Consider the following 553,634-nt stretch of genomic DNA (forward strand, 5'->3'; position numbering starts at 1 on the left):
AAACCAATCCAGCCCTGGCACTTGTGACATCCATCCATGGATGTCTTTGTCCGCTCGGATGCAGCCCCAGCAGGATCCTTCCAGCTTGGAAAAACCACTTTTAGCATTCAGCTGGGTCAACAGGAGTGGCAAGAAAGGAGGTAAAAGGCTCGGGATGAAAACCTGATCGCATTGAAAGGCACTTCCAGGCTGCAGCACGGGGTCGGATTTCAGCCTCTGTCCCAGTTTTGGAGCTTTTGTAGGATCACAGGGATACACAGGGAATATTTGGCACAATTGCACTGAGGCCACACATGGAAATTTCTCTCATCTGAGTGCAGATTTTCTGCTCCTCAGGATTTGTCAGCCCTATAGTTTTATACTGATGAGCACCACTACTGTATCCATGCAGTTTTCAGTAAAATTAAGGATTTCAAGGATTTTTCCAGAGGAATTGAGGGCAGCTTTGTTCTTTCTTCCCCAGTGGAAGGTTATTTTCTCCTGCCAGGGTTTGTGTTTGATGGAGAGCTTGAAGATGGAATTAAGAATATTCTAAAAATACAGGAAAATCTCTGGAATGGGGATTTAATACGCATGAAATAAATAGATAAAGAGCAATTCCTCAAATTTAGGCAACCTGTGGGAATCCCTTGATTTCCTGGGGTTTCTCATCCCTAAATCCTGTCCCCAGGGGCCACATCCAGACTCCTCTGGGACACTTCCAGAGACAGTGACTCCACCACCTCCCCAACTACTCTGGCAGGGAAAAAAATTTTCTAAAATCCAAAATGAACCTCCCCAGGAAGTTCCTGTTCTACATCACCTGATAAAATTGTTGTCACTTTTCCCTGTCGGCGGAAAATGTTTGGATCGCTGTGGTTAGAGAGGATCAAGGGACTTCTCCTGTCAAGTTCAGGAGACCTAAAAAATTCAGAATTCCCTGTCTGGTTTTCATCCAAGCTTGTGCTCCTCACCCCTTTGCCTTTGCCAAGTTCCCAAATTTTAAGAAAATCTCAGTCTTTGGGAAAAACTGAGGTTGTGTCTTACCCTGGACAGGGACTGGGGTTAAATTCCCACTTCCTTGGGGCTGGACTTTTGGGGAATAATTAAGTGGTTAATGAGTGACAGCTACAGAGCCCACAAATGTGATATCACTCTCACAATTCCTCATATCTCCAAGACAGATGGAATTTCAATGAATTTTCTCTTTTTTTAATATAATGAATTCCCTCTTTGGCCCCTGCTCTGTTCCTTTTTCCCCCTTTTTGCAAGGAGAGATGGAGCAAACCCATCCAAATATCCCAAAACCATCAAGGCTGGAAGAGACCTTCAGGATCATCCAATCCCAAGATCACCACCCCTAAATCATGTCCTTATCATGTTGATAGTGATCCCCAGAGCATTCACCAGTTATTGATAAAAAATAACTGGAATCATTTTTTTATAATTAAAAATTCCATTTTTTATAATTAATTTACGTTAAAGTTTCTTTTTGGTCTCTGCCAACCAGGGCCTGTTTTGTTGTTTAGAATAATTTAGGAATATTCAGCTTTATTGGATTTTTGTATTTTCCAGCCTCTCACTGGAGTTGTTTTGCTTTAGTACCACATAAAAATGTCTAAAAAAAAGTAAGTGCAACTTAAAGAAATGAGAAATATGAACAGCAGGAACCAAACTTTCACACAAACACTGGATTGAGTGGATAGAATTTTCAATTCAATATTTTGCAGAATCCCAAATCCCTGGGGCTGGAAAAGCCCTCACAGCCCATGCAGTCCCAGCTGTGCCCCATGCCCACCTTGTCCCCAGCCCAGAGCTCTGAGTGCCACCTCCAGGGGACACCTGCAGGGATGGGCACTCCAAACCTCCCCGGGAATCTCCTTCCAAGGCCTGAGCACCTTTTCCATGGAAAAATTCCTGCTGCTGTCCAAGCTGAGCCTGCCCTGGCAGCACAATTAAGCTGGCACCCACAGGATTGATTTGGATCTGCACCTGACCCTCCACCCCAAACCAAAATCCCGATTTACAGCACTCCCAACAGGAATCCTGGTGATTCATTCCATGTGGCAAGAAGCTGGAAGAGAGTGGGAAAACATGGGAATTGTTTTTGTTGTCCTGCTTACTCTCTGAGCCCTTTTATGTGTGAGTTATCGATGAGCTGCATCTTTGAAACCTTGATTTTCTCTGCACACAAATTCTTTGGACACCCACGGTTCACATTTATCCTGGAGTGGTGCAACTGCTCTGGGAGAATTTGTGGCTTCAGGAAGCCACTCCAGACTATAAACAGAGTGGGAATTTTACTCTCTGTTGAGGGAAACTCATCTCTTCCAGCTTTTCCCACAGAAATTCAGCTGCTGCTCCAAGTGTGAGGCCACCTGAGCCAACGGACACAGCCATGAAGTCACAGATTCGGAGTGAGTGGGACCCTAAACCAACCCAAATCCCAAAAGTCCTTAGGCACAGGTGTCACCACAAGGCACAGAGCCAAAACTCAGCTCCTGTTGATTGTGGGCCACCCCCAGAGCCCTGGCTCAGGCCCAGGAGCAGTCGTTGCTTTTTCTTCTTCAGCTCAGCCCTTTGAAGGGCTCAGACACCCGGCCTGGGGTTGTTTGGGAGGCTCTACTCTAGGGCAGGATTAAATTACTCACAGATAAAGTGGGAGCCACCCCAGGGGGGAGGTTTGGTGCTGGTGAAAGGCTGACCAGTAAGAGCAGCACTGGTTTTCATGGGTGCGAGCTCAGGCCTGGGCCTGTCTTGAAACAGCGCTGTTAATTTAGGTTTTCCATAAACAGGGAAATCATGGAGTGGTTTGGGTTGGAAGGGACCTCAAAGCCCATCCAGTGCCACCCCTGCCATGACAGGGACACATCCCACTGTCCCAGGCTGCTCCTTAGCCCCAGTGTCCAACCTGGCCTTGGGCACTGCCAGGGATCCAGGGGCAGCCACAGCTGCTCTGGGAATTCCATCCCAGCCCCTGCCCACCCTGCCAGGGAACAATTCCCAATTCCCAATCTCCCATCCAGCCCTGCCCTCTGGCAGGGGGAGCCCTTCCCTGGGTCCTGTCCCTCCATGACCTGGAAATTGTCTCTCTCCAGGTTTCCTGGGGCTCCTCCAGGCCCTGCAAGGCCACACTGAGCTCAGCCCAAAGCTTCTCCTGTGCAGGTGAACAATGCCAGCTGTGCCAGCCTTTCCTGCCAGCAGAGCTGCTCCATCCCTCTGCTCATCCTGGAGTTTCTTCCACAAGTCTCCCATGCAAAACAAGTGCTGTGAACTGGGGTCAGACACAGAGGTTTGTGTTGGTCTGAGGCTAGAAATGGAAAAAGCTGCTCCTAATGAAGGATAAAAGAACAAGACTAAACAAAAAGTATCACTGTTTTGCTTGGAAATGTTTTTTGTCTCTCACTTTTGATCCTAAATAATTCGGCACTTTCATAAACTTTATCCTGTTATTTCCCTGAAATCCAATTAAGTTCAACAATAGCCCTGGGCTGTGGTTTCCAGAAGCACCTGGGTCACAGGGCTGCTGAAATCCCACTTTTAAAGAGCTTGGGGGGTTCCATTTGAAATTTGGGATGTTTCAGGGCATCCCTGTGGAAAGGACAAGGAGTTTTTAGAGGGACCTGGAGGGACATGGAATGGCTTTAAACAAAAAGAGGGCAGGGCTGGATGGGATTTTGATAATTAGGAATTGCTCCCTGGCAGGGTGGGCAGGGGCTGGGATGGAATTCCCAGAGCAGCTGGGGCTGCCCCTGGATCCCTGGCAGTGCCCAAGGCCAGGCTGGACACTGGGGCTGGAGCAGCCTGGGACAGTGGAAGGTGTCCCTGCCATGGCAGGGGTGGCACTGGGTGGGCTTTGAGGTCCCTTCCAACCCAAACCATTCCATGATTCTATGAAATTAAGTAAACAAGATCCAGGCTCTTTCCCCTTGCTTGCAGGATCACCACAAAAATGGCTTCGCTGGGATGATGCAAAGATAATTCAAACTGCAGCCAGACCCAAAAACCCCTGACTTTGGGACCCTCTCTTATTCTCAGGCTCCATGGCCACTTTATCAGCAGCACCTTCATGCTTTAAACCAAGCCTAACCAAAGAACAGAAAAAAAAGTAATCCTGGGAAAAAGGTACTTGACAACTTGGGGAAGGAGGGAGGGATTTGTTGCCTTTTTGTTTGCCAGGAGTGTGGCTTTGTGTTGCTTTTACCTCTGAAGTGCAGGGCATTTCCCAGGTTTTTCAGGCACCTCTGCTGTTTGCTGATAGACACCACCAGGGATTAGCAGGGCGGGTCACAATTCCAGGGATCCAGGGGCAGCCACAGCTTCTCTGGGCAACTTGTTCTGATGCCTTGTAAAGGCTGGCCTAGAGCAGAGGGTGGACAGAGCTAAAGAACAAAGCAAGGATTTATTCAAAGGATCTCCTCCATGGATCCACCAGAGCCCAGCCAGGGCTGCACCCAAGATGAACCCAAATGGTCCCAAAATGCACGAGCGCTCCCGGGGGCTCTCACTGGGATCAGCTCTGCTCCATTGGCACATTGGAGTTCATTGTCCCATTCCAGCTTTAGCCCATGCAGTCCCATCCTGCTTGTTTTCCTCTCTCCAGCCCACGTTGTTTGTGTTCTTGGGCCTGAGATTTGGATCATTTGTCCTTGGTGCCCAGCTGGAGAAGGAATTGTTTTGTCTCCCTGCTCTCTGAAGAGAGCTCACCATCCCATAATATAAAGTGCCACAAATCCAGGTTGCTGTGCTGCCTGTGGCAGCTTTCCCCAGCCAAGGATCTACTCCAGGAGCACCTTCACAAGGACGGTTTAATTATTTAGAAGAGATGAAATGCTCTTCACAATAAAAAAAAAAAAAAAGATAAAAAGAAAAAAAAACCCAAGAATGGAGAGTGGAACAAAGAGCAGCAATACCTTGCAGGTTTGTTGGGAAATCCTCCAGCCTCTTTTGTCCCTGCAGAGGGAAGCAAATGAAGTTTTTAACAGAGGGATCCCATTTCCGGGTGTGACAGGAGGAGACAGATTAGGAGCAGAGAGAAATGAAAAGCCTCGTGCCACAACTGGAATGCTCTTAAGGAAGACGAAGTGTCCTGGGCAGCTCCCGGGATTGCCAAAGGAAATGAGGGAAGAAATGAGCACGGCCTGAAGGGATTTGTTCCAATTGCCCCCGTGACAGGTTGGGAGCACAAGGAAGGAGCAACGCAATGGCCAGAATGATTTCATCCCTGGCTTTTTTATTATCCAGGGGTCATGGGATGCAGCAGGTAGCCAGAATCCACTTGGCTCCAAGTGATTTCCTGGGGAAAGAGTTTTGTGGGATTTAATGAAATCATGAGCTCATATTTGCAAGGACTCATTTCACTGGAGATGGCCCAGATGGATTGGGATGAGGGGCACAGTTGCTTCCCAGCACTTTGGAAATCCTGGAAGATGTTGCTAAAGCTGTCTGGGAAACACTTTTCCCATCTTGCAAAACTTCTTGGGATTTTTATCTCTTTTCCCACCCTGATTCAAAATGTTAAACAAAGCTTTGCAATATTTTGTTCTGATTAAAGACAAAAAAAATTTAAAAAAAATTAAAGAGGGGAATAAAAATGGAGAAAAATTGACCCACTTGGATTTGCTCAGGTCAGGGAAACTCAATTTTTGGGCAGAATTTGGCTGCAGGTGAAGGTCTCACCCTGCCCTTCAGTTTTCTCTGCTTTCCCAGGGCTTTCCAAGAAATTCTGCTGCTGCTCTCCTTTGCCTCAAGTTTCATTTTTCTCTTCCAAATGAATAATCTTTGAAGAAAAGTCATACTAATAAATTATCAGGGCTGTTATAAATGAGAATTTTACTGAACAGCTGAAGCCCTACAACAGACGGAGCTCACAGAGGAGCTGTAGAGAAGGATTAGCCAGTGTTTATGAAGTATTTTGAAAATAACACTTAATATTTCATAATCCATAACCTGTGTCTTCAAAAAATGAGGATTTCATGACCCTTAGGAATTGTTCTGCAGCCTTGTAAATCACATTTTCCACCTGGTGTTAAGTCAGTGATTTCAACGCTGTTCCATCAGGCAGGAACTTTTTTCCTGGTGGCTTCCAGCTCTTCATTTCCCCCTCTCTGCCTGATAAAATCATTAAGTTGAGGAGGATTGGGTGTGAAATAAAATAGGAAATTATAAAATGACATTCTGCAGGGAGGCAAGGGGACAGGCTGACTCCAAGCCAAACATTCTTAATGATTCCTCAAGAACTTGATGTCGGAATTGTTTTTTTAAATTGTATTTTAAGCCTGGTGCTTTGGTATTATCAGCCGGTGACGTTAATTATGAGATTAAGTCTCTTGTAAGAATTTCAGGGACTAACCCAGCCACACTCCCTGGCATCTTTCACATTTATTTAGACTTAAAACAGCTTTACACCTGATTTCCCCAGCTCCTGGAGCCTGTGCTTGCTTCCCCTTGCTGGCATGGCAAAGAGCAGCCACGGAAAACCGGGAATGAAATCTGAATTTTCAGTCAGACCTTTCAAAGAAAACTCAGAAGGGGAGCACAGAGAGCTCACATTATCCCTGTGTTTTCTTGGCAGAGCAATCTGATTTGAGAGGGAACTTTATTAATGCAGAACAATTAACAAAACCTGATTTTCAAAGAACTCCTGACAATCTGGGCTCGATGAGCAAGCTCAGCAAAGCTGGGCTTGGGCTGCAGCTGGACAACACAAACAGCAGAAATTCAGGGCATCTTTCAGCTGAGGTGCAGCTGAGAATGAGGACTGCAAGGAGGAAAAGCCAAGGATCACACCTTGATCAGCCTGGTCTGGTGGAAGGTCTGTGTTTAATGACATGGCAAGAGTCCTGCAAGTGTGACAAATGGGAATCTTGTCATGGAGTCATGGAAGGGTTTGGGTTGGAAGGGACCAGAGAGGTCATTTTGTTCCAGACAGGGGCACCTTCCACTGTCCCAGGCTGCTCCCAGCCCCAGTGTCCAACCTGGCCTTGGGCACTGCCAGGGATCCAGGGGCAGCCCCAGCTGCTCTGGGAACTGCATCCCAGCCCCTGCCCACCCTGCCAGGGAACAATTCCTAATTCCCAAAATCCCATCTAACCCTTCAGATTAAGGCCATTCCCCCTTTTCCTGTCACTCCTTACCCTGATGAAAAGTCCTCCTGCAGCCTTTTTGGAATTCCCTTTTGTTTACTTTTCCTTTGCTATTTCTTTCCTGTCATTTTTTCCTAAACTTTGTGGTGGCAAAGGCAAACTTGCCTTTTGTTCCCAGCAAAAAGATCCCAAAATCCCCGGGGCTGGAAAAGCCCTCACAGCCCATGCAGTCCCAGCTGTGCCCATGCCCACCTTGTCCCCAGCCCAGAGCTCTGAGTGCCACCTCCAGGGGACACCTGCAGGGATGGGCACTCCAAACCTCCCTGGGCAGCCCCTGCCAAGTCCTGAGCAGCCTCTCCATGCAGAAATTCCATCTCATTCTGGAATTCTGTGTGTTTTTCCTTGGCAGAAAAGACTCCAAACACCATCACTGCAGCACCTGCAAATCCTCCTTTGATGATGAGAACACGAGATGAAGAGAGAGAGGAGGGGACAGGAGGTGTCTAATGAACACTAAAACACCTTTAATTTATGGGAAGCCCCCTCAGGTCCCCTTTAGCATCCTGGAGAATTTAGAGGGAAATTAAAGGGATGGAAACCCAGCCCCAAAAGAGACCCGTAAGTGCTTTCCTCCCCCATGAGATTAGGAGAGAGGAAAAGAAGGGGAGAGCAGCAGCAGCAGCCTCAGAGAAACAAAGGATAAAGTGCTGCTTTCCCTGGAGCTCACGAGCTGCAAGGAGGGAAGGAGAGAGAAGAAGAAACATCTGGAAGCAAGGAAAAGCCCCACATTCCCAGTTTTCTTGTACAACACAAGCAAGGGAATTATTTCTGTGAACTGAATCTCTCTGCTGTGATTGTGAATGTTTATCAGTGTGTTTAAGCTCAAAATCAAGGGGAAAACTTCAGTTGAAAAGACACAACTTATAGGAATAGGTGGAGAAAAACTGGGATGTGGCATTGGAATGCTGGGAATTCCTTTTAATGTCAGTTATGACCAAAACAACCACAAAAATTAAGAAGTAACTTAAACAGGAATAGAGCAACACAGCAGATGGGGTTCACCCTCTCAACAGTTCCAGCTCCTGACAATATTCCATAAAAAGAGTGGAGAAAAAAGAGACTTTTCCACAGGCCAAAATGAAGATTTTAAGCCTGAAAACATGGATTTATTGATCAGCTTCACCTCATGAGTGCAGCCAGGTTAGCCCAGGTTTCTGCCATGTCCCAAGGGAAAGGAGCAGAGGAAATGGCCTCAGATTGCACCAGGGGAGGCTGAGGTTGGAGACTGGGAAAGAAAATTTCCCTGGCAGAGTGGCCAGGCCTTGGGATGAGCTGCCCAGGGAGGTTTGGAGTCACCGTCTGTGGGAGTGCTCAGGAGGAGCCTGGATGTAGCCCTTGGGGACAGGGTTTGGGGTGATGGCCCTGGATGATCCTGAAGATCCCTTCCCACCTCGATGATCCTGGGATTTCACATGAAATACTCCCAATTACAGCAGCTTTCCTTGCAGAGTGTGTGAAAAAGGAAGAGCAGCCCCAGAGTCACAAACCAAATTCCCATTATTTGTTCCATTCCTCTTCTCCCACCAAAGTAAAGAAGGAAAACAGAATAGCACAGTAAAAGTGGCATCAAGAAAACAAAAAGTCCTCAAAATGTAAAAACATTATTTGATAACAAATAATCAAATTTTACACAATTCCAGTTGTATTTAATCACTCCTGAATAGGTTGCCCAGAGCAGCTGTGCTCCCTCTGGATCCCTGGAAATGTCCAAGGCCAGGCTGGACTGGGCTTGGAGCCTCCTGGGATAGGGAAAGGTGTCCCTGCCTTAAAGAAGGACCTTAAAAATCATCTTGTTGTGGGCAGGGACACCTCAAACATTAAAAAATCTGAAGGTGTTTTTGGTGTGACTGCCAAGGGATAAAACTGACATTTTCCCAAGGATGTTCCAGCTCCTTGGGATCTTGGGATTGTGTGGAAGCGCTGGAAGAAAAGGAAAAGGAATTTCTTCCGTGCAGTTCTGATCCTGGAAGGAGAGCAGGCAAACTGCCTCCATTTCTGAGCACCAAATGGATCAACCACCACCATGAATTCCCTAAATCCCTGCTCCAGGTCCCTCCCAGCCAGGAGCTCTGCTCCCAAACCTCTCCTCACTTCTCCCTGGGCACTTCTCTGTTTCTGGGATGGTTTTGGGGGGTGTTTCTCTTACTTGCAGTGAAAACCTCTCCCTCTTCTCCTTCAAGCCCTGTGCCCTCCTGGACCTTCCAAGACCAGGAGAGAGGATTTCCCCTCTCAGATTCCCTCTTGGGCACCCATCAATTCCCGGCACAGGAATGCCAGGGCTCAGTGCCAGCCCCATGCCAGGGGGAGCAGGATTTGTGCCCTCCAGGGCCCACCCTCATCAGACACTCCAAGCCCTGGAAATGGCTGCAGTGCTCTTTAATTGGCATCATTACCTCAGATAATGTTTTCTAATTAGACTATTGATTTTTTTTCCCCCTCCTTGTTCTTTTTAATGGATTCCCCTTCCAGTTGTCCACGAGGAGTGAGGATGGATCTCCAGGGAAACTCTTCCAGCACACAGGTGTTTCACTCCGTGTTGGCTTCCTAATTAGCCAGGAGAAAAATTGTTTGTGGGATGGCAGAGAGAACAAGAGCTGTCGTGTTCCACTAAAGTGGAACATTAATTCCTGCTCTGGAATAACAGGGAGAATAATTCCCAGAGGGTTTTTTTTTTTTTTTTGTCCTGCTTCACAAATCAGGGGAGCTGCCTACAGAGATAAGAAAGAGATTTCATATCCTGCCAAAATTTTGGTAATTTAAAATATTTCTTGATTCTTTGAAACCCAAGAGCCTTCAAACCACTCAGGGTGAGTGTCCCACACCCAGGGCAGAGTCATGGATCAGGAAGATTTGCTGGAAGGCAAATCCAAGCTGATCCTCCCTCACCTCCAAACCAGGCACAGGTTGTGGCTGCCCCATCCCTGGAAGAGTCCAAGGCCAGGTTGGAGCAACCTGGGACAGTGGAAGGTGTCCCAGGGTTTGGAACACGATCATCTTTAAGATCCATTCCAATCCAAGCCATTCCATGATTCCATGAAGATTCTGCAATTCCCACAAACTCCATTTCTCCACAAGTAATTCCCTGTCCACGTGTGAGGATCGAGTGTTCAAATGGTCAAAGTTAGGGGCTGTGCAGCTCTTGTGGGAACACCTTTGGATAACCAGGATGAGCAACAGCTTTTCCAAGTGGGGTAGGAAAACCCACAGCCCTCTGGAGCTGGGAAATGCTGTATCCATGTCCTAAATCCTCATGGTTTTTGGGAGAAAAATGATCCATTGGATGGTTTTAAAGTGCATTTACAACTGGTGACAGAGGCACCCTGCCCTGTCCTTCTGCCCTTTCTCTCACCTTATCCCAGAATTATCAAGGGTGGAAAAGATCTCCAAGCTCTTGCAGTGCCATCTTCATCACCCCAAATCACATCCCCAAATTAGACATCCCGAATATCTACTGTTACTTTTCTCCCAGTTAAAGACAGACAGAAAATACTTGGCTTTGGTGGGGATTTATAAACAAATCTTGTGGCTTCCCGAGTCAGCTAGAGAGAAAACTTGATTATCATTTTACTAATCCTCATTAAAGAGCTTTTCATGGATAGTAAGGCAAATTCCTCTCTCCTAAATGGGTGAGGTGTTACTAATCTGTCTTGCCAACATGGAATTCCAGCAGCTTCATCCCTGGAGTTATTGGGAATCCCATCAGCACCTCATGAGTCTCTGTCTGGAATAAACACTGAGTGGGAAAAGGTTCCTGCCCCAAGGGATTTACAGCCAGACACTCATGGAGCAGGGAATGCCAACATGGAATTAGGGACAAAGTAACCGAGGATATGGGAAATTAAATGGTTTCTACTGAGCTGAGCTACATTTCAAACCAACTCGTGTTTTTAAGCTTTATATTGTATTTTGCAACATGTTTTTGTAGGGGTTGGATACCCCAAAGCCCTTTCCAAATGGTAAATCGTGCCTATAATTCCATCCAGATATTTTTGCATCTTTAAATCCCAGTTGTGATGCAGTGACAGGACAAGAAGTGCCCCATCAGCCCCAGATCCTGTGCAGATCATGTACCTGAGGATGTGGCAGCAGGGATTCCCAGTGGTTCCGGTGTCTGTGGAACCACCTCATTCAATTTAGCACAAATAAGCTGCAGGTTTTAGACATTTTCTGAGTTTCAGGAGCTTTGGCACCCCTGAGAAACCAAACTTCCACCTGCCTTGGTGCTCTGGCAAGAGGATTTCCAGAAGGCCAGGGGATCTGCCTCAGGAGCTGAACCCTTGCTCTACCATCCCAGGAACTGAGGGCTCTGCGAGAGCCTAACCAGGCTTCAGGTCAGATCACAGAATCCCAGAAGCATCAAGACTAGAAGAGACCTTCAGGATCATCCAGCCCCACCAGCATCACCCCAAACCCTGTCCCCAAGGCCACATCCAGACTCCTTTGGGACAATTCCAGTGACTCCAAACCTCCCTGGGCAGCTCAGCCCAAGGCCTGACCACTCTGCCAGGGAAATTTTCTTTCCCAATCTCCAACCTGAGCCCCCCCACCCCCGGTGCCATTTGAGGCCATTTCCTCTCCTCCTTTCCCTTGGGACATGGCAGCAGAGTCCAACCCCCCCCTCACTGCCTCTCCTGCCAGGAGTTGTAGAGAGAAGTTGGAGGAACAGCTCAGATCCAGAAAAATCCAGGAAAGGCCCCATGGGCACCTGAAACAGCCCCAGATGTGTAGGCAAAGCATCGCTCCCTCCATCCTTACACACCTGGGATGGAGCTCCTGGGCAAAGAGTTGGCTCCCTGTGGAAATAATTCCAGATCCAAATACTCCCTGAGCAACCTGGGATAATGGAAGACGTCCCTGCCCATGGCAGGGGGTAGGAACGAGATGGACTTTAAGGTCCCTTCCCATCCAAACCATTCTGCATTCCATAAATGTTCATGAAACTCCAAAAACAATCTTAGAAGGAAACCCTTAAAAATATTTTTAAATTAGAAATATTTATTAATTATTCAAAATTATTTTCCAGGTGTTTGACCCATGCAAGGAGCAGGTAGAAAACAATTTGTATCTGGTAACGAAATGCTCCCTACTGCAAAGAGGTGAAGCCCAGCTCTGTTTTCTTTTTTCTTGTGGCCTGAGCGAAGATGGAAGCACTGAAACCACCAGGAATGTTGTGGGCTCTGTAGCACAGAATGAAACGAGAAATTTCCACAGAAGTTCCCATGAAATGAGAAAATTCCACAGAAGTGAGGAATTTCCATGAGGAAAAATCAAATGCCTCAAGCAATTTTGGCCCCAGCTGCAAGGAAAACAGGATCTGGGAAGTTTGAGGAACATCCTGGTGGGTTTGGTAATGTACAAACTCTGTCTCTGATAGTCATGTAAAATTTGGGATATTTTGGAGAAGTAAATCGACTTCTTCTTTATGAGACTGGGTTGCTGAGGAAGTTGTCATCTTCTGGTGAAAAATAACAACTTATGAGTGGATTTTAAGCCATTATTCAATAAAATTCAGGCTTATCACCACAATTCCTCATGGATACATGGAATTAACTCCAATGAACACCTCTGATTATACCGTGGCAATAGAGAAACTGAGAATTTGGGTGATAAATCTACAGGCAAAGCACATAAGGATAAAAATCAAAATAAATCATTGCTTTATTCCATGTTTATGCAGCCCGGCCTTGAAGGGCTCCACAGTCCTGACATTCCAAGTTTCCTGAGGTGTCACTGAGGGGGCTCAGTCTGAAGAGGAGGCTCAGGGGGGACTTCACTGCTCTCCACAAATCCTTGACATGGAAACAGCCTGAAAACATCATCTTTGGGACTGACCATGCTTGGTTTGGTGTAAGTGGCGTTTCTTTTAGTTATTTTTACCACAAAAATTGAATACCACAATAATTGATGACACAGGCAGAATGGCAACTTCAGACAAAGTTTGTTAGAATTATGAGGTGCAGAAAGCAGCCCCTGGCTTTCTAAACTCCTTCTCAGAGAGGAATTTGGGTGCACCTGGACCCAATCTTAGCCCCAGAATAATAAACAGTTTATATCTAAATGATTATATAGATGTAATTGAACTTTTATACAACTTTGTCTCTCCAGATTAAGAATGGCAATCCAAAAATATTCATATAAAAATAGTGTATTATGACAATGATTAGACTAAAAAACTTAATCAAAATTATTTATTACAGAGTAGTAGCTATGACTACTGACAGAATGCACTATATTGAAGCGATTAAATTAATATAACGATTAATTAAACTAATATACCAATTATTGTGTAGAGACTGATGTCACTCACCGAGACCAAGGAAAGGGGGCTAAATTTGTGTTCATTCTTAAGGGAATTCCCCGCTCCCGGGAGGAATCTCTATGAAAGGAAATGTCCAAAGACTCTCCCGTTAAAAAGTGGGACTGTGTTTTTATGGGATAAAGTGTCAGTTTTCCCAGGCAGCCGTGGCAGCTCAGCAGCTTTAGATAAGCTATCGGTACTTTCCTTTGTTAGTTCCTTTATCAGGGCCGTTATCAGCAGTGCCACATCTTCACCTCATTAGCAGGCTGATTAACTCCGGGATTGATGAGCCAGGCTGCTTTCAGGGTTATTCAGCACCAAAACGATGCCCCCTCCTCATTCACCACTGACAGCTTTGCTTTCAGGTGTTGTTTGAGTCGGTTTTTCCCTCTCCGGGCACAGCATCCCTATCCCATCCTGGTTTTAGGGAGGCAGGATAGGCATGGAAGGGAACAGCTCTTTTCCCTACAATTGTAAGGGATTACATGCCTGAACTCCGAACCGACGGAGCCTTGGCTCCCTCCTCAGGATGATGGATTCACCCCAACTTTGAAGGAAGAAGGAACATTCCTTGATTTCAGAGGGTGCTGGGGAGGAATCTGGGCTTTGCCAACAATTCTCTGTCTCCCACTTTTCCTTCTCCCTTTTTCCAAACGATGTCTGGAGGTGTTTGACGGGGCTTGGAGCAACTTGGGACCGTGGAAGGTGGAACTGGATGGACTTCAAGGTTCCTCTAGCCCAAACCATTCCATGATTCCCGGATTTGATGATTCACAACATCCCTTGCGGAGCTGCACACGAGCTCAGGTCCTTGCTCCCTGTCATGCCTGAAATCCCGCTGGCATCCCCACACATTCCCTTTGCTCTTTCCTGATAAAACACTTGATTTATTCTTTACGGAGGCGACATTTCCCTTTTCCTTTTCCAAGGGTTTGCCGTCTGCATGTTTATTGTTTTCCTCAGTGATCTGGGAGACTCTACAACCTGACCTAATCGTAACCTGGTTTCCTGTTGCAGATAAAATACTGTTAAATGCCTGACAAAGACAGAAACCCACAACACCCCCCCAAAAAAAAAAAAAAAGAAAACCCCATCAAACCAACCAGCTGCTGTTTTTCACTGCGGTAAAGAGAGTAAACAGCTCGTGCTGGAACTCTGAGAGGGTTTTGAAGACAAATGTTCTGTCACACGTTTTGTGCGCAGTCAATTTTTTATTAGGGAAAAACAGAGGATGTTTCTGAGCCACCCAGGCCAAGATAAACACAGGGAGAGGAGTTGTTTTAAGGGGGTAGGACTGGAAATCTTTGTGCTGAAGAGTGGGGACAGGTTCAGGATGCTGCAGGAGGGGCATCCATAGAGTCCCAGAAAGGTTTGGATTGGAAGAGACCTTAAAGCCCATCCCATTCCATCTGCCTCTATCCCAGGTGGCTCCAAGCCCTGTCCACGCTGGCCTTGGACACTTCCAGGGATGGGAAATCCACAACCTCTCTGGGCAACGTTGCAGATTTTCCTTGATTTTTCCTGGTTTAAGATCATATTTTCCACTTCTTACTTATCCGACGAGGTCCCTTCTAAATAGTGACAAGCACATTCAGATATAACTGTACACACACAACATCATTCAAGCCTATCCAAGGAGGGTGTCAGGGAAAACTTTTCTCTCCTTCCATGATAAAAAAGAAAATCAGTTGGGTTTTTTTTTTTTTTTTTTTCCTTTAAAAACTCCATTTATTTTAAGACAGCCACAGCAGCACAGCTCTGGGGGAAATAGAGTGACCACAAGGTTTGGACTTAAAGCCAAACTTCTCCCAAGGGGAAGCACGAAAAAGCCAAACTTCCATGTTGGCTAATTAGGCAGACAAACCTCAGGCATGAAACTGGAGGTGGAGTTCATGGCCAGTGTTTTGGTGCAGGATTCCATGTTTATTTAATTGCTGTTGATGTGAGTTTTCCTCCTTTTCCCCCCTGCTTTTGGGTGCTGGTGGGGATGCAGAGCTGTCACAGGTGCAGAGAATTGTTGCTATTCCTCATCCAAAACATTCAAAGCCAGGTTGGATGGGGCTTGGAGCAACCTGGGATAATAGAAAGTGTCCAGGTGGAACTGGATGATTTTTAAGGTCCCTTCCAACCTAAAACTTCTGTGATTCCATGGAAAATCTAACAGAAGACATCATCATAAAATGTATGCCAGACTACTTTCTTTCTGAAGTGCTGCTCCAGAGCCAACTGAGAGTTCAATAATTTCCAAGAGAGTGTTAAGAAGCAGCAGCAGGATGGGGATGAGAGAAGAAAACTGAAGGCAAGATAACAGCTAAATGTGTGGTTTGAGTGAGTTCAGTGTTAATTTAGGATATTGTGGTCATTTCAGACAGAGAGTGGGAAAGAAAAGGGTGGGGAGTGCTGCAGATATGATTCTACTAAAAGCTAATTTCTATATTAGCACTGGAGAATGGATTTGATTCAGCCACACCTCTCCCATTTGGAAAGGAAAAGTGCATTTTCCATTTTGAAATGAGCGCTGATTTCTTGAAGTCTCAAATGTCAGTGGCAAAAGCATCTTCCATTTCCAAATAAATGTGTCTGAATTGATTATTTCATCCACTCTCCTCAATCCGTGGAGGACCAGGTACAAAATGAAGCAGTTCCTGACCAAATCTAAAAGTTTTACTACAGCTCTTCCCGAAGTGCTCCATCAGGGTGAGTTTATGGTGGAGTTCGTGTCTCATTTTTCATGAAACACACGTTGAGAACTCCAAGTCAGTTCTTCCCAAGTTACAGAGAAACAAAAGGGAAAACTCTCTGATTTTGAACTGCCACCATAAAATCTTCGGAGGCTGACACATGGAAAGACACTTCAGGTCACCAGAGAAAACAGGGATCTTTCTGATTCAGATTTGGCTGCAAACATAGAGGTGCTGCTCCAATTATTAAAAAAAAGTTCTGTTTTCAATTAAAGGAGAGACTTTTTAAAAGCTTGGCATTCTGCAAAACAGCCTGTATGGATAAAAATCATGCTTTTTAAGTTAAGGACTCAAAAATCATGGGCAGTAACCGTATGTTTTAACAGGATAGTTTGTGGAAGGAGCATTACCCAGAGCAGAAATCCCTCTTAAATCTTCAGAGGTGCTTTTCCCCTGGACAAAGAGATAAATGGAACCCACTGGACCTGCAAATCAATTTTTGTATTGTTAGACACAAGTGCAAATGAGTCTTTTGCACTCTTGACCCCAGACAGGCTGACTTTGGTAAAGGCAGGTCAGTCCCTGCTTCCTTTATTGCTGAGCACTGATAACCCCTCCGAATTATCTCTGCCTGAAACCTGGAGGTTGTGGCGGGGAAGAGGATGAGAAACACGAGTCCTTCCCGTGCTCTCCTAATTCCGCAGCTGGGACAAAGCCGGGGGCAGCCGAGTTCACCGGGGCGGCAGCGATGGCGGCGCCGCTCCCTCAGCGCCCGGCCCCGGCCCCGGCGGGCGGGGAGCCCTCGGCAGCGCCCTGCTGGCAGCAGGGAGCGAGCCCCGGCCCGGCCTCGGTGCCCGTGGCGCCGCAGAGGCGAGCGGAGCCCCGCAGGAGCGGCTGCCTCGGGCACTGCCCCGGGCCGGGGGCAGCGGCCGGGCCCTGGCCCTGCGGCAGCGCATGGGGCTCTGGCGGTGCCGCTCCTCCAGCTCGGCCCGGTGCCCGCGCATGGCCCCGGCCTTGCGTGCCGCCCCTGCCCCGCTCGGCTTCCCGTGCCCTGCGAAGGCGCCCAGGCCGCGCTCGGTGCCCCTGGCTGTCGCTGCCACCGGCAGGGACGAGCCCCGGTGCCCAGGCAGAGCCCTGAGGGACAGCCCTGCTCCCCGGGCTCCCACGGCTCCTGGAGCCGCTGCCCGCAGGTCCCGGCACGTCCGTGCGGCCAATTCCTCGTGCCCTGGGCAGCGCAGCCGGCAAAGCCAGGGCTCTGCAGCGCGGGGCTGGGGCTGTCGTGGGCAGCGGGGCCAAAGCCTCTCAGGGCTCGGGGCACAGCAGGGCCACAAGGCCACCAGGCCGGGGGCTGCTCCGAGCCAGTTCCTGCCTGCCCCACTGCTGTTGGGGTGCCGGGGGTGGCCCTTTGTGACACAAAGGGCACATGGTGTCACAGCCCTTTGTGATGTGGGACGTGCTGGTGGCCAGAGAGCCTTGTGACATCAGGGAGCCTCGCCCTGGCTGAGGGTGTCCAAGGGGCGCAGAGCCCTGGGGTGCCCAGTCCCAGGAGAGCCGCTCTCTGAGGAAGAAGCAGCTCCCTGGCTCTGTTTGCCCCAGACGCCCATAGCGATAGCGGCCGTCAGCGGCAGACAACAACTGCGACGAGGGCAAAGCCAACTCCAACTCCTGGTCCCACAGCCCCTTGCCCAGCTGGCTGGAAGCCCCCAGCGGGCAGTGGTCAGGGGCGGTGGGCAGCTCAGTCCTGCCACTGTCACAGGCTGAGGAGGAGGAGAGGCCCTTCACTGGCATGGACCGTGAGCTTTCCCGGTGGGACGATACGCAAGAGACATCCCAGAGGGAAGTGCCAGGGGCCCCAGAAATGTCCCAGTGGACACCCAGGAGCAGCCAAGAGCTGTACCAAGGCCAGGTACGTGTGAGAGTTTGGGAAGTTTCCCTGTACAGAGGTGGGGCACACCAAGGGCTCTATGAACGGGAACAAACCGTCATAGCTCAGGAGCTGTCCCAGTGGGAAGAGGACAGTGAGAAGTACCAAGAGGTGTGCGAGTGGGAAGAACGTGTGACAGCCCAAGAGATTTCCCAATGGGAAATAGAGGGGAGTGGGCAGCAGGGGATGGGATGGGGAGAAGACGAGAGATGCCACGAGCTGTCCCTGCAGAGAGATGTGAGTGTCCCAGAGGATTCCCAATGGGGCGATGCCCAAGAGCATTCCCAGAGGGAAGGTGAGAGGTACCAAGACCTCTCAGCATGGGGACAAGATGTGCACTCCCACATGTCCCAGTGGGAAGACAGGAGAGAAGCAGGATTGTCCCAAGAGCGAGACAGCAGCGGCAAGGAGCTGTCCCAAGGACCAGACGCTGCAGCCCAAGAGCTGCCCTGGTGGGACGATGTGGGGGAGCGAAAGCTGTCCCAAGGGAGGAACATGTGAGCAGGCAGGATCTGTCCCAATGGGGACATCACATCAGCTCTGGGATCTGGGACAGACCCTTGAGCCCAGTGAGGGACGAGGAGCCTCAGCCTTGTCCCCCAGAGGGGCCCAGCTCGGCCAGCCCCGTGGGCTCAGAGGTGGCAGCAGAGGCCGTGCCTGCCCTAACCAGCGCCCCTCCTTCCCTGCAGAGTCCCACGGAGGCCGAGCCGGCAGCTGCTGCCCCGGCTGGAGCTGCTGAGGAGGAGGAGCCCCCCGAGACTCTCCTGTCCCAAGGGGAAGATTTGGGAGACCAAGAGCTGTTCCCGGGGCAGGATGATGTGAGCTCCAGTTCTGAGGAGAAGCCTCTGGCCTCAGTGAACGAGGATGAGCACACCCAAACTTGTCCCTCATCCAGTGACGAGGAGCTGACCCAGGTTGAAGAGGCCATTGAGCTCTCTCCAGCGGACAGCAACACTGAGGCAGAGCTGTCCGAAGGGGAAGAGGCAATCGAGGACATTCCATGGGATAGCACAAGTGACCAGGAGCTGTCTCCAGTGGAAGATGACCAGGAGCTGTCTCCAGTGGAAGATGACATTGAGGTCACTTCAGGAGACAACACAAGTGAGCTGGAGCTGTCCTCAGTGGAAGATGACATTGAGGTCACTTCAGGAGACAACGCAAGTGAGCTGGAGCTGTCCTCAGTGGAAGAGGACATTGAGGGCATTCCAGAGGATGGCACAAGGGACCAGGAGCTGTCCTCAGTGGAAGAGGACATCGAGGTAGATCCAGAGGATGGCACGAGTGACAAGGAGCTGTCCTCAGTGGAACAGGACATTGAGGGCATTCCAGAGGATGGCACAAGTGACCAGGAGCTGTCCTCAGTGGAACAGGACATTGAGGGCATTCCAGAGGATGGCACAAGTGACCAGGAGCTGTCCTCAGTGGAAGAGAATATTGAGGACATTCCAGAGGATGGCACAAGGGACCAGGAGCTATCCTCAGTGGAAGAGGACATTGAGGACATTCCAGAGGATGGCACAAGGGACCAGGAGCTGTCCTCAGTGGAAGAGACCATCAAGGGCATTCCAGAGGACAGCACGGGTGACAAGGAGCTGTTCTCAGTGGAACAGGACATTGAGGGCATTCCAGAGGATGGCACGAGTGACAAGGAGCTGTCCTCAGTGGAACAGGACATTGAGGACATTCCAGAGGACATCACGGGTGACAAGGAGCTGTTCTCAGTGGATCAGGGCATCGAGGTAGATCCAGAGGATGGCACAAATGACAAGGAGCTGTCCTCAGTGGAACACGACATTGAGGCTGCTTCATGGGACAGCACAAGTGACCAGGAGCTGTCCTCAGTGGAAGAGGCCATGGAGGGCATTCCAGAGGACAGGACGTGTTTCCTGAAGCTGTCCCCAGAGGAAGAGGACTCTCCATGGGACAGCACAAGTGACCAGGAGCTGTCCTCAGGGGAAGAGGACATTGAAGGCATTCCAGAGGACGGCACAAGTGACCAGGAGCTGGCTTTAGTGGAAGAGGCCATGGAGGGCATTCCAGAGGACAGCACGAGTGTCCTGGAGCTGTCCCCAAAGGAAAAGGACTCTCCATGGGACAGCACAAGGGATCAGGAGCTGTTCCCTGTGGAAGAGAACATCATGGTGGTTGCAGGGGACAGCCCGACCGAGGAGGAGCTGTCCAAAGTGGACGTGGCCATTGAGCTTCGTCCAGAGGACAGCATGGCTCTTCCCCCAGAGGGGCCCAGCTCTGCCAGCCCCGTGGGCTCAGAGGTGGCAGCAGAGGCAGCCCCTGCCCTGCCCAGCGCCTCTCCTGCCCCAGGCAGTCCCACGGAGGCCAAGCCGGCAGCTGCTGCCCCATCCGGAGCTGCTGAGGAGGCAGCAGCGGGGTCAGTGCTGGCACTGCAGGAGAGGATGGATGACTCCAATGCGGAAAGGAAATTTTGTCAGTTCCAGGATGACATGGAGCCTTTCCTGGTCGGAGACCCAGAGCTGTCCCAGGAAGCGGCTGACTGTGAAGACTGCACAGAGGAAGATCTGTCCCACAGGGAAGTCAGGAGTGACCACCAACTCTTTGACTGGGGAAAGTGTTTGGAGCAAGACCTGTCGCAGGGAGAAGTCAGCAGCTCCCAAGACGCCTCGGACTGGGAAGAATGCATCGAGGGAGTCCTGTATGGAGAAGATGTCATCAGAAGTGCAGAACTTCCATACAGGGAAGAACGCTGTGGCCAAGATCTTTCCCAAGGAGAAGTCTGCATTGGCCAAGACATGTCCAGAGGGAATGGCAGCAGATCCTCAGGACACTCCAATTGGGAAAACGACAGTGACACAGGGCTCGTGCAGGAGTACTGGGAAAACAAGACCGAGCACGGCATCAGGACCAAGCCCTTGTGCCGGGAGGACGATGAGTGGGACGATGATGTGAGCCTCCTGGAGCTGCCCCCAGAACTGAACAAAGACCCGAAATGGGAAGTTTTTGCGGCAGACGGGCTCCCAGTGGCCGTCCCTCGGAAGGCCTGGGTGGAGTGCCCGGCACAGGAGCCGTGCAGCCAAGGGCCGGCGCCTGCCCCACACCGACCCCCCAGCCCCTGGCCTGCCCGGCTGGGAGCCCAGGCCCTCCGCGGGCAGCCGGCTGCCCCCAGGAAACGTCCCTCCCGCTTCAGGCGGGCGCTGCGGGCGCTGCGGGGGCTGTTCCGCTGTCCCTGCCTCAGGCCACGGACTGAGGAGTAAAAGAGACGAGGAAGAAGATGAAGGCAAAGAAGGTGAAGAAGAGGAAGAAGAGGAAGAAGATGAAGACGACCGCTCCTGCCGGTGCCGCCCCTCTGGTGTCGGAGCAGCAGCTGTTCGGTTCAGCTCGAGGGGCTGAAGGATTGCTGCTGCAGCTCCTCCAAGCCAGGGAAGGGAAAAGCTTTTGGTTGGGTCAGCAAAGCCAAGCAAGCCAAGCAAAACCAAACCAGGCAGAGCCACAAACACCTGGGCAGTGAGGCTTGGAAAAAGGGAGGCTTTGGCCCTTCCAACGAACCCAAAGCTCCTCCCTTCCCTGCCCCGCACACACCCGGCCCCGGGCCCTGAAGGTGCAGCGACCATTTCTTGGGCACAAAGCAGAGGCTCCTGGAACAGACTCTCAGCACAAACCACTCCGAGACAACGGCAAAGAAGACAAAGACAAAGAAGATGAAGACAAAGACACAGAAGAAAATGAAGAAGACGAAGACAACATAGCAGATGAAGAAGAGAGACAGTGAAGAAAATGAAAACAAGTAAGACAAAGAAGATAAAGCAGAAGATGACAAAAAAGAAGAAGGCAAAGATGACGACTAAGAAGACAAGACGGAGAAGGCTTATTTAAGAATAGATAGAAAAAGAATAGTAATAAGAATTCAGAAATACTTAGAAGAAGAAAAGTTCTAGGAATAGGAGTAAGAATTTAAAAATATGTAGAAGAAGAAGAAAAAGAAGAATAGGAATAGGAGTAGGAATAGGAATAGGAATAAGAATATAAAAAGTACATAGAAGTAGCAAAGAAAAAGAGTAGTAATAATAATAAGAAGAAGAACCATAAGAAGAATAAGAATCACAAAATGAAGAGAAAATTGAAGGAATAAATAAAACTAGTAAATAATTTCATTTTATTACATATTGTTTATTTCTATTACAGTCTATGATATAGAAACATTGCTATACCATAGGTTGTGATTACAATACATTTTAATGTCCCCACACTGTTCCCGTTATTGAAGAATCTGTGTGTTTTCTAATAAAGTTTGTAAGGCACAAGAGCAGAGTGCCCAGATTCCATGTGCTATCTCTCAGAGGTGCCGGGGTATTTTCTCAGCCCGTGCCACAGAGTGCCCTGTGAGCAGTGAGTGCTCAGCCCCAGCGGCAGCGGGAGAGTTCCCGGCCGGGCCGGCAGGGCAGGGCTGTCGCTGCTCTCTGCAGGCAAACTGAAGGCGCAGGTTGAGCCCGGCCGGGAGAGAGCTGTGCTGGGAAGCCCTTTGCAGCAGGGCTGCGCAGCCGCCGCAGCGAAGCCACCAGAGCCCCGCTCTGACGCTGCCCGTGGCCCGGGAGCCAGGCTGGCTCAGAAAGGCAGCGCCAGTTTGGTGTGGGCGCGGGACAAGGGCTGCTCTTTCCCAGGCTTGCTGTGGATGTAAAGGTGCTGCAAAGGCCCTTCTCCCCATTTGCACTTCTAGTTTGCATACAAGCCATCCACCGGAAGGAACTTGCAGCTGACCCTGTGGCTCAAGCCTTGCCCCTCTGCTCCCCTGTCCTGCCCAGGACCTGCTCCGCAGAAAGCAGCTGTGGAGTCACCTCTGGAGTCCGTGCAACTTCTACATGCCACAGTGGTTGGGGCTGGTTAGAGCTCATGTAGTTCCAGTTGATTATCTGCTGCTCTGTGTCTCCTCTCTCTGACAGGGGTTTCCTCTTCCTTTCCCTCACCCTACCTCACACTTCTTGTGCAGTCAATTCCATGGTGTTGAATAAAATCCGTCTGTTGCCATCCCATGGTCTCATTTGCCCCTTAATTTGGGCAGAGGCCTCTGTCCCTCATCGCATCGTGACACGTGGGCAGGGACACCTTCCACTATCCCAGGTGGCCCCAAGCCCCATCCCCATTTTTCACTGTTTGAGGATAACTTTCAGAGAACCCCAGGATCGCAGCTGCAGGGACAGGAGCTCCTGCTCAGCCCCTGCGGCAGCTCCTGTGTGACAGCAGGGCCGGGCCCTCCCCGGCCCCGTCAGGTGCTGTAGATCCATCCCTGGGAAGAGAGCCTGTCTTGGAAAGAAAGGCCACGTGTTGGCGTAAGATGTTTGTTGGGTTTTCGTTACTTTTAGTTACTTGTGGTGATTTTTGTTGTTCAGGGCCTGATAATCTGCTCTTCATTTAGGAATGCTCCTCAGGAATAAATACCACTATCTCTCTCCCTTTTCTCTTAACAGCCTCTGTGCTTGAGCTTGTAGAATGGCATATGGGATGTGTTCTAGGCCAAAGTTTAATTTTAGCATTCTTGTGATAACTATTTCTACTTAATACCAGTTTATTTAGGTTGTTATTTAAGAATAAATAAGTAAACCAGTTCCTATTTAAGAATAGATAGTAGAAGAATAGTAATAAGAAGTTAGAAATACTTAGAAGAAGAAGAGTACTAGGAATAGGAGTAAGAATTTAAAAATAGGTAGAAGAAGAAGAAAAAGAAGAATAGGAATAGGAATAAGAATATAAAAATACATAGAAGTAGCAAAGAAGAAGAGTAGTAAGAAAGAGTAGGAAGAAGAAGAAGAACCATAAGAAGAATAAGAAGAGAAAAAAGAAGAGAAAATTGTAGGAATAAATAGAACTAGCAAATACTTTCTTTTAATTACATATTGTATATTTATATTACAGTCTATGATATAGAAACAATCCTATACCATATTTTGTAATTACAATACATTTTAATGTCCCCACACTGTTCCCGTTATTGAAGAATCTGTGTGTTTTCTAATAAAGTTTGTAAGGCACAAGAGCAGAGTGCCCAGATTCCATGCGCTGTCTCTCAGAGGTGCCGGGGTATTTTCACAGCCCGTGCCACGGAGTGCCCTGTGAGCAGTGAGTGCTCAGCCCCAGCGGCAGCGGGAGAGTTCCCGGCCGGGCCGGCAGGGCAGGGCTGTCGCTGCTCTCTGCAGGCAAACTGAAGGCGCAGGTTGAGCCCGGCCGGGAGAGAGCTGTGCTGGGAAGCCCTTTGCAGCAGGGCTGCGCAGCCGCCGCAGCGAAGCCACCAGAGCCCCGCTCTGTTTGGGCATCACATCAGCTCTGGGATCTGGGACAGACCCTTGAGCCCAGTGAGGGACGAGGAGCCTCAGCCTTGTCCCCCAGAGGGGCCCAGCTCTGCCGGCCCCGTGGGCACAGAGGTGGCAGCAGAGGCACTGCCTGCCCTGACCAGCTGTAAGAGGCCATCTGATGCCCCCGCATTTGCCTACCGATTGGCACAAGGAGAAACTCCATCCCCCACTACAGTTCCAGCTTGGAGAGAGCAACAGTGCAGGTGCAGTTGCTGTACTGTCACGTTAGCTGTTCCGAACAAGGCCTGGCAAGAACTTGGCAAGGAGTTGGCAAGGACCTGGCATGGCCCCAGCACAGGACAGCCTGATGCGCGGCCTGCTCCAAATCTCTGTTCTTAAGCCGAATGAACTCTTGGGGTGACTCCTGTGGTCCTTCACTGAAGACCCCTCATCTGCCTCGTTAGCACCGTGACAGACAAAGATTGAGAACCCTCCTCCCAAGGACTGGGACTGAGACCCCTACTACAGGGAGGGGGGAAAATGGTGGTCCGACCAGGAATGACATGACCTGTTTCCCTTCCGTAATTCCAATGGACTTATTCTTCACTGTGTTCGTCCTGCCTTGGTGGTTTTGGTGGACTCACCTGTTCCCCCGCAGCAATCACAGGAGACTCTCATTGTCCTGCATGTTCCCCCCTCTTTCCTCTGTGCACTATAACTGGACCCCTGAGTTGACCAGAACTTCGAAGACTTCCCCGACACGACAAGACGGATCCCCATCGTCCGGACCACTGAGGATCTCGCCTGTGTTGGTAGCTATTCCCATCCCCCTCTTCTCTCTCTCTCTCTCTCTCCTTTTATCTCCTTTCTGACCCCCACTATGGCATTTACCGTTTTGGCCCCTAATAAAGGTGCATTTGTTGTGATTAACTGATAGTCCCTTGTTGTTTGCCTTTTCGCACGTTTGGGATCGGTGAAAAGAACCATCACGACACCCCGCAGCAAGCGGATCGTGACACCAGCGCCTCTCCTTCCCTGCAGAGTCCCAGGGAGGCCGAGCCACGGAGGCTGAGGAGGAGGAGCCCCGCGAGCCTTTGGCTCCTGAGGCAGAAAAGGCAGCAGAGCCTCCTGCTCCCAGGGGAGAGCTGCCATCAGCAGGGACACAGAGCCCAGCCAGTGTCACCCTCAACACCCTGGCCAGCAGCCAGCCTTCACCGGACTGGGACCACAACATCTCCAGGGTGATCAGGAGCCAGGCACTGCTGGAGAGCCAGGACCTGAGGCAGCAGCTGGAAGAAGCAAATTCCCTCCAGCAGTGGGTGGCTGTAGAAGTAGAAGCAGTTCCAGGTAAAAAGGGAAGGGAGCTCCGTGCCTGCCCTGCACAGCCCCGCCAGCCCCGGGACTGCCTGGCTGGGAGCCCAGACCCCCAGGGAGGAGCAGCAGGAGGAAAGAGCAGCAGCATCAGTGCGAGCAGGGCAAGAGAGCAAGGAGGGGACCTTGGCTGGAGATGACAATGAGGGGCAAGGCAACATGGAGCCAGAGCTTTCCCAGTGGGAGGGTGAGGAAGTCACAAGTTACCACCAGCTCTCCAAATGGGAAGAATACTTGGGGCAAGACCTGTGCCAGGGAGAAGTCAGCAGCTCCCAAGACCCCTCCGACTGGGAAGAATGCATCGAGCAAGTGCTGTCTGGGGGAAATGTCAGCAGATGTGCAGAACTTCCAGACAGAGAAGAATGCATTGGCCAAGACCAATTGGACAGATTTAAGCAGGGCACGACTTAGGGACAAACCAACTTGGGGAAAAGGTGGGGTGATAACAGCATGAACCATTTACCAATAATTTAATGAAATAAACACAAACTGCAACAGGTTTTGCCTGCTCCACTGCTGTTGGGGTGCCGGGGATGGCCCTTTGTGACACAAAAGGCACATGGTGTCACAGCCCTTTGTGATGTGGGACGTGCTGGTGGCCAGAGAGCCTTGTGACATCAGGGAGCCTCGCCCTGGCTGAGGGTGTCCAAGGGGCGCAGAGCCCTGGGGTGCCCAGTCCCAGGAGAGCCGCTCTCTGAGAAGGAAGCAGCTCCCTGGCTCTGTCTGCGCCAGACGCCAATAGCGGCCGACAGTGACAGACAACGTCAGCGACAAGGACAAAGCCGACTCCAGCTCCCGGTCCCACAGCCCCCTGCCCAGCTGGCTGGAAGCCCCCAGCGGGCAGTGGTCAGGGGCGGTGGGCAGCTCAGTCCTGCCACTGTCACAGGCTGAGGAGGAGAGGCCCTTCAGTGACATGGACCGCGAGCTTTCCCGGTGGGACGATACGCAAGAGACATCCCAGAGCGAAGTACCAGGAGTCCCAGAAATGTCCCAGTGGACACCCAGGAGCAGCCAAGAGCTGTACCAAGGCCAGGTACGTGTGAGAGTTTGGGAAGTTTCCCAGTACAGAGGTGGGGCACACCAAGAGCTCTATGAACGGGAACAAACCGTCAGAGCCCAGGAGCTGTCCCAGTGGGAAGAGGACAGTGAGATGTACCAAGAGGTGTGCGAGTGGGAAGAACGTGTGACAGCCCAAGAGATTTCCCAATGGGAAATAGATGGGAGTGGGCAGCAGGAGATGGGATGGGGAGAAGACGAGAGATGCCAGGAGCTTTCCCTGCAGAGAGATGTGAGTGTCCCAGAGGATTCCCAATGGGACGATGCCCAAGAGCATTCCCAGAGGGAAGGCGAGAGGTACCAAGACCTCTCAGCATGGGGACAAGATGTGCACTCCCACATGTCCCAGTGGGAAGACAGGAGAGAAGCAGGATTGTCCCAAGAGCGAGACAGCAGCGGCAAGGAGCTGTCCCAAGGACCAGACGCTGCAGCCCAAGAGCTGCCCTGGTGGGACGATGTGGGTGAGCGAAAGCTGTCCCCAGGGAGGAACATGTGAGCAGGCAGGATCTGTCCCAATGGGGACATCACATCAGCTCTGGGATCTGGGACAGACCCTTGAGCCCAGTGAGGGACGAGGAGCCTCAGCCTTGTCCCCCAGAGGGGCCCAGCTCGGCCAGCCCCGTGGGCACAGAGGTGGCAGCAGAGGCCGTGCCTGCCCTAACCAGCGCCCCTCCTTCCCTGCAGAGTCCCACGGAGGCCGAGCCGGCAGCTGCTGCCCCGTCCGGAGCTGCTGAGGAGGCAGCAGCGGGGTCAGTGCTGGGAGTGCAGGAGAAGACGGATGACTCCGACGAGGAAATGAAATCTTGGCAATTCTTGGATGACCTGGAGCCTTTCCTGGTTGGAGACCCAGAGCTGTCCCCGGATTCGTGTCACTGTGAACATTGCATGGGGGAAGATCTGCCCCATGGGGAAGGTGAGGAAGGAATGAGCTACCAGCAACTCTCTGACCCGGAAGAATATTCAGAGCAAGACCTGTCCCAGGGAGAAGACAGCAGCTCCCAAGATCCCTCGGACTGGGACGAATGCAATGAGCAAATGCTGTGTGGAGGAGATGTTTTCAGCTGTGCAGAACATTCTGACTGGGAAGAATCTGATGGCCAAAACGTGTCCGGAGAGAATGGCCGCACACCCTCAGGACACTCCAACTGGGAAAATGATAGTGACCCGGGCCTCCTGCAGGAGAACTGGCCGGAGCAGGGCATCTCGACCAAACCCTTGTGCCCAGAGGACGATGAGTGGGATGATGATGTGAGCCTCCTGGAGCTGCCCCCAGAACTGGACAAAGACCCGAAACGGGAAGTTTCACGGGGAGCAGACGGGCTCCCAGTGCCCGTCCCTCGGGAGGCCTGGGTGGAGTGTCCGGCACAGGAGCCGTGCAGCCAAGGGCCGGCGCCTGCCCCGCACAGCCCCCCCAGCCCCTGGCCTGCCCGGCTGGGAGCCCAGGCCCTCCACGGGCAGCCGGCTGCCCCCAGGAAACGTCCCTCCCGCTTCAGGCGGGCGCTGCGGGCGCTGCGGGGGCTGTTCCGCTGTCCCTGCCTCAGGCCACAGCCGGAAGAGTAAAAGAGACGAGGAAGCAGATGAGGAAGATGAAGACAATGAAGAAGAAGACGAAAACAGTGAAGACAGAGAAGAGGAAGACAGCAAAGAAGGCAAAGACTAAGTAGAAAAGAAAATTGAGAAGACTTATTTAAGAATAGATAGAAGAAGAATAGTAATAAGAATTTAGAAATACTTAGAAGAAGAAGACTACTAGGAATAGGAGTAAGAATTTTAAAATATGTAGAAGAAGAAGAAAAAGAAGAATAGGAATAGGAATAGGAATAGGAATAGGAATAGGAATAGGAATAAGAATATAAAAATACATAGAAGTAGCAAAGAAGAAGAAGAGTAGTAAGAAAGAGTAGGAAGAAGAAGAAGAACCATAAGAAGACTAAGAATAGGAAAATGATGAGAAAATTGTAGGAGTAAATAAAACTAGCAAACAATTTCTTTTTATTACATATTGTTTATTTCTATTACAGTCTATGATATAGAAACATTGCTATACCATATGTTGTAATTACAATACATTTTAATGTCCCCACACTGTTCCCGTTATTGAGGAATCTGTGCCTTTTCTAATAAAGTTTGTAAGGGACAAGAGCAGAGTGCCCAGATTCCATGTGCTGTCTCTCAGAGGTGCCGGGGTATTTTCTCAGCCCGTGCCACGGAGTGCCCTGTGAGCAGTGAGTGCTCAGCCCCAGCGGCAGCGGGAGAGTTCCCGGCCGGGCCGGCAGGGCAGGGCTGTCGCTGCTCTCTGCAGGCAAACTGAAGGCGCAGGTTGAGCCCGGCCGGGAGAGAGCTGTGCTGGGAAGCCCTTTGCAGCAGGGCTGCGCAGCCGCCGCAGCGAAGCCACCAGAGCCCCGCTCTGTTTGGGCATCACATCAGCTCTGGGATCTGGGACAGACCCTTGAGCCCAGTGAGGGACGAGGAGCCTCAGCCTTGTCCCCCAGAGGGGCCCAGCTCTGCCAGCCCCGTGGGCACAGAGGTGGCAGCAGAGGCCGTGCCTGCCCTGACCAGCGCCTCTCCTTCCCTGCAGAGTCCCACGGAGGCCGAGCCGGCAGCTGCTGGTCCGGCAGGAGCTGCTGAGGGGCAGGAGTCCCCCGAGCCTTTGGCTTCTGAGGCAGAACAGGCAGCAGAGCCTCCTGCCCCTGTCGGGCCGCCCCAGGATCCGGTCCAGCAGGGTAGCCCCACAACTGGGTAATCCACAGGTGCCCAGATAGATATAGATAGCTCCACCAAAAAGACGAGAGGACGCTCTGGCTGCTGTAATCCAGGAGGGTCTATTGAAGGAAAGGCAGTTGGTGAGGGCAGGAGAGAGGGTGCAGGGAGACAACCACCCTGGAGGGAAGCAAGCTCTGAGAGCGCCGCCCCAGAGGAGGGGTCGGGATTATAACCAAGGGAGGAAAGGTGGGGTCAGGGTCCAAAGAACCAGTAGGATAAGATGGGGTGATCGGGGGAAAACCAATGGGAGAGAGAGAGAGAGCTGTGGCTTCAGCCAGAGAACCAGTACCAACACAGAGAACAGAGAACTCTCCGGAACTGGGGATGGTACAACGGGGTGGTGGACATTAACAGGGGAGGATACAACCAATGATAGACATGAGGAAAGGCAGGAACCCTAAGGCAATTAACACTACTGCAGTATCCCAGGGCACCCCTGTCGGATCTTTCCCTGGGCCACCTCCCACCTCTCCCCCTTCTTTGCAATTAAATAAACATTCCCTAAAGTTTTAACTGAAGTTTTCTTAAAGATGGTTAAAGCAAAAGAGATCATAAAGATAATAACTAAAATCCACAGGAGTCCTTTTAAAATTGGAATTACCCACCCAGGGATACCCCATTGTGTGAGCAGCCTGTGTACCGCGTTCACAGCCTGTCTTTCAGTCTTTAGGTCTTTGGCTTGTGCTTGGATCCGCTGGATATTCGTCTGGATTGATGCACTTGTTGATGACGAGTTGAAGCAGCACATTCCAGTGAAGTCCTCACAGCCATGGCCTTGGGCAAGCAGTAAAAAGTCAATGGCTTCCCGATTTTGAAGTGTCGCATGCCTGGTGGTTTCTTCGACCTGCCAGCAGGTCGGAAAGTGCGGCGGACGTAGCATTGGCCTGCTTACTCAGCCAACACCCCAGGTGAGAAAGCTCACCGAGGACCTTTGCTGCTGCATACCAGGGCAAAAAGATAGATGCAGCGACCCTCTTAGTTTTGTTCCAATTGTAGATTTTAGAATTGCAATTTGGGTCAAATTCAGTATAGGATCTCTTTTGAGGAGCCAATCTATTCTCTTTCTCCCAATCCATAATTTGGGTTTTGTTGGGGGTCAGTGTAGTAAGCTGGCCAAGGCTGCAGGGACCCCCTTTGATCTTGGATGGGATCCCTGCCCACACCCTGTCACCGCAGATAAGAAAGACCCCCCTAGGGAGGACCTTGGGAAACGAGGAGGACTTAGATACAGTATTGCTGGAATAATTACACCAATTTGCTGCGATGTATCTCTTGTCATAAGGAGATACATCCTTTCCAATAATCTCATGAGAGCCAACTGGGTGGAATTTAGTTATTTCTGCCCAATCTTGCTGTGTGGGTTGGTCTAGGAACCTCCCACAGAACTCAGCTTGCGAGGAGCCCAGTAGGTCCAATTGTTGAGGCTCCTGTGGTGCATGCGGTAAGATCCATGTCCACTCGTCCCAGGTGTCGACAGGGTTGGGCTTCTTACCTGCGTAAGGCTAGTCTTTGGGTGACAGGGGTACCCCCACCAGGCAAGTGGACAGCGGATCATCGACACTTCCCATGGCTAAGCAAAAGTTATCTTGTTCAAGGACTTCGCCAGCGTGACCCAAACGTTTTCTTTGGGCTGTGGGACGATCCAGCTTTCTGCTGCTTGGTAGCATAAGAGGATGACGACAGTGGCTGCAGCAGTCTGGTGACTGTGGGGTGTCTTGAGTGTTGTCACCTGGGCAGGTATAGCTTGGGTATCTCTGGCAGAGCAGTAAAGAAAATAAGCATTAATAAAATTCTCATTATAACCATCCTTTCTCTATTCCCCTTTGTTATGTATTATTAAATAAAACAAACTTAAAGGGAATGGGTTAAGGGTCAAGGGAAATGTTAAGAGGGAAAGGGTGGAAAGGTGGGAGGGAAAGGGGTAACCGGAACTGTATCATCAGGCATGGGTAGGTATCGCCGGGTAATCGGTAGGTGTGAGACGAGATTGGGTGGTATAGCGTTCTTTCTCTTGCGGCGTCTCCAGGCGACAGACGTGTCCTGTATAGTTGTGTGGGGTATCTCAGGAGCATGATCAGATGGTGCGGCTTCTTTGGGATCGGAGTCCAGGTATGGCTTGATGTATTTTCCGAGGATCCACCTTGGACCCTGTTCGGTGGAAACACACCCGTACCCTCTTCCCCAGGTAATTAATGGATATGGACCCTGAGTGTCGGGCCGCCCCGGGATCCGGTCCAGCGGGGTAGCCCCACAACTGGGTAATCCACAGGTGCCCAGATAGATATAGATAGCTCCACCAAAAAGACGAGAGGACGCTCTGGCTGCTGTAATCCAGGAGGGTCTATTGAAGGAAAGGCAGTCGGTGAGGGCAGGAGAGAGGGTGCAGGGAGACAACCACCCTGGAGGGAAGCAAGCTCTGAGAGCGCTGCCCCAGAGGAGGGGTCGGGATTATAACCAAGGGAGGAAAGGTGGGGTCAGGGTCCAAAGAACCAGTAGGATAAGATGGGGTGATCGGGGAAAACCAATGGGAGAGAGAGAGAGCTGTGGCTTCAGCCAGAGAACCAGTACCAACACAGAGAACAGAGAACTCTCCAGAACTGGGGATGGTACAACGGGGTGGTGGACATTAACAGGGGAGGATACAACCAATGATAGACATGAGGAAAGGCAGGAACCCTAAGGCAATTAACACTACTGCAGTATCCCAGGGCACCCCTGTCGGATCTTTCCCTGGGCCGCCTCCCACATGCACCCAGGGGGGAGCTGCCATCAGCAGGGACACAGAGCCCAGCCAGTGTCACCCTCAACACCCTGGCCAGCAGCCAGCCTTCACCGGACTGGGACCACAACATCTCCAGGGTGATCAGGAGCCAGGCACTGCTGGAGAGCCAGGAGCTGAGGCAGCAGCTGGAAGAAGCAAATTCCCTCCAGCAGTGGGTGGCTGTAGAAGTAGAAGCAGTTCCAGCTGAAAGGGAAGGGAGCTCCGTGCCTGCCCTGCACAGCCCCGCCAGCCCCGGGACAGCCCGGCTGGGAGCCCAGAGCCCCAGGGAGGAGCAGCAGGAGGAAAGAGCAGCAGCATCAGTGCGAGCAGGGCAAGAGAGCAAGGAGGGGACCTTGGCTGGAGATGACAATGAGGGGCAAGGCAACATGGAGCCAGAGCTTTCCCAGTGGGAGGGTGAGGAAGTCACAAGTTACCACCAGCTCTCCAAAAGGGAAGAATACTTGGGGCAAGACCTGTGCCAGGGAGAAGTCAGCAGCTCCCAAGACCCCTCCGACTGGGAAGAATGCATCGAGCAAGTGCTGTCCGGAGGAAATGTCAGCAGATGTGCAGAACTTCCAGACAGAGAAGAATGCATTGGCCAAGACCAATTGGACAGCTTTAAGCAGGGCACGACTTAGGGACAAACCAACTTGGGGAAAAGGTGGGGCGATAACAGCATGAACCATTTACCAATATTTTAATGAAATAAACACAAACTGCAACAGGTCCGTGCCTGCCCCACTGCTGTTGGGGTGCCGGGGGTGGCCCTTTGTGACACAAAAGGCACATGGTGTCACAGCCCTTTGTGATGTGGGACGTGCTGGTGGCCAGAGAGCCTTGTGACATCAGGGAGCCCCGCCCTGGCTGAGGGTGTCCAAGGGGCGCAGAGCCCTGGGGTGCCCAGTCCCAGAAGAGCCGCTCTCTGAGAAGGAAGCAGCTCCCTGGCTCTGTCTGCGCCAGACGCCAATAGCGGCCGACAGCGACAGACAACGTCAGCAACAAGGACAAAGCCAACTCCAACTCCCGGTCCCACAGCCCCTTGCCCAGCTGGCTGGAAGCCCCCAGCGGGCAGTGGTCAGGGGCGGTGGGCAGCTCAGTCCTGCCACTGTCACAGGCTGAGGAGGAGGAGAGGCCCTTCACTGGCATGGACCGCGAGCTTTCCCGGTGGGACGATACGCAAGAGACATCCCAGAGCGAAGTACCAGGAGTCCCAGAAATGTCCCAGTGGACACCCAGGAGCAGCCAAGAGCTGTACCAAGGCCAGGTACGTGTGAGAGTTTGGGAAGTTTCCCTGTAAGGAGGTGGGGCACACCAAGAGCTCTATGAACGGGAACAAACCGTCAAAGCTCAGGAGCTGTCCCAGTGGGAAGAGGACAGTGAGAAGTACCAAGAGGTGTGCGAGTGGGAAGAACGTGTGACAGCCCAAGAGATTTCCCAATAGGAAATAGATGGGAGTGGGCAGCAGGAGATGGGATGGGGAGAAGACGAGAGATGCCACGAGCTGTCCCTGCAGAGAGATGTGAGTGTCCCAAAGGATTCCCAATGGGACGATGCCCAAGAGCATTCCCAGAGGGAAGGCGAGAGGTACCAAGACCTCTCAGCATGGGGACAAGATGTGCACTCCCACATGTCCCAGTGGGAAGACAGGAGACAAGCAGGATTGTCCCAAGTGTGAGACAGCAGCGGCAAGGAGCTGTCCCAAGGACCAGACGCTGCAGCCCAAGAGCTGCCCTGGTGGGACGATGTGGGTGAGCGAAAGCTGTCCCCAGGGAGGAACATGTGAGCAGGCAGGATCTGTCCCAATGGGGACATCACATCAGCTCTGGGATCTGGGACAGACCCTTGAGCCCAGTGAGGGACGAGGAGCCTCAGCCTTGTCCCCCAGAGGGGCCCAGCTCTGCCAGCCCCGTGGGCACAGAGGTGGCAGCAGAGGCCGTGCCTGCCCTAACCAGTGCCCATCCTTCCCTGCAGAGTCCCACGGAGGCCGAGCCAGCAGCTGCTGCCCCGTCCGGAGCTGCTGAGGAGGCAGCAGCGGGGTCAGTGCTGGGAGTGCAGGAGAAGACGGATGACTCCGACGAGGAAATGAAATCTTGGCAATTCTTGGATGACCTGGAGCCTTTCCTGGTTGGAGACCCAGAGCTGTCCCCGGATTCGTGTCACTGTGAACATTGCATGGGAGAAGATCTGCCCCATGGGGAAGGTGAGGAAGGAATGAGCTACCAGCAACTCTCTGACCCGGAAGAATATTCAGAGCAAGACCTGTCCCAGGGAGAAGACAGCAGCTCCCAAGATCCCTCGGACTGGGACGAATGCAATGAGCAAATGCTGTGTGGAGGAGATGTTTTCAGCTGTGCAGAACATTCTGACTGGGAAGAATCTGATGGCCAAAACGTGTCCGGAGAGAATGGCCGCACACCCTCAGGACACTCCAACTGGGAAAATGATAGTGACCCGGGCCTCCTGCAGGAGAACTGGCCGGAGCAGGGCATCTCGACCAAACCCTTGTGCCCAGAGGACGATGAGTGGGACGATGATGTGAGCCTCCTGGAGCTGCCCCCAGAACTGGACAAAGACCCGAAACGGGAAGTTTCACGGGGAGCAGACGGGCTCCCAGTGCCCGTCCCTCGGGAGGCCTGGGTGGAGTGCCCGGCACAGGAGCCGTGCAGCCAAGGGCCGGCGCCTGCCCCGCACAGCCCCCCCAGCCCCTGGCCTGCCCGGCTGGGAGCCCAGGCCCTCCACGGGCAGCCGGCTGCCCCCAGGAAACATCCCTCCCGCTTCAGGCGGGCGCTGCGGGCACTGCGGGGGCTGTTCCGCTGTCCCTGCCTCAGGCCACAGCCGGAAGAGTAAAAGAGACGAGGAAGCAGATGAGGAAGATGAAGACAATGAAGAAGAAGACGAAAACAGCGAAGACAAAGAAGAGGAAGACAGCAAAGAAGGCAAAGACTAAGTAGAAAAGAAAATTGAGAAGACTTATTTAAGAATAGATAGAAGAAGAATAGTAATAAGAATTTAGAAATACTTAGAAGAAGAAGACTACTAGGAATAGGAGTAAGAATTTTAAAATATGTAGAAGAAGAAGAAAAAGAAGAATAGGAATAGGAATAGGAATAGGAATAGGAATAGGAATAAGAATATAAAAATACATAGAAGTAGCAAAGAAGAAGAAGAGTAGTAAGAAAGAGTAGGAAGAAGAAGAAGAACCATAAGAAGACTAAGAATAGAAAAATGATGAGAAAATTGTAGGAGTAAATAAAACTAGCAAACAATTTCTTTTTATTACATATTGTTTATTTCTATTACAGTCTATGATATAGAAACATTGCTATACCATATGTTGTAATTACAATACATTTTAATGTCCCCACACTGTTCCCGTTATTGAGGAATCTGTGCCTTTTCTAATAAAGTTTGTAAGGGACAAGAGCAGAGTGCCCAGATTCCATGTGCTGTCTCTCAGAGGTGCCGGGGTATTTTCTCAGCCCGTGCCACGGAGTGCCCTGTGAGCAGTGAGTGCTCAGCCCCAGCGGCAGCGGGAGAGTTCCCGGCCGGGCCGGCAGGGCAGGGCTGTCGCTGCTCTCTGCAGGCAAACTGAAGGCGCAGGTTGAGCCCGGCCGGGAGAGAGCTGTGCTGGGAAGCCCTTTGCAGCAGGGCTGCACAGCCGCCGCAGCGAAGCCACCAGAGCCCCGCTCTGTTTGGGCATCACATCAGCTCTGGGATCTGGGACAGACCCTTGAGCCCAGTGAGGGACGAGGAGCCTCAGCCTTCTTCCCCAGAGGGGCCCAGCTCTGCCAGCCCCGTGGGCACAGAGGTGGCAGCAGAGGCAGTGCCTGCCCTGACCAGCACCTCTCCTTCCCTGCAGAGTCCCACGGAGGCCGAGCCGGCAGCTGCTGCCCCGGCAGGAGCTGCTGAGGGGCAGGAGTCCCCCGAGCCTTTGGCTCCTGAGGCAGAACAGGCAGCAGAGCCTCCTGCCCCTGTCGGGCCGCCCCAGGATCCGGTCCAGCGGGGTAGCCCCACAACTGGGTAATCCACAGGTGCCCAGATAGATATAGATAGCTCCACCAAAAAGACGAGAGGACACTCTGGCTGCTGTAATCCAGGAGGGTCTATTGAAGGAAAGGCAGTCGGTGAGGGCAGGAGAGAGGGTGCAGGGAGACAACCACCCTGGAGGGAAGCAAGCTCTGAGAGTGCTGCCCCAGAGGAGGGGTCGGGATTATAACCAAGGGAGGAAAGGTGGGATCAGGGTCCAAAGAACCAGTAGGATAAGATGGGGTGATCGGGGGAAAACCAATGGGAGAGAGAGAGAGCTGTGGCTTCAGCCAGAGAACCAGTACCAACACAGAGAACAGAGAACTCTCCAGAACTGGGGATGGTACAACGGGGTGGTGGACATTAACAGGGGAGGATACAACCAATGATAGACATGAGGAAAGGCAGGAACCCTAAGGCAATTAACACTACTGCAGTATCCCAGGGCACCCCTGTCGGATCTTTCCCTGGGCCACCTCCCACCTCTCCCCCTTCTTTGCAATTAAATAAACATTCCCTAAAGTTTTAACGGAAGTTTCCTTAAAGATGGTTAAAGCAAAAGAGATCATAAAGATAATAACTAAAATCCACAGGAGTCCTTTTAAAATTGGAATTACCCACCCAGGGATACCCCATTGTGTGAGCAGCCTGTGTACCGCGTTCACAGCCTGTCTTTCAGTCTTTAGGTCTTTGACTTGTGCTTGGATCCGCTGGATATTCGTCTGGATTGATGCACTTGTTGATGACGAGTTGAAGCAGCACATTCCAGTGAAGTCCTCACAGCCATGGCCTTGGGCAAGCAGTAAAAAGTCAATGGCTGCCCGATTTTGAAGTGTCGCATGCCTGGTGGTTTCTTCGTCTGCCAGCAGGTCGGAAAGTGCGGCGGACGTAGCATTGGCCTGCTTACTCAGCCAACACCCCAGGTGAGGAAGCTCACCGAGGACCTTTGCTGCTGCATACCAGGGCAAAAAGATAGATGCAGCGACCCTCTTAGTTTTGTTCCAATTGTAGATTTTAGAATTGCAATTTGGGTCGAATTCAGTATAGGATCTCTTTTGAGGAGCCAATCTATTCTCTTTCTCCCAATCCATAATTTGGGTTTTGTTGGGGGTCAGTGTAGTAAGCTGGCCAAGGCTGCAGGGACCCCCTTTGATCTTGGATGGGATCCCTGCCCACACCCTGTCACCGCAGATAAGAAAGACCCCCCTAGGGAGGACCTTGGGAAACGAGGAGGACTTAGATACAGTATTGCTGGAATAATTACACCAATTTGCTGCGATGTATCTCTTGTCATAAGGAGATACATCCTTTCCAATAATCTCATGAGAGCCAACCGGGTGGAATTTAGTTATTTCTGCCCAATCTTGCTGTGTGGGTTGGTCTAGGAACCTCCCACAGAACTCAGCTTGCGAGGAGCCCAGTAGGTCCAATTGTTGAGGCTCCTGTGGTGCATGCGGTAAGATCCATGTCCACTCGTCCCAGGTGTCGACAGGGTTGGGCTTCTTACCTGCGTAAGGCTAGTCTTTGGGTGACAGGGGTACCCCCACCAGGCAAGTGGACAGCGGATCATCGACACTTCCCATGGCTAGGCAAAAGTTATCTTGTTCAAGGACTTCGCCAGCGTGACCCAAACGTTTTCTTTGGGCTGTGGGACGATCCAGCTTTCTGCTGCTTGGTAGCATAAGAGGATGACGACAGTGGCTGCAGCAGTCTGGTGACTGTGGGGTGTCTTGAGTGTTGTCACCTGGGCAGGTATAGCTTGGGTGTCTCTGGCAGAGCAGTAAAGAAAATAAGCATTAATAAAATTCTCATTATAACCATCCTTTCTCTCTTCCCCTTTGTTATGTATTATTAAATAAAACAAACTTAAAGGGAATGGGTTAAGGGTCAAGGGAAATGTTAAGAGGGAAAGGGTGGAAAGGTAGGAGGGAAAGGGGTAACCGGAACTGTATCATCAGGCATGGGTAGGTATCGCCGGGTAATCGGTACGTGTGAGACGAGATTGGGTGGTATAGCGTTCTTTCTCTTGCGGCGTCTCCAGGCGACAGACGTGTCCTGTATAGTTGTGTGGGGTATCTCAGGAGCATGATCAGATGGTGCGGCTTCTTTGGGATCGGAGTCCAGGTATGGCTTGATGTATTTTCCGAGGATCCACCTTGGACCCTGTTCGGTGGAAACACACCCGTACCCTCTTCCCCAGGTAATTAATGGATATGGACCCTGAGTGTCGGGCCGCCCCGGGATCCGGTCCAGCGGGGTAGCCCCACAACTGGGTAATCCACAGGTGCCCAGATAGATATAGATAGCTCCACCAAAAAGACGAGTGGACGCTCTGGCTGCTGTAATCCAGGAGGGTCTATTGAAGGAAAGGCAGTCGGTGAGGGCAGGAGAGAGGGTGCAGGGAGACAACCACCCTGGAGGGAAGCAAGCTCTGAGAGTGCTGCCCCAGAGGAGGGGTCGGGATTATAACCAAGGGAGGAAAGGTGGGGTCAGGGTCCAAAGAACCAGTAGGATAAGATGGGGTGATCGGGGGAAAACCAATGGGAGAGAGAGAGAGCTGTGGCTTCAGCCAGAGAACCAGTACCAACACAGAGAACAGAGAACTCTCCAGAACTGGGGATGGTACAACGGGGTGGTGGACATTAACAGGGGAGGATACAACCAATGATAGACATGAGGAAAGGCAGGAACCCTAAGGCAATTAACACTACTGCAGTATCCCAGGGCACCCCTGTCGGATCTTTCCCTGGGCCGCCTCCCACATGCACCCAGGGAGGAGCTGCCATCCGCAGGGACACAGAGCCCAGCCAGTGTCACCCTCAACACCCTGGCCAGCAGCCAGCCTTCACCGGACTGGGACCACAACATCTCCAGGGTGATCAGGAGCCAGGCACTGCTGGAGAGCCAGGACCTGAGGCAGCAGCTGGAAGAAGCAAATTCCCTCCAACAGGGGGTGGCTGTAGAAGTAGAAGCAGTTCCAGCTGAAAGGGAAGGGAGCTCCGTGCCTGCTCTGCACAGCCCCGCCAGCCCCGGGACTGCCCGGCTGGGAGCCCAGAGCCCCAGGGAGGAGCAGCAGGAGGAAAGAGCAGCAGCATCAGTGCGAGCAGGGCAAGAGAGCAAGGAGGGGACCTTGGCTGGAGATGACAATGAGGGGCAAGGCAACATGGAGCCAGAGCTTTCCCAGTGGGAGGGTGAGGAAGTCACAAGTTACCACCAGCTCTCCAAAAGGGAAGAATACTTGGGGCAAGAGCTGTCCCAGGGAGAAGTCAGCAGCTCCCAAGACCCCTCCGACTGGGAAGAATGCATCGAGCAAGTGCTGTCCGGAGGAAATGTCAGCAGATGTGCAGAACTTCCAGACAGAGAAGAATGCATTGGCCAAGACCAATTGGACAGCTTTAAGCAGGCTACGACTTAGGGACGAACCAACTTGGGGAAAACGTGGGGCGATAACATCATGAACCATTTACCAATAATTTAATGAAATAAACACAAACTGCAACAGGTCCGTGCCTGCCCCACTGCTGTTGGGGTGCTGAGGGTGGCCCTTTGTGACACAAAAGGCACATGGTGTCACAGCCCTTTGTGATGTGGGACGTGCTGGTGGCCAGAGAGCCTTGTGACATCAGGGAGCCCCGCCCTGGCTGAGGGTGTCCAAGGGGCGCAGAGCCCTGGGGTGCCCAGTCCCAGGAGAGCCGCTCTCTGAGAAGGAAGCAGCTCCCTGGCTCTGTCTGCGCCAGACGCCCATAGCAGCCGACAGCGACAGACAACGTCAGCAACAAGGACAAAGCCGACTCCAGCTCCCGGTCCCACAGCCCCTTGCCCAGCTGGCTGGAAGCCCCCAGCGGGCAGTGGTCAGGGGCGGTGGGCAGCTCAGTCCTGCCACTGTCACAGGCTGAGGAGGAGGAGAGGCCCTTCACTGGCATGGACCGCGAGCTTTCCCGGTGGGACGATACGCAAGAGACATCCCAGAGCGAAGTACCAGGAGTCCCAGAAATGTCCCAGTGGACACCCAGGAGCAGCCAAGAGCTGTACCAAGGCCAGGTACGTGTGAGAGTTTGGGAAGTTTCCCTGTAAGGAGGTGGGGCACACCAAGAGCTCTATGAACGGGAACAAACCGTCATAGCTCAGGAGCTGTCCCAGTGGGAAGAGGACAGTGAGATGTACCAAGAGGTGTGCGAGTGGGAAGAACGTGTGACAGCCCAAGAGATATGTACCAAGAGGTGTGCGAGTGGGAAGAACGTGTGACAGCCCAAGAGATTTCCCAGTGGGAAATAGATGGGAGTGGGCAGCAGGAGATGGGATGGGGAGAAGACGAGAGATGCCAGGAGCTGTCCCTGCAGAGAGATGTGAGTGTCCCAGAGGATTCCCAATGGGACGATGCCCAAGAGCATTCCCAGAGGGAAGGTGAGAGGTCCCAAGACCTCTCAGCATGGGGACAAGATGTGCACTCCCACATGTCCCAGTGGGAAGACAGGAGAGAAGCAGGATTGTCCCAAGTGTGAGACAGCAGCGGCAAGGAGCTGTCCCAAGGACCAGACGCTGCAGCCCAAGAGCTGCCCTGGTGGGACGATGTGGGTGAGCGAAAGCTGTCCCCAGGGAGGAACATGTGAGCAGGCAGGATCTGTCCCAATGGGGACATCACATCAGCTCTGGGATCTGGGACAGACCCTTGAGCCCAGTGAGGGACGAGGAGCCTCAGCCTTGTCCCCCAGAGGGGCCCAGCTCTGCCAGCCCCGTGGGCACAGAGGTGGCAGCAGAGGCCGGGCCTGCCCTAACCAGTGCCTCTCCTTCCCTGCAGAGTCCCACGGAGGCCGAGCCGGCAGCTGCTGCCCCATCCGGAGCTGCTGAGGAGGCAGCAGCGGGGTCAGTGCTGGGAGTGCAGGAGAAGACGGATGACTCCGACGAGGAAATGAAATCTTGGCAATTCTTGGATGACCTGGAGCCTTTCCTGGTTGGAGACCCAGAGCTGTCCCCGGATTCGTGTCACTGTGAACATTGCATGGGAGAAGATCTGCCCCATGGGGAAGGTGAGGAAGGAATGAGCTACCAGCAACTCTCTGACCCGGAAGAATATTCAGAGCAAGACCTGTCCCAGGGAGAAGACAGCAGCTCCCAAGATCCCTCGGACTGGGACGAATGCAATGAGCAAATGCTGTGTGGAGGAGATGTTTTCAGCTGTGCAGAACATTCTGACTGGGAAGAATCTGATGGCCAAAACGTGTCCGGAGAGAATGGCCGCACACCCTCAGGACACTCCAACTGGGAAAATGATAGTGACCCGGGCCTCCTGCAGGAGAACTGGCCGGAGCAGGGCATCTCGACCAAACCCTTGTGCCCAGAGGACGATGAGTGGGATGATGATGTGAGCCTCCTGGAGCTGCCCCCAGAACTGGACAAAGACCCGAAACGGGAAGTTTCACGGGGAGCAGACGGGCTCCCAGTGCCCGTCCCTCGGGAGGCCTGGGTGGAGTGTCCGGCACAGGAGCCGTGCAGCCAAGGGCCGGCGCCTGCCCCGCACAGCCCCCCCAGCCCCTGGCCTGCCCGGCTGGGTGCCCAGGCCCTCCACGGGCAGCCGGCTGCCCCCAGGAAACGTCCGTCCCGCTTCAGGCGGGCACTGCGGGCGCTGCGGGGGCTGTTCCGCTGTCCCTGCCTCAGGCCACAGCCGGAAGAGTAAAAGAGACGAGGAAGCAGATGAGGAAGATGAAGACAATGAAGAAGAAGACGAAAACAGTGAAGACAGAGAAGAGGAAGACAGCAAAGAAGGCAAAGACTAAGTAGAAAAGAAAATTGAGAAGACTTATTTAAGAATAGATAGAAGAAGAATAGTAATAAGAATTTAGAAATACTTAGAAGAAGAAGACTACTAGGAATAGGAGTAAGAATTTTAAAATATGTAGAAGAAGAAGAAAAAGAAGAATAGGAATAGGAATAGGAATAGGAATAGGAATAGGAATAAGAATATAAAAATACATAGAAGTAGCAAAGAAGAAGAAGAGTAGTAAGAAAGAGTAGGAAGAAGAAGAAGAACCATAAGAAGACTAAGAATAGGAAAATGATGAGAAAATTGTAGGAGTAAATAAAACTAGCAAACAATTTCTTTTTATTACATATTGTTTATTTCTATTACAGTCTATGATATAGAAACATTGCTATACCATATGTTGTAATTACAATACATTTTAATGTCCCCACACTGTTCCCGTTATTGAGGAATCTGTGCCTTTTCTAATAAAGTTTGTAAGGGACAAGAGCAGAGTGCCCAGATTCCATGTGCTGTCTCTCAGAGGTGCCGGGGTATTTTCTCAGCCCGTGCCACGGAGTGCCCTGTGAGCAGTGAGTGCTCAGCCCCAGCGGCAGCGGGAGAGTTCCCGGCCGGGCCGGCAGGGCAGGGCTGTCGCTGCTCTCTGCAGGCAAACTGAAGGTGCAGGTTGAGCCCGGCCGGGAGAGAGCTGTGCTGGGAAGCCCTTTGCAGCAGGGCTGCGCAGCCGCCGCAGCGAAGCCACCAGAGCCCTGCTCTGTTTGGGCATCACATCAGCTCTGGGATCTGGGACAGACCCTTGAGCCCAGTGAGGGACGAGGAGCCTCAGCCTTGTCCCCCAGAGGGGCCCAGCTCTGCCAGCCCCGTGGGCACAGAGGTGGCAGCAGAGGCCGGGCCTGCCCTGACCAGCGCCTCTCCTTCCCTGCAGAGTCCCACGGAGGCCGAGCCGGCAGCTGCTGCCCCGGCAGGAGCTGCTGAGGGGCAGGAGTCCCCCGAGCCTTTGGCTTCTGAGGCAGAACAGGCAGCAGAGCCTCCTGCCCCTGTCGGGCCGCCCCAGGATCCGGTCCAGCGGGGTAGCCCCACAACTGGGTAATCCACAGGTGCCCAGATAGATATAGATAGCTCCACCAAAAAGACGAGTGGACGCTCTGGCTGCTGTAATCCAGGAGGGTCTATTGAAGGAAAGGCAGTTGGTGAGGGCAGGAGAGAGGGTGCAGGGAGACAACCACCCTGGAGGGAAGCAAGCTCTGAGAGCGCCGCCCCAGAGGAGGGGTCGGGATTATAAACAAGGGAGGAAAGGTGGGGTCAGGGTCCAAAGAACCAGTAGGATAAGATGGGGTGATCGGGGGAAAACCAATGGGAGAGAGAGAGAGAGCTGTGGCTTCAGCCAGAGAACCAGTACCAACACAGAGAACAGAGAACTCTCCGGAACTGGGGATGGTACAACGGGGTGGTGGACATTAACAGGGGAGGATACAACCAATGATAGACATGAGGAAAGGCAGGAACCCTAAGGCAATTAACACTACTGCAGTATCCCAGGGCACCCCTGTCGGATCTTTCCCTGGGCCACCTCCCACCTCTCCCCCTTCTTTGCAATTAAATAAACATTCCCTAAAGTTTTAACGGAAGTTTTCTTAAAGATGGTTAAAGCAAAAGAGATCATAAAGATAATAACTAAAATCCACAGGAGTCCTTTTAAAATTGGAATTACCCACCCAGGGATACCCCATTGTGTGAGCAGCCTGTGTACCGCGTTCACAGCCTGTCTTTCAGTCTTTAGGTCTTTGACTTGTGCTTGGATCCGCTGGATATTCGTCTGGATTGATGCACTTGTTGATGACGAGTTGAAGCAGCACATTCCAGTGAAGTCCTCACAGCCATGGCCTTGGGCAAGCAGTAAAAAGTCAATGGCTGCCCGATTTTGAAGTGTCGCATGCCTGGTGGTTTCTTCGTCTGCCAGCAGGTCGGAAAGTGCGGCGGACGTAGCATTGGCCTGCTTACTCAGCCAACACCCCAGGTGAGGAAGCTCACCGAGGACCTTTGCTGCTGCATACCAGGGCAAAAAGATAGATGCAGCGACCCTCTTAGTTTTGTTCCAATTGTAGATTTTAGAATTGCAATTTGGGTCGAATTCAGGATAGGATCTCTTTTGAGGAGCCAATCTATTCTCTTTCTCCCAATCCATAATTTGGGTTTTGTTGGGGGTCAGTGTAGTAAGCTGGCCAAGGCTGCAGGGACCCCCTTTGATCTTGGATGGGATCCCTGCCCACACCCTGTCACCGCAGATAAGAAAGACCCCCCTAGGGAGGACCTTGGGAAACGAGGAGGACTTAGATACAGTATTGCTGGAATAATTACACCAATTTGCTGCGATGTATCTCTTGTCGTAAGGAGATACATCCTTTCCAATAATCTCATGAGAGCCAGCCGGGTGGAATTTAGTTATTTCTGCCCAATCTTGCTGTGTGGGTTGGTCTAGGAACCTCCCACAGAACTCAGCTTGCGAGGAGCCCAGTAGGTCCAATTCTTGAGGCTCCTGTGGTGCATGCGGTAAGATCCATGTCCACTCGTCCCAGGTGTCGACAGGGTTGGGCTTCTTACCTGCGTAAGGCTAGTCTTTGGGTGACAGGGGTACCCCCACCAGGCAAGTGGACAGCGGATCATCGACACTTCCCATGGCTAAGCAAAAGTTATCTTGTTCAAGGACTTCGCCAGCGTGACCCAAACGTTTTCTTTGGGCTGTGGGACGATCCAGCTTTCTGCTGCTTGGTAGCATAAGAGGATGACGACAGTGGCTGCAGCAGTCTGGTGACTGTGGGGTGTCGTGAGTGTTGTCACCTGGGCAGGTATAGCTTGGGTGTCTCTGGCAGAGCAGTAAAAGAAAATAAGCATTAATAAAATTCTCATTATAACCATCCTTTCTCTCTTCCCCTTTGTTATGTATTATTAAATAAAACAAACTTAAAGGGAATGGGTTAAGGGTCAAGGGAAATGTTAAGAGGGAAAGGGTGGAAAGGTAGGAGGGAAAGGGGTAACCGGAACTGTATCATCAGGCATGGGTAGGTATCGCCGGGTAATCGGTACGTGTGAGACGAGATTGGGTGGTATAGCGTTCTTTCTCTTGCGGCGTCTCCAGGCGACAGACGTGTCCTGTATAGTTGTGTGGGGTATCTCAGGAGCATGATCAGATGGTGCGGCTTCTTTGGGATCGGAGTCCAGGTATGGCTTGATGTATTTTCCGAGGATCCACCTTGGACCCTGTTTGGTGGAAACACACCCGTACCCTCTTCCCCAGGTAATTAATGGATATGGACCCTGAGTGTCGGGCCGCCCCGGGATCCGGTCCAGCGGGGTAGCCCCACAACTGGGTAATCCACAGGTGCCCAGATAGATATAGATAGCTCCACCAAAAAGACGAGTGGACGCTCTGGCTGCTGTAATCCAGGAGGGTCTATTGAAGGAAAGGCAGTCGGTGAGGGCAGGAGAGAGGGTGCAGGGAGACAACCACCCTGGAGGGAAGCAAGCTCTGAGAGCGCCGCCCCAGAGGAGGGGTCGGGATTATAACCAAGGGAGGAAAGGTGGGGTCAGGGTCCAAAGAACCAGTAGGATAAGATGGGGTGATCGGGGGAAAACCAATGGGAGAGAGAGAGAGAGCTGTGGCTTCAGCCAGAGAACCAGTACCAACACAGAGAACAGAGAACTCTCCGGAACTGGGGATGGTACAACGGGGTGGTGGACATTAACAGGGGAGGATACAACCAATGATAGACATGAGGAAAGGCAGGAACCCTAAGGCAATTAACACTACTGCAGTATCCCAGGGCACCCCTGTCGGATCTTTCCCTGGGCCGCCTCCCACATGCACCCAGGGAGGAGCTGCCATCAGCAGGGACACAGAGCCCAGCCAGTGTCACCCTCAACACCCTGGCCAGCAGCCAGCCTTCACCGGACTGGGACCACAACATCTCCAGGGTGATCAGGAGCCAGGCACTGCTGGAGAGCCAGGACCTGAGGCAGCAGCTGGAAGAAGCAAATTCCCTCCAGCAGTGGGTGGCTGTAGAAGTAGAAGCAGTTCCAGCTGAAAGGGAAGGGAGCTCCGTGCCTGCTCTGCACAGCCCCGCCAGCCCCGGGACTGCCCGGCTGGGAGCCCAGAGCCCCAGGGAGGAGCAGCAGGAGGAAAGAGCAGCAGCATCAGTGCGAGCAGGGCAAGAGAGCAAGGAGGGGACCTTGGCTGGAGATGACAATGAGGGGCAAGGCAACATGGAGCCAGAGCTTTCCCAGTGGGAGGGTGAGGAAGTCACAAGTTACCACCAGCTCTCCAAAAGGGAAGAATACTTGGGGCAAGACCTGTGCCAGGGAGAAGTCAGCAGCTCCCAAGACCCCTCCGACTGGGAAGAATGCATCGAGCAAGTGCTGTCCGGAGGAAATGTCAGCAGATGTGCAGAACTTCCAGACAGAGAAGAATGCATTGGCCAAGACCAATTGGACAGCTTTAAGCAGGCTACGACTTAGGGACGAACCAACTTGGGGAAAACGTGGGGCGATAACATCATGAACCATTTACCAATAATTTAATGAAATAAACACAAACTGCAACAGGTCCGTGCCTGCCCCACTGCTGTTGGGGTGCTGAGGGTGGCCCTTTGTGACACAAAAGGCACATGGTGTCACAGCCCTTTGTGATGTGGGACGTGCTGGTGGCCAGAGAGCCTTGTGACATCAGGGAGCCCCGCCCTGGCTGAGGGTGTCCAAGGGGCGCAGAGCCCTGGGGTGCCCAGTCCCAGGAGAGCCGCTCTCTGAGAAGGAAGCAGCTCCCTGGCTCTGTCTGCGCCAGACGCCCATAGCAGCCGACAGCGACAGACAACGTCAGCAACAAGGACAAAGCCGACTCCAGCTCCCGGTCCCACAGCCCCTTGCCCAGCTGGCTGGAAGCCCCCAGCGGGCAGTGGTCAGGGGCGGTGGGCAGCTCAGTCCTGCCACTGTCACAGGCTGAGGAGGAGGAGAGGCCCTTCACTGGCATGGACCGCGAGCTTTCCCGGTGGGACGATACGCAAGAGATATCCCAGAGCGAAGTACCAGGAGTCCCAGAAATGTCCCAGTGGACACCCAGGAGCAGCCAAGAGCTGTACCAAGGCCAGGTACGTGTGAGAGTTTGGGAAGTTTCCCTGTAAGGAGGTGGGGCACACCAAGAGCTCTATGAACGGGAACAAACCGTCAGAGCTCAGGAGCTGTCCCAGTGGGAAGAGGACAGTGAGATGTACCAAGAGGTGTGCGAGTGGGAAGAACGTGTGACAGCCCAAGAGATTTCCCAATAGGAAATAGATGGGAGTGGGCAGCAGGAGATGGGATGGGGAGAAGACGAGAGATGCCAGGAGCTTTCCCTGCAGAGAGATGTGAGTGTCCCAGAGGATTCCCAATGGGACGATGCCCAAGAGCATTCCCAGAGGGAAGGCGAGAGGTACCAAGACCTCTCAGCATGGGGACAAGATGTGCACTCCCACATGTCCCAGTGGGAAGACAGGAGAGAAGCAGGATTGTCCCAAGTGCGAGACAGCAGCGGCAAGGAGCTGTCCCAAGGACCAGACGCTGCAGCCCAAGAGCTGCCCTGGTGGGGCGATGTGGGTGAGCGAAAGCTGTCCCCAGGGAGGAACATGTGAGCAGGCAGGATCTGTCCCAATGGGGACATCACATCAGCTCTGGGATCTGGGACAGACCCTTGAGCCCAGTGAGGGACGAGGAGCCTCAGCCTTGTCCCCCAGAGGGGCCCAGCTCTGCCAGCCCCGTGGGCACAGAGGTGGCAGCAGAGGCCGTGCCTGCCCTAACCAGTGCCCATCCTTCCCTGCAGAGTCCCACGGAGGCCGAGCCGGCAGCTGCTGCCCCGTCCGGAGCTGCTGAGGAGGCAGCAGCGGGGTCAGTGCTGGGAGTGCAGGAGAAGACGGATGACTCCGACGAGGAAATGAAATCTTGGCAATTCTTGGATGACCTGGAGCCTTTCCTGGTTGGAGACCCAGAGCTGTCCCCGGATTCGTGTCACTGTGAACATTGCATGGGAGAAGATCTGCCCCATGGGGAAGGTGAGGAAGGAATGAGCTACCAGCAACTCTCTGACCCGGAAGAATATTCAGAGCAAGACCTGTCCCAGGGAGAAGACAGCAGCTCCCAAGATCCCTCGGACTGGGACGAATGCAATGAGCAAATGCTGTGTGGAGGAGATGTTTTCAGCTGTGCAGAACATTCTGACTGGGAAGAATCTGATGGCCAAAACGTGTCCGGAGAGAATGGCCGCACACCCTCAGGACACTCCAACTGGGAAAATGATAGTGACCCGGGCCTCCTGCAGGAGAACTGGCCGGAGCAGGGCATCTCGACCAAACCCTTGTGCCCAGAGGACGATGAGTGGGATGATGATGTGAGCCTCCTGGAGCTGCCCCCAGAACTGGACAAAGACCCGAAACGGGAAGTTTCACTGGGAGCAGACGGGCTCCCAGTGCCCGTCCCTCGGGAGGCCTGGGTGGAGTGTCCGGCACAGGAGCCGTGCAGCCAAGGGCCGGCGCCTGCCCCGCACAGCCCCCCCAGCCCCTGGCCTGCCCGGCTGGGTGCCCAGGCCCTCCACGGGCAGCCGGCTGCCCCCAGGAAACGTCCGTCCCGCTTCAGGCGGGCACTGCGGGCGCTGCGGGGGCTGTTCCGCTGTCCCTGCCTCAGGCCACAGCCGGAAGAGTAAAAGAGACGAGGAAGCAGATGAGGAAGATGAAGACAATGAAGAAGAAGACGAAAACAGTGAAGACAGAGAAGAGGAAGACAGCAAAGAAGGCAAAGACTAAGTAGAAAAGAAAATTGAGAAGACTTATTTAAGAATAGATAGAAGAAGAATAGTAATAAGAATTTAGAAATACTTAGAAGAAGAAGACTACTAGGAATAGGAGTAAGAATTTTAAAATATGTAGAAGAAGAAGAAAAAGAAGAATAGGAATAGGAATAGGAATAGGAATAGGAATAGGAATAAGAATATAAAAATACATAGAAGTAGCAAAGAAGAAGAAGAGTAGTAAGAAAGAGTAGGAAGAAGAAGAAGAACCATAAGAAGACTAAGAATAGGAAAATGATGAGAAAATTGTAGGAGTAAATAAAACTAGCAAACAATTTCTTTTTATTACATATTGTTTATTTCTATTACAGTCTATGATATAGAAACATTGCTATACCATATGTTGTGATTACAATACATTTTAATGTCCCCACACTGTTCCCGTTATTGAGGAATCTGTGCCTTTTCTAATAAAGTTTGTAAGGGACAAGAGCAGAGTGCCCAGATTCCATGTGCTGTCTCTCAGAGGTGCCGGGGTATTTTCTCAGCCCGTGCCACGGAGTGCCCTGTGAGCAGTGAGTGCTCAGCCCCAGCGGCAGCGGGAGAGTTCCCGGCCGGGCCGGCAGGGCAGGGCTGTCGCTGCTCTCTGCAGGCAAACTGAAGGCGCAGGTTGAGCCCAGCCGGGAGAGAGCTGTGCTGGGAAGCCCTTTGCAGCAGGGCTGCGCAGCCGCCGCAGCGAAGCCACCAGAGCCCCGCTCTGTTTGGGCATCACATCAGCTCTGGGATCTGGGACAGACCCTTGAGCCCAGTGAGGGACGAGGAGCCTCAGCCTTGTCCCCCAGAGGGGCCCAGCTCTGCCAGCCCCGTGGGCACAGAGGTGGCAGCAGAGGCCGTGCCTGCCCTGACCAGCGCCTCTCCTTCCCTGCAGAGTCCCACGGAGGCCGAGCCGGCAGCTGCTGCCCCGGCAGGAGCTGCTGAGGGGCAGGAGTCCCCCGAGCCTTTGGCTTCTGAGGCAGAACAGGCAGCAGAGCCTCCTGCCCCTGTCGGGCCGCCCCAGGATCCGGTCCAGCGGGGTAGCCCCACAACTGGGTAATCCACAGGTGCCCAGATAGATATAGATAGCTCCACCAAAAAGACGAGAGGACGCTCTGGCTGCTGTAATCCAGGAGGGTCTATTGAAGGAAAGGCAGTTGGTGAGGGCAGGAGAGAGGGTGCAGGGAGACAACCACCCTGGAGGGAAGCAAGCTCTGAGAGCGCCGCCCCAGAGGAGGGGTCGGGATTATAAACAAGGGAGGAAAGGTGGGGTCAGGGTCCAAAGAACCAGTAGGATAAGATGGGGTGATCGGGGGAAAACCAATGGGAGAGAGAGAGAGAGCTGTGGCTTCAGCCAGAGAACCAGTACCAACACAGAGAACAGAGAACTCTCCGGAACTGGGGATGGTACAACGGGGTGGTGGACATTAACAGGGGAGGATACAACCAATGATAGACATGAGGAAAGGCAGGAACCCTAAGGCAATTAACACTACTGCATTATCCCAGGGCACCCCTGTCGGATCTTTCCCTGGGCCACCTCCCACCTCTCCCCCTTCTTTGCAATTAAATAAACATTCCCTAAAGTTTTAACTGAAGTTTTCTTAAAGATGGTTAAAGCAAAAGAGATCATAAAGATAATAACTAAAATCCACAGGAGTCCTTTTAAAATTGGAATTACCCACCCAGGGATACCCCATTGTGTGAGCAGCCTGTGTACCGCGTTCACAGCTTGTCTTTCAGTCTTTAGGTCTTTGGCTTGTGCTTGGATCCGCTGGATATTCGTCTGGATTGATGCACTTGTTGATGACGAGTTGAAGCAGCACATTCCAGTGAAGTCCTCACAGCCATGGCCTTGGGCAAGCAGTAAAAAGTCAATGGCTGCCCGATTTTGAAGTGTCGCATGCCTGGTGGTTTCTTCGTCTGCCAGCAGGTCGGAAAGTGCGGCGGACGTAGCATTGGCCTGCTTACTCAGCCAACACCCCAGGTGAGAAAGCTCACCGAGGACCTTTGCTGCTGCATACCAGGGCAAAAAGATAGATGCAGCGACCCTCTTAGTTTTGTTCCAATTGTAGATTTTAGAATTGCAATTTGGGTCGAATTCAGTATAGGATCTCTTTTGAGGAGCCAATCTATTCTCTTTCTCCCAATCCATAATTTGGGTTTTGTTGGGGGTCAGTGTAGTAAGCTGGCCAAGGCTGCAGGGACCCCCTTTGATCTTGGATGGGATCCCTGCCCACACCCTGTCACCGCAGATAAGAAAGACCCCCCTAGGGAGGACCTTGGGAAACGAGAAGGACTTAGATACAGTATTGCTGGAATAATTACACCAATTTGCTGCGATGTATCTCTTGTCATAAGGAGATACATCCTTTCCAATAATCTCATGAGAGCCAGCCGGGTGGAATTTAGTTATTTCTGCCCAATCTTGCTGTGTGGGTTGGTCTAGGAACCTCCCACAGAACTCAGCTTGCGAGGAGCCCAGTAGGTCCAATTGTTGAGGCTCCTGTGGTGCATGCGGTAAGATCCATGTCCACTCGTCCCAGGTGTCGACAGGGTTGGGCTTCTTACCTGCGTAAGGCTAGTCTTTGGGTGACAGGGGTACCCCCACCAGGCAAGTGGACAGCGGATCATCGACACTTCCCATGGCTAAGCAAAAGTTATCTTGTTCAAGGACTTCGCCAGCGTGACCCAAACGTTTTCTTTGGGCTGTGGGACGATCCAGCTTTCTGCTGCTTGGTAGCATAAGAGGATGACGACAGTGGCTGCAGCAGTCTGGTGACTGTGGGGTGTCTTGAGTGTTGTCACCTGGGCAGGTATAGCTTGGGTATCTCTGGCAGAGCAGTAAAGAAAATAAGCATTAATAAAATTCTCATTATAACCATCCTTTCTCTATTCCCCTTTGTTATGTATTATTAAATAAAACAAACTTAAAGGGAATGGGTTAAGGGTCAAGGGAAATGTTAAGAGGGAAAGGGTGGAAAGGTAGGAGGGAAAGGGGTAACCGGAACTGTATCATCAGGCATGGGTAGGTATCGCCGGGTAATCGGTAGGTGTGAGACGAGATTGGGTGGTATAGCGTTCTTTCTCTTGCGGCGTCTCCAGGCGACAGACGTGTCCTGTATAGTTGTGTGGGGTATCTCAGGAGCATGATCAGATGGTGCGGCTTCTTTGGGATCGGAGTCCAGGTATGGCTTGATGTATTTTCCGAGGATCCACCTTGGACCCTGTTCGGTGGAAACACACCCGTACCCTCTTCCCCAGGTAATTAATGGATATGGACCCTGAGTGTCGGGCCGCCCCGGGATCCGGTCCAGCGGGGTAGCCCCACAACTGGGTAATCCACAGGTGCCCAGATAGATATAGATAGCTCCACCAAAAAGACGAGAGGACGCTCTGGCTGCTGTAATCCAGGAGGGTCTATTGAAGGAAAGGCAGTCGGTGAGGGCAGGAGAGAGGGTGCAGGGAGACAACCACCCTGGAGGGAAGCAAGCTCTGAGAGTGCTGCCCCAGAGGAGGGGTCGGGATTATAACCAAGGGAGGAAAGGTGGGGTCAGGGTCCAAAGAACCAGTAGGATAAGATGGGGTGATCGGGGGAAAACCAATGGGAGAGAGAGAGAGCTGTGGCTTCAGCCAGAGAACCGGTACCAACACAGAGAACAGAGAACTCTCCGGAACTGGGGATGGTACAACGGGGTGGTGGACATTAACAGGGGAGGATACAACCAATGATAGACATGAGGAAAGGCAGGAACCCTAAGGCAATTAACACTACTGCAGTATCCCAGGGCACCCCTGTCGGATCTTTCCCTGGGCCGCCTCCCACATGCACCCAGGGGGGAGCTGCCATCAGCAGGGACACAGAGCCCAGCCAGTGTCACCCTCAACACCCTGGCCAGCAGCCAGCCTTCACCGGACTGGGACCACAACATCTCCAGGGTGATCAGGAGCCAGGCACTGCTGGAGAGCCAGGACCTGAGGCAGCAGCTGGAAGAAGCAAATTCCCTCCAGCAGTGGGTGGCTGTAGAAGTAGAAGCAGTTCCAGCTGAAAAGGAAGGGAGCTCCGTGCCTGCTCTGCACAGCCCCGCCAGCCCCGGGACTGCCCGGCTGGGAGCCCAGAGCCCCAGGGAGGAGCAGCAGGAGGAAAGAGCAGCAGCATCAGTGCGAGCAGGGCAAGAGAGCAAGGAGGGGACCTTGGCTGGAGATGACAATGAGGGGCAAGGCAACATGGAGCCAGAGCTTTCCCAGTGGGAGGGTGAGGAAGTCACAAGTTACCACCAGCTCTCCAAAAGGGAAGAATACTTGGGGCAAGACCTGTGCCAGGGTGAAGTCAGCAGCTCCCAAGACCCCTCCGACTGGGAAGAATGCATCGAGCAAGTGCTGTCCAGAGGAAATGTCAGCAGATGTGCAGAACTTCCAGACAGAGAAGAATGCATTGGCCAAGACCAATTGGACAGCTTTAAGCAGGCTACGACTTAAGGACGAACCAACTTGGGGAAAACGTGGGGCGATAACATCATGAACCATTTACCAATAATTTAATGAAATAAACACAAACTGCAACAGGTCCGTGCCTGCCCCACTGCTGTTGGGGTGCTGAGGGTGGCCCTTTGTGACACAAAAGGCACATGGTGTCACAGCCCTTTGTGATGTGGGACGTGCTGGTGGCCAGAGAGCCTTGTGACATCAGGGAGCCCCGCCCTGGCTGAGGGTGTCCAAGGGGCGCAGAGCCCTGGGGTGCCCAGTCCCAGGAGAGCCGCTCTCTGAGAAGGAAGCAGCTCCCTGGCTCTGTCTGCGCCAGACGCCCATAGCAGCCGACAGCGACAGACAACGTCAGCAACAAGGACAAAGCCGACTCCAGCTCCTGGTCCCACAGCCCCTTGCCCAGCTGGCTGGAAGCCCCCAGCGGGCAGTGGTCAGGGGCGGTGGGCAGCTCAGTCCTGCCACTGTCACAGGCTGAGGAGGAGGAGAGGCCCTTCACTGGCATGGACCGCGAGCTTTCCCGGTGGGACGATACGCAAGAGACATCCCAGAGCGAAGTACCAGGAGTCCCAGAAATGTCCCAGTGGACACCCAGGAGCAGCCAAGAGCTGTACCAAGGCCAGGTACGTGTGAGAGTTTGGGAAGTTTCCCTGTAAGGAGGTGGGGCACACCAAGAGCTCTATGAACGGGAACAAACCGTCAGAGCTCAGGAGCTGTCCCAGTGGGAAGAGGACAGTGAGATGTACCAAGAGGTGTGCGAGTGGGAAGAACGTGTGACAGCCCAAGAGATATGTACCAAGAGGTGTGCGAGTGGGAAGAACGTGTGACAGCCCAAGAGATATCCCAATAGGAAATAGATGGGAGTGGGCAGCAGGAGATGGGATGGGGAGAAGACGAGAGATGCCAGGAGCTGTCCCTGCAGAGAGATGTGAGTGTCCCAGAGGATTCCCAATGGGACGATGCCCAAGAGCATTCCCAGAGGGAAGGTGAGTGGTCCCAAGACCTCTCAGCATGGGGACAAGATGTGCACTCCCACATGTCCCAGTGGGAAGACAGGAGAGAAGCAGGATTGTCCCAAGTGTGAGACAGCAGCGGCAAGGAGCTGTCCCAAGGACCAGACGCTGCAGCCCAAGAGCTGCCCTGGTGGGGCGATGTGGGTGAGCGAAAGCTGTCCCCAGGGAGGAACATGTGAGCAGGCAGGAGCCCTCCCAATGGGGACATCACATCAGCTCTGGGATCTGGGACAGACCCTTGAGCCCAGTGAGGGACGAGGAGCCTCAGCCTTGTCCCCCAGAGGGGCCCAGCTCTGCCAGCCCCGTGGGCACAGAGGTGGCAGCAGAGGCCGTGCCTGCCCTAACCAGTGCCCATCCTTCCCTGCAGAGTCCCACGGAGGCCGAGCCAGCAGCTGCTGCCCCATCCGGAGCTGCTGAGGAGGCAGCAGCGGGGTCAGTGCTGGGAGTGCAGGAGAAGACGGATGACTCCGACGAGGAAATGAAATCTTGGCAATTCTTGGATGACCTGGAGCCTTTCCTGGTTGGAGACCCAGAGCTGTCCCCGGATTCGTGTCACTGTGAACATTGCATGGGAGAAGATCTGCCCCATGGGGAAGGTGAGGAAGGAATGAGCTACCAGCAACTCTCTGACCCGGAAGAATATTCAGAGCAAGACCTGTCCCAGGGAGAAGACAGCAGCTCCCAAGATCCCTCGGACTGGGACGAATGCAATGAGCAAATGCTGTGTGGAGGAGATGTTTTCAGCTGTGCAGAACATTCTGACTGGGAAGAATCTGATGGCCAAAACGTGTCCGGAGAGAATGGCCGCACACCCTCAGGACACTCCAACTGGGAAAATGATAGTGACCCGGGCCTCCTGCAGGAGAACTGGCCGGAGCAGGGCATCTCGACCAAACCCTTGTGCCCAGAGGACGATGAGTGGGACGATGATGTGAGCCTCCTGGAGCTGCCCCCAGAACTGGACAAAGACCCGAAACGGGAAGTTTCACGGGGAGCAGACGGGCTCCCAGTGCCCGTCCCTCGGGAGGCCTGGGTGGAGTGCCCGGCACAGGAGCCGTGCAGCCAAGGGCCGGCGCCTGCCCCGCACAGCCCCCCCAGCCCCTGGCCTGCCCGGCTGGGAGCCCAGGCCCTCCACGGGCAGCCGGCTGCCCCCAGGAAACATCCCTCCCGCTTCAGGCGGGCACTGCGGGCGCTGCGGGGGCTGTTCCGCTGTCCCTGCCTCAGGCCACAGCCGGAAGAGTAAAACAGACGAGGAAGCAGATGAGGAAGATGAAGACAATGAAGAAGAAGACGAAAACAGCGAAGACAAAGAAGAGGAAGACAGCAAAGAAGGCAAAGACTAAGTAGAAAAGAAAATTGAGAAGACTTATTTAAGAATAGATAGAAGAAGAATAGTAATAAGAATTTAGAAATACTTAGAAGAAGAAGACTACTAGGAATAGGAGTAAGAATTTTAAAATATGTAGAAGAAGAAGAAAAAGAAGAATAGGAATAGGAATAGGAATAGGAATAGGAATAGGAATAAGAATATAAAAATACATAGAAGTAGCAAAGAAGAAGAAGAGTAGTAAGAAAGAGTAGGAAGAAGAAGAAGAACCATAAGAAGACTAAGAATAGAAAAATGATGAGAAAATTGTAGGAGTAAATAAAACTAGCAAACAATTTCTTTTTATTACATATTGTTTATTTCTATTACAGTCTATGATATAGAAACATTGCTATACCATATGTTGTAATTACAATACATTTTAATGTCCCCACACTGTTCCCGTTATTGAGGAATCTGTGCCTTTTCTAATAAAGTTTGTAAGGGACAAGAGCAGAGTGCCCAGATTCCATGTGCTGTCTCTCAGAGGTGCCGGGGTATTTTCTCAGCCCGTGCCACGGAGTGCCCTGTGAGCAGTGAGTGCTCAGCCCCAGCGGCAGCGGGAGAGTTCCCGGCCGGGCCGGCAGGGCAGGGCTGTCGCTGCTCTCTGCAGGCAAACTGAAGGCGCAGGTTGAGCCCGGCCGGGAGAGAGCTGTGCTGGGAAGCCCTTTGCAGCAGGGCTGCACAGCCGCCGCAGCGAAGCCACCAGAGCCCCGCTCTGTTTGGGCATCACATCAGCTCTGGGATCTGGGACAGACCCTTGAGCCCAGTGAGGGACGAGGAGCCTCAGCCTTCTTCCCCAGAGGGGCCCAGCTCTGCCAGCCCCGTGGGCACAGAGGTGGCAGCAGAGGCAGTGCCTGCCCTGACCAGCACCTCTCCTTCCCTGCAGAGTCCCACGGAGGCCGAGCCGGCAGCTGCTGCCCCGGCAGGAGCTGCTGAGGGGCAGGAGTCCCCCGAGCCTTTGGCTCCTGAGGCAGAACAGGCAGCAGAGCCTCCTGCCCCTGTCGGGCCGCCCCAGGATCCGGTCCAGCGGGGTAGCCCCACAACTGGGTAATCCACAGGTGCCCAGATAGATATAGATAGCTCCACCAAAAAGACGAGAGGACACTCTGGCTGCTGTAATCCAGGAGGGTCTATTGAAGGAAAGGCAGTCGGTGAGGGCAGGAGAGAGGGTGCAGGGAGACAACCACCCTGGAGGGAAGCAAGCTCTGAGAGTGCTGCCCCAGAGGAGGGGTCGGGATTATAACCAAGGGAGGAAAGGTGGGATCAGGGTCCAAAGAACCAGTAGGATAAGATGGGGTGATCGGGGGAAAACCAATGGGAGAGAGAGAGAGCTGTGGCTTCAGCCAGAGAACCAGTACCAACACAGAGAACAGAGAACTCTCCAGAACTGGGGATGGTACAACGGGGTGGTGGACATTAACAGGGGAGGATACAACCAATGATAGACATGAGGAAAGGCAGGAACCCTAAGGCAATTAACACTACTGCAGTATCCCAGGGCACCCCTGTCGGATCTTTCCCTGGGCCACCTCCCACCTCTCCCCCTTCTTTGCAATTAAATAAACATTCCCTAAAGTTTTAACGGAAGTTTCCTTAAAGATGGTTAAAGCAAAAGAGATCATAAAGATAATAACTAAAATCCACAGGAGTCCTTTTAAAATTGGAATTACCCACCCAGGGATACCCCATTGTGTGAGCAGACTGTGTACCGCGTTCACAGCCCGTCTTTCAGTCTTTAGGTCTTTGACTTGTGCTTGGATCCGCTGGATATTCGTCTGGATTGATGCACTTGTTGATGACGAGTTGAAGCAGCACATTCCAGTGAAGTCCTCACAGCCATGGCCTTGGGCAAGCAGTAAAAAGTCAATGGCTGCCCGATTTTGAAGTGTCGCATGCCTGGTGGTTTCTTCGTCTGCCAGCAGGTCGGAAAGTGCGGCGGACGTAGCATTGGCCTGCTTACTCAGCCAACACCCCAGGTGAGGAAGCTCACCGAGGACCTTTGCTGCTGCATACCAGGGCAAAAAGATAGATGCAGCGACCCTCTTAGTTTTGTTCCAATTGTAGATTTTAGAATTGCAATTTGGGTCGAATTCAGTATAGGATCTCTTTTGAGGAGCCAATCTATTCTCTTTCTCCCAATCCATAATTTGGGTTTTGTTGGGGGTCAGTGTAGTAAGCTGGCCAAGGCTGCAGGGACCCCCTTTGATCTTGGATGGGATCCCTGCCCACACCCTGTCACCGCAGATAAGAAAGACCCCCCTAGGGAGGACCTTGGGAAACGAGGAGGACTTAGATACAGTATTGCTGGAATAATTACACCAATTTGCTGCGATGTATCTCTTGTCGTAAGGAGATACATCCTTTCCAATAATCTCATGAGAGCCAGCCGGGTGGAATTTAGTTATTTCTGCCCAATCTTGCTGTGTGGGTTGGTCTAGGAACCTCCCACAGAACTCAGCTTGCGAGGAGCCCAGTAGGTCCAATTGTTGAGGCTCCTGTGGTGCATGCGGTAAGATCCATGTCCACTCGTCCCAGGTGTCGACAGGGTTGGGCTTCTTACCTGCGTAAGGCTAGTCTTTGGGTGACAGGGGTACCCCCACCAGGCAAGTGGACAGCGGATCATCGACACTTCCCATGGCTAGGCAAAAGTTATCTTGTTCAAGGACTTCGCCAGCGTGACCCAAACGTTTTCTTTGGGCTGTGGGACGATCCAGCTTTCTGCTGCTTGGTAGCATAAGAGGATGACGACAGTGGCTGCAGCAGTCTGGTGACTGTGGGGTGTCTTGAGTGTTGTCACCTGGGCAGGTATAGCTTGGGTGTCTCTGGCAGAGCAGTAAAGAAAATAAGCATTAATAAAATTCTCATTATAACCATCCTTTCTCTCTTCCCCTTTGTTATGTATTATTAAATAAAACAAACTTAAAGGGAATGGGTTAAGGGTCAAGGGAAATGTTAAGAGGGAAAGGGTGGAAAGGTAGGAGGGAAAGGGGTAACCGGAACTGTATCATCAGGCATGGGTAGGTATCGCCGGGTAATCGGTACGTGTGAGACGAGATTGGGTGGTATAGCGTTCTTTCTCTTGCGGCGTCTCCAGGCGACAGACGTGTCCTGTATAGTTGTGTGGGGTATCTCAGGAGCATGATCAGATGGTGCGGCTTCTTTGGGATCGGAGTCCAGGTATGGCTTGATGTATTTTCCGAGGATCCACCTTGGACCCTGTTCGGTGGAAACACACCCGTACCCTCTTCCCCAGGTAATTAATGGATATGGACCCTGAGTGTCGGGCCGCCCCGGGATCCGGTCCAGCGGGGTAGCCCCACAACTGGGTAATCCACAGGTGCCCAGATAGATATAGATAGCTCCACCAAAAAGACGAGTGGACGCTCTGGCTGCTGTAATCCAGGAGGGTCTATTGAAGGAAAGGCAGTCGGTGAGGGCAGGAGAGAGGGTGCAGGGAGACAACCACCCTGGAGGGAAGCAAGCTCTGAGAGTGCTGCCCCAGAGGAGGGGTCGGGATTATAACCAAGGGAGGAAAGGTGGGGTCAGGGTCCAAAGAACCAGTAGGATAAGATGGGGTGATCGGGGGAAAACCAATGGGAGAGAGAGAGAGCTGTGGCTTCAGCCAGAGAACCAGTACCAACACAGAGAACAGAGAACTCTCCAGAACTGGGGATGGTACAACGGGGTGGTGGACATTAACAGGGGAGGATACAACCAATGATAGACATGAGGAAAGGCAGGAACCCGAAGGCAATTAACACTACTGCAGTATCCCAGGGCACCCCTGTCGGATCTTTCCCTGGGCCGCCTCCCACATGCACCCAGGGAGGAGCTGCCATCCGCAGGGACACAGAGCCCAGCCAGTGTCACCCTCAACACCCTGGCCAGCAGCCAGCCTTCACCGGACTGGGACCACAACATCTCCAGGGTGATCAGGAGCCAGGCACTGCTGGAGAGCCAGGACCTGAGGCAGCAGCTGGAAGAAGCAAATTCCCTCCAACAGGGGGTGGCTGTAGAAGTAGAAGCAGTTCCAGCTGAAAGGGAAGGGAGCTCCGTGCCTGCTCTGCACAGCCCCGCCAGCCCCGGGACTGCCCGGCTGGGAGCCCAGAGCCCCAGGGAGGAGCAGCAGGAGGAAAGAGCAGCAGCATCAGTGCGAGCAGGGCAAGAGAGCAAGGAGGGGACCTTGGCTGGAGATGACAATGAGGGGCAAGGCAACATGGAGCCAGAGCTTTCCCAGTGGGAGGGTGAGGAAGTCACAAGTTACCACCAGCTCTCCAAAAGGGAAGAATACTTGGGGCAAGAGCTGTCCCAGGGAGAAGTCAGCAGCTCCCAAGACCCCTCCGACTGGGAAGAATGCATCGAGCAAGTGCTGTCCGGAGGAAATGTCAGCAGATGTGCAGAACTTCCAGACAGAGAAGAATGCATTGGCCAAGACCAATTGGACAGCTTTAAGCAGGCTACGACTTAGGGACGAACCAACTTGGGGAAAACGTGGGGCGATAACATCATGAACCATTTACCAATAATTTAATGAAATAAACACAAACTGCAACAGGTCCGTGCCTGCCCCACTGCTGTTGGGGTGCTGAGGGTGGCCCTTTGTGACACAAAAGGCACATGGTGTCACAGCCCTTTGTGATGTGGGACGTGCTGGTGGCCAGAGAGCCTTGTGACATCAGGGAGCCCCGCCCTGGCTGAGGGTGTCCAAGGGGCGCAGAGCCCTGGGGTGCCCAGTCCCAGGAGAGCCGCTCTCTGAGAAGGAAGCAGCTCCCTGGCTCTGTCTGCGCCAGACGCCCATAGCGATAGCGGCCGTCAGCGGCAGACAACAACTGCGACGAGGACAAAGCCGACTCCAGCTCCCGGTCCCACAGCCCCTTGCCCAGCTGGCTGGAAGCCCCCAGCGGGCAGTGGTCAGGGGCGGTGGGCAGCTCAGTCCTGCCACTGTCACAGGCTGAGGAGGAGGAGAGGCCCTTCACTGGCATGGACCGCGAGCTTTCCCGGTGGGACGATACGCAAGAGACATCCCAGAGCGAAGTACCAGGAGTCCCAGAAATGTCCCAGTGGACACCCAGGAGCAGCCAAGAGCTGTACCAAGGCCAGGTACGTGTGAGAGTTTGGGAAGTTTCCCTGTAAGGAGGTGGGGCACACCAAGAGCTCTATGAACGGGAACAAACCGTCATAGCTCAGGAGCTGTCCCAGTGGGAAGAGGACAGTGAGATGTACCAAGAGGTGTGCGAGTGGGAAGAACGTGTGACAGCCCAAGAGATATGTACCAAGAGGTGTGCGAGTGGGAAGAACGTGTGACAGCCCAAGAGATTTCCCAGTGGGAAATAGATGGGAGTGGGCAGCAGGAGATGGGATGGGGAGAAGACGAGAGATGCCAGGAGCTGTCCCTGCAGAGAGATGTGAGTGTCCCAGAGGATTCCCAATGGGACGATGCCCAAGAGCATTCCCAGAGGGAAGGTGAGAGGTCCCAAGACCTCTCAGCATGGGGACAAGATGTGCACTCCCACATGTCCCAGTGGGAAGACAGGAGAGAAGCAGGATTGTCCCAAGTGTGAGACAGCAGCGGCAAGGAGCTGTCCCAAGGACCAGACGCTGCAGCCCAAGAGCTGCCCTGGTGGGACGATGTGGGTGAGCGAAAGCTGTCCCCAGGGAGGAACATGTGAGCAGGCAGGATCTGTCCCAATGGGGACATCACATCAGCTCTGGGATCTGGGACAGACCCTTGAGCCCAGTGAGGGACGAGGAGCCTCAGCCTTGTCCCCCAGAGGGGCCCAGCTCTGCCAGCCCCGTGGGCACAGAGGTGGCAGCAGAGGCCGGGCCTGCCCTAACCAGTGCCTCTCCTTCCCTGCAGAGTCCCACGGAGGCCGAGCCGGCAGCTGCTGCCCCATCCGGAGCTGCTGAGGAGGCAGCAGCGGGGTCAGTGCTGGGAGTGCAGGAGAAGACGGATGACTCCGACGAGGAAATGAAATCTTGGCAATTCTTGGATGACCTGGAGCCTTTCCTGGTTGGAGACCCAGAGCTGTCCCCGGATTCGTGTCACTGTGAACATTGCATGGGAGAAGATCTGCCCCATGGGGAAGGTGAGGAAGGAATGAGCTACCAGCAACTCTCTGACCCGGAAGAATATTCAGAGCAAGACCTGTCCCAGGGAGAAGACAGCAGCTCCCAAGATCCCTCGGACTGGGACGAATGCAATGAGCAAATGCTGTGTGGAGGAGATGTTTTCAGCTGTGCAGAACATTCTGACTGGGAAGAATCTGATGGCCAAAACGTGTCCGGAGAGAATGGCCGCACACCCTCAGGACACTCCAACTGGGAAAATGATAGTGACCCGGGCCTCCTGCAGGAGAACTGGCCGGAGCAGGGCATCTCGACCAAACCCTTGTGCCCAGAGGACGATGAGTGGGATGATGATGTGAGCCTCCTGGAGCTGCCCCCAGAACTGGACAAAGACCCGAAACGGGAAGTTTCACGGGGAGCAGACGGGCTCCCAGTGCCCGTCCCTCGGGAGGCCTGGGTGGAGTGTCCGGCACAGGAGCCGTGCAGCCAAGGGCCGGCGCCTGCCCCGCACAGCCCCCCCAGCCCCTGGCCTGCCCGGCTGGGTGCCCAGGCCCTCCACGGGCAGCCGGCTGCCCCCAGGAAACGTCCGTCCCGCTTCAGGCGGGCACTGCGGGCGCTGCGGGGGCTGTTCCGCTGTCCCTGCCTCAGGCCACAGCCGGAAGAGTAAAAGAGACGAGGAAGCAGATGAGGAAGATGAAGACAATGAAGAAGAAGACGAAAACAGTGAAGACAGAGAAGAGGAAGACAGCAAAGAAGGCAAAGACTAAGTAGAAAAGAAAATTGAGAAGACTTATTTAAGAATAGATAGAAGAAGAATAGTAATAAGAATTTAGAAATACTTAGAAGAAGAAGACTACTAGGAATAGGAGTAAGAATTTTAAAATATGTAGAAGAAGAAGAAAAAGAAGAATAGGAATAGGAATAGGAATAGGAATAGGAATAGGAATAAGAATATAAAAATACATAGAAGTAGCAAAGAAGAAGAAGAGTAGTAAGAAAGAGTAGGAAGAAGAAGAAGAACCATAAGAAGACTAAGAATAGGAAAATGATGAGAAAATTGTAGGAGTAAATAAAACTAGCAAACAATTTCTTTTTATTACATATTGTTTATTTCTATTACAGTCTATGATATAGAAACATTGCTATACCATATGTTGTGATTACAATACATTTTAATGTCCCCACACTGTTCCCGTTATTGAGGAATCTGTGCCTTTTCTAATAAAGTTTGTAAGGGACAAGAGCAGAGTGCCCAGATTCCATGTGCTGTCTCTCAGAGGTGCCGGGGTATTTTCTCAGCCCATGCCACGGAGTGCCCTGTGAGCAGTGAGTGCTCAGCCCCAGCGGCAGCGGGAGAGTTCCCGGCCGGGCCGGCAGGGCAGGGCTGTCGCTGCTCTCTGCAGGCAAACTGAAGGTGCAGGTTGAGCCCGGCCGGGAGAGAGCTGTGCTGGGAAGCCCTTTGCAGCAGGGCTGCGCAGCCGCCGCAGCGAAGCCACCAGAGCCCTGCTCTGTTTGGGCATCACATCAGCTCTGGGATCTGGGACAGACCCTTGAGCCCAGTGAGGGACGAGGAGCCTCAGCCTTGTCCCCCAGAGGGGCCCAGCTCTGCCAGCCCCGTGGGCACAGAGGTGGCAGCAGAGGCCGTGCCTGCCCTGACCAGCGCCTCTCCTTCCCTGCAGAGTCCCACGGAGGCCGAGCCGGCAGCTGCTGCCCCGGCTGGAGCTGCTGAGGGGCAGGAGTCCCCCGAGCCTTTGGCTTCTGAGGCAGAACAGGCAGCAGAGCCTCCTGCCCCTGTCGGGCCGCCCCAGGATCCGGTCCAGCGGGGTAGCCCCACAACTGGGTAATCCACAGGTGCCCAGATAGATATAGATAGCTCCACCAAAAAGACGAGTGGACGCTCTGGCTGCTGTAATCCAGGAGGGTCTATTGAAGGAAAGGCAGTTGGTGAGGGCAGGAGAGAGGGTGCAGGGAGACAACCACCCTGGAGGGAAGCAAGCTCTGAGAGCGCCGCCCCAGAGGAGGGGTCGGGATTATAAACAAGGGAGGAAAGGTGGGGTCAGGGTCCAAAGAACCAGTAGGATAAGATGGGGTGATCGGGGGAAAACCAATGGGAGAGAGAGAGAGAGCTGTGGCTTCAGCCAGAGAACCAGTACCAACACAGAGAACAGAGAACTCTCCGGAACTGGGGATGGTACAACGGGGTGGTGGACATTAACAGGGGAGGATACAACCAATGATAGACATGAGGAAAGGCAGGAACCCTAAGGCAATTAACACTACTGCAGTATCCCAGGGCACCCCTGTCGGATCTTTCCCTGGGCCACCTCCCACCTCTCCCCCTTCTTTGCAATTAAATAAACATTCCCTAAAGTTTTAACGGAAGTTTTCTTAAAGATGGTTAAAGCAAAAGAGATCATAAAGATAATAACTAAAATCCACAGGAGTCCTTTTAAAATTGGAATTACCCACCCAGGGATACCCCATTGTGTGAGCAGCCTGTGTACCGCGTTCACAGCCTGTCTTTCAGTCTTTAGGTCTTTGACTTGTGCTTGGATCCGCTGGATATTCGTCTGGATTGATGCACTTGTTGATGACGAGTTGAAGCAGCACATTCCAGTGAAGTCCTCACAGCCATGGCCTTGGGCAAGCAGTAAAAAGTCAATGGCTGCCCGATTTTGAAGTGTCGCATGCCTGGTGGTTTCTTCGTCTGCCAGCAGGTCGGAAAGTGCGGCGGACGTAGCATTGGCCTGCTTACTCAGCCAACACCCCAGGTGAGAAAGCTCACCGAGGACCTTTGCTGCTGCATACCAGGGCAAAAAGATAGATGCAGCGACCCTCTTAGTTTTGTTCCAATTGTAGATTTTAGAATTGCAATTTGGGTCAAATTCAGGATAGGATCTCTTTTGAGGAGCCAATCTATTCTCTTTCTCCCAATCCATAATTTGGGTTTTGTTGGGGGTCAGTGTAGTAAGCTGGCCAAGGCTGCAGGGACCCCCTTTGATCTTGGATGGGATCCCTGCCCACACCCTGTCACCGCAGATAAGAAAGACCCCCCTAGGGAGGACCTTGGGAAACGAGGAGGACTTAGATACAGTATTGCTGGAATAATTACACCAATTTGCTGCGATGTATCTCTTGTCGTAAGGAGATACATCCTTTCCAATAATCTCATGAGAGCCAACCGGGTGGAATTTAGTTATTTCTGCCCAATCTTGCTGTGTGGGTTGGTCTAGGAACCTCCCACAGAACTCAGCTTGCGAGGAGCCCAGTAGGTCCAATTGTTGAGGCTCCTGTGGTGCATGCGGTAAGATCCATGTCCACTCGTCCCAGGTGTCGACAGGGTTGGGCTTCTTACCTGCGTAAGGCTAGTCTTTGGGTGACAGGGGTACCCCCACCAGGCAAGTGGACAGCGGATCATCGACACTTCCCATGGCTAGGCAAAAGTTATCTTGTTCAAGGACTTCGCCAGCGTGACCCAAACGTTTTCTTTGGGCTGTGGGACGATCCAGCTTTCTGCTGCTTGGTAGCATAAGAGGATGACGACAGTGGCTGCAGCAGTCTGGTGACTGTGGGGTGTCTTGAGTGTTGTCACCTGGGCAGGTATAGCTTGGGTGTCTCTGGCAGAGCAGTAAAGAAAATAAGCATTAATAAAATTCTCATTATAACCATCCTTTCTCTCTTCCCCTTTGTTATGTATTATTAAATAAAACAAACTTAAAGGGAATGGGTTAAGGGTCAAGGGAAATGTTAAGAGGGAAAGGGTGGAAAGGTAGGAGGGAAAGGGGTAACCGGAACTGTATCATCAGGCATGGGTAGGTATCGCCGGGTAATCGGTACGTGTGAGACGAGATTGGGTGGTATAGCGTTCTTTCTCTTGCGGCGTCTCCAGGCGACAGACGTGTCCTGTATAGTTGTGTGGGGTATCTCAGGAGCATGATCAGATGGTGCGGCTTCTTTGGGATCGGAGTCCAGGTATGGCTTGATGTATTTTCCGAGGATCCACCTTGGACCCTGTTCGGTGGAAACACACCCGTACCCTCTTCCCCAGGTAATTAATGGATATGGACCCTGAGTGTCGGGCCGCCCCGGGATCCGGTCCAGCGGGGTAGCCCCACAACTGGGTAATCCACAGGTGCCCAGATAGATATAGATAGCTCCACCAAAAAGACGAGTGGACGCTCTGGCTGCTGTAATCCAGGAGGGTCTATTGAAGGAAAGGCAGTCGGTGAGGGCAGGAGAGAGGGTGCAGGGAGACAACCACCCTGGAGGGAAGCAAGCTCTGAGAGTGCTGCCCCAGAGGAGGGGTCGGGATTATAACCAAGGGAGGAAAGGTGGGGTCAGGGTCCAAAGAACCAGTAGGATAAGATGGGGTGATCGGGGGAAAACCAATGGGAGAGAGAGAGAGCTGTGGCTTCAGCCAGAGAACCAGTACCAACACAGAGAACAGAGAACTCTCCAGAACTGGGGATGGTACAACGGGGTGGTGGACATTAACAGGGGAGGATACAACCAATGATAGACATGAGGAAAGGCAGGAACCCTAAGGCAATTAACACTACTGCAGTATCCCAGGGCACCCCTGTCGGATCTTTCCCTGGGCCGCCTCCCACATGCACCCAGGGAGGAGCTGCCATCCGCAGGGACACAGAGCCCAGCCAGTGTCACCCTCAACACCCTGGCCAGCAGCCAGCCTTCACCGGACTGGGACCACAACATCTCCAGGGTGATCAGGAGCCAGGCACTGCTGGAGAGCCAGGACCTGAGGCAGCAGCTGGAAGAAGCAAATTCCCTCCAACAGGGGGTGGCTGTAGAAGTAGAAGCAGTTCCAGCTGAAAGGGAAGGGAGCTCCGTGCCTGCTCTGCACAGCCCCGCCAGCCCCGGGACTGCCCGGCTGGGAGCCCAGAGCCCCAGGGAGGAGCAGCAGGAGGAAAGAGCAGCAGCATCAGTGCGAGCAGGGCAAGAGAGCAAGGAGGGGACCTTGGCTGGAGATGACAATGAGGGGCAAGGCAACATGGAGCCAGAGCTTTCCCAGTGGGAGGGTGAGGAAGTCACAAGTTACCACCAGCTCTCCAAAAGGGAAGAATACTTGGGGCAAGAGCTGTCCCAGGGAGAAGTCAGCAGCTCCCAAGACCCCTCCGACTGGGAAGAATGCATCGAGCAAGTGCTGTCCGGAGGAAATGTCAGCAGATGTGCAGAACTTCCAGACAGAGAAGAATGCATTGGCCAAGACCAATTGGACAGCTTTAAGCAGGCTACGACTTAGGGACGAACCAACTTGGGGAAAAGGTGGGGCGATAACAGCATGAACCATTTACCAATATTTTAATGAAATAAACACAAACTGCAACAGGTCCGTGCCTGCCCCACTGCTGTTGGGGTGCTGAGGGTGGCCCTTTGTGACACAAAAGGCACATGGTGTCACAGCCCTTTGTGATGTGGGACGTGCTGGTGGCCAGAGAGCCTTGTGACATCAGGGAGCCCCGCCCTGGCTGAGGGTGTCCAAGGGGCGCAGAGCCCTGGGGTGCCCAGTCCCAGGAGAGCCGCTCTCTGAGAAGGAAGCAGCTCCCTGGCTCTGTCTGCGCCAGACGCCCATAGCAGCCGACAGCGACAGACAACGTCAGCAACAAGGACAAAGCCGACTCCAGCTCCCGGTCCCACAGCCCCTTGCCCAGCTGGCTGGAAGCCCCCAGCGGGCAGTGGTCAGGGGCGGTGGGCAGCTCAGTCCTGCCACTGTCACAGGCTGAGGAGGAGGAGAGGCCCTTCACTGGCATGGACCGCGAGCTTTCCCGGTGGGACGATACGCAAGAGACATCCCAGAGCGAAGTACCAGGAGTCCCAGAAATGTCCCAGTGGACACCCAGGAGCAGCCAAGAGCTGTACCAAGGCCAGGTACGTGTGAGAGTTTGGGAAGTTTCCCTGTAAGGAGGTGGGGCACACCAAGAGCTCTATGAACGGGAACAAACCGTCATAGCTCAGGAGCTGTCCCAGTGGGAAGAGGACAGTGAGATGTACCAAGAGGTGTGCGAGTGGGAAGAACGTGTGACAGCCCAAGAGATATGTACCAAGAGGTGTGCGAGTGGGAAGAACGTGTGACAGCCCAAGAGATTTCCCAGTGGGAAATAGATGGGAGTGGGCAGCAGGAGATGGGATGGGGAGAAGACGAGAGATGCCAGGAGCTGTCCCTGCAGAGAGATGTGAGTGTCCCAGAGGATTCCCAATGGGACGATGCCCAAGAGCATTCCCAGAGGGAAGGTGAGAGGTCCCAAGACCTCTCAGCATGGGGACAAGATGTGCACTCCCACATGTCCCAGTGGGAAGACAGGAGAGAAGCAGGATTGTCCCAAGTGTGAGACAGCAGCGGCAAGGAGCTGTCCCAAGGACCAGACGCTGCAGCCCAAGAGCTGCCCTGGTGGGACGATGTGGGTGAGCGAAAGCTGTCCCCAGGGAGGAACATGTGAGCAGGCAGGATCTGTCCCAATGGGGACATCACATCAGCTCTGGGATCTGGGACAGACCCTTGAGCCCAGTGAGGGACGAGGAGCCTCAGCCTTGTCCCCCAGAGGGGCCCAGCTCTGCCAGCCCCGTGGGCACAGAGGTGGCAGCAGAGGCCGGGCCTGCCCTAACCAGTGCCTCTCCTTCCCTGCAGAGTCCCACGGAGGCCGAGCCGGCAGCTGCTGCCCCATCCGGAGCTGCTGAGGAGGCAGCAGCGGGGTCAGTGCTGGGAGTGCAGGAGAAGACGGATGACTCCGACGAGGAAATGAAATCTTGGCAATTCTTGGATGACCTGGAGCCTTTCCTGGTTGGAGACCCAGAGCTGTCCCCGGATTCGTGTCACTGTGAACATTGCATGGGAGAAGATCTGCCCCATGGGGAAGGTGAGGAAGGAATGAGCTACCAGCAACTCTCTGACCCGGAAGAATATTCAGAGCAAGACCTGTCCCAGGGAGAAGACAGCAGCTCCCAAGATCCCTCGGACTGGGACGAATGCAATGAGCAAATGCTGTGTGGAGGAGATGTTTTCAGCTGTGCAGAACATTCTGACTGGGAAGAATCTGATGGCCAAAACGTGTCCGGAGAGAATGGCCGCACACCCTCAGGACACTCCAACTGGGAAAATGATAGTGACCCGGGCCTCCTGCAGGAGAACTGGCCGGAGCAGGGCATCTCGACCAAACCCTTGTGCCCAGAGGACGATGAGTGGGATGATGATGTGAGCCTCCTGGAGCTGCCCCCAGAACTGGACAAAGACCCGAAACGGGAAGTTTCACGGGGAGCAGACGGGCTCCCAGTGCCCGTCCCTCGGGAGGCCTGGGTGGAGTGTCCGGCACAGGAGCCGTGCAGCCAAGGGCCGGCGCCTGCCCCGCACAGCCCCCCCAGCCCCTGGCCTGCCCGGCTGGGTGCCCAGGCCCTCCACGGGCAGCCGGCTGCCCCCAGGAAACGTCCGTCCCGCTTCAGGCGGGCACTGCGGGCGCTGCGGGGGCTGTTCCGCTGTCCCTGCCTCAGGCCACAGCCGGAAGAGTAAAAGAGACGAGGAAGCAGATGAGGAAGATGAAGACAATGAAGAAGAAGACGAAAACAGTGAAGACAGAGAAGAGGAAGACAGCAAAGAAGGCAAAGACTAAGTAGAAAAGAAAATTGAGAAGACTTATTTAAGAATAGATAGAAGAAGAATAGTAATAAGAATTTAGAAATACTTAGAAGAAGAAGACTACTAGGAATAGGAGTAAGAATTTTAAAATATGTAGAAGAAGAAGAAAAAGAAGAATAGGAATAGGAATAGGAATAGGAATAGGAATAGGAATAAGAATATAAAAATACATAGAAGTAGCAAAGAAGAAGAAGAGTAGTAAGAAAGAGTAGGAAGAAGAAGAAGAACCATAAGAAGACTAAGAATAGGAAAATTATGAGAAAATTGTAGGAGTAAATAAAACTAGCAAACAATTTCTTTTTATTACATATTGTTTATTTCTATTACAGTCTATGATATAGAAACATTGCTATACCATATGTTGTGATTACAATACATTTTAATGTCCCCACACTGTTCCCGTTATTGAGGAATCTGTGCCTTTTCTAATAAAGTTTGTAAGGGACAAGAGCAGAGTGCCCAGATTCCATGTGCTGTCTCTCAGAGGTGCCGGGGTATTTTCTCAGCCCGTGCCACGGAGTGCCCTGTGAGCAGTGAGTGCTCAGCCCCAGCGGCAGCGGGAGAGTTCCCGGCCGGGCCGGCAGGGCAGGGCTGTCGCTGCTCTCTGCAGGCAAACTGAAGGTGCAGGTTGAGCCCGGCCGGGAGAGAGCTGTGCTGGGAAGCCCTTTGCAGCAGGGCTGCGCAGCCGCCGCAGCGAAGCCACCAGAGCCCTGCTCTGTTTGGGCATCACATCAGCTCTGGGATCTGGGACAGACCCTTGAGCCCAGTGAGGGACGAGGAGCCTCAGCCTTGTCCCCCAGAGGGGCCCAGCTCTGCCAGCCCCGTGGGCACAGAGGTGGCAGCAGAGGCCGTGCCTGCCCTGACCAGCGCCTCTCCTTCCCTGCAGAGTCCCACGGAGGCCGAGCCGGCAGCTGCTGCCCCGGCAGGAGCTGCTGAGGGGCAGGAGTCCCCCGAGCCTTTGGCTTCTGAGGCAGAACAGGCAGCAGAGCCTCCTGCCCCTGTCGGGCCGCCCCAGGATCCGGTCCAGCGGGGTAGCCCCACAACTGGGTAATCCACAGGTGCCCAGATAGATATAGATAGCTCCACCAAAAAGACGAGTGGACGCTCTGGCTGCTGTAATCCAGGAGGGTCTATTGAAGGAAAGGCAGTTGGTGAGGGCAGGAGAGAGGGTGCAGGGAGACAACCACCCTGGAGGGAAGCAAGCTCTGAGAGCGCCGCCCCAGAGGAGGGGTCGGGATTATAAACAAGGGAGGAAAGGTGGGGTCAGGGTCCAAAGAACCAGTAGGATAAGATGGGGTGATCGGGGGAAAACCAATGGGAGAGAGAGAGAGAGCTGTGGCTTCAGCCAGAGAACCAGTACCAACACAGAGAACAGAGAACTCTCCGGAACTGGGGATGGTACAACGGGGTGGTGGACATTAACAGGGGAGGATACAACCAATGATAGACATGAGGAAAGGCAGGAACCCTAAGGCAATTAACACTACTGCAGTATCCCAGGGCACCCCTGTCGGATCTTTCCCTGGGCCACCTCCCACCTCTCCCCCTTCTTTGCAATTAAATAAACATTCCCTAAAGTTTTAACGGAAGTTTTCTTAAAGATGGTTAAAGCAAAAGAGATCATAAAGATAATAACTAAAATCCACAGGAGTCCTTTTAAAATTGGAATTACCCACCCAGGGATACCCCATTGTGTGAGCAGCCTGTGTACCGCGTTCACAGCCTGTCTTTCAGTCTTTAGGTCTTTGACTTGTGCTTGGATCCGCTGGATATTCGTCTGGATTGATGCACTTGTTGATGACGAGCTGAAGCAGCACATTCCAGTGAAGTCCTCACAGCCATGGCCTTGGGCAAGCAGTAAAAAGTCAATGGCTGCCCGATTTTGAAGTGTCGCATGCCTGGTGGTTTCTTCGTCTGCCAGCAGGTCGGAAAGTGCGGCGGACGTAGCATTGGCCTGCTTACTCAGCCAACACCCCAGGTGAGGAAGCTCACCGAGGACCTTTGCTGCTGCATACCAGGGCAAAAAGATAGATGCAGCGACCCTCTTAGTTTTGTTCCAATTGTAGATTTTAGAATTGCAATTTGGGTCGAATTCAGGATAGGATCTCTTTTGAGGAGCCAATCTATTCTCTTTCTCCCAATCCATAATTTGGGTTTTGTTGGGGGTCAGTGTAGTAAGCTGGCCAAGGCTGCAGGGACCCCCTTTGATCTTGGATGGGATCCCTGCCCACACCCTGTCACCGCAGATAAGAAAGACCCCCCTAGGGAGGACCTTGGGAAACGAGGAGGACTTAGATACAGTATTGCTGGAATAATTACACCAATTTGCTGCGATGTATCTCTTGTCGTAAGGAGATACATCCTTTCCAATAATCTCATGAGAGCCAGCCGGGTGGAATTTAGTTATTTCTGCCCAATCTTGCTGTGTGGGTTGGTCTAGGAACCTCCCACAGAACTCAGCTTGCGAGGAGCCCAGTAGGTCCAATTCTTGAGGCTCCTGTGGTGCATGCGGTAAGATCCATGTCCACTCGTCCCAGGTGTCGACAGGGTTGGGCTTCTTACCTGCGTAAGGCTAGTCTTTGGGTGACAGGGGTACCCCCACCAGGCAAGTGGACAGCGGATCATCGACACTTCCCATGGCTAAGCAAAAGTTATCTTGTTCAAGGACTTCGCCAGCGTGACCCAAACGTTTTCTTTGGGCTGTGGGACGATCCAGCTTTCTGCTGCTTGGTAGCATAAGAGGATGACGACAGTGGCTGCAGCAGTCTGGTGACTGTGGGGTGTCTTGAGTGTTGTCACCTGGGCAGGTATAGCTTGGGTGTCTCTGGCAGAGCAGTAAAAGAAAATAAGCATTAATAAAATTCTCATTATAACCATCCTTTCTCTATTCCCCTTTGTTATGTATTATTAAATAAAACAAACTTAAAGGGAATGGGTTAAGGGTCAAGGGAAATGTTAAGAGGGAAAGGGTGGAAAGGTAGGAGGGAAAGGGGTAACCGGAACTGTATCATCAGGCATGGGTAGGTATCGCCGGGTAATCGGTACGTGTGAGACGAGATTGGGTGGTATAGCGTTCTTTCTCTTGCGGCGTCTCCAGGCGACAGACGTGTCCTGTATAGTTGTGTGGGGTATCTCAGGAGCATGATCAGATGGTGCGGCTTCTTTGGGATCGGAGTCCAGGTATGGCTTGATGTATTTTCCGAGGATCCACCTTGGACCCTGTTCGGTGGAAACACACCCGTACCCTCTTCCCCAGGTAATTAATGGATATGGACCCTGAGTGTCGGGCCGCCCCGGGATCCGGTCCAGCGGGGTAGCCCCACAACTGGGTAATCCACAGGTGCCCAGATAGATATAGATAGCTCCACCAAAAAGACGAGTGGACGCTCTGGCTGCTGTAATCCAGGAGGGTCTATTGAAGGAAAGGCAGTCGGTGAGGGCAGGAGAGAGGGTGCAGGGAGACAACCACCCTGGAGGGAAGCAAGCTCTGAGAGTGCTGCCCCAGAGGAGGGGTCGGGATTATAACCAAGGGAGGAAAGGTGGGGTCAGGGTCCAAAGAACCAGTAGGATAAGATGGGGTGATCGGGGGAAAACCAATGGGAGAGAGAGAGAGCTGTGGCTTCAGCCAGAGAACCAGTACCAACACAGAGAACAGAGAACTCTCCAGAACTGGGGATGGTACAACGGGGTGGTGGACATTAACAGGGGAGGATACAACCAATGATAGACATGAGGAAAGGCAGGAACCCTAAGGCAATTAACACTACTGCAGTATCCCAGGGCACCCCTGTCGGATCTTTCCCTGGGCCGCCTCCCACATGCACCCAGGGAGGAGCTGCCATCCGCAGGGACACAGAGCCCAGCCAGTGTCACCCTCAACACCCTGGCCAGCAGCCAGCCTTCACCGGACTGGGACCACAACATCTCCAGGGTGATCAGGAGCCAGGCACTGCTGGAGAGCCAGGACCTGAGGCAGCAGCTGGAAGAAGCAAATTCCCTCCAACAGGGGGTGGCTGTAGAAGTAGAAGCAGTTCCAGCTGAAAGGGAAGGGAGCTCCGTGCCTGCTCTGCACAGCCCCGCCAGCCCCGGGACTGCCCGGCTGGGAGCCCAGAGCCCCAGGGAGGAGCAGCAGGAGGAAAGAGCAGCAGCATCAGTGCGAGCAGGGCAAGAGAGCAAGGAGGGGACCTTGGCTGGAGATGACAATGAGGGGCAAGGCAACATGGAGCCAGAGCTTTCCCAGTGGGAGGGTGAGGAAGTCACAAGTTACCACCAGCTCTCCAAAAGGGAAGAATACTTGGGGCAAGAGCTGTCCCAGGGAGAAGTCAGCAGCTCCCAAGACCCCTCCGACTGGGAAGAATGCATCAAGCAAGTGCTGTCCGGAGGAAATGTCAGCAGATGTGCAGAACTTCCAGACAGAGAAGAATGCATTGGCCAAGACCAATTGGACAGCTTTAAGCAGGCTACGACTTAGGGACGAACCAACTTGGGGAAAACGTGGGGCGATAACATCATGAACCATTTACCAATAATTTAATGAAATAAACACAAACTGCAACAGGTCCGTGCCTGCCCCACTGCTGTTGGGGTGCTGAGGGTGGCCCTTTGTGACACAAAAGGCACATGGTGTCACAGCCCTTTGTGATGTGGGACGTGCTGGTGGCCAGAGAGCCTTGTGACATCAGGGAGCCCCGCCCTGGCTGAGGGTGTCCAAGGGGCGCAGAGCCCTGGGGTGCCCAGTCCCAGGAGAGCCGCTCTCTGAGAAGGAAGCAGCTCCCTGGCTCTGTCTGCGCCAGACGCCCATAGCAGCCGACAGCGACAGACAACGTCAGCAACAAGGACAAAGCCGACTCCAGCTCCCGGTCCCACAGCCCCTTGCCCAGCTGGCTGGAAGCCCCCAGCGGGCAGTGGTCAGGGGCGGTGGGCAGCTCAGTCCTGCCACTGTCACAGGCTGAGGAGGAGGAGAGGCCCTTCACTGGCATGGACCGCGAGCTTTCCCGGTGGGACGATACGCAAGAGACATCCCAGAGCGAAGTACCAGGAGTCCCAGAAATGTCCCAGTGGACACCCAGGAGCAGCCAAGAGCTGTACCAAGGCCAGGTACGTGTGAGAGTTTGGGAAGTTTCCCTGTAAGGAGGTGGGGCACACCAAGAGCTCTATGAACGGGAACAAACCGTCATAGCTCAGGAGCTGTCCCAGTGGGAAGAGGACAGTGAGATGTACCAAGAGGTGTGCGAGTGGGAAGAACGTGTGACAGCCCAAGAGATATGTACCAAGAGGTGTGCGAGTGGGAAGAACGTGTGACAGCCCAAGAGATTTCCCAGTGGGAAATAGATGGGAGTGGGCAGCAGGAGATGGGATGGGGAGAAGACGAGAGATGCCAGGAGCTGTCCCTGCAGAGAGATGTGAGTGTCCCAGAGGATTCCCAATGGGACGATGCCCAAGAGCATTCCCAGAGGGAAGGTGAGAGGTCCCAAGACCTCTCAGCATGGGGACAAGATGTGCACTCCCACATGTCCCAGTGGGAAGACAGGAGAGAAGCAGGATTGTCCCAAGTGTGAGACAGCAGCGGCAAGGAGCTGTCCCAAGGACCAGACGCTGCAGCCCAAGAGCTGCCCTGGTGGGACGATGTGGGTGAGCGAAAGCTGTCCCCAGGGAGGAACATGTGAGCAGGCAGGATCTGTCCCAATGGGGACATCACATCAGCTCTGGGATCTGGGACAGACCCTTGAGCCCAGTGAGGGACGAGGAGCCTCAGCCTTGTCCCCCAGAGGGGCCCAGCTCTGCCAGCCCCGTGGGCACAGAGGTGGCAGCAGAGGCCGGGCCTGCCCTAACCAGTGCCTCTCCTTCCCTGCAGAGTCCCACGGAGGCCGAGCCGGCAGCTGCTGCCCCATCCGGAGCTGCTGAGGAGGCAGCAGCGGGGTCAGTGCTGGGAGTGCAGGAGAAGACGGATGACTCCGACGAGGAAATGAAATCTTGGCAATTCTTGGATGACCTGGAGCCTTTCCTGGTTGGAGACCCAGAGCTGTCCCCGGATTCGTGTCACTGTGAACATTGCATGGGAGAAGATCTGCCCCATGGGGAAGGTGAGGAAGGAATGAGCTACCAGCAACTCTCTGACCCGGAAGAATATTCAGAGCAAGACCTGTCCCAGGGAGAAGACAGCAGCTCCCAAGATCCCTCGGACTGGGACGAATGCAATGAGCAAATGCTGTGTGGAGGAGATGTTTTCAGCTGTGCAGAACATTCTGACTGGGAAGAATCTGATGGCCAAAACGTGTCCGGAGAGAATGGCCGCACACCCTCAGGACACTCCAACTGGGAAAATGATAGTGACCCGGGCCTCCTGCAGGAGAACTGGCCGGAGCAGGGCATCTCGACCAAACCCTTGTGCCCAGAGGACGATGAGTGGGATGATGATGTGAGCCTCCTGGAGCTGCCCCCAGAACTGGACAAAGACCCGAAACGGGAAGTTTCACGGGGAGCAGACGGGCTCCCAGTGCCCGTCCCTCGGGAGGCCTGGGTGGAGTGTCCGGCACAGGAGCCGTGCAGCCAAGGGCCGGCGCCTGCCCCGCACAGCCCCCCCAGCCCCTGGCCTGCCCGGCTGGGTGCCCAGGCCCTCCACGGGCAGCCGGCTGCCCCCAGGAAACGTCCGTCCCGCTTCAGGCGGGCACTGCGGGCGCTGCGGGGGCTGTTCCGCTGTCCCTGCCTCAGGCCACAGCCGGAAGAGTAAAAGAGACGAGGAAGCAGATGAGGAAGATGAAGACAATGAAGAAGAAGACGAAAACAGTGAAGACAGAGAAGAGAAAGACAGCAAAGAAGGCAAAGACTAAGTAGAAAAGAAAATTGAGAAGACTTATTTAAGAATAGATAGAAGAAGAATAGTAATAAGAATTTAGAAATACTTAGAAGAAGAAGACTACTAGGAATAGGAGTAAGAATTTTAAAATATGTAGAAGAAGAAGAAAAAGAAGAATAGGAATAGGAATAGGAATAGGAATAGGAATAGGAATAAGAATATAAAAATACATAGAAGTAGCAAAGAAGAAGAAGAGTAGTAAGAAAGAGTAGGAAGAAGAAGAAGAACCATAAGAAGACTAAGAATAGGAAAATGATGAGAAAATTGTAGGAGTAAATAAAACTAGCAAACAATTTCTTTTTATTACATATTGTTTATTTCTATTACAGTCTATGATATAGAAACATTGCTATACCATATGTTGTGATTACAATACATTTTAATGTCCCCACACTGTTCCCGTTATTGAGGAATCTGTGCCTTTTCTAATAAAGTTTGTAAGGGACAAGAGCAGAGTGCCCAGATTCCATGTGCTGTCTCTCAGAGGTGCCGGGGTATTTTCTCAGCCCGTGCCACGGAGTGCCCTGTGAGCAGTGAGTGCTCAGCCCCAGCGGCAGCGGGAGAGTTCCCGGCCGGGCCGGCAGGGCAGGGCTGTCGCTGCTCTCTGCAGGCAAACTGAAGGTGCAGGTTGAGCCCGGCCGGGAGAGAGCTGTGCTGGGAAGCCCTTTGCAGCAGGGCTGCGCAGCCGCCGCAGCGAAGCCACCAGAGCCCTGCTCTGTTTGGGCATCACATCAGCTCTGGGATCTGGGACAGACCCTTGAGCCCAGTGAGGGACGAGGAGCCTCAGCCTTGTCCCCCAGAGGGGCCCAGCTCTGCCAGCCCCGTGGGCACAGAGGTGGCAGCAGAGGCCGTGCCTGCCCTGACCAGCGCCTCTCCTTCCCTGCAGAGTCCCACGGAGGCCGAGCCGGCAGCTGCTGCCCCGGCAGGAGCTGCTGAGGGGCAGGAGTCCCCCGAGCCTTTGGCTTCTGAGGCAGAACAGGCAGCAGAGCCTCCTGCCCCTGTCGGGCCGCCCCAGGATCCGGTCCAGCGGGGTAGCCCCACAACTGGGTAATCCACAGGTGCCCAGATAGATATAGATAGCTCCACCAAAAAGACGAGTGGACGCTCTGGCTGCTGTAATCCAGGAGGGTCTATTGAAGGAAAGGCAGTTGGTGAGGGCAGGAGAGAGGGTGCAGGGAGACAACCACCCTGGAGGGAAGCAAGCTCTGAGAGCGCCGCCCCAGAGGAGGGGTCGGGATTATAAACAAGGGAGGAAAGGTGGGGTCAGGGTCCAAAGAACCAGTAGGATAAGATGGGGTGATCGGGGGAAAACCAATGGGAGAGAGAGAGAGAGCTGTGGCTTCAGCCAGAGAACCAGTACCAACACAGAGAACAGAGAACTCTCCGGAACTGGGGATGGTACAACGGGGTGGTGGACATTAACAGGGGAGGATACAACCAATGATAGACATGAGGAAAGGCAGGAACCCTAAGGCAATTAACACTACTGCAGTATCCCAGGGCACCCCTGTCGGATCTTTCCCTGGGCCACCTCCCACCTCTCCCCCTTCTTTGCAATTAAATAAACATTCCCTAAAGTTTTAACGGAAGTTTTCTTAAAGATGGTTAAAGCAAAAGAGATCATAAAGATAATAACTAAAATCCACAGGAGTCCTTTTAAAATTGGAATTACCCACCCAGGGATACCCCATTGTGTGAGCAGCCTGTGTACCGCGTTCACAGCCTGTCTTTCAGTCTTTAGGTCTTTGACTTGTGCTTGGATCCGCTGGATATTCGTCTGGATTGATGCACTTGTTGATGACGAGTTGAAGCAGCACATTCCAGTGAAGTCCTCACAGCCATGGCCTTGGGCAAGCAGTAAAAAGTCAATGGCTGCCCGATTTTGAAGTGTCGCATGCCTGGTGGTTTCTTCGTCTGCCAGCAGGTCGGAAAGTGCGGCGGACGTAGCATTGGCCTGCTTACTCAGCCAACACCCCAGGTGAGGAAGCTCACCGAGGACCTTTGCTGCTGCATACCAGGGCAAAAAGATAGATGCAGCGACCCTCTTAGTTTTGTTCCAATTGTAGATTTTAGAATTGCAATTTGGGTCAAATTCAGGATAGGATCTCTTTTGAGGAGCCAATCTATTCTCTTTCTCCCAATCCATAATTTGGGTTTTGTTGGGGGTCAGTGTAGTAAGCTGGCCAAGGCTGCAGGGACCCCCTTTGATCTTGGATGGGATCCCTGCCCACACCCTGTCACCGCAGATAAGAAAGACCCCCCTAGGGAGGACCTTGGGAAACGAGGAGGACTTAGATACAGTATTGCTGGAATAATTACACCAATTTGCTGCGATGTATCTCTTGTCGTAAGGAGATACATCCTTTCCAATAATCTCATGAGAGCCAGCCGGGTGGAATTTAGTTATTTCTGCCCAATCTTGCTGTGTGGGTTGGTCTAGGAACCTCCCACAGAACTCAGCTTGCGAGGAGCCCAGTAGGTCCAATTCTTGAGGCTCCTGTGGTGCATGCGGTAAGATCCATGTCCACTCGTCCCAGGTGTCGACAGGGTTGGGCTTCTTACCTGCGTAAGGCTAGTCTTTGGGTGACAGGGGTACCCCCACCAGGCAAGTGGACAGCGGATCATCGACACTTCCCATGGCTAAGCAAAAGTTATCTTGTTCAAGGACTTCGCCAGCGTGACCCAAACGTTTTCTTTGGGCTGTGGGACGATCCAGCTTTCTGCTGCTTGGTAGCATAAGAGGATGACGACAGTGGCTGCAGCAGTCTGGTGACTGTGGGGTGTCTTGAGTGTTGTCACCTGGGCAGGTATAGCTTGGGTGTCTCTGGCAGAGCAGTAAAAGAAAATAAGCATTAATAAAATTCTCATTATAACCATCCTTTCTCTATTCCCCTTTGTTATGTATTATTAAATAAAACAAACTTAAAGGGAATGGGTTAAGGGTCAAGGGAAATGTTAAGAGGGAAAGGGTGGAAAGGTAGGAGGGAAAGGGGTAACCGGAACTGTATCATCAGGCATGGGTAGGTATCGCCGGGTAATCAGTAGGTGTGAGACGAGATTGGGTGGTATAGCGTTCTTTCTCTTGCGGCGTCTCCAGGCGACAGACGTGTCCTGTATAGTTGTGTGGGGTATCTCAGGAGCATGATCAGATGGTGCGGCTTCTTTGGGATCGGAGTCCAGGTATGGCTTGATGTATTTTCCGAGGATCCACCTTGGACCCTGTTCGGTGGAAACACACCCGTACCCTCTTCCCCAGGTAATTAATGGATATGGACCCTGAGTGTCGGGCCGCCCCGGGATCCGGTCCAGCGGGGTAGCCCCACAACTGGGTAATCCACAGGTGCCCAGATAGATATAGATAGCTCCACCAAAAAGACGAGAGGACGCTCTGGCTGCTGTAATCCAGGAGGGTCTATTGAAGGAAAGGCAGTCGGTGAGGGCAGGAGAGAGGGTGCAGGGAGACAACCACCCTGGAGGGAAGCAAGCTCTGAGAGCGCCGCCCCAGAGGAGGGGTCGGGATTATAAACAAGGGAGGAAAGGTGGGGTCAGGGTCCAAAGAACCAGTAGGATAAGATGGAGTGATCGGGGGAAAACCAATGGGAGAGAGAGAGAGCTGTGGCTTCAGCCAGAGAACCAGTACCAACACAGAGAACAGAGAACTCTCCGGAACTGGGGATGGTACAACGGGGTGGTGGACATTAACAGGGGAGGATACAACCAATGATAGACATGAGGAAAGGCAGGAACCCTAAGGCAATTAACACTACTGCAGTATCCCAGGGCACCCCTGTCGGATCTTTCCCTGGGCCGCCTCCCACATGCACCCAGGGAGGAGCTGCCATCCGCAGGGACACAGAGCCCAGCCAGTGTCACCCTCAACACCCTGGCCAGCAGCCAGCCTTCACTGGACTGGGACCACAACATCTCCAGGGTGATCAGGAGCCAGGCACTGCTGGAGAGCCAGGACCTGAGGCAGCAGCTGGAAGAAGCAAATTCCCTCCAGCAGTGGGTGGCTGTAGAAGTAGAAGCAGTTCCAGCTGAAAGGGAAGGGAGCTCCGTGCCTGCTCTGCACAGCCCCGCCAGCCCCGGGACTGCCCGGCTGGGAGCCCAGAGCCCCAGGGAGGAGCAGCAGGAGGAAAGAGCAGCAGCATCAGTGCGAGCAGGGCAAGAGAGCAAGGAGGGGACCTTGGCTGGAGATGACAATGAGGGGCAAGGCAACATGGAGCCAGAGCTTTCCCAGTGGGAGGGTGAGGAAGTCACAAGTTACCACCAGCTCTCCAAAAGGGAAGAATACTTGGGGCAAGAGCTGTCCCAGGGAGAAGTCAGCAGCTCCCAAGACCCCTCCGACTGGGAAGAATGCATCGAGCAAGTGCTGTCCGGAGGAAATGTCAGCAGATGTGCAGAACTTCCAGACAGAGAAGAATGCATTGGCCAAGACCAATTGGACAGCTTTAAGCAGGCTACGACTTAGGGACGAACCAACTTGGGGAAAACGTGGGGCGATAACATCATGAACCATTTACCAATAATTTAATGAAATAAACACAAACTGCAACAGGTCCGTGCCTGCCCCACTGCTGTTGGGGTGCTGAGGGTGGCCCTTTGTGACACAAAAGGCACATGGTGTCACAGCCCTTTGTGATGTGGGACGTGCTGGTGGCCAGAGAGCCTTGTGACATCAGGGAGCCCCGCCCTGGCTGAGGGTGTCCAAGGGGCGCAGAGCCCTGGGGTGGCCAGTCCCAGGAGAGCCGCTCTCTGAGAAGGAAGCAGCTCCCTGGCTCTGTCTGCGCCAGACGCCCATAGCAGCCGACAGCGACAGACAACGTCAGCAACAAGGACAAAGCCGACTCCAGCTCCCGGTCCCACAGCCCCTTGCCCAGCTGGCTGGAAGCCCCCAGCGGGCAGTGGTCAGGGGCGGTGGGCAGCTCAGTCCTGCCACTGTCACAGGCTGAGGAGGAGGAGAGGCCCTTCACTGGCATGGACCGCGAGCTTTCCCGGTGGGACGATACGCAAGAGACATCCCAGAGCGAAGTACCAGGAGTCCCAGAAATGTCCCAGTGGACACCCAGGAGCAGCCAAGAGCTGTACCAAGGCCAGGTACGTGTGAGAGTTTGGGAAGTTTCCCTGTAAGGAGGTGGGGCACACCAAGAGCTCTATGAACGGGAACAAACCGTCAGAGCTCAGGAGCTGTCCCAGTGGGAAGAGGACAGTGAGATGTACCAAGAGGTGTGCGAGTGGGAAGAACGTGTGACAGCCCAAGAGATATGTACCAAGAGGTGTGCGAGTGGGAAGAACGTGTGACAGCCCAAGAGATATCCCAATAGGAAATAGATGGGAGTGGGCAGCAGGAGATGGGATGGGGAGAAGACGAGAGATGCCAGGAGCTGTCCCTGCAGAGAGATGTGAGTGTCCCAGAGGATTCCCAATGGGACGATGCCCAAGAGCATTCCCAGAGGGAAGGTGAGAGGTCCCAAGACCTCTCAGCATGGGGACAAGATGTGCACTCCCACATGTCCCAGTGGGAAGACAGGAGAGAAGCAGGATTGTCCCAAGTGTGAGACAGCAGCGGCAAGGAGCTGTCCCAAGGACCAGACGCTGCAGCCCAAGAGCTGCCCTGGTGGAACGATGTGGGTGAGCGAAAGCTGTCCCCAGGGAGGAACATGTGAGCAGGCAGGATCTGTCCCAATGGGGACATCACATCAGCTCTGGGATCTGGGACAGACCCTTGAGCCCAGTGAGGGACGAGGAGCCTCAGCCTTGTCCCCCAGAGGGGCCCAGCTCTGCCAGCCCCGTGGGCACAGAGGTGGCAGCAGAGGCCGGGCCTGCCCTAACCAGTGCCTCTCCTTCCCTGCAGAGTCCCACGGAGGCCGAGCCGGCAGCTGCTGCCCCATCCAGAGCTGCTGAGGAGGCAGCAGCGGGGTCAGTGCTGGGAGTGCAGGCGAAGACGGATGACTCCGACGAGGAAATGAAATCTTGGCAATTCTTGGATGACCTGGAGCCTTTCCTGGTTGGAGACCCAGAGCTGTCCCCGGATTCGTGTCACTGTGAACATTGCATGGGAGAAGATCTGCCCCATGGGGAAGGTGAGGAAGGAATGAGCTACCAGCAACTCTCTGACCCGGAAGAATATTCAGAGCAAGACCTGTCCCAGGGAGAAGACAGCAGCTCCCAAGATCCCTCGGACTGGGACGAATGCAATGAGCAAATGCTGTGTGGAGGAGATGTTTTCAGCTGTGCAGAACATTCTGACTGGGAAGAATCTGATGGCCAAAACGTGTCCGGAGAGAATGGCCGCACACCCTCAGGACACTCCAACTGGGAAAATGATAGTGACCCGGGCCTCCTGCAGGAGAACTGGCCGGAGCAGGGCATCTCGACCAAACCCTTGTGCCCAGAGGACGATGAGTGGGATGATGATGTGAGCCTCCTGGAGCTGCCCCCAGAACTGGACAAAGACCCGAAACGGGAAGTTTCACGGGGAGCAGACGGGCTCCCAGTGCCCGTCCCTCGGGAGGCCTGGGTGGAGTGTCCGGCACAGGAGCCGTGCAGCCAAGGGCCGGCGCCTGCCCCGCACAGCCCCCCCAGCCCCTGGCCTGCCCGGCTGGGTGCCCAGGCCCTCCACGGGCAGCCGGCTGCCCCCAGGAAACGTCCGTCCCGCTTCAGGCGGGCACTGCGGGCGCTGCGGGGGCTGTTCCGCTGTCCCTGCCTCAGGCCACAGCCGGAAGAGTAAAAGAGACGAGGAAGCAGATGAGGAAGATGAAGACAATGAAGAAGAAGACGAAAACAGTGAAGACAGAGAAGAGGAAGACAGCAAAGAAGGCAAAGACTAAGTAGAAAAGAAAATTGAGAAGACTTATTTAAGAATAGATAGAAGAAGAATAGTAATAAGAATTTAGAAATACTTAGAAGAAGAAGACTACTAGGAATAGGAGTAAGAATTTTAAAATATGTAGAAGAAGAAGAAAAAGAAGAATAGGAATAGGAATAGGAATAGGAATAGGAATAAGAATATAAAAATACATAGAAGTAGCAAAGAAGAAGAAGAGTAGTAAGAAAGAGTAGGAAGAAGAAGAAGAACCATAAGAAGACTAAGAATAGGAAAATGATGAGAAAATTGTAGGAGTAAATAAAACTAGCAAACAATTTCTTTTTATTACATATTGTTTATTTCTATTACAGTCTATGATATAGAAACATTGCTATACCATATGTTGTGATTACAATACATTTTAATGTCCCCACACTGTTCCCGTTATTGAGGAATCTGTGCCTTTTCTAATAAAGTTTGTAAGGGACAAGAGCAGAGTGCCCAGATTCCATGTGCTGTCTCTCAGAGGTGCCGGGGTATTTTCTCAGCCCGTGCCACGGAGTGCCCTGTGAGCAGTGAGTGCTCAGCCCCAGCGGCAGCGGGAGAGTTCCCGGCCGGGCCGGCAGGGCAGGGCTGTCGCTGCTCTCTGCAGGCAAACTGAAGGCGCAGGTTGAGCCCGGCCGGGAGAGAGCTGTGCTGGGAAGCCCTTTGCAGCAGGGCTGCGCAGCCGCCGCAGCGAAGCCACCAGAGCCCTGCTCTGTTTGGGCATCACATCAGCTCTGGGATCTGGGACAGACCCTTGAGCCCAGTGAGGGACGAGGAGCCTCAGCCTTGTCCCCCAGAGGGGCCCAGCTCTGCCAGCCCCGTGGGCACAGAGGTGGCAGCAGAGGCCGTGCCTGCCCTGACCAGCGCCTCTCCTTCCCTGCAGAGTCCCACGGAGGCCGAGCCGGCAGCTGCTGCCCCGGCAGGAGCTGCTGAGGGGCAGGAGTCCCCCGAGCCTTTGGCTTCTGAGGCAGAACAGGCAGCAGAGCCTCCTGCCCCTGTCGGGCCGCCCCAGGATCCAGTCCAGCGGGGTAGCCCCACAACTGGGTAATCCACAGGTGCCCAGATAGATATAGATAGCTCCACCAAAAAGACGAGTGGACGCTCTGGCTGCTGTAATCCAGGAGGGTCTATTGAAGGAAAGGCAGTTGGTGAGGGCAGGAGAGAGGGTGCAGGGAGACAACCACCCTGGAGGGAAGCAAGCTCTGAGAGCGCCGCCCCAGAGGAGGGGTCGGGATTATAAACAAGGGAGGAAAGGTGGGGTCAGGGTCCAAAGAACCAGTAGGATAAGATGGGGTGATCGGGGGAAAACCAATGGGAGAGAGAGAGAGAGCTGTGGCTTCAGCCAGAGAACCAGTACCAACACAGAGAACAGAGAACTCTCCGGAACTGGGGATGGTACAACGGGGTGGTGGACATTAACAGGGGAGGATACAACCAATGATAGACATGAGGAAAGGCAGGAACCCTAAGGCAATTAACACTACTGCAGTATCCCAGGGCACCCCTGTCGGATCTTTCCCTGGGCCACCTCCCACCTCTCCCCCTTCTTTGCAATTAAATAAACATTCCCTAAAGTTTTAACGGAAGTTTTCTTAAAGATGGTTAAAGCAAAAGAGATCATAAAGATAATAACTAAAATCCACAGGAGTCCTTTTAAAATTGGAATTACCCACCCAGGGATACCCCATTGTGTGAGCAGCCTGTGTACCGCGTTCACAGCCTGTCTTTCAGTCTTTAGGTCTTTGACTTGTGCTTGGATCCGCTGGATATTCGTCTGGATTGATGCACTTGTTGATGACGAGTTGAAGCAGCACATTCCAGTGAAGTCCTCACAGCCATGGCCTTGGGCAAGCAGTAAAAAGTCAATGGCTGCCCGATTTTGAAGTGTCGCATGCCTGGTGGTTTCTTCGTCTGCCAGCAGGTCGGAAAGTGCGGCGGACGTAGCATTGGCCTGCTTACTCAGCCAACACCCCAGGTGAGAAAGCTCACCGAGGACCTTTGCTGCTGCATACCAGGGCAAAAAGATAGATGCAGCGACCCTCTTAGTTTTGTTCCAATTGTAGATTTTAGAATTGCAATTTGGGTCAAATTCAGGATAGGATCTCTTTTGAGGAGCCAATCTATTCTCTTTCTCCCAATCCATAATTTGGGTTTTGTTGGGGGTCAGTGTAGTAAGCTGGCCAAGGCTGCAGGGACCCCCTTTGATCTTGGATGGGATCCCTGCCCACACCCTGTCACCGCAGATAAGAAAGACCCCCCTAGGGAGGACCTTGGGAAACGAGGAGGACTTAGATACAGTATTGCTGGAATAATTACACCAATTTGCTGCGATGTATCTCTTGTCGTAAGGAGATACATCCTTTCCAATAATCTCATGAGAGCCAGCCGGGTGGAATTTAGTTATTTCTGCCCAATCTTGCTGTGTGGGTTGGTCTAGGAACCTCCCACAGAACTCAGCTTGCGAGGAGCCCAGTAGGTCCAATTCTTGAGGCTCCTGTGGTGCATGCGGTAAGATCCATGTCCACTCGTCCCAGGTGTCGACAGGGTTGGGCTTCTTACCTGCGTAAGGCTAGTCTTTGGGTGACAGGGGTACCCCCACCAGGCAAGTGGACAGCGGATCATCGACACTTCCCATGGCTAAGCAAAAGTTATCTTGTTCAAGGACTTCGCCAGCGTGACCCAAACGTTTTCTTTGGGCTGTGGGACGATCCAGCTTTCTGCTGCTTGGTAGCATAAGAGGATGACGACAGTGGCTGCAGCAGTCTGGTGACTGTGGGGTGTCGTGAGTGTTGTCACCTGGGCAGGTATAGCTTGGGTGTCTCTGGCAGAGCAGTAAAGAAAATAAGCATTAATAAAATTCTCATTATAACCATCCTTTCTCTATTCCCCTTTGTTATGTATTATTAAATAAAACAAACTTAAAGGGAATGGGTTAAGGGTCAAGGGAAATGTTAAGAGGGAAAGGGTGGAAAGGTAGGAGGGAAAGGGGTAACCGGAACTGTATCATCAGGCATGGGTAGGTATCGCCGGGTAATCAGTAGGTGTGAGACGAGATTGGGTGGTATAGCGTTCTTTCTCTTGCGGCGTCTCCAGGCGACAGACGTGTCCTGTATAGTTGTGTGGGGTATCTCAGGAGCATGATCAGATGGTGCAGCTTCTTTGGGATCGGAGTCCAGGTATGGCTTGATGTATTTTCCGAGGATCCACCTTGGACCCTGTTCGGTGGAAACACACCCGTACCCTCTTCCCCAGATAATTAATGGATATGGACCCTGAGTGTCGGGCCGCCCCGGGATCCGGTCCAGCGGGGTAGCCCCACAACTGGGTAATCCACAGGTGCCCAGATAGATATAGATAGCTCCACCAAAAAGACGAGAGGACGCTCTGGCTGCCGTAATCCAGGAGGGTCTATTGAAGGAAAGGCAGTCGGTGAGGGCAGGAGAGAGGGTGCAGGGTGACAACCACCCTGGAGGGAAGCAAGCTCTGAGAGTGCTGCCCCAGAGGAGGGGTTGGGATTATAACCAAGGGAGGAAAGGTGGGGTCAGGGTCCAAAGAACCAGTAGGATAAGATGGAGTGATCGGGGGAAAACCAATGGGAGAGAGAGAGAGCTGTGGCTTCAGCCAGAGAACCAGTACCAACACAGAGAACAGAGAACTCTCCGGAACTGGGGATGGTACAACGGGGTGGTGGACATTAACAGGGGAGGATACAACCAATGATAGACATGAGGAAAGGCAGGAACCCTAAGGCAATTAACACTACTGCAGTATCCCAGGGCACCCCTGTCGGATCTTTCCCTGGGCCGCCTCCCACATGCACCCAGGGAGGAGCTGCCATCCGCAGGGACACAGAGCCCAGCCAGTGTCACCCTCAACACCCTGGCCAGCAGCCAGCCTTCACCGGACTGGGACCACAACATCTCCAGGGTGATCAGGAGCCAGGCACTGCTGGAGAGCCAGGACCTGAGGCAGCAGCTGGAAGAAGCAAATTCCCTCCAACAGGGGGTGGCTGTAGAAGTAGAAGCAGTTCCAGCTGAAAGGGAAGGGAGCTCCGTGCCTGCTCTGCACAGCCCCGCCAGCCCCGGGACTGCCCGGCTGGGAGCCCAGAGCCCCAGGGAGGAGCAGCAGGAGGAAAGAGCAGCAGCATCAGTGCGAGCAGGGCAAGAGAGCAAGGAGGGGACCTTGGCTGGAGATGACAATGAGGGGCAAGGCAACATGGAGCCAGAGCTTTCCCAGTGGGAGGGTGAGGAAGTCACAAGTTACCACCAGCTCTCCAAAAGGGAAGAATACTTGGGGCAAGAGCTGTCCCAGGGAGAAGTCAGCAGCTCCCAAGACCCCTCCGACTGGGAAGAATGCATCGAGCAAGTGCTGTCCGGAGGAAATGTCAGCAGATGTGCAGAACTTCCAGACAGAGAAGAATGCATTGGCCAAGACCAATTGGACAGCTTTAAGCAGGCTACGACTTAGGGACGAACCAACTTGGGGAAAACGTGGGGCGATAACATCATGAACCATTTACCAATAATTTAATGAAATAAACACAAACTGCAACAGGTCCGTGCCTGCCCCACTGCTGTTGGGGTGCTGAGGGTGGCCCTTTGTGACACAAAAGGCACATGGTGTCACAGCCCTTTGTGATGTGGGACGTGCTGGTGGCCAGAGAGCCTTGTGACATCAGGGAGCCCCGCCCTGGCTGAGGGTGTCCAAGGGGCGCAGAGCCCTGGGGTGGCCAGTCCCAGGAGAGCCGCTCTCTGAGAAGGAAGCAGCTCCCTGGCTCTGTCTGCGCCAGACGCCAATAGCGATAGCGGCCGACAGCGACAGACAACGTCAGCAACAAGGACAAAGCCGACTCCAGCTCCCGGTCCCACAGCCCCTTGCCCAGCTGGCTGGAAGCCCCCAGCGGGCAGTGGTCAGGGGCGGTGGGCAGCTCAGTCCTGCCACTGTCACAGGCTGAGGAGGAGGAGAGGCCCTTCACTGGCATGGACCGCGAGCTTTCCCGGTGGGACGATACGCAAGAGACATCCCAGAGCGAAGTACCAGGAGTCCCAGAAATGTCCCAGTGGACACCCAGGAGCAGCCAAGAGCTGTACCAAGGCCAGGTACGTGTGAGAGTTTGGGAAGTTTCCCTGTAAGGAGGTGGGGCACACCAAGAGCTCTATGAACGGGAACAAACCGTCATAGCTCAGGAGCTGTCCCAGTGGGAAGAGGACAGTGAGATGTACCAAGAGGTGTGCGAGTGGGAAGAACGTGTGACAGCCCAAGAGATATGTACCAAGAGGTGTGCGAGTGGGAAGAACGTGTGACAGCCCAAGAGATATCCCAATAGGAAATAGATGGGAGTGGGCAGCAGGAGATGGGATGGGGAGAAGACGAGAGATGCCAGGAGCTGTCCCTGCAGAGAGATGTGAGTGTCCCAGAGGATTCCCAATGGGACGATGCCCAAGAGCATTCCCAGAGGGAAGGTGAGAGGTCCCAAGACCTCTCAGCATGGGGACAAGATGTGCACTCCCACATGTCCCAGTGGGAAGACAGGAGACAAGCAGGATTGTCCCAAGTGTGAGACAGCAGCGGCAAGGAGCTGTCCCAAGGACCAGACGCTGCAGCCCAAGAGCTGCCCTGGTGGGACGATGTGGGTGAGCGAAAGCTGTCCCCAGGGAGGAACATGTGAGCAGGCAGGATCTGTCCCAATGGGGACATCACATCAGCTCTGGGATCTGGGACAGACCCTTGAGCCCAGTGAGGGACGAGGAGCCTCAGCCTTGTCCCCCAGAGGGGCCCAGCTCTGCCAGCCCCGTGGGCACAGAGGTGGCAGCAGAGGCCGTGCCTGCCCTGACCAGCGCCTCTCCTTCCCTGCAGAGTCCCACGGAGGCCGAGCCGGCAGCTGCTGCCCCATCCGGAGCTGCTGAGGAGGCGGCAGCGGGGTCAGTGCTGGGAGTGCAGGAGAAGACGGATGACTCCGACGAGGAAATGAAATCTTGGCAATTCTTGGATGACCTGGAGCCTTTCCTGGTTGGAGACCCAGAGCTGTCCCCGGATTCGTGTCACTGTGAACATTGCATGGGAGAAGATCTGCCCCATGGGGAAGGTGAGGAAGGAATGAGCTACCAGCAACTCTCTGACCCGGAAGAATATTCAGAGCAAGACCTGTCCCAGGGAGAAGACAGCAGCTCCCAAGATCCCTCGGACTGGGACGAATGCAATGAGCAAATGCTGTGTGGAGGAGATGTTTTCAGCTGTGCAGAACATTCTGACTGGGAAGAATCTGATGGCCAAAACGTGTCCGGAGAGAATGGCCGCACACCCTCAGGACACTCCAACTGGGAAAATGATAGTGACCCGGGCCTCCTGCAGGAGAACTGGCCGGAGCAGGGCATCTCGACCAAACCCTTGTGCCCAGAGGACGATGAGTGGGATGATGATGTGAGCCTCCTGGAGCTGCCCCCAGAACTGGACAAAGACCCGAAACGGGAAGTTTCACGGGGAGCAGACGGGCTCCCAGTGCCCGTCCCTCGGGAGGCCTGGGTGGAGTGCCCGGCACAGGAGCCGTGCAGCCAAGGGCCGGCGCCTGCCCCGCACAGCCCCCCCAGCCCCTGGCCTGCCCGGCTGGGAGCCCAGGCCCTCCACGGGCAGCCGGCTGCCCCCAGGAAACGTCCCTCCCGCTTCAGGCGGGCGCTGCGGGCACTGCGGGGGCTGTTCCGCTGTCCCTGCCTCAGGCCACAGCCGGAAGAGTAAAAGAGACGAAGAAGCAGATGAGGAAGATGAAGACAATGAAGAAGAAGACGAAAACAGTGAAGACAGAGAAGAGGAAGACAGCAAAGAAGGCAAAGACTAAGTAGAAAAGAAAATTGAGAAGACTTATTTAAGAATAGATAGAAGAAGAATAGTAATAAGAATTTAGAAATACTTAGAAGAAGAAGACTACTAGGAATAGGAGTAAGAATTTTAAAATATGTAGAAGAAGAAGAAAAAGAAGAATAGGAATAGGAATAGGAATAGGAATAGGAATAAGAATATAAAAATACATAGAAGTAGCAAAGAAGAAGAAGAGTAGTAAGAAAGAGTAGGAAGAAGAAGAAGAACCATAAGAAGACTAAGAATAGGAAAATGATGAGAAAATTGTAGGAGTAAATAAAACTAGCAAACAATTTCTTTTTATTACATATTGTTTATTTCTATTACAGTCTATGATATAGAAACATTGCTATACCATAGGTTGTGATTACAATACATTTTAATGTCCCCACACTGTTCCCGTTATTGAGGAATCTGTGCCTTTTCTAATAAAGTTTGTAAGGGACAAGAGCAGAGTGCCCAGATTCCATGTGCTGTCTCTCAGAGGTGCCGGGGTATTTTCTCAGCCCGTGCCACGGAGTGCCCTGTGAGCAGTGAGTGCTCAGCCCCAGCGGCAGCGGGAGAGTTCCCGGCCGGGCCGGCAGGGCAGGGCTGTCGCTGCTCTCTGCAGGCAAACTGAAGGCGCAGGTTGAGCCCGGCCGGGAGAGAGCTGTGCTGGGAAGCCCTTTGCAGCAGGGCTGCGCAGCCGCCGCAGCGAAGCCACCAGAGCCCCGCTCTGTTTGGGCATCACATCAGCTCTGGGATCTGGGACAGACCCTTGAGCCCAGTGAGGGACGAGGAGCCTCAGCCTTGTCCCCCAGAGGGGCCCAGCTCTGCCAGCCCCGTGGGCACAGAGGTGGCAGCAGAGGCCGTGCCTGCCCTGACCAGCGCCTCTCCTTCCCTGCAGAGTCCCACGGAGGCCGAGCCGGCAGCTGCTGCCCCGGCAGGAGCTGCTGAGGGGCAGGAGTCCCCCGAGCCTTTGGCTTCTGAGGCAGAACAGGCAGCAGAGCCTCCTGCCCCTGTCGGGCCGCCCCAGGATCCGGTCCAGCGGGGTAGCCCCACAACTGGGTAATCCACAGGTGCCCAGATAGATATAGATAGCTCCACCAAAAAGACGAGTGGACGCTCTGGCTGCTGTAATCCAGGAGGGTCTATTGAAGGAAAGGCAGTCGGTGAGGGCAGGAGAGAGGGTGCAGGGAGACAACCACCCTGGAGGGAAGCAAGCTCTGAGAGCGCCGCCCCAGAGGAGGGGTCGGGATTATAACCAAGGGAGGAAAGGTGGGGTCAGGGTCCAAAGAACCAGTAGGATAAGATGGGGTGATCGGGGGAAAACCAATGGGAGAGAGAGAGAGAGCTGTGGCTTCAGCCAGAGAACCAGTACCAACACAGAGAACAGAGAACTCTCCGGAACTGGGGATGGTACAACGGGGTGGTGGACATTAACAGGGGAGGATACAACCAATGATAGACATGAGGAAAGGCAGGAACCCTAAGGCAATTAACACTACTGCAGTATCCCAGGGCACCCCTGTCGGATCTTTCCCTGGGCCACCTCCCACCTCTCCCCCTTCTTTGCAATTAAATAAACATTCCCTAAAGTTTTAACTGAAGTTTTCTTAAAGATGGTTAAAGCAAAAGAGATCATAAAGATAATAACTAAAATCCACAGGAGTCCTTTTAAAATTGGAATTACCCACCCAGGGATACCCCATTGTGTGAGCAGCCTGTGTACCGCGTTCACAGCCTGTCTTTCAGTCTTTAGGTCTTTGACTTGTGCTTGGATCCGCTGGATATTTGTCTGGATTGATGCACTTGTTGATGACGAGTTGAAGCAGCACATTCCAGTGAAGTCCTCACAGCCATGGCCTTGGGCAAGCAGTAAAAAGTCAATGGCTTCCCGATTTTGAAGTGTCGCATGCCTGGTGGTTTCTTCGTCTGCCAGCAGGTCGGAAAGTGCGGCGGACGTAGCATTGGCCTGCTTACTCAGCCAACACCCCAGGTGAGGAAGCTCACCGAGGACCTTTGCTGCTGCATACCAGGGCAAAAAGATAGATGCAGCGACCCTCTTAGTTTTGTTCCAATTGTAGATTTTAGAATTGCAATTTGGGTCGAATTCAGTATAGGATCTCTTTTGAGGAGCCAATCTATTCTCTTTCTCCCAATCCATAATTTGGGTTTTGTTGGGGGTCAGTGTAGTAAGCTGGCCAAGGCTGCAGGGACCCCCTTTGATCTTGGATGGGATCCCTGCCCACACCCTGTCACCGCAGACAAGAAAGATCCCCCCTAGGGAGGACCTTGGGAAACGAGGAGGACTTAGATACAGTATTGCTGGAATAATTACACCAATTTGCTGCGATGTATCTCTTGTCATAAGGAGATACATCCTTTCCAATAATCTCATGAGAGCCAACCGGGTGGAATTTAGTTATTTCTGCCCAATCTTGCTGTGTGGGTTGGTCTAGGAACCTCCCACAGAACTCAGCTTGCGAGGAGCCCAGTAGGTCCAATTGTTGAGGCTCCTGTGGTGCATGCGGTAAGATCCATGTCCACTCGTCCCAGGTGTCGACAGGGTTGGGCTTCTTACCTGCGTAAGGCTAGTCTTTGGGTGACAGGGGTACCCCCACCAGGCAAGTGGACAGCGGATCATCGACACTTCCCATGGCTAAGCAAAAGTTATCTTGTTCAAGGACTTCGCCAGCGTGACCCAAACGTTTTCTTTGGGCTGTGGGACGATCCAGCTTTCTGCTGCTTGGTAGCATAAGAGGATGACGACAGTGGCTGCAGCAGTCTGGTGACTGTGGGGTGTCGTGAGTGTTGTCACCTGGGCAGGTATAGCTTGGGTGTCTCTGGCAGAGCAGTAAAGAAAATAAGCATTAATAAAATTCTCATTATAACCATCCTTTCTCTCTTCCCCTTTGTTATGTATTATTAAATAAAACAAACTTAAAGGGAATGGGTTAAGGGTCAAGGGAAATGTTAAGAGGGAAAGGGTGGAAAGGTGGGAGGGAAAGGGGTAACCGGAACTGTATCATCAGGCATGGGTAGGTATCGCCGGGTAATCGGTACGTGTGAGACGAGATTGGGTGGTATAGCGTTCTTTCTCTTGCGGCGTCTCCAGGCGACAGACGTGTCCTGTATAGTTGTGTGGGGTATCTCAGGAGCATGATCAGATGGTGCGGCTTCTTTGGGATCGGAGTCCAGGTATGGCTTGATGTATTTTCCAAGGATCCACCTTGGACCCTGTTCGGTGGAAACACACCCGTACCCTCTTCCCCAGGTAATTAATGGATATGGACCCTGAGTGTCGGGCTGCCCCGGGATCTGGTCGACCGGGGTAGCCCCACAACTGGGTAATCCACAGGTGCCCAGATAGATATAGATAGCTCCACCAAAAAGACGAGTGGACACTCTGGCTGCTGTAATCCAGGAGGGTCTATTGAAGGAAAGGCAGTCGGTGAGGGCAGGAGAGAGGGTGCAGGGAGACAACCACCCTGGAGGGAAGCAAGCTCTGAGAGCGCCGCCCCAGAGGAGGGGTCGGGATTATAACCAAGGGAGGAAAGGTGGGATCAGGGTCCAAAGAACCAGTAGGATAAGATGGGGTGATCGGGGGAAAACCAATGGGAGAGAGAGAGAGCTGTGGCTTCAGCCATAGAACCAGTACCAACACAGAGAACAGAGAACTCTCCAGAACTGGGGATGGTACAACGGGGTGGTGGACATTAACAGGGGAGGATACAACCAATGATAGACATGAGGAAAGGCAGGAACCCTAAGGCAATTAACACTACTGCAGTATCCCAGGGCACCCCTGTCGGATCTTTCCCTGGGCCGCCTCCCACATGCACCCAGGGAGGAGCTGCCATCCGCAGGGACACAGAGCCCAGCCAGTGTCACCCTCAACACCCTGGCCAGCAGCCAGCCTTCACCGGACTGGGACCACAACATCTCCAGGGTGATCAGGAGCCAGGCACTGCTGGAGAGCCAGGAGCTGAGGCAGCAGCTGGAAGAAGCAAATTCCCTCCAGCAGTGGGTGGCTGTAGAAGTAGAAGCAGTTCCAGGTAAAAGGGAAGGGAGCTCCGTGCCTGCCCTGCACAGCCCCGCCAGCCCCGGGACTGCCCGGCTGGGAGCCCAGAGCCCCAGGGAGGAGCCGCAGGAGGAAAGAGCAGCAGCATCAGTGCGAGCAGGGCAAGAGAGCAAGGAGGGGACCTTGGCTGGAGATGACAATGAGGGGCAAGGCAACATGGAGCCAGAGCTTTCCCAGTGGGAGGGTGAGGAAGTCACAAGTTACCACCAGCTCTCCAAATGGGAAGAATACTTGGGGCAAGACCTGTGCCAGGGAGAAGTCAGCAGCTCCCAAGACCCCTCCGACTGGGAAGAATGCATCGAGCAAGTGCTGTCCGGAGGAAATGTCAGCAGATGTGCAGAACTTCCAGACAGAGAAGAATGCATTGGCCAAGACCAATTGGACAGCTTTAAGCAGGGCACGACTTAGGGACAAACCAACTTGGGGAAAAGGTGGGGCGATAACAGCATGGACCATTTACCAATAATTTAATGAAATAAACACAAACTGCAACAGGTCCGTGCCTGCCCCACTGCTGTTGGGGTGCCGGGGGTGGCCCTTTGTGACACAAAAGGCACATGGTGTCACGGCCCTTTGTGATGTGGGACGTGCTGGTGGCCAGAGAGCCTTGTGACATCAGGGAGCCCCGCCCTGGCTGAGGGTGTCCAAGGGGCGCAGAGCCCTGGGGTGGCCAGTCCCAGGAGAGCCGCTCTCTGAGAAGGAAGCAGCTCCCTGGCTCTGTCTGCGCCAGACGCCCATAGCGGCCGACAGCGACAGACAACGTCAGCAACAAGGACAAAGCCAACTCCAACTCCCGGTCCCACAGCCCCTTGCCCAGCTGGCTGGAAGCCCCCAGCGGGCAGTGGTCAGGGGCGGTGGGCAGCTCAGTCCTGCCACTGTCACAGGCTGAGGAGGAGGAGAGGCCCTTCACTGGCATGGACCGCGAGCTTTCCCGGTGGGACAATACGCAAGAGACATCCCAGAGCGAAGTACCAGGAGTCCCAGAAATGTCCCAGTGGACACCCAGGAGCAGCCAAGAGCTGTACCAAGGCCAGGTACGTGTGAGAGTTTGGGAAGTTTCCCTGTAAGGAGGTGGGGCACACCAAGAGCTCTATGAACGGGAACAAACCGTCAGAGCCCAGGAGCTGTCCCAGTGGGAAGAGGACAGTGAGATGTACCAAGAGGTGTGCGAGTGGGAAGAACGTGTGACAGCCCAAGAGATTTCCCAATAGGAAATAGATGGGAGTGGGCAGCAGGAGATGGGATGGGGAGAAGACGAGAGATGCCAGGAGCTGTCCCTGCAGAGAGATGGCAGTGTCCCAAAGGATTCCCAATGGGACGATGCCCAAGAGCATTCCCAGAGGGAAGGCGAGAGGTACCAAGACCTCTCAGCATGGGGACAAGATGTGCACTCCCACATGTCCCAGTGGGAAGACAGGAGACAAGCAGGATTGTCCCAAGTGCGAGACAGCAGCGGCAAGGAGCTGTCCCAAGGACCAGACGCTGCAGCCCAAGAGCTGCCCTGGTGGGGCGATGTGGGTGAGCGAAAGCTGTCCCCAGGGAGGAACATGTGAGCAGGCAGGAGCCCTCCCAATGGGGACATCACATCAGCTCTGGGATCTGGGACAGACCCTTGAGCCCAGTGAGGGACGAGGAGCCTCAGCCTTGTCCCCCAGAGGGGCCCAGCTCTGCCAGCCCCGTGGGCACAGAGGTGGCAGCAGAGGCCGGGCCTGCCCTAACCAGTGCCCATCCTTCCCTGCAGAGTCCCACGGAGGCCGAGCCAGCAGCTGCTGCCCCGTCCGGAGCTGCTGAGGAGGCAGCAGCGGGGTCAGTGCTGGGAGTGCAGGAGAAGACGGATGACTCCGACGAGGAAATGAAATCTTGGCAATTCTTGGATGACCTGGAGCCTTTCCTGGTTGGAGACCCAGAGCTGTCCCCGGATTCGTGTCACTGTGAACATTGCATGGGAGAAGATCTGCCCCATGGGGAAGGTGAGGAAGGAATGAGCTACCAGCAACTCTCTGACCCGGAAGAATATTCAGAGCAAGACCTGTCCCAGGGAGAAGACAGCAGCTCCCAAGATCCCTCGGACTGGGACGAATGCAATGAGCAAATGCTGTGTGGAGGAGATGTTTTCAGCTGTGCAGAACATTCTGACTGGGAAGAATCTGATGGCCAAAACGTGTCCGGAGAGAATGGCCGCACACCCTCAGGACACTCCAACTGGGAAAATGATAGTGACCCGGGCCTCCTGCAGGAGAACTGGCCGGAGCAGGGCATCTCGACCAAACCCTTGTGCCCAGAGGACGATGAGTGGGATGATGATGTGAGCCTCCTGGAGCTGCCCCCAGAACTGGACAAAGACCCGAAACGGGAAGTTTCACGGGGAGCAGACGGGCTCCCAGTGCCCGTCCCTCGGGAGGCCTGGGTGGAGTGTCCGGCACAGGAGCCGTGCAGCCAAGGGCCGGCGCCTGCCCCGCACAGCCCCCCCAGCCCCTGGCCTGCCCGGCTGGGAGCCCAGGCCCTCCACGGGCAGCCGGCTGCCCCCAGGAAACGTCCGTCCCGCTTCAGGCGGGCGCTGCGGGCGCTGCGGGGGCTGTTCCGCTGTCCCTGCCTCAGGCCACAGCCGGAAGAGTAAAAGAGACGAGGAAGCAGATGAGGAAGATGAAGACAATGAAGAAGAAGACGAAAACAGTGAAGACAGAGAAGAGGAAGACAGCAAAGAAGGCAAAGACTAAGAAGAAAAGAAAATTGAGAAGACTTATTTAAGAATAGATAGAAGAAGAATAGTAATAAGAATTTAGAAATACTTAGAAGAAGAAGACTACTAGGAATAGGAGTAGGAATTTTAAAATATGTAGAAGAAGAAGAAAAAGAAGAATAGGAATAGGAATAGGAATAGGAATAGGAATAGGAATAAGAATATAAAAATACATAGAAGTAGCAAAGAAGAAGAAGAGTAGTAAGAAAGAGTAGGAAGAAGAAGAAGAACCATAAGAAGACTAAGAATAGGAAAATGATGAGAAAATTGTAGGAGTAAATAAAACTAGCAAACAATTTCTTTTTATTACATATTGTTTATTTCTATTACAGTCTATGATATAGAAACATTGCTATACCATATGTTGTAATTACAATACATTTTAATGTCCCCACACTGTTCCCGTTATTGAGGAATCTGTGCCTTTTCTAATAAAGTTTGTAAGGGACAAGAGCAGAGTGCCCAGATTCCATGTGCTGTCTCTCAGAGGTGCCGGGGTATTTTCTCAGCCCGTGCCACGGAGTGCCCTGTGAGCAGTGAGTGCTCAGCCCCAGCGGCAGCGGGAGAGTTCCCGGCCGGGCCGGCAGGGCAGGGCTGTCGCTGCTCTCTGCAGGCAAACTGAAGGCGCAGGTTGAGCCCGGCCGGGAGAGAGCTGTGCTGGGAAGCCCTTTGCAGCAGGGCTGCGCAGCCGCCGCAGCGAAGCCACCAGAGCCCCGCTCTGTTTGGGCATCACATCAGCTCTGGGATCTGGGACAGACCCTTGAGCCCAGTGAGGGACGAGGAGCCTCAGCCTTGTCCCCCAGAGGGGCCCAGCTCTGCCAGCCCCGTGGGCACAGAGGTGGCAGCAGAGGCCGTGCCTGCCCTGACCAGCGCCTCTCCTTCCCTGCAGAGTCCCACGGAGGCCGAGCCGGCAGCTGCTGCCCCGGCAGGAGCTGCTGAGGGGCAGGAGTCCCCCGAGCCTTTGGCTTCTGAGGCAGAACAGGCAGCAGAGCCTCCTGCCCCTGTCGGGCCGCCCCAGGATCCGGTCCAGCGGGGTAGCCCCACAACTGGGTAATCCACAGGTGCCCAGATAGATATAGATAGCTCCACCAAAAAGACGAGTGGACGCTCTGGCTGCTGTAATCCAGGAGGGTCTATTGAAGGAAAGGCAGTTGGTGAGGGCAGGAGAGAGGGTGCAGGGAGACAACCACCCTGGAGGGAAGCAAGCTCTGAGAGCGCCGCCCCAGAGGAGGGGTCGGGATTATAACCAAGGGAGGAAAGGTGGGGTCAGGGTCCAAAGAACCAGTAGGATAAGATGGGGTGATCGGGGGAAAACCAATGGGAGAGAGAGAGAGAGCTGTGGCTTCAGCCAGAGAACCAGTACCAACACAGAGAACAGAGAACTCTCCAGAACTGGGGATGGTACAACGGGGTGGTGGACATTAACAGGGGAGGATACAACCAATGATAGACATGAGGAAAGGCAGGAACCCTAAGGCAATTAACACTACTGCAGTATCCCAGGGCACCCCTGTCGGATCTTTCCCTGGGCCACCTCCCACCTCTCCCCCTTCTTTGCAATTAAATAAACATTCCCTAAAGTTTTAACTGAAGTTTTCTTAAAGATGGTTAAAGCAAAAGAGATCATAAAGATAATAACTAAAATCCACAGGAGTCCTTTTAAAATTGGAATTACCCACCCAGGGATACCCCATTGTGTGAGCAGCCTGTGTACCGCGTTCACAGCCCGTCTTTCAGTCTTTAGGTCTTTGACTTGTGCTTGGATCCGCTGGATATTCGTCTGGATTGATGCACTTGTTGATGACGAGCTGAAGCAGCACATTACAGTGAAGTCCTCACAGCCATGGCCTTGGGCAAGCAGTAAAAAGTCAATGGCTGCCCGGTTTTGAAGTGTCGCATGCCTGGTGGTTTCTTCGTCTGCCAGCAGGTCGGAAAGTGCGGCGGACGTAGCATTGGCCTGCTTACTCAGCCAACACCCCAGGTGAGAAAGCTCACCGAGGACCTTTGCTGCTGCATACCAGGGCAAAAAGATAGATGCAGCGACCCTCTTAGTTTTGTTCCAATTGTAGATTTTAGAATTGCAATTTGGGTCGAATTCAGTATAGGATCTCTTTTGAGGAGCCAATCTATTCTCTTTCTCCCAATCCATAATTTGGGTTTTGTTGGGGGTCAGTGTAGTAAGCTGGCCAAGGCTGCAGGGACCCCCTTTGATCTTGGATGGGATCCCTGCCCACACCCTGTCACCGCAGATAAGAAAGACCCCCCTAGGGAGGGCCTTGGGAAACGAGGAGGACTTAGATACAGTATTGCTGGAATAATTACACCAATTTGCTGCGATGTATCTCTTGTCATAAGGAGATACATCCTTTCCAATAATCTCATGAGAGCCAACCGGGTGGAATTTAGTTATTTCTGCCCAATCTTGCTGTGTGGGTTGGTCTAGGAACCTCCCACAGAACTCAGCTTGCGAGGAGCCCAGTAGGTCCAATTGTTGAGGCTCCTGTGGTGCATGCGGTAAGATCCATGTCCACTCGTCCCAGGTGTCGACAGGGTTGGGCTTCTTACCTGCGTAAGGCTAGTCTTTGGGTGACAGGGGTACCCCCACCAGGCAAGTGGACAGCGGATCATCGACACTTCCCATGGCTAAGCAAAAGTTATCTTGTTCAAGGACTTTGCCAGCGTGACCCAAACGTTTTCTTTGGGCTGTGGGACGATCCAGCTTTCTGCTGCTTGGTAGCATAAGAGGATGACGACAGTGGCTGCAGCAGTCTGGTGACTGTGGGGTGTCTTGAGTGTTGTCACCTGGGCAGGTATAGCTTGGGTATCTCTGGCAGAGCAGTAAAGAAAATAAGCATTAATAAAATTCTCATTATAACCATCCTTTCTCTATTCCCCTTTGTTATGTATTATTAAATAAAACAAACTTAAAGGGAATGGGTTAAGGGTCAAGGGAAATGTTAAGAGGGAAAGGGTGGAAAGGTGGGAGGGAAAGGGGTAACCGGAACTGTATCATCAGGCATGGGTAGGTATCGCCGGGTAATCGGTAGGTGTGAGACGAGATTGGGTGGTATAGCGTTCTTTCTCTTGCGGCGTCTCCAGGCGACAGACGTGTCCTGTATAGTTGTGTGGGGTATCTCAGGAGCATGATCAGATGGTGCGGCTTCTTTGGGATCGGAGTCCAGGTATGGCTTGATGTATTTTCCGAGGATCCACCTTGGACCCTGTTCGGTGGAAACACACCCGTACCCTCTTCCCCAGGTAATTAATGGATATGGACCCTGAGTGTCGGGCCGCCCCGGGATCCGGTCCAGCGGGGTAGCCCCACAACTGGGTAATCCACAGGTGCCCAGATAGATATAGATAGCTCCACCAAAAAGACGAGAGGACGCTCTGGCTGCTGTAATCCAGGAGGGTCTATTGAAGGAAAGGCAGTCGGTGAGGGCAGGAGAGAGGGTGCAGGGAGACAACCACCCTGGAGGGAAGCAAGCTCTGAGAGTGCTGCCCCAGAGGAGGGGTCGGGATTATAACCAAGGGAGGAAAGGTGGGGTCAGGGTCCAAAGAACCAGTAGGATAAGATGGGGTGATCGGGGGAAAACCAATGGGAGAGAGAGAGAGCTGTGGCTTCAGCCAGAGAACCAGTACCAACACAGAGAACAGAGAACTCTCCAGAACTGGGGATGGTACAACGGGGTGGTGGACATTAACAGGGGAGGATACAACCAATGATAGACATGAGGAAAGGCAGGAACCCTAAGGCAATTAACACTACTGCAGTATCTCAGGGCACCCCTGTCGGATCTTTCCCTGGGCCGCCTCCCACATGCACCCAGGGAGGAGCTGCCATCAGCAGGGACACAGAGCCCAGCCAGTGTCACCCTCAACACCCTGGCCAGCAGCCAGCCTTCACCGGACTGGGACCACAACATCTCCAGGGTGATCAGGAGCCAGGCACTGCTGGAGAGCCAGGACCTGAGGCAGCAGCTGGAAGAAGCAAATTCCCTCCAGCAGTGGGTGGCTGTAGAAGTAGAAGCAGTTCCAGGTAAAAGGGAAGGGAGCTCCGTGCCTGCCCTGCACAGCCCCGCCAGCCCCGGGACTGCCCGGCTGGGAGCCCAGAGCCCCAGGGAGGAGCAGCAGGAGGAAAGAGCAGCAGCATCAGTGCGAGCAGGGCAAGAGAGCAAGGAGGGGACCTTGGCTGGAGATGACAATGAGGGGCAAGGCAACATGGAGCCAGAGCTTTCCCAGTGGGAGGGTGAGGAAGTCACAAGTTACCACCAGCTCTCCAAAAGGGAAGAATACTTGGGGCAAGACCTGTCCCAGGGAGAAGTCAGCAGCTCCCAAGACCCCTCCGACTGGGAAGAATGCATCGAGCAAGTGCTGTCCGGAGGAAATGTCAGCAGATGTGCAGAACTTCCAGACAGAGAAGAATGCATTGGCCAAGACCAATTGGACAGCTTTAAGCAGGGCACGACTTAGGGACAAACCAACTTGGGGAAAACGTGGGGTGATAACACCATGAACCATTTACCAATAATTTAATGAAATAAACACAAACTGCAACAGGTCCGTGCCTGCCCCACTGCTGTTGGGGTGCTGAGGGTGGCCCTTTGTGACACAAAAGGCACATGGTGTCACAGCCCTTTGTGATGTGGGACGTGCTGGTGGCCAGAGAGCCTTGTGACATCAGGGAGCCCCGCCCTGGCTGAGGGTGTCCAAGGGGCGCAGAGCCCTGGGGTGGCCAGTCCCAGGAGAGCCGCTCTCTGAGAAGGAAGCAGCTCCCTGGCTCTGTCTGCACCAGACGCCCATAGCGATAGCGGCCGACAGCGACAGACAACGTCAGCAACAAGGACAAAGCCAACTCCAACTCCCGGTCCCACAGCCCCTTGCCCAGCTGGCTGGAAGCCCCCAGCGGGCAGTGGTCAGGGGCGGTGGGCAGCTCAGTCCTGCCACTGTCACAGGCTGAGGAGGAGGAGAGGCCCTTCACTGGCATGGACCGCGAGCTTTCCCGGTGGGACGATACGCAAGAGACATCCCAGAGCGAAGTACCAGGAGTCCCAGAAATGTCCCAGTGGACACCCAGGAGCAGCCAAGAGCTGTACCAAGGCCAGGTACGTGTGAGAGTTTGGGAAGTTTCCCTGTAAGGAGGTGGGGCACACCAAGAGCTCTATGAACGGGAACAAACCGTCAGAGCTCAGGAGCTGTCCCAGTGGGAAGAGGACAGTGAGATGTACCAAGAGGTGTGCGAGTGGGAAGAACGTGTGACAGCCCAAGAGATATGTACCAAGAGGTGTGCGAGTGGGAAGAACGTGTGACAGCCCAAGAGATTTCCCAATAGGAAATAGATGGGAGTGGGCAGCAGGAGATGGGATGGGGAGAAGACGAGAGATGCCAGGAGCTGTCCCTGCAGAGAGATGTGAGTGTCCCAGAGGATTCCCAATAGGACGATGCCCAAGAGCATTCCCAGAGGGAAGGTGAGTGGTCCCAAGACCTCTCAGCATGGGGACAAGATGTGCACTCCCACATGTCCCAGTGGGAAGACAGGAGAGAAGCAGGATTGTCCCAAGTGTGAGACAGCAGCGGCAAGGAGCTGTCCCAAGGACCAGACGCTGCAGCCCAAGAGCTGCCCTGGTGGGGCGATGTGGGTGAGCGAAAGCTGTCCCCAGGGAGGAACATGTGAGCAGGCAGGATCTGTCCCAATGGGGACATCACATCAGCTCTGGGATCTGGGACAGACCCTTGAGCCCAGTGAGGGACGAGGAGCCTCAGCCTTGTCCCCCAGAGGGGCCCAGCTCTGCCAGCCCCGTGGGCACAGAGGTGGCAGCAGAGGCCGGGCCTGCCCTAACCAGTGCCTCTCCTTCCCTACAGAGTCCCACGGAGGCCGAGCCGGCAGCTGCTGCCCCGGCTGGAGCTGCTGAGGAGGCAGCAGCGGGGTCAGTGCTGGGAGTGCAGGAGAAGACGGATGACTCCGACGAGGAAATGAAATCTTGGCAATTCTTGGATGACCTGGAGCCTTTCCTGGTTGGAGACCCAGAGCTGTCCCCGGATTCGTGTCACTGTGAACATTGCATGGGAGAAGATCTGCCCCATGGGGAAGGTGAGGAAGGAATGAGCTACCAGCAACTCTCTGACCCGGAAGAATATTCAGAGCAAGACCTGTCCCAGGGAGAAGACAGCAGCTCCCAAGATCCCTCGGACTGGGACGAATGCAATGAGCAAATGCTGTGTGGAGGAGATGTTTTCAGCTGTGCAGAACATTCTGACTGGGAAGAATCTGATGGCCAAAACGTGTCCGGAGAGAATGGCCGCACACCCTCAGGACACTCCAACTGGGAAAATGATAGTGACCCGGGCCTCCTGCAGGAGAACTGGCCGGAGCAGGGCATCTCGACCAAACCCTTGTGCCCAGAGGACGATGAGTGGGATGATGATGTGAGCCTCCTGGAGCTGCCCCCAGAACTGGACAAAGACCCGAAACGGGAAGTTTCACTGGGAGCAGACGGGCTCCCAGTGCCCGTCCCTCGGGAGGCCTGGGTGGAGTGTCCGGCACAGGAGCCGTGCAGCCAAGGGCCGGCGCCTGCCCCGCACAGCCCCCCCAGCCCCTGGCCTGCCCGGCTGGGAGCCCAGGCCCTCCACGGGCAGCCGGCTGCCCCCAGGAAACGTCCGTCCCGCTTCAGGCGGGCGCTGCGGGCACTGCGGGGGCTGTTCCACTGTCCCTGCCTCAGGCCACAGCCGGAAGAGTAAAAGAGACGAAGAAGCAGATGAGGAAGATGAAGACAATGAAGAAGAAGACGAAAACAGTGAAGACAGAGAAGAGGAAGACAGCAAAGAAGGCAAAGACTAAGTAGAAAAGAAAATTGAGAAGACTTATTTAAGAATAGATAGAAGAAGAATAGTAATAAGAATTTAGAAATACTTAGAAGAAGAAGACTACTAGGAATAGGAGTAAGAATTTTAAAATATGTAGAAGAAGAAGAAAAAGAAGAATAGGAATAGGAATAGGAATAGGAATAGGAATAGGAATAAGAATATAAAAATACATAGAAGTAGCAAAGAAGAAGAAGAGTAGTAAGAAAGAGTAGGAAGAAGAAGAAGAACCATAAGAAGACTAAGAATAGGAAAATGATGAGAAAATTGTAGGAGTAAATAAAACTAGCAAACAATTTCTTTTTATTACATATTGTTTATTTCTATTACAGTCTATGATATAGAAACATTGCTATACCATATGTTGTAATTACAATACATTTTAATGTCCCCACACTGTTCCCGTTATTGAGGAATCTGTGCCTTTTCTAATAAAGTTTGTAAGGCACAAGAGCAGAGTGCCCAGATTCCATGTGCTGTCTCTCAGAGGTGCCGGGGTATTTTCTCAGCCCGTGCCACGGAGTGCCCTGTGAGCAGTGAGTGCTCAGCCCCAGCGGCAGCGGGAGAGTTCCCGGCCGGGCCGGCAGGGCAGGGCTGTCGCTGCTCTCTGCAGGCAAACTGAAGGCGCAGGTTGAGCCCGGCCGGGAGAGAGCTGTGCTGGGAAGCCCTTTGCAGCAGGGCTGCGCAGCCGCCGCAGCGAAGCCACCAGAGCCCCGCTCTGTTTGGGCATCACATCAGCTCTGGGATCTGGGACAGACCCTTGAGCCCAGTGAGGGACGAGGAGCCTCAGCCTTGTCCCCCAGAGGGGCCCAGCTCTGCCAGCCCCGTGGGCACAGAGGTGGCAGCAGAGGCCGTGCCTGCCCTGACCAGCGCCTCTCCTTCCCTGCAGAGTCCCACGGAGGCCGAGCTGGCAGCTGCTGCCCCGGCAGGAGCTGCTGAGGGGCAGGAGTCCCCCGAGCCTTTGGCTTCTGAGGCAGAACAGGCAGCAGAGCCTCCTGCCCCTGTCGGGCCGCCCCAGGATCCGGTCCAGCGGGGTAGCCCCACAACTGGGTAATCCACAGGTGCCCAGATAGATATAGATAGCTCCACCAAAAAGACGAGAGGACGCTCTGGCTGCCGTAATCCAGGAGGGTCTATTGAAGGAAAGGCAGTCGGTGAGGGCAGGAGAGAGGGTGCAGGGAGACAACCACCCTGGAGGGAAGCAAGCTCTGAGAGCGCTGCCCCAGAGGAGGGGTCGGGATTATAACCAAGGGAGGAAAGGTGGGATCAGGGTCCAAAGAACCAGTAGGATAAGATGGGGTGATCGGGGGAAAACCAATGGGAGAGAGAGAGAGCTGTGGCTTCAACCAGAGAACCAGTACCAACACAGAGAACAGAGAACTCTCCAGAACTGGGGATGGTACAACGGGGTGGTGGACATTAACAGGGGAGGATACAACCAATGATAGACATGAGGAAAGGCAGGAACCCTAAGGCAATTAACACTACTGCAGTATCCCAGGGCACCCCTGTCGGATCTTTCCCTGGGCCACCTCCCACCTCTCCCCCTTCTTTGCAATTAAATAAACATTCCCTAAAGTTTTAACTGAAGTTTTCTTAAAGATGGTTAAAGCAAAAGAGATCATAAAGATAATAACTAAAATCCACAGGAGTCCTTTTAAAATTGGAATTACCCACCCAGGGATACCCCATTGTGTGAGCAGCCTGTGTACCACGTTCACAGCCCGTCTTTCAGTCTTTAGGTCTTTGACTTGTGCTTGGATCCGCTGGATATTCGTCTGGATTGATGCACTTGTTGATGACGAGCTGAAGCAGCACATTACAGTGAAGTCCTCACAGCCATGGCCTTGGGCAAGCAGTAAAAAGTCAATGGCTGCCCGGTTTTGAAGTGTCGCATGCCTGGTGGTTTCTTCGTCTGCCAGCAGGTCGGAAAGTGCGGCGGACGTAGCATTGGCCTGCTTACTCAGCCAACACCCCAGGTGAGAAAGCTCACCGAGGACCTTTGCTGCTGCATACCAGGGCAAAAAGATAGATGCAGCGACCCTCTTAGTTTTGTTCCAATTGTAGATTTTAGAATTGCAATTTGGGTCAAATTCAGGATAGGATCTCTTTTGAGGAGCCAATCTATTCTCTTTCTCCCAATCCATAATTTGGGTTTTGTTGGGGGTCAGTGTAGTAAGCTGGCCAAGGCTGCAGGGACCCCCTTTGATCTTGGATGGGATCCCTGCCCACACCCTGTCACCGCAGACAAGAAAGATCCCCCCTAGGGAGGACCTTGGGAAAGGAGGAGGACTTAGATACAGTATTGCTGGTATAATTACACCAATTTGCTGCGTTGTATCTCTTGTCATAAGGAGATACATCCTTTCCAATAATCTCATGAGAGCCAGCCGGGTGGAATTTAGTTATTTCTGCCCAATCTTGCTGTGTGGGTTGGTCTAGGAACCTCCCACAGAACTCAGCTTGCGAGGAGCCCAGTAGGTCCAATTGTTGAGGCTCCTGTGGTGCATGCGGTAAGATCCATGTCCACTCGTCCCAGGTGTCGACAGGGTTGGGCTTCTTACCTGCGTAAGGCTAGTCTTTGGGTGACAGGGGTACCCCCACCAGGCAAGTGGACAGCGGATCATCGACACTTCCCATGGCTAGGCAAAAGTTATCTTGTTCAAGGACTTCGCCAGCGTGACCCAAACGTTTTCTTTGGGCTGTGGGACGATCCAGCTTTCTGCTGCTTGGTAGCATAAGAGGATGACGACAGTGGCTGCAGCAGTCTGGTGACTGTGGGGTGTCTTGAGTGTTGTCACCTGGGCAGGTATAGCTTGGGTATCTCTGGCAGAGCAGTAAAGAAAATAAGCATTAATAAAATTCTCATTATAACCATCCTTTCTCTATTCCCCTTTGTTATGTATTATTAAATAAAACAAACTTAAAGGGAATGGGTTAAGGGTCAAGGGAAATGTTAAGAGGGAAAGGGTGGAAAGGTAGGAGGGAAAGGGGTAACCGGAACTGTATCATCAGGCATGGGTAGGTATCGCCGGGTAATCGGTAGGTGTGAGACGAGATTGGGTGGTATAGCGTTCTTTCTCTTGCGGCGTCTCCAGGCGACAGACGTGTCCTGTATAGTTGTGTGGGGTATCTCAGGAGCATGATCAGATGGTGCGGCTTCTTTGGGATCGGAGTCCAGGTATGGCTTGATGTATTTTCCGAGGATCCACCTTGGACCCTGTTCGGTGGAAACACACCCGTACCCTCTTCCCCAGGTAATTAATGGATATGGACCCTGAGTGTCGGGCCGCCCCGGGATCCGGTCCAGCGGGGTAGCCCCACAACTGGGTAATCCACAGGTGCCCAGATAGATATAGATAGCTCCACCAAAAAGACGAGAGGACGCTCTGGCTGCTGTAATCCAGGAGGGTCTATTGAAGGAAAGGCAGTCGGTGAGGGCAGGAGAGAGGGTGCAGGGAGACAACCACCCTGGAGGGAAGCAAGCTCTGAGAGTGCTGCCCCAGAGGAGGGGTCGGGATTATAACCAAGGGAGGAAAGGTGGGGTCAGGGTCCAAAGAACCAGTAGGATAAGATGGGGTGATCGGGGGAAAACCAATGGGAGAGAGAGAGAGCTGTGGCTTCAGCCAGAGAACCAGTACCAACACAGAGAACAGAGAACTCTCCGGAACTGGGGATGGTACAACGGGGTGGTGGACATTAACAGGGGAGGATACAACCAATGATAGACATGAGGAAAGGCAGGAACCCTAAGGCAATTAACACTACTGCAGTATCCCAGGGCACCCCTGTCGGATCTTTCCCTGGGCCGCCTCCCACATGCACCCAGGGAGGAGCTGCCATCCGCAGGGACACAGAGCCCAGCCAGTGTCACCCTCAACACCCTGGCCAGCAGCCAGCCTTCACCGGACTGGGACCACAACATCTCCAGGGTGATCAGGAGCCAGGCACTGCTGGAGAGCCAGGAGCTGAGGCAGCAGCTGGAAGAAGCAAATTCCCTCCAACAGGGGGTGGCTGTAGAAGTAGAAGCAGTTCCAGCTGAAAGGGAAGGGAGCTCCGTGCCTGCTCTGCACAGCCCCGCCAGCCCCGGGACTGCCCGGCTGGGAGCCCAGAGCCCCAGGGAGGAGCAGCAGGAGGAAAGAGCAGCAGCATCAGTGCGAGCAGGGCAAGAGAGCAAGGAGGGGACCTTGGCTGGAGATGACAATGAGGGGCAAGGCAACATGGAGCCAGAGCTTTCCCAGTGGGAGGGTGAGGAAGTCACAAGTTACCACCAGCTCTCCAAAAGGGAAGAATACTTGGGGCAAGAGCTGTCCCAGGGAGAAGTCAGCAGCTCCCAAGACCCCTCCGACTGGGAAGAATGCATCGAGCAAGTGCTGTCCGGAGGAAATGTCAGCAGATGTGCAGAACTTCCAGACAGAGAAGAATGCATTGGCCAAGACCAATTGGACAGCTTTAAGCAGGCTACGACTTAGGGACGAACCAACTTGGGGAAAACGTGGGGCGATAACATCATGAACCATTTACCAATAATTTAATGAAATAAACACAAACTGCAACAGGTCCGTGCCTGCCCCACTGCTGTTGGGGTGCTGAGGGTGGCCCTTTGTGACACAAAAGGCACATGGTGTCACAGCCCTTTGTGATGTGGGACGTGGTGGTGGCCAGAGAGCCTTGTGACATCAGGGAGCCCCGCCCTGGCTGAGGGTGTCCAAGGGGCGCAGAGCCCTGGGGTGCCCAGTCCCAGGAGAGCCGCTCTCTGAGAAGGAAGCAGCTCCCTGGCTCTGTCTGCGCCAGACGCCCATAGCGGCCGACAGCGACAGACAACGTCAGCAACAAGGACAAAGCCGACTCCAGCTCCCGGTCCCACAGCCCCTTGCCCAGCTGGCTGGAAGCCCCCAGCGGGCAGTGGTCAGGGGCGGTGGGCAGCTCAGTCCTGCCACTGTCACAGGCTGAGGAGGAGGAAAGGCCCTTCACTGGCATGGACCGCGAGCTTTCCCGGTGGGACGATACGCAAGAGACATCCCAGAGCGAAGTACCAGGAGTCCCAGAAATGTCCCAGTGGACACCCAGGAGCAGCCAAGAGCTGTACCAAGGCCAGGTACGTGTGAGAGTTTGGGAAGTTTCCCTGTAAGGAGGTGGGGCACACCAAGAGCTCTATGAACGGGAACAAACCGTCAGAGCTCAGGAGCTGTCCCAGTGGGAAGAGGACAGTGAGATGTACCAAGAGGTGTGCGAGTGGGAAGAACGTGTGACAGCCCAAGAGATATGTACCAAGAGGTGTGCGAGTGGGAAGAACGTGTGACAGCCCAAGAGATATCCCAATAGGAAATAGATGGGAGTGGGCAGCAGGAGATGGGATGGGGAGAAGACGAGAGATGCCAGGAGCTGTCCCTGCAGAGAGATGTGAGTGTCCCAGAGGATTCCCAATGGGACGATGCCCAAGAGCATTCCCAGAGGGAAGGTGAGTGGTCCCAAGACCTCTCAGCATGGGGACAAGATGTGCACTCCCACATGTCCCAGTGGGAAGACAGGAGAGAAGCAGGATTGTCCCAAGAGCGAGACAGCAGCGGCAAGGAGCTGTCCCAAGGACCAGACGCTGCAGCCCAAGAGCTGCCCTGGTGGGACGATGTGGGTGAGCGAAAGCTGTCCCCAGGGAGGAACATGTGAGCAGGCAGGATCTGTCCCAATGGGGACATCACATCAGCTCTGGGATCTGGGACAGACCCTTGAGCCCAGTGAGGGACGAGGAGCCTCAGCCTTGTCCCCCAGAGGGGCCCAGCTCTGCCAGCCCCGTGGGCACAGAGGTGGCAGCAGAGGCCGTGCCTGCCCTAACCAGTGCCCATCCTTCCCTGCAGAGTCCCACGGAGGCCGAGCCGGCAGCTGCTGCCCCGTCCGGAGCTGCTGAGGAGGCAGCAGCGGGGTCAGTGCTGGGAGTGCAGGAGAAGACGGATGACTCCGACGAGGAAATGAAATCTTGGCAATTCTTGGATGACCTGGAGCCTTTCCTGGTTGGAGACCCAGAGCTGTCCCCGGATTCGTGTCACTGTGAACATTGCATGGGAGAAGATCTGCCCCATGGGGAAGGTGAGGAAGGAATGAGCTACCAGCAACTCTCTGACCCGGAAGAATATTCAGAGCAAGACCTGTCCCAGGGAGAAGACAGCAGCTCCCAAGATCCCTCGGACTGGGACGAATGCAATGAGCAAATGCTGTGTGGAGGAGATGTTTTCAGCTGTGCAGAACATTCTGACTGGGAAGAATCTGATGGCCAAAACGTGTCCAGAGAGAATGGCCGCACACCCTCAGGACACTCCAACTGGGAAAATGATAGTGACCCGGGCCTCCTGCAGGAGAACTGGCCGGAGCAGGGCATCTCGACCAAGCCCTTGTGCCCAGAGGACGATGAGTGGGATGATGATGTGAGCCTCCTGGAGCTGCCCCCAGAACTGGACAAAGACCCGAAACGGGAAGTTTCACTGGGAGCAGACGGGCTCCCAGTGCCCGTCCCTCGGGAGGCCTGGGTGGAGTGTCCGGCACAGGAGCCGTGCAGCCAAGGGCCGGCGCCTGCCCCGCACAGCCCCCCCAGCCCCTGGCCTGCCCAGCTGGGAGCCCAGGCCCTCCACGGGCAGCCGGCTGCCCCCAGGAAACGTCCCTCCCGCTTCAGGCGGGCGCTGCGGGCGCTGCGGGGGCTGTTCCGCTGTCCCTGCCTCAGGCCACAGCCGGAAGAGTAAAAGAGACGAAGAAGCAGATGAGGAAGATGAAGACAATGAAGAAGAAGACGAAAACAGTGAAGACAGAGAAGAGGAAGACAGCAAAGAAGGCAAAGACTAAGTAGAAAAGAAAATTGAGAAGACTTATTTAAGAATAGATAGAAGAAGAATAGTAATAAGAATTTAGAAATACTTAGAAGAAGAAGACTACTAGGAATAGGAGTAAGAATTTTAAAATATGTAGAAGAAGAAGAAAAAGAAGAATAGGAATAGGAATAGGAATAGGAATAGGAATAGGAATAAGAATATAAAAATACATAGAAGTAGCAAAGAAGAAGAAGAGTAGTAAGAAAGAGTAGGAAGAAGAAGAAGAACCATAAGAAGACTAAGAATAGGAAAATGATGAGAAAATTGTAGGAGTAAATAAAACTAGCAAACAATTTCTTTTTATTACATATTGTTTATTTCTATTACAGTCTATGATATAGAAACATTGCTATACCATATGTTGTAATTACAATACATTTTAATGTCCCCACACTGTTCCCGTTATTGAGGAATCTGTGCCTTTTCTAATAAAGTTTGTAAGGGACAAGAGCAGAGTGCCCAGATTCCATGTGCTGTCTCTCAGAGGTGCCGGGGTATTTTCTCAGCCCGTGCCACGGAGTGCCCTGTGAGCAGTGAGTGCTCAGCCCCAGCGGCAGCGGGAGAGTTCCCGGCCGGGCCGGCAGGGCAGGGCTGTCGCTGCTCTCTGCAGGCAAACTGAAGGCGCAGGTTGAGCCCGGCCGGGAGAGAGCTGTGCTGGGAAGCCCTTTGCAGCAGGGCTGCGCAGCCGCCGCAGCGAAGCCACCAGAGCCCCGCTCTGTTTGGGCATCACATCAGCTCTGGGATCTGGGACAGACCCTTGAGCCCAGTGAGGGACGAGGAGCCTCAGCCTTGTCCCCCAGAGGGGCCCAGCTCTGCCAGCCCCGTGGGCACAGAGGTGGCAGCAGAGGCCGTGCCTGCCCTGACCAGCGCCTCTCCTTCCCTGCAGAGTCCCACGGAGGCCGAGCCGGCAGCTGCTGCCCCGGCAGGAGCTGCTGAGGGGCAGGAGTCCCCCAAGCCTTTGGCTTCTGAGGCAGAACAGGCAGCAGAGCCTCCTGCCCCTGTCGGGCCGCCCCAGGATCCGGTCCAGCGGGGTAGCCCCACAACTGGGTAATCCACAGGTGCCCAGATAGATATAGATAGCTCCACCAAAAAGACGAGTGGACGCTCTGGCTGCTGTAATCCAGGAGGGTCTATTGAAGGAAAGGCAGTTGGTGAGGGCAGGAGAGAGGGTGCAGGGAGACAACCACCCTGGAGGGAAGCAAGCTCTGAGAGCGCTGCCCCAGAGGAGGGGTCGGGATTATAACCAAGGGAGGAAAGGTGGGGTCAGGGTCCAAAGAACCAGTAGGATAAGATGGGGTGATCGGGGGAAAACCAATGGGAGAGAGAGAGAGAGCTGTGGCTTCAGCCAGAGAACCAGTACCAACACAGAGATCAGAGAACTCTCCGGAACTGGGGATGGTACAACGGGGTGGTGGACATTAACAGGGGAGGATACAACCAATGATAGACATGAGGAAAGGCAGGAACCCTAAGGCAATTAACACTACTGCAGTATCCCAGGGCACCCCTGTCGGATCTTTCCCTGGGCCACCTCCCACCTCTCCCCCTTCTTTGCAATTAAATAAACATTCCCTAAAGTTTTAACGGAAGTTTTCTTAAAGATGGTTAAAGCAAAAGAGATCATAAAGATAATAACTAAAATCCACAGGAGTCCTTTTAAAATTGGAATTACCCACCCAGGGATACCCCATTGTGTGAGCAGCCTGTGTACCGCGTTCACAGCCCATCTTTCAGTCTTTAGGTCTTTGACTTGTGCTTGGATCCGCTGGATATTCGTCTGGATTGATGCACTTGTTGATGACGAGTTGAAGCAGCACATTCCAGTGAAGTCCTCACAGCCATGGCCTTGGGCAAGCAGTAAAAAGTCAATGGCTGCCCGGTTTTGAAGTGTCGCATGCCTGGTGGTTTCTTCGTCTGCCAGCAGGTCGGAAAGTGCGGCGGACGTAGCATTGGCCTGCTTACTCAGCCAACACCCCAGGTGAGAAAGCTCACCGAGGACCTTTGCTGCTGCATACCAGGGCAAAAAGATAGATGCAGCGACCCTCTTAGTTTTGTTCCAATTGTAGATTTTAGAATTGCAATTTGGGTCGAATTCAGGATAGGATCTCTTTTGAGGAGCCAATCTATTCTCTTTCTCCCAATCCATAATTTGGGTTTTGTTGGGGGTCAGTGTAGTAAGCTGGCCAAGGCTGCAGGGACCCCCTTTGATCTTGGATGGGATCCCTGCCCACACCCTGTCACCGCAGATAAGAAAGACCCCCCTAGGGAGGACCTTGGGAAACGAGGAGGACTTAGATACAGTATTGCTGGTATAATTACACCAATTTGCTGCATTGTATCTCTTGTCGTAAGGAGATACATCCTTTCCAATAATCTCATGAGAGCCAGCCGGGTGGAATTTAGTTATTTCTGCCCAATCTTGCTGTGTGGGTTGGTCTAGGAACCTCCCACAGAACTCAGCTTGCGAGGAGCCCAGTAGGTCCAATTGTTGAGGCTCCTGTGGTGCATGCGGTAAGATCCATGTCCACTCGTCCCAGGTGTCGACAGGGTTGGGCTTCTTACCTGCGTAAGGCTAGTCTTTGGGTGACAGGGGTACCCCCACCAGGCAAGTGGACAGCGGATCATCGACACTTCCCATGGCTAGGCAAAAGTTATCTTGTTCAAGGACTTCGCCAGCGTGACCCAAACGTTTTCTTTGGGCTGTGGGACGATCCAGCTTTCTGCTGCTTGGTAGCATAAGAGGATGACGACAGTGGCTGCAGCAGTCTGGTGACTGTGGGGTGTCTTGAGTGTTGTCACCTGGGCAGGTATAGCTTGGGTGTCTCTGGCAGAGCAGTAAAGAAAATAAGCATTAATAAAATTCTCATTATAACCATCCTTTCTCTATTCCCCTTTGTTATGTATTATTAAATAAAACAAACTTAAAGGGAATGGGTTAAGGGTCAAGGGAAATGTTAAGAGGGAAAGGGTGGAAAAGTAGGAGGGAAAGGGGTAACCGGAACTGTATCATCAGGCATGGGTAGGTATCGCCGGGTAATCGGTAGGTGTGAGACGAGATTGGGTGGTATAGCGTTCTTTCTCTTGCGGCGTCTCCAGGCGACAGACGTGTCCTGTATAGTTGTGTGGGGTATCTCAGGAGCATGATCAGATGGTGCGGCTTCTTTGGGATCGGAGTCCAGGTATGGCTTGATGTATTTTCCGAGGATCCACCTTGGACCCTGTTCGGTGGAAACACACCCATACCCTCTTCCCCAGGTAATTAATGGATATGGACCCTGAGTGTCGGGCCGCCCCGGGATCCGGTCCAGCGGGGTAGCCCCACAACTGGGTAATCCACAGGTGCCCAGATAGATATAGATAGCTCCACCAAAAAGACGAGAGGACGCTCTGGCTGCTGTAATCCAGGAGGGTCTATTGAAGGAAAGGCAGTCGGTGAGGGCAGGAGAGAGGGTGCAGGGAGACAACCACCCTGGAGGGAAGCAAGCTCTGAGAGCGCCGCCCCAGAGGAGGGGTCGGGATTATAACCAAGGGAGGAAAGGTGGGGTCAGGGTCCAAAGAACCAGTAGGATAAGATGGGGTGATCGGGGGAAAACCAATGGGAGAGAGAGAGAGCTGTGGCTTCAGCCAGAGAACCAGTACCAACACAGAGAACAGAGAACTCTCCGGAGCTGGGGATGGTACAACAGGGTGGTGGACATTAACAGGGGAGGATACAACCAATGATAGACATGAGGAAAGGCAGGAACCCTAAGGCAATTAACACTACTGCAGTATCCCAGGGCACCCCTGTCGGATCTTTCCCTGGGCCGCCTCCCACATGCACCCAGGGGGGAGCTGCCATCCGCAGGGACACAGAGCCCAGCCAGTGTCACCCTCAACACCCTGGCCAGCAGCCAGCCTTCACCGGACTGGGACCACAACATCTCCAGGGTGATCAGGAGCCAGGCACTGCTGGAGAGCCAGGAGCTGAGGCAGCAGCTGGAAGAAGCAAATTCCCTCCAGCAGTGGGTGGCTGTAGAAGTAGAAGCAGTTCCAGGTAAAAGGGAAGGGAGCTCCGTGCCTGCCCTGCACAGCCCCGCCAGCCCCGGGACTGCCCGGCTGGGAGCCCAGACCCCCAGGGAGGAGCAGCAGGAGGAAAGAGCAGCAGCATCAGTGCGAGCAGGGCAAGAGAGCAAGGAGGGGACCTTGGCTGGAGATGACAATGAGGGGCAAGGCAACATGGAGCCAGAGCTTTCCCAGTGGGAGGGTGAGGAAGTCACAAGTTACCACCAGCTCTCCAAAAGGGAAGAATACTTGGGGCAAGAGCTGTCCCAGGGAGAAGTCAGCAGCTCCCAAGACCCCTCCGACTGGGAAGAATGCATCGAGCAAGTGCTGTCCGGAGGAAATGTCAGCAGATGTGCAGAACTTCCAGACAGAGAAGAATGCATTGGCCAAGACCAATTGGACAGCTTTAAGCAGGGCACGACTTAGGGACAAACCAACTTGGGAAAAACGTGGGGCGATAACAGCATGGACCATTTAACAAAAATTTAATGAAATAAACACAAACTGCAACAGGTCCGTGCCTGCCCCACTGCTGTTGGGGTGCCGGGGGTGGCCCTTTGTGACACAAAAGGCACATGGTGTCACAGCCCTTTGTGATGTGGGATGTGGTGGTGGCCAGAGAGCCTTGTGACATCAGGGAGCCTCGCCCTGGCTGAGGGTGTCCAAGGGGCGCAGAGCCCTGGGGTGGCCAGTCCCAGGAGAGCCGCTCTCTGAGAAGGAAGCAGCTCCCTGGCTCTGTCTGCGCCAGACACCCATAGCGGCCGACAGCGACAGACAACGTCAGCAACAAGGACAAAGCTGACTCCAGCTCCCGGTCCCACAGCCCCTTGCCCAGCTGGCTGGAAGCCCCCAGCGGGCAGTGGTCAGGGGCGGTGGGCAGCTCAGTCCTGCCACTGTCACAGGCTGAGGAGGAGGAGAGGCCCTTCACTGGCATGGACCGCGAGCTTTCCCGGTGGGACGATACGCAAGAGACATCCCAGAGCGAAGTACCAGGAGTCCCAGAAATGTCCCAGTGGACACCCAGGAGCAGCCAAGAGCTGTACCAAGGCCAGGTACGTGTGAGAGTTTGGGAAGTTTCCCTGTACAGAGGTGGGGCACACCAAGAGCTCTATGAACGGGAACAAACCGTCAGAGCTCAGGAGCTGTCCCAGTGGGAAGAGGACAGTGAGATGTACCAAGAGGTGTGCGAGTGGGAAGAACGTGTGACAGCCCAAGAGATTTCCCAATAGGAAATAGATGGGAGTGGGCAGCAGGAGATGGGATGGGGAGAAGACGAGAGATGCCAGGAGCTGTCCCTGCAGAGAGATGGCAGTGTCCCAGAGGATTCCCAATGGGACGATGCCCAAGAGCATTCCCAGAGGGAAGGCGAGAGGTACCAAGACCTCTCAGCATGGGGACAAGATGTGCACTCCCACATGTCCCAGTGGGAAGACAGGAGAGAAGCAGGATTGTCCCAAGTGCAAGACAGCAGCGGCAAGGAGCTGTCCCAGGGACCAGACGCTGCAGCCCAAGAGCTGCCCTGGTGGGACGATGTGGGTGAGCGAAAGCTGTCCCAAGGGAGGAACATGTGAGCAGGCAGGAGCCCTCCCAATGGGGACATCAGATCAGCTCTGGGATCTGGGACAGACCCTTGAGCCCAGTGAGGGACGAGGAGCCTCAGCCTTGTCCCCCAGAGGGGCCCAGCTCTGCCAGCCCCGTGGGCACAGAGGTGGCAGCAGAGGCCGGGCCTGCCCTAACCAGTGCCCATCCTTCCCTGCAGAGTCCCACGGAGGCCGAGCCGGCAGCTGCTGCCCCGTCCGGAGCTGCTGAGGAGGCAGCAGCGGGGTCAGTGCTGGGAGTGCAGGAGAAGACAGATGACTCCGACGAGGAAATGAAATCTTGGCAATTCTTGGATGACCTGGAGCCTTTCCTGGTTGGAGACCCAGAGCTGTCCCCGGATTCGTGTCACTGTGAACATTGCATGGGAGAAGATCTGCCCCATGGGGAAGGTGAGGAAGGAATGAGCTACCAGCAACTCTCTGACCCGGAAGAATATTCAGAGCAAGACCTGTCCCAGGGAGAAGACAGCAGCTCCCAAGATCCCTCGGACTGGGACGAATGCAATGAGCAAATGCTGTGTGGAGGAGATGTTTTCAGCTGTGCAGAACATTCTGACTGGGAAGAATCTGATGGCCAAAACGTGTCCAGAGAGAATGGCCGCACACCCTCAGGACACTCCAACTGGGAAAATGATAGTGACCCGGGCCTCCTGCAGGAGAACTGGCCGGAGCAGGGCATCTCGACCAAACCCTTGTGCCCAGAGGACGATGAGTGGGATGATGATGTGAGCCTCCTGGAGCTGCCCCCAGAACTGGACAAAGACCCGAAACGGGAAGTTTCACGGGGAGCAGACGGGCTCCCAGTGCCCGTCCCTCGGGAGGCCTGGGTGGAGTGTCCGGCACAGGAGCCGTGCAGCCAAGGGCCGGCGCCTGCCCCTCACAGCCCCCCCAGCCCCTGGCCTGCCCGGCTGGGAGCCCAGGCCCTCCGCGGGCAGCCGGCTGCCCCCAGGAAACATCCCTCCCGCTTCAGGCGGGCACTGCGGGCGCTGCGGGGGCTGTTCCGCTGTCCCTGCCTCAGGCCACAGCCGGAAGAGTAAAACAGATGAGGAAGCAGATGAGGAAGATGAAGACAATGAAGAAGAAGACGAAAACAGCGAAGACAAAGAAGAGGAAGACAGCAAAGAAGGCAAAGACTAAGTAGAAAAGAAAATTGAGAAGACTTATTTAAGAATAGATAGAAGAAGAATAGTAATAAGAATTTAGAAATACTTAGAAGAAGAAGACTACTAGGAATAGGAGTAAGAATTTTAAAATATGTAGAAGAAGAAGAAAAAGAAGAATAGGAATAGGAATAGGAATAGGAATAGGAATAGGAATAGGAATAAGAATATAAAAATACATAGAAGTAGCAAAGAAGAAGAAGAGTAGTAAGAAAGAGTAGGAAGAAGAAGAAGAACCATAAGAAGACTAAGAATAGAAAAATGATGAGAAAATTGTAGGAGTAAATAAAACTAGCAAACAATTTCTTTTTATTACATATTGTTTATTTCTATTACAGTCTATGACATAGAAACATTGCTATACCATATGTTGTAATTACAATACATTTTAATGTCCCCACACTGTTCCCGTTATTGAAGAATCTGTGCGTTTTCCAATAAAGTTTGTAAGGCACAAGAGCAGAGTGCCCAGATTCCATGTGCTGTCTCTCAGAGGTGCCGGGGTATTTTCTCAGCCCGTGCCACGGAGTGCCCTGTGAGCAGTGAGTGCTCAGCCCCAGCGGCAGCGGGAGAGTTCCCGGCCGGGCCGGCAGGGCAGGGCTGTCGCTGCTCTCTGCAGGCAAACTGAAGGCGCAGGTTGAGCCCGGCCGGGAGAGAGCTGTGCTGGGAAGCCCTTTGCAGCAGGGCTGCGCAGCCGCCGCAGCGAAGCCACCAGAGCCCCGCTCTGTTTGGGCATCACATCAGCTCTGGGATCTGGGACAGACCCTTGAGCCCAGTGAGGGACGAGGAGCCTCAGCCTTGTCCCCCAGAGGGGCCCAGCTCTGCCAGCCCCGTGGGCACAGAGGTGGCAGCAGAGGCCGTGCCTGCCCTGACCAGCGCCTCTCCTTCCCTGCAGAGTCCCACGGAGGCCGAGCCAGCAGCTGCTGCCCCGGCAGGAGCTGCTGAGGGGCAGGAGTCCCCCGAGCCTTTGGCTTCTGAGGCAGAACAGGCAGCAGAGCCTCCTGCCCCTGTCGGGCCGCCCCAGGATCCGGTCCAGCGGGGTAGCCCCACAACTGGGTAATCCACAGGTGCCCAGATAGATATAGATAGCTCCACCAAAAAGACGAGTGGACGCTCTGGCTGCCGTAATCCAGGAGGGTCTATTGAAGGAAAGGCAGTTGGTGAGGGCAGGAGAGAGGGTGCAGGGAGACAACCACCCTGGAGGGAAGCAAGCTCTGAGAGCGCCGCCCCAGAGGAGGGGTCGGGATTATAACCAAGGGAGGAAAGGTGGGATCAGGGTCCAAAGAACCAGTAGGATAAGATGGGGTGATCGGGGGAAAACCAATGGGAGAGAGAGAGAGAGCTGTGGCTTCAGCCAGAGAACCAGTACCAACACAGAGAACAGAGAACTCTCCAGAACTGGGGATGGTACAACGGGGTGGTGGACATTAACAGGGGAGGATACAACCAATGATAGACATGAGGAAAGGCAGGAACCCTAAGGCAATTAACACTACTGCAGTATCCCAGGGCACCCCTGTCGGATCTTTCCCTGGGCCGCCTCCCACATGCACCCAGGGGGGAGCTGCCATCCGCAGGGACACAGAGCCCAGCCAGTGTCACCCTCAACACCCTGGCCAGCAGCCAACCTTCACCGGACTGGGACCACAACATCTCCAGGGTGATCAGGAGCCAGGCACTGCTGGAGAGCCAGGAGCTGAGGCAGCAGCTGGAAGAAGCAAATTCCCTCCAGCAGTGGGTGGCTGTAGAAGTAGAAGCAGTTCCAGGTAAAAGGGAAGGGAGCTCCGTGCCTGCCCTGCACAGCCCCGCCAGCCCCGGGACTGCCCGGCTGGGAGCCCAGAGCCCCAGGGAGGAGCAGCAGGAGGAAAGAGCAGCAGCATCAGTGCGAGCAGGGCAAGAGAGCAAGGAGGGGACCTTGGCTGGAGATGACAATGAGGGGCAAGGCAACATGGAGCCAGAGCTTTCCCAGTGGGAGGGTGAGGAAGTCACAAGTTACCACCAGCTCTCCAAAAGGGAAGAATACTTGGGGCAAGAGCTGTCCCAGGGAGAAGTCAGCAGCTCCCAAGACCCCTCCGACTGGGAAGAATGCATCGAGCAAGTGCTGTCCGGAGGAAATGTCAGCAGATGTGCAGAACTTCCAGACAGAGAAGAATGCATTGGCCAAGACCAATTGGACAGCTTTAAGCAGGGCACGACTTAGGGACAAACCAACTTGGGAAAAACGTGGGGCGATAACAGCATGGACCATTTAACAAAAATTTAATGAAATAAACACAAACTGCAACAGGTCCGTGCCTGCCCCACTGCTGTTGGGGTGCCGGGGGTGGCCCTTTGTGACACAAAAGGCACATGGTGTCACAGCCCTTTGTGATGTGGGATGTGGTGGTGGCCAGAGAGCCTTGTGACATCAGGGAGCCTCGCCCTGGCTGAGGGTGTCCAAGGGGCGCAGAGCCCTGGGGTGGCCAGTCCCAGGAGAGCCGCTCTCTGAGAAGGAAGCAGCTCCCTGGCTCTGTCTGCGCCAGACACCCATAGCGGCCGACAGCGACAGACAACGTCAGCAACAAGGACAAAGCTGACTCCAGCTCCCGGTCCCACAGCCCCTTGCCCAGCTGGCTGGAAGCCCCCAGCGGGCAGTGGTCAGGGGCGGTGGGCAGCTCAGTCCTGCCACTGTCACAGGCTGAGGAGGAGGAGAGGCCCTTCACTGGCATGGACCGCGAGCTTTCCCGGTGGGACGATACGCAAGAGACATCCCAGAGCGAAGTACCAGGAGTCCCAGAAATGTCCCAGTGGACACCCAGGAGCAGCCAAGAGCTGTACCAAGGCCAGGTACGTGTGAGAGTTTGGGAAGTTTCCCTGTACAGAGGTGGGGCACACCAAGAGCTCTATGAACGGGAACAAACCGTCAGAGCTCAGGAGCTGTCCCAGTGGGAAGAGGACAGTGAGATGTACCAAGAGGTGTGCGAGTGGGAAGAACGTGTGACAGCCCAAGAGATTTCCCAATAGGAAATAGATGGGAGTGGGCAGCAGGAGATGGGATGGGGAGAAGACGAGAGATGCCAGGAGCTGTCCCTGCAGAGAGATGGCAGTGTCCCAGAGGATTCCCAATGGGACGATGCCCAAGAGCATTCCCAGAGGGAAGGCGAGAGGTACCAAGACCTCTCAGCATGGGGACAAGATGTGCACTCCCACATGTCCCAGTGGGAAGACAGGAGAGAAGCAGGATTGTCCCAAGTGCAAGACAGCAGCGGCAAGGAGCTGTCCCAGGGACCAGACGCTGCAGCCCAAGAGCTGCCCTGGTGGGACGATGTGGGTGAGCGAAAGCTGTCCCAAGGGAGGAACATGTGAGCAGGCAGGAGCCCTCCCAATGGGGACATCAGATCAGCTCTGGGATCTGGGACAGACCCTTGAGCCCAGTGAGGGACGAGGAGCCTCAGCCTTGTCCCCCAGAGGGGCCCAGCTCTGCCAGCCCCGTGGGCACAGAGGTGGCAGCAGAGGCCGGGCCTGCCCTAACCAGTGCCCATCCTTCCCTGCAGAGTCCCACGGAGGCCGAGCCGGCAGCTGCTGCCCCGTCCGGAGCTGCTGAGGAGGCAGCAGCGGGGTCAGTGCTGGGAGTGCAGGAGAAGACAGATGACTCCGACGAGGAAATGAAATCTTGGCAATTCTTGGATGACCTGGAGCCTTTCCTGGTTGGAGACCCAGAGCTGTCCCCGGATTCGTGTCACTGTGAACATTGCATGGGAGAAGATCTGCCCCATGGGGAAGGTGAGGAAGGAATGAGCTACCAGCAACTCTCTGACCCGGAAGAATATTCAGAGCAAGACCTGTCCCAGGGAGAAGACAGCAGCTCCCAAGATCCCTCGGACTGGGACGAATGCAATGAGCAAATGCTGTGTGGAGGAGATGTTTTCAGCTGTGCAGAACATTCTGACTGGGAAGAATCTGATGGCCAAAACGTGTCCAGAGAGAATGGCCGCACACCCTCAGGACACTCCAACTGGGAAAATGATAGTGACCCGGGCCTCCTGCAGGAGAACTGGCCGGAGCAGGGCATCTCGACCAAACCCTTGTGCCCAGAGGACGATGAGTGGGATGATGATGTGAGCCTCCTGGAGCTGCCCCCAGAACTGGACAAAGACCCGAAACGGGAAGTTTCACGGGGAGCAGACGGGCTCCCAGTGCCCGTCCCTCGGGAGGCCTGGGTGGAGTGTCCGGCACAGGAGCCGTGCAGCCAAGGGCCGGCGCCTGCCCCTCACAGCCCCCCCAGCCCCTGGCCTGCCCGGCTGGGAGCCCAGGCCCTCCGCGGGCAGCCGGCTGCCCCCAGGAAACATCCCTCCCGCTTCAGGCGGGCACTGCGGGCGCTGCGGGGGCTGTTCCGCTGTCCCTGCCTCAGGCCACAGCCGGAAGAGTAAAACAGATGAGGAAGCAGATGAGGAAGATGAAGACAATGAAGAAGAAGACGAAAACAGCGAAGACAAAGAAGAGGAAGACAGCAAAGAAGGCAAAGACTAAGTAGAAAAGAAAATTGAGAAGACTTATTTAAGAATAGATAGAAGAAGAATAGTAATAAGAATTTAGAAATACTTAGAAGAAGAAGACTACTAGGAATAGGAGTAAGAATTTTAAAATATGTAGAAGAAGAAGAAAAAGAAGAATAGGAATAGGAATAGGAATAGGAATAGGAATAGGAATAGGAATAAGAATATAAAAATACATAGAAGTAGCAAAGAAGAAGAAGAGTAGTAAGAAAGAGTAGGAAGAAGAAGAAGAACCATAAGAAGACTAAGAATAGAAAAATGATGAGAAAATTGTAGGAGTAAATAAAACTAGCAAACAATTTCTTTTTATTACATATTGTTTATTTCTATTACAGTCTATGACATAGAAACATTGCTATACCATATGTTGTAATTACAATACATTTTAATGTCCCCACACTGTTCCCGTTATTGAAGAATCTGTGCGTTTTCCAATAAAGTTTGTAAGGCACAAGAGCAGAGTGCCCAGATTCCATGTGCTGTCTCTCAGAGGTGCCGGGGTATTTTCTCAGCCCGTGCCACGGAGTGCCCTGTGAGCAGTGAGTGCTCAGCCCCAGCGGCAGCGGGAGAGTTCCCGGCCGGGCCGGCAGGGCAGGGCTGTCGCTGCTCTCTGCAGGCAAACTGAAGGCGCAGGTTGAGCCCGGCCGGGAGAGAGCTGTGCTGGGAAGCCCTTTGCAGCAGGGCTGCGCAGCCGCCGCAGCGAAGCCACCAGAGCCCCGCTCTGTTTGGGCATCACATCAGCTCTGGGATCTGGGACAGACCCTTGAGCCCAGTGAGGGACGAGGAGCCTCAGCCTTGTCCCCCAGAGGGGCCCAGCTCTGCCAGCCCCGTGGGCACAGAGGTGGCAGCAGAGGCCGTGCCTGCCCTGACCAGCGCCTCTCCTTCCCTGCAGAGTCCCACGGAGGCCGAGCCAGCAGCTGCTGGCCCGGCAGGAGCTGCTGAGGGGCAGGAGTCCCCCGAGCCTTTGGCTTCTGAGGCAGAACAGGCAGCAGAGCCTCCTGCCCCTGTCGGGCCGCCCCAGGATCCGGTCCAGCGGGGTAGCCCCACAACTGGGTAATCCACAGGTGCCCAGATAGATATAGATAGCTCCACCAAAAAGACGAGTGGACGCTCTGGCTGCTGTAATCCAGGAGGGTCTATTGAAGGAAAGGCAGTTGGTGAGGGCAGGAGAGAGGGTGCAGGGAGACAACCACCCTGGAGGGAAGCAAGCTCTGAGAGCGCCGCCCCAGAGGAGGGGTCGGGATTATAACCAAGGGAGGAAAGGTGGGATCAGGGTCCAAAGAACCAGTAGGATAAGATGGGGTGATCGGGGGAAAACCAATGGGAGAGAGAGAGAGAGCTGTGGCTTCAGCCAGAGAACCAGTACCAACACAGAGAACAGAGAACTCTCCAGAACTGGGGATGGTACAACGGGGTGGTGGACATTAACAGGGGAGGATACAACCAATGATAGACATGAGGAAAGGCAGGAACCCTAAGGCAATTAACACTACTGCAGTATCCCAGGGCACCCCTGTCGGATCTTTCCCTGGGCCACCTCCCACCTCTCCCCCTTCTTTGCAATTAAATAAACATTCCCTAAAGTTTTAACGGAAGTTTTCTTAAAGATGGTTAAAGCAAAAGAGATCATAAAGATAATAACTAAAATCCACAGGAGTCCTTTTAAAATTGGAATTACCCACCCAGGGATACCCCATTGTGTGAGCAGCCTGTGTACCGCGTTCACAGCCCGTCTTTCAGTCTTTAGGTCTTTGACTTGTGCTTGGATCCGCTGGATATTCGTCTGGATTGATGCACTTGTTGATGACGAGTTGAAGCAGCACATTCCAGTGAAGTCCTCACAGCCATGGCCTTGGGCAAGCAGTAAAAAGTCAATGGCTTCCCGATTTTGAAGTGTCGCATGCCTGGTGGTTTCTTCGTCTGCCAGCAGGTCGGAAAGTGCGGCGGACGTAGCATTGGCCTGCTTACTCAGCCAACACCCCAGGTGAGGAAGCTCACCGAGGACCTTTGCTGCTGCATACCAGGGCAAAAAGATAGATGCAGCGACCCTCTTAGTTTTGTTCCAATTGTAGATTTTAGAATTGCAATTTGGGTCGAATTCAGTATAGGATCTCTTTTGAGGAGCCAATCTATTCTCTTTCTCCCAATCCATAATTTGGGTTTTGTTGGGGGTCAGTGTAGTAAGCTGGCCAAGGCTGCAGGGACCCCCTTTGATCTTGGATGGGATCCCTGCCCATACCCTGTCACCGCAGACAAGAAAGACCCCCCTAGGGAGGACCTTGGGAAACTAGGAGGACTTAGATACAGTATTGCTGGTATAATTACACCAATTTGCTGCGATGTATCTCTTGTCATAAGGAGATACATCCTTTCCAATAATCTCATGAGAGCCAGCCGGGTGGAATTTAGTTATTTCTGCCCAATCTTGCTGTGTGGGTTGGTCTAGGAACCTCCCACAGAACTCAGCTTGCGAGGAGCCCAGTAGGTCCAATTGTTGAGGCTCCTGTGGTGCATGCGGTAAGATCCATGTCCACTCGTCCCAGGTGTCGACAGGGTTGGGCTTCTTACCTGCGTAAGGCTAGTCTTTGGGTGACAGGGGTACCCCCACCAGGCAAGTGGACAGCGGATCATCGACACTTCCCATGGCTAGGCAAAAGTTATCTTGTTCAAGGACTTCGCCAGCGTGACCCAAACGTTTTCTTTGGGCTGTGGGACGATCCAGCTTTCTGCTGCTTGGTAGCATAAGAGGATGACGACAGTGGCTGCAGCAGTCTGGTGACTGTGGGGTGTCTTGAGTGTTGTCACCTGGGCAGGTATAGCTTGGGTATCTCTGGCAGAGCAGTAAAGAAAATAAGCATTAATAAAATTCTCATTATAACCATCCTTTCTCTATTCCCCTTTGTTATGTATTATTAAATAAAACAAACTTAAAGGGAATGGGTTAAGGGTCAAGGGAAATGTTAAGAGGGAAAGGGTGGAAAGGTAGACGGGAAAGGGGTAACCGGAACTGTATCATCAGGCATGGGTAGGTATCGCCGGGTAATCGGTAGGTGTGAGACGAGATTGGGTGGTATAGCGTTCTTTCTCTTGCGGCGTCTCCAGGCGACAGACGTGTCCTGTATAGTTGTGTGGGGTATCTCAGGAGCATGATCAGATGGTGCGGCTTCTTTGGGATCGGAGTCCAGGTATGGCTTGATGTATTTTCCGAGGATCCACCTTGGACCCTGTTCGGTGGAAACACACCCGTACCCTCTTCCCCAGGTAATTAATGGATATGGACCCTGAGTGTCGGGCCGCCCCGGGATCCGGTCCAGCGGGGTAGCCCCACAACTGGGTAATCCACAGGTGCCCAGATAGATATAGATAGCTCCACCAAAAAGACGAGAGGACGCTCTGGCTGCTGTAATCCAGGAGGGTCTATTGAAGGAAAGGCAGTCGGTGAGGGCAGGAGAGAGGGTGCAGGGAGACAACCACCCTGGAGGGAAGCAAGCTCTGAGAGTGCTGCCCCAGAGGAGGGGTCGGGATTATAACCAAGGGAGGAAAGGTGGGGTCAGGGTCCAAAGAACCAGTAGGATAAGATGGGGTGATCGGGGGAAAACCAATGGGAGAGAGAGAGAGCTGTGGCTTCAGCCAGAGAACCAGTACCAACACAGAGAACAGAGAACTCTCCGGAACTGGGGATGGTACAACGGGGTGGTGGACATTAACAGGGGAGGATACAACCAATGATAGACATGAGGAAAGGCAGGAACCCTAAGGCAATTAACACTACTGCAGTATCCCAGGGCACCCCTGTCGGATCTTTCCCTGGGCCGCCTCCCACATGCACCCAGGGAGGAGCTGCCATCCGCAGGGACACAGAGCCCAGCCAGTGTCACCCTCAACACCCTGGCCAGCAGCCAGCCTTCACCGGACTGGGACCACAACATCTCCAGGGTGATCAGGAGCCAGGCACTGCTGGAGAGCCAGGAGCTGAGGCAGCAGCTGGAAGAAGCAAATTCCCTCCAACAGGGGGTGGCTGTAGAAGTAGAAGCAGTTCCAGCTGAAAGGGAAGGGAGCTCCGTGCCTGCTCTGCACAGCCCCGCCAGCCCCGGGACTGCCCGGCTGGGAGCCCAGAGCCCCAGGGAGGAGCAGCAGGAGGAAAGAGCAGCAGCATCAGTGCGAGCAGGGCAAGAGAGCAAGGAGGGGACCTTGGCTGGAGATGACAATGAGGGGCAAGGCAACATGGAGCCAGAGCTTTCCCAGTGGGAGGGTGAGGAAGTCACAAGTTACCACCAGCTCTCCAAAAGGGAAGAATACTTGGGGCAAGAGCTGTCCCAGGGAGAAGTCAGCAGCTCCCAAGACCCCTCCGACTGGGAAGAATGCATCGAGCAAGTGCTGTCCGGAGGAAATGTCAGCAGATGTGCAGAACTTCCAGACAGAGAAGAATGCATTGGCCAAGACCAATTGGACAGCTTTAAGCAGGCTACGACTTAGGGACGAACCAACTTGGGGAAAACGTGGGGCGATAACATCATGAACCATTTACCAATAATTTAATGAAATAAACACAAACTGCAACAGGTCCGTGCCTGCCCCACTGCTGTTGGGGTGCTGAGGGTGGCCCTTTGTGACACAAAAGGCACATGGTGTCACAGCCCTTTGTGATGTGGGACGTGGTGGTGGCCAGAGAGCCTTGTGACATCAGGGAGCCCCGCCCTGGCTGAGGGTGTCCAAGGGGCGCAGAGCCCTGGGGTGGCCAGTCCCAGGAGAGCCGCTCTCTGAGAAGGAAGCAGCTCCCTGGCTCTGTCTGCGCCAGACGCCCATAGCGGCCGACAGCGACAGACAACGTCAGCAACAAGGACAAAGCCGACTCCAGCTCCCGGTCCCACAGCCCCTTGCCCAGCTGGCTGGAAGCCCCCAGCGGGCAGTGGTCAGGGGCGGTGGGCAGCTCAGTCCTGCCACTGTCACAGGCTGAGGAGGAGGAGAGGCCCTTCACTGGCATGGACCGCGAGCTTTCCCGGTGGGACAATACGCAAGAGACATCCCAGAGCGAAGTACCAGGAGTCCCAGAAATGTCCCAGTGGACACCCAGGAGCAGCCAAGAGCTGTACCAAGGCCAGGTACGTGTGAGAGTTTGGGAAGTTTCCCTGTAAGGAGGTGGGGCACACCAAGAGCTCTATGAACGGGAACAAACCGTCAGAGCTCAGGAGCTGTCCCAGTGGGAAGAGGACAGTGAGATGTACCAAGAGGTGTGCGAGTGGGAAGAACGTGTGACAGCCCAAGAGATATGTACCAAGAGGTGTGCGAGTGGGAAGAACGTGTGACAGCCCAAGAGATATCCCAATAGGAAATAGATGGGAGTGGGCAGCAGGAGATGGGATGGGGAGAAGACGAGAGATGCCAGGAGCTGTCCCTGCAGAGAGATGTGAGTGTCCCAGAGGATTCCCAATGGGACGATGCCCAAGAGCATTCCCAGAGGGAAGGTGAGTGGTCCCAAGACCTCTCAGCATGGGGACAAGATGTGCACTCCCACATGTCCCAGTGGGAAGACAGGAGAGAAGCAGGATTGTCCCAAGAGCGAGACAGCAGCGGCAAGGAGCTGTCCCAAGGACCAGACGCTGCAGCCCAAGAGCTGCCCTGGTGGGACGATGTGGGTGAGCGAAAGCTGTCCCCAGGGAGGAACATGTGAGCAGGCAGGATCTGTCCCAATGGGGACATCACATCAGCTCTGGGATCTGGGACAGACCCTTGAGCCCAGTGAGGGACGAGGAGCCTCAGCCTTGTCCCCCAGAGGGGCCCAGCTCTGCCAGCCCCGTGGGCACAGAGGTGGCAGCAGAGGCCGTGCCTGCCCTAACCAGTGCCCATCCTTCCCTGCAGAGTCCCACGGAGGCCGAGCCGGCAGCTGCTGCCCCGTCCGGAGCTGCTGAGGAGGCAGCAGCGGGGTCAGTGCTGGGAGTGCAGGAGAAGACGGATGACTCCGACGAGGAAATGAAATCTTGGCAATTCTTGGATGACCTGGAGCCTTTCCTGGTTGGAGACCCAGAGCTGTCCCCGGATTCGTGTCACTGTGAACATTGCATGGGAGAAGATCTGCCCCATGGGGAAGGTGAGGAAGGAATGAGCTACCAGCAACTCTCTGACCCGGAAGAATATTCAGAGCAAGACCTGTCCCAGGGAGAAGACAGCAGCTCCCAAGATCCCTCGGACTGGGACGAATGCAATGAGCAAATGCTGTGTGGAGGAGATGTTTTCAGCTGTGCAGAACATTCTGACTGGGAAGAATCTGATGGCCAAAACGTGTCCGGAGAGAATGGCCGCACACCCTCAGGACACTCCAACTGGGAAAATGATAGTGACCCGGGCCTCCTGCAGGAGAACTGGCCGGAGCAGGGCATCTCGACCAAGCCCTTGTGCCCAGAGGACGATGAGTGGGATGATGATGTGAGCCTCCTGGAGCTGCCCCCAGAACTGGACAAAGACCCGAAACGGGAAGTTTCACTGGGAGCAGACGGGCTCCCAGTGCCCGTCCCTCGGGAGGCCTGGGTGGAGTGTCCGGCACAGGAGCCGTGCAGCCAAGGGCCGGCGCCTGCCCCGCACAGCCCCCCCAGCCCCTGGCCTGCCCGGCTGGGAGCCCAGGCCCTCCACGGGCAGCCGGCTGCCCCCAGGAAACGTCCCTCCCGCTTCAGGCGGGCGCTGCGGGCGCTGCGGGGGCTGTTCCGCTGTCCCTGCCTCAGGCCACAGCCGGAAGAGTAAAAGAGACGAAGAAGCAGATGAGGAAGATGAAGACAATGAAGAAGAAGACGAAAACAGTGAAGACAGAGAAGAGGAAGACAGCAAAGAAGGCAAAGACTAAGTAGAAAAGAAAATTGAGAAGACTTATTTAAGAATAGATAGAAGAAGAATAGTAATAAGAATTTAGAAATACTTAGAAGAAGAAGACTACTAGGAATAGGAGTAAGAATTTTAAAATATGTAGAAGAAGAAGAAAAAGAAGAATAGGAATAGGAATAGGAATAGGAATAGGAATAGGAATAGGAATAGGAATAAGAATATAAAAATACATAGAAGTAGCAAAGAAGAAGAAGAGTAGTAAGAAAGAGTAGGAAGAAGAAGAAGAACCATAAGAAGACTAAGAATAGGAAAATGATGAGAAAATTGTAGGAGTAAATAAAACTAGCAAACAATTTCTTTTTATTACATATTGTTTATTTCTATTACAGTCTATGATATAGAAACATTGCTATACCATATGTTGTAATTACAATACATTTTAATGTCCCCACACTGTTCCCGTTATTGAGGAATCTGTGCCTTTTCTAATAAAGTTTGTAAGGGACAAGAGCAGAGTGCCCAGATTCCATGTGCTGTCTCTCAGAGGTGCCGGGGTATTTTCTCAGCCCGTGCCACAGAGTGCCCTGTGAGCAGTGAGTGCTCAGCCCCAGCGGCAGCGGGAGAGTTCCCGGCCGGGCCGGCAGGGCTGGGCTGTCGCTGCTCTCTGCAGGCAAACTGAAGGCGCAGGTTGAGCCCGGCCGGGAGAGAGCTGTGCTGGGAAGCCCTTTGCAGCAGGGCTGCGCAGCCGCCGCAGCGAAGCCACCAGAGCCCCGCTCTGTTTGGGCATCACATCAGCTCTGGGATCTGGGACAGACCCTTGAGCCCAGTGAGGGACGAGGAGCCTCAGCCTTGTCCCCCAGAGGGGCCCAGCTCTGCCAGCCCCGTGGGCACAGAGGTGGCAGCAGAGGCCGTGCCTGCCCTGACCAGCGCCTCTCCTTCCCTGCAGAGTCCCACGGAGGCTGAGCCGGCAGCTGCTGGCCCGGCAGGAGCTGCTGAGGGGCAGGAGTCCCCCGAGCCTTTGGCTCCTGAGGCAGAACAGGCAGCAGAGCCTCCTGCCCCTGTCGGGCCACCCCAGGATCCAGTCCAGCGGGGTAGCCCCACAACTGGGTAATCCACAGGTGCCCAGATAGATATAGATAGCTCCACCAAAAAGACGAGAGGACGCTCTGGCTGCCGTAATCCAGGAGGGTCTATTGAAGGAAAGGCAGTCGGTGAGGGCAGGAGAGAGGGTGCAGGGAGACAACCACCCTGGAGGGAAGCAAGCTCTGAGAGCGCTGCCCCAGAGGAGGGGTCGGGATTATAACCAAGGGAGGAAAGGTGGGATCAGGGTCCAAAGTACCAGTAGGATAAGATGGGGTGATCGGAGTTAAACCAATGGGAGAGAGAGAGAGCTGTGGCTTCAGCCAGAGAACCAGTACCAACACAGAGAACAGAGAACTCTCCGGAACTGGGGATGGTACAACGGGGTGGTGGACATTAACAGGGGAGGATACAACCAATGATAGACATGAGGAAAGGCAGGAACCCTAAGGCAATTAACACTACTGCAGTATCCCAGGGCACCCCTGTCAGATCTTTCCCTGGGCCACCTCCCACCTCTCCCCCTTCTTTGCAATTAAATAAACATTCCCTAAAGTTTTAACTGAAGTTTTCTTAAAGATGGTTAAAGCAAAAGAGATCATAAAGATAATAACTAAAATCCACAGGAGTCCTTTTAAAATTGGAATTACCCACCCAGGGATACCCCATTGTGTGAGCAGCCTGTGTACCGCGTTCACAGCCCATCTTTCAGTCTTTAGGTCTTTGACTTGTGCTTGGATCCGCTGGATATTCGTCTGGATTGATGCACTTGTTGATGACGAGCTGAAGCAGCACATTCCAGTGAAGTCCTCACAGCCATGGCCTTGGGCAAGCAGTAAAAAGTCAATGGCTTCCCGATTTTGAAGTGTCGCGTGCCTGGTGGTTTCTTCGTCTGCCAGCAGGTCGGAAAGTGCGGCGGACGTAGCATTGGCCTGCTTACTCAGCCAACACCCCAGGTGAGAAAGCTCACCGAGGACCTTTGCTGCTGCATACCAGGGCAAAAAGATAGATGCAGCGACCCTCTTAGTTTTGTTCCAATTGTAGATTTTAGAATTGCAATTTGGGTCGAATTCAGGATAGGATCTCTTTTGAGGAGCCAATCTATTCTCTTTCTCCCAATCCATAATTTGGGTTTTGTTGGGGGTCAGTGTAGTAAGCTGGCCAAGGCTGCAGGGACCCCCTTTGATCTTGGATGGGATCCCTGCCCACACCCTGTCACCGCAGATAAGAAAGACCCCCCCTAGGGAGGACCTTGGGAAACGAGGAGGACTTAGATACAGTATTGCTGGTATAATTACACCAATTTGCTGCGTTGTATCTCTTGTCGTAAGGAGATACATCCTTTCCAATAATCTCATGGGAGCCAGCCGGGTGGAATTTAGTTATTTCTGCCCAATCTTGCTGTGTGGGTTGGTCTAGGAACCTCCCACAGAACTCAGCTTGCGAGGAGCCCAGTAGGTCCAATTGTTGAGGCTCCTGTGGTGCATGCGGTAAGATCCATGTCCACTCGTCCCAGGTGTCGACAGGGTTGGGCTTCTTACCTGCGTAAGGCTAGTCTTTGGGTGACAGGGGTACCCCCACCAGGCAAGTGGACAGCGGATCATCGACACTTCCCATGGCTAGGCAAAAGTTATCTTGTTCAAGGACTTCGCCAGCGTGACCCAAACGTTTTCTTTGGGCTGTGGGACGATCCAGCTTTCTGCTGCTTGGTAGCATAAGAGGATGACGACAGTGGCTGCAGCAGTCTGGTGACTGTGGGGTGTCTTGAGTGTTGTCACCTGGGCAGGTATAGCTTGGGTGTCTCTGGCAGAGCAGTAAAGAAAATAAGCATTAATAAAATTCTCATTATAACCATCCTTTCTCTCTTCCCCTTTGTTATGTATTATTAAATAAAACAAACTTAAAGGGAATGGGTTAAGGGTCAAGGGAAATGTTAAGAGGGAAAGGGTGGAAAGGTAGGAGGGAAAGGGGTAACCGGAACTGTATCATCAGGCATGGGTAGGTATCGCCGGGTAATCAGTAGGTGTGAGACGAGATTGGGTGGTATAGCGTTCTTTCTCTTGCGGCGTCTCCAGGCGACAGACGTGTCCTGTATAGTTGTGTGGGGTATCTCAGGAGCATGATCAGATGGTGCGGCTTCTTTGGGATCGGAGTCCAGGTATGGCTTGATGTATTTTCCAAGGATCCACCTTGGACCCTGTTCGATGGAAACACACCCGTACCCTCTTCCCCAGGTAATTAATGGATATGGACCCTGAGTGTCGGGCCGCCCCGGGATCTGGTCGACCGGGGTAGCCCCACAACTGGGTAATCCACAGGTGCCCAGATAGATATAGATAGCTCCACCAAAAAGACGAGAGGACGCTCTGGCTGCTGTAATCCAGGAGGGTCTATTGAAGGAAAGGCAGTCGGTGAGGGCAGGAGAGAGGGTGCAGGGAGACAACCATCGTGGAGGGAAGCAAGCTCTGAGAGTGCTGCCCCAGAGGAGGGGTCGGGATTATAACCAAGGGAGGAAAGGTGGGGTCAGGGTCCAAAGAACCAGTAGGATAAGATGGGGTGATCGGGGGAAAACCAATGGGAGAGAGAGAGAGCTGTGGCTTCAGCCAGAGAACCAGTACCAACACAGAGAACAGAGAACTCTCCGGAACTGGGGATGGTACAACGGGGTGGTGGACATTAACAGGGGAGGATACAACCAATGATAGAGATGAGGAAAGGCAGGAACCCTAAGGCAATTAACACTACTGCAGTATCCCAGGGCACCCCTGTCGGATCTTTCCCTGGGCCGCCTCCCACATGCACCCAGGGAGGAGCTGCCATCCGCAGGGACACAGAGCCCAGCCAGTGTCACCCTCAACACCCTGGCCAGCAGCCAGCCTTCACCGGACTGGGACCACAACATCTCCAGGGTGATCAGGAGCCAGGCACTGCTGGAGAGCCAGGACCTGAGGCAGCAGCTGGAAGAAGCAAATTCCCTCCAACAGGGGGTGGCTGTAGAAGTAGAAGCAGTTCCAGCTGAAAGGGAAGGGAGCTCCGTGCCTGCTCTGCACAGCCCCGCCAGCCCCGGGACTGCCCGGCTGGGAGCCCAGAGCCCCAGGGAGGAGCAGCAGGAGGAAAGAGCAGCAGCATCAGTGCGAGCAGGGCAAGAGAGCAAGGAGGGGACCTTGGCTGGAGATGACAATGAGGGGCAAGGCAACATGGAGCCAGAGCTTTCCCAGTGGGATGGTGAGGAAGTCACAAGTTACCACCAGCTCTCCAAAAGGGAAGAATACTTGGGGCAAGAGCTGTCCCAGGGAGAAGTCAGCAGCTCCCAAGACCCCTCCGACTGGGAAGAATGCATCGAGCAAGTGCTGTCCGGAGGAAATGTCAGCAGATGTGCAGAACTTCCAGACAGAGAAGAATGCATTGGCCAAGACCAATTGGACAGCTTTAAGCAGGCTACGACTTAGGGACGAACCAACTTGGGGAAAACGTGGGGCGATAACATCATGAACCATTTACCGATAATTTAATGAAATAAACACAAACTGCAACAGGTCCGTGCCTGCCCCACTGCTGTTGGGGTGCTGAGGGTGGCCCTTTGTGACACAAAAGGCACATGGTGTCACAGCCCTTTGTGATGTGGGACGTGCTGGTGGCCAGAGAGCCTTGTGACATCAGGGAGCCCCGCCCTGGCTGAGGGTGTCCAAGGGGCGCAGAGCCCTGGGGTGGCCAGTCCCAGGAGAGCCGCTCTCTGAGAAGGAAGCAGCTCCCTGGCTCTGTCTGCGCCAGACGCCCATAGCAGCCGACAGCGACAGACAACGTCAGCAACAAGGACAAAGCCGACTCCAGCTCCCGGTCCCACAGCCCCTTGCCCAGCTGGCTGGAAGCCCCCAGCGGGCAGTGGTCAGGGGCGGTGGGCAGCTCAGTCCTGCCACTGTCACAGGCTGAGGAGGAGGAGAGGCCCTTCACTGGCATGGACCACGAGCTTTCCCGGTGGGACGATACGCAAGAGACATCCCAGAGCGAAGTACCAGGAGTCCCAGAAATGTCCCAGTGGACACCCAGGAGCAGCCAAGAGCTGTACCAAGGCCAGGTACGTGTGAGAGTTTGGGAAGTTTCCCTGTAAGGAGGTGGGGCACACCAAGAGCTCTATGAACGGGAACAAACCGTCATAGCTCAGGAGCTGTCCCAGTGGGAAGAGGACAGTGAGATGTACCAAGAGGTGTGCGAGTGGGAAGAACGTGTGACAGCCCAAGAGATATGTACCAAGAGGTGTGCGAGTGGGAAGAACGTGTGACAGCCCAAGAGATATCCCAATAGGAAATAGATGGGAGTGGGCAGCAGGAGATGGGATGGGGAGAAGACGAGAGATGCCAGGAGCTGTCCCTGCAGAGAGATGTGAGTGTCCCAGAGGATTCCCAATGGGACGATGCCCAAGAGCATTCCCAGAGGGAAGGTGAGAGGTCCCAAGACCTCTCAGCATGGGGACAAGATGTGCACTCCCACATGTCCCAGTGGGAAGACAGGAGAGAAGCAGGATTGTCCCAAGTGTGAGACAGCAGCGGCAAGGAGCTGTCCCAAGGACCAGACGCTGCAGCCCAAGAGCTGCCCTGGTGGGGCGATGTGGGTGAGCGAAAGCTGTCCCCAGGGAGGAACATGTGAGCAGGCAGGATCTGTCCCAATGGGGACATCACATCAGCTCTGGGATCTGGGACAGACCCTTGAGCCCAGTGAGGGACGAGGAGCCTCAGCCTTGTCCCCCAGAGGGGCCCAGCTCTGCCAGCCCCGTGGGCACAGAGGTGGCAGCAGAGGCCGGGCCTGCCCTAACCAGTGCCTCTCCTTCCCTGCAGAGTCCCACGGAGGCCGAGCCGGCAGCTGCTGCCCCATCCGGAGCTGCTGAGGAGGCAGCAGCGGGGTCAGTGCTGGGAGTGCAGGAGAAGACGGATGACTCCGACGAGGAAATGAAATCTTGGCAATTCTTGGATGACCTGGAGCCTTTCCTGGTTGGAGACCCAGAGCTGTCCCCGGATTCGTGTCACTGTGAACATTGCATGGGAGAAGATCTGCCCCATGGGGAAGGTGAGGAAGGAATGAGCTACCAGCAACTCTCTGACCCGGAAGAATATTCCGAGCAAGACCTGTCCCAGGGAGAAGACAGCAGCTCCCAAGATCCCTCGGACTGGGACGAATGCAATGAGCAAATGCTGTGTGGAGGAGATGTTTTCAGCTGTGCAGAACATTCTGACTGGGAAGAATCTGATGGCCAAAACGTGTCCGGAGAGAATGGCCGCACACCCTCAGGACACTCCAACTGGGAAAATGATAGTGACCCGGGCCTCCTGCAGGAGAACTGGCCGGAGCAGGGCATCTCGACCAAACCCTTGTGCCCAGAGGACGATGAGTGGGATGATGATGTGAGCCTCCTGGAGCTGCCCCCAGAACTGGACAAAGACCCGAAACGGGAAGTTTCACTGGGAGCAGACGGGCTCCCAGTGCCCGTCCCTCGGGAGGCCTGGGTGGAGTGTCCGGCACAGGAGCCGTGCAGCCAAGGGCCGGCGCCTGCCCCGCACAGCCCCCCCAGCCCCTGGCCTGCCCGGCTGGGAGCCCAGGCCCTCCGCGGGCAGCCGGCTGCCCCCAGGAAACGTCCCTCCCGCTTCAGGCGGGCGCTGCGGGCGCTGCGGGGTCTGTTCCACTGTCCCTGCCTCAGGCCACAGCCGGAAGAGTAAAAGAGACGAGGAAGCAGATGAGGAAGATGAAGACAATGAAGAAGAAGACGAAAACAGTGAAGACAGAGAAGAGGAAGACAGCAAAGAAGGCAAAGACTAAGTAGAAAAGAAAATTGAGAAGACTTATTTAAGAATAGATAGAAGAAGAATAGTAATAAGAATTTAGAAATACTTAGAAGAAGAAGACTACTAGGAATAGGAGTAAGAATTTTAAAATATGTAGAAGAAGAAGAAAAAGAAGAATAGGAATAGGAATAGGAATAGGAATAGGAATAGGAATAGGAATAAGAATATAAAAATACATAGAAGTAGCAAAGAAGAAGAAGAGTAGTAAGAAAGAATAGGAAGAAGAAGAAGAACCATAAGAAGACTAAGAATAGGGAAATGATGAGAAAATTGTAGGAGTAAATAAAACTAGCAAACAATTTCTTTTTATTACATATTGTTTATTTCTATTACAGTCTATGATATAGAAACATTGCTATACCATATGTTGTAATTACAATACATTTTAATGTCCCCACACTGTTCCCGTTATTGAGGAATCTGTGCCTTTTCTAATAAAGTTTGTAAGGGACAAGAGCAGAGTGCCCAGATTCCATGTGCTGTCTCTCAGAGGTGCCGGGGTATTTTCTCAGCCCGTGCCACGGAGTGCCCTGTGAGCAGTGAGTGCTCAGCCCCAGCGGCAGCGGGAGAGTTCCCGGCCGGGCCGGCAGGGCAGGGCTGTCGCTGCTCTCTGCAGGCAAACTGAAGGCGCAGGTTGAGCCCGGCCGGGAGAGAGCTGTGCTGGGAAGCCCTTTGCAGCAGGGCTGCGCAGCCGCCGCAGCGAAGCCACCAGAGCCCCGCTCTGTTTGGGCATCACATCAGCTCTGGGATCTGGGACAGACCCTTGAGCCCAGTGAGGGACGAGGAGCCTCAGCCTTGTCCCCCAGAGGGGCCCAGCTCTGCCAGCCCCGTGGGCACAGAGGTGGCAGCAGAGGCCGTGCCTGCCCTGACCAGCGCCTCTCCTTCCCTGCAGAGTCCCACGGAGGCCGAGCTGGCAGCTGCTGCCCCGGCAGGAGCTGCTGAGGGGCAGGAGTCCCCCGAGCCTTTGGCTTCTGAGGCAGAACAGGCAGCAGAGCCTCCTGCCCCTGTCGGGCCGCCCCAGGATCCGGTCCAGCGGGGTAGCCCCACAACTGGGTAATCCACAGGTGCCCAGATAGATATAGATAGCTCCACCAAAAAGACGAGAGGACGCTCTGGCTGCTGTAATCCAGGAGGGTCTATTGAAGGAAAGGCAGTCGGTGAGGGCAGGAGAGAGGGTGCAGGGAGACAACCACCCTGGAGGGAAGCAAGCTCTGAGAGCGCCGCCCCAGAGGAGGGGTCGGGATTATAACCAAGGGAGGAAAGGTGGGGTCAGGGTCCAAAGAACCAGTAGGATAAGATGGGGTGATCGGGGGAAAACCAATGGGAGAGAGAGAGAGCTGTGGCTTCAGCCAGAGAACCAGTACCAACACAGAGAACAGAGAACTCTCCGGAACTGGGGATGGTACAACGGGGTGGTGGACATTAACAGGGGAGGATACAACCAATGATAGACATGAGGAAAGGCAGGAACCCTAAGGCAATTAACACTACTGCAGTATCCCAGGGCACCCCTGTCGGATCTTTCCCTGGGCCACCTCCCACCTCTCCCCCTTCTTTGCAATTAAATAAACATTCCCTAAAGTTTTAACTGAAGTTTTCTTAAAGATGGTTAAAGCAAAAGAGATCATAAAGATAATAACTAAAATCCACAGGAGTCCTTTTAAAATTGGAATTACCCACCCAGGGATACCCCATTGTGTGAGCAGCCTGTGTACCGCGTTCACAGCCCGTCTTTCAGTCTTTAGGTCTTTGACTTGTGCTTGGATCCGCTGGATATTCGTCTGGATTGATGCACTTGTTGATGACGAGTTGAAGCAGCACATTCCAGTGAAGTCCTCACAGCCATGACCTTGGGCAAGCAGTAAAAAGTCAATGGCTGCCCGATTTTGAAGTGTCGCATGCCTGGTGGTTTCTTCGTCTGCCAGCAGGTCGGAAAGTGCGGCGGACGTAGCATTGGCCTGCTTACTCAGCCAACACCCCAGGTGAGGAAGCTCACCGAGGACCTTTGCTGCTGCATACCAGGGCAAAAAGATAGATGCAGCGACCCTCTTAGTTTTGTTCCAATTGTAGATTTTAGAATTGCAATTTGGGTCGAATTCAGGATAGGATCTCTTTTGAGGAGCCAATCTATTCTCTTTCTCCCAATCCATAATTTGGGTTTTGTTGGGGGTCAGTGTAGTAAGCTGGCCAAGGCTGCAGGGACCCCCTTTGATCTTGGATGGGATCCCTGCCCACACCCTGTCACCGCAGATAAGAAAGACCCCCCTAGGGAGGACCTTGGGAAACGAGGAGGACTTAGATACAGTATTGCTGGAATAATTACACCAATTTGCTGCGTTGTATCTCTTGTCGTAAGGAGATACATCCTTTCCAATAATCTCATGAGAGCCAGCCGGGTGGAATTTAGTTATTTCTGCCCAATCTTGCTGTGTGGGTTGGTCTAGGAGCCTCCCACAGAACTCAGCTTGCGAGGAGCCCAGTAGGTCCAATTCTTGAGGCTCCTGTGGTGCATGCGGTAAGATCCATGTCCACTCGTCCCAGGTGTCGACAGGGTTGGGCTTCTTACCTGCGTAAGGCTAGTCTTTGGGTGACAGGGGTACCCCCACCAGGCAAGTGGACAGCGGATCATCGACACTTCCCATGGCTAGGCAAAAGTTATCTTGTTCAAGGACTTCGCCAGCGTGACCCAAACGTTTTCTTTGGGCTGTGGGACGATCCAGCTTTCTGCTGCTTGGTAGCATAAGAGGATGACGACAGTGGCTGCGGCAGTCTGGTGACTGTGGGGTGTCTTGAGTGTTGTCACCTGGGCAGGTATAGCTTGGGTATCTCTGGCAGAGCAGTAAAGAAAATAAGCATTAATAAAATTCTCATTATAACCATCCTTTCTCTATTCCCCTTTGTTATGTATTATTAAATAAAACAAACTTAAAGGGAATGGGTTAAGGGTCAAGGGAAATGTTAAGAGGGAAAGGGTGGAAAGGTGGGAGGGAAAGGGGTAACCGGAACTGTATCATCAGGCATGGGTAGGTATCGCCGGGTAATCGGTAGGTGTGAGACGAGATTGGGTGGTATAGCGTTCTTTCTCTTGCGGCGTCTCCAGGCGACAGACGTGTCCTGTATAGTTGTGTGGGGTATCTCAGGAGCATGATCAGATGGTGCGGCTTCTTTGGGATCGGAGTCCAGGTATGGCTTGATGTATTTTCCGAGGATCCACCTTGGACCCTGTTCGGTGGAAACACACCCGTACCCTCTTCCCCAGGTAATTAATGGATATGGACCCTGAGTGTCGGGCCGCCCCGGGATCCGGTCCAGCGGGGTAGCCCCACAACTGGGTAATCCACAGGTGCCCAGATAGATATAGATAGCTCCACCAAAAAGACGAGAGGACGCTCTGGCTGCTGTAATCCAGGAGGGTCTATTGAAGGAAAGGCAGTCGGTGAGGGCAGGAGAGAGGGTGCAGGGAGACAACCACCCTGGAGGGAAGCAAGCTCTGAGAGTGCTGCCCCAGAGGAGGGGTCGGGATTATAACCAAGGGAGGAAAGGTGGGGTCAGGGTCCAAAGAACCAGTAGGATAAGATGGAGTGATCGGGGGAAAACCAATGGGAGAGAGAGAGAGCTGTGGCTTCAGCCAGAGAACCAGTACCAACACAGAGAACAGAGAACTCTCCGGAACTGGGGATGGTACAACGGGGTGGTGGACATTAACAGGGGAGGATACAACCAATGATAGACATGAGGAAAGGCAGGAACCCTAAGGCAATTAACACTACTGCAGTATCCCAGGGCACCCCTGTCGGATCTTTCCCTGGGCCGCCTCCCACATGCACCCAGGGAGGAGCTGCCATCCGCAGGGACACAGAGCCCAGCCAGTGTCACCCTCAACACCCTGGCCAGCAGCCAGCCTTCACCGGACTGGGACCACAACATCTCCAGGGTGATCAGGAGCCAGGCACTGCTGGAGAGCCAGGACCTGAGGCAGCAGCTGGAAGAAGCAAATTCCCTCCAACAGGGGGTGGCTGTAGAAGTAGAAGCAGTTCCAGCTGAAAGGGAAGGGAGCTCCGTGCCTGCCCTGCACAGCCCCGCCAGCCCCGGGACTGCCCGGCTGGGAGCCCAGAGCCCCAGGGAGGAGCAGCAGGAGGAAAGAGCAGCAGCATCAGTGCGAGCAGGGCAAGAGAGCAAGGAGGGGACCTTGGCTGGAGATGACAATGAGGGGCAAGGCAACATGGAGCCAGAGCTTTCCCAGTGGGAGGGTGAGGAAGTCACAAGTTACCACCAGCTCTCCAAAAGGGAAGAATACTTGGGGCAAGACCTGTGCCAGGGAGAAGTCAGCAGCTCCCAAGACCCCTCCGACTGGGAAGAATGCATCGAGCAAGTGCTGTCCGCAGGAAATGTCAGCAGATGTGCAGAACTTCCAGACAGAGAAGAATGCATTGGCCAAGACCAATTGGACAGCTTTAAGCAGGGCACGACTTAGGGACAAACCAACTTGGGGAAAAGGTGGGGCGATAACAGCATGAACCATTTACCAATAATTTAATGAAATAAACACAAACTGCAACAGGTCCGTGCCTGCCCCACTGCTGTTGGGGTGCCGGGGGTGGCCCTTTGTGACACAAAAGGCACATGGTGTCACGGCCCTTTGTGATGTGGGACATGCTGGTGGCCAGAGAGCCTTGTGACATCAGGGAGCCCCGCCCTGGCTGAGGGTGTCCAAGGGGCGCAGAGCCCTGGGGTGGCCAGTCCCAGGAGAGCCGCTCTCTGAGAAGGAAGCAGCTCCCTGGCTCTGTCTGCGCCAGACGCCCATAGCGGCCGACAGTGACAGACAACGTCAGCGACAAGGACAAAGCCGACTCCAGCTCCCGGTCCCACAGCCCCCTGCCCAGCTGGCTGGAAGCCCCCAGCGGGCAGTGGTCAGGGGCGGTGGGCAGCTCAGTCCTGCCACTGTCACAGGCTGAGGAGGAGGAGAGGCCCTTCACTGGCATGGACCGCGAGCTTTCCCGGTGGGACGATACGCAAGAGACATCCCAGAGCGAAGTACCAGGAGTCCCAGAAATGTCCCAGTGGACACCCAGGAGCAGCCAAGAGCTGTACCAAGGCCAGGTACGTGTGAGAGTTTGGGAAGTTTCCCTGTACAGAGGTGGGGCACACCAAGAGCTCTATGAACGGGAACAAACCGTCAGAGCCCAGGAGCTGTCCCAGTGGGAAGAGGACAGTGAGATGTACCAAGAGGTGTGCGAGTGGGAAGAACGTGTGACAGCCCAAGAGATTTCCCAATGGGAAATAGAGGGGAGTGGGCAGCAGGAGATGGGATGGGGAGAAGACGAGAGATGCCAGGAGCTGTCCCTGCAGAGAGATGTGAGTGTCCCAGAGGATTCCCAATGGGACGATGCCCAAGAGCATTCCCAGAGGGAAGGCGAGAGGTACCAAGACCTCTCAGCATGGGGACAAGATGTGCACTCCCACATGTCCCAGTGGGAAGACAGGAGAGAAGCAGGATTGTCCCAAGAGCGAGACAGCAGCGGCAAGGAGCTGTCCCAAGGACCAGACGCTGCAGCCCAAGAGCTGCCCTGGTGGGGCGATGTGGGTGAGCGAAAGCTGTCCCCAGGGAGGAACATGTGAGCAGGCAGGATCTGTCCCAATGGGGACATCAGATCAGCTCTGGGATCTGGGACAGACCCTTGAGCCCAGTGAGGGACGAGGAGCCTCAGCCTTGTCCCCCAGAGGGGCCCAGCTCTGCCAGCCCCGCGGGCTCAGAGTTGGCAGCAGAGGCCGTGCCTGCCCTAACCAGTGCCCATCCTTCCCTACAGAGTCCCACGGAGGCCGAGCCGGCAGCTGCTGCCCCGTCCGGAGCTGCTGAGGAGGCAGCAGCGGGGTCAGTGCTGGGAGTGCAGGAGAAGACGGATGACTCCGACGAGGAAATGAAATCTTGGCAATTCTTGGATGACCTGGAGCCTTTCCTGGTTGGAGACCCAGAGCTGTCCCCGGATTCGTGTCACTGTGAACATTGCATGGGAGAAGATCTGCCCCATGGGGAAGGTGAGGAAGGAATGAGCTACCAGCAACTCTCTGACCCGGAAGAATATTCAGAGCAAGACCTGTCCCAGGGAGAAGACAGCAGCTCCCAAGATCCCTCGGACTGGGACGAATGCAATGAGCAAATGCTGTGTGGAGGAGATGTTTTCAGCTGTGCAGAACATTCTGACTGGGAAGAATCTGATGGCCAAAACGTGTCCAGAGAGAATGGCCGCACACCCTCAGGACACTCCAACTGGGAAAATGATAGTGACCCGGGCCTCCTGCAGGAGAACTGGCCGGAGCAGGGCATCTCGACCAAACCCTTGTGCCCAGAGGACGATGAGTGGGACGATGATGTGAGCCTCCTGGAGCTGCCCCCAGAACCGGACAAAGACCCGAAACGGGAAGTTTCACGGGGAGCAGACGGGCTCCCAGTGCCCGTCCCTCGGGAGGCCTGGGTGGAGTGTCCGGCACAGGAGCCGTGCAGCCAAGGGCCGGCGCCTGCCCCGCACAGCCCCCCCAGCCCCCGGCCTGCCCGGCTGGGAGCCCAGGCCCTCCGCGGGCAGCCGGCTGCCCCCAGGAAACGTCCCTCCCGCTTCAGGCAGGCACTGCGGGCGCTGCGGGGGCTGTTCCGCTGTCCCTGCCTCAGGCCACAGCCGGAAGAGTAAAAGAGACGAGGAAGCAGATGAGGAAGATGAAGACAATGAAGAAGAAGATGAAAACAGTGAAGACAAAGAAGAGGAAGACAGCAAAGAAGGCAAAGACTAAGCAGAAAAGAAAATTGAGAAGACTTATTTAAGAATAGATAGAAGAAGAATAGTAATAAGAATTTAGAAATACTTAGAAGAAGAAGACTACTAGGAATAGGAGTAAGAATTTTAAAATATGTAGAAGAAGAAGAAAAAGAAGAATAGGAATAGGAATAGGAATAAGAATATAAAAATACATAGAAGTAGCAAAGAAGAAGAAGAGTAGTAAGAAAGAGTAGGAAGAAGAAGAAGAACCATAAGAAGACTAAGAATAGAAAAATGATGAGAAAATTGTAGGAGTAAATAAAACTAGCAAACAATTTCTTTTTATTACATATTGTTTATTTCTATTACAGTCTATGACATAGAAACATTGCTATACCATATGTTGTAATTACAATACATTTTAATGTCCCCACACTGTTCCCGTTATTGAAGAATCTGTGCGTTTTCTAATAAAGTTTGTAAGGCACAAGAGCAGAGTGCCCAGATTCCATGTGCTGTCTCTCAGAAGTGCCGGGGTATTTTCTCAGCCCGTGCCACGGAGTGCCCTGTGAGCAGTGAGTGCTCAGCCCCAGCGGCAGCGGGAGAGTTCCCGGCCGGGCCGGCAGGGCAGGGCTGTCGCTGCTCTCTGCAGGCAAACTGAAGGCGCAGGTTGAGCCCGGCCGGGAGAGAGCTGTGCTGGGAAGCCCTTTGCAGCAGGGCTGCGCAGCCGCCGCAGCGAAGCCACCAGAGCCCCGCTCTGTTTGGGCATCACATCAGCTCTGGGATCTGGGACAGACCCTTGAGCCCAGTGAGGGACGAGGAGCCTCAGCCTTGTCCCCCAGAGGGGCCCAGCTCTGCCAGCCCCGTGGGCACAGAGGTGGCAGCAGAGGCCGTGCCTGCCCTGACCAGCGCCTCTCCTTCCCTGCAGAGTCCCACGGAGGCCGAGCCGGCAGCTGCTGGCCCGGCAGGAGCTGCTGAGGGGCAGGAGTCCCCCGAGCCTTTGGCTCCTGAGGCAGAACAGGCAGCAGAGCCTCCTGCCCCTGTCGGGCCACCCCAGGATCCGGTCCACCAGGGTAGCCCCACAACTGGGTAATCCACAGGTGCCCAGATAGATATAGATAGCTCCACCAAAAAGACGAGAGGACGCTCTGGCTGCTGTAATCCAGGAGGGTCTATTGAAGGAAAGGCAGTCGGTGAGGGCAGGAGAGAGGGTGCAGGGAGACAACCACCCTGGAGGGAAGCAAGCTCTGAGAGCGCCGCCCCAGAGGAGGGGTCGGGATTATAACCAAGGGAGGAAAGGTGGGGTCAGGGTCCAAAGAACCAATTGGATAAGATGGGGTGATCGGGGGAAAACCAATGGGAGAGAGAGAGAGCTGTGGCTTCAGCCAGAGAACCAGTACCAACACAGAGAACAGAGAACTCTCCGGAACTGGGGATGGTACAACGGGGTGGTGGACATTAACAGGGGAGGATACAACCAATGATAGACATGAGGAAAGGCAGGAACCCTAAGGCAATTAACACTACTGCAGTATCCCAGGGCACCCCTGTCGGATCTTTCCCTGGGCCACCTCCCACCTCTCCCCCTTCTTTGCAATTAAATAAACATTCCCTAAAGTTTTAACTGAAGTTTTCTTAAAGATGGTTAAAGCAAAAGAGATCATAAAGATAATAACTAAAATCCACAGGAGTCCTTTTAAAATTGGAATTACCCACCCAGGGATACCCCATTGTGTGAGCAGCCTGTGTACCGCGTTCACAGCCCGTCTTTCAGTCTTTAGGTCTTTGACTTGTGCTTGGATCCGCTGGATATTCGTCTGGATTGATGCACTTGTTGATGACGAGTTGAAGCAGCACATTCCAGTGAAGTCCTCACAGCCATGACCTTGGGCAAGCAGTAAAAAGTCAATGGCTGCCCGATTTTGAAGTGTCGCATGCCTGGTGGTTTCTTCGTCTGCCAGCAGGTCGGAAAGTGCGGCGGACGTAGCATTGGCCTGCTTACTCAGCCAACACCCCAGGTGAGGAAGCTCACCGAGGACCTTTGCTGCTGCATACCAGGGCAAAAAGATAGATGCAGCGACCCTCTTAGTTTTGTTCCAATTGTAGATTTTAGAATTGCAATTTGGGTCGAATTCAGGATAGGATCTCTTTTGAGGAGCCAATCTATTCTCTTTCTCCCAATCCATAATTTGGGTTTTGTTGGGGGTCAGTGTAGTAAGCTGGCCAAGGCTGCAGGGACCCCCTTTGATCTTGGATGGGATCCCTGCCCACACCCTGTCACCGCAGATAAGAAAGACCCCCCTAGGGAGGACCTTGGGAAACGAGGAGGACTTAGATACAGTATTGCTGGAATAATTACACCAATTTGCTGCGATGTATCTCTTGTCGTAAGGAGATACATCCTTTCCAATAATCTCATGAGAGCCAGCCGGGTGGAATTTAGTTATTTCTGCCCAATCTTGCTGTGTGGGTTGGTCTAGGAGCCTCCCACAGAACTCAGCTTGCGAGGAGCCCAGTAGGTCCAATTGTTGAGGCTCCTGTGGTGCATGCGGTAAGATCCATGTCCACTCGTCCCAGGTGTCGACAGGGTTGGGCTTCTTACCTGCGTAAGGCTAGTCTTTGGGTGACAGGGGTACCCCCACCAGGCAAGTGGACAGCAGATCATCGACACTTCCCATGGCTAGGCAAAAGTTATCTTGTTCAAGGACTTCGCCAGCGTGACCCAAACGTTTTCTTTGGGCTGTGGGACGATCCAGCTTTCTGCTGCTTGGTAGCATAAGAGGATGACGACAGTGGCTGCGGCAGTCTGGTGACTGTGGGGTGTCTTGAGTGTTGTCACCTGGGCAGGTATAGCTTGGGTGTCTCTGGCAGAGCAGTAAAGAAAATAAGCATTAATAAAATTCTCATTATAACCATCCTTTCTCTATTCCCCTTTGTTATGTATTATTAAATAAAACAAACTTAAAGGGAATGGGTTAAGGGTCAAGGGAAATGTTAAGAGGGAAAGGGTGGAAAGGTAGGAGGGAAAGGGGTAACCGGAACTGTATCATCAGGCATGGGTAGGTATCGCCGGGTAATCGGTAGGTGTGAGACGAGATTGGGTGGTATAGCGTTCTTTCTCTTGCGGCGTCTCCAGGCGACAGACGTGTCCTGTATAGTTGTGTGGGGTATCTCAGGAGCATGATCAGATGGTGCGGCTTCTTTGGGATCGGAGTCCAGGTATGGCTTGATGTATTTTCCGAGGATCCACCTTGGACCCTGTTCGGTGGAAACACACCCGTACTCTCTTCCCAAGGTAATTAATGGATATGGACCCTGAGTGTCGGGCCGCCCCGGGATCCGGTCCAGCGGGGTAGCCCCACAACTGGGTAATCCACAGGTGCCCAGATAGATATAGATAGCTCCACCAAAAAGACGAGAGGACGCTCTGGCTGCTGTAATCCAGGAGGGTCTATTGAAGGAAAGGCAGTCGGTGAGGGCAGGAGAGAGGGTGCAGGGAGACAACCACCCTGGAGGGAAGCAAGCTCTGAGAGCGCCGCCCCAGAGGAGGGGTCGGGATTATAACCAAGGGAGGAAAGGTGGGGTCAGGGTCCAAAGAACCAGTAGGATAAGATGGAGTGATCGGGGGAAAACCAATGGGAGAGAGAGAGAGCTGTGGCTTCAGCCAGAGAACCAGTACCAACACAGAGAACAGAGAACTCTCCGGAACTGGGGATGGTACAACGGGGTGGTGGACATTAACAGGGGAGGATACAACCAATGATAGACATGAGGAAAGGCAGGAACCCTAAGGCAATTAACACTACTGCAGTATCCCAGGGCACCCCTGTCGGATCTTTCCCTGGGCCGCCTCCCACATGCACCCAGGGAGGAGCTGCCATCCGCAGGGACACAGAGCCCAGCCAGTGTCACCCTCAACACCCTGGCCAGCAGCCAGCCTTCACCGGACTGGGACCACAACATCTCCAGGGTGATCAGGAGCCAGGCACTGCTGGAGAGCCAGGACCTGAGGCAGCAGCTGGAAGAAGCAAATTCCCTCCAACAGGGGGTGGCTGTAGAAGTAGAAGCAGTTCCAGCTGAAAGGGAAGGGAGCTCCGTGCCTGCTCTGCACAGCCCCGCCAGCCCCGGGACTGCCCGGCTGGGAGCCCAGAGCCCCAGGGAGGAGCAGCAGGAGGAAAGAGCAGCAGCATCAGTGCGAGCAGGGCAAGAGAGCAAGGAGGGGACCTTGGCTGGAGATGACAATGAGGGGCAAGGCAACATGGAGCCAGAGCTTTCCCAGTGGGAGGGTGAGGAAGTCACAAGTTACCACCAGCTCTCCAAAAGGGAAGAATACTTGGGGCAAGAGCTGTCCCAGGGAGAAGTCAGCAGCTCCCAAGACCCCTCCGACTGGGAAGAATGCATCGAGCAAGTGCTGTCCGGAGGAAATGTCAGCAGATGTGCAGAACTTCCAGACAGAGAAGAATGCATTGGCCAAGACCAATTGGACAGCTTTAAGCAGGCTACGACTTAGGGACGAACCAACTTGGGGAAAACGTGGGGCGATAACATCATGAACCATTTACCAATAATTTAATGAAATAAACACAAACTGCAACAGGTCCGTGCCTGCCCCACTGCTGTTGGGGTGCTGAGGGTGGCCCTTTGTGACACAAAAGGCACATGGTGTCACAGCCCTTTGTGATGTGGGACGTGGTGGTGGCCAGAGAGCCTTGTGACATCAGGGAGCCCCGCCCTGGCTGAGGGTGTCCAAGGGGCGCAGAGCCCTGGGGTGCCCAGTCCCAGGAGAGCCGCTCTCTGAGAAGGAAGCAGCTCCCTGGCTCTGTCTGCGCCAGACGCCCATAGCAGCCGACAGCGACAGACAACGTCAGCAACAAGGACAAAGCCGACTCCAGCTCCCGGTCCCACAGCCCCTTGCCCAGCTGGCTGGAAGCCCCCAGCGGGCAGTGGTCAGGGGCGGTGGGCAGCTCAGTCCTGCCACTGTCACAGGCTGAGGAGGAGGAGAGGCCCTTCACTGGCATGGACCGCGAGCTTTCCCGGTGGGACGATACGCAAGAGACATCCCAGAGCGAAGTACCAGGAGTCCCAGAAATGTCCCAGTGGACACCCAGGAGCAGCCAAGAGCTGTACCAAGGCCAGGTACATGTGAGAGTTTGGGAAGTTTCCCTGTAAGGAGGTGGGGCACACCAAGAGCTCTATGAACGGGAACAAACCGTCATAGCTCAGGAGCTGTCCCAGTGGGAAGAGGACAGTGAGATGTACCAAGAGGTGTGCGAGTGGGAAGAACGTGTGACAGCCCAAGAGATATGTACCAAGAGGTGTGCGAGTGGGAAGAACGTGTGACAGCCCAAGAGATATCCCAATAGGAAATAGATGGGAGTGGGCAGCAGGAGATGGGATGGGGAGAAGACGAGAGATGCCAGGAGCTGTCCCTGCAGAGAGATGTGAGTGTCCCAGAGGATTCCCAATGGGACGATGCCCAAGAGCATTCCCAGAGGGAAGGTGAGAGGTCCCAAGACCTCTCAGCATGGGGACAAGATGTGCACTCCCACATGTCCCAGTGGGAAGACAGGAGAGAAGCAGGATTGTCCCAAGTGTGAGACAGCAGCGGCAAGGAGCTGTCCCAAGGACCAGACGCTGCAGCCCAAGAGCTGCCCTGGTGGGGCGATGTGGGTGAGCGAAAGCTGTCCCAAGGGAGGAACATGTGAGCAGGCAGGATCTGTCCCAATGGGGACATCACATCAGCTCTGGGATCTGGGACAGACCCTTGAGCCCAGTGAGGGACGAGGAGCCTCAGCCTTGTCCCCCAGAGGGGCCCAGCTCTGCCAGCCCCGTGGGCACAGAGGTGGCAGCAGAGGCCGGGCCTGCCCTAACCAGTGCCTCTCCTTCCCTGCAGAGTCCCACGGAGGCCGAGCCGGCAGCTGCTGCCCCATCCGGAGCTGCTGAGGAGGCAGCAGCAGGGTCAGTGCTGGGAGTGCAGGAGAAGACGGATGACTCCGACGAGGAAATGAAATCTTGGCAATTCTTGGATGACCTGGAGCCTTTCCTGGTTGGAGACCCAGAGCTGTCCCCGGATTCGTGTCACTGTGAACATTGCATGGGAGAAGATCTGCCCCATGGGGAAGGTGAGGAAGGAATGAGCTACCAGCAACTCTCTGACCCGGAAGAATATTCCGAGCAAGACCTGTCCCAGGGAGAAGACAGCAGCTCCCAAGATCCCTCGGACTGGGACGAATGCAATGAGCAAATGCTGTGTGGAGGAGATGTTTTCAGCTGTGCAGAACATTCTGACTGGGAAGAATCTGATGGCCAAAACGTGTCCGGAGAGAATGGCCGCACACCCTCAGGACACTCCAACTGGGAAAATGATAGTGACCCGGGCCTCCTGCAGGAGAACTGGCCGGAGCAGGGCATCTCGACCAAACCCTTGTGCCCAGAGGACGATGAGTGGGATGATGATGTGAGCCTCCTGGAGCTGCCCCCAGAACTGGACAAAGACCCGAAACGGGAAGTTTCACGGGGAGCAGACGGGCTCCCAGTGCCCGTCCCTCGGGAGGCCTGGGTGGAGTGTCCGGCACAGGAGCCGTGCAGCCAAGGGCCGGCGCCTGCCCCGCACAGCCCCCCCAGCCCCTGGCCTGCCCGGCTGGGAGCCCAGGCCCTCCACGGGCAGCCGGCTGCCCCCAGGAAACGTCCCTCCCGCTTCAGGCGGGCGCTGCGGGCGCTGCGGGGGCTGTTCCGCTGTCCCTGCCTCAGGCCACAGCCGGAAGAGTAAAAGAGACGAAGAAGCAGATGAGGAAGATGAAGACAATGAAGAAGAAGACAAAAACAGCGAAGACAAAGAAGAGGAAGACAGCAAAGAAGGCAAAGACTAAGTAGAAAAGAAAATTGAGAAGACTTATTTAAGAATAGATAGAAGAAGAATAGTAATAAGAATTTAGAAATACTTAGAAGAAGAAGACTACTAGGAATAGGAGTAAGAATTTTAAAATATGTAGAAGAAGAAGAAAAAGAAGAATAGGAATAGGAATAGGAATAGGAATAAGAATAGGAATAAGAATATAAAAATACATAGAAGTAGCAAAGAAGAAGAAGAGTAGTAAGAAAGAGTAGGAAGAAGAAGAAGAACCATAAGAAGACTAAGAATAGGAAAATGATGAGAAAATTGTAGGAGTAAATAAAACTAGCAAACAATTTCTTTTTATTACATATTGTTTATTTCTATTACAGTCTATGATATAGAAACATTGCTATACCATATGTTGTAATTACAATACATTTTAATGTCCCCACACTGTTCCCGTTATTGAGGAATCTGTGCCTTTTCTAATAAAGTTTGTAAGGGACAAGAGCAGAGTGCCCAGATTCCATGTGCTGTCTCTCAGAGGTGCCGGGGTATTTTCTCAGCCCGTGCCACGGAGTGCCCTGTGAGCAGTGAGTGCTCAGCCCCAGCGGCAGCGGGAGAGTTCCCGGCCGGGCCGGCAGGGCAGGGCTGTCGCTGCTCTCTGCAGGCAAACTGAAGGCGCAGGTTGAGCCCGGCCGGGAGAGAGCTGTGCTGGGAAGCCCTTTGCAGCAGGGCTGCGCAGCCGCCGCAGCGAAGCCACCAGAGCCCCGCTCTGTTTGGGCATCACATCAGCTCTGGGATCTGGGACAGACCCTTGAGCCCAGTGAGGGACGAGGAGCCTCAGCCTTGTCCCCCAGAGGGGCCCAGCTCTGCCGGCCCCGTGGGCACAGAGGTGGCAGCAGAGGCCGTGCCTGCCCTGACCAGCGCCTCTCCTTCCCTGCAGAGTCCCACGGAGGCCGAGCCGGCAGCTGCTGCCCCGGCAGGAGCTGCTGAGGGGCAGGAGTCCCCCGAGCCTTTGGCTTCTGAGGCAGAACAGGCAGCAGAGCCTCCTGCCCCTGTCGGGCCGCCCCGGGATCCGGTCCAGCGGGGTAGCCCCACAACTGGGTAATCCACAGGTGCCCAGATAGATATAGATAGCTCCACCAAAAAGACGAGTGGACGCTCTGGCTGCTGTAATCCAGGAGGGTCTATTGAAGGAAAGGCAGTTGGTGAGGGCAGGAGAGAGGGTGCAGGGAGACAACCACCCTGGAGGGAAGCAAGCTCTGAGAGCGCCGCCCCAGAGGAGGGGTCGGGATTATAACCAAGGGAGGAAAGGTGGGGTCAGGGTCCAAAGAACCAGTAGGATAAGATGGGGTGATCGGGGGAAAACCAATGGGAGAGAGAGAGAGAGCTGTGGCTTCAGCCAGAGAACCAGTACCAACACAGAGATCAGAGAACTCTCCAGAACTGGGGATGGTACAACGGGGTGGTGGACATTAACAGGGGAGGATACAACCAATGATAGACATGAGGAAAGGCAGGAACCCTAAGGCAATTAACACTACTGCAGTATCCCAGGGCACCCCTGTCGGATCTTTCCCTGGGCCGCCTCCCACATGCACCCAGGGAGGAGCTGCCATCCGCAGGGACACAGAGCCCAGCCAGTGTCACCCTCAACACCCTGGCCAGCAGCCAGCCTTCACCGGACTGGGACCACAACATCTCCAGGGTGATCAGGAGCCAGGCACTGCTGGAGAGCCAGGACCTGAGGCAGCAGCTGGAAGAAGCAAATTCCCTCCAACAGGGGGTGGCTGTAGAAGTAGAAGCAGTTCCAGCTGAAAGGGAAGGGAGCTCCGTGCCTGCTCTGCACAGCCCCGCCAGCCCCGGGACTGCCCGGCTGGGAGCCCAGAGCCCCAGGGAGGAGCAGCAGGAGGAAAGAGCAGCAGCATCAGTGCGAGCAGGGCAAGAGAGCAAGGAGGGGACCTTGGCTGGAGATGACAATGAGGGGCAAGGCAACATGGAGCCAGAGCTTTCCCAGTGGGAGGGTGAGGAAGTCACAAGTTACCACCAGCTCTCCAAAAGGGAAGAATACTTGGGGCAAGAGCTGTCCCAGGGAGAAGTCAGCAGCTCCCAAGACGCCTCCGACTGGGAAGAATGCATCGAGCAAGTGCTGTCCGGAGGAAATGTCAGCAGATGTGCAGAACTTCCAGACAGAGAAGAATGCATTGGCCAAGACCAATTGGACAGCTTTAAGCAGGCTACGACTTAGGGACGAACCAACTTGGGGAAAACGTGGGGCGATAACATCATGAACCATTTACCAATAATTTAATGAAATAAACACAAACTGCAACAGGTCCGTGCCTGCCCCACTGCTGTTGGGGTGCTGAGGGTGGCCCTTTGTGACACAAAAGGCACATGGTGTCACAGCCCTTTGTGATGTGGGACGTGGTGGTGGCCAGAGAGCCTTGTGACATCAGGGAGCCCCGCCCTGGCTGAGGGTGTCCAAGGGGCGCAGAGCCCTGGGGTGGCCAGTCCCAGGAGAGCCGCTCTCTGAGAAGGAAGCAGCTCCCTGGCTCTGTCTGCGCCAGACGCCCATAGCAGCCGACAGCGACAGACAACGTCAGCAACAAGGACAAAGCCGACTCCAGCTCCCGGTCCCACAGCCCCTTGCCCAGCTGGCTGGAAGCCCCCAGCGGGCAGTGGTCAGGGGCGGTGGGCAGCTCAGTCCTGTCACTGTCACAGGCTGAGGAGGAGGAGAGGCCCTTCACTGGCATGGACCGCGAGCTTTCCCGGTGGGACGATACGCAAGAGACATCCCAGAGCGAAGTACCAGGAGTCCCAGAAATGTCCCAGTGGACACCCAGGAGCAGCCAAGAGCTGTACCAAGGCCAGGTACGTGTGAGAGTTTGGGAAGTTTCCCTGTACAGAGGTGGGGCACACCAAGAGCTCTATGAACGGGAACAAACCGTCATAGCTCAGGAGCTGTCCCAGTGGGAAGAGGACAGTGAGATGTACCAAGAGGTGTGCGAGTGGGAAGAACGTGTGACAGCCCAAGAGATATGTACCAAGAGGTGTGCGAGTGGGAAGAACGTGTGACAGCCCAAGAGATATCCCAATAGGAAATAGATGGGAGTGGGCAGCAGGAGATGGGATGGGGAGAAGACGAGAGATGCCAGGAGCTGTCCCTGCAGAGAGATGTGAGTGTCCCAGAGGATTCCCAATGGGACGATGCCCAAGAGCATTCCCAGAGGGAAGGTGAGAGGTCCCAAGACCTCTCAGCATGGGGACAAGATGTGCACTCCCACATGTCCCAGTGGGAAGACAGGAGAGAAGCAGGATTGTCCCAAGTGTGAGACAGCAGCGGCAAGGAGCTGTCCCAAGGACCAGACGCTGCAGCCCAAGAGCTGCCCTGGTGGGGCGATGTGGGTGAGCGAAAGCTGTCCCCAGGGAGGAACATGTGAGCAGGCAGGAGCCCTCCCAATGGGGACATCACATCAGCTCTGGGATCTGGGACAGACCCTTGAGCCCAGTGAGGGACGAGGAGCCTCAGCCTTGTCCCCCAGAGGGGCCCAGCTCTGCCAGCCCCGTGGGCACAGAGGTGGCAGCAGAGGCCGTGCCTGCCCTAACCAGCGCCTCTCCTTCCCTGCAGAGTCCCACGGAGGCCGAGCCGGCAGCTGCTGCCCCGTCCGGAGCTGCTGAGGAGGCAGCAGCGGGGTCAGTGCTGGGAGTGCAGGAGAAGACGGATGACTCCGACGAGGAAATGAAATCTTGGCAATTCTTGGATGACCTGGAGCCTTTCCTGGTTGGAGACCCAGAGCTGTCCCCGGATTCGTGTCACTGTGAACATTGCATGGGAGAAGATCTGCCCCATGGGGAAGGTGAGGAAGGAATGAGCTACCAGCAACTCTCTGACCCGGAAGAATATTCAGAGCAAGACCTGTCCCAGGGAGAAGACAGCAGCTCCCAAGATCCCTCGGACTGGGACGAATGCAATGAGCAAATGCTGTGTGGAGGAGATGTTTTCAGCTGTGCAGAACATTCTGACTGGGAAGAATCTGATGGCCAAAACGTGTCCAGAGAGAATGGCCGCACACCCTCAGGACACTCCAACTGGGAAAATGATAGTGACCCGGGCCTCCTGCAGGAGAACTGGCCGGAGCAGGGCATCTCGACCAAACCCTTGTGCCCAGAGGACGATGAGTGGGATGATGATGTGAGCCTCCTGGAGCTGCCCCCAGAACTGGACAAAGACCCGAAACGGGAAGTTTCACGGGGAGCAGACGGGCTCCCAGTGCCCGTCCCTCGGGAGGCCTGGGTGGAGTGTCCGGCACAGGAGCCGTGCAGCCAAGGGCCGGCGCCTGCCCCGCACAGCCCCCCCAGCCCCTGGCCTGCCCGGCTGGGAGCCCAGGCCCTCCGCGGGCAGCCGCCTGCCCCCAGGAAACATCCCTCCCGCTTCAGGCGGGCACTGCGGGCGCTGCGGGGGCTTTTCCGCTGTCCCTGCCTCAGGCCACAGCCGGAAGAGTAAAACAGACGAGGAAGCAGATGAGGAAGATGAAGACAATGAAGAAGAAGACGAAAACAGCGAAGACAAAGAAGAGGAAGACAGCAAAGAAGGCAAAGACTAAGCAGAAAAGAAAATTGAGAAGATTTATTTAAGAATAGATAGAAGAAGAATAGTAATAAGAATTTAGAAATACTTAGAAGAAGAAGACTACTAGGAATAGGAGTAAGAATTTTAAAATATGTAGAAGAAGAAGAAAAAGAAGAATAGGAATAGGAATAGGAATAGGAATAGGAATAGGAATAGGAATAAGAATATAAAAATACATAGAAGTAGCAAAGAAGAAGAAGAGTAGTAAGAAAGAGTAGGAAGAAGAAGAAGAACCATAAGAAGACTAAGAATAGGAAAATGATGAGAAAATTGTAGGAAATAAATAAAACTAGCAAATAATTTGTTTTTATTACATATTGTTTATTTCTATTACAGTGTATGATATAGAAACATTGCTATACCATATGTTGCGATTACAATACATTTTAATGTCCCCACACTGTTCCCGTTATTGAGGAATCTGTGCCTTTTCTAATAAAGTTTGTAAGGGACAAGAGCAGAGTGCCCAGATTCCATGTGCTGTCTCTCAGAGGTGCCGGGGTATTTTCTCAGCCCGTGCCACGGAGTGCCCTGTGAGCAGTGAGTGCTCAGCCCCAGCGGCAGCGGGAGAGTTCCTGGCCGGGCCGGCAGGGCAGGGCTGTCGCTGCTCTCTGCAGGCAAACTGAAGGCGCAGGTTGAGCCCGGCCGGGAGAGAGCTGTGCTGGGAAGCCCTTTGCAGCAGGGCGGCGCAGCCGCCGCAGCGAAGCCACCAGAGCCCCGCTCTGTTTGGGCATCACATCAGCTCTGGGATCTGGGACAGACCCTTGAGCCCAGTGAGGGACGAGGAGCCTCAGCCTTGTCCCCCAGAGGGGCCCAGCTCTGCCAGCCCCGTGGGCACAGAGGTGGCAGCAGAGGCCGTGCCTGCCCTGACCAGCGCCTCTCCTTCCCTGCAGAGTCCCACGGAGGCCGAGCCGGCAGCTGCTGGCCCGGCAGGAGCTGCTGAGGGGCAGGAGTCCCCCGAGCCTTTGGCTCCTGAGGCAGAACAGGCAGCAGAGCCTCCTGCCCCTGTCGGGCCACCCCAGGATCCGGTCCAGCGGGGTAGCCCCACAACTGGGTAATCCACAGGTGCCCAGATAGATATAGATAGCTCCACCAAAAAGACGACAGGACGCTCTGGCTGCCGTAATCCAGGAGGGTCTATTGAAGGAAAGGCAGTCGGTGAGGGCAGGAGAGAGGGTGCAGGGAGACAACCACCCTGGAGGGAAGCAAGCTCTGAGAGCGCTGCCCCAGAGGAGGGGTCGGGATTATAACCAAGGGAGGAAAGGTGGGATCAGGGTCCAAAGAACCAGTAGGATAAGATGGGGTGATCGGGGGAAAACCAATGGGAGAGAGAGAGAGCTGTGGCTTCAGCCAGAGAACCAGTACCAACACAGAGAACAGAGAACTCTCCGGAACTGGGGATGGTACAACGGGGTGGTGGACATTAACAGGGGAGGATACAACCAATGATAGACATGAGGAAAGGCAGGAACCCTAAGGCAATTAACACTACTGCAGTATCCCAGGGCACCCCTGTCGGATCTTTCCCTGGGCCGCCTCCCACATGCACCCAGGGGGGAGCTGCCATCAGCAGGGACACAGAGCCCAGCCAGTGTCACCCTCAACACCCTGGCCAGCAGCCAGCCTTCACCGGACTGGGACCACAACATCTCCAGGGTGATCAGGAGCCAGGCACTGCTGGAGAGCCAGGAGCTGAGGCAGCAGCTGGAAGAAGCAAATTCCCTCCAGCAGGGGTGGCTGTAGAAGTAGAAGCAGTTCCAGCTGAAAGGGAAGGGAGCTCCGTGCCTGCCCTGCACAGCCCCGCCAGCCCCGGGACTGCCCGGCTGGGAGCCCAGACCCCCAGGGAGGAGCAGCAGGAGGAAAGAGCAGCAGCATCAGTGCGAGCAGGGCAAGAGAGCAAGGAGGGGACCTTGGCTGGAGATGACAATGAGGGGCAAGGCAACATGGAGCCAGAGCTTTCCCAGTGGGAGGGTGAGGAAGTCACAAGTTACCACCAGCTCTCCAAAAGGGAAGAATACTTGGAGCAAGACCTGTGCCAGGGAGAAGTCAGCAGCTCCCAAGACCCCTCCGACTGGGAAGAATGCATCGAGCAAGTGCTGTCTGGGGGAAATGTCAGCAGATGTGCAGAACTTCCAGACAGAGAAGAATGCATTGGCCAAGACCAATTGGACAGCTTTAAGCAGGGCACGACTTAGGGACAAACCAACTTGGGGAAAACGTGGGGCGATAACAGCATGAACCATTTACCAATAATTTAATGAAATAAACATAAACTGCAACAGGTCCGTGCCTGCCCCACTGCTGTTGGGGTGCCGGGGGTGGCCCTTTGTGACACAAAAGGCACATGGTGTCACAGCCCTTTGTGATGTGGGATGTGGTGGTGGCCAGAGAGCCTTGTGACATCAGGGAGCCTCGCCCTGGCTGAGGGTGTCCAAGGGGCGCAGAGCCCTGGGGGGGCCAGTCCCAGGAGAGCCGCTCTCTGAGAAGGAAGCAGCTCCCTGGCTCTGTCTGCGCCAGACGCCCATAGCGATAGCGGCCGACAGCGGCAGACAACAACTGCGACAAGGACAAAGCCGACTCCAGCTCCCGGTCCCACAGCCTCCTGCCCAGCTGGCTGGAAGCCCCCAGCGGGCAGTGGTCAGGGGCGGTGGGCAGCTCAGTCCTGCCACTGTCACAGGCTGAGGAGGAGGAGAGGCCCTTCGCTGGCATGGACCGCGAGCTTTCTGAGTGGGAGGATACGCAAGAGACATCCCAGAGCGAAGTACCAGGAGTCCCAGAAATGTCCCAGTGGACACCCAGGAGCAGCCAAGAGCTGTACCAAGGCCAGGTACGTGTGAGAGTTTGGGAAGTTTCCCAGTACAGAGGTGGGGCACACCAAGGGCTCTATGAACGGGAACAAACCGTCAGAGCTCAGGAGCTGTCCCAGTGGGAAGAGGACAGTGAGATGTACCAAGAGGTGTGCAAGTGGGAAGAACGTGTGACAGCCCAAGAGATTTCCCAATGGGAAATAGAGGGGAGTGGGCAGCAGGAGATGGGATGGGGAGAAGACGAGAGATGCCAGGAGCTTTCCCTGCAGAGAGATGTGAGTGTCCCAGAGGATTCCCAATGGGACGATGCCCAAGAGCATTCCCAGAGGGAAGGTGAGAGGTACCAAGACCTCTCAGCATGGGGACAAGATGTGCACTCCCACATGTCCCAGTGGGAAGACAGGAGAGAAGCAGGATTGTCCCAAGTGTGAGACAGCAGCGGCAAGGAGCTGTCCCAAGGACCAGACGCTGCAGCCCAAGAGCTGCCCTGGTGGGGCGATGTGGGTGAGCGAAAGCTGTCCCCAGGGAGGAACATGTGAGCAGGCAGGATCTGTCCCAATGGGGACATCAGATCAGCTCTGGGATCTGGGACAGACCCTTGAGCCCAGTGAGGGACGAGGAGCCTCAGCCTTGTCCCCCAGAGGGGCCCAGCTCTGCCAGCCCCGTGGGCACAGAGGTGGCAGCAGAGGCCGGGCCTGCCCTAACCAGTGCCTCTCCTTCCCTGCAGAGTCCCACGGAGGCCGAGCCGGCAGCTGCTGCCCCATCCGGAGCTGCTGAGGAGGCAGCAGCGGGGTCAGTGCTGGGAGTGCAGGAGAAGACGGATGACTCCGACGAGGAAATGAAATCTTGGCAATTCTTGGATGACCTGGAGCCTTTCCTGGTTGGAGACCCAGAGCTGTCCCCGGATTCGTGTCACTGTGAACATTGCATGGGAGAAGATCTGCCCCATGGGGAAGGTGAGGAAGGAATGAGCTACCAGCAACTCTCTGACCCGGAAGAATATTCAGAGCAAGACCTGTCCCAGGGAGAAGACAGCAGCTCCCAAGATCCCTCGGACTGGGACGAATGCAATGAGCAAATGCTGTGTGGAGGAGATGTTTTCAGCTGTGCAGAACATTCTGACTGGGAAGAATCTGATGGCCAAAACGTGTCCGGAGAGAATGGCCGCACACCCTCAGGACACTCCAACTGGGAAAATGATAGTGACCCGGGCCTCCTGCAGGAGAACTGGCCGGAGCAGGGCATCTCGACCAAACCCTTGTGCCCAGAGGACGATGAGTGGGATGATGATGTGAGCCTCCTGGAGCTGCCCCCAGAACCGGACAAAGACCCGAAACGGGAAGTTTCACTGGGAGCAGACGGGCTCCCAGTGCCCGTCCCTCGGGAGGCCTGGGTGGAGTGTCCGGCACAGGAGCCGTGCAGCCAAGGGCCGGCGCCTGCCCCGCACAGCCCCCCCAGCCCCTGGCCTGCCCGGCTGGGTGCCCAGGCCCTCCACGGGCAGCCGGCTGCCCCCAGGAAACGTCCCTCCCGCTTCAGGCGGGCGCTGCGGGCGCTGCGGGGGCTGTTCCACTGTCCCTGCCTCAGGCCACAGCCGGAAGAGTAAAACAGACGAGGAAGCAGATGAGGAAGATGAAGACAATGAAGAAGAAGACGAAAACAGCGAAGACAAAGAAGAGGAAGACAGCAGAGAAGGCAAAGACTAAGCAGAAAAGAAAATTGAGAAGACTTTTTTAAGAATAGATAGAAGAAGAATAGTAATAAGAATTTAGAAATACTTAGAAGAAGAAGACTACTAGGAATAGGAGTAAGAATTTTAAAATATGTAGAAGAAGAAGAAAAAGAAGAATAGGAATAGGAATAGGAATAGGAATAGGAATAAGAATATAAAAATACATAGAAGTAGCAAAGAAGAAGAAGTGTAGTAAGAAAGTAGCAAAGAAGAAGAAGAGTAGTAAGAAAGAGTAGGAAGAGGAAGAAGAACCATAAGAAGACTAAGAATAGAAAAATGAAGAGAAAATTGTAGGAATAAATAAAACTAGCAAACAATTTCTTTTTATTACATATTGTTTGTTTCTTCTACAGTCTGTGATATAGAAACATTGCTATACCATATGTTGTGATTACAATACATTTTAATGTCCCTACACTGTTCCCGTTATTGAAGAATCTGTGTGTTTTCTAGTAAAGTTTGTAAGGGACAAGAGCAGAGTGCCCAGATTCCATGTGCTGTCTCTCAGAGGTGCCGGGGTATTTTCTCAGCCCGTGCCACGGAGTGCCCTGTGAGCAGTGAGTGCTCAGCCCCAGCGGCAGCGGGAGAGTTCCCGGCCGGGCCGGCAGGGCAGGGCTGTCGCTGCTCTCTGCAGGCAAACTGAAGGCGCAGGTTGAGCCCGGCCGGGAGAGAGCTGTGCTGGGAAGCCCTTTGCAGCAGGGCTGCGCAGCCGCCGCAGCGAAGCCACCAGAGCCCCGCTCTGACGGTGCCCGTGGCCCGGGAGCCGGGCTGGGGGTGTTCCTCAGCAGCCCTGCCTGCCTGGAGCAGCCCTGGGCCAGGCGGGAGGGCTTCCCCCGGTGCAGCCCCAGCTGAGGCAGCAGCGGCTCCGCGCTGCTCCTGACAGATCCCTGCGGCAGCAGCTGCTCGGGGCTGTGCAGCCAAAGAGCCCAAAGCAGCGCACGCAGCAGCGGAGCCGCAGCGCAGCTCTGGGGCTCCGCTGCTCCTGCTGGGAGAGGATAAACAAGATGAAATTTTGAAATATACATAGAAGTGGAATAGACTTAGGAACTTAAAAATACATAGAAAAAGACAAGAAGAAAAAGAGTAGCAAGAATAAGGAGAATAATAAGAGGAATAATAATTTAAGAATACACAAATGATAAAATTTAATGAATAACACAGGGACAGCTCCAACCTCTGCTCCCTGGGACAGGGACAGCGCCCAGAGAGTGGCTGGAGCTGGGCTAGGAGGGATTTAAGTTGGTTTTTAGGGAAAGGTTCTTCCCCAGAGGGGGCTGGCACTGCCCAGGCTCCCCAGGGAATGGGCACGGCTCCGAGGCTGCCAGAGCTCCAGGAGCCTTTGGACAGCGCTGCCAGGGATGCCCAGGGTGGGATTGCTGGGGGTCTGGGCAGGGACAGGACTTGGGCTGGATGGCTCCCTTCCAGCTCAGGATATTCTGTGATTTCATGGAATTTCAGGAGAGTGGGCAGCAGGTGCAGAACAGAAGGGCCTGGCTCAGCATAGGTCGAATTCCCAAGCTGTGAGGCTTTTCTGAGCATGTTGGTCCAATCACCTCTGGAGACTTTTTAGAACAGGCTGGAGAAATTCCTCTCAAGAGTAACATTTTTTTAAGGCAGTTGACATTTCTAGTCCCCTCCAGCCCTATGTTTCCACCATTTGGGAACTTAAATAATACTTTTGAAAGCTCACCCTGGGGGTAAATTTACTGGGTTACATCTCCATCAAGTGCAGCAGGAATGTGCCATCCAGTGGGTCTGCTATGGTAGGTCTGAACAGCAGCAGGAATTCAGGTGTCACTTCTACATCCACCTTTCCACCACGGAAAATACTCCCTAAAAAGCTTTGAGGTGAAGGGAAAAGCCAATTTCTAATTCTGTTACTTCCAGAGAGCGATGAGACATTAACAGCTAAATAAGAAAACCAGCAAAAATCCAGACTGAATCATCCCATCCACAAATTGAATAAAACTTTTCTTTATTTCTACAATTTTTCTTTAGTCTCCCTCATCTTGGTTTGTTTTCTCTTCACTGAACTTTGCACAAGTGGCTGAACTCAGGTATTCCCTTGACTCCGCTCAAAACAACACCCCCAAACTCCTCTGGCAGTGCAGGCAGGAAAAAGCCTGAACAAATGGCTCACAGAGACCACATCGAAGAGAGAAAAAATATTTAAATTTTTTTTAAATACCCCAAACTGCAGCCTGCTGTTAATTGGCGCCGTCCAAATGCCGATGTACACGGAGGGCAGGCAGTGGTGCAGTGTGTTAAGAGATGTCTGTATCTCTCTTGGTAAATAAATTGTTTAGAGCTCTCAGATTTCCAGCTAAATGGTGGTGAAGTTTATCAGAGAGTGTTGGCTCAAAAGAGGAACTGGCAATTATCACTCAATTACAGCCCTTGGAAATCAGACAATGAGGCACCATTGGCACAGCCCCAGGAAAACACTGAGGACTGAGATACTCCTCGGGCTGCTGCTCCTCACAGCGAACAAGAAATTCATTTTAATGCTGTGTACACTGAGCACTTGGATGTTGTCAGATCAATTTGCCCCTTTGATTTTCCAGAAGCCCTGTGAAGAAAAATTCATCCCAGCTATTCCATTATTTACCAGGCGTTGCAACTGAGCTTTTATGGGGGATTTAAAGGCTGGAAGAAGGAGGGGGAGCATGGAACAAACTGCTGAAAGGCAGGGACTCAACCCCCCAGCCAGCCATGGCAGCTCCACAGAGATTCTCCCAGGTCTGGTGGGATTTTTGAATGGGAAAATTCAGGTCTTTAAGCAGCAAGGATTTCTCCCACCAGCATTGCCCGGGGAGGGGGATGAGGGCAAACAGAGCAGCAAAAAAGCGAAGTGGGAGAAATGGGGAGAGTTAAATAAACTGGGAGAGTGAAAAGTTTCCTGCCCATGGCAGGGGGTGGAACTGGATAAGCTTCAAGTTCCTCTCCAGCCCAAACCATTCCAGGATTCCATGAGGTGAAAGCACAGCTGTACAAATCAGAGAAATTCCCTGTGGAGGAGATGCAGATGCTTCACCTCAGGCCAGGAGGGCACTTCAAACAAGTTGTCGTGTCAAACTTGATGGTATTTGTCTGATTGGTCCCAGTCAGAGAGCTGAGACATGAAAAATGGCAACAGAAAAGATAAAAATATTTCCTAGAGGGAAGATGAAACAGTTGCCATTGATTTTCTCAGAATCTTGCAGAGGAAGAAATCTTCCGCGTAAAGATCAGATCAGTAGAAACTGTGAAGCAGAAGTGGAAAACTTTCTGCAGAACCTGAATTTGCTCATTTAGAAACAACGGGTATCGTTTCTTGGAAGGCCCCAAGAAATGTCACAGAAACATGAAAAAGACCTAAATTTAAATGCACAGATTGATGCTCAGATAGGGTTAGCTTGTTCCTTTATCAGGAACGACAGGCTTTAGGGTTTGGTAATTCAATTACAAGATAACACAAGTGGAGCAAGAAAATGTTTTCAAGTGTTCTTATCAAAAGGCTTTGGTTTGGGAAAGTGCTTCCTAGATTCTTTTCTGATAGGTCAAAGCTTCTTGTTTTGTATAAAATAATTATTTTGTTCATTTTCTAAGGGAATTAAAGAGGGAATTCTATTCAAAATAAGTATCGTTTACAAAAATTTCTTACATTAAGCCCCAAGAGCATTCCAGTACCTAAAGAAGGCTAGAGAGGGACTTTTCCCAAGGGCATGGAGTGACAGGAAAAGGGGGAATGGCCCTAAGCTGAAGGAGGGCAGGGCTGGATGGGAGATTGGGGCTGCCCCTGGATCCCTGGCAGTGCCCAAGGCCAGGTTGGACACTGGGGCTGGGAGCAGCCTGGCACAGTGGAAGGTGTCCCTGCCGTGGCAGGGCCGGCACTGGATGGGTTTTAGAGTCCCTTCCAACCCAAAATGATTCTCTGAACTGAGACAACTTGTGCAAGACAGCTGTCGGGGAGCAAATTGCTGGAATTGGACAAATAACTGGAATAATCACCTGAAACTGTCATGGGAGGCAAGGGTCAGTGCTTCTTCTTGATGCTACAGGTGAAGAATTTGGTGTTCAGGGAGAAAAATCTTTCTAAATTCCCCAAAAGCCTTTCAGCATCCAGCTGACCCTTCCACCTATTCCTCACCTGTGAGTACGAACTTGATCCATCCCATGGGATTGCTGTGGGATAATCCCCTGGGAAGGGAATAATTTCTGTTTCTCAGTTGGTTTTTTTTTTTCTGAGAAGTTTCTCAGAAAATTGCTGTTTCTCGGTGATCAGCAGCAGAAGCAAAGCCTGGCAGGCAGCAGCAGAGCTTCCTCCCTGTCCCTGTCCCTGTCTCTGTCTCACAGAAGCCAGTTCCTCCTGCCCCTGTTTTCTCAGAACCCCACGCTGATATCTCAGCTATTTGCAGCTACTTCTGCTCCGAGGCACAGATGTGTGGGATGCAAGATAAACAAGGGATAGGAAACAAATCCCCAGCGCTCTGCTTGGGTTTTCTTCCCCAGCAGGAAGGAATCCTCATCACTCTGCAGCTCTCATCTCCCTGCAGCGACAGGGGAACACTGTGCTTTGCCTGGCTGGGGTGTTGGTGCTCTGCTCCTCTGGTTTGGCTCATCTCTGGAGAAGAACTGAGAAAAAACATTATTTCTTACAGTCCGAGTTGCTCAGATTTCATATCCTGGCTTGGGTTTTGGTCAGTTTTATAAAGCTGAGGTGTGGAAAAAAGTCTATTTTCCAGCAGACTAATTTCTCCTTTGCCAGCTGTGCTGGCTTCTGCCTCTCCTTTCTTGTAAGTGAAAAAAACCCAAATACAATCTGGCTCCCTGAAGGGGAATTTTAGCCTCAGTTCAACAGGTTTCTCCAATTGCTCACATGCATTCCCGGTCTCACTTCTTAACAGCTGGAAGGGAAAGAATGGAAGGGGCCGAGCACAGAGGGTGGGATGAGGAAAACAGCTGAGCACAGGAGAGGAGCAGCTTTGGAAGGGGACCAGCACAGGATGGTAGACTGGGGTCTGGTTTTATTCCCTGGAAATTGGGTAGAAAAGTGCTGTGACAGGATTTGAGTCTGCCAAAGCTCTCATCCTTCTGGAGAGCTCCTCAAAGAAAGATTAAACCACAAAACTGCTAAAAAAATGAGGTCATAAGCAAGGAAATTAAGTGTTTGTCCCCATATCTCCACCTGCCCAATCTGTCTTTTTGGGGTTTTGGTCCTAGAAAATCTTTGTTTGGGGTCTCTTCCCAAATCTTCTTTTTGAGGTCGCAAGAGGTGTTTGCTCCTTGTTTATCTCAATTATTTATCTTCCCTGCCATCCCTGGCTTGGGGAACTGTATCGTTTTCCACCAAATAAAAGTCAGTAGTGAAGAAAAGAGAAAAAAAAAAAAAAACAAACAGAAGGAAAATTAGCTGTTTAAATCCAATTGGAGCTACACAAGAAGATGCAGGACAAGGACAATCATGCCTTGATTTGTCATTTTACAGTCAGGACAGTGTTAAGTGTTGTTCTCTGATAGAAACTAAACCTCCTAAAAATATGCTGTCATTTATTTGATGAGATTTAGGCAAGAGGAAAACTGAAAAGAGAAAAGCAGTGTCAGGAGATGACATTTTTCCTTGCTGTTTCTAGAGCTCCACCATCCCTCCTTTGCATTAAACAGGATTCAGAAGATTTTCTGGTTTTCAGCAAAAAACCTCACTGCAGTGACTTTATTTTAGAAGTCAGCTGCCCTCCTGGAAAACATCTGTATTTAGCAGGGAGCCAGCCTTCCAAAAAGCATGGATTTAAAATTCAGCCTTTGTTTTAAGCCAAAAAAACCTTATGTTATGTGAGAAATTTCCACAGGAAAAGAGAAAAAAAAAAAAAATCTTGTCTTCAGCTGGACACAAATTTATAGTGAGATGAATCATAAATGTCACGCTCTGAAGGAACTCTGCCAGAGAGTTCCTTTTCCTGCTCATGTCGTGCTTCTGACTTTGTGGTTCAGTGCCTGCCTAACATCCCCCTGGAAAGTTCAGGGAGATTTCGGGGGCATTTCCCCCACCCTGTGCACATTGTTTGTGTTTTACTGCACTTCCCGCTGGGTTTTTCACCTTGAGGGTGGAAAAAAAATCATCGCCAAGGTGGAAAAAAATCATCGCCCCGTGCTGGTTTTCTTAGCTTGTATAGTGATGGGCTAACTGAGAGGTGTTTGAAAAGATTTTATTTTATTATCAGTCTTGATGAACAGTGAGACACAAGAGATGTAAGACTCAGTGCCATTCCATCAGAAGCCAACCCATTTCCTGGTTACAATACCTTAGAAATGTTTTTCAGCCTATTAGCTTTTGCCACACGATGCTGCTCTTATTTCTAACACCAGTCATCTATATTTTTCCCTATACTCAACACCAATCATCGATATTTTTCCCTATATTTAATGGAGGGCCCTCAGTTATATATATTTATATATTTTTATATATTTTTATATATTTTTATATATTTACATGTATTTATATATAGTATATACTATATACTATATACTATATACTATATATAATATAGTATATATAATATATAATACATAATACATAATATATAATATATAATATATAATATATAATATATAATATATAATGTGTTATGTATTATATATTTATATTTATATTTATATTCATATTTATATTTAACACACCAATCACCTATATTTTCCCCTATATTTAACACCAATCACCTATATTTTTTCTCCACGTGGTCCTGCTACAATGCATCTTTCGCAGTTCTAATCCTCTAAAATATCTGATCTTTTTTTGCAAGGCCATATTTTGAAAACTTGTTGAAACTTTTTTCCAGTTCAATCTCTCTCTCAACAATGTTATCTCTATTCCATGGCGTTCCTAAGTCAGCACACCTTATCTCAGTCAAGATAAATTAAAAAAAAAAAAAATTCTTGAAATTTAAAAAAAATTCTTTACAAATACATTTCTCCCAGTTATTTTTTTTTGCCTGAAAAATAAATGTATGTGTGCACAGATGTATATCCATGAACATAGAGGAAGATGTTGGTGTGTGTATGCCTAAATATATATATTTTATGAATATATATAAAATATAATAATAATAATAATAATAATAATAATAATAATAATTTAATAAATATACATTTATATTTTTATACTTACAGGGGGAATATAAGAGGGAGCATCTTTTTCTGGGAGACCACAGCAAAACCCACAAACATTTTTTGCTCTTCAAACCGAATATTCGGAGGGACTTTGGCCGCCTGCTTTAAATTTGCTTTTCTGGGGGGGCAAACCCAGCTGCAATTCCTGGAGGAAAAGTGCAAATCCTGCTCGGGGGGGTCCCCAGGGCTCGGGGCCGCTCCGTCAGTTCGGGTCCATTGCCCCCCGTCAGGGCTGCTCCCCCGGGGGGGACAGCCAGACACTCAGCCCTGTCATCCTGTCTCCCACTCGGGCTCATTTACTGGGATTGCTGGCAGGAAGCAGCCATGGGGAAAGGGGCATTTTGCAGTGACAACCCCCGGGATAACAAAGCTGGCCTTGTCAGGGCCGTTCCCCATCAGTGCAGGTCCAAATTCAGGCATCTCCTCGCTGGGGGCATCCCTTTTTTTTCCAGGATTTGTTGGGGTGGTGGCACTCGGAGGCTGGGCATGGGTTTGGGTTATCTGGGTTCAACGAGTCCCCGGTGGTCAAGTACCCACAGCAAAGGGCAGACCACAAAAATCAGCGTGAGGGTTATTTACCATAACCATATACAAAACCACAGGCAGCAAAGGTTCCCTCAAATACATCAGAGACACTGCACATCTCTTTATTAAAGCCTGCCTGCTACGCTTCAGTTTGCCTTTCAACCCAAGCAGGAATCAAAGTCACAAGCTCCAAATCAAAGCAGAAACAAATCAAGGAATGAAAATAATAACAACTGAAGCAAAACAGAAACGAATCGTTTCCTCTCCCCCCATTTTTTCTTGTTTTGTTTTAAGTTTGAATTGATTTTACTCCATTCCAGCACTGGAGATCAGTGATAGGCAGCTATGAAATTCTTTTATTCGCTCATAAATAAAATATCTGCGCTGCTTGAGAGTTACCCACTCATTTTGACAGTAATGAGCGTGCCATTTTAGTAATCCATTATGAGCCATATAAAATCCTTCAGCCAGAGGAAGCAGATACCTGGTTAGAAATCATCCCTCTCTGCCCCTGTGTGAGTGATGCTGCTCCTCTGATTATTTGTATAATTCCTGTTTCTGTCCAGACACCAAACAATTTGTCTTGAGGTGTTTCTTCTTCCTAAAGGATTTTATTTTTTCCGTCTTAGGAACAATTTCCATCTTTTTTGCATCAAGAAATTGAGTCTGGCGCCTAAACTGATTAAAACCCCTGAGGTCTCCTTTGGGTTTTGCTTCCTTTTTTTCAGTCTTTCTTGACCACAGCCTTTTCCCTTGATTTCTCCTAATCCTTCCCCAGATTTCTGGCCCAAAATTTCTTGTTCCCGATAATATTTCCTCAGAGCCAGGGAGCCGCCCCTCCTGCGAGCTCTGTCCAGCTGCTGACTCCACAGGCAGCACTGAGAGGCTTTTCCCACTCCAAAAGAAAAGCAGGATGAAGCAAATTGGCATTTCCAAATGATGGGAAACTTAGCAATTACCAGTTCTTGTAAATGTGACTGGTTTTGCCAAAGGAGCAGCAAGATCTAAAGCTGCCAGAAGGTGGGGAAAGCTCAGGATTTTGGGAAGAGGCAGAGCAAGGGATGTCACTCAGGTGAGAGCCCACCTGCAGAGCTGCCCCAGCCCTGTCCCAGCACAGGGAGGAGCTGGAGCTGCTGCAGAGAGCCCAGGGGAGGCTCCAGGATGAGCAGAGGGATGGAGCAGCTCTGCTGGCAGGAAAGGCTGGCACAGCTGGCATTGTTCACCTGCACAGGAGAAGCTTTGGGCTGAGCTCAGTGTGGCCTTGCAGGGCCTGGAGGAGCCCCAGGAAACCTGGAGAGAGACAATTTCCAGGGGATGCAGGGACAGGACACAGGGAATGGCTCCCACTGCCAGAGGGCAGGGCTGGATGGGAGACTGGGAATTGGGAATTGTTCCCTGGCAGGGAGGGCAGGGGCTGAGATGGAATTCCCAGAGCAGCTGGGGCTGCCCCTGGATCCCTGGCAGTGCCCAAGGCCAGGTTGGACACTGGGGCTGGAGCAGCCTGGGACAGTGGAAGGTGTCCCTGCCATAGCAAGGGTGGAACGAGTTTATCTTTTAAGGTCCCTCCCAACCCAAACCATTCCATGATTCCATGGTTCTAAATCTATCCCTCCATCCTTTCCAGGGCTCCCTTCCCCACCTGAGATATTTTTTCCATCCTCTTCTCTCAGACAGAGACAAAGTGATCTGACCTTCTGGGCAATTCTATGGAAGTGGGATTGATAGTTGTATTTACTGATCTTTCTCCAGAATTCGGTCATTATTGATTAATATCAATAAAAGGATTTACAAAAATCCCAATGTGGGCCAGCATTTGAAAAGCTCTTTCTGTGGGACATGTGGGATGTGGATAACCTCAGGCTTCACTGCTCCATATAGAACAGATGGCATTTTCAGGGAAAAAAAACCTGAACATTCTCCCTACATCTGAATTTGTCTGGAAGTTGGGGTCAAACTCAGCAGATCATGTCAAACAAATGAAAATAAAGGGAACATCGTTGCAAAGGTGAACTTGGTTATTTTGGAGACTTTGAAGATAACATTCCCAAGCATTTTAGACATCAGTCATCCCTTCCTGGCTGCAAGGGGGAGGGAATTAAATTTCATGCCCTGCTGTGATTCAGGAGCAGGGATTTCAGCTCCAGTTTACTGCAGCGCCATAACCAAAACCCTTCCCCACTGTCAGGAGAGCACCAATTTTTAGGCGTTTTATCAACTTTTGGCCTCAGATCCTAATTTTCCCCATTTTCTTCAGGTCAGGATCCAAACAGAACCCTAAGCAACCTGGGACAGTGGAAGATGTCCCTGCCCCTGGATGAGATGATCTTTAAGGTTCCTTCCAACCCAAACCAGTCTGGGATTAAGATCAGTTTCCGCAAATAGAAAAATCCCCTGAATCACCTCAAACTTTCCATTCTCTCCAGAAGTGATGGATTTCCAGGACCACCATCCCCTCCTTCCCCTGGAGCAAACATCTGGGGCCCAGCCAGGAGGAGCCAGACCAGCCCCATTCCCAGCTGAGACCCCGACTCTCCAGTCCAGCAGTGAGGCTGCATCAGCCTGTGCTCAGGCTAGCTCAGGTTTCTTCTCAAATCTAATTTTAGGCCTCCTCTGTTATTATTTATTCAACAATGTGAATGAGATATAGATCGCCTTCATCGATTGCCTTCCTTGGAATTTGCCTTTTTTTTTTTTTTTTCATATCTCACACCCACCTTATTCCTGTTCTGTGTCAAGCCTGGAACAGGGGGAAAAAAACCCTAAATTGAATAAGACTACTTTCAAAAACTTGTTTTAACAACTATATTTACCCAAAATTCCATCATTTAGTCAGAGGCTGGAGTTCAGAGTTTCCTCTTCATAGACCCAGTTGCAGCTGAGCTGTTGCAATCCACCCCACTTTAATTTTAACAGGAATTCAAAATTGTGGCCTGGAATTCATCTTGGATCATCCTCAGCAAATGCTGATGTTCCAGAGGGGAGCATTTGCTTTCGTTTTTGTGCAAAACTTCTGTCCCCTTTGTATTTTGGGGTTTACAGGCTATCATTAACTTGGCAGAAAAAGAAATGGAAATTTACATCCCATAAATTCCAGGCAATTAATCCAGGTAGGGAATATTAATTCTTCATTAGCCCAGCTTTAATAAAACCAGGGAGAGAACTGAGAGCTCTTTTCCTTGACTGGGAGGGTTCTGGATTCAGAATCACACACCCTCCGGGCCTCATTTTGCAACTTGCTGCAAGAAGGATCCTTCCAACCCCAATTCCAGGAATTCCAATCCGTGAAAAGATAAAGCAGTTCATAATTACTTGTAATTCGTTTATTGAGACAGAAAGGTTTGATCATCACTATTGTGTTGTGAGACTCACATTTTAGAAGGAAATTTTCTATCGTTGTCCTCACAAAACTGCCACCAAATCCAACAGGAACATTTCAAAGAATGAAAAAAAAAAAAACCAAAAAAAAAAAAAAAAAAAAAAAAAAAAAACCACAAAAAAAAAAACCAAAAACAAAGAATGGGAAGAACTCTCCAAAAAAGAAAAATAGAAAAACTTCTAGTACAAATTACTAATTACTACATTTCTGCTTTGACCATTTCACCATTTCTCTCTGATTTCGGGTATTTTGAGGCAGCAAGCTCCACCTTCATTTTTGGGAAGCAGAGAAAGTTCATTTCCTTCAGGGCAGCTGCCACTGCTAAAACAACTTAAATTTGGACATCAGCACACACAAAGATGAGGGAATTTCTGTCCTATTTGGAAAATCTTATGTCTGTGGGTATTTGCCAAGCAAAACCAGTAAGAACTGGGATTCACCCCCTGGGATTTCTCTGTATATGGATTAACCACATTCCTGTCCCTGGGATGCCCGTGAGATTGGGGGAGGATGATGATGAAGAAGTCATGACAGATGAGGCACGGGGATGTTTGGAGAGACTTGGATGAGGGATGAAGTCCAGTCAGAGGGGTTCCCACTGTCCTCTCACAAATTGAATTCCTCATTTCTCCCACTTAAACAGAGCTACAGAAATGAATTTTAAATTTTCGTGTGTTCTGGGTCCAGACAAATTTCTGGAGGACGTGAGGAAGGAAAGCAGTGAAAGAAGGTGACTCCCTCAGTCATGGTCTTTGTGACCTTCTGGTCACAGGTAGGTGACACCTCTGGCTCCTAAAGCAAAGGTGACCCTTAGGAAATCTGTCTGTAATGACACAGCAGGACTGGGTGGGTAGAACAGGCACCTTAACAGAATGAAAGGAGTGAAATCCCTGTTTTTCAGCCCGGCTTTGGCACCTGAGTGGCTCGAGGTCCCCTTGCTTTCTGCAAAAGCCAGGAGAAGAGACAGTGTGTTTTCCCTTAGGACGAGGGAGAGCTGCTGAGCTTCCTCTGGTTTTCTAGAAAGGGTTGGGAAGTTCCCCAGAGGTGATGGAACTCAATTTGTCATGAATTTAGGGCAGTTCTTAGATGACAGGACCCATCTGTTAGGAAGAAAACAAGGCCAGTTCACACTGCACAACATGAAGTTGTGGAGATGAGACACTTCAAATCTTCAGATTAGAGATTAGAAACCTCAAATATTAGAATGGTTTGGGCTGGAAATGACCTTAAAGATCATCTGCTATGGGCAGGGACACCTTCCCTTATTCCAGGTTGCTCCAAGCCCTGTCCAACCTGGCCTCAACAGGGCAAGGAACAAGTAAATCCTACTCCTGCTCCTCTGCCACTTCCCTGTCCTGCCCAACACTCCATGGAAGATGTGTGCCAGTGAAATCCCATCCAAATCTGGCACACAGAGGATCTAAATCCTCATTCCTCAATTTTTCCTTCAGGAAACCTCGCTCCTCCAAGGCTGAACCCAAGAGGGAAATGTTGCTTGTTCACTTTGCCAAAAGCACATCCCCATAACCCACCCAGCAGCAGTGTGATGCCACAGGGGGATTTAAAGCACCTCTGATGCCCTAAATGTGGGAATTTTAATCAGGAAAACATCCTGTTAGTGCCGTGGTAATCCACACTCCAGGGGAAGCTTTGTTAATAAAGGTATTTCACCCTGCAGAGCTGCTGGAGGCAGCCAGGGACATGCCCGTTATCTCTGTGAGTTATCAGCCACAGTTTCTGAGTGTGGAGACCACGGAGGACAAGCCCCATTCCCGTGTGACTCCTGAGGTGACAGTTTGTCCCTTCTCAGCCTGTGGCTTCCCCTGCCCTCTGAAGTGGTGACATGTGCAGGGTGGCAGAGGGGCCTCCCGGGAGCAGGGGGGGACCTGAGGTTGAACCACAGAGATCTGAACAGTCCCAGTGGTTGTGCTTCCCAACTTCTCCTGATCAGTTCCTCCAGGTGCTGCTCCCACCTTCAGCCATTAATGGAGGCTCTGGAGGCTCCAAAATTCCCGGAAAAGCCCTGATGTGAGGAACACTCTGACAAAACCAAGAGCAGCTCCAGCCAAACAGCACAGGTGACACAGAGAGGTTTCTAAACGAATGGAAATGCAGATGTCATCCTTGGAAAAATTAAAATATGTTGCTCTTCCCACTTTAAATATGAATCTGATGAGAAAGAGCACCTAAATGCATCAGTGACTATTGGAATAAAATAATGGAACCCTGGAATGGTTTGGGTTGGAAGGGACCTCAAAGCCCACCCAGTGCCACCCCTGCCATGGCAGGGACACCTCCCACTGTCCCAGGCTGCTCCAGCCCCAGTGTCCAACCTGGCCTTGGGCACTGCCAGGGATCCAGGGGCAGCCCCAGCTGCTCTGGGAATTCCATCCCAGCCCCTGCCCTCCCTGCCAGGGAACAATTCCTAATTCCCAGTCTCCCATCCAGCCCTGCCCTGTGTCCATTTGAAGCCATTCCCCCTTGTCCCATCACCCCAGCTCCTCAGGAATTGTCCGTCTCCAGCTTCTCTGTAGCCCCTTCAGATATTAAAAGTTGGTGTAAGACACAACCTTTTCTTCTCCATCATAAAATCCATTAAAAAAAAGAAAATCAAAAAATCTGGAATTCTGTGGCCCATCTGACTTTCTCCATTCCCTGTGTAAAAGATAAGGATGTAAGTCCACACAGCTAATTAGCAAAATAAAACTATTTTCAACATAATTAATATTTATTTTGTCTTGATATTGGGTGAGATGATCAAAGAAAATAAGATTTATTACAATATTTGTCAACAAGATACAGGAAGATTTTGTAAGGAAAACACCTTCATTGTCTCAGGCTTTTTGGAGGTAAAATGTTGTGAAAGCTTGGTTCTTACTCTGCTCACAGCTTCAGGCTAAGTTCATTACAGCATTAACATAATACTCTTCAACCTGAACTTCAAATTCTTATAAATTCCCAAATGAATGCTGACTGAATCAACAGTTGTTTATGTGGAAAAAAAAAATTAGGAAAGAACACAGGGCTGGTTTATTAAACCTCTTCCAGTTATCCAAGTTCTTCATGTGCTAAAACAAGGTCTCCCAAAAAAAATGAATGGCACTTTTTGGAATGGATTAGTAATTGGAATGACTCACTCGGGATCTTTGTCATTCCTGGTCATGTTCACCTCTGTGTTCATCAGAAGTGAATTAAATAATTCATAAATTAAATTTTAAAAAGAGACAAATCTTCCCCATATTCAGATGCAGAACTCTCTGGAACTGAATTGGATCTCAGAAATGCAAATTGGAAAAAAATATAAGGAAAATGTCAATAAATATTATTTCACACCACGGTGCAGATCCAACTTCTGGCTCAAGGGTTTGAGGAGTCACCCATTGCTGGAAGCTGGGAGGACACTCCTGGTGATGGGAACTCTTGTTTTCCTTGGAATCTGCTGTCAGTCCCTGCCGAGAGCCAGGCAACACCAATTTTGCTCTTACTCAGATTTAATGACCAGAATTTTTGCATTTTCTTCAAATGAAGTGCAGTTTTCTGGAATTCATAAACCACGAGTTGCCTTCCGCTGCTTTTGAATCCTGTTTTTTCCTACAGGGCTGGGTTTCTGTTCTCCATGAGCACATTGATGTGGGTGTGCCCAAATCTCCAGTCTGGCAAATCACCTCTTCCAGGGCCACCTGCAGATTTCTTTCTGCCTTGCCAGTTTTAGAATTTTGCTTTTTTTGGATGATTTATGCCTATTCTGAGAACTTACACTGTGAATTGTGGTGGTTCAGCACATCCCAGAGGAGCACCTCAGAATGGGCCGGGCCAGCAGAGTTACATCACATCCAGGAACTCCAGCAGTTTTCTGTCTCTTGTGGTGCTCTAAATTTGATTTTTTAAAAAAAATTCAGGGCTTCTTTGTGCTCTGGGTCAGCCTCCAAGCTGCTGTAGCTCCATCAAGTTTAGTTGTGGCTCATCTGCTCCACTGAACAGACAAATTTTGGGGTCACCTCTGTGTCCAACCTGTCGTTTACTGAACATTTCGCACTGTTTCCTCAAGAAAAAAAAAACCCAAAACCCAACCAAACAAAACAAAAAAAACGTGAGTAGGGCCAAAATTTGTCACCCTCAGGAAGATTTTGGCTGTCATTGTTGATGCAAAGACTCCTCAGCATGCCAGGAATGAAGGGAAGAGAGCATTCCCAAAAACTGCAGCTGTTCATCCTTCCCAGGGAGAAACAGAGAACTGGAGGTGTCCGGAACAGAATTCCCAATAAAAGGCTGGAGAAGGAGCCAGATATTTTAACCTTGAAAGAGTTTTTTTTTTAACCAGCTGAAAGAGGAGCTTGTTTGTCTTTTTTTTTTTTTTTTTTTTTTTTTTTTAGTGGTTTTCTGGTAGTGGCCACTCCTGGGGTTTGTGCTTCCTTCCATTTCCACACCACTCTGCCATTCCCAGTCCCACTGGTGGGATGGGGCTTTGCTAAAATCCAAAACCAAAGCCAAGGCTTCTGCATTTTCCTGGCTCCTTGCGGGAATTCCAGCCGACAGTGCCTGTCCCGTCCATGTGGGTGGGAAGAAACTGGAGCTGGAGCTTGGAAAGAACCGTGGCCAAGCGCTGACAGGAACAGCCCCCACCACCCACTGCCCACCACCCACAGCCCAACCTCCAGGACTGGCAAATTCCACCTGGGACAGACAGACAAAAGTGGCCAGGGAGGAGAAAATTCAGGAATTAGAAGTGAAGCGTGGAGCAGACTGGCAGGAAGGAACATCTACGTGGCTCCAAACAAGGAATTTTTGCACAGGGAACAGGAGAGTTCAGCTCTATTGCGATGATGTTGCCAAAAACATGAAATTAAATACACAAAAGGGGATCAGCAAAACGCGTTGAGCCAAAGGTTTTGGTTTTGTGTTACTCAAGATGATTTCTGCCCCTTTTTAAAACAGCACCCTCCGATTCACAGCGTGAAGGTTTAATTTGAGGGATTCTGCTGGAAATCCTGGTCTCCAGGTCACTCTCACTGTCTTCAAAGCATTTTCTGCCACATGGAAGAGCTTCCAGAGGGGAAGCTTCCCACCAAAGTCCCCTAGGCTGAGGTGGGCACATCTCCCTGCAGATAAAGCCTGGCCCCAACCAGAAGGACCAAGGGAAAATCTCACATAAATATTTGGGCTGGAAAAGCCCTCCAAGATCATCCCTTAGCACCCACAGCACCTCAGGAACACGCCGGGGAAACTCACTGAATTCCGCATTCCGGTGGTAGACTAGAAAGAGCTGGATGAACTGAATTTGGGGTTTCGATAGTTGAAATTTTGGCTGAGTCCCTAAAGAGCTCAAGAAATACAGAGAGAGACTTTTAAAAGGGATGGAGTGACAGGAAAAGGGAGGTTGGCTTCAATCTGCCAGAGGGCAGGATGGGATATTGGGAAAAAATTCTTCCCTGTAAGGGTGGAAAGGGGGCTGGAATGGAATTCTCAAAGAAGCTGTGGCTGCCCCTGGATCCCTGGCAGTGCCCAAGGCCAGGTTGGACACAGGAGCTTGGAACACCCTGGGACAGTGGGAGGTGTCCCTGCCATGGCAGAGAGATGGAATGAGATGACCTTTGTTGTCCCTTCCAACCCAGGCCATTCTGGAATTCCATGATTTTATGTCCTTTGGAGCCCAGGTGTGGCTGTCACACACACTAAATATTTTTCTGGATTATTTTTCCATTCATTTCCATTTCCACTGCCCTCTTAACACCTGCAGGGAGCCAGATTTCTCCCAAGAACATTCCCAAGTTGCAGTGACCAAGGTGAAACTGCTGCTACGTCTGCTCTCTTCCTGCTCATAATTCCAAGCAGGGGAGACAAAGAACCCCCTGTGCTGAGCAATTTAGGATTTTCCAGCAGTGCAGCCACCAGCTTTGCACAGTCCAGGCAGTTCAGAGCCAAGGAATCTGAGATCCATCTGGCTTTGCTCGGAACTTTCCAGAAGGGTAGCTCCTGAGTGTTCCTTGTGCTCCCAAAAATCAGGTGATGGTGATGAAAACATTCAGACTTCACTCCAGGAGGCTTCGTTGGGTTTTGTGGGTTTTGTGGGTTTTCGTTGGGTTTTGTGGACTCAGGATAAATCTCAGGAATGTTCCTTTTCTCCCTGCCTCAGGCAAAGGGCTGTATCACTCTCTGCCAGAATTATGGTGGAAATGAACAAAACTGATGGAATGGAGAGGAGATGATGACATTTTCCTTGGAGTGGGATGGATGTTTAGCAGAACCACCTTAGAGGGGGCTCCTCTAACCCTCTAGTACTGTTTCCCTTGGAAAATCTTGGGATTTCAGGAAGGATCCCACATGATCAGGACAGCGTTAAACCCATGCACAGGAACAGATTCCTAACTCTGCCTACTCTGCTGGGCCTGAAGTCAAATATTTGAGGTTTGCCACAAACCGAGCCGAAGTTTATTTACACCAGCAAAGGGCACCCAAGGAACAGTGGTGGCCTTAAATATGCACCAAGTGTTTATCAGCAGCAGATATTTACCTTAAATTTCCAGTTTGGAGAGCGGCTTCCCACAGGATCAGAGTCATGACCTCCGTGGTTTGCTCTGTCTTGTCCTCCCTCTGCACAGCACGCGCTGGGCTTTGTAGGAAAAGACAGGGGGAAAAAAACCCCATGTGCAGCATGAAATAACACCCTGGAGTATTGATGGAAATCCTCCTCCTCTGCTTCATCCCAGACCAGGAGACTCCAGAGCTCTCTGCGTTCTCACAAAACCTTTGGGTTATTAACTCCAAATCAGACTCTTTCTCATGGACGTTTTTAGTCAGGGAAAAGATGTTTCTTTGCCAACAAAGTGAGCGAGATCCCCTCGTTTTGTGGCTTCTGGCAGCTCCCACGGGCCCTTCTGGTGGTCATGGAGGAGGATTTCCTCATCTTCATGCTGGCCCAGGCGTGGCAGCACTGGAGACACACAGGACAACTTCCCTCTGGGTGGGAGGAGGGAAGGGGCAGCATCCACAGGGATCAGGGTTGGGAAAAGGATGCATTGCTGTGTTGGAGTTCTGCGTGCTGAGAATTTTAGCCTTTCTGTACAGAGAGACTCTGACTCCCAGGGGAGCACTGCATTTGACCTGAGGCCGTGGAAAAGGCTTCCATAATTCATTGATAGCACTGGGATTAGGAGGGTGGAGTTGGTGGGAAGTGTGTGATATCACAGGGTGGAAAACTTAGAGTTTGGGCAGAGGCAGGTTGTTCTTCTTTACCTTCTTCTTCCTCCTTCTCCATGGGTTTGGGTGGTTTTGTGGAATTGGATAAAAAAGTCCCCATTGCAGACTTTGAGTGATCAGTTATTGGGTTAAAAGTGAAAACAACTGAGGTGTCATTTCTTAATTGGACAGTTTATCCTTAAAAGACCTCATAACAAGAGATAGTTGGCCATTTTGTGCCTTGTTAGTGAAACGCTGCAGAACTCACTGCTGTGAGACTGTAACACAGACAAGAAACAAAAAACACCTGAGTCTGAGCGTGAACGATCGTCTCCAGTGCTTCACTCCTGACCTTGACAGAGGCAGAAAAAGGAAGCCAAAAACCAGCATTGCTGGACATGAGGAATGGCTGACCAGGATATGATCCCCAGGGGCCTGGCCACTTCTTTTAGATTCATCCTTATTTTCACATTTTCAAACAGCAAGAAAGCCTCCAGATTCTTTGGGTGATGTCAGTCTGGGGTTCCTTTTCAGACTCAGGGGCCATTTTTTCCCAAATCCTTCCAAATGAATTGGAGCACTAAAACATTTCATTATTCATTTCAAAACATGAAATTTTAGTTCATTGGAGTTTGTTCACTTGAACTTTTTAAATGATGAAGAATTCCAATATTTTATCCCTTAGACCAAACCTTACACATTATTTCATGGGATTTGCACTTCTGACCATTAATGTTTGCCTTATAGCAGGAAAGTCCAGCCTCTAGAGTATAGAAAATCATGAAATCGTGGCATGGCTTGGGTTGGAAAAGATCTTAAAGATCATCTCATTCCACCCCTGCCATGGCAGGGACACCTTCCACCGTCCCAGGCTGCTCCAAGCCCAAATGTCCAACCTGGCCGTGGCACTGCCAGGGATCCAGGGGCAGCCCCAGCTGCCCTGGGCACCCTGTGCCAGGGCCTTCCCATCCTGTCAGGGAAGGATTTTTTCCCAACATCCCACCTAAACTTGTAATTTTTCAGTGTGAAGCCATTCCCTGGGTCCTGTCCCTGCATCCCCTGGAAATTGTCTCTCTCCAGGTTTCCTGGGACTCCTCCAGGCCCTGCAAGGCCACACTGAGCTCAGCCCAAAGCTTCTCCTGTGCAGGTGAACAATGCCAGCTGTGCCAGCCTTTCCTGCCAGCAGAGCTGCTCCATCCCTCTGCTCATCCTGGAGCCTCCTCTGGGCTCTCTGCAGCAGCTCCAGCTCCTCCCTGGGCTGGGACAGGGCTGGGGCAGCTCTGCAGGTGGGCTCTCACCTGTGGGGGCACAGGGGCACAATCCCAATCCCTCTCCTGCTGCCCACCTGCTTTGGATGCAGCTCAGGAATTGTGGAAATAAGTGGATTAATATAAATATAAATATAAATATAAATATAAATATAAATATAAATATAAATAAATATAAATAATATAAATAGAAGTAGAACTAGAACTAGAACTAAACTAGAACTAGAAATAGAAATAGAAATAGAAATAGAAATATACTATAATAGTATATATTACTTTATCTAATATATATTCTTTATTCCATATTCAATATTCTATATTCTACATAGTATACGGTATTGTATATATTATATAGCATATAGTATATACTATATAATATATCAAATCCTATATAGTTTATGGATATAAATTATAATATGTGGGATTGCATCCACGGCTTGGGAAAAGCAGGGGCTGCTTTATTCCAATTACACCAACAAGGCTGGAGCAGCACAGCTTTGAGGTCAGGCTATAAATGTCCTGTGAGTGACCTCTGGGAGCTGCTGGGAGGGGAATTTTGGCTTCTGATAATGAAGATTTCCACTGGACAAACCAGTCAGGGAACTGCTGGAAAAACAGCAGCGGGAATACAACTGAGCTCAGGAATATCATGGGAAAATCTGATTTTTCCACTGTGTTCAAGTTGTTCTTGGGAACTGAGGAATGCAAAGGGCATTGTGGATTGGCAAGACCAACCCCTGAGGCAACATATCCTATAACCCTTCCCGTAAATGAGCTCTATCCTGAAAGGTTTTACCTCAAGAAGAGGGAATGGGGCTCTCCATCCCATCCAATCCCACCTCCTGGGAGCTGAGAGTTTACTTCCATGGACATTCCAGTCTGGCAGCACAGGAGCTGAGTAATGCACAGCAGCAGTGCCAGGAGTGGAACAGGCTCAGCTGGAAAGCTGGGAACAAAAAGGCAGGAATTAAAAAAAAAAAATTAGAAAAAAATAAAAATCAGAAAACCTAATAGAGTTTGGCTCCCCGAAAATCTGCATTCCTAATTCTCTTAGGAAAACCCTGTTGCAAAATGTGTTCTGTGTGTCTGCAGGGCTGGCACCTCAGTCATCCAGGGAACATTCCCAGTTTTTTGTAGACACAGGGAGAGGTCAAGTGTCCCTGGCACAAGGGAAGAGCTGGGCTCTGGCCCATGACCACACGGCCCAAGTGTGGGAAAGGCAGAGGTTTGCACAGCCTGGAACCTGCAATTCCCTTTCCCAAAATGCTGATGAACTGTGTGAGGAAAGGAATTCCTCCCTCTGGGCTCCCCGGGCGGATCCCACCCAGGGATGGAGCAATGAGGCGATGCCACACAAGGAGCCCGACTCGTCCCCACCCAAATTCCAGCTCTTCTACACCTCCCCTGGAGAATTCCCTCCCCATGGATAGGGGAATCCCCTCTGCCATGCTTCCCTCTCCTGGATTTCAGGGGAAATTCAGAGGGACCACTCTGTGCTTTCCTACATGAGCAATGGAAGCATCAGGATTTGGGGCATTTCAAGTATCAATTGCACTGAATAAAATAAAGTAAAAAATAAAAAAATACATTTAAAAAATTAAAATAAAATAAAATAAAATAAATAAAAATAAAATAAAATAAAATAAAATAAATAAAAATAAAATAAAATAAAATAAAATAAATAAAAATAAAATAAATAAAAATAAAATAAAATAAAATAAAATAAAATAAAATAAAATAAAATAAATAATAAAACAGTGAGAGGGAATTTTATACAAGCATGGAGTGATGGAATGGGGGGAAATGGTTTTAAACTGCCAGAGGGCAGGGTTAGATGGGATTTTGGGAATTAGGAATTGTTCCCTGGGAGGGTGGGGAGGGGCTGGGATGGAATTTCCAGAGCAGCTGGGGCTGCCCCTGGATCTCTGGCAGTGCCCAAGGCCAGGTTGGACACTGGGCTTGGAGCAGCCTGGGACAGTGAAAAATGTTCTTATCCATGGCAGGAGGTTGGAGGTTGGATCTTCGAGGTCCCTTCCAACCAAAACCATTCCATGATTCTCAATATTCCATTTGGTCCTCAGTGCAATGATCCCCTGTGCCAAGGGGTTGATTTTCCAGGCTCTGTGAGAAGCTGTACAAAATCCATAGAAATTTAGGTCTGTTCCAATCCCGTATGGATTGGAGCAGCTTGGGGAAGAACCGGGCCTAGAGCCAGGCCTAAATCCTGCCCCTTTCTCTGATCCAGAGTCCCCAGAAGGTCCCTCAATGGCACCAGGGGAAAAAGCTGCCAGAAAACCCCAGAAGCCTCCAGCTCCTTTGTTCTGCACCCTGGCAACATCTTGTGCCTTATTTCAAGAGCCCAATTGTGGAGCCACCTAAACCCAAAAGCTCTGGGTGCCCCCACTGCCAACACTTCCCATGGGACATTTTCCCAAATTGTCCCAACGTTGAGCTCAAGCCTCTGCTCAGACTTAAACAGTTCCTTTTCCTTTTCTTTCCTTCCCATCATCATCTTCCCCAGGGAAAACCCAGAGGGAATCATAATCTCTACAAAACATGGAAAATTTACCCAAACTTGCCCTTTTCCAGAGATACTCAAAAAGCTCCTTGGTCTGGAGACAAAGATCCCAGCTATTTCAAGGCTTTTCTCCCATCCCCATCCTTTCCTTTTTCAGCTGAACTTACCTGGCTGAAAATTCCAGCAGGAGATTAAATGGAAAAAGGCTTTCCATTCTCTTGGAACATGCCCCAAAAGAAGCTCCTGTGTCTGTGGATTCTTTTATTTTAATTTTTTTATTATTTAAGTTAATTTTTTAATTTTATAAAATAATTTTAATTTTTTTTAAATTTTTATTTTCTATATTTTTACATATAGTATAGAATTTTAAATTATAGATTGTACAGCTCAAAGACAATTTAGTTCCCTGGATCTGTTTTTTTTTTTTTTAAATTGTCTTAAAACTGATTTTTTTAAATTCACAACCTCTATTTAGAAGGGATTCATAAACATGCATTTAATTGCTAAACCACTGATGTCTGTCTAGCACTAAACATTCAGCCAGTTTAATAATGTACATTTTAAAAGCTTCCTACCTTCATTATTTATACTCCAGGGTCAATAATTATGTGTAATTCATCGCAGGATATTTTTTTTTTTCCAAACAAGTAGCAGCAGGGATAATTTCAGGTGCACTGGGTAGGTTGGCCTAAAAATTGGTTATTGGGGAGGCTGGGATGGGTTTAATGGCTTAAAATAGAAGTTTAGAGAGTTATATAAGCTGAAAAAAAAAAAATCATTGTTTGTGCATATTTGGTAAGGATGTTCTGGCCAGGAGAAGTTTTTGGGGTGAAGTTTGAAGGAGAAGGACATGAAGAACAAGAAAATGTGGAGTTACAGCAACAGTAACTACAGGGAGCATCATCAGAGAGGAGGTTTTGGAAAAAAGACCTGTAGGGAACATCCAGCTTTCTGAGGAAAGTCAGTTTGAGGGCAGAGAAAACTCTGCCATATCTGCCTGATGTAATTTCTTCTGGAATTCCACCTCCCCTACTCCGAGACCCTCCATGACCAAACCTAAGGAGCTGCTTCATTTCTCAGTGCAGAGCACTTGAGAGGCAACTCTTTTTTATAAAATTCATTCAACATCTCCCCAACATCTCTTTTTAATTTTTCTCCCCCTGTTCCATGTGGGATTTCTCCCCTGCTTCTTCCTGCCACTTTTCCAGGCCTTTTTTCCCCCCACTCAGCAAACTTGCAATCCCAAAAGTATTTGATCCAACCCTCAGACAGGAGTTCAGTCATGACAGGTCTTGTTTATTCAGTTGTGATTCAGTCGGGCTGGGCAACAAACATTCAACAGAGAGTCTGAAAATTAATGATAAGGATCAGTCTCCAAAGGAAGAAAATTCCTGCTTGGAGCCTGAGCCTTGCACGGAGGGGTCAATAAGGGAGGCTTTCAGAATCATCAAATCCCAGAATGGTTTGGGTTGGAAGGGATCTTAAAGATCTCATTCCACCCCTACCATGGCAGAGACACTTTCCACTGTCCCAGGCTGCTCCAAGCCCCAGTGTCCAGCCTGGCCTTGGGCACTGCCTGGGATCCAGGGGCAGCCACAGCTTTCCTGGGCAACCCCTGCCAGGTCCTGCCCACCCTCCCAGGGAGCAATTTCTCCCTATTTAATTGTATTTTACATTATCCTCATCGCTCTGCACCTCCTGAGACTTGTAGAGATGAGAGAAGGCTATGGGACATCCCGACCCCATGGAAGCAGATGTCACCTGGGCTGTGCCCTTCATGCTGGAGCGTTCTGTGGTCAGGAGCAGCCACAGTTTGGATAAATTGATCTGGAAACCCAAAGTCCAGCTGCCTGTGACACCCTCTGCCAGTTCCAGGCTCAGTCCAGTCCTGCTCTTAAGCTGTGACTCAGGTTTAGCTGTATGAATAATCTCAATATGTGGAAGAGGTTTTACAGTGACTTCTGTGAGCCAGAGAGAAGCTTGATAAGAGGATCCATGCTCACCCCTGAAAGAATTTTCCACCATGGTCATTGACAGAGAAACCAAGAAAGAAAGAAGGGTAAATAAGAGAAACCTGCAACTGCCTGTTCCAACAAACACTTGGTTTGTCTTTTGTGACCAATGAGAAAAGTGTAAACTTCTGAGTTTGTAAGAATGTATAAAAAACATGCATGCTAGAATAAAACCAGGTTTGAAGCCTTCTGAAAATGGAGTGTTGCTTTGTATTGTCTCAGTCTTAACTATAACATCAATAAAGTCAGTGTGTCCAGCCGTGACTCCTCAAGAAATCTGTGTGTTCAGAACATGATGAAAGCCTGATTTCTTTAAACTTTCCACCACAACTAATCAAGAAAAAAATTTACCTTGAAACCTATATTCACAAAATGGTGAAAACCAGAGATGGAGAAATATTTATTTTTTTTGTCTCTTAAGCTTGACTTTGTTCCCCAGCCTCTTTGCTGGACACGTTCCCTCTGCTCTCAGCTTGGGAGAAGACCTTGCTTCGCAAATTCAGGCTCTGCCTTCCCGTTACTCCTTTAGCAACTCCAGCCTTCCCCCATCGATTGCGGTGTTGCAATGGAGGGTGTTAATCGACTCGAAACATTTAATTAGGCCTGGTTTCAGCCCAGCATTTTATAAGCCCGGTGCTTCACCCCGCTGCTGGAACGAGCACAATGCAGCATCTTTCAAACCATGCAGAAATAATAGAATGGTTTCAGCACTGCTTTTGCAGCAGCATCAATAAAACCCCTCGAGCGTGCCCATAGCCAATGGCCAAGAGGATTCTCGGGAGCTCTTTTATCCAGGGTGAGCAGCTTTGTTCCGAAATTCCTCGCTGCCTTTTTGCTGCCTCCCTAATGACCACTTCAGTGGGCTCCCAGGAGAGTGCCTGAGTCAGAGCCAGCTCGAAAACTGCTGAGGAAACATCCTCCCTTACTGGAAATGATTCCCAGCAAACTGCCCTGCTCCATATTTAGACTGACGGAGCCGAGGGCTCGCAGCTCCTGCTGGAAAGGGATTGCCTTGGTCCAGCCAAGAGCTCTGCAAAGCTCAGGAGCAAATTTTGGTGGCCACCAGCGAGAGCTGGAGTGGGCCAGCTGACCTTGTGGAGTCTGGCCTGGGCCACAAAGGGGATGTGAGGTCCATCTTGCAATTCCAGATTGTGGGAGAGCAAATTTAGTCACTCTGGTCTGAATCTGGCCTTTCAATCTGAAGCAGTATTTTCCTTTCATATATTAAACACCAAAAACTTATTTTCCACTTATTTCTCCTCAGAGAAATAGCAAACCAGCAATTAATAAAACACTAGGATTTCTAAGGTCACTGGAGAAGAGAAAATGCCTGTCCGGTGTTATACAAAAAGAACAAAAATCTGCTTTTTTTTTTTATTCTGTTTTTCTTGCTCAGCTCAGTGTCTATTAAAGAGATAACGGTGGCTGCAAGCAAACCACAGGCAGGAAATTTTCCTTTATTTTCATGTAACGAGGAGATTTGTTGAGTCTGGGTTTGCCTAGGTAGCTGTCTAAAGCAGTTTTATTTTTAGAACTAATGAAAGATATTTACCAAGGGGGAAAAGTGACTCCCTGGACCTCCCTGTGCTTGTTCTTCATATTTAGAAAATGATACTTCCCAAAAGTCCCAGTTTTGCCCAGTTGTGTTCCCATGGCAGGGGTTGGAACCAGAGGATATTTAAGGTCTCCTCCAACCCATACCATCCAATGATTATTTGGGATTGCTTTGAAAATCCCAATGTGCAGGGGACAGGGCAGGAGAGGTGGTTGGGGGCAGCCAGTTCAGGATCCCACTTCCCTGAAAGGTCTCAAAGAGCCTCAGCTGGAAGTCCCTGTGGTTCCTAAACATCCATGAGTGCCCCAGGGAAGGGCTTTTCCTGGTCCTTCCCAGCTCCTGGTCCTGTCAGGTGTTGTTCCCTGTTTTTCCTGCATTAACCCCACTGGAGGAACCCTTCTCATCAGCTCATGGAATTTCACTTGCCTCAAGCCACTCCACAAACAGCGCCTTTGTCTCCCTCTCAGCCCCCCCAAACTCTGGAAATTATCCCTTTTTTCCTCCCCTTCCAGGAATAACCATTTTGCAAATGTAAGCATTGAGAAAACAGGGGCTGCTGTAATTAAGATCATTTCTATGCTGTAATTAAGACAATTTATCTTGTATTTTGTAAGAGGTGTCTCGCTCTGAGCAAGAGTGTCTGGGTTTGAAATTGGATTAGAAATCCAGGTTGCTCAATTCCAAGAGGTTGGAAGGATGGAGACCTCTCCAGGTCTAAAAGGAAGTTTGAGCTTAATTTGGGGTCTAGACCTAGTAAATTCACTCCTGGATCTTTTCCACAACAGCCGAGTGAACAAATCTGGGAATGAAGCAAGGCAGTGGGGTAAGGTAGGATAAAGTCTGAAGACATCTGGAAAACATGAAGGCAATGAGTCAGGGGAGCAGAAAAGCCTCACTGCTGCCTTGACTGAGTTCAATTCCGCTCCTGCCTGTGCCACAGGGTCCCTGCCTGATGTCTCTGAGGATTTATCCCAAGTCCTGAATTCCTCATTTTCCACACCCCAAACTGAAGGCCTGGTGGTTGCCCCAGTGTTGAAACCCAAAATTTCAATCAGATTTCAGATGTTCTTGGTATCAGTGAGAAGAAGACTGAAAAATAAAACTCTTAGGAATGGAAAATCCAAAATTCTAAATGTTCTGCCACAGTGGAGATGGGCCAAAGGCCGGAGTGGATGTTCTTGTAGGTGTTTTAAAAAAAGGGTGTTGCAACCTCTTCTTCCAGCAGGGCACAAGGGGTTAAAAAACCCTCTTTTTGGAGCCCCTTCCAGGCCACCTTACCACAGGAAAGGCAATGAGGAAACTGATAGCCTCTATCTGCAGAGCAGGCTCTGGGTTGTGCAACAAGCAACGCCTGGACTCACACTTCAGGCTGAGGGCAGAGCTCAACTCCTCATTATTTGTGTGCAGCCCATCCTGTGCTGGAGGAAACAGCAGCTCAGGAAAAAAAAAAAAAAAAAAGAAAAAACAGCTTTGAAAGCTGTCATGAGGCAGCACAGAAAGGCCACGAATAAAAGTTGCACAAGTCTCTGAAAATGTCCAGTTTCTGATCCTGGACTTTGCAACCTTAACAAAGTTCTTTTAATTACCGAGGGGTTTGTTTGTTTGTTTGTTTGAGGAGGGTGATTGCTTTCAGTCATGCAAGCAGGTCAGCAGCTAATTATTTCCAGGATGCATCCAAAGGGAGGGATGATCCTGCCTGGCTGGGTTGGTGTTGGAACCCTGGCTGCTGAGAATTCCAGACTTTCTGTGCTGCCAGGCCCTGACCCCCAGGAGAACACTGCACTGACCTGAGGCCCTGGAGAAGCTTCCAAAATGGAATGACAGAACTGGGATTGTGGGGTGGAGTTTGAACAGAAGTGTGTAATATCACAGGGTGGGAAACTCAGAGTTTAAGGGTTTAGGATGCAGCAATAGATATAAAGCAAGATGGAGGTTTTAGGGCAGAGACTAATCCTTCTTCTTCCTTCTTCACGGGTTTGGGTGGCATTTGTAATTAGACAAATAAGTCCACATTGCAGACTTTGAGTAATTAGTTATTAAGTTAAAAATAAAAACAATTTCAGTTTCGTTTCTTAATTAAATACTTTAACCCTAAGAAAACCTTGTAACAAAAACTAAATAACTGTTCTGTAGCTTATTAGTAAAAAACAACAGAACTCACTGCTGTGAGGCTGTAACATAAATAAGATGAAATGAACATCTAAATCTAAACATAAACTATCATCTCAAATACCTTCAATCCCACTCTCAACAAAAAATAAATTAAAAACAAAAAAAAAAAAAAAAAAAAACAACAACAAAAAAAAAAAAACCAAAACACAAACCAACAGGTTTGGATCACATAAAACAGGAACAAAGACCTGGTCCATGGGGGAGGTGGAACCCCACACTGCATCCCTGTGGTTAAACCTCTCCTTCCCCACACTCTCCTCTCCCAAAAAGTCCAAACTTCGCTCTGGGAAAGTCCTACTTGGCACAGGCCCAGACCTGACCAGGGAGTTTGTGAGGAGTACATTAAGAGGAGCAAACTACAAGGCAGCCCTGGGCCCTGGGCTGGAAACACAGCAGAGTTTGTGCTGCTCAGGAAGTTCAGGGCACAGCCCCAGCTCCACCTGGTGACTCCTGACTTCCAGATAATTCTGTATTCCTGGGATCTGTGCTGGAGCTGCCCCTTCAGCTCCTAGAAATAATCCCTGAGGGGGATCCAGCTACTTCCAGAAGATATTTTCCATAGGTGGAAGGGACCAGAGGGACAGGACTGGTTTACTGTGCCCTGTGCTCCATCCCAGCAGGCTCGGGATTCCCTGACCCCGCACAGCAGGGAACAGCAATTCCCTCAGTCTTGTTCCCTAAACACCCTCAGAGGGGCTGCAAACAGCCTGGGTGGGCCAAACTCCTGCTTCCAGCAGGACAAGGCACAAAAAAACACAGGGAGATGGCTGAAGCATCCAAGAGCTGCAAGGGAATGCAGGGAGATCCCAGGGAATGCAGAGATCCCAAAGGGAATGCAAAGAGATCCAAAGGAATGCAGAGAGATCCCAGGGAATGGAGAGAGGAATGCAGAGAGATCCCAGGGAATGGAGAGAGATCCAATGGAATGCAGAGAGATCCAAGGAGATGCAGAGATCCAGGGGAATGCAGAGAGATCCCAGGGAATGCAGAGAGATCCCTGTCACCATTCAAAAGACAAAATGGACTTGGAATTATGGAATCCCAGAATGGTTTGGGTTGGAAGGGACCTTAAAGATCATCTCCCCACCCCTGCCATGGCAGGGACACCTCCCACTGTCCCAGGCTGCTCCAAGCCCCAGTGTCCAACCTGGCCTTGGGCACTGCCAGGGATCCAGGAGCAGCCCCAGGGGCTCTGGGCACCCTGTGCCAGGGCCTCAGCACCTTCTAAGAATTTCTTCCTAATATCCCATCCAACCCTTGCTGACATGCAACCTAAAATCCCAGGGGTGGCAGCCAGAAGGTCCCCAGGAACTCGTGCTTCCACGGGAATTCCAGTGGATGGGACACTCAGAGAGTGGATGGGGAGAGGGGTCTTCCATCTTCACCCAAACTTGTGTCCAGGGGCAGGACAACAGCACAGCAGCACAAGGACACCCTCCACCACACCTCCTGAATGGTGCTGAGGAGACAGGAACAAAATCTGGGAGAGACCCAGCCTGTGGAGCCCAAAAGCTCCTGAAGTCACAGGAAACAGGCAGTGGGAGCCTGGTGTGATAAACAGACCAGATAAAGCCACAGCCACAAGAGGGTGATTCCTTATCAGACATACCAACACCTGCCCAGAATCCCCAAATCCCAAATCCCTGAGGCTGGAAAAGCCCTCCCAGCCCATGGAGTCCCACCTTGTCCCCAGCCCAAAGCTCTGAGTGCCACCTCCAGGGGACACCTGCAGGGATGGGCACTCCAAAGCTCCCTGGGCAGCCCCTGGCAGGGCCTGAGCAGCCTTTCCATGGGGAAATTCCTGCTGCTGTCCAAGCTGAGCCTCTCCTTCTTACAGGAAGGAGAGAAGGAAAAAGGGCCAGAGGAAAGGCTAAAGCTGTGTTTGTTCAGAAGGAAGTCATCCTGAATTTTTATCTGTTGGAATCCAAAACGTAGGGAACTCTCAGAACTGTGGGCCTGGAAACCAAAGCTTAGAATTAAACCCAGGATTTGAGCTGAGACCTTGGAAAAGGCTCCCAGAGTGAGGTGCTAAAAGGGAGAATATGGATTTGTAGTCTAAAGCAGAGACTCGTTAAGTTAAGGAAAGTTTAGAGTTTTAGAGCTTAAGATACAGAAAAAATAAAAGCAGTTCCAGAGGGGAACAAGGAGTTCAGAATGCAGCACTGTGGGTTTGTGTGCCAGAACATGATTGGCCAAGAGAGCTCACACTGTGACATGGGTCCATAAGATGAAATATTTAAGGATTGGGTCACAAACATAAATATCCTTGTTGGCAGTGTTTTATTGGTCAATAAATCCTTAAAAAGTCTTGTAACTGAGGGTCTTGTGACCTTCAGAACCGTGCAGTGAAGATGTGAGCTGAACTCATCTTTTCTGTCTGTGTAAATGATAAGAACAATAAATCACATCGTCTAAAAAACTCAGAAGTCCCATCTCTAAATAATACAAAATTCCTTCAAAAACCCCCATATTTATCCTTTAAAGCATTCTCTGGGCAGGCTGCTTGGTGACCAGGGCAGTTCATTTGTTGCCTTATTATGGATTTGGGAGTGTTCAGTGTTGGTCCATCAGTAAAAATGAGATTGAATGTTCTTCCTGTTGGGTTCAGCCATTTGATGGATGGACAATTATTCCATTTTCTCATTTGCTGAAATGACCTAATCACCTACTCAGGAACAAATTGTGCCTTCAGTTGTTGTTTTACATGACCTGGTCACGTTTTTTTGGTGGGGGTTTTTTTGTTTTCGTTTTTTGTTTTGTTTTGGTTTGGTTTTTTTGTACTGAAGTGAATTTGCTTTGTCTAATTGAGAGTTTTCAGAAATCCTCTGACAACTCTTAAGATGAAAACTCTGAGCTTGATTCTCTCATCTCTCACCTGTCTGGACAAATTGGTTCACTTGTTTACACCCTGGTCTTGGATAAAACCAAATGCTTAACAAAAAACAATCAAAATCTGATATAATGACAAATGTTTTCTATTCCTATTTATTTCACATTTTAAAACTTTGTTCTTTCAGATGACATAATTGACTCAGAGTCCTCACACTTAAAAAAGCTCTTGGCAGAGAGAGTATAACACATTCAAGTCAAATAAAATAAAGAGGAAATAATGGTTTTAATAATCTATAAAATGAAACTGCATTTCTCAGATCTTTTAGCTCAAAAATCATTTAATTCCAACCCCCCCTGGCATGGGCAGGGAAACCTTCCACCAGCCCAGGCTGCTCCAAGCCCTGTCCAAGCTGGCCTTGGACACTTCCAGTGATATCCACAACTTCCCTAGACAAAGTTCAGGTTTATAAAGTAACCACACCTTTCTCAGGGATGTGTCCATAAATTCCCAAGTGGAGCAGGAGAAAAGCCTGTCAAAACCAGCAGTGCTGGTTCCAAAACATCTCAGAGAACCCATCCTCATGGATCCTCAGCTCCCAGTGCTGCAAGAACATGGACACACCAAAACCCTGCTGTTTTCTCCCTCCTCGGGCCTTGGCACGAGCACAGGACTTTTTGTGCCATGTAAAAACATCCAGGCTTTAATTGGCCCTATCCTGAGAGTCCCAGAAAAGTGCATTTCCCTTTCACTTCAAAGCATCCCCCACTTTGCTGGAGCTGATTTTCTTCCTGCTCCACTGCCTTGCCCAAAATCAAGACGTCGAGCTCAATCACTCTCCAGCTGCAGCAAGGAAAACAGATTCCATTACCTGCTGGAACTGGGTTAACCCCAGGTATAGGCTGGATTTTTTGGGTTGATTTTGTCGGGTTTTTTTTTCTTTTTCCTGGGCTGGAAATTATCCATTACCGCATAATAAAACGGAAATTGAAAGCAGTTCCCTTTCCCTTTGCTCCTAAAAATTGGTGTTTCAGCTCCGGGGAGGAATTCATGGGCCCAATCATAAAGCCTGAGTGTAGCTGCTCTCTAATTAAATTGGAGCAGCTCTATTTTCCAGCAGCAAGTCTATTCCTTGGAATGAACCTCCACGCTGGGGATCTGAGCAGTTCCAATTAGGAGAGTTCTGCTTTGAGCTCTCCCAAGCCCAAACACACAGCGTGGCATTGTGCCCTCGGCCATTAAACTGGAAATACAACCCCCTTTCTTGGTGCTTCAAATAAGCTCCAGGAGATGCCTTTCCTGGAAGTTTGAAGTCTCATTCTTCACATCAGGTTGTGCTAAATTGGTGATTTCCGTGAGTTTTTGATGGAATTAGCAGAGTGGGGTGTGCCCATTTTGATTAAATGGTTCCATGCCCCGTTTTGTTGGGTTTAATTGCTGCAGTAATCAGGGGCTCTCTCGGAGCTCTTCTCACAGGAGACCACGCAGGACACTCTGATTCCTCAAAACCAGCACCCACTTTTTCCTGCCTTGCATTCCCTGGCATTCCCACTCTGCTGAGGTAATAAATTGCTCCATAAATTTAAGAGGAACTGATCATAATTGTGGAGAGAAATGTATGAGAAGACCATTAAGAAAATCAAGCCAGACCCTCCTGTACTTGGCCTTCCTTGCCATGCAATATCCCAGATGAATGGCACACTTTAATGACCAGCTAATTAAAATTTAATGGACTTGCCATTTCTACTGTCTGTGCTTTATTTGAGCTCAAGGTACAGCCTCCATCTCCACTTAATCTGGCTGCCTTGAGGGATGTTTTCCATTCAGTAAAGTGACCTAGAACATGTATTTGCTGCTGTTGCTGATAAAAATAAGTTGTTAAAACCAAAACCATGGATTTTTCAACTCTTTCCTTCTATTTGTTATTGTTGCTGTTCCAGTCACCTCTTCCCTCCCTCCTTAATTCCTCCAAAATCCTGTTCTCCTGTAGAAGGAGGAGAAATTATTTTTAAAACCCCCCAGAACAACCCAGTGAGTGCTGTGCAAGTGATTAGACAGGAATTCCTATTAATAGGAATTGCATTGCTAATTTGAGTAACCCCTCATTATCATTATGTATTAATTATCACAGCTCTGCCATTGAGGGCTGATATCAAGCTCTGACAGCAGCAATTCCCTGAGCACAGCTTGTGGTTGCTGACTGTGATCAGGGCTCAGCACATTCCTGATTCCTGAGAGATGTGGGGTGGCTGAAGCTGCTGGAACCCCTCCTATGGAAATTCAGTGGGAAAATAAGAATTTGGAGTGGAGTCACAGCAAAGAATTGCTGCTGCCAGGACCTGGGAACGAATCCAAGCTGGAATCAAGGTATGGGTGTTCTTCTTTTGTTGGTGGGATGGATATCACTCAGGAAAGCAAATCCCAGAGGACTGAACTCTCCTTTTACCACCCCCAGGTGACTCTGGATGGCCAAGCCAGGGAGCAGCAAAGCTCATCCCCTCTGGCAATGGAGTGACACGGGGGGTGACACCAGATTCCTCACCAGGGAGCAGCTTGACCCTCCTGCCCCTTGAGCTCCTCCATCCTGACACCAAAACAGCTCCAAAAACTTACTGGACAGCAAAATCCCCTTATCCCAACTGATCCAAGGGCAGACAGGGCTCCAGAGATGTCCTGGAGCTCACACTCCAAGGATGGCCCTCAGCTTTTGGGAAGTTGTGGGCACTGCTGAGGTTTCTTCCTTTGGCCTCTCACAGAAACTTCATTTTTCACATTTTTAACATCTAGAATTGTTCACATTTTAAACCTTATTTTTTTCACATTTTTAACCTCACAGAAACTTCATTTTTCACATTTTTCACATTTTTTTACCCATGTTTGTTGTGCCTTGCTTTGGGTTGTGTCCACAAGCAGCTGGAAATTAAACTCCTGCTGCATGTGGGGCTCAGCCAGAGCTTTTCTGCTTATTTAGAATACTCAGGCTCACTTCTGAATTAATTCTGTGAAACTACACTTTTAGATAAGTTTCAGATAAGCTCCAAATATCTTGCATTGTGTCCAAGGTGGCTGCATAACTCCAGAGCACTGGTGCTGCAGGAAGCCTGTGATTTATTTACAGCAGGAAAAGCAACCATGTGGAATAATAATTAATCATTTACATTAAACCTGTATTATTATCCAAAATATTTTAGCAGTACAACACTGTGCTTCCCTTATATTTTTTTGCCTTCTGGCCTGGGTACAATAAAAACAATTGTTCAAAACACAGCAAAAGTGAGGTTATATCAGTCTGTGAGCTGCAGTATCCATAGAAAGATGTTTTCCAGTCAGAAAACCCAACAGTCATTCATTCATTCCTTGCAAATTCCAGCAAACACCTTAGAGGCCTCTTTGTAATCCAGTCAGTGTTTTGTTGACCTGGAATCCTCCAGGGAATGCCATAAATCCATATAACGTGTGCTACCATTTCTGTCTGGGTCCTGGACTGAACTGGGAATGTGTTTCAAAATCACACAGGAGCTGCCCAGTTCTCTGTGGGTCACAGACATAAAAAGCAGCTCAGATCCATTAATTAATTCCACAAAGGCCTCTCAGTATTGCCACAATTCAATCAACTGCTTGACTTTAAGCACGGGCTTGGATTTCATTGGCATGAGCAGGATTTAACCACGTTTAAACTTGAGCACGCACCCAAAGCGTCGTCCTGCTGGCCAGGAAAGCAACCTGGATCCCCCTGGGATTGATCCAGCTGGGGGTGAGCTGATGGAGCAGCTCCTGGGGCTTCTGCTGGAGAGAGCTGGACCTGCTCCAGCCCAGAGACCCCCATGCCCAGTGTGGGGATCAGGAGAGGGATTGGGATTGGTGTTTATTGGGATTTATAGGGATTTATTTGGATTAGGATTTATTGGGATTTATCGGGATTTATTGGGATTGGGATTGGGATTAGGATTGGGATTGTGTCCCTGTGCCCCCAGAGGTGAGAGCCCACCTGCAGAGCTGCCCCAGCCCTGTCCCAGCCCAGGGAGGAGCTGGAGCTGCTGCAGAGAGCCCAGAGGAGGCTCCAGGATGAGCAGAGGGATGGAGCAGCTCTGCTGGGAGGAAAGGCTGGCACAGCTGGCATTGTTCACCTGCACAGGAGAAGCTTTGGGCTGAGCTCAGTGTGGCCTTGCAGGGCCTGGAGGAGCCCCAGGAAACCTGGAGAGAGACAATTTCCAGGGCATGGAGGGACAGGACAAGGAGGAATGGCCTCAAACTGACATAAATAGAATTAATTTGGATATTGGGAAGAAATTCCTGGCTGTGAGGGTGGGGAGGCCCTGGAAATTATTTCCCAGAGCAGTTGGGGCTGCCCCTGGATCCCTGGCAGTGCCCAAGGCCAGGTTGGACACTGGGGCTTGGAGCAGCCTGGGACAGTGGAAGGTATCCCTGCCATGGCAGGGTGGGAACTAAACGATCTTTGATGTCCCTTCCAACTGAAACCATTCTATGATTGTTTCTAATTCAGATCCATGGATTTCTGCCCATGGATTTCTGTCTATCCCTGGATAAGTCCCCACTCCTGAGCTCCAGCTGCCTCCCAAACACCCTTCTGAGCTGGAATCTCACACACAGAGGCCCCACATGACGGTAAAACCTCTCAGTCATCTTTTCTCAGACCAAACAGTTCTGCCTGGATCCCTGCCCTGACAAGCAGGGTTCACAGAGTTTTGGGAAACCCACTTTTTTTTTTCCAGGATGGCAGAATATCATTGCTTTTCCAGGCAAAACCGAACACATTTATGAGTCTGGCATGTTGGTCTGGAGAATGTGGTTTTGACAAAGCAGAATATCAAAAGGAAAATAAAACAGCCAAACCCCCTCTGTGGGGTACTTGTCTCCAGTAGGTAATCATCAGTGACCCTCAGCACACTCCCTAAATGGTTTCCATGCTTTTCCTCATAAGCACTTTGGAAAATTCCCATTTGTGGCTCTGCATAAAGCAGGATCTCCCTGAAAGAGCTGCAGCGAAAATGACATTCACTGCTCTTTCTGCATTCTTCCCATTTATTCCTTAAAACGCCCCAGGCTCTCCAGTGAGGGAAGCATCCTCCCCTCCAGCACCTCTTTTCCTGCATGAAACACCTTCCCAAGAAGTTGAAGAAGGAATCTGTAGATCCCAAGCGGTGTTAGCTGGAGCAGCAGTGGCATACTCAAGCACAGAGTCTGCTTATTCAGCCTTTCTATCCCCAGTTTCTCAGGCTTTCCCATGAATTTTTGTATTTTTGTGCCGGTTCTCAGCTTCTTTTTCCTGCCTCTTTCAAGCTCAGCATTGAAGACACTTGAGACGGAATTTCACGTTCAAGCTTAGATGTTTATTATTTCTTATCTATATTACAAGTCATGAGTTCTACAGCATTTCACTAACAAGGCACAAAATGGCAAACTATCTTTCTCTCCAAGGCCTTTTAAGGGTAAAGTGTCCAATTAAGAAATGACACCTCAATTATTTTCACTTTTAACCCAATACCCAACCACCCATGCCCGCAATGGGGACTTTTTTATCCAATTCCACAAAACCACCCAAACCCATGGAGAAGGAGGTGAAGGAGGAGGAGCAGCCTCCACCCGAAAACCTCCATCCTGCTTTATATCTATTGCTGCATCCTAAACCCTTAAACTCTGAGTTTCCCACCCTGTGATATCACACACTTCTGCTCAAACTCCACCCCCACAATCCCAGTTCTGTCATTCCATTTTGGGATCCTTCTCCACGGCCTCAGGTCAAATACAGCATTTTCTTTTGGGTCTCTGCCCTTCAACACAGACAGTTTAAAATTCTCAGCAGCCGGGGTTCCAACATTTTGCACTACAGTGGCTCCAGGAGTGTTTGAATTTCCTGGACAGGCTTTGGATACAAAACTCCCTCAGGTCTGGGCGTGGAATTCACCCTCCTGGGGATTAACAGCAGTGACAAAGGAGAATTTTTCCACAGCTACTGAGGGGGTTATTCCTTGGATTCTGGATCAAATGGGACATTAGCATTACCACGGGAATGGGCAAGGAACTGCTGAGGAAATGTCCATGAATTTCCCATCTGAATGATCACTGCGTAGCGCAACATAAATGTCATAAATCACCTCCCTTAATCTTGAGCAGAAGTGACTGCTCTGAAAGGAGCCTTTTGTCCAAGGCCCAGCGGGTTTGAGATGTGAAGAAAGGACTCATAAAAAAAAGGGAGAAAATTTCCTTGAAACGGGAGTTTGGCTTTGACCCTCCGAGAGCAGCAGCCTGGTGAAATATCTGAAGGGTATTTTGTTTTTTATGGAGCAATAAACCACAGTGAGCTTCGAGCCTGTGGTGTCCCAGAGAAATTGCTGGGCCTGGAAATCACATGGCTGAGCGAGTGGCACGGCAGAAATGTCTGGCACCGCACCCAAACTCGCGAGACAAATGAGAGAAGAAAGGAGAATTTCTTACACAAGTGGAACCCAATTAATGTCAAAAAAAACCTTGTCAGATTTATGGTTCAATTTGTCTCGGGGAAAAGTGCAGGACTGACCCTTTCTTGTACTTTCTGGGTGAGTTCATTAAGAAATTCACTGGTTAAGTCTGTTTTACAGTCAGGGGCACATCCGCAGTTCTAAATCCAAGTCAAGGGTGGAGCTGGAGTGGCAGAACTGCTAAAAACACAGGAATTATTGGATCAATCACTCCAGAGATCCAGGTGATCAACTAAATTGATTGATTCATTGATTATCTGCATTGATCCAGAACTAAAATCAACAGCAGATCTGGAGATTTAAGAGGGACAAAAGAGGGTCCAAAGCCTTCTGAAGGCCACAAAGTGTGATTTGTTTCAGAGTCTGCCCATTTCTTGGGCTGCGTATCAGAGAATTAATTAGGTTGGAAAAGACCTCTGGGATCATCAATCCCGACCTTTCTATGCTTATTTAAACCACTTGATAGCCCAATATCTCTTTTGGGGTTTTATGCTGTCAACCACTTAAATCCCTGAGTAATTTTGATCCCATGTTTGGACAATCTCATCTAAGATGCAAAATTAATGAACGCTAAACATTTCCAGAGACCAGCAGAGGTGTATTTACGTATTTTCTTAAAAATACTTTTCTGCAAAAGTCGTGGATTTTTCACAGAATAAAAAGAAAAAACAAAGGATTTGTGAAAAGGAATCTAAAAACAGTTTAATTCTTCACTTCATGCAAAGGGTGCTAAGGGTCAAAGGGAGCAAATCCCCGGAATAAAATGAATTTGGGTAAATAACTCAGCATTTCCACATCACTTCCTCTGTTTAACTTTTCCTGCAGGAGTGCTGGAATTGCTAGGCATTCTTATTATTGTAACACCCCAGTGGTGCCTGGACTGGTTCACTTGGAGAAGGATAATTGTTTTCTTTCAGTGTAATTACTGGCACGGGTTGTATTTGATCACTCTTCAATACTTTCTTCTCTTTTGGAGAAGTTCCTTGTAAAGTTTTATGGACTCTGTTTTAATTGTCCCTGCTTGGTTCTAGGTTGATTGGTTTGATTCATTTCTTTCCAGTTTGGGAGGGTGGTGTTTTTTTTTTTTTTGTTTTGTTTTTTTTTTTTGGCTTTTTTTTTTTTTTTTTTTTTTTTTTTGCTTTTAATGGAGGATTGGTTTTGGGCTCTGATTCTCTGATTTCACACAGTTGCACCTTTACAATTGTTCTGAAGTTGTTCAAAATTGCTACATTTAGAATAGTTTGGGTTGGAAAAATAAACTTAAAGATCATTTAATTCCAACCCCCAGCACCTTCCACTATCCCAGTTCCTTCAAGCTCGTCCACTCTTGACCTGGGAGATTTCCAGGGAACCAGGGGTAGCCACAGCTTCTCTAGGAATTTTTTTCCAGGGTCTCACCACCCTTAAAATAAAAAAGGAAAACAAGGAAATAAGCATCAGGCATGGGGAACCACAGGAGATTTCCAGTTTAAGGTGCAGGGTTTGGATCCTTCCCCACTTTACCTCTCTGTCACTTCCCATGAGAATCTGCTTTCCTGGGATGGATCACCTGAAGAAACAAGGACCCAATCCCAAATCTTCCAAAATTATGAAGAATCTTATCAAAATGTCTGTGACAACCTTTGACAACTTTTTCTGAAGCCCTCAGAGCAGGTGCTTTGGGAAAAGCTCAACTTCCCCCCAGCCTCCCAGGAGGAGAAACCAAAGGAGCCAGGAGTGAAGGAATTTTGAGGTCATGTGTCTTTTTCCCTGAAAAATAGCTCATGGAACACCAACTTGCTTCCCCAGGAGATGAGAGCCAAAGGAATACTGAGCTCCTGCCAAGGTTTAGCAATCCCTTCCTTTGAGTTATGGTGCTTGGAGGTCAGGGATGGGGAGCAGTCACAAGGACATGACACTTTTAAGATCCAGTTAATTATTTCTGGCGCTTTATTAGGAATAAAATCAGGGAGCTGGATGTCATTAGGAAGGAGAGCATTTATCTATATTTGACTGCCAGAACACTCCCTTATAGATCTGGCAAGTTGCAGGGTGTCACACTTCGGAAACCTCTTCCATGCAAGCTCAAAAGTTATTTTTAGAACTTCCTTACAATTTATGACAGATTTGTGCTTCCTGTTTTTCCTTCAGAGTTGGCTCAGAGCGGTGCCCTGAACCCAAAAGCAGATGGACATTGTCAGTCCTGTGAGCAGCCCCTGGAATTCGCTGGAACCTTTGGGAGAGCTGCTGAGCTCCACCTAAGATCAGCTGCACTTGTGGAAAACATTCCATCCCTGGAAGTGCTCAAGGACAGGTTGTGACACCTCAGGTTTGAGCTTTTCTATTTTTCAGATTCTGTGCTGCTTCAGTGTGCAGTTCTGAGCTTCATATGAGGGGATGGTGAGCTCTCTTCACAAAGCAGGGAGACAAAACAATTCCTTCTCCAGCTGGGAATGATTTCTTTATTATAACTATACTATAATATATTAATATACTATTTAAAGGAGACACTAAAACTACAAACCTACTTTTCTAAGTACCATATCTAACTCATTCACAACTCGTGACCCTCTCTCGATGGTCCAGCCACAGGTGGGTTGGATTGGCCATCAGCTCAAACAATCCTCACCAGAATCCAACCAAGCAATCACCCCAGGTAAACAATTCTCCAAACACATTCCACATGGGAAAAACAAGGAGCAGAAATAGAAATTGTTTTCTCTTTCTTTCCTCTGTGCACCTCTATGAAAAATCCTGAGAGAGAGAAGAATGTGCTTGCTGCAGAGGAGTGCAGGGTAAGGAGTATCCAATAGAAGCCGCCAAGGGGAAGGAGCAAACCTTGCACTCCAATCTTGCTTCAAGGAAGGGATGAAGGAGAGGGAACATTCCAGAAGGGTACAAGGAGACTGACAGGTGGATTGACATACACTTGGTGGGAAAATCTTGGGATAAACAACTGAGGACTGAACCATTAGGGAAGCCAAATGGGGTACATGGAATGAACCATTACAAACTTAGAACAAGGAATATTTAAACCCTACTACAGAAGAACAAACTGTAAGATAACAGATTAACACGGGCTGGAGGGACAGCACACAGGGAATGGCTCCCACTGCCAGAGGACAGGGCTGGATGGGAGATTGGGAATTAGGAATTGTTCCCTGGCAGGGTGGGCAGGGGCTGGGATGGAATTCTCAGAGAATCCCCTGGATCCCTGGCAGTGCCCAAGGCCAGGTTGGACGCTGGGGCTTGGAGCAGCCTGGGACACTGGGAGGTGTCCCTGCCATGGCAGGGGTGGCACTGGATTTTTAAGGTCCCTTCCAACCCAAACCATCCCAAAATTCCATGATATTCCCTGTTGCAAGCCCAAATTCTGCTGGCTCAAAGACCTGGGTGAATCTTTGGGACACCCACCATCCTGGTGGCCACATTACTGTGAGAAACGAGGCCACCTCAACTCCTCATCCCTGCCTTGGTGCACTCACTGTGCCTGATTTCAGGTATCCCATTTCAGTGGTGGAAGAACTCAACAGCTCCACACCACAGCTGAGTCGGGTTTGAGTTATAAAATGTTTAAAACACCAATTCCTGACAAAAAAAAAGGGTCATTTAACTTCTTTTTCACCCTGAGTTAAGCCCTTGGAGGAGGAGAACAGTAACACTCTGTGGACTGAGGGGAGTTGTTAAACCCAAACTGCAGCTCCCCCAAACACACTTCACACAGAGGTCATAAAATCCTGCCTGATTTTTTTTGTCTTTGTAAAATTCCAGGAAAAACAGGCTCACCTTTGGGCATTTGGAAAGGTAAGGAAGCCTAAGGTGTGAAAGCTGCTGTCAGAAATCTCATTAAGACATTATTTACTCCTTCAAAATGAATTTACATTGATCTTTTGAAACTCTTGCTAACCACAAATGCATTAAAACTAAACAGTCTTCATTTACTGAGAAATAAATGTGTCAGCAAAACCTTGACTTTTGGCCAATGCTGCTCTGCCTTTTAATTCACAGGAGCTCAGTGCTAAACAGTTTATGGCTTGTTGTGTTAATTTAATTGTTGATATATTTCCTTCCTGCAATCATTTGCAAAATAATTCTCTTGAAAAGTATACATTTTTAAAGAACCTCTTTCAAAATTGTGGTAGTTCTGGGAGATATTTACCAAAATTGTTTTTTTCTGCATATTAAACATTGTTTTAAAAAATTTAACAGAAGAGTCAGGTAAAGTTAGTGAAATAAATCTGACTTTTCATCCATTTTGTATGGAGTTTTGGAGGGTTTTTTTGCAGCATCTGCACTCTCTAGAATTTAAATCAATAACTTAATTTTACATTAACTGTTCCAGAGCACATTCTAAAATATAATTGATAATTGATTTTCATTTGTTTGATAACTTTATAAGACATTTTAAAATATCACTACACACACCTGCTCCAAAGGCAGAGTTTCCTTGTTCACTTCCCTTAATCTTTGGACTCAGTTTTGGTTGGACTCAGTTTTGGTTGGACTCAGTTTTGGTTGCACCAAGAAATCCAAGCCAAAAGGGCAAAGAGAAATTCCACAGCAGGGATTTGTCACTGTCCCTTCTTCCCAAGGATGCTCCATGGGGCCAGCCTGGAACTGGAGCTGTCCCTGGAACAGAGGAAGAGCCTGGCTGGGCTGGGAGGGGCTGTTCCAAGGGGCACCTGGATAATCCCAAAATTGCAATCAGAGCTCCTTGCTGTGTCTGAGAAAGTCAGTCCTTCAATCCCTGACTCTGTTTGGGGTATGAGGAAGGGTGGGGACACCAGACAAGGTTGGGCAGCTGAAGATCCAAGATTTTCCCAGGGATCGATTTGAGCCCAAGCACCTGAGACTCTTCAAACTTCATTTTTGTTGAATCTCAGAATGGTTTGGGTTGGAAGAGACCTTAAAACCCATCCAGTGCCACCCCTGCCATGGCAGGGACACCTCCCACTGTCCCAGGCTGCTCCCAGCCCCAGTGTCCAACCTGGCCTTGGGCACTGCCAGGGATCCAGGGGCAGCCCCAGCTGCTCTGGGAATTCCATCCCAGCTCCTCCCCGACCTCCCAGAGAACAATTCCATCCCAAAATCCCATCGATCCCAGCCCTGCCCTTCAGCTTGAGGCCATTCCCTGTGTCCTATGCCTCCAGCCCTTGGAAGTTGTCTCTCTGCATGTTTCTTCTAGCTCCTTCAGGCTACAATGAGGTCACCTCAGAGCCTTGTCCAGGTGAACAATCCCAATTCCCTCAGCCTTTCCCCATTCCAAGTTGGGAGGGACAGAAACTCGGCACTCAAGGCCATTCCACAAAAACCTATTTTCTGGCCGGGCTGGGGCCCAGCAGAAAGTCTGGAGCAGATTGCCAAGAAATCTTGGGAAGAGATCTTGTGTGGGGAATTAACACCTCAAAATCTCGCAGGATAAATAAAAGATGGAGCTGGTTTTGTTCTGGTGGAGAGAACTCTCAAAGACACAATAATTTTGTCCCTGACAAAGCTTTTATACTTTTTGCCACAGCACACAGAAGGAAAAATTCCTGTTAGACACCTTTTCCCAAGAGCAGGAATTTGGGCTGCCAGGAGAAGCTGGATAACTGCTCAGGTTGAGATGGGCCTGTATCAAATGGCTTTGTGGATATTTAAATATCCTAAATCCCTTGGATTCCTCAGATTCTGCTGCATTTAATTCTACTTGGAAGCTCTTTCCTAGATCTGACTGATGTTAAATGCATTCCCAAGGCATCAAAACAAAGTTTTATCGAGATATTTTTGTAATTAATATGTGCAAGGAGAATGTCTATGGAATATTTTCCTGGTGCCTCTCCACTAGGGAATACTGACTGTACATTTATATATGTTCTTTCCTCTAGACATGAATCCCAAGCTTTCCTTTCCAACCCCAGAAATTCTGTATTTGCTTATTTCTAATGCTGATTTCTAATCCAGCATTGCCAAAGTCCCTCAGAAAGGTTGGAAATCCTTCTGTGCTATGGAATACTGATTGTAGCCAGACGTGTGTATTTGTTCTCTCCTCAAGACATCAACGCTGTGATTCCTTTTCCAAACCCAGAAACTGGATATTTTTTTTATTGCTCGTACTGATTTCTAATGCAACAATTCCCAAAATCCCTCAGAAACTTTCAAACTCCCACTGTGCCAGGGAATACTGACTGTATTTGAAGGGATATATTTGTTCTTTCCTCTAGACATGAATCCCAAGATTCCTTTTCCAAATGCAGAAATTACATATTCATTTATTGTTCATGCTGATTTCTAATCCAGCATTCCCAAACTTGGGAATTCCCTCTGTACTTTGGAATACTGACTGTATCCAGAGGAATATATATGTTCTTTCTTATAAAATCCATGCCATTATTCCCTTTCCAAACCCAGAAAGTTTATATTTGTTTATTTTTAATGCTGATTTCTGCTCCAGCATTCCCAAAGTCCCTCAGAAAGTTGGGAATGCAGGTGCAAATCCAAATTTTGCATTGCTTAAGGTGGTGAGGCACAGGTAATTAGAAATCACATTTTGCCCAATTGAGAGGCAGTCATGGATTATGGACCTGCTTGGAAGCAGAGATGAAAACACTTGGGAAAGTCAAGGGAATTATTATGTAAATTCTTGGAATTGATTAAGTTATTGGATTATTCCAATGCTGCCCCTTCATTTCTGCTGGATAAAAGCATAAGGAATAAACTCGTCTTTGGTACCTTCCTAAGTTTTAGAGGAAGAAAGTTTCCAGGGAGCAGAAATAATTTTATAAATATTTTTATCATTTCCTGCTTGGTCAAGATGATCTTGGCCATTCCTGGATGTGTCCAGAGTTTCCATGTCCTGTGAAGAGAAATTTCCAGAAAGTCCAGCAAGGAAACGTTGTTCTGTGACATCTCCAATCACCTGGAATTACAAATATTGATAAGGGTTTGGCTTGCGGGGTCTGGATCTGCTCCCAAATTACTCCTGGTTCCTCTTTTAAAGGTCCAGAGCACAAGGAAAAGACCGGCAGCAAGAAAAAAGCTCAGCTTATCCTATAAATTTGGTTCTATGAATAAAAAAAAAAATTAAAATATTAAAGTCATGTTCTGCATTAGATATCTACAAAAGAGGAATTTCTCCCTGGAAAAGGTGGTCAGGTTTTGGAAGGGGCTATCCGGGGAGGTTTGGAGTCCCCATCCATCCCTGGAGGTGTCCAAGGAATGATTGGATCATGGACTTGGAGATTCATGGAATGCGTTGAGTTGGAAAGGACCCGTCAGGATCATGGAGTCCAACTCTTGGCATAAAATATTAATAATTTTCATAGAAATAATATTAATAATGCTGCTGCTGATGATGACAATAATAATACTAGTAATAACAATAATGATGATAATAATAGTAATGTAATGGATGTGGCACTCAGTGCTCTGGGCTGGGTGACAGCGTGGGGATCAATCACAGGTTGATTGATCCAATGATCTTGGAGCTCTTTTCCAACCTCAAAGATTCTGTGACAAATAGAATAGAATATAATATTAAAATACAATAAATATAATAAATAGAACATGACATAATAAAATAATATAGATTGAAATATTGATAATATATAATATTAAAATAATAGCTAATATAGAAATAATATATGATTTTAAAATAATATATAATAATATTAAAATACAATAAAAAGCAATATTTTCTTTCCTAGCTCTGTGTCAAACAACCGTTCCTTTCCATCCATTCCCTTTCCCATTCCCCACAACATCAGTCTCAGGTTGGACTCAATGGTCTTGGAGCTCTTTTCCAACCTTGATGATTCTGTGATAAATAGAAGAGAATATAATACTTAAATACAATAAATATAATGAATATAATAAATAGAAAATAACATAATATAACAATATAACTCGATATATAGAAAATACATAATATTAAAATATTAGATAATACAGAAATATTATATTATTTTAAAATAATATATAATAATAAAATACAATAAAAAGCAATATTTTATTTCCTAGCTCTGTGTCAAACAACCATTCCTTTCCATCCATTCCCATTCCACACAACGTCAATCTTAGGTTGGACTCAATGTTCTTGGAGCTCTTTTTCAACCTCAATGACTCTATGATAAATAGAATAGAATATTTAAATGCAATAAATATAATAAATATAATAAATAGAAACTAACATAATAAAACAATATAGCTTGATCTATAGAAAATACATAATATTAAAATAATAGATAATATGTAAATAATATATAGAAATAATATATAATTTATAAATAATATATAATAATATTAAAATACAATAAAACAGCAATATTGACCCTTTCCTAGCCTTGTGTCAAATAACCATTCCTTTCCCTCCATTCCCATTCCCACTCCCATTCCCACACCCATTTCAATTCCCACTCCCATTCCCTTCCCCATTTCCATTCCCATTCCCACTCCCACTCCCATTCCCTTTCCCATTTCCATTCCCATTCCCACTCCCATTTCCATTCCCTTTCCCACCCACACTCCCACTCCCCCCATTCCCTTCCCCATTTCCATTCCCATTCCTACTCCCACTCCCATTCCCACTCCCATTCCCATTCCCATTCCTACTCCCACTCCCATTCCCACTCCCATTCCCACTCCCATTTCCATTCCCACTCCCATTCCCATTCCCATTCCCATTTCCATTCCCACTCCCACTCCCGTTCCCATTCCTATTCCTATTCCTATTCCCATTCCCATTCCCATTCCCACTCCCATTCCCACTCCCATTCCTGTTACCACTCCCATTCCCGTTCCCACTCCCATTCCCACTCCATTTCCCATTCCCATTCCCCTCCCAGCCCTGCTTTGGTAGCCCCAAGTCACAGAAATCGTCCCTCAGCTGTCAGAAAAGTGCTAAAAACCCTCCCTCATTAGCAGCCATCATTCAATTAAGAGAATAAAGAGTGACCTCGGGGTTGATTGGAACTGGCTTTGCTTCCCACATTCCCACAATTCCAGATGGAAGGAACAGAGGAGATGTGGGGTGGGGAAGGCTCCCACATTCCCTGCTAATGGCAGGGAGGATTCGTCTCCTCTGCCCCGAGCTGATCTAACCCGGAGTGGTTTAGTGGGGATTTATGACTCACATTAGGGCTGGACCTCATTAAAAATTAACCTGTGGTGGAGGGAGAATGCACAACAAGTGATCAGCTCGGTGATTTATCCCTCAGAATCTGCTCAGACAGCCGTGCCTGTCCTGCCTCTGGATGCTCCACGATGGGATTCGCCTGGAACGCCCCAGGTGGGGCAGTGCCGTAGTTGTATCCAGCTGCTCTCTGTGAGGATTTGGGTTTTTTTGGAGATCTGAGTCGTTTCTCCCCAAATCTGAATGATTTATTGCCCATGTTCTCAGCATTGATTTGGTCCCACAGTGTCTTTGGGATAATGCTTCATTCCTTTCATATGAAAATTCCAGGAAACAGCTGTTGCTCAGCCTCATGGAAAAATCTGCTTCCTGTTTTATCAGGTGGATAAAATTACAGATTTCCTGGAGAAATAATCAGATTTTTCCCTCCCTCAGGTGTGCATAGCATCAACCAGAAAGGACCAGTCAGGAGACAAGTTACCATTCCAAAGGGAATCCATGCATTCTCTACTGGGATCTGGGAAAATGCTCTCCCTGAGCATCACCTTGCCAGGATCATTCCTTGGGACAAAATTCCCCCAGCCCACAGGCAAAAAACATCCCCAGTGTCCCATTTTGACCTCTCCACAGGGAAATTCCCACTTGGATCCTTCCATGGCACTCTTCCCATCATCGGGATCGTTAAATGACTCCCCAGCAATCCATAAATTAATTGGCCCACGTGGGAAAAGGGAGGGAAAGAGAAGCTGGAGAGGGCAATAAAGAGGGGTGGGAGAATTGGGAATTGAGCCCTGGATTCCACAAGGGTTGTCCCTTAGGGGCTCCAGCTTGGACAAGTTCTACATTACCAAAAATTCAATCTATGAACCAAACATATAAATCCATAGTTGTTTTAATAATATGCAAATGAGAGGAATAGTTCCTCCTCTTTTTTTTTTTTTTTTTTTTTTTTTTTTTTTTTTTTTTTTTTTTTCGGTAGATTGACACAAATTCCTCCTCTTTCCTGACTTTTTGACACAAAAATATGTTTGTGAAAGGAAAATATTTTTCTTTTGGTACACATAAGTGACTTCCAACTCAAATATCTTCATAAAACCCTGTATTTTTGTGCTAATTATGCCTTATATGGAGCAAAGAGGGATTCTATGTTTGAAATAGAGGAAATCATTCAAAACTTTGGATTTGAATGTAAATATTTGCGGGGAATGAGGTGCTAAATTTCTTTCTTGTAGTCTCTGTTTGGGTTTGAGGTCATTATTAAATATTTCCTGGGTCACATGGAATATGCAAGGCTTCAGCCTTGAGGCACTTTTTCTATCAGGAGCATTTTTGCCCCATGGAAACACAACCAGAACTTTTTTTTTGTCTTGGTTTGGGATATAAAGCAGGGATAATTTCACTGAGTTAAGGGCACGATGCTCCCAGTAAGAATATGCCCTTTGGGATTTAATGTATATTCCTTAAGGAACCTGCCTTTAACTCTGCAAATAATTCATCTTTAATGCCCTGGTTGTTCTTCCTTATTCAGTGGGATTCTGCAATTAATGGTGTTCAGAAAAAAAGACTTTTTTTTCCTTCTGTGACTGAAGGGATTCATTTCAATAAGCTCTTCCTGGAATTATTGCACAAAAATAGAAAATCTCCTTCAAAAATCCACAACTTTCAAAGAAAATTTCTGCTTTATTGATACCCAAAGAATCAGAGTTTGGTTATCAAATACAGGGATTTTAAGGATCATCCAGTTCTGCCTCCTGCCATGGACAAGGGCACCTTCCACTGTCTCAGGCTGCTCCAAGCCCCAGTGTCCAACCTGGCCTTGGGCACTGCCAGGGATCCAGGGGCAGCCACAGCTGCTCTGGTCAAGAACTATTATTATTATTATTATTATTGTTGTTGTTGTTGTTGTTGTTGTTGTTGTTATATTGATGGGATTTTATTATTAATAAAATCTCTGTGCAAAGCTGTGCAGGAAAGCTTTGCCTTCCTGGGATCTTGGATTTTATCCCTTTCTGTGCTTCCACCAGGAAGCTCCATGGGTGGAAGATCCATGAGGGGCTGCAGCTCTGCTGAGCAGGATCACCACGATCCCACAACTCTGGGAGAGCTGGGAATGTTCACCTGGAGAGGAGAAGGCTCCAGGGAGAGCTCAGAGCCCCTGCCAGGGCTTGAAGGGGCTCCAGGAGAGCTGGAGAGGGACTGGGGACAAGGCCTGGAGGGACAGGAGCCAGGGAATGGCTTCAAAGTAGGAATGGATGGGATATTAGGAATTAGGAATTGTTCCTTGGCAGGAGCTGGGATGGAATTCCCAGAGCAGCTGTGGCTGCCCCTGGATCCCTGGCAGTGCCCAAGGCCAGGCTGGACACTGGGGCTGGAGCAGCCTGGGACAGTGGAAGGTGTCCCCATGGCAGGGGTGGCACTGGATGGGTTTTAAGGTCTCTTCCAACCCAACCCATTCCATGATCTGGGCACATCCAAGGGATCAACCTCACTGCCTGACCCTGAGTCTTCCATGGCTCCTCCAAGCTGAGGAATCCAACTCTGGACAACAATTCCCAACTCAAGGGGCAGAAAACTCTTGGATATCCCAAAGATCCTCGCTGGGGGCCGAGGCTGAGGTCGTTCATCCCTGGCAGCTCTTTCCTGCCCCACATTCCCAGGGCTCATTCCAGAGTCCTGGAGTGCTCCGAGGAAATTCTTGGGACCATTCCCCCCGCTCCAATATCCACTGAAGCTTTCAGAGGAGCTGAGATGGCTCCTTTTACCAAGTGCTCCATCCCACAGAGTTCCCAAGCAGCTGCTCCAAAGTAATTGAAGCCATAATGCCCAGAAAAATGACTTTTCTAATGGTTGCCTCCAAGATTTATCTTTTTTTAAATGTAATTAAAAAGTAGATTTTGAAAGATGCTCGGCAACCCAAAGGATTAAATATTAATACGGGGCATAATTAATAAATGATACAGCTCTTGATTACTAATGGGTTATTGACTCTAAAAGCCTGGCATTATGGAATATTAGGGCAAACAAAAGGCTTTGGGGGAAGATTTCAAAGTTTCCAGGATGAAGCTGCATCTTTGTGCTCCTTCAAAACCCTCCATGTGCCAAAAAATAGCATTAAACTGAAATATATCATTATTAAAACCCTTTTTTTTGCTGTTTTTACCATTTATTTTCCAGTGGGGTCCCACCCTGTGGGTTTTTTCATCAGAATTCAGCCTGAAAAGCTGTTTTGTCATAAAATGAATTAAATTTCTTGACATTTCTCTCATTGCCATTGTTTTTTCAGCTAAATTATTTCCAAAATATTAAAATTCTTTCCTAAAGACAGGGTTCTGGGTGTACCTCGGTAATAAAGTGTAAATGAGAAATATGTGGACTATTCAACAAAATTCTTAATTTAAATAATTAATAACAAAAAAATCTTTATTCAAAATTCTGAATCTAAATAATTAATAACTAAAAATATTTATAGAAATTATTGAACAAAATTCTTTCAAACTTTCAGGACCAGCAGCAATTTTGAATGATATTTTTGCAGGAAATTACAGCCAAACAATGGTAACACTGACAATTCTGGGTGGGAAAATTGCAGGGAATGGAAAAAACATGGAATTAAGAATTTAGTTTTATTGGGAAATCCTTTGTTTGAGACACCAGAATTCCAACAGGAGAGTCCTCACTGAAAAGGGTCACCTTGTACTCCTAAACTGAAGAGGTAAAACTGGACAGGAAAATTCAATTTATCCAGGAAGAGGCTGAGGATGAAAATATAAACAAATGTTTTAGCTCAGGAATTTTATCCCCAGGAAAAAAAGTCCAATTTTTTTCTTCAGATTATAGATATTATTTATCAAGGTAATATTAAATTTTAATCTGGGTTTCTAATCTAAACTGCAAATTTAATTCCTGTTAGGGATTATTTTATACTCAAGCATATCTAGGACCTTTGATTAAGTTAAAAACCTTTTTACTCAGGATTTTGCTGTTTTATTTTTTTTTCACTGTATCCTCTTACCTAGCTTAGATTTAGAGGCCGAAACCAGATAAAATATGATTTTATTTAATTTTTGATATTTGATGAGCAATTAATACTCACTTTAAGGCACAACAAAAACATTCCTGGGCCTTTAATCCAAGAAAAATTCACTTTAAAACCTCCATTCAAACTATGAGATGCAGCTTGAATTTTTGGGTATTTAAGGATAATTTCTGATGGAATTCTGCCTACCTGCCTGCTAAATGTATGTCTTAATTAATTAATGATTAATGAATAACTCACAAAAGCCTAGACTCAGTTTAAACCAGAGAACGTCTGGATTTTTTAAATTATCAAGACAAAATTTCTGTGGTCTGAACATGATTTTCTTTTAAAATTGTGTTGATTGATAGAAAATTTCTCCTAGAAATATTTGGTTTATTGCATCAATATTCTTCTACTTATAGCAGTGTCAGAGTGCAGCAAGAATATTCATTAATATTTTGATTTTTTATTTATTTATTTTTGGAACATTTATTTTTGAGTATGTGGACTTACAGAGAGGATTTATATAAATTGACTTTTCCTTTGGGTGATTTTGTTTGGTTTTCACAATATTCCCTCCCAGAATACAAAATATTTTTTCGTTCTACATTTTAGTAATTCTCTGTTTTCATTTTTTAAACTCAAATCTTTGTTTTCCCATTTTTTGCTGGACATTAAAGCCAAATCCTGTTCATAAATCTCAGTGAGACCACCAATATTCCTTTTTTTTTGGGTGAAACAGATTTTGCTTAACAGGTGACACAGAACAAGCAATTTTGGATGTTTCTGGGGAGCACAAAAACCAGCTTTAACTCTGGAGTTATTGATCTTATTTCTGCTTTTTAGTCTCACCATGGCAAAACCAATTTCTCATGGCAAAATATAAATAATCCCCACAGTTATCTGGCAGTTAAACCTCTAAGTTTAGAGAACAAAACCAACACCTTCACTATGATATCCTGAAATTTTGTTTGGGGTTTTTTTTGTGTTTTTTTTTTTTGTTTGTTTGTTTTTTGTTTTTTGATTGTTTTTTTGTGGTGGGTTGTTTTTTTTTTTGTTTGTTTGTTTTTGGTTTTTGGTTTGTTTTTTTTTTTTATTCTGATTATTTCTGTTGTTTTAAGCCAATGTATTTTTCTCCCTGTAGGGAATGACCGGGTTTGAAGAATTCCAGCATCCACCCCAAGAGTGTTTGGTGTATAAAAGTACAGAAAATACAATTTATTATTGAGCCCCTGCATGGAACAGCTGAATTTTATCCCAAAGAGCAACTTTGAGGGAGATTGAAACATCTTGGAATGGTTTGGAGCAGCTCCTGCTTTTTTTTGTCCAGGTGGAAAGCTCAGAGCAGGGGATTGGCCCTGGGAATATTTCCCATCCCAAGAGAAATTCCTCTTGTATCCTTCCCTTGACGTTGTAGCCCCGGGACATCCCAGTTGTCCCAGTAAAACCAGTGACTCCAAGGAGGTGGATGAGAGCAGAGAAAGGGTAGGTTACACCCAAAAAATGGTGCAAATGGAATAATAAGGGAATAATCCCTGGGAACTCTTGGGGTATGGAACAATCAAACCAGACAAGCGTGTGCTGGAAATTAAATGTCCCAGCTGGATTGATTGCTAATGGGCTTTTTTAAATTCCAGCCTTATTTACTGGGAGAGATAAGAGCTGACTCTGAGCACTTTGGCTGATTCTGAACCCTGTGGAAGAAATCTAAAGATCACTCAAATTAAGAGGGGCTGGGAACTGCTCCCCAGGGGAATCCAGGGAATGTTTGCTTTGCCCCCATTAGAGCAGGAGAAGAGCCCAGAGCAGATTCAGGCCAATCAGGGAGACCATTCCATAAAAAAGTAGCAGCTGCTTTTTGTTTTTCTTGAGGAGCGTGGAAAAATCCATCCATTCCCATTAGCACCACGCTTTCGTCCTTTGGTTTTCCTGCTGCTTCATGTTTCCATCCTGCAAACTCCAGAGATTTTCTGGAAACTGGCCCTGGAAATGTGAAATAACCTTTTCCAGGTTATCTGTTTTAAAATATAGCAGTGGGTTCATTCACATCTGGACATGATCCCAGGTGGAAAGGCGGCCACTGGCAGCTGGGTTGGGTGAGGAATTGTGTGTCCAGCAGGAGCAGGGCAGGGATTGTCCCTCTGGGTTGGCTCTGAGAGGTCCCTCGAGGGCTGTGTCCAGTTCTGGTCCTGCAGGAGAGACCTGGAGGGGCTGGAGCGTGTCCAGGGCAGGGAACGGAGCTGGGAAGGGGCTGGAGAATTCCTGAGGGAGCTGGGAAGGGGCTGGAGAATTCCTGAGGGAGCTGGGAAGGGGCTGAGCCTGGAGCAAAGGAGGCTCAGGGGGGACCTTGTGGCTCTGCACAGCTCCTGCCAGGAGGGGACAGCCGGGGGGTCGGGCTGTGCTGCCAGGGAACAGGGACAGGAGGAGAGGGAACGGCCTCAGGCTGGGCCAGGGCAGGCTCAGCTTGGCCAGCAGCAGGAATTTCCCCATGGAAAGGCTGCTTAGGCCTGGGCAGGGGCTGCCCAGGGAGCTTTGGAGTGCCCATCCCTGCAGGTGTCCCCTGGAGGTGGCACTCAGAGCTCTGGGCTGGGGACAAGGTGGGCATGGGCACAGCTGGGACTCCATGGTCTCGAAACACTTTTCCAACCTCAATGAATCTGTGATTCTATAAAATATTTTGAAAGTGTTTATTTTTTGTTTTGAGGCCTTTCCTCCAGCCCTTCAGCCCCTTCAATGCCAATCGTGAGCTGACAACTGGTTTGTTCTGCCATAGTGAGATTTTTATTTCATTTTCAGCCTGATTTTTGAGTCTGGGAGGGCTTTTCCAACCCTACTGATTCTGTGAAAGAGGCTTCCTGGCAGAATAAGAACCTCCTGAGTTATAAGATATAAAACAACAACCAAAAAAAAAAAACCCACGTTTTTTTCCTCTGCCTCAACAGCCCTGAAATCCCAGCAGAAGGCACTGCCACAACCTCTGAAATCCCAGCACTGATTGAAAGCTCTCATTAACTATATTTTAGTTTTATATTCCCCGGGTGGCTTGGCCTCACAAATAGAGCTGTCACAGGCAGCAAGAAGTGGCTGTTCTTTCATTATTTTGAACTTTCCCAGCAGGATTCACCGCTCGGGCTTTTTTTGAGCCACTTGTGGTTTGGAGCATGCAGGCCCCATGCATTATGTACTAGCTGGGATATTTCTACCTTAAATAGGTGGTGGAACTCTGCAGAGACTGAGTAACCTGTTGGCAAAATGTGACTCACTCCAAACCTCAGCACAAAACCTCAAACCAAACTTTAGGATGAGAATTGGTTGAGAAAAAAGGTTTCTGCCCTCGTGTCTCTGTGGAGAATTGGGTTGATGGAAATGGGCCAGCACCTTGGTACAGGATTAAAAAGCCCCAGGTTTTATTCTTCCTGCAGCTGAGAGAACTCCAAAATTAGGCTGGAAAATCACTCAAAATCAGGCTGGGAAAGAAACAAAAATTATATTCTAGCAGAACAAACCAGTTGTTGGCACCTAATGGGTATTGAAGGGCTGGAGAAAAGACCTCAAAACAAAAAATAAACACTTCCAAAATATTTTATAGAATCACAGATTCATTGAGGTTGGAAAAGTGTTTCGAGACCATGCAGTCCCAGCTGTACCCCATGCCCACCTTGTCCCCAGCCCAGAGCTCTGAGTGCCACCTCCAGGGGACACCTGCAGGGATGGGCACTCCAGAGCTCCCTGGGCAGCCCCTGCCCAGGCCTGAGCAGCCTTTCCATGGGGAAATTCCTCAGCAAAGGCAAGGAATTTTGGCAGCACTGGGATGGATTTGGAGAACACTCCCCAGGCCGTGTCCCTTGTTCCTTGGTGGAGGTGAAGTCCCAGCTGAGGTTATTGAAGGTGCTGTGAACCCTGTGGAAGTCAACGAGAGTCTCTTTGTTGTCCTAAATTTACTGGGGAAATTGGGCATGGAAAAGAGGATGAATCCCATACCTGGGTGTTGTTCCAGAGCAGCTGGGGCTGCCCCTGGATCCAAGGCCAGGTTGGACACTGGGGCTGGGAGCAGCCTGGGACAGTGGGAGGTGTCCCTGCCATGGCAGGGGTGGCACTGGGTGGGCTGTGAGGTCTCTCCCAACCCAAACCATTCCATGATTCTCTGTTCTGGAGCAGATTGAGAACTCCAGATATCTGAGTCAACAAATGCATCAGGATCAGCCTTGGGAATTGCAGAGAAATTTCCCGCACAAACCTTTCCCATGCACTGGAAAACTCTCCCTGGATTGTGCAAAATTTAACATGGGATTTTTGAGTTGTTTTAGAAGATGTGATTTTTTTTTTTTTAATCTTTTGCAGGAAGAGTTTTATCCTTTTGCAGGAAGGGTGAGTTTGGTTCACATTTTCACTATGTGGTTTAAAAGGTCACAAGGCCCTTATTTACAAGATTTCTAAAGGATGTATTGACTAATTAAACACTTCTAACAAGGGTATTTATGTTTTTGACCTAATCTTTCCATATTTGGTCATATGGATTCATGCTATAGTGTAAGCTTTTTTAGTTAATTATGTTCTGACACACAAACCTACAGTGCTGCATTCTAAACTTGTTTACTTTGTAACTACTTCTATTTTTTTTTTTATATCTTAAACTCTAAAACTCTCAACTTTCCTCTTCTTGACATCAGCTTTAAACTATACATCCACATTCTCCCTTCTAGCACCTCACTTTGGGAGCCTTTTCCAAGGTCTCAGCTCAAATCCTGGGTTTAATTCTAAGCTTTGGCTTCCAGGCCCAAAGTTCTGAAAGTTTCCTTCATTTAAGATTCTACCTCTAGATGATTCAGCAGAGGCTGAATAATCTTTTTCTTAAAAAATTCTCATAATTAAGGATTTTCCACCATGTTGAGTTTCAAGAAAAGGAGGATATCATCCAACAGGGTTAGGAAATAAAGGCAGCAAAAATGTAAATTTGTCCAAGTTCTTTAAAGATTTTTTTCCCCATTTTATTTCCTTAGCAATCTTATGCTGATCTGTTGCAGAATGTCTTGTCTGGTATCCAACTGTATCCATTTCCTTCCTATTCCTAGAGACAGATTTATTCCCAAAGGTAAGAGGAGGAAGAAAGGAATAATTTTTCTAATTCTTCCAAATTTTCTAGAAGCCTTTAATGAAAGTCTGAAGGAAAATGAAGCCCTTCCTGGGGTTATTTAATACAAGCATTCAAGCAGAGCCCTTCCAGTGGTCATAAATAACTGTTTGTGTTCACAGGAAGCAAAATTATGTTTTGATGAAAGCTCATTAAAGAAAAAAAAAGCTTTTTTATGCTTTACCACAAATGCAAGACTTTGCTGGCAGAGCAGGTTTCAGGAAGAGGAAAAATGCAGGAGGAATCCATGGAAAAGGAAGGATTCCTTTCATTTTCAAGTAATTCTCAAGCATTTCTCAAGTGCCTCCTCATTTTGTAGGCCCTGAAAGAGCCATTGGATATTTCACATTTCAGGTGTTGTGCAATTCCTCAGCAGATCCTGGTTGGATCTGTCCATGGAAGCACGACCCACCTCCTCCAGCACATTCCACATGTGAATTTTATTCACTTGCACCATTTAAAGTTAAAAAAAAAAAAAAAAAAAAAAAAAATCCTTCAACCCACAAGGAAAAATCCTGCAAAAATCTAAAAATCTGCACTATTCCCCCATGCACACATAATTCTGAGTGCTGGAATATTTTCTTTTGGATAAAAGCAAATGGTAAATTTGCCTTTTTTTTTCCTTTTCCTAAACTTAATTGCTATGAAAATTGCTATGAAAACTTCCTATCAGCTCATTTTTCCCATCCCAGATGAATGAAAAAACTACAAAAAAAAAAATCTGTTGGTGGTACAGCCCTACCACATTTTTTGTTCCTGTGTCCTCAGCCTTCTCCTGGGAATCTTCTCTCCAAGGGACATAGGAGCATCCTGAGCTTTCCAGGGGCCTGGGAACAGAGAAAATTCCATGTCCTGTCACCTCTTAGCCCTCAGTTCCAGGTTCTATTTCCCAGCAGGATGTTGAATTCCTAGACTTTTTATCCCCTCTGTTCCAGCTGAGCGATCCAGGTGCCCTCAGCATTCCTGGTTTGTCCTCCAGAGCCTCTCCAGGACCTGGAGAGATCCGAGGCCGAGCCAGGTCTGGGTTTCCTGAACCTTTCACCAAACCTCATTTCTAGCTGAGCATCACTAAACACAAACTCACTGCCTGGGAGTGATGGACACACCGTCTTTTAGGGAATTTAGTAGGATCTGAGCCAGGTGTGGAGGTTTAATTCCATCCTTACCTCACCTCGGTGCCTTTCCAGCAGGAATCATCTGCTCCAGACTCTGCCTTGCTCTGGGAAGGAGAGAGAAGCATTTCCGAGGCTCTTGGCTCTCTGTGTTAATAACAGAATGACACCAAAAGGCCGCTGGAAGAAATGCAGGTGGGAAAAGGGAGCTGAAATCCTTTGGGAAGGCAGAATCCAGCCGGGGAACTGCTCCGGAGGCTCTGCTGCCTCGGAGAGCATCGCCCTCATCACAGCTGCCAGGGCAGGGATGTGGATTTCCTCAAAATCTCCTCAAAATCTGAGTCTGAGCTCCCTGAGCTCCAGAGAATTCCTAGTTTTAACATCAAAATTCCAGCGGGATAAGGCTGAAATAACAGAATCGAAACAGAATTCAGCTAAGTGAAAACGGGAGAGCAGTGAAAGATAATATTGTGAAAGGAATCAAGCCCTTTAGAAAAGCAGAATCAACAAGGTTGGAGGAGATCTTCAAGATCCTCCAGTCCCAACTTCATCACCCCAAAAAACCCCTCAAATCCTTTTTTTTTTTTTTTTTTTTTTTTTTTTTTTTTTTTTTTATATTCTATTAAAAAACTCCACATGTTTATAGGGAAAAGATATAAAAATCCAAATGGCTGTAGCAGCTGAGAAACTGAGGTTGTCAAACTCACATTAAAAGAGTTTGCAGGCTTTACAAACTAAAGCCAACAGGCTGAAAAAAATTAAAAAGGGAAGGGAAGGGAAGGGAAGGGAAGGGAAGGGAAGGGAAGGGAAGGGAAGGGAAGGGAAGGGAAGGGAAGGGAAGGGAAGGGAAGGGAAGGGAAGGGAAGGGAAGGGAAGGGAAGGGAAGGGAAGGGAAGGGAAGGGAAGGGAAGGGAAGGGAAGGGAAGGGAAGGGAAGGGAAGGGAAGGGAAGGGAAGGGAAGGGAAGGGGAGGGGAGGGGAAGGGAAGGGGAAAGGAAAGGGGAAAGGAAAGGGGAAAGGAAAGGGGAAAGGAAAGGGGAAAGGAAAGGGGAAAGGAAGATGCAACTGTGTTGTACATCCTTCACCTCACACAAGGCACTCACTGCACCAGGCAGGGAAGAGGTTTTGCCCAGAACATTCCCAGAGCACTTGGACAAAGCAAATCCTGTTTTATTGTAGTTAAAATTTTGTTTTCCTTGTTGGTGCTCAGAATATTCCCACTCCATCAGCACAGCTCGGGGGGTGCAGGTTGATATTCTACAAAAAAGAGCAAACACGGAGTGAGGAAGGGGGAAAAGGGGAGGGGGATTAACACCAGTTTAAAACTGTCAAACCCAGACAGCTCTAAATGCAAAAGGGAGCCAAGGTTAAGGTCTTTGCTTGATTCACTGTCACTTGATAGCTACAGGAAATTAAACCACAGAAGCTCCGGTCAAAAAGCATTAATAAAAGCAAGGGAATTCAGGTTGGGAAAAATGTTATGATGATTAAATGTCTTTTTTTTTTTTGTTTTGTTTTGTTTTGTTTTTTGGGGATGCTCAGGTGAGGGCATCCCACTGGAAGTGTGGCAGAAACTGTGGGTTTTGGTGTTGTCACTGACTTTTTCCAGCTTGGCTGATCCCATGTCCTGATGGAATATTACTCACACGCAACCCTAATCCCAACAATGCTGTGCAGGGACATTCCAGCATCTGTTAGGAATTGTGGCAGCTCCGGAGGGCACAGCTGGTCATGTTTGAAGCTGAGACCCTCTGGTTTGGGCAAGGAGCTGTGGTGGAAAAAGAAATGCCAAGGTTCTGGAACAAAGGAGGGAATGTTTTTCCTCGTGGAGCCATTTTGCATTGGCCAAAAGGATGGTGTAACTCACAACAGAACTTTGGGAGTTAGATAACTGCTCTGAAATAGTCTCAAACTGGGTTGTTCCACTTAAAAAAGGGCCTGGGTTGGAGGTCTGGAATGGTTTCATCCATGCTTTTTCGCCCAGCAAGATGGGCACATTTTCCTTTGCATTTCTATGGGAAGCCCTCGAATTTTTTGGTCTCTGGGTCTGCTCTATCCCTGGAGTTTGGATGTGGAAAAGTGCCTGGGGACCATCCTTCATTTCAGCCCTCTTGCCCCTTTCCCAGCACTTAAAAGAAAGCTGAAAGTCTCTCTCATCATAAAGGAAGCCCCTTAATGGAAATCTTTGACATGAACAGAGCAGTGGAAACACTCAAACTGCTGCAAATGGGCAGGAGAAAGGGGGAAAAAGGGAAAAACTCAGCAAGAACAAGCCCAGAATGAACTATTTGACAGAGAATCATAAGCTTGTTTCAATTATTAAAAGCTACTTGAGCCCCAGTGTGCGTTCCCCGTGCACAACAATAAATCAAGATCACTTACTTGAGGTGCTTTGTTATAAAGCAGCCCTGCTTCCTTCTGGGATTAATGACTAAAAATCCTGCTAAAGATTAACTGGCTGGCTTTAATTTCATTAAGGGGGAGAAAAAAAATCAGCATCTCCCACATTTTTCAGCTTTGGACAACCCCCACTCTGCGCTTGGTTGTTGGGACAAAGGCTGAGGAGGCAAAGCCTTCTGAAGGAGTTTTGTTTCAGGAAGTTGTTGCTCCCCAAAGTGTTGGAATTCTATTCCTCTCTCTGCAATAACTCCCACATTAATACAGAGTTCACTGGTTTCCTGAGGGTTTTGGGAATCAGCTGTGCAGAGCAACATCAATGGGAACAGTCTGAATTAATGGGAATTGTTTCCTCATTGTTCACACAGGTGACAAAGACCAAATGCCCAACAAATCCTTCGTTGCTTTGGGTTTGGAATCTTGAGCTGCTCCTCCTGGGTATCCACTTTATCTGGGATTTTCATCATCTGCCACGGATTGCAGGATTTGAAAGGTTTAGCTGCACAAACTTCCTAAGAAAATCTTGGAACAGAGTGGGCATCCCTTCACATCCCCCCTGGAGGATGGCAAGAGCTGGATAACCCAGTTCAAAGTGAAAAACAAAAAGAATTTTCTATATTTAAATGTATCATTCCCTCACAAAGCATTCCCTGTTTTCTCCAGGTAGGTGAGAAAGGACTGTGCACTCAGCTCTCCTGAAATAATTAAAAGGTCATCAATTTGCTGTCACTGTAGTGATATGCTTTAATTACATTCTACAAATCTATTGAACGAGCTATCAAAGGCAGATTATATTGCTGAGATGTGTTATTATTTTAACAACAAACCAATGTCTGTTTGGAGGAATGCATGGAAATATGATCTGGGCACAGCTGAGATGAATCCAAATCTTCTCTACTGCAGCATTATCTGGATTTGCCAATCGGAGAACTCTGCTCAAAAACAAAGAACAAAAGAAATTCAGGGAAGCAGCAGATCTTGTACATCAATGTTCAACATTATTTTGGGTTTAAATTTATGTTCAAACTGAAATGGGGGAAATTTAGGTTCAAATTTAGGAAGAAATTCTTCCCTGTGAGGGTGGGGAGGCCCTAGCACAAGTTTTCCAGAGAAGCTGTGGCTGCCCCACCCCTTGAAGTGTCCAAGGCCAGGCTGGATGAGGCTTGGGGCACCATAATTCAGAAGTACAACTCATATCACTAAACTTTAAAGTTGCATATCCATACTCAATCCTAATGATCTCCAGCTGATTTGTTTCCCAGAGTACTCTGCTGTTGGAATCTTAGCAGGCAGCTCAAATATGAAATTAATTCTATTTTATCCTATCAAAAGTAAAAGAATTCTCTGTCCTGTCAAACAAAATATCATGGAGAAGTTACTTCATGCAGAATTAGGATAGGGAGGAAGGACAAGTTACGCAGAAAGAACAATGGAACACAAGAGATTTAAAAAGTGATGTCAAGGATTTGCTGGAAGTGCCTGTTGGAAGGGCAGTTTTCCCTTTGCTCCTCACTAGGACAAAGGACTATGGAGAAACATCAGCAAAAGAGAAAATCTTCCAGACCTGGAACTCTGTCCCTCAGCTTGGCTGCAGCTCTGAGACTCAAGTCTGCCTCATAAATTTTACAGGATTAAAAGACACAATAAAAAGGCAGTTTCAGAAGAAAGGAATTAGTCGAGGTCCATAAAACCCTGGGGAAATTTGGTGCTGTTCTCAGGAGGCATTTCCAGCATCCTGCAGAAAACATCCCACCAAAATCATCCATGGTCAGATGGAAGATATCTAAAATCTCCCAGTCTGACGACAAAAGGTTGGTGTCATCATGTCCCCAGGCTGCTGAAAGTGTCACTGACCCCTGTGTCACATGTCTGGAGTCACTGGGGTGTGCTGGGCTCTTCTGCTGGTCCCGGGAGCAGGAGGGAGGAGCAAGAGTCCACCAAAATCCAGACAAAAGGATTGCAAAGGCACCATCTCCTGCCACTGATGGTGCCTCTTGGGAACAGAGGCTCCAGGACACTTCCAAGAGTTCAGTCACTTCCCAGGATCCTTGGAGAGCTGCAAGGAGGGAAACTCTCCTACATTATTGTTACAAGGAGGGGACACTCCATGGACTTGGCTCCAGAACTCCTCAGGGGCCTGAGGGTGGAAACTGCAGCCAAGGCACAGACCAGGATCTTATCACAGAATCATGGAATATCCTGAGTGGGAAGGGACCCACAGGATCATCAATCCAACCCCTGTCCCTGCCCAGACCCCCAACAACACCACCCTGGGCATCCCTGGCAGAGCTGTCCAAAGGCTCCTGGAGCTCTGGCAGCCTCGGGGCCGTGCCCATTCCCTGGGGAGCCTGGGCAGTGCCAGCTCCCTCTGGGGAAGAACCTTTCCCTAAAATCCAGCCTTGATTTCACTGCACTTCACTCCTCTTTTTCATCCTCTAATATTTTGAAAGGATCTCACTACCACCCTTAGATTAAAAGGCTTTACTAAAAACCCTTGATGGGAAGACTGACAGAGTTGGGATAGTCCAGTCTGGAGAAGGGAAGGCTCCAGGGAGAGCTCAGAGCCCCTGCCAGGGCCTGAAGGGGCTCCGGGAGAGCTGGAGAGGGACTGGGGACAAGGGCTGGAGGGACAGGAACCAGGGAATGGCTCCCACTGCCAGAGGGCAGGGCTGGATGGGAGATTGGGAATTGGGAATTGTTCCCTGGCAGGGTGGGCAGGGGCTGGGATGGAATTCCCAGAGCAGCTGGGGCTGCCCCTGGATCCCTGGCAGTGCCCAAGGCCAGGCTGGACACTGGGGCTGGAGCAGCCTGGGACAGTGGGAGGTGTTCCTGTCATGGCAGGGGTGGCACTGGATGATTTTTAGGGTCATCTTTAAGTCTTCAAGTCCTCTCTGGGCAATCTGTGGAAGTACCAAATGGTACCAGAATATTTGGCAGTGATTTGGGCAATATATTCTCCATGGATGCCCAGAAAGTTATTCCTAAATTGTTCCCTCTTCCTCTTCTGCCTTTGCTCTGCATTACCTGACTGAAAAGAAGGGAACAACCTCATGATATTCCATTTCCCTTCCCATTAAATTAAACCCTATAAACCCAGAGAATTAGAAACTTTCCCTCTCTCCTTTTGTTACTTCAGATAAAAGGACACTCAGAGCTCAGTATAGGTGAGTGGGGTTTTTTTCTGATTTACTCCCAGCAATTACCACAAATTTTTCCCAACACCAAAGCTCAATTCCCAGCAGAATTTTCTGGGAAAAGCACTCCAGCAAAATCCGGGACACTTTGTGAAAAGTTTTTACCTCACACCAAGCACCTGAGGAAGCGGATTTACCGCACAGGAGAAGTGTCAGGCCTGAGCACACAAATCTTGACTCCCACCACCTCCTCCTGGCTGGAGGACCTGGACTGGGAACCCTTTCCATACATTCCATTTGCAATCAGCCCCACGTGAAGCACCCCCAGCCTGTGGTCAGCGGCCGCACGCAGACTTTGTCATTTTGCTTACTGACCACACGTTGCCATTGATCAATCCCAAATTGGATTATTGTTAGCTTTAAAAGCGCCTCAACAGCAGAAAGTGGCGGGGGAGGCTGGCAAAGCAGAGATGGATCGTGGAATAAACAGCCCCAGTGACAGGATTTCAGCCAGAATTGATCACTGTCAGCGAGTTAGTGGTCAGCTGTCTGACCTTTGGGGCCCAAAGCAAACATCAGAATAATGTTTAGACAAACACATTTGATTTTGGAGGTAATGGGTATGTCAACTAAATGACAAACCTTAGAAAGGTCAAAGGGAGAGCCATTTTTCAGGCCTTTTTCAGGCATTAATCGTTCGTTTGGGGAGCGGTGTCTTTTGGAGCTGGACGGAGGGAGAAGTTCACTTTGTGGGTGTTTTTGTGCCTTCACAAGCACCAAAAATTCAGCCACAGGGAGCATTCCCATCAAAGCCAGGCTGTCCCCAACCCCTGCCACTCCCAGCTGCCTGTAGAACCTAAAATCCTAAAAGAACCTCAAATCCTAAAAGCATTGGGGTTGGGATTTGGGGCTCTGGAGGAATTTCAGCAGACTTTAACCCCACCACAGCTCCCTGCAGGAGCACCTGGATGAAATCAACTTCTCCACCAGCACTGGGAGATGCCTGTGGCTCATCATGGCCTGGCACCACTCATCGCAAAATCCCAGAGCTGTGGAATCAAGGTGGGAAAAGCCCTCCAGGATCATCCAGTCCCACCAGCAGCACCATCATCATCACCCCAAGTGCCACATCCAGACACCCCCTGAACGCTTCCTGTGACTCCCCCACCTCCCTTGGCAGCTCTTTCCAGTTCCTGACCACTCCTGAGGGATGAAATCTCTTTCCTCATGAATCTGAACCTCCCCTGGTACAATTTAAGGCCATAAGAGGGCTTTTCCCTTGCTTGTTGTGCCACATCCTCCAGGCTGAGAGGCTCCTGCAGCACATCCATACAGGGAGGAAGGCAAAGGAAAAATGCTTGGAAATGTTTTGGAGAGGCTAATAAATGAGAAATCCTAAAGGGACTGGAATATACTTGTGATTTCAGAAGACACAGTTAAGATAACACAGGGAAAATCCCAGGAATGCGGGTGAAAATTAAGGAAAATGAATGAAAAATGATAACACAAACAACAAAAAAAGCTTCTGAGTTGACAATTACTGGCTCTGGCTCTTGGACTGCTGTTTGAACAGGTTTTTCCTAGATTATTTTCCTGACAAAGTTGAAAGCAGCATGAGATATTCTTGCAGAAAACACCAGCAGGGTCTTTTTCATGGTGTGTACATCAAAATCATTTGGGAAAAAAGTTATTTAAAAAATATTATTAATTAATTTCTAATTTATTGTAATTGATAATATTATAATTAATTAATTATTAATAATTAATTTTAAATCCTATTCTTAACTAATTTTTTCACACCCACCCCCTGTCCCCAAAAAACACTTGAACAGCAAGACCATGTTAAGGAAGGAAGACTCTGGAATTGGAAAAAGAAAGCAGCTTCTGCTGGGGTGTAGAAAAAGCAAAGGAATACTTGGAATATCCTAACAATATCCAAATTAACTGTTTATGCCCAGGCAGATAATTTATGCCTGGAAATAAGGAATATTTTTTATTTTATATTCTCCAGGCCTTGACTTTAAGGTCTCTGTCCTCACTGCTGGAGGTGACAGAGCTTCATTGTAGAATTGATCAAAAGTCAGGAATTTTGTTTGGTGAAAAGACTTTCAGTCTCTGACTTTCCAGGCCAGACTTAACTGTTGGAACCCTGAATACTGAGAATTTTGGACTTTCTGTGCTGCCAGGCCCTGACCCCCAGGAGAACACTGCACTGACCTGAGGCCCTGGAGAAACTTCCAAAATGGAATGACAGAACTGGGATTGTGGGGGTGGAGTTTGAACAGAAGTGTGTGATATCACAGGGTGGGAAACTCAGAGTTTAAGGGTTTAGGATGCAGCAATAGATATAAAGCAGGATGGAGGTTTTAGGGTGGAGGCTGCTCCTTCTCCATGGGTTTGGGTGGTTTTGTGCAATTGGATAAAAAAGTCCCCATTGCGGGCACGGGTGGTTGGGTATTGGGTTAAAAGTGACAATAATTGAGGTGTCATTTCTTAATTGGACAGTTGATCCTTAAAAGGCCTTGGAGAGAGAGAGATGGGCTCCATTTTTAGTTTGTTGGAGTGAAGTGCTGCAGAGCTCAGGGTTTGTGAGACTGCGACAGAGACAAGAACTGATACACATCTGATTCCCAACAAGAAATAACTTCTCACACAGTTAATCCCTATCTTGGCAGAAAAGAAGCAAAGGCTCCACACTTAACTAATCCTTGTCCCTTACACCAGCCTTTGGGAAGGTACTTGCCGAGCCACAGGCTCCGCATCGATTCTCATGGCTTGTACAGTGGCTGGGGTGTAGCAAAGTATGGTGTAAAATGAGAGAAAATATTGATTTCCAGAAAGTTAATATTATTAAAAGGCAGTTGTATTCATCTCCTTCTGGAATTTTAGCTGGGGGTTTTCCTCTTGGAAAAATCAATGGAAGTAATAGTCTTGTTATAGCAGGAGCACTTGTTAGACGATTTTTTCACTCTGACGCTTTTAAGTTGTGCTAAGAGCAGAAGAGTTGAAAGGCTATAAAATTATTGACTGGGATTTGCAGGACTTGAATGACTGAAGGTTTTATGTTCATCATTTTTCGTCTCTTTATCTGGCAGAGAAATATTTTAATTAAGTAGGTTTTTAATTGTGTCTGGGTTCTGTTCATACCACCAGAAGAATCCCAAAGTATTTGAGGTAAAATCTCCTCATCCCAATTTGTTTCAATGATCAGATTTGTGAAAGGACTCCAAAGTACCTCAAAATTACACAAAATAATTTCTGCAAATTCCTTGAACATATGAATGACTGACAAGCATGTTTAATATTTCCCCTTAAAAATTCAGTTTTCTCTCTTAAAAGTTGCTTGGATTTTCTCCCATCATTCTTGGGAACAGCTCATTTCACCTTCTCACCAATGCAGGCCTGACAAGGCCAAAGCCAGATCCAGTTTCAGCTGGAAATCAAATCTCTAAATTCAGCAAAGATCCATTAAATTCCCATATTTTTCTCAGGAGAAGCTCATCATGACCAATTCCTTGACTCTCACACAGAACCTGCCTTTTTAGCCAAAACCACCTTCACCTCGTGTTTGCATCCTAGTTTTCCTATTCCTATTTTTCAACTAAAATGTTTATTTAGAAAATAGGGGAAATCTATGTTATAAATCACCTGAAGTTTCGTCTGAAACTTTGTACAAAGAGAGGAAAGAGTAGGTGCTGCCAGCCTCAACTCACGAGCCAAGGAACCATTTGGGGCAGTGGGTCCAGACTGAAGGAGGGCAGGGCTGGATGGGATTTTGGGAATTAGGAATTGTTCCCTGGCAGGGTGGGCAGGGGCTGGGATGGAATTCCCAGAGCAGCTGGGGCTGCCCCTGGATCCCTGGCAGTGCCCAAGGCCAGGTTGGACACTGGGGTAGTGGAAGGTGTCAGGGCTGGAACTGGATGATCTTTAGGGTCTCTTCCATCCCAAACCACTCCATGATTTGATGTCACTCTTTCCCCAGAGCTCCTGCACGCTCAGGTGTGGAAACCACCAGCAAAGAGGGCTTGGATTTTTCTCTTTGTCTATCTTTTGATCTCAGGATGTGCAGCCAGAATTCCAAAGCTGTTGGATTGCTAAAACCTCTTGGTTTGGGTCCTCTGTGGTGGAAGGGGGAGCTCACACAAACCCTGGAGGAGCATTCCCAAGGCTTGAATGGCTGTTGGCTCCTGAATCCAAGGAAAGGCTGTCTCCCTGTGGTTTCTCCAGGTCAGTGAAACCACAGCCTCCTCCTTTTCTCCTCCATAACCCTCTGGCTCTCAACTCTGCCTGATCCCTCTAAATCTGTCAGGGCAATTATCTGCCATCAGCTCCGTGCTATCAACAGGAAACAAGTGCTCCATGTGACAAGAGGAGCACTACAACAGCACAATTTGGAGCCAGACCAGGCTTGACAACAGCTCAACTTCCCTGCCTTTGAAAATCCAAGGTGTAAAAGGCAAAATCCCTTCCCTCACAATGATTTTTTGGGAAAAAAAAAAAAAAAAGTATCCACATCTATGTGGACCACACATGCCCTTATACTGAAAACTGTTTGTAAAATAAGGAGGTAATAAATGGCTCCTGATCTGAATCATCAATAATTAATGACACATGCACAAAAAAATCTTAAATAACCATCTTCTTCCTGCAGAGCAAATGCAAGTGTTTCAAGCTGCAGTAATTGCCTGCAAATTAACTTGTAGCAAAAACGAAAAGGGGAATATTCTGCTGTTCCTGTGTCATGCTGGTGTTTTACAGCCACTTAAAGCGAACATCTCGCAGTGAGCTCAGTGTGTGAGCTCCTGGAGATCAAAGCTGTGTTGGGTTGTACCTTTTTCTGACTTCGAGATGGGGTAAGTGAGAGGCTTTTTAAAAACTTTTATTCCATTTTCAGTCTTATGAGAAGGGTGAGACAATACAGATGTTATAATTCACCCCAGCACAATCGGAAGCCATTTATTTCCTAATTACAATACACTCTAAGCATTTCTTGGCCTATCAGCTTTATCCACACCATGCTGTAAATGCCTTAAAGCCAATTATCTAAAATTACCCCTCGTGGGTCCCACTGCAGTGCATCTTTCATAGTTCTGTTTCTCCAAAGGATCCAGTCTTGTTTGCAAGGCCATCCTTTGAAACTTGGATTCCTCTCTCAGCAATGTCTGTCCTACTCCATGGCATTTCTAAGTCAGCATTTCTTGTCTCAAGGTTTGCACACAGGTGCACACTGTGCGATCCTTCTGTCAGGCTTGGAGAATTCCCTACAAATTATTTCCCACAAAGATGTGGGAATCACATCCTACACCCTGACTGCTTTTCCTGAGCAAATCATGGCACAGGAGCTGTTGTAACCAGGGCCAGTGTGTGGGAACCTGGGAAAGGAGTGAAGTGTGTGGCCCTTCCAGCATGGATTGATCTGCAGGGCCAGGAAAGCTGACAGAGTGGTGCCAGAGAGGAAAGGAATGTCATGGAAAACTCTTGTTTAAGCTCTTATTTCACAGGATCGCGGAATTCTCTGTTCTGGAGCCAGGCTGGGAGAGCTGGAGCTGTCCAGCCTGGCGAGGAGATGCTCCAGGGAGAGCTCAGAGCCCCTGCCAGGGACTGAAAGGGGTCCAGGAGAGCTGGAGAGGAACTGGGGACAAGGACTGGAGGGACAGGAGCCAGGGAATGGCTCCCACTGCCAGAGGGCAGGGCTGGATGGGAGATTGGGAATTAGGAATTGTTCCCTGGCAGGGTGGGCAGGGGCTGGGATGGAATTCCCAGAGCAGCTGGGGCTGCCCCTGGATCCCTGGCAGTGCCCAAGGCCAGGTTGGACACTGGCAGGGTGGGAGCAGCCTGGGACAGTGGGAGGTGTCCCTGCCATGGCAGGAGTGACACTGGATGAGCTTTAAGGTATTTTCCAACCCAAACCACTCTGGAATTCCTTCAGCAGGCAACAATTTTCATGTTGGGATTAAGCACCTCATTCCATTGACACTTTTGGAAGCCTGCTGGGACCCTGGACCAAGGAAAAGGACAATTAGGGACACATCCACCAGCTCCCAGGTGAGGTGACGCCTTCTCCCACCATCCTGTCCCATCCCAAGGAGCTCCACAAAGGAAGATCAGGCTCAGGCTGTCCCAACCCTGCTGCCCAGGAGCTCATCCAGGGAGCCTCAGTCGCCATCTGGGATGGGAGCTCACAGCCAGCTGAGCTGGGGTGCTTTCCTTTTAAAAAAAATACATTAAAAGCAACAACAACAAAAATATTGTGATCTGTCTGTGGGCAGCCTTATTACAACCCTATGCATGGGTCTAATAAACCACACCACAGCCCTTCCTCTACCCTCTCCCTAGTCCTAAATTATTAATTCCTGCTGTCCAGTGATCATTAAGAAACGTGGTGGCCTTTGAAAAGGAAGATTTAGCAATATTAATAACCCAAATTGCCCAATCTCACCCAGGCCGCAGCTCAGGGCGGCTGGAATATTCTCAACAAAATGTCATTGCATTAAAATACGGTGTTTATCAAGGCTGGGTTATTCTGTGGAGATTTATTGGGTTTGACCAAGTTTTCTGAAAGCCAGGGTTTCTGTCTTGAGGCCTGCACCAAAGCCCAAATCTTTTCAATATGAAAAAAGACATTTTTGAGCCACTTCCAAGTCAGAAAAATGTTCCTAAAGTTTTGTTTTGATTCCAGCAAGGAAGAAAAACATTGCTGGAACCTTAATATTTCCATGACACTGAATTTTTACTCTCTGGCTAGCACCAGCAAAAATTCTCATGGTGTGAGTTGATTGTGAATGAAATATCTTTATTTTGTGGGTGTTGATGCTCTCCTGCCTCAGTGCATTGGTGTATGAATTCCATTTATCCTCTTTATGCTTTTGATTTTTTTGGGCAGCTGATTTCTTGCTATGAATCAGCTGTGAAAGACAGGACAGAAGAGCATTCCCAGGAATCATGAAACCACCAAGGTGGGATGAGACCTTCAGGATCATCCAGCCCCCCCAGCATCACACCAAACCCTGTGCCCAAGGGCCACATCCAGACTCCTCTGGGAGAATTCCAGTGACTCCAAACCTCCCTGGGCAGCTCAGCCCAAGGCCTGACCACTCTGCCAGGGAAATTTTCTTTCCCAATCTCCAACCTCAGCCTCCCCTGGTACCATTTGAGGCCATTTCCGCTCCTCCTTTCCCTGTCCCTCCTGTCAGGAGTTGTGCAGAGCAGTGAGGTCCCTCCTGAGCCTCCTTTTCTCCAGGCTGAGCCCCTTTCCCAGCTCTCTCAGCTACTCCTCCCAGGATTTGTTTTCCAGGCCCTTCCCAGCTCTGTTCCCTTCTCTGGATAAACTTCCTTCATGTCCAGTAAATAAATTGGGTGAGGTACCCATAAATATATTAATTAGTTTTTTTTGTTTTTTTTTTTTTTTTTTTTTTAATATAGAATCACAGAAGCATGGAATCATGGAATGGTTTGGGTTGGAAGGGAACTTAAAGATGATCCCATGCCACCCCTGCCATGGCAGGGACACCTCCCACTGTCCCAGGCTGCTCCAAGCCCCAGTGTCCAACCTGGCCTTGGGCACTGCCAGGGATCCAGGGGCAGCCACAGCTGCTCTGGGCATTTAAAGCTTTTCCCCTCCTTTCTGTTCTCTATTTCTGTACATCTGATTAATGCGTGTGTCTCCCTAAAGGCCACCTGAATGTTTTGCTACCTATGGGATGATCCCTGTGTGAGTTAGGGATTTTTTATTGCTTTTCCCAAGACACTGTGGGGGCTGAAATGCTACAGAAGAAGCTGGGCAGGCTGGGCCATTATCTTCATCTGTTTTATCATGATCTGAGTTATTTCAGTTTTCGTGGTTGTGGCTGGGCAGGGAGGAACAATGTTCGTGCTAATTCAATTTTTGTGCCTTCTGATCCATCCACATTTTGGATCAGGAGACCTTATTCCAAAACACTCTACTTTGGAGGCATTATTGAGTAAGAAAGGGCTGTCTGGAGGGGGTTTTGAGACTCATGGGTGGGAAGTTTACCTCATATTAAGCCTTTCATTTACAGAGAACCCAACAGCTCCGGCACCAGCGGGAATTCGCTCATTGATTCCCAGGTTTCCTTTTCCACAGCGCTTCCCTGTGCTGGTAACCCCGTGTCATTTGTGGCTAGAAAATGAAGATACCCCAGTGTGTTATTGTCAGTCCCAGTCCCTGGCCAGGCTGTGACAGCCTGGAGAAGCCAAAGCCTGCCAGACTCCTTCTCCAGCCTCCCAAAGAAACCCGGGCAGCAGCTGGACGACAGGAGGAATTTCCATGATGCAAAAATTAGAGTTGATTGATAGGAAACCACTCATAAAATGTCATCTCTCATCGAGGGGGAAGGACCCCAGCAGCAGTGACAAAGTGACGTTGGCCAGCTCTGACAAACGGGCCTGGGAGCTGCCGTATCGACGGCGAGGCCCGGTATCGATCCAGCTGCCAGCTTTATCATATTACACAATTATGAGATTGGATTTGCATTTTTAATTCTTTTAGGAGGAATTGGCCCCGAGGCAATTACAAGAGGGAAATGCTGGGATGGAGCCTGCTGGTCCAGCCTCGGAGAGTCAGAAGCTTTTAGGGAGAAGCTGCCACTGTCAAAGGGAAGTTCTGCTCAGCAGGGCCGTGACAAGGAAACAATGGGAGCACAAAAGCAATAAAGCTTTAAAGGATTTGTTCCCAACTGTCTGGTCTCGAGGGACAAAAAAGCAAAACCAGCTCACCATTAAAGCTGGGCTAATAAAGACGCGATCCATGGGATCTTGGCTTTGTATGGATCATAATCCCATGGATGTGAGGCCTGGAGAGTTTGGACAAGACAGAAAGCAAAAAAAATTCAAAATACTTTAACCTCAGGCCTCAGCTTTTTGTAGAAGCCCATGGACCTGAGGCCTGGAGAGTTTGGACAAGACAGAAAGCAGAAAAAATTCAAAATACTTTAACCTCAGGCCTCAGCTGTTTGTCGAAGCCCACGGACATGAGGCCTGGGGATTTTGGACAACACAGCAGGCAAAAAAAATACAAAATATTTTAACCTCAGCTTCACCTGTTTGTAGAAGCCACCCAAGCTGGGTCTGACCATGTCAGGCTTTTGCAAGACAGGGGAAAGGATTGCTCTCTCAGGACAGCTCTTTTGTCCAGAGCTGGACAAAATCTCTTCCTCTCACTGACATGGGATGTTGTAGGATTAGTTCTCCTGGGATTCTGTCCTCAAGGGATTTCCTTTGAGGAGAATCCACCCTCTTTTGGCTTATTCAGCTTGTGTGAAGTGGGTACGGGGCTCTTGCTGCTTTTGCTGCAGTATCAGTGCAAAAAAACTCTGATTTATTCTTCATTTTTAATTAGAAAAAATAAGGGTTTGTGGTGTTTTGAGGCCTGTGGATGAAGTGTCCTGAGCAGGTTTTTGACCATAGAGCTCCTTTTTTGAGGAAAGGGTTTTGTTTTTTTTCAGATTCAGCAATGTTGTATTAAATGATTCCTTCCTTCCCCTGTCCCAGCTTTTCTGCACCCAGCAAGCTCTTCCTTAAATTCCTTGATTTCCTTGACCTTGGTAACAGCAACCTTCGGATCTGGAGCTGCTGGATTTGCATTCAGGGACCTTTTTTCATTTTTTCTCAAAACAAAAAACACGAGAACCTTTGGGTCTTCATAGAATCACAGAAGATCAGAGGACCTTAATGAAGAGCTGACTGTAATTACCCATCCATTCCTATGGATTTCCAGCTCGAGCCATTCCATGATTCTGTGACATGAATTAACATCATCTAAGTGGGATGAGCAAGAAAGAAAAATCCATCCACCCTCTTGTCTGGGAGCACTGGGATTGCACCAAAAAAAAAAAAAAAGTGAACAAAGAGCCTGACATAGGCAGGAAAGGAAGGAAAAAACAGACAGAAGCCCAGAGAGCTCCATCCCAGAATTCAGGGAGCACAGGAATGAAGACAGAACTACTAAAATCCAACTTTAGCTAAATTTTTTGAAGGAAAAGAGAACCACAAAACTGTCTTCCATTATCTAAATAAAAGAAGAGGGCAGGGTGGTGAGGAGAAAAGTAGGACCAGTTCAAAAGTTGAAGAGTGATTAAGGATTTCATGTAATGCAAATTAGCAAAAAAAAAAAAATTAAATATTTAAAATAATAATTTGACCCACATTAACTGAGGGGCATTTAATACACATTTAATACAGAAAAGTGGAAAATGAAGGAAAATACCTGTGAAAATGGAAAGAAATGGTCACTGCTTGAGATGAAAACAAGACATTGCAAGGTCCAGCCCAGAACTCCAAAGGAATAGGAGAGGGAATTGCAGATAGTTGGACATGGTTAGGAAGGGTTTTTAATAAATTTGTCAAATCAGGGATTAGAGCAAATCCTCAGAGAATAACAAATGCATCACTTAAGGAATTCCTCCCCTTCTGACTCAGGTATCTCTGTGCTCATTAGCCTGACTTAATCATATGCAGAGCTTTCAGACAAATTTTGAGAGAAAGAATAATGAAAGTCTTGAAAGAAAATTGTAAATGTTATCTTGTGAACATGGCATTGGAAAGGAAATCATTCCAGGCTGATCCAATATCTCTCCCATGATGTGCTGACTGATTGATTCCATTTTAAGTCACTGGATCTATTCATGTTTCAGTCAAATGATTGCATTTCAGTAAAACATTTGCTTTAGGTGCTGTAGGAGAAGTTATTTGGTAACAAAAGCAGACAAAGATTATAAAAAGCAATAAGAATTTAATTAAAGAACGGTGATAATGAACTCGGATGGAAGAAGAATGTTTGAGTTGCTGAGAGGTTACAAGGACATTGCTAAGATGACTTTTAATGAGCCAGATAAAAATGGAAACAAACATTTCCAAACAAAGCAATTCCAAGCAGGATTCAGTCCTTGGGACCCTTCCCTGTCCCTCATCAGGCAAAGCCTGGAAGTTGCCATCACCAGGACTCTGAACCCACTAAAATGCCCTGACATCCTCTTTTTTGTGGGGGGTTTTGTTGCTTTTGTTGATCCTTATCCCAAAAAGTAGTCAGAGTGTCCCTTCTAAAGACACTTCAGACCATTGGGAGAGGGCAGTGGTGGGAGGGATGTTTGGGAGGCTGTTTGGGATCACAAAAGCCAATGGAGAAGAGGCCCATCCTCAGCTGTCCTGGGAGGCAGAGGATCCCCCTTCCCATCCTAACCCCGAGCTGTGGCTGGGAATCACCTGGAATCAAACTAAAGATAGTTCCAGCAAGCAGATTCACCATTTTTGGGAGTGGCTAATCATATTCCAGATGCCAGGAACCACCACCATTCCTCACTTTAGTATTCTCTTCACTTTCCATGAGGAAATGAGCCTCAAACACCCAAGCTGATAAAATTCACAGCTCAGGTGAGGTGCAAGGCACAATTTCCTTGGCATAACCTCTAATTTATTTGCCTTAATGCCTTTATTTCCCTTAATCCTGCAGCTCTCCATCATTCCATCAATTGCCCCCATCTTAAACTCAAGACTAAGTGAATTTAGATGCAAACAAAGGCTGATTTTATTTTCCTACACTTCTGCAAGCAGAAACATCACTGCAACAAGGTCAAAAATCATCAAGACCATCCTTTTTTCTACAGGGATTCAAATAGATCATCTTAGGAATGGACACATATTAAAAATGGCTTTTCCCAGTGGGAAAGAACCCATGAATATTAATATATTTAAGCTCTCTGTTCTCTGGCAGACCAGAGTCATGGCCCAGGCTAAACAGAAGAGCTGGAGCTGAGAAGGGAATTGAGAGAAACTCAGGAAGTGAAGAAAAGAAAGGAAAGAACCAACCTTGGACAATTCCAGGGATGAGACAGCCACAGCTGCTCTGGGCAGCCTGTGCCAGAGTCTCACCATGCTCACAGGGAAGAAAACTGGGTCACTGCATCGAGTTTTGAACACCTTTAGCAAGTTTTGAACACCTATAACAAGGTTTGATCACCTATGAGAAGTTTTTTCACCCAGTAAATGTCAATAGGGAGCTGAACATCTCCTTTCCAGAGAAGTCTCCATACCTCAAATATTTAATTAACTCTGCTTTGTTGTGTTTTGCAATGCCTCTCTTTAGTCTTCTAGTTAGAAAACCAAACCCTTAAATTTTTAAATCACTATGTATTTTTTTTTTTCACAAACAGAAAAAACTTCTGGAGCAGCTTTTAGCCCACCCCTGACTGTTTGCCTTCAGTCTCCTCCAGCAGAGCATTACCAACCCTGACAGCATTGATTTTCAAATGTATGATTGCTGGTGAAATATTAAACCCTATTGATCTGAAATTCAGGATTGGCTGCCTGCGAGATCCTTTGAATATTTTGGGCATGGACAGTTTCATTTATCAGCTCTTCCAATGGCAGAATAATGAGAGCTCCATCATGTCCCCCTTTGGAGATGGAGAGTTTCCCGTCAGATTACGGCATCTGCAATCTGGAGAAGTGTCCTCTGCATTATGTTTGCTAATTGGGCAATTCATCCTCCCTGGGAAGCTTTTCTATCCATTTCTCGGGACAAAAACATCCATCTTTTTACCCACTGAAATTTCACGGCGTTCTCTTCTTCTAATGGAAGAAGTGGTAGGAGCGTAATGAAGATTTCTATGATTAAACCAAAAAATCAAGGAAATTAGCACTGAAACAGAGCTTTTCTGGTGGGTTGGGATTTATGTGTGGAAATGGAGAGTGAGATTTGCCCCAAAAATGCTCCATGGAAAGGGCAGAGTGATACAAAACACCCCAGAAACTCTTCCTGAGTTCCTTCAGGGACACTGATGGGAATCCTGCCTAGGATGTCCTTTAGAAACTCAGAAATGCACAGAAATATTTAAAAAACCATAAACCAAACTCATGGTTTTCATGCTAAGAAAGGACTAAAGACTAAATTTCATGAGCATTGTACAAGACTGAGTTAATAACTGAGCCAATAATTTTAAATTTAGACTTTCTGGGCTGACTGAGGCTAAACCAAACCCTTCATTATTTCCCTGTCCACACTGAGTGTCTACCTGGTACCAAAATGTTTTTGCTTTGCTGATTTCTGCCTTTTTTTTTTGTTGTTTTTTTAAACAACTTATTTCACTAGGAAAGCAACCTGATCTAATTCAGCTCCTTTACAATCTTCTGATATCCCTCCACAGCAAAAATTTTTCACAAAAAAAATATTCCTTTCCTTCTTCTTTTTCTTTGCCTGTCAAGGTGAGATTTTGGTGTCACGAGGTGCTCGTTGCCTCTCCAAACTAAGGTGACAATATCCACAATGCTCTTCCACAGTCTCAAATATTCTCAGACTGACCATCGAGAACTTCAAATCCCATCTGTGTCAAACATGAATTTTCAGTCTTAAATAGAATCTTGGAATTATTTCCATAACGCTGCCTGAAATTGGAGTAATTACGACCATTAATATGTTTTATCACCAAAAAAAAAAGCCCTCTATTCATTTTTGAGTACAGGCACAATCAGGATGTTCTTAATTCCTATGTAGATTAAGCCTTTAAGAGATTCCAGGATGAAAACCAGAACATTTTTGCCATTAAGTGATTCCATAACCCTAAAAACCTGGATTCCTCCATAAATGGGGCTCTACATCCACCTGTATCCTCAGTTCATGCAGAATCCAACTGGCTGGGAAGGTGGAAGAGTTTGAGGCTCAAATTAGAGGGTTTTTCTGCATGGGTGCACCATGGGATCATCTAGGAAGGAAAATATCAGTGATAATGGTTTAACATCAAATATTGGTGTCTGAAGCCACAAATTTAGGCAAGAATTTTAAATTTTCTTGATAAAGAATTAAATGTTTTCTAGTAATTGAGCAACTCTTTTGTCATATTAATATAAAGAGTACTTTGTGTAAGTCCAAACTCTGAACATTTTACAGATCTTTCACATAATTTTATGATAACATTTTTACAGGATGAAAATATTGGTTTTAAATTCCTGAAGTGTTCCTGGCAGAATCTTGACACTCCTCCATTTCCTTGTTTAGTAAGATAGAGATGGGCAGGCATTAAGACAAATCTTTCACAGATTTGGAATGGAATTAATTCCATACAAAAGCTGATGGCTAGAAAACCAGGGAATTTTTTGAGAGCAAAAAAAATTTACAATTACTGAGGCTCTGTGGTGAAAATGTTCTGTTTCTTGACCTGGAATCTCTAAAAGGGTTAATCCACACAGGAATTAAGAACCTCCTGGTTCTGTCTGTACTTGAAAATGTAAAAAGGGATTTTTTTTTTTTTTGTGATAAAACATATATTTATGGTCGTAATTACTCCAATTTCAGGCAGCATTATTGAAATAATTCCAAGATTCTATTTAAGGCTGAAAATTCATGTTTGACACAGATGGGATGGACAGAGCAGTTTGGACCAGCAGGGCTGAACCTTCAGCTGGGTGATGTCTTCAGGTACTGCTGCTGTCAGTTGTTGTTGGGTTAGGATCTCCCATCCTTTCTATGGGATTTAATTCCAAATATCCCAGCTTCTGCTCTCTAAAGGCAGGGCTGATACCTTGGAGAGTTCAAAGCCCAGGCAGGGAAACACTGTGGGTATAGAAAGCCCAGTGGAGGATCCAGGCATCAGTGTAGGGGAAAGAACTGTGATCCCAGAAGCCCTGCTGGGATCCGAGGGAGCTTTCCTTTAACTGATCCTCAGCTCGAAACTCCTGATTGTTTTGCTTTAATGTAGAGGCAGCACAGACAATCCATCATCCCTCGTGTCATCTTGGTGTTTGGCTTTTTAAAATATTAATGAACAGTCTGGTCCCTCCTTTTGCTGACCACTGAAAACAGCCCCCAATTCCCCTGGGGGAACCCAGGCTGATTCTTTAAGCCTGGGATTGAAATTCAGTCAAAGCTGGGGGTGAACGGAAATCATTTGTTGTGTGGCAGTGACATGAGGCAGCTCTTTTTTGTTTGCCAGAGAGCTCAGGGATTCTGTGTCTATTTATTGTCATCAGCTGAGGTATTGATGGTCACCCAAAACTCTGTGGCTCTGGAGAGGGGAGGCAGCTGCAGATTTGGCAGAAGCAACCCCTGAGTTGGAACAAGAAGGGCTTTGTTGGTTTTTGTTCAAAAAACTCTGCACAGAACAAGGAAACTCCAGCTGGTCTGCCTGGGAATGGGAAGGAATGGCCAGGATGGTCCCAGATGATGGAGGATGGATGTGCCAGGGAAGTGCAGCCCTATCTGTCCCCTCCCTCTGATGTCATGGAATCCCAGGATGGTTTGGGTTGGAAGGGCCAAAAAATCTTTGATCCAAAGATCATCCAGTTCCACCCCTGGCAGGGACACCTTCCACTGCCCCAGGCTGCTCCCAGTGTCCAACCTGGCCTTGGGCACTTCCAGGGATCCAGGGGCAGCCACAGCTGCTCTGGGCACCCTGTGCCAAGGCCTGCCCACCCTCACAGGGAACAATTCCCAAATCCCAATCTCCCATCTAACCTTTCCTCCTTCAGTTTAAAACCATTCCCCCTTGTCCTGTCCCTCTCTGCCCACATAAAAAGTCCCTCTCTCTCTTTTTTTCTAACCCCCTTTAGGTACTGGAAGGTCTCTAAGGTCTCCCTGATCCTTCTCCTGTGCAGGTGAACAATGCCAGCTGTGCCAGCCTTTCCTGCCAGCAGAGCTGCTCCATCCCTCTGCTCATCCTGGAGCCTCCTCTGGGCTCTCTGCAGCAGCTCCAGTTCCTCCCTGTGCTGGGATGGGGCTGGGGCAGCTCTGCAGGTGGGTTCTCACCTGGGGGGGCACAGGGACACAATCCTAATCCCAGTTCCAATCCCAATCCCATTTCTAATCCCAATCCCAATCCCAATCCCAATCCCAATCCCAATCCCAATCCCTTTCCTGCTGCTCTCTCCTCCCTGGATGCAGCCCAGGATTTGGATGGATTTTGGGGCTCCCAGCACTCTCTGGTGGTTCCAGCTTTTCAGCCACGAGATCCCCAAATCCTTCCCCTCATTTCTGCTCCCAGTGAATTCTCCCCCCAGTCCGTGCCCCTGGCACTGGGAATTGTGGAACTCCACGAGGTTCTCCTGGGCCACTTCTCATGTTTGTGCACTTTGCAGTCTCCTGCCTCAGTCTGCAGATGAAATTTTGGGTTCCTGACTCCTCCAACCAAATCCCTTCAGTGTTTCCCACACACAGTGACACAATCCAAAAAATCTCCACATCAGATTTATTTCTTCAGGTCCTCTGAGTGGACAATTCTTCTTCTTCCTGGAATTATTGGCTCCTGCCTGAACACTCAGCTTTGGAGTTGCTCAATCAGTCCCAGCAGCCTTAGCAGACCCCACCTGTGGCTCCTCTACACATGGAAAGATAAACAGCAATTCCTGATTCAAGGAATTCAAAGCACTGCCCTGTCATGGGAAAAAATTTGGAGAGGTCAACAAGACAAAAAAAGAAATAGCCAGTTATTGTTGAAACTCTAAATAGAGAACCTTAACATAACACAGTCTCCTAAAAATAATTGTTCTTTTTCCTGAAAAGGTGATGTAAAATCTCAGAAAAATGCCAAAGTGAAAACATTTCTTGGGAAAGGCTTAATTATGGTGCAACTTCTCCTCTTTTAATGGTGATTGCTTGCAGGAGGGAAAAAAAAAGGGGTTCCTGCTGGAGAACCCAACAAGAGTCTCAGTAGCACTGAGTCTGGTAAGAAATCTCAAAAGACAAAAAATGGTATTTTTTTCTTGTATAAATGTCTTTTTCCAAAAGAGAAATAAATAAATAAATAAATAAATAAATAAACATGCCTTTTGTATAAATATATTTTTTCCAAGAAGAAAAAAAAATTAATAAAAATAAATAAATAAGAAATACATACCTAAAAATAAATAAATAGAAATAATCAAATAGTGCAACCTCTCCATTTACAGCTGAGACTCTCTGTGACCTTGGCTCCCAGGGAGATTTAACCTACTCTGATTAACTTTCCCATGTTATTCCATGAAATAAAACCAGTTTTGACACCCAGAGACTGAGGCATCCTAGGGATAACACAATAACCCCTTGGAATCATTCCAAATTGAGTTGCAATAATTCATTTAGGTGACCATACAGATTTGTTATGTGGAATATGAAACATTGCAAAATGAAATCAATAGAAATGTTTCTTGTTAATGAAGATAGACTGGGCTCTTCTGGGTGGGATTTGGACTCCATAGCACAGAAATCCGATTTGGATTCAGAATTCCACGGTATCTGACTGCTTAAAAAATGAGGAAAACATTATTTTATAATGATATGGTTGGACAGCTGGGAAATTATATCCTGAATTTTGTTCCATGCTTTGCTCATTAAGAATGCAAGCACAGAGCAGCCAACAGCAACGGGAGCTTGGTTGTTTTCTTCCACAAGGGCTTCACCCTACATTTTTTTGGGATTATGGTTGGATTCTCAGTGAAATTCATCCTACTGACATGGGTTTTGAAGGATGTGAATTTTTAATGGTGGATTTTTTTAAAACCTTACAAAATTTGATGCTGATTTATTCTTAAGAAAGACAAACACACTCAAGTGTAACAAGTGACAGGAGGAGAGGAAATGGCTTCAAGTTGCTCCAGGGGAAAGTGATACCTCAGGTTTGAGCTTTTCTATTTTCCATGTTCTGTGCTGCTTTAGTGTGTGGGTCTGAGCTTCACATTATGGGATGGTGAGCTCTTTGCACAGAGCAGGGAGACAAAACAATTCCTTCTCCAGCTGGGCACCAAGGACAAATGATCCAAATCTCAGCCCAGGAGCACAAACAACGTGGGCTGGAGAGAGGAAAACAAGCAGGATGGGACTGCATGGGCTAAAGCTGGAATGGGACAATGAACTCCAATGTGCCAATGGAGCAGAGCTGATCCCAGTGAGAGCCCCCGGGAGCGCTCGTGCATTTTGGGACCATTTGGGTTCATCTTGGGTGCAGCCCTGGCTGGGCTCTGGTGCTGCCCAAGGTGGATCCATGGAGGAGATCCTTTTCATAAATCCCTGCTTTGTTCTTTAGCTCTGTCCAGCCTCTGCTCTAGCTCAGCCTTCTCAAGGCATCAGGTTAAGTTGGATATTATCAAAAAGAAAATCACAGATAGGGTTGTAAAACATTGGAATGGGCTGCCCAGGGAAGTCATGAAGTCACCATCCCTAAAAGTGTTCAAAAATCCTGTGGATATGGCACTTGGGGATACAGTTTAATAATGAACACGGTGGTGATAGTTGGACTTGATGGTCTTAAAGATCTTTTCCAGCATTAGCAGATTTATTCCATAAATGCAGCTGGATTTTTATTAGCAGCCAAGCAACTCCATTTCAGTTTCCCTGGAAAATCCCTGTGTTGCAGCATGGACGTATCCAGGGCTTTTTGCTTTATTCCTGCTTGTACAGAAATTCTCCCAGTCTTTGTCTCAAAGGCTTTGAGCCAAAAATCCAGGGAATTGGCAGAGCTGCATAAAGGAGCTCTCTGGGAAGAAGGAAAAACCCAAATAATCATTGACACAACAGAATATTTAACAGCAGGTCCTGCAGGATGACTTCCTTTTTCCCATTGGAAATATGGAATGCCTTCAGAGTCAATGCAGCATCAAATTTGGAGTAAATTGGCTGAATTTAATTTATTTAGGGAACTCCAGATTGGCTCCTTAAAGCCCTGAGCAGAAACTTGTGATTGATTCAGCCAAGACAACATCAAGGCAAAAAATTTTGACTCCATGGGAGGAAAAGGAGCTCTTGGAATGTTACAGAGAGCTCTGGACACAGTGATTAAAGGAGGTTGAACTCCTTGACCTGGCAAATCAAATTGGTGACAGTTCACTATGTTAAACTACATTAAAATTTATGACATTGAAGAAGAGGATCAATGTGTGAATAAAGCCTAAATTGGGAGACCTCTGGAGCAGGGGAAACAATCACCTGCAGGATTTCCAAACAAAGATTCCACATTCATTTGCTGGCCCCAAAATAATATGAAAGTCTCTTTGAAAGGGAGAGGAAAAGAGATAAAATGCCTTGAAAAAAAAAACTGCAAATGGTCATTAGAGGGAAAATCTGAGGAAGTTTCATGAAATAGCTGTAAATGACTTTTTGTAAATGGCTTTTCTGGCTCAGGGAAACGACCCCGTGACAGCAGCAACCTCTGGCCAGGGTTCAGGGCACTGGAAATTCAAACACCTCAGGCCACAGTTCAGGTGTCAAGCAGGGCTTTGTGCCCTGCAAAACAAACTTATTATAGAGCTGAAAACTTATGATGAAAAGCAGTGCTTACAGCTCCTTAAAGCACTTTGGAATTTCAATAATGATTTCTGGAATTAAAGGGATGCTGTCGAGGTAAAGTCATTTCTTAGAATAAAAAACTTTAAACCTTTTTTTTTTTTTGCTAGCAACAGTCTTTTTTATTTCAGAACTGGACATGGAAAACCATTTATTTTTCAGTGGCTTCACCTTTAATTTGTATTTTTCTATCATTCAGCCTGAACTAACAGTTTTATTTCCATTTTTACAGCTTTATTTCCATTTATAATCAACTCTGATGAAAATAAAGAAACTTTCTTAACCCTTCCCTATGTCACTTTTGTTTCCAAAAGTGTAAAAGCCAAAAATAAAGCACAGGGACTGACTCTTTAGAGACTTCTTATTCTAAAACTTCTTCTCCTTAGCTCTATTTTGTAAATCAAAAAAAGGGGGAACTGATAAAAAGCAGACACAAAGCCAACTCAAACCTACAAGAAGAACAGCTACTCTGAAGTTAAATCAGAAATGGTCAAATGTAATCCATAAATGTTTTCTCCTGCTTTTCAGTGCCACTAGAAATGTCCTTTCCTCATTACCTTGGCCCCCACTCTGATACATAAAAACAGCAGCAGTTTCCACTTGCAGAATTTAACTTTATTTCATTCTTCCTCCAAAAAGTGAAGAGCTTCAAGAACCTTTGTTCACTTCCAGCATCTCTCCTTCCTCTCAAAAAGATAAAAATTAATGAAAACTTGGACGTTCACCACACATTTAAGGGCAGATCTCCCAATAATCCTTTGGAATCCCATGAAATATTTCCACGCATCCAAGTGGGTGACAACAGCAACCCCACAGCAGCAGAACAAGCAGCTGTTCCTGGCTAAAGGGAGTTTCTTGTCAGAACCCAGAATGTCCCTTGGACACTCTTGGATGTTCCGGGCCCAGGTCAGAAGCATTTGAGACCCTGGAATGCAGCCACAGACCCCTGTGGCTTTGAACCTGATCCATGGAACAATTTACCAACCTCGCAGGAAGAGCAAGAAATCACAAAAGTTTAGATATTATAGTAGAAGTAGTCACAAAGTGAGAGGAAGAGTTTTTGAGTGCTGTACAGGGGGTTTTAGGCCTTGTACAGAGGGGTCTGAGTTTTGTACATGGGGGTCAGAAGTTCTAAGATGGAGGGATTTGGGTGTGCCCTGTCCTCTTTCCTTCTTCTTCCTAACCTCCATGTTCTTGGTGATGTTGGCACTCACAGATTGGTTTAAAGTAGAAAGTCACTGTTCAATACAGGTGATGGGCATTGGGGAAAAACCACAAACATCTAATACGTAATGTATGATATAAAAGAGGGCACCAGCCCCCTGGGCGGTGGAGTGTGCCCTTGCCTGACTGCTGAACGGACCGCAGCAGCTCAGGGAGAAATCTTTTAGATAACACACAATAAACTACCTTGAGACCGGACGGCTGAAGACTACTGAGCCTTTCTTTGGAGACACGGGTTGGAGGAGAGACTTTCCCACCTTTCCGGGTCACCCCAACCAGGGGGTGAGGCCCGACAACACAACAACAGTCCCCGCAGTTTCTGGGGATGTTCTGGCTGTTCTGATACTTGGACTGGACATGGGATTCTTCCCACAGTGTATGAATTCTGGGGACAGTCATGTGCTTGCAGCAGGAACAGGGTTTGAAATCCGCTGGTGTGGCTCAGTGATTTTTACACCCATGGTCAGGACACGAGATCCGTGGGCATTCCCATCTTCCCAGTTTCCACTGGTCTTCTGGGAGAGCTCCTCAGTGCTGCCTGAGCCAGAGGGACCCTGAGAGCAGAGCTGGTGGCTTTAACAAGAAATAAATTAATAATTGATGCCACTTTGACTGAATCCAGTCACATTGAAGTGGCACCTCCGCAGTGCTGAAGGGATCCCTCAAAATGATGGATGAAAATCCAATAAAGATTTCGAAGCCAGGAGGGGACAAAAGCCAGGAAGGGACAGGGAGTTGTGTGATGGCATTTCTGACACCGAGTCAGCCTCTGCTCCATGGGCATCCCAGGTCCTCATGGGTTGGGATGAGACCCAGAATGGGTTGGGAAGGGTTCAATCCAGGCCTGGCAGGGAGCAGAGGGTGAGTGTGTTGTAGGGATTCTTTGGAAAGGTGATCTCAGGTTTTACCTTGGTTTTAAACTGCCAGAAGACAGGGTTGGATGGGATATTGGGCAGGAATTGTTCCCTGGCAGGGTGGGCAGGCCCTGGCACAGGGTGCCCAGAGCAGCTGGGGCTGCCCCTGGATCCCTGGCAGTGTCCAAGGCCAGGTGGGACACTGAGGCTGGGAGTAGCCTGGGACAGTGGGAGGTGTCCCTGCCATGGCAGGGGTGGCACTGGGTGGGCTGTGAGGTCCCTTCCAACCAAAAATATTCCATGAACTTATGAATATATTCCCATTTCCTCTTAGCTGCTCAATCATTTCCCTCTCCTATCCATGTGATGTTCCTAACTTGTGTCCCTGTCATAGCTGAGACAAATACAAAGCAACACTCCATTTTCAGGAGTGTTTCAGGAGTGTTTCAGGCTTCAGACCTGGTTTTATTTTAGCATGCATGCTTTTTATACATTATTACAAACTCAGAAGTTTACACTTTTCTCACTGGTCAGGAAAGACAAACCAAGTGTTTATTGGAACAGGCAGTTGCAGGTTTCTCTTATTTACCCTTCTTTCTTTCTTGGTTTCTGTGTCAATGATCTTGGTGGAAAATTCTTTCAGGGATGAGCAGTTGCAGGTTTCTCTTATTTACCCTTCTTTCTTTCTTGGTTTCTGTGTCAATGATCTTGGTGGAAAATTCTTTCAGGGGTGAGCATGGATCCTCTGATCAAACTTCTCTCTGGCTCACAGAAGTCACTGTAAAACCTCTTCCACATGCCCCAGTGCATCCCAGTTCTTGCCTGCTCTTTCCTGTACCTCCCCCTCTCTGATTTTTCCACTCAGCTCTCAATCCAATTTCAGATTCGTGCTCTCTCCTTTGTTTTTCTCCCTAATTTCTCCTCCAAAACTCCACTCACAAAAGCAGATCAGCTCAAAATATACCCTGCATGGTCCTGTCACCTTTTTCCATGACCTTTGGCCAAACTGGGTCCAAGAGCAGAGCTGGTCCCTGGTCACCAACCTGGGGTGGGTGCCACGTGTCCATCCCGGTGGGAACTGTCCACCAGGAGCCAGGTGCTGAAGGATCAGGGCATGGGGACACCCCCACACTCTGCTGCCACCAAAACTGCTGGGACATGCAGAGCTTTATCTTCTTTTCTGCCAGGGTCAGGATTAAATGTGTGAGAAGGTATTTCTTGTCGGGACTCAGATGTTTATCAGCTCTTGTCTCTGTCACAGTCTCACAAACCCTGAGCTCTGCAGCACTTCACTCCAACAAACTAAAAATGGAGCCCATCTCTCTCTCTCCAAGGCCTTTTAAGGATCAACTGTCCAATTAAGAAATGACACCTCAATTATTTTCACTTTTAACCCAATACCCAACCACCCGTGCTCTCAATGGGGACTTTTTTATCCAATTCCACAAAACCACCCAAACCCATGGAGAAGGAGGTGGAGGAGGAGCAGCCTCCACCCTAAAACCTCCATCTTGCTTTATATCTATTGCTGCATCCTAAACCCTTAAACTCTGAGTTTCCCACCCTGTGATATCACACACTTCTGTTCAAACTCCACCCCCACAATCCCAGTTCTGTCATTCCATTTTGGAAGCTTCTCCAGGGCCTCAGGTCAGTGCAGTGTTCTCCTGGGGGTCAGGGCCTGGCAGCACAGAAAGTCTGGAATTCTCTGCAACCAGGGTTCCAACAGGGACAGAGGGAAGAATTCCCTTCAGTTTTCCTTCCAGTTTTTTCCTTTCACCTTTTCAAGTCCTGGGAGAGATCTCCCAAAAATGGTGCCGGTAAGTACATGTGGCCTCTTCCCAGAGGAGGAAAATGTCAGGAAAAGATCCTTCAGTTCAGTGTTTCCCCAAATGTTAAAAAGTTTGTCTTCACACCAAAAATGGAGGAAAATTTATCCCTGGAATTATTTTATTTTATTGTCTCTTAAGGGGCTTTCTTAATTAAAACATCTTCTCCAGGCTCTCATTATCCTTTTACAAGTCCTTCATTTATTATTTCTTGGGGATTTTTTAGAAGCTCAGACCTTGTCATCAGGTGGTGATTGCATGACAGCTCTTTACATGGAGTTTGTGCTAAGAAAATGGAAATTAAAAGGTTAATTCTTTTTGTGTGTGGCTGGCACAGCATTGTGTTGTGCCCAAACATTCTTCCCTTCCCTGTTCCTCCAAAAGGCTTCTTCTCTGCCGAGTTCTTCATTTTGGGAAAAAATAAAAACAATTTGGATTTTTCTGCCAGCATCTCTTCCTGATCTTTGAGATATCCATGACAACACACTGGAATGTTCTGATGACTGAAAAAAACATTTTTCATCTCTGGGATTTTAACTATTCCATTTTGTTCTTACAATATGGGATCAAATGTCTCACCTTCCCTGTCATGTCTTGCACAAAGTTTGGTTTTCCCATTCCACAGCAGAGATCCAAAGCTCCGATGAAAACACACCTTTTCTGACCAGTACATGATTTCTTTTTAAAAGTTCCCTCTTGCCAGCACCAAGGAAGAACCATTTCATTTACTTTTATTATTAATGCGCATTCCTGCCACGCTGTTCTTCAGCCACAGGACTCTCCCAAAGGCTGGACAGAAATCCTGTTCTCCCCAGGATTTTTCAGTCATTGATCCATGTTCAGCTACATCAGCTTCCAATACTTTTGCTTTACAGTGCGTTTGTTTTGCCTACTGAATTTTTCAGGACACTCATTTCACCTGGGGATATTCTATTGAATACTTTGGGGCCAGAGCTGAGATAAAGAGTTGAGTGTAGGCACTTAATGAGGAACTTTTGGAATTGTTTTATATTTGTATGAAGAGAGGTTAATTTATCTTGTTAATTAATCCAATTTATAAATAACAAGAATTGTATTGTTTTAAATTGATAACACAGTTTTTCTATGGATCCTTTCAATGTAGGCAAAGTCCACAGACAATTTCTTGAGTAAAAATTTCTCAGCTTTACTTTACCCCCATTTTACTAGACAAAACTCTCCAAAGTTCTGTCTGGAGAGCTGGAAAGACTTTCAGTCAGGATGGGCATTGTTTCTAAGAGAAGGCTTCAAGAGAAACCTGGAAGGGAAGGAAATGTGATTCCTCCTTGCTCAATCCTCCTGAATTTTGAACTGCAAAGGATGGAAGTTCCCATAAATAATTCCACCCCTGATTTTTAGGCTCAGCCATTTCAGGGAGGAGCTCCCTGGGGAATGGGCATGGCCCCAAGGCTGCCAGAAATCCAAGAGATTTTGGACACCACTCCCAGGGATTCCCAAGGTGGAATTGTTTGGGGGTCTGTGAAGTTGGATTTGGATGATCCTTTTGTGTCCTTTCCAGCTCAGGATTTTTCATAATTCTGTGATTCTCTGGTTTCTTTACTCTGCCCAGCTCACAAGGAACTTGTCTTGTAATTAATGAGCTCAAAATCCCTTCTCCATTCTCCCACCTCAGTCCCACAGCTGGGGAATGCTCTAAATTAAACATTTTATGGAAAACAAGGACTTGGACTTCTGCCTCCGGTGCCACCAGGGCAGCCACTTAATGTTGTTAAACCAAACAAAAAAAAAAAAGTTAATTGAATGACAATTTCTAAATTTAATAGATGTGGATCTTCACTTGGAGCTGGCTAGAATTACCTTGAGTCCTAGGGAAAGGTTAGCCATTAACTCCTCAGTTCTGATTGGAGGATTTCAATATTGGGATTTCATTAACAAGATTTATAGGAGCATTCGATGGCTGCTGTAGTAATGATTGTTATCATTATATAATCAGAGAACTATTTTCTATATTTTCTGATTAAAGTCCAATTTCTTCTGAAATTCTAATGTTTGTGAAGCAGGCAGCCTGATTTAATGACAAGTTGTGACTGCAATATTATAACACCAGCTCCTCTTTGTTTGTCCTGAACCCTACTGACACGCATTTCATTAATCCTAATCTCAAAAGGCCAAATTCTGATGGTTTTAAGGAGTCCTCAACAAGTCCAACAAGTTTAGAGAAGAAAATGTTGTTTGATCCAAAAGAGGGGTTCTCAGAGACGTTTTCCTGACTCTCTGTATGCAACACATCCCACAATCCATGGAACCCCTTGAATTCTGCCAGTGGGGTGCGCATGGGGAGAGGTCTCCCATATGAGAGGTCCTCCATGTGAGGAGCAGCTGAGGGAGCTGGGAAGGGGCTGGAGCACCAGGAGGGGCTGAGGGAGCTGGGAAGGGGCTGAGCCTGGAGCAAAGGAGGCTCAGGGAGGACCTTGTGGCTCTGCACAGCTCCTGCCAGGAGGGGACAGCCGGGGGGTCGGGCTCTCCTGCCAGGGAACAGGGACAGGAGGAGAGGGAATGGCCTCAGGCTGGGCCAGGGCAGGCTCAGCTTGGACAGCAGCAGGAATTTCCCCATGGAAAGGCTGCTCAGGCCTTGGCAGGGGCTGCCCAGGGAGCTTTGGAGTGCCCATCCCTGCAGGTGTCCCCTGGAGGTGGCACTCAGAGCTCTGGGCTGGGGACAAGGTGGGCATGGGGCACAGCTGGGACTGCATGGGCTGGGAGGGCTTTTCCAGCCTCAATAATTCAGGAATTCTGTGATTATAAATCACAGAACATGTCATAAACACCTTTAAGTCAACTCTCTATCCCACACAACTCGTGAGTAGAGCTGCGTAAACTTTTTACATCAAAAAGATGTGACCGTGTAAAAAATCTTCCAAATTTCTCACTTCTTTTATCTTCTCACTCACACAGAAATGGTTTCAAAGTTTTGATGCTTTGGGAAGAAGTCCTAAATTATTTACTCTATTTTTTCCCTCCTCTCTCTCCTCTTAGGCTCTGTCACCACAGTGAAAGTACTGAGAGTAGTGACAAGTCCAATATCAATAAACATAATAATAATTGATTTCTGGGAGATGAAAAATCTGAAATTAGTGGCAATTTCCCCCCAGAGTGTTGTCTGATTAATTTAATGTTCATCTAAGTCATTCTAATACTTATCTGCTCAGCAAACCTTTGGGATGTGTCTGTGGGCCAAAGACAAGAAGAAAGTGAAGAATTATTGCACAGTCCAGGGTTTTTTTAATTTTTCAAGCAAAACAAAGAAAGGAAGGTTTGAGGAGATGCTAAAAGTTGTGTTTGCTGTAATTCTTTTAATTCTGCCATTATTTCTGAAGAAAAAATGGCAATGTGGGACAGGAGGAGAAGAAGAAAACTTTGTCCCATCTTGTGGCTGCCATGGAAAAGCTGGAATGAAGGAGCATGGGAGGAGTAAGGGGGAATGATGAGCTCGGGCTGGGATTTATCAAAAAAACAATGCAAACATGATCAGGGACTAAAAGCTTGGGAACAAGGGAAGATTTGAGACAATTTGAGGATATAATTCGGGAAAAAGGGAAAAAATGTATTAATGAATGGATTTGTCACAAAAAGGGAAACTGTGACCCAGAAAGGAATCTCTGGGATGTTTCTCCATGTCCCAGCAGGAACAGGAGGAGGAGGAAGATGTGGCCACTAACATGAGACATGGAAAAATTACCTGAGAGTGGGATGAGGAAGGGAACATCTCAACAGTCTTCCAAGGTGTGATGTTCCCTGTTAGACCATCCTGGATTTCGCTGTTGCACCTGATGCCTCAGGTTTGAGCTTTTCTATGTTTCAGATTCTGTGCTGCTTTAGTGTGTGGGAGTGAGCTTCACATTATGGGATGGTGAGCTCTCTTCAGAGAGCAGGGAGACAAAACAATTCCTGCTCCAGCTGGGCACCGAGGACAAATGATCCAAATCTCAGGCCAGGAGCACAAACAACGTGGGCTGGAGAGAGGAAAACAAGCAGGATGGGACTGCATGGGCTAAAGCTGGAATGGGACAATGAACTCCAATGTGCCAATGGAGCAGAGCTGATCACAGTGAGAGCCCCCGGGAGCGCTCGTGCATTTTGGGACCATTTGGGTTCATCTTTGGTGCAGTCCTGGCTGGGCTCTGGTGCTGCCCAAGGTGGATCCATGGAGGAGATCCTTTCCATAAACCCCTGCTTTATTCTTTAGCTCCCTCCAGCCTCTGCTCTGGGGCAGCTTTCACAAGACATCACATCCTACCAAAACATGGACAGAGACCTCAGGCACCACCCCAAGCTTTGCAGATAAAGCCCAAACTCAGATGGCAAAGGAAGGATCCTGTGAAATCCCACACCATTCCGAGACATGGATGTTTTCCTGAAGCCCATTAACGATTCAGACAGCCCCAGAATTGTTCATTACTGGGAGAGACAGCATTCCTGTTGTTTAGGCAGTGGCATCCTTCATCAGTCCTTAATCATCCCTAAATTGAGCTCTCCTGAGTGGGCTCCCTCCTCTCGAAAAGGAGGAAGAAACCTTGCACGACAGGAACTGGAGTTAACTGCCTGATTCTTTGCACCCAGTGTGGTTTCAGAGAGGAAATAAAGAGCATTTAGAGTGACTGAATCCCATCAGATCTTCCAGACATCCTCATTAGACTGTTCTAATTAGGGTTGTGTTGTTTGCTTCATTTTCTCTCGATAGTGTTAGCTGGCAAAGACTGATGCCTTTAGCCCTCTAATAAATTAATTATTAATGGAGGAGTTAATAATTCATGTTAATTGGTACTATGAGCTACTTTCCCCAACAAATGTGAGCAAAGGTCAAAACTTGTTAACAGCAGAGGTGAATTCTATTTTTAAGTTTTCTGTTCCATAAGATATCTAGAAAATCAATGTATAGCTTGCAAAATTAACTGGTTTTCAAAAGAACAGCATAGACTGAGGGCAAAGGTGTGGTCTATTCACTTGGGTGCATTTAACTGGGAATTTCCACAGCTTTTGGCATGTCCAGAGACACAGGGAAACTGGGATTGGCCACCATGGATCATCAGGAATTGTCTCTCAGGTGGGCCCAAACCTGAGCAGGGTGTGATGAACAAAACAGAGACTGAGAAAATGACAATTAGTGAACACCAGGCTGTTATTTTAATGCCACCTGGAAAGTGCACGATGGAGTATCCACGGTGCCTTTCCTGGAAGAGAAGAACCTGTTCCATCATCATTGGGAGGTTCACCTTAGGGGAACATCAAATAATTCCCTATAATTATTCCTTGCTGCTCAGATAAGACGAATTCACCACTCAATCCTTGAATGAGGTTCAGTGCTTTGATCTCTGTCTTCCCAAATACAGCACAATTCCATGTGAGTGCCTCTCCCAGCCCCTTCATCTGGAATATTGGAGCTGGGATCTGCTTTTAATTTCATGGAATGTTTCAACAAGGCCATGTGCTGTCACATGTGTTCAGCAACCATTTTCCCATGTAAAGAATAAATCTCCAGCCTCTCTTCCCCAACCAACAGGAAATCATGTCCTTGTTTGTGTTTTGTTTGTGAAACAGACATTCCAAAGAGCAGAGCGAGGGAAGAGATGTGTAGAGTTTGGGAACAGCTTAAAAGGAACCAGCAAAATATGCTTTTAATAAAAATAATCAGCTTTTCTTTAATAGTTGTAACAACCTATTGTAAGTAACTTATATAACACCAAGCTTTCCCAGTACTCACCAGAACCCAGCAACTCGTTTTTCACCATTTAAACATGAGGATGAGGTGGGAATTCATCCAACATCCACTGTCATCAGTGGGAGCTCTTCCACTGCCTCCTGTGGGTGCTGGATCCAGCCACTGCTCAGCAGGACGTTCTCATTCTGGGAAGAAAAGCAATCTCCTTGGAAAAGTTTTCCTTTAGGACATGGCCAATATATATTTACTCTTTTCTCATTATTTTGGAAAATCCAGCTGATGTTTTATAAGCAGAAGAGAGCACAGCTCAAGATAAACAAGTGGAGTTTTATAACACTTGGTTCTATTGATGGGAAGTGTTAAAAATTCTGATGGGAAACATCTCATGTCCTGTGTCCAGCTTTTCACTCTGAGTATATCCAGATTCCACAACATAAGTGACCTGCAATTCCACAGATTATGGGACACCTTCCACTGTGCCAGGCTGCACCAAGCCCCAGTGTCCAACCTGGCCTTGGGCACTGCCAGGGATCCAGGGGCAGCCACAGCTGCTCTGGGCACCCTGTGCCAGGGCCTGCCCACCCTCACAGGGAAAAATTCCTTCCCAATATCCCATCCATCCCTTTCCTCCTTCAGTTTAAAACCATTCCCCCTTGTCCTGTCACTCTTTGTCCATATAAAAAGTCCTTCTTCCTCCTTTTTAAAGCCTCCTTTGGACACTGGAAAGGGCTCTAAGGCCACCCCAAAACTTCTCCTGTGCAGGTGAACAATGCCAGCTGTGCCAGCCTTTCCTGCCAGCAGAGCTGCTCCATCCCTCTGCTCATCCTGGAGCCTCCTCTGGGCTCTCTGCAGCAGCTCCAGCTCCTCCCTGGGCTGGGACAGGGCTGGGGCAGCTCTGCAGGTGGGCTCTTACCTGAGGGGGCACAGGGACAGGAATGTCACCCACTTGCAGAATAATTCCACCCTGGCCCTCCTGTCCTTCCCTTATCCCTGCATTGCTGGATCCAGTCCCTGGATCTGGTGTGTGCAGAGGGCTCTACATCAATTATTTCACCTCACAGCTCTGCAGAGGTGGAAACACCAGAATCTGCTTCCAAGAGTGATCCCGAGCTCAAGTTAATGGGCAGTGGAAGCAGGAGAGGAAAAGGGCAAACAGGAGGTTTGGGCTGGGGGCAATTCCTCATTTCCTTCTCTGCCTCAGGGTCGGTGTTCCCCTGTTTGCCTCTGGAGCAAAAATCCAAACCCGAGCCTATCTTGAGTAAAGAAAAATGAAAAATCTAAGCCAAACAAAATCTCAAGCAAAACAAAACTCCACGTGATGATGCAGAGCCCTGACTCACACCAATAAAATAAATTCTATTTCTTCCTCCACACTCCATGTTGAGCAAGAAAGAACTCCAAGTCGAAGGAAGAACTCCAAAGGAAATAATCCTGCAACAGACAATTTGTAACCATCCTGCAAATCCTTCCTAGGGATTGTGGGGGGTTCCAAGCACAGTTTGTGGGCAGGGATGTGAATCATGGGGGCTGTTCATGGTGGGGGTACCACAGGAAGTGTTTGCAGGATCCTCTGTGTCTTCTCTTCTCCATGAGCAGTTCTCCAGGCTGGGAATTGTCATTAATGCCTGGAAAAATGTAGATCAGAAGGGGTTTGGTGAGGGGATGAGTCTTTCCTAGCTGTCAATCCCAGGGAAGGGAAGGGACAGAGTAAAAGGCAACAACAGCAGCTCTTGGCAGGGGTTGTTGTTAATTTTTCTTGGCTTGGAGTACCTGTCTGAAAAGCTGCTGCAGTACAGGAAGGAAACTTTTCCAGAGATTAAGCTATTATTGTTTCCTGTGGGGCTGTCTTCACTGCACATGAAAAAAAAATATAGGAAACAAAAACCAAAGAGCTCTAAGGGCACTTGAAAAGGGATTTGTCTGAATAGCAAAGTTGTTGTGATTCATCCCCCGCCTCAAAGCGCCGGGATTTGGCCAATTTCCTCAGGAAAGTGGCTGATTAGGCCCACGGATTGCTCCAGATATGAAATAGAGGTGATTAATGGTGAACCCTCCATCATAGGAAGCCCAGAGTTGAACAGAGCTATTTTCAAGGGCAGGGAAGGAAAAGAAGTCATTTGTGCTTTAGCCAAAATGCGCCGATGTTTAAATGCCTCTTTGTGCTCCTGGCAGTTAATGCTGCTGCCTATCAGAGGCCGGGGGATTTTCTGGTTTTACAAGTTGGTTTGAAAAATGGATTCAATGTGTTGCAGTGTTTACCTAAGAGGATCTTGTGGAATTAAAATGAAATGTTTCCACAAGACCAGCGTTTGCTGCTGTCCCTGAAACCAAGGATGTCGGAAGCTTTTTATGCCCCTTCCCAAGGAAAGGTTCACCTGGATTTTCCCCAGGAGGCAGTGCCATTATCGTGCCACTTGATGAGTGTTTGGGGAGATAATTACCTGCCCTGACAAAAAAACCTGCACTGAGCCTTTGAGAAATCACTGAAAGTTCCAAAACATGAGATTTTCTTTAGTCATCTCCTCTCAGACACTTCTTTAGTCCAATCCTTTTTCCCACTAATTTTGGTCCTCGTGTATTCTTTTCATTTTCAATGTGGTTGGGCAAAATAAACACCACAGGGCATAAGGCAGACTTAGATCTCTCTTTTTTTTATTGTCTTTGGTTGGGTTTTTTAGTGCTGCACCCAAACCTCTGTGTAAGCAATCAGGGATTTCCACCTGAAGTCGACCCAGGGCTGAATTTAGGGAAAACACCAGAGGTCTTCCACCAAAATATGGGTAGAAAATGTCTCTGAAAATGTCTCTGAAAAACCACCTGCAAGCAATACTGTGTTAGGATGATCTACATCAGCAGGACCAGCTCTATGTTGGAAAATAAATCCATAGGTCAAAATCCAAAGAAGGGAATTCAGATAAATCCTCGCTCTGGTATTAAGAGAGATCCCAGGTGAGCAGGCACCATCCCCAGCCCTCTCCTGGTTCTCTTTCCTGGCCTCTGCTGGCAGCACAGCAGCTTTTTCTCCCACCACAGTGTAAGCATTTGATGCCCGGAGTGGGATGGAGGAAACCAAATCCATCCGGGCATCGAGCGACACGATGCAACATCTGTTGATGGGAATTAACTCTGGGATAAAAAAACTGAAGGTTCTTGAAAAACTGGTTCCCCAATGGTATTTTTCAGAGCTGTTATGATCCAGTTTCCTTTTCTTCAGGTTTTATCCCTACCACTCCTTCCTCTTATCACACTTTTTACATAGCTGCTCCCATTTCCACTTCATTCCCATCATTCCAGTCTATGCAACCACTTTCCCTCTTCTTCCTCCCACAGCCCCATAACCATCATCAGTCTTTTGCCCCTTTCTCTCTCTCACCCCTTCTGTGTCTCAACCCCATCTTGTGCCCTCATTTCATTCTCATTCCCAGATTTTTTGCTGTTTTCCAGGTCCTTTTGTCTTCTCATAGCCACAGTGGGGCAAGCTGCACCCTCAGCACCACCAGAGATGATGCACAACTCTGAATTTTCAACCTGTATGATATTTTTAAACATTATCTTCCTGTGTGCCACCGTTGTGAGCACCAGGATGTTTTTAACACAAGCATTGTTCACTGAAATTATCCAGGAAAATAATCCCTGGACTGATCAAAATTATCCATTCTGACTTATCATCCACAATTAATTGTATGTAGAAATTCCTACTTGAGGGGACAGTTTTCAATTTAAAAGGAAAAGGCTTACTCTACATATTTCTTGTGGTTTTCCTAATCTGTTGATAAATATTGAATTTTAAGAGAAAACTGCCTTTAAAAAAACCCTGGAAAACACATATTCCAGGAGAGCTGAGATGATCACCTTCCCGCTGCCAGAGGGCAGGGCTGGATGGGAGATTGGGAATTGGGAATTGTTCCCTGGCAGGGTGGGCAGGGGCTGGGATGGAATTCCCAGAGCAGCTGGGGCTGCCCCTGGATCCCTGGCAGTGCCCAAGGCCAGGTTGGACATTGGGGCTTGGAGCAGCCTGGGACAGTGGAAGTTGTCTCTGCCATGGCAGAGGGCAGGAACAAGATGTTTTTTAAGGTCCTCCCAACCCAAACCATTCCATGGTTCCATGATTTCAGTCTCTCCAATTATATCAGCTTTTGGAATTCATGACCCAGGCTGGAAAGATCACAAAGGGGTTTTAGTTTGGTTTGGCCTTTTAAGACTGAAATCAAAGCTTTGCTTGGCCCTTCACCTTTTCTCCTGCAAATAAAAGGCTGGAAGTTTCCCTGCCCATGGCAGCAGGGTTGGAACTGGATGATCCTTAGGGTCCTTTCCAACCCCAACCATTCCATGACTCCATGATTCATCATGACAGCAGGACTGGCCATGCACTGGCCAGAAGGGGTGGAGTTGACCAAGATTTTGGGGGGCACAAAGTGTGAAAGTTCCTTTTCAGGGAATTTGTCACCAGGAAAAGTTGGACTTCTTGGAGGAAGGTCTCAGCAGAGCTGCTCTGTCCCAAAAAAATCATGCCATGTAAATGGTAACACATGTTCCCAGGAATTTGAAATACCTGAACTTTGAGCAAAGTCTGTGGCCTTTCAACAGTTCCAACACAGCTTTGATTTTCTGGCTTAGACTCCAGGACTGAGCTCCAGCGTGGAGCAATAAAAATGGGGAAAAAAAAATCCGCCTAGCACAGAGACTGTATTTAGAGCTTCCTGGCAGCAGGCAAGGAGCGGGGAGCTGTTTATCCTGACCAAGGATTTCCTCAGGCACTCGTGGAAAACATTCCCGTTGTCAGAAGGGGCCATGGTCATACGAAGAGGGACACTCAGGAGTCTGGGATTACCGGGGTGTGACAGGAGCCCAGACAGGAGGAGGATCCGCTGACTTCAAACCCTCTGACGTCCCACAGCGCTGACGACACCGAGGACGACGGCCTGGGAAGAGGGAAAAGGTTGTGGAGTTCGTATTTTCCTGTGGGGAAATGTCATCACCACCCACCCACAAGGCAAATAAAGCTCAGAGCACAAAAGGCACACGCAAACTGCGTTTCCAGCACTGGGGGTTCTGACTGCAGCACAAATGGGAAGTTATTTTTCCTACCCACTGACGTAGGAGGCAAAAAGAACCCAGATTTTCATGATGACCTAGTGGGAAGAGGATGCTCCATAAAATATCCAGAATCTAGTCACAGCCTCAGGATATGGGCAGTGGGAGTTAAGTTTCCTGCTCCTCATTCAGCTGAATCACAATTAATCCCCAAAGAGAATCACAGAATCACCAAGGTGGGAAAACCCTTTCAGGATCACCCAGTGCCACCCCAGCAGCACCAGCACCACCCCAAAGCCTGTCCCCAGGGGCCACATCCAGACTCCTCCTGAGCACTCCCACAGACAGTGACTCCAAACCTCCCTGGGCAGCTCATCCAAGGCCTGACCACTCTGCCAGGGAAATTTTCTTTCCCAATCTCCAACCTGCCCCTCCCCTGGTGCCATTTGAGGCCATTTCCTCTCATCCTTTGACTTGGGATGTGGCACTAGAGGCCGACCCCACCTCACTCCACCTCCTTTCAGTGCTGTAGAGGGAATTTCTGCTCCTGCCCTCAGGAATAACAAGGTATTTGATTTATCAGGCAGCTCCAACACACCCAGTTTAGGTCTGACCAGAGTCTGGCCTGGGCCTCAGTAAATTTTCTAAATATTATCTTGAAGCTGGTCCATTCTCTCTAAAAAAAAAATCTTAAAAAAAATCTTAAGCCTTGCTTGTGTTTCCCTGAGACCTTTTCTACCCACTCACATTCCAGTTCTAAAAACTCTCCCAGGAGAGGATTTCCTTGCACAAGGATTCCAATAATCCTTGAGGCCCAATCCTGCAAACAAAGGGGATATTTCCATTGTCTGCTGTGCAGCTTGATTTGGGACGAGGGACCAAAATAGCATCTGCTATAGGTGAAAATATAGAAATAACTATATTTAGCTTTTTCAGGATAACCTCCTGACCAATTTCAGCACGTGGAAAAATCTCCAGCAGTCAGCACTCACCTAATAAATCCCCTCTTTTTTAATATATTATTAGGAATTCTCTAAATGCAGAACAGATGTTATGACCCTACAGGAGATTGAGGTCTAAAGCAGCTACAAGAGAACTTCCAGTGGTAACTTATTCTTGTGTAGTCCAAGCAAAAATTATTATTTGGATATTCTGTGAGGGAATCCTCACTGAAAGAAAAGAGAGCAGTGGAAAATGTGTGGCACTCAGGAATAACATGAAGCAAAGGGATTCTGAAATTCAGCTCTCTGATTTCCTTGGATTTATTGTTCATAAACATGAATAAAAACAGTTCTGGCTGCCCTAAAACCAGTTCTATCTTCTCCCCAGAACTCTCATCTCACAGCATTGTCACAAAGATTTTGGCTAAAGCTGCCTCAGCATTGTTGAAGAAACTTATGGAATATCCAGGCCAAGAAGCAGATGAAACCCCCTTTTTTTTTTTTTTTTTTTTTTTTTTTTTTTTTTTTTTTTTTTTTCCACAGAGGCACCTGGAAATAATTAGAAGGAAAATACAAAGAGAGATCATGTCAAATGTAAAGTTTGCCATGCTTGCTCTTCTTGATCACCTGATTAAATTTTATGGTCAACAGACACTGGGAGATGTTGCAGGAAAGAAGATTTCGTTCAGATCCCATTTTTCAGACACTTGGCTGATGTTTGCCACCTGTTTCATCAACATGTGGCTGGAAAATAATAAAATCTGCCAAAGTCCCTCATGGACAAGAGAAGAGGAGTAGAAAAATATGTATTTTTTCACCCCAGTCCAGGACAAGGGAGAAGCCAGTGGGCGTTTTGGCACTGAGCAGATGAAGTTTGGCATTGAGCCGTGTCAGGGGCCTGAACATGGTTCATTTGCGCATCCAAAAATGTTTTCCCAACATCAAAAAGGCTGGAAAAGCCCTTCAGGATCATCTTGTCCCAGCATCACCCCAGCCCCACCATCATCACCCCTAAATTATATCCCAAGTGCCACACCCAGACACCTCCTGAACACTTCCAGAGTGACTCCACCACCTCCCTGGGCAATTTATTCCAATGTCCAATGCCTAACCACTCCCACAGTGATTTTTTTTTTAATTTTTCTGATCTGTGTTGTTGCAGATAATTCATTAATCTGACCTCTAATTAATGGGGGAGAAGCAGCCCAGCATTCACCTGTTGCTTTCCATGCTGAGAAACGTTGGACACATTTCAGGAACACCTCCCGAAATTGCAGCAGGACCTCTGGATTTGGGAAGCAGATGGTCTCCAGCTCAGGCTGCACTTTGTGCTTGCTCTGGTCTCCATTCTCTCTTCTCTCTCACAACCAATTTCTCCTGTATTTCCAAATTTTCTGTTTGTTCTGCTCATCCCCTGCATTTCAATGAGCAGAACTAAACACCTGTGACTTGTGGAGTATCCAGTAGCGATTCCCAGTTTTCGTACTCCAGTTAGGTGTGATGCACTTCCCTTTTTCTTTCTTTTCTCATTTCAAATCCCCCTCTTGGACCTGTGGGCTGGGCTCTCCTGGATGTGCCTGTGGAGGTTGGAATTTCTGTCACTTCTCTGCCCTTTTCTCCTTCGTGTAGAGTGAGTAAAGGCTTGGATCTTATGGAACTGTTGTAGACTGATAAATAGAAGGGCACAAAATTTAATATTATTTGTATTAGCATATATTATGAACATATCAATATATTATTAATTTATTAGTGGTAGATTAATCATAATTTCTCATAAAAATGGGGGATCAGTTGGGTAGATGGAGTCTTTCATGGTAGGTGGTGTATATTTCAAATCACCATTCTATTAAAATAATTTTCAATTAATTTCATTCAATTTCAATCAATTTCATTTAATTTCAATCAATTTCATGGAACTCCAATTAATTTCAATCCATTTCGTTCCATTCCAATCAATTTCAATCAATTTCATCCATTTCTGATCAATTTCAACACATTTCATTCCATTTCAAATCAGAGAATTCATTTCAAATCCCCACCAGAACTCACAGAAGGGAGTGGGCACCCAACTTCCCACCAAGGCCACCCTAGTCCATGATTTTTTTCCTAGATTTTTCAGCCCCTCAAAGGAAGGTAAACAGAGCCCAGTTTTAAATGAAAGTGCTGCTCCTTTGGAACATCTCCTGTGCACACCATTAAAAATTTCATTTTCCAGTTTGAATCCTCATTCCTGTGCCAATAGAACGGAAGGAAAACCAGATTGGATCCCAATTGTAGTTACTCCTCTAAACTGGTGGCTCTTACTGGATGTCCTGCAGGTATTTAAGATCAGAGCCACAGGAAATTTCAGGGACAGTTCCACATTTTCTTTTTGCCCGATTTTCTCTCTTCCCAGAAGTCTCATCCTGGATTTCACATTTCCCATTTTCAATGGGAATTTATGGCTCTGCCTCTTGCTCCGTGTTGTAAACCTGTAGTATTTGAGCAGGGAATGCTCCCGTGGGACCCTGCCCCTGAGGTTGCAAGGATCAGCTCCTCTGCACCCCATTAAAAATTTCATTTTCCAGTTTGAATCCTCATTCCTGTGCCAATAGAACGGAAGGAAAAACAGATTGGATCCCAGTTGTAGCTATTCCTCTTGGATAAATTCCTTTGTAAAAGGAGTGGGAGAGATAAACTAAATGAGAGGAGAAAAGATGTGGATAGATCAGTGGTGGGAGGTATGAACTGGTGGCTCTTACTGGTGTTAATGGGAACTGGGGGGTGTCCTGCAGGTATTAAAGATCAGAGCCACAGGAAAACTCAATTTCAGGGATATTTCCCCATTTTCTTATTGCCTGATTTTCTCTCCTACGCAGAATCCATCGATCCCCTCCCAATTAGCCCTAAGCTACATTTCATCCCTGACTTCGTTTCCCAAGAGTGATTGCTCCTCCCGAAACACCCAGAGCCGGATTCCAAAACCCAGCTGATTTTATTAAAGCCCCGTAAATTCAATTTCCCCTGACATTTGCTGTTCATATCTGCTGGGAAGCATTTGGACCTCCATCTTTTTGGAGTTCATGCGGAGTTTAACAGTATGAATTCCTTATCAGGGGAAAAAAAAAAAGTCTGTTCACCGGGGAGAGCCAAGGAGAAGACGAATTAACAGCTATCAAATTCCAGAGGGAAAACAATTTCTGCTGCCAGCTGTCAGAATTCCATCTGAGCCAGGAATTTCCCTTTTCTCCCAGGCTCCTGATCCTCTTTTCCTCAGCAAAATCAAGATCTCAGCTCCCACTTCTCTTCCTACAGTAGTCAAAAAGGATATTTTCCTTTATTCCCATGGAAATGGAGCTGGAATCCTCACCAGAGATATTCCAGCTCTTTTCTGAGCTCAAACATTTAGATAAGCAAAGATGGAGCACTCCTGTGTGAAATGTTATTTTCTTGTCTGCTTTGTAATTTCTTCTTCCAATAAAAAGCCAAGATTTTCCAGGAAAAGCGGAAAAAATAAAAAGCAAACAGCTGATTTCCATTTTCATTAAAGACTTTTCATTTAAAAAAAAATTGTTTCATCAGAAAAAAAGTTTTCCAAAACAAAAGAAAACAAAACAAAACAAAATAGTTGAATGGAAAAAATTGTTTGTGAGTCCAAATATTTTCCCATTTTAACTAAGTGAGTTTTGACTTATTCTTCTGGGAATACCCAGCACAGATTTAACTGTCTCATTGCCTTCTCAGAATATCCCTGATTTTTCCAAGATATCCAAGTCCTAGTGCTGAACATTGTAAGCCATTCCATGATTTTTTTTTTTGGCCAAATGATTTATTTCTCTTCTTTCCCTCCTTCCCATTCCTAATTCAGAAATTACGCCGAATTTTCTATCCTCTTCTCCAAAGCAATCTTTGTTTCCAAAGTTAGGAAATAAAATCTTATAAAAATTTGGTAAATATTAAAAATCACAGTATTTACCAAGCAGCACTCCCTATAAATAGATAAATGGGTAAATAAATAGATAAACTATTTTAATATGTAATTCCAATGAAAAATAACCATGGATCTTTGATTCCACTATGAGATAACTGCAAGGAAATGCTAATTTTTTAACAAAAACTGCTGGGAATACCTGGACTTTGGTAATTATCTGTCAGATTCCATTATGTAAGTATTTATAAATATTTTAAAATATAAATACTTATTTTAATTATTTCTATTCAAATAAGCATAATAAATATATACTAAAAATTAAAGATTGCCTTAGAGAAATTATAAATGAGAAAAAAATGCTGAAATCTGTCTCTACATTTTTCACCATATTTAATTTTGGTTTTTTCCTATGCCAATACTGCAAATTTTCATCTTGCCTGGAGGCAAAACTCAACAACCCTGAAGAATGAAACAAAACTCCTTTTTCCTGCAAATGTTCCACACATAAACCACTATTTTTACAAAAAAATCATTCTTTCAGCCTCATCCCATACATTTTACATTAAAGAAGAAAAGAATTCAAAAATACAAATGAATTTTTTTTGGCATACAAGTGATGGGGGTTTTTGATTATTCAAAAAAAAAAAAGAGGAGAATCCTCAAGAGAATAACAAAGGAGTAGTTGGACCTTTTTGCTTAAAAAATCTACTCATAAATACCTTTTTTTTAATCGCAATAAATGTTAGATGGGTTAAATTGAATGGTTGGGTTATTTGTTCCCTGTTCTAATAAATTTTAGTCCATGGACCTTCTGATGCTTGCTGAAAAAATGGGTTAAAATCTAAAAATAGGAGCTGAAAACACCTATAAAAAGATGGAAGACCAATAATTCTGCCTGTGTTTTAAACATTACCTGTTATCTGCTGCAAAAATAATCCCAAAATCAGTTTTCACAAATCATCTGTGAGATGGCAATTTCCCAGCTGGCCACCAAATTAATTTCTAGTGTTCAAACAAAGACAGTCAAAAAGTTTTCCCAAATAAATGTTTTTTCATGGCTTCAGCTGTACTGTCACCAGAATTTGGCTTTGCCAGATACATATAAATTTAAATATAAATGTTAATTTAAATAATATTGATATTAATGTAAATAATTCACCTAATATGTACATAAGTACTAATACAAAATATAAATATAAATACTATTATATAAATGTAAATAATATACATAAATGTAAATAAGTGTCAATATATAAATATATATAAATATAAATATAAATATAAATACTATTATATAAATGTAAATAATATACATAGATGTAAATAAGTGTCAAAATATAAATATAAATGTAAATAAATATCAGTATGAATTTAAAAATAAATATAGTGCAGTACAGTTTTGCACTCTTGTTCCCAATGTGGAATCTTCATTAAATCACAAAAACCAGTCAGTAAAATCAGTAAAATTTTGTAAAATAAACTCAAAGAAAGGCACATTAAAACTGGCTTTTCCAACAGATTTTTGTGTCATGCTGAACCATCCTGCACTATTGAAAATAAGAAATGATTAAATATTTGCCGTGTTTTTAACTCAAACTCAGACTTCTCATTTATTCCTGGATTTTCACTATCTGAGTGCAGAATGTCCCAAAATTATTTTATCCACTGGTTTGGTCCAACTGCAGCACAGAGAGAGCTCTGTCCACATGGAACATAAAAAATTTCCTTGAGAAGGTTTTAGTCCATGAAAATGAGATAATATAAAATGCAACCTACGAGGTTTTGAGACTTTTATCAAAATTTTAATTATGATAATCCCTGTGAACGGGATATTTTAAAAAAAAAGAGATATCCAGGATTTGGAAGAACCTGGGGTGGTGGAAATTTCCCTGCCCATGGCAGAGGGTGGAACGAGGTGAATTCGAATCCCTCCCAACCCAAACCATTCCATGATCCCATGAATTTAAGCGGAACAGCTGGACCAGGAATCCATGGGATTCACACTGAGTCCATCCGAGGACCCTCCTTCCAACAGTGGCCAGCAGCAGCAGGAAGTTAAAAAACAAGGAAAAAACCAAATAAAACCAAAGATCTGGAGCTGGGTGAACCCTCCCACTCAAGCACAGTTTAGGAACCCCATGAATTAAACAGAATTTTTGTGTATTATGATTTAAAATAACCCCCAGATTTTATTATTTTAAGTTTTTTGATTAAAAATAGTGAAGGATATTTCAGTAGGCCTTGAAATCACTCGTGCTCAGTTGAAACAGCCAATTTTATTGAGTTTCCTAGTGGTTTTTACAGAATTGTGTCTGATTTCACCAAGGAAATCTCTCTGCTTATGATTTAATGAAGATGCGAATTAACCACATTGGAGAGGAGTGTGAAAAACTGCATTGCAATATATTTATTTTAGTTTCTTCTTTAAAAATCCAGTTATTCTGTCAGTGCAGCTTTAGGGATGAAGGTGCCAAAAAGCACAGAAAGTGTTAAACCCAGATATCTGAAACCAGCAAAAGACAGAGGTTAACAAAATGCACAGGAATTAATGTGACAGAAAAATATGGAGAGTTCCAAGGACAGCAATAAACCCAAATCTCTGGGAGCTGGAGGTTTCCCATAATGAAAAATGAAGGGGAAGTTAAAAAATTATGGGGGTGTGATTAGAAAAAAAGGAAATTGCCTGGTGGAAATCAGCCTGGAAAGGCCATGGATTTACAACACTGAGGATCAATCAGGCAATAAGAAAATGTGGGACTGTCCTTGAAATTGAGTTTTCCTGTGGCTCTGAACCTAAATACCTGCAGGACATCCCCCAGTTCCCATTAACACCAGTAAGAGCCACCAGTTCATACCTCCCACCACTGATCTATCCACATCTTTTCTCCTCTCATTTAGTTTATCTCTCCCACTCCTTTTACAAAGGGATTTATCCAAGAGGAATCATTCCAGTTAATGTAGGATCCAGTACACTTTTCCTGCTACTTTCTTGGCACAAGAATTAGAATTCAAACTGGAAAATGAAATGTTTAATGGGGTGCAGAGGAGCTGATCCTTGCAACCTCAAGGGCAGGGTCCCACAGGAGCATTCCCTGTTCAAATACTACAGGTTTACAACACGGAGCAAGAGGCAGAGCCATAAATTCCCATTGAAAATGGGAGATGTGAAAGCCAGGATGAGACTTCTGGGAAGAGAGAAAATCAGGCAATAAGAAAATATGGAACTGTCCCTGAAACTGAGTTTTCCTGTGGCTCTGAACTTAAATACCTGCAGGACATCCCCCAGTTCCCATTAACACCAGTAAGAGCCACCAGTTCATACCTCCCACCACTGATCTATCCACATCTTTTCTCCTCTCATTTAGTTTATCTCTCCCACTCCTTTTACAAAGGGATTTATCCAAGAGGAATCATTCCAGTTAATGTAGGATCCAGTACACTTTTCCTGCTACTTTCTTGGCACAGGAATGAGGATTCAAACTGGAAAATGAAATTTTTAATGGGGTGCAGAGGAGCTGATCCTTGCAACCTCAGGGGCAGGGTCCCATGGGAGCATTCCCTGTTCAAATACTACAGGTTTACAACACAGAGCAAGAGGCAGAGCCATAAATTCCCATTGAAAATGGGAGATGTGAAAGCCAGGATGAGACTTCTGGGAAGAGAGAAAACACAGAGAAGGTGAAGTCACTTGTCACAATATTACAAGCAATGAAGGGCAAGCTCTGTGTAACAAACAAATGAATATTTGATTGTAGACAGCTCAAAACACTGCTCAAAAATTGGATTAAACTCAGAGATGCCAAGAAAATACAACCACTTGGCATCTAAAACCAGCTTTCTCCTTTAGCCCAGAGTCTGTTGTATGGTTACCTAAATATACCAGCAAGGCAGTTCTGGCGTGGCTTTGCTTAAATGTGGTTATATAAAGTCATATAAAAATAAATTCTGGCTTTGCTGCAAATGGGCATAATGGAAAGACAAACATTATTAAAAAGCCCATCGTTTTCTGAGATTAAAATAATCCACAGCAAAGGAAAAAAAAAAAAAAAAAAAGAAAGAAAAAACTATTCTGTAACTTTCCCAGTTGCCATTTATCATAGTTTTGCAAAAAGAAGCCCCGGTAATTTCATTTTTCTTGACTTCTATTAAAAAGATCAATACTTATGATTCCAAAGAGTCTCGGCTCATGAAAAGATGGAGCTGCTCTGTAATCATAGCTGAAAGTATTGGTTGTCATTAGCAGGAAGATTGATCTGTAAAGACAGAGTGAAAGTACTTAAAAATTTCCATTGGGCTCCTGCAGAACAACAGTGCCCAGCAACCTTTCACCTCGCAGATAATTAAATCCAGATAACGAATTACCATATTAGGAGGAAGAATTGCATTGGGGATATTCAATAGATGCCCACTTTAGGAAAGGAGTTCCAGATCTCTGAATAATGATTTTGTTTTGTGCATAAAACCTAACGAGCTCCGACAGGAAAAAGTCGTTTTTCAGCGTGCATTTCAATCTGACTTGTCAGGGAAGATATTAATGAGTCACCTGAGCTCCAGGAATTGCTGATGGCTTTGGAGCAGGAACATTCCAGGGCCTTGCACCATCTGGGCTCCCAGAAGAGCATCAGGTGGGCTTTGCAGGGCAATGGCTTTGCTTGGAGTCACAGAGGAATTCTGGTCCTGCTGGAACTGGTTTGGATGGGGAGGAAAATCCCCCCTGAGCCCCACAGGTGGGATCCCACCTGCAGAGCTGCCCCAGCCCTGTCCCAGCCCAGGGAGGAGCTGGAGCTGCTGCAGAGAGCCCAGAGGAGGCTCCAGGATGAGCAGAGGGATGGAGCAGCTCTGCTGGCAGGAAAGGCTGGCACAGCTGGCATTGTTCACCTGCACAGGAGAAGCTTTGGGCTGAGCTCAGTGTGGCCTTGCAGGGCCTGGAGGAGCCCCAGGAAACCTGGAGAGAGACAATTTCCAGGGAATGCAGGGACAGGACCCAGGGAATGGCTTCAGACTGAAAGAAAAGCTTATATTGGATATTAGGAATTAGGAATTGTTCCGTGTGATGGAAATGAGGGGCTGGGATGGAATTTCCAGAGCAGCTGGGGCTGCCCCTGGATCCCTGGCATTGCCCAAGGCCAGGTTGGACACTGGGGCTGGGAGCAGCCTGGGACAGTGGGAGGTGTCCCTGTCCATGGCAGGGTGGCACTGGATGGGCTTTGAGGTCATTTACAACCCAAACCTTTCTGGAATTCTGTGATTTCCTGATGCATCCCTCCAGGCTGCAGCCACTGCTGCCATAAAGGAGGAACACTCTGCACCCCTTGTTCTTCCCAATCCATGAATGATCTTGGACAGAGAAGATGGAAACATCAATGGAAAGAGAAGAGTTTCAGGAATAACGGGGAGAAGGGGAAGTCAATAGATTATTTTCAAATAGATCTGTTAAACTGAAAACAAGTACAAATATGGAAAATTCCAAGATTTTTTGATACCTGCCTTTCATCAAATCCCTTGAAACAGTCAAGGACCAAGAGCTGTAGAACATTAGCAGCTCTCCCTGGTAAAGGTTTTAGAAATGAGGGAGAAAATTGAGAAGACAAGAGGAAAATCTGGCGTTTCCAAGAGGTGGAATGTCAGTGGAAAAGAAAAGCAGCTGGAGGAAATTAAAATAAAATAAAATAAAATAAAATAAAATAAAATAAAACAAAACAAACAAAACTAAACTAAACTGAAATAAAATAAAATAAAATAAAATATAAAATAATTCTGGAAAGGGAAAGAGAAAGGAAGTGACAAAGTCTTGGAAATGACATAATTTGGGATGCAAATTGGTCAGTGAAGAGCAGGAGTTTGTGTTTCACTTTGTAGGGTCTAGGGCAGAAATTCTGAGAAGAGAAGGAATAAAATAAAAGGGAATATAAAACAGGAAAAAAAAACTTCATTTAACAATGGAGAAGAGCACAGGTGTCGGACACCTGAAATCTATTTGTGAACCAAAAGCCCAGGTGGAAAAAAGACACATCCAGGAATGCCTCAATTCCCTGGATCCAGGTAACCCCAAAAGTGTGGTTTTTAAAGCTTTCTGTGACTGACCCATGAAAGAAATAAGCCCAGAAAATTGATTTTAATTTGGAGTATTCTGGAAAGGCTATTCCCGAGGGTTTTTATGAAAAACTATTTTTTGCCTCTTCTAAATAAAATAATGGATGAGAATGTGTTTTTATGAAATTGCCATAAGGTAAGGAATGCTCAGTTCCCTGGAATTTCCTTTAGGAATGCCAGAGGGAAGGTGTTTCCTTGTGTAATTCCACTGCAGAAAAATGGAAGTGGAAAGGCATTATTATTCCTTCCAAACCCAGAATTATATTTCCCTCCTAAAATGTGGTTAAAATTAGATTTTGTGGGATTATTTCGCTCCTACCAAAAATCCATCTCAAATCCATCTCAAATCCATCTGACAGGAGATTCAGGCAGCACTTCCTGACCTTCCATTATCTCGGAATCCCATCACAGCCAGCACAGAAAAAACACAGTTTGGGTTCAAATATTAGTTCCCAGCAGAAAAACACCCCTCCTGCCATTCCAAAGTGGAATAAAAGAAGGAAAACGTGGAATGCAAGGTTGAGAAATTTGGCTGAAATTCATCTTCCATGTGGCCCTGCCTGTGTCGCTGCTGGGTTTCAGGACAGTTTTATTCCATGTTTTTGGTTGGGTGGTTCCTGATGGAATATTCTGAAGCTGGAATCAGAAGGATGGGCCTTGTGTGGTGACGGAATGTTCACTTCTGCAGAGCTGCTTCAGTGGATAATTGTGTTTATGGTGTGGGGAGTGTGAGAGTAATGAGCTCTTAAATTATTCATCTCCCAGCTCTTGAGTGCTCATGTTTTGTAAATTATGTGATGGAGTCTTAACTGGCTTTCCAAAAAAAAAAAAAAAAAAAAAAAAAAAAAGGGAGTTTTGGCATCTCTCAGGGGCTTAAAGTGTGTCCTAAAATCCTTTATGCAAATAATACTTCCCAAATTATTCCTTTTCAATCACACACAGTCCAAGAAGCACTAAGAGCTCCTTTGGAGCTGCTTATCCTATAGGATAATGGAACAGATGGGTTGGAAGGGATCTTAAAGCCCATCCAGTGCCAGCCCTGCCATGGCAGGGACACCTCCCACTGTCCCAGTGTCCAACCTGGCCTTGGGCACTGCCAGGGATCCAGGGGCAGCCCCAGCTGCTCTGGGAATTCCATCCCAGCCCCTCCCCACCCTCCCAGGGAAGGATTTTTTCCATGAAAAAACTGACCTATCTGGAGCTTTCCTTACTCTTCCAGGGAATCTGGGCCCAAGACCGAGGAGGGGAATCAGGGATCTCCCACCAAACTCTGGGATCTGCCTCCTCAGCTTCTTCTTGCTCTCCATCTCAAGGGTCAAAGACAGCCAGGGTTGACGTTTTTCCTTCAAAATTGTCCCTTCGTCCCTGATCAAGGGACACTTTTTATTTGGAATGGTCTTTTCCATCTTCCTAAGCTACGGAGATCCCACCAGGCTCTAATGGATGGGATTATTCCCAGCTTTGCCCATTTAGAAACTGTTGATTCCCATTTCCCAATTCCCACCAGGAATTGTTCCCATTTAGGAAATTGCCAGGTTTGATCCCAAAGTATTCAACAGTGTTCAAATCCCACTTTTCTACAACTTCCAGTTTCTTTCCCAAGCAATGTAAACATTCCTGGACAGTTTTAAACCAAAGCACCAAGAGAATTTGCTTTTTATTTGTCTGAGAGGGTCAAGCTTGTCCTGTGCCACCAATGGCTTGGAATTAGGACTGTTCTGGGTAATCCCTTTGTCCCTTAATTTGCATGGAGATGAGCATTCCACAAGCAAAATCCAGGCAATTGCTGAAGAGAAAATTGCACTGAAAACATTTTTCTTTTCCTAAAGAGAGCTCAGGGAGGCACATTTATTTAATAAAATGGAAAATCAATATAATTTTAATTTTAAGAAGCCAGAGCCAATGCCAAGCTGTCCTTTAAGGAAGCTTGATAAGAATTCATGACCCTCTTTTTTTTCCCCGTTTGGTAAGAAAAATAAAATTAATACCAGCATTGATTTAATGATCCTCCTCCAACTTTGTTAAGAGCCTGGAAGTTTTGTTCACCACTTTTCCTTCAGTATCTTTGTTTTAGTTGTGTAAAACCTGCTGGAACATCATGAATTTACTGAAGAGCTGGAACATGCATGGAACTCTTCCCTCCCTGGAAACTTGAGCATTAAATCCTTGTGGCAGTTGATAAAAATAGTGGATATGTTTACATGGCTTGGTGCAGAAAATCAAACACTGGGATTTCAAGGGTCTTGCGGGGCACGTAAAGGGAGGATGCCAAGGAATTTTGGCCTTTGGAATGGAAATGCTCTTAAATCTCTGGGATTTTAGCCTGGAGAGAGTCATGGCTCTCATGGCGGAGGGGGAACCAGTGCAGGCCTCTGAGTCACAAATGATTTCCCAAAAAACCTCCCAAACTGCTTTTGAGACATTCCCATTTTAACAACCTCAAGGAAAGCCACAGCTGACCCTCATCCATATTATTTTTAACAGTATTAAAATCAACCAAGCTGATTTTTCATTGTGCCTGGTATTGAACCACAGAGTGGAAATGTTCACACCAATAAAATCCACATTACTCCTGACCATGGCATCAGATCAAAGAACCCACAGTGACCTTAAAGGCCACACCCCGACACTGAGATTTCAGAAGCAGACTTTAAGAGACATATTTGATTGTGATAATAAATGAAATCCATGAAGGATTCATGAAAAATCCATGAAATTTTCAGCCTGGAGAGGAGAAGCTTTGGGCTGAGCTCAGTGTGGCCTTGCAGGGCCTGGAGGAGCCCCAGGAAACCTGGAGAGAGACAATTTCCAGGGGATGCAGGGACAGGAGCCAGGGAATGGCTCCCACTGCCAGAGGGCAGGGCTGGATGGGAGACTGGGAATTGGGAATTGTTCCCTGTCAGGGTGGGCAGGGGCTGGGATGGAATTCCCAGAGCAGCTGGGGCTGCCCCTGGATCCCTGGCAGTGCCCAAGGCCAGGCTGGACACTGGGGCTGGAGCAGCCTGGGACAGTGGGAGGTGTCCCTGCCATGGCAGGGCTGGCACTGGGTGGGCTCTGAGGTTCCTTCTAACCCAAACCATTCCATGATTCTATGAAATCTCTGCACTTGGTAAAATGCCATCTTTTCGTACCCAAATCCAGTATTTTTAGAAGTTAATAAACAGGCAGGCCAGTGTGTATTGACTGAAAAATGGATTTTTGAGTTGAAAGCACAAATCCAGTCTAAATCTGTCCCGAATGTGTGTGCTTGTGTGGGTCAGCCATGATGTCACTTCTCCAGCACTCTGAGGACACAGCCAGCTCTGGGAATTGTTTATTTTTGTCTGCTCCATCAGGACACAGAGTTGGGAAGTTGGGGAAGTGGCTCCCCAGTCTTTGCTGGCCTTTCAAGTGGTGCCAAGGTCAGACTGCCACTGCTACAGTGGCTGGAGTGACCTGAGGGTGTCCCAAAGCTCTTCCCAGGATTTGGAGCAGACTGGTCCCAAGTCAAGAGACCAGAGAAACCATAAAACTCGCAATCCCAAAATGAACTGGTTTCCATGTGTGGGGCTTTGGTTATTTAAGAGGGACTTAAAAGTGTGACAATGATGATGTCAATAATTTTCTTTCTCCTGTATTGATGAAGGAAGAGGAAAGAGATAATTTAAATTTTATTTTTCCTCTTGAGTGTTAATTAAGGAGCTCCTGATTGCTGATAAACTCCCCCTCAGAAAGGAAGCTTGACTCGTGTCCACAAGCCTGTGGGTGAGGGAGGAATATCCACAGTCCTTGATGGAAGTTTTTTACGCCCTCTTGGATCTGGAGGGAGGGGACTTAGAGATATCACAGGAAATTATTTTCTGCTGACATTCCCTGAAAAGTGACAGTGTTGAATTTATAACAAACAGGAGAGTGAGCGAGGGAATCATGGAATCACAGAAGGTTTGGATTTGGAAGGGAATTGAATCCTGTTCCAACCCCTGGCCATGGCAGGGACACCTCCCATTGTCCCAGGCTGCTCCAAGACCCAGTGTCCAACCTGGCCTTGGGCACTGCCAGGGATCCAGGGGCAGTCCCAGCTGCTCTGGGAATTCCATCCCAGCCCCTGCCCACCCTGCCAGGGAACAATTCCTAATTCCCAATCTCCCATCCAGCCCTGCCCTCTGGCAGTGGGAGCCATTCCCTGTGTCCTGTCCCTGCATTCCCTGGAAATTGTCTCTCTCCAGGTTTCCTGGGGCTCCTCCAGGCCCTGCAAGGCCACACTGAGCTCAGCCCAAAGCTTCTCCTGTGCAGGTGAACAATGCCAGCTGTGCCAGCAACACATTTGATACAAAAAGTAAGGAAGCAGAACTCTAATTCCTCCCCCTCCAGTCCACCTCCACAATCAACCAGGGCAATGTATCCTAATTTTTATGACAAAAGAGAATTTTTTGTGACCTGCACATTGGCATGAGCATTTCTGTGGCCAGTTAATTATGAAATACTATTTTTTGGCTCATTATTTTTTCTGAGGGGATGGAAATGCACGAGACAGAAAATCTTTTAGAAATTTTGTTAAAATTAGACCCAGGACTGATTTTTTAATCTACCTGACACATAAGGAATAATCTCCACTCCTTACTCCTTCCATGGGCTTGTTCATCCACACACAGGTAATTCTTGTAATTAATGATTCCAAAATGAAATATCCCAGTGCTTCCCAAAGCCATGTCCTTCCAGAAGTATTCCTGAGGCAAAAATTCCTGCCTGTAGGTATTTTTCCTATATTAAAAGCATTTCCTTTGTCCATAGATCTTCCAGGAATGCCGGGCAGGGGTAATCCTTGGGAAGTGCAGCTGGGCCTGGATGCAGAAGGAACACACCCACGTGTGCTGGTTCTGCCCTGGGCTCTAGGATGTCTCCAGGGATTAAATATCCATTGACTTTGAAATTTGTGGAAGCAGGCAGATTTTTGCAGCCCTGAATGCGATAGAATGGCAGGGATTTGAGAGCTGTCAGCCCTTTTGGTGCAATTTAATCCAGGCTGGTTAAAAGGAGCAATAGGAAATCTATGGGAGCAGTTTCCAGCTGTCAGCTCCAATTTGCCAGGACAGCCCCTGATGCTGCCAGGCTGAGCAGCAACGAAAGGGAAATTTGAATTCCTGGGCTCTCCCCCTGGAAAGATGCTGGGAGAGGCACCCAGAGCTGCAGCACAGAAAAATTCTATGGCCCCTGGAAGGATGGGCAGGAGCAGAGCTGTCAGTGAAAAGGATTTTATGGGAGTTGGTGCTTGTGGCTCCATGTCGTCCCTGAAACAGGAGTGCTAAGCACAGGAGAGACCTCTGGAAAACCTCTGTGTAAAATCCTATAATTATTTGTGTTAGAAGGGACCTCAAAGCCCACCCAGTGCCACCCCTGCCACGGCAGGGACACCTCCCACTGTCCCAGGGTGCTCCAGCCCCAGTGTCCAACCTGGCCTTGGGCACTGCCAGGGATCCAGGGGCAGCCCCAGCTGCTCTGGGAATTCCATCCCAGCCCCTGCCCACCCTGCCAGGGAACAATTCCCAATTCCCAATCTCCCATCCAGCCCTGCCCTCTGGCAGTGGGAGCCATTCCCTGGCTCCTGTCCCTCCAGGCCTTGTCCCCAGTCCCTCTCCAGCTCTCCTGGAGCCCCTTCAGGCCCTGGCAGGGGCTCTGAGCTCTCCCTGGAGCTTCTCCTCTCCAGGTGAGCACCCCCAGCTCTCCCAGCCTGGCTCCAGAGCAGAGGGGTTCCAACCCTCACATCAACTTTTTGGCCTCCCCTGGAGCTTTTCCAACATTTCCATGCTTCTCTTGTTTTTCTCCTTTGCCCCAGGATCATTCTCAAGTGGCAGTGACAACGACCTTGCCGCCTGTCCCCATTTTCATCCTGTTTCATCTCTTCCCCTTTAGATCAAACAGAGTTTTTAAATTTGTGCATCCAACATTCTGACAGGTCCCTAAAAATACTGGGAATTGCTCAGGCCCTACACTCTGGCCCAGGGGCCAGGCACTGTTTCTAAAGAGCTCCTTTCCTTCCATGAAACTGAAGGATTGAATTCCCTACAGCACTGCAGGAATAATTTTTCCATAAGCACGGAGCAGAGTGCCCATCATTCATTTTCCTGGCTTAAGGGACACTCTGATGCCAGGCTGCTTTTTCTCCATTAGTCCCAGCCTGCCACAGACAACTTTAAAGCCAGGCTTTGGCACACCTTATAAATAACAATACATTTATGCAATTGAATGCCTGAGCAGTAATTCAATCAAAGCAGTTCTGCTGCTGGTCATAAACTACTTAAGCTGTTTGAGTCTCAGCTTAAGACATCAACAGAGGGCCTTGATTGAATTGCAGCCTCAGATTTACCTTCTATTATTCAAGGCTACCTCTCTGTGTGGTGAAACATTGATATGATGAGTAAATCTTGAACTGCTACCAAAATAAACTGGGTTGCTTGCTGGGTGGAATATTCTGATGCTGATGTTGAGGGAAGTTTTACCTCGGGTTTTGGGCAGGGCAAGGCTGCAGCCCCGTAAGAGCAGAGTAACTTGCAGAGTTTCTGTGATGCAGCATTTATAAAGGCAGGGAATAGCTTCCACCAGGCCAAAGAATTTGGGGAAAAAATAGATTTGTCCTGTCCAAGACGCCTTTGAGGCCTGACAAAGACCAAGGTATTGTAAATGCAGGTGAACCTGGTGGGAAGAAATGCTGATGTGTGACTCCAGCTCAGAAGGCTGAATGATTTCTTTATTATAACTATGCTATAATACATCAATATACTATTTAAAGGAGATACTAAAACTACAAACCTACTTGTTCTAACTCACAACTCATGACCCTCTCTGAGAGTCCAGCCACAGGTGGGTTGGAATGGCCATCAGGCTCAAGCAATCCTCACCAGAACCCAACCAAGCAATCACCCCAGGTAAACAATTCTCCAAACACATTCCACATGGAAAAAACAAAGAATAACAATAAAAATTGTTTTTTCCTTCTTACTCTCTGTGCACCTCTGTGAAAAAATCCTGAGAGAGAGAACAATGTGCCTGTGACACCAAGGAGCAATGAAATGACTCAAAGTAGGTTGGACTTGATCTCAGGGGTCTTTTCCAACCTAAATTCTGGGTTCAAGCAGGCAGTGACAGCCCTGAGTGCAACTAAAGTGCTTGGGAAAAAAGCTCCTGAGGAGACACCAACACCTGTCTGGAGCCCACAGAGTGCAGCATTATTATTGTTGCTGTTTTTAGTGATGGGATGGGAATATTTTCAAGTTAAGAATGATTTCTTGTTTCGATAAACATCAGTCTCAGAGGCTGTGAGATTTTAGAGGAGCAAGCATTCAGCCATAGCTCAAGAATAGTCACAAGCTTCTTCGTTACACGGCAATATAGAACTTTCTAACCCAATGGACAGTTGCCACAGGATTTATTTTGCTTTTCTAACTTATTACCTTTACTTACTTCTACTGCACTGCAGATACTTTTATCTAATGGGTTTCTCATCCAAATGCACACAAATGCTTCTGTTATAACTCCTAAACTCTTAGTTTATGCTATACAACCACACCCTTACATTATAAACCCTTCACCATCTTATCAGCACAGTTTCTCACTGACTTAAGGTATATTCTCACTCACAACTATAGAAATTTATAATTTTTCTGCTTAATATCTGTGCATTGTATTTTTGCATTAATCTAAGCTTCTTTTAAGGCTGTAGATGAAATCTTCTGTGGAAGTTTTTGTTTTTCTGATTCCCACACAGCATTTCCCAGGATTAATTTTACCTCCAAAGTATTAATTTTGCCTTCCTAGTTTCTGTCATTTGAAGGTGTGATCTAGGCCTTCTTGGAGGATCAGACCTAAAGCAACCACCAGCAGGAAATGTTTTCCTTGAAGATCTTCCTGGCTGTCTGTGGAAATTCTGGAATGAAGTTTCGTTCATCAAACCAAATTTGGTTTCACCTGTGTCTTGCCCATGGGAATAATTGGTGTAAATGGCAAAATAAATAGCATTGAGGGATTTGTGGAAGAACCAGAAACTTGGACACATCTGCTGTGAGGAGAAATTTATTTTAGGGGGTTTTATTTGATTGGGTTTGGTAGTGGTTTTTTTTGTTTTGTTTTGTTTTGTGGTTTTTTTTGAGGGGGGGTGGTTGGATTTTTGTGGGTTTTTTTTGGTTTTTGAATTTTTTGGTGGGAATTTAATGCATCACCCACCCCATTTCTGAGGATTACTCTCATTTCAAGGCTTCTCCACCAGCACAGAGGGTGGAATTGGCCCTGACAAAAATCCAGTGGCCTTCTTGGTGTAGATCTCTGCTCACAGCCCCATCCACATCCAGCCCCAATTCCCAGAGCAGGAGCACGTCAGGACAAGCTGTGGTCTGGCCAGGAAAAAAGGGAAAGAACTGGTTTTTTCCCCTCCCAGAAGAGCAGTGCTCATCCAGACAGCTCCTGAGCCTGAGAGAAAGAACACAGCCATCTCCAAGCATGGATTTGGACAGAAAACTTTATATGACCCCGAGGATTTCAGCTTCCGGTGCCTCAGATGGAGCTGGGAATTACAGCAAAGTTTATTGCCAAATATAGATTAACAAATCCAGCTGCTCCCACTCCAATGGGAAACAGCCCGGGGGACTCTACCTTAAATTTTGTCCCCAAAAATCTGAGCCCTGCACAAAAACCCCACAAAAAAAAAAAAAAAAAAAAAAAAGGGATGTGAAGAACTCTGCTCAGAACTTTTCCTGGGTATAAATCACCACTGTTTCTCACTTAAATATCAGCAGATCTCAAGCACCTCTCAGGCTCTGACACACAGAACCTTCAAGCTGCCTCAATATTTCTTTTTCAGAGGAAATTCAGCAGAAGAGCTGGAGCACTGGGGCTTTTTTTTTCTTCCAGTCCACAATCTTCAGAAAAAAACCCACATAACAGAAAATGGAATATTGTGAGCAGCCCACATAATTACTCATGATAGATAACTGTATTAAAAATTAAACATAAATTATTGGAGGCATTACAGTGTTGGCACAGGATGGAAAAGGTGCTTCATATTCCTGAAAGGTTGAGCTAACTGCCTGAAAGTTTGGCTCCATAGAAAAGAGACTAGGCTGGATAAGTGGAAAGCATTTATTGTTTGAAATATGGATTTTAATACAGCCCAGCACAACCCCAAAACATCAGTCCTTTTCAATAGGGTTAAAGTAAGATGGATCTTGCAGATTAAAGCAGTCAGGAAGGTGCTCTCTGGCAGGGAGAAGCAGAAGGAGGAGGAAAGGAGACTCCTTGGAGTCACTCCATGTCTTTGGAGGCGGAATCTTCACTGTTTTATTGGGCTCCACGGAGCCCTGCCCAGCTGGTTTGTCTGGGAGCACTGGCACATGCTGATGGCTTGGCATGGAAATGCCCATTCCAGCCCTGAGGGCATCCAGGAGTCAGCCAGAAGGGGAAAAAACCCTGAGGTGGGAGTCCAAAAAAACTCCCTCCAGGCAGATCCACGTCTTCTGGATGAGGAGGGAGGATACAATTCTCTGTAGGTTTATAAAGATCTGTCAGTGATGCAGAAAATCTTGGAGCATCTTTGTCTTAGGTTGGAAATGGGGCTGTGTGTTCTGTTCCCATCTGTCAGAGCTGGGGCAGTTCTCTGCTGTTCACTGGGCAGATTTTTCTTTATCTTTCCCACAGCCAATCCTCCCTCCAGGAGATCTCTTCTGTTCATGGGCCATTAATTATTAATTATCTTCTGTTCATGGCCAGTGAGTGTCCCTGCATGGCTGAGAAAATTCCATCATCCCATGGGGAGATGCTCCACCCAGGGGAGGAGCCAAGCATTCCTACCTGGATACAATCTGACTTTGGGAACACCACAGCAGCCTTTGCCCACTGCATTCCCAGAGGAGCAGCTTTCTTCCCCACTGCATTCCCAGAGGAAGCCCAGGCCCATCTCCAGCAGCCCTGGAGCTTCAGAGGAAAACTCCAGCCTTGTCCAGGATCCCTGCTCCAGCAGAAGCACAGCTGGCACTGCAGGAGGGCTGAGCCACCATGGGATGGGACTGCTGCCACCACCCTGACCCACAGGCTGCCAGGTCTGTTCTGACTCTAGCACTGGTTTGTTTTCTTTTTTATACCATTGCATTTGTGTTTTTAATTTTCTTTCTGTTATTCCTACTCCCATATCTTTGCCCGAGAGTCCCTTAATTTCAAATCTATAACAATTCAGAGGAGGGGGTTTGCATTCTGCATTTCAAGGGCAGCTCCTGCCTTCCTTAGCAGACACCTGGCTTTTCAAACCAAGTCAATCCTGAAGGTGTTTTATGCAGGGCTGATTCCTCCCTGCATTTGGCATTGCAGCTTTCAGCAGCTCTCAGCAAAGATTTGATTTTTCCGTCGTGTTTTGTAGGGTTGAAATATTCAGCAGGGCCTGATTTCCTAGAATTTCACTTCCAGCTCTGACATCAGGGACCAGCTCTGAATTTAAAAAGCTGCAAGTCCCTGGACAATCCTCAAACTGAGCTTGGCCTCTGACAAGAATGTGATTCTCAGAGTGTTGCTGGTCAGCTCAGAACACTGCTGAGTTGTTCCTTGAAATGGGAAAAGGCAAGGAAGAAACTTCTGTGCTAAAATCCCTCCTCAGCAGGAATTCCTGGGGAGGATTTAGCTGAAGCTGACTGGGAAAAGAGTACAGAGAGACAGGGAAAGGTGTAACGTAGCTTTCACAAACAATTAATTGAAGAATTCCAGAGGTCTCAGAATTTCCAAGTCCTTCCGTGATTAAAAAGTTTGCAAATCTGAAAATGTCCTTTTGATTTTTAATACAGCAACAAAGAAAAAGAAAACGGAGATCAAGTAATTCTTAATATTGAAGGTCTTGGTATTTTTCTGGTATAAAAACATGATTATGTAAAAAGCTGTGACAGAGAACTCACTTTTATCAGATATTTCTCTTTTTTTCTTGTCATTTATCCTGTTGCTCCCCTAAGCATAACTCAGATTTTTCAAAGAAAAAATGAAGATGTGAGACCGTGTGTCTCATCTTTCAGAAAAGATTTTTTCAAAGAGGAAATCCTGGGCATCAGCCCTTAGGAACTTTATCCTGAGCTGTGCTTTATGGAGGAAACAATGGGATTGAGGATGGATCTGTGGGAAATGTGGATTATACCTACAGAAAAGCTTCTTCCTTGGTAGACAGTGTAATACTGAGTGATTTATGTCTGTAATGAGGATTTACATCTATAATGAGACAGATATTCCTTTAGGAATATTCAGGAATATTCCTTCAGGTCTTGGAAAATACCAGGGAGAAGCCTCTTTGTGTCCAGATGCCATTTCCATGACCTGATCCATGGGCAGAGGGCTTCCATGTGGTGGGGCAGGAACACAGCCAAAACCAGCCCAAGGGTTTCCTCTTCAGGAGACACCAAATCAGGAATTTCACCTCTTCCTTGTGCTGCTGGCACAAGGCACAAAGAAATGTTGGAAGCGCCCCTTTTCCCCAGCCCATCTGACACCAGAGGAGCTGGGATTTGCACCCTGTGTTCTCCTGACTTCTCTAGGGCTTGTCACCCTGTCCAGAAGGAATTGTCTTGTCCCTGCCTTTCCTCCCTCTGCCTTCTCTCTCCCTCTCCAAGGCAACCTCAGGAGGTCCCCCAATCCCTGTGAAGTGTCCCCAGCACTGGAAGGAGCACAGGAAAATGAGATTGTGCCTCACATCCTCCACCTCAGTGGAGAAGATTTTGGGAACCTCTTTGCAACCATGTTATCCCCTAATTGTTCTATATCCCACACCACAGAACAGACTTGATAAAGCTCCTTTAATGTGCAATGAAAAGAACAATTGAAGCGGTGTGCATTTTTGGAATTTTTTCCCCCTCCCCATCCTCTCACTAGGGGGTTGTTGTGGTCCAAGACAAAAAGCTGGAGTTTTTCTTCCTAATCACACATTCCCACTTCGGCTCAGGACCTGGGCCGGGTGGAAAGAAGAGCAAAGCAAGGAGTGAGAAAAACGGTGAGGTCATAAAAAATTCATCCAGGAGGGGATCCAAGTGCAGTAATGAGGCCTCACACGCCGGGGATGGAGTACTTAGCACTAAAACCCTCTCTCGGTGCTATCTGGTTACCATCTTATCAACATGACACCCATTAGCCACTGATAATAGTAACTAATCAGCTGTTCTGCCTTCCTTTATTTGCCTCCCCAAAAGATCTCCTTCCCTGTGCGGCCCCTCCCCACAACAATCTCAGGCTCTCAATAATTCATGGCATTGAGGAGATGTCCTCCAGCCCTGATGTCACTTCCTGACGAGCTCATGGGGACACTCAGAGCTACTCCCATCACACATCCCAAAAAAAAGGGCCCTGGTCCCTTCCTGGTGCCATGGATCAGCTGAAGTTTTCGGCAGCATCCAGGTGAGCACTGGGACACGTTCCTTTTGGTATGGAAGGAGAGCACCATCCCTGAAATCATCCTTGGATCCAGTGCTCCTGATCATCAACAGACTACATAAAAATGCGTATTTTGGAATAAATTTGGTGTTTCTAAGCCAGGGAAGGAGACTGACTTCTGGCTGAGAAGTGGTATTAGGAATTTCAGGAGGAATTTCCCCATGGAAAGGCTGCTCAGGCCTGGGCAGGGGCTGCCCAGGGAGCTTTGGAGTGCCCATCCCTGCAGGTGTCCCCTGGAGGTGGCACTCAGAGCTCTGGGCTGGGGACAAGGTGGGACTCCATGGGCTTGGAGGGCTTTTCCAGCCTCAGGGATTCTGGGATTTCTTTATCACTCAAAGTGTGAGATTCCACACAGATTTTTTTTTATATATGTCAGCCATGGTTTCCATCTAAAAAAAAGGGCTTGATAGCTGAGATTTTTTTTTTTTTTTTTTTTTTTTTTTTTGGGGGTTGAAGCTTTGAACTGCTACACTGGAAAATGGGATGTGAGGTCTGTGGACACCCAGAGGGTCCCCGGACTTCCCATGAGATTCAAACATGTCATTTCTTCTCTCTTTCATTTCCCCATCCATAAAAGAGCAGCAACAAGAGCTGTGTAAACAAGTGACTTCTACCTCAGAACCATCCTGAAAAGCCAAGGAAGAAAGAACCTCATGCTTAAATTCATGGAATCATGGAATGTTTGGGTTGAATGGGACCTTAAAGCTCATCCAGTGCCACCCTTGCCATGGCAGGGATACCTCCCACTGTCCCAGGCTGCTCCCAGCCCCAGTGTCCAACCTGGCCTTGGGCACTGCCAGGGATCCAGGGGCAGCCCCAGCTGCTCTGGGCACCCTGTGCCTCCGCACCCTCAGAGCCAAGAATTTCTTCCCAATATCTAATCCAGACCTACTCTCTTTGAAGCCATTCCCCCTTGTCCTGACACGTTTCAAAAAATACTTTAACCATTGAAAACATTCTTCAGATGCTTCTTCTTACATGTTTCTGGCTATTCCTGGGGGAATATAGGAGAGGAATTCCAGGTCTCTTTTAGGACAGAAAAATTCAGGGGCAGCAGTGGCTTCCAGAGTGGAAGGAGGGCTTGCTGACAAGGCAATGACCTCAAGTGTTGCACAGAGGAAATGAGATAATCTGCCCAAACCTACGTGCCTCGAGTCCTAGCCTGAGGATGTGGTTTCATCATCTCTTGCTCTTCCAAATGGAGAGGGGAGTATTTTGTCTCATCCCAAGTGTTACCACAGACTGATTGCCAGAAATGATGCTGGAGCATTCAAAACACGGATTGAGTCACTCTGGGACATCCTTTCCCTTGAAATCTGAGAAGATTCAGAGTCTCTGCTTTCAGATGTTCCTCTTCTCCAGTTTCACCTTCTCTGAAGGGGAGGTAAAAGCAGGAAGCTGCAAGGATTCATTCAATTCCATGGTAAAAATAGGCCGTGAATACTGAGTGGCACCAAAGCACAAGTGGGATGGTGTCATTACTCCTAGACAGCATTTCCAGAAATAATTCCCTGCAAGGAGGATATTGGGCACATTCCTTTGCCTCCATGGGGTAACAGGCATTTTGACCACAATGAAAATCCTCCCCAGGAATGATTTCAGCTTCCCCAGGGACAGAGAGCTGGGCTGGGATTCCTTGAGTCTCTGTCCAGTCTCCCTTTAAACTCTATATTTTTAAGGCACAGTCCATCTCTCCTTAAAATTAATCTCATTCAGGAATCAGGGGAGAAGGGACAGCACCCTGTGAACTGTTTAAAGTTGTGTTTGTTACGTTTAAAAATGGTTGTGGAGTTGTGGTGGTTGTTCTGTTGATATTGGGTGTTGTTTTAATTTGTGTTGTTTGTGGTGGTTGTGTATTTTGTGTATTTTGTGTAATATGTATAGTTGTTGGTTGTGCAGTTTGTGTAATTTGTGCAGTTTGTGTAATTTATGTAGTTTGTGCAATTTGTGTAATTTGTTTGGTTTGTGTAATTGGTGTCGTTTGTTTGGTTTCTGTAATTGGTGTAGTTTTGGATTGTTTTGTAGTTGGGGTGGTTTTGGAGCACCCTGACAGGGCTCCTTCCCCCTCACTGACACACCCTCATGGGGGTTACTGAGGGATGTAGACCCCCACAAGAGCTTCAAATCCCGCCCTGCCCAAATCCTACCCCCTCACTACTGTGAGTTCCTACTAATAAATCTATTTCCTATCCTAATGGAACCGTGACTGTGTCAAAAGGGGAAAAAAACCACAGTTTGGCAACACTGAGCCTCAGATTTGGAGAAGCAGCCCTTCCCTTTCACAGTTTGTGATGTGACATTCCAGAGCGCTAAACAGGGCTTAGAAAAAGCAGAGAGAGGGAATTTTTGTAGGGCAGAGAGTGACAGAACAAGGGGTTTTTAAGGAGGGCAAGGTTGGATGGGAGATTGGGAATTGGGAATTGTTCCCTGGCAGGGAGGGCAGGGGCTGGGATGGAATTCCCAGAGCAGCTGGGGCTGCCCCTGGATCCCTGGCAGTGCCCAAGGCCAGGTTGGACACTGGGGCTTGGAGCAGCCTGGGACAGTGGGAGGTGTCCCTGCCATGGCAGGGGTGGCACTGGGTGGGCTTTATTGTCTTTCCCAACCCAAACCATTCTGGGATTCTTTTTGAAACCATGAGCCAATGCTGTTTCTAAATCATATTAAGGATCAAAGGGCCACATCCTGTAAAATGGATGCCATATTCCTTGTATAACTGGTGTTTGACTATAAACACACAATAATATTGATAATAAGGAATAATTTATACATCTAAAATAATGCAATTCATACAAAAATGCACACCTATAATAATACAATAATAGGATAATGGGAAAACACAACAAAACCCACCAGCACTGTGATCTGTTGGCTCTCTCAAAACACGATTTGAATTCAGCAACAATTAAAACATCTAATTTTGCTCCATTCAGCTCTTCTAGTTAGCTATTTCCTGTCAAAATCCACTCAACACCCCCTGAACTGGAGTTAGCACTGAGAAATCTCCCACCTTCCCAGTCAGGACCTCCCAAAACTGGCACATGGGAGCTGTGGAGCCAAATTTGACACCTCCAGCCTGGGAACAGCCTCTTGCTCTGTACCTGAAGACAAGTGACACACATTCCCTGATTTTCCTGTTATTCCCATAACACAGGATAAATCCACAGGTAGCCAAGATTATTTTCACCAAATTAATCCTCAGGAGTGCAGCAAAATCTTGATCTCAAACTCATGACTCATCCTACACCTCTGCAAAGCTTCTAGCTCTGCAGATGAAAAAAGTCTTTGCTTGGATATTAATTTCCAGGAAAATGAAAATGTTTCCTGTTTCTGCTCAGGATTACAAAAATCACACTTTGGAAGTGTTTCCATCTCAGGGTCCCTACTTTTGCAGGCTCTATATCAGTCACAATCTTTCACCAAAAAAAAAAAAAAAAGGAATTTGCAGACATCCAAGTTGTTTCTATCCCAAAGGATTTTTGTTCCTGATATATTTAATGAGAATATGGAAAAAACAGTGGCTGAGGAGCTGATTTCTCTCTCCTCACCAAGCCTGAGAGGTAACAAAGCACAGAGCATCCCAAAACTCCCACTGATTCTTTCTCATCCTCTGTTTCCCACCCAAATGTTGGATTTAAGCTGAATTTCTGCACAGAGGTAGCAGAAGTGCTTCCTCTTGTGCAGGGAATGAGGAGATCCTTGAGCAGCTCCAACATTCCCTAAGTCCTGTTGAGGAAATTGGTTTTATTTTGCAACAGGGACAGAGCAAACCCCGTGTTTAGGAGATTTCCTAAACTGCAATCCCTGTCTGCCCATGTGCTTGGGTGAACTAAAAATCAGGATTATTTATCATGAATGGGCACTCACTGGATCACCCAGACATGTGACAAGACACAAGAAAATCAGGACAAATTCTGGCAAAAGGAATCTCCAGGAATATGAAGTCCAAGTTCTGCTCACACAGACTTTGGATTCACTGCTGATGAATATTCCAGCAGGGATCTCCAGAGGCAGGGCAACGTTTCCCAATCACAGAAGTGCACAGGACTTTTTTTGGAGCAAATTTCCAATCCCTGTGCAAGACAAGCATGATTCCAGTATTGTTTTCAATGAAGAGTGGAATAGGCTCTGACAGGAAAAGGAAGCACACAAGGTTTTAACAGAGATAACCCAATAAAATAGCGGAATATCTTGAGCTGGAATGGTTTTATAAGGATAATCAAAGTCAATGTCAATTAGTGTAAGATTGCTTTTGAGCAACTACAAGCTAAGAAGAAATGATTGGACAAAAAACCTGCAAGTAATGGAGAGCTTTAAAACCACCTTCACTAGTTTGCAGATATTTCATAAACAAAACCAGCTTTGGACAGATGATAAAATCCAGAACCTGGATTATGCAGGGGAAAAAATAGGGAAGAAGCACTGCTGAAATCCAACCTGAGAGCAGGATAGAAAATGGAAATTGTTAGGTTGGTTTTTGGTCTGGCTGGGAATTGGTGTCCATGGGATGGAGTGGCTGTGTGAGCTCCCATCACCTGGAGTCCTGCATCCAACTCTGATCCCAGCCCAGGGAGGAGCTGGAGCTGCTGCAGAGAGCCCAGAGGAGGCTCCAGGATGAGCAGAGGGATGGAGCAGCTCTGCTGGGAGGAAAGGCTGGCACAGCTGGCATTGTTCACCTGCACAGGAGAAGCTTTGGGCTGAGCTCAGTGTGGCCTTGCAGGGCCTGGAGGAGCCCCAGGAAACCTGGAGAGAGACAATTTCCAGGGCATGGAGGGACAGGAGCCAGGGAATGGCTCCCAGTGCCAGAGGGCAGAGCTGGATGGGAGATTGGGAATTGGGAATTGTTCCCTGGCAGGGTGGGCAGGGGCTGGGATGGAATTCCCAGAGCAGCTGGGGCTGCCCCTGGATCCCTGGCCAGGTTGAACATTGGGATTTGGAGCAGCCTGGGAGAGTGAAAGGTGTCCCTGCCATGGCAGGGGGTTGGGACTGGATCCTTAATTCCCTTCCAACCCAGGCCATTCCACAATTCCGTTATTTTTTTTTTCCCTCTCCCTGGCAAAGTGCAGAGATCCCTGGATATGGACTATCCACTTTCCCATCCCACCCCCTGGGCTGTGCAGGGTTCCCCACACCAACCATGGGATCTGACCTTTGGACAGGGAATAAAAGATTGAATAAAGGAATCGCAGAAGGAGCTGAGCTTTCAAAAGTTGAGCCAAGAGCAAAAGGGAGCAGAGCTGAAACTCCAGAGACCCAACAAAAGACAGGAGTCCATCCAACCCTGGTACAGGAGGAGTCTTAGAGGAGGGAATCTCCTAAAGACTCTCCTGACCCCTAAAGGGGGTCCCATCCATCCCAAAATGGACTTAATTCCAAGACTTTCCTTGTGCCCCCATCTTTTTGTGCCAAAAATCCCAGCTATTTAGAAAAACATGGTTTTGTGGAATTCTCAGACATCTCCTCTTAAAAACTGTTGCAGTTTTCTAAAGTCCCAAAGCTTTATTTTTACATTTCATGGGTCTCCTCTCACAGATCCACACACAGAAATATTTTGTGAATTAAAATTCATATTAATATTAAGCAGGGTGTAGCTGACAAATTTGAAGCTTTTCAACTCCCAAGTGACTTTACACTCCTGATTTTAATTAGAATTTAGGTTCAAGTGGAAAGCAATCCTTTGTGCTGTGCACTGCTTTAGGACTTCCCTGTGAGTCCATAAGAAATTCCAGACTTTCCTGGGGTTAATCCATTTTCTCCAAGAAATCCTAACCAGGATTAAGGCTGAACCACACGAGCTCTGTCTCAAATTTGGATGAGAAAGATGAAGGCCACAAGAAGATGTTCCCATCTCCAGTTTCACCCATTCCATGGATTTCCTCCTTCCTGGCTCCATCCATGCTAGATCCCATCCCACAGATTCCCCAGCCAGAGCATGAGGGCTTTTCTAAATCCACTTATCATCAGTTTAGCACCACATTGCAAAATCAGGGCTGCATTTTTCTGTGAAACTCAAGAAAGTGTGTTTCATTCTCTGAATTGTCCCTCCTTGCCTTCATTTCCTGTCCCCTCCGGAGCCCTGCCTGTTTTGTTTGCTTTTCAGTGATGAGGGGAAAGGAGTGGGAAGAGAAGAGAATTTATTTCTATTTACTTGGTTTGATTTGATGATGTTTCCAAGATTAAGAATTTTTTTTTTCTTTCCTGTGGCAGAGGCAGCAAGGAAAACTGCTTAATTTGAGGAAGTCCAAGGCAAAACAACACAAAAAAACCCAGAATATCATTTCCCTGGATGACTGTTAAAAAAAAAAGAATGAAACACTGAAGTAGTTTTGGTGGGGGGAGATTCTGTGGAGTAAAGGAATGACAAAAGTCAGGGGGCCCATGAATCTTCCAAAGTTTCATTAATAAATTGCATAATTGGAAATTGATATAAATTAATCCCTGATCTCCTATATAAGCACATGGCAGTGAGATTGGATAAAGGGGAAATGGGAAAGGGAAGGGAAGGGAAGGGAAGGGAAGGGAAGGGAAGGGAAGGGAAGGGAAGGGAAGGGAAGGGAAGGGAAGGGAAGGGAAGGGAAGGGAAGGGAAGGGAAGGGAAGGGAAGGGAAGGGAAGGGAAGGGAAGGGAAGGGAAGGGAAGGGAAGGGAAGGGAAGGGAAGGGAAGGGAAGGGAAGGGAAGGGAAGGGAAGGGAAGGGAAGGGAAGGGAAGGGAAGGGAAGGGAAGGGAAGGGAAGGGAAGGGAAGGGAAGGGAAGGATCTTCAGCCCCAGCTCATGTGTTGATCCAGCAGATGGAGTTTCCAGAGTCTTCCATGCTTCTCCATATGCTTAAAAAACTAAATGTCTTTAATCCTGTGAGACCTGACCATGAGCTGCTTCTCTCCCAGCACTCAGAGGGATCTCCTCCACCTTCCCAAGAAGTGTTTCCAGCTCCATTTATGGTTTTTATTTCCTTGCATTCAGAAATGAAGCATAAGAAGGAATCTTCTCTCCTGCCTGGACTCGCTGATGCTGTTGGGATAGTCCAGGCTCAGCCCAGATGTCAGAATTAATGCTCTTAAAACATTCTATACACCAACAGGACAGAACTCTCAGCTGGCACAGGTGAACTAAACCAACAGCAACGTTCCCAGTGTGGTGTCCCTCTGGGAATGCCGTTCTAGGCTTGTGGGAAATGGGAATGAGGGGGATATTGCCTTAAACCTGACCACTCTTTGACAAGCTGAGCCTACATTTAACAGAAGCTTGGTAAGTGCAGGCACCATTACCTCGAGGGGTAATGGCAGCTGAGATTGATCTATTGTGAGTCCTACAAATTTGAACAGTTACACTAAATGCTATTAAAATGTATGGAACCTCTTTGTCTTCAATTATTAAATGGAGTAATTTATGAAACCCAATCTCAATAACCTCACTGTCCTAGTGGCCATCCCCGCTGAAAGGAAGAGTAAATGTAGAGAACATTGCTATCGATCCCTCCTACAGGGGGGGAAAAAGAGGATCAGGCCTGTTAACCCTTCCCTGCAGGACAAAGTGGTTCACTCGTGGTTTCTTTTCCCCCCAGAGGTCGTGTCCTTCTTTCATTTCTGGGGTCGGGTTTCAGTCTGACAAGTGGTAATTGATTCCGCTGCTGGTTAGGCTGGGGGTAAGTGGGGGATGAAGTTTCAGTGAAAACAAATAGCACTTCACAGGTCTGACCTTTCCTCTTTAAGCTTTTGTTGTGGTTTACTTGGGATGTGCAGCTTAAAGACTCGAAACCAGTGGTGTCTATCTCAGGAAGTTTCACTTTTGGCCTGGAGTTAAAGTTGGATTTTGGCTTTGGGGCTCTTCGGGGCTTTTTCCATCTTCTTTCCCATGATTTTGCATGAGACACGAGGACATGGTCCAGCAGCAGCTGGAAGGTTCTGCCAGCAGGCTGAGGGTCACAGCTCAGGGTTTCAGTGTCCAGCAGGGCTGTTATGAGACAGAACAAGACTTAAAATATGAAGGCAGCCACTGCTTCTCAAACCAAGCTCCTCAAACCAAGCAGGTGGCAAAACTACCACTTCTCTTCCTGCTCCAGCTCCCTCCTTTTACCAACCCAGCAGCTGAATTGCATCTTTAATTGTCCCTCCTGGTGCTGCTCCGGGTGCCTGATGGAGCCTGGTTTCAAACCAGCTCCCTGCTGCTCAGTGGGTACTTTTGCAACAGATCCAGAGCTTGTCCCTGGATTGCAGCACAGTGATTTCAGCTAATGAGAACCACTCCAGTTCAACGAGGGAAAAACACACTGACCTGTGTGAGAAGCTTTATTCTGTCTAGAACAGAAAGGAAAATATCCTCAGGGGCTCTGTCCCAATGCTTCCAGTCAGGGAGAACATTTCTGCAAAGGAAACCTCTTTATTTACAAACAAGTTGTTTTTGCCAAAGTCAGCCTTTATTTTAAGGTGTTCTCAGAGGAAGCTCAGGGCTCAGCAGCTGCCTCCAAAATGTTGCAACCCCCATGTGTTGCCAACAGTTGCAAGGGGAAAGGTTGTTTTTGGTTTTGTTTTTTTGCTTCTCTCAAAGCATTTCAAATTTCTGTGGGAGCCCTGAAGATTCTTCTCTGCCACCTACAAGGAATGACCTTAAGCTGAAGGAGGGCAAGGATGGATGGGATATCGGGATATTGGGAATTAGGAATTGTTCCCTGTGATGGTGGGGAGAGGCTGGGATGGAATTCCCAGAGCAGCTGGGGCTGCCCCTGGATCCCTGGCAGTGCCCAAGGCCAGGTTGGACACTGGGGCTTGGAGCAGCCTGGGATGGTGGAAGGTGTCCCAGTGATGATCTTTAAGATCTCTCCCAACCCAAACCATTCCATGATTCTCTGGTTCTATGGAAATAAATCCCTGCCCTTTAATCTGGACAAAGCCGTTCCACAAACATCAGAACATTTCTGCATTGTGCAGTTGGGGCATTAATTTTTATTTCTATATCCATATTTAAAATTCATTGGAGAAATTGTGCCAGCACGTGGATGACCAGTGAAATGCAAAGGATGAGGGATAATGACAAGGACCTTAAATCACAAAATGATCCAAATTATGCACCCAGATGTGCCAGGGATCTTTTAGGCTAATAAAATCTGTCACACTGTATGAATCCTTCCTATTTGAAGGAAAGGGAACAAAAGGACATCCTGGAAAGGATAATCATAATTGCTCAGGTCAAATCCTGATTTATTTTAGCACAGACAGGAAATATTTAAACATTTGCTATAGCAGCCATGCATGCCATGAACTGTATTTTGTTTAAAATAAGCAGCACGAGTTTTCCATCTTGATAAAAGAGGAATTTAAATGGATTGCTAAAATAAAACAAGACAAACAAAAGCAAACAGATGTAATAGAAAACATCTCTGAAAAGGAAATTAATGTTGCAAAAATCTCTTGACTAATCATAAAGTGATGCAGCTTTGAAAGGAAATACTTTGATTGCATTTTGACTCCTCTGAGAAGTCAGATATTTGGAAATACCCAGGATTTTTAAGAAATATTTCCTGCTGTGCACATAAAAACAAATTGCACACTCAGGAACTCAGGTCTGATACTTATCTTTCATTTCAGTTTTGAACTCAGGTGAACCACCTGTGTTTCACAAGGGTAACTCCACATGCGAAGATGGGGATATTTCTGATTTTTCTGGAAGGCTTTTAGTGTTGTTTCTCTGTTACAACCACCTTGAAAATGGTGCAACTATGTCAGAACCCGAGTTCAGCTGTTTGCTTAAAATAGGGCAGTGTGGATGTGAATAACCTTTTTCTATAGAATCAAAAATCATGGAATGGTTTGGGTTGGAAGGGACCTGAAAGCTCATCCAGTTCCGCCTTCCACTGTCCCAGGCTGCTCCAGCCCCAGTGTCCAACCTGGCCTTGGGCACTGCCAGGGATCCAGGGGCAGCCCCAGCTGCTCTGGGAATTCCATCCCAGCCCCTGCCCACCCTGCCAGGGAACAATTCCTAATTCCCAAAATCCCATCCAGCCGTGCCCTCTGGCAGTGGGAGCCATTCCCTGGGTCCTGTCCCTGCATTCCCTGGAAATTGTCTCTCTCCATCTCTTGTCATCTCCTTCAGGACCTGCAAGGCCACTCTGCGCTCACCCCATAGCTTCTCTTCTCCAGAGGATCCCAATTCTCCCAGCCTTTCCTCCCAACAGAGTTATAAACTTGATGGTTTTCCTCATTTTCCTTAAAAATGAAGGAAAAAAAATATATATTCTGCATCCTCTCACCAGCCCAAATCAGCAGCAAAGTGATGACTGTGGGGTTGCTGTGAGTTTTCTTGGTTTGACATGAATTTTGGTGAGCCAAATGGAAGGGCAGACAGGCAGAGAGGAACAAAGGTGGGAATTCAAACATTCCCTGTTTTTTAATTGATATTTGCCATCTCCTTCCTTTCACATTTCAGGGAATGCAGTAAGGGCCATGTGAGGTGGAATATGTTTTGTTGCAGCTTGCAGCCAACTGGCTGAGGAAACACAGCATGGGATGGTCTAAAATCAGCAAGAAATCTTGGAAAAAAAAAAACCTCTCCAGCTACTGAATCCCAATTCTCTGTTTATACACACCAGAAACATTAATTATGCTTTTTTCCCCCCCTTTTTTTTAGGGAAGCCTATCAATAGAGAAAGAAATTACAAATATGCCAAATGAGCTGGCCCAGGCCACACTTCTGAGGAGAAATGTAAGAAAATCAACTGTCAGGTTGGCACTGATATACTCAGGGTGGGAATGTCTTGGATGATAAACAATCCATTATTTGAAGCTAATGATTCTCAACCCTCTTTATACACACCAGCAACATAAATTATGCTTTTCCCCCCTTTTTTTAGGGAAGCCTATCAATAGACAAAGAAATAGAAGCAAATTTGCCAAATGAGGGCCACACTCGTGAGGAGAAATGTAAGAAAATAAACTGTCAAGTTGGCACTGATGTGCTCAGGGTGGGAATCCATGATGTTAAGCAACAAATCCATGATTTTAAGTTACTGAATCTCAGCCCTCTGGCTGTACACACCAGCAACATTAATTATGCTGGGTTTTATTTAAGAAGCCTATCAATAGACAAAGAAATAGAAGTAAATTTGCCAAACAAGGGCCACACTCCTGAGAAATGTAAGAAAATCAACTGCCAGGTGATTCCTTGTCATAGCTGGCACTGATATTCTCAAGATGGGAATGTCTTGGATGACAAATCCATGATTTTAAGCTGCTGGAATAACATCCCTGAGCCACATATGACCCAGCCCTGGGCTGTGCTGGTGTCTTGGTTTGAAAAGCCAGGTGTCTGCTAAGGAAGGCAGGAGCCTCCCCTGACATGGAAAATGTAAACACCCCTCCCTCCAAATTATTATAATTTTGAAATTAAGGGGCTCTTAGGCAAATATATGGCAAGAGGAATAACAGTTATTTATTAGGAAAATTTTAAAAAATACAAATGCAATAGTACCAAAAAAAAATATTAAAAAAAAAATCGCTGCCAGAGTCAGCACAGGCCCTGACCCCCTGTGGGTCAGGGTGGTGGCAGCAGTCCCATCCCATGGTGGCTCAGCCCTCCTGCAGTGCCAGCTGTGGCTCTGCTGGAGCAGGGATCCTGCACAAGGCTGGAGTTTTCCTCTGAAGCTCCAGGGCTGCTGGAGATGGGCCTGGGCTTCCTCTGGGAATGCAGTGGGGAAGAAAGCTGCTCCTCTGGGAATGCAGTGGGCAAAGGCTGCTGTGGTGTTCCCAAAGTCAGATTGTATCCAGGTAGGAATGCTTGGCTCCTCCCCTGGGCGGAGCATCTCCCCATGGGGTGATGGCATTTTCTCAGCCATGCAGGGACACTCACTGGCCATGAACAGAAAAGATCTTCTGGAAAATAGTTTTTTCTCTATCTCTTTCATTAGTTGTGGAAGAGATAAAGGAAAAACTGCCCAGTGAACAGAAGATCACTGCCCCAGCTCTGACAGATGGAAATAGAACACACTATTGTAAATGCAGGAGAACTTGGTGGGAAGAAATGCTGATGTGTGACTCCAGCTCAGAAGGCTGAATGATTTCTTTATTATAACTATGCTATAATCCATTAATATACTATTCAAAGGAGATACTAAAACTACAAACCTACTTTTTCTAACTACCAAATCTAACTCACAACTGGTGACCCTCTCTGAGAGTCCAGCCACAGGTGGGTTGGATTGGCCATCAGCTCAAACAATCCTCACCAGAATCCAACCAAGCAATCACCCCAGGTGAGCAATTCTCCAAACACATTCCACATGGGAAAAACAAGGAGCAGAAATAGAAATTGTTTTCTCTTTCTTTCCTCTGTGTTCCTCTATGAAAAAGTCCTGAGAGAGAGAAGAATGTGCCTGTGACAAACACACACCCTCAGGCACATCTTTCTACCTGAGACAGCTGGGGTGACACAAAGGCATGGCCCTTGCCACTGAACGTTTGTGGGCATTTCCAGCTGTCTGCTTCCCTGAGCCACAGAAAACTGAGGAAAAGCACAGTGTGGAATGTTCAGCTGGATTTCTGTCACCCACCAAACCTCTCCTTGCCTTCACATCTGCCCTGATTTTGGGAGCAGGTTCTGCCCAAGCTCTGCCTCCATCAGGGCCTGACAGGAACAAGAAGTCTGTCACAGCCCTTCTCATAAATTGTAAGAAGCATTTGCCCTGCCAAAGCAAAGAAATTAAAAGCTGTGGCGTGAGAAGGACGTGGAAAGAACCTGATAGGAGAAGGGTAATTAATATTCTTAAATTAAAAATTGAAAGATCATTTGTCATCCTCAAAATTCAGGCACGGCTTAGCTGGGGTTTGCAGCTTCAACCCCACGCTTTTCCTGCTTTTATCTGTCTCCAGTTTTTGGTATTGGACAAAAATCCTGGATTTGCTGAAATCAAAAATCTTCCCCTTGCCTTTTGAGAATTCGTTGCTGTGTTTAAGGCCTTAATTTTATTTATTTTTTTTTTAATCTGGAAGAGAAAAGAAGGAAATTATGAATTCTGAGAATTTTCTGCCTCTCCACGTGGGTGACAAAGGTTGAGGGAAAAGCCAATTCTGTGGAGAACCCTCAAATCCTCTTCCAAAGCTGTATCAGAGAGATAAATGGGATATTTTGTGGAATATGTGGGATATAATAAATGGGATATAAGTGGAATAAATGAGATATTTTGCTCCCGAGCCTTCCCTCTTCAATATCCAGGAGGCCCAGGAAGGACAACCCCACATGGGAAGTGAGGGAAAAACCCTGAAAAAACCCTCTCAGTGCAACCCAATCCACCCTTCCACACATGGGTGGCCTGGGAAAAGCCTTTCCCTGACAGAAAACAGTGGGAAAAGGTATTTAAAAAGTGATATTTGAGTGGAGGAAAGCAACTCTCACTTGGTAGAGCATGAGCCAGATTGCAAAAATAATCAGCTTTTACTCAGGCAATAAAATAAGAGGCCAGGACTTCAGTAATGAGTAATATTAATGTGCTGTGTGAAGAAATGTTCTGGGAGACAAAAATCTTCCATTGAATGTTTTCCTAAGTGTTGTTGGGTTCAGAACAGTCCTGCAAATCTGAACAGCTTTTCTGTCTCTGAATGGAAGCTGAATTTTTTCCAGAATCTCCTGGGATTTCGAGATCTACGTAAGAAAGAGTTTTATAGAGAGGCACTTTGCACTCTGGGTAGCAGAGAACACACTGCAGGAGCCCTGAGGACAGAAAACTCAACTGAAATAATGGAAACAATAGACAAAAAAAAGGAGATTTTGGGTGTTTTCATGCAAAACAAGAGCACAAGATGCTGCAGCATGAGTGGAAGAGGAGAAAAGAAGAGAAAAGAAGAGAAAAGAAGAGAAGAGAAAAGAAGAGAAAAGGAAAGGAAAGGAAAGGAAAGGAAAGGAAAGGAAAGAAAAGAAAAGAAAAGAAAAGAAAAGAAAAGAAAAGAAAAGAAAAGAAAAGAAAAGAAAAGAAAAGAAAAGAAAAAAGAAAGAGAGCATTGTCTGCATTTAAGTTTTTTTGTGGGTTTTTTTGTTTGTTTGTTTTTTTTGTTTTTTTTTTTTTTTTTTTTTGTCTTGAGGAGGAAAAGTCAAAACACTGGAAAACCTGAAGGATTCCAAGCAATTTACCACAAAAAACCTTCAGTTATGGAATCATCCTGTCCCTCTACATCCAGCAAGAGAGGGTCGGGAGGTGGAATATCATTTAAAGAATCAGAACTATGCAGAAAATGAAGTTTTATTTAGGGGTCTTAAAGCTCTGGACAAGGTTCACTCTCCAAGAGGCTTAATTTTGGGGATGGATTTGGGAAGTTGGCATTTTTCTGTTTATAAATATCTTTATTGCTCTGGCTTTTGTTCTATTTGATCTTGCATCAGCTCCCATAGGGAAGGAACTGTCCTTTTTATATTGTTTTTTATATCCTTTTTAAAATCCTTCTTAGATGTTTATTCAGCATTTAATACCCCAGAACAGGGTATTTAATATCCCAGAATCATTTAGGTTGGAAAAGGCCTCATTTAGGTTGGAAAAGGCCTCAAAAAATCAAGAGATTTGGCAAAGTAATTCCCACTGAATCCATGAGATCCCCCAGCAAATCTGGGAATAAATCCAGCAGCCTGACACCTGCAGTGCCAGTGATCCCTAAATCATCATTTTCACTCAGGAAAACAATTTTGATCTTTTCCAAATCCAGCATTAACCAAGGGAACAAAGTTCAGGGAGCCTTTTTTTAAATAAAGCAACAGGAAAAAAGCAGCATTGCCCTTGGTAAAGGGTGTGAACTCCTTCAGTGCAGGGGAAAGGCTGGCAAAAATCACCACATTTGCTCTGTGTCACTTGGAAATTCTCCCCAAAACAGGCTCTAGGTTTAACATTTATCACAGTTCTCCACATTTTATTTATCTGCAACTCACAGCACATTGTTCGCTGCACTGCAATCTCATTTATTAAAAAAGCTTTAGGTGATAGGGTGGATAAAATTCTTACTTAAATAAAATTTAATGTTGCAAAACCACTGTTTGCTGCCTGAAAACTCTTCCCTCATTTTCACAATATTTCTGCTTCTCATCACTGAAATTAACAGCTCAACTTAATGACCCAAAGGAGGGATTTTTAATTTGGGAAATCAACTTGTCTTGCCCTCCATGACCATGTTTTCCTAAATGTGTCCAATTCTTTCCATGGAAGTGGAAGATCATCCATGAGTGTCCTCTCCTCAGGGAATGCTCACAGGAAAGGGGTGGGATGAATAATTTCAATTTCAGAGAAGTTTTTCCTCACTGGCCATCAGCACCACAGCCCAGGAAGGGAGAAAAATTTTGTTTGCACCAAACACCTTCAGGGAAGAGAGGAAAAAAAGCTGGGCAAGGAAAGACCTTTCAGAAATCTTCCCAAAATCAGTGGGATACACATTTGAGGATTTGGACAGAAAATCAAACACCTCAGAACACTTGAAGTTAAAGCTTTTAAGAAGGAAAAGTCATTTTTTCAGCATTTTTTGCCCACTCAGGTAACAGATTAGAAACCCAGAAGCCCCAAATCATTGAGGTTGGAAAAGATCTCCAAGGTTATTGAGTCCAAGCTCTGCCTGATCCCCACCTTGTCCCTGCCCAGAGCTCTGAGTGCCACATCCAGGCCTTGGACACTTCCAGGGATGGGGACTCCAAACCTCCTTGGGATTGTTTCAACCTAAACTTATATTTTAACATTAAGTCCCATATTTTCCCAGTTTTTTACTAATGTAAATGATTTCTTTCTCTCTCAGCTTGGGCAGCCTTACTCTGAATTTGATGCTGTTGTACTTTTAGTTTCCCGGACAGGCCATTTCATCAGTGTCTGTGCTAACCATGAATTGAATACTAAAATGGAAAATCAATGTGTTCTGACCCAAACTGGGCTGGAAACCTTGGATTTTCAGGAAAAGAGGGAATCAAGTCAATCTCCTTGCAAGCAATGAAGAGCATTGATCTCAGTCAACAGCCAGATTTCATTTTTAAAGGTTACTGAGGACTGAAAGTGATAATCGAGATGTCATGGATCACGTCACTGAGTTTTTGCAGGATAAAAAGGTCTCTCTACCTTTATTCTCCAACATTTGGCAGCCACTTTGGAGAAAAACACTGAGGGAAAAACCTGAAGGACCACTTTCTTTTCTTCCTGAAAAAAAAAAAAATCAGCCTGGAGAAGGGAAGGTTTTGAAGTGACCTCAGTGTGGCCTTGCAGCCACAAGGGGTTTCTCTGGGTCTCTCCAGGTTTCCTGGGGCCTGGAGGAGCCCCAGGAAACCTGGAGAGAGACAATTTCCAGGGAATGCAGGGACAGGACCCAGGGAATGGCTCCCCCTGCCAGAGGGCAGGGCTGGATGGGAGATTGGGAATTGGGAATTGTTCCCTGGCAGGGTGGGCAGGGGCTGGGATGGAATTCCCAGAGCAGCTGGGGCTGCCCCTGGATCCCTGGCAGTGCCCAAGGCCAGGTTGGACACTGGGGCTGGGAGCAGCCTGGGACAGTGGGAGGTGTCCCTGCCATGGCAGGGGTGGCACTGGGTGGGCTTTATTGTCCTTCCAACCCAAACCCATGATCCTGATGATCCCATGATGATCCCATGATCCCAATTCAGATCAGAGGCACAGATGGAGGCAGAGTTGTACAGGATTTTAAAGTGGATGTGATGCCTTGTGAAGGCTGCCCTAGAGCAGAGGCTGGGCAGAGCTAAAGAACAAAGGAGGGATTTATGAAAAGGATCTCCTCCATGGATCCACCCTGGGCAGCACCAGAGCCCAGCCAGGGCTGCACCCAAGATGAACCCAAATGGTCCCAAAATGCACGAGCGCTCCCGGGGGCTCTCACTGGGATCAGCTCTGCTCCATTGGCACATTGGAGTTCATTGTCCCATTCCAGCTTTAGCCCATGCAGTCCCATCCTGCTTGTTTTCCTCTCTCCAGCCCACGTTGTTTGTGCTCCTGGGCTGAGATTTGGATCATTTGTCCTTGGTGCCCAGCTGGAGAAGGAATTGTTTTGTCTCCCTGCTCTCTGAAGAGAGCTCACCATCCCATAATATGAAGCTCACTCCCACACACTAAAGCAGCACAGAACCTGAAACATAGGAAAGCTCAAACCTGAGGTATCAGGTGCAGCAGCCAGGGCAGAAAGAGGATTTTCAAACTCCCAGGAAAGCTGAATTTCAAGGTTGGTGTGTAAAAGCAAAGGAGCATGGAGCAGTCACACCCCCAGCAAGGGGAGCAGCACAGGATTTGCCATAATCCACATTCCAGACTTGGCAGCTTCGGGTATCTCTGGTGTCAGACAGCTCTGGACAGGATGAATATTTGAGAGAGAGGCTCCAAAGTCCTGAGTGCTGCTCTCTCTGCTTTTCTGCTGCACAAATCTCCTGAAAGGAGGTGAAAAACCTGAAGATTTGCTGGCTACAATAAAGCTTCCATGATTTGCACATCCTGAAATTCTCTTTTTTTAACTTTTTTTTTCCCTCCAGCTACTCATATGAGGATATTGTAAGGCCTGATTCTTTCTTACCTGGCTCTTTCTGGTAATAACAAAATCTCACCATTGTGTTCCACGTTCACATTTGATAATTTGCAATTGGAGGAATAATAAAATGAAGCAATGAAATATAATAAATAAAATAATAAATTATAAATTATAATAAATATAATCATAAATGTAATAAAATATTTTTCCACCCTTCAGTCTCACAATTAAAGCTGCAGAAAAAGCCATAGCGACAGTGCAGGCCCAGTGGTGGTGCTGTCATGTGTCCAAGTGGAAGTGTCCATGATCCAACAGAATCCATGGAAAGGTGGCACTGGTCCCTCTCCTTTTCCTCATGGCAAAGCTCACACGTGACTGGAATCAGCAATTCTGGGGGGAAAATTTGCAGAAGAGCTAATATAATTTAATATTTTTGTTTATCCAGGCCAGCTTTGGGAGTCTTCCTGGGGTCTTAACAGGGCATTAATCATGGCTTATTTAATTCTGATTAATCCCTCAGGGTTTTCAACTTCTGATTTTATTTTTTTTAAATCACTAAATTTAAGAGATCATCTTCTAGAATGCTTCCCTAGGAACTCCATCCCTGGCAGTGCCCAAGGCCAGGTTGGATGGGGTTTGGAGCAGCCTGGGACGGTGGAAGGTGTCCCTGCCATGTCAGGGGTGGCACTGGATGATCTTTAGGGTCCCTTCCAATCTTAATTTTTTGATTCTTTAATTCTCTGTTGTCTCCACTTTTGTGGTGCCATCACCGATGTTTTCCCACACTCTGCTGTTAAATTCAGCTTCTTTCTTTCTGGACACGTTATAAAATCTCACTCACCCAAAATCTGCAAAGTGCAACTTGAGCACACTCTGGAATAAACATGACTCCTTAAAAATCCTACCCTCATCCAAGTTTTTTGGGGGGAAAATTGCAAGGTAAGGGATGAACTGCAGTGTTTTGAGCTGAGAAATAAAAGGGGAATAATTCCCCCAAAGCACCTCAGAAATCAGCAGAGGAGGCACGTCCCTGGAGGGCTGGAATATCTTTGGCTCTGTTCCCCTTCTGGCCACACAGAGATTGCAAAATTCCTTCATTTCCAGCACCCCAGAGGCCCAAGGAGAATAAATATTATGCTAATTCTTCTAATAAAATATCTATTAATAATATCTATTAATATCTTCTAAATAAAACAAATAAACCATAATCAACCACAAATAACCTACAACTTAACACTTAACAACAAAATAATCACAAGTAATAGCATAATAAAAGTAATAACATAAATAAAATATTAATATTCATATTTAATATAATAATAACATAATAACAAAGCAATCACAAACATGTTAAAAACTAGTACAAATATCACAGTCGTTTCCCATGTTTTTTAAGCCAAAAAATAAAAATTATACCTTTAAAATCTCTCATAAAAATTTAAAAAACCATGTTATACATGCAAAATAATAACTCAATCATTGTTACAAAACCACAAATAAATCAATTAAAAATCAATTACATTTTTTAAGAAAAAACAATTAAATCAAACCAAATTTTAATATCACCAACAATAAACTAACACCACTCTTCAACTTATTAAAAAAAAAAAAAACTACAACATTAAATCTCCCCAACACCCTCCCACCTAAAACACATAAAACCCTTCCAAAAAATTACTAAAACCCTTCAACAAAAACAAAGGCAGGGAGGGAGCCCTGGGGAGCCCGGGGAGGCTGGAGAAGGAATCCACAGCAAGTTGTGCCCATGACTGCTCTCCCATGGAGCCCTTGCACATCTCCAGCAGACTTCACCGAGAGAGGAAACGTTCTCCAGCAAACATTTCCCACAGTTGTCTTCAATTGCTCCTGCCCTCTGGATAGGAGGTTTGATTTTTACTGTTGCCTGATTGAAGCTGTGCCTAAAATCTCAGCCCCCAAATTGCCCAATCAAGCCAAAAGCAAGCGAATTAAACCCGTGCAAAAGAGGCCGTTCTTGTTCTGTTATTATTTGGGTTGTTCCCACATCCCCAAGCCGTTCTTGTTCTGTTATTATTTGGGTTGTTCCCACATCCCCGAGCACACGTTCCCATTAGCAGGGCTGGGAAAACAGCTTTCAGCAGCTACTTGTGGGCCTGGTGTTGTTTGTTTTATACTATATATTATAATTTAATGTTATTATTATATTGTATTCTATATTACTATATGAAATTATACATTATGTTTTATACTATTATATAGTGTTATATAATATATATTATACAGTATATAATATATAATATATATTATTATATATATAATATATAGTAATATATAGTATAGTAATATAATATTATATATAGTAATATATAGTATATAATTTTATATATTTTTATATTATATATCGTGTATAATAATTCTATATTCTATATTTAATACATGATTGTATCTATAAATATACAATTATATATTTTCTATATAAATATACATGTTTTTATATAATATATATTGTTATATTATATAATTATAATATATAGTATATATTATATGTAATATATAATATATATAAGTATATATTCATTACATATTATATATTATATATTATATGTTATATGTTATATAGTATATATTATATATTATGTATTATGTATTATAAGTGTATACTATGTATTATATAGTATATATTATATACTATACATTATATAGTATGTACTATGCATTATATAAAAATGTTTATATTATATAAATATCTAATTAAATATTATATACAATATAAATAATGTATATAATATTATTATATAATATTATATAATATTATATAATGTTATATTCTATCTATTCCATCTATATCTACCTATTCTATTCTAATTCTATCCTACTCTATTATGTATTGTATTATTATTATGTTACATTATATTTTATATAATATTATCTATATTTTATATACATTTTTTAATGGCAGAAAGGTGGAAGAAAGGAAAGCAGGTAAATTGACAGGCAAATCTCTGTTTCTATCCCTTCACCAGGCAATAAATTTTACAAGCTTTAGATACAAAAGCAAAACATCTGCTCTCATTAAAGATTAATTAATGAAACAGGAAAGAAGAGGCGGAGAAAGCAGAACATCCTGATTCTTCTTGGGATGCTTCCCTCAAACTCCTGCTGTTGTCCTGGCAAACTCCTGGCGTTTAAAATCCCAGCTCAGGAATCTGCTGTGCACATCTACTCCTGGTTTCCCTGCAGGGACTGCTCTTTTTTCCCCAAGAAAATTGGAAATTTCTCTGATTTTCCAAAGAAACGAATTGTTCTGCTCTGCTGGGGTACATGAGTGAAAAGAAAGAAATATAGAATAGATCTGCATTTTATAACTTAATTTTCTTATGCATCTTCCTACATTTTACAGTGGCTAAGAGCTTTCATTCCCACCACTGCTGCTTCTTCCTTCTCATCCTGATCTCAGTCTCAAATGGGATCAGGATGGAGCTCCTAATTCCTCAGGATCCCAGTGGGAGAAGTGTTCTCCTACTCTCCAGAAAATACCATAATATCAAAATAGAAAATCAAATATAAAATAAAGCATCAAAATTTTGGCCAGTTTTTGCAGAGGGAAGTAGAAATCCCTACCCCTGCTGAAATCAAAAATCCTGTTGCCACCAAAGCTCATTTTTCCATATCCACAAGGAGACTATTTCCCTGGATTTAGAGAGCCAAGGGAGAGGAAACTTTCCAAGCAACAAAAGCAATTTCAGGCTTAAAAACCTGAGATTCATCTACATGTCCTTTACATAGCTGAATTTCCATTCTCATTTAAGGATCGTGATCATCACCAAGACCAGGAGAAAGGGAAATTAAGAAGTTAAAAATTAGGCAAAAAGATGATTTGAGGCAGATTTATTCTTGGTTAAAAAAAAAAAAAATTTAGACTTGCAGCCGGTTCAGATGTTGTTCAGAGCGAATAAATCTCCTGATAACGCCACAATTCCACTTTTTAAAAGAAGAACTTCTAAATCATACCACAGCTTTATGAAAACTCTGTGTGTCCACAGCGAATTTTCCCTTTTTTGATACAAAGTGACTGTTTATTCCCTCAATGCCTTATTTATAAAGGCCTTACAAAACAGCCATTCACCCACCAATGACTCAGATTTTTGGGACTTTCCTGCTCGTCTGGGAATAATGTTTATAATACAAATGTCTGGTTAATGAAAGGCCATTTTCTGTGTGTCACTGACCTTTGTGTGCTGGAAGGAGCAGGGAAGCAGCCCCGGAGCTCCTCCTTTTCTCTTGGAAACTCGGGGTGACAACAGCAGTGTTTCATTAGCAGGTGACATTGACGGGGCCTCTTTTGATCAAGCTTTTTTTTTTTTTTTTTTTTTTTTTTTGCAACCAACATTTTCCAACTTAACGCCTTGCTTTCCCTGGAGTTGGATATTTTAATTAAATAGAATTGAAAATTGTGGGTTTTGGGGGGTCAGGAGTGGGTTTTCCCTGTTTTTATACTGCCAAATCCATTGAGGGGGGGGGTGACAAATCCATGAGAGTGATGTCGTGGTATGAGCAAGGGCACAACATAAATACTTAAATTAATTTAAAAAAAAAAAGTAATAATTATCTGAATTACTTAGTTTGCCTCACAGCTGAGATGGACAAAGTAGAATTTGAATTGGTCTTGCCTTAGTTAGGGAAAAACCTTTTTTTTTTCCTCAAGGAATTGCTGTTTCTGGTGGGTGAGTGTCTTGCTTTGAAAAGCCAGGTGTCTGCTAAGGAAGGCAGGAGACTCCCCTGACATGGAAAATGCAAACCCCCTCCCTCCTAATTATTATAAATTTGAAATGAAGGGACTCTCAGGCAAAGATATGGGAGTAGAAATAACAGTTCTTTACCAGGAAAACTAAATATACAAATGCAATATTACAAACCCAAACCACTGCGAGAGTCAGATCAGGCCCTGACCCCCTGTGGGTCAGGGTGGTGGCAGCAGTCCCATCCCATGGTGGCTCAGCCCTCCTGCAGTGCCAGCTGTGCTTCTGCTGGAGCAGGGATCCTGCACAAGGGTGGAGTTTTCCTCTGAAGCTCCAGGGCTGCTGGAGATGGGCCTGGGCTTCCTCTGGGAATGCAGTGGGGAAGAAAGCTGCTCCTCTGGGAATGCAGTGGGCAAAGGCTGCTGTGGTGTTCCCAAAGTCAGATTGTATCCAGGTAGGAATGCTTGGCTCCTCCCCCTGGGCGGAGCATCTCCCCATGGGATGATGGAATTTTCTCAGCCATGCAGGGACACTCACTGGCCATGAATAGAAGATAATTAATAATTAATGGCCCATGAACAGAAGAGATCTCCTGGAGGGAGGATTGGCTGTGGGAGAGATAAAGAACTGCCCAGTGAACAGCAGAGAACTGCCCCAGCTCTGACAGATGGGAACAGAACACACAGCCCCATTTCCGACCTAAGACAGTGAGAAAAGTCTGATCCATGAATTCCCCATCCTTGAGGTGTCCAAGGAACACTGGGTGTGGCCCTAGGCTGGGTGACAAGGTGGGGATCAGTCACAAGTTGGACTGAATTACCTTGGAGGGCTTTTCCAACCTCAGGGGTTCTGGGATTCCATGATCTGGAGGTGGTTCCTGCGCATCCCATTTGTCTCTCTGAACACAGGGGATTCCTGTGTCCCCACTGCTGTGACAGGGACACTTCGAGCTCCCCCCACACTGCACTGGGATGTTCGTGGTGACTGCAAATCCTCCTTTCATTTATGTCCCATTCCTCCCTCCCTGCTTCTTGTACCAGAAGAGAAAACAGCCTCAGTAATTCCCTTTCCAGGACTTCATTGGCTTTTCCACCCAGTGATGCCAATTTTCCTCTTCTCTTCAATATTTTGGCATTTACACCCTCTTAAAACCTTATCTCCTCTGACCACTCGTGTTTTCTGCTGGAGGAAGAGCCTAAAGAAAAGGTGACAAAAACACTGAAACCAACATCAGATTATTTTTGAAAGGCAAAATTTTGCAAATAATTTTCCCAACTGGAAGCTTCTCTCAACATTTCAATTCCCAGAAGGACAAAAGAGGGTTGGGAATGTTTCCTGGTATCAACAGCCTCAGTGTCCAGTCTGAACCTCCCCTGGTGCGATTTGAGGCCATTTCCTCGCATGCTTTCCCTTGGGAAAAGGGACCTGACCTCCCCTCACTGCCCCCTCCTGTGAGGTTAAAAAGAACTCAATTTTTAACTTCTTTGGCCTCTCACACCTGACTATGAGTCAGTGCCCTGTCAATGCCCTACATTTCTCAATTGCGTTTTTTTCATTTTTACACATCCTCTATTGCTGTTACTGAAAGCTGGGCACAGAAGAAGAGAAACCAAGTGGCTGAAGGGTGCAAAGAGTAAAGCAGAGCCCTGAAAAACATCTGCCAAACACAGATATCAAATAAACTGAAAAAGAGAAAGGACTTCTGCTCTCTGTTTCACTTCTCATATACACTACATTTAAAATTCAGCACAGGCTTTTTTATGCAGAATCCCAGAATGGTTTGGGTTGGGAGGGACCTTAAAACCATCTCATTCCCACCCTCTGCCGTGGCAGGGACACCTCCCACTGTCCCAGGCTGCTCCAAGCCCCAGTGTCCAACCTGGCATGGGACACTTAGGGATCCAAAGCTTTCCTAGGAATTCTATTCCAGGGATCCTCACCCTCCCAAGGAACAATTCCTTCCCAGTATGCCACCTATCCCTACCTTCTGGCAGTTTAAAACCATTCCCCCTCTCTCCCACTCTCTGGCCCTATAAAAAGTCCCTCTCCCTCCTTTTTATGATCCACTTTAGGCCCTGGAACGGGCTCTGAGGTCTCCCTAAAGACCATCCCCAGCTCTCCCAGCCTGGCTCCAAGAATAAACACCCACAAACCCTGCTGGAGTGCTCTGGGAGCAGGAACCCCATGGGAAAAGCTCAAAAAAAAAGCACTTTTTTTTTTTTTTCCCCTGGCTGATCTGCTGCTGGTGGCTGAACAATGTGCACTTAAATCTGCCAGTGCTGCCTGTGTTTCCATCAGCTTGTGTCCCATTGTCCATTCTCCAGTGTCATTCAGCCTTATAACATCTGAACAAAACCAGGGCAGCAGAAGTGACACTCTGGGGCTGCTGCTGATTAACTGCCCGGGCCTTGTCACCCCAGGGAAAGCAGAAACTGAGCTCAGGGAATTTCTTTAATTAATTTTAACCTCACTGGCTTCAGATCTGCATCTCCAAGTGCCGTGGTTTTGGAAGGGCAGAGCTGGGAGCCGAGGGTTGATGTGGAGATTTAAATTTATGTATTTGTATATGGGCACAGCATTCACTGGGAACTTCTTGGAGCTTTTCTTATTTCTCAAGGGAGTTTCTGACCCTCTTCCTGCCTCCAGCTCTCTGGGGATGAGATTCCAGCCAGGAAACAGCCAGAGAAGCACCTCAGCACTACATGGCAGCCCCAAAGTAAGGCTTGGATGGCCTTGACTGGGATGGCAGAAGAGAATCCCCAGATCCCTGAGGCTGGAAAAGCCCTCCCAGCCCATGGAGTCCCAGCTGTGCCCCATGCCCACCTTGTCCCCAGCACATTCACCTCACTCCTGGTGCTCAAATCCTCTGTACAGCTCAAGCAAGTGCACCAGGCTTTAAAAAGAGGTCAAATTCTGTTTCCTGGACACTTCTGGGGAGCCTCGTGGGACCTGGGAATGAGGGGCTCTTGTTTCCAAACAGGATGGTCCGAGGAAGGAGAAGCAGCTCACAGAATTCTGGAATTATTGAGGTCGGAAAAGCCCTCCCAGCCCATGCAGTCCCAGCTGGGCCTCATGCCCACCTTGTCCCCAGCCCAGAGCTCTGAGTGCCACCTCCAGATGACACCTGCAGGGATGGACACTCCAAAGCTCCCTGGGCAGCCCCTGCCCATGTTTAACAACATTTTCCATGGAGAAATTCCTTCTGAATTCCTCCCTTTCCCCTGCCATACTCATTAATGCCAATCCAGCCTTTAGACATCTACACCAAGAACAGAATTTGCCCCATGGCATTTTGGAGTCAAATAATGTTCAGCAGCCTCCCTGAAGATGAAAACCAAAGGAAGTGATTATGTCCCAGTGAATCTTGCAGCTTCTCCAAAAATAAACTTTCACAGCAGCAATTTTTGCCCTAAAACCATGAGCTGGAACATCAGAAGGAGCTGCCCAGGGAGGTTTGGAGTGCCCATCCCTGCAGGTGTCCCCTGGAGGTGGCACTCAGTGCTCTGGGCTGGGGACAAGGTGGGCATGGGGCCCAGCTGGGACTGCATGGGCTGGGAGGGCTTTTCCGACCTCAATAATTCCAGAATTCTGTGAGCTGCTTCTCCTTCCTCGGACCATCCTGTTTGGAAACAAGAGCCCCTCATTCCCAGGTCCCACAAGGCTCCCCAGAAGTGTCCAGGAAACAGAATTTGACCCCTTTTTAAAGCCTGGTGCACTTGCTTGAGCTGTACAGAGGATTTGAGGAGGTGACTGAGCACCAGGAGTGAGGTGAATGTGCAACACCCCCCCAGCAGCTGGCTAACGAAGGGTAATACTCACTAATTTGTTAATTATGGAAGTTTTGCAGCTCAATGCTTCATATTGACCAAATTGCCAGTTTGGCTCTGCACAATTACTGTCTGCCTTGATAAATATCCCTTTAATTGGCCAGGCTTGCGTGAGATGAACTTTTAAATCACAGCATTTCCACACAATGCAGTGTGAAATTTCTTTCCTCCCTTTTTTTTTTTTTTTTTTTTTTTTTTATTTCCCCTAGAAATGAGTCACAAAGAACTGTGTTTAAGATATATTGCTATCTCCTTTTTAAGTGGAGTCAGAATGGCTGCACCAAAGCCGAAATGTTGCCAGCATTTGGTGCCAACACTTTGATCCATCCACATGAACTGGATATAGACATAAGAGCTTACTAAACAAACTGGACAGAGTCCCAGTGGGAACACTCAAAAATGTATTAATCAAAGTCAAGCGGCAGAGCAAATTGAACCAGTTCATTAATTATGAAAATTCTCTCACCAAGTGACATGTTGTTAACTGTGTGAGGACTTAACACATTTGAATCCATGAGCTTTCCTCCCTGTGTGCAAATTTGAATTAGAAATTGGGGTTTTCTTTTTTTTCCCCTTCCCCTTCTGTGGGTTTCTAACCAGGAAAAAGTGTAGAGTCAGTAGCACAGACACGGCACTTGCTGCAGAAAGAGACTTTGCAAAGGTCAGTGCTGAAAAGAATCGAGGAAAAATGGGATGGTCGAGAATTTTGAGAAGAAAACTCTTGAAGGAAAGGTTGGAAAAGATCTTTGGGGTCATCCACTGCCACCAGCACCACCCCAAGCCCTGTCCCCAAGGGCCACATCCAGACTCCTCCTGAACACTCCCACAGACGGTGACTCCAAACCTCCCTGGGCAGCTCATCCCAAGGTCTGATCACCCTTGCAGGGAAAAATAACTTTTAATCTCTAATGTGAACCTAATTAGAGGATTTATCTGGTCACATGTTACCCCTTCAAAAAAGACCAGAATCCCACAGGTGCCCACAATACCCGTCCATATTGTTTTTCCTTGCTTCCAGCAATGGAACATTTGCTTCCAGATTAAAACCTAGGGAAAAAATGCATTTTTAAGGTTTCTTTTGCTGAATAGGGTCTCAGAACAAATGACAAGTGACAGCCTGAGATTCCCAGCAGGGATGCAAAGCTGAATTATTTACAGTTCCTTTGGAAAAGGGGAGCAAGGTGAGTGGGAATTATCAGGTGTTGGGAAGGAAGATTTGGTTTGGGATGCTGGGCTCACCAATGGATGCTGTAATTATCAACTCTATAATATTGAAATTTTCTCATCTCCTGCTTTTTTAGCACTTCTGTAAATTACAGACTGTAGAAAAAAACAAAATAATGTGGTTTCAGAGCTTTTTGCTTTTCAGAGTGATTTAAATAAACACATTTCTAGTACAGGAAAGAAGAGAAAACCTCAATTCCAGCCTTCCAGAAGTTGGACATGAGGCAGCCATTTGGGATTCTTCTGTAATCAATAAGGACAGGCAGGTCCCAGGTGGATTCATGCTCCCAGTCCCACTCACCTCTCCTGGAATGGGATCAATCCAGAGCCAGGGAGGCTGAACTGCTGCTTTGGATTAAGGCCTGAACTGTTGGAACCCTGGCTGCTGAGAATTCCAGACTTTCTGTGCTGCCAGGCCCTGACCCCCAGGAGAACACTGCACTGACCTGAGGCCCTGGAGAAGCTTCCAAAATGGAATGACAGAACTGGGATTGTGGGGTGGAGTTTGAACAGAAGTGTGTGATATCACAGGGTGGGAAACTCAGAGTTTAAGGGTTTAGGATGCAGCAATAGATATAAAGCAAGATGGAGGTTTTAGGGTGGAGGCTGCTCCTTCTCCTTCACCTCCTTCTCCATGGGTTTGGGTGGTTTTGTGGAATTGGATAAAAAAGTCCCCATTGCGGGCACGGGTGGTTGGGTATTGGGTTAAAAGTGAAATAATTGAGGTGCCATTTCTTAATTGGACAGTTTATCCTTAAAAATCTTGTAGAGAGAAATACATCACCATTTTTTACCTTGTTGGAGTGAAGTGCTGCAGAGCTCAGGGTTTGTGAGACTGTGACAGAGACAAGAACTAATAAACATCTGCGTTCCAACAAAAAATACCATCTCAGGATTTAATCCCAACCTTGGCAGAAAAGAAGCAAAGAATCCATTACTGAACCTCGAGGCAACCAAAGATTTTCAGGAGAATTTTCACCCCCAGTGAATATTCAGGTGATGTAAAATAGCCCTGGGTTTGACCCAAAGCACTGAGCAACATTTAAGCAAAGGATGTGGGCATTCAAACTTTGCTCCCACAGTAAATCCAAAATAACTTCCATAAATTCTCTACTTCACACTGACTAATTTTTAAAAATTGTTCTGATATTTTCCTGAATTTTTTTGTCTTTATCTCCATCTTGAAATTAAATTTAAGGCTGAGAGTTCAACACTGGGGGCAAAATTAAATTCACTTTTGCACATTGTTGATTAATTATTATCCACTGAAACCCTCCACGGATTCCAAGGTGTGTCACTCGTCTACCAAGTGAAGATATGGGAAATATTCCAAGAAAAAGGCACGTCCAGGAGTTAAATCAAAGCTGTTTGTCACCTGTAAATTCAATATGAGGGGAGTCACCAAACAGGAGGCTGAACTTTGCTCAAACATTGACTGAGATCCCGAGCTTTGACTGAAATGTAAGGATTTTTTTCTGGGAATAACTGAATTTTATCCCTACAGGTGTCTGGTCAGGGAAAGGTGATCATCTTTTTTGTTTTCCCTAAGGAACAGTCAGATGAAAGATGATTTTTTTAATGTGCCCATCACCCATTATCCCTAAATTCTCTTAAAACCCACAGCATTCCTATAAAATCCCCTTTTTTTTTTTAAGCAGCAATCAGGACTTAAAGAGACTGCTCAGTATATTTAATTCATCTATATGTAATATTGTTATATTATATTATAATATGTAGATTAAATTATATATTAAAATATATAATATTTATTTTATATTATCATATATCTATAGACTATATTAAAATATATATTTATTATAATAGTATATGGTTATATATAATGTGTAATAAATTATATTGTATTCTATTTCATGTATATTATTCTATTTTAATATGAATATATATTTAATATTTATTAATTTCTATAATTATTTTCATCTGCTTTTATCCAGCAGTTTCCATTCTGGGAATATTAAACATGGTTTTTTTGGGAAGCCACTGAGGAGGAATCCCAGGAGGAAAAACTGATTCTCCAAGAGCCTGGGGGGAAGGGGAAAATTCCCTTGGTCCCACTGTAGAGCCAGGGCAAGGTCGTGCCTAAATCCTTGTTTTTTACAGGGAAAATGGGATTTTCCTAAATATCTAAAGTGCTAGAAAAATTAAAAATCAAGTCTGGGGCAACAGAAAAACCTACTTTGCTCTGTAGAGTCCATGAATAGGGAAGAGTTTATCCTGAAATGAAGGAAGTGGGGGCTGGTTTATTCATGGAATTAATAAATTGGGTGAAATCTCTCTTTGTGTGGTTATGGAGAAAAATGTTCTTTCCTTACACCTATAAAATCCTCAAAGCCACTGCTAACACAGACATGCAGCATCATCTAGTGACCACAGCAGGATAAGGCAGGAAAAGTTTGGGAATGAGCTCCTATACACACATTTAAGGCTGAGGATAAGATAAAAAACTGGATTTTATCCCCTCGTTTCATCAAGGTTTTGTTCCAGCTTAAAATGAACACGTTCCTACAAAAAATCCACTCGATGGAAAATCTCTCTCCCTAAAAAAATATTTAAAGAAAAAAAAGTTTCCCAGATCCCACACAACAAAAATTATCAAAAATGGAATGTGAAATTCTTGGAAATTGTTGCTGTATTAATAAAAAATCTGAATTTCATACCCTGCTTTTAAGCAGGTACAAAATCATTGAGATCATGGTACAGAGTGAGAATTGTGTCTTTATTTAAGGGTTCAGAAATTAGTCTAAAACCTAGTAAAACCCAGGAAATGAGATATTTTAATTAACAATTATATTTAACAATTGGTGTCTGCCCTGCCTGAGTGGATGAAGTTCTACTTCAGCAGAATTAATTTTTCCTTATTTTTTTCACTTTTAAATATTGCTTTTATTTCATGGAAAAAGCCAACAAAGGCAGAACATTTCCATCTGATTTTTTTTTAACCACTTCCATGTTCCAGCTGCTTCCCAGATGATTTTTATCAGGGAGCCACGGGGCAAAATTCACAATTCCATGGGTAAACAAATTACAGGCAAAGACACCAAAGTGGCAAATTAGTGGTTGTGGACATGAGCAAATTCAGATATAAACCCCTGGGGGCTAACTTGGAATGTGATCCACATCCACAAATCTTGGAAAAATTCATCCCAGCCATGACTGGAGGGAAGTCTGAAGCAGAGTTTTCCTTCCTGGGTCCCACCCCACGTGTAGGACTCGGAGTTCAGGGAGGAATTCTGCAGGAGCTGGAGGATTTGGGGATTAGGGAGAGGTTTTGGTGCTGGAACTGGCAGTTTTCATCATGCTCAATGATTTGAGGGGTCCTTCCCAAATTTAGTGTTCTGTGATTCTCTGAATCAGCTGGGTGTGGACAGGGATCACCTTCCAAGGATGGCTCTTCCAGAAGGAACCTGGACACAGGGAGCGAGTCCTGAGGGGACAGAATTAAAATCACAAGGGGAAGGCAGAGGGAATCAGACCAGGAATAATAAAATCTGGATTTGGGTTGGGAGGGAACTTAAAGCTCATCCCATTCCAAACGCCTGCCGTGGCAGGGACACCTTCCACTGTCCCAGGCTGCTCCAGCCCCAGTGTCCAGCCTGGCCTTGGGCACTGCCAGGGATCCAGGGGCAGCCCCAGCTGCTCTGGGAATTCCATCCCAGCCCCTGCCCTCCCTGCCAGGGAACAATTCCCAATTCCCAATCTCCCATCCAGCCCTGCCCTCTGGCAGTGGGAGCCATTCCCTGTGTCCTGTCCCTCCATGCCCTGGAAATTGTCTCTCTCCAGGTTTCCTGGGGCTCCTCCAGGCCCTGCAAGGCCACACTGAGCTCAGCCCAAAGCTTCTCCTGGGCAGGTGAACAATGCCAGCTGTGCCAGCCTTTCCTCCCAGCAGAGCTGCTCCATCCCTCTGCTCATCCTGGTCCCAAACCCCCTCCATCACCAAGGGTTTCATGTCAATCATCCTCCCTGATTTCCCCAAACGATGCTCCAGGAGTCTCAACAGGTGAATGTTTAATCCCATTATTTCCTATTTTATGGGTAATTTTCTCTCCCAGCCCCATGGAACAACTCATTGAATCATTTCTGATCTCTTTAATTCCAGGTGACTGAAAGTTCCCATGAAAATTCATCTGATTATTTAAAGGAATGAATTTCAATTAATGATGTTTTGGGGATTCAGGTTCCCCCAGTCTCCAGAAATTCCTAAACGTGGGAAAGGAGCTGTTTTCAGGCATTTCTGTTATGATTTTGCCTGAAAATCACTCAAATCCAAAGGCTGATCTGTCTGCCAGAACAGAAGAAACTCCAATTTTTGGAGAGTGGAAAGATTCCCCTGAGTAGTTGAACTACAAAAAAGTACACTCGTGGAAAAAAAAATAAATTACTAATTCAGATAAAAGAAGCATCGGATATCTACGAATCTATTATTATAAACCTCTCTGTTAATCCACCTACTTAAATAATATGTCTGCCACAAAGAGCCATAATCCTCCACCCAGAAAAGCAAAAAAATGAGCTAATTATTGTGATTTTTGAGGGCAGGAAGGTGAAACATCTCAAATTTTCCCAGCCAGATGCTCTCCTGACAACGTGAGGTTACTCCCCACCCTTCCAAGCACCGTTTTGTGTCCACATGTGCCAATTTTGGTTCTTTGAAAGCCTTCAGAAGTCAGGTTTAGCACACATGAGTGCAGCTGATGCCTTTGATTGAGGATATTGTTATTGCTGAGCACACACTTGTGTCACATTTGCTCATCTGAGAGCACCCTCGGAGGAGTTTTCTGCAGCACAGCCCTCTCCTGTTTGATTTTACACGTGTTTGTTCTCCTGAAAGGCTTTTAGCCCTCAGGTAAGGATTAGACAACGATTTGGCTGCCTTAAAAGACAGGAAAAAATAGATTCTGCTGTCATCCTCAGCAGCCAGAGGCCTCTTTGGTTTTTTGCCACACTGGGGGTGATGTTTCTTCCAGAGGATGAAAAATGGGATAATTTTGGTAAACTGAGGCACGGAATCTCAGATTATGAGGAGCTGGAAGGGATCTGTTGGAATCTGAAATGCAGGGAGCTCTCAGAACTTTGGGCCTGGGAGCAAAAGCTGAGAATTAAACCCAGGATTTGATCTGAGACCTTGGAAAAGGCTCCCAAAGTGAGGTGCTAGAAGGGAGAATGTGGATTTGTAGTCTAAAGCAGAGACACGTTAAGCTAAGTAGAGGAAAGTTGAGAGTTTTAGAGTTTAACATATAGAAAAAATAAAGGTAAACAGAGGTAAACATGAAAATAAAGGCTTACAGAGGTGAACAAGGAGTTCAGAATGCAGCACTGTGGGTTTGTGTGCCAGAACATGATTGACCAAGAGAGCTCACACTGTGACATGGGTCCATAAGACGAAATATTTAAGGATTGGGTCAAAAACATAAATATCCTTGTTGTCAGTGCTTTATTGGTCAATAACTCCTTAAAAAGTCTCGTAACTAAGAGTCTTGTGACCTTCAGAACCGTGCAGTGGAGATGTGAGCTCAATTCACCCTCCCTGCCTGTGCAGAAGATAAGAAAAAGAAACCACATCATGAAAAACAACTCAGAGGTCCCATCTCAAATTCCTTCCAAAACTCTCCCCAAGCGAATCATCACAGGACCCATGAGGATCACCAAGTCCAGCTCTTCAGGGCATGGCCCAAACTGGGGCCAGGCTCTCACTGGGATTTCCACCACAGCGCTGAGGAGAAACCTGACACAAAACTCAGGCCTGACACAAAATTCTGTCCTTCCTTGCACAACAAGGAAGCTTTGCAGCTGTTGGAACAGTTCCAGTGGAGGCCATGAATTGATCCCAGGGCTGGAGACTCTGGAGCCAGGCTGGGAATGTTCACCTGGAGAGGAGAAGGCTCCAGGGAGAGCTCAGAGCCCCTGCCAGGGCCTGAAGGGGCTCCAGGAGAGCTGGAGAGGGACTGGGGACAAGGCCTGGAGGGACAGGAGCCAGGGAATGGCTCCCACTGCCAGAGGGCAGGGCTGGATGGGAGATTGGGAATTGGGAATTCCTGCTGTGTGGATGGTGAGGCTCCAGAGCAGCTGGGGCTGCCCCTGGATCCCTGGCAGTGCCCAAGGCCAGGTTGGACACTGGGTCTTGGAGCAGCCCTGGACAATGGAAGGTGTCCCTGCCCAGGGCACTGGATGATCTTTGTTGTCGTTTCCAGCCTAAACTCTTCCATGATTTTATGATTCTGACTTTGACAGCAGCACAACCCCAGGCCTAGGATCTCTGCCTGAACAGAATCAGGATTTGTGTGAAGGAAACCTGGCTAGGAAATGGCTCCCAGACAATTTGTACCTCAGGAACAGCAACAAGTGCAGGAGGAAATGTTCTCTGGTTGAAATCCCTGACATGCCAACAAATGGTGATAGAGATTAATTCTGTGATAAGTGGAGTTAATGCCCAGGTTTCACCAGAGGCGTGTAAAGAAGAAATTAAACTTTTTTAGGGAACCAGGTGACTAAAAAATGAAGCCTCCACTGTTGATCAAAGCATCAGCACAGACCTAATCCTGAGGAGAAACCATCTGGTTTAAAAGCATTTGGTTTCAATATGGGGAGAAAAAAAAAAGAGCTTGGGCTACTGATCAACAGATCTGGCTTTCCTTCTGCTGTTTTATTAGGAATTATAGCAGAGAAAATCAGAAAAGCCAACAAAGAAAGCAGCAAGGAAGCACCAAACAGAAGCTGTGGCAGGGTGATGCAGAGAAAAAGCTGAGAGCGTGAATTTTTAATGCCAGCACTGTCAGAAAAGTCTGGAATCTGCTGCAAAGATGCTTCTCCTTCTTTATCCAAAGACATCAGACATTGATTCAAGCCTCTGTTTCAAACTGGAAACACCTGGTGGGGCTCAAACTTCTGCCCAAATGCTTGAGGCTGAAAAGGGGACAACAGGGGGTTCTCACTTACTTTTGGGAGATGCTTCAGAGCATTATTTATTTTTAATTATTTCATAATTTAAAGCAATTTTCTATTGCTTTAGGTGTTGTAATAAATAGGTAGAGCTAAGTTAGGTGACAAAGGTGGTCAGGGAGTCACCCTTGGTGAAGTCCCTGGGGCCTGCAAGGCTCTAAAGGAGCTCAGCAGAGCCTCAGTCCACGATGTCCCATTTTTCCACCACAGTGGTCACAGTTCGACGTGCCATCGACAAAATTCACAAGGTAAAAAATATTTAATTTCATTTTTTTCCTCACCAAAAAGCAGGAGGAACCCACTGTACCAAAATCACTGGTTCTTCCACAAAGTTCAGCCACTTTTGGGCAACACAACCTCAGCTGTGCTGAGTCCTTTTAGCCTGGAATGGGATAAGGATTTCTCTGGTGATGTTGCCAAATTATAGCTAATTATGCTGTTAATGATGATCTGCTGGATTGCTGCTGATGGGGGGGGGGGGGGGGGAAGAAAGCTCAAATAATTCAGCTTGGAAGGACCTGGAAAAGAAGTGGAGGTTTCAGGGAGCCCTCACTGTAGCCTTGCAGAACCTCAAAGGGGCTGTAAAAATGAGGCAGAGGGGTTTTTTATAGAGGCAGAGAGAGACAGAACAAAGGGCAAAGGTTTTTAATGGCCTTGTGTAAATTATTTTGCTTCTTTTTGCCAAGGTCAGGATTAAATGTGTGAGAGGGTATTTCTTGTTGGGACTCAGATGTTTATCAGTTCTTGTCTCTGTCACAGTCTCACAAACCCTGAGCTCTGTAGCACTTCACTCCAACAAACTAAAAATGGAGCCCATCTCTCTCTCTCCAAGGCCTTTTAAGGATCAACTGTCCAATTAAGAAATGACACCTCAATTGTTTTCACTTTTAACCCAATACCCAACCACCCGTGCCCGCAATGGGGACTTTTTTATCCAATTCCACAAAACCACCCAAACCCATGGAGAAGGAGGTGAAGGAGAAGGAGCAGCCTCCACCCTAAAACCTCCATCCTGCTTTATATCCATTGTTGCATCCTAAACCCTTAAACTCTGAGTTTCCCACCCTGTGATATCACACACTGCTGTTCAAACTCCACCCCACAATCCCAGTTCTGTCATTCCATTTTGGAAGCTTCTCCAGGGCCTCAGGTCAGTGCAGTGTTCTCCTGGGGGTCAGGGCCTGGCAGCACAGAAAGTCTGGAATTCTCAGCAGCCAGGGTACCAACAGCCTTGGGCACTGCCAGGGATCCAGGGGCAGCCCCAGCTGCTCTGGGAATTCCATCCCAGCCCCTGCCCACCCTCACAGGGAACAATTCCCAATTCCCAATCTCCCATCCAGCCCTGCCCTCTGGCAGTGGGAGCCATTCCCTGGCTCCTGTCCCTGCATCCCCTGGAAATTGTCTCTCTCCAGGTTTCCTGGGGCTCCTCCAGGCCCTGCAAGGCCACACTGAGCTCAGCCCAAAGCTTCTCCTGTGCAGGTGAACAATGCCAGCTGTGCCAGCCTTTCCTGCCAGCAGAGCTGCTCCATCCCTCTGCTCATCCTGGAGCCTCCTCTGGGCTCTCTGCAGCAGCTCCAGCTCCTCCCTGGGCTGGGATGCCAGGTTTGGCTGCAGTAGGAAGTGGGAATGTTCTTATTCACCTAAGTGGAGCTTTGGAAGTGTCTGCAGCTGACAGGAATTCACAGTGAATTAATATAATGCATTGGCATAGCTGAAAATTCCTTTATTTCCACAATTAGCAGCCAACACAACTCCCCTGAAATATTTTTATCCAATCACATCTCTTCTGGGACACCTCTGCTTTCGTAGTTTTTGTGATTTATTTTACTTCTGGGGCTTTTTTCTGCTCTGTGACTCAAACCAATAAACGGACTCCATGCTGGTGATAAAAGCTTTGGGCTGGAGGAATCCCACTGTCCTGTTGGATCAGGGCAGCTCTGCCTCCCAGACAGAACTTATGGGAAAAGATGAAAGAAGCACATTCCCATCCTTTCTTCCTCCCTGAGTAGAAAATATCCCTGGAGCCTTGCAAGAAGTGGGTGTCGACCCTTATGAAAATCTGATTATAATGGGCTGGCAAGGCTACTGTTATTGGTTACATGAACAACACAAGAGTGCCGTGTAAACAAAACTGGACATTTTGATTTTTAAACCAGGATTCAAGTCAGTTTTCAGTGATCAGGACTCTTGGCACAGAGAGCTCCAAACACCACCTCAGACATTTTTCCCTTCCTTCCATTTCTTAAGGCATCAAAATGACATTGCATCATGCTAGCACGGGGTAAACAAAACCTTAAAACAGCACTTAGGACCCAGCCCTTGATCAGTTCTAATCTCTTGAGCTTCTCGCTCTGTCCTGGCTGTCCTTAGGGAGATTAGGGTGTTCCTTTTCTGTGCCCTGTTTGTTTCCAGCATTCAGGCTCCAAACCCATCTCAAAGGTGAGATTTACTGTACCAAAACACCAGCTCAGCCTTGTTTGAGGGAGACAATGCAGGGAGTCTTTGTGCACTCTGCCAGTGACACATTAACCCCAATTTGGAGTTATTCCATGTGTTTATTTCAGCCATCAGAAGCCTTAATGTACAGATTTCCAAGAGCTGTCACAGTTCAATTGTTGTTTATTTTTTGTCTTCCTTTCTTTGGGGGGTGCAGGGTCAGAGTTTCAGCTGTACATTCAGACACAACGTCATAAAAATCATAAAATCACAGAATGGATTGGATTTAATCCATGAAGTAAAAGAAGATGTTAAAAAATCTTTCCTGGAGAACAAATTCATCCATTTTTCATCTTGTACCCAAAAAATAAAAAGCTAAAAACATCTCAGAGCTGCAGTGGGGAGTGAGGCCCAGCTCAGTGTCTCAGTTGGCAAACACCTGAAAACTGATGCCTCAAAAACTTGCTTTAAAACTGAAACCTGCCATTTTTTTAATACCACAAGCCCTGGGAGAAGGGTAACACAAATTCATTTATTGCAGGAGTAGCAACTGACATCTGGCAGAATAAATTAATTCCTGCTTCTCTTCTGAGCCTCAGTTTTAAGCAGCTGGTGCTGGCCTGGAGGACAAGATCCTAAAATCCAGCGAGTCCACGTATACAAAAATAAAGTTGTCAGCCTCTAAAGTGATGTGAAGAGGATGTGGGGCGAGAGGAATCTCGGAGGGAGGTTTGATTTTTATTTTTCTATTAAAAGCACAAAGCATTTTTGCCATAACTCTGTTATTTCTCACCGCGCTCGTTCGTCCTCGCTCCGAGTTTTTCCTCCCAGAATGATAAATTGCAAATAATTTTTTACTCCCGAAGTATTTCCAAAGGAAAAAAAAAAAACCCTGACATTTAAAATCTGCATGCTTAGCAGGTCATTAATTACCTCATTTAAGAGCTGACAGGTCTCATGTCAGACTCGACACTGTTTTTCAAGCTGTCACACCCACGCTCTGCCTAAAAGCTGTGGAGTACAAGCGTCATCATTTATAATGCAAAAAGGGGATCATTGATTATGCCCTGATTATTCATCATAATGCTTTCTTTCATGTCTACTTAATCATTGTGGTTTCTTGGAATATGCAAACCTTTCAGGCAAATCTTGCCGCAGAGAAATCCAAACAGAGCTCGGAGCTGACACCAGCTGGGCAAATAGGGCAAAAATAGGGAACAATGCAGGGTACAAACCCCACCTCTGCTGGAGGAAGGGGGGTTTGGGGTGGGGTCAGGGAGGAAGGACCTGGAGGATCTGCAGGGCTGAGGGTTGAGTTCCAGTGCTGGAGACATTCCTGGCTCGGGGTCCGTGTTTGCTGTGATGTCTTTGGGATGATTGTGGCAAACCCGGCCCTCTCCACACAGGGGATCAGCCAGCAAGAGTGAAAGCATCAGCAAAAGAGAATTCACAGAATTCACAGAATTCACAAAATTCACAAAATCATTTTCATTGAGGTTGGAAAAGCCCTCCCAGCCCATGCAGTCCCAGCTGGGCCCCATGCCCACCTTGTCCCCAGCCCAGAGCTCTGAGTGCCACCTCCAGGGGACACCTGCAGGGATGGGCACTCCAAAGCTCCCTGGGCAGCCCCTGCCCAGGCCTGAGCAGCCTTTCCATGGGGAAATTCCTGCTGCTGGCCAAGCTGAGCCTGCCCTGGCCCAGCCTGAGGCCGTTCCCTCTCCTCCTGTCCCTGTTCCCTGGCAGCAGAGCCCGACCCCCCGGCTGTCCCCTCCTGGCAGGAGCTGTGCAGAGCCACAAGGTCCCCCCTGAGCCTCCTTTTCTCTCTTCCCTCCTCCTTTTCTTTCATCTTTTGTCATCTCTAGACATAACAGTGAGGTCAGATAATGATTTCCACCAAAAAATTCCCTTCATCACTCTTAAGATATCATTTCTAGGAAAAGCTGATGGGGCAGCAAAGTCCATCCATATTTGACCTCCAAAGCAAAGGATTTTATTCCACTAAGGAGTTCAGGAGTGGTCAACACCTTCCTGGAACCCTGTGGATGTTCTGGTTCTTGGGGCTGTTGCTGCTGCCAGACTGATTTGTCGAGGCATTTGTGTTCCCCACTCGTGCTGCACACCAAGGACATGGGACTGGCAGTGCCACCAGCAATGTCACCAGTGTCACAGGCCATTCCCACCACCTAGAGTTCACACTCATCCCAGAGCATCAAGCCCTGGAGCAAAGCCGCAGCTGCCTCTGAAATGAAATCCACTGTGCTTAGAGCTCCAGCTTTCTTCCTGTGAATGTGTTCTTGTGGAAACCCGGGGCACTGGGAATATTTCTCTGTCTGCTCTGGGCTGTCCTGACCCCCAGGAGAGCACTGACTTTGACCCTCACTCATGGAGAAAACTTCCAAAGCCTCAAGGGAAACCAGAAACCACAAAAGTGTGAAATAGATTGTAGAGAGTGGTGTAGTGTGTGACTTGGGTGAGAAATTTGGGATTTAGGATTTTTAGTAGGTTCTAGATGGGTTCAAGATGGAGGGTACAGGGTGCTGTCTCGAGTTCCTTTCTTTCTTCTTGGGTTTAGGTGGTGTCTTGTAATTGGGTAGAAAAATCTGCATTACGGGTCTTTAAGGGTCAGTTATTGGGTTAGAAAGGAATATAATTTAGGAGTGACTTCTTAATTGGGTAGTTCAGTTTTTGATTAGACTTAAAAGGCCTTGAAACACGAGGTCCTTAGCCATTTTTGTGCTGTTTTCCTGCACACAGAGTCTGGTGCAGACGGCGTGCTGAAGTTTTGATAAGATAACAATAAACAGAAGCTGCAGACCCAAAAAGTCCAGTGCGTCTCTGGTTCCTAACACAGAACTGCTCCAGGAGGGTCTCCCCTGGCAGGGGAACCCCAGGGAATTGCCCAACTTGGGGCCCACAAACTCACATGTTCTCAGGAGAAAGCTCAAACCTGAAAATATAAATCAGTGAGGGGAGCAGAGCCTGAGGGCCCAAGTGCTTTGGGGAAGAGGCTTGAGGATTTCTCCATCTAAAAAGGGATGTGAGGGCATCTCCAAACTCTGGCTCTGGCAGTGCCTCAGCCAGCAGAGGTGGAATTCATGGAATCACAGCATGAAATATATTGGAAAAGATCTTTGAGGTCATCAAGTCCAACCTATGATCTAACCTAACACCTCCTCATCAGCTAAACTGAGTGCCACGTCCAGGCTTCCTTTAAACACATCCAGGGATGGTGACTCCAGCACCTCCCTGGGCAGACCATTCCATTGCCCAAGGAATTATCCAAAGAATTCACAGAATCCCAGAATGACCGGGTTGGAAGAGACCTTCAAGACCATCGAGTCCAACCCAGCCCCAACACCTTAACTCCACCCTGGCACCCAGTGCCACATCCAGGCTTGTTTTAAACACACCCAGGGATGGTGACTGCACCACCTCCCCGGGCAGCCACTCCAGAACTTTATCACCCTTTCTGTAAAAACTTTTTCTTAATATCCCACCTCTATTTCCCTTGATAATTCCCTTGGAATTGTCCCCAGGGGAGTTCTGTTTCTCCTATTAAAACTTTCTTGCTTTTCACCCCTGTGAGCAGGGAGCTCGGGCTGTTTGGCAGATGGATAACAAAGTTATTGGAAAGGCAGAGCATCATTTTCTGAGATCCTGTGGATTTTGGGATCACTGTGTGGCACAAGATGGAGCAGGAGGCACCCAAAGCATGGGTGGCACCTTCCCTCTGGTGTGGGAGGCAAAGAGGGAGGGGGGACTTGGAGTTTTTGATCCTATAGGGGACCTTGTCACCTCAGGCAGGTCCAAATATGGCACCTCCGACGGTAGTAAAAGACATTTTTGATTTTAAAATGTTCTGAAGCATCTGCTGTACCTTTACTAAAATAATGGCATATTTCAAACCATCTTCTTTTTCCTAAAGAGGCCACAGCACCAGGGGTGTTCAGATTAGATTAGATTAGATAAAATAAGAAAAAAATCCCTGGCAGAGTGGTCAGGCCTTGGGATGAGCTGCCCAGGGAGGTTTGGAGTCACTGGAATTGTCCCAGAGGAGTCTGGATGTGGCCCGTGGGGACAGGGTTTGGGGTGATGCTGGTGGGATCTTGTAAAACTTGTATTTCTTCCTTGAATAAAACCTGCTTGTGGAAAGAAATATTCAACTGCAATACACTTATTTTTCAATGGGTAATTCTACGCTACTCAGAATGGAGTTTTCCGGTTTTCCAAAGGAAAACTGCGACATACAAATAATAAAAAGCTGCACAAAATCCATGGAAAAAAATCAGGGAGCTGAACAGACAGTGCCCAGTTTGCTGCCTGACCAACTAAACTCTTCCTCCTTTGCAAAATGCAGCCTTGGGGACAAAGGGAAGCTGCTGAGCAGTCTCCAAAAACCTGCAGGCCAAGAAAACCCCCACCTTCAAACCCTGAAGTTCCTGAAGCAGTGTCAATGTTGAGATTAAAACTGAGAAAGGCGTGAAAGTTCATAATGGCAGAACAAGTAACGCTGATAACATTATCTGTGAGGTTAATTAATGCATAATCATTCCTGGGAAGCCTTTTCCTTTTGTTCCAGAGCGGGTTGTTTGCCAAGCAAACGCCAGGAGATGTGTGAACCACCTACAGCAAACGTTCCTACAATGAAATCCTCAGCAGTGAGTGGGGATGTTTGCTCAGGTTTCATTTCCACCACCTGTACTGGGTTTACCAAGCGGGCTGGGAGCCCTCCCTATCTTTTGTGTTTCCAGTTTTTGTTGCCCAACAACTACAGCTCCTTCCCAAGTGTGGGAATGGAAATGGGCCTGGCTGGTCTCTCCCTCTGCCTGAAGCTCAGGGAAAAGCAGAGGGAGCGTGGAATCCCTGCCTTTGAACGAACAGGTGCTGTGGTTTGAGAGCCACAGCAGCGGTTGTGGAACAGGGGATCCCGGGATTCTGGAATCACCAAGGTGGGAAGAGCCCCTCAGGATCATCCAGTGCCACCCCAGCCTCACCAGCATCACCCCAAACCTGTCCCCAAGGGCCACATGCAGACTGTCGCTCTAAAGCTCAGCTTAACTTCATCTCATCCCCTGGGCTTTGCAGGAACCTGACCTTTGGCTGGGAGGGACCATCCTGGAGACTCCTCACAGCCCTCAAGGTGCTGAGTCTGGCAGCAGATGAATTGTAAGTTGGAGCTCCCTGAAGATTTATTTGGTGGATGTGCAGCTGCCTTTTGCTTTGATTTCACGGAGTCACCAAGGTGGGATGAGCCCCTCAGGATCACCCAGTGCCACCCCAGCCCCACCAGCATCACCCCAAACCCTGTCCCCAAGGGCCACATCCAGGCTCCTCTGGGACAATTCCAGTGACTCCAAACCTCCCTGGGCAGCTCATCCCAAGGCCTGACCACTCTGCCAGGGAAATTTTCTTTCCCAATCTCCAACCTGAGCCTCCCCTGGTGCCATTTGAGGCCATTTCCTCTCCTCCTTTCCCTTGGGACACGGCAGCAGAGCCTGACCCCCCATCACTGCCCCTCCTGTCAGGAGTTCCTACCCATATTTTGTTTCTATTCCCTCTGAGAGGCAGTGCACCCTTTTTTTATTGTCATGGTAAACGTGGTATTTACCAGAGCACTTTCAAAACAAACACACCCTCCCTCCTTTGTCAGCCCAGTTCTCTGTACCTGCTCTGATATAAAACAGGATAAAGAATTGGCTGGAGCAGATCTTGGGATAAATCTGTGCTGGGGTTAAGGTGAGAGCTGCTGCTGTGCTGCTCAAGTTTTCTTTGAGCTTCTGGTCTTTATTTAAGTGGTAACAGGTAACCAGATAATCTTCTAAAGGTTCAGAATAGAGATTAGAAACAAAATTTCCTTGGCAGAGTGGTCAGGCCTTGGGATGAGCTGCCCAGGAAGGTTTGGAGTCACTGGAATTGTCCCAGAGGAGTCTGGATGTGGCCCCTGGGGACAGGTTTGGGGTGATGCTGGTGGGGCTGGGGTGGCACTGGGTGATCCTGAAGGGCTCATCCCACCTTGATGTCTCTGTAATTCTGTGTGATTCTCCCAGGATAATCTCACTTGTAAACACAAATTAATCCTCATCCTGGCGAGTCAGAGATCCAGTTCCCTAATCCAGGTCAGCTCCTGCTGCCCAAACACAAATCCTGCTGCCCCTTTGCAATCTCTTCATGGGTTTCTTGCTGTCAGCTCAACACCAGAACTGCAGGTGTGGTCCTGACCCCATTCCCTGCCCTCTCCTGCTGTTCCCCTCAGCACTGGGATGCACAGCTCTCCACAGCTGCCCTGGGAAGGAGGATGTCCCATCTAGGGAGCCCTTCCTCAGCCAGGGTGGCAGCTGCTCCACGTGCAGAGCTGCTAGCTGAGGACACGTGTGATCCTCCACTGCAGAAAACCTCCACATGTCATCAAAGATCTTATCATCAAGGAGGTTTTTGCTCTTCAGAGTGGGAGCCTGCAGTTGTCTTCAAATATTCAGGAGGCGTGTTGCCCACATTCCTGCAGAAGGAGTGGAAACAGATGGAAACCTCAGCACAGGAAGAGGAGCTCTGGCCAGAGTGGCTTTTCCTCATCCTGACACATGTTCAGCGTGGTGCTCTGCAGGCTTGAAACACTGGGTGGGCCACAGGAGTGGCTGCTGCTACTTCAAAAGTTGGTCAGGGCTTTTATTTCTTTCAGCTCATGCTGAAGAAGTTCAGGTTTTACAGCCCCAAGGTCAGAGCTGCTGCCAATGACAGCCTGAAAAGCACAGCACCTTCTCACAGACAGGACAGAAAAGGGCATCAGAGCCCTGGTAGATGTTAAAAGCAGAGAATTACAGAGTTATCAGGGTTAGAAGAGTCCTCGAGGATCATTCAGTCCCACCCAACAGCACCAGCATCACCCCAAACCCTGTCCCCAAGGGCCACATCCAGGCTCCTCTGGGAGAATTCCAGTGACTCCAAACCTCCCTGGGCAGCTCATCCCAAGGCCTGACCACTCTGCCAGGGAAATTTTCTTTCCAATCTCCAACCTGCCCCTCCTCTGGTGCCATTTGAGGCCATTTGCTCTCCTCTTTTCCCTTGGGACCCGGCAGCAGAGCCCGACCCCGCGGCTGTCCCCTCCTGGCAGGAGCTGTGCAGAGCCACAAGGTCCCTCCTGAGCCTCCTTTGCTCCAGGCTCAGCCCCTTCCCAGCTCCCTCAGCCCCTCCTGGGGCTCCAGCCCCTTCCCCAGCTCCGTTCCCTGCCCTGGACACGCTCCAGCCCCTCCAGGTCTCTCCTGCAGGACCAGAACTGGACACAGCCCTCGAGGGACCTCATCACAGCAGGACAATCCCTGCCCTGCTCCTGCTGGATACACAATTCCTCATCCAGCCCAGCTGGAGTAACCCTGCAGTGCTCAATGCCAGGTGAACCTCCAAAGTTCCCAAATCCTCCAGAATTCATACTAAAACATCTCACAGAAGGAAGATGTCCTGGAAAAGAAAAACAAAACAAAACAAAAAAAAAAACAACAAAAACAAAAAAAAAACCACTGAAGTGGTTGGTTTGTGATTCATGCAGATCTCCAGGCCTGTGCAACATGGAAATGCAATGGAATTATGGAATGATTCAGTTGGAAAAACCCTCCAAGACCATTGGGTCCAACCATTCCCCAGCACTGCCAGGCCACCACTAACCCATGTCCCCAAGTGCCACATCTGCACGGCTTTAAATCCCTCCAGGAATGGCGATTCCACCACTTCCCCAGGCTGGATAACCCTTCCTCACCTGGCACTGAACCCTGCCCAGGCTGGACAAGGCAGTGTGAGGCAAGGCACCATCTCCTGCAAATCCATGAGACCATGAATATCCCTGATATCTGGGAAAGGACCAGCATCCCAGAGCAGTGCTGCAGGATGCTCTATATATATTTCATATAATATCCAGGTAAATTTGCAGAAAAGTCTCAACACACATCCCCTGTCTCATTCCCTTCATACCATTCTCTCTAAATCAGTCAGAAGCGTAATAAAAATTATCCTCACAGAGGAAAAGCTGTAAAACTCCTGTCTTTAAGACATTTTTTTGGCTCTGTAGCGATGTTGGGAGAATTACAGATGATATCATCTTTGGTTTGGGTTCTCCGAGGTGCCCAAGGCAATCAGTCACTTGAAATGTTGATTTTCTTTGGGCACACTTTTGAAAACTCCAGCTGGGTTTTTTTTCCAAGCAGATACACCCCCCTGGGAAAATCTTCCAGCATGGATTTGCAGCTCCTTTACACCTCTCAGTGAGAGCCAAGGAGCTGTTTTAATTCCTCCGCAGGAGTGTATCAGCACTGAGGTTTTCGTGGTGAGCTGGGAGAGGAGTTAACAGCGCTATCAAACCTCAGTTGTTTTATCCCAACACGGCTGTGGTTTGGTCCTCAAACAAACCCAAAGATAAGGAAATATCTGCTGTGACCCTTTCTTGCATCATGGATATTTGATGAGAGCAAACAGCGCTGTGTAATGGGTGATTCACACCTCGCTGCTGCACCACAAAAGGGGTTCCAAGGGCTCTTATTCCTCCCCAAAAAGCAATGGAATGAGCTGCCCAAGGAGGTGGTGCTGATGCCTCAGGTTTGAGCTTTTCTGTTTTTCAGGTTCTGTGCTGCTTTAGTGTGTGGGACTGAGCTTCACATTATGGGATGGTGAGCTCTCTGCACAGAGCAGGGAGACAAAACAATTCCTGCTCCAGCTGGGCACCAAGGACAAATGATCCAAATCTCAGCCCAGGAGCACAAACAACGTGGGCTGGAGAGAGGAAAACAAGCAGGATGGGACTGCACGGGCTAAAGCTGGAATGGGACAATGAACTCCAATGTGCCAATGGAGCAGAGCTGATCACAGCGAGAGCCCCCGGGAGCGCTCGTGCATTTTGGGACCATTTGGGTTCATCTTGGGTGCAGCCCTGGCTGGGCTCTGGTGCTGCCCAAGGTGGATCCATGGAGGAGATCCTTTTCATAAATCCCTGCTTTATTCTTTAGCTCCCTCCAGCCTCTGCTCTAGGGCAGCCTTCACAAGGCATCAATGGAGTCACTGTCTCTGGGAGTGCTCCAGAGGTGTTTGGATGTGGCCCTTGGGGACAGAGTTTGGGGTGATGATGATGATGGTGGCACTGGATGATACCAAAGGACCCTCCCATTGATTTTGGGATCTGCTCTCCCTACAGCCATAAGAGCATCCAGAGGACCCTGTACCGGCTTTGCTCCAATTCTCACAGTGAATTCCTCATGAAAAACCTGGGAATAGTCAGCTTTTGTGATCCTATTCCCTGCTTGGCTCTCTCTCTGTCTTCCCAGTTACAATCCCATACTTGATGATTTGGTTTTGCCTTAAAACAACACCAGGACAGCACAAAGAGGGGAATTTTATTTCAGAGAAAATGCAGAAGGATCCTGGGAAGAGCAGGAAAAGGCACAAACCCCCATTCACGTCATGAATCACACAAGTCCAAACCCAAAAACAATTGCAATATTTCTCAATTCCCTCCAGACCTGACATTTAAAGCTCACGTACATTTCCTGCAAGCCTTACAAGAGCTTCTTAAAAATATTTTTGGCTGCAGATAACTGATATAACTGCAGATAACTGCAGATAACTGAGGGGACTGGTGAAGCACCAAATCCAAGCCATGCACACCAAGAATTTAACCCAAATATTAATTAGCCTTTACTCTTGAAAAAAAAAAAAAACCTAAATTAAGGAATAAAAAATCTGTGTATGATGCACACTGAGCCACATCTGGAGGATTATAAGGGAGAAATAAAACAGCACTTGGTTTTGAGATGGATAATTGGGATCTTAAGGTCCTGAAATGCCACTAAAATTCACTAAACAGGTCATGTTTTTCTTTCAAACCCTATTGGATTTTAAATTATGTGCAGTTGAAGGAGCAGTACACAGCACCAGTCCTTTTCCCTTAAAAACTCATCATGACAAAGTCAAACTTGCAAACCCAGAAAGGATTTACCCAAGAAAGGCTCCTTAAGACTGAAATAATAAAAGTGTTGAGCCGTTGCTAAGCCTGGCCTTAATTCACAAAGTCAGATAGCTTAGAGCAGACCCAGGGATTTGTACAGGGTAACTTCCTGTGAGGGTGGGGAGGCCCTGGCACAGGATTCCCAGAGAAATTGTGGATATCCCCTCCCTGGAAGAGTCCAAGGCCAGGCTGGACAGGGCTTGGAGCAGCCTGGGACAGTGGCAGGTGTCCCTGCCCATGGCAATGAGATGATTTCCATGTCCCTTCCAACCCAAAGCACTCCATGCTTCTCTCCATTCAGGAAGTGGAAACCCCACCCAGTGCCCGATTTGTGGCTGCCGGGCACATCACACACCTTTAGTGGGGACAGAACTCGAAGGCAGCGAGCGGCAAAAGCATCAGGGCTGAGGAAACCATCATCTGGCAGCTTCCCAAAACAGAGAGAGGAACAGCAATTCTGTATGGGAACGGAGAGAAGTCCATGCCAGTGTCCAGCCAGGACACAGACTCCATGGAAAAGCCTAAAACAGAGAACAAAGTGATGCTCTTGTCCCAGTCTGCATCCAGACCATTGGCGCTGTCCCTGTCCCGCTGTCCCGACCCTTTTGGAAAAAGTTTCTCCTTTTGGCCTCCAGGACATCTTGAGGCAATAAAACTCCACAAACCAATTCCACACTGCTGGGAAAAGCTCTTTCCTTTGTTTTTTTGGCTTTATAATCCCACCAGGCACCCCCTACTGCTTGTGTTTTGGGAAAGAAGATTTCAGCTTTCCCTATCTGCCTTCTCCGTTCTATTCAGGATTTTATAGGCGCTCATCGTGACCCTTTCCTACCCCATTTGTCCATTTTCCCAAACTTAAGGGAATTTCCATCTTTAATCTTAATTTCTGCAAGGATCACTTCAATCTCTGCTCTTTTCTTTAATTCTGCTGAATTCAAGAAGTGATGCCCTAAGCAGTGTGTGTTATTTATATTTGTTTTGTATATTATATTATATTATATTATATTATATTATATTATATTATTCCTATATTATGTTATATCATAACCTATATCTATTCTGTTCTATTCTATTCTATTCTATTTCTATATTATGTTATATAATAATTTTATATTTTTATATTTTATTATTTATTATTATTGTATTTATATTATTCATTTATTCTATTCTATCATACCATATTCTGTTCTGTTCTATTCTATTCTATTCTATTATTCCTGTCCATAAGGATGAACATCCATGAGTTATAAAGGGCACAAAAAATGCTCTGTTCATTCGTTTTTGGCTCTTGCTGAGCACTGAACCAGCATTTTCACCCACCACAACCCAGCTGTCCCAAGGCAACACCTGTACCCTGCAGGCAGCCAAATCCCCAAATTAAATTTGCCAGCGAACTTCAGAGTGGCTCAGGCGAGGAAAAAATCTGTAATGGGGTAAATCCACTCCTGAAGAAAAGGTTGGAATATGATCAGGGCCTCTGGGATGGACCAGGACAGGCTGGGCCCATGGGATGAGGCCAGCCAGGTCAGAGGCCAGTCCTGCCCTTGGTTCACAGCAACGCCGGGGAGCTCCAGGCTGGGCAGAGGGGCTGGAAAGCTGGAAAAGGCCCTGGGGGTGCTGGTGACAGGGGCTGGACACGAGTCCAGGGGTGCTCAGGGGGGCAAGAGGCCACTGGCATCTGGGCTGGGTGAGGAATTGTGTGTCCAGCAGGAGCAGGGCAGGGATTGTCCCTCTGGGCTGGCTCTGAGAGGCCCCTCGAGGGCTGTGTCCAGTTCTGGTCCTGCAGGAGAGACCTGGAGGGGCTGGAGCGTGTCCAGGGCAGGGAACGGAGCTGGGAAGGGGCTGGAGAATTCCTGAGGGAGCCGGGAAGGGGCTGAGCCTGGAGCAAAGGAGGCTCAGGGGGGACCTTGTGGCTCTGCACAGCTCCTGCCAGGAGGGGACAGCCGGGGGGTCGGGCTCTGCTGCCAGGGAACAGGGACAGGAGGAGAGGGAACGGCCTCAGGCTGGGCCAGGGCAGGCTCAGCTTGGACAGCAGCAGGAATTTCCCCATGGAAAGGCTGCTCAGGCCCTGGCAGGGGCTGCCCAGGGAGCTTTGGAGTGCCCATCCCTGCAGGTGTCCCCTGGAGGTGGCACTCAGAGCTCTGGGCTGGGGACAAGGTGGGCATGGGGCACAGCTGGGACTCGATGACCTTGGAAATCTTTCCCAACATCTGAGGTTCTGGGATTCTCTGATCTGCTGGATGCTCCAACATCTCCAGGGGTGTCTGGGCTTCTCTTGCCTTTTCTCTGACCATGCAGCCCTGCACAAAGTGAGAATAAAGTGACACTCTGTGGGGTCTGGCATTCCACTCTCTCCTTCTGGTGGAAACAGTTTTTTAATAAAATCCTGATCATTTCTCACCCACATCACCGAGTCCTCAGCTCCTCATGTCAGCAGAAGGGAGAAAAACAAAGGGTTTTTTGTGCACTTAATGTTCTGCTGATTGGTGACAAAAATAAAGCAAAACATCCCTGAATACTCTTAATAAGATTTACAAGAAGACAGCAGTAACTGCTGGAGGATAATCACTAAACAGGCCCCACAAAACTTTTGACTGTCAGAGCTTGCTTTAATTTTCCTCACAATCTCACATGGTTTTGTTCACTAATTGCGCTGTTGGCTTAGCAGTCTCTGATGTGGCATTAATTTGGGAACTGTGAAAAAGTGACAATCAACAGAGGAATGGCGGATGTGGCCCAGCAGCCACAAAAAATAAAAAAATACTCATATAGTTGAATTCTGCTCTGTTATTATCTTGGTGTTATTGCACCAAGTGGTTCCATAGGCAGCAAAATTAATAAATTCCCTTTTCCAAGGGGTCTGAATCTTCCAGATCCACTGAGATGGGGTTTAGTGTCTTCTGCCATGTCCCTTTGAAAGGAGGAGAGGAAATGGCCTCAAATGGCACCAGGGGAGGCTCAGGTTTGAGACTGGGAAAGAAAATTTCCCTGGCAGAGTGGTCAGGCCTTGGGATGAGCTGCCCAGGGAGGTTTGGAGACACTGGAATTGTTCCAGAGGAGTCTGGATGTGGCCCTTGGGGACAGGGTTTGGGGTGATGCTGGTGCTGCAGGGGTGGCACTGGATGGTCCTGAAAGTCTCTTCCACTTTGATGATTCTGTGTCATTCCCAAGGGTCTGGAGAGGAGAAGCTCCAGGGAGAGCTCAGAGCCCTTCCAGGGCCTAAAGGGGCTTCAGGAGAGCTGGAGAGGGACTGGGGACAAGGCCTGGAGGGACAGGAGCCAGGGAATGGCTCCCACTGCCAGAGGGCAGGGCTGGATAGGAAATTGGGAAGGAATTCTTTCCCATGAGGGTGGCGAGGGGCTGGGATGGAATTCCCAGAGCAGCTGGGGCTGCTGGAAGTGTCCCAGGCCAGGTTGGACACTGGGGCTTGGAGCAGATGGGACAGTGCAAATTGTCCCTGCCCATGGCACCGGACGACCTTTAAGGTTCCTTCCAGCCCAAACCATTCCACAATTCCACAATTCTGTGCCAGCTCTGCAGTCATGATCCACAGGGTTCATGTAAGCTTCTGTCTGTCCTTTCTATGGGTGAGCAAAAATCTCAGGAGCAGAGGTGACCAGGGCAGTGCCATATTTGTACAACTGCAGTAGGGAAAAGCTGATTTATGGCTGGGAATCTCAGAGCAGGACATCACTTAGGAAGGAGCCACGAGAAGAAATCCGCATTTAAATACAAACCCAGCTGAAATGCAATAGCCACAGCTATCGCTGAGACAATCTGCCACTTGCCAACGAGAAAACCACAACAAATGGCTAATAAAAACCGACCTCTGTGAAGCACAAAAAGAAAATGTACATTACTGTTATGTTGTGGTTAATTCCCAGACAATACTGCAAAATGAGGGTGAAGTGCTACTTCCTGTCACTGAAAGGCAGAGAAACCCAAACAGGGAGAATTCCTCAGGCTGAGGAATGCAGACATACATCATGTCTGCAGGAATCATAAAAAGATCAAATGCAATATTTTCTTTCAGTGCAGACAACAGCTTTGAGATTTTCCATCCAGACAGCCTTGAAAAGCGCCTCCAGCGCTTGCCAATTACTCCTGACAAAGACCATTTGGTAGTGAGTGATGTTTTAAGTGAAATAAAGCAGTGGAGAAAACTGAACATGATGAAAGGGTTCTTTTCCTCCCTCTGAAGTGACTGGAAGTTCTGTACTCACAGGGTTGGGCTTGCGCTTCCTGCCGGTGACAAATCCCGCGGGACGCGAGCGGGGAGGTGAAGTTTGTTTGACAGTAATAGGAAAGGAACTGGTTTTCATGTTCTGTTAAGCAGCCAGAGAGTTTCTGGCTATAAACAACGGAGGAGTTGCTGGGACTTCTGTTCCACATCATTCCTCAGAAATTTCAGGGCGTTAATGGAGGGAATGATTCCCCAGTGTTGAAGTGGGCAAAGGGCAAAAGAGGCTGGAGCTTTCTGCCACCAGCACCTGATTTACGAATCAGCTGCAATCAGTAAGAACCAGGATATTCCATATTTTTTAATTATTTATTAATCATGGAGAGCTTCAAGACAGGTAAAAACAGCTCAGGCCCTCCAACTGTGCTTAAAGGATGATTTAAATAACTCACTGTTAGTTCTCTCGACTTTTCTCCTTTTAGACAGAGCATTTGGGTCCATTTAGCTGCACATTTATATCTAAACTGTCAGGAGTGTTGGCTATCCTCTTTGCTGTCTGCTGGGCCCACAAAGCATCACAACCCTGTTGCCCCTAGAACACCAAATTAGCAGAAATTTGTCTCTTCCTCCCAAGGGGAGCAGCATCTTTTTCTAAGTAACACAACCCAACAGCAGCAGCTGCTTTGTGAATTATCCAAAGAACGCTCCCATTTCCCCCTCCTTGACACTCAACAGTTGCATTTTGTTATTGACTTACATCCAAATCTTGAACCAGTGGGGAAAGCAGGGGGGAAGCTCCAGAGAATGTGGGTGCATTAAGAACATTTTTCACGCTGTTTCATTTTGCAGGGTTCTGGGGTTTCTTTGTTTCACAATCCTCTGCCCATTTTCTCTAACAAAAACATTTTATTTGGATTAAATTAGGGATGTTTAACCATTAGGTTTTTTCAGTCCAGTTTCTCTCTTCCTTTTTTTTTTTTTTTCCTTGCTGTCCACAACTCCCTGACTGATTTTTCCAGTGGAGGGTGTTCCTGCCCTTGCCAGGAGGGGAACTGGATGGTCTTCAAGGTTCCTTCCAACCCAAAAAAATTCTGGAATTCTGGGACACACTGATACAACAGAAACCTGGAATGGGAAAGGAGAGATTTCCCACCTGGGATCTGTGTCCGTATCCATCTGTGCAAGGAGCAGTGACACACCCAGGTGGACCAGTACAACTAAAAGGCTCCAGCACTGCCAAAAATTGCCAAAAGGTCCCTCACAATCCCTCTCCAACATCCTCTGCAGGCCACAGCACCCCCACCAAGCATCTCTGTCCTTGCAGAGCTCATCTCGTGGGAAGGACATCCAAATTCCCTGTAATTCCATCCCTGGGACACCCAAATTCCCCAGAATTTCATCCCTGTCCATGCAGAGCTTATCTCATAGGAAGGACACACAAATTCCCTGAAATTCTGTCGCATTAAGCCTTTTTCTGAGCCACAGATGGGGTAACTGAGAGGCATTTTAAAAATTTTATTTTATTTTTAGTCTCATGAGAAGGGTGAGACAATGCAGGTGTTATAATTCACGCCATCACAATCAGAAGCCAATTATTTATTAATTACAATACACTCTAAGTTTATTGTTTATTGATTGTTGTGTACAGTGAAGTACACAAGGCACTATTACTAATATTGTCACTATAATAATTAATGTATATGAACTTAATTATTATATTATAATTATAAATAATAAAATAGAATTATAGTATACTATTACTAATACTAATACTAATTACTAATATTGTCACTATAATAATTAATGTATATAAACTTAATTGTGATATTATAATTATATATAATTAATAAAATAGTATTATATTATACTATTATTAATACTAAATGTTAATAGTATTATTAATTACTTATATTATTATATAAGTAATATAATATTATTATATTATAATTAATTATAATTAATGTTGTCACGATAATAATTAATGTCTATAAACTTAATTATATATTAATTATATATAACTAATATAATAGTGTTCTATTCAATTATTATATAAACTTAAAATAAATGTATATAAACTTATGCTTTAACACACTATACTTATTTTAATAAACTTATTTTGAATACACACTTTATAAACCTATATAAGCCTTGCATACACACGATATAAACCTTCTATTAAACATCGAAAATTTTCTATAAATCCACTTCCCACACAATTCCTTCTTGGCTTCTTCTGGACAAGCTCTGGATGCCAGCCCGGGCAGGCTGGTACAGCCAGGAGTGGCACCAGCCTCCTGCTGAGAGTGTCCCTTGTCCCCTCATCACTGCCTGCCAGGGGTCACAAGGGCCCAGCTGTCCCTGCCAGCTCCTGCCAGAGCAGCCCCAGCAGGAGGGAGCTCTAAAGGAGCACATCCAGAGCCTCTGGAATGTCAGCAAGGGGTGCAGAGCTCAGCTGGTGATTCCTCCAGCCCAACTCCGGCATCATGGACTCATGGAATGGTTTGGGTTGGAAGGACAATAAAGCCCATCCAGTGCCACCCCTGCCATGGCAGGGACACCTCCCACTGTCCCAGGCTGCTCCAAGCCCCAGTGTCCAACCTGGCCTTGGGCACTGCCAGGGATCCAGGGGCAGCCACAGCTGCTCTGGGAATTCCATCCCAGCCCCTGCCCACCCTGCCAGGGAACAATTCCCAATTCCCAATCTCCCATCCAGCCCTGCCCTCTGGCAGTGGGAGCCATTCCCTGGGTCCTGTCCCTGCACTCCCTGGAAATTGTCTCTCTCCAGGTTTCCTGGGGCTCCTCCAGGCCCTGCAAGGCCACACTGAGCTCAGCCCAAAGCTTCTCCTGTGCAGGTGAACAATGCCAGCTGTGCCAGCCTTTCCTGCCAGCAGAGCTGCTCCATCCCTCTGCTCATCCTGGCTCCAAACCCCCTCCATCACTAAGGGTGAAGCCCTGATTTCCCCGAATGATGCTCCAGGAGTCTCAACAGGTGAATGCTTAATCCCGTTATTTTCTATTTTATGGGTAATTTTCCCTCGCGGCCCCATGGAACAACTCATTGAATCATTTCTGATCTCTTTAATTCCAGGTGACTGAAAGCTCCCATGAAAATTCCATCTAACTCTGCCCTCTGGCAGTGGGAACCCATTCCCTGTGTCCTGCCCCTCCAGCCCTTGGAAATTGCCTCTCTCCATGTTTCTTTCAGCTCCTTCAGGTCCTGGAAGGCCACACTGAGGCCACCCTGACATTTCTCTTCTCCAAAATCCCCCCAGTCAGAGGAAATGTTTCAATCTGCTCCATCCAAGGAAATTATTGAGAGGGATCTGTGCCAAAGATCAATCAGGCCCCTAATTCTGAAGGAATAAAACACAGGAACAGACATTTCTCCACTGCAATCCCACTAATTAAACCATTGGAGTGGAGTTCATGGAATCATCAAGGTTGGAAGAGACCTTCAAGATCGTCCTGGCAATGATTTGAACTCTGTCTTGAGTGACAGTTCCCAGAGGAATACCATGAGGAACCTTGTGAGAGGAACAGCAACAAAGTTAAATTCCAATAAAACTAAGATAAAAGACTACAAACCTTCATGTTTCACTTTCAGAGCAGAAAGAAAATGACCTTTTGAACTATTTATCTGAATACAGTTGTGGTATATCACTGAAGACAATGCTTTTTAGTGTTAAAAATGTAATACAGTAAATAGGATTATAATTGGACGTGGATCTGCTGTAATTCCTTACTTCTCTGCAGTACAGCTGCATCATCTAGTGGACAGCACAGAGATTGCGTTGGTTTTACCTTCTGCACAATTGATTTGGGATTAATTATCTTTGGGTTTCCCCGAATACCCTTCACTGCAGTGCTTTCTAAACCTGAACTCTGGGATTACAGATATCCACTAGAACATACAGTGAAACGAGCTGGAAATGTATTTTTTTCTTTTCATTTATGGAATGGTTTGGGTTGGGAGGGACATTACAAATTATTTCACCCCCTGCCAGGTTACTCCAAATCCATTCCAGGCTGGCCTTGGACATTTCCAGGGATCCAGGGGCAGCCGCAGCTTCTCTGAGAAACCTGATCCTGTTACTGTTTATAGAAACCCACAAAGGTTTTTTTGGGATATTTCCCTGTGTCCCGGAGAACATTAAATCCATCACTTGAATCACTGACTGCAAACAAACATTTCAAATTCTGCCCAAGTGCGGCACTTTTTGGACACCGTCATTTTTAAAAACTCTTTCTTTGGGAATGTCATCCTGGCAGTGTTTTCATAGCTTATTTAAAAGCTTTAATTATCAGGCTGAGAAGTGGATACTCCCTTATCTTGTCCCAGACCAGACAGGCCTGAGGGCACTCGGCAGTGATGGATGAGCTCCACACATTACAGGAGAAAACTCTCAACTGGGAGCCACTTTCTGCAGAAGATCAAAGGAAATCCATGTTTCATTGACATAAACTGACAGGGCAAAGATTCTGTCAGGAGGTTTCATGTTTATAATTTTTCAGTGACTTCAGTGACTGCACTAAATCAACACCTCTCTTAAAAATTAAAAAAAACAATTGTGCTATTTCTACCTCGTGCTCTTATCACATGAAATCTGGTGGCTCTTATTACCTAAACAAACCCAGTGTGTCTTCGCTGCAGCCACGAGTGAATTCCCACTTCAGCTCTCCTTGAATCCCAGAATCACCAAGGTGGGAAGAGCCCCTCAGGATCATCCAGTGCCACCCCAGCCTCACCAGCATCACCCCAAACCTGTCCCCAAGGGCCACATCCAGACTGTCGCTCTAAAGCTCAGCTTAACTTCATCTCATCCCCTGGGCTTTGCAGGAACCTGACCTTTGGCTGGGAGGGACCATCCTGGAGGCTCCTCACAGCCCTCAAGGTGCTGAGTCTGGCAGCAGATGAATTGTAAGTTGGAGCTCCCTGAAGATTTATTTGGTGGCTGTGCAGCTGCCTTTTGCTTTGATTTCATGGAGTCACCAAGGTGGGATGAGCCCCTCAGGATCACCCAGTGCCACCCCAGCCCCACCAGCATCACCCCAAACCCTGTCCCCAGGGCCAAATCCAGGCTCCTCCGGGACAATTCCAGTGACTCCAAACCTCCCTGGGCAGCTCAGCCCAAGGCCTGACCACTCTGCCAGGGATTTTTTTTCCCTAATATCTAATTAGGGAAGAAATTTGAGGCCATTTCCTCTCCTCCTTTCCCTGCCCCTCCTGTCAGAAGTTGTGCAGATCAATGAGGTCCCCCTGAGCCTCCTTTTCTCTAGGCTGAGCCCCCTCAGTTCAGCTGCTCCTCCAAGGGTTTGTTTCCAGCCCTTTCCCAGGTTTTTTTGGGGTTTTTTTGCCCTCTCTTGGCCAAGCTCCAACCCCTCAATGTCATTTTTTGGGTAACACTGCACAAGCTGGGAGAGAATCCAAATCCCTGCCCTGCTCTGGCCCAGGTTTGTATCACTCCTGGGCAGAAGCTGAGTTTATTCACTGTTGCTCAGATTTACAGGTTGAGTCTGAAAGGGAATTGATACCAAGAGGGAAATCAAGCTTTTTTTTTTTTCTTTTCCCACAGTAAGATCCCAGCTCAATCCTTTCTCAGGGAACAGAGTGAAATGCTAACAGCACATCACTGAGGAGATGCTGTTTGCAGCTCAAAATAGAGGCTGAGAGGGAGAATTTTCACTCTGAAATCTTGATTTAGTCTGTAAAACAGGTAGAGAGCACTCCAGGGCTGCTGCTTGCTCAGGCACCTCAGCTCTCAGCCCTGTCTTGCACATAGTTTAGGTTTAATCAAAAAGGTTTGAGCGTAAATTAAAATTTAAGGTATATTTTTATATATACGCATAAATTGCTGTGCTCTGCCTTCTTTCCTGCTCTCTCTGGAGAGTGTGTAGGAGTTCCAGGAGCAGAGCTCATATCCAAAGCACCTGGAATAAATGTGGAGCCCCCAGCAAAAGCAAATCAACTTCTGTCAAACTCGTATTCACCTCGCCAGACACATTGTACAGGAGCTGTTCTTAAAATAACCATCCTCAGGAAAAAAAAGAGAAATAAACCAGCCAAGCATCCTTATCTCCTTTAACTCTGGCACCATTTTGTGATAAAATGGTAAAATTAGAAACACAGCTGGTGTTGGAGAATGAAAAGGGGTTTATTAAAGGAAGGTCAAACGGTCAGAGGGGCAGGGCTGAGCCAGTCAGTGGCACAGGAGGACCTGGAGGCAAACTGGTGAGAATTCCCTACAGAACAGCATTCCCAAGTCCAAAGGAATCTCTGGAGGCACTTCAGAGCCAGAAAATTCCAGAATCCTTAAGGCTGGAAAAGAGTTTAAACTCAAAGTCCAACCATCACCACATGGTCACCATCAAACCAAGTTCTCAAGTGCCACATCCACGTTTTTGGACACTCCCAGGGATGGGTGACTCTTCTCTGGGTATCCTGTTCCAATGTTTAACAACCCTTTCCATGAAAAAAAAAATCCTGATATCCAATCTAAACTGATCAGGCCTTAATGAGACTGATTAGAGTGTAAAATATGGTGGCAAGTGACCTAAAAACATAATTTATGCAAATCTGAAGGTAAATTGGCCTCAAGTATGTAAGAAATGGAGTTCCAGCTCCAGAAAGGATTTTAGAAAAATAAAACAGACAAGGCTTGTAGAAAATGAAGTAATATATTTACAAAAATAAGCATTTTTTTAAATCACATAATGGAAAATAATCACAAGAGAATCCCAATTCCAAATGCAGTTTCTGCAGCTTAGATAAGGGTCCTGCCCTGAAATGCCCTTTAAAAAAATTCTCTTTTCTCCAAACCAAGGAGCTCGAGCTCTCCACTTCAGCAGAACCTCTTGTGTGAAGGTCAGCAAAGAACAAAATTACTCTGATGAATTCTTAAATTATTCTTGGCTGCTCAGGTCCATTAAAATAGTAATAATCTGGCAATAATCCCTGACCAGTTACAGCTGTCACAGCTCCAGGGGGCTCAAGTTGTTCCTAAAGTCAAGTTGCCAAGAATCTCAGCTGATTTCTGAAGGATCTTGAGGTCTTCTGAGCGCAGCATTTCCACCAAAGCCAGGTGGCTTTTGAGGTTCTCTTTGTCCCTTTTCAACTGGGAAATCTGGAGTTGAGACAAATGGGATGAAATGATTCAAAATTTTGATTATTTAATAGGACCTGAAGAGAAAATTTGTGGAAATCTGTAAGGATTTTATTGATTATGTTAATAGTGGGTTTTTTGAATTCCACAAGAGAAATACCACATTGAGTAGTAAAAAAAAAAAAAAAAAAAAAAAAAAAAAAAAAAAAAAAACAGGGAAAGGGAAAAGTCCTCAAAATTCTCACCCAAAAAATGACATTGTTCTGATAAAGGAAGCTGAGATCCCTTGTTTTTCCAAATTACCTGGAGAAGGACATGCTGGGTCTCCTCTATTAAAAACTGACAAATTTTTGCTGCTGTACCCAAAGCCTGCTGTTGATTCCTGGCTGAAGTGACGTCACCAAGCAGGATCCTCCTCCAGCAGGCACTGGAACCCAAATGGTTGAAGAACACAGAATTATTTGCTGCACTCCCCAGCTGGATGCCAAACGTGGCTGTGCTGCCCTGGCCCTCACCTGGGCTCGTAACCCACCCCAGGGATTTATTTTTAGTTCTTAGATCAATTTATTCCACTCAGCAATGAATCTTCAAAGCACAAACAACTCTGAAGAAGCCTTTTCTCATTAATTTATTCCCTCATTTCATTTATCCCAAGCAAAGTGCAGGTAACCATTTTCCACCCCTGATGTTTGAGGCAGATTTGATATTTGGAATAAATGCTCCAAGTGCACTGAGAGTCCCTGGAGATGAATTTTAGCAACCTCCTTGGCCCTGGAATTCCAGCCTGTGGAACACATGACTCAAGGAAATCAAGCCAGGTTAAGAGCATTTAAAATTTCATCAAACCAACAGGAAAAAGGCCTGCAGCCTGAACCTTGAGGGAATATCTGGAGCTTGAAATAGAAAGGGAAAATACAAGAAAGAAAATCACCAAAGCAGCAATAGGGGAGTGAGTTTACAGTCAGTGCTGTTCTCTGCCTTTCCTCTTTTCACTTCTCACCTGGGGTCAACAAAACAGACACAGGAGATCCAAAAATTGTCCCAGAGTGTCACTCACAGCTAGCAGAGAGCAGAGTGAGGGGAAACATAAAATATTGAAGGGGTTGGAAAACAAATCCTGGGAGGAGCAGCTGAGGGAGCTGGGGGGGCTCAGCCTGGAGAAAAGGAGGCTCAGGGGGGACCTCATTGCTCCCCACAACTCCCTGACAGGAGGGGCAGGGGAAGGAGGAGAGGAAATTGACTCAAATGGCACCAGGGCAGGCTCAGGTTGGAGATTGGGAAAGAAAATTTCCCTGGCAGAGTGGTCAGGCCTTGGGATGAACTGCCCAGGGAGGTTTGGAGTCACTGGAATTGTCCCAGAGGAGCCTGGATGTGGCCCTTGGGGACAGGGTTTGGGGTGATGCTGGTGGGGCTGGGGTGGCACTGGGTGATCCTGAGGGGCTCATCCCACCTTGGTGACTCCGTGAAATCAAAGCAAAAGGCAGCTGCACATCCACCAAATAAATCTTCAGGGAGCTCCAACTTACAATTCATCTGCTGCCAGACTCAGCACCTTGAGGGCTGTGAGGAGTCTCCAGGATGGTCCCTCCCAGCCAAAGGTCAGGTTCCTGCAAAGCCCAGGGGATGAGATGAAGTTAAGCTGAGCTTTAGAGTGAGTTTTCTTCCTGAGACACATCAGCCATGGAAGATCTCCAGCTTTGATACTGGTGTTTACAACTTCTCCATCACTCCCAAGCAGTGAGTTTGCTAAAAAACAAGTAATTGTACTTTTTTGCTGGATTTTGATACTAGGAGCAGAATCTGACTCCCATAAAAACTGAATAAAATCTCACCAGGAAAAGAAAAACTACAGATACTTACTCTAGGAAATCATGATCCTTTAGAATGGAAACTTTGGCCTTTCTCTGCTTGTCCAGTGGTGAGAAATATTTGAGGAGAATATCTGCAGAAAAATACAGTTTAAATATTTAAATAAATTGTATGTAAGAGAGATCACAATCATCAATTCAAAAAAAAATATACTTCAACCATATTTTTCATGTAGGACTAAGATCAAAACCTGTTAAATTTTGGTGAACTTTTCAGAATTCTCAAAAGCTATCAGCACTCTCCATTATTGTGTCCTTATAACAGAAATCCTGACTCAAATTTAAGTTATGAAACACTCCAAGGAAGTTCAGTTTGTGGAGTCTGGATTTCAATCCTCAGTGGTGCAATCTAAGACATCCAGCTGGAATCTCTACGCAGATGTTGTTAATAATCACAATTTTTACAAATAAAATTATAAAAAATATTTTTATTTAAGAAAAAAAAAATTAATGTTTATGCAAAGAGGCATCAAACCCTTTTTCACTTCTTGAGCATTTACACACTCAGTTCTCTGTTTTTGTGCCTTTCAATGCTCAGACAGTCCATAAATCCAACCTGCTGAGACATAAACACTGCTGTGAGGGTTGTCCATGGCAACAAATCCATATTCCAGCAGCAGCCTCTGATTATCATGAGGTCCATAGCAGATCAAAACTTCCTGGTATCTTTTGCATTGTGAATCTGTCCAAATTTCATAGCTCCTCGTCTGCTCGTTAAACCCAGCCTTGACCTTCAGGGAGTGAAAAATACAAGGTTTTTATTCTTGGTAGGGTGAAAAAGGAAACAAACCTTTGAATTTTGAAACCCCAGCGGACTGAAATTCTTGTTCAATTGTGGGGACTTCTTGGAGAGACCTCAGATCTGCAAACACAGAGAGTTTGGCCTCTCCTGTGCTGCCCAAGCTCAGTGGTGGCACCCAGAGCCTGAGAGAAGGTGGAAATTCTCTCTGCACTCCCCTCAGGCTGCTCTGAGGCTTCAGCCAGAGGTGAAGTAACACAAGAACCATGGAATTTGTGTCAGGACAAGGAATTTGTCTTCCTTTTAGGAGCAGATCAGGGGGATGCCTACAAGAGGCTCTTCCCAAAAGCTGTTTTGGATGCAAATCTCCCCCAGCCACTGTAGGGTCTCCCCGCACCTTGGCTTTGCTGCATCAACTGAAACATCTGAATTACAGAATCACTGAATGTTTGGGTTGGGAGGGACTTTAAACATCCCACCCCACCTCTGCCACGGCAGGGACACCTCCCACTGTGCCAGGCTGCTCCAGCCCAGTGTCCAGCCTGGCCTTGGGCACTGCCAGGGATCCAGGGGCAGCCCCAGCTGCTCTGGGAATTCCATCCCAGCCCCTGCCCACCCTGCCAGGACAGGATTTTTCCCCAATATCCCACCTAACCCTGCCCTGAGGCAGCGGGAAGCCATTCCCTGTGTCCTGGCACTCCGAGACATTTCTCCCCCCCGTGAGATCTCTCCCTGCCCTCCCCACACTCGTCATCCATCACAGAAATGCAGATGGCACTGACAGAGTGCACTTTATAAAAATAAAGAAATTTCCTGATCTATTTTGAGCTTCTTACCCGAACATTTGGGCTGTGGTTTAGCAAATCTAAATATGGTGCCAGTGCATAAACATCTGGCTCCAGGGAGAAACACTCCCTGTGCGGATGTTTCATGTAGATTGTCCTGGTATTTATAGTGCACCAAGCCCACTCCAAAGCACTGAAATTAAAAATGGTTCCTGTGTTCTCAGCAAATAAAGGCTGCAGGGAAGAGAAGAAAGCTCTGGAAGATTTGAACAGCTCTTGGATCATCATTTTTTGCTCCTGAGCCTTCTTTTTTAAGGGTTTTGGGAGAAGATTTATTACATCAGGTTCCAAACAAGCAGGGCAAGTGTAAGCCTTGGGTAGAACATCCAGGTAGGGCTTCCATGGAGATTTCTCCCCAGCGTGTTTCTCTGCTATCAAAAACGTGCACAGTGCCAGCAAAGGAGACACGGGGGGCTTCCATCTATTGGAAGAGAAAAAGAAAATAAAAGTTAAAAAAAAAAAAAAAATTAAAAGAAAAATTAAAATAAAAATAAAAGAAATTAAATTTAAAAAAACCCAGAAATAAAAATAAAAATTCAAAAAATTAAAACAAAAAAAATTAAGTTAAAATAAAACTAAAAAATAAAAATTAAAATGGATATAAAAATAAAATAGAAAAATAAAATAAAATTTAAAAAATAGAAATAAAAATAAAAATCAAGTAAAAAATAGTTAAAAGTAAAATAAAAATTGAAATAAAAATAAAAACTTAAAAATTAAAATAAAAAAGAAATTAAAATTTTAAAAATTAAATTAATAACATTAAAATAAAAATAAAATAAAATTTAAATAAAAATAAAAATAAAAATAAAAAATAAAAAATAAAAAATAAAAAATAAATAGAAAAAAATAAATAGAAAAAAATAAATAGAAAAAAATAAAAAAGAAATATACATAAAAATAAATATAAAACCAAAATAATTTAATAATAAAAAATACAAATTTAAATAATAAAAAATAAAATAGAATTAAATAATAAAACTAAAAATAAAATAGAAATAAAAATAAAAACTGATGAAAATAGCAATGCAGCAGACCCACAGCGGTGAGATGGAAAGGAACACAGCCGTGTTTTACCTCTCTCAGACCTCTCTGGAAGTTATAAATGGCTTCTATTTAAAACTCCTTTGTAGTCCATCTCCAAGTCCTTTGGCTGATTTCAAAGGAGCAATAAAAGCTGTTTTAATAACAATTTCAGGTTCACCCTTGGGTTGGGTTTTTTAGGATACACAAGTACTCAATGCCCAGCATGGGGCTTTGTTCCAAATTTCCCAAATTTCCAATTTGTTCCTAATTTTCTAAAAGGCCCTGGCTTTGCAGCCCAGTTTTATCTTCCTTCTCCTGATGAAGCAGTGTCACAAATTCCCAAAAAAAACCATTTCTATTTGGCATTTAGGGCCAAGCAGGCTCTGAGGCAGCTCCAGCTCCAGCCTGTGTTCTCTCTCCAGCTCTGCCAAACTAAAAGAAGATGTTCACTATTAAAACTTATTCCCTGTCTGAGCATTCCAGATCCCTGAAATGCTGCCACCACTCAGGATATTCAGTTTAAAGCTCCACCACCCCTTCAGAGGATTTATTACTGCTGAAAAAGCCCCATTAAAGGCCACCAAGTGTCACTTGTCACTTACTTCTCAATGTGTCCTCCCAAGCAGCTGCTGAGGACAGTGCCCGTGGTGAGCAAACACTTCTCAGGCAATGAAATAATCAGATCTCCTGCCTTTGAGGGAGGAGGGAAGAAATTACCCACAAAACCAGTAAAAATCAAGTGTAAAGATTCATTTAATTACTGTGGGGACTGCTGGTTTCACATTATGGCTGCAACAGTCCAAAAGTCAGAAATTACAATCACAATGGATTTCTGAGCTTTGCTTGTTGCAAAAATCATTGAATGGCAAAAAAAATCCTGAAGAGCTGCATTAGAAACAACATCACTCACCTGAAGAGCTTTTGTTGTCATCAATCCTCTTCCCGTCTCTGAAGAAGGAGCAAAGAGCAGGAGTAAATAAATGTAGTTATGGAAAATCAGTGATCTGTGATCAGGTCAGCAAGGAAGAGCTCTAAAAGAACAGGCACTGTGTCATACAAAACATAAATTCAGTTGTGACTATTCCAGATTTACCTCATTTCTTTGTTCTCCAATTCTCTTTATTTTTCAGGATCTTTCCCCTGCATATCCTGCAGCATTTGTTGTCCAGTTCTAGCAATTGTTCAGCTTTTTTTCCTCCCACTTATAGCAATTATTCACCTTCTTTTTCTCCATTTTTCCTCAAGCACATCTTTCATCACCAGCTGCAGCTCTTGGTTTCAGAGTTTTAACTAAACTTCAGCATTTCTAGTCACAATATTTTTCTCTGATCCATTCTATTATTTCTGCTCTGTCTATAATACCACAAAATGTTTAAAATATAACCTAAAGAAAGATTTAAAAATATAAGTATAAACCTATACTAAAAAGTATAAGTGAACCTCAGCTCTCTGCTGAAGTTGCTAGGGGATAAAAAGATAAACAAGTTATAACAAGGTTAAATTCCAAAAACCGTGTTATTAATACTTCAAATTTTGGCTTTTTCGGGCCTCCATATGTACTTTTTCATGTTAAATTGAGATTCCAAGAATCCTTGGAAGAGTATCAGTAACCGTTTTTTTTTTTTTTCCTGATGCCAGACAGGGGCATAATTCAAAAGGAAAGCAAGAATCTAAAATTCTTAGAAGATGCAGAAATCTGTACCATCAATAAATAAGTAAAGCATTACCCCAGAACTCTGCTGGCCTTAAATTACTGTCTTCAAAGCCTCTCTCTTTTAGCCACTTCTTAAGCTTAATGTATTCCAGCTTGTGACTGCAGTTGACTAAAAATAGAAAAAAAAATAATGCTAATAAAGAGCATTCTGTTGGACAGTAAAGGAAATATAAACATTTTACTGTATGGTCAGAAAAACTGTATTCTGGACATTTTAAAGCATAACAGAATAGCAAGAAGGGATTGAACTAAATAAATTTGGGGTCTCTGGTCACTGGGAGGTCTCAGAAATGTGTGAGTTATTCAGCATGTCCAAGGAATTTTAGAATAATGTAATATTTGCCATTAGGCACAAAAGTGAGCTCAGAAAATTCACCATGCTCTGCTTGGACTGTAAACTAACGCTCAGATATTTGCCTATAAAAAAAGGTAACATTCATGAATGTAATTTTCCAAGCACATAGGCTTTTGAAAATATAAATAATAAAATGACACCTTGAGGAAAAAATGGTCATTTTATTATTAAACTTCCAGGCATGATCATACCTCCATCCATAAAACTCTTCAAGTGTTTTCTTCTTCTCTTTCGACCTGTCCGACCTCTGCTCTTCTTCATATTAAGCAATAGATTTTGCCTTTTTTAGACAACCTGAATTTAAAATAAATTTTAAAATAACTGATTTAGAAACATTTAAAGTCATATTTCTTACTGTGAGCATGGGCAGGCCCTGGCACAGGGTGCCCATCCCAGCTGGGGCTGCCCCTGGATCCCTGGCAGTGCCCAAGGCCAGGCTGGACACTGGGGCTGGGAGCAGCCTGGGACAGTGGAAGGTGTCCCTGCCCATGGGATGGGATGGGATGGGATGATATTCATAGATTTACGGAATATCCCAGTTGGGAAAGATCCACAGGGATAATCCAGTCCCACCCCTGCCCCGCCCAGACCCCCACAACCCCAGCCTGGGCATCCCTGGCAGCGCTGTCCAAAGGCTCCTGGAGCTCTGGCAGCCTCGGGGCCGTGCCCATTCCCTGGGGAGCCTGGGCAGTGCCAGCCCCCTCTGGGGGAAGAACCTTTCCCTGATCTCTTTCCTTTTGCCAAAACTGCCCCGAACTGAACCTCAAAGCGCAGCTTTTCCCTGCCAGGACGGAGGGCCTCAGGGAGCCGGGATCACCCACAGGCGCTCGGGCTCCTCCAGAGGCCGGCCCTCCATCCCATCCCATTCCTTCGGGTTGCAAAGACCTCGGAGATCATGGAGTCCAAATCCCATCCCCCATCATCCCATCCCACGCCCAGAACTGCTAACCGTGCTAACCAGACCCCCATTCCCCGCTCGGCACCAACCTCCGGGACGGGAGGGAGAGAAACGGCCCCGGCAGCGCTGCGGGAGCGGGAACTTCCTGAGGCACCGCCCGTGCCCCGCGCACTGCCCCTGGGAGCCACAGCCGCATCCTCCCCTGCCAGCCCACACTGTGATTCCCGAATCTCTCCCGGGCTGGAATTGCTGCCCGGAGCCCCAAACCCACCTGCTGCGGGGACGCAAGGACCCACATTCCCCCGCTGTCCCTCTCCGCGAGTCCCCGCCCGCTCTCCCGGCCCTGAGGCGGGGCTGCCGCGCCATCTTAGGGGCGTCCCCGTCTCCCTTCCCCGCGGTTCGCGAGTGGCTGTGCTTTGAGGGTAACGCGTTCTGTCCTCGCTGTGCGGAGCTGAGGGACGAGGGAGAGGCGCCCGCGGTGCTGGAGGTGGGTGATGGGGTGCTGGGTGTCCCCCCGGACCCTTCACCCCCGAGGGTGTCGCGGTTCATGGCGGCCCGCGGGTTCCCTCCCGTGAGGGGGACGAGAGAAGCGGGGAGAGAGGGAGGCTTGTGGAGGGGTGGGAAGGGCGCTGCTGACCCTGGGGCGTCGCTCTGGAGGTTCTCGGAGTGGTATATACTCGCTGGATGCCTGCTTAGGGTTACAAGGAAGTTTGGAAGAGAGATGGTAATAATGGCAAAAGGGGGCAAAACCAGCGTTTGAACTTGTTTTTATGGGGGAAATGCAGCTTCTTTAAATGCACGGTATCGGTTAGAAAAGCAGCAGGCAGGTTTTCGGATGCTGTGTTACACAACCAACCATGGTAGCCTGCCTGTGCTCTGCTGTTTTCCCCCGAAAAGGCTGTATCTGCTCCTCCTGCCTGGCCCTGGAAGATAAAGCTACCCCATCCTTTTTTTATATTGTTTGGGACCTTAAAGATCATCCTTGCCATGCACAGGGATACCTTGCATTAAGCCAGGTTGCTCAGGTTTTGAGCCTGAAGTTTTCAGCAAAACTTGAGCTTGAACCAACTGAATATTCCCAAAAGATGGAAAGTCTTTCTGTGAGGTGTTAGTGCAGAAGAGCTTACTCCTACAAAAAGTTAATTTAGTGCTAAAGATTAGTCACGGGCATTTTTTAGTCAAGACATTGTTTTCTTCTTTTTGCCCATCAGCGGTTGGCCTTTCTTCAGAACATCTAACACCAGATTTCTCTGTGAATACCTCGTGTTGCCTTAGGAATTTACACGGCTCGCACAGGAATGTAGTTTCACATAATCCAAGGCGGAATTTTAAATAGAATTTTAAAGAAAAAGCACTTGTCCAGGGAGGATCCACACTGCTGGAAATGTTCAAGGCCAGGTTGGATGGGGCTTGGAGCTACCTGGGATAGTGGAATGTGTCCATGGCAGTGAGATGATCTTTAAGGACACTTCCAGCCCAAACCATCCCATCACTCTAATTCCTTTCCAAGCAGCCGTTTTGTGTGTCTGACTGAACTTTCCTTTGCTGTTGACAGCTCCCGTGACGTTGGCTCACATTCCTAGGGGACAATGTCCAGCGTGCAGGTGGCTGTGGTGACAGGGTCCAACAAAGGGATTGGCTTGGCCATCGTGCGGGCCCTGTGCAAGCAGTTCCCAGGGGATGTGTACCTGACGTGCCGGGATCCCGGCCGTGGCCAGGCTGCCGTGGCTCAGCTCCAGCAGGAAGGGCTGCGCCCGCTTTTCCACCAGCTGGACATCGATGACCTGCAGAGCATCCGAGCGCTCCGGGACTTCCTGAAGGAGAAGTATGGAGGGCTCAACGTGCTGGTGAACAACGCTGGCATTGTTTTCAAAGGTAGGAAGTGCTCTGTTGGGGTAGTCCTGTGTTCTGTGGAGAAGGCAGTGGATGCATGATACTGATCTCTTCGAGCCAGGTCTCATAAGGTCTCAGAGAAAGGTATCACACCTGAGATAGCTCAGCTACCTCGGATGGCATAAGGTTAGCAGGATGGCTTCTGAGACAGTGTTGGAAATAGAAAAGTTTTAATAAAAGGCAAAATAACAAAGCTCTTTGCAGAGAAAACCCGAGCCAAGGCAAGAGGTTCTTGCTCCTGCTAAAACGCTTCACAAAAGCGATTATTTCCTTTGTTCTCGTATTTTTCTAGTGAATTACCTAGGTGGGACCTTTTGGCTTCTGTGCAATTGGGTATCCTTAGCTTTGAGGTGAAGTCCCCAAGGTCCTGTGAGGTGTCTTTTAACCAAATTGAGGAGAGAAACTTGTGGACTTTTTTCCTTTTTAAGGAGACAAAGGGTAATTTGGTCCCTCTGTCAACAGGAGGCACATTCCTACAGATGCATCCGACACTTCTGTGCCACTGCCATGCTGCTTTTTGCTTGGGCAAACTTCCCATCTTAAGGATGATGTGAGAACAGCGTGCCAGGGGAGGGTCAGGTTGGACATCAGGAGGAATTTTTCCATGGAAAGGGTGCTCAGGCCTTGGCAGGGGCTGCCCAGGGAGCTTTGGAGTGCTCATCCCTGCAGGTGGCACTCAGAGCTCTGGGCTGGGGACAAGGTGAGCATCGGGCACAGCTGGGACTCCATGGGCTGGGAGAGCTTTTCCAGCTGGAACAATTCCATGATTGTGTGAACATGCTTCCCTGGAGGGTTGTGTTTGCACCACATGGAAATGTTGAGGCACACAGGGCAGCTGGGCTGGCCTGGGTTATTTGCCTCAGTGCCCAGGAGTTCCAGCAGGGCCATGGGAGCCCATCTCCCTTGGGAATGTCTCCCTGTGCCTCAGGGAGCTGTGTTTCCTCTCTTCTCCACCCCCATGCTCTGTTCTGTGCGTTATCAGCTCAGGGATTCCAGCTGATGAAAAAGCACCTTTATTGTCCCTGGGTGGGCTTTGCTATCCCGAACTTTCTCAGGCCATTCAGTCACCTCTCAACCACTCAAATCCTGCTGTGCTGAGCAAGAATTTAACCCATTCTCCTCCCAGTGGGCAGAAAGGCAGGGAAAGTGAGAAAGACACAGCAGTTTCAAGGTGGAAGGATGCATTTTTGTTGTGTGTATGAAATCCAGAATCAGAATTTGCTCCTGACAGAGCAAATCACAAGTCTGGCTGATGGTTTTATGGAGGGGATTGTGCCCTGTGCCCGCAGAGGTGAGAGCCCACCTGCAGAGCTGCCCCAGCCCTGTCCCAGCCCAGGGAGGAGCTGGAGCTGCTGCAGAGAGCCCAGAGGAGGCTCCAGGATGAGCAGAGGGATGGAGCAGCTCTGCTGGCAGGAAAGGCTGGCACAGCTGGCATTGTTCACCTGCCCAGGAGAAGCTTTGGGGTGGCCTAATTGGGGCATTCCATGAGGGAATGGCTTCACACTGAAAGAGAGTAGGGAACTCCTCATGGAGTGGGAGTGCAGTGATGATCTTCTGACTCTTTTGCCTGTTACTTTATAGGAAAATTGCTTAAGATCAGCTTATTGGGAGACAGCTCTTAATTGTCTGGGCTTCAGGGTGTGCTCAGGAAAGATTCCAGCAGCAATTAAAATATCACTTCCAGATGTTTAGCCTTGACTTTCCTCAAGCTGACAACAACTGAGTCAGCAGTCACACAACTTAGGATGTGATAAAGGAACTGTTGCTGTGAGTATCAAGCACAGAGGGTGTAACATCTGTGTAAGAACTTGCTGTGATGCTTCTCTCATAGTTTTAATTCTTGCTTCCCAGATTGGTATTTTTACCCAAGCTTGTTTCTTGCCTCACCAAGTTTTTGCTGCCATCCCAGAATTATGCTTTCCTTTCTTAATGGTAGCATTATGTGCTATTGCATCTGCTAAAGATTAGATTTGCCATGAAGTTTTGTTATTTTGGTTTTGTGCTGCATTTGTCCAGCAAAGTCCTTAATCCAGGAGAAACTTCCTGTATCAAATGGTGGTGGAGCTGTGGTTGTCTTCTGGACGAGCCTCCCTGGGAAGAGTTGTCTAATGAAGCTTCTTTAATCAGGGGAGCTCAGGATGTTACCACATACCCTGTTAGACACATGAGTGGGGTTCGGGGTGTAAGGAGGTTCTCTCTCACAAGGAAGGAAGGATATGGAAGCAGGATTTGGGGTTCCGCAGGATTTTATTTCTCTCTCTGCCATAACCCTGGCCATGGGTCATGATCTGGCTTCATGTGTGAGATTTAAATGCAAGTGAGTGATTTACAAATGACTGTGGGTCATCAAGCATGTTTTGCAATAAAAACCACATCAAACAATGACCTTTTACAATTTCTCTTTTGAATTATCATGGATTTGGAGGCAATAAACACCTGTCCAGTCTGTGATCATATGCCTGTTTTCTAATTATTAAAAACAGCAACTAAGATAAACTTTTGGGGTTTGGTAACTTCTATTCAAACGGTGTTACAATTCTAATTTTTTTTTCCCTTCCTTCCTACCTCTTATGACCAGTTCATGACACCACTCCATTTGCAGTCCAAGCTGAGGTTACACTGAAGACAAACTTTTTTGGAACCAGGAATGTTTGCACAGAATTGCTGCCTCTCATGAAGCCTTATGGTAAGTGAAACATAACAAGTGGAGGAAGAGTTTTGTTTGAATTTTGGCCCTTTTCAATGGGAAATCCTGTCCAGTCTCAGGCACTGCACCAGTGTTTCAGATGTGGTGCTGTGATGTGTTTGCTGCTATAAATGAAATGTAGTCTCTCCTAATATTTAAATACATCGAGGTTTTCAAGGAAAAAAGAAGTCAAGTAGATGAAAAACAGGTTTTTATTTCCTGAGGGAGAAGGAATAAACAGAGTGTGTGAATTTTGGGGAGAAGGGAAACAGTGCCAAAGTTGCAGTCTAGTCCTCTTGTACTACAGTGAAGGATGACTGATGTTAATAGTGTCAATAACAGGATTAATTTCTGTGGCTTTTAAGATTAAATCCCCAAATTCACCACCAGAATGGCTGTGAAGTAGCAGGAAAGAGAGGAAACAGTGCAGCATAATTTTGGAGATGATAAGTGATTTACTGATTCAGCTGACTTGTTCCTCTTACTGAAGTGCTTGGAGATAAATCTTTAAATTTGTAAATCTCCAGGTGTTATTTCAACTGTAGTAGGAGTGTACCTGCTGATTGTGAAGTTGTTTCTTGGAGGTTTATCTGAAACTTTTGTATGTTCACACCTTAAAATACCTCTCATGGTATTTATTAGAAACCAGAACATTGAGTTAATCAGATTTTCCAGGAGCTCTGCAAAACAACCCACCTAAAATATTTTACAGATACTCACCTGAGGAGTGAATCCAGAACTGGAGAGCAGCCTCACTTCAGTGTGAGCTTAAAATGTGTGAAAATAATCAGTTTTTATTCTCTTTTCAGGTCGGGTGGTGAATGTCTCCAGCATGGCGAGCAGCTCAGCCCTGAGAGGCTGCAGCCAGGAGCTCCAGCAGAAATTCCGCAGTGACACCATCACTGAGGATGAGCTGGTGCAGCTCATGGCTAAGTTCGTGGAAGACACCAAGAGAAATGTCCACGACAAAGAGGGTTGGCCAAACACTGCCTATGGGGTGTCCAAAATCGGGGTGACTGTCTTGTCCAGGATCCAAGCGCGGCTGTTAAACGAGCAGAGGAAAGGTGACCACATCCTCCTCAATGCCTGCTGCCCTGGCTGGGTCAGGACAGACATGGCAGGTCCCAAGGCCACCAAGTCCCCAGATGAGGGGGCTGAGACCCCCGTTTATTTGGCCCTTTTGCCTTCCAGTGCTGATGCTCCTCATGGCCAATTTGTCAGTGACAAAACTGTCAAAGCCTGGTGAGCTCAGGGAGCTGGGGATGGAAAGGGGGCTGAGCTCATTTTCCTGATTTCATTCCTAATTCCTTCATTCCCTTTTCCCTCTCCCCTGGCATGGGTCTCATGGAGCTGGGATGAGGAAGCAGGTGCCTTATCTCTCATCACAGTAGAATTTTCCAGGATCCAGAGCTGTTGTGGAGGCTGCACAGGATTTTCTAAAGAGGATGGGGTTGTTCTAGAGCTGCTGTGATCTCTCTGGGGGGAGACTCAAGATCAGAATCACTGTTGGACAGACTTTTGTTACTGTCAAAACTAAATGGAATTAGGTGAAAATAAAAATAGCACTGATCCACCATTTATAGCCAAACATAATAAGTTGGTGTTATTAATATATCAATAAATAATTACTGATTTATATTCTGGTACTTAATTATTCTGGTACTAAAAAATTATAAAGTCAGAAAATATATTTTCATTTTCTGCAGCAGAGCTTGTGGCTGGGATTTGTGATGTCTGCATTGGATACAGAGAAAATAAACTACAGACCTGACACAGCAAAGTGTTCCTCAGTTCCTTTATTGCACAGCCAGAAGTTTCCTTAATAAAATCGGAATTAAGTGCTCTCCACATAGCAGCCGTGACAACTGTAAGTGATATGGAGAGCTCTACATTTGCTGAAATGCTGCTTATTGCCTTTCAAACTCCCAGAGTTGAAAAATTGCCTCTTCTGAGGCTGAAGGAGCTGGAAACAATTGCCCATAAAGCTGTTGTTAGTAATGACAAGTCAATAATGGGCTTGTTAATTGTTAATCAGGAATCAGGGAGGCGATGCTGGCTGGCTTTGACATTGGCCTCCCCCAGAACAGCTTGGGTTGGGAAGCCTTGGAGTGGAAGGCATTGGGAATAAATACTGTGGGGGATTATTACTTGCTTATCAGCACAGAACAAAGGGCTGGTTATAAATTGGTTTTTTAAGCATACAGGAGCATTGTTTTTGTGAAGAATTACCTCATCAGTCATGCCCCAGAGCTCCTTGAAGGGAAGGCCAAAAGTTCTCAGGGTAATCTATTCTCCGGGAAGAAAAAAACTCAGAGGCCTTGGGTTTTGCGGAAAAAATTACAAAAGTGTTGGAACCCTGGCTGCTGAGAATTCCAGACTTTCTGTGCTGCCAGGCCCTGACCCCCAGGAGAACACTGCACTGACCTGAGGCCCTGGAGAAGCTTCCAAAATGGAATGACAGAACTGGGATTGTGGGGTGGAGTTTGAACAGAAGTGTGTGATATCACAGGGTGGGAAACTCAGAGTTTAAGGATTTAGGATGCAGCAATAGATATAAAACAAGATGGAGGTTTTAGGGTGGAGGCTGCTCCTTCTCCTCCACCTCCTTCTCCATGGGTTTGGGTGGTTTTGTGGAATTGGATAAAAAAGTCCCCATTGCGGGCACGGGTGGTTGGGTATTGGGTTAAAAGTGAAAATAATTGAGGTGTCATTTCTTAATTGGACAGTTGATCCTTAAAAGGCCTTGGAGAGAGAGAGATGGGCTCCATTTTTAGTTTGTTGGAGTGAAGTGCTGCAGAGCTCAGGGTTTGTGAGACTGTGACATTGATAAGGAATAATAAACATTTGAGTGAGCACAAACTATAATTTCAAGTGCCTTCAATCCCAATATGACAGAAGAAAAAAGAAGCCAAGAACTGCACAAAAGCTGTGAAAGTTTTGGCTGCTACTCCGTAACTCAACCCTGCTGCTGTGCCACAGAGTAAAACCAGTTTGTGTCTGCCCTTCCAGTTGTGTTACTGGGATCTTAGCAAAACACAGGGTTTAGTCAGAGCTTTAAGAGACTTAATCCTGCAGTGGGGAATCCTGCCTAACTCTTCATCTCTCAAGTGAGTCACTGAGCTTCAAAGCTGTGTGTCCATCTGTGTGGCATCTCCAAACATTCCAAACACGCCTTGGTCTTGTTTTGTGCACGGACCTGCCTGGAAGAATCCTGGCTCCCCTGACCACAGCCAGAAAATATCCAGTGCTAAATACAAATTAGTTTTTCAGTATCCCCTGGGATCTGTAAAGCTCCTGCTTAAGTCTAATTCAGGATCCGCTTTGTTGGGCTGGGTTTTGTTTTAGCTTCACCCAAATTCTAGGTTTGCAGGTTTTACCAAAGGTGGTAAACTCATGCTGGAGTGTTTTGTTGAGCTGTAAAACTTTGTGTAGAACCCAGCCTGGAGAAGAGAAGGCTCTGGGGTGACCTCAGAGCAGCCTAAAGGGGCTGCGGGGGAGCTGGAGAGGGGCTTTCCATAGGGCCATGGAGTCAGAACAAGGGGGAATGGCCTGAACTGCAAAGAGAGCGGGTTTGGATTGGATATTGGGAAGAAATTCTTTATGTGAGCGTGGTAAGGCCTGGCACACGTTGTTCAGAGATATTATAAATTCCCCATGCCTGGAATTGTCCAAGACCAGGATGGATGGGGCTTGGAGCAATGTGGGACAGTGAAAGGTGTCCCTGCCCATAGCAGGGGGCTGGAATTAGATGATCTTTAAGATGCCTTCCATCCCAAACCATTCTCTGATACTTCAGTGCGTTTCAAATCCTCAAATTAAGTTCTTTTAAAACCAACTTCCTCTGTGTCAGGGGGAGGAGGCAAAGTGGGAGGTGATGGCTGGACAGTCACTGCCATCCCTCAGGGGGTGTTGATCCCAAAGAGAGTTGTGAAAAACAGAGTTCACTCCTTAGAATTTTTAGAAGTTTAATAATAGGATAAAGAAAGGACAATATTTCTAGCACTGGGGTGCTTTTGATGAACAGCCAAAGAGCACACCAAAAAACTTAAAATCATGTTCTCTATATACAGTTACATTGCTGGGGTTACCTGCATATTCATTAGCTTATGCATTAGTTAAATATTCCCGAGAAGTTTTGGTGTTGTAGGGACTCCTCGTGTTTAGGTTTCCCATCCTGCCTTATCTGCATGACATCCTGAGATCGAGTCAATAAATTTTATTCCTTCCCGTGGTTTCATCCCTGTTGTTTCACACTTTTCTGATAAGAGGAGTTAAGGAGCTCTTCGCCAGGCTCCAGGTTCTTGTGTCACTGTTATCACTCAGAGAGGTCAGTCCCTGGATGGCTTTACTCTGTTCCTCTCAGTTACAAAAAGCCTTTTTACATCTTATGTTTTGCTAGGTCTGTAGTACAATACATCCATCACAGCACTATTCCTATAAACAACACATAAATATCATATTCATTACACTACTATTTCTATGAGCTATACAGTACGTACTTAAGCTGATGGATATTATATTATATTATATTATATTATATTATATTATATTATATATATTATATTATATTATATTATATTATATTATATTATATTATATTATATTATATTATATTATATTATATTATATTATATTATATTATATATTGTGTTATATTTATTTTAAAAGTTACAATTTGCACCACATCTGTGGAAACCCAGGGCACCGGGAATATTTCTCTGTCTGCTCTGGGCTGTCCTGACCCCCAGGGGAGCACTGACTTTGACCCTCACTCATGGAGAAAACTTCCAAAGCCTCCAGGGAAACCAGAAACCACAAAAGTGTGAAATAGATTGTAGAGAGTGGTGTAGTGTGTGACTTGGGTGAGAAATTTAGGATTTAGGATTTTTAGTAGGTTCTAGATGGGTTCAAGATGGAGGGTACACGGTGTTGGCCCGAGTTCCCTTCTTCTTCCTCTTTCTTCTTGGGTTTGGGTGGTGTCTTGTAATTGGGTGGAAAAATCCGCATTGTGGGTCTTTAGGGGTCAGTTATTGGGGTAGAAAGGGAAATAATTTAGGAGTCACTTCTTAATTGGGTAGCTCAGTTTTTGATTAGATTTAAAAGGCCTTGCAACACGAGGTCGTTGGCCATTTTTGTGCTGTTTTCCTGCACGCAGAGTCTGGTGCAGACGGCGTGCTGAAGTTTTGATAAGATAACAATAAACAGAAGCTGCAGACAGAAAAAGTCCAGTGCGTCTCTGGTTCCTGACACAGAACTGCTCCAGGAGGGTCTCCCCTGCCAGGGGAGCCCCAGGGAGTTGCCCAGCTCGGGGCCCACAAACTCACACACACCTAAATACTTCTGATCAATAACAACATGCAAAAGCTAATCCATAAATGCAAATCCAATATTATCAGGTCACTTTTAACAACCTCCCGTGGGATGAACAGAAGGAAGGGCGGGACACGGATGTTTTGCAGCTGTGGTGGGGGACTCAGGGAAGGAGAAGCAGAGGGAACAGGAGGCAGGTGAGTCAGGAAGGAGTTTGCACCCATTCCCTGCTGCCCCTGGAAGAGGGAATGTGCCCTGGGATGGGGCAGAGTGCCAGGGCTGCGCCAGGCTGGGGCTCTGCACAGAACTTGCATTGTCCAACCCAAATTTATCAATTCTTTATTTCTTTTCTCTTTTTTTAAATTGCCTCCACCGCTTCTCTCCCAGGTCTGTTGTGTGGGGATTGTTCTGTTGCTCTCAGATTCTGGCAGCCTTGCTGAGCGTGAAGTTTAAGGGATAATAATAATAATAATGAAATAAATAATCATGGGCTGTTGTCCTGTACTACACTTCTACACGTGATTTACTGGTCTTTTCATGGCATGTCACTACCACAGAATCACAGAATATCTGGGTTGGAAGGGACCTTAAAGATCATCCAGCTCTACCCCCTGGGAAAGTAATTGGAAAACATCCTAAAAAATACACCATATTTTAGGACATGAATGTTATGTCTTAAGGAAATCCTCAAAAATACAAATTCTTTGCTCAGTCAGGCACATGCTTAGAAGCTCTGACCAGCATTTCCAAGAATAATTCTAAAATTTAGAAATTGAAATTTGAACTGGTGGCACTGCAGTTTGGAAAGGTTAAATTCCTAAAATCTAGCTAGGAAGGGGAGAGGCAGGTGGTGCCAAGAAAGGAAAACAGTATATTAATGTAACACTTAATATATTTATTGCACTTAATGTAATGTAACTTAATGTTTAATGAGTTACTTAATACTTAATGTAATTTATCACTGAAACAGTATAATCCAAATCTGAACAGTTTCTCCTCTCTCACCTTGAATAACTGAATTAATGCATTTCCCGTGATTTTTTTTTCCCCAGCTGCTTTGAGCAACCAGGATTTTCTGTCTGCATGTTAAAAAAAAGAGACCCAAAAAAAAACCACAAACAAAATCCCAAAGAGAATCAAAAGAGAGAGAAGGGAAAGAGGGAAGGAAAAAAAGGGGAAGGGGAAAAGGGAGGGAAGAGGGAAAGGGATGGCAAAGGAAAAATAAAAAAGGGAAGGGGAAGAAAAACTGAGGTTCAATAATGTTTCCGCACTGTATGAATCCTTTTTGGGCACGATCCTGTATTTTACATCCCATGGGTATTTTGATTTTGTTTGGTTGGTTTGTTCCTTTGCTTTGCTGTCACAGGACTAAAAGTCCTCCAGCACAATCACTTTCTTCCTAGCAAACAGATGGCTCCTTACATGGGAGCCCTCTATAAATGCGACATCTGACCTCTCGTAAATACCATAAAAATTCCCCCAAAATGCTTTTTTTTCCCTAAATCCACATAGTAGTGTAATATATACTACCTTAGACCGTAGCAAAATAGAGACTGTGAAGGGTTGAAATGCTTTTTCATGTCACTAACTCCGAAAAAGGTGTAAAATAATATTGTAGAATTATGAAAAGGTGTAAAAACTAATTGGGCGACTTCCCAGATTCGGGGACTATCTTCTCTGAAAGACAAGATAACAGAAACAGCAACCAGAGCGCTGAAAAAAATAAGAATGCATTGAGCCTCGTTATCAGGGAGTGAAAACACAACAGGATGGAGCCACAGGAAGAAATAAAATATATTAGTTTAACCTACGAGACGGCATGAAGACAAGTCAAAGGTTCAAACCAAGCAGAGAGCATCTGAACTCGGAGGGGCGTTTGAATATGTATGAGCTCTTATGAATATGCATGAGCCCTGTAGGGCATAAATAGAGCACGTGGTTCCATCGTGCTTGTGGCAAATGGCCGAGCGCCCGCCGCTGCACTGCATCCCTCAACAAGCTTGGATTCGAGTATTCAGTACTGAGCCGTGCTTCTCACATCCCCGAGCATCCCGGAGCTCTCCCGGTGCTTCCCGGGGCTCTACCGGTGCCTCCCGGAGCTCTCCCGGTGCCTCCCGGGTCTCTCTCCGGTGCTTCCCGGGGCTCTCTCCGGTGTTTCCCGGAGCTCTCCCAGTGCCTCCCGGGTCTCTCTCCCGGAGCTCTCCCGGTGCATCCCGGGTCTCTCTCCGGTGTTTCCCGGAGCTCTCCCGGTGCCTCCCGGGTCTCTCTCCGGTGCATCCCGGGTCTCTCTCCGGTGCATCCCGGGTCTCTCTCCGGTGCCTCCCGGAGCTCTCCCGGTGCCTCCCGGGTCTCTCTCCGGTGCTTCCCGGGGCTCTCTCCGGTGTTTCCCGGAGCTCTCCCAGTGCCTCCCGGGTCTCTCTCCCGGAGCTCTCCCGGTGCATCCCGGGTCTCTCTCCGGTGTTTCCCGGAGCTCTCCCGGTGCCTCCCGGGTCTCTCTCCGGTGCATCCCGGGTCTCTCTCCGGTGCATCCCGGGTCTCTCTCCGGTGCCTCCCGGAGCTCTCCCGGTGCCTCCCGGGTCTCTCTCCGGTGCTTCCCGGGGCTCTCTCCGGTGTTTCCCGGAGCTCTCCCAGTGCCTCCCGGGTCTCTCTCCCGGAGCTCTCCCGGTGCATCCCGGGTCTCTCTCCGGTGTTTCCCGGAGCTCTCCCGGTGCCTCCCGGGTCTCTCTCCGGTGCATCCCGGGTCTCTCTCCGGTGCATCCCGGGTCTCTCTCCGGTGCATCCCGGAGCTCTCCCGGTGCCTCCCGGGTCTCTCTCCGGTGCATCCCGGGTCTCTCTCCGGTGCATCCCGGAGCTCTCTCCGGTGCATCCCGGAGCTCTCTCCGGTGTTTCCCGGGTCTCTCTCCGGTGCCTCCCGGGTCTCTCTCCGGTGCATCCCGGGTCTCTCTCCGGTGCATCCCGGGTCTCTCTCCGGTGCTTCCCGGAGCTCTCTCCGGTGCATCCCGGGACTCTCTCCGGTGCATCCCGGGTCTCTCCCGGTGCATCCCGGAGCTTTCCCGGGGCGGAGGCGCCGTCCCCGCCCGCGTCGCCAGAGGGCGCTCATCGCCCCTGGCGGCCGCCGGGTTGTACCATCTCCCTGCAGTGGGGGGAGGCAGGTGACGCGCTGCGGGCCGTGTCGCGACGCGACAGAGGCTGACACCGGGAGAAAGGTGTCAGCGACAGCGCGTGACACCGACAGCGGGCGACATCGCCGGCGACCTCGGCTTATGGGCACAGCTGGAGCCCCGCCGCACCGCGGTGCCTCGACGCTCCCCGCACGGAGCTCGGTGGTGCGGCCCCGCGGCGCGGGCGGGGGCGGCGGCGTTCCATAGGCCGGGCTTCCATAGGGCACGCTTCCACAGGGCCGGCTCTCCATAGGGTGCGCTTCCATGGGGCCGGGCTTCTGTAGGGCACGGCTTCCATAGGGCACGTTTCCACAGGGCCGGCTCTCCACAGGGCGCGTTTCCATAGGGACTGCGGGAGCCGCTCCCGCCCCGCCGCCGCCCGGTTCCCCACACGCCGCCGCCGGCCCCGGGAGCTGCGGGGGCCCTGCGCAGGTAAGGCGGTGGCGGGGAAGGGACGGGAAGGGATGGGAAGGGACGGGAGGGGACCCGGCTGAGGGGCAGCGCTGCCGGAATGCCGCGATCCCGGGGTTGGAAGGGGATCGCCCAGCCCAGCCCTGCCTCACCTGGAGCAGGTGACACAGCCGGGTTGGGAACGGCTCCGGCCATTCCCGGCGAATTCCCGAGAGCCGCGGGAGCGTTTTGACAGCGCTGCCAGGGATTGGGATTGTTGGAGGGTCTGGGTGATCCTGAAGGATCTTCCCCAGCTCAGCATATTCCGTGGTTGTCCCAGTGCTCCGCCACCTCCATGGGGAGAAGCTCTTCCTCAGGCTGAGGTGGAATTTCCTGGTTTAATTTATGGCCGTCGCTCCTCGTCCTGCCCGCTGAAAGGAGCCTGGCATCAGTGGTGGAAGGTGATGAATGCTTATTTACATCGGGGTCTGTGACCTGGGATTTGGGTTACGTGCCTAAAAGTCTCTGGCAAGTGGGTTTTGTATGGGTTTTTTAATTATTTTATGTTACTACTTATTTTCCTGCCTTTGTGTCCAAGCACAAACATGATCTATTTGCCTTATTCCGATTATTGGATTTTATCCAGCCTTGCTGACATCTGGCAGCTGAGGTGCAGGAACATCAATCCACACTAAATCATCACTTCCATCCCTGCTTTACCTTTCTTTTCACTGCAAAAATCCAGGTGAAATACCCTGAGAGCTGATGTGTCCTGTCAGCAAAGCAGCTGCCTGATTCTGAGTGACCCGGACAAATCTCTTCTCCATGGAAGTGGCAGCAGCCCTGACTTGGCAGAGAGCTGCTGGAAAAACTTCCAGCTCCTGCTTTGTCCTCAGGAGTAGAAACAATCCCATGATTAAAATCTATAGATGAGATGAGGGAAATAGAGTTCCATTCCTTGCCCAGTGTTTGTATCAGATTACTCCAAATTTTTGCTGACAGTATCTTGCAGCTTTTCCACTTTGTTGGGTTTTATGGGAGGATTGACTTTATTTTTTTTGGAACAAGCAGAGCTGGATCCCAGGTGAATGAAATGTTATTCCCTGGTTTCATTCTCTCTGCTGTGAGCAGCACTGCAAACATCCTGATAAAGACAAAATTAAACCCTCTTTGTAGCTAAACAAACCAACAAACCAGCCCTGATGACATTGTGTGATAATTTTATTTTTCCATGGAGGTGGATCTGGCTTGGCTGGCACGGAGTGCTTTTATTGGCAATGCCTCAATCCTGCTCAGGGGAGTGCAAAGGTGGCTTCAACCTGCACTTAAAATCCTTTCTGGTTTTTCATTTTATCCAGCATTTTTCTGGTTTTGAGAGTTTCTTACCAAATCCCTTCTATTGATGGAGTTAAAGTTGTTTATTACAACATATTTAATGTTTTAAAGGATGTGGAGGATGGCTTGGGTTTATTTTTGTGTCCTAACAGCAGGAGTCTGAATGCAGATGTCCTTCAGAAATGTAAAATATTTTGTTCCAGAGCTGTGATTTCTTTTCTCTATCAGTGATGCAGCAGGGGTTGACCTAAACCTAAGCATATTTAAACTATTCTAGAAGAATATTTTGACGTTTTCCAACAGAACTAGTGTCAGAGGTAGCAAAGGAGACAAGGAAGGGTTTTTTAAGTAGGGAAAATCCAACCATGCTTGGATTCCATTGTTCTGAACCAGGTATATTTGAATTTTTAACCTAAATGCCTTGCAAAACACAGGAAAATCAAGTCTGAACAGCTGATCTTTATATATAAAAATATATTTTTATATTTTATTTGTATTATATTCCTGTTTTGTTGAAATACAGGAAGATTATAATGCATGGCTTGGCATTTTGGCACAACACCTTGGACTTGCACTTGAGCACGTGCTGCTGCCAAGTGGAGCTGCAGAGCTCTGAGAGCTCCTTCTGCTGAGGGCTGAGAGGCCTGGAGCAGGATTCCCCTGGCAAGCTGTGTTTGCACAGGGAATGTTCCCCATTCCAGGCTCCAGGTGACACAGCACAGCACAGAGAATGAGTTCTGAAGGCAATTCCCAGCTCCCCAACTCCTTGGAGGGAGACTTGGGGATCCTCCCCCTTGTTATTGTGTATGGAATGGGAAAAACACCTTCCAGAAATAGGAAAAAGTGACTGAAAATCTTTTGGGAGAGGCAGTGGGAAGTCAAAATTATTTTGGCAATTATTTTTAACTTTGTGTTGAAATTTTGACCTGTTTATTGTGCTGGCAGTGCTTCTCCTTATTTATTATCTCAGCTGTGGCAGAACTGAAATTTGGGTGACTTTTGTAACCCTTTGCATGTTTGAGTTTTCCAGGAGGCTCCACCTTGCTATGAGCTGCCAAGATGGATCCAGAAGAGCAGGATTTACTTGGAGATTACAGATACAGGAATTATTCTTCAGCAATTGAGAAAGCTTTGAGGAACTTTGAATCATCCAGTGAATGGGCAGATCTGATCTCTTCCCTTGGCAAGCTCAATAAGGTACAGAGGGGAATTTTTGTAATTTATTTGTGATATTCGTATTGGTGTGAACTTTTCTGGCACTTCCAGCACTTGAAAAAAATTGAAAATTCACTCAAGAAAAAGAATGGAAGGAGCTAAGTCAGTATTTTTCATATAAAGGTGAGAAATTCTGGTGGATTTCTCACATAGATATAAAAGAGCTTTCCTGCAAATGGTATTTGCTGTCCTTATGCTGCTAAGTTAATTTAATTTAATTAATTTAATTTTTGCGTCAAAGAAACCCTCACTCTAGAACAGCTAAAAAGCTTTTCTAGAAAAGAGGAAACGAGAAGTTTTAGAATATTTTCTGAGTCAAAACTTCTATTTAAAAGTCACATTTCCTTGGCTGTGCCCTCCCCTCAGATTTCGGGAAATTTGGTGGTTTTTGTATGACCATGGAGAGAGACAGAAATACTGGTTTGGAACAGGAGTTTCACATTTCTGCCTGCAGTTTTTCATCATGATTTTGGCTCCCATCAAGAGCCAGAGGCCTTCAAAATGCTTTTCTCCAAAGGGAAAATATGAAATAATTAGAGTGAGAGGAAGGCTTTGATCTTTTTTGTTGACCTAGATGAACACTAAGCACCCACCTGAGCTCTTATTCAGGTACAGAATTGCCAAAATCTGTGGCAGCAGAGCAGAAACCAAAGGAAAAGCTTTCAGCTGATCCAGAGCCCATCTGCTATGGGGTTTTATGGATTTAATCTTTTTAGGAGCTTAAGAATTGGTGGAGCAAATCATCCCCAGTGTTCATCCCTGTCTGTTGTCTGAAAACCAGGAGGGATGTGGCAGGGGAAGGAAAATAAGATGTCAGTAGCTATGGGGATTTTTGGAGGATTTATGGGGATTTTTGAAGGAGTTTTGAATGACTTAGAGACTGGATTTTTGAGTTGTTTTTGATGATGTGGTTTTTTTTTTTTTATTTTCTATATAGGTAGGAAGGGTGAGTTTGGCTCACCTTGTTCCAGTATGGTTTGGAAGGTCACAAGACCCTTAGTTAAAAGACTTTTAAGGAGTTATTGACTAATAAAACACTGTTAATAAGGATATTTATGTTTTTGACTCAATCTTTAAGTATTTCATCTTATGGACTACAGTGTGAGCTTTCTTAGCTAATTATGCTATGACACAAAAAACAACAGTGCTGCATTTTAATTTCTTTGTTTACTTTTGCAATTACTTTTATTTTTTTAATATCTTAAACTTATTTTCAACTTTCTTTTATTTTGCTTAATCTTTCTCTGCTTTAAACTATAAATTTATGTTCTCTCTTCTAGCACCTCAGCTTGGGAGCCTTTTCCAAGGTCTTAGCTCAAATCCTGGGTTTAATTCTAAGCTTTGGCTTCCAGGCCCAAAGTTCTGAGTTTTTTGTATTTCAGATTCCAGCAAGTAACCATTCCCTGAACTCCTGGGATTACTTGGTCTCTGACAGCCTCAAATATAAATATTATTGTTGAGTTTTATCAGGGTGCTTCTTCTGGCAGGAAAACCTCAGTGGTGGAGGTAGATGAGCAGGAAGGAGATCAGTGATAAAACTGTTTTTACAATCTACACGTGGCTCTATTAAAGATCCTGGGGGTCACTTGTGTGCAGGGATAACTGAGATCAATCACCCATGAAAATGCTGAGAAAGGCAAGCACAAAACACAAGAAGTCAAGAAGTTCAGAAGTTCTTTTCCAGAGCAGTGTGAAATCAGCCTTACACCACATGGGTGTAATATTTTTTGAGACTTTTTCTCCTGCAGGCCCTATTGAGACACAAACACTCTCTTATTTTCATAAAGCTCAGTGGCATCACCCTCCAGGTAATCCAAGGTCTGGAAAAAGCAAGATGTAGATGTCCTTCAGAAATATAAAATATTCTGTTTCAGAGCTGTGATTTCTGTATCAGTGATGCAGCAGGGACTGACCTAAACCCAAGCATATTTAAACTATTCTTGAAGAATATTTTGATGTTTTCCAACAGAACTGGTGTCAGAGGTAGCAAAAGAGACAAGGAAGGATCCCTTAAAATATCCCTTAAAAATGAGGTAAAAAATGGAGCTTGGTGAAGAGAAACAACTCTGCTGCTTCTCTGTTGCTCCTTGATGATCTTAAAATCTCTTCCAACCTCAGTAATTCTACTCAGGATAAACTGGAGCTTGGTTTTGAGTTCCTCTGTTGCTTCCACAGCTTCAAATAATATTTTCTGGTGACTTGCAGAGCCAGGGAATCAACATCTGAATGCTCAGTTTGCAGATGTGCAGAAATTTGATTTTATCATTTAAGGGAGATGAGTTTCATGTGACTTGACAATAATCCAGACAAGCTTCACCTTGGATTGCTTTGAGGCAGGCAGAGCAATAAAGGGGTTTATTTTTTGTTTTGTGACTCATCTCTTGCTTAAAGTAGGTCAGAGGAATGTTGTCCTAACATTGTGTGTGCTCCTCGTGGGGTTTATGGGGAGCCTGAAGAGTTGCTGTAGTTTTACCCCCTTTTTTGGGATGATTTTTGGGTTTCTGAGGTCAGGAGAGATGAATCTCCCCTTCAGAGTTAAAAAACTGCAGGTACCAGGTGTGAGCATGAGAGAATTGGCAGAATTTGCTCATTTATTTTACACCCCAAACTTATAAGGGAAAGATCTTGGGGGGTTATTTTGAATAGTGTTGGTGTAAGAGATCATTGTGGGAAATGAGAACCAGTGGAAAGTAATATTTCTGATAAGAATATAAATGGGCAGATGCAAATATATAAATATTATATAAAGACTCAAAATATTAGAATATAAATATTATAATATTTAACTATAGTCTGTATTTATAATATATTATAAATATATAGTATATAATATATATAAAATATATAATATATAATGTATAATATATTATATATTATATATAATATATAATATAAATATTATGGTCTAATATTTAAATACATATTATATTTATATAAGTATAATATTTATATAAATATATGTATATATTATATAAATATGTGTGTGTATATCTAAGATATAAAAATAATATATTTATAAATAGGATAATCCACTATTACAAAATTATGCATATTTTATTCTAATAAGAATATAAATGGGCAGGTGGATGAAACAGGCAAGAAATATGGATGTCAGTGTTTTAAAGAGGTTTCAGCTTCATTTTTCAGTGAGAAATCACTTTCATACTTGGATAAAAAAGCTGCTGCTGGGGTGGAGGGATGTTTAAAGTTAACTTTTAAACTTAAAAATAGCTGCTGGTTCAGTACAGGTGGGTTTGTCAATGGAACAGGTGCTTTTAACATTATTTTTGTATCCAAAACGCCTTCCACTGTATTCAAAGTATAAACAAATAGCAAATATATATAAAATATTCATGTGTGGGGAGTTTCAGGCAATTAAGAGGATAAAAATATGCTGAAGTTAGGAAAATCCAAAAGCTCAGTTTGCATTAGGGTTTTTTATTCAGATTATAGTGATGTGTTTTCCATAAACATCAACTCTGGGTGTAGGCGAGAAGTAGGGATGTGGCAAAATGAATAACTGAGGAGTAGAAAATATTGGATTTTGGTTTTGTAAGGAAATAAGGAAAGGAGTGGTTTTTAAAAAATCCCTGACATTTGTGGTGGTGAGGCCCTGCACAGAATTCTCTGTTGGTTTGGAAAGTCAGGTGTCTGCTAAGGAAGGCAGGAGCCTCCCCTGAAACAGAAAAAAAAAAATGTAGACCCCCCTCCCTCAGAATTGTTATAAATTTGAAATTAAGGGGGGGCTCTCAGGCAAAAATATGGGCACAGGAATAACAGTTCTTTATTAGGGAAGAAAATAAAAAGATAAAATAAACAATGCAGTGAATGAAAGCAACACTGACAGAGTCAGAATACAACCTGACACCCTGTGGGTCAGGGTGTTGGCAGCAGTCCAAGTCCAGTTTGAAATTTATATATAGAAAAATGTAAAAAAAAATAGATATATAAATTCATAGAATTTATGTAGAATCCTGGAGTGGCAGGTGTGTATTGTAAATGTAGGTGAACTCGGTGGGAAGAAATGCTGATGTCCGACTCCAGTTCAGAAGCTGAATGATTTCTTTATTATAACTATGCTATGATACATTAATATACTATTTAAAGGAGATACTAAAACTACAAACCTACTTTTTTAACTACCAAATCTAACTAACTCACAACTGGTGACCCTCTCTGAGAGTCCAGCCACAGGTGGGTTGGATTGGCCATCAGCTCAAACAATCCTCACCAGAATCCAACCAAGCAATCACCCCAGGTGAGCAATTCTCCAAACCCATTCCACATGGGGAAAACAAGGAGCAGAAATAGAAATGGTTTTCTCTTTCTTTCCTCTGTGCTCCTCTATGAAAAAATCCTGAGAGAGAGAGAAAAGAATGTGCCTGCCACAGGTGTGGTTCTGTTGGAGCAGTGATCCTGTAGGAAAGGGGTGTAGTCCTGCAGTGGAGGAGGCAGCTGTTCCTCTGGGAATTCCAGTGCAGGAAAAGCCTTGCTGGTTGTTCCAGAAACTCAAGATTGTATCCAGGTAGGAATGCTTGGCTCCTCCCTCTGGGCAGAGCATCTCCCAGTGGGGTGCTACAGTTCTCATCAGCCACGCAGTGACATTCTGTAGGGAGCGTTGGTGTCCTGGGCGGATGGAGACCAGAGATCTCTGCAGTCAGGCCTTGGAATATGCAATTTGTTGCAAAGGGTGTGGGTGTGGGGTCCTGCTTGGAGCTGCCAACTTCAGCTTGTCCCCAAGGAGAGACATGAGAGAGTTGAGTGAGTGTCCGGTCCCCCAGGCACACCTTATCAGGGGGCTTCAAAGTGGGCACGGAATGAGACTTGGGCCAATGGGATTGCAGATACTGATGCTTCAGGGGAGGGTTACAGGTGTGGGATGAACATTTTGAGGGGTGAGGCAGAACATTTCCTCTGACCCTTGGACCTTGTAGGTAGAGGGCATTGTTTAATCAAAAGGGGGATTGCCTTCAGCTGGCTGTGCTATTGTTTTCTAGTTGTTTAGTAACTAAGGTTTGGTATCTCAAAGCTTGTTCTCATTTCAGTCACACTTACAGTTTCTGTATTTTGCAAATCTTTTGCCAGGCAATCATATTTATAAGGCTTTCCTATTTCATCCTCCCCAACACTTTCAATAGCCCATTATCAGCTGATGTCTCCCCTGAGAGAGGATTGGTTGTGGAAGAGATGAGGAAAACTGCCCAATGAAGAGAAGATAACACCACCCCTCTAACAGCTGGCAGTTTTTATCCAAGGATAAAAAGCAGTTTGAAAGTGCTCTTTTACAGCAAATAATACTGAAATTCCTGGATGGATTGGCTTGGAAGGGACATTAAAGATCATTTTGAGGGTTGGTTGTGGAAGAGATAAGGAAAAGTGCCCAATGAAGAGAAGATAACACCACACCTCTAACAGCTGGCTACACCTTGCCTTGCAATCCAGGACAATTCCCAGAGCAGCTGGGGCTGCCCCTGCACCCCTGGCAGTGCCCGAGGCCAGCGTGGGGACAGTGGAGGTGTCCCTGCCATGCCAAAGGTTGGAGTAAAATGATCTTTAAGGTCCCTTCCAAGCCAATCCATCCAGGAATTTCAGTATTATTTGCTCTAAAAGAGCACTTCCTAACTGCTTTTTATCCTTGGATAAAAATTTCTGTATTTATTCTAGGAATTTATATATATATATATATAAATTACTTACATTTTTCTAGATATAAATTATAAATTATTTTTTATATATTTATTCATATATTTATTTATTTATTCTATTTATTTATTCCATTTATATATTTATTCTATTTATTCATTCTATTTATTTATATATTCTATTTGTTCTCTTTATTTATTCTATTTATTTACTTATTCTATTTATTCTATAAATTTCAAACTTTAAAACTGCTTTTTATGCTTGGATAAAATTTTTAATATTTATTATATAATTTATATATTATAAATTATATTAAAATTATTTAAATTTCTATCTATATCTTTATATATAAAATTATTTAATATTAAATTATAAGTTATTTTTATATCTTTATTATATAAATGTCAAAATGCTTTTTATCCTTGGGTAAAAAAATTTATATTTATTATATGAATTTTTATATATTACAAATAAGTTTATATATATATAAATTATTAAAATTTCTATATAAAAGTATTTAATATTAAATTATGAATTATTTTAATATATTTTTTATTATTATTTTTTATCCTTGAACATAACACAACTCTGTAAATCCAAGTTTTAACCTTTACTCTGCAATTTCAAAGCAATTATTTTTCAAAATCCAACTTGCAACAGGAAATAAATCTGGGATTTTTTGTTCTGAAGGCTTTTCTTGCCTCAGGAACTTTGGGGTGAACCCGATCTCCCCCGAATCCTTGTTGTGTTTGGAGGGGAGAGAAAAACAAAGCCCAGAATTTTTCCCCAAACCCACTGGACAAATGCAGTATTTGGGATATTTTATTCCTCTTTTCTCCTCTTTTTAAATACAACTCCAACTCCTCCTAATTTTAAAATTAGTTCTCCAATTTTCAAATTAATTCTATTCAGAGTATTTCTATAGAAGCTGGAGCTCTGTTTGGAATTTTTTTTTTACTTGGAAAATGAATCAGTGGAAAATAGAATCACAGGGTCTTCTTCTCCCGCTCTCCTCACAACCACTGTTGTTTAAACAAGAATTACGTATTATATTATTATATATTAACAGGAATTATGAATTATATTATTAGGTATTTCCTAATTGAAGATAATCTTAGAAATTGATGCTGCCTTTTCCTGGAATTCTAGTGATGGAAATAAAAATATTTACTTGATTTGCATGGAGTTTTTATCGTTGTTTTTAACAGATTTCTAGTGCAGAAGGAATTAAACCAGGAATTGAGGAAATGCAAATATCCCTCTGTGCTTGTGGTTTAATTTGAAGGCACAGGTGCAAAAAATAGCAAGTTTTCCTTTTGTAGACAATTCTGTATTTTTATAGCCCAATTTCAGAGAAATTCTGAGCACCCTCAGGTGTTCATGTTGGAAACAAAGGTGTGGGATGGGATCTGGAGTTTATTCACCTCTACCAGCCAAAGTTATCATTCCAGCATTCCTGGCTCCTGATTCTTTGTTCCTTTTTCTCTTGTGGAAGCTCAGGATATTTAAAAATCCAACTTCTCAACTTTGCCTGTCAGCTGGAGGAGATTAATTATCATTTAAAAATCTGTCTATTACCACCTCACTCTTATTTCAGGGAACACTTGGAGATCCCTCTGCTAATGAATGCCTTTCAAACCTTTTTAAATCCTTGGAGCTGCAATTCTGGGCAAGCTGGGAAGAACCTGAACCTTCCCACAAAGCAGCAGGGAGGACTCTTGGGACAAGCACAACCTTCTGAAATGTTGGAATGGGGTTTGAAATCCCTGAAGCTGCTGGAGATCAGGTGTGGCAGCGTGGGGTTTGGATGGTGGATGCTGCTACCTGATTCCCAGTAAGCATCTCCTGTGGAAAAGAAGTTTGGGGAGGAATTCGGGCAAAGCAAAACCCACACACTGTTGGTTTCTGGTGTGAAGTTTTGCTGCTGCTGCTGTGGTTTTAGGTGTAACAGCAGCACACCACCCTCACCATGGCAGAAGGGCCTTCTGTAGGGTCAGTTCCAGTGAGGTTTGTTCCAGCAATCCCAAGGGAAATCAGGGCCAAAGGACAAACAATGGGGTGTGCACAAGGTTAAGTATGGGATGGCACAAAGGGCACTGCCCTGCAGGGAAGATGGGGCTGGCCACCAGGGATACCACAGCCAGTGAGGGAACAGGGAAAGGAGAAACCACGAGAATTTGGGACGTGGGGAAAGGAACTGGGAGGGATCATGGTGTTGCAAGGCTCCGTGGGGAAGTCTCCTCTTGCAGCCTAGGTGGAAGCTCTGGTTTATTCCTTCAGGGCGATTTCCCTGAAGGTTCCAAAGGATTCCACAACTCCCCTGGTTTTTCTTACCGTGAAGACTTCCCCAGTGGACCTCGGTAGACACTTAACAGGGAAACATGAGTAAAATGATACAAACAATGATTACAACCCAAAAAATTCCTTTAACAAGAGGTGAAACCCATCCTGTCAACCCCCACTGTCTGAAAACTCATTGATCCAATTTGAGTTCTCAACTTTTAATTCCTTTACTTGCTTCCTCAGCTTGTGGATGCTTGTGTGGATGGATTCTGAGTGTGAGGAAAGGTTGAGGCAGCTCATCCCTTCAAAATCTTGGCAGCCATGTGTGGGAAATGAATTTGTAGGGAATTCTCCAAGCCTGACAGAAGGATCACACACTGTGCACCTGTGTGCAAACCTTGAGACAAGAAATGCTGACTTAGAAATGCCATGGAGTAGGACAGACATTGCTGAGAGAGGAATCCAAGTTTCCAAGGATGGCCTTGCAAACAAGACTGGATCCTTTGGAGAAATAGAATTATTTATTTTTATAAATACTCTGAATACATATTACAGTACAATAGAGTTTATACTCTGAGTACAGAGGAAGGCATTTTGGATATAAAAATAATGTTAAAAGCACCTGTTCCATTGACAAACCCACCTGTACTGAACCAGCAGCTATTTTTAAGTTTAAAAGTTTAAACTTAATTTTTAAGTTTAAACATCCCTCCACCCCAGCAGCTTTTTTATCCAAGTATGAAAGTGATTTCTCACTGAAAAATGAAGCTGAAACCTCTTTAAAACACTGACATCCATATTTCCTGCCTGGGTCATCCACCTGCCCATTTATATTCTTATTAGAATGAAAGATGAATTACAATGAGACCCACTAGCGGTAATTTTAGATAATTGGCTTTAAGGCATTTACAGCATGGTGTGGATAAAGCTGATAGGCCAAGAAACACTTAGAGTGTACTGTAATTAATAAATAATTGGCTTCTGACTGTGATGGGATGAATTATAACACCTGTATTGTCTCACCTTCTCATGAGATTGAAAATGGAACAGAAGTTTTTAAACCACCTCTCAGCTGCCCCATCTCTGGGTCAGGAAAAGGGAATTGTCCAGCACCATGTCCATGGGCAAGCAGCAGAAGCCTGTTGCTGCTTGGCTCTGCAGTGTTGCGTGCCTGGCAGTGCCAGTGTCACCGAGCAGGGCACTGAGTGCAGAGAGGTGACATCTGCCTGCTCACTAAGCCAACTTTCCTAGTGAGAAAGCCCAACAAGACCCTCAGCTGTGGCCACCCAAGGTAAAAATAGAGAGACCACGGCTCTCTTTTCTTTGTTCCAATTGTGAAAGTAATCCTGTGCCCCCAGGAGTAATTAATTAGTTAATTAAGACGCACAAGAGAACTGATTTTTCCTCTTGTGGAGAAAAACTTCTCTCCCTCAGTAAACTAAATAAAGACTATTTTGAAAGTAGTAAACTAAGAAAAAAATTAAAATTTTGTTTCTTTACATTATCAGTAAAAAAAGAAAGATTGTAGGAGAAAAAGAAGTGTTCCAAAAGCTTTATTTTATTTCTTACTACTTTTCTTTTTCTTTTAGTTACTATTAATAAAATTTTCTTCATACCCTTTTAAAGTTTTAAACCTACTTTACCTTTCTCCTAATCCTATCTTCCTACCTCACAACAAAAAATAAGTACATAGGTAATTAACCAGCACCAAAACATACCACACTCTTTAATACATCAAACCAAAAAATCTTAAAATTAAAGAAATCTTAAATTAACAAACCAAAACCACTACACAAAATTAATATTTCCACCCAGTTTCAAACTAAAACCACCACATTGGCTATCACAATTTTCATCAAATTCAGTGTATGATCTCTTTTGGTGTGGCAGTTATCAGGGACAAGTGGGAATTTTCAAGAAGATGTGATATTGGGATGGAATTCCTGGCTGGGAGGGTGCCCAGAGAAGCTGGGGATGCCTGGAAGTGTCCAAAGGGATTTTGGATGGGGTTTGGAGCACCCTGGGATAGTGGAAGGTGTCACTGCCCATCCCTGGATGATCTTTAAATTCCCTTCCAAGCCATTCCAGGATTCTAAATATTCCGTTTATCATTAAATATCATTATCCCTGATGTTTGGGGAAGGGAGTTCTTATTTCCTTCAAATCCTTAGGAAATGTTGGAGCCAAAGCTGAGGTGCCATTATTGCTGTAGTGGAGCTGATGCTCTGTAGAATAAACAGTGAATAATTCCATGTTTTTAAATTCAAACTCTTGGAATATTAGGATGGTGTTTGTTCAGTCTGAACACTGAGAGGGAAAATATTTGCTGTTAGAATCCGAAATACAAAAAACTCTCAGAATTTTGAGCCTGTAGTAAACCAAAACTTAGAATTAAACACAAGATTTAATCTGAAACCTTGGAAAAAGCTTCCAAACTTAGGTGCTAAAAGGGAAAATGTAAATTTATAATGTAAAACAAAACCACGTTTAAGTAAAAAAATGTTTATAGTTTTAAAGTTTAAAGTATAGAAAAAAATAATTACAAAAGTAAACAAAGAATTTAAAATACAATACTGTGAGTTTTTGTGTTATAATTAACTAAGGAAACTTACACTGGAGAATGAGTCCATAAAACAAAATACTTTAAAATTAAGTCAAAAACATAAATATCCTTATGAACAGTGTTTTATTAGTCAATAACTCCTTAAAAAGTCTTATAACTAAAAGTCTTTTAACCTTCTAAACCATACCGTAACAATGTAAACCAAACTCACCCTTCCTACCTATGTAAAAAATTAAAAAATAAACCACATCATCAAAACCAACTCAAAAATCCCATCTCAAATTCCTCCCAAAACTGCTCACAGGCGAATTAGCACAATTTACCACTGGCCTGCTTTTTGTAATTAACTCCTTTTATATCTCTAAATATACAGAGAGGGTGTGGGCAAATACATGCCAAGCAATATAAATAGAAAGTTCCAAGGTCCAGCTTTCCAGAAATCTTCACAGTTCTTACAACTCTTAAGGATTCTAGTGTTGAAATAACATTCCTCATGTACCACATGAGTAAAAGGCCCAAATATCAAAGGTATAAAAAAAGTAACTCCACAAATAGGTGAAATAATGGTTTCTTTTTGGATTCAGGTTTTTATCATCCATTAATCGCAGCTCTGCCCGTGCTGGGTGGGAGGAGGAGGGAAATGAAGTGGCTCTAAGTGACATCTGTGTGTCTGCCAGGATGGGCTGGCATTTCTGTTTGCTGTTGTTATAAACTCCCAACCTCTTTTTCTCCTTGGGTAAATTTCCTGCCAGCTGCTCTCACTAAAAGGATTTTATCTCCTCCCTTTCCTGCTGAGGAGTGCTCAGGGAAAAGCCACCTGCTTTACGTTTATTCCCCTTTCTGCTGCTTTTCCAAGCAAAACAGAAGAACCTCAAGTTGAAAATAATTCCATAGGCTAAAACCCTGATTTCATTTTGGGAAGAGACAAGAATTTGCCTGATCCTGGAAACATCCCAAATGTCCACGTGCTCTGGAACATCTCTGCTGGTGTTCAGCTTCGTTTTCTACCTCTGTTGAGGTCAGGATTGAAGGCACTTGAGACCACAGTTCATGTTCAGAATTAGATGTTTATTATTTCTTATCTGTGTCGCAGTCTCACAAACCCTGAGTTCTACAGTATTTTACTCCAACAAGGTAAAAAACGGAGCCCATCTCTCTCTCTCCAAGGCCTTTTAAGGATCAACTGTCCAATTAAGAAATGACACCTCAATTATTTTCACTTTTAACCCAATACCCAACCACCCGTGCCTGCAATGGGGACTTTTTTATCCAATTCCACAAAACCACCCAAACCCATGGAGAAGGAGGTGAAGGAGAAGGAGCAGCCTCCACCCTAAAACCTCCATCTTGCTTTATATCTATTGCTGCATCCTAAACCCTTAAACTCTGAGTTTCCCACCCTGTGATATCACACACTTCTGTTCAAACTCCACACCTATAATCTCAGTTTTATTATTGAATTTTGGAAGCTTCTCCAGGGCCTCAGGTCAGTGCCGTGTTCTCCTGGGGGTCAGGGCCTGGCAGCACAGAAAGTCTGGAATTCTCAGCAGCCAGAACCCCAGCACATCTGTTTGTGTTTGCCCATTGAGCAAAGCCTGCAGTGCCCTTGACTTGACAATTTTCTTTTTGATTGTCTCTGACCTGTTGAGAAAAGTGATTTATTTCCCTGCTGAAATGCTCTGGTGGCTCAAGGAAAGGAGTTACCTTTCCCAGGAAGGTTTTTTCCTAAAACCTTGCCCAGCAGCAAATCTTATTTCAGTATTTCCTGTCCTAAACATCTTTTGATTGCGCATGAATGCAGTGAGTGATCCAACTCAGTGAATGCAGCCACAGAGAATTCCAGAGCTGAGGCTTTATCCCACTTCATCATCTCTGCTTTGCTTGGAAGGTTTGGGGTTTTTTTGGTTCAGGTATTGGGGAAAAAATTGTTCCCTGTGAGGGAGGGGAGGCCCTGGCACAGGTTTTCCAAGGAAGCTGTGAGCTCCTCATCCCTGGAAGTGTCCAAGGCCAGGTTGGGCAGGGCTTGGAGCACCCTGGGACAATGGAAGGTGTTGGAACAACATGATCTTTAAGTTCCCTTCCAACCCATTCCATGATTCCATCCATGAAGGGAGAATTTCTGAGGAAAGGGAAATCCTGAATTCTTCCTTTATTCCCTAAAAGCTAAGATGCTCTTCTTGTCACTTCCCTTTCCCCTTGGAGATGGGATAAGCTGGATGCCCTGTCCCAATCCTGTTCCTTGACTCCCTTTTCCCTCCTCTAGGCAGACTCACGCCAGGCTTTTCCAAATTTTCCATGGCTGATCCCAAATGAAAACTCAGCTGCAGAGTTCTGCTGTAACAAAATGCAGTTAGGAGTTCAAACTCTTCCCAGTATTCTCCTGAACCTTAATTAAACAGCTATTAGATATTTTATATTTCACATTATAACTATTTCTTCTCCTCTCCTTTCTCCCGCAGGCTCTGCAGAGTAACCTGAAGTATTCTCTGCTGCCCAGAAGATTGATCATCAGTAAAAGATTATCCCAGTGCTTGCACCCAGCCCTGCCCAGTGGGGTGCACTTAAAGGCTTTAGAAACCTATGAAATAATCTTTAAAATCATTGGCACCAAATGGCTTGCCAAGGATTTATTCTTGTACAGGTAATTTGCATTTTTTTTTCTAAGGCACAAAACCAGCTCATCAAGGATTTATTTTTGTACAGGTCATTTAATTTTTTTTTCTTTCTAGGGCATAACCATCTCAATTTATTAAAATTAACTCTCATTTTGTCTTTCTTTTGGATTCAAAGCTCTGGTTTGTTCCCTCTGCTGGCAAATGCAGCAATGTCAGTGAGACCTGTTCTCCTTGGCTTGTATGAGAAATATTTTCTCCCTCTCCAAAAATCCCTCCTGCCTGGTCTCCAGGCCTTTGTAATTGGGCTGCTGCCTGGCTTGGAAGAAGGATCAGAAATTTATGACAGGTAACATTAATTATTCCATCTTATGGCTTTCTAGGGAATTCTCAAGAAATTTCTGTCAGATTTCTATAAATAAAAGAGTTTCTAAAGGGGTATGAATGGTGGGACCTGGAAAATGCTGAAATAAAAAGTCCCTTTCCTCTCTATTTTCATCCCAGGAGGAGAAGAGAAGAGGAAAAGGAGGCTTAAAAATAGAAATCCTGAAAGAAAAGAATAAAAAATTTCTTAAAGCTCCTCTGACTCCTAAATAATTCACCTGACTCCCCAAACCACTGCTCTGGAGATAAATTTTCTTTGAATTCTGTAACATGAGAGAGCAGCTGAATTCTTTCCAATATTTCTGTATAATCTGACAAAAATATGGAGCAGGGAGTTAATGGGAATTGCAAGTAAATTCCAATATCTCACCTCTGGTTTTACACCTTCTTGCCCTATTTTTGATGGCATCATTTTCCTCTTTGAACAAACAGGATCTGACATATATTTCATAAATCTTGGCAAATATTTATGTAAAAATTAATTTAATCGGGTGTTTTTTTTGTGAAACACCAATTTACATGAGGGAGTTTTTCTTTTGTTTACTCATTGCAATGATCCTGGGTTAAGAATATCTTGTCAGAAGATTGGTTATTTTTCAATTCTTTTTCATGAGAGGCTCTCCACTGAGTGTTTTCAGAACCTTCAATATTGAGGAGTAAAATTAATCCGTCTCCTGCTGTTCCTGAAAGTGAACAAAGTGCTGAGGTTGTGCTTCAGCCTAGACACCATTTCCAGCTCCAAATTTCCCTGAATTTGTGCACTCACACAGAAAATGGAAGAGGAAAACTGCTTTGAGGGATTTTTTTAATAAAGAAACGGGAAAAAAATGATGGAAACAATGGGAGGGTGTTTCCTCTTCTGAGCTGGGATTTTCCTCTTTTCTCAATCTTGCCTTCCTCATGTGAGGTTTTAATTCCTCCTTTATGGTAAAATACCAAAGTGTTCCAGAGCAGGGACTGTGCTTCAGCCGCAGGATTTTCAGTGTGATGGTCTGGAATTCATTTCAGGGTGTCCTTTGTGCAATTTGTTGTTTTATCTCATGGAACCATGGGATGGTTTGGGTTGGAAGGGACCTTAAATCTCATCCAGTGCCACCCCTGCCATGGCAGGGACACCTCCCACTGTCCCAGGCTGCTCCAGCCCCAGTGTCCAACCTGGCCTTGGGCACTGCAGGATCCAGGGGACTTCACATCTCTTGTTTTTCTTCATCCAGTGCCTAAAAAATTAACCCTGTTGGTTTGAAAGTAGGAATTTTTAGTATAACCTCCAGTTCCCAGACTGACAAAATTGGCTTTCAGATTTTAACATCTGCTCAAATGACTTCCAATTTAGCCTTTCACACCTCTGACAATAAACATTCTGCAATCACAGGTGCTGAAGTTGTTTGGTCAGAGCTAAATATTTGCAGATATTTCCTGGAGAATTTTCCAGTGTGTGAACAGAGACTTTGTTTCAGTGATAAAGGATTGAGTGAGTTTGATTTTTTTTGTACAATGAGATTCATCCATCACCATCTGGGATAGGGGAATATGTTCCCTACCTGTGGCAGGGGGTGGAATGAGATGATTTTTGGGTCCCTTCCAACACAAACCTTCCCAAGATTCTGTGATAAAGGGAAATACTGACAACACAAAGCTGCAAAACATTGAATAAATTATATCAGCTCTATATAATTCCATTTCTGTGGTAGCATATCAGCTAACAAAGGGTTTATTCTCTGGCTGTGTACAGAACAGATGCTCTGCTGGTGAAGCTGTCCCTGCTGATGGGCCAGGAGGTGTTTTATGGAGCTCTCTGGGGCAGTGTCCTGGGCAGCCCATCCATCAGGCTCCCTGCTTCCCTCTTCGTAGTCAGCCACATCAACAGGGAACTCTCTGGCAAACAGCAGAAATTCATGCTTGGCACTGATTATAAACTCACAGTAAGTTCATTTTACACTCCTGTCTGGGTTTGAAAAGCCAGGTGTCTGCTAAGGAAGGCAGGAGACTCCTTTGAAATGGAAAATGTAAACCCCCTCCTCTGAATTATTATAGATTTGAAATTAAGGGGCTCTCAGGCAAAGATATGGGAGTAGGAATAACAGCTCTTTACTTGGAAAATTAAAATACAAATGCAATATTACAAACCCAAACCACTGCGAGAGTCAGAACAGGCCCTGGCAGACTGTGGGTCAAGGTGGTGGCAGCAGTCCCATCCCATGGTGGCTCAGCCCTGCAGTGCCAGCTGTGGCTCTGCTGGAGCAGGGATCCTGCACAAGGCTGGAGTTTTCCTCTGAAGCTCCAGGGCTGCTGGAGATGGGCCTGGGCTTCCTCTGGGAATGCAGTGGAGAAGAAAGCTGCTCCTCTGGGAATGCAGTGGGCAAAGGCTGCTGTGGTGTTCCCAAAGTCAGATTGTATCCAGGTAGGAATGCTTGGCTCCTCCCCTGGGTGGAGCATCTCCCCATGGGATGATGGAATTTTCTCAGCCATGCAGGGACACTCACTGGCCATGAACAGAAGATAATTAGTAATTAATGGCCCATGAACAGAAGAGATCTCCTGGAGGGAGGATTGGCTGTGGGAGAGATAAAGAAAGAACTGCCCAGGGAACAGCAGAGAACTGCCCCAGCTCTGACAGATGGGAACAGAACACACAGCCCCAGCCACATCCTGTAACCTAAAACAGCCCCATAATCCCAGCCTTCTCTAGATCAGATTAGGATGCCATGCAATTAAAAATATTTTGAGACTGAAAAGTTCATGCTCTGAAATTGCTCCATCCATTTAATTTGAAGAGCAGCTTTTCTGGTTTCAGTGTTTAATGTGCAGTTCCCAATGTGTTTGCTGTTCTGGAATTTTGTGTCTTTTTATTTTTCCAGTAAAATGGAAATCTTCTGTAGGGAGTAATTTGTGTTGAGTATATGGAATAAGTGTAAGGCTAATTAGACTAATACATACATTTTTGGAGGTTTTACATCTTGTAACTCTTGGACATTCTGTACTCTTACAAACCCAATATTACCAATTTTTTAATAGCCACAAAAGTTTGTTTTAACTCAGTTTGGGTGCAGGAGTTAAATTGTAATTATCCTCTTATTTAAACAAGATATTGTTCATAGGTAGCCAAATTTTCTTCCTTTCCTACCAGTGATTATTTGATAGCAAAATCAAATAGAAGGTTGTGTTTTCCTTTTCCAGATAAAGTCTTTGTGCGTGTCAGTGCTGGATTCCAATGTCCTTGTGCAGAGGAACACTCTGGAAGCAATCCTCTTCTTTTTCCCATTTTACACAGCTTTGGTAAGGGGACTGTTTTGGGATTTTCCCATGGAAGGTGTGTTCTGTGCAAGCAGCCCAGCTTGCCACCTCTGCTACTGCCAAATGGCTGAATTTTGAACCTTTAAAATCCATGAATTTGGGGATTTCTTTTGCCCCATCAATTTGAGGAGTGGAGAAGACTCTGCTGCTTCTCAGAGTCTTTACAGCTTCCAAGGCTGAAGAAATTATTTCACAGGGGCTTTTGGGGGATATTTGGAATGTGCTTGAACTATTCAGGCCTGAGCAGCTCATGTGGAAAACATATGAAGTTTATTCAAGTAGGATTTTAGAATGTAGAATTGTCCACATGAAGTTATTTCTGGTAAAGACCAGAGGAGAAAATCTTACTTAAAACAAAATTTGTTCCTATTGTTTCCACACCTCCCTGTAGGACAGGTAGTGTTTAGGATGAAGGAAGAGCTTTTAAGTCTTAAGGAGAAAAGAAACTACAGGGTGAGCTCAGTGTGGCCTTGCAGGGCCTGGAGGAGCCCCAGGAGACCTGGAGAGAGACAATTTCCAGGGCATGCAGGGACAGGAGCCAGGGAATGGCTCCCAGTGCCAGAGGGCAGGGCTGGATGGGAGATTGGGAATTGGGAATTGTTCCCTGGCAGGGTGGGCAGGGGCTGGGATGGAATTCCCAGAGCAGCTGGGGCTGCCCCTGGATCCCTGGCAGTGCCCAAGGCCAGGTTGGACACTGGGGCTGGGAGCAGCCTGGGACAGTGGGAGGTGTCCCTGCCATGGCAGGGGTGGAATGGGATGAGCTTTAAGGTCCCTCCCATGCTGTGACTCCATGATCCCACTTTTCTCAGATCCCTTGAGATTGTCATGTTTTTTTATTGATGACAAGGATGAGGGTGTTGAGCCTTTCATTAGAAAATCTGCAGACCACACTGAGCTGAGAGCTGTGTCCTCTGTTGGAAGGTGGGAGGGCTCTGCAGAGAGACCTGGAACAGTTGGATGATGGGCAGAGCCCAGCGGGATGAAGTTTAATAAATCCAAGTGTTGAGTCCTGCATTTTGGCCACAATAACCCCCTGCTGTGGTGTGGGCTGGGGACGGTGTGGCTGGGCAGTGCCCAGGCAGAAAGGGACCTGGGGGCACTGGACAGCCAACAGAACATGAGCCAGCAGTGTGCCTGGTGACCAAAAAGGCCAGCGGCTCCTGGCCTGGATGAGGAATGGTGTGGCCAGCAGGAGCAGGGAGGTCATTCTGCCCCTGTACCTGGCACAGGTGAGGGCACACCTCGAGTGCTGTGTCCAGCTCTGGCCCCTCCGTTTGGGAAGGTCATGGAGGGGCTGGAGCACATCCAGAGGAGGCAACGAGGCTGGAGAGGGGCTGGGAGCACAAACCCTGTGAGGAACCACTGAGGGAGCTGGGGGTGCTCAGCCTGGAGAAAAGGAGACTCAGGGGTGACCTCAGCGCTCTCCACAGCTCCTGAAAGGTGGCTGTGGCCAGCTGGGGCTGGGCTCTTTCTCCAGGCAGCACTGACAGAGCCAGAGCACACAGCCTCGAGCTGCACCAAGGGAAATACAGGCTGGAGATCAGGAAAAGGTTTTCACAGAAAGGGTGATAAAGTTCTGGAGTGGCTGCCCGGGGAGGTGGTGCAGTCACCATCCCTGGGTGTGTTTAACAAAGCCTGGATGTGGCACTGGGGGCCAGGGTGGAGTTGAGGTGTTGGGGCTGGGTTGGACTCGATGGTCTTGGAGGTCTCTTCCAACCCAGTGATTCTAGGATCCTGTGAATTCTTGACATTTTTAGCACACAAACCATTTTCCTGTTGATGCTTTGTTACCTTTTTCCCAAAATATTCTTATTTCCAATGCAAAAACCCAGCCCATCACTGATTTGACTCATTTCAGTGCTCACCAACTGCTGAAAAATCTTTCTTTTCAACCCCAGGACTGCAAGGAAAGCACCATCCTGCTCAGAAGGGCTGATCTGGTTTATATCCTGTCAGCAGCCACTCAGACTCTGCTGAGGAGAGACATGTCCCTCAACAGGAGATTGTATGCATGGCTGCTAGGTACTGTGCAAAATCCAGGGAATTTCAGTGTTCTGCATCCTTGAGAGCAAAAAAAAAAAATCAATGTTTAAAATTGAAATACACTTTTTTAGCTGTTAATAAATGATGATAAAGTAAAGTGGTGTTTATTTGCCATTTATTAAGTGCCTTAATACAATTAAATATTTGGTAAACAGGGCTTCTCTTCAGAGGTGAATTTATTTCTCTCTGAATCCCAGGGAATTTGAGAAATTCTGGTTCCACCCACAGCTTGTCGTAACGTTGTTCAGTGGACTAAAAGGACTAAAAGTTAGTATTTTAACCTTATTTTTCTGGAAGAATTAGTGATTCCCACTGTATTTTTCCTTGGTTTCGAGTTATGCCCTCAAACTGGGACCTGTGGGCTATTGAAATGCCAAAGATTAAAAATGCAGTGTAAATTCAATATAAACCCCTCAGTGCTCTGTGCTGCTCTCTGAGCTCCTCCTGCCTCTCTTTTCTTGTAGGTTCTGATATTAAAGGTGGCACTTTTGCTCCAGACTCCAACACTTCTGAAGAGCATGCTGTTTATTTCTTTGGAAAATACTCTAAAGATCTTTTGGTTGAGGTAGGTGCTCATTTTATACAGATATATTCCAGATAAATTCACGATCCTTGAAATTTTAGCTCAAACTGCATCCAGAATTGTTCCCAATTAGTGGTTTGTACTTCCCTCTCTGTCCCTGTGGTTACATTTCCATCTATCTCAAAGCCTCTGTGCTGTATTTATCCCAATATTGGACTGCTTATGGAATCCACGGAAACCAAAGGGAAGCATCTTGGCTGAACTACCTGAATTATTTAAAAATGTTTCTCTGGTTAAGATCAGCCCTTGAGTAGAGATGATGGGAAGATGGAATTGATTTGTTTGCCCTGGATGAAAAATTGGAGTTCATTTGTAGTCAGTCCTAAACAAATTCAAATTTAGAAGCACTTCAGCACTTATGAAGAGGACAGTCTGTCTCTGATGGATAACATTGTGATGTTTTCCTTTTCTAGAGTTTGATTGTGATTCTGCATCAGAAATTCCCAGAGTCTGACCCAGAGGAGCAGCACCAGGCTTATCTCAAACCCTTCCGGATCCTCATCAGCCTCCTGGACAAACCTGAAATAGGTAAATGTTCATCCCAAATCTGAGTAGGACTTAACAAAACCCTGAACAAGCCTAATCCTGTGTGGGAGAGTGCAGGAGGCTGTTCCTTCCTTGGCCCTGCTCTGGAACAAATTCCCTCTCCAGGTTCTCTCTGGCTGCCCCACAGAGCCCTGCAGAGCATGGATAGATCCCAGGCAGGGAAATGCAAATCTGTGCCCTCCTGTAGGGTCAGCACAACCCAGGCTGGGGGTTGTGCCAATCCCAACCCTACAGGCTGGGACAGAGTGTCCTGAGAGCTGCTCAAGCAGGAAAGGCCCTGGGGGTGCTGGTGACAGGGGCTGGACACGAGCCCAGGGGTGCCCAGGGGGACAAGAGGCCGCTGGCAGCTGGGCTGGGTGAGGAATTGTGTGTCCAGCAGGAGCAGGGCAGGGATTGTCCCTCTGGGCTGGCTCTGAGAGGCCCCTCGAGGGCTGTGTCCAGTTCTGGTCCTGCAGGAGAGACCTGGAGGGGCTGGAGCGTGTCCAGGGCAGGGAAGGGAGCTGGGAAGGGGCTGGAGAATTCCTGAGGGAGCTGGGAAGGGGCTGGAGAATTCCTGAGGGAGCTGGGAAGGGGCTGAGCCTGGAGCAAAGGAGGCTCAGGGGGGACCTTGTGGCTCTGCACAGCTCCTGCCAGGAGGGGACAGCCGGGGGGGTCGGGCTCTGCTGCTGTCCCAAGGGACAGAATGAGAGGACATGGCCTCAAATGGCACCAGGGGAGGCTCAGGGTGGAGATTGGAAAGAAAATTTCCCTGGCAGAGTGGTCAGGCCTTGGGATGAGCTGCTCAGGGAGGTTTGGAGCCCCTGTCTGTGGGAGTGTTCCAGAGGAGTCTGGATGGGGCCCTTGGGGACAGGGTTTGGGGTGATGCTGGTGGCACTGGGTGGCTCTGGATGATCCTGAAGGGCTCTTCCAGCCTTGATAATTCTGGGATTCTGAGCCTTGAGCTGGCCTCTGAGGGGCACTTTAAAAAAGCACTTCCACCCTTGTGTCAACATTCAGCTCCATTTCTTCCTTGGGTGGATCTGCTCTTCGCTCTCCGCGTCTCTCCATGCAGCACCCAGAGGATGAGGCTCTGCCCATCCTTACTTCAAGGGCAAAGTCACTTTTCTGCACTAAAGAATTAAACCAAAGCGACTTGATAAATTTTTAAAAATATTTTGGGTGGGTAATCATGTTGCCAAAGAGGTTGTTTCTGTTAGAAATGTATTGATTCATCTAATTTAGAAATAAATGAGAGGCCTTGCCCTACTGGATGTGTTGCTTGGCTGCCTGACAACCTGCATTAATCCAAAGTACAAATCAAGGGCTAATAAATCCCTTTTAAACCAGGGATATTTAGCTAAACTGCATTATCCAGTTTAATCTTTCCAGTCAGAACATAAAGTTTGACTCCTTGAGCCTTAAGCCATTAAAACTTTCACTTCCTTTAGAAATGGACTTAACAATGCAGCAATTATTTAAAGGAATCAAATGCAACATAACAAGCTTTGACCTTTTCTGGTATTCTTAGTCACTTAAACTTTTATATTTTCATTTTTCAAAGCACTCCTTGCAAACTTTATACGCTACTTTTATTATTATTATTATTATTATTATTATTATTATTATTATTATTAATCCAAGTTTAGGGCACTGAAATTATTATTTCTTCCCCTCCTCTGTAGACAGCTCCTGGATTCTTTTCTCCCTTTCCTTGCAGGGCCACAGGTTGTTGGAGATCTGTTCCTGGAAGTTCTTAGAGCTTTTTATTCCTACTGCAAAGACACTCTGGGTTCTGATCTCAAACTCAGCTACAATCAAAGTGGCAATACCCTGGCAAGGTAGGACAGATTCCCGGCTCTGAGCTGAAACTGGATCATTTTTTTTAAGATAAGTGGGGTTAAAATGAAGGAGTTTAATGAAGTTTTGGGTGGTAACAAAGTGACTTTCTGGCCAGAGGTTGAAATTTTTTCTCTGGCTTCCCCTTTTCCCACACACAATGAATTTCTCTTGGATTAGCAGAGCAAAAATGAAGTTTGCTGCATGTGATGGGTGTTGAGTAACCACAGTGACATCAGGCTGCTGACAGAGCTCAGCCTCGTGATTTCCATCATCTGAAAGATGCTCCAGCTATTCCAGAATGATTTAGTCTTTGATTTTAAAAAATCAACATTTTTTATCTTGTAGAGAAAGGGGGAAAGAGATTTTCGAGTCCATCAGCTCATGTGATGGGAATCCTCACTGACATCTGCTTTTCTTTTCCTTTTCTCTCCCTTCCAGCGCAATCAAAGAGAACAAAAATGCTTCAGAAATTGTCAAAACAGTGAATTTGTTGATCACATCCTTAAGCACTGATTTCCTCTGGGATTACCTGACCAAATGCTTTGAAGATTGTTTCAGGTGTTTATGTTGTGCTCTCAAAAATGCCACTTCAGAGCTGTCTGTTCAGGATAATAATATTTACTGAAGCTTTTAAGGGACATCACACATGGTAGAGCCAGCCAGGTCTGTAAGTTGTGTCCACAAATAATTCAGGAATGCAACCAGGTAAACAATTAGATGGAAATTTCAACCTGGGAACAAAAGAAATTCTTTTCAAATCATCAGAAAAAGGAAAAATGGGTGGGAGGGGAGGTGGAGAGGTCTTTGTAGAAGAAAAATAAAGATACTAAATGGGCTTTAAGGCCTCTTCCAACCCTCTGATTAGATGATATCTCTCTTTTTATCAGTTTCTAACTCTAGGATTCTGCAATCTGAAAATTAGCAGCTCTTCATCATACCACAGAGGGTTGAGGTTGTTTTGACAGAATATTTTCCCCTGCTGTGTTAGAAGCCCTTTTCCTTAGAGCTGTTCAGTATTTTGTGCTGATTTTAATGAAGCTTTTTGCTTGTAACCAGAATCTTGCCATGAAAAAAAAAAAAAAACAAACCTTCCATAAGAATGTTTCTTTCACTTCAGAAACAAATCCACGGGGATGAGGTATCCTCTGGAAAATGTGAGCACTCCTCCCACCATTTCAGAGCTCTGCACACTGCTGGTGTTCCTGCTGGATGTGATTCCTCTGGTAAGGCTGGGTTTAACAATCACTGCTCAGTGACGGATGAGATGGGATAACTCCTTTAAAAATTCTTTTTTTTTAATTTCAGGAGCTCTACTCAGAAGTGCAGGCTCAGTACCTGCCCCAGATGCTCAGTTACATGGTGCAGTCTCTCCTGGAAAACATGGAAGTGTTGGGATTGCCAGAACTCACTCATGCCTTAAAAACCTGTTTTAAGGTGCTCAGCAAGGTGCAAATGCCCCCTTCCTACCTGGACATCGAGACAGGCAGTGCCAATGGGGTAGGTGATTTTCAACCCTTCAGAGATGGGGAAAACCCTTTAAAACTCTTGGTTTAAATGATTTTGGGACAGAATTTAAAATGCTATTTCTCCTTCAGCCTAGATGACAATTGCACCTGAAGGGAGCCACAGGAAAGATGGAGAGAGACAATTTCCAAGGGATGGAGGGACAGGACACAGGGAATGGCTTCAAACTAAAAAAGAGTAGGGTTGGATGGGATATTGGGAATTAGGAATTCTTTCTTTGTGAGGGTGGAGAGAGGCTGGGATGGAATTGCCAGAAAAGCTGTGGCTGCCTCATCCCTGAAGTGTCCAAAGCCAGCTTGGACAAGGTTTGGAGCAGCCTGGGACAGTGGAAGGTGTCCCAGCCATGGCAGGGGTGGCACTGGATCATTTCTAAGATCCCTTCCAATCCAAACCTGCAATTCTATGAATTTTTTAATACAGCAATAAAGATTTTTTTTTGAAACTTCCCTTCTTTAGCTCCTTCCAGAGCACTCTGCTGCCATGTTACTCTCACTGGGTGTTCAGTTCTGGCCTGTTTGAATTATTTGTGGCACTCAAGGGGTCTAGGCTTGTCTGCCCCTGAGAAGGATGGGATCTAAATGGTTTTAGGAACAGAATGCAGTAGCTAAAAACTGGAGTTACCAAATGCAGCGCAGCTTCACAGCTGGTTAGGTCTGCAGGGCTCTCAATGAATATTTCAGTGGAACACAATGGGGCATTGTTGGTGTGCAAAGGACCATGCTGAGGAATGAGGAATAAATGGGATGAAACAACCCCAAGAGCACAGCCTGCCAAAATCTGCCAGCAGAACAAATACCTGCATTTGAGCAGAAATAATGCAACAGATGGAACACTGCTCTGGGGGGAAATTGGTTTTAAGGGAGCACATCCCTCTGTTTGATGAGTCAATTGTGATTTCTATAGAGATATTTATATATAATAAATAGATATATGTAATTTATTTTCTATTATATATTTATACGGATATTGGGTTTTAAAGGGGAATGAAAATGAATGGAGCTGTTTATAAACAACTGTGATCCTGAAACTGGGAATCACAAACAGGAACTTTTGCTTTTTCTGTTGTTGCTGTTCTCCAAGTGAAACCTCTGTTGGCAGTGCCACATTAACCACATCCCTACTGCTGTTACAGAGCCCGGTGCCAAAGGAAGATGTGGACATAACCCTGGAGACCAAACCTGGGCTGCAGGAGGAGGAGGAGGCTCCATTCCCCACCCTCAAGTCAGAGGACAGTGGCATTGGCCTGAGTGCCTCCTCCCCAGAGCTGTCCCAGCACCTGGGGGTGCCCACGGTGACCCTGGAGAGAGATGATGTCTGGAAAAAAGGAGGGAGCATCCAGAAAACTCTGCATTGCATCCAGGAGTTGCTTGCCAAGTTTGCCAGCAAATACATTTTTGGGATGCAGCTCCAAGAAATGAGTCCTGAAGGGATTGCAGCAATAAATCTGAGTGGGAAGGAGAAAAAGGAGAATGGCTACAGGTTACCTGAGAGTGGCAACAAGAAGAAGAGTCCCTGGGATGGCAAGCAAATCACTGTGCCTCAGGTCAAACAAATGCTCTCAGAGCTGTTCTCAGCCCGGGGCTCACCCTTCAGGAGCAAGAATTCCACTGCTCTCCTCTCAGAGCACAAAAAGGAGAAGGAGGAGGAGGAGTGGGACTTGGAGCTGGTGTTGGGACCCCTCAGAGGGGACTGCAAGGAAGCTTTCTCTGCAGCTTGTCACCTGCTGCTGGATTGCACCACATTCCCAGTTTACCTGTCCGAGGAGGAGATGGAGCACTTGTACCTCTCTCTGTTTCAGGGGCCTGGTAAGAAACGTTTCTTTTCCTGAGCATTTTTAGGATGCAAACAGTTAGAGCTTAGCTATTTTCAAGACCAGAGGCAGTAAAAACCCTTGGACAGGGCTGGAGGCAAATTGTGAATTAAAGCTTCATCCGCCTCAGCATTTGGGGTGTGCCTGGCAGCTGGGTTTTGCCAAGCTTCTTAAATTCAAATCTTTTTGGAAAAAATCCACTAGAAAATTTGGAGCTGAAGGGATACAAGCACCTCCTGGCCTGTACAGCCTTGCATGGTTCAGGATTTTCAGGATATCCATCCCTGTTGTCCATGGTTGTGTCCCCAGAAAAGGATGTTTTAGAGGAAGATGGGTGTAGGTGGAAAATTTGAGCTCTAAACCATAACAGAGGCAAAATCATCTCTTATCCCAAACCCTCAGGATTCGGAGGAGTTCAGTGGAACAAATAAGGATAATTTTGTACAGCTGGAGGGCCTGTTCTTGGATTTCCAGTTAATTCCTTAGCTTTAGCAGGAGCTGGTATTGACCTGAAGGTTAACTCGCAAACAGGTTTGTGGGGAATGGAGAGGTGGGAAACTGGAAAACTGGGTTCTCTTCTTCACCTCACTCCATATTCCTGGTGTCTGATGATATTCCCATCATCTCCATGGCTGAGCATGGCATGGACATGGAACACTTCCATTGCTCCCTCAGGAAAAGATGGCTTGGATTGATGCCAGCCACTTCAGTTATAAATTTCTAAATCCTGAAAGGAGCAGCCTCGGTGCTACTGGAAGACCATCCATGGATCCTGAGCCCTCTGGAGTTGTTTGTGACAATGGCAGCTGGAAAACAAAACAGCAGCTCTAAATAATGGTTGGGAATAAACAGAAAGGGGAAAGCAGAAATCCTGGAGGCTTTGGGGTCCTGCAAGAGCTTTCTGCTGGGAGAAGTAGGGAAAACATGGAGAGGTCGTGGCTGCCTCATCCCTGGAAATGTTCCAAGCCAGACCTGGAGCACTCTGGGATAGTGGAAGGTGTCCCTGCCATCTTCAAGGTCCCTTCCAACCCAAACCTTCTGTGATTCCATGAGCTATTGATGATGGGATCTGGGCACTCACTTTGGTCCTGTGACCTTGCTTAAAGGATTTTTGGGAGTATGACCCCAACTCTAAGGTTGTTTCATGTGGATTCTTTTGCTTCTTTTTTTTGCCAAGGTCGGGATTAAATGTGTGAGAGGGTATTTCTGGTTGGGACTCAGATGTTTATCAGTTCTTCTCTCTGTCACAGTCTCACAAACCCTGAGCTCTGCAGCACTTCACTCCAACAAACTAAAAATGGAGCCCATCTCTCTCTCTCCAAGGCCTTTTAAGGATCAACTGTCCAATTAAGAAATGACACCTCAATTATTTTCACTTTTAACCCAATACCCAACCACCCGTGCCCGCAATGGGGACTTTTTTATCCAATTCCAAAAAACCACCCAAACCCATGGAGAAGGAGGTGGAGGAGAAGGAACAGCCTCTGCCCTAAAACCTCCATCTTGCATTATATCTATTGCTGCATCCTAAACCCTTAAACTCTGAGTTTCCCACCCTGTGATATCACACACTTCTGTTCAAACTCCACCCCACAATCCCAGTTCTGTCATTCCATTTTGGAAGCTTCTCCAGGGCCTCAGGTCAGTGCCGTGTTCTCCTGGGGGTCAGGGCCTGGCAGCACAGAAAGTCTGGAATTCTCAGCAGCCAGGGTTCCAACAGTTTCAAACCCTTTCTGTCCCTTCCCTGGTGAGCAGGAGGTGATCCCAGCTTCCCTCTGTGGCTGAAGTCCCTGATGACAATCTGCTGCTGTGTCAACGACTGCTACGTGCAGAACGTCTCCATCTTCACCCTCCTGGAGGTCATCAACCACTCCCAGTCCCTGGCACTGGTGATTGAGGACAGGATGAAGAGGTACAAAGTGTCTGGCCACAACCCTTTCCTTGGCAAGCTGCAGATGGTCACCCTTCCTCCCATTGCTCCTGCAGTCCTGAAGATGATCTCAGAGAAAACAGATTTCTACCAGGTGTCCATTTTCTTTTCCTTTTTTATCTGCCCAGCTACACTGATCCTCTAATTCATAGAATCCTGGGATTCTGAGGCAATTGGGGAATGCCTTCTGTTAACAGGAAGCCAGGAAGGAAATGGCTCTTATTGTTAATATAATTATGAATATATTTATATTGAGTTGTTTGCTTTTTTCCCCTAGAGAGTTGCCTGTGTGCTCTGGAATCAGCTGAACAAGGAGACTCGGGAGCACCACATTGCCTGTGTGGAATTGTTCTACAGACTTCACTGCCTGGCTCCCTCAGCAAATATCTGTGAGGACATCATCTGCCAGGCCCTTCTGGATCGGGATAAAGTAAGTCCTGCATGCACTGAAGCCCCTCCAGCACTGTGGAATTGTTCCAGTGCTTCCCAAATTTCCTGCTGTTCCAAGAGTCTGACAGGCTCTGTCCATGCTTTTACAATTCCCTGGGATTTGTTCAGCATGGGATTACTGCTGGACCTAATCCCTGGATACAAAATCTATCACTAGATATTAGCTGGAGTATTTAGTTCAAGCCCAAATCCTGTAGGTTTTTGTCAGTATTTCCCACTGCCCCAGCTCTGCCAATATCTGTAAAATCACTTTATTTTTTATAGTATTTAGTCTCACAATAAGCTGTCTTTTAAGTGAGCCAGTAATTAATTATTTTCCTGCCCTAATATAATGACAGCACAATTCTTTAACAGCTGACAGAACATTTTGCACAATAAAACTTTAACCAGTCTTTGCTATTGTTTTCCTGTCCTTGCAAAAAATTGCAAACCTTTTTAAAGCTTTCCACCAATAACCACTGCCTGGTTACCACTGTATTCCCTTTTTCATCCAACTTGGAAACCTCCCTAAATCTCCCTTTTTTCCAAGGGGACGAGGCTGGAAGCTCTGTTCAGATTCTCTGTCATGTGGCACCTGACCAGAGAGATCCAGGGCAGCAGAGTGACATCCCACAATCGCTCCTTTGATAGGTATTTCCACTTCCATTTGCATTTTTGATATTTAATTACATTGTGTTTTATTCTCTTTTCTGAGGTGGGGAGGAGTTCTCTGTAGGGAGAGTAAAAAAATGAACAAAAAGAACATTTTGCACTTCTTGGAGTTTATCTTTGCAGGGCATTCATTCTGTGCATGCTGTGTTGTTTGTTTTTGGTTTTTTTGGTTTTTTTTTTTTTTTTGTAGTGAAGGAAGTTGCTGTAAAAATAGAAAGAGCTTCATGAAGGAGGAGTAGCCTTTCTGGAGAGTAGATTTTTTTTTTTTTTTTAATCTTGGAGTGAATTAAATTTGCCTTCCAAAGAAAATAACATCAGCTCCTTGTAAAAATAAAAATCTTAGATTGGTTTTACTTCCTATGGGATAAAATGAAATAAAAGCAAATAAATATGGGAAAGAACTTTAAAAGTGGGAGGATTTGTGTGGCCTTGCTTGTACAATTCCTGAACTCAGTCCAGGGAAAGCTGCTTGGCCAAAGCTGTTGGGAGCAGACCTGAGCCATTGGCTGGTGCTTCCTCGAGCACGCTCTGGGTGTGTTCCCTGCCAGGATTTTATTGCTTGATTTAACTTTTTTTAAGGATTTCAGCTGTCCTTGGTGCTGGTGATGCCTTGGAGTGGCTCCCTAGGACAGAGGCTAGACAAGATTAAGAGAATAAGAGCAGGTATTTATGAAAGGCCTCCACAGATACACCTGGGGCAGTCAGAAGCCTCCCAGAGGCCTCACCCAGGCTGGACAATGGTCACGAGTGTTTCACACAATTATAAATTTGGTCCATTTACGTATCAGGGGTAAATCCTCCAATTACAGCTTCAGGTAATGAAGTCATTAACCCCAAGTTTGCTCTCTCCCAATTCACTTTTGTTTATCCTTTTCAGGGCCTGAGGCTGTAGGGTGTCCTTGAATCTCAAGCCTAGAGGGATTAAAGTTTTGTCTGACCAAAACGTGAAGACAGTGGTGTCTTGAGAGGGGACCTGGAACAGAGGCCAGGCAGTGCTAAAGGAATAAAGCAGGGATTTATTAAAAGGTCTTTAAAGGATGCACCTTGGGCAGTACAAGAGCCTGTACAGGATGGACCCTGGGTCACGAGTTTTCACACTTTTCCAGGTTTTGGTCCATTTCCATATTGGGGTTCATTGTCCAATTCCAGCTGCAGGCTATGAAGTCCCATCCTCCCAGGTCGCTCTCCTCAGTTCGCTGTTGTTTGCGCTTTTTGGGCCTGGAAAAGGATTGTTTTGTGTGGCTGAAGTGTGAGGAGAGCTTGGTAACACGTCACATGAAGTTCAGGGTCACACACTACTGCAGTACAGAACCTGGGAAATAGGAAAGCTGAAACTTAAGGCATCAACAGTAACTAACACTTCGTGAGGAGTTTAGAGTTACGCACGAATGTGTGAGAAATGGATTTGTGTCGCTGTTGAGGCAGGGACGGGAATGAAAACGACTCCAAGTTCAGAAGGCAAAGAATGATCCGTTTGTTAAAAGTACATCTCTGTTTTATAGAGAACATCGTGAAGACTAATTTCATTGGTCTTAGGGTAAAAACATTTCACACCATTGGTGCACTATGAACAGCACACGGTGGTAGAACATATCTATAAACAATATGAACAGAAGGAGAGATAATAATTGTTTACATTCCTCTCGGACTTTTTCCCAGGCTTAGCCTGGTGGAAATCTCTCTCCTTTTCTCTCTGACTGAACTTAGAGCATCCCCAGATTTGTAACAACCCGCTGCAAGGCTTGTAAGAATGGATTTGTAGGGATCCGCGCACTAATGTGCGAACCGGGAAGTCCGTTTCTCGCACCAGCGCGGTGCGGGGTTTCGGGGCCGGGAAAGCCGCAGCGCTAAGGCCAGGTGCCCGCTGTGTCCGCAGGTCGCTGTTCGTGGTGCTGGACAGCCTGACCTGCTCGGACGGCGCCATCGGGGCGGCGGCCCAGGGCTGGCTGCTGCGGGCGCTGTCCCTCAGCGACGTGGCGCGGATCCTGGAGCCGGTGCTGCTGCTGCTGCTGCACCCCCGCACCCAGCGCACCTCCCTCGGCTGCATCGGGCACGGCACCTCCCCAGGTACAGCCGGGCACGGCTGAGGCACTGCCCGGGCCCGCCCTGAGGCCGGCGGGCCGAGGGGCAGCCGGGCCGAGGGTCGCTCCTGCCCTCGGGTCACAGCAACGCCGGGGAGCTCCAGGCTGGGCAGAGGGGCTGGAAAGCTGGGAAAGGCCCTGGGGGTGCTGGTGACAGGGGCTGGACACGAGCCCAGGGGTGCCCAGGGGGACAAGAGGCCGCTGGCAGCTGGGCTGGGTGAGGAATTGTGTGCCCAGCAGGAGCAGGGCAGGGATTGTCCCTCTGGGCTGGCTCTGAGAGGCCCCTCGAGGGCTGTGTCCAGTTCTGGTCCTGCAGGAGAGACCTGGAGGGGCTGGAGCATGTCCAGGACAGGGAACGGAGCTGGGAAGGGGCTGGAGAATTCCTGAGGGAGCTGGGAAGGGGCTGGAGAATTCCTGAGGGAGCTGGGAAGGGGCTGGAGAATTCCTGAGGGAGCCGGGAAGGGGCTGGAGAATTCCTGAGGGAGCCGGGAAGGGGCTGGAGAATTTCTGAGGGAGCTGGGAAGGGGCTGGAGAATTCCTGAGGGAGCTGGGAAGGGGCTGGAGAATTCCTGAGGGAGCTGGGAAGGGGCTGGAGAATTCCTGAGGGAGCTGGGAAGGGGCTGCAGAATTCCTGAGGGAGCTGGGAAGGGGCTGCAGAATTCCTGAGGGAGCTGGGAAGGGGCTGAGCCTGGAGCAAAGGAGGCTCAGGGGGGACCTTGTGGCTCTGCACAGCTCCTGCCAGGAGGGGACAGCCGGGGGGGTCGGGCTCTGCTGCCGTGTCCCAAGGGACAGAATGAGAGGACATGGCCTCAAATGGCACCAGGGGGGGCTCAGGGTGGATATTAGGAAAAACTTCTTCATGGGAAAGGTGGTAAAACATTGGAAGGGGCTGCCCAGGGCAGTGGTGGGGTCACCCTCTCTGGAAGTGTTGAAAACTGTGTGGATGTGGCACCTTGGGCCAAGGCTTCGAGGTGAACAGGGGGGTGGTGCTGGGTGATGGCTGCACTCTGATCTTGGAGGTCTTTTCCAACTTTAACAATTCCGTGATTTGGCCCAAACATCCAAGTTTTTTGGTTTTTTTTACTGGAGTAGAGCAGTAAGTGGAGAAGCTCCTGGGAGTTTTATATACAGGAAGTTCCTGTCCCCTGTCCCGTGCCTGTTACCAGGCTGTGCTTTCAGCATCATTTTTGGCTCATCTTTGACAAATAAATGTCATACAATTAAGGCGTCCACAGGGCTGCTGTAGAAACACAGAGCTAATTTATTCCTTCCTTGTTCCATAACATTTAATCAAGGAAAACATTAGCTCTTTAATTAATTAATTAATCAATCCCTCTGTTGCCATCCTTTTCATTGCCCTCCTGATCTCCACAAATATTTAATGTTCAAGAAGCATTAAAAAAAGGCAATTGTCACTCTTAGGGTGTCTCAGCCTAAAAGTGCTTTATGTTTTGATCCTGGTTGTTTTGCAGTAAGTTAGCACTGCTTTTTAACCACTTTAAAAGAGAAATAATTCTTGCCTTAAGTATAATTCTCATCCATTTTTTAGCCCCACTCATCACAACTAATACTGGACTGGAGCAAAGTAGCTTTATAAACTTTTTTAAAAATGATTTATTGAATATAAAGCATGATGTGTTGACTAAATGACCCGTAAAGGCCCCTTCCAAGCCAGACTGTGATATAATTTTATGTGTGAAATAGAAATCAAAAAATCTTTTTTTCAGACTATGTTCGTGATTGGCTTTGCAAGAAAAAGGCCCCTCTGAAAGAGTCTGGCATCTCTGAGAGCAATTCTGAGGAAAACCTTCCCTTGAGCCAGTTCACTACTGTGGACAGGGAAGCAATTTGGGCAGAAGTGGAAAATGATCCGGAAAAATCAGAGCTAAAAGCTGAGCAGCCTGAAAATGATGGCTCTTCCCAGGACATGGAGGGCGACCAGGACAACAGCGAGCACACGGAGTCTGCAGACACCAGCACAGGCCATGACAGTGACAACACCTCCTCCCTGTCCCCTTCCCTGGAGCTGCAGGAGGTGAGCAGCGAGGACAAGGAGGCTGCAGCCGATGGCAGAGAGGCCCCAAGCCACGGGAATTCCCTCAGTGCCTCCGAGAGCTCCAGATCCAGCGCGGGGCTCAACCTCGTCAGGGCCGACTCTGAGAGGACTCAGGCCTCGGAGTCTCTGTCCAGTGACGAGGAGTTGGACCTGGAGCTGCAGGAGATGGCCCACTGCAGGCTGCTGAAGCAGCAGAAGGAGAAGCAGGAGCTGGCAGAGGCCCTGTTCAAGCACATGCTGCTGTACTTGCAGCCCTACGACTCCAGGCGGGTGCTCTACGCCTTCTCCGTGCTGGAGGCCGTGCTCAAAACCAACCCCAAGGAATTCATCGAGGCTGTGGCCACCACCAGCATGGACACCAGCTCCACAGCACACCTGAACCTCATCTACAACCTCTTGGCTCGCCACCAGGAAGCTCTGGTAGGGCAGAGCTTTTATGGGAAGCTGCAGCCTCAGTCCCCCACGGCATGTCCCCACTCCCTGCTGATCGAGCTGCTCACCTCGCTGTGCCTGCGCTTCCTGCGCTCCTACTACCCCTGCTGCCTGCAGCTCAGCCACAGGGACCTCCTGGGCAACAGGGACGTGCAGGTGAAGAGCGTGGAGGTGCTCATCAGGATGATGGCCCAGCTGGCCACCACGGCCAAGGCGGCCGAGCCCAAGAACGTGGAGTGGATCCGCGATCTGCTGGGAAGGTGCCACGTGCAGGAGCTGGTGCTGCTCTCGCTCTCGGCCTCCATGTACGTCAGCCACAAGCGCTACCGGCTGCTCCTGGCTGATGGGGCCCACCAGCAGGAGCAAGAGCTCTTCGAGGAGAGCCTGATCAATTTTGGCCATGATCAGATCTGGAGCGAGCACCCGCTCCAGATTGAGCTGCTGAAGCTGCTGCAGGTGTTGATTGTCTTGGAGCACCACCTTGGCCAGAGGCCTGAGGAGCAGGAGAACCAGCCAGACCTCTCCAAGGAGTGGCAGCAGGCTCTGAACTTCCAGGAGGCCATTGGGGCCATGCAGTACGTGTACCCACACCCCATCACTTCCCAGGGCTTGTTTGTCTCTGCCGTGGTGAGGGGGCTCCAGCCCGAGTATGGCCATGGGATGCATCCCACATGGGTGGGCCTGGTCACCAGCTCCCTGCCCTACTTTGGGAAGTCCTTAGGCTGGACCGTGGCCCCATTTGTGGTGCAGATCTGTAAAAACCTGGATGAGCTTGTCAAGCAGTATGAAAATGAAGCTGTGAAGACTTCTGCCAAAACATCTGCCAGGTAAGAGCCACCTGGGGGGGATTTGTTATCTCAAAAATTCCCCTTTCCACAGAGCTGGGAGTGTGTAGGAACTCCCTGGCTCAGCACCATGGCTCCCAGAGTTAGATCCTTAATTCCTGCTGCACCTGGAGTGAGCTGGAGACAGGATTGGTGCAGCAGCTGGAGGAAGAGAGCAGCAGCTCTGATATTTCCTGGCTCCCTCTACCTTCCATCCAAGTATAAAAGCTCCCAGTTTTATGGATCCCTTCATTTTGATATTCCTGACCTGATATTTCTAATATTCCCTCCAATTTTAGCTATGGAGTAGAAACAGGAATTTTCTGTCAAGGAGATACCACTTGGCTTATTAACATGTTTGGGTTTTTTTCCCCCTCCCAAAGCTTCACTTCTAAAAGAGAAAATGTGACTCCTGATTACCCCCTCACCCTTCTGGAAGGGCTGACAACCATCGGGCACTTCTGCCTTCTGGATCATCCCCATCCAACAAAAAAGGTACATGGGAATCCCCTGACCTGACAGCACAGTCACATCCCCTTTCCTTCCAGGTGAATATAAACAGGGAATTTTACAAGAAAATAACTTTAGAGAAGCCTCAGAGCACACCCAAAGAACTGAACTGACTCAAAGTGAAAGGACTGAGCTTAACCTTTCTGTGTCTGAAGCCTGCAAAGGGAATTTTAAGTCATTGTTCATGAAGATCTTGGTGATGCAAATATCAGTCCTCTGTCCTTAACAAACTGGTCTATTTTCTTTTGAGTTGATAATGTTTTGATGTGTTCCCTACAATTTTTAGGCTCTTGTGCATAAGAAATAATTTTAACATTGATATTTTGGGTTTTTTTTTCCCAGTCATCCTGTTCAGCTGAACCTGCCAACCTGAGGAATGCCAGGAATGCCATCCTGGAGGAGCTGCCCCGAATTATGAACACCATGAGCCTCCTCTGGAGTGTCATAAAAAGGGAAGATTCCCAAAAAAGACCAACTGACTTCTTTGGGACAACTAAAGGCTCCTCTTCAGTCTACTTTAAAGCAACCAAAGTAGGAGCTCCTTTAAAATGCTGATTTTTTTATCTCCTCATCCTCCCCAATGCATTTTACATGGAGTTCTTTTATTTTCTGTATATCCTGGGAAAAGAAACAATATTTTATAAACCAGGAGCTGGTCTTTGTCTTACATTGATAATTATTTTCCTCCCTTTACAGACATTAAGAACAAAAATATTGGACTTCCTGAATCCCTTGACTGCACACCTTGGAATCCAGCTGATGGCAGCAGTGGCAGCAGTGTGGAACAGCAAGAAACCCCACAGGAGTCACAGTAAAACCAAGGTGAAGCTAAGGAAAAGCACCCTTTTATTTCCTATATAAAGGCAAATGTTACATTTATATGGTCAGTTCTCAACTCTTTTGTAGATTCTTTGGGGATTTTCAAATAGGACTGAAAAATGTGAAATCCTCTTAGAAAAAGCATCAGGACTACAATTAAACCTCAATCAATAATCAAATAAAACCCACATTGTGGGTTTAAATCTGAGTAAAAGCCATTTTTTCTTCAAAACTGGATTGCAATTGGCCAATTATATTTTAAAGCCCATGAATCAGCTCAGTTTCCAGAGAAAATGAGAGCTGAGTTCTCTGGAATCATTATTTATTCTGGGGAGAACCTTTTCCTTGGCTGCTTTCACTGGGGCACAATCCAGTTGTTTTCATAGGGTGTTGGGAGAAGATCTTTAATTGGCAAGGGCTGTGTTTGATGATGCTCTGTAGCTCACATTTCATTTTGAGGGGTGTGTCTTTTGTTTTGTTTTCTCTTGTCAGATTCTCCCAGTGGCCAGTGCATCCCAGCTCATTCTCCTGGACTTAATTTGTGCCCTGAACACATTGAAAATTGACACCATATTATATCTGGTCAAAGAGGTGGTCAAGAAACCAGCACAAGTCAAGGGGGAAGAGGTATTATATGTTCTAATTTTTTTAAACAGCACTTTTACAAAACCAAATCCACCAAGCATTAAGCATTTTTCTAATAGTACACAAACAAAATTTTTTTAAAAATCCTTTAGTCCTAATAAAAAACCCGAAAACCAAAACGAATCAAAAATCCACTTCAACTAATAACCTAAAGAAAAAATTATATCTCCACAAGTTCAAAAGCAAAATAAATTCCAACAAAGAACGTAAAACCACATCAAACACAAAAACGCGTTAACAACTCTAAAAAGTAAGCACACAAACATAAACTACACAAAAGCTACAACTAAGAGCTAACACCTCTTACTTCACATACAAAAACTATAAACATAGAATTAAATCTAATATATTTATATATTTTCATTTTATTTACCCTCAACAATACAGTTTAACCCATTAATCAACCAAAAACAAATATTTAAATAACCTTAACCAATACATCAAACTTAAATACCATATGTTTAACTCATTCAAACCCTAAAAAACCATTTTAAACTTATTTAATCAATTTCCCAATAAATACTTAACCAATACCAAAAACCATTCCTCCACATCTTTCACAATTGATTATAAATCCCTCTAATAAAGTATTTAAACCAAATTCCTTCCCAAAACATCCTTTAATCACCAAAAATTAAAAACCCTTAATTGTATCAAAACAAATTTTTACATCAAATTCAACATTTTTATACTTAAAATAGAAATATATAATATAAAATATGTAATATAAATACAAAAAGTAGAATATAAAATAAAAACATAATTATAGAAATGGATAAAATCGAAATATATAAATATTTAAGATATTATATTATATTATATTATATTATATTATATTATGTTATGTTATGTTGTGTTATGTTATATTATATTAGTGTATTATAATATATTAATATAAATCTAGAATATATTATATATTTTTTATATTTATATATTATAGAAAAAATATATATAAAAAAACACAAACAAAGCTTCAAGTAGGAAGATAATTCCATTTTCTTAGTGTATTCCAGCCTGGATGTGTTTCAATGTGTCTTTCAAGCACTGTTAGAAGGATTTGTTTTAAATGTGAAATTATCCTTTGCTCCTGAATAAATTTTGGTATCCAGGTTGTGTTTGATCCACAATAAGTAGATTCTTTAAAATATATCAGGCAGATGATGATGGGACAAGGGGAATGGCCTCCCCTCCCTCACAGGGAACAATTTTTTCCCCAATACCTGAAATAAAAAAACCCCAAACCTTCCAAGCAAAGCAGAGATGATGAAGTGGGATAAAGCCTCAGCTCTGGAATTCTCTGTGGCTGCATTCACTGAGTTGGATAACTCACTGCATTCATGCGCAAGCAAAAGATGTTTAGGACAGGAAATACTGAAATAAGATTTGCTGCTGGGCAAGGTTTTAGGAAAAAACCTTCTTGGGAAAGGTAACTCCTTTCCTTGAGCCACCAGAGCATTTCAGCAGGGAAATAAATCACTTTTCTCAACAGGTCAGAGACAATCAAAAAGAAAATTGTCAAGTCAAGGGCACTGCAGGCTTTGCTCAATGGGCAAACACAAACAGATGTGCTGGAGTTCTGGCTGCTGAGAATTCCAGACTTTCTGTGCTGCCAGGCCCTGACCCCCAGGAGAACACTGCACTGACCTGAGGCCCTGGAGAGGCTTCCAAAATGGAATGACAGAACTGGGATTGTGGGGTGGAGTTTGAACAGAAGTGTGTGATATCACAGGGTGGGAAACTCAGAGTTTAAGGGTTTAGGATGCAGCAATAGATATAAAGCAAGATGGAGGTTTTAGGGTGGAGGCTGCTCCTTCTCCTCCACCTCCTTCTCCATGGGTTTGGGTGGTTTTGTGGAATTGGATAAAAAAGTCCCCATTGCGGGCACGGGTGGTTGGGTATTGGGTTAAAAGTGAAAACAATTGAGGTGTCATTTCTTAATTGGACAGTTGATCCTTAAAAGACCTTGGAGAGAGAAAGATAGCCATTTTACACCTTGTTAGTGACATGCTGCAGGACTCACTAGTGTGAGACTGTAAGTCAACATCTAATTCTAAATGCAAAATACCATCTCAAGTGCCTTCAATCCTGACTCTAACAGAAGTAGAAAAAGAAGCCAAAAACCAGCATGTAATGGTGTTTTGTGTGAGGAATACAATATTGATTAGTTTTGTTTTGTAAAATTGTATAGAGATATGTAAGATAACGATATAAGTTGTTACTATTAATAATATTTGGTTATGAGTATGAGCAAATATTAGAGTAAAACAATGTATGTAGTGAAGAAATTGCTAATAATTAAGAATTAATTAGATAATATAGATAAAATAAATAATATGTATGAAATTATATAATTAGGAAGCACTATAATCAAAAGTACCAAAATGAGATTTTGCGAATAAATCCTTCCCTGAGAGGGTGGGGAGGGGCTGGGATGGAATTCCCAGAGCAGCTGTGGCTGCCCCTGGATCCCTGGCAGTGCCCAAGGCCAGCTTGGATTTTCTTTTTCCTTCTGATGGCAAACAAGTGTGGCTTTGCTTTTCTTTTTCAGAAATCCTCTCTCGTGGATATCCCAGTGCTGCAGTTCAGTTATGCTTTCATTCAGAGGTAACTCACTCCTTCTGAAAGAGAATTTTCTGTATGACTCCAATGAGGGAACAGCCAGTATTGCCATTTTTCTTTCCTTTGATCTGCATGTCCCAGAACACTTCTCTGCAGGAAATGTGTTGTCCCTTGGTTGTTGACACACAGACACAGAGTGCGTGGGCTGTGACACTGACACTCAGGCAGGGCAGGACTGATCCTGAAGCTTTTAGGCCACTAAGTTCCTTTTATTTGTTTGTTTTGTGTTCTTTCCTTAACTCCACCTTCACCCAGGTGTGCTTTGGTTTTATTTTTTTTGGCAGACTCCCTGTCCCAGCCCTGCAGGAGAACTTCCAGCCCTTGTTAGGGCTCCTCAGAGAGTGTGTGCAGCTGAACCTGGCTCCTCCTGGCCACTTCCTTCTCCTCAGGTACTGTGGGAGAGAGCAGAGCTTTCACTGAGGTTTTACACTGTGCCATTCCTAACTGAGGGTGCTCTGATCTCCCCACAGCACCCTGAATGACTTTGTGACAAAGACACCCACCCTGGAAAACAAAAAGGACCAGAAAGACCTGCAGGTACAGAGGGTTCAAGTTCACCTTTTGGTTCCTAAACCTGGCACTGCTCATGTAAGGATGAGTGGAGATGACCTGATCTGTGCTTTGGGTCTGAATTCCTGTGCTTTTGGGAATACCTGCATGTGCATTCAGCCATTTTGGCTGAGGCCTGGTGAACAGGGGAGACTCAAACATGAGAGACAAACAGAATTTTGTCCCAAATGCTTGTAATCTTTTCAAAGCTGTTTTTTTCTGTGCGCTATTATGGTTTTTCTCAGAACTGAGCTGGTAACACAAGTGGGATGTCACAAGTTCACGTCCTGTGTGTGGATATTGAAATCTCCAATCTGTCTAGGAAAATTCATTAATCCTTGGAGCTCCCAGCGGGGCTTGGCAATGGGAATGACTCTGAGCTCAGCTGTGTAAAGAAAGGAGCAGAGCAGGATCCTCCTCCTGTACTGCCTTATTTCACCAGCACAGTTTGAACACTGCTTACCTGAGTGGTTTTGGGTTGTGGTTTGGGTTTCATGTGCCAACAGAGAAATTCAGTCTCCCCTTCTGCTTCAGAGTCTTGCCAGCAAAATGACAGAAAATGTCATTTTACAGCCTCTGCCTTGCTTTGGCTGGCTGGGATTTGGTTTCATTGCAGCTCCTCATTTCCCTGGGAATTAAACATACCAATTACATATCTGATGCCACTTTGGTTACGTTACAGGAGGTGACCCAGAAGATCCTGGAGGCTGTGGGGACCATTGCTGGTTCTTCCCTGGAACAGACCAGTTGGCTGAGCAGGAACTTGGAAGTGAAAGCTCAGCCTCAGATTTTACCAGATGAATTCAACGTGGAGGATGCAAATGGTAACGAGATTTTCCCTGACTCCTGTTGCCCTGGTTTTTTAAAGTGTTAAGTTTTCTTTTAGAGTTCTTTTAAAAGTTTTAAAGTTCTCATAAAACTTCTTTAGCTTTCTGATAATGTTTACATATTTGAGAGTCAGAGTTCCCACACACTTTTCATGTATAAATAGAATGGTTTACATCTTTCTCAAGAAGTAGAGAGAAATGATTAACTGATCTTTAGACCAGTGTAGTTAGAGAAGTAGTAATTCCATCCTCCATTCCACGGTCACCTTTGGAATTCTATGAATACCAGATGTTTGGATAAAACTGGCTCTTTTTCTCTTTTGAACTTACCAAGCTTCTGTGTACTCATTTTGTGTTCAGTAGTGACAGACTCCTGCTGCTCCCTGTCCTCTACGGCAGGCAGTGAAGAGCACGAGGGCTTTGATGATACGTGGTTTGCATGATTTTATATTTCAGTGTAACACCAGTTTGCACATAAATGTTCTGTTTGGGCAGCAGATCAGGAAACAGCAATATTTAAACCTGTCTGAAGAGAAAACTCGATTATTTTGCCTCTTTTAGATACATCAGTGGCACCGTCTTCAATGGTTTCTGCCTCTGCTCCTTCAATCTACAGTGTCCAAGCCCTTTCTCTCCTGGCAGAGGTCAGTGGGGCCCTCTCCTCTGTGGGGTTTTTAAGCTGAGGACCTCAGCGCTCTCCAGAGCTCCTGAAAGGTGGCTGTGGCCAGCTGGGGCTGGGCTCTTTCTCCAGGCAGCACTGACAGAGCCAGAGCACACAGCCTCGAGCTGCACCAAGGGAAATACAGGCTGGAGATCAGGAAAAGGTTTTCACAGAAAGGGTGATAAAGTTCTGGAGTGGCTGCCCGGGGAGGTGGTGCAGTCACCATCCCTGGGTGTGTTTAACAAAGCCTGGATGTGGCACTGGGTGCCAGGGTGGAGTTGAGGTGTTGGGGCTGGGTTGGACTCGATGGTCTTGGAGGTCTCTTCCAACCCAGTGATTCTGGGATTCTGTGAATTTTGTGAGGAGGATTTTCCTGATAAACAGCAGTGCCATTCTTTTGAGGGCTATTCCATTGCACAAACTTCCAGCCTGAACATGGCTGGAACATTTGCAGCAGTGCCAGCTGTGGGTGTGAAGAGCTCTCCTGTCCCCTGTGCAGGTCCTGGCCTCCCTGCTGGACGTGGTGTACCGCAGTGATGAGAAGGACAAGGCCGTGCCCCTCATCTCCCGCCTGCTCTACTTCGTGTTCCCGTACCTGCGGAACCACAGGCCAGTCTCCCTCTGCTCCTGCCATTTTCCCTGCCTCATCTTTCTGTTTTCCCTTGTTTCTCTATTCTCTGTTCCCATTCTATTGGGTTTGAGCTGGCTTTCAGCACTGTTTCCCCCAGGAGCTGAACCTGTTGCTGTTTGAGCTCTGATTCCTCCACCTGGGATTTTGGGTTTTACTCAAAAATCAAATCTCCCCTTTCCGTGCCTGTCAGGGAATGGGGATGGGGCAGGTCCCAGGATCCACCAGGAAGCAGGAAAAGCATAATCTCTCCCTATCCCCTTGCTACTTTTTCTCACAGATGTGGGAGAGATGGATGATATCCAATGGGGACACGGCATGGAATCCTGGAATGATTTGGGTGGGAAGGGACCTTAAAGCCCATCCAGTGCCACCCCTGCCATGGCAGGGACACCTCCCACTGTCCCAGGCTGCTCCAAGCCCCAGTGTCCAACCTGGCCTTGGGCACTGCCAGGGATCCAGGGCATTCTCTGGGAATTCCATTCCAGCCCCTCCCCACCCTCCCAGGGAATAATTCCTTCCTAAAGATCTCATTCAAACCAACCCTTTTGTGAGTTGGAATCTATTTCTGAACTTTAAAAAAAGCCCATATTGATCATTTTTGTCCTCTCCCCCAGTACCTACAACATTCCCAGTTTCCGTGCTGGTGCTCAGCTGCTCAGCTCCCTGAGTGGATACGCCTACACCAAGAGAGCCTGGAAAAAAGAAGTGCTGGAATTGTACATGGATCCATCTTTTTTCCAGATGGACACTTCCTGCACTCAGTAAGACATGGAATTAAGCACTCCAAGCTTGTATTCTGAATTTACAAGGAAAGGCTTTAAAGGATAAGAGTAACATTGGGAAGAAAATTCCATTTAGTGCTTTCTAATCAAATGGGATAATGTTAAAAAATGGGTCTCAGCACTAATTCTGCTCCAGACAAGAGTCTGCACACAAATCCTGCCTGGAAACTGCTTCCTGTAGTTGACTCAAATAATTTCTGAGGTGAATCCACACCACAGCTTTCCCTGGATATCTAATTCCCTCTTTCTCTCCTGCAGCTGGAGATCCATCATTGATCATCTCCTCACACATGAGAAAACCATGTTTAAGGATTTGATGAGTAAGTGTCAGCTGCTGATCATTTATTTCTACCTCAATTTGAAATCTATTTGCATTTGAGCCATTTGGGTGCATTTTTATTACTCTGATTTATCCATCAAGTGCTGACTGTGTATAAATGGCCATTTTATTAACTTCATTCCCAGCTAAAGCTGAGTTAAATCTGGATTTTGGTCATGTCTAGAACACACCAGAGGAGGTTTTGCTGCAGAGGTGCTTCTCTTGGGTTCCCACACTCACATTTTGCTCCAATTTTGAGTTGTGACCTTTCTGAGGAGGAGACTTCGGCAAACTCTGCAGGTGTCTGCCATGAGCAGTGCAAACCTTCCATTGCTGTGCTGCAACCTCTAAGTCAGGCTCGAGGGGAGTGTGGAAGAACAAATCCTGGGGGAAGGGTGGGATGGGACCCCTTAAATTGGCCTCAAGCACCTTTAGTCTCTTTTTCATCCTTTCTAAAAGAATAACTGAACAATTAAAATGCGAGACAAATTTTATCACGCAAGATGAATTCACGGTGGGTGACCCAGGAGAGTTTTTTTTGTAGAAGATGTCAGGAGTGAGGGATTGCTCCCAGCCCCAGAGGCAGGCAGTTTTTGCGGGGTGGATGACTGTGCTGTGTGTTGCAGCCATGCAGAGCAGTGCCCTGAAGCTGTACCCCAGCTCTGAGCAGAAGGCCATGCTGCTGAAGCGCCAGGCGTTCGCTGTCTTCAGCGGGGAGATCGACCAGTACCACCTGTACCTGCCCCTGATCCAAGGTGAGCCCCCAGCCCTGCCCTTCCCTTCAGCTGGAACACAAATCCCTTTGGCCACAGAAGCCCCTGGGTCCTTGGCAACGTCCAAGGCCGGGTTGAGGTGGGGCTTGGAGCAGCCTGGAGTCGATGAAGGTGTCCCTGCCCGTGGTCCTGGCTGATCCTTAATGTCCCTCTCAACCCAAACCACTCTATGATATAAATTCTGTGAGAAAGCAAAGTCACCTCTTTTCCAACAAATGCTTTGGGTTTTTTTTTTTTAATTTGGAATAAAATTTATGAATCTCTGAGTTCCACCAGATAAACGACCTCAGCAAGGAAAGACAGGAATCTTTTTTCAAGGCCTTTGGTCTGGAAATGTGATTATTTCATGGCAATCTTCCAGCCACTCTTGACCTGCTGTTCTCCTTAAATGCCAGTTTTGATCACATTTTGTGCACCATAAACCCACTCAGGCTTTGTCTGAATTACAATTTAGTTAATGCAATGCAAAGAACTCGGCTCAAAACTGATGATAAAGTAAAAACTGTGTTTTACCACCTTCCACAAGGTGGAGAGGGACTTTCACAAGGAGGGACAGGACAAGGGGAATGGCCTTAAACTGCCACAGGCAGGGCTGGATGGGAGATTGGGAATTGGGAATTGTTCCCTGGCAGGGTGGGCAGGGGCTGGGATGGAATTCCCAGAGCAGCTGGGGCTGCCCCTGGATCCCTGGCAGTGCCCAAGGCCAGGTTGGACACTGGGGCTTGGAGCAGCCTGGGACAGTGGGAGGTGTCCCTGCCATGGCAGGGGTGGCATTTAATGTCCCTTCCAACCCAAAGCATTCCATGATTCCACATTTTAATTCCCCAAAACAACACAAATTCAGGAAAATGCTGCTTTTATTTTGCTTTTTCCTTTTTTTATGCTTCCTCCAGAACGCCTGACTGAGAACCTCCGTGTGGGCCAGACTTCTCTGGTGGCTGCCCAGATGTTTCTCTTCTTCAGAGTTCTCCTGTTGAGGATTTCCCCTCAACATCTCACCTCGTTGTGGCCAATCATGGTGACAGAACTGGTAAGAAAGAAGTTTTGAACATTTGGAAAAAAAAAATTACATCTGAAAAAAACATTTGAACATTTGAAAAAAAAAATTACATTTAAAAAAATCAGCCTGTGGTTTTTCCCAGCTTACCTTTTTTTTCTTCCCTGCTTGGAAATGTTTCCACAGTTTTACATTAATCTGATAATTTAGAGGGGAAAAGTAAAATTGTCATTAGGAAATTCCTTTTGGATTAATTTTGGTGTTGTTAATGGGATCTCTTGCCTGGATTATTAATTTGTTACAAGTCGTAAAGGTTACTTTTCAATGTAAATCATCACTTTTAGTCGGGATTGAGTTGTGTGAACATTTCAGCTTCTCAATAATTATTTCTTTAAAGATCCAGACATTTCTACAGCTGGAGGAAGATTTAACTGAGGAAGAGGAACCAGCAAAGTAAGACCTGCCATTTGAGAGATTTCTTTAAAATTAATTAATTTAATTAATTCTCTGGGATAGGGAGGAGAGTTTGAGAGATTTCTTTAAAATTAATAAATTAATTCTCTGAGATAGGGAGGAGCATTTTTATTTTTCTATTACTGCTAAATCATAATTTAGAAATTTTTTAGCAGGTAAAATAGTGGTATGCTTAAAAATATATGTACTAATTATTAGTTGTGTACAAAAATAAAGTTAAATGCTAAGTCAGCAGTTGAATGTTTTAACATGGTGCCATCTTTTATATATTTTAGTTTATTTTGCTCCTACAGAGCAAAAATAAAATAAAAATACTCATACAAGAGCCTCCTACAGAATAAAAATAATTGTCCAAGAGCTCCTTTGTGTAAATGTGGGCATTCCTCTTGTGCTGACTGAAAAACCTTGGGTGGATTGGAGTTTGAATGGGACTTTTTTTAAATTTAAACACAGGAGCAACAGCAAAATCAGCAAAGGCAAAGGCTCAGGGGATGGCAGCGGGGCTGAGATCCAGCCCAACGAGCTGTGCCTGTACCTGGCAGCCTGCAAATTCCTGGACACAGCCCTTTCCTTCCCCCCTGACAGGATGCAGCTCTTCCAAATGTGAGTCCCTCTTCTCCTCTTGTCCCCTCATCCTTTAAAAGAATTCTCTTTTCCCCAAGATTTCATTTTGCCTTTCATCAGTTCCTTTTAGGAGTGGTGATATTGAATATATGGTGATAAATATGGTGATAAATGGGATTTGGGAGAAGAATTTGGTCTTGGTGTAGGAGGATTTCCCCATCCTCCTTAGGATTCCTTAACTTGGAAAACTGGGAGAGGAGAAAAGTGGAGATTGTTTTCCATCTGCACACACTTGGGAATGTTTTGGAGCTGGTTGTATTTAAATACTGGCAAATTAGTCATGTAATAATTCATTAATAGCAAAGAATATTTATGACAAATTTTTGTAGAAACAACCAGTGCTGCACTAAAGTAGGCATGATCCAAACAAGGATTTTCATCTTTTTAAGGAATCAACCCATTTATTCCAGGTACAAATGGGCCTTTGTGCCAGAGGTGGACACAGAATCATCTCCTGTCACCTCTCACCTGGTGGAAAACCACCAGGAATGCCAACCACACATCGTGAGGATCATGGATCTGCTCAAGATGAAATATGGGGTAAAGAAACTTTCCCGGATTTTTTTTTTTTTTAATCCATTAATTTACTTTTCCAAATACAAGACTTTTAGTTATTCAAGGGATTTTAAGATATTCCCTGTGAGGAAGAGGAAAAGAAGCTGTGGCTGCCCCGGGTCCATGGCAGTGTCCAAGGCTGGGTTGAGATGGGGCTTGGAGCAGCCTGGAGTCGATGAAGGTGTCCCTGCCCGTGGTCCTGGCTGATCTTTAATGTCCCTCTCAACCCAAACCACTCCATGATACAAATTCTGTGAGAAAGCAAAGTCACCTCTTTTCCAACAAATGCTTTGGGTTTTTTTTTTTTAATTTGGAATAAAATTTATGAATCTCTGAGTTCCACCAGATAAACGACCTCAGCAAGGAAAGACAGGAATCTTGGTTTCAAGGCCTTTGGTCTGGAAATGTGATTATTTCATGGCAATCTTCCAGCCACTCTTGACCTGCTGTTCTCCTTAAATGCCACTTTTTAAGTTATTCAAGGGATTTTTACATATTCCCTGTGAGGAAGAGGAAAAGGCTGCCCAGAGCAGCTGTGGCTTCCTCTGGATCCCTGGAATGTCCACGGCCAGGTTGGAGCACCCTGGGACAGTGGAAGAGCTCATGGATCAGCTGGATGATCTTCAAGGTCCTTTCCAACCTTTACCTTTAGTACATCCCGTTGCCCTGCTCTTTTGAGAGTTTTAAAGTTCTTCTAAAAGTCTTCTATGCCTTCTGATGTTTACATCTTTCTACTGAATCTTCTCACACTGTTCATGTAAATAATGATTGTTTTGCATTCTTCTTTGTGGGAGGAGAGAATTGATGGACTGTTGGAGAGGTGGCAATTCCACCCTCCAATCCACTGCCACTTTTGAAATCTTATATATAGTGGAGTCAGAAAATAAAATTTCTCTTTTGGTTCTTTTCTTCCCCTCTTACATCTGCGTGCTTGTGTGAGTTATTTTGTGTCGTAGTGTGACAACATCCCAGCTTTCTTTTCCTTTCAGGACCCAAAGCACCCCGAGGGCGCTGCCAGGAATCCCAGATTCCCCCTGCTGAGCCTGCGCTCCGTGTCCAGCATCACCCAGCTGCTGCCTTTCTTCCAGACTCTGTGCTGGGCATTCACAGCCCGTGGCAGTGACCCCCAGAATTCCCACGCCTCTGCAGCTGCCTCCATGGATTCTCTTGGCAGCAACAGCATCAGGATCCTGCAGCAGCTGGAGGACAGTGTGGAATGTGATTTCCTGGAAAATATGGAAAGTTGAGCCTCACCTGGGACACTCGTGCTGGATCAACCACAGGGAAAGCTTGGCTGAAATTGCTTTTTTCCCCCCAAATTTCCAGCTACATTTTGGGATTTCTCTTCAATTATTCAGGAGCTGGTGGTAAAAAGCAGGAATCTCCAGTTGCTGTGGTGGTAAAAAAGGGCAGTTTGGTGGGAATTTCTCAGAGTTCCCGTGGTTTATTTGTTTTCCTTGGGAAGGATTAAAGACATTTTGTACATAGGGGAAGGATATTTTGGACTTGGTGGAAGTAGCAGCTGCCCTGAGACTTCTCCAGTACTGTGAAGTGCTTTTGGAACTGTGTCCTGAAGGAAAACTGAAGGAAAATCCAATATTGCATGTCAGTGTACAATCAGTTTGCAGTGAGTCATTTCTGAGGTGAAAGCCCCTCATTTGGCCTAAATTGATCAAATTCTAAATGAATGCTCCAGATTCTCACAGATGGATTGTCTAAGTCTCAGCATTGTGCAAGGAGCTGCAGCTTTGCCCTGGCTGTAATTTCAGCTCTGTGCTAGAACAGTATCTTCAGGCTTAGCAATTCCTAATAAATCAGAAATGTGCATAAAACACAAACCTCTGCAGGAACACTATGTAATTAGCATAACTCGAGGGGGTTTTGATTTTAATTTATTGATTAAAATATTTAAATTAATATTTTTTAAATTAAAAACTTTTGTTGTTTCAGTGACTCAGGTGGCTGCAGCTTCTGAAATGCAACCAAATGAAGATAATGCTGTAAAAATAGAAATTGCTTAACTAAAATGAAAATAATATTCTTTTTTGTTTTTGTTTTTGTAAGAACATTTTTTGTACAAAAGAATGTATTTGGCTGTTCCTAGATGGTGAGAGAGGTAGGGGGATCATCCCAGTGCTTTTCCTAAATTAAAAAGGGCATGGGAAAAATTTGGTTGGGAGTCAAGGATTTCTTTTTCCCAAACTCCCATAACAAACAAGGGAGGCTTCTCTGCAGTGGGTTTTAGGTACAGATGGATGAAATTTTCATCTTGGGTTTATAAACTAAAATAATGAAACATCCTTTACTCTCACACTGGAGCACTGTACAATAATAACACCACAACGGGCTTGTGCCAAACTTGTTCAAATCCTTTGCATTTTTACAGTGAAGGAAAGTGGTGGACTGAGGTGTGGTCATTAAGAATGTGAATTATTTCTATTAATATAATTTATTCATGTTCTCTAATGCTGTTGGAATGAGCACAAGTGAGAAGTGACCCTTTGAAAGCATTATTTGAATATTGGAGCAGACCTCTGTTAAGATGTTGGTGTTCGTTTCCTACCTACCTTCAATCATTTTTATGGATAATCTGAATGCTCAGGATGGTTTGGTACTTTTACTTTCAGTTTCCTTCTGGTTGCATTCCATACTTGGATATTTCCCTTGAAATGCTGATAAAGGAGAGTAGGGTTAGATGGGAGGTTGGGAAGGAATTCCTGGCAGGGTGGGCAGGGGCTGGGCTGGAATTCCCAGAGCAGCTGGGGCTGCCCCTGGATCCCTGGCAGTGCCCAAGGCCAGGTTGGACACTGGGGCTGGAGCAGCCTGGCACAGTGGGAGGTGTCCCTGCCATGGCAGGGGTGGCACTGGGTGGATTTGAGGTCCCTTCCAACCCAAACCATTCCAGGATTCCATGATTCTGTTATTCCATGATTCGATCTGTTAAAAAAGCTAAGACAACTTTTTGCCATTAAACTGCTTTCAATGGCATCAGACATTTAAGGGACACATTTAAGTGGAATCCTTCCACTTCGGAAGAAAAAATTCTTTAAAATTTAGTATCCAAGCAGATCTTTTGTAATTATAAATAACATGTGAAAAAGGAGGAAAGGGCTTTAACTAAAAGTCCTGCTTGAGTGCTGGAGGGGCACAGTTCCACAGGCCCAAAGGGGAATATTTAATTCCTTTATTCCATAACTTTATTACTTTTCCATGTGGGACTAACTGTGGTTGTTTTCTCCTACTGATAGATCCACTGGGGAGCCACAGCAGGGCTGTCCTGCTCTGAGCTGGTCCTGCCAAAGCAGAACAACCTGACTGTCCATGAATCTGGAAAGGTTTTTGCCTGGAACTCCAGACATCCTCTCCTGTTCCAGGAGAGGAAATGCTTTTGCTTTGCTGTGATTTTGCTTTCCAGTCTAACCAAGCTCAGCTTTGTCTTTTGGACACTTCAGCTCCAACACAGCAGAGCCACGGTGCTCAAAGGGAGACATGGAAATATTCCAAAGGATTTCATTTTCCTGAAAGAAAAAATTAGGAAGTGCAACCAAGGTAAACTGCTGAAGAGCAGCAGGACATGAAGTGTAGAGCATTAAGTGATGGTTGTGTGTCCCATACCATACATGAATGTAATTCTTCTATTAATATTAAATGTTATTTTGCAATGCCTTTTCAAATGCAGTTCTTAGTTTTCAACCTGCCTTCACTGCTCACTCACCAAGTTTAATTTTTATCTGACTCTGGAAAAGCTCCCAAATTCAATCACAGAATCACAGAGGTTGGAAAAGACCTCCAAGATCACCAGGTCCCAGCTGTGCCCGATGCCCACCTTGTCCCCAGCCCAGAGCACTGAGTGCCACGTCCAGGAATTCCTTGGGCACCTGCAGGGATGGGCACTCCAAACCTTCCTGGGCAGCTCTTCTCAAGGTCTGACCGCCCTGTCCATGGGGAAATTCCTGCTGGGAAATCCCATCTCAGGGCATGAGGGCTGTGGATCCCAGCAGCAGGACTCGCTGCTGGCTGTGCCTCTCTCCCCCTCTTATCCCACGGCCCTGCTGCTCCACCTCCTGCATCCCTGGTGTCCTGCAGTCCTGAGGTGCAATACTTTAGGAATGACTCTGGGGAGCATTTTGGGATGGATTTGACACCCCCTGAGGTGTCCCTCATGTGACTGTCCCGTGGATGTGCCCTGTGGGGCTGGGGCTTTGTGTAAGGGAGGATGGGTGTTCAGTGCCTCTGAACTTCGGGTGAGCCTCTGAGGTGACACCCGAAACCTCCTCCCCTCCTCGTTTCGGAGGGAGGCCACTGTGGGCTGTGGTCTCCACACCCCAAACCCAGCCAGGCAAGGATCTCTGCTGGGTTTGGCTCTTGTTTTCCCTCTCCCTCAGTCCCGTTTACCCCTAGGCTGGGATGATGGAACAATAGTGTATCTAGGGGTTCAATTTACAATCCAAGGTCCCAGTCAGGTGGAGGCTTCTGTGGTTGCAGCTTCTTTACACGGTTTTTGTTACAATGGGCAAAACTCTTTCATAACAATGTCCAAGGCATGAATCATTTCAGTTCCTGAAGGCTCCTCACGCCCAGCCATGACCCCAGCAGCATCATCGTGTTCACCATTAAACCCCGGCCTCAAGTGCCACATCCACAAGTTTAACGTTTCCAGGGATGGGGATTCCACCACAACCCTGAGCGTCCTGTTCCAATGTTTGGCCATCCTTTCCAGGAAAAAAATTTTCCCAATGTCCAGCTTAAACCTGCCCTGGCCCAGCCTGAGGCCGTTCCCTCTCCTCCTGTCCCTGTTCCCTGGCAGCAGAGCCCGACCCCCCGGCTGTCCCCTCCTGGCAGGAGCTGTGCAGAGCCACAAGGTCCCCCCTGAGCCTCCTTTGCTCCAGGCTCAGCCCCTTCCCAGCTCCCTCAGGAATTCTCCAGCCCCTTCCCAGGTCTCTCCTGCAGGACCAGAACTGGACACAGCCCTCGAGGGGCCTCTCAGAGCCAGCCCAGAGGGACAATCCCTGCCCTGCTCCTGCTGGACACACAATTCCTCACCCAGCCCAGCTGCCAGCGGCCTCTTGTCCCCCTGAGCACCCCTGGGCTCGTGTCCAGCCCCTGTCACCAGCACCCCCAGGGCCTTTCCCACTGGGGCACTTTCCCACAGCGCTCCGGCTCTCCAGGCACTCAGAGTGTTCCTGTCTGCCTCCCTGCGCAGTTTCTACTTCTGCATTTCTGCTGGTTCCACGTGTCCAGGGCAGGGAACGGAGCTGGGAAGGGGCTGGAGAATTCCTGGGGGAGCTGGGAAGGGGCTGAGCCTGGAGCAAAGGAGGCTCAGGGGGGACCTTGTGGCTCTGCACAGCTCCTGCCAGGAGGGGACAGCCGGGGGGTCGGGCTCTGCTCCCAGGGAACAGGGACAGGAGGAGAGGGAACGGCCTCAGGCTGGGCCAGGGCAGGTTTAAGCCGGACATTGGGAAAATTTTTTTCCTGGAAAGGGTGCTCGGGCCTCGAGAGGGGCTGCCCGGGCAGGGCTGGAGGCGGCACTGCGTGCTCCGGGCAGGGGACAAGGCGGGGAGCGGGCAGAGGCGGGCTGCCTGCGGGCCCAGCCCCTTCCCCACCGCAGCCATGCCCTCACTGCGCCCTCAGCCCCGCCCCGCCCACCGGACACGCGGGGGAGGGCGTGGCCTCGCCCCGAGCCCCGCCCCCGCGCGCGCCCGGCGCCGGAAGCGCGAAAGGCCGCGGGGAGGCGGAAGCGCGCGCGGGGCCGCGGCCTGAAGATGGCGGCGAAAACACAGGGCGGGATCCGCCTGAGCGCGGTGAGTGCGGGGCGGCGGCGGCGCCGCGGGCGGCCGCGGCAAGGCACCTGAGCGGCCCGCTCGGGACCAGCCCCTTCCGACCTGCTGCCACGGCCAGGGACACCGTCCGCCGCCCCAGGCTGCTCAGAGCGCCGTCCCGGCTGGCCTTGGGCACTTCCAGGGTCACTCCCTCAGCGCGGGCGGGGAGCGCCGCCGCGTCCCTGAGGGGCGGACGCGGGGCCGGGGGCTTCCCCGCCCTTATCCCGGCTGGGATCCGGGAAAATCCCCTTCTCTCGGTCCGGCCGGGCTGTGCCGAGGGGAAGGTGAGGGCTGGGGGTGGGCTCGGTGTTGGGGGCGGGATTTCCCCGCCTCCGGTGAGCGCCGTGACCTCTAATTGCCGACTTGTAACTTCAAATCTTAACTGCTTTTATTGCAAGCGGCCTAATTACACTTTAACCCTAATTGCATCTGAGAGGGGTGTGTGTTCGCGCAGTTAAATGCTGCTGTGTTGTGTTTTCGGTCGCAGTATTGTTGCTGAGCTGTTGTGGCGATTGGTCTTTTATTTGTGCCCATGGAAATGGAGTTAAAGCTGCTTTTTCTGGTGAAACAGGAAGGGTTTTTTCCAAGCCAATGCCTCGAAATCTCACCTGTTCTCATCACCTTGCTTTAGAAGAGTGAAAAGAAGCGGGAGTGCTCTGATGAGTAACTTATGAAATATTTGAGTGAAAAAGGTGTGTTCGAATATGGTCAGCACTGCTGGAATTACAGAATCATTTAGGATGGGAAATTCCTCCCAGATCATTGAGTCCAACCTCTGGCTGAAATTCTGTCACCTAATATCGATTTATGTTACCCTAATATCCACTTCTGTTACCTTAATATGAATTTATATTACACTAATAAAAGTTGCTAAAATAAATTATTCTAGAGATGACCCCTAAACATCATCTCCTCTAAGTTCCAAAATTGCATTTTGATTTTGATTTCAGGCCTTTAAATCTTGGGAGTGTTTGAAATCCACAGTTTGTGTGACATTTTATTGCAGCAGGATTGCCCTGCTTCTTTAGATAAAGATTTGGATTTATTATTACTTTTTGGACATATTATTGGTCATCTTGAGAGAAAAAATATCAAAAATCAGCCTTTGCGTGTGGCAGTTCAGAGTTTAAAATCATTCTCAGGCTGAAATCACTTTGCCAGGCTGAACTCTCGGAGGTACAAATGAAACAAGATGAACTTGGTAACTTTCTGAGTTATTTTTAGGCTGCTCTTTGGTTTTGTCTGTTGCGGGCACAACTGAGAATTTGTGTTCAGTGGCTTTCCAGTGAAAGCTGTGGGGTTTGTAGGGTTGTTTTGTAGGGTTGTTTTTTGTGGTTTTTTTTGGTTTTTTTTAGGTGAAGCAGCTGATGCAGTCTTGACCAGGTTTTGTAAAAGGGTTTGTAATGCAGAGACTGGTGAGGAGAGCTGATAGTCACAGCTCTTTGGGAATATAGAGTATTTCCCGTGGATTCAGAGGCACTGGGAGGGCCTGGGAACTCATTCCCGCCCTGGAATTTATCTCCTGCTGGTGCTCTGGCAATGTTTTTGTCCAGCTGAACAAGGAAGCAGCTCGGGGAAGTGATCCAGGTTAATATTTTAAGAGTGGTTTTTAATTTGGATCAGTCCCTTGATGTGGTTCATTGAACAGTGGTGACCTGGGATTGTGTAGCTGGCAGGAGAAATTTCAGGAAGTTTCACCAGGAATTTCCCCATGGAAAGGCTGCTCAGGCCTGGGCAGGGGCTGCCCAGGGAGCTTTGGAGTGCCCATCCCTGCAGGTGTCCCCTGGAGGTGGCACTCAGAGCTCTGGGCTGGGGACAAGGTGACAGCACAGCTGTCACAGCTGGGACTGCATGGGCTGGGAGGGCTTTTCCAGCCTAAACAATTCCATGAAAATGGCAGAGTTGTTCCCAAGAAGTTGTTAAATAAACGCAGGCTAAACCAAGAGGTATTTTTCACTCGAATGAATTACTGTCTTGATGATGGGTCATAATAAAAAATTATTAAGTGCAAGCAGTAAGTTCCTAAGATGAGGCAGACTCTGCAGGGGTTTGGGATTTGTGCACACCTTAGGATCTGCAAGGGATGGGAAACCGAAATTCCCAAAGCTGCCTGTCATTTTTGAGAGATAAGCTGCTTTACTTTCCAATATTTGCTGGTTATAACTGCAGCAGATGCTCTTCTCAGGACAGTTTAGTTTCAGATATGCAAGTTTGAGTTGCATTTGGCTGCATGGAAAAAATGAAGTTGCTAAACAAAACCCACTTAGTAACGAAATATGTTTGGCTGAGCGAGCAAAGCAGCTGGATTGGCAAAATGAGTGTTCAGCTCTTACTGAATCTCAATTAATTGTGAGCTAATTAAAGTGGTGCACTGATGAATGAAGTGTAAGGACAAACGGACTGAAATATTTCCTGGTGAGTTCATCAGGAATTAGGGAGTGGTTGCTGAGAGCTGGATTGCTCTGGAGGAAACTACAAAACTGATGGCCTTAAACCACTGTTCTCCTGGTCTTTAATCTGGTTTTGTGCCCTTGTTTCAATGAGGAAGGCCAGGCTGGATGAGGTTTGGAGCATCCTGCTCTGCTGGGAAGTGTCCCTGCCTGGGTCAGGGCTTGGTTCTGGGTGGACTTTACGCTCCCTTCCAGCCCAGACCAGTCTGGAATTCTGTGATCTGGTGGTGCTGTGAGCTCTGAGGTAACTTTCCCATTAATTCCCTGTGGCACACTTGCTCAGCTTTTGTTGAGGGATGGGAGATATGAGAGCCAAGACCCCATTTGCTCCCGTTCCCATCTGCCAGCCCTTCCTACACCTGTCACAATTCCCAGTCCCGTGAACCACTTGCAGCCTTTCTCAAACCCTCCCCAGGCAGAGATCGGAGAATGTCAGCAGGATTCCTGTGGTGTTGTTTTCAGAATTCCCAGCGGTTCACAGCAGTGGAGCTGTTGTGTTACACAGGCAAGGTTTGATTTCTCTGCACACAGAATGGTTTGGTTCACAGGCAAAAAAGGACATTTATTGGTGATGGTGCCACTGTGGGTGACACTGAGGTGTCCTTCTCAGCATTGTCTGATGGTGAGGGGAGGTGCTGTTTCCTTTTCAGAATGAATTTCTTCCTGGAAAAGGTGGTTAGGCCTTGGAAAGCGCTGTCCAGGGAGGGTTGGAGTGCCCATCCCTGCAGGTGTCCCCTGGAGGTGGCACTCAGAGCTCTGGGCTGAGGACAAGGTGGGCATGGGGAGGGCTTTTCCAATCTCAAGGATTCCATGAAATTCCCAAGTGTGAGTTGATGCCTCTGTCAAAACCACAGTCAGGACTTCTTGCCAAGTCCCTCTTGCTGAGATTCCAGGGAATCCAGCAGGGAATCCAGCACTTCCAGCCCCCTGTGTTGCTGGAGTTGTTCAGTGTTTCAGCAGGGAGCTGAGCAGATGTCAAATCCCTGAATGTGCTTCCCTGTGGTGGGTTGGGATTTTAAAATGTGGTTTTGTTTTGCCAGGGAGGGATTTCAGGTGGGGGAAAAAACCCCAGCAGTTGTTTCTGGTGGATTTTGATCCCAAAGCTTAGAAAACCAAGGAGCAGATGCTGGAGTATCAGATGAGGAGGATCACCCAGGGCTCTGAGGATCCCCTGAATTCCTGCACAGCAGAGGGAGAAATCCAAAGATCCTTTTGCCCACATGCCGTGGCACACGTGAGCTTTCCATTAATAGCCCAGAGGAATTTTCTTTTGGATTCAGAATGACTTGGGGGTGTTTGTTGGGAGCACCCTGGTGACTCCGTGCACCAGATTCTGTAAACCTGGAGCTCTGCAGCACAGATGGCAATGAGGAAGGTGCTGTCTGCTCCCTCTGGTGCTCCATGGAGAAATGCAGGGATTAGGTTGCAGTTGGAATTGTGTCATGTGCTGCTGTGACCTGAGAATCGAGGTGACGGCTCTTGGCACGTTCTGTTGCTCTGAAGCAGGGCTGCTGCTTCTCCCTGTGCCTTTCTCCTGCTCTGGTGCCTGGTTTGTGACTCTAGGATTTGCTTTTAGCATCATTCCTTTTCACCTTGGAGTTTTGAAGTGGCTGCTTGCTTTTATTTGCACTTTTACTTACATTGCATACCTCGATAAAAGTGCTTGTCAACGAGTAACTCCGTAAAATTTATGCAGTATGGATATGTACACAGTATTTTAACATACCTCTCAGCTTTTCTCTGTATAGTAATGTAGATCATGTTGTGGGTTTTGTGTGACTCAGTGGTACAAGGGCTGTTTTCAGTGTTTTGTGTTCATAGGTGCTGCTTTTTCTGCCATCACCACGACTCTGGCAGGGGGTCTTGAGCAAATCTGTGCAGGGGGTTTGCGTTCAAGGCTTTGTAGGAGTGTAACCATGGATTTCCTCAGGGATAATGCAAACACAAGTAGCAGCTGCAGCAGTTCATATTTCTCCAAATGTTGCATGGACAGGTCCTTAACTTACATGGATTTTTAGTTCTGCTTTTCCAAGTCTTGAAGTGAATGCATGTGAGCCTAGGCTGGGGCTGCTTGGCAGTTCTTTTGGCACTGACATCTCCAAGTCACATCCCATAAAAAGGTGCTTTATTTGCATATTTTCATCTACTTCTGGCAGTGCCTGTGCCTTTGGGTACATGAAATGTGTGAGAGCCAGCTGTTGAAAGCACAAAGCACCCTCTGAGAGGGGATTTTGGTCACTGTGGGCACAGACAGTGACCCACAGAGGGTATTGGGTGCTGCTCACTCTTCACATGAAGTTTGAATCCTCCTGGTTTAGAATGTGAGTTTTTAACAACTGAGAGCTGCTGTTACTGGGTTTGGACCCAGGCTTTGATGTTTTCTCTAACCTCTGGCATCATCGATAGCAATAATTCCTTATATATTTGTAAAGATAAAGACTGTTAGGATGTCAGCCCATGCTCAGAACATGCGGAGACTGTGCTGGATTTCCTCTTCAAGGGCTGTATTCATGTTCCCTGCCAATACCCAGAAATCACCTCAATTTCAGCCTTTTGGTGCTGTTGTCCAAACCAGCCTCATGAAATCTTCCTTTATTTGACAGCCTGGTTTCTGCCTTGGAGAGCACAAACTAATGCCCCTGCTTGTGCTTTATTGCAGCTGTCCCCAAAGTTCTTGCACACCAACTCCACCAGTCACACCTGGCCCTTCAGTGCAATTGCAGAACTCATAGGTAGGTGATCAATACCTTGAAATAATTCTTGTTTCTTGAAATAATTCTTGTTTCCTGTTACAAACCCTTTTTCCTTCCTTTTAGGGAAGAACCTGGCTGAACATCCTCAGAGTTTTTTCTCTTTGTTCTGGTCCTGTTACCTGCATTACCTGGGGCTTGTGCATCTGTTTGTTAGCTCCTGTTGATCATCTTGCCTTTGATTTTCAGCAGAAGTTAATTGGACATCTCCAGAGTTCCTCTTTTCCACCATCAGGGAATGATGAACTGGTTCCTCAAAATAAAGGTGTGGCTTGGGACCCCAGCCAAGCACTGATAGAGGACTTTGCTGCTGCCAAAGGGAGCAGCTCCTCTGGTCACACATCTCCCTTTCCTCCCTTTCCTCCCTTTCCTCCCTTTCCTCCCTTTCCTCCCTTTCCTCCCTTTCCTCCCTTTCCTCCCTTTCCTCCCTTTCCTCCCTTTCCTCCCTTTCCTCCCTTTCCTCCCTTTCCTCCCTTTCCTCCCTTTCCTCCCTTTCCTCCCTTTCCTCCCTTTCCTCCCTTTCCTCCCTTTCCTCCCTTTCCTCCCTTTCCTCCCTTTCCTCCCTTTCCTCCCTTTCCTCCCTTTCCTCCCTTTCCTCCCTTTCCTCCCTTTCCTCCCTTTCCTCCCTTTCCTCCCTTTCCTCCCTTTCCTCCCTTTCCTCCCTTTCCTCCCTTTCCTCCCTTTCCTCCCTTTCCTCCCTTTCCTCCCTTTCCTCCCTTTCCTCCCTTTCCTCCCTTTCCTCCCTTTCCTCCCTTTCCTCCCTTTCCTCCCTTTCCTCCCTTTCCTCCCTTTCCTCCCTTTCCTCCCTTTCCTCCCTTTCCTCCCTTTCCTCCCTTTCCTCCCTTTCCTCCCTTTCCTCCCTTTCCTCCCTTTCCTCCCTTTCCTCCCTTTCCTCCCTTTCCTCCCTTTCCTCCCTTTCCTCCCTTTCCTCCCTTTCCTCCCTTTCCTCCCTTTCCTCCCTTTCCTCCCTTTCCTCCCTTTCCTCCCTCCTTTGCTCCAGAAAGTTAACCTAACAGAAGAAAACATGGATTTTTCAGCTGGATAAGACCAAAGCTGTCCCAAAGGAGGAGAGCAGAGCCCCGTGGCTGTGGAAAGGCCTGGCTCTTGTGGGAGTACAATCTCCTCAATCATCTCAGCTCTTTTCACACTCAATACTTCCAAACTCTCAGTTGTATCTGTCTGTCATCTTTTGTGATGCTGAAATACGTTTTATGAAATACTTCACTGAGATGCAGTTTGAACTTAAAGTTTATAGGAAGAAACCTGCCAAGATTTCAATCACCAACCTGTGATTCCTTTTATTGGCTTGTTTTTTGTCTCAGCTGAACCTGCAGAGCAGACAGTGAGGCAGAGGTGCCACACATCCCACCCTTCTTCCCCCTCACAAATCCCTGCGGATGAGGGGCAAAGATGGAAGAAAGTGGTGTTGGGGCAGCTGAGGCTGGGCCTGGCCGTGCTGCCAGGAGGCCTTTGTGGAGCCCTGGTTTCTCTTTCACTCGTGTTTGATTTTCACATCCTGTAAACAGAAAGTTGAGTCTAAAACATTTTGCAGCTCCCCTCTGTAAGGGCTGGGAGAAAGCAGACATGGCACCAGCTGCTCTGCAGGCAGGAAATGAAACTGTGATCTTGGCTTGCTTTCATTTTCTGTTCTCGTGTGAGCTGCTCACCTCCAGCTACATCTTTGGTCCCTGTTCTGCTGTCATTGATAATTTGGGGAATTTTGTGTTGGTTTGGGTGAGGTTCTCCTGGGTTGGGTGCAGCTCTTCCATCCTGACACTCTGATTGACTTTCAGATGTGTTTGCACTCAGTTGAATTTTTGTTTTCTGGTCTCCCACGCTGTTTGCTTTCCTTGCCCTCAGATAATGCCTATGATCCAGATGTGAGTGCCAAACAGATCTGGATCGACAAAACCGTCATCAACGACAACATCTGCCTGACGTTCACCGATAACGGCAACGGCATGAACTCCGAGAAGCTGCACAAAATGCTCAGGTGGGCAACCTCTTTACTCCTGTCTTGTACAAACTCCAGCTCTGCTTCTGCTATTGCTCAGTGTATTCCTGTTTCTCAACTGTAGTTCACTGATTTTGCTCATAAATTCAGCATTCCTGAAGGTCCAGGTGAGACTCCAGAGCAGGCAGATGCTACTAAAGCTTCCCTGTAACTTTGTCAGGGAACTTCTACCTCATCATTTCCTTTTGTCCTTTCTCTCAGACTTCCCTTTATGCTGTGAAAACACTCTGTAGTGGCTGCTAGTGGAGATAAGGAGAATTCAAACGTTTTATTTTTACTATCGTCATCATTATTATTGTTGTTATTATTAATAATAATAGGGTACATGAAATGTGTGAGATCCAATGCTAAAAGCACAAAGCACGCCCTGAGAGGGGATTTTGATCACTGTGGGCACAGACACACTTGCTTTAGTTTAAGTTAGTGAATGAGAGAAAAAGGCACATTCAGCTCAAACCCATTGGAATATTAATAATAGAATGTACTGTAGAAAAATCAATGGATTTTTTATTTTTAAAATAATTGTCTCTTTATCTTTAAATATTCTGTGGGGTTGGAACTGATTTTTCTCTTATTTCTACAGGAGCAAAAATCTTTCTGTGCAGTTTCTCTTAGTGTAAAAAATTGGTCTGCCTGCAGATTTAAATTTGAGCAAGCTTGAATTTAAACTGTTATTTTTCTGTTAGATACCATAATAAATCCTAAATTTCGTATGCAGTTCCCTGTTTTACTTGAAGTGTGATATGGAAATGGAAAACTTGTGAATCAAACATTTAATAGGAAGTGGACAGAGGAAAAAGACAGGGTTAGGGGCTTTTATTAGTATTTATTGTGAAATTACAGGATAACTACTAAAATCCCATAAGAATGCTTTTTCACCTAATTCCAAACTTGATATTTCTATTCCATACTTAAAAGCTGGAAGTAGATTTTCCTGAGTTTTTGCTGTGTGGTTTTAGCAGCGTTGTCCAGGTGATTTTAGGATTTAATTGTTCTGGAGTCCCTGACCTCTAAACCAAGAGGGTTGGATTAAGTAATTTGCCAAGTCTTGCACTTGCATCTCTTGAACCCTCAAGTTTTCCAGGGATTTTTTTCCCACCCTTGATGCCTTGAGAAGGCTGACCTAGAACAAAAGAATGAAGAGCTAAAGCTCTTTACCTAGAGCTAAAGAACAAAGCAGGGATTTATTGCAAGGATCTCCTCCATGGATCCACCTTGGGCAGCACCAGAGCCCAGCCAGGGCTGCACCCAAGATGAACCCAAATGGTCCCAAAATGCACGAGCGCTCCCGGGGGCTCTCACTGTGATCAACTCTGCTCCATTGGCACATTGGAGTTCATTGTCCCATTCCAGCTTTAGCCCATGCAGTCCCATCCTGCTTGTTTTCCTCTCCCCAGCCCACGTTGTTTGTGCTCCTGGGCCGAGATTTGGATCATTTGTCCTTGGTGCCCAGCTGGAGAAGGAATTGTTTTGTCTCCCTGCTCTGTGCAGAGAGCTCACCATCCCATAATACAAAGCCCAGACCCCACACTAAAGCAGCACAGAATGTGAAACATAGGAAAGCTCAAAGCTGAGGCATCACCTTCCTCATGTTTTGCACGTTGCAGCTTCGGTTTCAGCGAGAAGTCGATGATGAACGGCCGCGTTCCCGTGGGGCTCTACGGGAACGGCTTCAAGTCGGGATCCATGCGCCTGGGCAAGGACGCCATCGTCTTCACCAAGAACGGGGACACCATGAGCGTGGGGCTGCTGTCCCAGACTTACCTGGAAGTCACCAAAGCAGAGCATGTCATGGTTCCCATCGTGACATTCACCAACCAACATATCCTTTCCGCATTCCCTGGGAAAAGTTGTGCATGCGTCCCAAATTTGGGGGATAACGTCACCCAAAGGAAATCCTTGGCTGCTTTTGTGGATGTTGATATCAAAATTTTCTCCTTAGGAGAAGAGGAGAAAATGTTCAAATTTATTGAAATTTTATATCATTTATATCAAATCTTTGGCTGCTTTTGTGGATGTTGATACCAAAATTTTCTCCTTAGGAGAAGAGGAGAAAATGTTCAACTTTATTGAAATTTTATAGTATTTCTATCAAATTTTCAAATTTATATCACATTTTCAAATTTGATATAATTTACATCAAATAGGAATTTATATGAAAATTTATATCAATTTTTCAAATTTATATATGGATGTTTATATCAAAATTTTCTCCTGGGACAGGAGTCATAAGCCAGAAAATTCTGGGAGACGCTATAATTGGTTAAAACTTTTAACTTTGTAGGAGTTCTGAGATGTGGAATGAGAAGCTGGGAAGTGAGTCCTGAAATTTCCTCATTTTCTGAAATCTTTGCTCCATTCCAAGTCCCTCTCCTTAACACAGTGCCCACGGCAGATCAGTGATCCAGCAGAATCCAAGAACAGCCTCAAGGCCATCCTGACACATTCCTTGTTCTCTACTGAGGAGAAATTACTGGCAGAGCTGGATGCCATCATAGGGGAAAAAGGCACCAGGATCATCATTTGGAATCTTAGAAAGTGAGATAAAGCCAGTCTCTTATCTCATTAATTTCACCTCTTCTTTCAGTGTATGCAAACATAGAAGGATTTGGGGGTTCTTTGTGTGTGGAATAACTGGAACAAGCTGTGTGCAGTTTAAAAAAATGGCAAGCTGGACTCAAATGTGAATTTTAGCAAATCTCTGAGGAATTCTCCTTTTTCTCTTTCTTTCCTGGCTCCACCACAGCGCTTCCTCATGTATTTGCTTTTTCCCCTATAATTAATACATTTTCCCATCTTCATTCTTAGAGATAAAAACAACAGACCAGAATTTGACTTTGACAAGGATAAATATGACATCAGAATTCCAGAAGATTTGGATGAAACAGGCAAAAGAGGCTACAAAAAACAGGAGAGACTGGACCAGATTGTTCCAGAAAGTGATTACTCCCTAAGAGTACGTGTTGGATTTTAAAAATTGGGATTATTTTTGGATGCTGGAGGGTGTAAATGTTTTAATTTTAATGTAATCTGTTTTATAGGCTTACTGCAGTATTTTGTACCTGAAGCCAACCATGCAGATCATCCTCAGAGGACAGAAGGTGAAAACACAGCTGGTTTCCAAAAGTTTGGCCTTCATTGAGAGGGATATTTACAGACCCAAATTTCTCAATGTATCCTTTGATACTTCCATTGCAGAACTGAATTCTGTGACTGGATTTTGTTCTGTTATATTGATAAATTTTTGGTTATTTTTTGGGTTTGTTTTTTTTGTTTTGTTTTGTTTTTTTTAAATCCTACTGAAGGAGTTATCTCAATATAAGAAAAGAAAGCTCTAAGACCCACTCAGAGTAACTCTTTTTTTTGTGTTCCATGAGATTCACCCTGTTTTTCCTTAATATCTGCTCAAAGGCCAAAACAGTCAGAATTACTTTTGGATTTAACTGCAGGAACAAAGATCATTATGGAATAATGATGTACCACAAAAACAGACTCATCAAAGCTTATGAAAGAGTTGGCTGTCAGCTAAAGGTAAGAAATTGAGGCTTGAAAATATTTGAACGTTTTGCCAAATTTCATTCAAAGACTGATTTTTAAAAAAGAATATGGATGGAAAGCAAGGTATTGATGTATATTTCAGAAAATCACCTTTTTTACTGTGTGCAGCAGTTAAAATTGTATTAAATTGTTTGGTTTTGAGGCTGTTTAATACAAAAATATGAATCTGATCACATCTTTCAGGACAAAAAGAGGGGTGGAGCAGAGGATTTGTTCTTTAGGGGGTTTGTATCAAGACTCTCTCCTTGGAGAGGAGTCATAAGCCAGAAAATCTTTTTTACCCAGTGCAGATGCAGTTAATTATTAACTCCAGCAAACTCTTGCAATATTGGCATGGATTTTGTGTTGGTTTTCCTGATAAACTTTAATTCCCTGCAGGCAAACAACATGGGTGTGGGTGTTGTTGGGATTATTGAATGCAACTTCCTAAAACCAACTCACAACAAACAAGATTTTGACTACACCAATGAATACAGGTATTTTTATCTGCATTTTCTAGCCCATACTACCATTTCCTGGGAAATACTCGATACAGCTGCTTCTTTAAATAGGAAGAATAAAAGTTTCTGGTGTTCTGGTCAAACCTGATTTAAATGCAAACAGCTCTTTTTAGACCCTTTTTTGTCTGACCCCTCTTTGTCTCTTTCCTTTTCCTTATAAATATTTTCCCACAATATCCACACCAGCATTGTTCCCGTGTTTTTCCCTGGATATTCTTTTGTGGCTGTTCAGGAGGAGGCATTTTCCAGGTGCCCAGCAGTGCTTTTGATGTGGATTTTAATGTGGAAATCTTGGGCATTGATTGTAAACGTCAGTGATGCTGAACCATATCCTGTGTGGCACCAGCAGTTCCCTTGGCAGAGGGGCAGGAACTGGGAATGCCCTTGGGAACTGTGAGCAGGGAATGGTCTCCACTTGTTGGGGTTTTTGGAACACTTCACATGCAAGGGAGGTTTCCTCAATCCCTTGGGTTTGATTTGTGTGTCAGCACCTCAGGAAATCTGGGAACTTTGTGACCAACCGGTCTGTCCAAAAAATAAAATTAAGTAAATATCCAGACAAGCGGGGAGAATCAGAGGATCATTAAGGTTGGAAAAGACCTCCCAACCTTAGAGTGCCACATCCAGTTGTTCCTGAACATAACTTTGGGTAGAGGTGTGAGTTAATCTTACAATTAAATTAAATTAAATAATGAGCCGAGTTTGTCTGACGAGAGGGAGTTCACCCCAGCTGCTGCTTCAGCAGCAAAACAGCTTCTCCTCTCCTGGCTGCTCTGTGTTCTGTCAGCTCCTGGTGCCATGGAGTTCCCATTCCTGCAGGGATTCAGCAGGACCTGGCTGTGGTGTCTCCACTCTGCTGTGCTGTTTATCACCCAGGAGCAGATTCCCCATGCCAGCTGCATTCCATCCAGGAAGCAGCAACTGCATTTCACCTCTGGTTTCAGAACTGTTACATGGAAATGTAACTCCCCAGCTTTCTCTGGTGTTACCTCCCCTGCACTTGGAATGTGGGTGGGCACAGTGACACCACACTTGAAGCATTCCTGTGGTTTTTGTGCCAGGAGTGCTCCAGGCTTTCACAAGATGTTTTTGGTGAAAACCTGATGGAAAGGTGCCCTGCAGTTCTTCCCTCCCCACAAAGGAGATGTGGTCCCATCCATGCCTCACTGCTCATTTCCACCCTCCTGGTGTCCCCAGGCTCAGCAATCCCTGCTGAGGTGACCTGGATCCCAGCTCTGGGTCACAGGAGTTCACTGCACAAACATTTGTGTTGGTTCAAGGCCCGGGGTGGAGGCAGGGGCTGATTCAGGCCAGGGGGGGCTGGGCCCGGTTACTCATCCCTGGATTGCTCAGAGGTGAATTCCAGGGGCTGTGCTCACCTCCAGCTCACCTGGGGGCTTTGCTGTTGTTCCTCACCTCTCCCTCCTGGGCATGCCAGCTCTGGGAGTCCCTGAGCTGCGCCATGAGCCCTGAGCAGGAAACAAAACTGAAAATTACCCTGGGTGAGACTGAGCTGCTCCTTTTATCAGAGGGCAGACTTTGTATCACATTGAAGGGATCAAATGTTTGCCAGCTCCTTGTTGTATAGTTGGACTTCAGCCTGAGAGTAGCCATGGACCTGCACTTGGGAAGTACAGGAACAGCCAGAACCAGAGTGAGATGCTGGATTGGTTTTGTGCTTTTTTTAATTCTCTGGTTGAGGCTGAACTGGTGAAGCCCCTCCAGGATTTGCTTTGACCATCAAGAGCACTCTTGATTTCAATCTTTGTGCTCTGACTTGTATTTCCAGGAATTTCTTTGCTGACAAACATGACTTCAGGCAATTCCTCATTTCTACAGGTTTCTAAATAAAAACTTTTTATAAAAGAAAAAAGGAAAACCTTTAGAAAAGCTTTTCTCCCGCTCTTGTGCAATTAGAAATATTAAAGTGGTTCATGCACTTTTTCTGTCACTGGAGTTTATAAAGGTTCTTTCTGTGCTAGAATTGAATTATTCAAGGTGGTCTTTAAATTCTTTTCTTTGTAGACTCACGATAGCAGCACTGGGAGAAAAGCTCAACGATTACTGGAACGAGATGAAAACCAAGAAGAACGAGGAATATCCCTTAGCCCTGCCCGTCGAGGAGATCCAGTGAGTCCCAGTGTGACAGCAGAGAAATGAACGCTGGGTTATCTGATAGGAGAAGGCTCTCTGGTGTGCAGGTGCTGATTTATTTTGGTGTTTGCCCAGGAAACAGCCTGACCAGACGTGGGTGCAGTGTGACGCGTGCCTCAAGTGGCGGAAGCTCCCGGACGGAATCGAGCACTTGCCGGAGAAGTGGTACTGCTCCCTCAACCCTGACCCCCAGTTCCGGTAAGGACACAGCCCAGGGACACCTCCCAGCCCTCAGAGACCACCTGGCAGCAGCAGGGGTGTTCAGCTCCTTCTGTTGTGGGTTTTTTCCTTTCCTCTTCCTTCCCTCAGGAATTGTAACGTGCCAGAAGAACCAGAGGATGACGACTTAATACACCCCACGTACGAGAAAACCTACAAGAAAAAGTGAGTTCTGGAGACTTTTACGAGGCTCTCAACACTAAAAACTACCAAGGAGAGCTGTGCAGCAGTTGGGGTGATAGTTCAGCTCCCAGAGAGATGGTGTTCCATAGGATTTGGCAATGTGGGAATGGTTTGGGACGTCCCAGAAGCAAACTCTGGGGGCTCTTAGGAAACCCTGGCTGTGTAACTTTCAAAGGTGCACATTGAAGGACATTGAAAAGATCAATACATTTATTTAGGAATAAAAAAGTTCTTAGCTAAGGTGTAGGACAAAAACTGATTTGGGTAATTGTGATGCTGCTTTACATTCTAGAAGTGGGAGTTTGGGATTGTTTTAAATATTTAATAAATAATCTAGAGGGAACTTGTTGGAAGTAAAGCTAACTTCAGACAAGCTTCCAGCTTCCTGAGGAAATTTTCATTCAATAAACAAGAATACTTGGATTACTGTATCTAGCTGAGATGAGGAGTATTGTGTTTGCTTTTAGATCTTAGATTTAGTTTTTATAATGAATGAACAGTTTCAATCTAAGCTCTTCATTTCTGTTTTTTCCTTGCTGCTGTGCAGGGACAGGGAAAAACTGAAGAGGCGAGTGGAGTACAGCCACCAGGTAACTCCTGAAGCTGGCAGGAGCCTGCCCTGGGTACCAATGTCTGCTTCAGCATCCACTTGTACTCTGGTGGCTCTGCAGGATTTGCTCACCATGAGGAAACCCAAAATCCCCCTTTTTTGCTGCCCAGTGATGGAAAATCCACCATTTCTTTCTCCTTAGGAAGGAGTTTGAGAGGGACAAAGGTCTCTGGCCAAAACTAGAGGAGATGGCAGTCACTGGTGGCTGTTTTTATGGCAGGACACCCAGTTCTTGAAAGGGGATTTGTTGGAGAGAGATGTGATGAGGATATGGAAGTAAAGATGCCCTTAAAAGTGGGGACCTCATTGGGGATAGACAGAGGTGGAACAGCTACACTTGTGCAAGGAGACACTCAAATTCACATTAAATCCAATGCAGATCAAGTTGTTTGATAGGAATGTCTGAATTGTAACTCAGAATGACATTTTTTAAGTGAGATTTCGTTTCAGTTGCATTCAAAGTCAATTTCTGACCTAAGATCACTTTGTTTCTGGAGAAGAGATGCTGCATGTGCTGTTTTAACCTCTTTATTTCATTTTTCTGTTTCTCTGCCATTACATTTCCCCCAGTACAAAAGTAATTTGTAAAATGGAAAAAATTGCTTGTTTTGGGCCAGCTAAATGAACCCTGAGCAGCTTTCCCAGGGATGTCTGTCCTGGAGTTTGTGGCTGATGGGCAAACTCCAGACAGAGACACAGCTTGGGAAAAGCTCTTGCCTGGGATTCTGCACAGCAGTTTAAAATGAAAAACTGGGATTTGGAGTAGTCTAGTCAGCCTTTCTTATCCCAAAATGCTGAGCCTGGGTTCAAGGAGGTACTTGGATATGAAAATGTCAGAATTTTAGGTGTTGGTATATAAAGAACTGCTTAAATCCCTCCTGAAGAATCTACTAATATTTGTTTATTTCCATTCTTAACTTGCATTGTCTTATAGATGAATAATGAAATATTTTTAAAAACATCTGTTTCTTCAAGTAAAGACTTCAAAACATTCTCAACTCCGAATGCAAAGGAAGCTCTTCCAAGGTTACTTATACCAAAATCATCAGATGCTTCTGTTAGAAGATCTCTGCCTATTTTAATTAAAGTATCTTCCCCTCATTTGGATGCTGATAGCAGGTGAGTGGACCTGTACAAAGGAGATTGCTGTTTATTTCTAAAATTAATAACTGAATGAAAATGATGGTGTTGGGGGCAGCTTCAGCTGCTGAAATTCCTGTGGGAATTCTGGGAGCATGGGAAGCTCCAGGTTAAAGGGACCTGGAGACTTTGTCAAGTACAAAAGTGAATGCAAGAAAATGACAAAGGAGCATTTTTAGTGATTTGTCTGCTCAGGAGCAGAGTTTATGTTCTCCACCCTCCACAGGCTGTTTTCCTGAAACTGCTCCTGGGAATGCTGGGTCTGTTTCAGAATAACGCGGGAGCATGTGGATGGCAGGCACTTGTTTTTACAGGAATTTATTCTGATTAAAATCCCCTGCAGGAGATTTTCTGGAATGGTAATTTTTGGACAGTGCTCAGAGAAACTCTGCACACGGTTGGAAACAAATGATTTGGCAGCTTTAAGCAAATAAACTGATTATTTTAATATTTTCCTCCTCAGTCTCAAAAGGAGGACGCAGAGCTGTGCGACACCCGTGTCCCTAAAGACACCTCGGCTCAGTGACAAAACTTTCAGCAGCCACGAGGAGGAGGATGATGATGAAGATGTCATCATTTTAGAGGAGAGCAGCACTCCAAAGCCTTCAGCAGATCCTGATGTTCCTGTGGTAAAAACAGAATGTATCAATTTGGATCAGGAGGAGAAGCAGAAGGAAGACTCTCCTGTGGGGGAACCTTGCAGTGCAACCACTTCAGAGGCAAAAAATGAGCAGCTGAGCTCAGCAACACAGACAGAGCTCCCAAAGCTGGTGGTGAAAAAGGAGGAGGTGGAAGACATCCCAGTCCAGATTCCTGGGGCAGGGATGGAAAAGGAACAGCACAAGGTCAATGGAGTTCCTGAGACATCTGTAGAGATGGAAAATGAACTGAAAAATCAGCTGCAGTTATTGAACACAGAAAAAGAAATGTACCAAAGCAAATGCGAAGCGTTAACCAAACAGGTGGAAACAGTGGAACAGCAGCTTTTGGAGATGAATAATAAATATGTGAAAAAGGAAATGTGCCATCAGGCAACGCAAACAGTTCCCTCCTGTGGAGAAGGGAACGCTGACGGGAGGAGCTTGGCCGAGGTGACAGCTCTCTATGAGCAGGCCCTGGGGGAAATAGCAATGCTCAAGGAGCAGTGCAGCACCCTGCAGAACCTAAAGACTGAGTGCAGCAAATGTGCTGATGGAGAGAGCAAGAGTGAGGTGGATGAGATGGCAGTGCAGCTGGATGATGTTTTCAGGCAGCTGGACAAGTGCACCACCGAGAGAGACAGATACAAAAGCCAGGTATATCTGCTAAAACACTCTGACACTTCAGTTATCTCTGTTTTTTGCTCCCTGTTTCACAGCACTTCTACTACACAGTGTTTTGAAGAGTTTTTACAGCTTTGTTTTCCTTTTGATTGGCAGATTGAAGTCCTAGAAGTGGAGAAGAACCAAATGGCCTGTCAGTGTGAGGAGCTCAAGGCAGAGCTGGCTCAGTTAAAAGCTTCAATCCCGCAGGCTGTAGCACGTGCAAATGATTCTACCACCAGTAATGTAGAAGACTCTGTAAATTTTTCTGATGGAGAAAGGTATCAGTTTTGTTCTTTCTAGATGTTATTTCAAGATTTTTGCTTGTTGGTTGTATTTCAAATGTTTTGATGAAGGTTATGTCTGATAATTGTATAATAAAATGTGATGTTTGCAATTCTTTTCCTGCCTTTTGTGACTCCTAACTAATGTTGTTTTGGTTTTTTTTTATCAAGTGATGTTTGTGATTTATGATTTATTTGTGTGAGCAGGATTGGCCGCAACAGAATAGCAAACTGATACTTCTGAAAATATCCAAAATGTTGTATCATTTGTAAACACAACTTGCAAACCAAGGAGAGAAAAGGGAGGCAGGAAAGAGGATGGTGATCATTATTTTCTGTCTTGAATCAACTGAAGAGTCTGGATTTGAAACTGTCCTGTAAGAACTCAGCAAATCCTGTGGAATCAGGGTCCAGGGTGTGTCTTGGAATTAAACAAGGGTTGAAACTTCCAGCTGGAGAGCTTGGAGCTCTTGGGAAGTGGGAATAGCACACACACAAAAGAACCCAGAGCAGGGGGAAGCAGAGTGAGCTGAGGTCCCTGCCAGGGGAGAGTCCAAGGGGGGAAGCATCAGCTGTGACAAAAAAGGGAGTCAAGGGATCAATTCAGCAAACTGATCCCTGGGACCAGATGAGAGGCGTTTCAGAGGGCGCTGAGGGCCTTGTAGTATCTCCAAAAGTTAACGTTCCTGGAAAAAGGCAGTTGTTATGCCCACGTTTAGGACAGCCAGCCTGGAGCTGCAGCCTCAACCCCAGGGAAAACATGGAATAAATCTACCTGGAAGCCACCTGCAGCCCCATGAGAGTCAAAAGGGAGTAAGGACAACCAGCATGGGGTGACTGAGGGCAAACGGGATCAGCAGCAAAGGCCAAGGATGGAAAAGACTTTGGCACCTCAAGTCCTCGGCCCACTTCTGTGCCACTTTAAAAGGACATTGAGGGGCTGGAGCGTGGCCAGGGAAGGGGACGGAGCTGGGAAGGGGCTGGAAAGCACATCCTGGGAGAAGCAGCTGAGGGAGCTGGGAAAGGGGCTCAGCCTGGAGAAGAGGAGGCTCAGGGGGGAGCTTGTGTCTCTGCACAACTCCCTGACAGGAGGGGCAGTGGGGGGGTGGGTCGGGCTCTTCTGCCGTGTCCCAAGGCAAAGGAGGAGAGGAAATGGCCTCAAATGGCACCAGGGGAGGCTCAGGTTGGAGATTGGGAAATAAAATTTCCCTGGCAGAGTGGTCAGGCCTTGGATGAGCTGCCCAGGGAGGTTTGGAGTCACTGTCTGTGGGAGTGCTCAGGAGGAGCCTGGATGTGGCCCCTGGGGATGTCATTTTGGACTGGATAGTCCCAAATTTCTCTTCCAGCCCTGTGGATTCTGGGATTCATGGCCCGAGTGACAGAACCAAGTGAACTCAATATTCCTGATGCCATCAAATTGGAGGGAACTCAGGAGGGCAGAGGTGCTGCTGAGGGACTTTGACAAATTGGACAAATGGGCTGGAAAAAATCCCCTGAAAGTTCCACAGGGGCAGCTGTGAATTCATGCAGGGGCAGAAGCTGGAGGCAGCTCCTGGGAAAGCAGCTGGAGAAGTTCCCCGTGGTGCTGGGGGTGGCAGAGCAGTGTGAGCCAGCAGTGCGCTCTGCTGGTGGCACTGACCAGCTCCGGCTGGGTGGGGCTGGGCAAGTGACTTTGGGCACTGGGAGCCCAACCAGGGAGTGCTGCATCTACCTCTGGACACCCTGGCAGAGTGGAGAATAACCTGGATAATTTCCAAAGACCCCTTTCTGTCTTAAAAAGGGCATCAAAAATTATCTGTCAGCATTTAATTTTATTTTCCCTTATAGCTCTGACGTGTGTTTATTAAAAGCATTAGCAAATAAATGCAGGTCTTGGAAGTAACTTCCCCCACAAGTTGATGGAGATATGGCAGCACTGGGAGAACTGGATAAAGGATCTGAGAGTAGAAGGAAATGGGCCACAGAAGGGATGGCTCATGGTAAAACAATTTGATCAGGAAGAGGACACAGCAAGGACATCCAGGAAAGAAACCAAAAAAAGGGAGGCACAGCATTTTCCCTGGGCTATACCTCTTACTTCCTGTTTATATTTTAAAGCTTTTGGACAAACTCCTCTTTCTTGCCTTCTCCTCTCCTTTTCTCTCCTTTTGTTCCTGTGGGTTGTGGTAGTTTGGGTTTCTAAATGGATAAAAATACCAGGCCTTAATATTGCTTTGAGAAATACAGGTGCTGTGGGGGAAAGGATTGTACCAATGCTTACTCTGAAATATTTCTGACAGGAATTCAGTTTAGTATAGAATATCCCCCTTCAAGCTGAAAACTGAAGAGAAGCTTGAAAAAAACAGTTAGATTTAGAAATAATCTTGATGCAGCTTTACCTGCATCTATTTTTTTTGTTGTTGTTGTTGGTTTATGGGAGTCATGGAGCAAACCCAGTCTGGATTATGAGTCCAGCTTTGTTAGGTGGGCTCTGAACACAGAATTCCATCTCCATCTAATCCTGTGCTGTTCTCTCCCCAGCCTGAAGCTCCGCTCTCTCCGAGTGAACGTGGGACAGCTCCTGGCCACCATCATGCCCGACCTGGACCTGCAGCAAGTGAATTATGACATCGATGTGGTGGATGAAATCTTAGGGCAAGTGGTAGAACAAATGCATGAAATCAGCAGTACTTAAAATCTCCATGTTTTAGCAGAGTTTTATTGCTCTTCCATTATAACCCATAAGTTCCAGACTGTAAATGGGGCTGCTTCACTTTATATATTTGACATAGTTGGATCTCTCAGTGTAAATATTCCACATTTAGCTGTTCACTTCCTCCTCAAGGAACACTGTCAATACTGACCCACCCTGATGTACTTAATTAAGGATTTTGCTTTGGAAATGTATTTGTAATTAAATTTGCAGATATTTTTACTATTAGGAATCTTAATACTTTTCTACAGACACTGTTTGTTTGACTTTGAATCTTGTATAACAATTAATACCTGTGAGTATTTCCTCTTCTAAAATAGTGGAATATCTTAGAAATTAAAAAAAAAAAAGAAAAAAGAACTTCCTTGATTTCCTTCCCAGAGTTTTATCCCACAGTGTTGTTCCATTGCTCCCAGCAGTGTTCTGTGTTGCATTCATGGGATAGAAATGTAAGTGGTAGGTGAGAATTTGGGCCATATTTGGGAAATATTTGTGTGGTACTACCACAAGAAGGGTTCTTTAAGGGTTTTATCCTGAAAACTGGGGATGGACCAGTTGGATGGAAGCACTTGGAAAAGGAGGATGTTTCTTTATCTGTGCTGTAAACAACAGGGTGAAAATGTTCAGCTTCAACAGCTTTAGACAGTTTTTATTATAGGCAAGAAAAAGGAATTCCTCTTTTTCACATCTCCCCTTTTAGAGTTGTGTGCTCTAAATCTTCCAGTTTTTCCCTGATCATGGGAAAACCTGGAAGCAACGGTACCAAGACAAATTCCCAGCCAGCTGCAGGGGTTTCTTTCCAAGTCACTGGGAATGACAAACTGGGTGGCAAAGACAGCAAAACCATCTTTTCCTTTGTGGTGGGATTGGTCACCCAAAGAGTGATCCAGAAAAATTATTCTTGCTTTGAAATTCAAAAAATAATTTAATTAGTGTTCAATATGTTAATTCTTAGGAAGTATTTTTTTTTTTTTAATAAAGCCAATATTGTTGGGTTTTGCACTGCTACTGTCCTGAGTTAATCCCTTGGTGTCCCTTTTAGTTGTAGTTCAGTGGAATTCTTTCCATGGACAGTATTTCAATGGAAGATCTCTCTCTATGCCAATAACGGGAATGCACTACTGTTGTACTTTATAAAAGAGAAATTGAATGTTTGATTTGGGAAGAGGTGGCTGTAATATAACTACATATGACTTTTGCAAAGTTTATATTTCCCATTTCTTGGTGTGTAGCTTTTCAATTTCTTAATCATTATTTATTACGTTTCATCAGACTGTAGCTGGATTTCTTGTAGACAACTGGCAAAATAGAGCACATGTCTATATTAAAAATGGCAAATTTACAATGTACATTTACACTTTGGACAACGGTGGACTTATGGAAATGGTTTCTATTTACTTGTTAAAATGTATTTTTTGTAAAAAATAAAAATATATAAATTGGAGTTTGCAGGATCCCAACTTGTGTTTGTTTCTAAATAAAGCCTGCGCAGAGTGGCTGAAGTGTTGGGTGTTAGAAGAAGGCCTGGCTCAGTCTGGTGTTGGACTGGGCACACCAGAATGGAAGTGGGATGGGGATGTCCTGGATGTGGGAAAAGCAGCGCTGGTACAATCCAGAGGGTGTTAATGGAATGGAGCTGAATTTCGGGAAGTTCTGCTGTTGATACGTGGATGGGCTTCCTTGCCTTCAGAAAGTCACCGAGCACATGGACTTGCACCATCCTAAGGCAGTTCCTACTGCTGTGGAACTCCTCAGGACTTTTGTAAAAATAATTGTAAAATTCCCTATTCCATACACATCCTCCTCCCTCAGCTGGAAAGAGATGGAGAAGGAAGGGTTCGGATTGATCCAGACGTTTGTGGTCTCTGGGGTGTGGGCACTGGGGTTAAGACTGATGGATAAGGGAGAGGACTGGATGTGTCAAGACTTAATTCAATAAACGGTCTCAAACACTGCCAAAGGAGGGAGTTCCCACAGGATAACTCACCTAAGACAGGCACAGCTGGCAAACAGGAAGGGGAAAGGTTTGGAATGAGCACAGCACAGGAGAAGATCCCAGTGCGCAGACAGTGGGAAAAGTGCAGCTACAACACCAGGAAGGTGCCAGCCTTGGTGAGGCAGATCCGAGCGAGCCGTTTGGGCATAAATTCCCACCATGGCAAGCTGGGGGAAAAGGAAGCAACTGCTTCCACACAGGCCATGCCAAGTTGTGAAGGGAAGGGCAGCCAGAGCCAGGCCTCAGCCCTCTGTGGGGACAGGCTGCCACCTCTGCCATGGCTGCCCTGCCCCGTGATCTCGAGGGACAGAGAGGTGGGGAGCGCAAGGGACGTGGGGCCACAGCCCCACAGCCCATCCTGGGCTTCTCCTGCAGCCCAACACCCCCGGCTCGGGCTGTTATTGTCCCCCATGAGGGTGGCACAGGAGGGCACAGCCCCCGTGTCCCCGAACCATGGCAGGGCGGCTCCTGCCATGGAGCACCGGCACAGCACTGGGCTGGGAAGGATCTGGCACAATGTGGAGCCAAAGTAGCCCTTGGGCTGTCCCAAGGAGAAGACTCCAGAATTCAAGGATTGTCCAGAGAGTAGGACAATGACAGTGAGCTGTGCCACAGGGATGACAACTAAGAGTTCTCCCATGGAAGGCTGAGAGAACTGGGATTGTTCAGCCTGGAGAAGAGAAGCTTTGGGGTGACCTCATTGTGGCCTTCCAGGAGGTGAAGGGAGGTGACAAGAAAGATGGAGAGAGACGATTTCCAAGGGATGGAGTGACAGGACAAGGGGGGATCACTTCAAACTAAAAGAGACGGTTTCGATTGAATATTAGGATGAAATTGTTCCCTGGCAGGGTGGGCAGGCGCTGGGATGGAATTCTCAGAGCAGCTGTGGATCCCTGGCAGTGCCCAAGGTCAGGCTGGATGGGGCTTGGAGCAGCCCGGGACAGTGGGAGGTGTCCCTGCCATGGCAGGGCTGGCACTTTAAGGTCCCTTCCAACCCAAAGCATTCCATGGTTCCGTGCTGTAGAATTAATCTTCCCTTGCCCTCTGCTGCTCCCGCCCCCGCTGTGTGAGGCCGTGCGGCGTCTGCCCCGTTCTGGGCTTCAACCTCCCCCTCTCCCAAGCGAAGAGGCTCTTCTTCCTTTAGGCAAGAAGTGAACGCAGAAGCCGTTTCCTCACGATGTAATTTGCCATTATTAGTATGTTTTTGGGAAGTTTGGAGGCACATTGCCCATTGAGACTTTTATATATTTACACCAGTCAAGCACAGCAATGCCTGTGAAATTAAAACAAAACAACACAAAACAAAACAAAACAAAACAAAACAAAACAAAACAAAACAAAACGAAACGAAGACTCTTTTGAGGAAGTGCAAGCATTGGGCTTTTTTTTCATTTTAGGTTTATTCTGATGTTTTTGCGGGTTTTTTTTTTCCCCCTCCGGCAGCCCCCGAGGGCTCCTGAGGCGGCGCGCGGGGCGGGCGCGCGCATGCGCGGGGCGGGCGAAGGCGGGAGCGCGCGGGAGCCGCGGGCGGGCCGCAGGTGAGGGCGGCGGGGGGAGCCGCGCCGGGATTTGGGGTTCTGGGGCCCTGGGGACTAGGACTAGGGGATCCTCGCCGTCTGGAGAGCGGGATTGCGGATCCCCGCGGCTCCGGGAGCGGCCAGCGGCGCCTCTGCCCTTCCCCTGCCCGCGCCGGGCCGCCCGTGCCCGCTCGTTGTTTGGGTTCCGGGCAGGGCTGTTACCCCAAAAAAAGTTTTTCTGTCGAGTCTTAAAGCGATGCACAGGGCTCGATACCGCCCTCTTGCAATCCCCAAACAGGAACTTTAGCCATAACAATGCCAACTTTTAGAAACAGCTTTCCTCAAAGCATCCTGTCAATGACTGCAGTGCAATTCCAGGCTCTGCCAGCGGTGCCTGGGAAATGTGCACGAAGTTTGGCCGCCAGAGCCAGAAGGAGCAAGAATTGATGTGGAGCTCGTTCTGTTTTCTCCAGGAAACATGAAGGTCATCACGTGTGAAATAGTGTGGCATAATAAGGAGCCGGTTTACAGCTTGGACTTCCAGCATGGGGCGGATGGGAGGATCAATCGCCTGGCCTCGGCAGGGGTGGACACAGCCGTGAGGGTGAGCTAAACCTGGCTCCGGAGCCTGTGCAGGCTTGTTATCCAGAATACCGGGTTGGTTTCGTTATCCGAAATACCGGGTTGGTTTCGTTATCCAGAATACCGGGTTGGTTTCGTTATCCAGAATACCGGGTTGGTTTCGTTATCCAAAATACTGGGTTGATTTCGTTATCCAGAATACCGGGTTGGTTTCGTTATCCAAAATACTGGGTTGATTTCGTTATCCAGAATACCGGGCTGGTTTCGTTATCCAGAATACCGGGTTGGTTTCGTTATCCGAAATACCGGGTTGGTTTCGTTATCCAGAATACCGGGTTGGTTTCGTTATCCAGAATACCGGGTTGGTTTCGTTATCCAGAATACCGGGTTGGTTTCGTTATCCGAAATACCGGGTTGGTTTCGTTATCCAGAATACCGGGTTGGTTTCGTTATCCGAAATACCGGGTTGGTTTCGTTATCCGAAATACCGGGTTGGTTTCGTTATCCGAAATACCGGGTTGGTTTCGTTATCCGAAATACCGGGTTGGTTTCGTTATCCAAAATACCGGCTTGGTTTCATTATCCATAATACTGGGTTACTGGCAGGTACATGCCAAGGGGAGTGGCTGGTTTCAGGAAAGAGTGTAAGATTGTACAGGTGTCTATAGAATTATAGGGTGGTTTGGGTTGGAAGGGGACTTAAAGCCCATCCACTGCCACCCCTGCCATGGCAGGGACACCTTCCACTGTCCCAGGCTGCTCCCAGCCCCAGTGTCCAACCTGGCCTTGGCACTGCCAGGGATCCAGGGGCAGCCACAGATGCTCTGGGAAATCCATCCCAGCCTCTCTCCAACCTCCCAGGGAACAATTTCATCCTAATATTCAGTCTGAACCTACTGTCTTAGTTTGAAGCCACTCCCCCTTGTTATTACATACTCTTATAAATAGTCTCTAGTAGTTTATTCCAGTTGTCTCAGATAAAACTTTCTCCTTCCTCAGTGGCAAATGGACCTCTTCTACCCTGATGGTGCCTATGTTTCAGGGATTTTTTAATATATATTTTAGGGCTAGAAAAATTTAAGTTTTCTTTGATATACAATCTGCTTCCTGATAGGAGGGTGGAGTGAGGTGGGGTCAGGCTCTTTTGCCATGTCCCAGTGATTCGTGGTCACCAGAAACAGATGCCTTGGGAAGGCTGAGCTGGAGCAGAGGCTGGGCAGAGCTAAAGAATAAAGCAGGGATTTATTAGGAGGCCTCAATGGATGCACCTTGGGCAGCACCAGAGCCCAGCCAGGCCTCCACCCAAGATGAACCCAAATGGTCTCAAAATGCACGAGCGCTCCCGGGGGCTCTCACTGGGATCAGCTCTGCTCCATTGGCACATTGCAGTTCATTGTCCCATTCCAGCTTTAGCCCATGCAGTCCCATCCTGCTTGTTTTCCTCTCTCCAGCCCATGTTGTTTGTGCTTTTGGGCCTGAGATTTGGATCATTTGTCCTTGGTGCCCAGCTGGAGCAGGAATTGTTTTGTCTCCCTGCTCTGTGCAGAGAGCTCACCATCCCCTGATATGAAGCCCAGACCCACACACTAAAGCAACACAGAACCTGAAAAATAGAAAAACTAAACCTGAGGCATTACCAAGGGAAGGGAGGAGAGGAAATGGCCTCAGATTGCACCAGGGGAGGCTCAGGTTGGAGTTTAGGAAAGAAAATTTCCCTGGCAGAGTGGTCAGGCCTTCGGATGAGCTGCCCAGGGAGTTTTGGAGTCACTGTCTGTGGGAGTGCTCAGGAGGAGCCAGGATGTGGCCCCTGGGGACAGGCTTTGGGGTGATGCTGGTGGCACTGGATGATCCTGGAGGTCTCTTACCACCTTGATGAGTCTGTGACATCCCATCTTGCCCTGGAAAGCTGTAACACTCTCCTATCTAGATCTGGAAAGTGGAGAAAGGCCCGGATGGAAAAGCCATCGTGGAGTTCCTGTCCAACCTGGCGCGCCACACCAAGGCCGTGAACGTCGTGCGCTTCTCTCCCAGCGGGGAGATCCTGGCCTCAGGAGGGGATGGTGAGAGCTGCTCCTCCTCTATCTCATCCTGCATCATTTTGAAGTTAAACTAAATGAAATCCACCTGAATGGGCAAAAGGGAGTGGGAAATAAAAGCAGCTTGCTCTGGTTTCTTCTACAGATGCTGTCATTTTGCTGTGGAAGCTGAATGACAGCAAAGAGCTGGAGCCGTTGGTTTTTCAGGATGAAGATGAAGCTCAGCTCAACAAGGAGAACTGGGCAGTCATTAAAACTTTGAGGTAATTTATTATTTGGTGAGTTTGGTTTTCTTTTCAGTGCTTTTGTTTTCTCAGTGGTTTTTAACATGTGTACTTTTCAGTTTGTGTAGAATTCCAGCACTGTGTGCAATTCGTTTGCTCTGATATTAATCCTTTTAACTCCCTGTTAATGGGACTCAGAAAAAAGAGGGAGAGGGACATTTTAAATAATCAGGTGGTGACAGGACAAGGGACAATGGCTTTGGGCTGAAGGAGCAGTTCCTGGCAGTTGCTGAGGTTGATGTGAGAAGAGTTGCTTGACGCACCAGGAGAAGTTTTTATTTGCCTCTTGATTTTTTTTAACCTAAAAATTCATAAAACTCATCTTCATACATAGCTTTTAATTTTAAAATTAATAATTGGTTTCTCCTGCCTTCTAGAGGCCACTTGGAAGATGTGTATGATATTTGTTGGACCTCAGATGGAAATTTCATGGCATCTGCTTCTGTGGATAACACAGCAATCATGTGGGATGTCAATAAAGGTAAATGCTGCAGTTATCCCTTGGAATTCCAGATCTGTTGGAAGTGCCTCATGGCATTTCCCCCCCCAAAATGAGAAAGCAGTCATGTGGGATGTCAGTAAAGGTAAATGCTGCAGTTATCCCTTGGAATTCCAGATCTGTTGGAAGTGCCTCATGGCATTTCCCCCCCAAAAAATGAGAAACATCTTTTTTTGTGGTTGTTGTTCTGTGTGCTTTTCTGGGTTGGTTAGGCCCCTCTATTTATAGATATAAAATATTCTTAGGCCAACAGAATTTACACCCGAGGAATCTGTTCACCTTGGAGTGTTTAGGAAATAACTTCACACATTTTTTACCCCCCAAAACTCTTGTACAAACATCTTGTATATTCCTTACTCCACTTTTTGGTGTTGTGCAGCATGGCCTGAGCTCTGTTTGTGTCTTTCCTTTTGAAAAACTATTTATTTATTTTGAAACTCGTCAGCTTCTGGTATTTCTTTGCAAGAAAGCAACACTTAAATTATAGAAAAATCCCACCTGTGGCCAGTATTCAACAGAGTATTTCTGAAACTCTCTGTGACTTTGTCTCATCAATGTTTTGGCTCTGAGACTTTCCCTTGTGGAGCATCATTGGAGTCAGAGAGCTCCTGCTTTTGCTGATATTAATCTAATATTAATTCTAATTAATTAATAAGTTTGTCATGAACAAACCTTAAACTGGCACTTTAAAACAACTTGTGCTGATATTCTTATCAGCCACCATCCAATGAAAACCTTCATGTTTAAAAAATTATTTTCCTACGTTTTGAAGCATTTTTCTTTTGTCCTGTTTGATGTCTGAAATGTTTGGAAACACATTGGAATTTATGATCTGAAAGCTGTTTGTAATTTCAGGACAGAAAGTTTCAATATTTAATGAGCACAAGAGTTATGTCCAAGGAGTAACCTGGGATCCTCTAGGCCAGTATATTGCAACCCTGAGTTGTGACAGGTGAGCTGTTGGACTGAGTGTTTTTCCTGAATATTCCTTTGTCCAGGAGGATGAATTAAAAGGAAGTGTGCCAGATAAACATGAGGTTCTGCTTTATTCACTTTGTTGTGTAAGCAGGTTGATGTGAAAGTAAAATGATATTTTAGTTAATTTTTTGGCTTGTGCTCAATGATTCCTGCAGGCTCTCTTAGCAGCAAATAAACCTCTGCAGGAGTATTCCTTTAGGAATTAAGTTTTGATGTTATTGATCGTTGTTGATACTCTTAAGAGAGTGCTGCATGGTTGTGTTTATGAGCTGATAAATTCATCCTTGGGGATGGAGCAGCCTGGGACAGTGGAAGGTCCCTGCTCAAGGCAGGGGTGGAATTAAATGATCCTTAAGGTCCCTTCCAGCCCAAAGCATTCCATGATGAGATGACTGATGGAGATGTAGTTAATTGTTTTGAAGGGGAGTTCCCACTCTTGAGGAAGCCACAGTGCAGGTAGGAACAGCCTGGCTGTTCCCTGTTTCATAATTCCCTTATTCTTCCATAAATCCATGTGCTGGAACTTCCCAAAGCTTGTGGAGTCCAGGTATTGTAAGGGGTTCATTGGTTCTTTAGTCATTAAAACACATCTCTCTGGTGGTGTCCTGTGAGGAGTATTTTAAATGGTTCATTAGTGGTCCAGATTTATATTTTGAGGTGCTGAGAAGGGAGACCCTGGGGCATTTTTGGGAAACTTGGGGTAAAAGAAAGCTGTTCACAGGAAAGCCTGGGAGAACTGGGATTGTTCAGCCTGGAGAGGAGGAGCTTTGGGCTGAACTCAGTGTGGCCTTGCAGGGCCTGAAGGAGCCCAGGAAACCTGGAGAGAGACAATTTAACAGAATTCCAGAATCACTGGGTTGGAAGAGACCTCCAAGACCATCGAGTCCAACCCAGCCCCAACACCTCAACTCCACCCTGGCACCCAGTGCCACATCCAGGCTTTGTTAAACACACCCAGGGATGGTGACTGCACCACCTCCCCGGGCAGCCACTCCAGAACTTTATCACCCTTTCTGTGAAAACCTTTTCCTGATCTCCAGCCTGTATTTCCCTTGGTGCAGCTCGAGGCTGTGTGCTCTGGCTCTGTCAGTGCTGCCTGGAGAAAGAGCCCAGCCCCAGCTGGCCACAGCCACCTTTCAGGAGCTCTGGAGAGCGCTGAGGTCACCCCTGAGTCTCCTTTTCTCCAGGCTGAGCACCCCCAGCTCCCTCAGGGCTGGAGGGACAGGAGCCAGGGAATGGCTCCCAGTGCCAGAGGGCAGGGCTGGATGGGAGATTGGGAATTGGGAATTGTTCCCTGGCAGGGTGGGCAGGGGCTGGGATGGAATTCCCAGAGCAGCTGGGGCTGCCCCTGGATCCCTGGCAGTGCCCAAGGCCAGGCTGGACACTGGGGCTGGGAGCAGCCTGGGACAGTGGGAGGTGTCCCTGCCTTGGCAGAAATGGCTGATTTTTCATGTCCCTTCCAACCCAAAGCATTCCATGATTCCCTGCTGGCTGACTGCTCTCCCACACAGGGTCCTGCGAGTTTACAGCACCCAAACCAAGCGAGTGGCCTTCAATGTCACCAAGATGCCATCGGGGTCGGGAGCTGAAGGAGAGGTACGGGGTTCTGCTGGGGCTGGAAACTCTGCTGGGGGCTCTTTTATCTGAACTTCCTGTTCCATGAAACCAAAGGATCAAATATTTTCCATTCAAATAATTCCCGTCTTGTAGAATCGGCAAGGTTGGAAGAGTCCTTCAAGCTCATCCACTCTCCCCATCATCACCCTGAAACTACATCCCCAAAATTTCTTGCTGATGAAAGCAGTAACACAATCCTTCAGTTGTAAAACTTAAAAATAGTGTGGAGAAAACAGTTCTTAATAGGAAAAACTTCAAACATGCTTGGCATTAGCTGGGAGTTTATTAATGGATGTGATAGGTGTTATAATAGTAATGATATTTTAAAGTTAATAGTAATAATATTTTAAAGTTAACAGCCTGGAATTTTCATGAAGGTAGTTAGATTTGGAAGAAAAATATGAATTAGGGATAAGTTAGGAAATTCTAACCCTAAGAGGGAAAACAAAGAGCTTTTTTTCCCCTCCCAAACAGCCTTAAGTGATAGTAAAATAACACCTCCAGCCTGGCTATAACTTTCTTAATTCTTTCTATTCACTGCTTTTCTTTTTGGGGAAAAATATTTGTAAGAGTTTTATAGACACTGAAGAACAGGCCTGAGAGCAGGCACTTTGCCATGGGAGAAGTTCTCTTTTAACCTCTAATCCTGGGGTTAGAATGAGATGCCTGAGCAACCCTGGGTGTTAAATAATGTTGTTCTCCAGGTTATGACTGTTTTTTGATGGCTGGTTTAAGGTGACAGCTCTGGGAGTGTTTTGCTTTGCAGCTCAAGAGGGATCAAGGATTATTTTTCTTAGCTGTGAAGAATTTTTAGAAAGCTTGAAGGAGCCGTGGCTTTTTAAAGGTTTTATTGGAAAAGTTCCTTCAGGCTGAAGTGTCCAACTGGATGCTTTGTGTCCCTGGGATTGCAGCTGGCATATTCCTGGCCTTTTCCTCAATCCTGTTTTCTGTCTTGCAGGCAAGGAGCTTTCGGATGTTCCACGATGACAGCATGAAGTCGTTCTTCCGCAGGCTCAGCTTCACTCCTGATGGCTCCTATCTGCTCACTCCAGGTGTGGGGACATCTCCTGGGACTTGGGTTGTGTCACTGAGGTTGGAAAACATCCCCAGGGTCCTGGAATCCAAGCTGTGACCCATCCCCACCTTGTCCCCAGAGCAGTGAGTGCCACCTCCAGGCCTTCCTTGGACACCTGCAGGGATGGGGACTCCAAAGCTCCCTGGGCAGCCCCTGCCAAGGCCTGAGCACCCTTTAAAGGAAGAAATTTTCCCAGTATCCAGCTTAAACCTGCCCTGGCCCAGCCTGAGGCCGTTCCCTCTCCTCCTGTCTCTGTTCCCTGGGAGCAGAGCCTGATCCCCACAGCTGTCTCCTCCTGGCAGGAGCTGTGCAGAGCCACAAGGTCCCCCTAAGCCTCCTTCAGGCTGAGCCCCTTTCCAGCTCCCTCCATCTGTTATATCCTAATTTGAATGTTCCTTAATATTTCCTGCATCTCAAGGATGCTGATTTATCCTAATTAAGCCATTCCTCGTTCTCCCTATTGAAGAAAATAAAAACTCCACAATACTCTCCATTAACAATCCACAACATCAACTTTCTCCTGTGATAAAAGTGCTATTTATGGCATTTTTGCTGAATAAATTGCAACACCAGAAGTCTTAAGATAGAAATGAAAGATAATGAGTGGGTATTTTTTTTCACTCTGTCCTTCGCTCAGAACATTCTGCATTCAGAGTAAAAACAGCCCTGCAATGAGGGATCAGTGTGTGCCCGTCCAAACCCTGCTTTTATTGACGTCTGGCAACATCAGAAAGCAGCTTTGAAGAGGGGAAATGTATAAGGGAAGCAAAACCAGCACTAAATAAATATTTGGGATGCCTTTTTAAGATGTATTCAGCTTTTCCCCAGCCGACAAGCCTAATTCCTGGGAATTAGGGTATTTATGGAGAAGGCTAATTCCCAGGAATTGGAATGTTTGTGGACACAAGGTGTGTGCTCAGAGCTCTCTGAGGTGATGAGTAATGTTGGAAGCTTTGTTTTTGCAGCTGGCTGCGTGGAATCAGGAGAGAACGTTACAAACACCACCTATGTTTTCTCCAGAAACAATCTTAAAAGGTAGGGGTTTAGTCGGATAAAAATCTGTTTGGATTTAAAAAGAAACAATTCAAATAGTGCAAATGTGTTTTCTGAACTCGTGGCTCTCTCTGAAAGGCCCGTGGGTCACCTGCCCTGTCCTGGCAAGGGCACTCTGGCTGTTCGCTGCTGTCCTGTGTACTTTGAGCTGAGAGGAGCCTCTGCTAAAGGTATGGGAAGCTTCAGGGAGTGGGAACAAATTTGGGAAAAGATGGGGCTGGTCATTATTTTATGCCCCAGCCTTTCAGCAATCCTCTAAAAGACAGTGCTGAGAAGCTGTTTCCTGACTCTGAGGCCCTGAGTTCACCCCAAGTCCCTCATGAGTTGCTTTTGGTAGAGTGAAATAATGTTCCTTGGCCTCTCAGCCTGCAGGAACACTGTGAAATATTTTCCTTGAGCTGTTAACCATTTTGTGTTCAAAAGAAATAACCTGGTTGAGCACCAGAGGAGCAATGCAGGGAAATAATTCCTGTTAGTCTCAACTGCCCACATCACAGGGACTTGGAATAGTTTGCTACAACCACTGGTGTTTATTCAAGGAAACAGTGCTGGTGTTACTGAGGAGAGCAGGAATTCTGAGCTGGGGACAGGATTTTGTGAAGTTGCACAAGAATTTATTTTTTATTTATTTAATCTAGCTTTATTGTGGGTCCAGGAGTGTTTATATTTTAGCAAGACTGACATTACTCAGGTGGAAAGGCAGAGCTTGGCTCCTTTCTTTAAAGGTTAAATTTGTAGTATTCCTTACAGGATTTACCTGTTCTATTTCCATCATAATTTTATATCCATGGTGTTGCAAAGGAAGGAAATGAGGGTCTGCAGTTGGTCTCCATAGCTCCTTTAAAGGGAGACTTTAATATTAAAGTTCTTATAAATATGCTGAAAAATTCCAGCTGGAAAATAAAGGGAAAAATTTACAAAACAAAACAGTAGCAATCCAGAGGGAGAAAGGTGCCAATTTTTTTTTCAACTAAGAAAATAAAGAGTCAATTTCAGACAACAGGAATGTTAAATTTTACATTTTATGCAAGAGCTGTCTGCTCAGTGTTTATACTGATTGATGATGTAATTTTACTTAAATTAAGGCTAAGAGCAGTCACTGTCTTGCAGTAAATAGAAGAGAATTCTCACTGTTCATTTCTTTGCAGATGAAATCAGTCCCAAATCCCCCCCTGCCCTGTTCAACCTCCCCTATCGATTGGTGTTTGCTGTTGCTTCAGAAGATTCTGTGCTTTTTTATGACACTGAGCAGTCCTTCCCCTTTGGTTATGTCTCCAACATCCATTACCACACCCTGAGTGACATTTCATGGTAAGGAATTGTATTCCTAAGATTTATTGTGATGGGGAAATGTCCTTTTCCCATGTCCACTTCTGCACAGCATTTGAGTCTTGCCTTGGGTTTATATTTCATTTATGCCACACACATGGTCACTCAGTGTCTGAGCAGCAATCCATCCCTGTTTGCTCTGTAAATTAGAGAATTATGGCTCTTAATCAGTTGGTTGAAGGAAAATCTTGGCCTTTAATGGAAAAAATAAATCCCAAACAGGTCCAGTGATGGGTCCTTCCTGGCCATTTCCTCCACGGACGGGTACTGCTCCTTCGTCACCTTCGAGGAGGATGAGCTGGGAGTGCCCCTGAAGGAAAAGCCCCAGATCCACGCCAGGACTCCTGGAGCAGCAGCAGACAAGAAAGCCAAGAAGAGCCAATCCCACAAAGTGATTTCCCCAGGCTCCAAACTGGCAGAGGGGACCCCTCCCAGCAAGGATCCCCCACTGCAACCCCGAACTCCCAGCACTGCTGGGAAGGAGCTGCCTTCCACCCCTGTGGGCATCAAAACCACTCCAGTGCCATCCCCTTCCACCCCTGTGGGCATCAAAACCACTCCAGTGCCATCCTCAGAGGAGAGGAGAAGCAGCCAGGCAGGCACCCAGAGCAGCAGAGCCCCCCAGCCCAGGAGGGTGACCCTCACCACTCTGCAGTCCTGTTTCAAAACACCCAGGTGAGATTCCTGGTGCCCCTTCCAGTGGTAAATGCAGGGGCCAAGACAGGCTGTGCTTGTGCTGCATTTAAAGGCTGAGCTTTGCACACAAATTCCCAGCCCTGGCTCTGAGTGGAAGCTCTCTTGATGTGGAGTTTCTTTGTTGTGCTGCAAATGAGAGGTCAAAATGTGGAGTTTTAAGGTTTCTGCCTGAAATCTGAGGCAGCAAATCCACCTGAGCCTTCGCCACAAAAGGTGTGTCTTGACCAGGAGGTGGACTTTGATCCTCTTGGATCTCTTCAGCTCAGAATATTCTGTGATTCTGTCTTCAGGTCCAGTTTTCTGCACAAAAATGGCACCTGAAGCCTTCAGCTGCCAAGAACTGTTTAAACACCCTTCTGCCAAGGAATATTTTAAGAAGCGTGCAAGTCTAGCCAGGCACTCAGTGTGGGACTTAAAACATTGATGAGGTGACTTCCTAAAAGATCTCATTTGTTAGAAATTGCCAGTAATCCAGGTATTGATTTTACTGGGGCTCTGAGCACTCTGCTCCAGTGGACGGTGGCCCTGCCCATGGCAGGGGGTTGGAAGTGGATAATGCTCCATTCAGCTTGTAAAAAGAAGGGAAAATGTGCAGTAAAATATATCTGAGCTACCTGTGCAGTTAAGTGATTCTATATGAATGAAATCTTGAAGTGGAATACTCGTGGAAGGGATATCTGTAAAGCAATGTAACTGTTTCTGCTCTTTTAAAGGAGAATAAACTTGATTTCCTTGAAGCCAGACACCCCAACCTCTGCATATCCAGACCCAGCCCCCATCCCTCCTTCCTCAGAACAGGAGCATGGTGAGTTTTTGTAGCTCTTAACACCAGCCAAGTCTCTTCCCAGTCAAATTTTTCCATTATAGATTTATATTGTAAAAAGCTCCTCACTCTAATTACAAATCCTAAAGCTTCATTGTTTTGATGTGTCTGAGAGGTGCTTTGAGCAATATCAGATGTGTTCTCCCTGCTCTGGGGCAGCTGATGGTGACTGTCCCCACAGTTTTATAGCAGTGAAACCAAGGATAAATTCATGGGTGTGATGTTCTCCAGCTTTTAAAGACTTTTGTGCTTCCATCTTATCCTTGTTCCAGGTGCTGGACACTCTCAGACCAGGGTTGGGGTTTTTTTTTAATCTGAATTTATTCATTTGAAATTATTTTCTTGTCTGCTTCTTCCAGAGAAGCCATTGCCATCTGATGAGAGCCTCCAAGTTCCCCCAGCACCAAAACGTGCCAGGACTGAGGAATTGTCCCTTCCTGGAGACCAAACCAGCTGTGAGTCCAACAAATAAAGGCTGGGCAGGCCCTTCACAGCCTGAAGTCAAAGCAGCCACGTCTGAGTGCATTTCTTTGTGCAAAAATTCAATCCTCAGTTCCCAGTCCAAGCTCCCTGTGCATGTTTGATGTAGAAACATCAACATTTCTGTGAAGAAACTGCCAGTAGAAGACCCAGGTTTCAGGAATGTGGTCCTGCAACAGGAGAAATAGTTGGGAAGTGATGTCAAGAATAAGGAAATCAGGGAACTCTGGGGATTAAACATCCATCCAGTAAGCTGTGAGTCTCCATCAGAGTCCCCAAATCTATGTTTAGAAAGCATTATGTCTTCCAGTAACTGTCTGGCCAAAAGAATTGAATGAATTCGTAAGATTTGATGTGGTTCAAGACCTAAAAAAAGAGGAAATTGTGTCATTCCAGCATTTTGGTTTATTTCTGGTGTAAAATGATGCTCCCCAGTAGCTGTGGGGTGGAGCTGATTCACTCTGAATTCAGCAGCAAAGCTCAGGACTGGGATGTGGAAGCAGAAATGGGAAGATTTAACTGCAAGAAACAAGGAAGCAAAAGGAAGAAATCCTCTGAAGAGCTGCTGGAAGAATGAAACGGCAGAAAGTTCTTCTTGTTTAATTTCTGGACTTAAAAAAGAAATGCAGGTGTGAAATTTTCCTGAGGCAGCAGGATTTGAGTGTGTACATTGAAATTTCCCCTTTCCTTTTTCCCCAACTTAACTCCCTTAGCCAATAAAACACAATCCAGTGGATGGGAAACTTCTACACCTAAAATTTCTTTTTAGCATTTAGTACTTCATAAAAGCAGAAACACAAATGTTCCAGAAGTGACTCACAAAAGTCTCACAGGGAGGAAATATTATCAAACACCTCTGTCAGTCCTTCAGGCAAATGAACTCTTGCCTCCAATTAAATTTCAACAATTAATCAAAACGTTGTAGGAAACTTTGTTTTCTCACTGTGATGAGGATGGATCTTCACTAAACTTAATTAAAGCTGGGTTTTCTTCTAGTGAAGAATTACAGAGAGAGAATTCTTACATTTCTTGGGTTTCAAGTGGATTTTGCAATTTTCCAGATGGGTTTCAAATGGAGTTTGCAATTTTTTAGATTGGTTTCAAGTGGATTTTGCAATTTTCCAGATGGGTTTCAAATGGAGTTTGCAATTTTTTAGATTGGTTTCAAGTGGATTTTGCAATTTTTCAGATGGGTTTCAAACAGATTTTGTAACTTTTTAGCTGGGTGAGGATTCATGAAATCTTTTAAGAGATGATTTCTGTGGCCTTATTCTGCAGTTTTTTAGATCTATCCATTCCCTCAAAAAAAAAAAAATTGGTTTTATTTCCTTCTAGAATACATTTTATAGTTGCCTGAGGAAAATGTCCATGCCTTGAGAGAATTTCTCAGTTGGAAGATGCAAGATGATCATCCTGAAATGCCACAGGCAGCTCCAGCTTCTCCATGGGTGTCTTCAGCATCTTTCTGTGGACAGGGGAGCCCTGTGCATCATCTCAGAATTAAGAATTAAGCAAATTCTCCATCAAAAACCACTTTGCCATGAGGTTAAAATCATGAGGATCTCGTGCTCCTCAAAAAACCACATGGACATCCACCTTAAAATCCAAATATTTCTGTGAGCCACTGAACTGGGCAGGCCTTGTTCCACAGGGACGGAGAGGTAACTGCACCAGGGCTTTCAAAGAGAATTTGCAGCTTCTCAGGTGGGTTATTAATTTCAAATAGAATTTGCAATTTTTCAGATGGCTTTCAAGTGGATTTTGCAGTTTTTCAGGTGGGTTTCGAATAGAATTTGCAATTTTTCAGGTGGATTTCAAATAGATTTTGCAATTTTTCAGATGGGTTTCAGGTGGATTTTGCAGGTTTTTGGATGGGCTTAATTTCAAATAGAATTTGCAATTTTTCAGATGGGTTTCAGGTGGATTTTGCAGTTTTTTAGATGGGCTTGATTTCAAATAGAATTTGCAGTTTTTCAGATGGGTTTCAGGTGGATTTTGCAGTTTTTTAGATGGGCTTCATTTCAAATAGAATTTGCAGTTTTTCAGATGGATTTCAGCTGGATTTTGCAGTTTTTCAGACGGGCTTAAAATAGAATTTGCAGTTTTTCAGATGGGTTTCAAACAGATTTTGTAACTTTTTAGCTGAGTGAGGATTCATGATTGTCTTGCTCCTGAAAAGACTTTTTGCTGTGTAATAATGGTTAATTTTTAAACAGCCAGACCTTGTGCTCCTGTGCTGTTGAAGTTTTACTTTTTAGCTACCCAGCTGTCAATATTAATTTCTCTTGGCATTAATTAACCACTGCCTTCTGGTCAAAATTTGCCTGATCCTTGCCCGTGGATTCCAAACAGATTCTGCATTTTGTCTGCATATTCCCTTTGTTTATATGAACTTTGTTAGCAAATAAAGACATATAAATAATACAATCGATAAAAATACAAATAATATATTAAAATAAATAGAATATAAAACATAAATACCATCAAATTAATAAAAAAAAAAGACTTTTCAGGGATCTCTGGGTGTTTTCTGCTCTGGCAGTTGCAGGATCCTGAAGAAGGGGCAGATGAATTATGTGCTAACAAAATGTCAGGAATTAAATGCCATGAGGGATGTGATTCCACCACTTCCCTGGGCATCTTTCCTTTTCCAGGAACAAATTTTTCCTGATTTTTTCCTAAACTGACCACAGCCCTTGAGTGCCCAGCACAGGGACAATTTTTGGCAGTCCCAAATCTCTCTGTGCTCCCTGTGAAAAGTGGAAATGGTGGAATTCAGGCAGGTGTGAGATGTTCCTGCCCTGTGGGAGCTCCTCATTTTCTCTGGCCACGTGGAAATTGTTGAAAAGGAGGAGGGGTGTCCATGGAAATGGAGGTGGCTGGGAGAGGAGAAGGGACAGGGATGGGGGAACTGGAGCTGGGATGTGCAGAGGCTGCAGGAGGAGACAAAATGTGTTTGAGGAGAAGGAGTGGGTGGGAGGGGAGCTGAGAGGGAGTTTGGTGTCTTTGGGAATTCCTGTGCAGGACGCTGAGCCCAGTGAGGATTCTTCTTTCCCAAGATCAACCCATTTCCCAGGCTGGGTTTTACTTGAGAGGTTTTTTGTGGGTTTTTTTTCCCTCTCTGGGATGGTTTTTTTCCCACAAAACTCCAATTTCTTACTCTCCTGCCAGCAGGTGACAGCATTCCCTAAAGCAAAGCAAACTCCTCTCTACTCCAGACTTCATCCTTCCAGACATTTTTCATCCTCTCTTATTTTTGTTCTACAAACTGTTAATTTCAAGCTTCTTTCCACGTGCTGAAGAAGCAAACAGGGTTTTAGAGGGAAGAGGAAAACACAGCAGGACGACTTCAGTCATGAACAGAGCACGGCCTCTCCTACTCAGTGAATCCAGAGGCTTTTCCAGGAGGAACTGGCACCACGGAGGGCCCAAGCAACAGATCTTGGATTAGCTGTGGGCTGAGGGGACACAGATTGCCAGGATTGCACATCCAGCAGAACCTCTGGCTGTGGGAACAACCCACAGAGCTCCTGGCAGCATTTATGGAGAGGCTGGCATGGATTTGGGGTTTGGGAGAAAAGTCCAGCAAGGGAAGAGCGTTCAGTGCCTGGAGGAGGTGACAGGACAAGGAGGAGTGGTTTGGAATGACAAAGGGTGAGGTTAGGTCGGATAAAGGGAAGGAATTGTTCCCTGGGAGGGTGGGCAGGCCCTGGCACAGGGTGCCCAGAGCAGCTGGAGCTGCCCCTGGATCCCTGGGATGCCTTGGGAAGGCTGAGCTAGAGCAGAGGCTGGACAGAGCTGAAGAACAAAGCAGGGATTTATGAAAAGGATCTCCTCCATGGATCCACCTTGGGCAGCACCAGAGCCCAGCCAGGGCTGCACCCAAGATGAACCCAAATGGTCCCAAAATGCACGAGCGCTCCCGGGGGCTCTCACTGGGATCAGCTCTGCTCCATTGGCACATTGGAGTTCATTGTCCCATTCCAGCTTTAGCCCATGCAGTCCCATCCTGCTTGTTTTCCTCTCTCCAGCCCACGTTGTTTGTGCTCTTGGGCCTGAGATTTGGATCATTTGTCCTTGGTGCCCAGCTGGAGAAGAAATTGTTTTGTCTCACCATCCCATAATATGAAGCTCAGAACTGCACACTAAAGCAGCACAGAATCTGAAACAGCAAAGCTAAACCTGAGGCATCCCTGGAAGTGCCCAAGGCCAGGCTGGACAGGACTTGGAGCAGCCTGGGATAGTGAGGCGTGTCCCTGCAGTGGCAGGGGGGTGAAGTTGGATGATTTTTAAGGTCCAAACCCCTCTGTCCTTCCCAGGTATTTTTCCCTGCTCATTCCAGACATTCCTGCTCAGGAGATCTCTCAGCCCTCACTCGGCAGCACTTTTACCAGTCATCTCCAAAGTCAAATCCCAACATTTGGTCCCAATTATCCGTCTCCCTGAGCAGCCCCAACCCCACACAGCAGCTCTGTTCTTCCTCAGGTGTGGGATTTTGGGATGCTGCCATTCCCCTTCCAAGGGGATCTGACAGAGCTGCAGAGAGACAGGACTGGGGGTGCTGAGGCTGCTCCTCCTTCCCAATCCCTGTGGGAGAAGCTTTTCCATGCTCATCATCTTGGAGTCTCCCTGCAGGTGCTCCAACCCCAGCAGAAAAGCTGGAATGGGCAAAAAAAGGCCAACAGTATCCTGGCCTGGATGAGGAATGGTGTGGCCAGCAGGAGCAGGGAGGTACATCAGGTGTACCTGGCACACCTCGAGTGCTGTGTCCAGCTCTGGCCCCTCCGTTTGGGAAGGTCATGGAGGGGCTGGAGCACATCCAGAGGAGGCAACGAGGCTGGAGAGGGGCTGGGAGCACAAACCCTGTGAGGAACCACTGAGGGAGCTGGGGGTGCTCAGCCTGGAGAAAAGGAGACTCAGGGGTGACCTCAGCGCTCTCCAGAGCTCCTGAAAGGTGGCTGTGGCCAGCTGGGGCTGGGCTCTTTCTCCAGGCAGCACTGACAGAGCCAGAGCACACAGCCTCGAGCTGCACCAAGGGAAATACAGGCTGGAGATCAGGAAAAGGTTTTTACAGAAAGGGTGATAAAGTTCTGGAGTGGCTGCCCGGGGAGGTGGTGCAGTCACCATCCCTGGGTGTGTTTAACAAAGCCTGGATGTGGCACTGGGTGCCAGGGTGGAGTTGAGCTGTTGGGGCTGGGTTGATGATCTTGAAGGTCTCTTCCAACCCAGTGATTCTGTGAATTCTGTCAACTGGGAGCAGTTTTCCCTCCTGTGGCTGCCAAACTTCCAGCCCAGGGATGTTGGTATTGCTGAGGTCCCTGCTGATTATTCCCTCAGCTGAAAAATCCCAGGAAAAGCCCCAGCCCCGAGGCCTCTGGGCCTGCAACCCGAGAGGATTTGCCTCTCAGAGCATGAAGAATTAAAAAGATTCACAGATTTCTTTCTGTCTGGAAACTGGGTATAAACTGGAGCTCTTCCAGTGCCTGGGAAAACCTGATCCTGGTGCTCCTGAAAGGAGAGGAGCCTCTTTGTGTCTTTTAAGTTGTTGCCATCTTTTCTGAGAGGGCCGAACTCCCCAGATCTTCCTGTTTGTGCTCCAATTATTTGTCCACTCAAAATGTTTTCCTTGCTGAGTGTTGAACCAGGAAAGCTTCGTTTTGAAGGGAATTATTTCTCTGTGCATTTTTCCTCCTCAAGATTGGAGTTTTAAGCACAATAATGCTAAATTTTGATGCTAAATAATGTCAGGTTTTGTCTCAGCATAAACTTCTCCCCTTCGGCCACCAAAAGTAAATAAATAAGCTGGGCAGGAGTTCTTATTTTGATTTCTTCCAAGCTGAGATAAGGAATTTTGAAGTGTTGTTTGCTGAGGGAGATGGAAATGGGCCAGGTTGGAATGGGAATGGCTGTGGGATCTCTGCCCTTCAATTGATCTCCTTCAAAATGATACTTTGAGCTCCCTGAGTGCTCCTTCTGCAAGGCAGGAGCTGCAGGAGCCTCTGGATATTTTTGTTTTCCCTTTTCCAGTGGGGTTGCACCAGCTGGATATGCTTAAAAATAAATAGCAGGCAGGAGAGGAGGTGTTGGCTGTGTGCTCCAATATTCCAAATTTGAAATCCCTAAAAAATCTTCATCTCTGCTGTGGGATGGATTATTAGAAGGGAAAATTGACAGCCAGGAATAGCCACATCAGGGTTCCTTGAATAGCACAAAACACTTTCCTGCTGCAATATTTTACTGGATAAAAGATGTCATTCTGAGCAGAGAGTGCAGGAAAATTATGGGTTATTGCCCATGGCAGTTGTTCCTTGGAATGGGAAATCCAGTGTAGTGGCAAAGGGTGGGCATAAAACAACTGCACTTTATGCCCAGGCAGGGTTTTCCACCAAAAAAAAATTGGAGAACTTTGCCAGGACCTGAGATGTGCTGGTTCCTGGAGCAGGGGGGGGGTGGTAAATTCACCATTGCTTCTCTTCCCTCTCAGCTTCCCAGAAGGAGGGAAGACATTTTCCAAGTAAATCACAGAACCATGGAATGGTTTGGGTTGGAAGGGACCTCAAAGCCCATCCAGTGCCATGGCAGGGACACCTTCCACTGTCCCAGGCTGCTCCAGCCTGGCCTTGGGCACTGCCGGGGATCCAGGGGCAGCCACAGCTGCTCTGATGTGGCTGTGGGAGTTCCTTTCCTTGGATTTTTCTTGTCAGTGTAGAAGAATTTATGTGATACTGCAGAGAAGGGTTTATAAGAGAAAATATAATAAAATGACTGAAAATCACAAATTATTATAGCAGCCAGGATAAAGTAATTCAAGAGTTGGAGCATTAAAATTTCACTTTCAAGCCATGTCAAATATGAAGAGTATTGAAACTAATTCCTTGTCCTTTTTTCTTCCTTCTCGTTTCTGCAGGAAGAGGAGATTTTCACTTCTAGAATTTCTGCTTGGATAACTCAAGATAGATTTTGGAGTGAGGTTTTCAATATGATCTCTGAATCCCTGAGGGTAAGGAGCACGGTCAGAGGTGTGGTTTCACCTTATCCACTGCACACACGTTCTTGCTCTAAAAATAATTCCTCTAATTATATCCTGCAATAGTGACAACTCCCAACATTGTCTCTGAGTTTTACCAGCAGGATCCAGGTGGAAAATGCTTCCTGATGAATAAATTCGGGCTCATGCCTGAGCCTTTGCTGGGAGCAGCCACAGGATGGCAACATTGCTCATCTTTAACTTTGGTCATGGAAGCAACTCCTGGAGCTGGGCTTTGGCTCAGAACGAGGAGTGGAGTTCTGGAGTTCTCTGGGGTTTCGAGGAAACTTTTCTGTCATGGTTTGACTTGGACAGGGACATTTCCCAAGGGATGGAGTGATGGGAAAAGGAGGAATGGCCTTAGGCTGAGTGAGGCAGGGATGGATGGGATTTTGGGAGGAAATTCTTTACTATGAGGGTGGTGAAGCACAGGTTGCCCAGGGAGGTTTTGGACTTCCAATCCCTGGCAGTGCCCAAGGCCAGCTTGGACACTGGGCTCGGAGCAGCCTGGGACAGTGGAAGGTGTCCCTGCCATGGCAGGGGTGGCTCTGGATGGGCTTTGAGGTCCATTCCACCCCAACCATTCCAAGATTCCATGAAATCAAACCCTTATGAGACACTCCATGGCTCTCAACTCAACATGGGCAGGTTTTTAAGAGGCAGGAGGAGAAAATGCCACTTTCCTCTTTTTTTCCCCTCCTTTTTTTGCTTTCCCCCGACCTTTTATGAGCTGCAGTGGAACCTGTAAAAGGCTTTTCCCCAGTGACAACCAAGCAATTCCTGAACTGGTGCAGCTCTGAAACAGGAGAACAGGACCTGGCACTGCTGAAGGAGCTCAACCAAGTTCAAGCAAGATCTTCTCAGATCTTGGACATGATAAATATGGGCAAGTTTTGGTGGGGACTGGAAGAAAAATGTGTCCTTTCAGCCAAAGTAACTCTTATCCCGACAAACATTTTGCTGGATTGTTATTTGAATGAATATTTAATATAAAACATGCAACCTGCTCTAATAAGAGCACATTTATAATTTTGAGCAAGCGAGCCCTGTCCAAAATTCCCTTGGCTTTGCTCTGGGTAAGGAATAACTTTAGAAGGAAATGTTGGACTGCAGCTACTCTTGGCTGAAGGACACAGTACAGCAGGAACAGCTGTGGAAGCAGATTTACTGCAAGAAGTGAGGCTGCTAAAATCCTGACAGTACTTTGATTTTTTTTCTGGCTTTTTTTTTTTTAATGAAAAAGTCCAATATAGAGTTTATGACTTTTCATACAGTTATTTATTTTAGGAATAAGAGAGCTGCCAAACACAGCAGGTAGTTAATACCCAATTCAGACTGTGTTTAAATAGGGAAGGAGCGATTGGCTGCATCCTTTGGGATTCTGTGATTAACCCACAGGGAGCTGGAGGTGGCTTTTTCCAGAGGCTTTCAGGTGAAACATGAGTGGGAGTTGGCTCTCTTGGAGTGAAGTTGGAATCACATGTAGCAGATAATTCAGCTCATCCTGAAATGGTTTCTCTACTGAAATGAGCTTTTCCTTTGGACAGGGGACATGGAGCTGCTGGAGATAACCTGGAGCTGGGATGGAGATTCAGTCTCTGCCTCTGTTCCAGACATGGATCTTTCCTGGTGGGGGTGGTGAAGGTTCTGGAGAGTCAGTCCTGTGAGGAGCAGCTGAAAGAGCTGGGAAGGGGCTGAGCCTGGAGCAAAGGAGGCTCAGGGGGGACCTTGTGGCTCTGCACAGCTCCTGCCAGGAGGGGACAGCCGGGGGGGTCGGGCTGTGCTGCCAGGGAACAGGGACAGGAGGAGAGGGAACGGCCTCAGGCTGGGCCAGGGCAGGCTCAGCTTGGACAGCAGCAGGAATTTCCCCATGGAAAGGCTGCTCAGGCCAGTTTCCAGATTCTTCATCCTCAACTTCCTTTCAAGAGTGAGTGGGCTTAAAATGATCAGACTTTGAAAACATGACATAAGCCAAATCTGGTGTTATTTTATCTGATCTTTACCATGTGTTTCACAGAATCATCCAGGTTGGAAGAGACCTTCAAGACCATCCAGCCCTGCCATGGCAGGGACACCTTCCACTGTCCCAGGCTGCTCCAAACCCCAGTGTCCAACCTGGCTTTGGACTCTTCCAGGGATCCAGGGGCAGCCACAACCTCTCCCAAGCCTTTTAGTCCTAACTCTGATTTTCAAGGCTTATCGATGCTTCTGAACTTTCGCTCTCTGTGTTTTCCATGGAATGATAAAATGTGACCAAATGAAACAAAGAGGCAGCTCAGGGCAGGGTGGAAGGCTGGGATTGCTCTGTCCATGAGCCCATTTCTCCCACAGAGAGTCATGAAAATCAGCTGAGGTTCATTAGCAAGGCAGCCTAATTGGGCTGGAATTGCCAGGGATAGCAATAGTGGTGATATCACCAGCCTGGATGGATTTGAGAGCACCCCTGGTGATCAATACCAGTGATTATGACATTTTAGAAATAAAATTGCTTGTCCTTGACTCCAGTGGAAGGGAGAACTCCCTCACACATCCCACGGGTTGCAGCTGCTCTGCTCAATACCAAACACTTTGTGAAATGGCCAACAAAGGCCTTTCCTTGCCACCCCATCCCTCTGAGGGGGCAAAATCCCCCTGACTTTGATTCTCTTTGCTCTGGAGGCCTTTTAGTTAAAAGCTCTCTAATAGATTTGGGAGTATTGACAGTAATAATGAGCTTATGGGTGAGATTGTGACCTCAGGGAAGTCAATGGAGCTGGGATTCCAGCATTTTAAATATCCACACATCTATATGAAGTCTGTACATGTGCTCTCAACAGGTCAAATCTCTGCATTGATTCACTCCACTTTCCAACAGTTTGCTTACCAAACATCTTTGAAGTGTGAGCTAATGAAATTAATGTATTTTCCTCCTACTTAAAGCAGAAAATAAAATTAACCACCTTTTCCCCCAGGAAAAAGGAGGGAGGTTGGGTCAGTCCTGCCTTTCTTGTCCATAAATCATTTTAAACCCATTCAGATGTTTGAGTTTATGGGAAACTCTTTGAAGAACTGTCAGGATTCTCAGTGAAGGGTTTAAACATGACTTCTGATGCCATGGGCTGAAGATTTGGAAAGGATGATCTGAATGAAGTTGGGAATCAACACATCCAGGTGCCCCTTTGGTGATAAGGACAGGGAATGTGGGGACCAAGCTGTATTTGTCATTTTTAAGAAAACAAGTGAAAAAGTGCATTCGTGTTAACATGGCAAAGCGAGGCATGGAAGGAAGGGATAATGTCTTTTAGTAGATCAAAGAAGGAAAGAAAAAAGGAGGAAAGAAAGGAAAGGAAAGGAAAGGAAAGGAAAGGAAAGGAAAGGAAAGGAAAGGAAAGGAAAGGAAAGGAAAGGAAAGGAAAGGAAAGGAAAGGAAAGGAAAGGAAAGGAAAGGAAAGGAAAGGAAAGGAAAGGAAAGGAAAGGAAAGGAAAGGAAAGGAAAGGAAAGGAAAGGAAAGGGAAAGGGAAAGGAAAGGAGTTTTAGCATGGAGTAAGATCCACTGGTTCACAGCTCTGTGAAAGAAACCATTTCCCTCTTATTTTACATCCAAGCACTTCCAGGTATTTTTGCCAGGACTTTATAAACTGTTCCTACTGCTGTCACATATTCTGCCTGGCTGGGGATTGCTGCAGTAAGAACAGCCCTACACAGGAGTATTCCCACCACACCAAAACCTGGCAAGTGAATGAATTTATCAGTAGATGGCAACTACCCCCCTAATGACCCAGAGCCCATTTCCTCCCTTGGAGCTGTGCTCCAGCATTCATGGCTGTCCAAAGGCCTGCCTCAGGTTGATATCCAATCACTTGGCAGCATCTTTTAGAATGGAAACACAGGAAAAGCCCAAGGTTTTGACCACCTCCACTCGGCTGAAAAAAGCATCCCAGAAATCCATAATGGACCATGAACAGTTTGTCTCCATCTTCTCTAAGAAGCCTTTGTGCAGTTTGTGTCCATTCCCTGCACCTCAGGGTGTCTCTGAGATGTCTGCAGGGTCATTGATCACAGAATTTGGGCTTGAGGGGACATTAAAGATCATCCGGTTGTAACCCCCTGCCATGGGCAGGGACACCTTCCACTGGTGTCCAGCCCTGGGCCCAGCCCAGGGAGGAGCTGGAGCTGCTGCAGAGAGCCCAGAGGAGGCTCCAGGATGAGCAGAGGGATGGAGCAGCTCTGCTGGCAGGAAAGGCTGGCACAGCTGGCATTGTTCACCTGCACAGGAGAAGCTTTGGGCTGAGCTCAGTGTGGCCTTGCAGGGCCTGGAGGAGCCCCAGGAAACCTGGAGAGAGACAATTTCCAGGGAATGCAGGGACAGGAGCCAGGGAATGGCTTCAAAGTGACAAGAAAGTAGGGTTAGATGGGATATTGGGCAGGAATTGTTCCTTGGAGGGTGGGCAGGGGCTGGGAGGGAATTCCCAGAGCAGCTGGGGCTGCCCCTGGATCCCTGGCAGTGCCCAAGGCCAGGTTGGACACTGGGGCTGGGAGCAGCCTGGCACAAAGGAAGGTGTCCCTGCCATGGCAGGGGTGGCACTGGGTGGGTTTTGAGGTCCCTTCCAACCCAAAAAAATTTGAGATTCTGGGATTCTATGAATCTATGCATCCCAGGCTGCTCCCAGCCCCAGTGTCCAACCTGGCCTTGGGCACTGCCAGGGATCCAGGGGCAGCCCCAGCTGCTCTGGGAATTCCATCCCAGCCCCTGCCCACCCTCACAAGAACAATTCCTAATTCCCAAAATCCTATCCATCCCTGCCCTCCTTCAGTTTAAAGCCATTCCCTGTGTCCTATCACCACAAATAAGCAAAGTCAGGTCCCAGATCACTTTTATTATTGTTGGTCTCAGAAAATTCCTCAGAAATTCCATTTATTTTTAAAAGCAGTGGTGATGTTAACAGGAATCAGTGCTGAAAACCCTCTGTCCCAAACCAAATCAACATGAAGCCAAAGGCAATGGCGATCAACCACAAAAAGGAAGGTTCAGAGTGGAACCAGGGGAAATGCTGAAAATCTCCCAGATCTGGAGGTGACACAAGGTGACAATATAATTGCACACAGATTTTTCTTTTTGCCAAATGAAGAATCGTTGCCTCACAGGTCTTGGAATTATGTTTTTTTCACTGTCTTGGCCCATCTGTTGAAAGTGTGAGACCTATATATTTCTGGTTTAAGAGAAATCCATTGATTCTCTTTTTTGTCATAATTTTATATCCTAATATGTGTGCCTGGCACTTTGCTGTAATGTAAAATGGAGAGGGCTGGGCTTCTTTGCTCATTATTTTGATTTCTGTTGTTTGAATGCACTGTGGAACGATGGAATTTCGTGAGGATTGTAGAAGGAAATGTCTGGATTTGGTACTTCTGGTGAGCAGTGGTCACAGTCCATGGAGGGTGCCTTGTGCCCCAATGGAAGTTCCCCAGAAATCACTGGAGGGGATGGAAATATCCTTGCCAACCCTAATGCACCTTCAGCACAAAATTCCAGCATTCATCCTAAGAAATGAGCACATTTCATTACATGGGATTTTTGAAATAGGATTCTAGAAACTGTTTTTCCACTCCCTATAAGGCATCGATTGTGCAGAATGCTAAATCTGCTCAAAAGCTAAAAGCGACAAATTCTGAGACTTTTAAATTTTAATTTGGAAAATATTTATTTTATTTAATATCAAATGTCTGGTTCCATTCTATTCCTGACATTAAAAAAAAAAACAATTCTGAGCCACTGAGAGGGTTTGTTTCCCTCATGATGCATTTCAAAAAATGCACTGAAATTTTATTTTGATCAGGTCAAAACATTGTAATGTAACTTCAAATATTGGCTGTAACAGGCTGTCAAATACATCTGTCACAGTGCCATTGAAATTCATATTTCAAGGGACTGTAAAAAAACAAACAAAAAGTTAAGTGAAAGCAAAATTAATACCTTGTCATGACAAAACGTTCATGAATTATGGAAATGAGGAACCGAGCAGGCAATCAGTGCTGGAAATCACTGTGTATCCCCAAGAAATTCCGGGTTTTAGGGAAAACTGCCTTTTTTTGGGGAAGAAACAAAGCGATGTGGCCAGTTCTACTTCACAGGGCACCGACTCCAAAGCAAACCATTATTTTAGCAGAATACCCCTTGAATTACCTGCCTGCAAAGCCATGATGGGAGGTAGACAGGGATGTGCTGCCTTGGGAATATCTCAGCCTCCTCTGCCTTTATTTCCCAGGTTCTGCATCCACATCCTTTCCTCCTCCGGGAAGAAAAGGAAGGAATAAACAATGGTGGACTTCAACATCCATTCCGAGTTCTCTGGTGCCAGGCACAGAATTCCCGAGGCAGCGGTGCCAGATCCCGGGAGAACTCACACGTAGTCGCTCAGTCTGTAGCCGCTGTGGGACGCAGATGTCAGGGAAGGAGCGTGGTTGCCCTTGAAGGCACTCGGTGGCCTGGAGGATGGAGGCGCTCCGGCCCCGGAATGCGGCTGGAAAGGTGTCTCATTCCCAAAGCACGAGGTGCACAGCAGGGCCCCGCCCAGGATGGTCAAGGCCGAGGAGACAAATCCCAGATAAAGAGCCTGCCCTATCTCATACTTCATCCCAGCGGGCAGCGTGGGGTTGTAGAAATCCACGACGACGTCGTTGGTGCTCCACGACACCGGCACCAGGCAGAGCAGCCCGGCCGCCACGAAGCCAATCCCGCCGGCGCCGGCGATGGAGGCCTTGGTGGGGCTGCCCTCGGCGCAGTGCGTGCACCTCATGCCCACCACGGCCACGCCGGCCGCCAGCACGGCCAGCAGGCAGGAGATGACCATCATGGCCCGGGCGGCGCGGAGGTCGGCGGGCAGCGCCAGCTGGGAGCGGTACGCTTGGCACTGGTAGACGCCGGTGCTGTGCCACACGCACTCCATCCACAGCCCCTTCACGTAGGCCACGGCCGTGATGATGTTGGCGCCCACGTGCGCCGAGCGCCACCAGTGCGGCAGGATGGTGGCAATTAACGTCCCAATTAAGCCCAGCAGGCTCAGGGAGAAGCCGAGCAGCTCCAAGGCCCAGCTCGCCATGGGAATGTTTGTCCTGCGCGGTTCTCTTAACGAGGCGCCTCCGCTTGGCTTCCCTTGGAAAACGCGAGCTTTTCTTGGAAGATATGCGGCTGTTTCACCCCGACACCTCCTGCTCTCCTAATAAAAGGTAATTGAGGGAAAAAGGAGTTAATTATTACCCCAAAGCATTGCCTCTCCAGCCAGTGAGGTGCATTTCAAGTGCAGCGAGAGCAATAATTAGCATAGTTATCGCTGTTAATCGTATTTTTGTGGAAGTAATGGGAAAGCAAGCTTCCCTCTTCCCTTATATAAACAGCCTTGTGCTGCCCGCTGGGAAGAGAACTCAAGACAATTTATGAAATGGAAAAAAAATATTTGAAATGCAAATATTCCTCTTCCCAGCAGGCTCTTCAAAAAAACAAACATGATTTCCTCTCTAAAGCAGAGAATTAGGTAGTGTTAACACTTGGAATGAAGGAGATTTATAAAGTAGGGAACTGCAGGTTGCTTTACACGATGAAAACATTCCCAGAAGGTCATAGCAGGACTAGGAAAACAATAAGGGTGTATTTGCTCAAAGTAGGGAGCAAAAAGAGTGATTTAAAACCTGTGGAAGAGGATAACAAATATTGGATTAAAGTCGCTTTCCTGACTGGCCAGTATTTCTTGAGGTTGCATTTCAATAAAGTAACTCAAAGGGGAATAATTTTCATTAGGATCTGGGGAGTTTCAGGTCGTGATTTCAGGTTGTGGGTGAAATGTGGAATCAGGCAAACATCCTGGAGCTTCTGAGGGACAACACCTTCACAGTTTGGTCGTGTATAAATCCAAGCTGGGAAACAAGGAATGGCAACTCTTCCTTCTGTATAAATCCCAGACTAAGTGGCCTTTTCCAGTGGCTGCCTAGCCAGCTCTGTTATCCATCACGCGTGATGTGTGTGGGCAGAAACACGATATTTTAATATATAAAATAATCCTTGCATCACAATCCAGCTTGGAACTCAGAAACAGCAACAAGTTTAGGCTCCAGCTCTGCCAAGCCCCATGCACGTGCTGAGCTCCTGCTCGGAGGAGAAAGTGGAAGTGTTTGCTGGAGCTGGCCCGAGCAGGAAAAGGGAGGAAAACCATCTGGATCAACTCATCAATGCCATCAGGACAGCAGAAGGATGCAGAGGGAGCAAAGTGAAAGCTGCTCCACATTGCCATTATCTCAGACTTGGCTCTAACAAGTCTGGAGTGCTTGGGGTGACATCAGTGCCAGAGCTGGTCTCTGTTGTTGTGGCATTCAGTGATCTCTGCCTGACAGCAAAATCATGGAATCATGGAATGGTTTGGGTCGGAAGGGACATGAAAAATCAGCCATTTCTGCCATGGCAGGGACACCTTCCACTGTCCCAGGCTGTTCCCAGCCCCAGTGTCCAACCTGGCCTTGGGCACTGCCAGGGATCCAGGGGCAGCCCCAGCTGCTCTGGGAATTCCATCCCAGCCCCTGCCCACCCTGCCAGGGAACAATTCCCAATTCCCAATCTCCCATCCAGCCCTGCCCTCTGGCAGTGGGAGCCATTCCCTGGGTCCTGTCCTTCCAGCCCTCGGAAATTGTCTCTCTCCATCTTGCAGAATGGTTTGTCTCTTCCCAAAACAATCCCTTGGATGTTGTGAAAAGAAAGGGGAAAATGGAAAAGCACAAGGATTTTGTGGCCTGGGCAGGACAACACCATAGGCTGAGGACTCTGTGCTTCTACACATTCCGTTTATTTGGAATGTGCCATGGGATGGGCAGGAATGGGATGTTGGATTTGCTGCCTGGAAGGGAAGAGCAAACTAAAGAGCAGCTTTTCTTTAGTGCGCCTGGTTTTAGGAAAGTTCTTCCTCCTGTTGCCAATTCCTGGCCTTTCAGTACTCTTCATGTAACACATAAAGGAAAACACCCGAGTTTATGTGCCTGCTGAAGGAATTTACCTCATTTGCAGATTCTGAGAAAATCACAGAAGGTTTTATATCGGAAATCATCATTCCAGGGGAAGCCAGGCTGCAGATTTCTCCCAGCTATCACAGATATGACAGGCCATGAGTTAGGACCAAGCACAGCACAAAGGAGCAAACTGTTACCTCCAGCACTGCTGGAGATATTTTATTTCTGTCCCAACCACGGGAAGTCCTCATGTGTGTTTGCCTTGCCGGTTATTTGGGTTTGATTCCCATATTAAGGAGAATTGAGCAGTACTTTACCTTTTTATATTATTATTTGTTTTCTGTGAGGTGCATCTGGATCTAAGCCCGCAACACATCTCAGGGAGATTATCTTGGGAATATTCCTCCAGGATCAGGGAGATCTCCACATGGTTTTGGGTCACAGCAGGACCATGAGAGACCTCAAGACATCTCACAAGACATCAGCAACAGAGCTGGAAATGGAGCTTGGATCTCCTGTGTCCTTAATCTCAGCAGCACCTTCCTCATCCCTGTTTTTGCCTGGTCTGGGAATTTCCCATTCACAGAATCCTAGAATCACTGGGTTGGAAGAGACCTCCAAGACCATCAAGTCCAACCCAGCCCCAACACCTCAACTCAACCCTGGCCCCCAGTGCCACATCCAGGCTTTGTTAAACACACCCAGGGATGGTGACTGCACCACCTCCCCGGGCAGCCACTCCAGAACTTTATCACCCTTTCTGTGAAAACCTTTTCCTGATCTCCAGCCTGTATTTCCCTTGGTGCAGCTCGAGGCTGTGTGCTCTGGCTCTGTCAGTGCTGCCTGGAGAAAGAGCCCAGCCCCAGCTGGCCACAGCCACCTTTCAGGAGCTCTGGAGAGCGCTGAGGTCACCCCTGAGTCTCCTTTTTTCACTCCCTCATGATGAGCACGACCCAAGATAATCCTCTCCAATTCCTCATCCCACCCAGGACATCCACACCTTGCCCACCATCCCGAGGAGTGATCCAGCTCACTCTGGTGCATTTGCAAAGAGGCTCCCGAGGTCAGGCACGAGGCTTTGCAGCTGATCCCGGGGAGAACAGGACCTCAAAGGAAAATGTGATTTACACCACCAGTCCTGGGAAATGGACCCCCGATCTAATGGAGGTCAAACCACGCTGGGGCTCAGCAGCAGCTATTTTTAGATGTCATTAAGGTGTTATTTTTAAACATTAGCCATTAAAAGCTTTCTAATTTAAGCAGCCAGCGTTAATTAGCCCCGCTTGCTCGGCGTCATGTTTTCCATGTGCCTCTCTCAGCAGTTCCAGCTGCCCCTGGTGCTCAGTAACACTTTCACTGCTGGGCACCAGCGTTCCCCTCCTTGTGCCAAGTGGTGAAAGCAGCAGGAACTCAACACGTGGATCTCCAGGAACATCAGCAGCCTGGTGGAAATGTCTCACTTTACAGCTCAGCTGAGGAACATTCAGTGGGATCAGGTGAGGGGTGGCTTGGATGTTCCTTGTGGGCTGAGCCAGACAAATATTAAATTAAAAAAAAATCAGCCTTTTTTTTTTTCCTGTGTGGGTTGTGTTTGTTGATATTTCTTTAGAAAGTGAGCCAATTTTGCTTTCTCACCTGGGAGTCACCCTTTTCTAACAGGGACAGGATGAGAAGGAAAGGCCTCAAGCTGTGCCAGGGGAGGTTCACGTTGGGTATCAAGAAAAATTTCTGCATGGAAAGGGTGCTCAGGCCTGGGTAGGGGCTGCCCAGGGAGCTTTGGAGTGCCCATCCCTGCAGGTGTCCCCTGGAGGTGGCACTCAGAGCTCTGGGCTGGGGACAAGGTGGGCATGGGAGGGCTTTTCCAGCCTCAGGGATTCTGTGTTTAGGATGAGCTGCTCAGACATTGCCTGCAATTCAGTCTGGGAGAAACATGGGAACCAAAAAAAAAAAAAAAAAAAAGGCAGAGAAATAAAATAAAAGATGCGAGCGGGCTGTGAATGCCCAGGCAGCAGTGGGATGAAATTTTATGGGGCCGAGATGGGGGCAGAAGTGAGAGGGGAAGGGTGCCCTGAGTCCCTGAGCACGGAGATCATGGGAGACACCCTGCTGACTCCTGCAGCTTAGCCTGGATCCAGCACATGGCCTTGCCCTTCCCCTTCCCCCTCCTCGTGTGCAGCATGGCAGCCCAGATCCTGTTTCAGGGTTTGTGCTGGCGCATTTTTTTCTCCCTTAGATCTTTCCATGGGAGAGCTCCGGCCCCTCCATGTGGGACAGCAACACCCCTGGGGCTGAGCCTGGGGAAGGAGGGTCTGGAGAGGGGCTGTGCTGCCTCTGGAAAGCCACCAGCAATCTGGGAATGAGAGGAGAGCTGAGGATGCAGACCCCCAGCAGGTTATGCCACTGGCAACACATCAATTTTCTTTTTGGTTTTTAACTAAGCAATGGTTGAAGTGTTGGGAAGAAGTTTCTGGAAGCACCTGCACCACGGGATAGCACTGACCAAGATTTTGCAACGAGCCAGTTTGGGGATCACAACCCCCTTCTGAGACCAGGCTGAACGGGCAAAGGCAAAGCCCAAAACCCACAAAACCTCGCAACAAAGGTGAAGTTAAATTGGGCTGGAAAGCGTTTTAAGCACTATTAAATAACATAAATAACATGAGAGTGGGGAGCAGGAGTGAGCCCAGGTGGGACACGGACAATAAACAAGGCAGGATTGCTCTCAACAGACATTGGCAGAGCATGCACATGAACGAGGTCATTTGTTTGGGCTGATGCAAGGAAACCCAGCTGGGAGAAGGAGCAGGAGGGTTTGGTTTGGCTCTCGGGCGTATTCCTGTGCAGTGGAGCAGACTGGGCAGGAATCTGCCACGGGAAATGTTAGAAACGCCAAGGCTTGAACCAGTTAAAAGCCGAGTGGGGAAAATCACCCGGAATAATCTGGAGGGAAACGCTCGTGGAACTGGGCAAGCACAGAGGTCTCTGAATTACAACAGGGGCTGTGAGTTACAATAACTCAGATACAATAATATATATATCTATTATATATATGTAGAATAATTACAATATTATATATATATATATATATTATATGTATATATATATGTATATATATATATATATATATATATATATATATATATATATAATATGTATAATAATTACAATATGAATAGAGGGCTATGAATTACAATAACAGATACAATTATATATATAATATATATAATTTCAATATATTATTATAATATATATAATATATATCTACGATATGGATAGATGGCTATGAATTACCATAACTCCCATACAAAAACATATATATAATATACATATTACAATATATAATTATTATATATATAATAATTACAATATGAATGGAGGGCTATGAATTACAATAACTCTGATACAATTATATATATTATATCTATAATTTCAATATATTATATATAATATATAATAATTACAATATGAATGGAGTGCTATGAATTACAATAACTCTGATACAATTATATATATTATATCTATAATTTCAATATATTATATATAATATATAATAATTACAATATGAATGGAGGGCTATGAACTACAATAACTCTGATACAATAATATATATATATACACGTATTACAATATATATAATATACATATTACAATATATAATTATTATATATATAATAATTGCAATATGAATGGAAGGCTGTGAATTACAATAACTCCCATACAATCATATATATATATATATATATATATATATATATATACACGCATATTACAATATATATAATATACACATTACAATATATAATTATTATATATATAATAATTGCAATATGAATGGAAGGCTGTGAATTACAATAACTCCCATACAATAATATATATAATATACACATTACAATATATATAATATACACATTACAATATAGAATTGTTATATATACAATAATCGCAATATGAATGGAAAGCTGTGAATTACAATAATTCCCATGCAATCATATATATATAATATACATATTACTATATATATAATATACACATTACAATATATAATTATTATATATCTAATAATTGCAATATGAATGGAAGGCTGTGAATTACAATAACTCCCATACAATAATATATATATATATATATATATACATATTACAATATATATAATATACACATTACAATATAGAATTGTTATATATACAATAATCGCAATATGAATGGAAAGCTGTGAATTACAATAACTCCCATACAATAATATATATATATATATACCTATTACAATATATATAATATACACATTACAATATAGAATTGTTATATATACAATAATCGCAATATGAATGGAAGGCTGTGAATTACAATAACTCCCATACAATGGACAGCCAGCAAATTCCATGCACCCATGGAATGGGGGGGACAGAGCTCCAAACTCTGCCTCCCAAGCTCCCAAAGCCACGCTGCTGCAAACTGCTGACCCTCCTTTCCCTGCACAGAGGTGTGTGGATGATTTATGGGAGCCCAGAGCAGAGCTCCTGACCCCGGGGCTACCCCAGCTCCATCATCCCCTGGCATCCAGGGTAACAAATACCCTGATTTATCCCCGGGGCTCTCTGTAATTTGCCAGCAGACAGGAATCCTCCAGGGCACCGAGCCCCCCGCAGTTCTGCGTCACTGCAGCCCCAAGGCTTTGTGCAGATGTTGGTGCCCCCCTTCCCCTCTAATCTGAGGGGCTGATAAAAGCCCAGCCTACGCACAGCCTGGCCCTGGCTCCACAGATCATGTTCCACAAGTGGATATGCTTGTTTCCAGCACGGAGACTTTCTGAGCTTGCCTTGGCTGCTCTTATCTGGGAAGGAAAACGGTCCCGCCACACAAAAAAATTCTATTTTGCTCCTCGCGTCTATTTTTTTTTGGGCAAAGATTTGGTTTTACTCCAATCCCGTGTGTAAATATTGAGATAAACTCTTGTCTTGTCTTTTCCCTGTGTATCAGCTTATAAAGAAATGCTACATGAGGTTCAGAGCAATGCTCTTATAAAAAAATGCTACGTGAAGTTTAGAGCAATGGCTCTGTGGTCTCACTGTAAAGCATCAGGGATTCAAGCACCCATGAATTTACCCTCAGCTGGAGTTATTTTCATGGAGGAAAAAAAATCAAAATTATCAAAAAATGTCACCCAGTGTTTGGTCAGTGGAACCTGCTGGATTATGCCTTTTTTTGACTTAGAGTTGGGGCAACTGAGAGGCGTTTTAACAACTTTTATTCCATTTTCAGTCTTATGAGAAAGGTGAGACAATACAGAATTACAATTAGAAGCTGTCTATTTCCTAATTACAATACACTATAAGGGTTTCTTGGCCTATCAGCTTTATCCACACCATGCTGTAAATGCCTTAAAGCCAATAATTTAAAATTACCCATTGCGGGTTCCACTACAATGCATCTTTTATAGTTCTATTTCTCTAAAATATCTAATCTTATTTACAAAACCATCCTTTAAAACTTATTTCTAGTTCCATTTCTCTCTCAGCAATGTCTGTCCTATTCCATGCCATTTCTAAGTCAGCATTTCTTATCTCAAAGTTTACATACAGATGCACACTGTGTGAGCCTTCTGTCAAGCTTTGAGAATTTTCTATAAATCCTTTTCCCACAGAACCAATCATCTGATTTTAATAGCACCGAGCATTTCATCACCTTCTCTCATCAGCCACTGAATTTTTTGTCATGTTTGGTACCCCCTGGAAATGGAATCTGGCATCTCTGATCTGCCCAAGCCTCCCAGGAGCTTTGGGAACGATTCCTGTCCCTGATTACCACCCAGTACTCCAGACCAGATGAGGGATGGGCTCTGAAGGAGATAAATGTTGATTTATCCTGTTCATTCGCAGGATTCCATCGTGTTTGTGTGTTTGCAGACAGATCCAAATTAAGATTATCCAGACAGGTACTGATGACTCTTCCAAAGCCACAGAGTCAAGTGCAAGAAGAAAGCCATTTTTTGGCAGAGTCTCACAGGCAAACAAACCCCTCCAGGATTCAGTAAACCAATTAATTATTTTATTATTATTATTATTATTTTATTCCAGTAAACCTAGTCCAGTCACTTTCTGAAAAGAAATGAAGGGGTTTGGTGTGTATTTTAATACTATAAATAAAGGGCAGAACTAAATGGTCCCATTGCATGCAGAATATATTTATAAATGTAGATATAATAAGTTATAATATCCTCCTCTCTGTTATCCCATGGTGGATGTTTATTATCATTCAAAACTAATAACCTTGGCTTCCTTCAGCAAAAATACGAGCTGCAAGAGCTTTTGTTCACATGCCAACCAAAGAGCTAAATGTGAATATCCCTTCCTCTGACCACATCAATCATTTTATAACCACAGTCAGATCATTTTGCTCTTTCACTCTTTTTTTTTTTTTAACACACCAAAGATTTTATGGGAGGACTGAGAGACTGAGTTCAAGATGTGACAAATGATCCACTCAGCCACCCCAAAAAGCAGGTGGCAGCCCTTGAGGGGGCTGGAAATTAATGCCATATGTGACATAAAACTCTCCCTAAATGTACCTTCCTCAGCCACTGGTCATCGGAGGGACTGAGGGCACGAAACTCTAAAATCTGGGGAGTAAAATTAAATGGAACCATAATGTGGACCTGATCCTGTTTTCTTTGTTGCCTTTCCAGTTTTTCCAGGTCTAGTGACTTTTATAAAAATTCAGGTTGAAGATGAAACTTCCAGTTTCCTCTTCTAAAAAAAAAAAAAAAAAAACAAACCCAAATAACACACCACAAAAAGCTGCATAATTTCGTGATGGAAACAAAACATTTGGTGTGTTTGGAGGAGTATTTCAAAGAGAGAGAATTTTAAATCCAGCACAGATGATGTGGGACTGGTCCCAAGCAGGAATAAACCATGAAATGAAGGGCAGCACCCACAGCCAAGACAACCCCAAAAAGCTTCCCTGGTTTATTATGGTATCCTTGGCTTCCCAGCCAAGACAACCCCAAAAAGCTTCCTTTTCCAGGAGGAAATTTGGGAAAATAATGAGGTGGTGCAAGTCCAGTTCTAAACCCATGGAGGTTTCCAGCCAGGGAAGGTGCTGGAGGCTTCAGGGATGTGAGGAGGGCTTGGGGCTCCTGCTGCACATCTGGCAGAGAGAGCAGCAGCTGCACTGCCCTGATCCGTGGCAGAGGGGGTGGGAGTAGGTGTAGGATCAGGCTTGGTTACAATGTGCCTTTCAAACGTCTCTTCATTTCCTAATCTCCTCTTTCAAAAAGCAAAGAGGGCTGGGAATGAAGAGAAGAATTTTGCTGTGAGCCAGGCAGGCCTTGCTTCCCCTCAGATCTGCCCACCCTCGCCCACATCCAAGCAGGGAGCTCTTCTTACCAGCCAATTTTTTCCTTTTTTTTTTTTTTTTTTTTCCCTGAAAATGTTTGTGAGAGGGCCTGGGAAGTTGAAACAGCAGAATTTACAATGTCAGGGTGTGAAACCTCACTCACCTGTCTGGTGAACCTGAGCACGCCCCAAAGCTCTGATCCTTCAACATTAATTGATCAAGCTGTGAGAGATTAATCAAATAAAATTCATTTAAAAAGTAAAATGAGTCCATACTTAAGGGCTTGGCTTAGCTGAGGTCCAGCAGATGGTAAGAAGGACATCACATCATTTTGCATTGCCAGTGTGGAGGCTGAAAGGGATTTCTGGCATTTCTGAGGGAATTGGTGCAGAATTTGAGGGTGCTGAAGGTAAAACTGAAGTTGGGGAGGATGCACAGAGAAATATTGAAATTACTGGGGCAGAATTCCTTGGCAGAACCACCTGCAGCCCAGGGAAGGGGCACAGCAGCCACGGTCTGCACGAGAGGAACAGCTCAGAGTTCTGGAGAACGAGCAGGAACAAAAGAATAAGACTGATACGGGCAGGGAAGCAGTAAAATGAGAATCAATGAAATAGACAGCAGTAAAACATGCATCTGTTATTTAATCCTGGGTAAAGACCCAGATTAGTGACATCAGATTCTGCTGTTTGTTTGGAGTTTCCTCTGGAGCCGTGGCTCCCAGGGCTGAGGCAGCTGGGATGGAGCCCATGGATCCAGCCCAAGGATTTATCCCAGACATGGCTGTTCCTGTGCAGCACAGGCATCAGGCAGAACGAAAGTTAGGATGGAAAAATTGGCTTTCCAGCCCTTGTGCTCATAAAAATAAAACTGGCATGAGTTGGCAGGGTGAGGGAATTCAGATGTTTCATAAGTTGTCTCATCATTTTGCAGTCACTCGGTGCTTAGCTGGGCCTTCAAGGTCATGAAGGGTAAATATGGACATTGTGTCTCTTTTTTTCTGTTGTTTTTTATCCCAGATGCAATTTATTTTCCCCACAAAGGCTGAGTGTGGTTGACAGAGTCCCAGAATCGTTAAGGTTGGAAAAAAAACCAGGATTATGGAGTCTGAGCTGTTCCCGATGCCCACCTTGTCCCCAACCCAGAGCTCTGAGTGCCACCTCCAGGCCTTCCTTGGACACCTGCAGGCATGGGCACTCCAAAGCTCCCTGGGCAGCCCCTGCCAAGGCCTGAACACCCTCTCCATGGGGAAATTCCCCCTGAATTTACACACGGCTGTGTGAGCTGCACAAACTGCACCACTCCTGAATAGATGGGATTGGTGGCAGCTGTGGCACCCAGGTTTGGCAAAGCCCAGCTGGCATGGCTGCTCCAAACGCGTTTCTGGAAGGGGCTTGGCAGCCCCAGCCTGGCCAAACATCCCCACTGTCCTCTGCCACCTCTAAGAGGAGTTTTGGACTGGCTGGTGTTGGTGTGAGCAGAGAGCAGCTCCCCCAGAACCCGTCTGATGGAAGGGATGGGATCAAACATGATCCAAAGATCTTCTCCTTTAGGTGTTTGCCTTAACTTTGGTGACACTCATGGGTGCCCCTGGATCTCTGGAAGTGTCCAAGGCCAGGTCGAACAGGGCTTGAAGCAATTTGGTCTAATGAGTGGCATCTCTGCCTGTGGCAGTGATGCCTCAGGTTTTTTCTATTTTTCAGACTCTGCTGCTTTAGTGTGCACTTCTGAGCTTCACATTAGGGGATGGTGAGCTCTCTGCACAGAGCAGGGAGACAAAACAATTCCTTCTCCAGCTGGGCACCAAGGACAAATGATCCAAATCTCAGGCCCAAGAGCACAAACAACGTGGGCTGGGGAGAGGAAAACAAGCAGGATGGGACTGCATGGGCTAAAGCTGGAATGGGACAATGAACTCCAATGTGCCAGTGGAGCAGAGCTGATCACAGTGAGAGCCCCCGGGAGTGCTCGTGCATTTTGGGACCATTTGGGTTCATCTTGGGTGCAGCCCTGGCTGGGCTCTGGTGCTGCCCAAGGTGGATCCATGGAGGAGATCCTTTTCATAAATCCCTGCTTTATTCTTTAGCTCTGTCCAGCCTCTGCTCTAGCTCAGTCTTCCCAAGGCATCAGCAGGGGGTTGAAGTGAGATGATCTTTAAGGTCCCTTCCAACACAAACCATTCTGGAATTTTTGAATTTTACACAAAGTTTAAGATCCTGCCAATTGTATACCTTCATGGGAGACATTTTATTCCCAGGCTGACAGAGTTCCATGACCAAACCAGCTCAAAGCTGACTGACACAGAGCTCAGGATGCTCGTGGCTTCCTGCACCTGACCTGGGGCACTGAACCTCACATAAAAATCCTTGGAAGCACCAAAATGTCATTTTGCCTTGGAGCTGAGCTGTTGTTGGACTCCTCACTGCCACACTTTAACCTGTATTTGCTCCCTTAGCTGTGCCTTTGGCCGTGTGTGAAACTCTCCCCACATTTTTGATATTTTCATTTGTTTTTCAGAATGACATCAGCAGAACCAGCGCTGTCGGCCACAAACTCATTCATCTTTCCTGTGGCTCTCAGAGAGTGCCATAATTATTTAGCTTCCTAAAACCTTCACACTCTTACAGCGCTCATAAAGTAGTTATTCAGCTCTTGATATTTTCTCCCCAGCTGTGATGATTTAATCTGGCCTGGGGTTTGAAAGGCTCAGCCAGGAAAATCCCAGAGCGCAGTACAGCTCATTTATAAGGCTCAGCATTTCTGCAGTACCCAGCCCGAGCTGGGCTCTCCATCTGCCTTATCTAAACACTGCCATCACATTGCATTTAGGCTTTCATGGGAAGTTAAACCACCACACAGAGCTCCTCCATCTGGCCTGGAAATATCATCCTGTATTTGAAACATTTTGTGGCACAGCTCGGTATTAATTCAGGTAGAGCGCATTTGTCTGGGGAGGTTTCGTTCTCCTGCCAGCAAGGGGGAAGCACTGTGGTCTCTTCACCACAGAAGTTCTTTAAAAGAAAAACCCCAAAAGATTAGTTCGGTTCCCCAACTGTATAAATCACAGTTTTTTTATAAGCATCACAAAGTTATTCTGAGGTGATTATAACACAGGTGAAATTCCCTTTCTTTCCCGGTGATAACAAAAACCCCAAAATAACTCAGCTATGCAGCAGTGCCATTTTATTTCAGAACCAAGCCCCCTCTGAATTCCACAGCCAGGAAATTCTCATGATTAAGATGCCTCTTCGAGACATTAAATAACCAATATAGTTTATGCTGCATATTAACGGTCAACAAGAAGACTTTTAAAGTTCAAATTTCACACAGAAATTGCAAGTACAAACTCGTCTCACTACATATATTTGCTGTTGCTGAGCTAACATTGAAAGACACGTACTAACTTTTTAAATTTCCTGACTTTTATGATTGCTCAATTTTGCAACCTGAACATTATTTTGAAAGTAGGATTGTGCAAAATTTCCCCCAAGGGACTCAGACAGCTCTGTGTTTTTGAAACGTGGCCTTGCTGTAGCTAATTTCCCTGGTTTGGTTGGAGGGTGGGTTGTTTTTTTTTTCCCCAACCTTGCAGACAGGAGCAAAATTGCAGGACCTCAAAAACAATCAAGGGTTTTTCTGGTACCCTGGTGCCTTAATTTTGTGCATTTGCTGAGTTTTCATTCTGCAGTGCAGGTGCACATCTGCTATGGATCACAGCCCTGTCCAGGAAAACACTTGACATCCCCAGAAGCACTCACGGGCCTGAGGTGAAGCTCAGGGCTGTCCTGGATGGGGGAATATCTTCAGAGATATTTCAAACTGAGAGGAAACTGAATTGAATTTTCCTATTGATGCACGTGGGGTTTAAACAGGTGACAAATTACAGGTAATGGCTGCTGTGTGCATGTTCCCTGAGTGGGAAATGGATCCTTTCTGTCTATATGGAATTATAAAGCAGCACTGTAAGAAGGAGAAAATGTGTTCATCTGGAACAATCACAGCTTGATTGTTCTCTGCTTGATTGGCACGGCAAGGTGAGAACTGGGTTCTGTGCCCACCACTGCCTGGTTTGCTGGGGGTGAGCTCTTCCATTGAATGGAACATTTAGGTGCAAATTCACCCCTTGTGAGGGGCCTTAGCAGAGCCACACAATATTTAAAGCCCCTCAAAAGAGGATTAATCAGTGTCTGGAGGTTAATGCTGGCTCTCCACAATGAGGTGGCTTTTGGAAATGTGAATTTTGACAGCAAGGGAAGGACAACATCCCTCAGCCCAACATGGAGCAGTGCCAGGCACCTGCATCTCACCCAGTCCTCTTCCTCTGGCAGCAAGAATCCCATAAATCCCACTCTGCACCTGTCTGGGCTGATCTGGTTTTATTACTAACCTTAAATAACACTCAGAGCAGACATGTTCACCACAGGAACTCACCCCTACGTGCAGCACCAAGGACTGCAGTGGAAAACCAAAATCTTCTTAAACAACAGGCAAATCACTCCTGCTACAAAACCCACAAAACCTGGTGGAAGCAAAGGTCTTCCAGAGGGCTCAGTGTCACACAGGAGAAAATGATTCACACTGCTGGTTTGCAAAAATCTGTACAAGGATGGGGGGTTAAATTTGGGAAGTGCTGGGAGATACAGGTTCTTTTCCTTTGAATACCCCTTAATGCCTTCCCTTTCTTCCTTTATTTTCAGAGGAAAACACCAAGCAGCATTCCCTTTTTGTCCACAAAATGAAGGTATTGTTTCCAGTGCCTTTTTCCCAGCAAGTTTTCCTATGGCAGAGGAAAAATTTGCAGTGTCAGCTTTTACAGGGACTCAAGGATTCGACCATTACGGCATCACTGCCTCATTAATCTTATTATTCCTCATCTCTCACCCCTATTTCCATGGTGTAAATACACTTTCCAGAGGCAGTCACATCTCCCAAGGAGTTTATCAGTGCCCATCCAGAGGTGGAAAAAGGTGTTTGTTGTTCTGACTGAGCCTAGCACAGGAATTACCCCTCCAGTCCTTCCTTGGAGCTGTGATTCCTGGTGATGAAAGCTCCAGACCTGCTGGCTCCAAGGAGTTACTTTTTACTGGATCAACTTTTCACATGTCATAAAAAGCGGAGCCACACGAGAAACTGTAGTTATCTGTGTAGCCCCAGGTCTCAGGGAGCAAAAGACTTCTAAAGCAAGTGATGTGATTAGGAGAAATAAGGAAATGAAATCATTTAATGGGAATGCGCCGTGCGGAGAAGGAATCAATAAATAGTTCCCAGGAGTTATCAAGGGCCATTTAGTGCTTTTTTTTGGATCTAAACTCTCTAATCCCTGCCCTTTCTGGTTTATTTGTCCTGCATTCTACCACGTATCACTGGGCTGTGATGCTTCCTGAAGATCCCAGCAGCTGCTCAGCCCTGGGATGGAGGTGCTGTGGAAAGGGTTGAGTTTTCCTTGAATCCCATCTTGGATTCTCCGTGAGAACTCTCTGTCTCTTCACAAGTGCTTTAAAGGCTCATTAAGGATATGGATAGAAGCCTGTTTCCACACACACTGAGTTACCTTCCTCTTCCTGTGGATTCATACCTGCTATGGAATAATCATCCTTGCCCAGTAGCAGCGAGTCCATCTGGATGCTGATAGACAAAGCAGTGCCTGGCTGCTGAATCGTTTAAAAAAGCAGCTCTTGAAAAAAAGAAAGGAGGTAATAAAAGCCTACAGGCCTCCTGTGACATCTCTGTGACCTTGCTGTGACTTCAGAGTCTGTCCCTGGATGTTTTCTGAATTGCCTACCTGGGGTTCTTTGAATGACACAAAAGGGATGAATAAACAAGGACTGGAAACTGTCAGGCCTGAATTCAGCAGCCACTGATGTTACCCTTCCCTTGGGCAGGCCCTGGGTCAGGATTTTCATTCTGGGTGGTTTCACGTTATTCTCTTGTCACTGTTGACAACAAGAAACTTCACTAGGGTGAATGCTGATCAAAAACTCAGAGAGGAACAAATTACAGACAGAATTTGGGCCAGCAGATGCTTTCTATGCAAGGCTGTGTTGGGCAACATCAAAATATTTTGTTTGGTGGTGTCCACCCAAGATGAGGAAGGTGTGCCAGCAACCATTGGGGCAGGTTCATTTGTGTCCCTGAACCCCTGTCACACATCTCGATTTTTGACCCTTGTTACAGCCTGTATTCAGTCAGGAGCATGGCTCTGCCCACTGGTATTTATCATTGCTGGAAAAACTCAAAAATGCTTCCCTGAGGGCACAAGTCCTGCTTGCTCTGCTGGAAGCTGAGCCAGGGTGTGCAAAGCTCAGGAAGGCTTCAGGCTTTGCCCTGTTCTCCTGAAGATTTAAAGGCATTATCTGTGGAAGGCACAAAGTTTTACCCAGAAACACAAACAATTCACTTTTAATCAGCCCGGATTCTGAAGTCAGGATATCCCTACACCCAGGAATTCTGTGTGCCATGGGATCTCACCAAAACCTGAGCCTGAACACATCTGATTTGGGAGATCTGTGTTATGGTTTAGACCGAGTTGATAGTTGGAGTTGAATCTCCACACACTGAAGTCTTTTTGTGTGAGTTTTTCTCATTCTCTGCCTCAAAAAATCTGTTCTACCTACAAATGTAAAAACTGTGTTGGGTTAGATCAACACAATGTCCCAGCACTGCCAATAGCTGTGCTTTAGGAAATAAATAAAAATAGGAAGAAGATGTGGCATGGCTTTTGCAGAATATTGTCCCTACAAGCCGATCATCACAGATTTCTTGACCCTAAAATGTTACTTTAATGATTTGCTTTAATGAGTTTTTCTTTCATTGTTCTGTCCAATTATTTTTTGAACCCATGAAGGAGTTTGATGTCAATTGTCCCATGACAAAAGGGACAAAACTATTTGTTTTCTTAATATTTGGAACCTTTTCCATCCCACTTTTATTGTATACTCCCTTCTTTCTGTATTAGAACCATAGAATAGTTTGGGTTGGACAGGACCTCAAAGATCATCTCATTCCTAACCCCTGCCATGGTCAGGGTCATCTTCCACCAATCCAGGCTGTCATTCCCAATTTAACATCTCTGTGCTGCTTTTGGAACACAGGTGCCACTGGGAGGACAATCCACACCCATGGAGTTCAAATTTATTTGATATCAGGAGATAGAAACCAGTTTGGCTTTTCATATTGAATCTCCATTTCCACCTCTTTTCCCCCCTTTTTCCACCGTTTTCAACCTGCAGTTCTCAGCATAATAAAAGGTAACAAGCACAAGTTCTTGGCAGATGGAGGGAAGTTATTTAATGCCTGTGGAGAATCTGTCCCCACATGTTTAATAAATGCTTTCTTTCAATAAATGTATATTCAGCTTTAAGGAACATGGAAAACTACAGGGTTTTGTTGCATCAAGTGCCAAGATAATAATAATCTGGCAAGTGACTGCTTACTCCAAGTAGTAAAAGGCCAGTGAAGCCAAGACTCTCTGTTACCACTATTTTAATCATTATTTGCTGGTGACCACCAGTCTTCAGTGAAAATTTCAGGTGCCTCTGGTATTTTTCAATTTTTGCTGAGTGCCAGGTGACTCAGGGCCCAGCTCTGCTCTCACAGAGTTTTATCTGATTGAAAATGAGCCTCCAAAGACTCGAGCTGAAGCAGAAAAACCACTTGTGCTGAGGAACAGCAGCAGAATCTGATCCCATGTTTCTGGTCTCTAAATGGTTTTTGAGTAGCTGGCACCAAAGCTTTACATTCATCTTTAAATACTGGAGGTCTGGGGTTATTACAAAACCTTGGAGGTTTGGTTTTTTGGAGTTTTTTTTTAAATAAAAGTATGTTATTTCTATTAGATTCTGTTTGTAAAAATTACATATTGTTAGGCTGAATAGTGCAACCCCCGAAACAAAAAGTAAATGACATATTCAGACTTCTGGAACTGTGTAAGTTCCACTGAGAAAATAACCCTGAAACCTCACCAGCCACATCTGTGTATATCACTGCGCAATTATTACCCTTTTACTAGACTGCAGGTTATTTTGCCTTACACCCAATGGTCCAGGGGAAAAAGAAAAAAAGCAGCCCTTATTGACAATCATGGGGAAAAAGTTAAATCAGTAAAATGAAAAATTATCTGACAATAATTACAGTTGCAAGGCTTGCTCCTGGGCACACCATGAAAGCAATCTGAACTTCAAACCTCTGTTATTGCACTGCTCCAGTTCAGCTGTACAGCAATCCACTTTGGGCCTGGGAGTGCCAGATGCTGAAATCACTTTTGGGGGGAAAAAGTAGACTGAAAAAAATAGACTAAAAAAAATAGACTAAAAAAAAATAGACTAAAAAAAATAGACTAAAAAAATAGACCAAGAGTATTCTAAAAGCAAAGTCTGAACAAGGAGAGTGCCTGAGTGGATTTGTGTTACCGTGGAGTTCAGCCCAAAGACAGTCACCCATAAAGTGGGTGTTGTACTTGCTGCTGACAAGGAGAAATCGGGGTACAGAGATGAAAAAATCATGGAATATCCTGATTTGGGAGGGATCCCATCTAGTCCCAATCCTGGCCCTGCCCAGACCCCCACCAACCCCAGCCTGGGCATCCCTGGCAGCGCTGTCCAAAGGCTCCTGGAGCTCTGGCAGCCTCAGGGCCGTGCCCATTCCCTGGGGAGCCTGGGCAGTGCCAGCACCCTCTGGGGGAAGAACCTTTCCCTAAAATCCATCCTAAATCCCTCCTGGGCCAACTCCAGCTGTTCCGTGGGTGCTGTCACTGTCTCAGAGCAGAGATCAGAGCTGTCCCTCTGAGGAGCTGCAGCCCCTGAGGAGTCTCCTCCAGCTGGACATTCCAAGCTCTCTCATCTTCTCCTCATCCCTTCCAGACCCTTCCCCATCCTCCTGTCCCTCCTTTGGATGCTCCCTAATAATTTTCTCTCTTTTCTTGTATTTGGTCACACGCAGGACTGGGAGGAGAGCTTGGCACCGATTCCCACATTTCCTATTTTCTGAGGAGGAAACTTGTCCAGACAGAGCTGAGATCCCTTCAGAGGGCACAAATTTAAGCCCAAATCTTCCTGGCCACACCCCAGCAGCAATTCTTCAGGACAGGCTCCACGATGTGGTCTCAAATGTCATCCCAGTGAGGAAATAAGAGGCAAGCAAAGCTTTGTGCTGTGGCAGTGGCCGCGTCTTCCTCTGTCTGGGAAGCCTCCCAAAAGAGAATTACAGTAATTTGAAAATGAGGCCAAGAGAGCAAGCACTGCTCTTGAAGGATAATTGCAAAGTAAATAAGGGTGCACACAACATTTGCAAATTTTACAGACATTTAAAAAAAGGAAAAGGAAACCACTCTTTTGACCCACAAGTCCTTTCCAGCAAGAGCCCAGAATCAAAAAGAGCTGGGATAATCTTATTAAAACACTTCTAGTTGCATTCTCTTCTGATACACACGACACAAACATGTATTAATCACCTACACATTTGCATTTGCTCTGCATTACCTGGCTTTTCAAGGCTGCTGAGCCCAGAAAAGGGTTTCATTTCAATGTGCAGCACAAGAGCTCAGCTGTATGATATCAGTGAGCTGATAAACTGTTCCATGTTCAGCACAGCCTGAGAGAAAGGCCTCACCAAGTTCTGTGAAATGCCAGATTTCAAACCCTGCCTTGAAGTGACTCTCAGCTGAATGGTGACTGTTTCCATGTGTCAAAAGGAGTCTGAGGCTCATGTCAGAGGAAAGCCACGAGGACAATCTGTGATAAACAAGCCGAAAAGCTGCTGAAATGTGCTGCCTTGTCAAGGATCCGTGACATGAATCCTGTAGGAGCTGACAGCACCTCAGCAGCAGGAAAGAGACCTAATGGGAGAACATCAGCTGGTGGGAGTGGGCAGGAAGGCTCTGCAGAGGGATCTGGACAGGCTGGATCCATGGGACGAGGCCACCACAACCCCAAGGAGCTCCAGGTTGGGCAGAGGGGCTGGAAAGCTGGAAAAGGCCCTGGGGGTGCTGGTGACAGGGGCTGGACACGAGCCCAGGGGTGCCCAGGGGGGCAAGAGGCCGCTGGCAGCTGGGCTGGGTGAGGAATTGTGTGTCCAGCAGGAGCAGGGCAGGGATTGTCCCTCTGGGCTGGCTCTGAGAGGCCCCTCGAGGGCTGTGTCCAGTTCTGGTCCTGCAGGAGAGACCTGGAGGGGCTGGAGCATGTCCAGGGCAGGGAACGGAGCTGGGAAGGGGCTGGAGAATTCCTGAGGGAGCTGGGAAGGGGCTGAGCCTGGAGAAAAGGAGGCTTAGAGGGGGAGCAAAAAAAGGGAGAAGCCACTAGGTCTGCAGGAGCTGTGGTTTCATCTCTGTTGTCAGGATTTGCCCTCCTGCAGCTCAGGTGGATATGGGCCTAAGGTTGTCACTACTCTCTCTGCTTCAGGAAACCAAAATAACAACAGGAAAACCTATTTTCACCTCAAACTAGCCACGAAATTGTGCCACTCATGTTTGGATGTGGAATTTTGTTGAGCAAATTAGGCTTTCATCACCTTCAAGCTCAGCTATTGTAAGGAATATATTCTCAAGGTGAAGTCAGCCACAAAAAGGCACTCAGAACCCATGGCTGGTTCAGATCTGTCTCCTGAGTCAGACATGCCAAAAAAAGCACTTCACACCAGTGCCCCGAACTGCTGGTCCAGTTAAACGTTCAGCAATCTTGTCTTTCATCTGTGAAATCTCTGTGACCCAAGTGTGGCTCACAGAACTTATCTTTCTTCCTTCTTGCTCTGTAAGGAAGAGGGATCAGTAAGGGCAGCAGTCACCATTTTCCAAAAGATCAACAGAGATTCTGAGGAAAAAAATTGTTCCCTGTGAGGGTGGGGAGGCCCAGAGAAGCTGTGGCTGCCCCTGGATCCCTGGAAGTGTCCAGGGCCAGGCTGGAGGTGTCCGTGTCAAGGCAGGTGCACTGGATGAGCTTTAAGGTCCCTTCTAACCCAAACCATTCTGGGATCCCATGATTTAGGAGCCTTTCTCTTTGTATTTTGCAGTGGCTTCATCTTCTGCCACTCTTGGACAGTTGTGAAAAATTTATCCATGTGAGGAATCTGGAATTTTGAAGCTCTCATGTGCAAGGAAGAGGGGTTCCCAACAGCTGAGCCCAACTTCAGAAAGGAATGTGTTTGATTGAAAAGCAAGGATTTAGGGTGCCACCTCCCCATGATGTTCCTGGCATCAGAAAGCAGGTGGTAGGCACATTTCCTGAGGACAGATAAAATAATCTCCCCTGTCCTCTTAGAGCTCAGGGAAGGTGACAGGTTGGTGATTAGAGTCTCCCTGGAGCTGCCTCATGGTCCCACTGTGGGAGGTTCAGGAGTTTACTTGGCTTCTGTGCTTCATGCCGAGTTAAAAATCCCACAAAATGGTCTTTGTGTGTGGAAATATCCCAAAGGACAGAAGATAACATTTTCCAAACCAGTGAAGTACTGGAGGAGCTACATCATTTCCATAATAGTTCCTGCCACAGAATTCAGCAGAAATATTCCCAGAGTGACTCTGACTGTATATTTAAACAACAATTACTCCATAAAAAACGCACAGAAAATACTATTATCTTCCTTAAATTCAAGCTTTTCCTTTTCAGTGATTTGGGGATCTGAGAAAAGAAGCTGTTGGTACAATGACTCACGACTCCTTGTCTTGAGAAGAAGCAAGGGAAAGAAAATAAATCTCATTACAGATGAGGATTGTAGAACCTGGACATGAAGCACGGATAAGGAATAATATAAAATACTGAATGGGAGGGAAAAGGGAATGTGACAGGAGATCCACAGCCCTTGCCACAAGGGAAGTGGAGGCAATTCCTGGAGCAGAAAGGCAGGGAAAGGAGATGTGGGGCAGGGCAGGGGATGGAGGGCAAGAGCTCAAGATGTGTGAAACACATTTGGTCTGCAGTGATGTTCTCCCTTTCCTCCGGTTCCTCTTTGTAGCTGTTCCCCATGACTCACATGTCTCGTTTTGCCTCTCTCTCAGGGCTCTTTCCTTGTTAAAAAGGCTGAATTTTAAAACATCTTGAGGACAAATGGAGCCAAACGTGTGATGGTTGCCGTGGCTCAAATCGAGTAGGGATAAATGTAAAGGACAGAGTGAAAAACCCACAGGAGACATCCCTGGGGGCTCTGTCAGGAAGGTCTTTTGATCAGACACTTGCATGAACCTGAAAATCAGGATTTTCCCATCCTGAAAAATGGCAAGGAAAAAATAATAACTGCTGATCTCCTCTAGTTAAGGCTGGTGGGGTCGAAAAGATCAAACCCTTTGTATTTGTCTGTTGCATAACTGTTATTTTCTGATTTTACACTCTTTCTTAATATGTTCAAAACATTCAAGACTCTTCTAAGAAGAGATTGGATCTAATAAATTCTTTTGTTTTGAGAGCCAAGTCTTCTTGTCTTACTCACAAAGAATAGTCCAAGTCCACCCTGCAGTCCAAGAAAGTGGAGTTTTACTCTTTAAAGCAAACCCTGTGACTGACTGAATTGCCCCTGCACTTCATACACTGCATGTCATGTTCCACATTTATCCTAAACCCATCTTTTACAGGCCACTCTAAAAACTCTTTTTAATTCAACAAGGAACAGACACAATTTCTTCTACCGTATTTATCATCACTGACTGTCACTGTACAAAAAGCAAAGTTTAACCAGTGTGGTGACAGAGCAAAATCTGGGTTGGTTTCCCATCACATCCAGTTCCCAAGGAGGAAATTCATGGAGTCTTTCTTGCAGTTATTCCATGACCAGTTTAGTTTTGAGCTGTGGGGATAACATGGGAGGGACAAAAAGAAGGGCAGCCACACAGAACCTGAATATTTTCTTTCTGCAGCTTCTTTCACATAAACTGCAAACTTTTTTTTTGTGGCTAGAAATGGTTCCAAAGAGACTGTGGGCAATTCTGTCGTAGGAAATTCAGCCCAAATGCCAAGGTTTATGTGGACGGGGCCAATACTGAACACAAGAGAGAAAGACAGAGGACACCAGGAGGAATTTCTTCCTGGAAAGGGTGGTCAGGACTTGGAAGGGGCTGCCCAGGGACGTTTGGAGTGCCCATCCCTGCAGGTGTCCCCTGGAGGTGGCACTCAGTGCTCTGGGCTGGGGACAGGGTGGGGATGGGGCAGAGCTTGGGCTTGATGGGCTGGGAGGGCTTAATGGAGAGTGGAAGGATAATGATCCAGCTGGGGAATATTGAACAATAATCTGAATTTTGGGTGACTGACAGCAGCGCTTTTTTGATTGCTGAGTACTGGAAATGGAGGCTTTGAGCCAGTGTTTACAAACAGCTCTGAGAAAGGAGTCTCTCTCTTTGTGTGTGGAAGTATCCCAAAGGACAGGAGATAACATTTTCCAAACCAGCGAAGTACTGGAGGAGCTACATCATTTCCATAATGGTTCCTACCAGAGGATTCAGCAGAAATATTCCCAGAGTGCCTCTGACTGTATATTTAAACAACAATTACTCCATAAAAACTCAGGAGGAGTGAGTTTTTCACACGCAGGAGTGTGAAAACCCTCAGCCTGGGGTTGAATCCATGTCCTCAAACACTCAAAGTGGATCCTTCTGTATAATAAGGGCTTTTCCAAATAATTTTCTTCCTCCTGGGAAAAGGAGGAATATGAGGAAACCCTCAGCTACCACCACTGCTAAGCACACACTTCAGTTTGCTTTCCAACAGGAAAGGATTTAAGGCTCTGCCTCTTCTCTCACACAAATTAATTATCACCTCTTTTATCTTTAAGCAAACTTAGGATAGACCCGAGGAGAAGGACAGAAATATTGTACTGCAAAGGCAATATTGACATGATTATTAAAGCTGGAAAAGTCAGGCAAGGTGGGATGAAGGTGAAAAATCTCCATCAGCCAGACCCAGAGATTTATGGCAGCACCCCTTGCCTGGAAAAGGAGGGGTGAAGAATAAAAACTCTCACTCAGACTCATAATATGTTATATTTTGGGGGTTTGGCTTCATTTCCCCTTCCTTCTTCTGAGACTAAGAGTACAGGAATTAAATTTATCTGTTCAGGATGCAACTGGTTCAAGTCTTTGTCCCCTTGCACCTTTTATCTAGGTATTGAGTTAGAGCCAGTTAAATACTCCCATCATCATTATCTTTGTGATAACAATAGCCACAAGCATTTCTTATCACATACATTGATTTTATGTATGTGCATAATTACACTAAATAAAAAATGTCCCACTTCTCCAAAATTTAGCCCAATCTTGAAAGCTGGATACAAAAGAGAAAACACCGAGATTTGTGGCAGGTGTTTCTAGCCCACCCCAAAAATTCAGTAGTTACATACTGCTGGAAGATTAGGTGCAGCATGGGAGGCAGCAGAAATTAAGTTCAGGTGTCATTAATTTTGTTATAGACCTTTTACCCTTAAAGACTGAGGGCCAGGGTTATAAATGAGGGAAGGAGAGGGGCTTGGTTTGTTTGGGTTGCTGAGGACAGGACATCTTCAGCTCTGCTTTGTTGGGAATTAAAATGCAGAAGAGAGTGGGGAGAAGCAGGTTCAGACTTAATCCTTCTGTATTCGGGGGAGGGAGGGTTAGAATAGTGGTGTAGCTCTGTAAAAAAATCATATAATTTACTCACTTCTCCTTGTAAGGGCTCTGGTTTACACAGAAGTTTTAAAATTCCCCAGTTTTCTGGCTGTGGCTGCCTTCACTGAGCCAAACTGCTTTGTAGCTGGAGTGAGAGCTCTTGTGAGGATGGCTTTGGCTCCCAGCTCCCTTCTTGCTGTTTAATCTTTGCTTCTTGTTCTTCCCAGAACCTGAAAGAGAAAAGATTTTCCTCTGCTCATCTCTGTTGGGACAATGGAATGAGCTAAGGCTGAGAAAGTTTGGGGGTGGAGAGTTGTAATTAACCTGTGGTACTTTCATTTCTTAGGGAGATGAGGGGGTTTGAGTAATTGGTGTGAGAGCTGGGAGCTACATTCAGCACCCACCTCCCTCTGAATGTCCTGTACAGCTCCAGGGGCTCCTGGATTGGATTTCAGCAGCTTTCCCAACCCTCAGGAAGATGCCAACCCTTCCATCACTTGGTCTGTCACAGGGTGAAGGTTTGACAGGGCAAGAACAGCCTCAGGCTGGGCCAGGGCAGGCTCAGCTTGGCCAGCAGCAGGAATTTCCCCATGGAAAGGCTGCTCAGGCCTGGGCAGGGGCTGCCCAGGGAGCTTTGGAGCGCCCATCCCTGCAGGTGTCCCCTGGAGGTGGCACTCAGAGCTCTGGGCTGGGGACAAGGAGGCGGTCACAGCTTGGACTTGGTGATCTTGGATCTCTTTTCCAACCTCAGTGAATCTGAACTTCTAAGTACATGAATTAATTGAGAAGTGGAATGAAAAACTGTGTTTCCTGCAGAGCATTGAGCATCCCTGTGGTGAACTGTGCTGTGTAGTATATGCAGTTCTGCTGCTGCTTTTCCTGCTCTGGAAGCATTCCAAGGACAGTTTTCTCTGCCTTATTTTCATAAAAATGCTCAGGAACTTGGTATCTCAGAAGCTCCTGCTCTCTCAAGGCTGGTTGATGAGCTCAAAATTAACATTAAATGTGTGTTTCAAGCACAGTTGCAACTGCTCTGCTCTAATGTGTGGGGAAAAGTGACATCCAGGTCACAGGTTTATCCCAAACTATGACCTAACAGGGAGTGTTTGTGAGAGACAAACACAGCCTTATCGATGACATTTGCTATTTCAATCATATAATTATGGATATGACTCAGGAACTGAGATGCCCTTGTGTCCTGATTTTCTGTAAGTACTGAGGACTTGTGAAGGAAGTTTGGTTATTACATAAATATATATATATATATAGCCTAAGTAGAGAAGAAGGGCAGAGGGATCTCTCAGAGGTTTAATTTTGTATTGTGTTTGCCTCTATTATAACATTGTTAACATACTCTCTCCCTCCCCTGGAAGAGTAATGGCAACATTAAAGCCACTTTTACAATTTTCATCCTGTGTCTAAATCCTCCCTCATCCTGCTGCCTTCTTCCAGGCCTGAGCTTTTCTACAGTATTCATTACCCCTCTCCAACAAATAAAACACCCAGCACCTGCGAGTGGAATTTCATCTGGGCAGGAAAAATGGAAACTTGGTCCTGGTGGAGAAAGGCTTGTGCAGCTCCTGCCACTCTGAGGGGCATTGCTGCAGCAAGAGGTGAGCTGAGCATGTTAAATTGAACACTCTGCACTGGCAGAGAGCTTGGAAAATAATGCCAGGGGGCTCAGGTTACTGCATCAGCCCTTGAAATGTAGGCCACTGGATCTTAACAAGGTGGATGTTCCCTTATTCCCCTTCTGAAATAGCTGGGAAAAGGTGAGCAGCTTTTTGTGGCTGCAGAGTGTGAGTTAATATCCTCAGTTCTTGAGTTCCCCTGCTAATTACAGCTCCCTTCATCCCTGTATTGTAAAGTTTTACCCAAACACTTAAACCAGAGTGGGAAAAACCATCACAAGAGCAGCACAGACCAAACCTGCAGGAGCAGCAGACTCAGCACCTGCACTCTGGGAATTAATAAGTTCTTGGGCTTTATTACAGGCTGGCTCTGTTTGGGTTAGTGCTTGGCAGAGCTGTGTTCAATTTGTACTCAGGAGGGTGTGAACCAGTTTTCTGGATCCTTTCAAACAGTTTCTGCTCGTTCAGAACTGTCTGCACTTGTCCAAAAGCTAAGAAGGCTCCAAGAAACTTTGGCAACCTGTGATGTGAACAGAACACGAGAAAATGCTCTCCAAAAACTGAAGTTTGTACAGAAATAAGGTGGCAATTTCTGTGAAATGAAAATTTGCACATCTGGGCATCTTTTGCCTGACTTTCATTTAGATGTAGAAGATGATGTGCTATTATTATTAATAATAATATTATTATTTAAAAGTCTGAGCCTTTCACAGCTGGACCTAAAATTCAGTGCAAACTTCTGATGTTGACTTGTGCAGCCATGGCAGGGAAGCTGTTTAGAAGCAATCAGTGAGGTACCAAAAAATTCCTTTGGCTGGTGCTGTTTAGTTACAAACAACAGGAACAACACCAGACAGCTGAAACAGCCCTCTGTGCTCACAGCAGGCTGGAATAAACTCTCTATTTCCTTAGGTGAAAAAAAAGCCAAACCTAAAATCACTCCCACCCCTCTTTCCCTGAAGTTTCATACTCTCTTAACACATGGTGTTGCCCCAGGATTTTTTTTCCAGTTCTTAATAAGTCAGGAGAAGAGGAATCTTTATTTGGAACAGCACTAAGCAAACATCCCACTCTTATAAACTCAACCTGTGTGGAGGAGCTGGAATTTTTTTAAACCCTAATTAAAACATAAGCTTATATATTTCATCCTGCAAATAATCAACTTTATATTGCTCAGGAAAATGGGTTTTGTTATCCGTTCTCTCTCATCTGTGCATTTAACAGGAAAGACAAGAAGAGCCTGTTCTCCACCCTGTGACTTACGTGCAGCTCTCTGGCATCCCAGCAGCTTTTCTCTCTTCTGTGCTTCAGGAACATCAGCACAGCTTGTGGAGATGATCCCTGGTGGGCTACAGGAGCTGAGGAGTGACACCACCACCCCCTTGGCTAGACAGGAGATGCTCCATGTTCTTTGTGGAAAATCCGTGGCAGGCAGGGAAATGCTCACCCCATCCTAGGGCTGTCCTGCTGTGTGGAAAGTGAAGAGCTGATCCTGTCCCTGCATCAGCTGCTTCCCTACAGAGATCTGACACGGATCCCGTGGAGGTGACACGGATCCCGTGGAGGTGCCATGGATCCCGTGGAGGTGACACGGATCCTTTGGAAGGACATGGATCCCTTGGAGGTGACACGGATCCTTTGGAAGGACATGGATCCCTTGGAGGTGACACGCATCCTTTGGAAGGACATGGATCCCGTGGAGGTGACACAGATCCTTTGGAAGGACATGGATCCCTTGGAGGTGACACGGATCACCAGGAGATGCCGCAGAGCCCGGCAGCTCCCAGAGATCAGAGTTCAAGGAGACCTCGAGAGCAGGAATTCCAAACACATCTTCCTACCTCAAATTGCTCCAGGCAGATTTGCTGAGGAGGAGCCTCGTGTCAGTACCCAACTGGGAGGACATGACCCAAGCTGTCTAAATTTGTCATGGCAGGGGAGGTGGCAGAAAGCAGAGCGTGCCTGCTCCGGGCGGGACACAATGCTGGAAAAAGGAGCATCGGGTTCAGCTGATTGTTTACAGTCTCCTAGAGACCAGGGGCTGGGAGTTCGGGAGGGATGGGCACTGAAATGGAGACAACACTGCAGCTGGGCAGGACTGGCCGAGATGGGCTCACTTCAGTCTAATATCCATGATTAATTCCCTTTTTCCCTACAGCAGTGTGGGTTATGGTGGGGAATTCAGCTGCAGGATCAGACCAGGATGAGTAATTGATTTTCCTATCCCTCAAACCCAACACCAGCGCCCCTGGTTTTTTGTAACATGAACTTGGAGGGACGCAGCTAAACTAAGAAAGTCATATCGAAAGAACGTACATGAATGTATTTTGCCTCCACTTTTTCTTGTTACCTTTCTCCTGCTAGGTTCCCCTACAAGGAGTCACTTCCCTTTTCAGGAAGGTGTGTTGAGTTGTCTTATCCCTCTCAAACCCTAAAGGGCACCTGTCAACTGCACCTGGAAAATAGCTGGAAACCTTGGCCAAAATAGGGATGGAACAAGGAAGAGGCTCAACTTTCTCTGTGTTAATCACAGAATGATTTGTGTCAGAAGGGACCTTCAAGATCTTATTCCAATCCCTTGATGTGAACAGAGAGCTTTCCACTACCCCAAGGTGCTCCAGGCCTCACCCAGCCTGGCCTTGGACACTTCCAGGGATCCAGGGACAGCCACATTTCAGGCCCTGCCCGATGGCTGAAAATCGGTGAGCTGCAAAACGCTCCAGTGAAGATTTTTTGGGGGATTTTTGGCAGCACAGGAGACAGGGCAGTGCTTTCCCCAGACCCCACTAGATGTCAGTGTGCTCTGCCGTGCGGGCCCCCAGCGGGCCGGGCTGCCGGAGCTGAGCTCAAACCGCTCCGGTTTCCAAGGGAAGGTGTGCTGCTCTTGTTGTATTCGTGCCTTTGGGATCACAGACTCGCCAGGGTGGATCCTTCAGGATCATCCATCACCCCAAGCCCTGTCCCCAGGGGCCACATCCAGGCTCCTCCTGAGCACTCCCACAGACGGTGACTCCAAACCTCCCTGGGCAGCTCATCCCAAGGCCTGACCACTCTGCCAGGGAAATTTTCTTTCCCAATCTCCAACCTGAGCCTCCCCTGGTGCAATCTGAGGCCATTTCCTCTCCTCCTTTCCCTGTCAGGGAGTTGTGCAGAGCCACAATGTCCCCCCTGATCCTCTTTTTCTCCAGGCTGAGCCCCTTTCCAGCTCCCTCAGCCTGTCTCCTCATCAGATTCGTGTTCCAGCCCCTTCCCAGCTCCATTCTCTTCCCTGGACACGCTCCAGCTCCTCAATGTCCTTTTTGAAATGAGGAGCCCAAAACTGGCCACAGGACTTGACTGTGGCCTCACCAGTGCCGAGTGCAGCGGGAATGGGCACTCGGATGGGTGAGCACGGATCTAGGAATGCCTTGGGGTGGTTGAGTCTTGTAGATGGACAACCCTTCCCAAAGGAATAGGCTTGAAACGCTAAACTGCCTTGTTTGCAAACACCCATATCTGAACTGGAAACCTCAAAGCCTGAACTGGAATCGTGTTTGTTCACCACCAGGCCACATCACCCAGAAGCATTTATTAAATGACTCTCCCAATATTCTTCTGGAATAAGAGGCTGTAAATTTTCACTCTGTTTTGTCGATGCCTTGTGAAGGCTAAGCTAGAGCAGAGCTGGGCAGAGCTAAAGAGCAAAGCAGGGATTTATGGAAAGGATCTCCTCCATGGATCCACCTTGGGCAGCACCAGAGCCCAGCCAGGGCTGCACCCAAGATGAACCCAAATGGTCCCAAAATGCACGAGCGCTCCCGGGGGCTCTCACTGGGATCAGCTCTGCTCCATTGGCACATTGGAGTTCATTGTCCCATTCCAGCTTTAGCCCCTGCAGTCCCATCCTGCTTGTTTTTCTCTCTCCAGCCCACGTTGTTTGTGCTCTTGGGTGTGGTAAGCACATTTCTCTCTCTCTCAGGATTTTTCATAGAGGTGCACAGAGAGAAAGAAAGAGAAAACAATTTCTATATCTGCTCCTTGTTTTCCCATGTGGAATGGGTTTGGAGAATTGTTTACCTGGGGTGATTGCTTGGTTGGATTCTGGTGAGGATTGTTTGAGCTGATGGCCAATCCAACCCACCTGTGGCTGGACTCTCAGAGAGGGTCATGAGTTGTGGGTTAGTTAGATATGGTAGTTAGAAAAGTAGGTTTGCAGATTTAGTATCTTCCTTTATATAGTATATTAATGTATTATAGCATAGTTATAATAAAGAAATCATTCAGCCTTCTGAGCTTGAGTCAGACATCAGCATTTCTTCCCACTGGTTCACCTGCATTTTACAATACTTGGGCCTGAGATTTGGATTGTTTATCCTTGGTCCCCAGCTGGAGAAGGAATTGTTTTGTCTCCCTGCTCTGTGAAGAGAGCTCACCATCCCCTCATATGAAGCTCAGAACTGCACACTAAAGCAGCACAGAATCTGAAACATAGAAAAGCTCAAACCTGAGGCATTACTGTACATGCTGCCCCTGGCGAGGATCCTTTGGGAAGTGCCAAGCCTTCCAAAAGCAGATCTTTGTATCAGCCACTAAGCTCCCCATCCCTGCCTCCCTGCAAAGGTCAGGGATGTTTCTGCCTGCTGACTTCGGTGCAAATCATTCCAAAGTGAAGAACTGGCCCAGCACTGGATCCAGATGTTGCTTCAGAGTCCCTGACCCTCCCTGTCCATGCTGGACGTGTTGGAGCTTTCCTCATCCCATGTTCTGGGCCTGCCTCTATCACAGACATTTCAGTCTTGATTTATTTTTAAAAAATAAAAAAAAATTCCCATTGCCACTATATCATCAACTCCTGGCAGATCTATAAAAATCTACTTGTTATGCTGTTTCAAGGGACTGTCTCTCAAATAATATTAATATTCCTGAGGTTTGGTATTTAACAAAAAACTTCTGGGTCAAACCATAGGTGGTGACGAGGCAAGAGAGGATCCCTCCTTCAGATGTTTGATGTACATCTGAAGTGGAAGTTTGGCAGAGCCTTCCCAATCCTGAACAAGTATTTGGGTCAGGTATTTGAGCATTTTTCTCTTTTATTTATTCCATGATGGATGTACAGGGCCAGCCCGAGATGGTCTCTAAGGGAAGAGCTGTGCTGTTCAATGTAAAGCAGATTAGGGGATGTAAATTCAAACTGAAATGCAGCAACAGGGAAAGATCCACCCTATTGATCTCATCACCACATAAAATATTAGGGAAAATTCCCGAGCTGACCAGGCTTTCTGGACTGTGCAAGGTCTCCCCAAGGTGATGACGCACTGGATCCCTAAATAACATCCCTAAATTAAAACTTAGAAGATCTTTCTGTTCCAGCAAACGGCAGAGGTGTGTGATCAACTATTTGTAGAATCACTCAATGTCCAGTGCTCTGAAATGTATAGGATATTTAGAAATTATTTAATGTATCTCAATAAAACCTGTTCCACGAGGCATAGAAATATTCTTCTGTCCAGCAGAAGACTGACATTGTATTTTTTTTTTTTTTTTTTAACTCTGAAGCCCTTTCACAGAGTACAAGAGTCACTGAGGCTGGAAAAGCCATCCCAGCCCAGTTTGTGACCCATCCACACCTTGTCACCAGCCCAGAGCACTGAGTGCCACATCCAGGCCACCCTTGGACACCCCCAGAGGGGATTTTTCACAGCAATGTACCCTCATGGTGCTGCACAATTCCTAAATCACAGTATTTCTCATTCCTGGTGTTGCTGTGACATCATTTTCCTTTTGGGGCTGGATTTCCATGAAGAGAATCCTAAAAACTCCACAGGCTAAAAACCCACAGCAGACACTGAGGTATTTCTGAGTAACTAGAATAATAAATCATAATTGTTGGTAAGGTCAGGAGTGGACAAAGTCAAGGAGGAGAAAACATTTTGTGCTGTTTGTGACCCAAATTGTCTGCTCACAAACCCTGCTGAGTGGTCAGAGCCCAGCTGACTTCTCATTAGTTGCCCTTGGGCTGCTGCCAAAACAGAATGTTCTGCTCCTGAGAACAAATTCCAAGGATGGAGGTTAAAATGGAGACAGGAGGGATTTCACAGCCCTGGGCAGGCAGGGATGGGGCTGCTCAGGGAAACTGCTGGAGGGCAGAGGCTCCTCTAGAGGCTGAGACAGAAATATCTGGATTTTGGATGAGGAAACACAAATATCTGGATGCTGGACCAAGTTTCTCTGAAACTCTGTCCTGCACCTTTGAGTGCAGAACTTGCTGAAGGAAATTTCTCCTGGAGGAGCTCAGACATTGCAGGAGAGCAGGACTCTCCCATGGAACCCTGGATTTGGAATTTTAATGAAAGCTCAGGAAATCAGCTGAAACCAAGTGGTTTGCAGAGGGCCACATCTTGCTCCAGCCAACCATCAATGCAATTAGTCCAGAATGGTTTGAAAAATCCTTCTTTTCCTGAATCCCAGGTGAAGAACCCTGAATTCTCACACCTTTGTAGACAAAACCAAAAGAGATGTGTGTGTGTATTTGTTTGGAAATTTTTAATTCTGGATTTTTAAAATGCAGTTATAAAGCAGGGATGGGGTTTGGATTTCAGGTAATGAGGAGTGGAAATAGCTGCATTCACACTGAGGTGTCTCTTTTGCTTCAGAGCAGCCAAAAGAGCCCTCACAGATGTCTCATGATTGACTCCTTCCAAATCCTTTTAAGTTTTTCTTCAAGAATTTCTCAGATACACGTTTTTAATTTTAAAATTAAAAAAGGTTGTGTTCTTCTAGGTTTTAACTAGATTTCCCCACAACATTTATTTATTGGTAACAAAGGTGGGGAGATGTTTTATTTTCTTGTGGTGTCAGACTGTGGGCTCTACTTAACCCCATAGCTTGGTTGGAAAAGACCTCCAAGATGATCAAATCCTACCTTTGACCTTTCATTTTAAAGAAAAATCAAAATTCTTTTCCTGATGGGAGCAGAGCACCAGTCTGGCTTGGATGGGAATCTCTGACTGCTGGCTTTGCTATAGAGAATAAATTCCTTAAAAATGGCATTTTAAAGAGTACGGAGGAACATCATTTGCAGCTGAACTCTCCAGGTCCCCTGTAGCCCCTTCAGACCATGGAAGTGCTGTGAGGTCTCCACACAACCTTCTTTTCTCCAGGCAGCTCCAAATTTCTCATCCTGTCTCCACAGGGATTTCTCTCCAGTTTCCTTATCAACTTCATGGCCCAGTGGGGTCACCTGTTCTGTCTGTGTCCCCTCCCAAACTCCCACTAGCCCCCAATTTCTGCCAGAGTGGCAGAATGAAAAAGGTCTTTGCTCTGTGTAAGCTCTGCTCAGCAAGAACAAAAAAACAAAACAAAACAAAACAAACCCACCAAACCCCCCCCCAAAAAAACCCACCAACAAAAAACCAAAAGAAAACCAAAAAAAAAAAAAAAAAAAAAAAAAAAAAAAACAAAAAACCAAACCCCTGTATTATCCCTCCTGTATCCAGCACAAACCCAAAGCACAGCTCTAGCCCATCTACCGGGGAAAAAAAAATTAAATTTACCCCAGCCAAAACCAGCAGAGATGGCAATAATGACAATTATGAGTTTTGGGACGCAGCACAGAAATGAAGTCCAAAAAAATGAATCCAAAAAAAGGTTCATATTTAGCCATTTGTAACTAAGACACAGATTTCCCCCTAGAACTGGCAGACTGACTGTTAGCAAAATTATTTTTGTATCACTATGATTTGCCTCAGGGTATGAAAACCATGAAGAAATTTGTAGGTGAAGATCTTATATATTATTTTAAATAATTGAATCTCCTTGCAGGTTATGTGAAAAGTAAACCCAAGACTTTGTGCTTTATTTTCTGAGTGGTGCCCAGGCAATAAAGGTTGTTTTATCACCAGTCCCAGAAGTCACTGTGCCTGTTGGGGTTGGCAATGCCTCTTAAACACAATCAGTCAGGCTTTATCACCCAGAAATGTGAGACAAGAAAGTTGGTTCAGGTCTCAGTTTCAGCAGATACCAATCTGGTAACTGGCTGGGATCAGGACTGTGCTGGAGTCTCCTCAGCAAAATCATTTCTGAGGCAAAAATTCAGGTCTTGTTTGGGTTATTTTTAAGGGTTACTGAATGATTTGGGAGTGGAATCCCAGCTTTATCACCTGCCACAAAGGGATACAGGCCCATGTGAAGGTAATTCTGAAATCATTGTACCCCTGCCTCTGGGATTCCTGGAATCAGATTCCTGGGATACAGAATGGCTTGGGTTGGAAGAGATTAAAGTTATTTATCCCTCTGCCATGGGCAGGAACGCTTTCCAAAGAACCAGGTTGCTCCAAGCCCCATCCAACTTGTCCATTTTCTGTGGATCTTGCTCAGAAATTTGCCAGTTTGGAGAACCAGCGTGGATAAAGATTGCTGAGGATGAAGGAATTGAGAGAACAAAAGTAGCTGCAGCATCAGCCTGGGGTCTAATGCCTGCTTTTCAGCAATCCTTGAGCCTGTGGAGGAGAAGTCACAAAAAGAAAACATCTCACAGAGGCACAGCCAATAATCCTCACATTACATGCTGAAATCGAGCCTGTTTTATTGTGATCCTAATCTCAGCCCTCTGCTCCCACATCCAAACACGTCTGGTGAAGACAAATTCCCTCTCCATCCCAAGGAATGCAGCAGGTACGGAGCCTGGGCCTGCTGCTGCTGCTTTAACCTATTATCTTCACTTTTTTGTCCTTTTTTTTTTCATATTTTACAGTCTGACTGTCAACCTCAGCAGCTCTTCAGCCTGTCTGAAGGTTCCTCAGAGGGTCCCTCCTCTGCAGAGACCATGTCACGAACATTAAATCTGTAATTACAGACAAAATTAGCCTTTGCTGGGCACGAGGCCTATCTCTAAATCAAACTGGCGTGAGGCAGGGTGGTGTTACTGGAACAGGCTCAAAATCAAGTTATGAACCATGACTTGGCTCAAATTCTCTCCCTAGTCCTCAGTCATTAGGTTTGATATATACAGGAATTTTGCAGGGACACACTGGAATTTCCAATTTGTTTTTGATCAAAGTCTCCACAGAACGGGGCAGGAAGGTTTTGGCAGTTCAGGGACAAGTTCTGTTATCACCGAGATCTTTCTTAGCTTCATAAATATAACAATTTCAATTAAATGTGCTGATAAATTAGGAAACATGAATTCCAACCTTCCTGCTAAATCAGACTGACACTTAATTAGGCTGCAGCTACTTCAGTGATCTCCTGATCATTGCCACTTAGCAGGATTGGCTCAGAGCACAGAGCAGGCTCTGAGCACACAATCTAGGCTCTTTTTGGGTTAAATAAAACCACACAATGTTCCAGTGTTGCTCTTAATTCTCCCCAATTATTTCTACACATTCAGCCTACAGGCCCAGACTAAAACCAGCCCCTTGAACATCTATCATCCTCACATCAGATACTCAACACTGGTTTTTCACTCTATAAATCCACTTTTATCAGGCCTTGTGCTCGCTGATGTAGATTCAGCCTTAAATTTGCAGTTTGTTTGACAAAGATCACTTGGAGAAAGTTTCCGAGAGGTCCTCAGACTCCACAGTGAAGCTGTTGGCTGTGGATCCATCTCCCTGTGTGAGCAATTTGGATTTAAAAGCTGTCTTTAAAATCCTTGTGCTGTCAGAATTTGCTAGAGGTTGCAGGAAGCGCATCTGGAGTGTGGGATTTGCAAGTTGTCCCTTTTGACAATGGATAACAAATGAACATCCAACGATTCCTGCTCTGCCAGTGGCGCCTGAGCAGCACAATGGGGCCTGAGGATGTAAACAAAGCTGAAAAGCTTGGGGAGAAGGGATAAAATCCAAAAATAGAGGCTGTGTTGGACAAGTGGTCACCTCTGAATATTCAGCAGTGGGGGTTCTAAATCCTGTGGTGTTGTTGTGGCATCAGAATTATCAAAGAAAGAGAGAATTCGTCAAACCATCCAAATCCTCTTGGATGGATGGGAAAAGACAGTAAGGGAGAAGAGCAGGGGCAAAAACGAGGGAAGGAAGCACTTGTGCCTCATGGCAAACTGGTTAAAGTGAAAAGAACTGGGACAAAACAGCCTTGGAATCACAACTTCCTCACATAGGGTGGTGGAGAAACACTCTGAGAGCAGGGACCGGGCCTGAGGGAGCAGCTGGAGCTGGCCCAGGAGGGATTTGGGTTGGATTTTAGGGAAAGGTTCTTCCCCCTGAGGGTTCTGGCACTGCCCAGGCTCCCCAGGGAATGGGCACGGTCCCGAGGCTGCCAGAGCTCCAGGAGCCTTTGGACAGCGCTGCCAGGGATGCCCAGGGTGGGGTTGGTGGGGGTCTGGGCTTGGATTAATGATCCTGTGGGTCCTTCCCACTCAGGATATTCCATAATTCCATGATTCTTTGATAAATAGAGCCTGAAAGTCCGTTTGCCTCCAGGACATGAGTCTTTGGCTGATCTACATAAAAGCTGCCGAAGCAAATCTTTTTCTTTATGTAGTAATAAAAAGATGCCTTTAATTTGGTGAAAACTTGCTTTCAGCTACTTGTCAGCTACATAAACTCAGTTCAGATTAAACAAAAAGAGAAAAAAAACCTCTTTGTTTTTCCACAGGTTCTCGTTAAAGTAACTCCAACAATTACTCCTGGAATTGTTGTTCCTCCCAGCTGTGATAATGCCACAGACATGGACCACCCTGCCAGCCTGCCAACCTGTCAGCTTTAAAATATTACTCCTGGAATAATGAAAAATTGCCACTTTCTCACTATGGCTTCATGATTTATGTGCAGCTCCTCAGAGATTGATCAGTTGGTTTGTTTCCTTACCTGCAATGAATGATGAATATTTTAAAAAACACTTAATGCTGGACCTGGTGCAAATGAGATAATTTTACAGTGACTTGTTTGGTTGTTTCCAGAATAATTGGACATTATTACCTGCCCACCATGCGTGAACTATGGCTCTCTGGAGGGGCTAAATGTCTTCAGTGGATGTTTCCTTAATATTTCCATGGAGTTCATCAGCTCTGTTCCTACAGGAGATTTTACCAGATGGCTCTCCAGCCCTGGAATGACATTTCACATTTTCCATCTATTACTCACCGATGGAAAATGAAACAATTTGATTTGTAACTTTTGACTGACTCCCTTCTGTACCTGCACTAAGGAATCGTGTCCAGAGTATCCCGGGGAGGTGGAATTGGGAAGGAGTTTGTTATTGCCTGCAGTGGGACCAGTACAATATTGAAGGGCACAACTTCCTCTCCTTTATGATGGAAGAATGAAGTGGGGTTTGTAAGGCTGGTCCTGGGATGGTTTGGCAAATAAAACAGTTGGGTATCTACCCCAAGAGGAATTTTTAAAAAAATCATCAAGAGTCCATAGTAATTTGGAACTGCTTCTGGGAGAGAACCAGGAATAGAGGTCACCTCACCTTTGGTGCTTTTTGGGCAGTGGGGAGCTGAGGGCAACATATAACCCAAGCCTACCTTTCGTTCCAGCTGGGAAATGTTTAGGCAGCATTATTTTATTTTATTTTATTTTATTTTATTTTATTTTATTTTATTTTATTTTATTTTATTTTATTTTATTTTATTTTACTGGAGGGTTTTGTTATGCTTTTTTTACAAATGGACCTTTGAGATATTCAGTGTCCTTGTGTCTAATAAACCACCAACATTTAATTTGTCACCAAAGATCTTCAGCATGGATCAGGTAGTGGGAAATTGCCACTTTTGAGAAGATATTCAGAAAACTGCTGTTTCCAAACAGAATCCTGCCAGTGCTGTCAGGGTTTGCAAACCAGGAGCTGGATCTGAAGACAAACAAGGCTGTTTTGTGCTCCTGCCATCTCTTGCTCTCCTTTGAAGCCACACTTCTCCAATTTTTTTCCTTTTAGGAAGGGCATGGAGCTGCTGCAGAAAGCCCAGAGGAGGCTCCAGGATGAGCAGAGGGATGGAGCAGCTCTGCTGGCAGGAAAGGCTGGCACAGCTGGCATTGTTCACCTGCACAGGAGAAGCTTTGGGCTGAGCTCAGTGTGGCCTTGCAGGGCCTGGAGGAGCCCCAGGAAACCTGGAGAGAGACAATTTCCAGGGAATGCAGGGACAGGACCCAGGGAATGGCTCCCACTGCCAGAGGGCAGGGCTGGGTGGGAGATTGGGAATTGGGAATTGTTCCCTGGCAGGGTGGGCAGGGGCTGGGATGGAATTCCCAGAGCAGCTGGGGCTGCCCCTGGATCCCTGGCAGTGCCCAAGGCCAGGTTGGACACTGCGGCTGGGAGCACCTGGGACAGTGGAAGGTGTCCCTGCCCATGATTGGAATTGAATTATTTTTAAGGTCCTTCCCATCCCAAACCCCTCTGTCCTTCCCAGGTCTTTTTCCCTGCTCATTCCAAATGTTCCCAGATGCTCAGGAGATCTCTCAGCCCTCACTCACTTGGCAGCACTTTAATCTCCAAAGTATTTGAAGAAGTGAACGAGGAGATCACCAACAGCTCCAGCCACACCCAAAGTGAAAAACTTCCATAATTTGTAGTGGAACATGCATTGAGATGGCAAAGGAGCTTCCTAGAGTTTCCCCAAACCCTTGGGGTGTCTGAAAATTCTCCACTTTTTAGTAACCTGATCCTACAAAAACCTTTTGCTCCAGCATCTCTTCCCTGGCTCAAGTCCTCTTTTGACATGGGGGTTACTCCTCTCCAGAGGTCTCTGGCCTCCAAAAATGTTCTTGACTGGAATCTTTGGGATCTTTCTGAACACAAGATAAATGTTTATGGTGGGAAATCATTCTTTTGTGGTGGCAAGGAGTTGGGTGTGGGGAGACTGCTGCTTGTTCCTTGAATTGTGCTATTTATTGGTTTTGTCTGTGTTATCTCCAACCCTATCTTCTCCTTCCAGGCAATTTTGGGCCATGACTACCTGTTATTGTGTCTGCTTTCCCAAATAACCTCAATGGAGTCTGGAAGTGTTGCTGAAGCCTGTTATGAAAATTTGACATGGTCAAAATCAAAGAAAGGAGCAGATCATATTCAGAGTTGCACCATATTATTTCGATGTCAGAAAATCAAATGGAAAGGCTTTTTTTCTACTTTTCTGAAAAAAAAAAAAAAAAAAAAAAGAAGAAAACCTCATTTTTATTCATAAAAGAGGCTGCTTCTTTAGCTGGAAAGAATTTTCCCCCCTCTCACTAGGAATATAAATAATGCAAGTTGAAGAGAACAGAGAAGCCACATTAATCATGCATGTATGGATATATTTTATTTCAAAATTATTTTCTTAAATCTAAAAAACATCCATGACTGTCTTATTCGAGTACAGTAGTTTTCATAATATAGTGGACATATATAAGTATTTATTTCTTCCCTCAGAGACCTGGGTTTTAAAACATTTTTCTTTTTAATATCCAGAATTCATGTAAGGTTTAGGATTGACTTAGGCTGAGGCCATAATTCTTCAAGGGCTTGTGCATATGCCTGACTGGAGGAATGTAAGTCCCTCTCAGTTCAATAGAACAACTTTGTCTAAGTTAAATGCTTAAGGAAGATCAAAGCCTGAGCCTAACTTCCCAAATACAAGTCAGGAACATTCGTTATAATGATCTAAGCCATGCAGAAAAATAAAAATAACCTTTGGAAAAGCCACTGCAGTTTCAAACATGACAGGATAAACCAGAGGTGAGAGGTGGAGCCTGGATCCGTGCTGGTCCCAGGAGTTATCCCCACAAGAAAATCAGCTTTTGCAGGAGAAGTGGGAAACCAGGGACTGGAAAAGAGCTGAGCTCTCTTTTAGGAGACTTTTAAACTACAAAAAGAGGTAGAAAACCATGCTGAAATCACTCCTGGCTGTGACTTTCTGTGCAAACCCTGCTGGTAAAAGCTTCATCACGGAGACCATTGCACCCACTGAGACATAAATATTGGTAAATATTTATGGTGACTCTGAGAAGATTGGAAGGGAGACCCAGAGTGGCTGGACCTGATCTCTGTGGTGAGCAGGGAGGAGGTTTCCAGTTTCCAGCAGAGAATTCAGCAGACAGTTGCTGCTCCAGAGGCATCTTTTCCCTTTTTTTTTTTTTTTGTGTGGGTCAGGCTTTTTTTCCATCTGCGAGGTTATCAGGGAGTTCATGTGGCTGCTAAAGAAGTTGAGGGTTGATTGAAGGGAGGGGCGTGCTGGAAACTTTGAAAAAAAATTAATTTCCTGTCGAAATATGTTTTGTGCCTCGGTGAAATAGCGGGACCTGAACGTGCCTCTGGTTTTAATAAAAATGTTTAGGGCTTGGTTTTTGGTTTTTGTTTTTTGTCAGTCGGAGAAAATTCAGCCATCTCCACTACAAAGCCTCTTCTCCATGTGAGGGAGCAGATGGGAAGTTTGGATCCCCAGATGGTGAGCAGGGATTCTGCAGGGGTGGATGGACATTTTTCCTCCTTTCCCGTGGCGATCTGAACCCGTTCAGTTCCCCAGAGAGGGAAGGGAAGGCTCCAGGGGTAGCTCCCGTGTCAGAAACAGCGGAAGGAAGAGTCCATGGATGGGGCTGAGGGAGACAGGAAAGAAGAGGGAATATCTGAAAAACCCTGCAGCAATCATGAAGGAGTGGAGAGGAGACCACAAACGCTCTCTGGGATGCCAGAGGAGCCCTGGAGTTGTGGTGCTCAGCCCAAAAGTTGTTTCTCATCTTTGTCCCCTTTGTGCAGCCTGGGTCACTGACTGCCTCCACATCAATTTACATCTTCAAGGAGGGAGATCTTTGTTATAACAAATCCTCCAAGCACACCAGGAAATATTTTCTCTCCAGTCTTCAAAACACACACAGAGCCTTGGACAATGTGAACATTTCCCATTTTCTTGCAGGGAACTCTCTGGGATGGGCTTTTCATCAGCTCTTCCTCCATGGCCACTGCCCCCAAATTGCATTTATTTACTACAGAAGCCCTTTATTTTTAACTTCAATATTTGCACTGTGGCATGGCTGGTAAAAGGTTTTTAAAGCAGTGGTTGCTCAATAGGAGGATTGACTTTTTTGTTCTTTGTTAGAAACAAACTGAATAAAACTTGAGGAAAAAATTCATCTTATTAGCTTTCCTGGCTCCTGAATGCCTATTAGCAATTTGCAATTACTTAACAATCACTTGTCCTAATTTATTCAAAAAAGTTTTAGTGGTTTTTGCAGTTATGAGTTTTTTGAAAGAGTTTGATGTAGACTTTCAGTACTTCATACTCCAAATTTGTAATCTAGAACAGCTGAGACTTAACAGCAATATTAATGCATATTCTCGGTTACATCACTAAACAAGTACAGCTTTTTCAACTTGAGGTGGAGAATGAAGAACTTAAAGCCTCTCAAAGTTTTCCCCAGGTGAAGATTTCTTCTATTTTTTTTAAGAATAATCAGAAAAAAAATCCCCCTGAGACAGGCACGTGCTGATCTAGATTTAAAGATTAAACACAAAAACCATTTTGACCTACACCTTTCAGAGATTTAGTTACAGAGGTCACTGTAAGATTTGTTGTGTCAAAATATGGGGTTTCAGAGGAAAAGTGTGTGATAGGAATATCTTGGCTGTACAAGTCATGGACTATCATCTACAGGGTGGAAGCTTGAATGTGCAAAGCAGATTTTCAGCTCTTTTGAACTGTGGCGCTGCCAGTGAAATAAATCAAATTTGGACAGTCAGCATGAGCTGAGTTCCCATTTTGAGGTAAAAAATTTGGAAATGCCAACAAGCAGCAGTGAGGAAGGTGATGGAATCTGTTTGCAGCAACATTTGGCAAAATATGTTCAAGGCTCAAAAATAGATGGTTTGAATTTTTAAATTATGGAAGCACCCCAAAAATACACAGCCAGCAGGAAAAGGATTGGGATTCTGCCCTGCTCAGGTGAGAGCCCACCTGCAGAGCTGCCCCAGCCCTGTCCCAGCCCAGGGAGGAGCTGGAGCTGCTGCAGAGAGCCCAGAGGAGGCTCCAGGATGAGCAGAGGGATGGAGCAGCTCTGCTGGCAGGAAAGGCCGGCACAGCTGGCATTGTTCACCTGCACAGGAGAAGCTTTGGGCTGAGCTCAGTGTGGCCTTGCAGGGCCTGGAGGAGCCCCAGGAAACCTGGAGAGAGACAATTTCCAGGGGATGCAGGGACAGGACCCAGGGAATGGCTCCCACTGCCAGAGGGCAGGGCTGGATGGTGAAACGCAGACGAAAAATCAAAACCCCACAATTCCTATAAAGATTTGTAGGGACAGTATGTTTATTGCAGCGCTGGGCGCACGTGGGGATCATTCCCTTTCAAAGGACGTGCATGCCCCTGAGAACTCCTGATCCCTTCTTATTCTTCTTCACTAGTTTACATATGCATAGAATTTCACAATAGGTTCATGCATATTCATTCTGCTGATTTCGCGTTACACTTGCAGCCAGTTACACTTGTAGCCAGTTTTTTATCAGAAAGTACAGAGAGAACTCCTGGGTCACTCTGTGCTGTCTGTTTCAAGGTTCGAGGAGCTTCTCTTATCTCTTCAGCTTGGAAGTTCGCATTCTTTCTCCTCAGCTGGGGCAGTTTTACTAGTGCTGCAGTTACCAGATTAAACAGCATATTTTACTCATGTTAGCAAGCTCAAAGCTACACATTTCACCTAAATCCAAATGGATTTCTACCCTGTTAAATTTTCACTTTGTTTCAGTGGGATTTTGGGAAGTAGGAATTGTTCCCTGGCAGGGTGGGCAGGGGCTGGGATGGAATTCCCAGAGCAGCTGGGGCTGCCCCTGGATCCCTGGCAGTGCCCAAGGCCAGGCTGGACACTGGGGCTGGGAGCAGCCTGGGGCAGTGGAAGGTGTCCCTGCCCATGGCAGGGTGGCACTGGGTGGTCTTTGATGTCCTTCCCAACCATGATTTTGTGATGAACCCAATCAGGTTTCTCCCCTGAATCTGCAGCTCCTCATAGTCAGCCTTTGCCTCAAGGAGTCAAAATCTACAACAAAAGATAGGAAAGGCACAGACTCTGTGATTGCCCCCTTTTTATTTTCAGCAGATCAGCATCAACTCCAGAGGTGGAACCTGCTCTTCAAACTGCTGGGACATCCTTGGGTCACACCCTGGGCTGAGGCTGGGCACTGCCAGTGACTGTTTCAAAGCCCATTGGGATAAAAATGAAAAAGTGTTTAGATAGTTGTATTTTATATCCCTTGTGTCATTAAAGTGACATTATCTGTGGCCATGAGGCAGCAGAGAATCAGAATAATTTACCTGAAGAACAGTTTTGTTTTATTTTTTTGCTGATAATAATAATAGCATTGCTATTAATTATTATATTTATATTAATATATATTTAATAAAATATAGAATTATATATACTATATATTATAAAAATATATATAATATAAATATATATTATATTTAAATACATTATATATATAATTTATAATACATAATAGAGTATATGTATTGTATATAATAGATTAGATAATAAATATTTTTTATCATACATTGTACATTATAGTATATATTATATAGTATATAATATATAAAAATGTATTAAAATATATATTTAATAAAAACATTGGTGCTAATAATTCTGAAAATACAGGCAAATTGTGAGCATGGGGAGACTCTGACATGGCAGAACTGTACTTTAAATGCTGCAAAAGGAGAAAGATGCATTTGGTGTTGAAACATGAAAGAAAGAGTCAAATCTCTGCCTTCCAGTCCCCAAAATACGGTGAGATAATTTCACTAATGTGAGGGGTAAGTGCTTAATTAATGATTCGTGCAGGAATTCTCCCTGTGTTTGTCCTTCAGAGACATTTTGGGTTTCCCTCCTCTTTGGTAAGCTGAGAAATGAAGAGTTCTTGAACACAGCCCTAAATAAATTTAACTGTCTGAGTAATCCATGGTGGAATTCCATGGGACAGCAGAGCTTTGCTCCTCCTTGTCTCTGCTCCTTTTGAGAGTGCTCAGGGCCAGCAAAATGAAGAAATTGTAAAATATTCCTGCCCCAGCTGCTGGTGCAATATAAGCTCCTAATTACTTAGGCCTTGCCTTATTATCCTGATGTAAAAGTCTTTATACACTCTTCCAAAATGCACAAATCCTCAGCAAAACACCTCTGGCTGTTTTTATTATTTGTGTAAATCACAGCTGACATGCTGAGTGGAAAATAATTCAACAAAATGAGCAACTTTTAACAATAAACAAATTTGGAACTGAAAAGAAAGTGAATAAATGAACCAGGGCAGTGCAGGGACTCTTCTGGAAGTCACTGATTTTTTCCTGAAATAATGAAGTGAATCATTATGAGGGGAGAGAATGCAGGGATGAAAGTGGGTTTTATAAAGTGCAAAGGATGGCAGGTAACTGCATTTTGACACTGGGTTTTCTTACAGTTGAAATTGTCCTGTTACTTCTTTAAAAAGTTCATCACTCTAACAACCCTGCTGTGTTTATTTTTATGAGCAGCAGGCCAATCATGGAGTTAAACAGCTATTTTTGGTAATTTTAAGAAGATTTTTGGTATGATTTTTTGTTGTTTTGTTGTTTGGGGTTTTTTTTTTTTTTTTTTTTTTAATCATAAAAAGTGAAAGTGCTGCTGTCCCAGAAAATATCCAAGATTTGCTAATGGTAAAAAATAGGATAAATGGTAAAGTTACTGCATTCATCAGTCAACCACCCCAAAACATTTGCAACCCATTACAGATTTCAAAACTTGGCTGGGAGTCCTGAGGTTCCCTGTAAGCAACTTTCTGCACTTGTGCCAAATGTAGGAAAAGTAGAAGGTACTGCTGAAACATGTGCTGAGAAAAATACCTGACTCTTTGCTGCTGCAGTAGTAATAGTAGTAATAATTAATTATAATTATAATTATAATTATAATTATAATTGGCCAGAAGTACAGGAATAGGTTTGGACTGGTAGTAAGACGACTGTAAAGTTACAAAAATTAACCATAATAAAAATGTCTCGTGCATGGATCATTTCCTATTTTATTGTCTACGAGCTGCTGTTAAACCATGCTCAGGTTGGGGCTCTTCCTGCTCTTGCTGCAATATTTATCATGAGAATGAGGTGCCAGAACCTGAGGATTTGTCCTGGGAGAGGGAATTGTCACTCGGGGTTTGTTCTAAGAGCCTCCACTAATGGTGGTCTTCAATTTAATAATATTTTCCTTCCTCCTCTTTCCTTTCTCTGACTCATGTCTGGTATGTCCTGGATTTATAAAAAACTTTCTTGCCCCACACACTGGACCTCACTCACCCCTTTCCCACTCTCTCACACCTTCCTTCCCCTCATTATTCCTCTTCCAAGGATGTCAGGCTCCCACGCAGACCTTGGGCCATGAAGTCTTTGTTCTTTCCCCCTGCCTTGCCAGCAGGGATGGTGGAGAGAGCTGAACTCCTTGGGTGTCTCATTTCTTGGTCACTGGCCTCTGGGATGTTGCTGTTTTCTGTCTGTTCTGCTTCAACAAAGGCAATTTTAAAATTTCTGGTGGCTTTTAGGCCGCACCCTTCCTTTCCTGTGCTGTTCCTAAGTGATTTTTCTGCCATTTCTAGCCCAAAAGGGTGGGAATGAGCTTGGGACATCCTTCAGGATTGCAGTTGTAAGGAATATTTCAGGCAATATGCACAAGAAATATGCACAAAATCATCTGTGTATTGGAAATATGTGGGACTTGCCTGTGCAGTTGTTCCCGAGCTATTATGACTCAGTCTTAATTACCTGTGATACAGATTTTGGAATATAAAATCCTCTACATCAGATGCATTTTTTAAAACTCAAGGCAAGGCTTTGTCTCTTGCTGCCTTCCTGGAACAGATGTCATTAGATTGGTATTCTGACCAATTCTGTGGTGATTTAGTATCAATTTTTTTGTTGTTTGCTTCCCTCTGCTCAGGTCCTCCTGCTAAATTACAGGGCTCTTCTTGCTGTCTATGACTTCTGGTTCCAATCAAATTCCCATTCCAGCCCACTGAAGTATTTTCAGTAATATCAGAGTGCCTGGAACTGAGCCCCAGTCGAGAGCAGAGCAGACATTGGTGAGCTGAGATCCGTGTCCAATACTGGCTCGTGGAAATCTTGGAAGAACGACCCAAAAAAAGAACAGGCTGGGAGTATTGAGCTCCTGAGTGGTTTGTGCTGAGGCAGTCAGGCCACCTGCTTGGGTTTGGGGTTTTTCCAAGGTGTTTTTTACAATTTGGGCAGCTGCTTTTACATGAAATTTCACTGATTTGTGGTAGCTCCACACCACTCTCATCTTCTTTGGAGGAGCTCTAAGGTGGAGACCTGGGGTGACTTTTTCTAACAGTCCAGTGGAGTTTCTCCTCTGGAAAGCCCTGATCTGGCCCTGGAGAAATGGAGGCTCAGGGGCGACCTTCTCAGTCTCTACAACCACATGAAAGGAGGGTGTAGGAACAGCAACAGGAGGAAATGGCCTCCAGTTGTGCTGAGCTGGACACCAGGAGGAATTTATTCATGGAAAGGCCTTGGAATGGCCTGGAGTGCCCATCCCTGCAGGTGTCCCCTGGAGGTGGCACTCAGTGCTCTGGGCTGGGCACAAGGTGGGCATTGGGCACAGCTGGGACTGCATGGGCTGGGAGGGCTTTTCCAGCCTCAGTGATCCTTTAATTTTGGGATTCTCTGATCCCTGTTTTTAAGCTGAGCCACTTTCCTGGCCTTGAACCACTGCACAGAGAAGCAGTGGTTGGCACCACAGCCAGACCCAGGGATCTCCAACCCAGGCAGAGCTCTCCTGCACAGAACTTGTGCCACATTTTACATGGGCCACGTGGATTTGTTGCCTCATTAGCCATTAACAAGCGAAAAATTAACACGTCCAAGGCCATCATCTACATTAAAATTAAATTTTAGGCAAAAATAGTCTGGAGGGTAATGAAGAGGAAGCTGTTCCTGAGGAAACCTTTGCTCCTGCTTGGGTTATCCTGATATTTCAAAGACTTCTCCAGGTCCCTCCATGACTTCTGCACTACTCATTAGAACTGGTTCAAATCAGAAGTTCGAATTACGAGGTCATCACAAGTCACATTTAAAATGAGGGGAATTTACTGGCTGATGTTGCTTTTTGTAAAAAAAATTTGCCAAGTGAAAACACGTCCAATTTCTAAAATCCACCCAAACTCAGCTTAATTCCTGGGTCATGACAACTCCAAATGGATCACAAGGATTTTATATCCTGTTTCTAGGAGAGTTTGCTTCAGACAATACGTCATCCATGCTGTCACCTATGCTGAAAATCTTCCTGGGCTTGGTTGTTATGTCTTTAAAGCAGTTCAGCAGCAAAAATGCAGAGAAATGCAATTTAATTGAAGACCTATTGGCTAGAACAAAGGGGCACAGAAACAGATGCTTCCAGCTCCTCATCTGGATTCTGGGGATTTTTTTTTTCCTTCCACTGCATCTCATAGGTACTGGATTTGAGGGAAGGGATATGGAACACAAGGCTATCATTCTTCCTAACATGATTACAAAAATCTTATTGTATTAGCAGCATTCCAGATTCCCTTACAGAGTGCTTAAGTGAATTAGTGAGTTTTATTCTCATGTGAGAGCCTACCGTTATTTAACTCTGTAATTTACTATGAAATCCTCATTGCTTTGTCCCAGGAGTTTTATGATCGTTTTCCCCCTTAATGATCGCAGTCTCCTTTGCACCAAGGAAGTTTGAAGGGACTCTTTTGTTTTTGATTTAATCATGGTCTTAAGAGATTTGAGACTTCAGGGATTAATAAAGGATCTCCCAAATCATAAAGCAAATCACAGCATACCAAATCATTTCTCCTTTGAGACCGGTGCCAAACATTTTCTGTGGTGTTCCAGTGAAACTGGACACTCCCAGCCCAATGGCTAGTAAAGTCAGGGAAGTGGGGGGGGAAAAGGGACCAAATTTTATTTTCAGTGCATAGCTGGAATTTCAGCCTCTCTGCACACAAGTCCTTGCCATTACAATTTATTAGATGTTTTATGCAGCAGATTTTATTGAATGATTTAGGTAGCCTTGACTTGATCCTTTCCAAATGTGTTCAACAGTATTCGGCTACATGCAAAAAGTGTTTTTACATTCTCACTTTCATGTAACCAAAGCTCCCCAAATCTAGATGGGGCTACCCGCCTGCTGCAGGGATTGTTTTGTTTTCAGAATTAGTTTGGAAAGGCCTGGCCTCTGCAGCATTTTCCAGAAGATTTAGGATTATAAATCAGCTGGAGCCAGAAGGAAGAAGAGGGGCACTGGAAGCACCAAGCTGACTGAGAGCTATTAAACTCCTGGGAGTGGGGAAGGGTAGGGATAAGAGGAAATGGAGAATATTAAGGATGCAGGAAGTACATTTTCCAGAGCATTTCTTGATTCTGTGATGGACTGATGTACAGCCCTGGAGTTTGTCAAATGCAGTGCCTCATCTCCAAAAAAAAAATACCTCATCTCATGGAAAACAGCAGGGAATGAGGGAGACAGCCCCAGGAAGTGCTCCCCACTGGAACCCAGGGAATTCCTCTGCTTCTGTGCTAAGTGTGGAACACAAATATTTGGATTTGCCTTCACGCGCAGCCACACCGCAGCAGGATTTATAATCTTTGTTCCGAAGGAAAGGGAGAGGCTTTGTCCTCCTAAATCACCTTATAACAATAATTCCTCCGGAAAAAAACGGGTTTTGTGATACACAGAATCCCTTATGGCAGCCAGGACCTCTGCTGACAGTCACCAGGGCCAGATCAAAGGATATTTTATTTTAAAAAGCTGCTACAGAATATAGAAGTGGCAATTCTGGTGTTTCCAGGTGTTATAAATTCCTTACCTGAAGGTAACTTCCTCCCAGGTCTGATTTATGTCTTAATTTTTAACTTCAACCTGGGCACCACTCAAATTCTCAGTATAATACAATGGATTAAATTGCCCAGAGCAGCTGTGGCTGCCCCTGCATGCCTAGAAGTGTCCAAGGACAATTGGATGGGGCTTGGAGCAGCCTGGGAGAGTGGAAGGTATCCCTGCCATGGCAGGGGTTGGAATGAGATGATCTTTAAGGTCCCTTCCATCCCAAACCATTCCATGATTTGAATCCCATTCTGCTCCTCTAGCAACTCCACGTGGCCCAAAAAACAACATTAAAAGCCAAAGGATTTACTCCGTGGAGCCAATTCTTGCAGGAATGAGGAGTGATCTGAAATACGCTTTAGTTTCACTTTTTGGTTGTTCTTATAAAAATTACAATAAAGAAATAAATAAATAAGATTTTTGGTGTGTGTTTTGCTCCTATAAATGCACCAAAGATAGGGAAAAAAGGATATTTCAACTTGAGCTGGGATCTCACGCTCTCAAACCAATCTGGAGAATGTCCAAGCCCCAGTCTGCCCTGCTGAATGAATAGATTAAAAAATGGATGTATAAAAAAGTGAGCAAATCCTCAGTGGGATGAAAATGGCCACTGCCTCCACAGACTTCTATCAGTAGAATTTCAGGTGCAAATATTTCCACCAGCTCTGTCTACGCTGTTCTCATTCAACTGCTCCTTTATTTCACTGCTGAACTTTCTTATCAGCATCATTCCAAAGTGCTTTTAAATTATTTGTGGTTGCTGGTACCTTGAATTTTCATTTATTTCAGTTACCTGACTTCTGGAAATAAAAAGTATCGATGTTTTCAGCTAGTTCTGTGCCTTAAGGGATGCAAAGTGAAAGGGGTAAATGTCAGGTTTATCAGAAACACCTCCCTCTTCAGCTGAATTGAAAACCAGGCCAAATGGTTTCAGGGTTTCTTGTCTGGCCCTAAATCTACGCATCATTCACTTTTACAATTTCGTTATGTTTCAGTAAATTGCATTTTTTTGGTGTGTTTTTGAACTTTTCCAGACCAGGCAGGGAAAGCTGAGGGCTTAATGTGGATGTGGCAGGGGGATATTTTTGGAAAAACTGCAGCATCATCGCTATTGCTGCATATATAGAATATATATAGAATATTTTCTTTTAGACCTTGTGTTCCAGGTCAGCTTATTTATCTTCCCATTCTCTTTTGTTTTGTGGTGGGAGGGATGAAAATGAGGGGCAGAGAGCAGTTTAGAGGCTTCATGATTGCTGCTGTGGTAACGAGGTGTTTGAATGAAGTGCTGGCCCTTTTCAGAGTTACCATTTTCAGCAGCAGAAATCCAAATGATCCTGGGGCTGAGCCTGATCATTCCAAAGAGGGGCTCTCCAATGATCATTTAAAATAAATGTAATCTTTTCATCACGAGGATGTTGATTCATGAGAGTAATTGCTCCGGCACTAATCCAAGCTGGATGCTATTAATGCACTAATTGGCATGGCTGGAACTCCCTGATGGATTTCTGGGGTCCATGGTCCAAGACTGAGGGAAATTCAGGCTCTCTGCCATGAAATTTCCCAGTCTGGAATAAGAATTGGGGCTAGCACAAAGAGGAGAGGTTGGATTCCTCAGAAGTGGAAGCAGTAGTCTGAAATCTTCTCTTCACACCAGTGGTAAACTGAATTTTAACTGAGCAGAAGCAGAGAGGAACCAATTCTGAGACAACCTGGTGGTGCTTCCCATATTCCACTGTCAGATTTTCACACAGCTCTCACCTTTTGTTGGAATTCATGGTTTCTTTGGCACTGTGGGAACTGTTCCACACTCTTTAAGTACAGCTTTGTGGGGTGTATTTTTGATTTCTGAAGGATCTCACGCCGGACTGCGCCACTGACGTGTTCGTGTTGGGAAATAAAACATCATCTGCATGTCTGAAAAACAGAGATTTTTCAGAGCAGAGATCTTTCTTCTGTCCTGGAGCATGATTCAAAATGCCAGAGGGCTGGGATAGATGGGATTTTGAGAAGGAATTGTTCCTGGCAGTGTCCCAAGCCAGGTTGGGCACTGGGGCTGGAGCAGCCTGGGACAGTAGAAGGTGTCCCTGCCATGGCAGGGGTGGCACTGGATGAGATTTAAGGTTCCAATCCCAACCATTCCATGATTCCATATGGAATAGGAGAGGGTCTCCCATTACCCCAGCCATGCCTGTATCAGAAACTTGTTTATTATTTCTTAGAAAATGCTTTAGACATCAAACATACCCACTTTTCTTATGAAACTCTGTCATTTGGCTGATGATCAAATATTTTCTCCCTCTGTTGCTCAATATTTTCTCTTCCCCTGTCAGTATTCAAAAAAAAAGAACCTTAAAAAAATACTTTAAAAGTATTCAATAAAAGAACATTTAGCACTCACACCTCCTGAAATACAGGATGTTTTTCAAAGCCTGCCATGATCTCTACAACAATATCTTTATATCCACTTGTATTTCTTTCTTATTGAGATTGGGTCATGTATTTAAAGATGCTCTGCTCTGGCACCTCTCATAAAATACAGATGTTCTGGCTTCAGAACAACCCTTTCTTTTTTTTTTTTCTTTTGTGGTCCCACTCCTTCATTTGATCAATTTGATAAAATTTCTTCCAGTGAAATTGCAGTTTCAAGGCTGTGACTGTTTCTATTTTAAAGTCACCTTCCCATGTGGCCTCACATTATCAACAACAGCAAATTTCTCACAAGATGAGGCCAGATATTAAAGGTCACCTGAATCACAAATGAATGATCTTTAATGCTTGACTTATTCTCACTGCATGTGATTTTTTTTCCTTCTATGGATATTCTGGATGAATATTTTGCTATTTGTTTGAGATTTTTTGCGCCAAAATATTTACCTCAGCTTGGCTCTTGGGAATTCTTACCTTATATTTGCATTTCCTGCTTAGGAGACTCTTCCCAACCTTTTTTCCCTGCTGTTTACCCCCCATCCTTGAAGCCCTTTGCATCTACTCTCATTTTGTAAAGCAATTTTTTTAATTTATCCATTTGGCCTGCAGATCTTCCTTAGGAAAATTTCCCCCTTTTTGGTAGGAAAGCTTTTTACCTTTTCTTACAGAAACTGAACCCTCCTCCATCCTGAAGTTCCAGAGGTCTCCAGCTGAAGTTCCTTGGCTGAATATTCTCAGATTGGTCACTTTGAATTATTGATCTTTTTGAGCAGCCACAATCTCCATTCTTTTCCTGATGGTTTCTCGCCTGTATTTCACTTTTCTCTCTTTTTTATGGAACAAGGAGCACATGGAATTATTCCCCTATCTCAGTGCACTCACTCATGTGTTTCTCTTCCTACAAGGTGTGAAAATTCTTTTTTTGTCCGGAAAATCAGCTGCAGGCATCTTGATTCTCTTCCTGGTTTTAACTCTATTTTAACTCTATATGGTTTTATCTCTAGAAATTAAAAGAATTTAATTTTTTTTCATCTGATTTTCTCAGAGTTCTCATCCCACCTCAGCCTGACCAGGGTTAATTAGTGCAGGGCACTTTTCAACCTTTTGGTTTTAGCTTTATATCTGACAGAGTCAAGGTTTTGGGTTAAAAAACTGGAGCAAAATCCCCCAAAAGATGGAAATATTGGTGTAATGCAAATAAAATGTGATTTACAGCTCCCAGGTATCCCTTGCATGTGCAAGTCAGGAACATGGATTGCCCAATGTGTGATTTTTAAGGACACATTAAAAGGGAGAGAAGGCGATCTTGGAATTGCGTTTTTTAGTTGTTGTTTATTAATGGAAATATTTTCATGTGCTCACATATACAGGCAATGAGTGCTTTTGTGTATATATTGCAATTTATATATATTTATTCATGGTGCAAAACACCCAGAGAGGCAGTTTTAGAGCATCACCCCCTTTCCCAACAAAGGGTGAAAATCCCTAATTTTGGGGAAAAAAACCATCACAACAAAGTGGTTTGATTTCAGTAACAGAGCGAGCAGAAAACAGGGGGGAAAAAACCCCCAATTTTGGAGCACACAGCCTGAGTCAAATTGATACATTCATCCCCAGGGCAGACTTTTTGGACACTGATTACTGCGCCCTCCTAACAGTGTTTGCAGGACAGCTTATCTGCCAGCTTATCTATTCTCCTCTTATAAGAGACACTGTTCAAAGAGCCTGAAAACACAGCTGCCCCTTTCCAGGCTTTCCCTCTCCCTGAAAAGCAGGAGAATCCCTGGATGCCCCCAGCAATAGAATCCCAAAATTAATCTTCATGGAAAGTGGGCAGCCTTGTTTGGAGGCTGCAGAAAAGGAAAGCACTTGGAGGGGAAATCTGCTTAAAGACCAAAGGGAAAACTTGGAGGGAATCCCTGTGAAAATGCAGGGCTGGGGAAGCTTCCTGGGAGTTTGGATCAAAAGGAATGAGATCTCGGGATAAAAGGTTGGAATGGGAGAGTTTTCACCGTGGAGAAGCAGTGCAAAGCCAAAAGTCTGAAAAATAATGGGATTTTAATGTGTTGTTGGAGCCTCTGTGCCTGGCACTGGCAAAATTTCCCCTTTTCTTCACCTTTTCCCCATCAATTCCATCAAATCTATCAAAACCATCAAACCCATCAAATCTATCAAATCTATCAAACCCATCAATTCCATCAAGTCCATCAAATCCATCAAACCCATCAAATCTATCAAATCTATCAAATTTATCACATCCATCAAAACCACCAGTTCCATCAAACCCATAAAACCAACTAATTCCATCAAATCCATTCATTCCATCAAACCCATTAAGTCCATCAAACCCATCAAATCCATCAAACACATCAAATTTATCAAATTGATCAAATCCATCAAATTTATCAAACCCACCAAATCCATCAAATCCATCAAACCCATCAATTCCATCAAACCCATCAAACCCATCACATCCACAGCTGCTTCATCCTCTCCAGAAAACAAGTGACAGGAATAAGTGTATCCTGACATCTACAGGCCATATTCCAATAAATTCCAGCTTTTTCTTGATTATTTTGGTCATCTGGGCAAGCACAATGCTGGGAAAATGTGGCACAGGGCCATCTTTTCCAAGGATTTTCAGTCTTGGTGTGATTTCACTTTCCAGTGTGGGCAGGAGAGAGGGTTTGATGTTGTTTGAGATATTCAGGATGTTTTCCAGAGGGAAGCACGGCCCCCCTCATCCCTCTCACCCTGGCTGCTGCCACCCTGGAATCCCAGATAAGGAACTGGAATGGGGTGGCCAAGGTGGGAGGACAGGAAAAATCAAAGCAACAAAACAGAGGTGAGAAAAAGGATGCTGCAAAAAGGACATCTTTTTATAAACACATAACCCAAAGGTGATGTTAGTGAAGATCAGCAGCTTTTGGCTCCCATTTTAAGGAATTTTCACGGGAAGTAAAAACCCTCCTTTGCTTTGTGGCAGTCGTGGTGCTTTGCACTGTCACCTTTGCTCAAATAGATGTGAGGGAGGTGAATTTTCTTATATTTTTAGAGCTCTGCTGAGGATTTTTGGTACCTGAAGATTTAAACCGAGATGCACCCATGACCTTGTGACAAATCTGCTGCACCGGGGCTCGTCCTGCTCTTTTGCATATCTGGAATTGAGTGTTCTACCTGCATTTCTGTGAAGTGAAGAGTGGCTTAACTGTTCTTGTTTTCCATCAAAACACTTCTTGTTTGCTCCCAAACCGTGGTGTTTCCATATGCAAAGCTCTGCACCTGAGACAGTGATATTTACCCTTTTTTTTGTGTTTTTTTTTTTCCATGCTGGTTTTAATTTCAAAACCAGATCTCTGGTGAGAAGGAGAACAGCAGCGCTTCTGATATGAGTGGGGGCAAGTTTCCCTGGGGGTTTCCAGCTCCCGGTTTTGCACCTCAGCAGAAATTGTTCAATTTTCTTTCTTCTTGAATTATCTGCAAGATCTGCAACCCAGCCTTGTCCTGTCAACAACCCACGAGCTGCCACAAGCCCATCCCAGGGAATTTGCTTTTATGGAGGCTGGAATAATGTGTGAAATCATGACACTGACCCCCAGCATCAGTGATTTTAAATCAGTTTTAAAGCTCAGAACTCCCAAGTGCTGGTCCCAAGTATTCCCAAACTCCAGTGGGGTCGGCTGCAAGCAGAGCAAATTCCCACTTCCACGTAAAATCCTTTTCCCAAGCTCAACCCAGCAAAATGCATCAGGCAGGGATCTCTGCCTTTGGAAGCAGGACCACCCAGGGGCTCCTCTGAAATGATTCTGAGAGAATGTGGCTTGAGTGGTTTAGTGCAAGGTCAAGGATTCTGGCTTTTTTTAACTTTCCTTTTTTTTTCTTTTTCTTGCATCTCTTCTTCCTTCCTCCCATTTCCCAGCTGTGGAAAAGAAAAATCCCACTTTGACTTAAACTGCAAACCCACCCAATATTCTTCTTTGCACAAGGCTAAAAAGGAAAATATTTTAATGGCTCTGCATAGTTATATTCACTTAGACAACAAAAATGCTTTTGAGAAGCAGTTTTATGCACAGCTGTGATTTTTTAAATTTGTTTTAAGTATTGGTTATTTTAAAATGAGCCATCTTCTCTTTGTTTCTGGTGCAACATTTTTGGCTGGGGATGATTTTCCTCACTGGACTCCATAGAAATCTTTCTTATGACTAAACTTGGCTGAATATAAATTATCAGGCATGGGAGATTAGCTGTGGCTTTAGATGTAAGGAATGATCACAGGTAAAAAGTAAAAGAAATATTTTTGCAAGCAAGCTCTCTTCTGGAAAGACTTAAAAACCCCCAATTAAGATGAAAATGAATTATTAACTCATGTTTTGCTGCAAAAGATGAAAGAGATGAATACTTTTTCCTGCACAGAAATTCATTGAAAGGGAAATTATCAAGTGCAGGGAGTCCAGACAAATTCCTGAACTCAGCCTTCTTAATTTCCATTTCCTACAGAAAAGGAGAAGCAGCCCATGGGATGGCAGAAAGATGAATAAATGGCAGAATGAAAGAAGAAAGGGAATAATCGTATTATTTGGACTGCAGACATCCCTCAGCTGCTTGGTCCCAGTGGGTTTTTTTCACAAGAAATGTTCTGAGAGACTTTTGCCACACTCAGTTCCTCGGGTAACAGCTCGGACTGGGAATGGACTGTGCAGCCTTGGATTTGTCCTTCCACCCTCATGGAGCACAGGAATTCGCAGGGAATTCCTTCAGAAACCCCTCAGAGATTGTTGGAGCGCACGAGTCAGAAGCCACTCTGAATCCTTCAGAGAGAGAAAGAAATGCAGGGGTTGGATTAAAGCCTTTAGAGAAATGTAGATCTATTAAGCCACATAGATATGAAGTAGAAGTGTTAAGTTTAAGTTTTAAGTAAGTAGAAGTGTAAGTTATAGTTTTAAGTTTTAGGTTTAAATTAAGTAGAAGTGTAAGTTACAGTTTTTAAAAAGTAGAAATACATTTTAAGTGCCTTAAGAAACTGTGCTAGCTAGTGAAGGTCCTAAGGCCTAGTTTAAAGTTCAGACATAGCTCCTGGCATAACAAAAACATGGCAGAACCTTGCTACTAAGAATGGATAGAATTATTCACCTACAACAGCTAAAGCCACATGAGTAAAGAGAGAGAACTATTAACATAGATAATAAACTTATATATGTAAATTTAAAGTAAGAAAACAGTATATTTGTGTAAATAGATAATATTATATACATCATTTTTTAGGTATGACCTGACACTACTTTCATATCACTTTCACACATAAGCATCAAGTTCAAATTGGTGTAGAAAGAATGCTTTAGAATCGTGGTTTCAGCCGATTGGATGTTTTAGGAATAAAATGCCCTTTGATGGATGCAGTCATCATCAACAACCACCACAACCACAACCATCAACACCACAACAGCAAGAAGAATAAAAGAAGAAGAAGACCAAGAAGAAAGAAACCTGCTGCCACTGCTCCTGCTCAGAGCCTTGGACTCTACTCCAGCTGATGCCTCAGGTTTGAGCTTTTCTATTTTTCACATTCTGTGCTGCTTTAGTGTGTGGGTCTGGGCTTCATATTATGGGATGGTGAGCTCTCTTCACAGAGCAGGGAGACAAAACAATTCCTTCTCCAGCTGGGGACCAAGGACAAATGATCCAAATCTCAGCCCAGGAGCACAAACAACGTGGGCTGGAGAGAGGAAAACAAGCAGGATGGGACTGCATGGGCTAAAGCTGGAATGGGACAATGAACTCCAATGTGCCAATGGAGCAGAGCTGATCCCAGTGAGAGCCCCCGGGAGCGCTCGTGCATTTTGGGACCATTTGGGTTCATCTTGGGTGCAGCCCTGGCTGGGCTCTGGTGCTGCCCGAGGTGGATCCATGGAGGAGATCCTTTTCATAAATCCCTGCTTTGTTCTTTAGCTCTGCCCAGCTCTGCTCTAGCTCAGCCTTCACAAGGCATCACAGGGACTCTTTGCCAGGTAGCAGCTGCTGCTGCTGCAGCTCAGGACTTTATGCCAGAAAACTTAAAACACAGAGTTTAACACCTTAAACTCTTCACCTTCCAGACTGATGTATTCCAGCAACAGACAGCTTTACTACAACCAACAACTGCTCCTGTCTCTTTGAAGACCCAGTAATGCCCCGACAAGAGATCCCTTCCAGGGTGTGCTCTGCAAGGATGCCCTTCCACAACCCTTCTTTGCTCCCTTGGAAAATCAAAATATCCACGGCTTCTCCAAAGGCTGTGGGGAGTTGTGCTGATCCTGTTAGTATTTTCTGCTGGAAAAATTCTGTTTTGTGCTTTTCCTGGGCCATGTGGGGAGGCCAGTTCCTTCTTTAGCCTCACTTGGGCACCAGGACACGTCCTGGAAAAATGAAGGAGAGATATCTGCATGCTCAGGGAAGGAGGAAGGCGTTTCTCCCTTGGGTTTGTGGCCCTCTCACAGACACTTTCATCCTTGTCCTCACAAAATTCCCGCTCTCACACCAGGAGAAAGAAGAGTCTGCTCCTTGTGACAGGGACAGGACCTGAGGGAATGGTTGGAGCGGGGCCAGGAGGGATTGAGGTTGGGTTTTAGGGAAAAGTTCTTCCCCCAGAGGGTGCTGGCACTGCCCAGGCTCCCCAGGGAATGGGCACAGCCCCGAGGCTGCCAGAGCTCCAGGAGCCTTGGGACAGCGCTGCCAGGGATGCCCAGGATGGGGTTGCTGGGGGTCTGGGCAGAACCTGGAATTGGATCATCCCTGTGGATCCCTCCTAACTCAGGATATTCCATGAGTAAATTGGAAGTTCCTAGGAATTACTAAAATCCACATGTATTTTATTCATTTTTCCCTCCAGAAATCTGTCTTTAAATTAAAATGTTTAAAAGCATTTTTTAAAAAAATATCTTTAAATATGATTTTCTTGTACATCTCTCTAGATTCTTTTTTGCAGACTTCACCTGCTTTTTATTCCAGCTAAATATACCTGCTGGAGCACTTGGCAGCTGTTAAACCCGAAGATATCCTGCTACTTTTGTATTTCCAAACATCACCTTCCTCCTTTCCCATCACGTCTTTGTCTCCATTACCCATCCCAAAACTTTGCCCCAGCCCATCTGTCCCTGCCCTGCTTGCACAGGGCCTCTCACATGATAGAAGCTGTGATCCACAATCCAAAACTGTGTTTTTCCAGGGAGTTAATCCTCACACCTCCTCCTGCAGGGCAGCTCCAGCTCTTGCCTTTCAGGGAGGAGGAATCCCCAAGCTCAGAGGTGCTGATCCTGAAACGGAGCTCCCACTGCTCCTCAGGGACAGAATCCATCCTGTTTGGTCCTGGCGTGGACAATTCCAGCTCCCAGATTTCCCTCAGGGGTCTGTATTGGAATCAGAGTTATTTAACCCCTTAATTAATCAATTAGACCAAGGGATTGAGGGCAGCCTCAGCTCATTTGCAGGTGACACCAAGCTGAGGGTGCAGTGACACCCCTGGAGGACAGGATGGCATCCAGGGGACAGGGTGACATCCAGAGGACAGGATAACATCCAGAGGGACCTGGACAAGCTCCAGAAGTGGGTCCATGGCAATCTCATGAGGTTTCACATGGCCAAGTGCTGGAGCTGGCCTTGGGATGGGGCAACTCCTGGGATCAACCCAGCCTGGGGATGAGCAGATGGAGCAGCCCTGGCAGGAGGATTTGGGGATGAGAGCTGGTCCTGCCCCAGCGTGGGCAGCAGGAAAGGGATTGGAATTGGGATTGGGATTGGGATTGGGATTGGGATTGGCTTTGGCTTTGGCTTTGGCTTTGGCTTTGGCTTTGGCTTTGGCTTTGGAATTGGGTTTGGAATTGGGATTGGGATTGGGTTTGGGTTTGGGTTTGGGTTTGGGTTTGGGTTTGGGTTTGGGTTTGGGTTTGCGATTGGGATTGCATTTGGGTTTGGGATTGGGATTGTGCCCCCACAGGTGAGAGCCCACCTGCAGAGCTGCCCCAGCCCTGTCCCAGCCCAGGGAGGAGCTGGAGCTGCTGCAGAGAGCCCAGAGGAGGCTCCAGGATGAGCAGAGGGATGGAGCAGCTCTGCTGGCAGGAAAGGCTGGCACAGCTGGCATTGTTCACCTGCACAGGAGAAGCTTTGGGCTGAGCTCAGTGTGGCCTTGCAGGTCCTGGAGGAGCCCCAGGAAACCTGGAGAGAGACAATTTCCAGGGATGCAGGGACAGGACCCAGGGAATGGCTTCAGAATGACAAGAAAGTAGGGTTAGGTGGGATCTTGGGAACTAGGAATTGTTCCCTGGGATGGAATTCCCAGAGCAGCTGTGGCTGCCCCTGGATCCCTGGCAGTGCCCAGGGCCAGGTTGGACACTGGGGCTTGGAGCTGGATTTTTCCCTGGAGCACAGATGGGAATTCTTTGCTCTGAGTTTTCTTTTGAGCATCCAGCACCTCCTCACACCTCTCATCTCTCTCTTGTAGTCTTGCAATCAAATTTAACTTCACATCCACTTCACCATTTTGAAACTCTAATTTCCACTGACAGTTTATATTAAAAACTCCCTTCCTGAATGTGTTCCAAAGTTTCTGTATGAAGCAACAAAATAATTCTTTCTCCATTCTGTCTCCCCAGCAATACTTGATTCAAACCTGGAGATATCTTTAATAATATTGGTTGATTAAAACCTGCTGGTTTCCTTTGCCTCTGTCTTTTTTTCCCTACAGTTTCTGGATAACATCCCACCTTTTCCCCCTTTTCTTCTCTGTACCTGCAAACCACACCAGGTTCCCACTGGAAAAATCCTGCACATCATCTGTAGAGGAAAAATTATGGTTTCAGATTTTAATTAAGAAATTATTTCCAGTAAATGTTTGGTCTTTGGTTTGTGGTTTTTTTTTTTTTTTTTTTTTTTTTTTTTTTTTTTTTTTTTTTTTTTTTTCCCCAGTGAATTCAAATTTCACCAAGTTATTTGCATGGCTATTTAAAGAAATTTCCTAAAAATAAAATGAGAATATGATGGTTTAGGCCCCAGCTGAGCAATGTGCTTAAACTCATCCATTAACACATGTTTGAGTGTGGAATAAATCCCTGTGGTATTTAATGCTTGGAGAGCATTGAAGTATTTTTGTGATTTCAAATCCTAGTTCTCCTCAGGAGGAGAAAGAAAATTAGATAAAAACACTTTAATTTTCCTTAAAAAAATATCAAAGGGGGTTGGTGGTTGTAATATGGCCGATGTTTTGGGCTGGGGAGGTGCCAACAAGGAATTTGCCTCCTTGTTATTAAGCAGGACTTAAATTGCCCCCTCCTGCAGGAGCAGGCAAGAATTTTGGGTTTCCAGCAGCTGCCAACACATTTTCACCTCCTGTTTTCTTCTCCAGCTCTGATGATAAAGAAGGAGAGCAAGATTCTGCAAATGAAACAAAAATCTCTGGCTTTAATGTGAACTTCAGCCAACCTTCAACTCTTAGCAGCATCTCTTTGAAGGAGCTCTCTGTCAGCTCAGCTTTTGGACAAATATATGATGAAAGTTTGATGAGAGATGTAAAGAAAACATTTTAAAATCTCAGTGCTCGCTGAGGAGGGTGGAGAATTGTTTTTCCAAGACAAAAGCCACATTGAACAAAATAAGAGTGTGGCATAACTCTGCTTCTCTTTTGGCCTTTACCTGAGTCCTGAAAGAGCTCAGGCATAACCTGGATAAGCCTCTAAATATGACTCAGTTCATTCACACAAAGTGCCAAGAAATCTGTATTTGTTTAAATAAAACTCTCCAACAATAGCTCTACCTGCTGCAGCAGGCAAGCCTGACTGTCAGGTAATGCCAGGCTGGAGAAAGTTTTATTTTAAATGCAGGATTTCCCCTCTTGCTGGTGTTTGAACAGATGGGTTTGTGGCAACAATTCCATGCCTCTTTTTAGTATTTTTTTTTTTTTTTAGTGTAAACTTGTTTGAAGCACAAGCTAGCAAAAGTAGCAGAGTGCTGGGATTGGAAGTATCTCAGTGTTAAACTCAAAAGGATCTAATAAAACACCCAAGGGAATGATCATTAACCATCCCAGTATTCTCCCTGCCAGTGCCAGTGCTGGAAATGCCAGGGAGAGCTGGAAAACTCTGCGATTTTAGCCTGAAAAAAGGAGATACAAGTGTGGGCACAGGTGGGGCTGGACTCTCTGGAATTTAAGGGGAGGAGGGAAGGAGAGAACAGGTAGAGAGGGAGTGTTGGTGATGGGGGGATAAAGTCAAGGGGGTTGTTTTCCACATAGATCAGTTGCCTGTGCTTGTCAGAGTCCCCAGAGGGTCAGAAAAGAAATCAGAAAGGAACCAGAAATCAGAAACCAGAAAGAATCCCATCACCTGCATTATAGGGCCAGCAGCAGGGGCAGTGTCCTTTTCTGCTGGAACCCTGGGTGCTGAGAATTCCAGACTTTCTGTGCTGCCAGGCCCTGACCCCCAGGAGAACACTGCACTGACCTGAGGCCCTGGAGAAGCTTCCAAAATGGAATGACAGAACTGGGATTGTGGGGGTGGAGTTTGAACAGAAGTGTGTGATATCACAGGGTGGGAAACTCAGAGTTTAAGGGTTTAGGATGCAGCAATAGATATAAAGCAAGATGGAGGTTTTAGGGTGGAGGCTGCTCCTTCTCCTTCACCTCCTTCTCCATGGGTTTGGGTGGTTTTGTGGAATTGGATAAAAAAGTCCCCATTGCGGGCACGGGTGGTTGGGTATTGGGTTAAAAGTGAAAACAATTGAGGTGTCATTTCTTAATTGGACACTTTACCCTTAAAAGGCCTTGGAGAGAGAGAGATGGGCTCCATTTTTAGTTTGTTGGAGTGAAGTGCTGCAGAGCTCAGGGTTTGTGAGACTGTGACAGAGATGAGAACTGATAAACATCTGAGTCCCGACCAGAAATACCCTCTCACACATTTCATCCCAGCCTTGGCTAAAAAGAAGTAAAGAATCCATTTAGTGGTGCAGTCACAAGTCTTGGTTCCACCATTTCACCAGCCTCTAGGGAATTCTGAGTTCCTTTTCTTCCTTTTCTTTCTTTTTTCTTGTTTTTTCTTCCCCAGGGATTCCCCCATTATCTCTGTTTCTTCAGGGAGCTCCTGACCCTGATAGATGTCCTCCTCACACAGGAGCTGGTCCTCCACAGCAAATCCTTGAAGTAACAGCTCCACAATTGTGAAGGTTCATCTTTTGATCTCAGCCACATCCTCCCACCCCTGCTGGACTCCTTCTTCCTTCAGCACAGCCCCTCAGGCAGGAGCATTCCTCAGGGGAATTTTGAAGGAGTTTTGGATGAGTTAGAGATGGGACTTCTGATTTCTTTTCTTTTCTTTTTTTTTTTGTTTTTTTTTTGATGATGTGGTTTATATTCTTATTTTCTACATAGGTAGGAAGGGTGAGTTCAGCTCACATTGTTACAGCATGGTTTAGAATGTCCCAAGACCCTAAGTTACAAGACTTTTTAAAGCTTTATTGACTAATAAACCAATGCTAATAAGGATATTTATATTTTTGATTCAATGCTTAAATATTTTGCCTTATGGACTTATGCTACAGTGTGAGCTTTCTTAGTTAATCATGTTCTGGCACACAAACCCACAGTGCTGCATTCTGAACTCCTTGTTCACCTCTGGAACTGCTTTTCACAGAATTCACAGAATCCCAGAATCACTGGGTTGGAAGAGAACTTCGAGATCATCGAGTCCAACCCAGCCCAAACACCTCAACTCAACCATGGCACCAAGTGTCATATCTTATATTTTTAATTCTTTTATTTTTTCTATATCTTAAACTCTAAAACTCTCAACTTTCCTTTACTTAGTTTAACGTGTCTCTGCTTTAGACTACAAATCCACATTCTCCCTTCTAGCACCTCACTTTGGGAGCCTTTTCCAAGGTCACAGCTCAAATACTGGGTTTAATTCCAAGCTTTGGTTTCCAGGCCCAAAGTTCTGAGAGCTCCCTGCATTCCAGATTCCAACACACCCCCGGCACCCCTGGCTGCTGCTCCCAGCTCCAGGGATCCTCCCTGCAGGATTTGAGGCATTTATTCCCTGTGCAGCCACCCTGGAGACCTGGAGCAGCCAGGCAGAGCTTTCAGGCACTGGCACATGTTTTGGAGAAGCTCAGGTTTATCTCGAGTCACCCTCTGCAGCTTTTGGGAAGTTTGGAGCCATTCAGAGCCCCGTTGCTCCATGGAAAGGTGGGAAAAAGGGTGGGAAAGTAGCCCTGAGCCATGAATTATTTATTCCTTAGTAGCAAAGGTTATTCATGTGCTTTCTAGGATAAAAAAAAAGGTGGGTAACTGGCCCAGGTTCAGCCCAGATATGAAATAGAGACAGAAATAAATCTGGTGGGTTGGAGGGAAGATGTTGAGGCAGGAGCAGATGCAGCATCCAGGTAAAATCCTGCTCCACTTGGCAGCCAAATCACCCCTGGTTTTAGCAGCCCCGGGTTTGTGTTGTCTGCAGCCACTCTCTGGATTTCAGTGTGCTTAAATCTCCAAACCCCTTGTTTTGCTTCAAATTTAGCTCTTCTAGAGCCTTTTTGTGATCTCTGCAGCCTGATTTGAGCTCCTCTAACTCTGAAAAACTGCATTTCTCCTGATAATTAAGAAAGAAGATGAACCCAATTCCACTTTAAGACTGTGTCTTCAGGGCTGGAAATTGTGCAAACACTGCTGCATGTAACACGGAAAACAGAAATGAATTCCCAGTAGCACCTCTTTTTACAACATCATTGTGGGCTTTGTTGACTTTAGACTGGCTTTTTTTTTTTTTTTTTTTTTTTTTTTTCCTGTGGATGCCATGGAATTTGAGATGACTTGAAACACTCAAACGAGCACATTTAAATGTGTGTGTTTATGGGCGAGGGAGGGGGATTCACACTTTAAATCCTAAGTGCTGGAATTAGCTCCAACAAAGCCCGAGTGTGTTGACTTTCAAATGGGTTCAGCTGATGGAGCAGAAATTTGCTGGTTGGCTTCAAGGGTTGTCTTTTATTTCCCTCCTCCAAGAACATCTTTGCCAGGTTATTTTTGGGACAACAGAATAAATATAATATCTTTAAGCATGGAATTCTGGCTCCAGAGTGACTGGTGGGGATGTGGGTTATCTCTGCTGGGCTTTAGGGTCCTTTTGCTGATGGACTTTGGGGTGCTGTCCCTGCTGTTTCTGCTTTGCAAATGCAGAGTTCTGCCCTCAATCCCAAACCCGCGCTCCAGGGGGCTGGGACTGGGAGATTTGGGCAATTCCTGCTCCAAAAATTGAAGGTTTTAATCGGGGTGCCCAAATGTTGTGTCAGGTTTTTGTGCCAGGCATTTCCTTTTCCCCTTTTACAGGAGGCGATAACCTGGGGTGAAATGGGAATCCATGGTGGAGATGTCACCTGGATCCAAAATCTGAAAGCTGGAACTAAAAGTGAATGTTCCAAGGTGCAAACCATGTGGTTAGAAGTGCCTTTAGAGCAGCTCTAGAAATCAGATTAATTGTAGAAATAGCTGCAGGTTGAACCTGAAACCAGCCCAGCAAGTCTCCTCCTCTTTGAGTGGTGTTTGGGAATTTGCATTTTGAACCACCTCTGCATCACCTGTCACAATTATTTTTGCACAATCCCATCTTCCTGGCTTTTCTCTTTGCCGTGGCTGGTGCAAACACCAGCTGGATGCTGTGGGCAGCATGGTGCTGCCTTGAGGGGCTCACACCAAGGATTTTCAGGAGGCTTCTCCACCCCACTGACATTTTTGTCTGCGGGCTGTGAAAGAAAGACATCCCACGAAGATCAATATGCCTGCCAGAGTCCCTACAGCCCCTGGCACTTGCTGGGGAAAAATAAAACCCCAGCTGAGCTTGCCCCTTCCTTCAGGAGAGGAAAACCTACACCCCCAGTGTAGGTTTTGCTTTATGGATGCAGTGTGTGAGGAATTTATTTATTTATTTACATTGAAGGCGATTTAAGTTAATTTAACCCATTGTCTTTCTCACCCCAAACCCACTGGAACACGAGGATTCCCAGCATTTTGAGGCACTATTCGGTGCTCCTGACAGCTCAGGATGGCTCACAGGGGGGTTGGGGGGCAGAATTTCTGTCCCAGAAAAGCAGCACATAATGCAAACATTGTGTGCCTGCCATATTTTTATAACAGAGCACTAAGAAAATACTCGCTACCTGAAATATTTCTGTAAGTCACTGGAGCAAGCAGCCCAACATGTGGGTTACATTACACTCAGGGCTGATCTCAGCTTTGTAACACACACTAAACAGCAGCACGGAGGAGGCTCAGCTTTAATAAAACCAAAACTTTCTCTGCTGCATGCAGCCAATAAAGATTTAAGCATGCTGGGCATGATCAGCATACTAATTGCTGCATTAATAAATCGTGAGGCCTGGCTTGTTTTGAAAGGCAAATAAAAATATTGTAGAAAGCTGGAAGAGCGTTTACTCAGAAAAGTTAGCCTGTGTGTGCACTGGGATGTGTGGGGATGTGAAATGCCAGTGAGAGCACTGAGCAGAGGGTTTGCCATGGATTTTTCTGTGCAATCAGGATTTCACATCTGATGTTGAGTTGTTCTGCCCCAGTGCTGACTGACAAAACAGCACCAAAGCCAGGCCTGTTGCTGGAGCTGCAAGTGATAATGGAATTTATCTCTCAAGTGATAATGGAATTTGTCTCTCATTTTCACCACTGCATTGAATAAGGGATCCCAAAAATGGATTGGATTCACCAATTAGGGATCTCAAAAAATAAAGCTGGGCAGAGTTGTCTCGTCCATTAAAATTTCTCAGACTGCAGCCACGAGCAAAAGGCAAAAGGGAATTGCCCCAGCAGGAAAAATCGTGCCAGGATTCTGTTTCCCAAAATTCAGTATTTCCTGGGAGGCAGAGAAACTTTCTGCTGTGGAAACACCACCTCAGGTGGGTCTGAATTTGGGCCAGTGCTCAGGGTCTTGTCCAGCTGTCACCAAAAACCTCTTCCCTCTCTTTTCTACTTCTTCCCCCAGCTCTTCACCAGAGCCACTCTGCCCCCCTCACTCTGGGTTTTAACAGCAAGATGTTTTCAGCTCAGGAAGGTGGAAAGAAAGAGTAAAAAATTAGCCCTGAGAGTTTACAGAGGTGGAAAGTCCTCGGTGCATTTCCAAAGCTGGTGATGGAATAAAGACAGCTCGACATGCAAAGCAAAAATGTAAATAAGTGATTTATTTTTATGGGCAGCTCGCTTGCCTGGCAAAAAGCACACCCCACTGTTGGTTGCTTCTGAAATAAAAATTGTTTATTAAAAAGTTTGGATTTTTTTTTTTTAATGAATGGTAAGATTAATGAGCCGTGCTCAGGCAGCAATGATTCCTGCCAGCTCGTGCATTAGTCAGCTATTAACATACTTCTTGGGTAATTTGAAGGCATTTTTTTCATAGTGCATTGGGAATCACAAAAGACTCGTTGAACTCCACGGGATCCTCATCCCCTTTTTACCTTGCCTTGCAGCGTGGGGCTGCTCCCTGTATGTGAGTTTGTGGGCCCCGAGCTGGGCAACTCCCTGGGGCTCCCCTGCCAGGGGAGACCCTCCTGGAGCAGTTCTGTGTCAGGAACCAGAGACGCACTGGACTTTTTCTGTCTGCAGCTTCTGTTTATTGTTATCTTATCAAAACTTCAGCACGCCGTCTGCACCAGACTCTGTGTGCAGGAAAACAGCACAAAAATGGCTAAGGACCTCGTGTTGCAAGGCCTTTTAAGTCTAATCAAAAACTGAGCTACCCAATTAAAAAGTGACTCCTAAATTATTTCCCTTTCTACCCCAATAACTGACCCCTACAGACCCACAATGCAGATTTTTTCCACCCAATTACAAGACACCACCCAAACCCAAGAAGAAAGAGGAAGAAGAAGAATATCCTATATCCTCCATCTTGAACCCATCTAGAACCTACTAAAAATCCTAAATCCTAAATTTCTCACCCAAGTCACACACTACACCACTCTCTACAATCTATTTCACACTTTTGTGGTTTCTGGTTTCCCTTGAGGCTTTGGAAGTTTTCTCCATGAGTGAGGGTCAAAGTCAGTGCTCCCCTGGGGGTCAGGACAGCCCAGAGCAGACAGAGAAATATTCCCGGTGCCCTGGGTTTCCACACCAGTACATCCTGGCATTTCTCTCACATTTGGTGGGCAAAACCAGCAAACATTTGGAGGTGAAAAAAAGCTTCCTTTCTCGACACCTCATTTTTAGCAGAACAGCCATCCTGGATCTCCCTCTCCTCTCCTGCTGCTGTGAGAACAGGGCAGTGGGATCTGGAGGCAGAGGGGATGAAATCAAAATCAGGATTTTCTTTTTTTCCCCCATCAGCTGCTGTCTGCCCAGCCTGGCAGAGATGAGAGGGGAGCGTCAGGCTCTGAGCGCTGCATCTCCAGCAGAATATTCCCAGCAGCACGTGGCTGACCCAAGCACTGCACCAGATATTCCCACTGGGAGGAAGTGATGAGCAAAATGTGGTTTCTTATTGCAGTGTCAAAAGGAAGCTGGAGGAGCTGTGGTTTTTTTTTAATTTTTGCTGAAGTTTTTGATTGAAGTTTTTGTGTTTAGATTTAGGTGCTTATTATTTTTTATTTCTATTAGAAGTTGTGAGCTTTGTAGCATTTTATGAATAAGTTATAAAACAGTTAACTATTTTCTAATATAAAGTTAAGTTAAATTATTTAATTAAGAAATAATATTTAAATTATTATTCTTTTATTTTAAAAATAGATAATTTATATTTTAATAGAATAATTAATTAAAGCCTGCATGTGGAATTTTTGTTTAATTATAAAATATTACTCAAACTTATAAAAAGAACTTAAAAAAATAGTTACTACCTTAAAATTTTTATTTTATTTTATATATATTGTTATCTGTTAAATTGTTACATTTTAATTTTTTTATTTTGTAATATTATAGATCTTCAGTTAACTATATATTTGTAATCTTATTGTTATTAATGAATTTTAGAAGGTTTTTTATCATTTTAAGTTAAATATAGTTGGTTTTTTAAGAATTAAATTTTATTTGTATAAAAAAATTTAAAATTCTAACATTTAAAATTCTAACACTGTGGTTCCTGTGAAAATCAGGAATGAAATATGAATGAATAAATAAAAAAAATACACATAGAGGCAGCTGCTTTGGCAGTGGTACCTAAAATTCCACCATCAGCTCCAGTGGAGCAGGAAAATGGGATTTTATCAAAGGAACTGGACCCAGATGTTGGATAGCAGACAGGGTTATCAGGGCTGCAGCAGATTCTGTAGGGGATGTGGATCAAACTGATCCTTCTGTGCCTCAGTTTCCCAGTTGTTAAATGGGAGGAAGAGAAACATTTGGGTTTTTTCTAAGATCTTTTATGTCCTTTGTTGGTGCCCCCCAAGAAAAAGTGGCCAATTTCTATCAATCATCTTCTACCAACGATCTTCTACTAATCATTTCTGCTGTGGCCAGCGAGGTCTGGTGCTGCTAATGCCACAAAATCATGGGATATCCTGAGCTGGAAGCATCATCAAAGCCCAGCTCCTGGCCCTGGGCTGGATAAACTTTGATTTTGGATTGCACAAGATACATCTTTAGAGTGTCTCATGCCCTGAGCCAATGACAGCAGTTTTTAGGGTTCTGATCTCTGTCACTTCACCTCCCAAAGTCCCTTTTTCCTGTAAAATAGGGAAATATCCTTAGTTTATAACCCTATAAAGTTATTTCCCCTATTTTTATTAATATCCTAAATATCCTCTGGAAAGAATCTTTTCTCCTCTTGCAACAGCTGCTGCAACAGGCAGAGATTTATTGGCCTCCAGCTTGCTGAAAGGCAAAGCTGAGCTCCCAAACACATCCCAGGGGAAATCTGCAGCTCCTCAAGGCACCTTTCCCTCCTTTCTTCTGCCTGAGTGTCCAACAAAATGCTGCTGAGGACATCACAGCAAGAAATAGCAGAGCTGTTGCAGTTCAGCCCTCTGGGCAGAGTGGGATCCTCCAAAAAACCCTGCCTGGAGCCATTTCCCACAGTGATCAACTGTTGAGTTCTATCTTCTTTTTTGCCAAGGTCGGGATGAAATGTGTGAGAGGGTATTTCTGGTTGGGACTCAGATGTTTATCAGTTCTTGTCTCTGTCGCAGTCTCACAAACCCTGAGCTCTGCAGCACTTCACTCCAACAAACTAAAAATGGAGCCCATCTCTCTCTCTCCAAGGCCTTTTAAGGATCAACTGTCCAATTAAGAAATGACACCTCAATTATTGTCACTTTTAACCCAATACCCAAACACCCGTGCCCGCAATGGGGACTTTTTTATCCAATTCCACAAAACCACCCAAACCCATGGAGAAGGAGGTGGAGGAGAAGGAGCAGCCTCCACCCTAAAACCTCCATCTTGCTTTATATCTATTGCTGCATCCTAAACCCTTAAACTCTGAGTTTCCCACCCTGTGATATCACACACTTCTGTTCAAACTCCACCCCACAATCCCAGTTCTGTCATTCCATTTTGGAAGCTTCTCCAGGGCCTCAGGTCAGTGCAGTGTTCTCCTGGGGGTCAGTGCCTGGCAGCACAGAAAGTCTGGAATCCTCAGCATCCAACAATTAACCAGAGTTTGCTGCATGATGGAGAAATTCCCCTTTCCCTGTGGAGAATCTGGAAGATTCCCTGCAGGGATCCCTTTTCCCATGATGGGAATTGGTGGCTGTGGCTGTCCCTGCTGCTCAGCAGCTGCTGGGGATCCTGGAATGTCCCAAATCCCCCTTTCCCAGTGTCCCCATGGGTACAAATCTTCCCTTTTTGATGCTTTCACTTGAAATGAGTCTGACTCCTTCAGAAATCTGGTGGCCAGAGCTGGAGGAAAGCGTTCCACACGTGATCCCAAATCATGGCCTTGTTGTCTTGGGAAATATCACAAAATCCCTGAGTTACTGAGGTTGGAAAAGAGCTCCAAGGTCATCGAGGCCACGCTGTGACCCCCACCTTGTCCTCAACCCGGAGTTCTGAGTGCCACCTCCAGGAATTCCTTGGACTCCTCCAGGGATGGGCACTCCAAATGTCCCTGGGCAGCTCCTTCCAACATTCCACAACTTTTTCCATGAGGAAATTCCTGCTGGTGTCCAACCTGACCCTCCCTGGCAAGTTCTCCTGTGTATTCCAGATTTCCTGTATTTCCCAAGCAGATTTTACTCCTCCTCCTGTTACAACTCTCTGTCCTTGGTAATGACAGAAGTTTACGCTGTCATTTGATTTCCTATTATTTTAAAATAATAGATTTATTTTAAAATATATTAATATTAATATCAAATCATATATTTATAATATATAAAATTATACATTCAATTATATATAATAGAATATAGAATATATTGTGGTTTTATATTTTATGTCGTTTATCATGTATTATGTATCACATGTTATGTATTATATATTATGTATTAAATATTAAATATATTATTTATTATATATAATATAATATAATATAATATAATATAATATAATATAATATAATATACATTCTATATCATATATATTATATTGTAGATAATACAGTGTGTATATGATATTTATTATATAATATACATAATATATAATATATAAATATATTATATATTATAGTAATTTTAATATCAATATCAAGATTAATATTAGTGTTGATATTAGTATTAATATTAAAATAAATATAATATTTTTTAATCTATCAAATCGGAATTATTTCATTTATAGTGCCTCACACCACAAGGCTGCTTCCTGGCCCTGGTTGCTGCTGGTGTTCCCCACGTTTGAGCTCAGCTTAGCAAATTTTAGGCCAGCACAGTCTAAGGTTTAAGGAAGCCTGAATGAAATCATTACCCAGCGTGTAAACTGCCACAAAACGAGAAAAGAGCTGAGTTTCTGGGGCTTGAGTTTTGGTTTCATTGGAACAGCAAACCCAAAACTGAAGATGATGAGCTTGTTTCAAAGCTGCTCCTGCATTTGCAGCACAAGCACTGGGCCATGCTCAGCCCGAGGTAAGAGTGAATTTTAATAAATTAATTCTGTTTATTTAGACCTCCAACCACTACAGTATGCTGGGAATATTTTTGCTACATGAGATTTACGGGAAATATCATGAAAATATTCCATTTATCATACTTGTGATCTTACTCAAACCCAAAAAACCAAAAATTGCTGCGCTGAAATGGCAGGTACCATTTTTAAAGCCTGCTAATCTCAAGGTTTTATTGCTTGGCATGAATTTCTAGGTTTGTTTTTATTTTATTTGAGAGGGAAAAAAGAGAAGGGAGCACAGAAATTGCTAATGAGCGTAATTATGTGCTGCCCAGACTGAAAATGCCATCATGGCTTGCATGTCTTGGGGGAAGATTCCAAAATATTCCAAAATATTCCACCTTGTGACTCTGACAGAAGTGGAAACACACTTACCAGGGGTTTTTAGCTGCCTGCCAGCTTCATGTTTAATTAGCTAAAATAATAAGGGCTGATCAGTTAAAAAAATTGGCACTGATTTAAAATAAAAAGATGTCGAGTCCACTCAGTCTGCACTCTACAAAAACAAAATGCTGCCAGCAACTTCCTTGAAATAAATCCTTTTAAAATATCAACAGTAATGTGAGACACCAGATACAACAGAGAAGAGAGAAATTTCACTTCTGCATTTTCACTGCTCCACAAATGAGACACCTAAAAGGAGATGTTCACCAGAAACCTGTGCTTATATCCTGCTAACCAGGTGCTGATAACCAGAATTGCTGCTAATCAATAACCATATTGCTGATAACCGATTCTTGGTGGGGAATTTGGTGTTGCAGCTCCTCCCATGCTTCTCTGGGTGCTCTGTCCCCCACAAAAAGTAGGAAACTAAGCTATTAAAAGTAGGAATTATTTTTTTAAAACTTATTTTGGATTTATTATAGAAAAACTAAGGAAACATACTCTGTTTATAACCCAGAGTAAATAAGAAGCGATGAGGGCTTTTGAAATTAAATATATTTAATATTAATATATAAAATATATAATATTTATATTATTCTAATAATATATTGTTATCAATATATTAAATATTAATACAAATATTAATAAATGTATTAATATATTATTTATAGTGATATAAATAGATTAAATATATTTAAATTAAATATATTTAAAATATCTCAACCCAGTCCGTTTACACATCTGCCCAAAGGAAGAAATTCCAAATAATGAACAGGGAGAAAGCCAGAATTAATAATTGGTTGGATTCAGGAGCTATCTGTGCTCCATTTGTGCTCCTGTGGAAAAACAGGGAGTCTCTGTGGCCGCTGGGCTCTTTGCTCAGGGAGAAAGATGGATTACGTGGCTCAGCCCTCTTGGCAAGAAAACACACGGCCCCCACATGTCAGCAGAGGAATCCTCATCACCACTCATGTAAAATCTAATCCCTGCCTGTCATGACAGTCTCCAAAACATGGAGCACTCCCTGAACCACGGCCAATTTTTCCGTCCAGGAGCAGCACTCCCTGCTCTGTGTGTGTGTTACGCCTCAGCGTAGAAATATTCCCACTTTGAGCGCAGAGATTTAGAGCAGAGAGGGCCTGGAGATCAGGGGCAATCCCATGGGATTCCTTTGGAGGGCTGACACTTGAAACTCAGAGTTTTTTGCCCCTCTCCCAGGGGAATTCCCAAAAGCAGGAGCGTTTCCCCCAGCCTCATTTCGGGACGTGTGAGTGAAATCCAGGACACAATGGATGGATGGGGCTGCTTTAAAGAAGCCTTTGTCCGAAATTCCTGCAGCAGTAAGTCCTCCCAGAAACACGAGCTGGATCTGCAGCGAGCAGCACGAATATATCAGGATGTGTGGTGAGCAGGACAAATGTGGCTTGGCATAAGCAGCTGCAGGGCTGCAGACGTGTGCCCTGATGGGAGGTGAGTGCTGCCTGAATTGCTGCTCTGCTCCAGAGGCACCTGTTGAAATAAAATACAGCCCAGGAGTGCGAGAGGCTGGGCTGAGGTGGAGATCCTCGGGAGCACGTGGGTGTCTGAGCATGAAATCATCAATGACAACGACATCTAATGACACCTGGAATTCTGTAAAAATTCCATGTCCTCTTGCCAAAACCTCTCAGGCATTTCTGTGGCACAAGAGGAGGGCAGGAGAGGATGGAACACGGACCCAGGGCACTGCCAGGGCACAAAATGTCTCATAATTCCCAGAACATGGCACAAAAATGCTTGGTGTGGTTGAGAGCAGAGGGGAGATGGTTCTGGAAGGTTCCAGAAGCAGATGGATCTGGAGGACAGGGCTGTGGAAAGGCAAAAGTCACAGAATTATGGAATCATGGAATGGGTTGGGCTGGGGGAACTGAAAGATCATGGAAATTGGGGTTTTTTCCCAGGCAATTTGAGGGTGGTGTTGGGTTCCCACCAAGAGAGGGCTGGAGGACGAGAGGAACCAAGGCAAGGCATGGATCCTCTTCAAAAGGAGAGGGAAAATCCTCCAGATGTGCCAGGGGACACTCAGGAAATTCCAGGAGGAATTTCCTCATGGGAGCACGTGGGTGCCTGAGCACGAAATCATGGGAATTGGGGTTTTCTCCCAGGTAATCTGTGCTTGTTATTGGGTTCCCACCATGAGCCTGGGACTGGAGCAGGAGAAGAACCTGGATCTTTTTCAAAAGGACAGGAAAAACCTCCAGATGTGTCACGGGAGGCTCAGGTTGGACACCAGGAGCAATTTCTTCATGGAAAGGTGTAATCTCCAGGACTTCTCCAGGGATGGGGACTCCAAACCTCCCTGGCCAGCTCCTTCCAATATTTCACAACCCTTTCCATGGGGAAATTCCTGCTGGTGTCCAACCTGAGCCTCCTTGGCAAGTTCTCCTGTGTTTTCCAGATTTCCTGTATTTCCCAAGAAGTCTTTGGAAAGAGCTGCCCCGGGATGTTTGGAGTGCCCATCCTTGGAGGTGCCCAAGGAATTCCTGGAGGTGGCACTCAGAGCTCTGGGCTGGGGACGAGGTGGGCATCGGGCACAGCTGAACTCAGAGATCTTGGAGGTCTTTTCCAGCCTTAATCCTGGGGTTTTGGGGCAGAATCTGAATTATCCAAGCGCTGCTGAATAAATGTGGGGACTGGTGGGTACCACAAGCAGCAGTTTGATGCCTTGATCTAGTTTCAAGTCGTTTGAACAGGCAGGAAAGTTCTTGAGAGGTATTTGGTATTTCCTGGTCACTTTGGCATCTCCTCCTCCAATCAGAGCTGGAAAATGCACAGGAAAACCTGGGCACTGAAACACAAGAGGGGAAAATAATTTTATTCTTCTTTGCCTCATAGGTAGAGGATAAGTTTCTGAGGGAGTTACAGCGCTGCTTGAAAAGAAGATTCTCCCACCGTGCCCTGCACTGAACATGAGTTCCATGGCCCTGGAATCGTTGTGGGTTCTGGTTTTCCTCCCCCATGGCCGAGCGTTAACACTGGATTTTCCAAACTCACCAAAAGTTTCAGATAAACAGATTATCTGGAGTTAAACAGGTACCACTCAGCAAAAGAGTGAAACAGAAGAAAAAAGAAGTGAGGCCCAAGATGGGATTGCAAGTTTTTTACTCCTTAATCTTCCTCTTAATGAGGCGGAAAACCCACACAGCCTCAGGACCCTGCTCAGCAGGCAGAGAGAAGAGGCAAAACGGTTTCTAACTGTGATTTTTGGCAATATTTTTGTTGAGAGTGTCGGAAATGTAAGGTTACCATGCCATCTGAATTATTACTATTATTACTATTGTTGTTGTTGTTATTTTTATTATATTTATTATTATTCTCTTATTTGCTAAAACAAGTGAAACACCCAGAAAAGCTGAGAGCAGCTTGATGTCCCTGGACTTTTACAATTTTCTTTATGGGAAAAGCTTTTAAGAATTCCTAGTCAGGGTCAGCTTTTGTTATTCCAGACAATTTATTACCTGTTCATATCCACATATTTAGACCCATATTGACAATACACAATTTAACAATTTATTTAGAGGGCTTTATTCCATAACTTAAACATGATTTCAGTGAGATAAAGAAAATGTTTTTAGAGTCACAGTGATATTACAATTACAGCAATTGTTGGTGTCAAACACCTGATGGGAAAGGAAAAAATGGGAAAGGGAAAAATGGGAAAGGGAAAAATGGGAAGGGAAGGGAAGGGAAGGGAAGGGAAGGGAAGGGAAGGGAAGGGAAGGGAAGGGAAGGGAAGGGAAGGGAAGGGAAGGGAAGGGAAGGGAAGGGAAGGGAAGGGAAGGGAAGGGAAGGGAAGGGAAGGGAAGGGAAGGGAAGGGAAGGGAAGGGAAGGGAAGGGAAGGGAAGGGAAGGGAAGGGAAGGGAAGGGAAGGGAAGGGAAGGGAAGGGAAGGGAAGGGAAGGGAAGGGAAGGGAAGGGAAGGGAAGGGAAGGGAAGGGAAGGGAAGGGAAGGGAAGGGAAGGGAAGGGAAGGGAAGGGAAGGGAAGGGAAGGGAAGGGAAGGGAAGGGAAGGGAAGGGAAGGGAAGGGAAGGGAAGGGAAGGGAAGGGAAGGGAAGGGAAGGGAAGGGAAGGGAAGGGAAGGAAAGGAAAGGAAAGGAAAGGAAAGGAAAGGAAAGGAAAGGAAAGGAAAGGAAAGGAAAGGAAAGGAAAGGAAAGGAAAGGAAAGGAAAGGAAAGGAAAGGAAAGGAAAGGAAAGGAAAGGAAAGGAAAGGAAAGGAAAGGAAAGGAAAAGGAAAGGAAAAGGAAAGGAAAAGGAAAAGGAAAAGGAAAAGGAAAAGGAAAAGGAAAAGGAAAAGGAAAAAGGAAAAGGAAAAGGAAAAGAAAGGAAAATAAAAAGAAAAAGAAAAAGAAAAGGAAAAGGAAAAGGAAAAAAAGGAAAGGAAAAGGAAAAGGAAAAGGAATATGTCAATTTGACTTCTGGTCAAAATTTCTTGATCCTGGCTGGCTGAGTTTAAATGCCAAAAAGAGGAGTCTGAGTTCCCAAACTGCAGAATGTGGAAGTTTTATGTGAAGTGGATTTGTGAACTAAATTTCACCTACAAAGGGGAATTTTTTCTGAATGCTGCTGCATTGTTCTCCATGGAAAAAAAAATAACATCACAACTGTATTTTAACTGCTTCAGTAGCCAACGAGTCAGGTCTTGCAAATAGGAAACAATTACCTGCACAGGTAACTATTGTTTTAGTTTGAATGTCAGCTAATATTTACTTTTCAACCAGCAGATTCTGATGCTTGCAGGAGGACAGGAGAAATTTGCTGCAGTCTCCTCTATTTATAAATCTACAGCATTTTTATGGCTTCTTAATGTAGTCATGAAGCTGAATTTATTTTGTCCATTAATATTGGCTTTGCACCTCAGCATATCTGTACAGTGGGGTTTTTTTTCCAAATGAAAAATTCATTTTTGCTTGGAGCAACCTGGGATAAGGAAGGTCCCTGCCCATGGCAAGGGATGGAGCTGGGTGATTTTTTTAAGATGAACAGGGAAGTTTTTAATTAATACAGGTATGGACAGAAGAGCAAACAAGTTTCTGTAGGAATATATTACATTATTATGAACTTCCAGAGGTTGCTGGCACTTATTAGTCAGTGAGAAGGAACAAATTTCCAAGTTTTTGTCCCAAATTGCACAACATTTTTGCCATTTCCAGGCCACGAAACAGCACCTAAATCAGGAATCCTAAATCACCCCAGTGCCAAGAATCATCCTTTTTCCAAAGGTAAAAAGAAAACATACAAGCACTATTTGTGTTTTATATACATTCAGTTCCTGATTTTTCTTGCATTATTATGTCTTAAAATATCATAGAACAAGCATGGCATTTAATCCATCATAAAAAAAACCAAAACCCCCTTGTATTTACTCCTAATGTAGCTGTTGCCTTATGGGCTGTGCAAACATTTAAAAAAGAAATCAGTAATTCTGTGATAAGCACAACAGGAAATTGGAGGTTGCTGCTGATGAAACTGATATCCAGCTGGTAATCTGAGCAATGAAGTCACTAAAGCTTTCCTGCACTATAAATTTTATTTCCTGGGATGTATTTAATGTTTTTGTTAGATTTTTTTGGGATAGTGCACACTGGGGTCTTTTCATTTTAAAGTCATCACCATGATTTTGTGGTGTGATAAAATAAATGCTGTGATAAAGAGCATAATCTAAAGTTTAAGTGTCAGAATTTCCGTGCAACAGGGGCTGTTGTGAGGCAGCACCCAGGAGCTAAAAGGAGGAGGGGGTTTGAGCAGTGCCCACTCTACAAAGGCTGCTTAGTAACCCCCATCCCATTGCCTGGCTTCAAGCTTGGTGTTTGTTCAGCTATTTCATTAAAAACCAGCAAAAAGCCCTTCTGGAGGGGAGCAAGGAGGGAAAGCAGCAGCCAGAGAAGGGGAAATGTAATTCCAAGGCACTGGAGCCTTTCCTCAAAGTGGAGACATCAAAAGTTACAGGGATTTTGTGAGCTGCTGCTACCCCTGAAAGCTGTGACAGCCATTCCCTGGGGCCTGAGACCATTTATTTATTTGTTTTGTACTCAAGTGAGCTTCTGAGAGGGGAATCATCTCATCAGGCAAAACAGCTGAAGTGCTGCTGGCTTTCAGGAATTTACAAATCCCAGAATCCCAGAATCCCCAAATCCCTGGCGCTGGAAAAGCCCTCCCAGCCCATGCAGTCCCAGCTGTGCCCCATGCCCACCTTGTCCCCAGCCCAGAGCTCTGAGTGCCACCTCCAGGGGACACCTGCAGGGATGGGCACTCCAAAGCTCCCTGGGCAGCCCCTGCCAAGGCCTGAGCAGCCTTTCCATGGGGAAATTCCTGCTGCTGGCCAACAGACATGGCTCCAGTGACCACATCTGGTTTACAAAGGGTGTTTTTAATCGCTTCAGTCTCAGCAGAGAAGCTTTGGAAGTTTTGTTCTCCTGTGCACTGAGAGCCAGAGCTGGGACCCAGATGAAGGATTGGGATTTTTCAAATTCACTGGACAGGGACACCTCCCACTGTCCCAGGCTGCTCCAGCCCCAGTGTCCAACCTGGCCTTGGGCACTGCCAGGGATCCAGGGGCAGCCCCAGCTGCCCTGGGAATTCCATCCCAGCCCCTCCTCACTCTCCCAGGGAACAATTCCTTCCCAATATCCAACCTAAATTTCCCTTCTTTCAATTTGAACTCATCAAGTTTCTGGAACTCCTCACTGCCAGTCTCCAACAGAAGCACAGGGTGACAGAAGTAACTGCCCTGAAGAAAGAGCAGAGATGCACACCAAACATCTTCTGGGAGAGAGAGGCAAATCAGCTGTCCAGAAAACTTGAGGGACACAGTTTTATCCTTTATTTATTTATTTATTTGTTTTAAACGTGTGTATTTTTAAGATCAAAGAAAGCTGTTAGGGAGGAAACTTTCCTGAGGCAGTTCCGGGTGCTGGGGAGGAACTGGCTCACACAGAAGGAAACCTGAGGAAAGAGGGCTGAAATGACAGAGCTCACAATCAAGGGGAAGGAAAAGCAGCAAAACAGAAAAATGAGAGGGTGGGCAGGGGCTGGGATGGAATTCCCAGAGCAGCTGGGGCTGCCCCTGGATCCCTGGCAGTGTCCAAGGCCAGGCTGGACACTGGGGCTGGGAGCAGCCTGGGACAGTGGAGGTGTCCCTGCCATGGCAGGGGTGGCACTGGGTGGGCTTTAAGGTTCCTTCCAACCCAAACCATTCTATAATTCTATGATTTTATGATTTCTGTGGTCAGAAACTTTGTAGGACCAATCTCCCAGGAAATTGGTTCAAGGTAGTGGGAAGGATCCTTCTGGAACTTTTGTTATAAACCAAAGGAATAGAAAATGGAGTAGAGAAGGTCCGGATGGGTAAATTGTGAGTTCTTTTCACAGAAACTGGATCAAGGGCTTCCAGATGAGCACAGAAACTCGGCATGAGCAGGTAGTGATGAACTCAGAGAGGCCAAGGCACAGAATAAATGCCGTTTTGGGAAAGCAAAACTATTGGATGCAGAAAAACACAGGCAGGGAGTGCTGACTTGGATCCCTGTCCTGAGGCAATGTCCAGCCCCAATAATTGAACAGAAAATCTATTTGCTTCACCGACCTTGAGACATCTAATGACACCTGGAATTCTGTAAAAATTCCATGTCCTCTTGCCAAAACCTCTCAGCCATTTCTGTGGCACAAGAGGAGGGCAGGAGAGGATGGAACACGGACCCAGGGCACTGCCAGGGCACAAAATGTCTCATAATTCCCAGAACATGGCACAAAAATGCTTGGTGGGGTTGAGAGCAGAGGGGAGATGGTTCTGGAAGGTTCCAGAAGCAGATGGATCTGGAGGACAGGGCTGTGGAAAGGCAAAAGTCACAGAATTATGGAATCATGGAATGGTTTGGGCTGGGGGAACTGAAAGATCATTTTGTTCCAGTCCTGCCATGGCAGGGACACCTTCCACTGCCCCAGGCTGCTCCCAGCCCCAGGGTCCAACCCGGCCTTGGGCACTGCCAGCAACAATTCCTTCCCAAAATCAGGGGTGGGGCAACAGGAAAATGTCATCAGGGGTTTGGGGGGAGCAGAACCTGCTCTGCTCACCTGGATGTGATCCACCCTGTCTAACACAGAAGGAGTCAATTCGAGGGAATTCAGGGGAAAAAAAGAGAGCATGTCAATAAGCAGAGATAAAGAAACCAGGGTTTCAAAGAAAAATTTGAATGATGGGAGAAGAAAAGATGGAAATAATACCTTGGGGGAAAAAATAGGAATAAGCAAAATAATCTGTTAAATATTTCAGGGCTTTTAATTTGTTTACACAGGCCTGTTAACATTAGCAGGAAATTGTGGTTTATTTCCAATTAATTTTTTTAAAAACTTGCAACAGCTAAGTCAGACCTGTGTGACTGAGAGAACTTCGAAATTTTGAGAGGAAGATTTTGATTCAAATCTTTTGGAAGTTCTGCAGAAGAGAACCAGTTGTTTTTGCAGAACACAACTTTCATGGGAACCTCCAAATCTCTGAGGGGACAGGACATTTTGTTCCTATCTGTGCTCCCAGGGTGAAGTCACCACAACTTCAAAACTGAGTCTAACCCAGGTGTCAAACAGCACCTGAAGTGTCCCTTTAGATGGTTTTTAGATGTTTTAGATGGTTTTTCTCTCTTCCCTCGTGGCTCAGGTCCAGCCCTGCTTCTCTTGCCTCCCCAATTTGCTGCTGCCGGAGTGAAAAAAAGCTTTAAAGAGCAGCTTTGGGCTCCTCTGGGGGGCTTTAGGCTCTTAACCCGGGCTGTTGTTCCTTTCAGCGACACAGCCAGAGGTCACCCACCCCTTTTGTCACCCTGGCTGGAAAGGAGCAGGAGGTTGCAGTGCCCACAAAGCCCCTTTGTGCCCCAGCCCAGCAGCTGAAGCACTCCTGAGCCCCCAGGTTGTGCCAAGCGCTGCCCAGATATCAGAAAGATAGAATTTCTCTTGGTACCCTTTTAAAGTCTTAAACCTGCTTTTAAACTGGGATTTAAACCTAATCCCATCTCACAACAAGAACTGAGTGCCCTGGTGATTAACCAACACCGAACCCACCACTCTCGTGAGTGCATTCACTAAAAAAAAAAAATCTAAAAATTAGTCAAATCTCTAATTAGCAAACCAAAACCACTGTGACAGTGACAGAGCCACTGCTGGGGCTCTGTTTGCTGGGTCACACACACAAAAAAAGCCCCAAAGGGTGGCTTAAGAAGGACTGGGATGTTCCAATCAGGTGCTGCATTATACATGGTGGCTGCAGTGGAGGAAATTGAGTACAAGTGCATTAATTAAAAGCTCTGAAGTATTTAACTTATTTTGTTATTATGTTTATTATTATTATATATTCTATTAATTCCATTAATTCTATTATATTCTATTAATTCTATTAATTCTATTAATTCTATTCTATTCTATTAATTCTATTCTATTAATTATAACTATATTAATATTATAGTGTATGCATAATATTATAATGTATATATAATAATATAATGAAATAATATATAGTAAGAGAATATAATACTATTACAATATTATAGTATGATATCATTATACTGTAATATTATAATATAATAATAATGTCATAATATAATAATATAATATTATATTATGCTTATTATAGTATTTTGCTTATTCCTGTTTTCCCCCTATATATTATTTTATTATTTCCATGTTTTCTTCTCCCAGTCATTCAAATTTTTCTTTGCAAACCCTGCTTTCTTTATCTCTGCATCTCTGCTCATTGACATGCTTTGCTTTTTTTCTTTTTTTCCCTGAATTCAGCAGCTCCCAGGAAGGGTCTGAACCCAACCTGGACAGTTCTTTGGGGTTGGCAACCACTGGCCAGTTGCACAAGGAGGGATTTCAGGGCTCTCAAAACCCTTAGACTGACATGGAGACAAATTTGATCATTTTCAGGCTCTGATGAGCTGATTTCTCACCCGTGGATGTTGTGGGTGATCAGTTCCGTGCAAGAACTTCAGTAGAAAAAAAGAATAAATCTCCACAAAACATTCTACTCCCCTAAGCAGATCTTCAGTGCAGGCTGCAAGACAATCCCTTCAAAATACTTAAAAATAGCTTGACAATCAGCCAAAATACTGATTAAAAAACCACATCTGCGTATGAAATTATCGCTGACTTGGTATTTGTGAGCCATGCCTGACCAAAATTTCAAAAACTTCAATGCATTAATAATAATTAATAAATGAAAAAGAAGAGTGCATCAGTGGGTTTGGGTGAATCCGCCCCTTTGCCACCTGCCCAAGGTACTGAAGTGGCTTTCAGGGCTCTCCCAGAGGTTTTGTTTTGGAGGCTCGGCCCCAGAAATGCTGGTTTATGTCACGAGATAAATAAATATCCTGTCTATTCGTGAGTGCCAGCAGCAACTCGGTGGCAACAAAGCCTCAGTTGTTGAATTATTTATGAATACCAACGTTATTCATTTAGTCCTGAAATCCTGGGGTCTCTTCTGTTTTGTTTATGCACATGCACACACGTTAAATAGGTAATTTATATATAGAAAGAGGAGAAATCTGGAATATTTCCCTCTGCAGTGGATGGAGTTCAGTTTATTCCAGAGCCACGGGACCTCCTTGCTTGTGAAGTCCTCTCACTCCTTTCAGAGCAGGATGTCTGTGAGAAGTCACCAAGAGGAGATTGATGGGAGAAATTTCACATGGCAGCAGCTTAAATATGGCCAATTGCAAAAGAGAGAATCTTGTGTACTTTACTCAAATTATCCAATTATTTCTCCCCTTTAAATTTTTTTTTAGTTCTCTTTAACAGGAATTTTTCTTCATTATAAAGCATCAAAGTGCTGAATGACACAATTCTGAGTCTCCACTTAAATTTATATTTTAGGAACTCTAAGAATTGTGGTCATTGAACCCCAGACCTTCAATTCCCTGTTTTTTCTGGTGCAGAAAGAGGATTTTTTTTTTTTTTTTGCAGTTCTGGCATGTATTTCTTTCCTTACAAGCTGTAAACTCAGGTGTCAGAACATGGTGAGCCACCTTCAAAGAGTTTATCATCGATGACACAAAATTTTGCTGCCATTTCTGTGCTTTTCCTTTATATTTGAGGAGAATTCCATCTCCAGCTTGGACAACCCTCCTGAAATCAATGAGTGCTCTCCCCGCGAGCCAGGAGGAGCTGTTCCATGTTCCCTCATGCTCAAACTCACAGGGAAGAGTTGCTAATGGGATTTTTATTTTTTTTTTTTTTGCCCTACCCAGGTGACACCAATTCCTGATTGCTCCATCCCTTTCCTGTGCCCAGCTTTGGATTCCCTTGGATGGACTCCCTCAGAAAAGTCACCCCTGCCTTGGTGTCCAAAGGCTCACGTTTGTTTATTAAAATGCTCTCAGGTCAATATTCTGCGAGCATGGAATCCCAGGCAGGATTTTCCTCTAAGTTATTGGCATTATGCTCAATAGCATGATCCTGACAGCAAATTTATTGCAACTTGGAACACCCTGTCAAATCCTGCTTTTTGTGGAATTGAAGGGCAAAACTCACCCTTGGACAAGAACATTTCACCCTGAGGCTCAGCAGGGTTTGCACAGACCCTTTTTTTTTTTCCCTGTTCACCTGATTTTCCCCCTTTATTTATTTTTCCACTCAACCACATCCAACTTTGTGGGATTTCTGGACGTTGTAGAAGGAATCCATGGGTGCACCTTCAGTTGTATGACAACCCCACAACCCCAAAATGCATATTTGGCTCTGTTTGGTTCAGATGTTAAAAAGTTCCATCATGTACAGTAATCATCATAATCATGTGGGCAGCCCCTTCCTCAGTTCCTTTAGCCCTGACTTTTGCCCTTTTTTCTTGATTGATAAGTGACAGCTTTGCATTCTGGGCCTTGAAATATATATTTACAGTAGTCTAAGAAATTTGTCCTTAATCAGAGGAGGCTTGACTTGGCAGCACATCTTTAGAATATTATTGAGTAACTCATTAAAATGTTAATAGCTTCTGTCAGGATTTATTGATCCTGATGTCAGCTTTTCTCAGAATAAGAAATAAAGCTGATTTTTATCTCATCTTCACACCATGCTGAGTGATCAGGACTTAAATAGAATAATGAGAAGGGCTTGAGGAGAATAATCAGCATTTATCCAGCACTTGTGAATACAGACAGAGCCCTCCAGATACAAGAGCGGATTTTTGGGGTGTGAGACGCTGGGGAACAGAAGGAAAATGAAGAGGTCATTTTATCTGGAACATTCTGCCAAATAATTTTTCTGCTGAAGCAAAGAAAGAGGATGCAATAACATCAAATGTTTCTCTTGTATAAAACCAGATTTTTTTTTCCCCAGCTTAGTAAAATAAAAGCCTGAGTTCCCTTGTTGCTCAGTTTCTGTTCCACTGAATTTCTAGAAGACAAACGTTTGATCTTGTCAACACTTTTTGGGGAATGTGTGGCACTGGACAAAACCCTGACTGATCCAGGGAAGGAGAGGGAGGGAATGGGATTTGTTTTCCAAAGGTGTTTTTTTTCCAAACTGTTCATCTCAGGACCTTTCCCAGCAGGAGCAACAAGAGGAAAACACCAAATCCCACGCTGAGCCCAGCTGAGGCTTGTCAAGGGTCATGATGAATGAAAAAAATAAGAGAGAAGAATCTGTCTTTAATATCTTGCTTTAAAAATTATGAAGTCGGGACTTTCCTTGTGAGAACATCGAGTGTGGCTCAGCCTGAGAAGGATTTCAGCTCGTGGTGGGAGATTTGCTAATTCAAAAGGACCCTGATAGAGAAAAAATTCGTTTTTCTTCAATTATTCCCTTAAAAATTGATTTAAATGTCTGCCTACAAGGCAATTGCCTCTGAGCCTGGCATGTAGGGACTTTCTCTGGCAAATACCTGGAAAGTGAGAGGCATTTACTGGATGTGGGATTGGGGCATAGAAAATGGGCTAAAACCTTACCTGGCTGCATTTGTGCTGCAGTGAAAAGCCTAAAAAATGTGAATGTCTGCAAGAAAAAAGTCTCAGCCTTCTGGTACAAGAGATTCCTTTGAATCCTGTGCTCCTAGAGCACAAAAAATAGAATTAGAATTAGAAAAAAATATAGAGTTAGGGGAAAAAAAAAGTGGTTATTTGTAATTTATGTCTAAGGGCAAGAGTTACAACCAAGAGGGTGAACTTCAAAAAATGCTACACAACTTAATTAAAAAAAAAAAATAATTTTAGGACATCCTGAGAGAAGCTGGTTCCTAAATCAGAATGCCTTGTCTGGATATTTTGAGTAGAGTCTGCAGTCAGGGAGGATTTCTAGGAGTTACAGCTATGAGTGATATTGTTCTGGATTTATTCAACTTTACCTTTTCATCAGGTTAGCCAGCATAACAGGACGATGAAATTTGGCCAAGCAGCCAGATGTCATCACGTGCTTAGTGCATTTTAATCTGGCATTTCCAGCACTGGAGGCTCAAACGTGGAAAAAGCCCAACATGATGCCTCGTTTATGTGACCTGCAGCTCTGATTTTCATTAACACTTTTCCTGTGACACTTGCCAATAAATCCTGGAATTGCTTGCATTCCTTTAAAAAAGAAGGGAGGCAACAGCTGTGAGGATGTAGACCAGAAATATTATTTGGTGTGTGATAAAGAGCATGAAATCTGGTTGAATACTTTATTTAATATCTTAATTTTTATGTATAAAGTGTGTAATTAATAACAATTTTTCTGAGAGGCACTTATATATTAAGAAATTCAATATGCCTCTAAGTAATTATACATTTTTGTGCAATCCTGTTCAAAATTCAATATAAAAGTTGCTTGTATATGGAAATGACTTCAGGATCAAGGTCAGGGTTTTTATGGAGTGATTTGAGATTCCTCAGGATAAAAAATGCCATCTAAATGTAAAGATACTGTTTGTTAGGCATTAGTGCTTTACAGACAGTAAATTTAATGGGCCTGATTTTCATTTACCTTTACAGTCAGATGAGGGATCTATTTTGGAAAAGTCACCACTGTGGGGAAAGAAAAACAATAGCCAGGAAATTGCTAATGTTAATGTGATGTAAAGTCAAGCAACCATTTCCAATCTCGTTTAAACTTTGATTCAGGCAGGGCCTGGAACCTGCGCTTCATTTTAATCATGTCAGCAGTCCCAGCAGTGGGGAGACCACTTAAAATTAGGATTTTTTCCTGCCTGCACAGAGGCCTCAGTCAACAGACTCCAAAATACATTAGCATTTCTCATCCCAACTTAATGGATGGATGGTCTTCTCCCAAAACACGGGCACAGAATTTAATGGAGCAGAAAAACTTCCCTGGTGGAAGGAGATGGGGAAGGGGAGGCTCATCCCTGGAAAGAAAGAGGGAATCTCAAGGAAAATCCCAGGTGGGGTGCTTTGGGTGATGCCTCAGGTTTTGGCTTTTCAATTTTTCAGGTTCTGTGTTGCTTTAGTGTGTGGGTCTGAGCTTCATATTATGGGATGGTGAGCTCTCTGCACAGAGCAGGGAGACAAAACAATTCCTGCTCCAACTGGGCACCAAGGACAAATGATCCAAATCTCAGCACAGGAGCACAAACAACGTGGGCTGGAGAGAGGAAAACAAGCAGGATGGGACTGCATGGGCTAAAGCTGCAATGGGACAATGAACTCCAATGTGCCAATGGAGCAGAGCTGATCCCAGTGAGAGCCCCCGGGAGCGCTCGTGCATTTTGGGATCATTTGGGTTCATCTTGGGTGCAGCCCTGGCTGGGCTCTGGTGCTGCCCAAGGTGGATCCATGGAGGAGATCCTTTTCATAAATCCCTGCTTTATTCTTTACCTCTGTCCAGCCTCTGCTCTAGGTGAGCATTCACAAGGCATCATCACAAGATGCCCACACTCCTTCCTTTACTGGGAGAAACACCTTAAAATAAGAGGGAAGAGATTTTTTCCAGAGGTTTCTCTGCCTTCTCCTGTCCCCAGGGGATGTGTCTTATCTTCCACAGTATCCCAGAACAAGCCAAGCTGGAAAGGACCACAAGGATCCTCCTCTCTGTCAGCAATACATAATTTCATCAAAGAACTCCCCACAAACAGAGGCTCCCTCAGAGCTGCCTCCTTCTCAATGGTGCTATTCAAATTATCTGTATTATTGGTCATTTTAAGGATTAATCTTGCCAGAGAGCTGCTTTGAGTGTCTGCTGAAAAACAATGTCCCCTTGTGCCTTGGATTTAAAAATAAAGCACCCATTCTGAATGTCAGAGCATGTATTTATAAATAAGACACGCTCACAGTCCATATTTTGCACTTTCAGTTTCTAAGTGCGGTGTGATCTCGAATTTGATGGGCTTTGGGTTTTTTCCCAAACACAAAGATCAGAAAGAGCCGTTTTATGTTGCTTCTAAAGTAATGATGTGCAACTTAGTGTTCTGCACGAGTAAAGATATTTTTATATATTGTGAGTATGTGTTTATCCTTCAGTCTTTGAAAGGCTGCTCACAACAGGAAATATTTACACAATCCTTCAGGCATCTGCATGCTTTTGAAGAAATCATTAAAATAAAATTTGCTTCTGACACTCGGGGACTTGAAGAACTGTTGTGTGTATTAGGGGCTCTTGGAAGCTTCTTTTTCCCCTTAAAACTGGCAAGATGTAGTTACCTTATTTATTTATTTATTTATTTGTATATATATATATAATTTATATATTTTATATATAATTTATATATTTTATATATAAATATATATTTATATGTTTTGTATGTAATATTTATATATTTACATATAAATATATTTATGTATTTTTATGTATGTATTTATGTATTTTCCTAATAGAAAGCAGGGATTGGATGTAATTATGGCTAAAAGAGGAGACTGTTATAAAATGTTATCATTATCTTCCTACATGACACAGGACAATTTTGTAGATTTTAGGATTGGAAAGGATCATCACAATTTTTCTCTTTCTTAAAAATATCCCTGGATCTCCAGCAGGATCCAGGCCTTGGGATGCCACATGCCTGGACCTGCCTGTGTTTAACTTGTTGGGATTGGGATTAAATTCCACTTTCAAGGCCTCAAATTGCTGGAAATTTATCATATTCTGTGGTAAAAGTTGGTTTATTCCTCAGCTGGAAATAAAAAATAAAAATAAAGAAAGAAATGAATAGAATAGAATAGAATAGAATAGAATAGAATAGAATAGAATAGAATAGAATAGAATAGAATAGAATAGAATAGAATAGGAGTTTTTTAAAATTAAAAAAAAAAATAAAAATAAATATGAAAGCAAAAATTAAAAATATAAAAATAATAATAATAAAAAGCTCCTCAGTTTAAATTCTAAAATAAATATTTGCCTTCATTCAGTAATTTACTTATCTTGATCTCTGCATGAATCTGACTCACAAGAACCTTGAGCAACCACACCAAAAAATGCTGCTGATAAATATTCAGCTGACCATGGCCTGGCCCACATGGCTTGGCAATCATTCACTCCCCAAACCCAGCTTCACAGCCAGCAAAGAATTTTCCAAGAGAACTTAAAAATAGTTTGCCAGCCAAGAGCGTGAGGATTGAGATTTCACGGAACACAATTAGAGATGTGAAAATGCTCCATGATAAAAATATTGTAAGGTTTTTTTTTTTTAATTTTCTTTTTTTATTCCATCTCCTTTAGCTAAAATTTGCTTTGGAAGTTTTCCACTTTCCATCTGATCCAAAAGGTTGGATTTTAAATTATTTAAAGTGACAAAAACAGGAGGTCTAAACAGGCAGCAGGAATAAACCAAACACCTTGGCAGAAGAGGGAATTTCTCTTTGGAGGGGAACATTTCCCAGGGAATGAGTGGGATGAACAATTACACAGCAAAATTTCAGTTCCTGCAAAATTTGCTGCAGAAATTGCTGGAAAAAAACCTGTGAAGCACAACTGGATCTGTTCTGGCAATGATGGCTTGGACAGAGGGCAGAGTTGGGTGCTTTGCGTCCTGAAAACACCTGGAGATTCTGTGCCCGTCACCTGGAGTCCCTCAGAGCAAAGGGATCCCTCAAGGGATCCTAAACAATTCCCTGGAATTATTTAAGGTCAGGTTGAAGGCAGCTCTGAGTACCTGATGGAGTTGAAGGTGTCCCTGCTCACTGCAGTGGGGAACTGATGACCTTTAAATGTCCCTTCCAACCCCACCCATGGCCCGGTGGCGCTCACCACTCCACATGATCCACCCCAGCCGCTAAAGGAATTTAACAAGGCGTTTTTAAGGACATTTCTCTGTCTCTTCTGGTTGCACAGATGAGGTAGGAGGCAAACACAAACACCTCTGGCTGCTCACAGCACCCAAGCAGACAGAAATGATGCTGGGAAAAGCCTGATGGGTTGATTTTTTTTTTTCCTTCCCCCCTGCATCCCATAAAAAGTGGTAATTGACATTTTAATGCATGACATGTCGCATTCCTTCATAACGCTGCCGTAATTGAATCCACGTGAAACTGGAGTGCTCTGGGTGACCCCGGAGTGTGCCACACACCTGGAAGCAGTGAAGTTCAATTAATATGTCATTGCTACTAATAACAGCTACTACTGAGAACCTCCAGCCAGTGGCTGCTCCAGGGGAAACAGTAATCCTTGGATTTAGGCAGATAATGTACAGTAAACACCAAGGAGCCATTGTTTACATGCAGTGCTGCTTTGGATCAGCACTCAAAATCTTGCTCTCTCAGTAATTTGCTGCTTTTTTTTTTTTTTTTTTTCACTGAATTCCACCATTTAATTCACCCCTGTGCTGCATTTGTCTGGCTCGGTGTGCAAAAATTTGCAGCTCCTAAAATAAAATCAGCTGAGGGCCATTAGTGGAGTGAATCAAACAGCGCCGAGACAAAGGTTTGTGCAATAAAAAGGGAGCATAAATCACGCCCTTGCACAGAGAGAAAAAAAAACTGTGATAAAATGGCCTTAAGGATTTGATTTAATCTGTCAAAACCCAGGAAATTTAGGGTGGAGAGCTGAGAGTCCTTCTTTTGCTTGGCTTGTTGTTAAAATGAAGTTATCAGAAGTCCTACATCAAGGAAATGGATGTGCACACACCAGGAGCCAGAATATTCCCTTCATTAATTTGCTGGTCCAGCAGTAAATTGAGTTTGAAATTCAGGAATTGCTCCCTTTCCATGGGAGGAAAGGGTTGAAATTCTCCTTTTTATTTATTTCAGCATCAGGTCTGATTTCACTCTATTGTGGCTCTGGAGACAACCTGTGAGTCGCAGGTGCTGAACCTGGGAAATGATTAAACCACTTATCCAGTAGGGAATCAAAATTCATGGAGCTCTGGGCAACCTGGGCTGCTGGAAGGTGGGACTGGACGACCTTTAAGGTCCACTCCAACCCAAAACATCCTAGGATTGCTCCTGAATCCACAATTTCACTCAGTGTGACACTCAATTTTCACTCAGCTGTGGCTCTGGAGACAACCTCTGTGTCCCAGTGGCTGAACCTGAGAAATTATTAAACCACTTACCTGCGGGGTTTTGGCTTCTTTTTCTACCTCTGCCTCTGTGAAGGTCGGATTGAAGCACTCGAGACAGCATTTCATGTTCAGACTCGAATGTTTATTATTTCTTATCTCTATTACAACTGGTGAGTCCTACAGCATTCTACTAACAAGCTAAAAAATGGCTAACTATCTTTCTCTACAAGGTCTTTTAAGGATCAACTGTCCAATTAAGAAATGACACCTCAATTATTTTCACTTTTAACCCAATACCCAAACACCCGTGCCCGCAATGGGGACTTTTTTATCCAATTCCACAAAACCACCCAAACCCATGGAGAAGGAGGTGAAGGAGAAGGAGAAGGAGAAGGAGAAGGAGAAGGAGAAGGAGAAGGAGAAGGAGAAGGAGAAGGAGAAGGAGAAGGAGAAAGAAGGAGAAGGAGAAGGAGAAGGAGAAGGAGAAGGAGAAGGAGAAGGAGAAGGAGAAGGAGAAGGAGAAGGAGAAGGAGAAGGAGAAGGAGAAGGAGAAAGAAGGAGAAGGAGAAGGAGAAGGAGAAGGAGGTGAAGAAGAAGGAGCAGCCTCCACTCTAAAACCTCCATCTTGCTTTATATCCATTGTTGCATCCTAAACCCTTAAACTCTGAGTTTCCCACCCTGTGATATCACACACTTCTGTTCAAACTCCACCCCCACAATCCCAGTTCTGTCATTCCATTTTGGAAGCTTCTCCACAGCCTCAGGTCAATGCAGTATTTTCTTGTGGGTCTGTGCCCTTCAGTACAGAAAGTTTAAAATTCTCAGCAGCCGGGGTTCCAACACTTACCCAGCAGGGAATCAAAATTGATGGAGCTCTGAGCAACCTGGTCAGGTGGAAGGTGGAAGTGGACGAGCTTTAAGGTCCACCCCAACCCAAAGCATTCCAGAATTGCTCTTGAATCCACAATTTCCCCATCCTGGCTGGGATTACAGAGGAGAATAGCAAGTTTCCAACATTACATCAATTGGAAAAGAGTGAAAACACTGAAGACCACGGTGGTGATTCACGAGGAGTTTGGCCTCTTCACAGAACCCCTGTTTGCAGCATCAGACCTGGGAGTTTTTATTGGTGTCCAGGCAACTCTCAGGGGAGTTGTAGTTTCTGGCTGAATAATCCCCAAAGATCCCAGTTTTTATTGGAAATGGGGTTGAATTTGTGCAGAGCTCCCCTCCTCCCCCAGCACCTCTCATCACCACATCTATTTTATTCCTCCAACCACGCTGGGCTCTCATCTCAGATTTGCCTGAGATTTATCTGTCAGCTTTATCTGCTCCTAAATTCAGTTCAGCTCTCCAGCTGATTCTCCCAGGAATTCATGATAAATTATGTTCCCTGTGTTTTTCATGCTCCTATTTCCCCTCGCTCTGCTTTTGTAAATCTCGGTTTCAAGCCTGCTCTACTGACCTGAAATCCCATATTTATGGGTTTAGAACCCAAATTTCCCCAGTGATGGTAGGCAAAGCTGTTGGGAGAATATTTCTCTCCTATTAATTACACAAATTCAGCTAATTCTGAGATCCTCTCTGGTGTTTCTTTGAGCTCTTCAGTCCATGCTGCATTTTTTGAGGGTCAGAGGCATCAGTGGAATCAATCCCACTGTATTTGCACTGCCCAAGCCTCCCAATCTATTCAGGGTAAACATTTCTCTGCCAATCCCCACTGCAGGAAGATTTCCCAAGATATGCTAATGGCACCTCTCCAGTGCTGGAAAAACCCTGCAGCAGAGAAAGCTGGGGGAAAAAAATAAATATAGAGAAAGTTCTTGGTTCAAAAGGGAGGAAAGAGGAGAAAAGCACATTCAGAATTTGCCTTTTGGAGAAATAAAATAATTTCTGGAGCCACTCAAGTGACCAAAGGAGGGTTTGGAGACAACCACTTGGACCAGTTTGTGTTGGTGCAGGGAATCTACTGATTTCTTCCCTCAGAAAATTAATGTATTGGGAGACTTAAAGCCAAGGATCTTATTTAGCTGAGGTTGGTTTTATGGAGAGCTCAGTATGAGAACAGATGATTCCAGGAATCTTTGGGAATTCCTAATAAGTAGTACAAGAAAACAGAGGGATAATTCCATATATTTGTCTATAGCAACATGACATTTTCTCCTGTTTGCTTGTTTATTTTGAGTTTTTTTGGGTTTTGTCTTTTGGGTTTAGGGTTTTTTTATAGATAGGAAAATATTTTTTAAAAAATACTTTGAAGACATAAAACCAGGTTTTTTACTTCCTTGCAAATAGTCCAGATCACAGCATCATTTCCAAACTTATAAATTGCTCTTATAATTTGGGCTTTTCCAAGGAGAATGTATAAAATAACTGAGCAGTAGGAGGTCACAGGGAGATTTTAAAGGTACTGGGCTGGTTCTTAGAGTCTTTTTCCTACCTCAGACATAAACATCCTGACATTCCCAGCTGGAATTTTCATTTTTGTTGGGTTTTGTTTTTTTGGTGGTTTTTGTTTGTTTGTTTGTGTTTTTTGTTTGGTTGGTATTTTGGTGTTTTTGTTTGTTTGTTTGTTTGTTTGTTTTATGTTTCAGATTTTAAGAGAAAAAGCAAAAAGAAAACAGAGTTCAAGCTCTAAGTCTGCACCATTTTCCCCCATTTTCCTGTGAGTGACCCTGAACTGATGAATTGAGGGGAAAGTTCGGTTGTCTTTGAGGGATTTCAAACTTTAATCTCCATCTTTTCCACAAGAAAATGTGGAGAAAAGAGCCCACACTGGAGCAGGTTGGCTGGTAGGACCTGTGACCCCACAGGAGCCCCAGGCTGGAGCAGCTCCTGCAGGACTGACCCCATGGAAATGGGATCAATTCCTGAGGGACTAACCCCAGGGAAAAGGGATCAGTTCCTGAGGGACTGACCCCATGGAAAAAAGATCCACCTGGAGCACTTCCTGCAGGACTGACCCCATAGAAAAAGGGATCAATTCCTACAGGACTGACCCCGTGGGATTTGGAGCTGTTCCAGAAGGACTGACCCCATGGAAAGGACTCACACTGGAGGAGTTCCTACAGGACTGACCCCATGGGAAAGGGATCAGTTCCTGAAGGAATGACCCCATGGAAAGGGATCCACCTGGAGCAGTTCCTGAAGGAATGACCCCATGTAAAAATGGAGCAGTTCCTGAAGAACCGACCCTATGGAAAAGGGATCAATTCCTGAAGGAATGACCTCATGGAAAAAAGATCCACCGGGAGCAGTTCCTGCAGGACTGACCCCATGTAAAAATTGAGCAGTTCCTGCAGGACTGACCCCGTGGGATTTGGAGCTGTTCCAGAAGGACTAACCCCATGGAAAGGACCCACACTGGAGGAGTTCCTACAGGACTGACCCCATGGGAAAAAGGATCAATTCCTTCAGGAATGACCCCGTGGAAGTTGGAGCAGTTCCTGAAGGAATGACCCCATGGATAAAAGGATCAGTTCCTGAAGAACTGACCCCATGGAAAAGGGATCAATTCCTGAAGGAATGACCTCATGGAAAAAAGATCCACCGGGAGCAGTTCCTGCAGGACTGACCCCATGTAAAAATTGAGCAGTTCCTGCAGGACTGACCCCGTGGGATTTGGAGCTGTTCCAGAAGGACTAACCCCATGGAAAGGACCCACACTGGAGGAGTTCCTACAGGACTGACCCCATGGGAAAAAGGATCAATTCCTTCAGGAATGACCCCGTGGAAGTTGGAGCAGTTCCTGAAGGAATGACCCCATGGATAAAAGGATCAGTTCCTGAAGAACTGACCCCATGGAAAAGGGATCAATTCCTGAAGGAATGACCTCATGGAAAAAAGATCCACCGGGAGCAGTTCCTGCAGGACTGACCCCATGTAAAAATTGAGCAGTTCCTGCAGGACTGACCCCGTGGGATTTGGAGCAGTTCCAGAAGGACTAACCCCATGGAAAGGACTCACACTGGAGGAGTTCCTACAGGAATGACCCCATGGAAACGGGATCAATTCCTGCAGGACTGGCCCCATGGGAGTTGGAGCAGTTCCTGAAGGAATGACCCCATGGATAAAAGGATCAGTTCCTGAAGAACTGACCCCATGGAAAAGGGATCAATTCCTGAAGGAATGACCCCATGGAAAAAAGATCCACCTGGAGCAGTTCCTGCAGGACTGACCCCGTGGGAGTTGGAGCTGTTCCAGAAGGACTGACCCCATGGAAAGGACTCACACTGGAGGAGTTCCTACAGGAATGACCCCATGGAAACGGGATCAATTCCTGTAGGACTGACCCCATGGAAAGGACCCACACTAGAGGAGTTCCTACAGGAATGACCCCATGGAAACGGGATCAATTCCTGTAGGACTGGCCCCATGGGAAAAGCTCCATCAGGAGCTCCCCCTGAGCCACTGGAAAAAATCAAGAGCATTTTGAGCCCAGGAAGAAGAGAGGGCTGGGGGAAAGGTATTTTTTAAGACTGACTTTTTATTTCTCATTACCCTACCCTAGTTTGATTGGAAATACATTAATTTTTTTTCCCAAGTCAAGCCTGCTTTGCCTGTGGCAGCAATTCCAGAGCGTTCTCCCTGTCCTTACCTCCACCCAGGAGCCTTGCATGATTTTCCCTCTCTGTGTCCAGCTGAGGAGGGGGTGGCAGAGTGGCTTTGGTGGGTGTCCAGCACCCAGGCAGGGCCACCCACCATGAGAGGCTGTGGTTGAACCTCTTGGGACAAAGGAGGGAGTTGAGCCTGGGTATTCATTGTCTGACTGGATTTTTGGATAGAACAAGTTGGAAGTGGAGAGGGAGAAGCTTTCAGCATTTGCATTGTGTATTCCTCACTAATTCCTTGGGTTTGGAGGTTCAAATTTCAGGATCAGTGCCCAAAGGCCAAACAGACAATTTTAGACATCTGGGTGGCTTTCCAATGGTGACAGAGACTGGACTTGGGTCATCTTTGTTTAGTTAAGATTGAACATATCCCAAACTCCCATGATAAAACATGGGAGCAAGTTCCTCTATGGGTGAATTTTCACTTTTCCCATACCAGACCTTCCCAATCAGCCTGATGGCACCAGCAAGGAAAACTTCCTTTTCCTTTTCCTTTTCCTTTTCCTTTTCCTTTTCCTTTTCCTTTTCCTTTTCCTTTTCCTTTTCCTTTTCCTTTTCCCTTTCCTTTCCTTTCGTCCCTGTCCCTTCCCCTTCCCCTTCCCCTTCCCCTTCCTCT

General features: G+C 47.1%; 7 protein-coding genes and 3 long non-coding RNA genes across 19 annotated transcripts in view; 7 read left to right on the plus strand and 3 right to left on the minus strand.

Annotated features, from left to right (window-relative positions):
* The window catches only part of LOC137468128 (uncharacterized), a 292,269-nt gene extending 288,236 nt beyond the window's left edge, over window positions 1-4,033 (plus strand). The window contains exon 3 of the long non-coding RNA XR_010995767.1: window positions 3,799-4,033. This is a non-coding gene — a long non-coding RNA (uncharacterized lncRNA). The remainder of the gene's footprint in view (window positions 1-3,798) is intronic.
* Window positions 4,034-10,686: 6,653 nt separating this feature from the next.
* LOC137468131 (uncharacterized) lies at window positions 10,687-14,036 on the minus strand. Its single transcript, XR_010995770.1, has 2 exons — window positions 13,432-14,036; window positions 10,687-11,486 (listed from the first exon to the last, which is right to left on the minus strand). It is a non-coding gene; the product is annotated as an uncharacterized lncRNA (long non-coding RNA).
* Window positions 14,037-153,003: 138,967 nt separating this feature from the next.
* Window positions 153,004-158,214, plus strand: LOC137467209 (histone-lysine N-methyltransferase SETD1B-like). Its single transcript, XM_068178744.1, has 5 exons — window positions 153,004-153,475; window positions 153,660-153,767; window positions 154,870-154,962; window positions 156,348-156,631; window positions 157,339-158,214. The coding sequence occupies exons 1-5, from the start codon at window positions 153,004-153,006 to the stop codon at window positions 158,212-158,214; spliced, it is 1,833 nt and encodes a 610-aa protein (XP_068034845.1).
* Window positions 158,215-174,857: 16,643 nt separating this feature from the next.
* LOC137468135 (uncharacterized) lies at window positions 174,858-407,845 on the plus strand. Its single transcript, XR_010995772.1, has 2 exons — window positions 174,858-174,899; window positions 406,991-407,845. It is a non-coding gene; the product is annotated as an uncharacterized lncRNA (long non-coding RNA).
* Window positions 334,458-343,281, minus strand: SETD4 (SET domain containing 4). Of its 8 annotated transcripts, none has more exons than XM_068179503.1 (11): window positions 343,141-343,280; window positions 342,163-342,265; window positions 341,630-341,725; window positions 340,813-340,850; window positions 340,505-340,593; window positions 338,868-339,297; window positions 337,849-338,023; window positions 337,285-337,366; window positions 336,951-337,031; window positions 335,728-335,851; window positions 334,458-335,445 (listed from the first exon to the last, which is right to left on the minus strand). In XM_068179503.1, the coding sequence occupies exons 2-11, from the start codon at window positions 342,230-342,232 to the stop codon at window positions 335,311-335,313; spliced, it is 1,320 nt and encodes a 439-aa protein (XP_068035604.1). In that variant the 5' UTR covers window positions 342,233-342,265; window positions 343,141-343,280; the 3' UTR covers window positions 334,458-335,310. The 8 variants fall into 8 exon arrangements, 7 of the variants coding, with proteins under 7 accessions (XP_068035604.1, XP_068035607.1, XP_068035606.1 ...); XM_068179506.1 differs by lacking the exon at window positions 343,141-343,280 and adding an exon at window positions 342,959-343,083; XM_068179505.1 differs by lacking the exon at window positions 343,141-343,280 and adding an exon at window positions 342,930-343,030.
* LOC137468133 (carbonyl reductase [NADPH] 1-like) lies at window positions 343,221-349,228 on the plus strand. Of its 2 annotated transcripts, none has more exons than XM_068179512.1 (4): window positions 343,221-343,356; window positions 344,425-344,744; window positions 347,341-347,448; window positions 348,258-349,228. In XM_068179512.1, exons 2-4 carry the CDS (start codon window positions 344,459-344,461, stop codon window positions 348,692-348,694), a joined length of 831 nt encoding a protein of 276 aa, XP_068035613.1. In that variant the 5' UTR covers window positions 343,221-343,356; window positions 344,425-344,458; the 3' UTR covers window positions 348,695-349,228. The 2 variants fall into 2 exon arrangements, with proteins under 2 accessions (XP_068035613.1, XP_068035614.1); XM_068179513.1 differs by having other exon boundaries at window positions 343,230-343,360.
* DOP1B (DOP1 leucine zipper like protein B) lies at window positions 355,893-407,845 on the plus strand. 2 transcript variants are annotated; one of them, XM_068179516.1, is made up of 37 exons: window positions 355,893-355,964; window positions 358,675-358,841; window positions 371,808-371,989; window positions 372,139-372,309; window positions 374,077-374,266; window positions 375,522-375,620; window positions 377,537-377,660; window positions 378,146-378,246; window positions 378,678-378,792; window positions 380,507-380,627; window positions 381,067-381,186; window positions 381,746-381,851; window positions 381,934-382,125; window positions 383,285-383,957; window positions 385,718-385,986; window positions 386,170-386,322; window positions 386,872-386,972; window positions 388,870-389,060; window positions 390,802-392,389; window positions 392,770-392,881; window positions 393,239-393,427; window positions 393,593-393,718; window positions 394,208-394,342; window positions 396,909-396,964; window positions 397,264-397,368; window positions 397,450-397,516; window positions 398,211-398,352; window positions 398,917-398,999; window positions 399,516-399,625; window positions 400,262-400,408; window positions 400,688-400,749; window positions 401,375-401,503; window positions 402,415-402,551; window positions 402,916-402,971; window positions 403,446-403,595; window positions 404,027-404,156; window positions 405,161-407,845. In XM_068179516.1, the coding sequence occupies exons 2-37, from the start codon at window positions 358,704-358,706 to the stop codon at window positions 405,416-405,418; spliced, it is 6,828 nt and encodes a 2,275-aa protein (XP_068035617.1). In that variant the 5' UTR covers window positions 355,893-355,964; window positions 358,675-358,703; the 3' UTR covers window positions 405,419-407,845. The 2 variants fall into 2 exon arrangements, with proteins under 2 accessions (XP_068035617.1, XP_068035615.1); XM_068179514.1 differs by lacking the exons at window positions 355,893-355,964; window positions 400,262-400,408; window positions 400,688-400,749; ... (4 more) ...; window positions 404,027-404,156; window positions 405,161-407,845 and adding an exon at window positions 356,208-356,351 and having other exon boundaries at window positions 399,516-399,782.
* A 2,015-nt stretch (window positions 407,846-409,860) lies between these two features.
* On the plus strand, window positions 409,861-430,205 carry MORC3 (MORC family CW-type zinc finger 3). Its single transcript, XM_068179517.1, has 17 exons — window positions 409,861-409,972; window positions 415,100-415,172; window positions 417,051-417,183; window positions 418,812-419,024; window positions 419,593-419,742; window positions 420,013-420,160; window positions 420,246-420,377; window positions 420,616-420,735; window positions 421,141-421,238; window positions 423,288-423,392; window positions 423,492-423,614; window positions 423,726-423,800; window positions 424,366-424,408; window positions 425,363-425,547; window positions 426,032-426,863; window positions 426,987-427,150; window positions 429,674-430,205. Exons 1-17 carry the CDS (start codon window positions 409,934-409,936, stop codon window positions 429,825-429,827), a joined length of 2,787 nt encoding a protein of 928 aa, XP_068035618.1. The 5' UTR covers window positions 409,861-409,933; the 3' UTR covers window positions 429,828-430,205.
* Window positions 430,206-433,305: 3,100 nt separating this feature from the next.
* On the plus strand, window positions 433,306-445,553 carry CHAF1B (chromatin assembly factor 1 subunit B). The gene is made up of 14 exons (XM_068179518.1): window positions 433,306-433,379; window positions 433,832-433,962; window positions 435,868-436,000; window positions 436,122-436,239; window positions 436,638-436,741; window positions 437,615-437,711; window positions 439,249-439,333; window positions 440,313-440,406; window positions 441,395-441,464; window positions 441,561-441,652; window positions 442,631-442,793; window positions 443,034-443,486; window positions 444,221-444,312; window positions 444,690-445,553. Exons 2-14 carry the CDS (start codon window positions 433,837-433,839, stop codon window positions 444,800-444,802), a joined length of 1,740 nt encoding a protein of 579 aa, XP_068035619.1. The 5' UTR covers window positions 433,306-433,379; window positions 433,832-433,836; the 3' UTR covers window positions 444,803-445,553.
* Window positions 445,554-457,531: 11,978 nt separating this feature from the next.
* On the minus strand, window positions 457,532-462,655 carry CLDN14 (claudin 14). Its single transcript, XM_068179519.1, has one exon. It carries the CDS (start codon window positions 458,915-458,917, stop codon window positions 458,219-458,221), a length of 699 nt encoding a protein of 232 aa, XP_068035620.1. The 5' UTR covers window positions 458,918-462,655; the 3' UTR covers window positions 457,532-458,218.
* Window positions 462,656-553,634: the final 90,979 nt, after the last annotated feature.

The sequence above is a fragment of the Anomalospiza imberbis genome, chromosome 2 (assembly GCF_031753505.1).
Source record: "Anomalospiza imberbis isolate Cuckoo-Finch-1a 21T00152 chromosome 2, ASM3175350v1, whole genome shotgun sequence".
Lineage (NCBI taxonomy): Eukaryota > Metazoa > Chordata > Aves > Passeriformes > Viduidae > Anomalospiza > Anomalospiza imberbis.

Bases quoted from the DNA above. Each gene is read 5' to 3' on its own strand.
- LOC137467209 (XM_068178744.1), top strand. From the start codon at position 153,004: ATGGGAGAAGATCTGCCCCATGGGGAAGGTGAGGAAGGAATGAGCTAC. The intron at 153,476-153,659 runs GTCCGGCACAGG...TCCCTGCCTCAG, and splicing joins TCGGGAGGCCTGGGTGGAGT to GCCACAGCCGGAAGAGTAAA. The intron at 154,963-156,347 runs GTGAGGGCAGGA...AGCGGCCGACAG, and splicing joins TATTGAAGGAAAGGCAGTCG to CGGCAGACAACAACTGCGAC.
- SETD4 (XM_068179503.1), bottom strand. From the start codon at position 342,232: ATGAAGAAGAGCAGAGGTCGGACAGGTCGAAAGAGAAGAAGAAAACAC. The intron at 337,367-337,848 runs GTTGGATTTATG...ATTTTTCTGCAG, and splicing joins CAGTGTTTATGTCTCAGCAG to ATATTCTCCTCAAATATTTC. The intron at 335,446-335,727 runs GTAATTTGGAAA...TCTCAACTCCAG, and splicing joins CCCAGCATGTCCTTCTCCAG to ATTTCCCAGTTGAAAAGGGA.
- LOC137468133 (XM_068179512.1), top strand. From the start codon at position 344,459: ATGTCCAGCGTGCAGGTGGCTGTGGTGACAGGGTCCAACAAAGGGATT. The intron at 344,745-347,340 runs GTAGGAAGTGCT...TCTTATGACCAG, and splicing joins CGCTGGCATTGTTTTCAAAG to TTCATGACACCACTCCATTT. The intron at 347,449-348,257 runs GTAAGTGAAACA...TTCTCTTTTCAG, and splicing joins GCCTCTCATGAAGCCTTATG to GTCGGGTGGTGAATGTCTCC.
- DOP1B (XM_068179516.1), top strand. From the start codon at position 358,704: ATGGATCCAGAAGAGCAGGATTTACTTGGAGATTACAGATACAGGAAT. The intron at 381,852-381,933 runs GTAAGGCTGGGT...TTTTAATTTCAG, and splicing joins TGCTGGATGTGATTCCTCTG to GAGCTCTACTCAGAAGTGCA. The intron at 400,750-401,374 runs GTAAGTGTCAGC...TGTGTGTTGCAG, and splicing joins CATGTTTAAGGATTTGATGA to CCATGCAGAGCAGTGCCCTG.
- MORC3 (XM_068179517.1), top strand. From the start codon at position 409,934: ATGGCGGCGAAAACACAGGGCGGGATCCGCCTGAGCGCG. The intron at 425,548-426,031 runs GTGAGTGGACCT...TTTCCTCCTCAG, and splicing joins CATTTGGATGCTGATAGCAG to TCTCAAAAGGAGGACGCAGA. The intron at 426,864-426,986 runs GTATATCTGCTA...TTTGATTGGCAG, and splicing joins GAGACAGATACAAAAGCCAG to ATTGAAGTCCTAGAAGTGGA.
- CHAF1B (XM_068179518.1), top strand. From the start codon at position 433,837: ATGAAGGTCATCACGTGTGAAATAGTGTGGCATAATAAGGAGCCGGTT. The intron at 436,240-436,637 runs GTAATTTATTAT...CCTGCCTTCTAG, and splicing joins GCAGTCATTAAAACTTTGAG to AGGCCACTTGGAAGATGTGT. The intron at 441,653-442,630 runs GTATGGGAAGCT...ATTTCTTTGCAG, and splicing joins GAGAGGAGCCTCTGCTAAAG to ATGAAATCAGTCCCAAATCC.
- CLDN14 (XM_068179519.1), bottom strand. From the start codon at position 458,917: ATGGCGAGCTGGGCCTTGGAGCTGCTCGGCTTCTCCCTGAGCCTGCTG.